Source organism: Rhinoraja longicauda, chromosome 21 (genome assembly GCF_053455715.1).
Source record: "Rhinoraja longicauda isolate Sanriku21f chromosome 21, sRhiLon1.1, whole genome shotgun sequence".
In the NCBI taxonomy this organism is placed as follows: Eukaryota; Metazoa; Chordata; class Chondrichthyes; order Rajiformes; family Arhynchobatidae; genus Rhinoraja; species Rhinoraja longicauda.
This window is the reverse complement of record NC_135973.1, coordinates 19,634,131-20,100,408: the sequence shown is the minus strand read 5'-3', so window position 1 is coordinate 20,100,408 and position 466,278 is coordinate 19,634,131. Positions and strand designations below refer to the sequence as shown.

The window sequence follows — 466,278 nt, the reverse complement described above, 5'->3', positions numbered from 1 at the left end:
GCAGGTGTTGGTGGTTCTCTCCCAGCTGGAGGGGAACGCTGGTTTCTCCATCACTCACCGGCTGGCTCACCGCAAGGCTGTGCAGCCCTCGCTGGGAGAGTGGGCATCAGGACGCGGCACCCACAGCCCCCCCCCTCACTCCCGACGTGGCCGGCCTGCACACCCCCCGGCCCCTCCTGACCCCCCCCCCCCGGACTCTGACCCCCGACACCACCTGACCTCCTCCGCTTCGGCCCCCTCTGACCCCTGGCCCCATGGGGGGGGGGGGGGGTCCCAGCTACAGCCTGCAGCATTGCTCTCCCCCCCTCCCATCCCATCACCGTAATCCTCCCCCGCCCAGCCCCCAGTAGCAGAGCCTCGCCCCCAACCTCACGCGGACCCTTCCCCCCCCTCCCCCAGTGCCTCTCCCCCACCCCCCTCATCAGTGCTCTCCAGCTCCCCCTCCCACCCTATTCCCCTTCCCAGGTTCTCCCTGTCCCCGCGATCAGCCCGTCTCTGGAACCTCTCCCACCCCCGCCTTGGGACCTGCTGCACAGGACCCTGAGAACCCCCCCCCCCCCCCCCCCCACTTCAAACCAGAACCACTGCATCGCACTGTTATAGTGACGGGCTGAATCACTCTTGGATCTGCACTGAAAGCCTCATGAAACCTGCTCCCATCCTCAGCGACCCCCTCCCCCCTCTCTGCAGCCCCTCAGCGTGGGACCACCCTGACCCTCCCCCCAGGCTGCCCCGGCGGCCCAGCCTGTAGCCGGAGCCTCGACCACACACGGGCAGCTCCCGTCTCCAGCCAACAACCAATCTCTCGGTGAACATTTAATGCCACTATGGCCGCCCGGCTCAGTCCCCTCTGTACAGAGAAATGTAACGAGAGACATCGTCACTGCCGTCAGCTGCACCTCCTCTCTCCACTCACTGTTACATCCTTCACTGCATCCTTACTGAATGAAAGAGTGTGGAGGTTGTCTCAGTGAGTCTCTCTACTCTGGGGCTAATCTCTGATCTCTGATGTGGGGAACAGACTAGGCTGGGCAGTGCCCCTGGTTACAGACGCAATCCCCGCAGATCGAGCCTGGGAGGGCCGATCCAGGGTTAGAAACGCCCCTTACTCTCCACACCTCAGCCAGAAAATCACTGTGAACAGTTTCTTCACTGATTTTCTTTTTTTCCTTAGAAGAAACATTTTTAAAATAAAAAGCGTGAGAATTTACAGCCCTTTCTGGAAACTAGGAGCAGGTTTCTGTGGTTCCTCGGCCCAAGAGCGATCCCTTGAATGGGTCTCCCCCTGACGCACAGACCCTGACGCTCCCCGGCAAAGCCAGCATCCTGAATCCCTTCCAGACCCGGCAGCCCTCTCCCCCCACCCCTCCACCCCCTCTCCCCTCCACCCCCTCTCCCCCTCCTCTCTCCACCCCCCACAGCCTCCTACCCCTCCCCAGGTCCCCCCCCCCCCCCCACCTCTCCCCACCGCAGCCTCAGCCGAGGGTAGTTGCCGGCTGTGACCCTCTGCAGTGGCCGGGAGAGAACCTTCAGCCGTGACTTCAGTCTCCTAGAACTGGAAAACTAGAAAATGGAGAATTTTATGGATTTTAGAGTCTATATATATATATATATATACATATAAAAATATATATATAAAATATATATATATGTATCATGTAGTTTCAAAAATCTCAGGTTCCAATGGACCAAATAAATTTTGTTTTTTAAATATTGACTTGTAAACTTTGTAAGTGTGTCTGCCTGTGGGTGTGGCTGTGTGTGTGTGAATGCTCAAGTTTATTGTCACATCCATCCTGTACCAGTGAGGTACAGGAGCATCACTGGCAGATAAGAGTCAGACAACACAAAAATAAATTATATGTAAATAACATAAAATTCTAAAGGAAGAAACTGCAAAAAGGATACTTGTGCAAACACATAATTAGAAAAAACAAGTCCATGGTCGTGCAAGAGATGGTGCGTGGAGTTACGTTACCCTCCAGGTTGTTTGTACAAATTCTATTCTGCAGTCACTAGTGGGACAAGCGGTGCAAGTTGACATGACAGGTGATTGGATCCCTGCTGTCACTGCCACATTCCCCACAGCCACAGGTCACTGGTCTCCCCCAAACTCCCATCAGCAACGCGGCCGCCACTGACACCAGCCGACTACACCCTCCATGTATAAATCAACAAACCGCACAGGCTGGAAAACACAACTGCTGTCAGTGTGGAGTTTGCACGTTCTCCCAGTGACCACAGTTCCCTTTCGATGCCCAAGTGTTCTCCCACATCCCAAGCTGGGCAGGTACATTGATTTTGAGTGGCCACGTAAATTATCACTTGAATTTCTGGTGGGGGTAGAATTATGGGGGAGCTGAGTGAGAACAGGCAAATGGGACTTTGGGATGGCCCGTGGGAGCTGGTACTAACTTGATGGGCTGGTAGACACAAAATGCTGGAGTAACTCAGCGGGTAAGGCAGCATCTCGGGAGAGAAGGAATGGGCTGAATGGCTTTCTTTATATCTAAAGGAAGTCTGAGAACAGCTATTCTTTACATAGTCTGAATGAAGGGGTCTTGACCCAAAACGTCATCCCATTCCTTCTCTCCAGAGATGCTGCCTGACCCGCTGAGTTATTCCAGCATTTTCTATCTATCTACAATGTAGATCTACAATGTAAACCAGCATCTGCACTTACAGAATTCGCCAGAGCATGAATTGAGAAGGTGGATTACGGATTTGGATGGAGCAATTTCAAGTGCCTGCCATTGAAACTGCTTTTATTTTGCATGTACAGGAATGCAAAGAGGCAGAGGCGATCTACCTCTCCTTGTCTCACTGCATTTAAAATGACTGCCGTCTTTGTCGGAGAATTTGATCTGAACGCTTCAACTTCACTTTGAGACCCGTGAACTCGCTTGTGTCCAAGCTTTCGTCCGGGCAGTCCCGGTACCTGCCGCCAGTCGGCGCCTTGATTCAAATACCGCCAGCGGAGGGAAGCGTCGGCGGGGCTGTGCGTCCGCCGCTCCAGCAGAGGGCGCTGCTCCTGGAGGACCGGCGCTGCTCCTGGAGGACCGGCCCCGCCGCTCCAGCAGAGGGCGCTGCTCCTGGAGGACCGGCCCCGCCCCGCCGCTGCAGCGGCCGCTCTTGTCTGACTGCGCTCGGCAGCGGCAATGGCCGCCCTTTGACCCCGCGTGTCCTTGGCTCCGGAGACTTCCGGCAAGAGGAGCGGTCGGTGGAGAATGGTGAGAGTGGGTGGGGTGGGGAGAGGGGAAGGGAGAGGGTGGTGGGGGGGGAGAGAGAGGGTGGTGGGGGGGGAGAGAGAGGGTGGTGGGGGGGGAGAGAGAGGGTGGTGGGGGGGGAGAGAGAGGGTGGTGGGGGGGGGAGAGAGAGGGTGGTGGGAGAGAGGGTGGTGGGAGAGGGGGTGGTGGGAGAGGGGGTGGTGGAGGGGGAGAGGGGGTGGTGGGGGGGGGAGAGAGAGGGTGGTGGGAGAGAGGGTGGTGGGGGGGAGAGGGTGGTGGGAGAGAGGGTGGTGGGGGGGAGAGGGTGGTGGGGGGGGAGAGGGTGGTGGGGGGGGAGAGGGTGCTGGGGGGGGAGAGGGTGGTGGGGGGGGAGAGGGTGGTGGGGGGAGAGAGGGTGCTGGGGGGGGAGAGGGTGGTGGGGGGGGAGAGGGTGGTGGGGGGAGAGAGGGTGCTGGGGGGGGAGAGGGTGGTGGGGGGGGAGAGAGAGGGTGGTGGGAGAGAGGGTGGTGGGAGAGGGGGTGGTGGGAGAGGGGGTGGTGGAGGGGGAGAGGGGGGTGGTGGGGGGGGAGAGAGAGGGTGGTGGGAGAGGGGTGGTGGGGGGGAGAGGGTGGTGGGAGAGAGGGTGGTGGGGGGGAGAGGGTGGTTGGGGGGGAGAGGGTGGTGGGGGGGGAGAGGGTGCTGGGGGGGGAGAGGGTGGTTGGGGGGGGAGAGGGTGGTGGGGGGAGAGAGGGTGCTGGGGGGGGAGAGGGTGGTGGGGGGGGAGAGGGTGGTGGGGGGAGAGAGGGTGCTGGGGGGGGGAGAGGGTGGTGGGGGGGGGAGAGAGAGGGTGGTGGGGGGGGAGAAGAGAGGGTGCTGGGGGGGGAGAGAGGGTGGTGGGAGAGAGGGTGGTGGGAGAGGGGGGTGGTGGGAGAGGGGGTGGTGGGAGAGGGGGTGGTGGGGGGGGGAGAGAGAGGGTGGTGGGGGGGAGAGAGAGGGTGGTGGGGAGAGAGGGTGGTGGGGGGGAGAGGGTGGTGGGAGAGAGGGTGGTGGGGGGGGAGAGGGTGGTGGGAGAGAGGGTGGTGGGGGAGAGAGGGTGGTGGGGGGGAGAGAGAGGGTGGTGGGGGTGGGAGAGAGGGTGGTGGGGGGGAGGGTGGTGGGGGGGGAGAGAGAGGGTGGTGGGGGGGGAGAGAGAGGGTGAGGGGTGGGGGGGAGAGGGTGGTGGAGAGAGGGTGGGGGGGAGAGGGTGGTGGGAGAGAGGGTGGTGGGGGGGGAGAGAGGGTGGTGGGGGGGGAGGAGGGGGGTGGGGGGAGAGAGAGGGTGGTGGGGGGGGGTGAAGGGTGGGGGGAGAGACGGTGGGGGGGGGAGAGAGGGTGGGGGGGTGAGAGAGGGGGAGAGAGAGATAGAGAGAGGGGAGAGGAGAGATAGAGAGTGGGGAGAGAGAGTGAGAGAGAGAGAGGGGGATAGAGAGAGGGGAGAGAGAGAGGGGGGGGAGAGAGTGAGGGGGAGGAGAGAGGGGGAGGGGGAGGGGGAGAGAGAGAGAGGGAGAGAGAGAAAGAGTGGGAGAGAGAGGTGTGGGGGTGAGAGAGAGAGAGAGAGACTATGTGGGGGAGAGAGAGGAGGGAGAGAGAGAGAATGAGTGGGGGGAGAGAGAGAGAGAGAGGGGGGGAGAGAGAGTGTGGGGGTGAGCGAGAGAGAGAGGGGGGAGAGAGAGGGGGGAGAGTGGAGGGAGAGAATAAGTGGGGGGGAGAATGAGTGTGGGGGAGGGGAAGGAGGGAGATAAAGGGGGGGAAGCGGTGAGATAGGAGAGAGGTGGAGGAGGGGTTTGCGGGAAGGGGGAGGGGTGGGTGTGCTGGTCCTGGGGTCAGGGTGCAGGGGCCTGGGCGGGTGGTCAGTGCAGTGCACTAGGCCGACGGTGACTCTGACTCTCCCCCTGCCCACAGGCCCGGTACTTGGCTCAGATCATCGTTGTGGGCGCCCAGGTGGTGGGAAGAGCGTTTGCCCGAGCGCTACGCCAGGAGTTTGCCGGTGAGCGTCGGGTGGGCGATGTGGGTCAGTTAATGATCCGGGCAGAACTCCCCCAGGTTTCAGCTCACCTCCATGGTGCCCGTCTGGGTCATGGGTCAATGAACATCGATCAGGACAGCACAGGAATAGGCCCTTTGGACCACAATGTCTGTGCCCAATATGATGCAAAGTTAAACTAATCTCCATGCATGTGATCCATATCCCTCCATTCCCTGCAGAGCCATGTGTCTTATCTTAAAGCCTCTTAAATCACACTATCAGTTCAGTTTTATTTATTGTCACGTGCACCGAGGTACAGTGAAAAGCTTTTTGTTGCATGTTAACCAGTTATCAGAAAGACAATATTATCGTTTCTGCCTCCACCACCCCATGCAACACGTTCCAGGTACCTAACACCTTCTGTGTAAAAAATACTTGCTCTGCATTTCTTCTTTAAACTTTGCCTCCATGTCTCTTGCAATGTTACAAATTTCACCACATTCAGGTTTCCCTGCAATCTCCGGCATTGCAGAGAAACAGTCCCGTTCCAAGCTCATCGTGTTCTGTAGAGGGCCTGTGGCTTTAACCAGATACATTGGAATTGCAGCACCTCCCAGTGCTTTCATCATCTAATTTTTAAAAAAAATTAAAAACAGCACAAGCAGTTCACAGTGTTAGTTTGCAAACCATCATTAACCCACTTGCTGTTCCCTCAAGTCCAACATCCCTGCAGCTGTATGTTATTAGTTTCAGTTTTGGAGATGCAGCGTGGCGACAGGCTGTTCGGCCCACTGAATCCACGCCGACCAACACACACTATCCTACACACAAGGGACAATTTACATCAGCAAATTAATCTACAAACCCACACGTCTTTAGAATGTGGGAGGAAACCGGAGCATCCGAGAAAACCCATGAGATCATTAGGAGAACGTACAAACTCTGTACAGACAGTAACTGTAGTCAGGATCGAACCTGGGTCTCTGGCTCTGTAAGACAGCAACTCTGCTGCTGCGCCACTGTGCTGTCTCTCTCTGGCACAGCGGGTAGAGCCGCTACCTCACAGCGCCCGAGACCCAAGCTCGATCCTGACCGTGGATGCTCCCGTTGTGAAGATTGCATGTTCTCCCTGTGTCCGAGTGGGTTTCCTCTGGGTGTTCCGGTTTCCTCCCTCATTCCAAAGACAAGAGGGTTTGTAGGTTAATTTGCTTCTTTAAATTGCCCCTAGTGTGTCAGGAGTGGATGAGAACGTGGGAGAACGGAACTAGTGTGTACGGGTGATCGATGGTTGGCGTGGACATGCTGGGCTGAAGGGTCGATGTCTTTGCTGAGGGGTCCTGTGGGGGGGGGGGTCTGCGAGAGGTACTCCCTGGGGTTGTGTGTGGGGGTATCCGGTTGCTCGGTGACATTACGTGTTCCCTGCAGCCAGCAAGGCAGCAGCGGAGGCCCGGGGACGAGCTGGGCAGCGGTCTGACGCAGCCTCCAGCATCTCAGGCTTGTCGCTGCAGGAGGCCCAGCAGATCCTCAACGTGAGCCAGCTCAGCGAAGAGGAGATCCAGCAGGTGCGGGGAGGGGGGGGTGTGAGGCGAGGGCACGGCCTGGTGGTGACTGAGATGACCTGACCTGTCCATCCGGTGACTTCATACTAGGCTGGGGTGCCACTGAGGTGTGGCACCAACGAGGGGTGTACTATGGTGAGGGGAGGGGCGAGATCAAGGGGTGGGGAGAGATCGACACATGGGGGAGGGTTTGGGGATATATTGAGACGTGGGGGGGGCGAGAGATTTAGGCTTGGGGGAGAGGGTGGGGAGAGATCGCGGCGTGGGGGAGAGATCGAGGCGTGGGGGGGAGATCGAGGTGTGGGGGAGAAGGTGGGGAGAGATCGAGGCGTGGGGGAAGAGATCGAGGCATGGGGAGAGATCGAGGTGTGGGGGAGAGATCAAGGCATGGGGGAGAGGGTGGGGAGAGATCGAGGTGTGGGGGAGAGGGTGGGGAGAGATCAAGACGTGGGGGAGAGGGTGGGGAGTGATCGAGGCGTGGGGAGAGATCGAGGTGTGGGGGAGAGGGTGGGGAGAGATCAAGGCGTGGGGGAGAGGGTGGGGAGAGATCGAGGTGTGGGGGAGAGATCGAGGCGTGGGGGAGAGATCGAGGCGTGGGGAGAGATCGGGGTGTGGGGGAGGGTGGGGAGAGATCGAGGCATGGGGGGGAGAGTGGGGAGCACACAGACTTGGTATTAGGCTGAGATTGAGATTCTAACCCTGACCTTTTTTCCTTTTGAAACAGAATTACGAGCATTTGTTCAAGGTCAATGATAGGTCTGTGGGTGGATCGTTTTATTTGCAATCCAAGGTAAGGTTCTAGGGTCTACACACTCCCCTGTACACTGGACCAATGACTGATTCTGGTTGTGATTCCCCTGGAGATTATCAGACCCTTTGGTCAGTGGAAGGCAACTCTTGTTTGGTGTCACTGTTAACTACACCTTTATATCATCTAGACCATCTCGCCCCAGAACTGAAGTGTTTTAAGTTTCCCAAATACATGGGGCTGTCAGTGCCAAGGACGAAGAGGGGGTGGAATTTGTCATATGTGTTCAGGAAAGTATCCATGCGCAATATGTAGAGGACCACCAAGGGAGAGGGCAAAGCTTGTCTTTCTCTGAAGAAATCGGGAAGCCCAAGTGACTGAAGTGTTTAGGCAACCCTTTTTGGACCAGTGACCACAGTTCCATTAGTTTTAACACAGTTATGGATAAGGACAGGGCGGAACCACTAGTTTAAAATTCTGAATTGAGGAAAGGCCATCTTTGATGGCATTAGACAGGAACTTGCTAAACATGATTGGAGGGCAAAAGGACAATCAGAAATGGGATACTTTTAAAAGTGCGATGACTAGAGTTCAGTGCGTGCATGTTCCTGTTAGAGTGAAGGAAGCCTGGATGATGAGAAAAATTGAGGATCTGGTCAGGAAAAAGGAGGCGGCATGGGCCAGGTGTAGGCAGCTGGGATCAAGTGTATCGCTGGTGGAGTTTCAGGAACTGAATACTTAAGAAGGAAATCAGGAGGGCAAAAAGCAGGTTAGAGAATTAGCAGATAATTTTAATAAAAATAATTGCATTTAGGGAAAGAGGGTAACTAGAAAGAATGGGGCTCCTCAGAAACCAAAGCCGTCATCTCTGTGGAGGTGCAGGAGATGGGAAGGGTCCTCAATGAGTATTTCTCCAGTTTTTATCATGGACAAAGACAACGAAGACTGGGCACTTGGGACAGTTAATGGAAATGTACTGAGAACAGTCCGTATTACAACCGAGGAGGTGCTGGACGTCCTAAAGCATATGACAATAGATAAATCTCCCGAGCCTGATCATATAAACATAGCACAAAAAGTAAGGAAATTTGTGTTTGGTAGATTATTTCTTTGTTGTAACAATGCTTCTTGGAAATAAATCTTATACCGTTGGAAAGCCTGTTTATTTCCCTTTTAAATGGTGCCACATTTGTAAGGAACATGCATTTGTGGGATGAGCAGCAGAGCTGAGTATGTGGGTTGCGCCCATGAAAAATCTGCTAAATCTTCTCTGCCAATGCCAAACAGCTTATTCTGCCATTGACTCTTGTTCGGTGTTGTTTGGTGGATTGGACGATTGAAGTCTGAAGAAACAAGACATATTGGCAATTTAACAATTTATTCATTTAATAAACAGGAGCCTCAGTAGCGTGTGGAAGAACCAGACACAGCCACAACAGCCTGGCACCTCCTCCTCATGCTGGTCACCAGCCTGGTCACACACTGTTGTGGGATGGCATCCCATTCTTCAACCAGCATTTGTCGCAAGTCAGCCAACGTGGTTGTGTTGGTCACTCTGGCACGAACAGCACGCCCAAGCTGATCCCACAAGTGTTCAATGGGGTTGAGGTCAGGACTGCTGGCAGGCCATTCCATCCTCTCCACTCCCAAATTCTGGAGGTAGTCTCTGAGAAACCCTGCTCTGTGGGGGCGAGCATTGTCATCTTGGAGGATAGAGTTCGGTCCCAGACTGTGGAGATATGGGATTGCCACTGGTTGCAGAATCTCATCTCGATATCTCTCTGCATTGAGATTGCCTCCAATGATGACAAGCCTCGTTTTTCCAGTGAGGGAGATGCCGCCCCACACCATCACACTGCCTCCACCAAAAGATGTTACTCTATCGGTGCAGCAATCAGCATAGCGTTCTCCGCGTCTTCTCCACACTTTGACCCTATGATCCAACTGCCGTAGGCAGAATCTGGACTAATCGCTGAACATAATGTTCCTCCACATGTTCAGGTTCCAGTGCACGTGTTGCCGACACCAGCGCAAACGGGCCTGACGGTGAAGGGCAGTCATGGTAGGCCTCCTGGCAGCCCTATGAGACCGGAGATCGGCTGCGTGCAGTCTGTTCCGAATTGTCTGGGCAGAGAGCCGTCGGCCATATCGTCCTGCAAACCTTGACTGCAAATCTGTAGCAGACAGCCTACGGTTCCTAAGTGCTGACAGGGTGAGGAAACAGTCTTCTTCGGGTGTCGTCTTCTTGGGACGCCCACTTCGCGGCCTGTCTCTGACATCCCCCGTTATATGGAACTTGGCCTTCACTTTGGAGATGGTACTAGGGCTCACTCCAAATAATGCTGCAACTTGGTTTTGCGGAACACCAGCTTGAAGTTGCCCTATCGCACGGGCCCTATCCAGATCAGTCAAACGTGGCATGCCGATTCTTGGAGCAGACACCTACTGACCACTGTAGCAGGGCCCATGCTCACAGATGCTGCCAATCAGGTGCCAATCAGGCCCCTGATTGTCAGCACCTGGGGGTACCAGAAGCTCAAAACAAGAGTCAATAGCAACAGCAGAATAAGCTGTTTGGCATTGGCAGAGAAGATTTGGCAAATTTTTCATGGGCGCAACCCATATACTCAGCTCTGCTGCTCATCCCACAAATGCCTGTTCCTTACAAATGTGGCACCATTTAAAAGGGAAATAAACAGGCTTTCCAACGGTATAAGATTTATTGCCAAGAAGCATTGTTACAACAAAGAAATAATCTACCAAACACAAATTTCCTTACTTTTTGTGCTATGTTTATATCTGAGGACACTGGGAAGCCAGAGAAGAAACTGCTGAGCCCTGGCTGAGATATATGGATCATGGGTGAGTTGCCAGATGACTGGAGGGTGGTTAATGTTGTGCCTCTATGTAAGAACAGCTGCAAGAGAAAGCCTGGGGACTATAGACCAGTGAGCCTAACATCTGTGATAGGGCAAGTTACTGCAGAGGATTATGAGGGATAAATATATATGCATTTGGATAGACAGGGAGAAATATATATAGTCAGCACAGCTTTGTACCTTCTGCATGGTAGGCTTCTTGGAAGGAAGCAGAAGGTGATGGTGGAGGGTTGTTTTTCGATCTGGAGGCCTGTGACTAGTGATGTGCCTCAGTGATTGGTGCTGGGTCCATTGCTGTTTGTGGTTTATATCAATGATTTGAATGATTAGCAAGTTTGTAGATGACACTCAGATGGGTCATGATCTTACATAGTGAAGGCGTTCATTGAGGCAAGCAACAGCTGAAGTTTTGTAAAACTCAAACACCTTTAACTTTGATGTCAATCTTTGCTGTTGCAGGTGGTCAGAGCAAAGGAAAGGCTCGACGAGGAGCTGCACATCAAAGCGATGGAGCAGGAGAGGAAGGAACAGACCAAGCAGTCGGAGACATGACCCTCGGATATCTCTCCTTCCCCCCGGCCACCTGTGGTTTGCTTCATTATTGTGTAACTTCCCCCAGATATCCAGGGGTCTTTACTCAGTCCCGTGTTGACTGAAGGACTGGCAGTGAGTCTTGGATCTCACCCGCTTCCCTGAACTTGCTGGACACCTGTGAATATTTATTGTGTGGATGTGACATCGCTGTTAGTCCAAGTGCTGGCCTGCTCCACTCCCACAGCCATTTTTGGTGGGAATGTTACTAATTGGACTCTTCCATGTTGTTACTTAGGCTGGGTCAGTGTTTCCAATGGGAAGTGGCTGCAGCTGAGATCATGTCATCCTTCAGTCATCTTCAGCTAATAAAGCAAAGCCCTGGGTTTGAGCCATTGTAAACGGAATTTGCCAACTCAAGGGTGTATCACAGCGAGACCCTGGAGAGTGATGGTGAGCAAAACTGTCTACCTTGTGGAATATCATCTTGCAAAATTCTGTCATTGTAACTTAATTGTAAATAAAATTCTATTTCCAGAATTTACTCCAATAGACAAATATATTTATAAATGCCTGGGCCCAGTCTGTGTGTTGTTCCTTGCATTGGAAAACTTGCTGAAGTTGAGGGACTTTGCAGCACCACCCCTCCCCACACAGGGCCAGATGAGTTAGATCCCATGGCACAGGTCACGTCAAACTATTTAGGTCTGGAGGACCTGATCGCAGGTTTTTAGTTTGTCTTTTAACTAATGAATTGTGTGGGAAATGAAATGAGTTAATTCTTTACAAAACACAAAGTGCTGGAGGAACTCAGTGGATCAGGCAGCATCTGTGGAGGGAATGGTCAGACATTTTGTGCCGGAGCCCTTCACTCTGAAAAAGGGTCCTGACCCAAAACATCACCCGTGAATTCCCTCAACAGACGCTGCCTAACTTGCTGGGTTCCTCATGCACATTGTTTTGCTCTGGATTTCAGCATCTGTAGTTTCTTGTTGATCGATCCTTTGATGGAAGCATGGTGATTATTGCCACGTCTGCCAACCAGAGGCTGGCATCCCTATTCCTGCCCTATTGTCCCCCTTGCCCCATGCCCATTATTGCCCTGGTGCAGTGCCTTCAGCTTCCCCAAGCTCTTCCACCTTTACTCCTTTAAAACCTGACGTTGATGGGTTTGATTATGTAACTGAGGCAAGACTGCAAAGCTCTTTTGTTGTTAATGCTTTGTAATGGATCCTGAATAACCTCTGGAAAGTTTTGTTGGCAACTCTGACATTACATTTGAGAAATTTTCAATTATTTAATTAAGGTGACAGGGGCCAAATTTTGAAGGAGACAAGTGGTGTTTTTTTTTTGCAGAGAATGGTGGGTGCTTGGAACACGCTGCCATGGGTGGTGGTGAAGGCAGATACAATAGTGCCATTTAAGAGGTTTTTAGATTGGCACATGGATATGTCAGGAATGGATCACATGCAGGCAGAGATTAGTTTAACCTAGCATCATATCCTGCACGGACATTGTGGGCCAAAGGGCCTGTTCCTGTGCTGTTCTCCATTTCATAATTTAGTGTGTTTAGTATGGTTCTGCTCTATTCGAATGCCTGATTGCCTTGACACATGAATGAGCGTTTGAGCTCAGAGAGACGACAGTCTGAAGAAGGGTCTCGACCCGAAACGTCACCCATTCCTTCTCTCCCGAGATGCTGCCTGACCTGCTGAGTTACTCCAGCATTTTGTGAATAAATACCTTCGATTTGTACCAGCATCTGCAGTTATCTTCTTATACTAATTAGCTGACTGGGTTTGGACATCCCAACCATAAGCAGGTAACACAATAAGTGTAAGAAGCTTCAGCCTTGTGATTGAGGGTCAAGAACCAAGCCCCTTGATCGGGCACCGACCAAGTGACGGGCAGAAACAACACAATTTGTAAGTTAACAAATTAAACTTTATTGTCGTTTTCCCCTCAAATTCTAGGTCCCTCTGAAGGGGACTTCAGTACACGACCTCACCTTGAGCTTATAAACTAATGCTACCCAGTGAGTCTCCATCACGGAGCCACTGACTCCGATTGTACTATGAAAAAGGCACTTGGAACGTGTTTAAAAATACTCCTGGGACAATGAGGAATGTCAAGTCGTCTGATCGAGACCCAGGTGGGTCTTGTCCGATAGGTATCCACACCATACAATGGACTGTTAACAATCCTTAATCCACTATTGTTTAGCTTATTAATACTACAGGATGGGAAGGGGTATTTGGTACAGATAAGTCTGACCCTCGGGTCTGGGTACATGTAACGGTCGTTTACAGTGTGCAGCCTGCAGAAAGATAAACTTTTCTTTGTCTTAGAAATAGTAAAATTAATAAGCGGCTTATAAAGATTTACAAACATTTGACGGGCAGCACACAGGATGTACGCTTTGTCGGCCACTGCTTCCCCTGGCAACAGCACGGCGCTCTCACCGCTAACTGGCCCAGTGGCTCCAGGGCCACCGTTTGCCACTGAACCTCAGCGTGTCCGATCATCCACACGCCGTTCTTCCCAAGGGACAGGAGCAATGGGTTAGTTGCAAGCCAACCACTGCTGCTGGTTTTGTACTCTGGTTTACTGGCTATCGAACTGAAAACAACATGTATCTGTATAATACGTATAAACAACATGTTTTATATATAGTCAATAACAAGCTACAATGTCCCATGCTGCTTCATGGGAATGTCGGCACACATCTAACATCAAGCCGTACATGATGTTGGGTCATGACCAGACAACTGGCCGCAGAGGTAGGTTGAAGGAATGTCTACAGTGTTTGGGGAACCAAGCTTGAAGGGCGGAGATCTCAGATATGAGCAGAACCAGAGGTGAGTACAGAGATAGGGGGGTGAGGCTAAAGAGGAATTTGAAACATGGATGAGAAATTTAAAGGTTTGGGATGGTGGGCGGGATTTGGGGTGAGTTCAGACAGGGCCAGTGCAAGCTTTTCTCAAGGATACAAGGTGCAAGTCTAGTCATGTTGGAACTGTCGTCTAGAGATTAAATAAAGGGCAAAGTGGGGTTTTAGCAGGAGGTGAGTTGATGTCTGCTGCAAGATTTGAAGATGTGTGGAGCAGGTACAGTTGTGGGGGCCTGGAAAGTCCTGCCAGGTGTAGTGGTGGAGGCAAATACGATAGTGACATTTTAGAGGCTTTTAAATAGGCACAGATATGGAGGGATATGGATCACATGCAAGCAGAGGAGGTTAGTTTAACTTGGACATTGTGGGCTGAAGGGCATGTTCCTGTGCTGTAATGTTCCATGTACAAGTTGTACGTGTGCGTTTGTGAAGAAAGCGTTAAGTAGTGTACACCAGACTCCCAGCGAGCCGGAGGTTAAAGATTCTGTCTCTTGCGAGTCCAGGGCTGTGTGCTGCTCTGTTTAACAAAGCTAAATGTTGCTGTGTTTAGAGAAGGCAGTGGAAGGGGACAGCCAGGTGCCAAATGTTGACAACAGGAATTTACAGGATTAGGGCAAAGGGGCGGGGGAAATGGGATCAGTATGTGAATGATGCAGGACTGTCAGTGGTGAGCAGGGCAGTGGAATTCGGCCAGGATTGTTCTATCCAAGAACTGGAACAATGATCACCTGTGCCATAGACTTAGCGTTTTATAACCAATCACTACAAATAAATTACCCTCAAACCTGAGCAAAGGTCCTAGCAGACTGCAGGAAGTGGATAAATACAGTTAAAATCCATCAATTCAGCAACACCTTAAATAACAAATAGGAGTTTCTATAAGTGTATAAAATATTTACCGATAGCTGTGCATGTCACCCACACTGGGGGCAAGGTCCTGAACACTTTCCCTCTCACAGTTGGGGTCACCACAGACAGGAGACTGTGAAAGGTTACTATTTGTGACCCTGTATTAAGTATATACAGAGTCACCTGTAGATTCCAGATATAGATTTGTGCAATTTTTAGTCCCCATTTAACCTCCTTTGTCACACACTTTGCAAGTGTGAAGGAGTGACAAAAATCACTGCTTCCAGTTGCTGAGTCACGCTATTTATCAGCGATTATGGGCACCCCAGTAAAGGGGCTGAATAGGTACAGCTGAAGCAAAGCCCCCAACTCCCGAGTGCATACTGTTCAACACAAGGTGTTCACTGGGGGGTAAGTGATCGACACGGCAGAGTGACCGGCAGCCCCTGAGACACATCCACACTCCTGCTGGAGGGTCCTGACAAAGTGGTCCCTGTCCACAATGGTAACTGCCACCCCTACCCTCTGACCCCATCCCGAGATACCCCCCCCCCAATCCTGCTCACCCCTATCACCGACGTCCACAACCCCCCACTGCCTCTTCCTGATGCAAGTCCCTGCCCACTGTATGATTCCAAATCCAATCACTCACAAATTTGAGTTGAAGTCTCCAACAATCCCATGATGATAATTTCAAGTAAAACACAATTTGCTGGACAAACTCAGCAGATCAGGGAGCATCTCTGGAGCGAATGGACAGGTGATATTTAGGGTCAGGACCTCTCTTCAGACTCAAAATACCAACCAGAAGCATCTGCCATTCCCACCACAGATGCAGCCTGACCCACCAAGTTCCTCCAGCAGTTGTCACGAGATTCCAGCATCTGCAGTTCCTTGTAAATCCACGATAATTTCATGCTTCATTTGCTGACAGGTTTTTAGTATCGATGAACAATCTGATTGTTTTGTACAGATCACAAAGATAAGTCAAAGAGATCTGTACTGATTTAAAGCAAGGTGTGAGCCGAGGCTCAGAGTGCTGAAGTCCTCAGTATCTCCAGGGTGAAGGTGGTCCTCTTGCTGTTCCTAGCACTGGCTCAGCCTCTCGTCCTGCAAGGTGTGGGCAATCTCCCAGTCTTCATCTCATCGGGACCGCCTTCAGGAAGCTCTGGGCACCAACTTACCCTCCTCTTCCTGCAACAGACTCTACTGCTGGAGAATTCAATATCTTGCTTCCCACCACTGCTCAATTTGAGTACGTTACTGCCGGGCAAGAGGTGGAGATGTTGACTAGGGCAGCTGCCAGCACACGTCTGTGTGTGGGGGGGGGGGTGGGTGATATGGGAGGGGGGGGGGAAAGAGGGGAGGGTGGCTGGTCAGTTCACCACCGCGGGTTTGAGGAGGACGGAGCCGGGGGGAATGACCACCCAAGCCGCGGGGAGGGAGTTAGCTGTCGGTAGGGAGGCCATTCCGCCCGACAAGTCTATCACAGCTCCCGGGTGCATGGAGAAGCCTTCTGCCGGTGGCCTCAGCCGCCCCTCCAGTAAAGGGAAGCCTTTCATTTTACCCTCCTGTCTCCGACAGGCCGCTGCCCTGGGTTTGGTGGCAGCCGGCCGCTGGGGGTGGCTCTGAGGTCTGGCCACCAAGGACATCAGCGGAAGGCCGAGAGCACCGGCAGACAGCGGTGACACCAGCGGTGTTTTGGCCAGGTTTATGGGAGTGCCGTTGAGGGAAATGACGGAGCTGGGCAAGGCGGCGATGGGGGAGGCGGCCACGGTGCTGCCGGTTAAGGGGCTGAGGTCCAGCGGGGCAGGGTGCATGGGTATGGGCAGCGACCCCCTTAGCCCCTGCAGGGGGAGGTTCCCGAAGATGGCGGCAGGGTTGGGGATGATGATCTGTGAGCCACTGAGGTAGGGCATGTCCAACGCCGCAGGACTCTTCACCTGCCGCAGCTTCAGCAACCCCTGCTGCTCCGGCGACACAAAGTGGCCATGGGCCTTGATGTGCTTGCGCAGGGAGCTGGGATCTGTGTACCTCTTGTGGCAGCCCGGCATCTTGCAGTAGTACGGTTTGTCCACATAATGTGTCCGGGTGTGTTTGAAGCGGTCGCTGGAGTTGGAGTATCGTTTGTTGCAGCCTTCGTAAGGGCAGATGTAGGGCTTCTCACCTGCAGCACGGTGACAGCAACACAAAGATCAGTGTAGCACAGGAACAGGCCCTACTGCCCACAATGTCTGTGCCAAACATGATACCAAGACAAACTAATTGCCTCTGTCTGCACATGATCCATATCCCTCCATTTCCTGCATATCCATGTTCTATCTAAAATCCTCTTAAACACCACTATCGTATCTGCCTCCACCACCAGCCTTGGCAGCACGTTCCAGGGCACTCACCACTCATCATACTCGATCTCCCCCTCCAATCTTCAGTTACAACCTGACCCACCTTTTCCAGCTCTCTGTTACCCGTGATTTTCAACCTCCTGCCCATTCCCCTTCCCCAACTGACCCCATGACCCTGCGACTGATCCCATGACCCCCGGCTCTCACCTGTGTGTGAGCGATTGTGGATTTTGAGGTTCTCCAGCCGGGAGAAACTTTTGTTGCAGGTGGGACAGCGATGAGGCTTCTCGTTGGTGTGAGTCCGAATGTGGATCAACATCTTGTACCTAGTCGGGAGATAGAGAGTTGGTCACCATAGTCAGCGCAGACCAAAGCATTCCAGCTGCCCCCCAACTCCAGTCACAGGTGAAGGAAAGGGCTCCCATCAAACCCACAGCGATGGTGGCCACTCAACATCCAAAGTAAAGATACATTGGTGGGAGCTGCCTTCCTCCCTTTGCTTGTCTCTCAACCCCACAACCTGCATGTGGATTCTTTTCCAGTTTTCAGTACAACCTTTTACTTCCACCCTTGTTCCTTAATCACATCTGATCACCCCAGCACAGACTCCCTGCCCTCATCCTTCTGCCTTCTCTCCACGGCACCACGATAGAGCCATACCCAGCAGGACAGGGAGCTGCTCCTGGGGCAGCAAGAAACTCATGAACAAAAGACCACAGCAAAGTCTTTGTTGTCCGCAACTCTTCCCACGGTCTATAGAGCCTTGCAACCTCAGCCTCTCTCTCTTCCCCCACCCCCATTACCTTTGCCTCTATCTACACCATGCTGCCTCCTGGAAAATAGCCAACATAATCACAGACTTGTCACACCCCAGTCATTTCTTCTCCCTGCTCCCATTGGGTAGAAGATGCCCACAATCTCCAAACTCTTCTGCCCGCTGCACCACCCTCCCCTGTGCAGGGATGGGAGCAGGGGAGGCGGACTGGAAGGGGGCAGAGAGCAGCCAGTACCTGGCGTTGAAACCCTTGCCCCGACGGGCACACCCCTCCCAGAGGCAGCAGTAGCCAGTCTCCTTCTCTGGCTTCACATGGAAATCATTCACATGGTCAACAAGGTCCTGGAGCGAATCAAACAGCTGATTACACTGCAGGGGTCAGAGAGCAGAGTGGTCAGGGGGGGGGGGGGGAGAGAAGGGAAAGCATTTTAGTACATGTGACAACAAAGTACCATCAAACCATAGCACCATTATTCTAGGTTGGAAATAACCGAGGATCAAGTAGAGACTCCTAAAGCACTCCAGTAGTTACATTCTTGCAGCCTGAACATGCCCCATTTATTCCAGCTCCTTGCCCCTTGTGATAACCCTTCACTGATCCATGCTGACACACGGCCCTGTTCTCTGAGCTCTTGTGCACAGGCGTTTCTGGGGCACCCAGTTAAATGTCTGCTGGAAGTCCAGCCACACTCTGTCTGAGCATATCCAAGAGGCCGGTTATGGAAGACAGATGTTCGAGTCGTGGTCTGACATCCCATGTAATGGAGAACGTGGGAGGCATGTTTCCATCCCAGGCTGGATGCCAGGGTTGAGCACAGACACTCTGAGCCACAGCTGTCACACGAGGCAGCCGCAACTGTGGACGGTGCAGAGACGGAGCCCACCAGAGCCACGGGCCCCTCGGGAAGGGTCCCAGGCTTGGGCGGGCCAGCTACCAGTCTCTCTGCCACAGTGATGTGTAGGGAGGGGACTCGTCACCTCCACGGGTTAGATTGATAGGTGCAACACAAAACCAGGCCCTTTGACCCACCGAGTCCATGCTGACCATCGATCACCCGTTCACACTAGTTCACGCGAGTCTGAAGGGTTCCGACCTGAAATGTCTTCTATTCCTTTTCTCCAAAGATGCTGCCTGACCTGCTGAGTTACTGCAGCATTTTATGTCTATCTTCTCACACTATCTTTCCCTGTCAATCCATTCTCCTGCCTTCCCCCCCATGACCCTATTCTGCAGGGATATTAAATATCCCTCAATTCCCTACATTTCAATGTGCCTATCTAAAAGCCTACGTTATCCCCTTTCACATTAACTCCCTACATGCTCGGGGCAATTTACAGAGGGCCAATTAACCTGCAAACCCGCACGTCTTTGGGATGTGGGTGGAAACCAGAGCACCCGGAAGAAATCCATGCCGGGTAGACAATAGACAATAGGTGCAGGAGCAGGCCATTCGGCCCTTCGAGCCAGCATCGCCACTCAATGTGATCATGGCTGATCATTCTCAATCAGTACCCCGTTCCTGCTTTCTCCCCATACCCCCTGACTCCGCTATCCTTAAGAGTAAACAGGCAAACTCCACATAGACAGCACCGGAAGTCAGGATTGAACCCGGGTCTCTGGCGCAGTGAATCAGCGGCTCTACCTGATGTGCTGAACAGCACCACACAGCACTGTCCCTGTCACCACACACAGGGACAACACAACACTATGTATGGTCCCTGTCACCACACACAGGAACAACACAACACTATGTATGGTCCCTGTCACCACACACAGGCGGCCAGCTGCAGCACGAACCTTGCGCCAGTGACAGGCCAGCTGTTCCAGCGGCAGATCCAGCAGGTTAGGCATGTCCTTGGGCGGCGACACCAGCATGGAGGAGGGCAGGTGGGCCGGGCTGGAGGAGCCCAGAGGCAGGAAGAACTGGAACGTCTGAGAACTCGGACTCCCCTCCAGGAAGCGGGGCGTCAGGGCGTCCTGCAGCAACAGCAGATAACTTTAATTCACCCGCCGCCCCTCCTTTGCTCCAACGTACAACAGTATAGCACAGCAACAGGTCCTTCAGCCCACAGTCCCTGCTGAACACAATGCCAAGTTTAACTAAACTCTGCCCAAGTTCATTGTTCATAAGACATAGGGGCAGAATTAGGCCATTCGGCCCATTGAGTCTGCTGCATCATTCAATCATGGCTGATCTATCTTTCCCTGTCAATCCATTCTCTTGCCTTCCCCTCCTTGACCCTATTCTGTAGGGATATGGAATAACCCTCTATTCCCTACATTTCCATGTGCCTATCTAAAAGCCTTTTAAACACCACTACTGTACCTGCCTCCTCCACCACCAACCCTGCCAATGGATCTCCTGAAGATGTCACCATCAGTTCATGGCACAGTTGTTTACCATACCCATACCCATACCCGACTCAAGCCATTAACTTCAGGCCCATCCATCGTCCCACCAGCACCCCGTGCCTTTGTGTGGGATAGAGTACCATTCCACCAAACTCTCATACACGGAGTGAAAATCTTGCCCTTGATCCCCAGAGGCCACGTGGGGCTCTGTTTGCTTCTCGTTTTCAGGGACACTTGGTGTCGTTCTAAACATGCTCATTTACATTACTCAACAAATTAACATCGGCATTCAAGTTGGATTTGATATCAAGATATAAAGCTATGGCCTTCTGACTGTCTACCCTATCTATCCCTATAATTTGATGTATTTCTATCGTCTGCTCTCAACCTCCAGCATTCCAGAGAAAACAATCCAAGCCTGTCCAACCACTCCCTGTAGTTATACCCCCTAATCCAGGCATCACACTGGTGAACTGCTGCATCCTTTCCAAAGCCTCCACATCCGTCCAGTAATGGGGTGACCAGAATGGCATGTAATACCCCAAATGGGGCCTGACCAACGTGCTATCGAGCTGCATCATGACTTACACACTCTTATACTCCATGCCCTGACCAATGAAGGCAAGCATACCGTACGCCACCATTACCACTCTGTCCACTTGTTGCCTCTCTCGGGAGTCATGGACTCGCCGGCGTTCGTGCCGTTACCCTGATCTCTGATACTCACGGTACTGATACCAGGAGAAGCTTCTCCTCCGTCCTGCAGGTCGTCGGGCAGCATGGCCGAGGGGGGTGGAGAGTCAAGGCCGGAGCCGGGGGACAGGCTGAGGTCCACGATGGACACCGAGCTCCGGGCGGGAGAGAAACGGGAGTCTTGCTTCTCCTGAGCCTGGTGCAGGATGAACGGACCTGGAACAAGAGCGAGGGTGTGAGAGCAGGGTAGGGTTATAACAGTGGGGATGGACATCACTGGGCAAACTCATCAACAAGTACAGGGCCTATTAACAGAAGGAGCAGTCATGAGGAAACATCAATGGTGTGCATGGTACAGCTGGTAGTGCTGCTGCCTCAGGGCGCCAGAGACCCGGCTTCGCTCTTGACCTTGGGAGCTGTCCGTGTGGGGTTTGCACAATCTCCCCGTGACTGCATGGGGTCCCTCCAGGTGCTCCAGTTTCCTCCCTTATCCCAAAGATATTCAGGCATCATTCTGCACCCTTTCCAAATCCTGCATATCCTTCCTGTAATGAGGTGGCCATAACTGCACACGATAGTCCAAATGTGGCCTGACTAAAGTCCTATAAACGGTCCTTCCATAAGCTAGGGTACTATCTGATTCACCTCTACCCCATTGCGGACATTGGACTTTGTCTATGGAACTGGTGCGCTACAATGTTGAGAACTATATTCTGCACTTTGTATCTTCCTACCCCTTTGCTCCACCTACTGTACGAGAGTTTGACTTGATTGTATGGTATGGTTTCTCTGATCTATTTGGATAGCATGAAAAACAAAGCATTTCACTGTACCTTAGTACACGTGACAATAATAAACCTAAACCCATATCATGATATCCTGACTCTTAAACTCAAACTATTTGACTCAGAGACGGTCTACACCCCGCACACTGTAACCTGTGGATCAGCGGATACAGGGGAGGGTACACCAGCAAGATATCACGATAGACAAAAAGCTGGAGTAACTCAGCGGGACAGGCAGCATCTCGGGAGAGAAGGAATGGGTAACGTTTTGGGTCAAGACCATTCTTCATCACAGCACAGGTTTGATCAACCAGGGATGTTACAAGCCTCACCAGTGTGTTGGTTGTGGGGAGAGGCTTGTGCAATGATAACAATCCCATCATCAGTCATCTTCAGCTCCCTCTGGGCACTGCTCTCCTCCATTGTCTCATTGCCCCTCTGCCTCTTGCCCCTCATCATCCGGAGCTTGGAGATGCTGAGTTTCAAGTCCAGGGGTTCATCCAGAGAATGCATCGTCACGCTAATGGTGGCACGTCCGATGGGGAGTGTCTGAGGCCACAGCCAGGTGAGGAAACTCTACAGCAGCCTTCGATCCTGGAACCAGAACAGCAGATGAATCACACAGACAGTGACAGGAACTTTATGATGGTGCTTTGTTTTTAGTACCCTGGCTAGTTTAATTCAGAGATACGGCCCTTCGGCCCACTCAGTCCACACTGACCATTGATCATTCATTCACACTAGTTCTATGTTATCCCACTTCCTCATCCACTCCCAACACATTAGGGGCAATTTACAGAGGCCAATTAATCTCGCATCTTTGGATTGTGGGAGGAAACCCCTATGCTCACTGGAAGAACATGTAAACTCCACACCGATAGCACCGGAGGTCAGGATCGAACCCGATCTCTGGGTCTGTGGGGCAGCAGCAGCTCTACCCACTGCGCCATTCTGCTGCTATTAAAGATAGTAAACCCCGCTGACAAGTGAAGTTATCCTTTCAATTTAATGGGTCTCGATACATGGGTAAATGAGAGGCCTATTTTGCACAGGGCAAGAAAAGCAATAAAACAACTCTCAGTTCATCTCATTCAGGAACTGCTACTTTTCCCCAACCATCAAACCTGCACAACCCAAATCCTCTCTCAGCAACAGAACGCGATGGACCACCTCTTGCACTGCTGTGGACTTGTTTTCTAATGGTGTATTCTTGCACCAATGTCTTTTTGCAGTCTATTACTTTTAACAGTCTTGCAGAATTTGTGTAATTTGTGAACATTTGTAATCTAATTTTTTAATATGTCTGTCTACGTGCTTGTGATACAGCTGCAAGCAAGATTTTCATTGTACCTGCACCTCCCTGTACTTGTGCTTATGACAATAAACTCAACTTGACGTGATGTGTTGGTTGAGGTTTAAGTCGTTGTTATAAATATCGCCCAAGGCGTTTTACAGAGAGCTGAATACATTTTCACATGCAGCTAAACTTGCAGAGGAGACTGATTTAACATCTGTCCAGGACAACTGACCCTCCAATAATGTCAGAGGCTAAGGGGAGAGAAGTATATACAATTGTGAGGGGCATAGATAAGGTAGTTAGTCAGAACCTTTTCCCAAGATGGAAAAATCAAATACTAAAGGGCACAGTTTTAAGGTGAGAGGGGCAACGTTTAATGGAGAGGTGCGGTACAAGTTTCTTTAAACACAGAGAGTGGTGGTTGCCTGAAATGTGCTGTCAGGGATGGTGGTGGAGGCAGATAACCACCACCCAGTGGCGTTTAAGAGACTTTTAGATAGGCACGTGGATATGGAGGGATATGGACCACGTGCAGGCAGAGTTTAACTTGGTATGTTCGGCACGGACATTGTGGACTGAAGGGCTTGTTCCTATGCTGTACTGTTCCATGTTTTAAGTTAATAGTACAACATTTCTTGTTACCAGCCTGACAATGGTTACTCTCTCCCATATCTCCTTTATTCTTCTCATTCCCCACTTTCCCAGAAGTCACCTGTAATCTACTTCCAACGCCGAGTTAACATCAGGCCCAGTTAATCTACGTATAGGTCATATTGACCCATGTGGGGTAACGCTACGATAATCTCTGCCCACCTCCTCTCTCCTGCCACTCCACAAACCGCAACCTGGAGCCAACACGCCTCTGATCATGGGCTACACATGGGCCAGGCCAGGCAACTTGGAGAGTTGTATTTCACACTGACATACAGTGGCTCCAGTTCCAGGCATCAAACGCTGGCAGGCTGGGTTTGTTTGAGTACATTCGGTCTGTCATCCGACAAAGGCTTGTGTTCCCATAACCCCATCAGGACAGCAGTGGGTGGAGCAGGTGGAGGTGCCTACGAGGCCCAACCTCATACCTCGGCCCACACTCCCACACAGTGCTGCAGGAGGCACAACAAAGATTTATAGACCGCATGGATGAACTCCAAAAATTATTCATCCCGCCCGGTCTGGCAAAAAAATAAAACTGGGAAGGCGGCTCAACCGTGGCTAACGAGGGAAATCAAGAATAGTGTTAAATCCAAGGAAAAGGCATATAAATTGGCCAAAGGAAGCAGCAAACCAGAGGACTGGGAGAAATTTAGAATTCAACAGAGGACAAAGGGGTTAATTAAGAGGGGGGAAAAAGAGCATGAAAGAAAGCTTGCGGGGAATATAAAAACTGACTCGAAAACCTTCTTTAGATATGTAAAAAGGAAGCATTGTCAGGCTGGTAACAACGATTACAATCAGAGACAGGTGAATTTATAATGGAAAACAAAGAAATGGCAGAACAGTTAAACAAATACTTTGGTTCTGTCTTCACTAAGTAAGTCACAAACAATCTCCCAGAAATACTAGGGGACCGAGGATCTAGTTAGAGGGAGGAACTGAAGGGAATCCTCATTAGTCAGGAAATGGTGTTAGGTAAACTGTTGGGACTGAAGGCAGATAAATCCCCAGGGCCTAATGGTCTGCACCCTAGAGTACTCAAGGAGGTGGCCCTAGAAATCGTGGATGCATTGGTGATCATTTTCCAATGTTCTCTCGACTCTGGATCGGTTCCTGTGGGCTGGAGGGTAGCCAATGTAACTCCACTTTTTAAGAAAGGAGAACAGGAAGGCAGATTATTATCTGAATGGTGCCAGATTAGGAAAATGGGAGGTGCAACAAGACCTGGGTGTCCTTGTACATTAGTCACTGAAAGTAAGCATGCAGGTACAGCAGGCAGTGAAGAAAGCTAATGGCATGTTGGCCTTCATTGCGAGAGGATTTGAGTTTAGAAGCAAGGAGGTCCTACTGCAGTTGCACAGGGCCCTGGTGAGATCGCACCTGGAGTATTGTGTGCAATTTTGGTCTCCTAATTTGAGGAAGGATATTATTGCTATTGAGGGAGTGCAGCGTAGGTTCACCAGGTTAATTTGCAGGATGGCGGGACTAACATATGATGAAAGAATGGGTCGACTGGGCTCGTATTCACTGGAATTTAGAAGGATGAGAGGGGATCTTATAGAAACATATAAAATTCTTAAAGGATTGGACAGGCTAGATGCATGAAAAATGTTCCCAATGTTGGGGGAGTTCAGAACCAGGGTTTAAGAATAAGGGGTAGGCCATTTAGGACTGAGATGAGGAAAAACCTATTCACCCAGAGAGTTGTGAATCTGTGGAATTCTCTGCCACAGAAGGCAGTGAAGGCCAATTCACTGGATATTTTCAAGAGAGTTAGATTTAGCTCTTGGGGCTAAAGGGATCAAGGGATATGGGGAAAAAATAGGTTTTAGATGATCAGCCATGATCATATTGAATGGCGGTGTTGGTTCGATGGGCCGAATGGCCTACTGCACCTATTTTTCTATGTCTATGTTTCTAACATCCCAAGTGTGATGTAGTCAATGGGGTCATCCTGTCAACGGTTTAAAGCATCTTATAACGCAGGAACGCTCAAATGTAGGAATCACAGCAGACAAATTATTCCTCAAGCTTCCATCAACAACACGACAAAGGTGATACAAGGAACTGCACATGCTGGAATCTTGAGCAAAAGACAAGGTGCTGGAGAAGCTTGTGGGTCAGGACCTGTTGACGCCTGGACCTGTGGGTCAGGCATCATCTGTTGGGGGAACGGGCAGGCGATGTTTTAAGTTGTGACCCTTCTTCAGACTCAAAACCTGTTTGTATGCTCCGGTCGGTCACTGGTAGATTAGTTATCACCTCCATTACTCTTTCAACATCTGGTGCCCAGGACGGTGATAAAGACCAATGGATGGATGGTGCGGTGTGCTACTGGATGGCCTATCATTGAAAGGGAGGTATTAAACAACTCCAGATCTGGGTTCTGGCCAATTTCCAACAATTGGCCAATATTGACCAAACTGCATTCATTCCTTCGGAGGCTGAGGGGATTCCTGACTGAAGTATGTATAATTATGAGAGCCTTAAGTGGGGTAGACAGTTAAAACTTTTCCCCAAAAATTAGAGGTAAGGGCAAAGGATTAAAGGAGATGTGCAGGGCAGGTTTTTGTTTTACACAAAGGGTGGTGGGTGCCTGGAATGCACTGCAGGGTTGATGGTAGAGGCAGGTACAATAAGAGACTTTTGGAAAGGCAGAGAGATATGCAGGGCATGGAAGAGTATGGATTATATGCAGGCAGATAAGAGTCAGTTTTGACATCACATTCGGCACAGACATTGTGGGCCAAAGGACCTGTTCCTGTGCTGTACTGTTTTATGGTTTTGGAGAGAAAGCAACACAATATATACATCTTAGAACACGGAATAGTACAGCACAGGAACAGGCCCTTTGGCCCACAATGTCTGTGCCAAATATGATGCCAAATTAAACTAGTCTCCTCTGCCTGCATGTGATCCATATCCCCCCGCCCCCCATTTCCTGCAAATCCATGTGCCTATCTAAAAGCCATTAAACATCACTATCGTATTTGCCCCCACCACCATCCCTGGCAGCACATTCCAGGCACCCACCACTCTGTGTAAAATAAAACGTACTTCACTTAACTCCCAGCATAGGGGAATGAAGAACACAAGGTTTAAGGTAAGAGGAAGATCAGAATCCTGAGGGGTACCTTTTTCACACAGAGGGTGATGGATATGTGGAATGAGCTGCCAGAGGAGGTAGTTGAGGCGGATACTAATAACAGCATTTAAAACACATTTGCACAAGTACACGGATAGGAAAGGTTTAGGATATGAGCCAAACGCAAGCAGGTGGGACAAGTGGAGATGGGTTGGCATGGATGGGTTGTTTCCGTGCTGAATGACTCTATGACTCTGAGCACCACACAATGAGGAATGCCTCACTGCATTTGAGTCATCTTGAGGTGCTGCTTTACAAGATTCTAACTTTATGCTTTGAGGCGGTCCAGCAGACAGGGAGTTAAGTAAGCAAGCAGATACTCTGTGCATACGGAAGCAGGAAGCCAGCGCAGTCCCTGTGGAGGAAGCCTGCCTCTGCTTGGGAGGAGGGGTGTACACGGCTGTGGAATGCCGGTGCCGGGGGGGGGGGGGGGGGGGGGGGTGGGGGAGAGGAGCGGTACACTGCCCTGCCCTGCCCTGCCCTCCCACCCAGACTGTGTACACATCAGCCCCATCCCTACCGCCCGGTGTATTCTGCACCAGCCCTGGTGACCCTGGACGAAGTGTCAGTGGAACATCACACCTTGCGCATCGTCTCCAGTGACACACCGCTGCTGCCGTGGCCTCCCGCAGCGTGCACCGGCACCAGTGCAGCCCGCCACCGCATCACAGTGTGGGCACTGGCTGGGAATGAGGCAGCAGTGCAGTCAGAGGGTCTGGGATGACATCCACACTCTCCACTTCATCGCATTCCTGCGTGTTTATTTAAACAATCCCAGCGACTGGGGGCTGCGCAGCTGATGGTAAAACATGCACCGAAACCTTTGGTTGCAGGAGGGGACTGGTGGGTCGCAGTCCCTCGTCAGGGCATAGCTTTAGGCAGGGGGCAGAGGACAATGTCCCGGTTGTGGGTCACTCCGCCCACAGATAATCCTTGGGATATTCCCTCAGTCTGCACACTGGCCACTGTTCCCACAATTCCACAACGGGAGAACAGAACCAGGAACACACCCAGACGCTGCACAGAGAGGGAGCGGCAAATAAGAGGAGGGGGGGGGACAGAAGCAGTGGAGAGGGGAAGGTGGGAGAGAGGGAGAGAGACAGAGTGGGGGAAGGGGAGGAGGAGAGAAGGGGAGTTGTGAAAGGGTTTGCGAAGAGGCTGAGTAGGGATGGTGGGAGGTGCAAAAAAGGAGGGAAGAGAGGAGAATGAGGATGGAAGGGGGAAGTGTGACAGTGATGAAAAAGGACAGAGAGAGAGAGAGAGAGGGGATAGGATCAACATCTGTGGGGAAACAGTCGGTGACAAGGAAGGGGCTCTCTCTGGGGGAGAGGGGTTACTGACTGACGTGTAAGGAAGCAGCATTTTAATGTTTGACAGTTTTGTTTTTAAAGCCCAGTATAGTTCAGAAAGGATTTTATAAAATGCTATTGGTCTTTGAAAAACAGTTCAGAAAATTGTTTTTCTTGCATGTTTCGTGGGTGAGGGAGTTTAATGTCTAGTTATAAAACAAACAGCTGTGAGGAATTACAAGTCTGGCTGTGTTCAGGGACAACTCGGTGAATAGGAAGAGGACTGTGAGTCTGTAACTTGCCTAGCTCTGTGAGTAACAGTGCTGTGTGCTAAATCCCTCTCCCACCAGGACTGGACATCATCGGTATTCTCTACCTTGAGCCGCTCTCTGGGCTGAACCCCTCTACACCAGGCCCATGATCTCCACCTTCCCCACTGTGACCTGCAGAGACTCCGACTGCGCACGGCTAGATTCCAGAAGGTTCTCTGGGCTTTCTCAATCGGCAAGGGAACTACAACGGAGGAACAGTTTGTGATTTATAGCAGAGGGCACCGCAGTGCCGGTGTGTCCCTGGATCCCTGGAGGGGCGGCCGTGAGGAGTGGGCTGTCATTAGATCACCACTGCCTGGAGCTGAACGTTGGAAGCATCGCTCCAGATTCCACCCCTTCTGAGGGCCGCGGTTCACAGACACCCAAAACATCATCCTCACAATTCAGAATTTAAAACCTGCTGGACCCTGCACATGGTCAGGGCATCTCCTAGACTCATATACTGTATCATCACAGCTTCCTGGAGACACAAGGAACTGCAGATGCTGGAATCTTGCACAAAAAAACAACTGCTGGAGGAACTCAGTGGGTCAGGCAGGATCTGTGGAGGCAATCCTCAGGCGACGTTTCGGGTCGGGCCCTTCTTCAGACTGATTGTAGTAAAGGACAGTATTCGGTGCTCCAAATGTGGCCTCCTGTACATCGGCGAGACCAAGTGTAGACTTGGCAACCGTTTCACTCAACTTGCGCTCGGTCCGCCAAGGCCTGTGGGATCTCCCGGTTATTAACCATTTTAACGAACTCCCCATTCCCACACTGACCTTTCTGTCCTGGGCCGCCTCCATTGCCAGAGCGAGGCCATAAATTGGATGAATAGCACCTCATATTCTGCTTGGGTACCCAATGGTATAAACGTTGAATTCTCCAATTTCAAGTAATATCCCCACTACCCCATCTCTTTCCTGTGTATCTCACCACCCCAATGTGTATGCATTTCTCCCACCATCTCCCACTCTCCAGTCATCCTTTCCCCTCCGTGCATATTTCTCATTCCAAAGAAACCCATATTTCTCTTTTATTCCTTCTTTCCCCTTCCACCCACCTCGCTCTCCTTGGCTTTATATTTCACTCCTCTCCTCTCATTTGACACCCTTTTGTCTCCTTTTCACCTCTAGCCTTTGTCACCTACTCCACCCACCATCATCGCCCTCATTTGTATCCACCTATCACTTGCCAGGCTATGTCACATCACCACCTCTCTTCTATCTTTCTCCTCCGGACTACAATCAGTCTGAAGAAGGGTCTGTAGAGATACAGAGCTCACAGATGTCTGGGAATAACATCAATGGGGATACAGTCAGTGACATAGGGAAAGCCCAAGTGGACAGTTGACATTGATAATTCCATCTTTAGGATGTAGTTTGATATACGAGTTTGGTTTGAATGGTGAGATTGTATTGCCAATTGTTTTTACAGTTTGGCTAAGAAGGTGCAGTGAAAGTTCCTGGTAGAAAGTTAGCTGTGGCCCCAACCTGAAACATTGCCTGTCCACTCCCTCCAAAGATGTTGCCGGAACCACTGAGTTCCTCCCTCGGATTGGGACTACAATTGGCATTCAGGTGAACTCATGGAGTGTCTCCTCAGAGGTTTGAGGAGATTCAGCCCCACACTGAATACTCTATCAAGCTTCTACAGGTGTGTGGTAGAGAGCACACTGACTGGTTGCATCACAGCCTGGTTCAGCAACTCGAATGGCCAGGATCAAAAGAGGATACAGACACTGCCTGATCTATCATGGGTACTGACCTCCCATCATCGATGGGATCTATAGGAAGCATGGCCTCAAGAAGCAGCTAAAATCAAAGAGCCACACCACCCTGGCCATACTCCATGATTACGTTACTGTGTTGTACTGCTGCAAGTCAGACTTTCATTGTTCCTTTTTGGGACATGTAACAATAAAACACTCTTCACTCTTAATCTTGCCACTACCATTAATTGAAAAGCTTGAAAGCACGCATCACCAGAATCAAGGATAGCTTCTTCCCTTACCATTCTTGTGAAATCAATCCTTAAGAATGTATTCACGATCTTCCAATCTACCTTACTGCAGCCCTTGTACCTTTTTATCTTCACTTTACCCGTGGCATTTTACTTTGCACAGATTCCTTTCTCCACAGTGTACAAAGAGAAAAATAACAAGAGTGCAGAATATGGCGTTACATTTACAGAGAAAAGTACAAGGGCCGTATTGAGGTAGGTTGGGAGATCAGGACTACACCTTTAGTTTAGGAGAGGACTGATTAGTAGTCTGATAACAGCGAGGAAGAAGCTATTCTTGAATCTGGTGGTACACGGTTTCAAGATTTTGTATCTTCTGCCCGGCAGGAAAGGGGAGAAGAGGGAATGACTGGGGTGTGAGGATCTTAATTATGTTGGATGCTTTCCCAAGGCAGAAATTATGACTTTTAAAAGACAGTTGGACAAGTAAATGGATAGGAAAGATTCAGGGGGATGTGGGTCAAATGCCGGCAAATTGGACTAGCTCAGACTGCCAACTTGTTCGACTTGGATAGATTAGGCGAGTGGGCAAATGCATGGCAGATGCAATATAATGTGGATAAATGTGAGGTTATCCACTTTGGCGGCAAGAACAGGAAAGCATAGTATTACCTGAATGGTGACCGATTGGGAGAAGGGGAGATGCAACGTGACCTGGGTGTCATGGTGCACCAGTCATTGAAAGCAAGCATGCAGGTGCAGCAGGCAGTGAAGAAAGCGAATGGTATGTTGGCATTCATAGCAAGAGGATTTGAGTTTAGGAGCAGGGAGGTTCTGCTGCAGTTGTACAGGGCCTTGGTGAGACCGCACCTGGAGTATTGTGTGCAGTTTTGGTCTCCTAACCTGAGGAAAGACGTTCTTGCCTTAGAGGGAGTACAGAGAAGGTTCACCAGATTGATCCCTGGGATGGCGGGACTTACATATGAGGAAAGACTAGATAAACTGGGCTTGTACTCGCTGGAATTTAGAAGACTGAGGGGGGATCTTATAGAAACATATAAAATTCTTAAAGGGTTGGAGAGGCTAGATGCGGGAAGATTGTTCCCGATGTTGGGGGAGTCCAGAACCAGGGGTCACAGCTTAAGGATAAGGGGGAAGTCTTTTAGGACCGAGATGAGAAAACATTTCTTCACACAGAGAGTGGTGAGTCTGTGGAATTCTCTGCCACAGAAGGTAGTTGAGGCCAGTTCATTGGCTATATTTAAGAGGGAGTTAGATGTGGCCCTTTTTGCTAAAGGGATCAGGGGGTATGGAGAGAAGGCAGGTACAGGCTACTGAGCTGAATGATCAGCCATGATCATATTGAATGGTGGTGCAGGCTCGAAGGGCCGAATGGCCTACTCCTGCACCTATTTTCTATGTTTCTATGACACGGACAAAGTGGGATGAAGGCTGATTTCCATTCTCTATGACTCTATAAGAGAGCCCGGCATAGAGCAAGGGAACCACGGGGTGATGGGCGAGGAATATAGGGAGGCACAGTGGGACAGTGGCAGAGTTGCTGCCTCACAGCGCCAGGGACCCAGGTTGAATCCTGACCTCGGGTGCTTTTTGTATGGAGTTTGTACGTTCTCCCTGTGACCGCGTGGGTTTTCTCCGGGTTCTCTGGTTTCCTCCCACACTCCAAAAACATACAGGTTTGTAAGTTAATTAGCTTCAGTAAAATTGTAAATGGGACCTAGTGTGTTAGTGTATGACGTGATTGCTGGTTGGCGTGGACTCAGTGGGCCAGAGGGCCTGTTTCCATGCTGTATCGCTGAAGTCTAAAGAATGGGAAGACAGAATATTCACTGCCAAGTTTCACTTGCCTTCCGTTGCTGCCAACCTTCCCAATCCAGGGATCCCTGATGTGGATCGTGGGTCGTGATGGGTACTGCTAGGACACACCATGCATGTTAGAGTTGCCAGTTGCCGCAGTTGGCGATGATAAACTAGAGGAAAGTTCCAGAAGTCCGTGGCGGACCGTAGAGTATGCACGAACGCTGGCGCAGGCGTGCTAGGCAGCCTGTGTGTAGCCCAACAGAACGGGGCGTGAGGTGCCTCTGATCTGGTGCACGCCCTTGCCTCACCCTTCCAACAACATTCCCCAGCAACCTTCAAAGTCTCTTTCAAGACGTTGGATTTGATACAACACAGGAGGCGGGAGCACAGGAACAAACGCTCTGACACAAAGGGAACATTGCATGAAGATTTGAGGAGATCACATTGTAAACTCCAATGTTGAAACTAATGATTGATTTCCCTTTTGACCTGGGGGGGGGGGGGGAATGGTCTTGTTCCATGAGTTCCTCGCTCAGGATTGTTACGGGGGGGGGGGGGGGGGGGGGACCTTTGAATGGCAAGGGGTGGGGTAGGCCTGTTGTTGGGGCGGGGGTCAGATGATCTCAGCTTTCTGTTGTAACTGTACTGTCAACCTGACCCTGGGAACTGAGTCCTTGGACCGGTGCCTAATCCAAAGGTTTTGGAGAATACTCCAACGTCCCTGTGAAGTGAGTGCCAGCGAGTTAATAGTCAAGGATGCGAGAACCTTGGCCCTGGCAGCTTTGGAAACACTCTCCAACCCACACACACATTAGCGTGCATGCGGGTGCATACGCACACACGCAGATATAAAGAGTCAGACAGCACCGAAATAGGCCCTTCGACTCACAGTTGCCAAGGGAAACCTTGCACAAGGTCACTCTATCATTCAATACATCCGACAGACCAACGATTCAATATAACGATCCTACCCTTATTGGGCTGATTTTAATGGGGATTTGATTCCATCTGCCATTGTTCCATCCAATCCACAATATTGTTCCTTAGCTCATGACTTACTTCACCATCAACAACATCACCAACGTTTGTATCACCTGCAAACTTACTGTTTCCGCGCTGTATCTCTAAAGTCTAAAATCTAAAGAACGGGAGGAATTAATGTATACAAGAGACAGTAAGAAACATTGTATTTACTGGAGACACAAGGAAATGCAGATGCTGAAATCTTGAGAAAAATACAAAGTGTTTTAGGAATTCAGCAGGTCAGGCATCTGGGGTGGAATGGACAGGTAATATTTTGGGTTGGGACCCTTCTTCAGATCCGAAATGTCACCCATCTATTCCCTACACAGATGCTGCCTGACCGGCTAAGTTCCTCAGGCACTTTGTAATTTACTGTATGTATATAGTTTATAATTACATTATACTCTGCGAGCTTCATGTGAAGAAGGAATTTCATTGCACCCTGATGTGTATGACAATAAAGTAATGAGTGCGAGTCCCAGCATCGATCCCCATGCTCAGACTCACTGTCACCCTCTCTCCCATTACCAAGCCAACTCTGGATCCAGTTCCCAACTTGCTTTGATCCCATGGGGTTGGACCAGCTTTTCATTTGGTCCTTACCAAAGGCCTTCGAAGCGGAAGTTCATGAAGACCACATCAACCACTCTGCCCTCCATATATTTTGTTAGTTCTTAAACAAATACTCAACAAATTAACCAGACAGCATCTCTCATTGACTGAAGAAGGGTTCCGGCATGAAACATCACCTATTCTTTTTCTACAGCGATATCCACTCAACCAGCTGAGTTGCTCCAGCATGTTGTGTCTATCTTCGGTATAAACCAGCATCAGCAGTTCCTTCCTACACATTCTCTCATTAACAAAGCCATACTGACCATCCTTAACCAATCCTTCCTGTTCCAAGTGGAGATTAATCTGGTGCCTCAGAAACCTTCCCCATCAATTCCCTAACAGAACATCGAACACTACAGCACAGGAACAGTCCTTTCAGCCCACAATGTCTGCCAAACACAATGCCAAGTAACCTCATTGCCTGCACGTAATCCATAACCCTACATATCAGTGTGCCTATCTAAACACCCATGAAACGCTACCATCAGACCTTCCTCCACTACCACCCCAGCAGCACGTTCCAGGCACCAAATACTGAAGTTGAACACACTGGCATGTAATCAGTTTAGTTTAGTTTAGGGATCCAGCTTGGAAAAAGGTCCTTTGGCCCACTGAGTCCATGCCGACCATCTATCACCAATTCTATGATATCCCACTTTCTCATCCACTCCCTACAAACTAGGGGCAATTTACAGAGGATCAATTAACCTACAAATGTGGATGTCTTTGGAACGTTGGAAGACACCAGAGGAAACCGACGCAGTCACAGGGAGAACGTCAAACTCCACAAAACAGCACCTAAGGTCAAGACCGAACCCAGGTCTCTGGCGCTGTGTGGCAACGACTCTACCCGCTGTGCAGCCCAACTACCTGGCTTATTCCTGCCGCCTACTGCACTCACTAACCTCATCACCTGGCCCCTCACCAACGGCCAGAGAGGATCTAATAACCTTCGTCATGGGACTAGCCCAGTGTGCCACCTGTTTTAGCACAGAATACTGAACAGTACAGCACAGGAACAGGCCATTCGACCCACAATGTCTGTGTCGTGGACTAGCCCAGTATGCCACCTTGTTTAGCACAGAATACTGAACAGTACAGCACAGGAGCAGGCTCTTTGGCCCACAATTCTGTGCTGAACAGGATGCCACGCACTGACAAGGTGTGCTGAAGGACCTGCATCCGTGCTGTATAGCTCTAAAACCATTTTGCGCATTGCAGAAGGGCCAGACTGGGAATCAAACAGAAATCTCCATTGGCGTTTCACTGAAGAGTCGGCCCTGATTTTTACTTGGGTGGGTGTTCAACTCACTCCACTGACTCGATAGTGTCACCGCTGAGCCAGAGCAGAGAGGGCAGTGCCCTGTGGACCGACCTCGAGACTCCCAGCTAATCCGGAGAGCTGGCAATCCCAGGCGCCAGAGGGGGTGGGGAAATTATAAATAAATGTCTTGTACAAGCAAGGTGAAAGGGAGACAAAGGAACAGTGGGTTTACAGGCAGTCAGTCTGCTCAGAGGAGAGAGAGGACAGTCAGTCATGAATGGTGGATTATTTTAGTTTCTGAACTGGGAGTTGGCAAACAGGAAGCACTGTTTCCAGTCAGGGCCCAGCCAAGGACTCCCCTCTCCCTCTCCCTCTCCACTGCGCCTGAGCCTGCCCACAGACACACAGAGCAGAGTCCTTCCTCAAGGTGGGCAGGGCAAAAGGGAGGCAATTAATAAATAACCTGCACAGGTAAATAATAAGATTGGGGGAGTGGGCGCTCAGCCACAAGACAGGGGGAGAGGTCGGAGAGCAGGGGAGAGAATGTAATGGCTGCACATCTCGAGTGCTTACCTTGTAACTGGCACTGATCCAAGCAGTCCAGACGCTGAGGAATTCAACAGCCAAGTGCCTTCCAGCAATCAGCAGTTGAATTGTGAACCTGGCCTCTCGTTTGAACTGGGGCACAGGGTCATGTGATTCCCACTGCGACCAGGCTGTGTGAACGGCTACAGGAGATGGCCTTGCCAAGCGGTTCAGACATAAAAGTGTAAAGGGCTTCACTGAGACTCCGACATCCCATCTTGGTTTGAGTTCTTGATTTCAAAACATCCTTTGGCCTGTCCGTGCTGGTGAAATAAAGATTTCCTTTTTTTAGTTTAGTTTAGAGATACCTCATGGAAATAGGCCCTTCGGCCCAGAATCCACACTCACCATCGATCACCCGTTCACACCAGTTCTATATTATCCCACTTACTCATCTACTCCCCACACACTAGGAGTAATCTACAGAAGCCTACAATTACAATTAACCTACAAGTACACACGTTTTGAGATGTAGGAAACTGGAGCATCCGGAAGAAACCCATGCGACCTCAAGGAGAACGTGCAAACCGCCCAGACAGCGCTGGAGATCAGGATGGAACCCGAGTCTCTGGCGGTGCATGGCAGCGGCTCTACCCACTGCACTACCATGCCACCCTTCTGAGATGGGTGATGAGAAATGTTTCCATCAAGGCAAAGCTTCATGAAGAGACATGGGGAGTGGTGCAGGGCTGCCAGGGTCTCTTGGCGTGTTTTCTTTGTTGGAAGGTGATATTCTCACGTGGTGATGTTGGGCAACTTTAACCAGTTATGGGCATAGCAACCAGTAACAATTCAAACTATCAAAAGACAATAGACAATAGACAATAGGTGCAGGAGTAGGCCATTCAGCCCTTCGAGCCAGCACCGCCATTCAATGCGATCATGGCTGATCACTCTCAATCAGTACCCCGTTCCTGCCTTCTCCCCATACCCTCTCACTCCGCTATCCTTAAGAGCTCTATCCAGCTCTCTCTTGAAAGCATCCAACGAACTGGCCTCCACTGCCTTCTGAGGCAGAGAATTCCACACCTTCACCACTCTCTGACTGAAAAAGTTCTTCCTCATCTCCGTTCTAAATGGCCTACCCCTTATTCTTAAACTGTGGCCCCTTGTTCTGGACTCCCCCAACATTGGGAACATGTTTCCTGCCTCTAATGTGTCCAATCCCCTAATTATCTTATATGTTTCAATAAGATCCCCCCTCATCCTTCTAAATTCTAGTGTATACAAGCCTAATTGCTCCAGCCTTTCAACATACGACAGTCCCGCCATTCCGGGAATTAACCTAGTGAACCTACGCTGCACGCCCTCAATAGCAAGAATATCCTTCCTCAAATTTGGAGACCAAAACTTCACACAGTACTCCATTGGCTTTCTTCACTGCCTGCTGTACCTGCATGCTTCCTTTCAGTGACTGATGCACTAGGATACCCAGATCTCGTTGAACATCCCCTCTTCCTAACTTGACACCATTCAGATAATAATCTGCCTTTCTATTCTTATTTCCAAAGTGAATAACCTCACACTTATCTACATTAAACTGCATCTGCCATGTATCCGCCCATTCACACAACCTGTCCAAGTCACCCTGCAGCCTTATTGCATCTTCCTCACAATTCACACTACCCCCCAGCTTAGTATCATCTGCAAATTTGCTAATGGTACTTTTAATCCCTTCATCTAAGTCCCTTCATCAAGACGATCTCTGCCATTGACACTTATGCAGAGGTACTTTGTCAAGTAATGGGATGACCACTGACACAGAGAGCTCCAACGCCAGCTATCAGGAGTGGGACACCAGCATTTGGCATCAGTGTAAGCTCCTCAGGGAGACAATAGACAAAAGTCTCTGTTAGGCAACCAGCACTGTATCTCCAGGATGAGATTGTGGCAAAGTTCCGACTGGCTACTCTACACTTAGTGCATGGCCACAGACATATTTGTTCCCTCAATCAATATTTGCATATCCAGAGAGCCATCCCTTGGTAAAGTGGTCAGGGAATGCTGTTTTGGGTGTCTGCATTCCTAAAAAAGAACTGTTTGCGTTTTCAGAAGCGGTCTTGTTGGTCGAGGTGTGTTCCTAATTCAAGTCTGTGATGCTACAGAACCACTCGTCTGCCCTCCAAACTCCCTCGCAGTGGTCAGGCACTGAAGGTCATGTCCACAAGACACAGAGGAGGTGGCTCAGTCACTGGGAGCAGATGATTGAGGAGAACCCTAGCGCAGATGGCAGTAATTACAACCAAACTTGTTTCCATTCTCCATCGCAACTGAGAGGTTGTGAAATATGGAAGACGAGGTTGTGAATTTGTGAGTGGACTTCCTCTGCACCTCTACAACTAGCAGCATATAGAGTAGGGCATGCACCTCCCTAGATGAAATGGTGCAGATAAACATACCATGCACCCAGAACAGGAGTGCAAGGAGATTGGTCTCTCCCCTCACGTCTTCTCGGACATCACCTTCCGTCTGGACTACTGTAACAGCCTCCTCTATGGTTCACCCTCAAAAATCATCAATAAACTCCAATACATCCAGAACTCCGCTGCCCGTCTACTCACCCACTCCCCGATCCGTGACCATATCACCCCTGTCCTTTACAAGCTCCACTGGCTCCCCATCCCCCAGAGAATCCAGTACAAAATCCTCCTCATGACCTACAAAGCCCTCCATAACCTGTCCCCATCCTACCTGACTGACCTCCTCCACAGACACACTCCCACCCGTACCCTCCGCTCTGCTGCTGCTAACCTCCTGTCCCGTCCCCCCCCCCCCCCCCCATCCGGACCAAACTCAGATCCTGGGGGGACAGGGCTTTCTCCATCGCTGCTCCCACCCTCTGGAACTCACTACCTCAGACCATCAGAGACTCCTCCTCACTCACCACATTCAAAACATCACTGAAGTCTCACCTGTTCAGCACTGCCTTCAACCACTGACCGTCACCTCACCTTATTTTTCCTTTTCTGTTCGTTTACTTATTATTTTATTTTTTTTCTATGTTTTAGTAAACCCTGTAAAGCGTCTTTGAGTTTTTAGAAAAGCGCTATACAAATGTAATGCATTATTATTATTATTATTATTCATTAACATCACGTTGGTCCAATCTTGGCCTCAGCATCACCTTCGTGCTCCATCCCCATCCTGTTAACTCCCTTGTAGATCAAATGTTGACCAACCTGCACCTTCAATATATTCAGTGACTACACTTCCACAGCCCTCAGGGTTGAGAATGTCAAAGATTCACAACACATTCAGAGAGGAAATTCCTCATCTCAAATGGGCTCCGCTTACTCTGAAACTGGCTCATGATCTAGATAACCCCAGCAGGGGAAAGATCCTTGGGTTCCACCCAGTCAATCCCTGCAGAGTCTTGTATCTTCCAATAAAATCATCTCCCATTCTTGTCAACTCCAAAAAGTGTTGGCCCAACCACCTTCTTCATCCAATAAATCCACTTCCTGACCCTATCCTGCACTGCACTGCACGCGAGCCAAGTATACAATGCCTTAAATATGGAAACCAAAACATATTCCTGGTAAAATTACCTCAAAACCTCCAAGCTTTAATAATCATCCTCGTCGCAACAAAGACCTTCCTAATGCCTTGCTATTCTTGCACTCACCATTCCTATTTCACACATTGAGACCCCGGATCCATCTGTGCTGCAATGTTTTATAGTTTCAGTCCTCAAATAATCATTTGCTTTCTTAGTCTTCCTTTTCAACGTAGACCCCCTCACATTTTCCAACATTGTACGAGATCTGCCAACTTCATGCAAGAGAAAGAAAACAGAGCGCAGAATAAAGTGTTACAGCTGCAGAGAAAGTGCAGATTAAATAAAGTGCAAAGACAACAACAAGGTAGATTGGAAGATTGAGAATTCATCCCTAGCATATATGAGAGAGTCTGACAACAGCGGGAAAGAAGTTGTTCTTGAGTCTGGTGATACACGCTTTCAGGTTTTTGTATCTTCTGCCTGATGGGAGAGGGGAGACGAGGGATTGACTGGGGGTAAGTGGTCCTTCATTATGTTGGCTGCTTTGCCAAGGCAGCATGAAGTGTAGATAGAGTCGTGGGGGGGGAGGGGGTAATGGACTGGGCAGTGTCCAAAATTTCTAATGGTCTTGGGCAGAGCAGTTACCAAACCAAGCTGTGATGCATCTGGATAGGACACTTTCTATTGCCTCCTTAATCATCTCACATACACAATAATCCTGAATCAAGTTTACGTTCCTTTTGTAAATAAAGTACATGCTTTGTCTTTGCTCAAAGATTAATTAGCTTTAAATGAAAATATTTGAACAGTCTGGAATTGCTGCCAGAATAGTTCCAAACATTCAGTGGTGAGTTTGTTTGAGAAATTCAGACAGAGGACCTTTTGGTCAATCACAGTTCCTGGAATATACGACTGGCTTGGAGTTTTACTGACTGTTGCAGGTTATATAGTGAAACAGGCATTAGACCAGAAACTCCGACATGTGGCACCACTTATTTTAATGCAATACTATTGAAAATACACTCCATGGAGCGCAACGCAAGAACCAGTTCAGGTGACATGAGAAACAGCGGATGATGGAATCTGGAGCAAAAAAAACAAGGTGCTGGAGGAACTTAGCGGATCAAGCAGCATCTGATGAATGTACCCAAAATGTTGTATGTGCATTTCCCTCCACAGATGCTGCCTGTTGCACTAAGTTCCACCAGCACTTCTGTTTTGCTCAAGATTGCAGTGTCTAGAGGTCCTAGTGTCTCCATGAAAGTCTGATATTTTGTGTTCTTTGCACATAGACAACATTTCAGGTTTGCACCATTCAAACGTCGCCTATGCATGTCCTCCAGAGATGCTGCCTGACCAGTTGAGTTGCTCTAGCACTTTGTGTTCTACACAAGATTCCAGCATCTGCAGTTCCCTGGGTCTACATTTTGTTCTCTTCTCTGGGTCATTCATTGAGGGCCATCTGGGTTATTGCATAGTTACATCCCTCCAGCCTTAAAAATAATCCACTTGTTTCAATTCTCTGTGTTTCATGTGACAGCAGGTTCACTACACGATTGAAAAGAGAGGCTGCATCCTTCATAACACATCCACAAGTTTTCAACAGTTAAGAGCATTTAATTGTCATATGTATGGAAAGAGAAATCAATAAAGTAAAAAAAACAATATTAGCAATAAAAAGTTTGATGTCCCTAGTGCAACCAGGACAGTTCCTAGTTTAGTTGTTTATAGTTTAGTTTAGAGCTATAACGTATACACAGGGTATTGCCCACCAGCAGTCACTCGTACACTAGTTCTATCCTACAAAAAACAATTAACCTACAAACCAGCACATCTATGGAATGTGGAAGGAAACTAGAGCACCCAGAGAAAACCCACACAGTCACAGGGAGAACGTGTAAACTCTGGACAGGCAGCACCAACAGTCAGGATAGAACCTGGGTCTCTGGTGCTGTAAGGCAGCAATTCTACCGCTAATCCACTATGCCGCCCCGGTGAGTAGTGTTCAAGAGCCTGATGGTGGTTGGTTGCAGCCAGCTGTGTTGTTCTCCAGGGCATGAGCGTACTCCTGGATGGTTGGTGGTACAACAGTAGAGTTGCTGGCTTACAGCGCTTTCAGCGGCAGAATCGCAGGTTTGAACTTGATTACGGGTGCTGACTGTACGGAGTTTGTACATTCTCCCAGTGACCGCATGGATTTTCTCCGAGATCTTTGATTCCTCCCACACTCTAAAGACGTACAGGTTTGTAGGTTAATTGGCTTGGTATAAATGTAAATTGTCCCTAGTGCGTGTAGGGTAGTGTTTGTGTGCGGGGATCACTGGTCGGCGCAGACTCAGTGGGCTCTTCTCTCCTCTCCCATTGGCAAGATACAAGGGGTTGAAAGTGTGTACCAACAGATTCAGGAACAGCTTCTTCCCCGCTGTTAGACCCTTGAATGGACTTCATACATATTAGATACCAGATATACATTAGATATACATGGGAGATACCAGAGGGTAACGGTTGACAATTGTATGTCAGGTTGGAGGCCAGTGTCTAGTGGAGTGCCCCAAGGATCTGTGTTGGGTCCACTGTTGTTTGTCATTTACATTAATGATCTGGATGATGGTGTGGCAAATTGGATTAGTAAATATGCAGATGATACTAAGATAGGTGGAGTAGTTGATAGTGAGGTAGATTTTCAAAGTCTACAGAGAGACTTGGGTCTTTTGGAAGGGTGGGCTGAAAGATGGCAGATGGAGTTTAATGCTGATAAGTGTGAGGTGCTGCATTTTGGTAGGACAAATCAAAATAGGACGTACAGGGTAAATGGTAGGGAATTGAGGAATGCAGTGGAACAGAGAGATCTGGGAATAACTGTGCATTGTTCCCTGAAGGTGGAATCTCATGTGGATAGGGTGGTGAAGAAGGCGTTTGGTATGCTTGCCTTTATAAATCAGAGCATCGAGTATAGAAGTTGGGATGTAATGTTAAAATTGTACAGGGCATTGGTGAGGCCGAATCTGGAGTATGGTGTGCAGTTCTGGTCGCCAAATTATAGGAAGGATGTCGACAAAATGGAGAGGGTACAGAGGAGATTTACTAGAATGTTGCCTGGGTTTCAGCACTTAGGCTACAGAGAGAGGTTGAACAGGTTGGGTCTTTATTCTTTGGAGCGTAGAAGGTTGAGGGGGGACTTGATAGAGGTTTTTAAAATTTTGAGAGGGACGGACAGAGTTGACGTGGGTAGGCTTTTCCCTTTGAGAGTGGGGAAGATTCCAACAAGGGGACATAGCTTCAGAATTGAGGGACAAAGGTTTAGGGGTAACATGAGGGGGAACTTCTTTACTCAGAGGGTTGTGGCTGTATGGAATGGACTTCCGGTGGAAGTGGTGGAGGCTGGCTCGATTTTATTATTTAAGAGTAAATTGGATAGGTATATGGATAGGAGGGGATTGGAGGGTTATGGTCTGAGTGCAGGTAGATGAGACTAGGTCAGGGAGAATGGTCGGCGTGGACTGGTAGGGCCGGACAGGCCTGTTTCCATGCTGTAGTTGTTATATGTTTGTTATATAGCAATGAATTCCCAATCTTCCAATCTACCTCATTGCAGCCCTTGCACTTTTTCTGTGGCTGTAACACTATATTTTGCTCACTGGTATTTTTCTTTTTCCACTACTTGCTGGACATGTGTATGACTTGATTGTACTCATATATCGTATGATTTGACTAATATCCACGGTACACGAGACCTTACTAAACCATTACTGGTGCACGGTGTAGTGGCAACACTGTGACTGTAGTGGTGCTATGTAATATCTGGGCCACTATATTTTAATTCTGAGAAAATATAAACATGTCCCAAGTTCTGTCCCTGTTTATGTAGGAGGAGTTAGGACAGGCCTCCAACTGGGGCTACACCCACTGCCTTGGGGAAAGAAAGAATAGGAACAATGGCCATCTAGATTTCCCTTTCCACTGACCCCAAGCTGGAAGGTGAGTGCAGGCCCCCACTCTGCAGTTCTTCACTGATGTCCTGTGGGAGAAGCTGCTGCTATCATCTCTCCCACACTCCCTTCCTTGAGATGCTGCCCCGCGTCACCTCCCAATCCCATCCCCGCCCTGCACCACCCGCCCCCGCCCTCCCTCCCTCCCTTTCGTGCTCCCTCCCTCCCTCCCACCCTCAATAATCTGATAACAGTGGAGAAGAGTCTGGTGGTATGCGCTTTCAAGCTTTTGTATCTGTCCGGTGGGAGAGGGGAGAAGAGGGAATAACTGGAGTGGAATTGGTCCTGGATTAGGTGGCTGCTTTCCCGAGGCAGCATAAAGTGTAAGGAGGGTATCAAGAGCGTGTTTAATTGTCATATGTACCGAGAACAGAATGAAATTCTTACTTGCAGCTGTGTAACATGCAATATACAAAGATAATATATAATAAAAACAAATCGAGAAATTAATAACCCCAATACTAGTGCAAAAAAAAACCCAAAGTCTAGATGGTACGATGGACTTGAATTGCCAAGACACAGAAAACTGGGGAACTAAAAGGCGACAGTGGCGCAGCAGTAGTTACAGCCTTACTGCACCAGAGACATGGGTTCGATCCTGACTACGGATACTGTCTGTACGGAGTTTCTATGTTCCCCCTGTGACCACATGGGTTTTTTTTCGGGTGATCAGGTTTCCTTCCACACTCCAAAGATGTACAGTTTATGGGTTAATTGGCTTTGGTAAAAATTGTAAATTGTCCCAAGAATGCAGGATGGTGTTAGTGTACGGGGATCGCTGGTCGGCATGGACGCTGTGGGCTAAAGAGCCTATTTCCCAGCTGTATCTCTAAACTAAATGGAGTTTAACTCAGGTAAATGGAGTTAATGTATAATGGTATAACAGACAGCAGTGCCATGAAGGGCTGAAGTTTCTGTAAAGCTCTATGATTTATAGGCACACACAAGCCCCCAACTGCAACGTATGAACGGATTGCTAATAATCAGAAGGCACTGCTTTGAACACAGTGCTCCATGTGTGGAATTCCTTTATTTGCAGTCTCAGTGTGGCCGGGTGCACAGTGACCCACCAGCACATGCGAGTGAGCTGCAGGGTTTGTCTAGCCTCTGGCAAAGAGACAGAGTAAACACTGAGGTTTGCAGAGCTATGTGCTCAGCTGACAGGGGACTACTCCCAACACAGGCTCCTTTTCATCTCTCCCAAGGCAGCGATGTACCCGACCCATTCCAGTACGCTGCTGCTTCCACCTCCAAAAGGATTTAATTAACAGCAGCGGAAAAGGGCCTCAGTTCAATGCTGAGCTCGTCACACAAGTAAGAAATCTCACGCACATGGTAAAAGAAATCTTGGTCACAGCTGGTTTGAAATAGATACCTGTTCAAGGGCATGGCGACAAGACAACCAAATTGTACCTTCACACAAGGTCCTTCCCCATAAAACCTGGATTTCTATAGCACTTTTAATAATCCTGAGACATCCCAAAAAAGCTAAAGTATACAGGCAATGTAAACCTGTTTGAGCAAAACACATAGTACTGGAGAACAACACAGTGAAGCAGCAGGTAGAGCTGTTGCCTCACAGCAGCAGAGAGCCAGGTTCTACTCTGACCCCTGGTGCTGTGTGTGTTCTCCCTGTGACCACGTGGGTTTCCTCCGGGTGCTACGGTTTCACTGTACCTCAGTACACGTGACAATAATAACCCTAAAGTCTGTTTGAAGTGCATCCACTCCAGCTGTGCTGTAAACCCAGCAGCCACGCTCCAAAGGCACAGAGCTCTGTGGATAATGACCAGGTAAAGTGCCTCTCGGGGAGTGGGCTGGGCAGAAGATGGCCCTCTGGGTTTATTAAGGCAACACGGTGGCATAGCGGTAGAGCTACTGCCTTACAGTGCCAGAGACCCGGGTTTAGGCCTAACTATGTATGGGTGCTTGTCTGTATGGAATTTGTACGTTCTCCCCATGACCTGCGAAGATTTTCTCCGAGATCTTCGGTTTCCTCCCACACTCCATAGACGTACAGGTTTGTAGGCTAATTGGCTTGGTATAAATGTAAAAAAATTGTCCCTAGTGTGTAGGGTAGCGTTAATGTGCAAAGATCGCTGTTCCGTGCGGACTCGGTGGGCCAAAGGGCCTGTTTACGCACTGTATCACTAAACTAAAATCTATAGGCAAGAGATCTCTCTTCTCTGCCTCATTATCGTGGGTTTATAAAGTGCTGTAACAGACAACTGCATCCACAGTGCACAGCCTTGTGTGAAGACAGACAAAACAGTTAAACCAAGGTCCTGTCTTAGATACGTCATCATCTCACTTGCTCTTTTGCGGACCTATTTTGAGTGTATGGAAACAGGGTTTTAGATTAGTTTTAGAGATACAGCTTGGAAACAAGCCCTTCGGCCTATCAAGTGTTTACTGACCAACGATCACCCACACACAAGTTCTACTCCTACACACTGGGGACAATTTACAGAAGACAATTAACCTACAAACCTGCACGTCTTTGGAATGTGGGAGGAAATAAGAGCACCCGGAGAAAATCCACGCGGTCACAGGGAGAACGTGCAAACTTCATACAGACAGCACCCATAATCAGGATCGAATCGGGGTCTCTGGTGCTGTAAGGCAGTGCCACTGGGTGGCGCCAGTAATGGCTGCCTCCCAACAGTCTGTCTGTCTCTTCCTTCTTTGTTGTTTTAATAGTACGTGTTGAATGCATGTTTTTAGTGTTCTTTAGCTTGTTCTAAGTGGGGGGTGAGGGGTTTGGGGAAACTTTTTTTAATCTCTTACCTCGACAGAGATGAAATTTTTTCCCCGTATCGTATCTCTGTCCATGCTGCAGCCTAACATCGAGGAGTTGGCGACATCTTGTTGGAGACCGACTTCAGGAGCTCCACACGCAGAAGCCTGCAGACTTTCAACATCGTGGAGCTCGAGATCCCTTTGTCAGGGATCGACCTCGGAGCTCCAACTGCAGGAGCCTGCGGACTTTAACATCGTGGAGCTGGCGGTCTATAGTTAGAAACCGACTTCGGGAGCTCCAAGCCGCAGGAGCTTCGATCGCCCCGACGTGGGAGCTTTGATCCCTCGATGCGGGGGTTTCGACTGCCGGCTGCGGGAGCTTCAATCGCCCCGACCGCGGGAGAATAAAGAGGAAGAGATTGGACTTTATTTCCTTCCATCACAGTGAGGAATGTGGGGAATCCGCTGTGGTGGATGTTTATGTTAACTTTTATGTAGTTGTGTGTCTTGTTGCTTTTTTTTAGTATGGGTGTAGGGTAATTCGCATATCACTGTACCTTAATCAATACACATGACAATAAAAGATCTTTGAAACCTTTGAAACTGTATGGCTGCACCAATGTGCTGCCTTTGATTCATTTCAAATTAATTGCTCTGATACGGACCTGGTAAAATCCCATACAAAGTGACAAAACCCTAGACAAATGTCTAGATTAACTAATACAACAGGTGTCCACTGTTAACAACTGGTGTCTCTAGCTGACACAGTGGCGATGAATCCTCAATCTGCCAGTCCTCATCACCACTCAACCACAGTATTCCTCCCTTCTCACCATAGCGAGATGTTGCAGTGTCAAAGACCATGGCTAAACCCTCATGCCAGAATTATATTCAATTGGATTAAATTAGATCAATTTATTGTCATGTGCATCAGCATGCCATGAAATTCCTTGCTGAAGTGAAGCATAAAGCAAACACAATGCATACAGTAATATCAGAGTGGGAAGACAGTCAGAACTTTTACCCCAGGGTGGAAATGTCAAAGACGGGTTTTTTTTACACACACAGAGTGATGGGGACCTGGAATGCGCTGCCAGGAGTAGTGATGGAGCTAGATACAATAGTGACATTTAGGGGACTTTTGGAATGGCACATGGATACACAGGGAATGGAGGGTTATAGATCACAATCACGCAGAGAAGATTAGTTTAACGGCATCTTGTTCAGATTGGACATTATGGGCTGAAGGGCCTGTTTCTGTGCTGTACTGTTCTGTGTGCTATGCATTAATAAATACAATAGGTCCAAAACAGCAAAATGTTGCAAAGACTGTAGACCAAAATCCGAGAAATGCAAAAGAATATTGAAGCACAACAACAGACTCACTGGATGATGTTGAGTCAAGAGTCTGTGGTAGCACCTCTGATAAGAGGGTTGTTTCAGGAGTGTGATAAAACCTGTTCTAAGTCTGGACATCCGTAGTTTCAAGTTTCTGTACCTTCTCTCAAAAGAGAGAATAGGGAATGGCCAAGGTGGCAGGCATCCTTGACGATACTGCCAGCCTTCCTGATGCAATGCACCATGAAGATGAACTGGATGGAAGGAAGTGATGAGCCTGTGATGGACTGGGAGGTGTTCATCACTCTCTGCAGCTTTGAATGGTCAGGAACAGAACAGTTGCCACACTCCTATGCACTTCCTATAGTGCATCTGTAGAGGTTCGAGAGAATTCTCATGGGCATACTGAATTTTCCCAGATGCCAAAGAAAGGAAATACTCTGATGCCTTTTGATGATCATCACATCAGTGTGAAGGGACCAGGTTAGGTTGCTGATGATATGGATGACTAAGTACCTGAAGCTGTTACAGCAGCTCTGTTGATGAGGACAGGGTTTGTTCAGCCCTCCCCCCCCCCCCCCCCCCCCCTTACTTCCTTAGGTCCATAACCCACTCTTTAGTCTTGTTGATATTTGTGGCAAGCTGATATCCTGGCTCCATGACACGAGGTTCTCGATCTTCTTACCATACCGTCTCATTGTTGTAAATTCGACCAACAGCGAACTTAAAGATACAGTTACGATGGTCAAACACTGCAGCTTTTATCAAACCACTGGCTGAAAACATTCAAGAACCAACCAAGAATCCCATTATTGGCTCCCTTCACAGTCACTTGCCCTGTGGCACGTTCAGGTGGAAGCCGAGGGAATGACGTACAGTCACACAGCCTGTTGGACTCTCGCTGGGAGAACTGAACCAGCGCCAGGCTCAGCATGTCCTGAGATCCATCGCCCCTGGATAGACTGCTGAGCAGATACGCCAAAGAAAGTCAGAAGAAGGGTCCCGGCCCAAAACGTTATCTCTCCATTCCCCCCACAGATGCTGCCTGATTTCCTTTAGCACTGCATGTTTGCACCAGAGTATTAACAAGATTTAAAAAGGTTTAAATTATAAATATTGATTTGCATGATCTTGATTTATCATTGTCGTAACATGGAAACAGGCCCTTCAGTCCAACTAGCCCATGCTGACCAAGATCTACACTCGTCTCACCTGCCAGCATCTGGCCCATCTCCCTCTAAACCTTTCCTATTCATGTATCTTTCTATCAAACTTTTACTGTTGTAGAGGCATCTCATTAAGTTAGAACCCAAGTACATCACAGGAACAGGCCCTTCAGCCCACAATGTCCATGCTGAACATGATGCCAAGTTAAACTAAACTCCTCTGCCAGCACGTGATCCACATCCCTCCATATCCATGTGCCTATCTAAAAGAATTTGACAATTAAACACTCTCAACTCTTGTGACTCTTAGACCATAGAGCAGGACAGCATAGGAACAGGCCCTTTGGCCCACAATGTCTGTGCCGAACAGGTTGCCAAGACCAACCCTTATCTGCCTGCACTTGATCCATAATCCCTCCATTCCCTGCATATCCACGTGCCTATCCAAAAGTCTCTGAAACACCACTATGACATCAACTCCACCACCACACCTGGCAGCACATTCCAGGCACTCCAGCTTGAACAAGTTAGATGGTTCAATCCGCCGATGCAGCTCCATTTCCTCAGATTCTTGTTTTCTTTCTAAGAGGGAGAATATTGTAATCCGAGCTCCGCCCGCCAGCGAGCCCCGCCAGCCAGCCCCAGCCCACCCCCCACCCACACATAGCCAACCGGGATGTGCTCTCGATCATAATGTTTTTTTTTTACATGTTCTTAAATATTAGAGAAATAGTTATCAATCTCCGCTCTTCTTGGCAGCTGCAGCTCATGCTAGACTTGCACAGACTGAGAGGCAGCGTTTCACCATGGGACCATTCTTTACGTGTGTGTCCAGACAGTTTAGTCAGCTGTCTAGCCGGCTAATGGGGGGGGACAGGGTAATCAGAGATCCTGTACTCTCCAACTTCCACACACATCTGCATTCCAATACCAGCTAACTAGCTAGGAGGAGGTGAAGAGTTATTTTCCAGGTCTCACAGCAAGGTTTTTGCTCCAAACTGTACTTCAAGAAGTTCATCATGCCTTTGACTCCTGTGCAGAGACAGGCCTGGTAGCTCCCAGCCAGGAGCTCCCCAGACTGTAGGTGCCGGGATAGAATGGGTTTACCTTTGCCACTGCTACTCATTATCTAACTCTGTACTGGGCAATGCTAGCGAGATACTGGTGAAGTATCTTTTGGACAGCTGGAAGCACTGCTGCCTCACAGTATGAGAGACCCGGGTTCAATCCTGACCTCGGATACTGTCTGTGTGGAGTGTGCACGTTTTCCCTGTGACCATGTGGGTTTCTCCCGGGTGCTCCAGTTTCCTCCCACTTCCCAAAGATAGACAATAGACAATAGACAATAGGTGCAGGAGTAGGCCATGCAGCCCTTCGAGCCAGCACCGCCATTCAATGCGATCATGGCTGATCACTCTCAATCAGTACCCCGTTCCTGCCTTCTCCCCATACCCCCTCACTCCGCTATCTTTAAGAGCTCTATCCAGCTCTCTCTTGAAAGCATCCAACGAACTGGCCTCCACTGCCTTCTGAGGCAGAGAATTCCACACCTTCACCACTCTCTGACTGAAAACGTTCTTCCTCATCTCCGTTCTAAATGGCCTACCCCTTATTCTTAAACTGTGGCCTCTTGTTCTGGACTCCCCCAACATTGGGAACATGTTTCCTGCCTCTAATGTGTCCAATCCCCTAATTATCTTATATGTTTCAATAAGATCCCCCCTCATCCTTCTATATTCCAGTGTATACAAGCCTAATTGCTCCAGCCTTTCAACATACGACAGTCCCGCCATTCCGGGAATTAACCTAGTGAACCTACGCTGCACGCGGTTGTGCGGTTTGTAGGTTAATTGGCCTCTGTAAATTGCCCCTAGTCTATTGGGTGAGAAAGTGGGATAACATAGAACTAGTGTGAACGGGTGATCGATGGTCAGCGTGGACTCAGTGGGCTGAAGAGTCTTTTTTCCTGCTGTATCTCTAAACTAAACATGTCACCGTACAGACAACTACACCCTGCCTCTATGAACTGACCTGAACCAAGTTGGCACTATCAGAGAACAAGAACATCAGAAAGGAACAGGGGCATTCTCTCAGTGTCCTGGGCAACATTTACACTTTCAAGCACCGTCTCTAAAAATATATGAACTGCTTCTTATCATACAATTGAATGTGATACGTGTTGATTGCATACTCCTGCTGTGCTTCATTTAATTGCCAAGTCAAGACTATTTCATTGTCTTAAGTAGCGACATCAGAACAATGAAATATTTACTTGCAGTAGCTTAACAGGCCCATTAAGGCAATATCAGATAATACATAACAATTTTTTAAAAATCAATAAATTATTAACCATAAAACTCGCACAAAACCTAAAGACAGTAATGGCATAAACCAAAGCTTTTTACTGTACCTCAGTACATGGTACAATAATAAACATCAACCTAAAAGTGCATAGGTGCTGGGATGAGTGTTGTGTGATGTCCAAGTCATGTGATGGTTGAAAGGAAAAAGCTGTTCTTGAACCTGGAGGTCAGTTTTCAGGCTCCTGTAACATCTTCCCAAGGTAGGAGTGAAATGAGAGCATGGACAATGCGGTGTGGGTCTTTGATGATATTTGCTACTTTTTTGCTCCTCTTTGCTATCTCTTATAGATTCCCTTTACTATAACAACCAGTGTTTCTTTGTGACGGCATATTATAAACTAAACTGTTGTACAGCCATTAGCTCTATGTGAACTGTTAAATGTGTATTGGTCCATAGAAAGAGCACTTTTAACAACAAATATATATCAAGCAGATTTGGAAATAGGAAGAATAAACTATATGGCATTTTCTAAAACTATCTCCAACTCAGGAACAGTTTCTTCCTCTCTTATCAGAGTATGCAATGGTTCTCCTATAAGCCAGGGTCCCGATCTTCCAACCTACCTGTGGACATTGGACTACATATTGCTACAATGATGAAAACTATACTGTATATTCTGGTATTTTTCTCTTTGCTCTACATTTGTACTGTGTTTGGTCTGATTGTATTCATGTATAGTATTATTTGATTTAATGGGATAGCACTCAGACAAAACCTTTTCACCATTTCTCATGTGGCAATACTAAACCAACGCCAAAATGTTCTGTCGTCACTGTTCGATAATCACCACTGTATTGTAAGGAATCAGGCAACTGCTCTGTAAGCCAAAAACTCACCAAACTAATAAAATGACCAGAAGATTTAAATGGAACCTGAGGGGTAGCAAAAGGTGATGGGTGTACGGAACAAGCTGCTGCAAGAGGCAGTTGAGACAGGTACTATCACAATGTTTAAAAAGCATTTAGACAGGTACATGCATAGGTTTAGAGGGATATGGGCCAAACACAGGCAGGTGGGACTAGTGTAGATGGGGCATGTTGGTCGGCATGGGAAAGTTGAGCCAAAGGGCCTATTTCCACGCTATATGATTCTATGGTCTTCAGTATGACACTGGAAGTAAACTACTGTACAACGAGATCATCGCTCGGTGATGACTACAATACAACAGAGTTTGGGCCACGGTATAATTGGTGACTATCAATACATCACCGGGAGAGAACACAGTGTCTTTAGGGAGCGGGCCACATTATAACACCGACAATGGATGATAATAAAACACAAGAGCCGGCTATAACACAGTGTTTGGCACAGGTTACATCACAACACTGGGAATGGAATGTAACAATCAGCACAAGGTACAGTATTAAAGGAGGGGTGGGGGTGGGGTTGACAGTCTAGCACCCAGACATTGTAACACTGGAAGATGGCTACATTGCAGTATGGGGCAGGGGCAGGGATGAGGGGCCACAGTGGGACTCTGGTGGGGTGCAGGGGTTATGGACCGTCCCAGGGAGAGGGAAAGACACAGAATCATGGGGCGGGAGACTGCGGAATACAGTGTCATAGGTGGTGTGGGGGGGGGGGGGGGAGAGAGAGAGAGTGTGTCCTGGGAGGGAGGGGGCAGTGTCCCATGAAGGGGTGAGATCGGTGTTTCGGGGAGGGATGGGGTGTTGGGGGCGACACGGTGTACTGGTGGGAAAGGGGAGGGGTAGAAACACAGGGTCCCGGGAAGAGACGCCCGGGTCTGACCCTCCCTCCCCCGGGCGGGGTGCGTTCCTACCTGCTCCGGCCGGGGGTCCGATGTCCCGAATACTGGAGCCGTGGCCCAGGGGGAAGCGGGGAGCTGTCACTCTCGCTCTCCGCTGCCGCCGCCGCCGCCGCCGCACCGACCCGCCGTCCCTCTGTCCCGGAGCTCCATGGCCGGCGTGGGGCGCATGCCCGGCCGCCCCCTCCACGCCCCACACCCCACACCCCCGCGTTCAAGCGGCTCCGCCCTTTGTCCCCGTCTCTCCCCCGGGGCAGCGAACCCTGCAATGTCCATCAGTCGGTGCGTCCTCCTTAATGCACGGTTGCAATTCACAGTAAGAAGCAGCAGACCGCCCTAGTTTAATTTGTATTTTAACAAAGCGCTCGGATCACACAGCAAACCCGCCCCGGAGTCGGTTTTACTCCCTCAGGTGTGGTCTGTGTATGATCAAAGTCTCGCCTTGGCTTAGAGCAAGGCTAGGCATAGATATTTTGTTCTTTGTGGCTGTTTTTCTTTGGTAAGACTAATACTAATTGCCAGCATCTGCAGTTCCTTTTGTGTCAATACTTACTGTCATCTCTAATAGTCCTTGAAAAAGTCCGGCTGTGCCTTGTTGACCTCGGTGAAGGTGCCCCATGGTTCTGTTAGGAAGGAGGTTCCAGGACTAACACCTGGAAGAATTGGAAGGATGCTATGGTTCCAAATGAGGGTTGTGCATAACCTGGTGATGGTGCTTCCATGCTTCTGAAGCCTCGTTCTTCTTGGCGAGAGAGGTCATGGTTTAATGAAAGATAAGACACAAAGTGCTGGAGTAACTCAACGAGTCAGGCAACATCTCTGGAGAAAAAGGATAGGTGACATTTCGTTCAGGACCCTTCTTCAGTTTAATAAGGTGCTGTTGTAGTGATAGACACAATAATGCTGGAGTAACTCAGCGGGCCAGGCAGCATCTCTGGAGAAAAGGAATAGGTGGCATTTTGGATCAACCCTTCTTGGAGTGATGGTGGATGGGATGAGAATCGGGTGGATTGCTTTGCACTGGATGTTTATTGGAGTTGTGCTCATCTCTCGACATCTCAAGTGTTCCATCACTTGTGCCAGGTTAGGAAGGATCTCTGGAGAAAAAGGATGGGTTACGTTTTGGGTCAGGACCCTTCTTCACTCCTGACCCGAAACGTCACCCATCCTTTTTAGAGTCATACAGTGTGGAAACAAGCCCTTCGGCCCAACTTACCCATACTGACCAACATGTCCCATCTACACTAGTCCCACCTGCCTGCATTTGGCCCATATCCCTCCAAACCTGTCTATCCATGTACCTGTCTAATTGTTTCTTAAACATTGCAATTGTCCCTACCTCAACTACCTTTTCTGGCAGCTCGTTCCACGCACCCACCACCCTTTGTGTGAAAAAGTGACCTCTCAGATTCCTATTAAATCTTTCCCCCTTCACCTTAAACCTATGTCCCCTGGTTCTCGATTCCTCTACTCTGGGCAAGAGACTCTCTGCATCTACCTGATCTCTTCCTCCCATGATTTTGTACACCTCTATAAGATCACCCCTCATCCTCCTGCACTCCAAGGAATCGAGTCCCAGCCTGTTCAACCTCTCCCTATAGTTCAGACCCTCAAGTCCTGGCAACATCCTCATTAATCTTCTCTATACCCTTTCCAACGACAACATCTTTCCTGTAACATGGTGCCCAGAACTGAACACAACACTGTAAATGCGGACTCAGCAATGTCTTACATAACTGCAATATAACCTTCCAACTTCTATACTCAATACTCTGACTAATGAAGGCTAATGAGCCAAAAGCCTTTTTGGCCACCCTATCTACCTGTGACACCACCTTCACGGAACCATGCACCCACAATCTACATCCCTCTGCTCTGCGACACTCCCCAGAGCCCTACCATTCACTGTGTAGGTCATGCGCATGTTAGAAAGCAACACCTCACATTGCTCTGTATTAAATTCCATCTACCATTCCTCACTCCACCTGGCCAACCAATCAAGATCCTGCTGCAATTTTTGATATCCATCTTCACTATCTGCAATACCACCCACTTTGTATCATCTGCAAGCTTGCTAATCTTACTCCAAAGATGCTGCCTGACCTGCTGAGTTACTCCAGCACTTTGTGCCTGTCTTTGGTATAAACCAGCATCTGCAGTTCTTTGTTTCTACTTGATGGTGTGGTAAGTTGACAATGGTACTGTCACTGAATGTCAAGGGTAGATTGTTAGAAACGCTCTTCATGCATTTGAGTATTTTTGTGGCAACTGTTACTCTGCTTGGGTAACTACATAACCCTCCCTCTCTCCCTTCTTCCCCCATTTAACATCCACCATCTTCCCACACCCCCATCCCCTCCTGTGCTCCACCTGGACTTGTACCTATTTCTCCCTCCACTTCTACCTACATTTCTTCCTCTATCTTCACAATTCACACTCATCAATAATTTTATCTCACAACTTCTCCTTCTGTCTTTTCATCTCTGATTTTGTCCAACCATCTGCCTATCAAACAACTCCTTATCTGTCCTGGCCCTTCTCTCCCCAACCCCACCCTACAATTGGCCTGAAGAAGAGTCCCAACAAAAAATGTCACCTATCCACATTCTCCAGAAATGCTGCCTGACCGCTGAGTTACTCCAGCACTTTGTGTCTTCTGGAGATTCAGATTAATTGACTACCATTGGTGACACATGTTCATACCTTTTTTCTCTCTGCACAGATGCTGCTTGACCTGCTGAGTATTTTCAACATTTTTTCTTCTTATTTCATATTTCTGCCTCTTCAGTAATTTGCCCATGTAGCTGTACTAGCATTAGCTGAGACTCAGCTGCAAAAACCTCCAGTCAAAAGCTTATGGATTTTTTCAACTTGAGAGAGATGAACATATTTAAAGTCTGATTCGATGACACTGTGAATGCAAAAATAAAGACATGTACCAAGTGTATTATATATCCTCCATATATTTCATGAATAAAGTTTATTTTTTAAATAAATAAAAAAACATTCCTGTGCATTTCTTGGAGAGTGTTGCACTTTTAAAGCTACAGTCTTTTGGATGAGATATTAAATTGAGACTTTACTGCTCTCATAGGTGGATATTGGGAACTCCAGAGACCCAAGGAACTGCAGATGCTGGAATCATATTCTGGAACAAAACCCAAAGTGCTGGAGGATCTCAGCTGGTCAGGCACATGCAGGGGTGGAGGGGGGTGATGGGAACGGGGACACACACGAGCTATCAAATCGGGACCTTTCTTCAGACTATCGGGAACAGGGAAGTTCTTGAAGGAACAGGAATTCCTATGGCAGTTTTTTTTTTGCCCATGACTATATCATATGCTGTCTATGGTGTCTTTAGGGAAGTTCTTGCTTAACTAGAGGCCAAGATTTATACCATATCCAACATAATCAACACTGATCCTCTGGTCATTATACTGCTGTTTGTGGGAGAAGGTTTTGTGCAAATGTGCTGCTGTATTCATAACATATGACTACACTTTAATAACATTTTTAGTTGGCTCTTAAGAACAGCGTAATCGATTGAAAGGTTCTGCATAAATTTTCCTGCAAAAATTTAGTATATGGTTTAAAAATAATCTGATCAAGTCAGGAATCATCTGATTGGGTAACAAATCCTCAGATTGTTGCATTTGGTGCAGGACGGTGGAATGCTGCTGCACGGCTGGGATCAGCAACTGATCGCAGCTGATGAGAGGCGGTCACGTGATATATCCAATCACAGCTGGGACCAAAATCTGGGAGCAACCTCCTCCAACCCTCCACAGCATTGCCACCGTGTGGCTCCAGAGAGCAACGTTCATGCTGCTGACACAGCTCAAATCAGAGGCATCTCCAATCCCATGTGTGAACATTCCTTGTCTCTCTCAACCTTCTGATCAAGTAGGGGTAGAGGGTCCCAACCCAAAACATCGCCTGTGCATGCTCTCCACAGATGCTGTCTGACTTGCTGAGTTCCTCCAGCACTTTCTGTTTTACTCAAGGTTCCAGCATCTGCAGCTTAATGGTGGCACAATGGCACAGTGGTAGAGTTGCTATCTTATAGTGCCAGAGACCCAGGATTGATCCTGACTGCTGGTGCTGTCTGTACGGAGTTTGCATATTCTCCCTGTGACTGCATTGCTTTTCTCCGGGTGCTCTGGTTTCTTCCCACACTGCAAAGACGATACAGGTTTGTAGGTTAATTGGCTTCTGTAAAAAATTGAAAAATTGTCTCTAGTGTGTGTAGGATAGTGCTAGTGTACGGGGTGATCGTGGACTCGGTGGGCCAAAGGGCCTGTTTCCGTGCTGTGTCTCTAAAGTTTAAAGCTTCTTTGGTCTGCCAAAGGAACATGTTGCGTTCATTGTCTATGCCTCCTTCGGCCCATACATAATGTTCATGCTGAACATGATGCCAAGTTAAACTAATCTCCTTCTGCATGTGATCCATATTCCTCCATTCCCTGCATATCCATGTACCTATCTGAAAGCCTAAAAAATTCCCACCATTGAAACTGCCTCCACCACCTGTATACCCTGTCAATGCTCTCATCATTTTACATACTTCCATTAGGTCTCCCCTCAACCTCCTGTGTTTCAGAGAAAACAATCCAAGTTGTCCAAACTTTCATACAGCTAACCACCTCTAATGCAGGCAATATTCTGGTTAAAAAAAGACACAGAGTGCTGGAGTAATTTAGCAGGTCAGGCAGTATATCTGGAGAAAATAGATAAGTGATATTTCGGGTCAGGACCTTTCTTCAGATGAATGTGGTGGGGGGAAAGAAAGCTGGAAGAGAAAAGGGGCAGGATAAGCATGTCAAGTATGTTTGCATCGTTGTAAACCTCTGCACCCTCTCCAAAGCCTCCAGATCCTTCCTGTAATAGAGCGACTAGAACTGCACGCAAATTCTCTTGTGTTATTACATCTGCCTGGTGGTGTGATGACCAGAACTGTGCAGTCTTCCGTCTGAAGGGTCCCTACCCAAAACATCGTCTGTCCTGTTTACGTGTTGTGTGACTTGATGACTCTATTCCCGCATCCACAGTTGCTTGTATGTCGTTCCAGCATAATCTGCCTGCTGTACTTCAGATGACTGTGGTGGGGTGCCTCAGCTAATAAGCATGTGTGTACATTCTCAATCACTTTATCTGTTTCAAGAGCTAGTTACAAGGATGTGCGGACATGCACTCTACGAACCCTCTCTTTCTTTGCACCATTGAAGAATGACCTGTTGTATCCACTTGTGAGAACAGACTCTGCCTTGTATTTATACAGCAGGGAAACAGCCCCTTCAGCCCAACTTCTCCATGTCGACCAAACAGTTGGACGGCCATGGTTAGAGAGGAAGAGGCTGGTAGATCCTGAGGCCAGGGAGCTGGAACGTGCAGGAATGTTGAGCCTACTGGAGCAGTGTGGAGGGCACGGTGTAAAGGTGTGTCTGACAGCGCAATGCATCCTCAGAACTTCAGTGGGAATGTTGGCCCAGGTTTTGTGCTGAAGCTTGAAGCATTAACCACCTGACCTGGAGATGAGGCACTGTGCACAGAGCCAAGACTGGCTCGTCAAGGAGCATGTGGTCTCTACGGAGGAGGAAACATTCCAAGCATAAGTGGGAGAGCTGGAAGAATGGTGCCATCGGCTAATAAGATTAGTGAAGAGTTTTAAACGTGTTGTGAGAAATAGGGGGAAGTGAGACTTCTAATTAATAGAAATTCAGTGGAGAGTATATGAACAACATCCTAACTTATGTAGAACCTTTCAGTTGTCTGATAACAGTGGAGAAGAAGCTGTTCCAGAGTCTGGGGGCAATCGATGGTGGCAAGGAGTTATGAGGGGGAACTGACTAGACAAGGCTAGCTTTCATTGGAACAAAGACGCAGTGAGATTTAATTAAGGTGTATGAATTTGTGTGTAGTTTTGTTCATCAATCATTTTCAGCACATTTAATTAAAGACTAGGAAATACATAGATACATAGAAAATAGGTGCAGGAGTAGGCCATTCAGCCCTTCGAGCCAACACCGCCATCCAATGTGATCATGGCTGATCATCCACAATCAGTACCCTGTTCCTGCCTTCTCCCCATGTCCCATGATTCCGCTAGCCCTAAGAGCTCTATCTAACTCTCTTTTGAATGCATCCAGTGAATCGGCCTCTACTGCCTTCTGAGGCAGAGAATTTCTCAAATTCACAACTCTCTGGGTGTTGACTTAAATGGAACAAGCACAGACTGAGGGCTTGTACTAAACTATTAAGAGAGTTGTAACTGAGTGTGATGGAATATCTCTGATTGGTATTAGTATTGATTTACTATTGCCACGTGTGCCGAGATACAATGAAAAGCTTCTATTTGCTTACTGTCCAATTAAATCAGATCACACTATGAGTGCAATCAAGCCACACACAAGTGCAACAGGTACAACGAGCAAAATACCAGCGAATATAGTGTTTCAGCTTTATAGCTGTGACAGACAAAATGTCCACAATGAGGTAGGTTGGAAGATTGGGACTGTACCCTAGTTTGTGGGAAGATTTTTCAGTCGTCTGATAACAAAGAGGAAGTTGGTGTTCCCAAGTGTGGTGGTACGCACTTTTAAGCTTTAGTGTTCCCGATGGGAGAGGGGAGAAGGGGGAATGAATGGGATGAAAAAGGTTGTTGATTAAGTTGGCTGCTTTCCCCGAGACAGCATGAAGAGTCGAAAGGGGAGGGGAGGGGAGGGGGGGGGGGGGGGAGGCTGGTCTAGGTGATGGGTTCAGCCAAAACTCTCATTTGCAGCACATTCAACAGCCTGACCGCGGGAGAAGGCGGCAGGGAAGAGAAAAATACATTCTGGCCTTCCATCACAGTGAGGAGGTGACTGGAGGAGACTCACTGTGATGGATATTTCTTTTTGTTTGATTGTGTGTGTTATTGCTTATTTTTATTGCTCTTGTTGTTGGACTGTGGGTAATCTTTCACTTCACTGCACATTGTAGGTTAATTGACTGGGTAAAATGTAAAAATTGTCCCTAGTGGGTGTAGGATAGTGTTAATGTGCGGGGATCGCTGGGCGGCGCGAACTTGGTGGGCCTAAAAGGCCTGTTTCCGCGCTGTATATATATGATATGATGATATGATGATATTTATGTGTATGTGACAAATAAACTTGACTTGACTTTTAATTGTTGACCAGGAAATGACTTGAATGTTACATGCTCAGTCTGAGGGTTTGTAGTCAAATATTAAGAGAGCTGTAACTGGGTGTGACTGAATTATTATCCCTTTGCAGCAATAAATGGAGAGAGAGTGGTTTAACACAATTCAAATGAACAGATCGGAGCTCTCTATGTGTTTAGCTCCAAGCAGCATAATAACACCTTTTGTAAACTGAGAGGATACATTGGGAGAATGTACAGGAATCTGAAAACCATGACCACCAGGTTCAAGAACAGCTTCTTCCCAACAACCATCAGGCTCTTGAACACTGTAGAACTGACCTCAGCTATGAACTTTTATGGACTACGTTTGGTTGTACTAAGGACAAGGTTTTTTTTGCATTAGTATTTTGATTATTAATTTAAAGATTGTTTTTGTCTTTTATATATTATCTGTGTGTATTATGTTTACAAGCCTGTTATCCTGCTGCGAGCAGGAATTTCATTGTTCTGTTTTCAGAGATCTGCTTTGTCCTTTGTTTAGTTTAGTTTATTGTCACGTGTACTGAGGTACAGTGAAAAGCTTTTGTTGCGCGCTAACCTGTCAGTGGAAAGAATGTATATGATTACAATCGAGCCATCCACAGTGTACAGATACATGATAAAGGTCTGTTGGGGTATTAGTTTTAAAAAGTGGAGCGATTGTAATGCGAGAATGCAGATCCACTTCTGGGACAAGCACACAGAGAGTTACGAGGCTTGGGCGCCATCTTATAAAAAAACTTCACAGAAATCATAGCATGCCTCACATCAGAAGTTCACAAGAATTTTATTTTCTCAGAAATATGGAGTTGCTTGGTTCCTCTGTCTGGGCATAGGGCTGAACACACTCCTTTGTATCTACCCAAAGTCACACAGCTGGAGACTCAGAGTCCAGGTTCAGACCTCCCCCCTGCCCCCACAAATCCTGTGCTGTGAGATAGTTGTAACCAGTATAATTTAATCTTTGTGCTTTGGGGGCTACAGAAGGGAACAGATGGAGTAACTCATCCAAAGTTCTGCCACTTTTAACCCAAAGGCCCCAACTAGAACTTCAGTCTTCCGCCCAGAGTGGAGGATTCTAAAACTAGATGGCATAGTCTTATGTTAGGGGAGAGATTTAAGAGGGACATCAGGCATGACTTTTTCACTCAGAGGGTAGTCCATATCTGGAATGTGCTACCACAGGAAGCTGTAGAAGTGCAGTATGACTATTAAAAGACATTTGACCAGATTATATGGACAGGAGGAGTTTGTAGGGATATGGGACAAATGCAGGCAAATGGGACTAGCTCAATATGCCAACATGGTTGACATGGACAAGACGGGCCAAAGGGCCTGTGTGTGTTGTGTGATGCTACTAACAATAAATGTTTGGGATGGACTTTGAGATAACATTGGACTAAACAGCACAAACTCTGGTTGGTTGGGCGTGATATTTGATATTCTGCAGGAAGCTATAAGTGTTTGAGGAAGGAATTTTATATCTGATTTGCAGGTAACACTAAATTAGGAAGCCCAGGATATGTTGTGCCTCTTTTCAAGAAGGGCTGCAGGGAAAATACTGGGAACTATAGGTCTCTGAGCTTAGGGCATGGATAGGTACGAGCAACTAGGATGTTGTAGCCATGACTGAAACCTGGTTAAGGGAGGGGCAGGACTAGCAGCTCAATGTTCCGGGACACAGGAGTTTCAGGAGAGACAGGGGTGAGGGAAAAAGAGGAGGGAGGGTTGCATTATTGGCTAAGGAGGATGTCACGGCTGTGTTAAGAGGTGACATTACGGATAGTTCGTCTAGTGAGGCTATATGGGTGGAGCTGAGGAACAAGAAAGGGATGATCACCTTGTTGGGAGTGTACTACAGACCCCCAAATAGTCAACGGGAATTAGAAGAACAAATGTGCCGGGAGATTGCAGACAGTTGCAGGTCAAATAAGGTTGTTGTAGTAGGGGATTTTAACTTTCCCAATAAAGACCGAGAAAATCAGTGCGTGAAGGGTTTAAATGGGCTGCAATTCCTCAAACGTGTTCAGGAGAGCTTTCTTAAGCAGTATGTGGAGGCCCCCACATGTGAGAGGGCAACACTGGGTCTAGTATTGGGAAATTGGGAAGGGCAAGTTAATGTATGTGTGGAGGAGTCTTTTGGGACGAGATGAGGAAGAACTTTTTCAGTCAGAGGGTGGTGAAGGTGTGGAATTCTCTGCCTCAGAAGGCAGTGGAGGCCAGTTCGTTGGATGCTTTCAAGAGAGAGCTGGATAGAGCTCTTAAGGATAGCGGAGTGAGGGGGTATGGGGAGAAGGCAGGAACGGGGTACTGATTGAGAGTGATCAGCCATGATCGCATTGAATGGCGGTGCTGGCTCGAAGGGCTGAATGGCCTACTCCTGCACCTATTGTCTATTGTCTATTGACCAGTGACCACAGTTCGATTAGGTTTAAGATAGTTATGGATAGGGACACAGAGGGTCCACATGTTAAAATGCTCAACTGGGGTAAGGCCAACTTTGAGGGTATGAGAGAAGGTCTCGCGAAGAGATGGGCAAGGTACTAAATGAGTATTTCTCCTCTGTATTTACTGAGGAGAAAGACAGTAGGATGGAGGAAATTAGAGCAGTCACTGGAGGTGTCTTGAGAGCAGTCAGGGTTACCGTTGAAGAAGTACTGAAGATACTGTCATATTTGAAGGTAGACAAACCCCCAGGGCCTGATCAGATATATTCGAGGACATTGCGAAACCTGGAGAGGAAATTGCGGGAGGCCTGGTTGAAATTTACGAGTCGTCCTTAAATACAGGAGAGGTGCCTGGAGGAAGACTGGAGGGTGGCAAATGTTGTGCCTCTTTTCGAGAAGGGCTGCAGGGAAAATGCTGGGAACTATAGGCCAGTGAGCTTAACATCTGTAGTTGGAAGGTTACTAGAGAGTATTCTGAGGGATAGGATATACAGGCATTTGGATGGGCAAGAGCTGATTAGGGACAGTCAGCATGGTTTTGTACGTGGGAGGTCGTGTCTCACAAATCTGATTTTTTGAAGACGTGACCAAAAAGGTCGATGAGGCCAGAACTGTACATGTTGTGTACATGGATTTCAGTACGGCATTCAACAAGGTACCGCACGGTAGGCTGTTCTGGAAGGTTAGATCGTATGGGATCCAAGGAGAGATAGCTGAATGGATAGCAAATTGGCTCCATGGAAGGAAGCAGAGGGTGATGGTGGAAGGTTGCTTCTCAAACTGGAGGCCTGTGACTAGTGGTGTGCCTCAAGGTTCGGTGCTGGGCCCGTTACTGTTTGTCATCTACATTAATGATTTAGATGAGAACATACAGGGCAAGATTAACAAGTTTGCTGATGATACAAAAGTTAGTCGTTTTGCAGATAGTGAAGATGGTTGTAAAATATTGCAGCAGGATCTGGATCGTTTGGCCAGGTGGGCAGGGGAATGGTTGATGGAATTTAATACAGACAAGTGTGATGTGTTGCATTTGGGATGTCGAACAAGGGCAGGACCTACACAGTAAATGGTAGGCATCTGGGTAGTGTTGTAGAGCAGAGGGATTTAGGAGTACAGGTGCATGGTTCCTTGAAGGTCGAGTCGCAGGTAGATAAGGTGGTCAAAAAGGCTTTTGGCACTTTGGCCTTCATCAGTCAGAGTATTGAGTATAGAAATTGGGAGGTCATGTTGCAGTTACATAAGACGTTGGTGAGACCACATTTAGAATATTGTGTTCAGTTCGGGGCACCATGTTATAGAAAGATATTGTCAAGCTTGAAAGGGTTCATAACAAGAGGAGTTGAGTATAGGAGCAAAGAGGTCCTTCTGCAGTTGTACAGGGCCCTAGTGAGACCGCACCTGGAGTACTGTGTGCAGTTTTGGTCTCCAAATTTGAGGAAGGATATTTTTGTTATTGAGGGCGTGCAGCGTAGGTTTACTAGATTAATTCCCGGAATGGCAGGACTGTCATATGTTGAAAGACTGGAGCGACTAGGCTTGTATACACTGGAATTTAAAAGGATGAGAGGAGATCTGATCGAAATGTATAAGATTATTAAGGGGTTGGACACGTTAGAGGCAGGAAACATGTTCCCAATGTTGGGGGAGTCCAGAACAAGGGGCCACAGTTTACGAATAAGGGGTAGGCCATTTAGAACTGAGATGAGGAAAAACTTTTTCAGTCAGAGAGTTGTGAATCTGTGGAATTCTCTGCCTCAGAAGGCAGTGGATGCCAATTCTCTGAATGCCTTCAAGAGAGAGCTAGATAGAGCTCTTAAGGATAGCGGAGTCAGGGGGTATGGGGAGAAGGCAAGAACGGGGTACTGATTGAGAATGATCAGCCATGATCACATTGAATGGCGGTGCTGGCTCGAAGGGCCGAATGGCCTCCTCCTGCACCTATTGTCTATTGTCTAAAAGATTTACGAGGATGTTGCCAGGACTAGAGGATGTGAGCTTTAGGGAGAGATTGAGTAGGCTGGGACTCTATTCCATGGAGCGCAGGAGGATGAGGGGTGATCTTATAGAGGTATACAAAATCATGAGAGGAATAGATCGGGTAGATGCACAGATTCTTTTGCCCAGAGTAGGGGAATCGAGGACAGAGGTTCAAGGTGAAGGGGAAAAGATTTAATAGGAATCCGAGGTGTAACTTTTTCACACAAAGGGTGGTGGGTTTATGGAACAAGCTGCCAGAGGAGGTAGTTGAGGCTGGGACTATCCCATCGTTTAAGAAACAGTTAGACAGGTACATGGATAGGACAGGTTTGGAGGGATATGGACCAAGCGCAGGCAAGTGGGACTAGTGTAGCTGGGACATTGTTGGGCGGTGTGGGCGAGTTGGGCTGAAGAGCCTGTTTCCACACTGTATCACTCTATGACTAAGATGGGACTAGAAGGATATAAAGAGGCGCAGACAAATAAAGTAAGTGACTAAACTCTCCCAGGTCAGGAAGTCACGTTGCAGTTTTATAGGACTTTGGTCAAGCTGCATTTGGACTATTGCGTGCAGTTCTGGTTGCCCCATTGAAGGATGGATGTGGAGGTTTATTAGAGGGTGCAGAAGAGGTTTATCAGAATGCTGTACCGTTCTATGTTCTAAGAGCGGACGTGTGGAAGTGTGAGGATATCCACACTGGGTCAATTAAAAAAACAGATTGGAATATTTTCTTAATGGAGAGAGCCAGAAAATGCAGAGGAAGCTGATGGTTTGGAAGATGGACACAAAGTGCTGGAGTAACTCAGCGGGATAGGCAGCATCCTGGAGAGAAGGAATGGGTGACTTCTTCAGACAGATGTCTAACTACACAATGTAATGGAGTAGGCTGGTGGTATGACGGTGTTCATGTCAGGAGCTGTGGAATTCCTTGCTGAAATGTCACCAGCCCTTCAAGAATATATCCTCAGGAGCAGACCATTCTGCTTTGTTTTTGCTACACTGCTGTCAGTCCAAGTTTTTATATTATTCTTCTTGTTGTTCCAAGCAACATATAATTATTACCCTAAAACTGAGATTTTAGGGGTTTGCAAAAGTGACTGAAGTTTAATTAAGAACACGAAGACTCCTGCAGATTTAAATCACAGAAAAGATGGTTACAAAACAGCGTCTTTACTGTGGTGCAAGCTCCAACATGATCCTCAACTAATGTGTACAGACTTAAGAACAACACAAAGTGCTGGAGGAGCTCAGTGGAGGGAATAGACAGGCAATGTTACATAGAACACAGAACAGTACAGCACAAGAACAGGCCGTTCGGTCCACAATGTCCATGTAAAACATGATGCCAAGATAAATATCTGCCTGCATGTGATCCATATCCCTCCATCTCCTACATATGCATGTGTCTAGCTAAAAACCTCATTAATGCCACTTTTGTATCTGCCTCTACCCCTGGCAGTGTGTTCCAGGGATCCGCCACCACCCTTTGAGGAAAAAAGCCTGCCCCGCACATCTCCTTTAAACTTTCCCCCTCTGCAAATGCCCCCTGAACATTTCGAGTCTGAGGATAAAGGTTCTGATTTTTTTGGATTGGGACTATTCTTCAGATTGATGGAGTAGGGGGGAGAAAGATAGATAAGAGAGATGGGATAAAGCTTGGCAGGTGATACAGTGCATTCAGAAAGTATTCAGACCCCTTCACATTTTGCTTATTTTAAAATGGATTTTTTAAAATCATTTTTTTATCTTCAATCTACACACGATACCCCATAATAATAAAGCGAAAACAGGTGTTTAGAAATTTTTGCAAAGTAATTAAAAAGAAATAACAAATATCACATTTACATAAGTATTCAGACCCTTTACTTGGTACTTTGTTGAGGCACCTTTGGCAGCGATTACAGCCTCGTCTTCTTGGGTATGACGCTACAAGCTTGGCACACCTGTATTTGGGTAATTTCTCCCATTCTTCTCTGCAGATCCTCTCAAGCTATGTCAGGTTGGATGGAGAGCGTCGATGCACAGCTATTTTCAGGTCCCTCCAGGGGTGTTCGATCGGGTTCAAGTCCAGGCTCTGGCTGGGCCACTCAAGGACATTCACAGACTTGTCACGAAGCCACTCCTGCGTTATCTTGGCTGTGTGCTTAGAGTCGTTGTCCTGTTGGAAGGTGAACCTGTGCCCCAGTCCAAGGTCCAGAACGCTCTGGAGCAGGTTTTCATCAAGGATCTCTCTGCACTCTTTCCCTCGATCCTAACTAGTCTCCCAGTTCCTGCCGCTGAAAAACATCCCCACAGCATGATGCTGCCACCACCATGCTTCACCGCAGGTATGGTGCCAGGTTTCCTCCATTCGTGATGCTTGGCATTCAGGCCAAAGAGTTCAATCTTGGTTTCATCAGACCAGAGAATCTTGTTTCTCATGGTCTGAGAGTCCTTTAGGTACCTTTGGGCAAACTCCTAGCAGGCTGTCATGTGCCTTTTACTGAGGAGTGGCTTCCGTCTGGCCACTCTACCATCAAGGCCTGATTGGTGGAGTGCTGCAGATATAGTTGTTCTTCTGGAAGGTTCTCCCATCTTCACAGAGGAACTCTGGAGCTCTGTCAGAGTGACCATCGGGTTCTTGGTCATCTCCCTGACCAAGGCCCTTCTCCCCCGATTGCTCAGTTTGGCCGGGCGGCCAGCTCTATGAAGAGTCCTGGTCGTTCCAAAGTTTTTCCATTTAAGAATGACGGAGGCCACTGTGCTATTCGGGACCTGCAATGATGCAGAAATTGTTTTATACCCTTCTCCAGATCTGTGTCTCGACACAATCCTGTCTCGGAGGTCAACGGACAATTCCTTCGGCTTCATGGCTTGGTTTTTGCTCTGACATGCACTGTCAACTGTGGGACCTTATTTCGACAGGTGTGTGCCTTTCCAAATCATGTCCAATCAATTTAATTTACCATTGGTGGACTCCAGTCAAGTTGTAGAAACATCTCACGGATAATCAATGGAAACAGGATGAACCTAAGCTCAATTTTGAGTGTCATAGCAAAGGGTCTGAATACTTAAGTAAATGTGATATTTCAGTTATTTCTTTTTAATTACTTTGCATGGGGTATTGTGTGTAGATTGATGTTAAAAAAAATGAATTTAATCCATTTTAAAATAAGGCTGTAACGTAACAAAATGTGGAAAAAGTGAAGGGGTCTGAATACTTTCTGAATGCACTGGAGGTGGTTACAAGTGAAGAGGTGGGGTGATTGGCAGATGGGTGGAGCAAATGATAAAGGTGAGAGGTGAAAAGGAAAAAAAGTGTTCACATGCATGTGATGTATGAATTTCATTGTTCTATTGTTGGTACATGTGACAATTAAACACTCTTGACTAGCATCTAATCTAGTTAAACAACGCAGGCTAATGGGGGGATTTAGAAGACTAATTAAAACAGCTTTTATCTCCACCCCAACTACAGGTAAGGAGCCATATGCTGACACTAGAACAAGGGAGGTCATGGTCTATAGGCTCCTATGCCTTGTTCTCTATATGGTATCAGGGAAATGAGAGTGGTCAGAGTGGTGCGGGTCTTTGATGAATGCTTTCCTTATAGCTGCCTTTATGACTGGTAGGATTTGCTTGGATGTATCTCCCGAAATGCGACAATAATAAACCAAACCAAAAATATACTCAAGTAGATGTGGAACACCTGAGCGATGGGTTGGAATTTTTCCTCTCCCTGCCTGGTGGACAGATATTGTGTGCTTATCTACATATAGTTGCTCACCAAACGCCTTGGTAAATGGGCAGTTTGTTACCATTACCAATGTTTGTGAAGCAAGATCCAATCGCTCCAGAAAATGAACAAATATACATATTCGGAGCAGATGGCCAGTCGAACCCTCGAGCCTCCATTCAGTTAGATCATTGCTGATTATTCATCAAAGATCCATCTCTCTCCATCAGTCAGAAGGGTTCCAATCGGAAACATCGCCTCTCCATTCCTTCCACAGATGCTGCCTGACCCACTGAGTTCCCCCAGCACTCAAGATTCCAGCATCTGTGGTTCCTTGTGTCTCAAATGACTTCTCCACCTCTACTTTATATTCAAGGAGCACTGCTTCCACCTCTCGTTCAGAAAGAGAGTTCCAATGAATTACAACTCTGAGGGGAAATGTATGCCTTATCCCTGTTAAATGAGCAATCACTTATTTAACAATGATGTCTAGTTCTCCAACAAGAGAATTCTCTCTACATCCGCCCCTCAGGATTTTAAACCCCAGCGGGTTCAAGCCGAGCTCGTCCAAGTTTACCTCATGAAACAACCTGCTCACTTCCAGCCTCTGGGCCAGTAGGTTTTCTCTGATCTGCCTCCAACGTCTTTACATTCGCTTGTCATCCCTCGCAAAATTAATTGTTTCCTACCATCTTACATTAGGCGAAAAATAAATATAATTACATTTTAACCGTAGAGCAGCCATGCCATGGTTTTCTGCAGCTCAGGGGTTTCTGTCGCTCCTGTTACAGCCACAGCCCACAGTATCACTGGAGTCTCAGCATCAACCGAGGGCAGGGTGGCTGCAACGTGCAGAGGGCCGGCTCCTGTCTCTTTAAAACGGGGCCGGACGGAGTGGGCGTGCGGGGCTGTGTTTGCGCCTCTCTGCTCTCAGCTGCTCTGTCACTAAAGCTGTTGCTGTTCCTCTCGGTTTTGCCAGCCATCAGCTGATGAACCGCTTCACCCCCACACACACAGGCGCATGCAGAACCCACCGCCACCCTCTCTCCTGCAACAGACCCTCAACCATTCCTTTCCTCTTTACCCTTGTACCTGTAATGCAATAACGATCCTCCCCCCCACCCCCCGAGCTCTGGCCCCTAATCCGGCAGCAGCCTGGTGTGGTGCACTGGGCAATAGTTCTTTGTTTACATGCAATCCCGGTGCCGGCGGAAGGAGGCGGCGGTGCTGCGAAAGCACCAGCTGTTTCCCGCCATTTACAACCATCTGATACAGCGATCAGCTGGAAACACACACACACGTAGCCCGCACGTTATTCATCACAGCTATTATTATTTTTTGGGGGGAGGGATTTTTTTCCCTTCCCACTCCGAGGAAGGCATGGAATATTTCGTGGTGCCCACTCAGAAGGTATCTTCATTCCAGGAATTCAGGAAGAGTGAGAAAGAAGTGATAGGAGGTCTCTGTAGGTGTGTACTTTTCTCTCTCCCTCTGTGTGTTATTTTTTAATGTATCGTTTTTTTGCTACAAGCACTGCTCCGTTTTCCGCGCTGGCGGATGAGGAGAGGGATGGGGCGGCGGGAGGACCCGGGGGCGGCAGCGGCGGGGCTGCGGGCGGACGGGCGCGCACGTGGACGCGCGCGGCGGCTCCAGGGCAACGGGCGGCTGTGGCCGGACCTTCCACCATAGGGCCACGTGGGGACACCGGGGGCGCGCACGGGGCCCGGGACCGTGCACTGTGCATCCCCCTCATCCCGGGGCGCACGTGGGTCTGATCACTGTCCGGGGAGTGGGGGGCGGGGTAGGAAAGAGAGTTTGCAGGCGGTCAGATTGGGTTTAAAAGCCCAGCAGCGGGGTCGGAGGAAGAAAATATCCAAAGTGACTAGCTTGCCTGCTATGCGGAGGCGGTGTGGGTTGTTACCCCGCCGCCCACAAAGCCCGGGTCGGGCGGAGGATGAGGCCGAGTGGCGCCTCGGGCCTGCCTGGCTCTCTGCGGCGCTGGACGCAGGCACGCCGGGAGTTGTAGTCCATGTTGCGCCCGAGGAACTGTGGGTGAAGCTTCCCATTGAGGGCTCCGGGCAGGATTCCCCAGAATTCAGGACAAACTACTCCCACCCAGTCACAGCGGCAGGTGCTGCCACTGAGACACTCGGCCTCCTCTCTTCCTCCCTTTCAACACCTTAAATATCTTAGGTGAGATATTTAAGAAGGGTCTCGACCCGAAAGAGTCTGAAGAAGGGTCTTGACCCGAAACGTCACCCATTCCTTCTCTCCAGTGATGCTGCCTGTCCCGCTGTTACTCCAGCTTTTTGTGTCTATCTTCGAGATATTTAAGCTGTTTGATTGATAGATACAGCACAGTACCTTCAACCCATCGAATCCACACCCATTCACACTAGCTCGATGTTATCCCACCTTTCTCATCTACTCCATACACACTCGGGGCAATTTACAGAGGGCCAATTAACCTGCAAAAAGGCACGTCATTGGCATGTGTGGGGAAACCCACAGAGAGAACGGGCAAACTCCACATAGATAGCACCCAAAGTCACGATTGAACCTGGGTCTCTGGTGCTGTGAGGCAGCAGGTCTTCCAACTGTGCCACCTTTGAGCAGTTAGTTTAGTTTATAATCACGTGTACTGAGGTACAGTGAAAAGCTTTTTTGGTATGTGCTACCCAGTCAGCGGAAAGACTACGATTACAATCGAGCCTTCCAAAGGGAGGAAGACTAGTGTTTCACTGGCAGCAGCTGATACTGTAACAGGGTGGGTAGTACGGGCTGTTCTGACTGCGATACAGCAGTCAATGGGATGCAATTGAGTGAAATTCAGAGGGATCAGGGTCAGAACCATTCCCCAGGGTGGAAATGTCAATGATTAGAGGGTAGCTTTCAGGTGAGAGGGGGATAGTTTAAAGGAGACGTGCTCGATAATTTTTTTACAGAGGGTGGTAGGTGCCTGGAATATGTTAGGGATGATGGTGGAGGCAGATACAAAAGTGGCATTTAAGAGGCATTTAGATAGATACATGGGTATGGTGGGGATATGGGTCATGTGCAGGCAGAGGAGATTAATTCAACTTGGCATCATGTTCAGCACAGACATTGTGGGCTGAAGGGTCTGTTCCTGTGGGGGGTGAACTAATATCAAGTCAAGTTCAGGTCGAAGAGAGGGTCTCGACCTGAAACGTCACCCATTCCTTCTCTCCAGAGATGGTGCCTGTCCAGCTTTTTGTGTCTAAAGTTCAGGTCGAGTTTATTGTCGGAAGCACACGTATGGTGACGTAGAGGTACAATGAAAATCTTGCTTGTTGCAGTTTCACAGGCACATACACTTGGACAACACAAAACATAAAATGCATGTTAAATTCTACAAGGCAGTGAAAAGAAAAAGACTGCAAAAACAAGACATCAGTGGAAAATACAATTAGGTCCACGATAGTACAAGAGGTGATCTGCAGTGTTCAATTGTCGAGGTAGGATTAGGGTTGTGCAGGTCAGTTCCAGAACCTGATGGTTTTAGGAAAGTAGCTGTTCTTGAACCTTCAGACTTCTGTCCCTCCTGACTGGTGATAGTGGTGAGGAGAGGGCATACCCGGATAGTGGAGATCATTGATGATAGATGCCACTTTCTTGAATCAGCACCTTGTGTAGATGCTTTAGATGGAGGGGACGGCTGTGCCCATGATAGACCTGTGCTCAATCCAATCCATCATGTGCCACTCTCTATAGCCTCCATTGTAATTTCCGTGCCAGGCCATAATGAAACCAGTCAGGATAGTTTCTGCAGTGCAACTGTATTAGTTTGTAAGACTATTCAGTGACATACTGAATATCTTAAAAAATGTAGGAGATTAGAGGTGATGTGCCTTCTTCAAATTTATATTAACATGCTGGGCCCAGGACGGGTTGTCTGAGATGTTAACACCTCATTTGGGACCAGCATCACATTCTGTCACTGTCACAGACACTGAATAAATATAAATTATTTGGGAGCATCTCAAAGCTGTTTTGTTGTGTTCCTCCCACACGATACGATGTGTAGCCCAATGCAGTTCGGACTCTCTCTTCAGGTTTGCCAACAGCACCACCATTGTTAGATACTGAATAAATAAATACAGATCACAGCCTACAAACATCTCGTAAGACAAATCTGATCAAAGCCAGTGCTTGTGGTTCGTTAAACTCCTCTTGTTTTGGTATTGGTTTATTATTGTCACGTACTGAGATAGTGTGAAATACTTTGTTTTGCGTTCTATCCAGGAAAACCATGAGTAGGTCAAATAGCACCAAAGAGAAAATAAACATAGTGCTAAATATAGTGTTATAGAGAAAGGGTAGATAAAGGAAGTGCAGGGCCGCAATGAAGTAGATTGGAAGATCAGGAATAAATTCTTAGCATATAAGAGGTCCGTTCAAGAGTCTGATAACAGCAAGAACTGTTCGGCAATCTGGTGGTACATGCTTTCAAGCTTCTGTACCTTCTGCCCGACAGGGAGAGGGAGAAAATAGAATGACTGGCGTGTTAGTGGTGATTGATTATGCTGGCTGCTTTTCTGAGGCAATGTGAAGTATAAATGAAGTTTATGGGCGGGCATGCAGGGGAGGCTGGTCTGTGTGATGGACTGGGCTGTGTTCAAAATCTCTGCAATTTCATGTGGTCTTGGACAGAGCTGTTGCCAAACCAAGCTTTGATGCACCTGGATAGGATGCTTTCCATGGTGCATCTGTTGAAGTTGGGAAGAGTCATAGGAGACATGACGAATTTCCTCAGTCTTCTGAGGAAGTAGAGGTGTTTAGTGTGGAATCAGGCCCACCGAGCCCACGACGATCATCGATCACCTGTACATTGGTTCCATGTTATCCCATTTTCGCATCCTATACACGAAGGGCAATTTACCTAGGCAATTAACCTACAAACCTACATGTCTTTGGAAGGTGGGAAGAAACCGGAGAAAACCTGTGCTGTCTCAGGGAGAATGTACAATATCCGCACATTTAGACAGCACCTGTAGTCAGGATCGAATTAGGGTCTCTGGTGCTGTGAGGCAGCAATTCTACCAGCTGCGCTGCTGTACATTCTTGGCCGTGGCATCAGTGTGGTTTGACTAGATTGTTTATGTGGAATTTCCTCTCACGCTTTCCGAGATGCTCTTAACCATGCATTAAAGGTTCTCCTTAAATGCACCAAAGCTAACTAGTTTACATTGTAATCGTAGATTTATGATACAGGAGGCCATTTGGCCCATTGTCTCAATGTTAGCCAAAAAGTAATTATCTAACCTAATCACATCTTCCAGCAACAGGTCCAGAGCCCCGCAAATCACTGCTCATCAAATGCTCATCAAGTGCTTGTTTAAACGTATCAAGGGTATCTGTGCTTACTGCTCTTTCAAGAGTTCCACATGCCCATCATTCTCTGGTGGATAAAAATAATTCCTCCTTTTCTGTTTAATCCTTTAACAATTATTTTAAAGCTATGCTGCTGGTTTTAGATGCTTTTGCCAATAACATGTATTTATTTACTATAAGCCTCTCGTAATTAAAGTGTATAGAAATTTCATGGGGAATTAAATACAAAGGAAAATTATGCTTCAGTTCTGTAGTGCATTGACGAGATTACATCTGCAGTCCAATGAACAGTATTATTCTTGTTATTTGAGGAATGATGTAAATATGTTGGAAGCAGTTCAGAGAAAGTTATAGGGTCGTAGAGTTGTATAGCATGGAAACAGGCCCTTCTGCCCAACTCATCCATTCTGACCAATATACCTACTTGAGCTTTATATTCATATACCTGTCTAAATGTGTTTTGAACTGTTATTGTACCTGCCTCTATAACTGCCTCTGGCAGCTCGTTGCATGAATACATCACCCACTGTGGGAAACGTTGCCACTCAGGTCCCTTTTGAAATCTTTTCCCCTTCTCACCTTAATCTATTGCCCTATAGTTTTAGAATCCCCTTACCCTGGGAAATGGACTGTATCCGTGACAAACCTAGTTTGGGCAGGTTGGCTTACAGGGAAAAGTTAGACGGTTGAGAGTTGCATCTGCAGGCATTTAGAAGAGTGACAGGCAACTTGATTACAACTTATGACCCTGACGATTTTCATACAATATGCATGGAGAGAATATTTCCTTGTGGCAAAATCTAAAACCAGAGAAAGCGGTTTAATAAAATAGGGTTTATCCATTTAATACGGGGATGAGGTGAATGTTTACCAATGTCTTTGGAACTCTCCTTCTCGAAGGTATAGCCATAATTAAAAAAAGTGCAAGGGTTGTAATGAGGTAGATTGGCAGATCAGGAATACATGCTTAACTTGGGAAATGTCTGACTTAATTGAGGAAGAAGCTATTTCTAAATCTGGTAGAACGTGCTTTCAAGCTTTTGTATCTGCTGTCCAATGGAAGAGGGGAGAAGATGACTGGAGTCTGAGTGGTCCAGGATTATGTAGGATGCAATCCTGAGGCAGTATGAAGTGTAGATGGAGTTTGTGCAGGGGCGCGAGGCTGGTCGGGGTGATGCACTGTGCTACATGCACGGCTGTCTGCATTTTCTTGAAGAGCACCATACCATAGGATGTTTTCAATGGTGCACCTGTAAATTTACTCGTTCATTCTGCCTCTCCGTAGAATTGAAAGGGTTAATTGAAAAGTCTTCTTGGACAAGTCACTGTTACCTGATACGGAGTCCGGTAATTCTCCAATTCAAAGTACTGTATCAGTTTCAGGCTGAGCCTACAAAGCTGCCAACCTGAAGAAGGGTCTCGACCCGAAACGTCACCCATTCCTTCTCTCCCGAGATGCTGCCTGACCTGCTGAGTTACTCCAGCATTTTGTGAATAAATCGATTTGTACCAGCATCTGCAGTTATTTTCTTATATAACCTGAAGTAACTGATTTTTTTGTTTTTCTAAGTCATTGATAAAAACAGAAACCAATATTTGCATATAAAAAAAGTTGAAAAACAGTTAAGAACGTGCATCTGCAAGCACTTCCTGACAATGGTTGCCATTCTGAATTTATGTGCCACATATGTGGTGGGAAGCTGGTCCTATTAAATGAATCACACAGCAGCCCCCCCTAGTGGAGCTGTAGTCTCACTGTTGGATCGAGGTTGTAAGTGTAACCTGCCCGTTTGTACCAGCTTTCACATTAATGTAGAAAGTAATAACGGAGACACAAATATGAAGCCTGAGTTATCCAGTCCTCTGTTGCTTCCGTCCATATGACAAATAATTTGCAGATGTCTGAATATTGATTTCTGCATGTGGTTACATGGGGGAGTGTAAACCAGCACAGTGAAGCAGCTGGTAGAACCACTGCCTCACAGCGCCAGACATGCAGGAGGTTCCTCGGTGCTGTCTGTGTGGAGTTTGCATGTTTTCCCTGTGATGGTGTGGGTTTCTTCCAGGTGCCCCAGTTTCCTCCCACATTCCAAAGACTTTGTGCGGGTTTGTAGATTAATTGGCCTCAAATGGCCCCTGGGGTGTAGGGATAACATAGAATTAGTGTGATCAGGTGATCGATGGTTGGTGCAGACTCGGTGAGCTGAAGAGCTGTATCATGCTGTATCACTAAACTAAACCAATCTCCTGATGGATCAGCAATTGAAATGGTAATAATTTTGAGCCAATCAGTGCATCTGTGCGGTTCATGGTATTGGGCAAGGTTTCAATTTTTTTTCGGCAGGGAACATACTGGCAAGGATTTGGTGAACTAAAGCTAAAAGGGTCCCTGTTTTTCTTGCAGCTTGGCTAACATTCCACTGTCCCAGGAATCTCAGAGAGACCAGGAGAGGAGGATACGAAGAGAGATTGCTAACAGCAATGAGCGACGTCGAATGCAAAGCATCAACGCTGGCTTTCAGTCCCTGAAGACACTCATCCCACACACAGATGGCGAGAAACTCAGCAAGGTCAGGCACAAACTCCTCTTCACGTGCTCCCCACAGGTCGATCGGGAGAGCAGTTGGGCACTCAACAGAGAGTACCGGAGTGGTTTGTGTGGCTTGCAACCTCATCCGGTGGGGGTGGGGGGGGATGGGGGTTGTACGGTTCTGCTGCTAAGCTGGGGGAATGGGACTTACCAGTAGTATCCAGGAGAGGGCTTTGTTACAGATATTTCTCCAGGGCAGGGTCTCAACCCGAAACGTTACCCATTCCTTCTCTCCAGAGATGCTGCCTATCCCACTGAGTTATCATATCATATCATATCATATATATACAGCCGGAAACAGGCCTTTTCGGCCCACCAAGTCCGTGCCGCCCAGCGATCCCCGTACATTAACACCATCCTACACCCACTAGGGACAATTTTTTTTAAAATTTTTTTTTTTTACATTTACCCAGCCAATTAACCTACATACCTGTACGTCTTTGGAGTGTGGGAGGAAACCGAAGATCTCGGAGAAAACCCACGCAGGTCACGGGGAGAACGTACAAACTCCTTACAGTGCAGCACCCGTAGTCAGGATCGAACCTGAGTCTCCGGCGCTGCATTCGCTGTAAAGCAGCAACTCTACCGCTGCGCTACCGTGCACTTTTTGTGTCTATCTCCAGGGGAGGGGTTGGTTTCAGATAATTCTCTGGGAGAGATCATTGTTTTAGATGATTCTCTTTTTCCAATGGATTAACGAGGCCTGTGAGTTAGTCATATTTAAGTGGACAGTCTGACAGGCAAAATGAAAGATTCATCCTGTAGTACTATGAGCAAACCTTTCGGTGCTGGGATTTTCTAAACTTTATTTGATCGGTTCCTTATGAAAGGCATGCTTCCTGATAGAAGGGACTATCCTGGGCTGGGTGATGTAGTGGTGAAGCCACTAATGTTCACTATTGTCCCTTCCACACAGGCAGCCATTTTGCAGCAAACTGCCGAATATATATTCTCGCTCGAACAGGAGAAGACCCGGCTACTTCAACAGAACTCGCAGCTGAAGCGTTTCATTCAGGTGAGCACAGTGTTGGGACAGGAGACGGATGGCATGGCTGTGGCCACTGGCAACTACCTCTTCCCCCCCAGGACGAGGTGAGTGCAGTGCTGTTGTTCATCACCAGTGGGCGTAGTCACGGGAGGTTGATGGAACCTCACGTGGTAGCTGTCATTTAGAGATTATCTTGTGCAGTAGATGGCTGCAAAGCACAATGTTTTTTGCATGGGGCATAAGCCCCCTTTCTCTAGATTACTTCGTGAGCAGAAATATCCTCTCAGCATCTGCCCTGTCAAGCACTGAGAATATTGTGATCCTTTCATTCTTCTAAACCCATTAGCCCTTCCTGCTCAACCTTTCCTTATCAAATAGTCCCGTGACAGTACCATTCACATCCCATCAACCTCCAATACAAACAAATCCCTGCTTAAATAAGGGACAACAACCATGTACCGTCCTGGTATGGTCTCGCCAACACTCTTCGGTATTGTCAAGATCCCTACTTCTCTACTCCCAGCCTTTTCTAATTAAAGACATTTAGGAGCCATTTAGACATGCACTTGAACGACAGGAATGAGAGGTATTGGTCATATGCAGGCAGATGTGCAGTTTTAATTAATATGGTCGGCACAGACATCGTGGGCCGAAGGGCCTGTTCTTATGCTGTACAGTTCAACGTTTTTATGTCATTAAATGTTAACGTTCTGAACTTCCTGTAAAAGGGCAGTCAGATCCTTCTGCACAGCAACATTTTGTGGTCTACCTTTAATGAACAAGCTGCATTTGTATTTGTCCTACCAAAGTGTAAGTGTTCCAGCTGTGGTCTCGTCAATGCACGGCATAACTTCTGATATTTGTATTTATTTATTTGAACAGTAAACAAAAAGCGGGAAACTGACCTGAAAGATCATCTGTCCATTCCCCCACACAGATGCTGCCTGGCTCACCAAGCCCCCCCTCACCTGTACACACCTATCTCTTGCCTGACTCTGTGCTGCCCCCACCACTCTTCCAGCTTTCTCACCACCAACCCCAGCCCCTCTACCCACTACAATCAGTCTGAAGAAAGGTCCTGACCCGAAACATCACCTATCCATGTTCTCCAGAGATGCTGCCTGACCCATTGAGTTATTGCAGCACTTTTTTTGTAAACCAGCATTGACAAAGTACATTCGCCAGCACTTTGTTTAATGCATGTCATTCTATTATCTTGTAATAAACCTATAAACCTAAACTCACAGCCTTTAAAATCAAAGACAGACGGCTTAGAAGCTGCCCTCTTGCATCTTGCTGAAGAAAAATTCCGACCTGAAACGTCACCGATCCTTGTTCTCCACAGATGCTGCCTGACGCGCTGAGTTATTCCAGCACTGTGTGTACTCTTGCATAGGAGAAAACTTTGTGCCTGGACTAACTGCCACCGTGTTTAATTGAGTTTTGTCTTTGGAACACAGGAGTACAGTGGCTCCTCTCCCAAACGGAGGCGTGCAGAGGATAAAGACGAAGGAATTGGCTCCCCTGATGTGTGGGAGGATGAGAAGCTGGAGGACCTGAAACGGGAGATGATCGAACTGAGGCAGCAGCTGGATAAGGAGCGCTCGGTCAGGATGATGCTGGAGGAACAGGTTGGTGTGCTTTGGCTTGATACGGTTTCATTAACAGTCCCAGCAGTGTTAAATTGAACAGACCGTGTGGCCCGTGGATTTAATCTTGGGCTACTTTGAGTGAGAGATAGGAAACTGTACCCTAAGTTTTATTAGTTTAGTTTATTGTTCAGAGATAAGCGCGGAAACAGGCCCTTCGGCCCACCGAGTCCGCATCAACCAGCAATCCCTGCACATTAATACAAGCCTACACACAAGGGACAATTTACACGTACACCAAGTATACAAACCCAAGCCAATTAACCTACAAATCTGTACGTCTTGGAGTGTGGGAGAAAGCCCACACGGTCACGGGGAGAACTTACAAACTCCGTACAGACAGCACCCGTAGTCGGGATCGAACCCGGATCTCTGGCACTGCAAGCACTGTAAAGTAGCAAATCTACAGCTGCGCCACCGTGCCACCCACTAGTTTAGTTTTGTTTATTCTACTGTACAGTGAAAAGCTTTTGTTGTGTGCTAAACAGTCAGCGAAAAGATTATACATGGTTACAATTGAGCCATCCATAGTGTACAGATACATGATAAAGGGAATTACGTTTAGTGCAAGGTAAAGTCCAATTAAAGATGGTCTGAGGATCTCCAATGAGGTAGAACATAGCTCAGGACCACTCTCTAGTCCGGATGGTTCAGTTGCCTGATGACAGCTGGGAAGAAACTTCCCTGAACCTGGAAGAATGCACTTTCACACTTCTGTATTTCTTGTCTGATGGGAGAAGGGATACGAGGGAATGACCAGGGGGAGACTGGTCCTTGATTATGCTGGTAGTCTTGCCGAGGCAGCGTGAGGTGTAGATGGAGTCAATGGAAGGGATTTATTAGCATTTGTCTGGATGTGGATGATGGGCAGGATCAGAGCTTCGACCCAGTGGATCTCATGATTGAACCTCTCCATAGTGAAGACAAACTGGATCCCTGATCAAGGTGTAATGGGCAAGTTGGTGTCCATAGAATGGTGTTAGGAGTGGCGAGAGAGGGTGCAGTACATTAAGTGGCAATCCAGTATATGCCCTTCATTCAGTCTCAGCTCTAATATGCAAAGAGCTGTACCCTGCTCGACAGAGAGCTGCTTATGTATGGGGTATTGAGGAGCTGGTCAACAAAAGGACCAACAGCATGATCCTCCTTGTACCCAACAACTCTTCTCAATTTCTACAGATACACCATAAAAAGCATCTTGTTGTGATGCACCAAACTTGGTTTGGCAACTGCTCTATCCAAGACCGCAAGATATTGCAGAGAGTTATGGATGCAGCCTAATCCATCGCACAGACCAGCCTTCTCTCTCCCTCCCCCCCCCCCCCCCCCCATTGAACTTCATCTACACCTCGCGCTGCCTTGGGAATACAGCCAATATAATAAAGGCCCACTCGCACTCCAGTCATCTCTCTTCCCTCACCCATCGGGCAGAAGGTACAAAAGCTTAAAAGCAGATACCACCAGATATATTTTTTGCAGTATCTCGATTCACATGATAGTAAGAAACTAAGACGCAATTCAAGAACAGGTTCTTCCCCGCTGCTACTGAATGAACCTTTTATAAGCTGGGGACGAATTCCTGATCTCCCACTCTACCTTGCACATTCTGCACTTTCTCTGTAACACTATATTATGCACTCTGTTTATTTTCTCTTTTGCACTACCTGATGTAGACGTGTATGATCTGCCTGGATAACATCCAGTTTAGTACGGTATCTCAGTAGCCGTGACAATAATAAACCAATACCAATGAAGCGTGGACATTGATTGGGCAGCAGGCTTCAACCTCTTTACATTAATGCGTGGGGAATCCCTCCTGTGGTGTGCTGCCCCCACTAGACTGACGAAGTCTATCTGTCAGCAGGTTCGCTCGCTGGAGGCCCACGTGTACCCCGAGAAGCTAAAGGCCATCGCGCAACACGTACAGCTGCAACAGCAGCACCTGGAACAGTCTAAGGTGCTTCAGCAGGGCGAGCTGCAGGACCTTGAACCCCGACACATGACACAGGTCAGCCCTCGCCCTGCCCCCCCCCCCCCCCCCCCGACACACCACTTCCCTCTGCAAGACCAAGAAACACTGGCATGCAGAGCTGCAACTAGGGCCAACGTACCTCTCATCTCCACACGGGTCCCGAGCTGAGCCGTGGGTGACCGTGGTACTTTGAGTAGTCCAAAACCAGGAGGAGCTCTGGAGTGGAAATTTGGTATTTGATCAGTGCCGAAAAATGTTAATATAGAGGATGCTTCCTAGTGAAGTCCAAAATTAGACCTTGTAAATATCACCCACCAGAAAAATAGGATAAAAACAAATCATAAATAGGCTGACGATCCTAAATAAAAATAGTACATATCTATAGAGACACAACAGCCTACAGATGCTGGAATCTTACCGTTAGAGGGGCCCAGCAGGTCAGGCAGCATCTGGGGGTTGAGAAATGGACAGACGATGTTTCTAATTGGAACCTGTCTTCAGTCTGTCCATGCCCTCCACAGATGCTGTCTGACCTACTGTTCTTCCAACAGATGGTCTTTTGCTCATAATGGAAAACACTCAATTGGCCAGGCAGCATCTGTGGAAAGAGAAATAGAGTTCATGTTTCAGTGTGAAGACCAAATCCAAAGAATGTTGAGCGCCACTACAGAACCTAAGTAGAACATAAAGTGCTGGAGTAACTCAGTGGGCCAGGCAGCATCTGTGGAGGACATGGATAGGCAACATTTTGAGCGGGACCTTTCTTCTGAAGAAGGGTCCTGACCTGAACATCTCCTATCCATAACCTCCAGTAATGCTGTCTGACCCACTAAGTTACTCCAGCACTTTGTGCATTACTCAAGATTCCAGCATCTGCAGCTCCTTCTGTCTCCAGTACAGAATCTAAACTGTGAACAAACAGCAACATCAATTTATTAACAAACAAGATGGTGGCTGCATTAGAGTGCTCCAGTATATGCTCAGAGTGGTCTTCACTGCCTAAGAATCCCACCTCCAGTTTAAATTCCATTTGGAATATTTTGGAGGACCAAGAATCAATGGGCTTCAATAATTTAAGTGGCATTTAAGAGGCTTTTAGATAGGCACATTGATATGCAGGAAATGAAGGGATATGGATCACATGCAGGCAGATGCAATTAGTTTACCTTGGAATCATGTTCAGCATGGATATTGTGGGCTAAAAGGTCTGTTCCCGTGCTGTACAGTTTAGTTTAGGGATGCAGCGTGAAACAGGCCCTTCGGCCCACCGAGTCCACACTGACCAGCGATCTCCATATACTAGCACTATCCTACACACTAGGGACAATTCAATGTTCTGTTTTGTGCCTTTGCTAAAGTTGAGTGAACAATTTTGCAAACCATACTTTTCCCCTCTCATTGTCTTTCAGCTGCTGCCGGCACACATCATCCCAGCACCAACCCACCACCCCACTGTTATTGTGCAGACTCCACCTCCGCTGCCTTCGCACCAAGTCACTGTGGTGACGATGGGACCTTCCTCAGTCATCAACAGCTCCTCCACCACATCAAGACAGAACCTCGACACCATTGTGCAGGTGAGGCTGCTGCCCAGCTCCCGTGACTGGCTAGGCGGAAGGAAAGCATTACCAGTTACAGGGCTCAGCAACAGATGACCACAAATTGATTGTGGAGGAGAAAGGCAGAATATCAGAGTTAACTAGCAAGAAATATAAAAGATTGTAAGAGTTTCTGCAACAACTTTGCAAATAGAAATAATTGTGAGTGTTCAGAGGCAGAATTTAAAATGGGGAGGATAGATTTTGATGAAGTTACTTGGAAAGATATCAGTATTTGCCATGCCGTAGAAATTGTAGGGACTGTGTTGGGAATGCTGGGACACCAAGGATCTACCAACAGTGAAGAGGGGTTAAGGTGGTTAAAAACTGACAGGTCTGCTGGACTTGCTGGTCTGCATTCTAGGTTTCTTGAAGAAACAATTGCAAAATTAGCAGATGATCTTCCACAGTCGGCTTGTGCCCGGAGAGGATCCAGCAGATCGGAAGGATGCAGATCTAATAAGGCTATTGAGAAAATTGCAGCTATTAGCCAGGACAGGGAGAATAAGGAACTTTTGCTAAACATTTTAGAGGAAGTATTGGCATCTATTGTTAAGGATATGGTAATAGGACATTAAGAAAATGGTTCAATAGAGTTGATCTGCTGATATGAAAGGAAATAGTGTTTGATCAGCATGTGGGTAGATCAAGGTTTCAAGGTCAGTTTATTGTCACATGTACCAATTAAGGTACAGTGAAATCTGAGTTACTATACAGCCATACTAAGTGAAAAGCAAAAAGACACACACACAAACACATAAAAGTTAACATAAATATCCATCACAGTGGATTCCACATTCCTCACTGTAATGGGAGGCAATAAAGGGCAAACTTCTTCCTCTTGTTCTCCCGTGGTCGGGACAGTCAAACCATCCGTTGTCGGGGCGATCAAAGCCGACGACCGAAGGCTCCGTCGGGGTGATCGAAACTCCCGCGTCGGGGCGGTTGAAATTCTCTCCGCGGCATGGAGCTCCCGAGTCAGCCTCTTCTTACCAGAGACCGCGGGCTTCAGGATGTTAAAGTCCACGGGCCACGCGGTTGGAACTTAGATCCCCGGCAAAGGGATCATAAGCTCCCCAATGTTAAAGTCCCGCGAACTCCGGCTTGGAGCGCCGGGTCGGTCTCCAGGAAAGGCGGCCAACTCCACGATGTTAGGCCACAGTGGGGACGGAGATACGATACAGAAAAAAATCGCATCTCCGTCGAGGTAAGAGATTGAAAAAAAGTTTCCCCCTAACCGCCCCACTCCCCACAGAAAAAAAACCAAGGAACATTAAAACATACTTTTAACACATACTTAAAATAACAAAAAAAAGAAAGGACAGACTTTTGGTGAGGGATCAGTAAATGTTTATCTTCATTTTCAAAAGGGATGTGTTAAACTATCACACACAAGATTATTACCAAAAAAATGGCTCCATGGTTGGGGGATATTATTTTGGATAAACATAGGATTGATTAAAGGACAGAAAATAAAAGTAGTATTTCATAATGTCTTTGAGTATCCCCCATTCCATTTTCTATAATCCTGAAGAGCTTCCCAATTTTCAACTCCCTATACTTGGCATGAGCCTTCCTTTATGTCCAAGGTTCCTGGGACGTTGTCCTTGCCTTTCACACTAATGGGGACACTCCAGGACTGAAGTGTATCCTCAACAGTCATCTACTTTTAGTTCCTTACGTGTATCCATATAGCTTTATTTGAAGTGTTCTGGGACATCATGTGATGCCGACCTTAACAACCTTAATGCCAACCTTAATGCCAACGACCTTAATGCCAACACTGCATTGCCACCTTCTCTGTAACTCAAATTTCACTGTACCTTAATTGGTACATGTAACAATAAACTGATCTTGAAACCTTGAAACATTTCCCCTCACCCCTGATGTGCCTCAAGATTCTACACTGGTCACATTGCATTGCTGGCCCTTCCCGCCCTTCACCCAAGTCTCTGCAGTGACAATCTATCTGTTTGTGGCTGTCGCCAGCCTAGGGAGTAAAAGCATCCAAAGTAGAACTTGTGTAGGAAAAGTATAACTTGAATCAGCCTGAGATCTTGCAAGTAATTTACCACCACCACCACCCCCAGGGACTGTTGTAGGGTTTCTTTCTTCATTTGACTAATGATGGGTTTCTTTAAAATGGCAGGCGATCCAGCACATTGAGGGCACTCAGGAGAGGCCAGAAGAGGAGCAGCAACGAGTAGTGATTGTCCAGCCCAGCCGAGCTTGGTCTGATACTGAGTCAGATAGGGAGGAGAATGAAGCAACAGAGAATGGAGAGCTGAGCAAGGAGAAGGGGCCCGCAGAGAGGGTGCTCCCGTGACACTGGAGTTGCACCACACTGGGATCGATCCAGGTGGCATTCCCTGTGTTATTCTCAGAAAAAGGAATTTAAAAGTTGGAGTCTCTTTTGAACTTTCCCAATACTGTAAACAGTCATAGCCGAGAGTGATTGGCTATTGAAATCTGGACCATACCAGAGGGGATCTCAACATCCTTTCTCATGACTACCTTGGCTGAAGAGTTGCTGAAGGGCATTTTGGCATCCTTTTGTTCTGAGGAAGGGGGGTGGAATTTCAAGCACTTACCAATTTGTTCAGTCCACTGCGAGGATGTCCTCTCGGTGTGACTGCACCCACTTCAGTAATCACCCCCCTTTCTTGTACTGATGGTAGTTCTTTTTTTTTTAAGCAGTGTCCTTTCATGTAGTTCGTTTTGTTAGTTCCTCCCATCTCTTCCTGTATCTGTATTTGAGTTATAAGTTGAGACGATGTTTGTGTTCATGAAAAAACTATTATATTTTGTTAAAGAAAGTGGAAAAAAAGGCACCTGCCATGCAAAGAGAGAAATAAAATTTGTACTTTGTTTTTATTTTAATGATATTTTTGTGTCTGATTACACGAGTGTGAATCTAAATGCGTATGAAATCTTTATTTCTTAATATTACTCGTTTAATCTCGGATAGATTCCACTACTCAACTTGTTTCCAGATATCATTTGTTCTAGATTAAACCCAGTGAATTCCTCCATTAAATGAAATAGAGAAAATGCAAACAGAACTGTTAAATTAAAGGCAACGGTAACATTTTGACTTCATACAGTAATATAAAAGGTGGAGAAACAAGGAACTGCCAATGCTGGTTTACACAAAACGACACGTACTGGAATAACTCAATGGGTCAGGCAGCATCTGGAGAATATGAATGGGTGGTCTTTTGTTAAAAGATGAAAGCAAACATAGCTTTAGTTCTGGAGAAGAGGGGAGGAAGGGAGCAATGACATGACCTTTGGAAATACACAAAGTACTAGAGTAACTCAGAGGGTCAGACAGCATCTCCAGAGAATATGTATAGGCGACGTTCCGTGTCGGTACCCATCTACAGACCCGAAATGTCCATGACAGTACCTTAATACAGTGCATTACTGCGGCAAAAAGTTCAATGATGCGTTTATTGAATTTGACAAATTAAGGAACAGCTATACTTGAGATATAAAAAGGACGCAAAGAACTTCATTTAAATTAAAGTGACTGAGCGAAATGCATTACGGATTATATTTCCAGTTAGCAGGTAGTGGAATGCTACTTGTAAATCTATTTTCCACTACATGCACATAAAATATCAATAATGTTACAGTGAAAATTCATAAACAGAATTTATGTAAATGGTATGGGAAGGTTTTGATTCTGAATCTCAAAGGAGAGGTAGTGAGGTTTAGGGAAGAAAGTGCAAAACTCATGGCCTTAGCAAATAAAAGCTGGCAAGCTGATTAAATTCTGGATGGCACGAGTCTGCGGCTGAGAAATGTGGGGATTTCGGAGGTCTGAAGAACTTGGAGATGTGGAGGAATGAGATCATTTTAAAAACCAGGCTATATCTGTGGCACAGCTGGGTTAGATACTAATGTTAGATGGGTTTGGTGGGTGGGCAATGTACAGAAAAGCAAAGAAAATAAAAGGAATGATGGTGTCTTTCTGCTGGCCTGCCTGCTGAGGGGATTAATGGGGGAGGGAGGGAGGATGCCAGCAGCAGGTCACATGGGTCTTTTCTCTCGCTTGTGGCAGCAAATGATTGGTCCTGCAATGCCAGAGAGGAGAAGCAATCCTGTGTCATGGGTACGATGAATAACAGCATCCGCTGCTATTTATGTTGTGCTAATCCTCTCCAGCTCTGCCCTCGGCAAATACATCTGCCGTTTTAACAGCAGTGGCAGGTGCTGCTTGTCAACGGGGAGTCAACCCTTTCCCTGTACATTAGCAAGCGCTCGAGCTGGAGATGTTTAAATCCGTGGATGTCTGCCATCAGGTACAGTGGGGACCGAAGCACGACTCCCAGCTCTGTCAATTTCATCCCCACTCCCACACTTCACCCCCAATTACTGCCGTTTGCAGCTCAGGCAGGAGAGGTGTCGGAGGAGAGAGGGAGCTTGCACTGCTGTGCATGCCCACCACAGCCATTCAAAGAACAGAACATTCAAGATTTCTCTAATTAGTAAAATAAACTGACATGCAGGTTTTGCCTTGAAAATCAGGCAAGTGCTTTGCAAAACAGTGACATTTTCTTCTCAATTTTTTCCCTGAGGTTGACTCACAGAAGAAAGCTTTGCATTCACATTGAGAGATCTGAAGTAGGGTCCCAGGCCAAAACAACACCACAAGACACAGCATCGATTCCCACCACAGATGCTGCCAGACCCACTGAGCTACTCCAGCACTGGGTGTTTTACTTAAAATTCTAGTGTCTGCAGCTCCTTGAGTCTTGCTCTCTTTGCATTCTTATAGTTCTTTTCACATTCCTTTCAGAGAGTTCTTTACTGAAAATGAGATACTTTTGAAGTGGGGTTAATTTAGAAAATGTGATTACCAATTTCCTCACAGGTGGTTCTCACTGACAGAAATGGGAAGATGACTGGGTCATTTGCTTTAGAAATGTTGATAAGCCAATAAATAATGTTAATGGAATCAGAGGATAAGTAGGGAAGAAAGGACCCAAAACATAACCTATCCATGCTCTCTAAAGATGCTGCCTGACCCACTGAGTTGCTGCAGGACTTTGTCTTTTTCTTCAAAGAATAAGGAATTGGTGCAGGAAAGTGGCACTGAAGTAATAGATTTGCTGGGATTTAATTGAAAGCTGTAGCAGACGCAAAGAGCCGAATGGTTTACTTTTGCTTCCAGTTTTTATATTCACATAATTGTCAACTAATTCCCACCAAACGATGTCCACTGCCTGTCAGAAGGCAATACAGAAACCCCTGGCCGATGTTACTTTCCTATCCAAGCGGGACAGGGTGGAAGGCGATGGCGAAGGTGACGTCACCAACCACGGTTAGTTCTACACTGAGCTGCCACCACAGCAGGCGCAGACCTCTGCTGTCCAGATTACCAGGTACTGCGCTGTGTTTTTTAACAGATTCTCCACTTTTAGTCACTATCTGCTGTTCTACATTAAACCCTATATGTATCATAGCAAGATAAACTGCCACAGTTAATATATGATTTTTGGTTTGGATGGGTATGGATCAAACGCAGTCAGATGGGACTAGATGGGCACTTTGGTCAGTACAGATGAGTTGGGCCATTGGGCCAGTTGCCCTGCTGTATGACTCAATTACTTGGATTAACAGCTGTGGAATTTAACTTCAGTGAATAATTTAGCATTTTGGTGGAAATATCACCACAAGGTTGTTAAAAGGAAGACTATGTAATCTGTCAGATTGTTTGAAAAATCCACCTGGTTCTCTACTATTCTTTGATGGATGAAATTTGCTGTCCTTACTCGGTCAGTTATAATGTGACTCCAGAACTATCTATATGGTTGACTGTTAAATTCCGTCTGAAACACTAGCTGTACCCACTAACACTTAGTTCACTGCTAAGCTCAAAAGCAGCACTAACAGAATCACTTAGCATCGGCCTAGGCACCAAACATATCCAGTCAACCATGCAAAGTTCCACTGGGAGCTGTTCTTTATTTAGGAGAGATGGCCCATAGGCCAGTGAAGCAACTGCTTAATAGTCATAATCATAGCTCATGAACTAGCCATTTTGCCACCAGGAATAAAGGTAGTGGCTGCACAGGAATGCAACTCACTCCCCCGAGTATCACAACATTCCACCGGAAAAAATCCATATATCCCTGGTCCTTCCTTGTTACTGAGTCTAATCCTCTGCAAGATCACTGTGGATGTAACTTCACCAAAGGTAACTTCACTGTGCAGGCAAATGGGGTTTATTTCATTTAGTGCTATAGTTGGCACAGACATTGTGGGCCGAAGGGCCCATTCTTGTTGACGGGTGCTGTTCTATGTTCTTAAAAGGTCGGCATTAGTTCAAGAAAGCAGCTCAGCACTCCCATCGCAAGAACAAGTAGAGATGATGGTCAGTAAATGCTGGCCTTGCCACTGATACTGACATCCAGAAAATGAATAAAGAAAATACCACAGTGGGATTCCAGTCTTTCATTCATGGCCAGTAATCTATATATAAACCACCTGATTCCAGCTTGTGACTCACTCTTATACTATCTATTATTCCATATATTAACTGAGTAAATTCCCAATAGAAAATGAGAGATAGAAATACAGAAAACAGAGCAGGCTATATGGAGCAGAACAAATACCAGAACAAAGTGATACTGGAAAAAGATAACAAGATAGCAGTAGAATGAGCTGACTTTCATCTCAGTATGGTGGGAGACAGTCTAACTTGGTTTGCTCTTATCCAAGGAATCATATTGCAATTTAAAAGTCTGCTTTACAGTGGATAGAGAAAAGAGATGGTTAAAGTTAATTCAAAATATCTACTTTGGCTACATTTCTGGGCCCAGCACATTGATACAATCACAAAGAGACCTTGTCAATGTCTCTGCTTTCTTCTTCAGGCTGAACCAGAAATGTCACCCATCCATGTTCTCCAGTATACTGCCTAACTCGCTGAATCACTCCAACACTTTGTGTCTTTTTCTGTAAACCAGCATCTGCAGTTTCTTGTTTCTTCATTCTTCTCTAAGCGGATTGAGGGGATTTGGCACATCGACGAATACTCTACTAAACTACAGGTGTACAGGTGAAGAGGAATACTCTATTGAACCTCTCCAAGTGTACAGTAGAGAACACACTGACTGGTGGCATCATAGTCTAGTTTGGCAACTCGAGCGTCCAGCAAAGAAGGTGATTTCAGAGAGCGGTAGACATTGCCTGGTTCATTACAGACACTGATCTCCCCACCATTGGGCTCTACAGGAAGTGCTGCCTCAAAAACCCACACCACCCTGGCCTCACTCATTTTGTTACTACCATTGCGAAGAAGGTACAGCAGTCTGAATACTCTAACCACCAGATTCAAGAATAGTTTCTTCCCAGCAACCAACAGGCTCTTAAACACAGCATTACTCTAACCTCAGTAACTATGAAGTTCCAAGGACAGTGAATTTGGTTGCATTACAGAATCTGCTTTTTTGCACTATTATGGGCACCTAATTTTACAGTTATTAAATTATTGATTAAAAAAAATATTATATTTTCATCTGTTTGTATTGCGTTTACGGGCCTGCTAAGCTGCAGCAGGTAAGAATTTCATCATTCCATTGTTGGTACCAATGACAATTAAACACTCTTGATTCTTAAAATATTTAAGTTTTTAAAGAAAAATTATTAAAATATTTAATGAGAGCAAATTTATGTATGAAATATAATCTTCTATGAATGCAAGTCTTGGGAAATTTGTCCACACTTAAAATCATTGATGATTTGGAATGCACATTCAGACAAAAGCATATTTTCTGAGGTCTTAAAACCCACGAGGCTGAATTTTAAAAAAGTAGTTTTACTAACAAACTGTCCGAATAAAGCCTTACAGTATTGGCTTGTGACTAATGCAAAGAACACAGAACAACCAATAATGTCGCTCAGTGATCTCATCAAATGGCAATTGTCACTGCGGACTTCTGACCTCTGATTCCGCCTTTTAAGGTCACCCTCTGACCTCTGACCTTCTCCCCTATATATTACTGCTCGCTGGCAGGTTGCTTCTGACAGTCAAAATGAAGGGTCTGGTCTCATTCAGTATCTTCTTCTCTCTTCTGATATTTGTGACACCAGGTAAGTTCTTCTTTATTTAACTGGTTGGTTGGCTGACAGCATTACCTGGGCTAATGTATTATTTTAGAACTGTATCTCTCTGCATGGTATCTACAAACTAGGAACGTTAAAGCTGAATGAACGGTCCGGATTCAATCTCTAACCAGTGGAGCAGAATGCAGCAGCTGCAATTATAAGCTTGCAACCAACTGTTCCTGTAAAAATATACAGCGAGGGTTCGCTGAAACCTTTGAAGTCTGAGCTCACAATTTAGGATTTATAAGCCTTTTTTTTGTTGTGCTCTCCCATTTTTGCTTTCTCAAAGAGTGTCAGGTTGCAAAGCCATGAAGCGAGAGTTTGCAAAAGTGATTAATCAAAGAGACAAACAGATTACACAATAGAATTTAATTCTCTGCATTAAACATAAAAGTGACTTTTCTGGAGGGTTGATGGACGGAGGGAGATGAAGGAGAAGATACCCTTGTGTGCCCTTGGGTTAATTTGATCTAGAAATTTTGCTGTGGCTCATGTTCGAGTATTCTGGGTGGGTGTAAAGGAACTAAGTATGGAAATGGATTTGTAACTGGACACCAGCCTGGCTGATTGCCATGCTATGCCATCAGCAGTTGTTGGCTTTATGTGCTATCACACAGGAGATTTATCCCATCTTCTTGACCATTTAAGGAAATCTTTTATTTTTTGAGAGAATTGAGATGTTTGAACAACGGAATCCAGCATTGCCCCGTCAAACACGCCTGAAATCCCCTATATTCTGCAATATGCAGAATATGAAACTTTGTCCTTAAAGAAATTGTGATTTTTAGTCATTTCTTTGTACCTTTCTCAATGCAACTATCTTGAAAGTTACAGAATAGTGTTGATGTGAAAGTCCCAACCCTCCAACACCTGCTTCATTCCATTGCCTTTTTCTAAAATAACTATTTAGACTACGACACAATGTAGTCTGAAGCCTGTGACTTTCATGGGCTTAGAATTTTGGAATATCCATAACAGCTAACAAAATCTGAAGTATAGTCACTGTTGGATGTATTAAACGCAGAAGTAATGTGTACTTGCAAACAGTGATGTGATGATAAATCAACTAATCCATTTTGTAGGACTTGGTTTAGAGATAAACATTCGTCTTTAAACCAAGAAAATCCATCTTCTTTGAAGTGTGATCAGTACCTTAGCTTAATGCCTGACAGCATCTCCAGAAGTATGTACTCTCTCAGCTTAGCATTGAAGTATTTGCCAGTTATGGCCCCAGTCTTTAAAGCAGGGATGTTAGTTTTAGATTTCCAAATATACAGGAAACCAATAAACTGTCAAGCAAACAGCTGAGATAACAGCTCCAAAATGTAGCCAAATTCATGTAAAACAAATCAACTTAGGTTGTATTTCTTGCCTTGTGCGATGGGTGATGAGTGTTGAGGCTTATTTAGTAGTTGGTGGGCACAGCACACTATAGTGAAGGTCTAAGTTGCTTTTGATCCTATCACATCCTATGTATGTTTCATTGACTGAGTATTGCCCATGTAATTTATTGAAATATACCATGCAAGACCTACAAACAGAATGGCAGCCTTGATTAGTTGGATGGCTTTCTTTCCTATTTAACAATAAACTAAACTAAACCAAACTGAACTAAATAAGTCTTCATTCCAAGACATGCTGCAACTTGGTCTCAATCCTTCAGATGCAGAATGGGCCTAATTTTTTCCAAGTTATTTTTAAACCAAAGCAAACTTTAATCAGAGAAGAAGTCAACAAACCCTTTAACACTTAATTGGCAACCTGCTTCTGGCAATCTGTTTCAATAAAGCTGTCTTGCAACTTGGGATGTGATGGCTTTGATGAACTAACAACAGAGTTGTTTCAGACAAGATAGACACAAAATGCTGGAGCAACTCAGCGGGACAGGCAGCATCTCTGGAGAGAAAGAATGGGTGATGTTTTGGGTCGAGACCCTTCTTCAGACTGATGTCAGGGAGTGGGCGGTACAGAGATAAAATGTAGTCGGAGACAGTAAGACTGGTCAGAGAACTGGGAAGAGGAAGGGGAGGGGATGGAGAGGGAATGCAAGGGCTACTTGAAGTTAAAGAAGTTAATGTTCATACCACTGGGTTGTAGCTACCCAATAACTTCAGACAAGCACTGTTTCCAGCCCCCTCCAAGAGTTTTTATCTGGAATTCTGGGGACAACATTGTAGTTCTGTGCTCCCATCATAGAACCATTCTGGTTGGGAATTCAGCTGAAGGTTCAATGTAGTAGCCCTCTCATATCTGTTCCTGCTGTCATTGGGCAAATGATTTCCTGCTGAGAGTGTATGTCACAGTGGATTAACCTTGGAGATATATATACATATCCAGCAACCTTTGGGGTCACATCTGTTCTTGCAGCAGCAGTACTGATCTTTGATTATGAATGGTTTGGGTGCTTTATATCCACTGAAATAGGCTTGAAGGATTCCAAAGTTCCACTGAACTGTATCAGACAGAAATCTAGAGGTGGTGTCAAGGGCGCAGCAATGCACAATGAGTCAAGTTCAAAGAAAAAACAAGACAAAGAACATAGAACCGGACTGGTATCGATATTGCCTTATCGATAATATCATTCTGATTTCTTCTAGTTACTAACCATTATATAAAACAGAAAAATTGGCTGGTCTGAATAAAATGTCTCCCAAGCTGTTAAGAGCAGCTGGAGAGGAAGTAAAGGAAGCACTGACCATCATTGTTCAACAGTCTGGCTGCTGTGTTCAGTGTACAAGAAGAATGCTAATGTAGAACATTGTTAAAAAAAGCACAGATTTATCAATGAAAATCAACACAGATGTGTCCAACTCATTTGAGTGAATTTTTCGAGAAGCAGTAAGGAGAGTTAATGAAGGTAGCATATTCGGTGTGGTTAAGATGGAACATAGAACAACACAGGAACAGGCCCTTTGGCCCACAGTGTTGGTGACAGATGTGTTGCCAAGTTAAACTAATCTCTGCCTGTACGTTATCCATATACTTCCATAGCAAGTGCACACACCTGGACAATTGGACAGAAAAATATAAACCCATACATCCAAGATTGACAGTGACTGAAAACAAAGAAAGTTTAGCTATCTGTTTGCAGGCCTCGGTGATGGGTTCATTACTTTTTAAAATGCATCAATGATTTTCATTCGAATATGAAATCCATGGTTAAATTGTTTGCAGATATTGGTTGATAGTGAGATGGAAAGCTGTACACTGCTAGAAGATATCAATGAATTGGTCAGGTTTGCATTCAAATGGAATTCCATCTGTAGACAAGTGTAGTGTTGCAATGTGGATCAAGAGTGTTTAACTGTCATGTGAAATTCTTACTGCAGTTTCACAGGCCTATTAACGCAATAACATGCAAATAAATCTACGACAAACAATAATACCATAAATTAATAATCAGTAATACCAGGTTTGCAGACTATCACAGTGCAAAATTGAAGTACGTAGTGCAACCAAAAACAAAGCCCATAGGCAAGATAAAGAGAAATGTATGCCCTGGAGTACATATTCACAGATCTCTGCTGATGATAGGACATGTGGATAAGGTGGTAAATAATGCATATGGGTTATGGTCCTGTATTGGTCAAGGAATCTAAGAGCACATAGATTAGGCTGGAGCTGTATTAAACACCAGCAAGGCCACAGCTACAAAAGTGCAAAGGTTCTAGTCACCACATTTCAGGAAGTGTCGGGTATCACCAGTGAGGGTGCCATGGAGATTTATGACAAAGTGCCAGGGATAGAGAAGATTGTCTAAGCTGATTGACACAAAGTGCTGGAATAACTCAGTGGGTCAAGCAGCCTCTCTGTAGAAAATTGATAGGTGACATTTTGGGTTGGGCCCCTTCTTCAGAATGAAGAAGGTCTAGGGTAATGCTGTTTTCATTGGAACCCAGGAAGCCTATGGGAGACTGAATTGAAATGGGAATAATTATCAGAAGTCCGGGCACTTCTTACTTTATCGGCAAGGTCAGCAACCAGGGTCATAGATTTAATGTCATTTGTAGGGTTAGTGGAGTTGATGAAAATGTTTTTATCCAGGGTGAAGGTAGGTCCAAGTATCCAGAAAATAGGAATAGCAGCATCCAAATGTAATAATTGAAGTGCTGTGACTTATCACGATAATAAATGGTTTTCGCACAGAGATATACTTTTGAAGTTTAGTAACTATTGATAAAAATAAAAATAAAATTCCTGTAAGTATGAAAGAGGCCAAAAATGCATGGGGAATAAATGTATTTAAGAAGGAAGTTATAAATTGTCCAAAACCATGGGAAAGTTCTGAGAGTGGATCCTGCAGTCAGATACGTTCTTAACTGGTCGCTGGTTTATATACAATTTTTTTCTTGTTATTGGAACTGTCAAGTCAGGCTGGGGGAAGCAGTACATGCCTGAGTCAGCTTTTTAGAGACTCTGAAAGTTAAAGTGAGTCAGAACTGACCGCGTGGCTTCAGTCTGCCTGGTTTGGTGCCTTGTTGATGTTCAGCCAACAAGGGGAGCTCTGGTTCCAGTTTGCACAGCTCAATGATTGTGTTAAGAGAAACATTTTTTATTCTCTCCTGCACGAGACTTTCTGTTGCTTTTTGTGCAAACATGGGTAAGCAAACAGGACACATTATTTCCCAGAGAGAAAATGATAGTGAGCCTCCTGCTCAAAAACACGAGAAAATAGCAGGAGGAGGCCACTTAGCAGGAGGAGGCCTCAAACATGCCCTTCATTCAACATGGCTGATTGCCTCATCTCATCTAGGCTAGTTCCCTCTACTACATAACACATAGAACAGTACAACACAGGAACAGACCCTTCAGCCCATGATACCAAATGAAACTAACACCTTCTGCCTGTTTGTTAACTATATCCCTCCATTTTCTGCATGTTCACATGCCTTCAAAATACCTTTTAAAAACCACTGTCCTGAGTGCTCTCCAATCCCTGGCAGTCCACGCACCCACCATCATTTGATGTAAAAAACTTGCCTTGCTTTAATCTTTACCCCTCTGCCCTTAAAATATGCCCTCTAGTATTTAACATTTCCAACCTGGGGAAAAGGCTCTGACTGCCTATCTAACTTTATATAATTCTATCAGGTGTTCCCTCAGCCTTCGTGCTCCAGAGGAAACAATCCATGTTTCTCCTACCTCTACTTATAGTTAATATCCTCCAATCCAGGCATCATCCTGGTAAATGTCTGCACCCTCTCTGAAGCCACCACATCTTCCTGGGTGTGGAGGGTGTAATGGACGACCAGAATTACACACAATACTCCAAATGTAGCCTAACTAAAGTTTTATAAAGCTGCAACATGATTTCTTGACTCTTATACCCAATGCCCTGACAGATGAAGGCAAGCAAACCATATGCCTTCTTTACTACTTTTGTTGCCAATTTCAGGGAGCAATGGACTTGGACCCTTAGATCCCTCTGTATATCAATACAGTTAAGGGTCCTGCCATTTACCGCATACTTTTCCTCTTTCATTTGACCTCCAAAAGTGCAACAACTCACAATTCCACAATTCCCTGATATTTCTGAAACTTATCAATGTTGTCATTGTATCTGCCTCAATGACATCCTCTGGCAGCTTGTTGCATATACCTCCCACCCTCTGAGTCAAAAAGATGCCCCTGAGATTCCTAGTAAATCTTTCTCCTCTCACCTATGCCTTCTAGTTCTAGATTCCCCTACCCTGGGAAAAAGACTGTGCATTCACCCTATCCATTCCACGCATTATTTTATACACCTCTATAAGATCACCCCTCAGCTCCTGTCCTCCAAGGCCTGCCCAATCTTCTTATAGCTCAGGCTCTCGAGTCTTGGCAACACCCTTGTAGGTCTTCTCTGCATTCTTTCAAGCTTAATGACATCTTTCCTGTAGCAGAGTGACCAAAATTGAATAAAACATTTGTACAACTGTAACATGTCCCAACTTCTACAGTCAATTCCCTGATTGATGAAGGCCAATTTGCCTATCTCACCATGCTCTCTATCTACGACGCCACTTTCAAGGAACCAGGTACTTGTCCTTCTAGATCTCTCTGCTCTACAACGTTCCCAGAGCCTTATCATTCATGTAACATAGATAGAACATAAAAAGGTATCACACAGGAACAGGGTCTTCAGCCCTTAATATCTGTGTTAAACACGATGCCAAGATCAACTAATCTCACCTGCTTGCATGTGATGCGCATCCTTCCATTTCCTGCATATTCATGTGCCTATTTTAAAGCGTCACAAATGCCACTATTGTATCCGCCTTCACAACTACCCCAGGCAGGATTCATGATAAATCGGATTGGTCTGTAGAGAGTCAGCAAGGTGTTGTTGCTCTTCTGTGCAGCAGTGATTCTAACCTGTTAGCAATAGTAACAATAAAAACGACCATTCTACTGTGACTTTTACTCTTTCTTTTTAGTGATGGAAAATACAGGAGAACAAGGTACTGTATAATTATGGGTTACATTGCTGTAATGACTGAAGTATTGAATTAACAATCCAGGATCCATTGAGTGCAGATTCCACCATGGGTTCTGGGGGAATTTAAATTGTTAATTAAATAGATCTGGTAACTAAAAATAAAATCCAGAGCCCTCTGAATGACAAATAAGATTAAGAACATGATGAAATACAAAAAGGTGCATGGAATATGTCAACTAGATAATTCACGTGTGAATCAGACTGCAAATTATAAACTGAGACAAAGATGAAAAGGAAAGCAAAATGTGCAAGGAGAGACAATGAGAATCGAATAACAATGAATATAAACGAAGAAACTATAAGGCCTCCGCAGGCATGTAAATAGTATGTGAGTAGGACCAATAGGGGAGCAAGAGAGACGTCTGAGTCAAGAAAGAGATCAGGACAGAAACATTTGAGGGGTATTTTATATCTGAGAATGAAACCAATGTATTAATAGAAGACAAGGTAATTAGATGGATGGGATAAAATTAATTGGGGGGCTGGTATTAGAAAAGCTGGCAGAGTTTAAAAATAGCAGTACTGATAGGATGGCTGCAGATGTTGTCATAATCTTCAATCCTCCCCAGATAGAGGGGAAATGCCAAAAGCCTGGAAAATGACAACTGTGACACCTTTGTTTGAAAAATAGCACGAGGATGTGTCTGGCAAGTAAAATCACAGCAGTTTAATCTTAGTTTTGGAAACTATAATCAGTGGGGGGAAAATTGGCTTGAAAAGAAGACTTGAAAAGGTTTGATTTAATAAAGAAAAGTCATCACAGTTTACAAAAAGCAAATCATGTTTGACTAATTTAATTCAACCTTTTGATCAGAGAAGATTGGGAAGCACAGTGGCACAGTCAGTGACCCAGGTTAAATCCTGACCTACAATGCTGTATATGTGGAGTTTGTATGTGCTCCCTTTAATCACAAAGGTCTCATCTGGGTGCTCTGGTTTTATCTTATATTGCAAAAGTATGTGGGCTGATAAATGAATTGGCCCATGCAAATTACCCCTAGTGTGTAGGTGTTGGAAAAATGTTGGGGAGCTGATGGGAATGTGGGAGAATAAAATGTGATTAGTGTTCATGGAAGCTGAATGATCAGCACGGACATGGTGGGCTATATCGCCTGTTTCCATTCTATATGACTTCATGAGACGTTAATGAAGGAATTACAACAGATATTGTTACCAGTAATCTGAAAATCCACGTTAAGATGATAGAATCAGAGTCAGAACTTTAAAAAGAGAATATTTGGACAAGGAAAATTTGCAAAGTTGTGGGGAAAGTGCAGGTACATGGGATTAGGATAGAATGGATTGCTGTACAAATAGCCACCAAGGTGTGGTTGTTCTGTGCAGTAATGATTCTAACCTGTTAGCAAAAATGACCACAATATCTACCAGATTGTCATCAAAATCTAGTTGTTTAATCAATGTTCCTTTTGGAAGGGAGTCTGTCCTCTAAATCTGGGGCAGGTCATCACAATGCAGGTCATCCCAAAAAGGACAGACCAATTTATGTGACTGGATTCAATAACCACCGCAGGATGGATCCGTTACTGGCATTCCGTGGCTGGGATCTGCAGGAAGCACTCCCAGGTGATGGGTGTTTTAGAGCTGTGACTTCAAACCCAACACATTGCAAAAATGGCTTAGAAAGCTGTTCAGTTCAAGGGCTATTGGAGCTAGTCTAGCCAACCACACCCATGGTTTGTAATTGAAAAATAACACATTGGGTTCTGCAGGTCAGGTCCAGAGGAAGCCAGTGATGAGTGAATGGATATTGAATCAAGTGCAAGGAGTGCCAATCACTGACCCTGCTCGGTCCTAGTGGGGTTGAATTCCTTGAATGTTGTTGCATCTGCCCCATCCAGTCAAACATTCTGTTAAACTGCAACCTTACGGATAATGAAGAGTTAAAGTCCAAATTATGAATCGCCAATCTTTTCCATGTTTGATTCCAATTGCAACTACTATGTTGGTAATAGGCCACCTCAGGAAACTGCAAGAACTGGTGTTGAGAACTAGAGCCTAGTACAGTGAACTTACACATTGCAGCATCCCAGATCACCACTTTACTTCACATGAAGCATGGATATGCAATTTCAAACTTAAACGGCAACTCCTTTTTTATGTTATATCGCAGTGTTAAGGTACAATCTGGTAATAATCTGACACTTGATACTAAGTTCTACAGATACCGCTGATTACTAGTTAAGCCAATCATTTATAACTCTTGCTCTCAGATTGTAACTGACTTATTACAGTTCTTGTAGACAAATGGAACTCCAGATGCTGGAATCTTATTTAGAGCACAAAGTGCTGGAGCAACTCTTGTAAGTGTCCCCTCCTGAAAAGTCACCAATCCATGGCTTCCAGAGATGTTGCCTTACCCGCTGAGTTACTCCAGCACTCGTGTTAGACCCTGATGTGGGCATGCTAGACTTCCATAAGCTTGTAAATTTACATCTTGCAGGTGTAAAGATTAAAGCTTGTAGATTTATCTTTTATGCATCTTCACCATCTTCTATCTATCTTCTATTTTCTATCTATCTATCTGTCTATCTATCAATCTATCTTCTATTCTATCAATCTATCTATCTTCTATTCTATCTATTAATCAATCTATCTATCTTCTATTCTATCTATTAATCTATCAATCTATCTTCTATTCTATCTATTAATCTATCTATCTATCTATCTATCTATCTATCTATCTATCTATCTATCTATCTATCTATCTATCTATCTATCTATCTATCTATCTATCTATCTATCTATCTATCTATCTATCTATCTATCTATCTATCTATCTATCTATCTTCTAGCTAGGAATGCTCAAAGAAAAGCACGCAACAACATCCTTCCAATTAGTTATAATTGAGTCCTTTTCCCATGACTTTCAGTCTGAAGAAGGGTCTCGACCCGGAACACCACCCATTCTTTCTCTCCAGAGATGCTGCCTGTCCCGCTGAATTATTCCAGCTTTTTGTCTCTATCTTAGGAAGAATTGAATTCTGGCTAAACATATGGATACATACACTGGTCTCTGATTTAGGGTGTTGGACACGAGTAAGGTGGGTGCTGGTACACTTTATTCTACATCTTTTTTGATTATCTTAAACAATTATCCTTCTTCTTATTGGTATCATATTGTTTTGTAATCTGCCAATGGTCTGATGGTAAGGTAACTGAGCAGCCATTTTAATGTGTCAAAGGGCGCTTAGTATAATTCTGACAAGGAAAAAACTTGCATGCAAGGACATTCCATATATATGGTGGCTCTTTGCTCTAACAAATTTCACTGCCCAGCCCATAGTTTTATTATTAATTTAAATTTAAATATTTATAACAATTTCATCATAAACATTCAACCAATCAGCACAAGGTGTTCCAAACCTTCTTTTTACTCTTTTGATGACATTTTTATCTGGAAATGTACTATTTGCATTGAGCAAGAGTTGCAATAACAAAAAAAAATTCAAACATGTCACAGATTTTCTGAAGATTTCCCTTATTCCATGCAACTAATTCCCTTGTGATCAATTACCAGAATCTTTCAGAAATTATTGCATCGAATCCACTACAGGCCAATGAGCTTTATGTCAGTGGTAGGAAAATTTAGTTTAGTTTAGCTTAGAGATACAGTATGGAAACCGGCCCTTAGGCTCACCAAGTCCGCGGCGACCGGCAATCACCTGTACGCTAGTTCTATCCTACACACTTGGGCCAATTATTTTACAGAATCCAATTAACCTAGAAACATGCAAGTCTTAGGAGTGTGTTGATCAGGGATAGTCAGCATGCCTTTGAGGGGAAAATACTACCTCATTTGATCGAGTCTTTTAAGAGATTACTAAGAAGACTGATGCAGGTGGGGCAGTAAACATTGCTTATGTGGACATTAGTAAGACATTTAAAAGGCTGGTCCAGAAAGTTAAGGCACATGAGATCCAAGGAGAGCTGGTTAATAGGATGTTGGCTTGATAATAGCAGGCACATTGACTCTGGTTATCAGATGTGCTTTAATGTTTTTGGCATTCTCTCTTTTGGCGTAGCTGTGAACAATAATGTTTAGAAGTATAGGAAAAAAAAATGCAGACGCTGGTTTAAATCGAAGGTATGCTGGAGTAACTCAGCGGGTAAGGCAGCATCTCGGGAGAGAATGTTTAGAATGTACTCATCCCTCGTGGGATGATGCATTTCTTCCACTTCCTTCTATACCTGGTGTTATTCTCTTGAGGCAAGTTGGCTCAGGTATACAGTATGTCAATAGGGGGAGCCAATCCCCATTAAATGCCCATACATATAGGAAATTCCCAGAAGTGTGTTAACATGCGCAGGGATTTCCATGACAAGTATGCTAATGTTTGAATGGATTGCCAGGAGAATGTCAATATTTAATGGAGGGGTTCCCATATCTGCATGCCAATAATTGTGGAGAATCCTCTCAATTGCGATGCAATGTTTACACGCGATCCCCTACAAAGTATGTAAAATATTATGCACAAAAAGGCAAGGGAATGGGATTGGGAGAAAAGAGCTCCGATTGAACATCTAGTGTATAAGACATAATTATAACTTGATTTCTCATGGGATTTCCTAACAATTAATTACAGTGCCCTCCATAATGTTTGGGACAAAGACCCATCATTTATTTATTTGCCTCTGTACTCCACAATTTGAGATTTGTAATAGAAAAAATCACATGTGGTTAAAGTGCACATTGTCAGATTTTAATAATGGCCATTTTTATACATTTTGGTTTCACCATGTAGAAATTACAGCAGTGTTTATGTATAGTCCCCCCATTTCAGGGCACCATAACGTTTGGGACACAGCAATGTCACGTAAATGAAAGTAGGCATGTTTAGTATTTGTTGCATATCCTTTGCATGAAGTCTGCAATTCATGGACATCACCCGTTGCTGGGTGTCTTCTTTTCCAATCTCCTACCTTGCCGGAGTTACAATTGTTTTCCGGATCATATCTCCGGTCGCTCTGTGGCCTAAAATCATGGAGCTGGAGGCCTTGCTTGGGACTGACTTTGAGCCCCACTGCGGGGCGTGAACTTTCCATCAGAGCGTACGATCTTTTGCCTGGGATCGACGCTCCAACTGCGGCCTGCAGACTTTAACATTGAGGAGCTCGCAGTCTCGGGTCGAGACCAACGTCAGGAAGCTCCAAATCGCCAAAGGTTTTCCACCAGCCCCGACCCAGGGTAGATCGCCCGGCTTGTGGGAGCTGAGATTCCCCCCCATGCAGGAGCTTGATCGCCCTGACGTGAGGGTCTGATCATTGGCTATGGAGTCAAGATCGTCCTGTCAACGGAAGGCTCGAGGCCCCCGACCGCGGGAGAACAAAGAAGGGAAGAGATTGAACTTTTTTTCGCCTTCCATTACAGTGAGGAATGTGGAGGAGTGACTATGGTGGATGTTCATGTAAAAATGTATTTTGTGTGTTCTGTTGCTTTTTATGTATGCTATGACTGTATGGTAAATGAAATTCCTCGTATGTTGCAAAACATACGGCTAATAAAGTATGATTATGATGATTATGATTATGATGATAATGGCTTCTTTGATTTTCATTGGCACAACTTTGGTCCTCATGTTGGTAAACAGCAATAAAAGTTTCCAAAGGTGATAGAAAGACTGGAGGAAAGACCAGCTGCTGAGAGCTCTCTTATACCTGCATTAAGGAGGCAATTAAACACACCTGAGCAATTACAGACACTTGTGAAGCCATGTGTCCCAAACATTATGGTGCCCTGAAATGGGGGGACTATGTATAAACACAGCTGTATTTTCTACATGGTGAAACCAAAATGTATTAAAATGGCCTTTAATAAAATCTGTCAATGTGCACTTTAACCACATGAGATTTTTTCTATTATAAATCTCAAATTGTGGAATACAGAGGCAAATAAATAAATGATGGGTCTTTGTCCCAAACATTATGGAGGGCACTGTACTTTAGAAGTGTAGATCCCACTGTAATATAGGAAAGACTGCGGCCAATTTGTAAATAGCAAGCTCCCACAAAGAGCATTATGATAAATCTTGGCTAGGACAAATACAAAAGATCTCCTGCTCTGCTTTGAATTAGTGCCACATAATCTTGTACATTCACCTTGCATATTAATCTGGTACATGCAAATGGAATCTTAATTCAATATCTCACCTGAAGGATGACAGTACTACTTTAGAATATTTACCTATATTGTCCCCTAAAAATATTTTTGAATAATCACGGTCACAATATTGCATAGTTTAAATGCTGCTTTTCCATGTTTCAATGTTATTATTAGGACAAGCTTCTGATCATATTACCTTTTAAATCAAAACAGGTCTGCAAGGAGACACAAGAAATTGCTGATGCTGGAAACCTTGAGCAAAAGGTCCTGACCTGAAACATGGTCTATCCATTTCTTCCACAGATGCTGCCTGACCCGCTGAGTTCCTCCAGCCTTTTGTTTTTTTTGCAAGTACTGCTGGATTAAAAAATAAATTTTAATTAACCAGAAGGACAAAATAATTTGTGAGCTATACTTTTCATCTCCCAAGAACATTACAAAAGTACTTCACAAACAATTAATTAGCTATTAAATATTGGCTTATTATTGTCATGTGCAATGAGATACAGTGAAAACCCTTTTTTGTGTGCTCTCCAAGTACATCATACCATACATAAGCACATCAGGTACTTCAAAAGAGAAAGTGAACAGAGTGCAGAATATAAGGTGTAACAGCTTCAGAGAAAGTAAAGATTTAAAAAGTGTGAAGGCCACAATGAGGTATATTGGAAAATCAGAAATTCTTAGCATATGAAAGGTCCATTCAAGAGTCTGATATGGTGCGGAAGAACCTGTTCTTCAGTCTGTTTGTATCTTCTACCCGACGGAAGAGCGAAGAAGAGAATGAAAGGTGATAATATATTATTATATTGGTTGCTTTTCCGAGGCAGTGTGTAGTTAATGAGGTTGATTAAGTCATGGTGGCATAGCGGTAGAGTTGCTGCCTTATAACGCCAGATACCCGAGTTCGATCCTGACTACTGGTGCTTGTCTGTATGGAGTTTGTATGTTCTCCCCGCGACCGCTTGGGTTTTCTCCGAGATCTTCGGTTTCCTCCCACACTCCAAAGACGTACAGGTTTGTAGGTTAATTGGCTTGGTATAAATGTAAATTGTCCCTAGTGTGGAACAGTGTGATAGTGCAGGATTGCTGGTCACTGCAAACTCGGTAGGCCAAAGGGTCTGTTTCCACGCTGTATCTCTCAACTAAAACTAAAAGTCACTATTGTAATGTAGGAAATGGTGCAATAAATGTTGTGCATCGGGGTCCCAGTAACAGTAATTTCTTTATCACGGAATTACAATAGTGTATTGAATCCAAGCTGGCACTTTACAAAACAACCTGTTGGCCCCATTCCCTTACGCGTTTCAATCACCCTGTTACTTTCCTTCTATTTCCTCTTTAAAAGTCCTGATGATTCTGTTTCTACCACACTCAGTCAGTTCCACTTCACAAACATCCTCTGCATAACAAAACTCTTCACATTTAATCCCTGCATTTTTTGTCATCACTTTTAATCTATGTCCCTGGTCTTTTTATCTTCTTTATCATGGTTATAGATTCTTTTTATTTCCTTATCTAAATTTAACACAATTATAGACATCTGTCAAACTTTCTCTCAGCCTTTTTTGTTGCAAGGAGAATATGTCTTTCCACCTTGTAGCACAAAACTCTGGAAACACTCCAGTAAATCTTTTCCACATTCTTTCTAGTTCATTCACATTCTTGGTAAAGTGTGACCATTGTTCTCATAATGATATAATAAAATGTGCTTGCTTTTGTACTACATGCCTATCTCTCAACATGTCCTGAGTCATTCAAAGATTTATAATTTACATATTGCCTCTGCTCTCGCACACTCTTCAGAAACGTGCCATTTAGGTTATGTTGTCTCCTCTTGCACTAAAACCAAATATATCACTTTAAACCTATCCTATTTATATCCTCATCCAGTCTATTATTATTGTCATCATTGTTTCACTTGTGCAATTTTGGTATCAAATAATATGATCATGGCTCTAATTGAGGGATATATTCAGCCAGAATAACAAAGTCCTCTGCTCCTTTTCAAAGTTGTAGATAAGAATGCAGGGAGGGCAAATGTGAAATTGTTTGTTATTGTTAAAAAGGAAGTATTAGAGGCTTAACGGCAGATACATCATCAAGGATTCATCAGATATATCCCAGGCTATTATTGGAGAGAGGAGATTGCTTGGGCTCATACAGAGCCTTATAAATCTTTACCGGCCACAAATGAGGTGCAAGATAAGGGGAAGTCAGCAGACATACTGCTTATTTAAGGGGAGCATAGAGATAAGCTAGATAATTGGGTCTCATTTCAATGGTTGAAAAATTCTGATGGACGGGGTGAATTAGCACTTGGAAAGTCAGGGATTTGTCAAGACAATCAGAATGGCTTGGTTGCGGGAGATCCTGTCTGACCAATTTAATTTAACATTTTCAAAGAGGTAACATAATATATTGGTACGGGCAATGTGATTGTTGTGGTCTACATGGACTTCATGGGCCAATTGGAGCCAAAACTGGCTTGATGATAAAGGCAGAGTTTGAGGTTAGAGGTTTATTCTTGTAGCTGGAAGGCTGAGTTGTGTGCCACAGGGATCAATGCTGGGATCCACAGTGTTTGTATTCTATTTAATGATTTTGCTATGAACGTTGGAGGTATGATTAGTGAGTTTGCAGATGATATGAAAATTGGTCATGTTGTTGATAGTGAGGAGGATAATATTAAACTACAGAATGATATCAATTGTTAAGATGCTCGGAACAAAGACAGATGATGGTTATTCCAGATGTGTGAGGTGATGCACTTTGGTAGAATTATTAAGGGTAGGACATACGCAGTGAATGGTCGGACCCTTGCTTGCACTAAGCTACAAAGGGACCATGATGTACGTTCAAAGACCCCTGAAGCTGGTAGCACAGAAAAAGGTTGAAAAAGGTGTATGGGATATTTGCTTTCACTAGACAGGGTACAGAATACAAAATCAGTTATAGGCACAATCTTAAGCCGCAGTGGGTGTATTGTGTTCAGTTCTGGTTGCAGAGGAGAGGATGCAGCCGAGGTTCACACGGATAGTGCCTTTGGAATGTTTCAGTTATGAGGGGAGACATGTTTTAGCTAGGTTTTGGTTTCCTCGGAGTTGAAGAGGGGTCTGATAAAGGGTTACAAAATTATGAGGTACAGAGATAATAAGCCCCACAGAAGAGCTGTCCAATATTAGAGAATATAGTCAAGGTAAGGATTAAGATGCGATCTTCATTTTCATGTTTGCAAGTGGTGCTGACGATGGCTGCCATGGTGTACTGCTCCTTGCTGTTTTGTATGTATTTGTTTGTTTGTGTTGTCTGCGGGAATCCCACAAAGATCCCACAAAGATCACTTTCATGAGAGAGGTACCCCTTAACATCAGACGTACAATAACTTCAAACATCGTTCCGGATTTCTCTTACTCACTGGATTATTTGAACATATTTGTCGGCGGGGCTGTGGCTGCGTTCAAGGTCTTGAAACGGAGGAGGACCCGTGGGAAGCGCCCTGGAGCACTCACCCGGCTCCGGCGACGAGGATTACGCACACCGCTCCCGGGTTTATTCCTCGCAAATCTACGTTCTCTCAACAACAAAGTGGACGAACTACAACTCCTGTGCCACACTACAAGGACTTCTCTCAAGCCGCTGCCTTGTGCTTCATTGAGACCTGGCTGTGTGAGTCAACCCCGGAGAACGCGCTGCAACTGGCTGGCTTTCAACTACACAGAGCGGAGGCGACACAGAGGCAGCGAGAAAATCAAGAGGAGTGGAATATGCTTCTACACTAACCAGGACTGGTGCAGCGACATCACGGTACTGTCTAACTTCTGTTCCCCCAATCTAGAATCGTTCTTTATAAACTGCAAACCCTTTGACTCTCCGAGGGAATTTACCTCTTTTATTCTCGCTGGAGTTTACATCCCCCCCAAGCCTGTGTACGTGAGGTGCAAACGCAACTCGCTGACCAGGTATGAGGGTAGAGAGTGACTTCCCGGACTCCATGGTCATTGTTTTGGGGGACTTTAACAAGGCCAACCTCAGTCGTGAGCTCCCAAAGTACAGACGTCATGTTACCTGCCCCACCAGAGGGGAGAGGACACTTGATCACTGCTACACTTCAATCAAGAACGCATATCGCTCTGTTCCTCGGGCGGCTCTGGGTCTCTCCGATCATTGTTTAGTTCACCTTATACCTACAGGCAGAAACTAAAATCTGCTAAACCTGTGGTTAGAACAACGAAAAGGTGGACAAGCGAGGGCATTGAAAAACTATAGTCCTGCTTTGACTGCACTGATTGGAATGTGTTCAGGGAAGCAACCACAAGCCTCGATGAGTACACAGACACTGTGACATCCTATGTCAGCTGAACCAAGACAGCTCCGCCAGTCAACAGGAGCGGGGATACAGGCCTACAGGAGCGGGGATACAGACCTCCACAGGCAGGCCAAGTACAAGCTGAGAAGAGGAATCAGAGCTGCCAAGGAAAGGTACTCAGAAGCTGAGGAGCAAGTTCTCAGCTAATGACTCTTCAGTTTGGAAGGGCTTGCAAGAAATCACCAGCTACAAGAGGAAAACCCCGCTCCTTGGACAATCGTCAGCTGACCAACGACATGAACGAGTTTTACTGCAGGTTCAAGAAACATAAACATAATCCTGGGATCCTCTCCCCCTCCCCCCCACCCACCCTCAACCCCCCAATCATCACTTCACATGTACTCATAGAGTGACTCCAGTTTGCAGACTGGACCCTTCCCCACCCACTCCTCCCCAAGCAGCAATTCACACGTATTCCCAGCCTGAGTCCGTTCTGAAAAGTCTGGACCCTTCCCCACCCACTCCTCCCCAAGCAGCAATTCACATCCTCACAGACTGACTCCAGTTTGCAAAGACTGACCCCTTCCCCCCCCCACCCCTTTGCAATCACCAATTTGCACATACTCACAGCCTGACTCCAGACTGAGCCCTCGTCCACTGCCTAACATCAGTCTGGCCACTGTTTCATCTCCAACAATAGAAATTGCGGAGGTGGAGAGACTATTCAGGAAACAGAAAAGCCGGAACTCTCCAGGACTGGACAATGTTTCCCCCTCTACCCTCAAGCTCTGTGCCGAACAACTGGCACCGATTTACACAGATATTTTCAACCAGTCCCTGCAAACCTGTACTGTCCCTGCCTGCTTCAAGGTCTCCACTATTGTCCCTGTACCCAAAAAGACAAGGATCACTGGTCTTAATGACTACAGCCCTGTCGCACTGACCTCTGTAGTCATGAAGACAATTGAAAGACGTGCTGGCCCAGCTAAAAAACATCACAAATCCCCTGCTAGACCATCTGCAGTTTGCATACAGGGCCAATAGATCGGTGGATGACGCAGTCCACTTAGGCCTGCACTTCATCCTCCAACACCTAGACCGCAAGGGGACCTATGCCAGGATTCTGTTTGTGGACTTTAGCTCTGCATTTAACACCATTGTGCCAGAGCTACTACACTCCAAACTCTCCCAGTTGACTGTGCCTGAACCCCTCTGTCAGTGGATCATCAACTTCTGGACAGACTGGGAAAGCACATCTCGGACCCGCAGACCCTCAGCATAGGAGCACCCCAAGGCTGTGTACTCTCCCCTCTCCTTTACTCTCTCTACACCAACGACTGCACCTCCACAGACTCCTCTGTCAAGCTCCTCAATTTTGCGGATGACACAACCCTGTCTGGACTGATCCAGGATGGGGAGGAATCTGCCTACAGACGGGAAGTGACACAGCTGGCGTCCTGGTGCCATCGCAACAACCTGGAGCTCAATGCTCTTAAGACAGTGGAACAAATTGTAGACTTTCGAAGAGCTCCCCCTCCCCTCCCCCCACTCCCCATCAACAACACCACAGTCACATCTGTGGAGTCACTTAAGTTCCTTGGAACCATCATCTCCAGGGACCTTAAATGGGGGCCACCATCGACTCCACAGTCAAAAAGGCCCAACAGAGGAAACACAATCTGCCACATGCAATGATGGTCCAATTCAATACTGCTATCATTGAGTCCATCCTCACCTTCTCCATCATGGTCTGGTTTGGCTCAGCCACCAAGCACGACATCTGGAGCCTGCAACGGATCGTTCGATCAGCTGAGAAGGTTGTTGACTGCAACCTTCCCCCCACTGATGAACTGTACACTGCCAGGGCCAGGAAGCGAGTGGGCAAGATCATCTCTGACCCCTCTCACCCTGGCCACAAATCTTTGAAGCACTTCCCTCTGGAAGGCGACTCCGGACTGTCAAAGCAGCCACAGCCAGACATAAAAACAGATTTTTTTTCCCACGAGTAGTAGTTCTACTCAATAATCAAAGTCTGTAGTCTCTTTTTTGCTCTGGTTTATTTTCACCCACATGTTTCGACCCTAATGTTGTATCCTTATTGTTTTGATGTGTTTATGCTTTATTCTTAATTGTTAACTGTATGTTTGTGTTGTCATTTGTGAGCGGAGCACCAAGGTACATTCCTTGTATATGCACATACATGGCCAATAAACTTATTCATTCATTCATTCATTCATTCATTCATTCATTCATTTGAAGATAACTTATTTTTTACTCTCAGGATGGTAGTAATCTGGAACATATTGCCTAGAACATGTTGGCCTTCGTAACAAGAGGAGTTGAGTATAGGAGCAAAGAGGTCCTTCTACAGTTGTACCGGGCCCTGGTGAGACCGCACCTGGAGTACTGTGTGCAGTTTTGGTCTCCAAATTTGAGGAAGGATATTCTTGCTATGGAGGGCGTGCAGCGTAGGTTCACTAGGTTAATTCCCGGAATGGCGGGACTGTCGTATGTTGAAAGGCTGGAGCGATTGGGCTTGTATACACTGGAATTTAGAAGGATGAGGGGGGATCTTATTGAAACATATAAGATAATTAGGGGATTGGACACATTAGAGGCAGATAACATGTTCCCAATGTTGGGGGAGTCCAGAACAAGGGGCCACAGTTTAAGAATAAGGGGTAGGCCATTTAGAACGGAGATGAGGAAGAACTTTTTCAGTCAGAGGGTGGTGAAGGTGTGGAATTCTCTGCCTCAGAAGGCAGTGGAGGCCAGTTCGTTGGATGCTTTCAAGAGAGAGTTGGATAGAGCTCTTAAGGATAGCGGAGTTAGGGGGTATGGGGAGAAGGCAGGAACGGGGTACTGATTGAGAGTGATCAGCCATGATTGCATTGAATGGCGGTGCTGGCTCGAAGGGCTGAATGGCCTACTCCTGCACCTATTGTCTATTGTCTATTGTCTATAGTATGTTTAGAGGTATATAGACCAAAGGCGGGTAGGTGGGACTAGTGTAGTTGAGGCATTTTGATTGGCATTGGCAAGGTGGGCCAAAGGACCTTTTTCCATGCCATATGACTTTATGAGGCAGTGATGGGGACAGGCACTTTGACAAGTATCTAGATGAGCACTTGAATCAAGGTATAGAAGGCTGCGGGCCAAGTGCTGGTAAATGGGAGTAGTATTAATGGGTGCTTGATGATTGACATGGATATAGTGGCAAAGAGCTGTATGACTCAGACACCTTGACTTTAAAAGGATAATAAATATTTTAAGTTCATCTGAGGGGCCTGTTTATTGTCTCATCTGAAAGCAAAGTATCCAATTGTCCACGAATGCTGGTCTGGACGTTGTGGTCAAATTTCTGGAATGTAACGTGAATCTATGAATATCTGACAGAGAGGTGAGGGAGCTCCTCATTGAGTCAAGGCCAAATGGATATGATGACTCAGAAACATAGGCATTAGACATCCCTGGTGCACAAGCACAAGAATCCGAAGGTTATAGGGACACATACTGACCTCAAACTTATTGAATGCCCCTAGTGAACAATATGACTAAGTGCGGCTGGGATTGCTGCCAGGATAATTTATGGAACGCACGCAGGCAAGGCCAAGCAATCTGCATCATCAAATTGGAATGAGATCTCCCAGTTCCACCGATGCAACTGAGTGCAAAAGTTGTCAATTCTGTCACAAAAGGTTTCATCAATCTTTTTCACAATCCCAAAACTGATGATATTGTTGACAGTGCAAATGCAGACAACCTATTATACACAACATTAATAACTGGCCAAATAGCCTTTATCAGTTTGTAATGTAACAGTAAAGCTATTAATCCTGATAAGTGTACCCATTGGTTTTGCCAAGTGAAAATATGTTCCAAAAGATTTGTTCCTCCTGCCCCTGAAGCCCATCACATGGCAGTATGCTTGTCTTAGTTCATGTGTTAGAGTCAGCAATCTTGGGTCTACAGTCTGATATATCCCACTCCCCAACCTTGGGTGATCTATACCATGAACTTATTGGGTTAGGCAGCATTAATGGAGGGAAAAGGACAGATAACATTTCAGGTTGGGACCCTTCTTCAGACTGATTGTCCATTTGCCCCCCACAGATGGTGCAAATCCCTCAAGTACTTTGGTTTTTTCCCCAAGATTCTAGCATCCGCAATATCTTATTTCTCTCTGATTAGACATACTACATACAGCCTTTTACGATCAGTCACATTACAAAGTGCCCTGAATGTGATACTAATCGATTATAAAATGGGTGAGAATAAATTGATGATCAACATTCGAAAAGACCTGACCTGAAATGTCACTTATCCATGCTCTCCAGGGATGCTTCCTGACCTGCTGAGTTACTCCACTCTTTATATATTTTTTTGTGTTTGGATCAACATTACCTTAATAGACAAAAGAGATCTCCCATTATTATAGCACAGCATTGCTTCAGTGAAGCAGAAGGAGGCTACTGAGTTCTTTAAGCCTGTTTGCCCATCTGTCAGAGTTCCCTTGCTTTAGCTTCAAAATCCCTTGATGATCTAACTTAAAATTTTGTTCATTCTTGTCTCTAAAATTTCAATTGATACCCAGCTCAACAGACTTTAAGATGAACGTTTGAGATTACTGTTTCATTCGATGTAATAACTGCTTTCTGATTCCTTCCCTTAAGGATAGCGGAGTGAGGGGGTATGGGGAGAAGGCAGGAACGGGGTACTGATTGAGAGTGATCAGCCATGATCGCATTGAATGGCGGTGCTGGCTCGAAGGGCTGAATGGCCTACTCCTGCACCTATTGTCTATTGTCTATTGTCTATTGTCAAATGGCCTGCATTTGATTTTCAGATTGATCCCTGGTGAGGGTTCCCCAGGAGAGTAAACAGTTTAATTGTATGTACCCTATGGAATCCTCTTAACATTCAAAACAATTTTTATATTCCTTGACCACTTAAAATCAAGAGAATACAAACAAAAATTGTGCATTAAACTTAGTTTTTAAAATGTGCAGAAATGGCAATTTAATTCAGTAATCACTGATATTCAAGGAAACATCACATGTAAATGAAAGCACAGGCAGAGAGTTTTGAGGAAGTGAGAGAAAATAGTGCAGTGAATTAGTGGGGATGTTAGGGCAAAGGATGGAAAGAATGATCAGCCTCATGGTTCCAGGAGCTGGGCTGGATCGTGGGAGATGACATGGTAAGAGATGGGATCATGGAGGGGAACAGAGTCTGTCAAGAATTGGTCTGCAAGGAATGTGATCTGTTTTGGTCTCAGAGGGGATGGGAGCTGTGGGACTTAGAATTAATTGAGATTTTTGGAGAATAGACAATGCAGAGACATTGAGAAGTCGTTCGCCTTTAGTTTCATTTAGGGTTGAATAGTATTTTTTGAACAGCAAATGGTAATATGTGAATATTCCATGTTATACACTTGTAATTATTTTAAATAAAGCATACTTTGGGAGAAAAAACTATTAAATTCTATCTTATTTCTGGCATATCTGTCTTCTACTTCCCTGGTATATTTAGTCCAAAGAAATCTTGTGTTTATGATTAATTAGCTGCTGGATCTTGTGGCCATCTTGATGAGAATCCAAGTCCCTCTTTACTGGTGCTCATATACGAGTGGCATGGACATTCTTTCACTCCCTTGTTCAGAGACCAACATCATGGAGCAGGAGTCCTTGGGTCAAGGACTAGTGAGATTTTACATACAAAACTAAAGAATCTACTTTAAAAAGAAGCATGAAGCAGGCAACACCTGCAGTTGCAGTATGTAATGGAGTTAGAACTAGCAGAGCTATTGAAAAAAGCAATTGAAACCTTGTGGATATTGCTCTGAATTGGAGCATTGGGAAATCCCAAAGTCCTTCACATTTAGTAATTGACTTATTAACATTGCTGTGCTCCAGGATGAATCCACAAATGACTATGGGAAGGATGTCCAGTTGGTCTATTTTTGGCAACAGTGGTTGTGGAACAAATGTTACTTGAGATATAGGGCAAACTCCCTGGTCTTTTAACTTGTGCAGTGGTTGTCTGAAGTCACCTACATTCTGCAAGACTGTCTCTGACAATAAGACACTTTTGCTAACTTAGTCAAAGGTGTTATTTTTAATTTGCTCACAGTGTTAATACTTTATTTATTGTTCACCCCTATTTGCATTGGATCTAAGAGTTCATATCACTGGAGTCACATATAAGCAAGATTGAGAATGGAGCACAGATTTTCCTTTCCTGAAGAACATCAGTGAACCAGAGGGCTTGCAAAAATAATTGGCCTTGTCTGATTACAATGATCTTGCCTGTAAGTATTTAATGCAATGAGATTGGGGAGCATCATATCCAACACAGTGACTAAAGAGCTCCAACCCCTCCACATGAGGCACAGGAGGAGGGTCTTGCTGCCGAGGAGCTTCAGTGGTGCCACCTCAAGAAATGAAGACACACTGACAAAGGAAAAATCACGGGGATAACGACCAGGAAGAAAACAAAGCCAGGATCAAGATAAGTTGACTCCTGAAGCAGCAAAATAAAAGAGCTTGGAAGTCATTGAATGCGATGTTAACTTCTGGAGAATTTTACTCTGTTCTGGGAGACATAGACAGTCAGAACCTTTTTCCTAGGGTGGAATGTCACAGACTAGAAGGCATAGCTTTAAGGTGAGAAGAGCAAAGTTTAAAGTAGAAAGGTTTTTTTACACAGTGAGTCGTGGGTACCTGAAATGCGCTGCCAAGAGTGGTGGTGGAAGCAGATACAATAGTGGCATTTAAGAGACTTTTAGATAGGCACATGAATGTGCAGGGAATGCCATGATATGGATCAGGTGCAGAGAGAGGAGATTAGCTTAACGGCATCATGTTGGGCATGGACATTGTGGGCCGAAGGGTCTGTTTCTGTGCTGTATGTACTATGTTCTATTAAGACATCAGGTTGTCCACCTCCTCTGGAGTATCAAAGGAACATGTCAAGGTTGCACACCCAGTCTCAGGACATCTGCATATTCACGTGTCCCTGCTGGAATGTTCATGACTTCTAACATATCTTGCATGGTTGTTCAAATAGTCGCTGAGGTCAGTGTATTGTGACAGCATTGCCAAGATACAACCCCATACTCCCAAAAGATCTCTTTATATATACATAGGTTACCGAATCCAGGAGAACAGTTGTAGCTGGGGGCGGGTGTGTGCTGTACTAGTTATATATAGATTAATGGATACCCTGGAGCTAGTTAAGGCTGCAATCCAGTCAAGGGTTTAGTAGGTTTATATATAGAATGATAGACACCTGGGAGTGCATTATAGCCTGAAATGTACTTGGCTTCAATGAAAAGAAAATCTGTCTAGCTGTAAAATGTTTCGTACAAACACCGTGTCTGCGTCCTGTGCTGCAAATGGAAAATGACTGTCAGCGGATTCTCTTCGGCCCATCAAGTCCTTGATCCTACTTAAAAATCCTATGCTATGTATAGAATGCGACTAACAATGCTGTCGACTGTATCCTGTTGCCATCAAAAAAGATGCAGATGTTTCAAAAAGGCTTGTAATCTCTCCCTTTCGGGCCTCCATTTGTCTATAATCCATGCAATGTTGAATTAGGATTAATTTGTGTGTTCTACCTCTCTTTGATCAATTTTCCTGAAATAGAAGGCAGTAATATAATGGAATATAATGTGAGAATTTTGACTGGAAGATTGGAAAAGTAGAATACATTTTTAAAAGGGGAGATACTAATAAATATTAGTTTATAGAATTGTATGGGGCTTTCTGCACAGATAACAGCAAATTTATATGTAGGTGCAGCAATCAATTAAGAGGCAGGGTATTGGGACATAAACCTAAGGAAGCTTCATTGCAAATATAAGAATCTTGGTGTCACTGAAGTATTCTCTACTCCGATCTGATTTCTAGCAAGAGGTTACTTGGCTTGAAGATGTTCATCTGTGAACATGGTTCTGAGATTCAAGGATTGATCTTTTTATCTGGCTTTGTAAGTTCTGGGGTGGCTGACGAACTGCAAAACTTACGAGAAATGGGGTAGGAGGTTTCAGAGGGCAGATGGGTGACTGGTGAGGAAGCCAATTCTTTCCACCATTTACTGTATCTGTGCACTCCCAATACAGGGATTTGAGGTTCTCAGTGGAAGTCAGTGGAGTTATTGCATTTTCTCAAGAAGGCTTTGAGAACATCTTTGAATTTTTCATTCTGTCCATCTAGTTATATCTTCACTAGACTTTGAATAGAATATTTCTGGTATTGGGCATGCAGATGATGCGGCCTATGCAAAGGGCAGACTGGGAAGTGTTAGACCCTCGGCACTGTGATCGTTGTCCTGGGAAGGATACTGACTATATGATACTGAATTTAAGGATACTATATAAGGATACTGAATTTCGTCCAGTGTTGGATGACAAATAAAGCTATCTTGAATCTTGAATCTTGAATGATTCCAGTAGATTTGGAGAACTTTGCAGGAAGTGCATGTGATATCTCTCCAATGCCTTGAAGTACCTGTTGACGATAGTTTAGCCTTCAGAATTATGTAGGAGGGGTAACAATCATTCACTGATCCACGATCAATTGCTGGAAGTGGAGGAGTATTCTAAAAGGAGATTTGGAGTCGAATGGAGCGTATGGTTTCTGAGGTTTAGAAGAATGCTTGACAGATGGGTCTGTTTTCACTGACTAGAGAATCTAAACCCAGAGACCATATTCCCCTGACAAGAAGATAAAGAGACATTACTTCACTCAAACAATTGTGAATTTTTGGAATTCTCTTCTCCACAGCTAAGGTGTGACTACAGGAAATGGAGGTAAACAGGAAATGGAAATATAAAGACAAGGAAATGCAGCAGATATTGATGTTCAGCAATGTCCTTTGAATTGTGAAGCAAGCATGGTCCATTCTTATCCCAATCAATGTACCTTTATGTATGACGATAGGAACTTCCTTTGGAACTAAATTACAACTTTTAAAGAACACGAGTCTCTAAAAGTTACACACCATACATCCTTTTTTGCTGAATTTGGTCTTTTTCCTGGCTTTGTTCTGACATGGTTCATAGGATTTTGCGATGTACAAAAAGTTGTGCAAAAGATGCTAGAAAACTGGAACAACTACAAAGTTTTTGCTGCAGTTATAGAGCAGTTTTGGCCTCTGCATCAAGATGATGGCCAATGCTTAACCGACTAGGTTAGCTCATGTACTTTGACTATGGAGCAATGAATAAAATCTGATGCTCTCCAATTGAAGCCTGTCTCATGGTTAAACCAGCATCACAAAGCAGACAGCTAATTATCATAACTGCGACAAGCACAATTGCATCTTTTAATAGAAAACTGGATTCAGCATAATAATAAGGAAAAATAAATCGAAGACTGTGTGAGGATGTCAGGTGGTGGGATTAAATTTGGAGTCCACCACGAAAGAACCAGCTCAAGTAGACTGGTCAGAACAGCCTCAATCCAGGCGGCATTGAATTGCTTAGTAGGCCTGAATCATTGTTCTTACAATCCCTCCCTTCCACCCGCAAATGTATCTAGTATTTTGTAATGTGGAAAACCATGTGATCTGGCATTTGGAGTAGATTGCAGTGTCATCATTATCACTGTAGGGGGTATAACTATAGCATGAGCGGTTTACATTGATTATTTTGATTTCAAAGGTGGCCAGAGAAATTTAGGGTGGAAAATTTGACCACTGGAGTTTGCTAAGGTAGAGACTGCTTGGGTTAGAGATGGAGATTGAGTGTTGCTCATGAAGATGAATATCTTCTTATTCTAAACCCACCTTAAGAGGAAGAATAAATGTGGTTTTGACTTCCTAACTGCAATATCACCGGAGGTCAAACACACCCCCTCCACACTCAAGGAAAAAGTGTGACCATTGTAACACATTACCGAGCATATACACCCACAGGGATATCTTCATGTCATTCACTTCCCGCTACTCAATGCTTGTCATGAAGCTTTCTCCTGTTGAAAGGTCAGACTGATATGTAATGTCAACCTCTCATGCTATAGTTATATCCCTACAGTGAAGATGATGACACTGCAATCTACTCCAAACGCCAGATCACATGGTTATTCTCATTCTGTACAGACCACCAACCAGCAGTAGTGAGGTTGGGGATAGCATAAAACAGGAAATTAGTGATGCGTGTAGCAAAGGTACAGCAGTTATCATGGGTGACTTTAATCTACATATAGATTGGGCTAACTAAATTGGTAACAACACTGAGGAGGAGGATTTCCTGGAGCATATACAGGATGGTATCTAAGCCAATATGTAGAGGTATCAACTAGAGGGCAGGCCATCCTAGACTGGGTATTGCAAATAAGGACGGATTAGTTAGCAATCTTGTTGTGGAAAGCCCCTTGGGCAACAGTGACCATGATATGGTAGAATTCTGCACTAAGATAGAGAGTGACACAGTTAATTTAGAGACAAGGTCCTGAACTTAAAGAAAGGTAACTGATGGTATGAGACAGGAATTGGCTAGGATAGACTGGCAAATGATACTTAAAGGGTTGATGGTGGATATGAAATGGCAAAGATTTAAAGATCGCATGAATGAATACCAACAATTGTTCATCCCTGTCTGGCGTAAAAATAAAACAGGGAAGACGGCTCAACTGTGGCTAATGAGGTAAATTAGGGATAGTGTTAAATCAGAGGCATATAAATTGGCCAGAGGAAGCAGCAAACCGGAGGACTGGAAATTTAGAATTCAACAGAGAAGAGCAAAGGGGTTCATTAAGAGGGGGAAAATAGAGCATATTGGGACTGAAGGCAGATAAATCCCCAGTGCCTGATGGTCTGCATCCCAGAGTACTCAAGGAGGTGACCCTAGAAATCGTGGATGCATTGGTGATCATTTTCCAAAGTTCAACTGACTCTAGATCAGTTCCTGTGGACTGGAGGGTAGCTAATGCAACCTCACTTTTTCAGAAAGGAGGGAGAGAGAAACCAGGGAATTATAGACCAGTTAGCCTGACATCAGTAGTGGGAAAGATGCTTGAGTAGATTATTAAAGATGTAATAGCAGTGCAATTGGAAAGCAGTGACAGGATCAGTCAACGTCAGCATGGGTTTATGAAGGGGAAATCATGCTTGACTAATCTTCTGGAATTTTTTGAGGATGTAACAAGTAGAATGGATAAAGGAGAGCCAGTGGATGTGGTGTATCAGGACTTTCAAAAAGCCTTTGACAAGGTCCCACACACGAGATTAGTGTGCAACATTAGAGCACATGGTATTGGGGGTAGGGTATTGACATGGATGGCGGACAGGACGCAAAGAGTAGGAACTAATGGATCCTTTTTAGAATGGCAGGCAGTGACTAGTGGGGTGCCGCAAGGCTCGGTGCTGGGACCCAGTTATTTACCATATACAATATCAATTTAGACAAAGGAATTAAATGTAACATCTCCAAGTTTGAGGATGACACAAAGCTGGATAGGGTGAGTTGCAAGGAGGATGCTGTGAGGCTGCAGGGTGACTTGGATAGGTTGGGTGAGTGGGCAGATGCATGGCAGATGCAGTATATTGTGGATAAATGTGAGGTTATCCACTTTGGTGGCAAGAACAAAGAAGCAGATTATTATCTGAATGGTGTCAGATTAGGAAAAGGGGAGGTGCAACGAGACTTTGGTGTCCTTGTACATTAGCCAAAGTACGCATGCAAGTGCAGCAGGCAGTGAAGAAAACCAATGGCATATTGGCCTTCATGTGAGAGGATTTGAGTACAGGAACAAGGAGGTCCTATTGTGGTTGTACAGGTCCCTGGTGTTGTTGTTGTTTGTCCTTCGGGTTCGAAGATGACCATGACTTCACTTTCAGTTGGAGGATTGGTGACTGTGGGTCCGGAAGTGACTGGTGAGGCCAATCCGGGCCCGGAAGGCACGCCCACATGTAGGACACAAGTGGATGGGTGCTGCAGTGGAAGTGGAGGTAGCCCGGGCCTTGCGAGCGGTGCGTTTCCTCTGGGCTTCTGCAGTGCTTCTGTTCTCTGCTGCACGGGCTCCTGTGGTGAGCTTGCTACGCCAGGTTGGACGGTCCAGAGCAAGAGACTTCCAAGTGCTGAGGTTGATGTCCAAGTCTTTGAGGGACACTTTGAGGCAGTCCTTAAACCGTTTCTTCTGTCCTCCTACTGAGCGCTTGCCCTGACACAGTTCTCCATACAGAAGCTGTTTTGGCAGTCGACTCTCGGGCATTCTGACGACAAGGCCTGCCCATCTGGCTTGGGCTTTCCGTAGGAGGGTGTGGACGCTGGGGATTTCGGCCCGTTCCAAGACCTCTGTGTCGGGAATTTTGTCCTGCCACCTGATGTGAAGGAGTCTGCGTAGGCAGCTCAAGTGAAAGTGGTTGAGCTGTTTGGCATGTCTACTGTAGACAGTCCAGGTCTCACTGGCATAGAGAAGAGTGGTGTGTACCACTGCACGGTAGACCTTCAGCTTGGTGGTGTTGTGCAGGGCCCTGGTGAGACCACACCTGGTTACTGTGTGCAGTTTTGGTCTCCTAATTTGAGAAAGGACATTCTTGCTATTGAGGGAGTGCAGCGTAGGTTCACCAGGTTAATTCCTGGGATGGCGGGACTGACATATGATGAAAGAATGGATCGACTGGGCTTATATTCTTGGAAGTCTTGGAAGTCTATCCTGCCTAGTCAAACCGCATGTCAAAAACCTCGGCATGATATTTGACTCTGCATTAAAATTTGATAAGCAAGTCAACGCTGTGGTAAAAGCCAGCTTCTTCCAACTTCGAACCATAGCTAAAATCAAACATTTCCTCCAATTCGACGACACGGAAAAAATCATTCACGCTTTCATTTCCTCCCGCCTAGACTACTGCAACTCCCTATACACTGGGATCAGCCAATCTTCCCTGTCCCGCCTGCAACTGGTCCAAAACGCCGCAGCGAGACTCCTGATGGGTACCCGTAAAAGGGACCACATCACCCCGATTCTGGCCTCTCTCCACTGGCTCCCTGTACGGTACAGAATCAACTTCAAACTCCTCCTATTCACGTATAAAGCCCTAAATGGACATTCCCCCCCCTACTCAAAAATTTTCTAACCCACCTCTCTAACTCCAGGTCCCTCAGGTCGGCCGACTTGGGGCTACTCACTATCCCGCAGTCTAGGCTTAAGCTCAGGGTTGACCGCGCTTTTGCGGTTGCAGCTCCTAGACTGTGGAACGGCATCCCTCTCCCCATCAGAACTGCCCCCTCCATCGACTCCTTTAAGTCCAGGCTCAAAACCTATTTCTACTCCCTAGCGTTTGAGGCTCATTGAGGAGGCGCTGTGAACTGTTTGCGTGCTACTGTATGTTTCTTTTTTTTTTCCTTAGTACCTAATCAGATGTACAGCACTTTGGTCAACGTGGGTTGTTTTTAAATGTGCTATACAAATAAAATTGACTTGACTTGACTTGACTTGACTATATTCACGGGAATTTAGAAGGATGAGAGGGGATCTTACAGAAACTTATAAAATTCTTAAGGGATTAGACAGGCTAGATGCAGGAAAAATGTTGTCGATGTTGGGGGAGTCCAGAACCAGGGGTCAGTTTAAGAATAAGGGGTAGGTCATTTAGGACTGAGATGAGGAAAACCTTTTTCACCCAGAGTTGTGAATCTGTGGAATTCTGCCACAGAAGGCCAATTCACTGGATGTTTTCAAGAGAGAGCTCTTAGGGCTATTGAATGGTGGTGCTGGCTCGAAGGGCTGAATGGCCTACTTCTGTTTCTGCTTCTGCTTACCGATGATTATCAGTACAGAGACACCTCAAAGCTGTGTACGCCATCTCTTGCTCTACTCTCTCTATATCTATCACTGTGTAGCCAGACACAGCTCCATCGCCATCTTTTGCCAATGAAACCACCATTGTTGGATGAATAACAGGTGAGTACAGGGGGCGATTGAAAATCTCGTTGAATGGTACCAGAATAACAAACTTGGTCTCAATATAAGCAAGAGTAAGGAGCTGATTGTTGACTTCAGGAGGGGAAAGCCAAGGATCCATGAACCTGTTTTCATTGACGAGAGGGCAGTGGGGTGAGTCAACAGCTTCATGTTCCTGGGCGAGCATATCCCTGAAGATCTACCCTGGGCCTAGCACATTGATGAAATCACAAAGGAAGCTCATCAATGTCTCTACTTCCTCCGAAGATTCAGGAGATTCAGATGTCGCTGAACTTCTACAGGTGTACGGTGGAGAGCATACTGATTGATTGCATCAGGGCCTGGTTTGATAACTCATTCACATAAGAACGAAGGAGGCTGCAAAATGTGATGGACATTGCCCGGTCCATCATGGGTACTGATCTCATCATCGAAGGGATCTACAGAAGGTGCTACCTCAAAAATGCATCCAATGTCATCAAAGACCCACATAACTCTGGCCACGCTCTCTTCTCACTGCTACCATCGGGAAGAAGATTCAAATGCCTGAGAACCTTGACTTCCAGGTTTAAGAACAGCTCTTCACATCAGGCTCTTGAACTATCCTATGCAATCCTACCTCAGCAATAATGTACTATGGACTTTGTATGCATTGTACTATGTAATTCAATTTGCACTATTGCGATCTGATTACCTAGTATTTTTCATAATTTATTGTATTATTGATTATCTTGTACTTATTTGTTGTGCTGTTGCACTATGTGTTTGTAATGCCACAGCAAGTAAGAATTTTATTAATCCTTTCCTTGTGCATATGACAATTAAACGCTCATGACTCTTAACTGTTGACTAAACCTTTCCTATCCATGCACCTGTCCAAATGTCTGTTTTAAATATTATAATTGTACTCACCTCTACCACTTCCACATATCTGTGAAAAAATTGCCCCCACAGGTTCTCTAAATCTTTCCCCTTTCATATTAAACCCATGCACTCTAGTTTTTGAATCCCTTCCCTTCTCCTGAAAAGAAAGGCTGCGACCATCCACCTTATCTATGCCCTTCACTATTTTATAGAACTCTACAAAGTCATCTCTCAGTTTCCTTCATTCCATAGAAAACAGTCGTAGCCTATTTAGTTTCTCCTAATAATTTAGATACTCCAATCCCAGCAACATACTTGAGAATCTTTTCTGCACCTGCTTGAGCTTAATCACACCATTCCTACATTTTGAAGCCAGAACTGCTCACAATGTTCCAACATCTTGACATTCCAATGTCCCATCGATAAAGGCCAACATGCTACATGCATCCTTCACCACTTTGGCATGGTTTAATTGCCATTTTCAGGGAACTATGTACTTGAACTTCTAGGTCTATCTGTTTTACAACTTTTCCCCAGGGTCCTGTCATTCACTATGTGTGTGCAACTCTGATTTAACCTCTCAAAATGCATTACTTTCTATGACAAATTTAATCTGCCATTCCTTTTCCCACTTTCCCAGTCGATCTAGATTATTATCTGAATGGTGTCAAGTTAGGAGGAGGGGGAGTTCAACGAGATCTGGGTGTCCTAGTGCATCAGTCAATGAAAGGAAGCATGCAGGTTCAGCAGGCAGTGAAGAAAGCCAATGGAATGTTGGCCTTCGTAACAAGAGGAGTTGAGTATAGGAGCAAAGAGGTCCTTCTACAATTGTACCGGGCCCTGGTGAGACCGCACCTGGAGTACTGTGTGCAGTTTTGGTCTCCAAATTTGAGGAAGGATATTCTTGCTATGGAGGGCGTGCAGCGTAGGTTCACTAGATTAATTCCCGGAATGGCGGGACTGTCGTATGTTGAAAGGCTGGAGCGATTGGGCTTGTATACACTGGAATTTAGAAGGATGAGGGGGGATCTTATTGAAACATATAAGATAATTAGGGGATTGGACACATTAGAGGCAGATAACATGTTCCCAATGTTGGGGGAGTCCAGAACAAGGGGCCACAGTTTGAGAATAAGGGGTAGGCCATTTAGAACGGAGATGAGGAAGAACTTTTTCAGTCAGAGGGTGGTGAAGGTGTGGAATTCTCTGCCTCAGAAGGCAGTGGAGGCCAGTTCGTTGGATGCTTTCAAGAGAGAGCTGGATAGAGCTCTTAAGGATAGCGGAGTGAGGGGGTATGGGGAGAAGGCAGGAACGGGGTACTGATTGATAGTGATCAGCCATGATCGCATTGAATGGCGGTGCTGGCTCGAAGGGCTGAATGGCCTACTCCTGCACCTATTGTCTATTGTCTATTGTCTATTGCTGTGACCTTAGACAACCTTCCTCACTGTCGAACACACCACCAAACTTACTAACTATATCACCTGCATTCTCATCTAATTTGTTTGAAAAACAACAGTTCCAATCCCTTGTTACAGGCCTCTAATTTGGTTAAACAACCCTCCACCACCAACCTCTGACACCTTACACCAAGCAAATTTTATATATAATTGACTAGCTCACCCTAGATCCCATGTGATCTCAACCTCGGACCAATTTACCATGTTGGACCTTAAACTCCATATTGACAACCGCCCTGACTTCGTCAATCCACTTGGTTACCTCTTCAAAATTTTTTTGTGAGATACGATTTTCCATGCCATGGGAAAAGCAGGACCATTCCAAAATCATGCTGACAATCTTGTCCATTTTTTTCTCCATCTTAAATGCATTCTTACATCCCTTATACTCCTCAAGGGTTCTGCTTGATCCCAGCTGCCTATATTTCACATTTGCTTCCTTTTTGCTGATCAGAGCCGCAATATCCTTTCTCAATCAGGATGCCCTAATTCTGTCAGGCATGCCCTTCTCTCTAGCACTTACAGGTTGGCCTTGAACTCTACACATCTCACTTTTAAAAGTCTCCCACTTGTCAGACATCCCTTTTGCTGCAAACAGCCTCTCCCAATCAAGCTTTGCAAGTTCCAGTTTAATACCATCAAAATTAGCCTAACCCCAATTTTGCAATCACTTGGAAACCCCTTGACTGTGGCACCTAGGAGGCAACCCACCATCCAGAAGTCTTATTTGCAGTCACAGAATCTCCTCTCTGTTGCCCTAACTATCACGTGTCCTATCACTACAGCTCTCCTCGACTCCACCCTCACCTGCTGTGTGCATCAAATTATTCAAATATCTTCCTATTTTTGCAACTGATTCTTTACATTCTATTACTGGGAAATTGCAAAAGAAACTGGATTAGTCAGGGATGACACGATTTATTGGAGTTTCTGCATAATTAGCGATTTCTCCCTTAACAAACACGCAACTGTACTGTTTGATCCCATTCCCTTTAAACAATGGCTATTAGTACCTTTCTGGGCCCATAATAACAATGTTTTCAATATTTATTACCCCATCTACCCAGAGTTAGATTTAGTGAAATCAAGTCAAAGCAGAGTCTTTTCGTAAACTGACTGATAATGTTCTGATCATTTAGAACCCCAAGACTTCACCAAGCCCAACAGTGACGATGTGGTCACTCTAACAGGGAGCAGAACCTTGGCCTCAAACCCAGGAGTTGATGTGAATGAGGAGAAGCTTATGAATGGTAAGCAACAAGCTGTGGATGCTAGGCCCTCAGTGTATGCAGACTCAGCATTTGAAGGTAGTTCAGATTTGGGATCATCCAGACCTACAAAAGAATCCAGTACAACGGAAGAGGGTCAATCACACTTTGACAGTTGTGCATCAGCATGTTCAAGGTGTGCTACTGCACATGACCACGTTGCTAAGAGGGCTGAAGAAGAAGAGGAATATCAAATCAACGAAATTAACAAAAATGATACTGGGGAACTGGAAGAGTCGCTTGTAAATGATGAAAATAATCAAAATCTTGGGCCTGGTACTATAGAGAATGATGATAATGTTCTTATTGATAAGGACATCAACAAATCTCAAGAACTGGGTCTCAATAGCACAGAAATAGATCCAACTATGGACAGAGGATCAAGTGAATCTGTAGAAAAGGCTGTTAATGAATCCCAGGAGGATGAAAAGGCAAAAGTGATGGAGCCAAAACAAAATAGGGTTCTGGAATCTGACCATGATCCTGAAGGAGAAACTGAAAAATACAGTGACAACAGAAGTCAACATTGGCCTGAGGAGGAGGTCAATGGTGAGTCAGATCTTAAGGACAGTTCTCCAAAGGAAACAGGTGAGGCATCAGATGAAGAGAAGGAAGACGAGACCAAAGATCTGGAAGAGGACGTACTGGATAGTCGGGCGGAATATACTGAAATGGCAAATTCTGAGCTGGGCGCTAATATTCAAAAAAGTGAATCTGAGGAAGAGGAGCAAAACAATGCGAGAACTGAGGATAAGTTGGATGAGAATGGAACTACTGAAGAAAAGGTGGAAGGTGCTGAAGATGGGGACATTGCAAAAAGAGACAATGATAATGGATCTGAAGAAGGTGTAGAAAACTCCAAAAAGTTTGCAAAGGAAGTTAAAATAATGTATCAAAAAATTGAAGGACTCAATGAAGGAGACAAGATTGGCCAGGATGAGATTAATGAGGCAGGCTTTGTTGCTGATGAAGGAGCAGGTGTCTCCTTCCCAGAATCTGATGCAAGAGAAAAGGAAAAGACTCCTGAATCTGTAGGAAGAATGGCCAAAAGTAGCAGTGAGAACACCAGGCTGTCCTCTGAAGTACAGGAACAGGAGAAGGATGGTGAGTCAGTGAGGATTTGCCATGCCACGGTGCCAAGTGAATACTCACAAATCGGTAGTGTTAACATTCAGCTGCGGAATTTAATGGATTCATTTGGTGTCCCACATCAACTTCATCTAACAAACATCAATGTGTGAGACTGACCAACGGAATGTGATTGCACTTGTAATTTTCACTTTTGTTGTCACTAACTGCACAATTACTAGCTGGAATGATTCATTCATAACATCACAAACAATTCCTATGTTGCATGACTTCATGCTTTCCGTATGACCCATCGGCTTGACTCTGTTGAATAGCTTATTATTAGACATTTGTCATCACACTAATTAATAATAAAGATCTGAACTACTCCAAAAGTAGCTCAATCAACTGCGTATTTTTTTGTAAGCTGGATTTTTTACGTATGTCAATTAATGTCAATCAATATAGCTTGTATTCTCACCAACCATTGGTGTGGGGCTGGACGGGGGATGCTGCAAAATTAGATTTCTAATTAGTTAATCTATGGCCAGGCTTCCCAGAGAAATGAGGAGGCAATTAGTATTGATTATTTCAGAAAATAAGATTTTGGAATACAGTTCAGTCACAAGTTCAGTTGGCAGAAGCAAACTATTTTGGAATTACATGCAGTTCTGTTATAGCAAGATAATTCTGTTTTGCAGTAACCTGCGTTATAGAAAATCATGTTATACAAACAATTGTATCAATGGAGAAAAGCGGGTTGGAGGCTGCAGCAATTTGGTACAGATATTGTTGAATTCCCTTCATCATCCTCTGAAGTATAAGCATAGGTGTGCTTTCTTGGTTGTAGCTTCAATGTGGTTAGTCTAGAACAAATTATTGGTGATATTTATACCTCGGAACTTGTTTACCCTGAGTTGTATTTTTCCAAGATAGCGTTTTTACACTTTGTCAATTTTGAATGTAACTTTTAAATGGTTCTCTAGTTTCGATTGTGTTATATCCAATTTGCACCGAAATACCTGCACGTTTCCAAAGGTTACAAATGTGAATCACATGAAAGGACAGTGAAATATTTGAGGTGCACTGTCCCCAATAATCTGGGGATGAGTTTACATGAAGGATCTTGACTTGAAATGCCAACTGTCCATTTTACTCCATAGATGTTGCATGACCCACTGAGTTTCTCCAGAAGCCGTCATTTTTACTGCTCTAGATTCCAGAATCTGCAGTCTCTTACGCCTCCAAAGTGAAAGTTAAACTTGCAATGTAACAAGGACAAATCTGAGCCAAGCCACATTTCTGGCTGGCAAAGGAAAAACCTCCGGAATTTAGTCATTTCACCCCTTCCTCACCCATGCCTTCATAATGGTTCCAGCAGAGCAAAGATAGCGCAAACAAGGTGAACAGAATGCACAACACATGAGTGTAAACTTAAAATTTCAGGTAAGTTATGTAGGAGTGAAACATTGCCTAATATTCGTTTTTACATAAAGCTAATAGAAACCAGAAATGTTCTCTCGCCAAATATTATAGCTGTTGGGTTAATAGAAGCCTCCGAGATATGACAGATTTTTCTTGGACAGGAATATCCAGGGATGAGGTTTAAATTAATTTTATTCTGACAAAACTGTGAAATTGAGGATATGGAGCATTTAAGATTGAGATTAACACTTCAATCCTGATGTATTGCTTTTTCTTAATCCTGTAGATGAAGGAGATGAGGCAGAGGTGGAGGTGGAGGAGGAGCCTCAGTTGCAGCTCCCTTTCAGAGATCGATCTCACATTGAAAAAACCCTCCGGCTGAATGAGAAGACCACATCTGATGATTACTCGGGTATGTCAATTGTCGGGAAGAGGGTCAGTAGTTTGGTTCTGTACAAACATACAATCATAGAATTATACAGCAAATAAATGGGCCCTTTGACACACCTTGTCCATACGGCCTGTGATGCCTATCTACATTAATTCAATTTACCTACATTAGGCCTGTATCCCTCATTGTATTTCCTATCTAAGTACCTTTCTAAATGTCTTTTAAACATTGTATTTGTATCTGCCTCCACCATCTCTTCTGACAGCTTGTTCCAAACATTCACTGTGTGAAAAACATACCACTCAGATCCCCTTTACATTTCTCCACTCTCACCTTAAACCTGCACCCTCTCGTTCTACGCTCACCTGCTCTGGGAAAAAGATTCCGAGCATCTATACAATCCAGTCCGCTCATAATTTTATAAATCTCTCTCAGATTATCATTTGGACCCCTACATTCCAGTAGGAATATGCTCAACCTATCCACTCTCTCCTTCTACTGCAACCCTCAATTCCAGTCAACGTTATGGTAAATCTCTTCATCTCTCTCTTTGCAACCATATCCTTCCTGTAAAGTGGAAATCAGAAATGTATACAGTTCTCTAAGAGATGTCTAACTAATGTTTTACACAGCTGCAACATGACGTCCCAATTCCTTTACTTAATGCCTTAGACTACGAAGGCAAGTATGCCAAATGCCTTTATTATTACCCTATCCAACTGTGTTGCCATATCCACAGAGTTATGTATTTGCCTCTCAAGGTCTCTCTGTACACCATTCATTCTCAGAATTTGACAGGAGTCAAATCTGAATCTGAGTCTACAGGCATTGTCGAAAGCTCTACACAAGATACAAATATAAAGATCGAAAAACGGAAAAAAATCTTTCAGATGGCTAATAATTTAAAAAATAACACTGAATTGCACTGAATTTGGTATCTTGATTTGCAGGTTCTACAGAAAATTTAAATAAGTGGAGACTGATGCCAGTATAGATTTTATGTGCAAAATGGTTTCTCCCTATGTTGTAAAAAGGAATATGTAATAATTAATTTAAAATCTAAAAATGATGGGCATTTATTCAATATTCATGAAAGCTATTTATTATTTGTCAATTGTAATAATGTTTCAATAAATATGTTAAGATTCTTTTGGCAATGACAGGTAGCCCGAATTCCTTTAACACTCACTTTGCTTCAGTCCTATTGTCAGCCCATAGATATTGGGACACCAGACACAGAAACATCCTGGTGCCAAGGATACAGTTACTGAGAATCCTAAATGCTCTTATTTTCAAGAATATTCCAATTCCCCATCTTCTCAGTAGTGAATAAAACTACATTTTTAGCCACTGGCACCTCCAACAGAGCTTTAACATCTTTCACCACTTCTAATCAGGAGGTTAAATTATGAGGAATTTAGAATTATTTCGTGATTTGGAGACGAAGTCTAGGTATATGGGGTGGAGGAATGTTGTAAATACAAGGGAATTTCTAGATTATTCCATTCGTTTTGGGAATGAGGGAGTATTTATGTTGATTGCATATGGTAGAATTAAACAGAGGACAGGGTTATTACAAAACATTACAAAAAGCATGGTTACTGGCAGACTGAATTGTATTTCATTCTGTGTGCTCTTGCTGTCTTCATGTATTGACTGCCCTCCTTCATTACTAGGTGTGCTGCAGCGGTTACGAAAGATATACCACAATGCTATCAGACCCATGGAGCAAGCATATAAATATAACGAACTGAGGCAACATGAAATTACAGGTAGGAAAAGCAATAGGAAGCATTCAGAGACAACATGAAATCAGAAAGGAAGCAGAGACCTGAGCCTTATCAGTTACTATAGCAGCAACCCCACTGATTAATATTTAATTGAAAATATTTGCTGTCAGCTCAGTGCCTTTGTTATACCGCCTTCAACAACTGAAGCTAAAACCATTAGATGGAAACACAGAAAACTCAATGTAAAAATCCACTGTGATGTCATGCACGCTCATGTTAATTTATTGAAATTAAATAAAGGGAAGTGAAAAGGAATTGATAGCAAATAGCAAGTCTGCTTCCAATTCGAATGGTATGAATAGATTATATAAATCATGGATAAATAGATTAACTAAACTATCACAATCTTCTTGAAAGGAAATGCATGTTTGATGAACTGATTTCTGCACCACTGATGTGATTTCAAGGAGACGATCTGATCAAATGGTTCACGCATGCTTGAGTTTAAAAAGAGGAAATTCTAACCAGTTACACATTAGCCTTAAGTAAGGTTACACCCTGGACATCACTCCTGAGTACCTACTTTACTTTTGAAAGAATAACATATGCTCTAGTATTCTATGAGTAAACAAATATGAAGGATACAAATAGATTCACTAAGATAAAATCAAAGTGAAACGGAAAATGGTAGAAACAAACTTATTGAATTCTTTGAAGAGTCAAATGAGTACACAAGCATAATGTAGTAGGTGTAAAATATGTAGATTTAAGGTCATAACACAGAACATTAAAAAACTTGCCTTGTGCATCACATTTTAAAGTTTCCCCTCTGTCCTTTAAAATGCATAATTGTTTCTGCCAAACAAAGTTGAATTTCAAAGTTCTGGAAAAAAATAATGTATAGGTGGATGTTGTATAAGTACTTCTTGTTAGATCAGCTGTTCAGATTAATTTGACTTGCAGCCACCAATTTAGTCACAGAGGCTCTATAAATAGAAAGGTGATAATGACCAGACAATTTGTTTGGGTTGAGAATAAATATTGGCCAAGTTACTGTGCAGAATTGCCCTGCCCAGCTTGAAAATCGTGTCATGGGATCTTTAATATGGAAGTGTAGAACATTTGGGCTAAATGTTTATTTGTGGCATGCTCTAGAGCCCTGAACACAGGGGTTGGATAGAAAGGGTAATCCAATTGGTCCATGGAAAATAAGTTTAGTTATTTTCGGCCCACCAAATCCGTGCTGGCCAGCAACCCCGTACACTAGCACTATCCTACACACTAGGGACAATTTGCAATCTTTATCAAAGCCAATTAACCTACAAAACCTGTACGTCTTTGGAATGTGGGAGGAAACCGAAACTCCTGGAGAAAACCCATGCAGTCACAGGGAGAACGTACAAACTCTGTAGTCAGGATCGTACCCGGGTCTCTAGCGCTGTAAGGCAGCAAGGCTACCGCTGCATCAGCGTGCCACCCCTTTACTTTAGGTCTCGATCCGAAACGTCACCCATTCCATCTCTCCAGAGATGCTGCCTTAGATGCTGCTGCTGAGTTACTCCAGCATTTTGTGTCTCCCCCTTTACTTCTGCTCTATTGAGGTGAGCTTGTTTGGTTTTAGTTAGGGAAACTTCAGCAGCAGTCCTGTGCATATTTGGTGGTTTCTGATGCCTATATGTAAGTATGCGGATTAAATTCAGAATTTAATAAAGTAATTAAATTCATTACTTATACAGAAATTCTCAGGCTAAAGACTTGTTGGAGATTATATGTACAGCATACCAAGTAGATTGAAATTCTACAAGTTTAATTTTGTTTCAATAGCCTGAACTGAAAATTGTTAATGTTAATGGTGGGTTCTTTGTGGCTAGATAGAGATTGGAAATAACATTTCTTTCATATGCCATTTTTTGTCAATTTCTTAAGGCACATTCGCCTTTAGAAGCTACTAAAAATCTGAAACTAAGTCTGAATCCATTTTAAGTTACAGATTTTTTTGTTTCATTAAAACTATACATTGTGCCTGTAAAAACACACTATGGCATACAAGTTTTATATAGATTCTGATTGTAAGAAATAAATGAATACATTTTTCATTGGAAACTTTAAGTTTTTGCAGGCCATGCAGAAGATTGGAATTTTTTTTCCCTCCAAATTATGGAAGTATTGCATTAGTTTAACAGGGATGTCATAGGAGTACATGCAATACACAGTCTCAGCTCTAATGTCCCAGGTTCAATTCTGAGTTTGCATGTTCTTTATGACCACATTGATTTCCCACAGGAACTCTGGGTTCCTCCCACATCCCCAAAATGTGTTGATAAATTAACTAGTTACTGTAACTTATTCTTGGTGTGTGAGTGGGTAGTAGAAGAATCAGAAAATTGAAGGCCATGTTAAAGAAAATAGGATTTGGGGAAATAAGTGGAGGAATATGATTGATGGAATTGTTCCAAGAACTGGCGTGGACTTGAATTTGTGTCTTAATGTTTGCAATAAAATATCAGTACCTAGATGGTTAAAACAAAAGTTTCACAATGAATGGCCTTCAAAAATTATTTGCTAGTCAGTTGAATTCTGTCCTCAAAATTGTTGTGCTTTATAGATTTAATGTCTCATTCAAAAGATGGCATTTCCAAAAGTAGTGTTTTGTGTGTCCTGCACTTTTGGGTCAACCTAGATTTTGTACTCAAGTCTTTGGAGTGAAGCGTTAACTAAGGATCTCCTGACTCAGATGAGAGTGCTACCCAATGAATCCATCGCTGACATTGTGTCAGGAGGGAGGATCTTGGCACAATTCTGACTCTTTTCCCTCCCTTTTCACTTTCACTCAGCCTTATAAGGAAGTTCTTTTGCCTTCCAGTTTCTATTTCTGATTAAATGTCTTCACCTGAAACAATTATTTATCTTTTCCTTCTGGTGTACTTTACTTTTATTGCCAGGTTTCCAACTGTTGTAGGTTATGTTTGCTAATCCTCTAGTAGAACTGTGCTGCTTTCTACTGACGTTAAATTGAATGTGGCCATAAACACCACTTTGTTTTATTCGGCAAAGGTTGTTCCAACTATAACAGTATGTTCTGGTTTTCACAGATGAAAGTATTAATAATTAACTTGTTTATTTTCAGGTTAGATCTTGGAGGAGGTTCAAGAATAACCTAACTCAATGTTTGCAGTCAAGAGATGTATTTTGATAATCAGAGTTATGATTATAAAACAGCAGTCCAGACAATGGTGATGGAAGAACATGTGCACAAATGCTCATATGCACACATATTTGTCTTAGCCCCAACATTCCTTCAATCCTTTGTTCATCAGCTCTTGCCTCTGTAACAAATGATAGCATAGTGAACTAAAATTTTAAATCAACTGTCAGCTGAAAGGTTTTTAAAAACAAACTGATGATTGGTAATGGTGCAAGTCCCCTAATGATTAGTATAGAGAACACACTAGGAAGATACATTGGCTGACACCGAATTAGTTGGTACTAACATGAGAACGACAGTTATCTCAGTGTAGTTAGAGGCAATTATCTAAGGTTCCACCTCCTTGCTATTTTTACAATTACTTTTGTTGGAAATGTCTATGTTTTTTATGTGGATTGACTGTCACATTCTCAGGAATGTAGGAATATACAGATTCAGCATACATTTTCAGGAAGGCAAGAGGTTGAATCATACAATTGGTCTTGTAGAAAATGTATTATGTCCTGCTATATTCTAACATATTTTATTATCATCATCATGAATTTATAGATGTTCTTCAGTTTTGTAATGGTCTCGAAGAGTAATGGATCCATTGTCCTTTGTTAGGTGGAAAAGCAACAAAAAAAACAAAAAAGAAAATTGGAAAAACACCTGACAATTGGAGATAAACAAAATAGGCATGTGAATTTTTCAAAAGAGACTGTGCAAAACCCTCATGCTCTTTTGGCCATCACCACAACTGCATTGAGGCAGGAAATAGTTTACCTTCGAAAATTGCCATTATAAATGTTTACATGCCGTTTAACAACGTAAATGTTGACATGAGTACACACTGAAAGCAGGAATTTTGTTGGTACACAAGATTTTACAGGGCGGGGAGGTGAGCAGGGGATTTCAGCCACTATTCCCATTGCTAGTCTGTGATCATTCTGGTAAGTGTGTATCTAGAATAAACTGCATTTAGCTTGTTCGTGCAATGCCTTCCACAATTGCTTATTTAATGGCATGCGAGAGCAAAGCTGATCTTGTGTATTTGCAACAGGACCACCGTGAATTAGGATTCTAGCCCTATTTATGATTTGGCACAATGACACCATGTTAGTTATTTTAATGTAAAAATCCCTCCCAACAGGTTGGTAATCATGCTTACTACAGCTGACACAAGGGACTGTAGATACTGAAATCTGGAGCAAAAAACATTCTGCTGTAGGAACTCAGCGGGTCAAGTGCATCTACAGAAGGAAAATATTTTTTTATGTTTTGGGTCGATTCCCTGCACCTAGGCTGAGAACAGAGAGGGAAGATAGCCAGTATACAGAAGCAAGGGGCTGATCCAGGGGCTGATAGAGGGATAGGTGGAGTGAGGAGGTCAACTCCACCCCTTCCGCCAACTGGCTCCATCTACCCATTATCCTTCACTTCTCTGTCCACCCAACACCAACCGGCTCCTACCTCACCCCTCCCACTCTACTCTTGAGACTGGCTATTTTCCCTCTCCACTCTCAGTATTGATGCAGGGTTTTGACCCCAACATTTCCCGCCCAGCCTACCTTGATACTGCTCGCTTGGGTGAGTTCCTCCAGCAGTTTGTTTTTTATTTTGGCTGAATGGTGATTGGCCATTTTAATTGAGGAAGGGAATCCAGAGGAAGGGATTTTGGCCCTATCAGGTCCAGCTGCTCACCAACACGTAGCGTGCCCTTGTAGAAAGCCAGGACTGCCCAGGAAGCATATTACATTTTTCCATTCAGCCTACATGTATATTGCCAGTAGGTCCAGCTAGATTCTACTTGAGTTATTTATCTATGACTGATCATTGGAAATCACATGGGGAGTTTTAAAATTCCTATGTGATTAATTTGCTGATGTCCAGCACCAATCCCTTAGATTGAATTTAATCTAGTCTTTTGAGCAGGCAAAAAGACTCAGTAAAACATGCAAAGTTCTCTTAAAAATGCATTTCATTGGAAACGAAGTTTAGGCCATCCTTGGTTGGCAACAATCTCCCACTAACTGCTGCATAACTTTCTCTGTCCTTCGACCATCTCTCCTGAATATAAAGGTCTCTAAAGTCTCTTCCTAAATCTTATCTAAGTGCCACCAGCCAGTCAGCTGTTACTTTGTGCTATCTTGGAATAAAACTGACGGTGTGGGGTTGAAGGTTTGCGATGGTGGTGATGGGGAGCAACTAAAGGGTCAGCTGGATCCCCTAAGCCACATAATACCATGGTTAAGATGGTGGCAATGCGCAACCAGTAGAGCAGATGTCTCACAGTAAAATCCAAGTTCAATATTGACCTCCGTATCTCTCCGTGGAGTTTGCATGTTTTCCTTTGATCATGTGGGTTTCCTCCAGTTGTTTTGCTATTCTTCCACATCCCAATGAGTTGCAGGTAGCAGGTAAATTGGCCACTCTAAAATTGCCCCCGTGCATAGGTAGAAACTGGGAGAATTGATAGGAATGTGGGAGAATAAGTTCTGGGGAAAATTAGTGTGGGAATGAGCTGCCAAGAATCCATTATGCTGAATGGCCTCCTTGTTTGTCTGTGCTTTGCTGCCCATTTTGGCTTGACCACCGCCTGAGCGATTCCAACACATAAGCTCTTGAGAAAAATCTAGTTAAAGACTAAATACAGTGAAACATGGATAAGTCTAGTATTAGGGAGGAGTCAAATTAATGTCTCAAAAGTTTCCACTTTCCGTGTATTTGTTTAACATTTTGTCATCACCATTTCTCCCTCTCTTTCTCTCTCTCTCTCTTCATTTCTTTTCCTTTGCTTCACTCCACTCACTTTGCCTTTTTCTTCCCCTCCCTTCTAACAGCCTATCCAGGACGCTCCATGACCTCATTTCAAGGTTGGTAACACTATCTGCCTTTTGCATGCTCAAGCCCAACCTTCAAATTGTTAGAGAATTAAAAGCAACTGAGAAAATGTGCAGTTTGGTTGGAGACCTGCCACTGGAAGGTGGCCAGACCTTAAACCTTTGGCAATCAATGGTTTCTGCTATCAAACTCCATCTGTCATACTTTCAGTCTACACTTGGTGTTTGTCTGATTGTTAGGTCCACTGACGATCATGCTAAACAGTCTCTACAAAGTACGCAGGGTGGTGTGCTTTGATGTTTTCGCCAATAGTTGAATAGCGTGGAAGAATTTGTTTGAAAGCTCAGAACATTGAGTAAGTCCAGCTAACTGCCAAAATGTAATTAGCAAATTTGTTGATATGTGGAGATTAAAGAAGTCGCTTTGTCATGTCCCAACAATGAAGTTTTTAAAAGTGAATTGATCCTGATTATATAACATTCATTAGCAAAACAAATTTTAGTTGATAGTAACTTTGCCATGGATCCTTCAGGTTAGTCTGAAAGGCAGAGGATTGTGGATCTCACAATGGGGATGTAAATCATAAAATGAAATTGTACAAGTAACAAGCTGTTGCATAATAAAGTAACCTATGTTGGGGTAGGAATGGGGGTGGTGTAAGGATGGGGGTGTGAAAGGTGAAGATGCAATACTCAGGTTGAGATTGGAATGCCAACTGAAAAGTGGTTGGACTGCGAAAAACAAATGCTGTACCAGTCAGGTAAGATGGAAGGTAAACAATGTTAGGAAGTGTAGAAGGAGCATTATTCTCTACCTAACCCATGTGTACTTGCCCGAGAGCATATGGTGGGACAGTATAGAGGGAGCTTTACTCTGCATTTAACCCATGCTGTGCTGGACCTGTGATGTTTGACTGACAAGGTGAGAAAAGTATAAAACATCACATTTGTCACAGAAGTAAAAACAAAGGAAGCAACATTTCAGTAAAAGCAAGAACATTGGGTGAAGTACAATCAATAAATGCTCTCCCCTTTTTCGGTGGCAAACAAGAAGGACCAGACATAGTGTATATGTACATATGTAGATATGTCATAGCTACATTCTGATGATATGTAGTTCACTAATGCTCATGGCAGCTGCTGACTGGCTGCAGAACGTTGTTACCTTTTTATTCAGTTTTCCTCTGAAGTTCCATATGTATGTAATCTGTCACTTTATGACACTTTCCAATTTCAAATATTCATTTGGATGCATCTGTGTCGATACGTTGGTGTTTTGGGCTGGAAATAGACTATGTGCATTCGCAAGAATCTGGTCAATATGTTCTCCAATATGTAAAAGTTAAGGGCAAGTGTCATAGGAGTGTATATACAATGTTACATCCTAAAGCATGAGAAAAGAATCTTTCCCAAGGAAGCTGGATTGCTTCTTCACAACAGGTATTAAAAAAAACATGTGGATCGGACACACCATTAGAAATACATCTATCCACTTTCTTACTTGGTTCGGTTGGACAATCCAGAGAAATCCAGGAAAATCTCATGCCATTTTGTTTTTGGAGCTAACGTATTGAAGGACGTGGCTCTCTGGAAACCATTTGAGGTCACTGGGAAATTCTGCAAGCTTGAAAATGCTTACACACTGCATGATGTCATGATACATGCAAACAATGTATGAAATTCCCTAATTATCTTAAAACAAGACTTTTCAGGCCAGATTTCTGCATTTAGCTCATTGTTCAATATATGGGCTTAGATGATGGTGATAAATGCAGAATTGCCAGCACGTCCCTGTGTGAGTGCCAAGTTTTGGAATTGTGGATATGTAGGCATGGATAGAAAAGTCTTAACCTGTATTGGGAGCCTTTGACAGCCATTTCTTGATGAACCTAATGTTGAAATTCTGCAATGGTCATAACATTGCCACAATTATCCAGCACATACAATGAGGAAACTGCTCAAACAGCCTTTAATAGGTTATACCCAGTGCAGGAGCATCTCCATTTATTTGAATGGAGGCGAATGGGTGCAAGGGTCAACGGTAAGTAATAGGTAATGTACGGTTTTTGAGTTGTGTTTAGTTCAATGTATTTTTCTGTTTTTAAATGTTAAGTACTTTAGTATTTGTACCTTGTTTAAGATAAATAAGTGTCAATTTTAATAATTTGCTTAAGTCTTTGTAAATGTCAATGTTTCTAAATGACAGATATTCAGTCATTTGAAATTTCTGATAGGCTTGACAGCCAACTGTCAGCTTTTTCAGCCATTCAGAACAGAATTTATCCTATCCACTCCTCCAAAGGACAGAATTTCCACATGCGGGGCCTTGCTACACATGGTTTGTCAATGAGGATTGGAAGTTTTCAATCACGAAGTTGGCATCAGTTTATCATCAAAAGGTAACTTTGCAATTGCACAGGGAATTCGAGTAAGCACAGTTTGCAAGAAATTCTGGCTTCCTCCAGGAGGTGCAAATTTGGATATTTGTCACATGTATACTAAGAACAACGTTTATATACACCTGAAACAGTCTGCAGAGTGATTGGGACATTTCTGTTGAAATCTTTACCTCATCTAACCTATCTCATCATTCCACAAAGAACCATTCCATAAACTCCTAGTGCTCTCCTGTATTTGCACCTTCCAATCCCTTCCTAAACTTGCTGTCCCAATTCTTCATTATTTTCTCGCAGTGTTTAACTTCTACTGAAAATATATAATAATTGTACAATAGCCTCCAGATGCTGGAATCTGTAGCAGCTGGAAGAACTCAGCAGGACAGACAGTATCTGCGAACAGAAATAGACAGTCAATGTCTCAGGTTGAAATGTCGACTGGGTCATTTGGGATGATATGGGTGACTGGATTAATTGCTGTTCAAAATATTTACGATATTCTCTATTGTAGGTACAAATTCGCAAACCTTTCCCTCGAACCCATCTACCTCTGTAGTATTCACCCCTCTGCTTCCATGTGAAAGCTGTTCCAAAAAACTGTCAGAGAATCTTTTAGAACTTGCATATCTGATAATTAATCCATTGCATCAAACCATTTATCAACTAATTTTACCCACTTCCTTTCTCAATTATCATTAGGTTACTTTAAAACTTTTCACTTGAAAGAAATAATCTCTCTTTGCAGTGTGATTGCTGAATCCTCGTCCACATGTGGAAACCTCAGCTCTGTGCCTAAGATTTCAATCGGTTATAATGTTGCTGAAGTCCCAATGTACTCTTGCAGAAAGAGGAAATATGTCCTGGTAGATGTTAGAAATAATACCCTGCAGAATTATCTTAGATGCCATTTTGATAGTCTTCAAAATGACAGCCTAGCCTTATATTGCAACCGTGATAATGTACCAGAAAAATTTCTTTGGGATGAAAATATTTTGAGCATCTTAAAGACATAAATGGTGCTATAAAAATGCAAATAATTTTCTTGTTTGATGATTTTCTATAAATCGACTGAATATGCACAGTGACGGTTCACAGATGCCACATACCACATTCATCACACTTACTGCTCTCCATCTTGGCACCATTTGTCTGCCTTGTTTTTGCACACTCCCACTTTTTTCCTTCCCTTTTCCCTCTTTTCTGTTTTAGTCCCCTTATTTCAACTGGCTTTATTCTATGACATAATAACTCAATTCCTATGGACATAAGCAAAGGAGCAGATGCTAGAAACCTGAAATAATAATTAAAATGCTGAAAATACTCAGGAGGTCAGAGAGCATCTGTGAAAAATAGAAAGAAAACAGATTTAATGTTTTAGGTTTATTTTTCTTTTCAAAGATGCATGCTGAATATTTCCAAACTTTTCTGGTTTTCAGTTCTGTTACACTGCCCATTTCTGTCTCCGTTCAGTTACAATCACTTGCTTGTCTGCTTTGATCTTTACTCTGCTTTTATCTTTTATTTCCTTAAAATATTTCCTTATTTTTAGGTTTCTTGCTTTATTTCTCTGTACTTTTGTTCATTTTGCCTACTTTTCTATACTTTACTTGGGAAATTTCATCCTAAAATTTGAATTTACAAACTATTAAACTTGTTTGCATAGATTGAGCCAAATGGTGCGATCCTTTGCACACACCTTGGTTTCTTATAACCATATGTATCCATCCAACTAGTCATCTGAATTGTAGAGGAATTATAGGCAGTTCTCAGTCGGACACCAACAATCTGATGGAGATTCTCTAAGGTAGGTGATGGAAATGCACAATTCCTTTATTTTCTTGGTCACAATGACGTCTTAAACATTTCAATCACTAATAAAAAAGATAATCCAATTGTATCTTAACTTCCATATCCTAGGTGGAATCCCAAGCTTCTGGCCAATTATACGTTTTCTTTAATATGTAGAGATATGCAGCACCCAATTAACAACAAAGATTCCATTTCATTTGGATAATTTTTTTGAATGAGGTTGAAAATATATATTGTCCAAGAACCGAGAATTCCCTGATATTTTTCAAAAATTACATATGTTTATTTACATTTATCTGCATGAGCAGAAAGAGTATTGGGTTTAACCCCTCATCTGAAAGACAGTACTTTTCCAGTGCTATACATCCTTGCTTCTATCATGTGCTCCAGGCTCAGCGAAGTGCCCATATCTTGAGACTGACATTTAAAATCCACAAAGTGTTACCTCTGAGCCAAGATTTTCATCTCTTTGGTTTCCATTCCGACAATAGTAAAGAACTGATTCAATAAATGTCAGGGTCATGGGGAGTGTTACAGAACAGGAAACCTGAGAACAGTTCCCTGAAAATGATGAAACAGGTGGACAAAGTGGTGAAGAAGGCATATAGAACTCTTGCCTTCACTGAACGGGGCATTGAGTACCAGAGTTGGCACGTTGCGTTACCTCATAGGACGTCGGTGAATCACTCCTGAAATACTACGTGCAGTTCTGATTGCCCTGCTATGGGAAGTGTGTGATTAAACTACATAGGGTGCAGAAAAGAATCCCAAGGATGTGGCTGGGACTGGCAGGCTTGAGTTATGAGGTGAGACTGGATAGGCTGGAATTATTTTCCTTGGAGTGGAGGAGGTTGAGGGGTGATGTTATAGAGGTTTACAAAATCATGAAGGACATATATCAGGTGGATCTTCACAGTATTTCTCCCAGGGTAGGGGTGACTAAAACCAGAGGACATATGTTAAAATGAGGGGGAAGGATTTAAAGTGGACCTGACAACAACTTAACCATTCTTCTCTGGAACAGATAGAAGAATGGCTAAGAACAGGAAACAGAATAGTAATAATATGCTTTTTTTTGGTTTAGACATAAATGTACAATGGTGTTCTGTAGGGATCAGTACAAGAACCACTGTGCTTCTTAATATGTCTTGATAATTAAGATTTGGGCACAGGAGTACAATTTCCAAATTTGCACTTGATGTAAAACATGGAAGCATAGTTAACTGTGAGGATGATAGTAAGAGACTTCAACGATTTATGGACAGCTTTATTATGGGTGGCAGATGAAATTTAATGCTGAGAAAGGTGAAGTTTTACATATGAAGTGTTACAGCATTAAAAACTGGGGTCACCATTCTAAAAAAAGGGTACAAGTACAGAGATCTGAATGTACATTTGTTCAGTTCATTAAAAGTGACAGCTGGTTGAGAAACTGGTTAAATATATGTCCTGACACATGGGATCCTGGTATGGTATGGCAACAGTTCCGCGGCTCACAAGAAGGCTCTGCAGAGAGTCATCAACACAGCCCAGAAGATCATCAACACATAACGCCTGCCCTGGAAGACATCTATAGGTTTCGTTGCCTGCAGAAGGGATCCTGCATACTAAAGGACCCATCTCACCCCACCCATCACTTGTTTGCCCTTCTGCTCTCAGGAAAGCGCTACAGGTCCATCAAAGCGCACACCACAAGACTAACAAACAGTTTCTACCCTAAGGCCTTCACCACACTGAACTCTGCACTGAAAGCACACCCCCATAGACAATATTTATATTATACAATACCCACCTCTGTGCAATACTGATATATTCATTTATAATATTTATTTTTATAATACTATTCTGTGCAATATCTTATATTCTGACAAGGTGCAATATCTTATATTCTGATAAGGGTGCATACATGCATAATGTGTATGCGTGTGTGAATCTGTGTGCATGTGTCACAGTTTGTGCACGTGAGTGTATGAATAGTTTTTATTTTTCTCACTCTTTTACTGTTATTTTATTGTTATTTTTTTATCTTGTACATTTGAGCTCCACTCAGGCAGTGCGCCTGAATTTTGTTGTATGCACCATTACAATGACAATAAAGAAATTCTATTCTATTCTATTCTATGGGACTTGAGATGCTGCTTTTGTTCTCAAGATCAGAGGAGATTGTAGATCCAATAGAGGTATTTAAAATTTAAATCTAGTGAGTAGGTCTGGAATAAACGTCCAGAGTGATTAGTGGAGGAAGATTCAATTACAAAGTTCAGAAAAAGAGCTGAATGTGAAAGGAAAGAGTTTACAGGGGAATGGGGAGAGGGAGGGAATATGACTAGCTGAATTGCTTTAAGGTAGAGCTGCTTTAGACTCAATGGGCCTTCCATGATTCTGTGAACTAGTGTGGGCTTGTTATGTATTACAATGAACAGCTTTTGCTCTGACTGTATGTGTAAACTCTTCTACTTCCAGATGGAGAAATTGTATCAAAACCAATGATATTGTTCTTGGGACCATGGAGTGTTGGAAAATCCACCATGGTCAACTACCTCCTGGGACTGGATGAGAATATGTACCAACTGTATACAGGTACTGAGAGAGGATATAAAGAATAATTCATTCAATTCTTCATCACTTTTTTTTGTCAAACAAATGTATATTTAAAGGAAATTGGATATTTTGTTTAAAAATATAAATTATTCTAATTTAAAAAAATACAACCTAATTTTTGTCAAAATCTGTTAAATTTACTATGATAAATTCTATTAACTATTCAAAACAAAATATCCATTCTATATTCCAGAATCTGTACAGTAATTTCTGTTTGGTCAATAACTAAGAAATATGGATTTAAAGGAATGAAGAGGATCGACAGTAGGATTCTAGTGCCACTGAGTATTTTAATCCTCTAGGCATTTTAAGGTCACTGTTTAGAAGCACCTGAAGTTCCATAATCTACAGAGCAGACCAAGGTCTGAAAATGGGATTGATCTATTGGTTTGACAGGTGAATGCACACATTAGTGGTGGGAAATTTTCTCCATTAGCCAAAAACAATCAAAACAAACCGCTCCACTGCATTTACAAAGGTTTCTCCCCACAGTTTTGTGTACTCAATGTATGATCCTCAAATTACTTCTGCATGATTTTCTTGCAGACCTCACTCAGAATGTTTTTTCTAGAGTAAAAGAAAATTGGAATGGTCTACCCCTAATAGATAGTGGGTGCAGGAAGAATTGCTTCTTCAGTAAGGGCAATGGGGTATGCAGCAAATGCAGGAAAATTGAGTTGAGGTGCAGTATCAGTTCATAAGAAGAAAAATAATTAAGGTGCAAAGGTAAGATCATTGAAGTTAACCTTTAAAAGTTAGAAAAAGTTCCATCAATATATGGAGTAGGTTATAGATATCAAATAACTACATACCTGTTCCTAATTTTCTCATATTTTCTATCCACCCCCTAGGTGCAGAGCCAACTACATCAGAATTTACTGTTCTCATGCATGGAAATAAGGTACGGACTGTGGAAGGAATCGTCATGGCTGCTGACAGTGCTCGATCATTTTCTCCACTGGAAAAATTCGGACAGAACTTTTTGGAGAAATTAGTTGGCATCGAGCTTCCACATAAGCTGCTGGAACGAGTGACTGTTGTAGACACTCCTGGAATCATCGAGAACCGTAAACAGCAAGAGAGAGGTATATATAACTTCAAACTATAATAACTGAGTACAATTCACATTGTAAGCTGAGTGGAAAGTTGTGAATTTTGTCAGAGTGGGAAATTAGTGCAGAGTGGGAAGCAGATGTACATTTGGGAGGATTATTAACATGAACACTTCTATGTACAATTTAAAAATAAGTTTTTAATGTTTTTTATCTTTTAAAGGTTATCCTTTCAATGATGTTTGCCAGTGGTTCATTGACCGAGCTGATCTCATATTTGTTGTGTTTGATCCAACCAAGCTGGACGTTGGATTGGAACTGGAAATGCTCTTCCGTCAGTTGAAAGGTCGCGAGTCTCAAATCAGAATAATTCTAAACAAGGCTGACAATGTGGCCACTCAAGAACTAATGCGAGTCTATGGAGCTCTTTTCTGGAGCTTGGCACCACTAATCAATGTCACTGAACCACCAAGGGTCTATGTTAGCTCTTTCTGGCCCTATGAGTACCAATACGATACAAATCAAAACCTCTTTTTGAAAGAGGAGGTCTCCCTACTGGAGGATGTTAACCAAGTCATTGAGAACAGGCTAGAGAATAAAATTGCCTTCATCCGCCAGCATGCCATACGTGTGCGCATTCATGCCTTGCTTGTGGATCGATACTTGCAGACTTTTAAGGACAAAATGACCTTCTTCAGTGATCCCGAGTTGGTCTTCAATGAAATACTGGATGAACCTGACAAATTTTACATCTTTAAATCCATCCTGGCTAAAACAAACGTCAGCAAGTTTGACCTGCCCAATCCTAGCATCTATAAAGATTTCTTTGGCATTAATCCCATCAATAGTTTCAAATTGTTGTCAGCACAATGTTCGTACATGGGAGGATGTCTGCTGGAGAAAATCGAGCGCATCATCACCCATGAGCTTCCTGGTTTGCTGGGAGCTATCTCCGCTGGGAAAAACCCATCCCTTTCATCCTGTGACGTCACTGGATGTGGAGAAACACCAAAGAACCGATACAGAAAGCCCTGAACAACGGGCTTGTAAATTATTTATGGGTGGAATTGCTTATGTCTTATGTGTCCAAGAAACCATGGTTCATTAACCCTTTGAGAACTGAACTTTCAGCATTCAAGCATCAGTTGTAAACCTTAAGGACATTTTTAAAACTATCTGTACATAAGACATACTTTTCAAGAAATGCCATTCAATGAGCAAAGTCACACCAGCCTGGTCATTTTTGATACAGTTTAGAAAAGTTTATAAAGAGCTCAGAGGGTTAATTTATTTGCTATGTAGCAGGTGGTTAGTCTCATGGTGCATGTTTAGTATAGAGCTTTGATGGCATTTCTGCACTGTTTGGAGCATGTTGACTCCTAGTTCTTGCCGGTGCTAAAATTTGTTCTTGTATTTTTCTTATATTCCCTCTTCCTTTAGTTATTCCTTAGCACTTTGAATTGCTTGTTTTGTCTAAAATGCAGCTCCACCTTCAACTAACCCATCTTGCAGTTAAATAGTTTCCCATTCTCCACCATCCCATATTTAGGAATCACCTTTAATATGATTGGCAAACAATTCAAGTCAAGTCAAGTCAAGTCAAGTCAAATTTATTTGTCACATACACATACTCGATGTGCAGTGAAATGAAAGTGGCAATGCCTGCGGGTTGTGCACAAAAATAATTACAGTTACAGCATATAAATAAAGTTAATAAGTTACTAAAACATAGCACAAAAAGTGTCGACAAAAATTTAGTCTCTGGGGTTATCAAAGTTGACAGTCCTGATGGCCTGTGGGAAGAAGCTCCGTCTCATCCTCTCCGTTTTCACAGCGTGACAGCGGAGGCGTTTGCCTGACCGTAGCATCTGGAACAGTCCGTTACTGGGGTGGCAGGGGTCCCTCATGATCTTGCTTGCTCTGGATCTGCACCTCCTGATGTATAGGTCCTGCAGGGGGACGAGTGTAGTTCCCATGGTGCGTTCTGCCGAACGCACTACTCTCTGCAGGGCCATCCTGTCCTGGGCAGAGCTGTTCCCAAACCAGACTGTAATGTTGCCGGACAGGATGCTCTCTACAGCCCCAGAGTAGAAGCAATGAAGGATCCTCAGCGACACTCTGAATTTCCTCAGTTGTCTAAGGTGGTAAAGGCGCTGCTTAGCCTTACCCACCAGTGCGGCAATGTGCGTTGCCCACGTCAGATCCTCTGCGATGCGGACTCCCAAGTATTTGAAACTGCTCACCCTATCCACAATAGACCCATTTATCTCCAGTGGCGTGTACGTCCTTGGATGTTTAGCCCTTCTGAAGTCCACAATCAGCTCCTTTGTTTTAGTGACATTCAAGAGGAGGCTATTGTCCTGACACCAGAGTGCCAGATCAGCCACCTCCTCCCAGTAGGCCTTCTCATCGTTGTTGGAGATCCGGCCTTACACAAGAATACACAAGTTGTAAAAGTTTAGGTTTTTAGTGGTCTTGCAATCTGGTGAGAAATTCACTGACTAATATCATTGCCAAATCATACAGATTTTCTCAGTATAATTTGAAGAATTAATCATTAAGGTTAGTAAAGAAAGGGGACAGTGATTTAAATTATTGCAGGTTTCAGAAGGACTGGTTACAATACATAAAACACTGTTTCAAAATCTATAAAAAATGTAATTATTTCATAAAACACACTTCTTCTCTTACTTTTGCCCATTTTTTCCTTCAATTTGTCTTTGACATGACGCTCAATATGTAACATGTACACAAATGGATACATCGTCTATGAATTGTTCGGTGATATGGGATTCATCAGTCACCTTAAACAGCAGTATTTCAAGGTACACTGTACTTTCCTGTCTTGGCATCATTTGAGCATGTTGCACTGACATCTGTTAAACACCTTTCAACAACTTCCTGAGTTGTAAATTATTTCAGATTGGGACGCAAAATAACGAGATATTAAAAATGAAAGGTGTGCATCCCACATGCGGAAAAGTTGTAGATTTATTTAAGAGGACAGTCAAAATTAAGTTTACTTCAAGATCATATGGACCTTATCCATATGATAACTATCTTTTTTCTTCCAGTCAAAATCCCACTCCACCTTCATTAAATATATTTCTAACAGGATTCTGAAATCAATAATATTTCAAATCAGTTCTGCAGATTACTGATATGCATTACGGGAAATAGAAAAACATATGAGACAACGTGAAAGAGTGGTCTTTGATAATCTATTAAAATAGATCCAAGAAGATAGGAAATAATTGTGCAAAATGATTGCACAATATTTAATTATTTTAACTATAATAATATGTTGTTCCTGTTTCATTGGAAATTGCATTGGAGGGAATTAATCCTCACTTATACATAAACCATTACTTTTATCCAAGTGAATGAAAATAATTGACTTAATTAGTGCCTTATTTACTTTCAACTATATCCCCAAATACCAAAGAACATAGAACACATAAAGCTGGCCATTTTAAATTGTTCATTTAATTGTATATAAAATTGAGGGGTATATATAGGATACTCAGTGGGAAACCCTTCCCCTACATCAGAGTTAGATAAAATTGGGAGGCATAGGTTTAGAGTGATTAAGAGGGGATATGAGAAGGACCCTCTTCACTGAGTGAGTGATAAGTACCTGGAATGCTGTGCCTGAGAGTGTGGTTAAAGTGGGTCACTGACAGCATTTAGGAAGTGTTTAGATGAGCACTTGAATTGCTTAAACACAAAGGGCTATGGTCCAAGTGCTGTGCGATGGGATTAAAATGGAAGACTGCCTTCCGGTCAGCGTGGACCAATTGGGCTGAATAGCCTGTTTCCATGCTGTACAATGATGATGATTTCATGATTCCATGATGATTTTCCAAGGACTTCAGTAAATGATTGGCTCTTTTTAGCAAGCTGACACTGTGCAACGTAATTGATTGATTTATGGTTAGCCATGGCACAATTGACTGAACTCTCACCTCTGGCGTCCGCAGGTTCTGAGATTTAGTTCCACTCCAGAGATTTGAGGTGGACCTTTCAGCATAGTACTAAACATGTGGTCTTAGGACTTTGTGGTAACTAACCACGTTCCATTGGACACATCCCATGGCATTTTCTATGGATGAAGAGTGCAATGTGTGGAATATATGATGATAGTGCTTATGATCTGTTAATTCTCGATGTTGGCAGGAGCTCACCAACATTGGCATTATAGAGTTGGATGAGTGACTATAGCCATTGGAGTTGTTTGAGAGAGAGAGAGAGAGAGAGAGAGAGAGAGAGAGAGAGGGTGAGAGAGAGAGAGATAAACAGAGAAATTGGTACAGCTATTTTGTTTGCAACCTGTGAAAGTCTGTGCTTTGGCAACTGTTTATAGGGAGACCTGGTGTTTCCTGTATGTCATGATTTCCTCACCATTTGAAGAATTTCCAAAATTCATGCAATCAATATGCCAGTTGATTGCATAACTACATGGCGCTTGCGAGGAGTGATGACCATTGGAAACATTGGGACATTGTGAATGTTCTCAAAAGTTTAATGGATGGAAAATTGTTCCGAAGAAATATTTATGATGTTAGCCCTTTCATCTGCGCTTTTCGATTCTGTCTGTTACCTGTCCCTGGATAAATATCAAAAATTAGATAAAGTTGAGGCTAAGAATTTTTTTTCCAAAATAAACATACTCAATTGAATTTGAAAACTGCAGGCTTAATAGACAATAGACAATAGGTGCAGGAGTAGGCCATTCGGCCCTTTGAGCCAGCACCGCCATTCAATATGATCATGGCTGATCATTCACAATCAATATCCCGTTCCTGCCTTCTCCCCATACCTTAATAGGACAGTAGGAAATAAGCTGATTGAATGAAGGACCCTCTTGATTGCAAAGAAGCAGCTGAATGTAACTATTTATGGCTAGTTGGTGGAACCTTCTACTTTTTAGGATTTAACATAGGTTGAACGATATTTTTATTGGGTTATACCTGAATTCATCTTTTATATTTTGTTGCTGGATTGCATCAGAGTTAAAGCCTAAAATTAGAAAGCTTAGAAATATCCTGCAATTAAACTCTCTGAATTTTTGTATTTCACTCCAGGAGTACAGAATAAATCAAATATCAGTTTACTTTGATTTGTAAACTTCATAGCCCCTGCAAATAAAGCTAATTTTCAAGCACCTCCCTTTGTGCTTGTTTTTTTTTAGTGTCCTGAGATGCTGTTGCACTCCTAATCTGTCCAATTTTATTTCATTGCTTCAGTTGGTTTCCTTCGAAGTCTCAAAGGTAGCAGACTTACAAAAATGTTTCTTTGAGTGCTAACTTTTTTTCCTTACGTGTATTATATTTCCTGATTTTTCTGAAAATTTCTACTGACACCTTTGAAATAAAGTTTTTTGAGAATGCATTTTGTTCGATATGATTACAAAATGTGCATTTGTTTTAACAAAATAATCTAATCCTTCTTCATCCACGTGAAATGGATGGAGATACACCAGGAGCATTACGAAAATAATTCTAAATAAAATCTTTGAACTGATTAATGCGCTACAAAATGTAAAAGATTTGCTATACATTAGGCTACTGATCTCAGCTGGAGCAATTGTTTGAGATACCACTACTTGGACTGGTACTTCAATTTGAACTGGACTTGAACTTCAAATTTCTAGGAGTCAATATCACCAACAACTTCTCCTGGACCACCCATATTAAATCAATGACTAGGAAAGCACACCAATGCCTCTACTTCCTTAAAAGACTTGGGAAGTTTGGGATGTCGCCTACAACTCTCACCAACTTCTACAGATGCATCATAGAAAGCATTTTATCAGGATGCATCACAGCTTGGTTTGGGAACAGCTCCATCATCCAAGACCGCAAGAAGTTGCAGCGAATTGTGAACACACCCCAGACCATCAAACAAACCAACTTCCCTTCTATTGATTCCATTTATAACTCATGCTGCCTCGGCAAGGCCAGCAACGTAATCAAGGACGAGTCGCACCCTGGCCACTCCCTCTTCTCCACTCTCCCATCAGGCAAAAGGTATAGAAGTGTGAAAACGCACACCTCCAGATTTAGGGACAGTTTCTTCCCAGCTGTTATCCGGCAACTGAATCATCCGACCACAATCAGAGAGCAGTGCTGAACTATTATCTACCTTTTAGGTGATCCTTGGACTATCCTTGATCGGACTTTGCTGGCTTTACCTTGCACTAAACGTTATTCCCTTATCATGTATCTATACGCTGTAAAAAGTTCAATTGTAATCATGTATTGTCTTTCTGCTGACTGGATAGCACGCAACAATTTTTTTCACTGTCCTCGGCACACGTTACAATAAACTAAACTGAACGGGTGAGGTAAATTCAGTCAGGATTCAGGTTTGTGACCATTACTATATTATCATGTACATTTAGTTTCATAATCATCTGAATTGCCACTATGGTGTGAGAGTATTAGAGGGAGTAAAGATCCATGAGCCTTTGTCTCATTGGAGAGAAAAGTATATTAAGGAAATAATCTTTTTGCAATGGGTTTTCTCCTATTTAATCCACGCAAGAGATCAGTATAAGCACCAGGAAAAGAAAAAGAGATTTACGCTGATCATCTACTAAAGTTATATTGACATCTTAGGAGACCACCACAAAACTTCTACCATAATAACCAGAAGCAACCAGAATGAGGAATTAATATTAAAATGATAGAGATTTAAAATCTTTTGAAGAACTTCATTCATTACAACAAGCCACTAACATTGCAGTACTAATAAACATAAGCAAGAGCCATCCAAGATGTTTTATTGTCAATTAATCTGGAACATGAGATAACAAAACTTGACATAGTAAGGTACGATTCTCCAACTGGTATTGAAAAAGGTAGTTTCAATGTTAAATGTCGACATACTAAATTATGATATGAACAGAAGTAAAATTTGTGAACAGGAAATACTTTCCACTTTATATGTTGTATTTATATTGCCTTCAAGTGGATGCATTTAATATTGCTACTAGAATTCACTGTCAGATCTTTGATGTTCCTTCACTGGTAAATACCACAAGACTTTAACAAAGGGGAGAAAGGCTAGACATAACTGAGCTTTTCTAATGCACCTATTGGTAGCAACTGGCAGAGGCTAACAAAGCTCATAGTGCTGTACTGTAGAGAATGGCCCATCACCCCAGCATTCAAGAGTCAAGAGTATTTGTCATATACACCAATTTAAACCAAAACAATAAAATTACTGCTGCAGCTTCACAGGTACATTAGATGTTACCACAATAAAAGAACAAAATTAATATACAATCAGTTATACTAAATAAACTTAAACGTGATAGTACAAAAACTGAAATACGTAGAGTATCATAATGATGCCTATTTATGCTAATTAGGCCTGTATCCCTCTATTCTTTTCCTATCAATGTTCCTGTCCAAATGCTTTTTATACAATGATGTTACCACCTCCTCAGGAAGCTTCCTCCACATTACCACCACTCGCTGCATGAGAAATTACCACTCCGATCTCCTGTAAATCTCTTCTCTTTCACCTCAAAATTCTGCTTGCTAATTTTAAACTTGGGAACAGACTTTGTCCTCTATCTGTGCCTCTTATAATCTTATAAATCTCTATATCATTCCTCATCCACTCCAGTGAGAACAAACCCAGCCTATTCAATCTCTCTTTGTAACTAAAGCCCACCGCAACATCCTGATGAATCTCTTTTTCACTTTTTCCAATGCTACCACTTCCTTGCTGCAGTGTGACAACCAGAACTGTACACGATATGCCATGGGTGGTGTAACCAATGTTTTGTACAGCTGCAAAGTCTTCTGCTCAAGGCCTTGGCCTATGAAGGTAAGCTTGGTAACTGCCTTCTTCACTACCCTACCCACTTATGTCACCATTTTCAGGGAACTATTAACTTGCATCCCAAGCCATCTCTGTACATTGCCATTCCTGTTACCTGCCATTTATTGCATGTGTCTGCCTATATTTGACCACCCAAAATGTATTACCTCACACTTGGCTACATTGTTCCATCTGCAACTGCTCCGCAAATACTTTTCAGCTGATCTATGTCCCTCTGCATCTTTAGGCAACCTTTTTCATGATTGTTGATGACATCAATTTTCATGTAATCAGTAAACTTGCTAATGACTCCCTCTGAAACCAATAACAATGCATTTGTTATTTCACTTCACTCCTGCCTGGACTCATGTCTTCCATCTTCACTAAATGTGATGCAAGTCTAAACCTGAGTTCAGCCTTTATGAGTTTACATCCACATTACTTGTCATCCAGTTGCTTTAACTCACATTGTTCCCCAAAATGCTCACCGTTATTTTGTCATTTTTCTGTGATCACGCTGCACCGCAGTTCTCTTTCCTCCATTATTCCTCCCACAGTAAATATTCATGGAATTCTGGCCTCTTGAATGTTGCCAATTTTAATAAATTCATTGTGTCTGACTGCCAATACCACAAGGTCTTAATCTTTTTCAACATGTTTCTTTTTTTCCATAATTTAAAAAAAAAAAATATGAGCATAAAATGTCTTGATGTTACTTGGTATCAAATATAATTTGATAACCTTTTTAAGAAGCACCTTGAATTTTGCTCTGTTAAAGGTACAAAATAATTGAAGAAATGGAGGAGAAAGTCAGAAATTATGATTGTAGTTCATAGCTGAATTTCATGGTGGGATTTTTCTTGACATATTCACACATTTCAATCTTCATAAGATTCTTCTGGCTACATTTAAGAATTTACTTTAGAAGATAGTGAACAGCAACCAGGCTAAAATATAGATATCACAAGGCAGAGGGCAATAGAGGAAAGGTGAGAGTGAGCCGAGAGATGACCATGATTGAGCTTAGCCTTCTTGCCTTGTCTAACAAACAAGCAAAACTCAATTCTCAGCATTAAAGAATTGCTAGAATTTTTATGGGCGCTTCTGTGTCCAACAATAATTCTGTCAAAAGGATGAATTTTCCCTTTGAAGCATGAAATCACTTTTTATGCTGTACAAAACATCAATCTGAAAAGTTTGGATATCCTGAGGAGTTAGCCGCATGGTTAACTATTAAATGATTTTAAAAGCAGATGAGTTACTCCAGTACTTTGTGTCTTTTTTTTGTGATTAAAAGACCTGGATACACTGTCAAATGTAGCACTCTCCCAGGAGGAGGTGGGGCAGGGGGGGAGGAGGGGGTGGGGGGAGGAGGGAGGGGAGGGGGAGGAGGGGAAGGAGGGACGGGAGGAGGAGGAGGGGAGGGAGAGGATGGGAGGGGAGGGGAGGGAGGGGGAGGAGGGAGGGGAAAGGAGGGGAGGGAGGGGGAAGAAGGGAGGGGGAAGGAGGGGGAAGGAGGGGAGGGAGGGGGAAGGAGGGGAGGGAGGAGGGGGAGGAGGGGAGGGAACGGGAGGAGGGGAGGGAGGGGGTGGAGGGGAGGGAGGGGAGGGAGGGGAAGGAGGGGAGGGAGGGTGCGAGGAGAGGAGGGGAGGGAGGGGGAGGAGGGGAGAGAGGAACGGGGACAGAGTGGAGGGAGGGGGATGGAGGGAGGGGGAGAAGAGGGGAGGGGGAGGGAGAGAGGGGAGTGGGGGGAGGGGAGTGAGTGGGGGAGGAGAGGGTGCTGCACCAATGCAGGAGAGGCAACCCTAAGGGGGAGAAGGGGGAGAAGGGGGAGAGGGAGAGGCGGGGGAGGGGGGCGAGGGTGGAGGGGGTGGGGGCGAGGGGGAAGAGGGGAGGGAGGAGTGGGGGAGGAGAGGGTGCTGCACCAATGCAGGAGTGGTTTGGGCCTAACGGGTCCACTTGGGTCTAGTAAGCACATAAATCTTGGCTCAAATTTGGAGCTAGTTTCTCAGGTAGGACATTCTACATTTGCTGCACCTCCTTCAATGGTAGCGGCATTGCCATATGGAACCCGCTGCAGTTATGCTATATTATCAACAGGTGGCACTGTAGGACTAAAAGACAATAAGCTGCAAATTGCAGTCGGTGAGCACTATGACATTGCATATGTCAGATGAGGTCATATCTTAATTCATGTAAATCCCTGCTAAAAACTGTTTGACCAGCCGAGATTGACTGGCATAACTATTCATGAGTTGCATAGGAGACTGTTTGATTAATCTCTACCCCATTGAGGGCATTGGACTTTGTTGAAGGAACTGATGTGCTACAATGTGCTAGATTTTGAGAACTATATTCTGTACTCTATATCTTCCCATTTTCTCTAACTTTTGTACTTGAGTTTGAACTGATTGTATCTATGTATGGTAAGAGAATATCTGCAGATGCTGGTACAAATCGAAGGTATTTATTCACAAAATGCTGGCGTAACTCAGCAGGTCAGGCAGCATCTCAGGAGAGAAGGAATGGGTGACGTTTCGGGTCGAGACCCTTCTTTGGACTGATGTCAGGGGGGCAGGACAAAGGAAGGATATAGGTGGAGACAGGAAGACAGTGGGAGATCTGGGAAGGGGAGGGGAAGAGAGGGACAGAGGAACTATCTAAAGTTGGAGAAGTCAATATTCATACCACTGGGCTGCAAGCTGCCCAGGCGAAATATGAGGTGCTGTTCCACCAATTTCCGGTGGGCCTCAACTATGCACTGGAGGAGGCCCACGACAGAACGGTCAGACTGGGAATGGGAGGGGGAGTTGAAGTGCTCAGCCACCGGGAGATCAGATTAGTTAAGGCGGACTGAGCACAGGTGTTGAGCGAAGCGATCGCCGAGCCTGCTTTTGGTTTCACCGATGTAAAGAAGTTGACATCTAGAGCAGCGGATGCAATAGATGAGGTTGGAGGAGGTGCAGGTGAACCTCTATCTCACCTGGAAAGACTGTTTGGGTCCTTGGATGGAGTTGAGGGGGGAGATAAAGGGACAGGTGTTGCATCTTCTGCGGTTGCAGGGGAAAGTGCCCGGGGATGGGGTGGTTTGGGTAGGAAGGGACGAGTGGACCAGGGAGTTACAGAGGGAATGGTCTTTGCGGAACGCAGAAAAGGGAGGGGATGGGAAGATATGGCCAGTGGTGGGGTCCCGTTGTAGGTGACGGAAATGTTGGCGGATGATTTATTGGATACGCTGGCTGGTGGGGTGGGGATTCTGTCCTTGTTACGAATGGGGGGAGGAGGAGCAAGAGCGGAGCTGCGGGATGTAGAAGAGACCCTAGTGAGAGCCTCATCTATAATGGAAGAGGGGAAGCCCCGTTTCCTGAAGAATGAGGACATCTCTGATGCCCTAGTGTGAAACACCTCATCCCGGGCGCAGATGCGGCATAGACGGAGGAATTGGGAGTAGGGGATAGACTTTGCAGGAGACATGGTGGGAAGCAGTGTAGTTCAGATAGCTGTGCGAGTCAGTGGGTTTATAGTAGATGTCAGTCACTAGTCTGTCTCCTGTGATGGAGATGGAGAGGTCCAGCAACGGGAGGGAGATGTTGGAGATAGTCCAGGTATATTTAAGGGCAGGATGGAAATTGGAAGTGAAGTGTATGAAGTCAGTGAGTTCTGCATGGGTACAAGAGGTAGCACCAATGCAGTCGTCGATGTAGTGGAGGTAGAGTTCGGGAATGGGGCCAGTGTACCCCCGGAACAGGGATTGTTCGACATACCCGACAAAGAAGCAGGCATAGCTAGGGCCCATGCGAGTGCCCATAGCTACGCCTCTGGTTTGGAGGAAGTGGGAGGAGTCAAAGGAGAAGTTGTTAAGGGTAAGAACCAGCACTGCTAGGCGGAGGAGAGTGTTAGTAGATGGGGATTGGTTGGTTCTACGGTTGAGGAAGAAACGGAGGGCTTCAGACCATCCTTGTGGGGGATGGAAGTGTAGTGACTGGACATCCATGATAAAGATGAGGGAGTGGGGGCCTGGAAACCGGAAGTTATCGAGGAGATGGAGAGCGTGTGAGGTGTCTTGGACGTAGGTGGGGAGGGATTTGACCGGGGGATAGGATGGAGTCGAGGTAGGTGGAAATAAGTTCGGTGGGACATGAGCAGGCAGAGACAATGGGTCTGCCGGGATAGTTCTGTTTATGGATTTTAGGTAGGAGGTAGAATCAGGCCGTGCGGGGCTGGGGGACTATAAGTTTGGAGGCATTAGAGGGTAGATCGCCAAAATGGTGAGGTCCGTGATGGTGCTGATGATAAAGGTCTGGTGTTTGCCGGTGGGGTCATGGTCTAGGGATAAATAGGAAGAGGTGTCTTTGTCCTATCCATTTTTCATCCAGCCTCATTGTAAATTCAACTCTCCCCTTTTCCGAGATTCAGATTCGTTCATTGCAGTATACGCCAGACTACAATGAAACTCCTAATTCACAAGAAGCTCAAAGTTCCATCGAAGAGTCATTAACTCTAAATATAAACTTTGTTTTTCTTTCCGCAGATGGTGTCAGATCTGATGAATGTATTCAGCGTCTTCATTTGTCCTGAAATTTTTGGAATAAGACATTAACCGAATATTTTCAAACGGAGATGACTGTACTCCCAACACTACCATAGTTGGTAAAGATTTTGAGAAAGAATTGGTTGATAAGTCTAAACCTTGATAAACAAAATAATAAGTACTCTTTGAGAGTAGAGTAAGGTCCTTGCCACAATGAAATCCCACTAATTGGAAGCATTTAGAATTAATTTTGAGTTGTGGTTATAGAGTCATTGAGTCCTACAGCATGGAAACAGGCCCTTCGGCCCAACTTGCCCACACCAGCCAACATTTTCCATCTACACTAGTCCCACCTGCCTGCATTCTGCATTCTGCCCTCTAAACCTTCCCTATCCATGCACCTATCTAAATGTTTCTTAAACATTGCGATAGTACCTGCCTCAACTACCTCCTCTGTCAGCTCGTTCCATACATCTACCACCCTTTGCGTGAAAAAGTTGCCCCATGGGTTCCTATTAAATGTTTCCCCCCTCACCTTAAACCTATGTCCTCTGGAGCTCGATTCCCCTACTCTGTGCAAGAGATTCTGTGCGTCTACCCGATCTATTCCTCTCATAATTTTGTACACCTCTATAAGATCACTACTCATCCTTCTGCACTCTAAAGAATAGAGTCCTTGCCTGCTAAATCTCTCTCTATAGCTCAGGCCCTTAAGTCCTGGCAACATCCTCGTAAATCTTCTCTGCACCTTTTCCAGCTTGACATCTTTGCTCTAACATGATGCCCAAACTGAACACAATACTTTAAATGCTGCCACACCAATGTCTTAAACAACTGCAACATGACTTTCCAACTTCTATACTCAATGTTTTAACTGATGAAGGCTAATGTGCCAAAAGCCTTTTTGAATAACCTATTTACCTGAAATGCCACTTTCAATGAACTGTGTACCTGTACTTCTAGATCCCTCTGCTCTTCAACACTCCCCAGAGCCCTACCTTTCACTGTGTAGGTTCTGCCCATGTTAGAGCTCCCAAAATGCAACACCTCACAATTCTCTGTATTAAATTCCATCAACCATTCCTCAACCCACCTGCCCAACTGATCAAGATCCTGCTGAAATTTTTGACAAGCAACCCGATGGATATAATTGGCTAGATGCTCAGGCTGATTTGCTCTCATGGAAATCATTATCAGAAATAATCAAAGTATTTTTTCCATATTATTCTAAGTAAAACGGGAGTAGGATCACCATAATAAGCACCTTTCTATCTACGATACTGTTCTTTCTATGCACCACAGAAATCATCGAATAAGACTCCATTCTCCAGTGCTGCCAAATCTCAGAGCCCTGCTCTGCCATAGCTACAGACCGCAGAACACCTCACAACATTACCCAAGCCTGGCATTTTTATAACAGTTTGTAAAACCCACAAGTCATTCTCCTTGTAACAACACCAACATTACCACTTCAAAATATAGTACTGCATGCAAACTTTCCACATGGCCTTCAGTACCTGATGAGATTTAAAAAAAATCTAAACAAGAATTAATATCAAGATAACAAACATATAAATTTACATAATGTTCCCAAGTACCCACCAAGTGGTGAAGAATATTTGAATTATAATTACAATTGTAAGGCAGGACCTATGACAGGTAGTTTATACTCACACCCACAAACAACAATGTGATAATCTGTTTATTGAGGGAGAAACATTGGTCAAGACAACAAGAAAACAATCTCCTGATCTTTTTCAAAATCGTGCCACAGAATTTTTACAGTCACCTGAGGGAGCAGTTGTAAACAGGTTTCATGTAACATCTAAAATATAACAGCTCTAACAATACTACACAGAAGTGTCAATCTTGATTATCTTCTCAATTCACTGGAGTGCAATTTAAACTCATGACCTTCTGATTCAAGAGTAAGAGTTGTACTACTGAGCCAAGGTTGACAAATATAATCAGAATTACAATACTGATAAGAAACTTAGACACCCATAGAACTTTATCTTCAAATACCAATAATCAATAACTTGCCTGATATAAACATGAACAACTGTTTATAATCGATTATTAAAGATATAATTAATAGTAGTGCATTTAGTAAGCAGTGACAGGATCGGTCAAAGTCAGCTTGGATTTATGAAGGGGAAATTATGTTTGACTAATCTTCTGGAAATTTTTGAGGATGTAACATGTTGAAGGGGTAAGGGAGAGTCAGTGGATGTGGCATCTCTGGACTTTCAAAAAGCCTTTGACAAGGTCCCATACAAGAGATTACTGTGCAAAATTAGAGCACATGGTATTGGGGGTAGGGTATTGACATGGATAGAGAACTGGTTGGCATACAGGAAGCAAAGAGTAGGATTTAATGGGTCCTTTTCAGAATGGCAGGCTGCAACTAGTGGGGTGCCGCAAGGCTCAGTGCTGGGACCCCAGTTATTTACAATATATATTAACGATTTAGACAAGGGAATTAAATGTAACATCTCCAAGTTTGCAGATGACAACAAGCTGGGTGGCAGAGTGAGCTGCGAGGAGGATGCTATGAGGTTGCAGGGTGACTTGGATAGGTTGGGTGAGTGGGCAGATACATGCCAAAAGCAGTATAATGTGGATAAATGTGAGGTTATCCACTGGTGGCAAGAAAAGGAAGGCAAATTATTAGCTGAATGGTGTCAAATTAGGAAAAGGGGTGGTGCAACGAGATCTGGATGTCCTTGAACATCAGTCACTGAAAGTAAGCATGCAGGTACAGCATGCAGTAAAGAAAGCTTATGGCATGATGGCCTTTATTTCGAGAGGATTTGAGTCCAAAAGCAAGGAGGTCCTACTGCAGTTGTACATGGGCCTGGTGAGACTGCACCTGGAATATTGTGTGCAGTTTTGGTCTCCTAATTTGAGGAAGGACATTCTTGCTAATGAGGGAGTGCAGCGTAGGTTTGTTCACCAGGTTAATTCCCGGGATGGCGGGACTGACATATGATGAAAGAATGGGTTGACTGGGATTCACTGGAATTTGGAAGGATGAGAGGGGATCTTATAGAAACATATAAAATTCTTAAGGGATTGGACTGGCTAGATGCAGAAAAAATGTTCCCATGTTGGGGGAGTCCAGAACCAGGCATCACAGTTTAAGAATAAGGGGTAGGCCATTTAGGACTGAGATGAGGAAAAACCTTTTCACCCAGAGAGTTATGAATCTGTGGAATCTGCCTCAGAAGGCAGTGGAGGCCAATTCACTGGATGTTTTCAAGAGAGAGTTAGATTTAGCTCTCAGGGCTAACAGAATCAAGGGATATGGGGAAAAAGCAGGAACGGGGTACTGATTTTGGATGATCAGCCATGATCATATTGAATGGTGGTGCTGGCTCAAGGGGCTGAATGGCCTACTCCTGCATCTAGTTTTTATGTTTATATGTTTATTGTGAGTGACATAAAATTAACAATTTCATATAACACAATTAATGCCCAAATAGTGAGCAGCATCACAGATGTGCTACCAGTCAATGTAAAAAGATCTATGTTCACATTTTTAGCAGTTAGAAGTATGATATTTTTTCCTTGATGCTTAATCATCAGAAAGGGTAATCATTTTCATCTCTCCAATTATGCATGGAGAACAAGAAAATTGCTTTCATTACTAGTTTTCTCCCACTCAAAACCCATAATAAAATTCCAACATACCATTAAGATTAAAATTTTACATTACAAAATAATTTGACTTGAGATGTTGATTTTTGAGATTCAGAAGCTGCTTTACTATCTTTATCTGAAAGCCTTGGCCTCGCATAAAATTTTAAGAAGACACTATGTTCCAGGTGAATTCCTCGGATTCAGGGAAATAATGTATTTTGAGCATGTACAGAATTTCTCTGTGCAGGGTAGGATGGCTGGATATGAGTATCACTGTTCCCTCTTTGCTTTATCAAATTATGTGTTAATCAAACTGAATTTTTAACATTAACTGTTAATCTATAGTGCTGTGGTGAATTGAGTAAATTCTATTTGCATAAAACTGGAATTGAGAATCAGATGCTCGTAACAGTAATCATCCAAACCTAACGACCATTTAAATCAAATTAATAGGTAGTGGATTACCAGGACATTATGCAAATTGAGATACAAATAACAGAAATTACCTCAAGTTTATGGAAGGAAGAATTAGAAAGATCACCCCAGAAAGGGTTGACCCCAGAAATGTTCAGAAATAATAAAGGCATGGATGAGGATTCAAGAGATTAAGTTAAACAACATTAAGGAGGCCGTGGAAATCGGCATCCTAGAGATAGCAACTAATGTCAACATCCTTAAGATACAAAAGCCATTCAGACTTTTGCGCCTGGTGCACCATACAATTAAATCAAAGCTTATACTTTACATTAGCACCACCTTCCTGCAGTTACCCTAAATCCCTCAAATTCTTTCTTGTCTAAAAAAGTACTGATCTCTACCTTGAACAACTGAATGTGAATTTCGAAAATTCACTATAAGCTGAGTTACAAAATGCCCTCACTACTCTGTCTTGAGTGGGTGGTCAGTCATTAACTCTAAGATCATTCACATACCTTGTGTAGGAAAATAACTGCAGATGCTGGTACAAATCGAAGGGATCACAAAATGCTGGAGTAACTCAGCAGGTCAGGCAGCATCTAGGAGAGAGGGAATGGGTGACGTTTCGGGTTGAGACCCTTTTTCAGACTGATGTCAGGGGGGCGGGACAAAGAAAGGATATAGGTGGAGACAGGAAGACAGTGGGAGAGCTGGGAAGGGGGGGAAGAGAGGGACAGAGGAACTAAGTTGGAGAAGTCAATGTTCATACCGCTGGGCTGGAGGCTGCCCAAGCAAAATATGAGGTGCTGTTCCTACAATTTCCGGTGGGCCTCACTATGGCACTGGAGGAGGCCCATGACAGAAAGGTCAGACTGGGAGTGGGAGGGGGAGTTGAAGTGCTCAGCCACCGGGAGATCAGGTTGGTTAAGACGGCCACCGGGAGATCAGGTTTGTTAGCCACTGGAGATCAGGTTGGTTTTAGTTCTCGACAGTTCAAGAAAACGTAAACTCTACATCTTCCTGGTCAAGCCCCATGAGAATTTTGAATATGTCAAGAAGTGATATCGCCTCACACTTCTAAACTGTAGAAAATCTACCTAAATCTTGCCTTATATAACAAATCCGCAATCCGAGGAATCAATCTGCTGATTCTCCACTGCACTCTCTCTAATGCAGGTGTATCCTTCTATAAATAAGGTGATTAGAACTATACACTGTATCCCAGATACAATCTCACAAGGGTTATACATAATTGAAGCAAGATACATTTAATCTTGAACACAAACACTCTTGTAATAAAGACCTACCTATATTCTAGTGGTTGTTGTACCTGCATAATAACTGACAGTCATTCATGTAAAAGGACACCCAGGTTCCTGTGATCATCAATACCTTTCAACCTCACTACTTTAAATAACTCAACTCCATGCTTTCCATTTTTCTCTCAATGTAGCTGACCTCACCTTTTTTCCGTATCATATTCCACTTGTCATGGCGTTTCCCATTAAGCTATCTAAACATAGCACAAAAAGTAAGGAAATTTGTGTTTGGTAGATTATTTCTTTGTTGTAACAATGCTTCTTGGCAATAAATCTTATACCGTTGGAAAGCCTGTTTATTTCCCTTTTAAATGGTGCCACATTTGTAAGGAACATGCATTTGTGGGATGAGCAGCAGAGCTGAGTATATGGGTTGCGCCCATGAAAATTTTGCCAAATCTTCTCTGCCAATGCCAAACAGCTTATTCTGCTGTTGCTATTGACTCTTGTTTTGAGCTTCTGGTACCCCCAGGTGCTGACAATCAGGAGCCTGATTGGCACCTGATTGGCAGCATCTGTGAGCATGGGCCCTGCTACAGTGGTCAGTAGGTGTCTGCTCCAAGAATTGGCATGCCACGTTTGACTGATCTGGATAGGGCCCGTGCGATAGGGCAACTTCAAGCTGGTGACATTGCTCGCCCCCACAGAGCAGGGTTTCTCAGAGACTACCTCCAGAATTTGGGAGTGGAGAGGATGGAATGGCCTGCCAGCAGTCCTGACCTCAACCCCATTGAACACTTGTGGGATCAGCTTGGGCGTGCTGTTCGTGCCAGAGTGACCAACACAACCACGTTGGCTGACTTGCGACAAATGCTGGTTGAAGAATGGGATGCCACCCCACAACAGTGTGTGACCAGCATGAGGAGGAGGTGCCAGGCTGTTGTGGCTGTGTATGGTTCTTCCACACGCTACTGAGGCTCCTGTTTATTAAATGAATAAATTGTTAAATTGCCAATATGTCTTGTTTCTTCAGACTTCAATCATCCAATCCACCAAACAACACCGAACAAGAGTCAATGGCAGAATAAGCTGTTTGGCATTGGCAGAGAAGATTTGGCAGATTTTTCATGGGCGCAACCCACATACTCAGCTCTGCTGCTCATCCCACAAATGCATGTTCCTTACAAATGTGGCACCATTTAAAAGGGAAATAAACAGGCTTTCCAACGGTATAAGATTTATTGCCAATAAGCATTGTTACAACAAAGAAATAATCTACCAAACACAAATTTCCTTACTTTTTGTGCTATGTTTATATCCCCCTGACGCCTTCATGAATCCTCCTCACAGATGATCAACAAACACTTGATCCCATCATCTGAATCATCAATTGAGGGTACAGCCTTAGACCCAATCCTTGTGGCAACCAACTGGATACAGCCTCTCAACTTGAAAACAACTTGTTTATTCCTACTCTCTACTTTCTTCCCATTATTCAGTTCTCAATCTATGGCGCAATTTTACTCTCAACACTCAAATTGTGTTTAAAAATCTATTGGATCCTTTGAAGGAATCTATAAATCCAGATACACCACACCAAGTCATTCAACATATACACCGATGAGCCAAAACATTATGACCACTGACAGGTAAAGTGAATAACATTGATTATCTTGTTACAATGGCACCTGTCAAGGGGTGGGATATATTAGGCAGCAAGTGAACAGTCAGTTCTTGAAGTTGATGTGTTGGATGCAGGGGAAATGGGCAGGAGTACAGACCTGAGCGACTTTGCAAGGGCCAAATTGTTATGGCCGGATGACTGCATCTCTAAAATGGCAAGGCTTGTTGGGTGCTTCCGGTCAGCAATGGTGAGTACCTACTGAGAGTGGTCCGAGGAAGGACAAACCAGCGACAGGGTATTGTGCGCCCAAGGCTCATCGATGTGCGAGGGTAACAAAGGCTATCCCGTCTGGTCCGAACCGACAGGAGGTCTACTGTGGCACAAGTCACAGAAAATTTTAATGGTGGTCACGGGAGGAATGTGTCACAATACACAGTGCATCGCACCCTGCTGCATATGGGGCTGCACACAGAGGACCAACAGTATATTAGGCAGGTGGTCATTATGTTTTGACTCATCAGGTCACAATGTTTTGGCTGGTGGAGTCACTTTCTCCATTGTCATCTCCTTCCCAAAATTGGGTGTAGATCCAGGGGAATTATCACCTTCAATCTATTTAATTTCTCCAATAATTTTATTTCAACTAATGCTAATTCCTTTCTGCTAATCTCACTTTGTTCTATCCTTCACGTTCTCCCCACCATCTGTGCTTTAAAAACCAAAATTTTCTCTTTCCTAGCTCTACTGGGTGCACGTGTTAGCAATGTTAGCTGTTTCTACTTCTATAAGTGCTGTACGAACTGTTGAGCATTTACAGCATTTTTTCTTTTCATTGCAGATTTTCAGTATTAGTAATTATTTTTTATTTTACTTTGATCTATTCATTTGCTCTAAACCTATGATTTTAGATGATTTCTTCTTCTGTGAGGTCCGTCACTAATGTGCCACTGAGGTTGCGAATGGACCTTTTCCAAGAGATATGATTGGTGTTTAAAGAAGAATTTAGGACAGGTTGCAGAATGGTTGAACTATTTCCTGGATTTTTAGGTAATTTAGACAATAGGTGCAGGAGTAGGCCATTCGGCCCTTCGAGCCATTCAATGTGATCATGGCTGATCATTCACAATCAGTTCTTGCCCTCTCCCCATACCCCCTGACTCCGCTATCATTAAGAGCTCTATCTAGCTCTCTGTTGAAAGCATCCAGAGAATTGGCCTCCACTGCCTTCTGAGGCAGATAATTCCACAGATTTACAACTCTCTGACTGAAAAGGTTTTTCCTCATCTCCGTTCTAAATGGCGTACCCCTTATTCTTAAACTGTGGTCCCTGGTTGTGGATTCCCCCAACATTGCGAACATGTTTCCTGCCTCTAACGTGTCCAATCCCTTAATAATCTTATATGTTTCAATAAGATCCCCTCTCATCCTTCTAAATTCCAGTGTATACAAGCCTAGTCGCTCCAGTCTTTCAACATACGTCAGTCCCGCCATTCCAGGAATTACCCTAGTGAACCTACGCTGCACTCCCTCAATGGCAAGAAAGTCCTTCCTCAAATTTGGAGACCAAAACTGCACACAGTACTCCAGGTGTGGTCTCACTAGGGCCCTGTACAACTGCAGAAGGGACATACAATCTACCAACTCATGTCAAGTGGAGCTTATTGTCATCTATACAAATACGGTGAGGTACAGGTACAATTAGAATTTAGACAATGGATGTATAGACACAATGAAAATTCAGAGGCAGTGGATGTGAAGCAAAGCTTGATGTTATCAGTTAGTTGAGGAAGTAGAAACTCAATGTAGACAAGCAATGGTAAGTGATAGTACAGGAAGGAAACCTATTATGTTTGATGGTTAAATAAGAACGGGGTCAGCAAGTGTCTAGACAAATGTGGAGATAGGCATACTCAAACTGCAGGTCAAGAGGGAGGAGGATGATCACTTTGATCACAAAACGCTGGCTGTCATTAGCATAGCCAGATTTGGGACAGAAAGGAGTCCCTTTAGGTCAATTTGCAGTTTAAAGGAGATGTGCAGGGTATGTTTTTTTTTTAGACAGAGGGTGGTGGGTGTCTGGAACAGCTGCCACTGGTGGTGGAGGTAGATACAATAGTGACGGTTGAAAGGCTTTTAAATAGGCACAAGGATATGCAGGGAATGGAGGGATATGTAGCTAGAGTAGATTAGTTTAACGTGACATCATGTCCAGTACAGACATTCTGGGCGAAGAGTCTGTTCCTGTGCTACAGTGTTCGGTGTAGTACTTTGTCCAACTGCACTATGGCAGAGCAATCAAATGACTAAATCATGGAAAAATATTCCTTCAAGTATTTATCCATATCCTTTCAAAAAACGTTACTGAATCTGCATCCCTACCCTCTTGGCTGCGGTCCACATGAGGGGAATCTTCCAGTTAAAATTCCTGACATCTGCTCCGGTTCTTTTGCCAATCACCTCACAACTAATCCTTTTTTTTGTTGTTGCATCTTCCAGGCTTATTGTTGTTGAAAGGCTCATTCACAACCTGACCGTGAAACCGCTGCCTTCACCGTTGGGCTCATCAGCAGGAACGGACACTCGGCCATTGGCCGCGAGCGCCGCCCTCCTCTCGCGGTGAACGCGGCACGCGCACATATCCAACCCGTGCAGGCGCGGGCGCACCCGTGCTCGTGCACGTATTCACGCGCGCGCGCAAACGCGCGTTCCCCCGCAGTACGCACCACGTGACCTCTGGCCTGGGCACGCTCCAATTTGGCGGTTGGGATTTAATTAGTGCGCATGCGCGAGGAAGCGGACCAGCCGTTGTTTCCGGTGGTGGGTCCCCGTATGTGTAGCGTCCTCACGCACCCCCCACCTCCGAGGCTCCGCCGCCTGCACCAAGCTCCGGCCGCCCGCGGCGGAAATGGTGGATGGAGCGGGTGAGCCGCCGCACACTATACAGCAGGACGCGACGAGAACGTTAGCGGTCGGGCGCCGACTCCGGCTTCCCACAAGTTCTCCGGAGGTAGGTCGCCGACTCTCTACATGGCGGTCCAGCAGCTGCACGGCACCGAGGTTTACTGCGACGCCAGCGGGGACTGCAACCATGTCGCTGTCAAGATCAAGAGCCGGAGCGGGAGCCAGCGGGAGCAGCAGGCGGCGGCGGCCCCTGCCCCTCCGCACCAAGGCCCCGGGCCCACAAAGTACAGCATTTCGTCTAGTTGCAGCTCGGGCGAGTCGGTGAGGCCGGCGGCCCGCTGCCCCCGCCGCCGCCGCAAGTTCCCGCAGCTCTTCGAACGGGCGTCGGGCAAGTGGTGGGACCCCGCCTTCGACTCCCGCAAGCTGGAGGACGCGTGTCTGGAGCGCTGCTTCCCGCAGACCCAGCGCCGCTTCAGGTACGCGCTGCTCTACCTCATGGTGGCCGCCTTGCTCTGGGCCATTTACTTCGGCTGCGTCCTGGAGGAGGCTGCCAGAGGTCTGGCCGCCGCTTTCCTGGCGCCCACACTACTATTCATGCTGTGCTGCGCCGGTTTGCTGGCGGTCACCTTCAGCGGCCTTTACTCGCGCCACTATGTCCGCATCTCACTGCTCTTCACACTACTAGTCTTCGCCCTGTCGCTCGCCACCCGCTTCCCAGGCGGGGGCTTGGGCTCGGGCGGCTGCGGCTGGAACGAGAGCCGGACTCTGGCTCCCTGCTGGACTCACTTGTCGCCTGTGGGGAGTTTCTCCATCTCGGTGGAAGTGTTGCTGCTGTTGTACACCGTCATGCCGCTGCCCCTCTACCTCTGTTTTCTCTTCGGCGTCTCCTACTCGCTGCTCTTCGAACTGTTGGGTTATCACCTGGGCAGCGCCGAGTGGCTGCGGGTACCGGGTTCCCAGCACCTGGTGCTCGAGGCCCTGGCTAAGTTCTTCCTACATGCCTGTGTGCATGCTGTGGGCATCCACCTGTTCACTATGTCGCAGGTACGCTCCCGCACCACCTTCCTCAAGGTGGGCCAGTCCATCATGCACGGCAAGGACCTGGAGGTGGAGAAAGCCCTGAAGGAGCGCATGATTCACTCGGTGATGCCCAGGATGGTGGCAGACGAATTGATGAAACAGGGGGACGACGAGAGCGAGAACTCCTTCAAACGCTACTCAACATCCAGCCCTAAGAGCAAGAAGAAAAAGACCTCTATCCAAAGGGCACACCTCATCTTCAGGCCTTTTACCATGCAGCGCATGGAGCCCGTTAGCATACTCTTCGCCGACATTGTGGGCTTTACAAAGATGAGCGCCAATAAATCGGCTCACCTGCTTGTCGGCCTCCTCAACGACCTGTTCGGACGTTTTGACCGCCTCTGCGAAGGCACGGGATGCGAAAAGATTAGCACCCTGGGAGACTGCTATTATTGCGTGGCCGGGTGTCCCGAACCTCGCACCGACCATGCGTACTATTGCATTGAGATGGGGTTGGGGATGATCCAAGCCATCGAGCAATTCTGCCAAGAGAAAAGGGAGATGGTCAACATGAGGGTCGGAGTGCACACGGGAACCGTTCTCTGTGGCATTTTGGGAATGAAACGCTTCAAGTTTGACGTTTGGTCCAATGACGTGAATTTGGCCAACCTGATGGAACAGCTTGGGGTGGCTGGTAAGGTCCATCTTTCAGAGGTTACAGCCAAGTACTTGGACCAACGTTATCTGAAAGAAGATGGAAAAGTGATGGAAAGGGTTGGCTCCCAAAGTGTGGTGGCAGATCAACTGAAAGGTAATTGCTTTATAATCTGTTCTGTATCATGATATACTGGATGGAGTGTTACTGTGCTCAGTCAGGTTGGTGAAATGGATTAACCTGCATAGATTGGATCAAAGGTTTTGATGTTGATAAAACTTCATGAGCTAAGAAATTATTTTCCCTTTGTTAGCAGTTCATCCATAACTCAAGATGTTTGCCATTTTTACCACCTACAATTTATTGGAAAGTTAATTACCAATCTTTTGCAAAAAAAAAGAACATCGTTTTTTGACCACTTAAATTCTACCCATATTTTCATAAATTGCTTGTAAATTCTGACAAAAGTCCACCACATAATACCCAGAGCTCATTCAAAATCCATTAATGGGCAAAATTGCTTTAAAACCTGACTTGTTGACATGTTTCATATTGTAATGAAATTGTGCTCTTTCATATGTGAATGTTTAATTCTAATGGTACTTCACCCCTAAAAAGATTAGATTCTCCCCGTTCTCTTCCTTCCTCTCCCCCCCCCCCCCCCCCCCCCCCCCCCCGGCCTGTCGCAATATCAGAGTGGATTTTCTCTATTATGGTGAACTGAAGATGTTTTAAAATTGTCTTGTATTAATAGTACATAGCAGTCTTAAATTTCCTCGTGAATGGATGCTCGGTGTTAACGCAAGATAGTGGTAGTGAAGAGAAAAAATTGCATCCCGCCCTATCCCGTCCCGTCCTCGCATATTACATTGGAGCAAGTTGTCAAGTTGATGTACAAGCATCAGTCTGAAGAAGGGTCTCGACCCGAAACGTCACCCATTCCTTCTCTCCCGAGATGCTGCCTGACCTGCTGAGTTACTCCAGCATTTTGTGAATAAAATGATGTACAAGCAGCTGTCTGAATTTGAGGTAGATTCAAGAGACATATATTGTTATTAAGCTATCTTAAAATCAGCAGAGTAGGAGTTAAACAAGTGAATCGTTTTTGTACCCAGGAAAGGATCATTTAAAACGATCCCTTTTAGTGGGATTCTAGAAACATCAGTGAAATAATAAATTTCATTCTTGGAAAGGAGCAGAGTATTTATGTAATCTACGTCATAGTTCATGGACTGGAATATATAATGTTTAGATCAGAGAAAATTTCACTAAGTTGTAATTTTGACTTAATATATGAGAAACTAATTTTGAAGGAATTGTAAACAAATTTTTGATTATTTTTAAAGTGAATCATCCAGTTATTTGCCAGCCATTGTTGAAAATTTTAACTTTCCTTTCATCTGTTTTGACGTGTGGAATACAGACCAAACAACTTGGTTAGCCCAAGATTCTTTCATGGAATTTTAGTTCGTTATCTTGATGTCTAGAAGTTTGGAGTAAAAATAGATATTCTAGAATTATTTGTTCATGTGTCGAAAATCTAAATGCTTGAGGTAAATATTTTTGTAAAGTTTTATAAAACAACGTTGTACAGAGTATCTCTTACGTGCTTTCCTCTAGTTAAAGCCAATCATGTAAACTTTGGAAATATGGAAGAATGGGTGCTAAGTAAAGACTATCCTTTTTTTGAAGTTATGGCGAGGGTTGATCTTTCCCCACATGAATGTAACCAGTGGTTTGCCACAGGGACCTGTGCTCAGTCTTTATGATTTCGATGAGAATGTAGATGGCATATTAAGTTTTCGGATGACACTAAAATTGTATAGTGGACAATCAAAGTTATCTAAGGTAACAACAAAATAAGTGGGTTAAGGAATGGCAGAAAGAATTTAACTTGGATAAGTGTGAAGTGATGCATTTTGGAAAGTTAAATCAGGTCAGGACATGCACAGTTAATTACAGGGCCCTGGGAAGTGAAAGTAATGTTGAATGGAGACCTTGGGATACATGTATATTGTTCCCCTGATCTTTTGTATTGATTTATTATGGTCATGTGCACCAAGATGGTAACCAAGCAAATCAAACCATACGTGAGAATCAAACCTTGCGCGAGTACAACAGTTGGTGCAAAAGAGAAAGGAAACGGAGTGCAGTGCATTGAATGATCAGGGGGATATATTTGGTCAAAAAGAAAAAGGAAGCATATGCAAGGTTTAGTGAGTCTTTGAATATAAAGAAAGGGGGGGAAAAAACTCAACCTTTGTATTAGAAGGGCTAAAAGGGGTCATAAATGCCATTGGTAAGTTGGTTTAAACAAATTCCCAATGTTTTTTTTACGTACACTAAACACAAGGGGGGTAACTAAGAAGGTGATATACAGAATGATCGAGCAGTCTAAGTCTAGTACTCTGAAAGTGACAACACAAGTTGAAAAGAAGGGATATGGTATGCTTGTTTTCATTGGTCAGGCCATTGTGCAGGAAAGTCAGAAGTTATGTTGCAGCTTTATAAGACTTGGTTTAGGCTGCATTTGGAGTTTTAGATATCCCTACTCTGTTTATTTCTTATTGCCCCTACTACAGGGATATGGAGGCTTTGGAAAGGGTGCTGAGGAGTTTACCAGAATGTTGCCTGGATTAGAGGGTGATGACTATAAGAAGAAACTGGACAAACTGGGTTGATTTCTCTGAATCATTGGTGGTTGAGGGGAGACCTGGTTTAAAACAAATTGAGGTACAAATAGTCAGAACTTTTTTCCTAGTGTAGAAATGTCATAGACTAGAGGTGACAGCTTTAAGGAGCAAATTTTAACGGTGAAGTGCAGGGTTTGTGTTTTTTACACAGTGGTGGATCACTAGAACGCACTGATAGGGGTGGTGGTGGAGTCAGATATGATAGTGGCATTTAAGAGGCACATGGATATGGAGGGATATGAATCACATGCAGGAAGTGGACATTAGGTTAACTTTATGTCATGTTTAGTGCAGACATCGTAGGCAGAAGGACTTGTTCCTATACACACTATTCTAGGTATCCTCGATGTGATTGAAACGTTTTGGTGATATTCGCACCTACAGACTTGAAGCTCTCGACTATCTCACTGAAGCACCGTTGCAAACTGCGATGTGTGCACCACACGGCTTCCTGAATGGAGTAGATGACTAGCTCCTTTGTTTTGCTGATCTTGAGGGAGAGTTGTTATCTTGACACCTTGTTACTAAGCCCTCTACCTCCTTCCTGTACTTGGTCTTGTTATTTGAGTTTGGTCCTCTACGGTGGTGTCACCTGCCAGTTTGTAAACGAAGTTAAAGCATAATTTGGCTATGCTGTCCTGAGTGGATAGAATGTATAAGGCACTGAGAATACATCATTGGAGGATGTTTTGTTGCCTATCCATACCTGTCCCATATCTGTTTGCCATGGTAGGGGTATCTAAAACTAGTGCCTGGTTTTAACAGGGAGGAGGTTTAAAAGGAATCTGAAAAGTAAATATTTTAGTTTTCTCGAATAAGCTACTAGAGGGGTGGTGGAACAGTAAGAGGCATCTAGATAGATAATTGAATGAACAGGCCACACAGGGATATGGAATTGTGCAATAGGATCTGCATGGTTTGTATAGACATGGTGAGTTGAAGAGGCTATTTCTATGTTATACAATCCTAGTAAAATACTGAATTGTCATTCTAAGCAGCACTACAAATTGAAAATTAATTTCCACCTCCACTCCGTGGAAACCAAAACTAGTCAATCTACTTAACTGCACCTGCACTCCTTTTAACAAAGATCATTCTAATGTTGCACATAATGAATCTTAACTCACAATTGAGATCTGTTAGAAGAAACTGCAGATGCTGGTGTCAAAGATAGGCACAAAATGTTGGAGTAACTCAGTGAATCAGACAGCATCTCTTGACCCGCTGAGTTACTCCAAAATTTTATCTACAATTTGTTAAGATGTTGGATAGCCTTCAATTATCAACTCCAGTTTTGGTGTTTCAGTAAATGTATTTTTCATTGTCACTTGTCCAGATAAAATACTTGTTTCTGTAACAGAATTTTGAATAGAATTTAACTTATGTAAATGAAACCCAATATTTCTTCCAAGCCAGCTACATGAATGTTAGTGTGCACTAGATGGATGTGGATCCGTTGGGTCCAAAACTCTTCTGCGGGCGCGGCAACCCCTGTTGGGTGCAAACCTCTCCTGCGGGCCCAGCAACCCTCCCCCAACTGACGACTCTTGGACCAGTTGCCGGCCGCAGAGTCTCCCCCGGGGCCGTGGGCGGGGGAGAGGAAGCCACTCACCCCTGCCTCTGGCGGCCATTGCGTCAGCCAGAGCGAGCCATGGACTCTGGGTGGAAACCTTCCCTGCAGCGGCAGCTCGACGGCAACGGCCATCTTCTTTGACCCTCTGCCGCCACGCTGCACCAGGGGAGGAAGGTCAGGCGCGGGGCACGCCGGGACGGCTGCCGGTCCTCCCTGGGGGAGGGGTGCATTTATTAAGGTTTATTAAGTTAATTGTTTTTAAAATGGAACAAATCTTGATCAATTGAGACCACAGGGGAATGGTGAGCAGGGTGGGCCTAAAATTGTTGTGTTTGTGGTGTACCGTTTTGACTGTATTTCGGGAACAAATATGTCCACAAACCCACACATATACAAATATATCCACAAACCCACAAATATACAAGACGAGAATTTTAGTAATATATACTAGACAAAGTATTGAGCTCATTCCTCGTAGAGGGGGGGCAGGGAAGACGAGAGGGTGTGACTGAGGAGGCCGCAAACTTGGCCACAAAGCCTTCAATCCTCTCATCCAAACATGCTTCCACAAAATAACCCAACATTCTTCTAAGCCCCAATGAATTAAAACATAGCCAACTTGGTCCGCCTTCGTTCAAAGACGATCACGTCATTTCATGAACCTGCCTAGTGAACCTTTTCTTATCTATCTCCATTTCAAAATATTGCAAAAACAGTAAATTGCAGACAAACAACTCAATTTTTATTCCCCAAGTCTGGACTTTTTTTTTTTGCTACATAAACATTTTTCTTTCAAGCTTTTTGAACTGAATGATGAAATTGAAGAAAAATGTTAAAACAGTAACCTAAATAGCATCGGAGTTATGATATTTAGATTATATTTTTCTTTATGCAAGGTGAATCTGTCATTTAATACTTGAAGTACGTAAATTTCATTGCTTCAATGATTCTTTTAGAACAGCTTTAGGAAACCAAGATAAATAGTCATCCTTATATCTTTTGCTTGTCAGTATTCAACTTAGTAGTACCAATTGTACTCTATTCTTATGGCTCTTGCCTTTAATTGCTAAATCATATTTGAGAATTGAAATATTAAATTTAAACAAACTTCCCTGTCAGTAACTGAAAAATGTTTATCTTGCCAAATACATCCCTGAGCAATACTTCTAAAATACCATGAAGGGTTATTAACTTTAACTGTAGTAGATGTGTACTATGTTCAAAATGACTGCTGTTTTGATTTTGTGCCCATTACCCATCATAATGTAAAATGCATAGCTTCTTTCCCATTCCTAGTGTTCTAAAATGTACAAATAATTACTCTATGAAATGCATTCAGCGATTTATGTGTGGAGAATGCAGTGGGCAGGTTATATACAGCACAATCCCACTGGCAACAAGTGGCATGTCCAGTTGTTTTTTCTTAAGGACATGGGTATTTGACAGTTCAAATAACTCCATTTTTTTTAAAAACACCTCAATGTGGCATTCACTTGGTTTTGCAATAAAGTTGGAACCTACAATTTAACTCGGCTGTGATTTCACTGTCAAAAGTAATCTAGAATTCTAGATTAAATTGAAAAGATGTAATTTGTTTGAATAATGTTGTCCTTGGGGTAGATAAGTTACTGTATGGTAGTAGGTTTAACATATGAATTGGGCGACGGTGGTATCCTAGGTTTGTTTTATTATATTGCTGGAAGCAGTGTATTATCCATTATCCCCATCAGCTGTTGTACTGTGAAGCTCGGGCATCTGGTGCGATGATGTCCTGTCCCTCTATGCGACACCAGCTTCATCAATGTGACTGACTCCGAACTATGTCCTCGCTTCAGAGGAATTTGGGTATGGACAATTTATTAAAATATGGACATTGTCGGAACTATTCATAGTAAACAACTATAAAAATTGCAAAAACAATGCATATATGATGAAGCAAGACTACATTGTGTCTCGTAAATGCCTCACCAAAATTGCTATTCTACTTTACCTGAAAGGAAAAATAAATCTCTCAACTCTTTCTGTAGAGAATCTTGTTTCAGATTTTTCTTCGTATTTGTCATGGAATCTTTTTGTAAGTATTTTCGATATGAACCAGCTGCTTCTACAAAAGATGAATGAAGTGAAAGGTGCTGAATGACTTGAGTTTAGTTTATGGAAAAAAAACTTCAGATTGTTCCTCTTTCCCTCTCTATCCCCTCCCCCTTCCCAGTTCAACCACTAGTCTTCCAGTCTCCTACTACATCCTATCTTTGTCCCGCCCCCTCCCCTGACATTAATCTGAAGAAGGGTCTCGACCCGAAACGTCACCCATTCCTTCTCTCCAGAGATGCTGCCTGACCCGCTGAGTTACTGCAGCATTTTGTATCTACCTTTGAGTTTAGTTTATTGTCACATGTACCAAGGTACAGTGAAAAGCTGTTGCGTGCTAACCGTTTGGCAGAAAGACAGTCGAAACATAGATAATAGGTGTAGGAGTAGGCCATTTGGCCCTTTGAGCTGGCACCGCCATTCAAAATGATCATGGCTGATCATCCAGAATCAGTACCCTGTTCCTGCTTTTTCCCCATATCCCTTGATTCCGTTAGCCCAAAGAGCTATATTTAACACTCTTGAAAACATCCAGTGAATTGGCCTCCACTGCCTTCTGAGGCAGATTCCACAGATTCACAACTCTCTGGGTGAAAAGGTTTTTCCTCATCTCAGTCCTAAATGGCCTACCCCTTATTCTTAAACCGTGACCCCTGGTTTTGGACTCCCCCAAGATGGGGGGAAAATTTCCTGCATCTAGCCAGTCCAATCCCTTAAGAATTTTATGTTTCTATAAGATCCCCTCTCACCCTAAATTCCAGTGAATATAGGCCCAGTCGATCCATTCTTTCATCATTTGTCAGTCCCGCCATCCTGGGAATTAAGCTGGTGAACATGGTTACAATTGACTTGCTAGAGTATTGGTTTTAGGATCTATTTGCAAACATTCTCCCTGTGCTCTCTTTCCTGTGTAACTGGTATGGTCAACTCAAAAATAGTTCTTATGAATGTTGGATAAGATAAAGTACAAGTTAACCTATTGTTTTAGAAACTATCTAACAATTCATTTTGCATAAAGGCATTACAGTCGTGCAATTTGGTCTTTTGAAATGACTTATCAGTTGAAAGTAGAGGCCATCACAAACATGACAATGAGATGGATGCATATTGAGCTGCTTGTAATTTTACTTTTGTAAGTGTAATTCTGATGTGAAAATAACCTGATGGTGGGTTACCTTGGAAATCATAATCATACTTTATTAGCCAAGTATGTTTTGCAACCTACGAGGAATTTGATTTGCCATACACTCGTACCAATAAAAAGCACCAAAAAACACAAAATACATTTTACCATAAACATCCATCACAGTGACTCCTCCACATTCCTCACTGATTGAAGGCAAAAAAAAAGTTCAATCGCTTCCCTTTGTCCTCCCGTGGTCGGGGGCCTCGAGTCTTCAGTTGACGGGATGATCTTGGTTCCTGTAGCCAACGGTCGGGCCCTCCGCATCGGGGCAATCAAGCCCCCTCATTGGGGGGGGGGGGATCTCAGCTCCCTGTGCCAGGCAATCGGACCCCGGGTTGGGGCTTGTCGAACCTCCTGCGACTTTGGAGCTTCGCGACATCAGTCTCTACCCGAGACTGCGAGCTCCTTGATGTTGAAATCTGCAGGCCGCAGTTGAAGTGTCGATCCCAGGAAAGGGATCGCAGGCTCCAATGGTAAGTCTATGGCCTGGCGGTGGGGCTCAAAGTCAGTCTCGAGCAAGGCCTCCAGCTCCATGATGTTGGGCTGCAGAGCGACCGGAGATACGATCCAGAAAATAATCGCATTTCCGGCAAAGTAAGAGATTGAAAAAATGTTTTAAATAAATAAAATATACCTTTGAATTGCATTGTAAATTAGCTCATTTACTCAGTTCTTTATTAAAAGTTACTATTCAATTTGCAGCCTTCATCCTTTGAGGCAAGGCATCACATCAGATCATAGCAATTCACCACAACACAAATGTTCTCATCTCCCCTGTGATATTTCTGATGATCTTTAAACAGTTTTTTTGTAGGCCAAATGGTGCCGTACCGACCTCCCAACCCTTCTGAATTTGACGGAAAGTTCCCGCTTTCTTATTTCATTTCCGCCATTCCAATTTCGTCTCACATTTTTCCACAAAACACATGCCTCGACGCTCGCTTTGCCCCCCCGCCCCGCTGTGTTTTTCATTCTTGTTGCCTTTCAAATTAGATTGATTATGAATAGGCAGCCATCAAATATTGATAGACAAAGATGTTTGTATCTGAAGAGGATGAACAGTGTTAATGATCTTTTCTGTTGACATGAGAATCTAAGAGGTGATTTTATCAAAAGTTCAGGTAGAATGCTGCAGGTTGTGGGGAAGATCAAAACAAATATAAGATGGTTACCAAGAAATCCAATGGGGAATCCAGAAGAAATTTGATTTGGAGAGAATCTACCACTTGCTACTTTGGGGAATAAGTAATTAATTAAAATTAATATTGATACATTTGAAGGAAGGAACTTGAGAGAGTGAAAGAAGCAGAGGCTTAGATGAAAAATAAGAAAAGACAAGAGGAGTACAAGGACCAGCATGGACTAGTTAGGCTGAATGGTATATTCCTGTGTCTCTTCTTGCATGTTATCTTGTTATAAAATATAATGTCCTTTACATTTAAAGTTTCTTTTTCTGCAACCAAATATGAAAATGAAGTGCTAATTTAGGAATATTTTGCTCACTAAAATGTTAATATCTCCTTAAATGGATCCATATGCTTTTGTTTTTGTGTCCAGATATGATGCAAGGTTCTAACATTTAACTCGATGCTTCTGCCCACTGTTTATGCAGTGAATTTTGATAATGATCCCAAGGAACCTTCTAATGACGTGCCTGTGACATTTTTGTCAGGCCCAATAAATGCACTGTTATGAACCAGCTGGTTCCTCTCTGAGCTGATGAGATTGCACAAAACAATTTTGACATGTAGCAGTTTGTTATGTCGACTTGTGGTTGCTCAAGTATTTATTTGTGTTATTACAAAAGTTTCTATTGTGCAGAGAGTTGACAGTTGAAAGTGTTAATCTATTTAGTGTGGGTAGGATTTTTGGGGGGAAGTCCCCATTCTCCAGAGTAAAGGTGTTTTTATACCAGAATTCAAATATTGTTGTTTGTCATCCTCAGTCAGACATCTAGTACTTAGTCTTTAGAAATGAGTCTGAAATCACATTTTAGAAATCACATGTGTAGAATATTGAACTGTTATTTCACACAGAAAAATTGCAGATCATGAATTTCATATCCTTATGTTTTTTTGTGTGTGGTGATGTGGAGTTTATAAACATTTCCTTTGTTCCGATTTATTTCTGTTAGACAATAGACAAGACAGTAGGTGCAGGAGGAGGCCATTCCGTCCTTCGAGCCAGCACTGCCATTCAATGTGATCATGGCTGATCATTCCGCTATCCTTAAGAGTTCTATCCAACTCTCTCTTGAATGCATTCAGAGAATTGGCTTCCACTGCCTTCTGAGGCAGAGAATTCCACAGATTCACAACTCTCTGACTGAAAAAGTTTTTCCTCATCTCAGTTCTAAATGGCCTACCCCTTATTCTTAAACTGTGGCCCCTTGTTCTGGAGTCTCCTTCCATCACTGTTGTTGATGGAGGGGAGAGAGACTGGGCAGTGCTTGGCCTGATTGCATTTGTGAGCAGGTTACATCTGGGCAATGTTCCACAGTGGGCTAGATGTCAGTGTTGTAACTGTTGAAGTCTTGTTTGCTAAAATGTCTTGTTTCAGGACGATATCCAGAGCACACGACCTTCTAGAGCAATCTTTAATACTTCAGTCTTTTTTTTGGAAAGAATTAGTATGTTCTGGTAATCCAGAAACTTGGATTCATCCAAAATTACATTAAGATCCCATTTTGAGGATTTAAATTCAGCTTGAGTTTGGGAATGAAAGGGAAAACTATCTTTAATAAACACTGGAATTGTCAGATTTACTAATGTCCTTGTGGGAAGAAAGTCTGTATGGGTCTGGTTTGTCTATGACACTCGTGGGGGGGGGGGGGGGGGTGCTAGACCAATGCAAAGGAGATAAGGAGGAATTTCTTTAACAAGAGGGTGGTGTATCTGTGGACTTTATTGCCATAGACAGCTGTAGAGGCCAAGTTTTATTTGGGTATTTTTTAAGCGAAGATAGACAGGTTCTTGATTAGTAAGGGTGTCAAAGGTTATGAAGAGGAGAATGGGGTTGAGAGGAAAAGATTGATCGGCCATGATTGAATGGCGGAGTAGACGCGATGGGTTGAATGGCCTAATTCTGCTCCTATGACTTATGAACATTAATTTATGCAGGGTAGTGGAATTACCAAAGATGGGCATGATGGTTAACATTGACACAGTGAGCTGAAAGACCTGTTTCTATGCTGTACAACTCTAAAGTTCCTCAGAATCCAAAGGGGCTTTAATGGTGATCACTGATCAGATTGTTTCTGCTCCCAAACTGGGAAGCACCAAATCATGTCTGACATCTTGGCTGAATGGCTAAGTATTGTGAATCAAACCTAGAAAATGATCTTGTCTTAAACTCCCTCCAATTGAGCAGCAAGAGTAATTTCAACATGGGTTAATATGCATGTTTTACTGTTGGTGTTAACCTACATTTGTGACTAATCCATTCAGAACAGCAATGCAAAGTCTACTGATAATGAACGAATGAGTTACTCCTTCCAGGCGTCCATAGAAAATGATTTCCTGCCTTTTGGTCAACACACGACGAATTCTTCAGTTCTGTTATTATGACTTGCCTAGCGCTTGCCATTTGTACAAAAGACATCCAAGTTTGAGCTGTGTACCATGCATCATAAGCATAATAATAAGTAACTTTGTTTCATATTGTTTTAACAGCATTTCATTACCCAATTGGCACTTCAAGTATTCTCGGTGTATTTACAAGCAATAACTATTCCTCAGCATAGCAGTTTCTTGCTCCTTATAATAATCCTACCCTTATCACATCTACCTCAGCTGTCTGCTTTATAAAGGAAAAGAACATGTTCAACATCCTTTAACTATCTTTCATTATTAGTGTCTGACCAAGTGGACCTGTTGGGCCCATTCCTCGTAGGGTTTCCATTGTGACCTGGGAAAATCGCATTTTTTCTTTAAAATAAATTGGTAAATTGTTTTTAAAAAATAAAATGAATCTCAATGAAATAGAGATCCTATGTAAAATAAAGAGGCCGAGATGGATTCGAGGTCTTTTCCAAAAATGGGAGTCTGGGTGGGGAGTGTCTCCCTGGGCCGTGGGCGGGCGAGGGGGGAAAGGGGAGGGTGCCACTCACCTTGGCCCCGTGGGGCCAGAACTGCAGCCAGAGCAAGCCGTGGACCCAACGCCTCTCCTGTATTGCTCTAGCACTCCCACAACCACTCAATCCCCCCCTACCCCACTCCCCCCCCCACTCATCTCCCCCACCCCTACTATCTCATTGGTGGAGAATACCAGGTAGATGAGTTTAGAAACTGGATTTAACTGTTGCTCAAACCATGCAACATCACGAGAACACAAGATCGTAAGAGTCCAAATCTTGGATTTTGGATAAGAAACAGCACAAGACTAACTGAAACTGATCACCTCGTGTTTTAAGCTCCGCTCTCTTACTCTGCGATTTCATATTTTAATTTTGCTATTGGGAAGAAAGTTACAACATTTAGTTCATAACTCTGCTACTTTATTTCCTCGTCGTTCACATCAAAGTGTGTACTTTTGCTGCTGTGACTTTTTACATAATTGTAGAGCTCTAACAATCTGGTTTTGTATTTCTTGCTAATTTATTGTCACTTTATTTTTTCTCTATCAATTTTTTATCGAACAATTGCTGGATTCTCAAAATTCTCTCAATCCTTTGACACGTGTCACATTGAGTCTTTTCTTTCAATCTAATACTATTCCCTACTTTCTTTAGCCATGGATAAATGTGTCATTGAGCAGTTTCTATATGGTACCTCTGATAATCATGAAATCTTTACGTCTGCCACTGCTTGTTTATTGTCATGCTCTTTAAGACCTGTGTCTTTGCTGTATTAGGTGTAAGACCAAGTTTTGCTGCAGCTTGTGAGTGTCTGTCTTCTCCTGCATTTGTATTTGTGTGTGTGAAAGGAGAGCTATGTCGTCTGCCAAGTCAAGGTCATCTAGCTGCTCCCACATTGTCCACTGAATTCCATTTCTTTTCCCTTCAGTTGTTTCCATCATGATCCAGTCAATTGCCAGGAGGAACAGGAATGGTGACAGTAAACATCCCTGCTTGACGCCCGTCTTGACACTAAAGCTCTGGGAGAGCTGGCCTGCATGCATAACTTTGCATGAGGCTCGATCATACGATTTCTTGATTAAGTTTATGATCTTGGTGGGAATTCCATGGTGGTCCATTAGGCGCCATAGTGTTGTCCTGTCTAAGCTGTCAAACGCTTTCCCAAAGTCAATGAAGTTGATATACAGGGATGTGTTCCATTCAATAGACTCATCATTGATGATGTGTTGCGATGTGGTCTGTGCATGAGCGATCCTTCCTGAATCCTGCTTGCTGGTCCCGTAGCCTCTTGTCCACAGCTTCCTGAAGACGGTTGAGGATGACCCGGTTAAGAATTTTGTGTAGGAAAATAACTGCAGATGCTGGTACAAATCAAAGGTGTCAATAGTCAATTTATTTGTCACATACACATAAATGTGCAGTGAAATGAAAGATTACCCACAGTCCAACAAGAAGACCAATAAAAATAAGCAATAAAAATATGCAATAACACACAATCATAAAACCATCACCAAACAAAAAGAAACATCCATCTCCTCCAGTCCCCTCCTCACTGTGATGGAAGGCCAGAATGTATTTTTCTCTTCCCCTGCCGTCTTCTCCCACAGTCAGGCTGTTGAAGTTGCCACGTCACAAAATGCTGGAGTAACTCTGCAGGTCAAGCAGCATCTTGGGAGAGAAGGAATGGGTAAAGTTTCAGGTCGAGACCCTTCAGACTGATGTCAGGGGGGCGGGACAAAGAAAGGAGATAGGTGGAGACAGGGAGAACTGGGAAGAGGGAGGGGAAGAGAGGAACAGAGGAACTATAAAGTTGGAGAAGTCAATGTTCATACTGCTGGGCTGCAAGCTGCCCAAGCGAAATAGGTGCTGTTCCCTCAATTTATGGTGGGTCTCACTATGGCACTCGAGGAGGCCCATGACAGAAAGGTCAGACGGAGTGGGAGGGGGAGTTGAAGTGGTCAGCCACCGGGAGATCAGGTTGGTTAAGGCTTCTCTACATTGGCGAGATCAAACGTAGGCTCGGCGATTGTTTTGTTCAACACCTTCGTTCAGTCCGCCTTAACCAACCTGATAGGAAGACATAAGTGGAAAACCAACCTTCTTGTCATGAGCCTCCTCCAGTGCCATAGTGAGGCCCACCGTAAATTGGAGGAACAGCACCTCATATTTCGCTTGGGCCGCTTGCAGCCCAGCGGGATGAACATTGACTTCTCCAACTTTAGATAGTTCCTCTGTCTCTGTCTTCCTCTCCCCCTTCCCAGTTCACCCTCTGTCTTCCTGTCTCCACCTATATCCTTTCTTTGTCCTGCCCCCCCCTGACATCAGCCTGAAGAAGGGTCTCGACCCGAAACGTCACCCATTCCTTCTCTCCTGAGATGCTGCCTGACCTGCTGAGTTACTCCAGCATTTTGTGATACCTTCGGTTGAGAATTTTACTGGGTACAGAATATAGGGTGATCCCTCGGTAGTTGTTATATTTTCTTCGGTCACCTTTTTTTTGGCAATTTGACAATGTATCCCTCTGCCCATTCTGTGGGTGTCTTTTCCTCTTCCCAAATTCTCCCAAATAAGCCGTAGAGCATGTCTGTTGATGAGTCTATATCTACTTTAAGGGCTTCAGATGGAATTTTGTCTGTGTAGCAGCCTTGCCAGTTTTCAGTTGCTTGATTGTAGTCTTTATTTCCGATTTTGTTTGGTCTATCACACTTCATTTGTAGTGGTATCCTGGCTTTGGGAATATGTGGCTCTACTGCCAGTGGTGGCATGTTTAGGACTTCTTTGAAATGCTCTACCCAGCTGTCGAGCTGCGCCACCTGGGTTGAAAGCAGTTGGCTGTTCTTATCTGCAATTGGTTTCATACTATGCAGGTATGTCCTGGACAATTTCCTTGTGATGGTATATAACTCCCTCGTGTTTCTTTGAGTCGCTGCAATTTCTGCCTCCTTGACTAGCCTCTCCACCTGTGTTCTCTTGTCCCTCCTGATGTTCTTTCGCACTTCTTTGTGGCATCTGTTGTACTCCTTTTGGACCAAAGCCTTTTCAGCTCTTGTTCTTGAGTTGTTCACTTTCTCTTTGAACTTTCTCATCTGTTGGATTGTGTTGAGGGTTTCTGGTGTGATCCACTCCTTGTGCTTTTGGGTCCTTCTCCCTAGGGCCTCGTCACAGGTTGAGCTCCAAGTAGCTTTCAGGTGTTTCCATTCATTAATTGTCCATCCTTCCTTCCTCAGCTGTAGCTCTGTATTTTCCTTTGAGAGGAAACTTGAGAAGTTCCTTGAACTTCACCGCTTGAGCACTGCTGAGGCATTCAGTGTTGTATTTCGCTCTTTGGCTTTTGGCCCGGTGGTGTCTCCTCAGCCTTAGCTTGAATTTCCCTACCAGGAGGTGGTGGTCTGACGCTGCATCTGCTCCTCCTCTTGTTCTGACATCCTCCGTGGACCTTTTGAACTTTTTACAGATAGAAACGTGGTCAATTTGGTTTTCTGTGACATGATCTGGTGACACCCAAGTTGTTTTGTAGATTGTTTTATGGGGGAATACACTTCTCCCCTTTACTAGGTTATTGTTAACACAGGTCTTAGCAAACATCTCACTATTTTCATTCATTTTCCCCTCTCCCATGTTTTCCCATTGCTGCCTCATATCCCTCGTTTTGGCCTCCAATCTTGGCGTTGAAGTCGCCCATCAGGTCTCTGGCTTCAATACTACCAAATAGGTGGTTCAAGCTGTCATAGAACCTGTCTTTGACCTCATCCTCTGCATCGCTGGTGGGTGCATAATATTGGATTACGTGGGCTTTCACTCTCTTGTTGGTTTTGACGTTTGCGGAGATGAAGCGACAGCTGATGGATTTCTATGCTATTAGAGCCTTTCTAGTGTCCTTCGTCATCATGATGGCCACTCCCTCTGTATGCTTCCCTCCCTCATCTTCACGTGATGGACTGCCCGGTGGCCAATTTGATCTACCCTGACTGTCCATCTTGTTTCTGCCAAGCCCAGGACTGAGAGATTGTAGTGCACCATTTTGTTGGCAATTGTGGCAGCCTTGCCAGCCTGGAACATGTTCCATGTCCCGACAAGGATGGATTTCTTTAGCATCAGAAGGTTTTTTAGATTTTAGAGATACAGCGCGGAAACAGGCCCTTCGGCCCAACGAGTCGGCGCCGCCCATCGATCCCCGCACATTAACACTATCCTACACTAGGGACAATTTTAACATTTACCCAGTCAATTAACCTACCTACCTGTACGTCTTTGGAGTGTGGGAGGAAACCGAAGATCTCGGAGAAAACCCACGCAGGTCACGGGGAGAACGTACAAACTCCGTACAGACGGCGCCCGTAGCCAGGATCGAACCTGAGCCTCCGGCGCTGCATTCGCTGTAACTCTACCGCCGTGCCGCCCGGTGTCAGCTTCCCAGCGCCCTTGCTGGTGTGGCTGCAAAGCATCATGTTCCCCGTCACTGGGGCACCTTCTTCAACCAGGTGCTTCATTTGGTTTTCATTCGTCAAATTTTCTGTAACTGGTACTTTTTTCCAGAGTGGGGTAGTTAACCCCACACCTAACCCCCAACCTGGAGGACCAGGGACTGCTTTGTCTGCCTCCTCACCCTTGACCTGTCCGGTTTGGTTGAACCTGCCAGAGATATAAGACCCCATCCGGCATGGCTCTCGGGATCACTGGAGTACACAAGCCTCTCCACCATGGCATGGTTGCAGTCCAGGAGAAGCAGTAAAGCTGTGGCAAGTAAGAATTTAATTGCTCCATTGTCAGTCTCTTGATTAAATATACATGACATGACAATGACGTGTTTTCATGGACTTTTTTCTAATTGTTTTCCACTTATGTCTTCCTATTTGCAAAGTCTTTATCTTGCAAAAATTATATATTTTGTATTATATATTATGTATAATTGTTTTTGTGTGCTGCCCGAGTATGCAAGATTGTCATTGCACCTGCGTTTGACAATAAACTTGGCTTGAATAACTCCCTGCCATCTCAAAGGTAAAGTGGAGTGGACAGTAAATACTGGCTTGCCATTGACACCCATATTCCACAAAATGAATGACCAAAAAAGTGAATTCAAAGAAATATGAATATGTTTTGCTTTTTGTTCTATGTTTATCTAATGAACTAATGTCCATAGAATTTTAATATCAAAATGCATTACATTTGCCAACTGAATACGCTGATAATCTGATCCATGATTCTAGATGACTACACTCCGGCTTTTATTTTACACTGAGCTATGACTCCCTTTTGTTGGGGGGCATATCACAACTATAAAATGAAAGGTCAGAGGTTACTCATGGCTGCGATGAACTTCCATATCACAGGATGGTTAGAATTTTGAGTGTTAAGGGAATCAAAGAAATGGGATCAGTACAGGTTTGGAGCTGTGATAAAAGATTAGCTAAAATCATTGAACAATGGAGCAAGTACAAATGGTTTCACCTTTTTAAGTTCTTGTGCATTCTCATTCTGTACATCTTACTATTTCTACTATTCTATTTGGAGTGCTCCAGCTATTTATTTATACTCTGTTCTCTAGTAGCTAAAATCATAGCTAAAATCAAACCTTTCCTCCAATTCGACGACACAGAAAAAATCATTCATGCTTTCATTTCCTCCCGCCTAGACTACTGCAACTCCCTATACACTGGGATCAGCCAATCTTCCCTGTCCCGCCTGCAACTGGTCCAAAACGCCGCAGCGAGACTCCTGACGGGTACCCGTAAAAGGGACCACATCACCCCGATTCTGGCCTCTCTCCACTGGCTCCCTGTACGGTACAGAATCAACTTCAAGCTCCTCCTATTCACGTATAAAGCCCTAAATGGACATTCCCCCCCCCACATCAAAAATCTTCTAACCCCCCTCTCTAACTCCAGGTCCCTCAGGTCGGCCGACTTGGGGCTACTCACTATCCCGCGGTCTAGGCTTAAGCTCAGGGGTGACCGCGCTTTTGCGGTTGCAGCTCCTAGACTGTGGAACAGCATCCCTCTCCCCATCAGAACTGCCCCCTCCATCGACTCCTTTAAGTCCAGGCTCAAAACCTATTTCTACTCCCTAGCGTTTGAGGCTCATTGAGGAGGCGCGGTGAACTGTTTGCGTGCTACTGTATGTTTCATTTTTTTCCTTAGTACCTAATCAGATGTACAGCACTTTGGTCAACGTGGGTTGTTTTTAAATGTGCTATACAAATAAAATTGACTTGACTAGTATTAGTGGCTTGACAGGCCCTATTTGTTGCAATGTAATTAAAACTAACAGTAGCCGCTTGTCAGCAGGAAACCACATCTGAGCTTGGTGAGACTGCACTGGAGTGCCAGTGCACTGCTAGCCAATACAAAATGTATTAGCGTGTCCTTTACATCCTGCCATAGATGCTGCCTTGGGAGCCAACATTTTAGCACCTGGCAGGCCCTCCTGAAATTGGGCCTGACTAATGACTACCTAGATTTTTAGAATGTTATACCTGATTTCCATGGCTTTTGCCAACTGGAGCAGATTGTTCCCTCCAAACCATTCAGATCAATTCCTTGGCTCATAAATTAGTCCTGAAAAAGAGATCTATCTAAGAATAACTCCTGCGCTATTGCTTCAGAATTGATCACTGTAGTCCAAAGATCAACTAAAATGAAGCAGCAATAGAAAAGTCATTCACTGTAATTCAGTTAACGCTAATTTACAGGTTTCTATAATGGGGCAAATCTGTACTGGTTCAGATTGCAATATTGGCTCTGTAATCCAGTTATTTGGTTTAGTTCAGAGATACAGTGCGGAAACAGGCCCTTCGGCCCACCGAGTCCGCGCCGATCAGCAATCCCCACACATTAATCCTACACGCACTAGGGACAATTTACACATACACCAAGCCAATTAGCCTATAAACCTGTATGTCTGGAGTGTGGGAGGAAACCGAAGATCTCTGAGAAAACCCATGCGGGTCACGGGGAGATCATACAAACTCCGTACAGACTGCACCCATGGTCAGGATCGAACCCGGGGCTCGGGTGCTGCAATTGCTGTAAGGCAGCAACTTTACCACTGCGCCACCGTCCCGCCCTTATTGTTTGTGGAAATTAAAATCAGTTGATTTGTTGGAAACATTGCTGCTGTTTAAATATTAAAGTTATTTACAATAAATTCATAATTCTGCTCTTTCTCATTTTGCTAACATGCATGACATTTTGGGAAACATTTGCAAGAATCTTAACTTCACCTTGGAAGTGAGCAAGATTTTCAGTGCAAGTCCTAACAGGTTTGTTGAGATTTGGTCTGTAGAACATCTTGCAGTATATTGAAATGTAGAGTTCTTCCAAGAGTAACTCATTCTCTGCCTGCCACTTGATTATTGCCATTCCAGACACCAATATTACATGGAAAGGTTTTTTAAATCATCTTTCAATCTATATCCTCTTATGGGAATGTGAAGTTGGAGATGTTCTTTGAACAATTTCTCTAACCAATCCATGACGTGAAATTGCAATCTTTTATCATAACTAGCCCACAAAATACCTCCTAGATCTCAAGTCAGCAATATTTTGTAAACTAGATGAAGTCTACCCAGACAACAGCATTAACTGATGGTTAGTATCTGATTTATCCTTTTAATAAATTATTATTGATAACTAAGATAAAAATTAGTGTTATTCTCGACGACCTGTTAGGTTCCCGTTGTTACTAAAGGTTCTTTAGTAACTTGTCAGTTTCTTTGAACTAAATTAAGGTACATGTTGCAATCAAAAGCGCTTGAACAATTGGTTGGGCAGAAAGCGGCCAAAACGGTACACGATGGTGCAGCAATTTGAACGAAACATGACCAGTGGAGCCATTGGGTTCCCGTTGATGAAAAAAAGACATACAATTTTAATATTATTGAGTGGTCAAACTTTAACGAAGGAAATTTGAGCATTTACCTCGGGAGTCATCGTTCAATGAAGCACGCGTTTAATGACAACATTGAACACGGAAGGAAGTATTAGATCAAAATGGAGATGTTTATTTTATGGGGCATGTGTCGGAAATACAGCCAAAACGGTACACAATAGCACAACACGGCGTGCAGTACTGATTAGTGGCGAGCGGTGGGAGCAACGGTGAAAGGCGACGGGGAACGGGAAGCGCCGCCCATTTTTTCCATCCAACTCGACGCCCATTCCTCTTTGGGGTCTCATCGTGATATGGGAAAATCGCGTTTGTTCATTGAAATAAATGGCGTTTTTTTCCCTTTAAAATAAATCCTATCTGGAATGTTTTTGCTTTTATGGGTAAAATCCTCTCTTGGAGAGCCTCGAGACTGTGCCCTCATCCAGCAGCAGCAGCGTCAGTTCGACTGCAACGGCAGATGCTTTGAGCGGGAAGAAAATACTGCCTTTGTGTGACGGGGCACTGTACATAGTGAACTAAGGGACAAGGACACTAGATGTAGAGCTCCGTGTAGATAATTGTTGCAGAGAGAGAAAACCCAGTTGCCATGCCATGAACAATCCACCCCCCCCCCCCCCCCCCACCACTCCAGTGTGCTGAGTCATAGGGACAAGGCCCTTGAGTTACTTAACCACAGGAAATTATTCTCCCCTCGGGGTTGGGGATTGCAGTGCACTCCCACCCCCGGGTTTCTTTGGGGCTCTGCAGGTGATCTACACGTGCATGTTGACTTCAACAATTGGTGTAAAACTGTAATCAAACAACTGCTTACAGTCCAGTCCCCGCCTTCTATTCATGATAACATTTGAAGATAATGTTGTGTATTTAAAATAATACTAGTAAAGGGTGCACCCGTTGGGCCCAAATCCTTGTTGGATTCCCATTGTGACGTGGGAAAATCGCGTTTTTTCTTTAAAATAAATGGGGTGTTTTTGCATTGGTTTAGCACCGTCCCCTCCACTCTCTCCCCCCCCCCCCCCCCCACTTCCCCCCTCCCCACCCTAGCTACAGTTACAATGTTTAAATCTAAATGTCTCTTAAACTTAGTGATTGTATCTGACTCCACTTCCTTGACAGCAAATTTCAGATATTAGCCACCTCAAAATAAACTTTCCCCTCAAATCCCCTTTAAAATTCCCACTCCTCACTTTTAGCCTGTGCCTACTGCCATGGGAAAAAAATCTTTCTAACCTCTGATTTTATATATCTTTTTCAGGTCACCCCTAGCCTCCTTCACTCCAGAAAAAACAAAACACAACTTATCCAATCTCACTCCATAGTCCTTCAATGCAGGCAATGATCTGGTGAACCTCTTCTGTATCACATTATTCCTATATTATGGCAACCATACTCCAAATTGAAGGGTGACCAATGTCTTGTAAATTTGCAATTATTCTTGCCAACCCCATTTTGTTTCAGTAAGTCTTCTCTCATTCTTAAACCCGAGTCCATAGGCACATTCTACTTGATCTTTTGTTGAAACACCACTTTAAACCAGTAATCTGTCCAATAAATCACCTTAGCCTTTCCTCCAAATAAGCATATTTTAAATAAGGAGATCAAAACATATGCAATATTCTGGTTGGACCAAGATTTCTCTCTAATATTAAACTCTATAAAATTTGAATAGAAACACGTTTAAATAGAAACAGTCTTGTTTGTTGTTTCTTACATTGCACTCTGTTTGCTGTTGGTATTTTATTTTTTAATATTTTAAAGATCAACTTGAATCTTTTTTCTCGAATAAATTGGAGTGAAGGCAGAGATGGTGCCTTATTAATCATGAGAATTGGGAGTGGTGTTTGCATCAAAGCCAAAGACTGGTATCAAATATTCACCATCCCACTGTGATAATTGGGTGGGGAGGAAGGCCATCTCCTGTCTCTCTCCACTCAGTGGTGCTCTGTGTTGGAATTCCAACTTCTGGAGGAGCATGTTTTGATACTGCAGTGGTCAAATCTCCTTTAGTGAATTTTGACTGACGCTGAAATCCATGTAGATTGTGTAGATAACCAGTGAGCAAAAGTTCTTAATGCACAGTAAATAAACTCGTATGAAAGATGGTTGAAATTCTGAGTAGGAGTCCTTAAAATCCTGGTAGTTTACAATGAATGAAATCCATTGTTATCGATGAATGTGCCTTTGTCTGACAATGGAGGAGGCCCAGGACAGGAAGGTCAGTGTGGGAATGGGAGGGGGACTTATCAGGTCTTTTTTCAGGTGAGGTAGAGGTCCACTTGCACCTCCTCCAACCTCATCCACTGCATCTGCTGTTCCAGGTGTGGACTCCTGTATGTTGGCGAGACCAAGTGCAGGCTCAACGATCGTTTTGCTGAACACTTCCGCTCAGTCCGCCTTAACCTACCTGATCTCCCGGTTGCTCAACAGTTTAACTCCCCCTCGCATTCCCACACTGACCTTTCTCCATTGTCAGAGTGAGGCCCAGCGCAAATTGGAGGAACAGCACCTCATTTTTCACTTGAGTAGCTTACACCCCAGCAGTATGAACATTGACTTCTCTAACTTCAAGTAGCCCTTGCTTTCTTTCCCTCGCTCTCCGCACCCTCCCCATTTCCATTTCTCCTACCAGTCTTGCCGTCTCCGACTACATTTTATCTCTGTAATGCCCACTCCCCAGTCTGTAGAAGGGTCTCGACCTGAAACGTCACCCATTCCTTCTATCCAGAGATGCTGCCTGTCCTGCTGAATTACTCCAGCATTTTGTCTATCTTCAAATTAAACCAACATCTGCAGTTCTTTCCTACACAATGTGCCTTTGTTTTCACTTGCAATGCCTTTACAGCATATTTTATGGTAATTTTTCGATGTGGTTTTTCTGCATTTCTCTAGTTTTCCATCTGTATTTAAGATGAATTACATTGACATAGTTATGGCATTTCCATTTAAATGCAGACTATGATTTGTACTTGCGCATATCCTAAGGCGTTCAGTTGAACATTTCAACAGTAAATGAGGGATTGAAATATACTTTGTAAGGATGGTGAACTAAAATAGTCCATGTTGTTAGGCTTGACATAATTGACACTTTCTTCATGGCAGAAAATGCTGGCTCAACAGTTCACCATCTGTGGAGAGAGAAACTTGACATTTTGCATACAGGACTGCAGAACATCTGGATGAAGAATCCTGGGCATGAAATATTAACACACTCACTTTTCACCAAAGTTGCCTAACCTGATTGTTTCCAGCTTTACCTTTTATACCTTTTATAGTATTGTTTTTTAATTTAATTTCTGCATTCTAGATTGGATTAAATAGGCTTATTAAATGAACAACCGAACCATATCATTGGTATTTCAAAGTTGGTTAGCTCAAACTCTTGGCCATGGGGAAAAATACACTAATATTCTGCAGATCAGTTTAGGTTATTGTCAGGTATACCGAGGTACAGTGAAAAGCTTTTGTTGCGTGCTATCCAGTTAGCAGAAAGACAATATATGATTACAATTGAGTCATTTACAGTGTATAGATACATGATAAAGGAATAACATTTAATGCAAGGTAAAGTCAGCAAAGTCCGATCAAGGATAGTCTGAGGGTCACTAAATAGGTAAATAATAGTTTAGCACTGTTCTCTGGTTGAGGCAGGATGATCCAGTTGCCTGATAATAGTTGGGAAGAAACTGTCCTTGAATCTGGAGGTGTGTGTTTTCACATTTCTATACATTTTGCCTGATGGGAGAGGGTGCCAGGGTCGCCAGGATGCAACTCATCCTTGATTGTGTTGCTGACCTTGCCGAGGCAGCATGAGGTATAAATGGAGTCAATAGAAGGGAGGTTGGTTTTGTATGATGGTCTGTGCTGCGTCCACAAGTCGCTGCAATTTCTTGCGGTCTTGGATGGAGCTATTCCTAAACCAAGCTGTGATGCATCCTGATAAAATGCTTTATGGTGCATCTGTAGAAGTTGGCGAGAGTTGTAGGGGACATGCCGAACTTCCTAAGCCTTCTAAGGAAGGAGAGGTGTTGGTCGTTGTTTCAATATGGGCGGTCCAAGAGAAGTTGTTGGTGACATTGACTCCTAGAAATTTGAAGTTTTCAACCATCTCTACTTCAGCACCGTCAATGCAAACTGGGGTATGCTTCCTGAAGTCGATCACTATCTTCTTTGTCTTACTGACATTGAGAGAGGTTAGTGTCTCGACACCAGGACACGAGGTTCTCTATCTCCTTCCCCATCTCCGTCTCATTTGATATCCAGCCCACAATGGTGGTGTCATCTGCGAATTTGAAAAGTGAATTAGATTTGTAAATGGCTGCACAGTCATGGGTGTACAATGAATAAAGAATGGCCTACTCCTGCACCTATTTTCTATGTTTCTATAAGACTGAGGGGGGATCTTATAGAAACATATAAAATTCTTAAGGGGTTGGAGAGCTAGATGCGGGAAGATTGTTCCCGATGTTGGGGAAGTCCAGAACCAGGGGTCACAGCTTAAGGATAAGGGGAAAGTCTTTTAGGACCGAGATGAGAAAACATTTCTTCACACAGAGAGTGGTGAGTCTGTGGAAATCTCTGCCACAGAAGGTAGTTGAGGCCAGTTCATTGGCTATATTTAAGAGGGAGTTAGATGTGTCCCTTGTGGCTAAAGGGATCAGGGGGTATGGAGAGAAGGCAGGTACAGTTACTGAGCTAGATGATCAGCCATAGAAAATAGGTGCAGGTGGCTCGAAGGGCCGAATGGCCTACACCTGCACCTATTTTCTATGTTTCTAGAAGGGGGCTGAGAACACATCCTCAATCCCTGTTGAGGATTTATAATGATGATTTGTTGTCTCCTAGCCTCATTGGGGTCTGTTGGTCAGGAAGTTGAGTATCCACTTGCAGAGGTGAGTGCTGACACCAAGTCCTGCAAGTTTGGTGATAACAAGCTTGGATGGTATGATGGTATTAAAGGCAGGGCTGTAGTCTATGAATAGGAGTCGAACGTAGGTGTCTCTCTTGTACTATCCAGGACAAAGCAACCTGCTAAATTAATATCTCATTCACTACCTAAATATATAATACCTCCAACGTTGACAGTGTATTCTTTCTTCAAAATGTAAAATACATTTTTTGCAAAAGGTGCTAAAACATTAGCTGCGTTGCATTAAGCAACTGACCCATCATTCTTGATTATTTTATATTCATTTTGTTTTAAGCAGTTTATTACCCACCCCTCTAATTTTGTAGTGCAGATGTGCTTTAGGTCAGATTTCTCACTTCGTTACTGCATGATCTGACTAATTATGCATTTCTTAATGCGATGAACGGATGTGTTTTGAGCAGCTCTCATCTACTTTCTCCACAGGATTGCAGACTTTCCTCATTTCTGGAAGAAAGTTGGCCCATTCTGTGTGTACCTGCACCCAGCCGCTGGTGCCTTGCCATGCCATGGGAGACTCCAGTTCTTTTGCAGTTCCCAATCAACTCCAAGATATAACAAGTGAAGCTGCTGCTGAAGGAATGCCACCTAGCCGCATGGTGGGCAAAACGAAGGTGAGTGATCAAAAACATCAGCCAATACCAAACCATTGAAACATTGGAACTGGTTCAAGAGAGGGAACAAAGAAAAGACGTTCCATTGTCAGTATTATTTTAGAAAATTATCTTAACTGGAAATGTGAATTTAGTAACCAATTTATTTGGTAGAAAGTACAGTATTGAAGGACTTGAAATACATAGTGCCCTCCAAAATGTTTGGGACAAAGATCCATTATTTATTTAGTTGCTTCTGTACTCCACAATTTGAGATTTGTAATAGAAAAAAATCACAAGTGGTTAAAGTGCACATTGTCAGATTTTAGTAAAGGCCATTTTTATATATTTTGGTTTCACCATGTAGAAATTACAGCAGTGTTTGTACATAGTCCCCCCATTTCAGGGCACCATAATGTTTGGGACACAGCAGTGTCATGTAAATGAAATTAGTCATGTTTAGTATTTTGTTGCATATCCTTTGCATGCATTGACTGCTTGAAGTCTGCGATTCATGGACATCACCATGAGGTGGGTGCCTTCTCTGGTGATGCTCTGCCAGGCCTGTATTGCAGCCATCTTTAGCTTATGCTTGTTTTGGAGGCTCGTCCCCTTCAGTTTTCTCTTCAGCTTATAAAAGGCATGCTCAATTGGGTTCAGATCGGGGGATTGACTCGGCCACTCAAGAATTGACCATTTTTTAGCTTTGAAAAATTCCTTTGTTGCTTTAGCAGTATGTGTGTGATCCTTGTCTTGCTGTAGAATGAACCGCAAAACTCCAATGAGTTTTGAGGCATTTGTTTGAACTTGAGCAGATAGGATGTGTACACTTCAGAATTCATAATGCTACGACCATCAGCAGTTATATCATCAATGATGATAAGTGAGCCAGTACCTTCAGCAGCCATGAATGCCCAGGCCATAACACCCTCACCACCGTGTTTCACAGATGAGGTGGTATGCTTTGGATCTTGGGCAGTTCCTTCTCTCCTCCATACTTTCCTCCATAATTAAACACGTGAGCAATTACAAAGACCTGTGAAGCCGTGTGTCCCAAACATGGTGCCCTGAAATGGGGGACAATGTATAAACACAGCTGTAATTTTTATATGGTGAAACCAAAATGTACTAAAATGCCCTTATGGAGGGCACTGTATCAAGGGCGATGAACTTGTGAAGTTGCAGTTGAAGTAGGACTGTTTAAGCTATTAATCTTAACTCCATACCTTTTTAATTTAGTCACTCCTTTAATACTGATCAGTCTAAATCCAATGTTAATATTTTTGTTACACAAGGTGAAGTAACTGAACATGAGTATCTTGTTCTGTACCTTGGTGACATCTCTTCCCTGTACTCTCTCCAATCTGACTGTGTGCTCCTCAATTCAATCTCTTAAATCTACACCGTAGTGTCTTAGTTTTTTGTTTGTTCTGCAAAGTTCTGAACTCTGTCATGTTTCCTCCAGATGCTCCAGTTTCCTTCCATATCCCAAAGACCATATGGGTTTGTAGGTTAATTGGCCTCTGTAAATTGCCTGTAGTGTGTAGGGAGTGTTTGCAAATGTGGAATGACACAGAACTTATATATAAACAGCCAACGATGGTCGGCGTGAACTCGGTGGGTCGAAGGGCTTGTTTCCATTCAGTAACTTTCAATCATCAATTAGGCGGAGGATTTTTTCTTCTTTTGTACTTCATGAGATGTCAAGCCCCCTTGCTGTAAAATGTCCAAATCCATACTTTTCAGAATCCTGTGGGGAGTCTTGTTTCCACAGAAATGTTATGCTGTCAATCTACGAAAGGACTAGAGGATACCAAGTGAAGAGTAAAGGGTATTTAATTGTCATGTTCCAGCAACGGAACAATGAACAGCCCATAAACACAATAACGTAAACATATAATTGTCAATAATCTAATAAATTAATACTAGGTAGCCATGATAGCGTAAAACTAAAGTCAGTGGTGCAACCATTGAGACAATACATTGAAGTTCATAGTTAATGGATATTTTTAAGGTGGAGATTGATAGATTCTTGATTAATACATGTGTCAGGGGTAAAGGCGAGAAGGCAGGAGAATGGGGTTTAAAGGAAAAGATAGATCAGCCATGATTGAATAGCAGAGTACACATGATTAGCAGATCATGATGAGCGGATATGGGGAGAAAGCTGGAATGGAGTCCTGATTCTGGATGATCACCCATGATCATATTGAATGGCGGTGTTGGCTCGAAGGGCCGAATGGCCTACTCCTGCATCTATTTTTTATGATCTGGCTAATTCTGCTCCTGTGAACTTATGAAGAGCCGTGTGGTGTTCAAGAGCCTGATGGTTGCTGGGAAGCTATTTTTGAACCTGTAGGAAAGAACTGCAGATGCTGGTTTAAATCGAAGATAGACATTAAATGCTGGAGTAATTCAGCGGTACAGGCAACATCTCTGGAGAGAAGGAATGGGTAATGTTTCAGGCCGCGACCATTCTTCAGACTGATGTCGGGAGTGGGTGGTATAGATATAAAATGTAGTCAGAGACAGTAAGACTGGTAGGAGAACTGGGAGGGGGGAGGGGATGGAGAGAGAGGGAAAGCAAGGGCTACTTGAAGTTAAACATAGAAACAGAAAATAGATGCAGGAGGAGGCCATTTGGCCCTATGAGCCAGCACCACTATTCATTGTGATCATGGCTGATCATCCACAATCAGTAACTTGTGCCTGCCTTCTCCCCATACACCTTAATTCCACTAGCCCATAGAGCTCCATCTAACCCTCTTTTAAATTCATCCAGTGAATTGGCCTCCACTGCCTTTTGTGGCAGAGAATTCCACAAATTCACAACTCTCTGGGTGAAAAAGTTTTTTTTCACCTCAGTTTTAAATGGTCTCCCCTTTATTTTTAGACTGTGGCCCCTGGTTCTGGGCTCCCCCAACATTGGGAACATTTTTCCTACATCTAGCTTGTCCAGTCCTTTCATAATTTTATATGTCTCTATAAGATCTCCTCTCATCCTTCTAAACTCCAGTGAATAAAAGCCCAGTCTTTCCTCGTATGACAGTCCCGCCATCCCGGGGATTAACCTCGTGAACCTATGCTGCACTGCCTCAATAGCAACGACGTCCGTCCTCAAATTAGGAGACCAAAACTGCACACAATACTCCAGATGCGGTCTCACCAGGGCCGTATACAATTGCAGACAGACCTCTTTACTCCTATACTCAAATCCTCTTGTTATGAAGGCCAACATGCCATTAGCTTTCTTCACTGCGTGCTGTACCTGCACGCTTACCTTCGGTGACTGGTGTACAAGGACACCCAGGTCTCGTTGCATTTCCCCTTTACCTAAACTGACACCATTGGGATAATAATCTGCCTCCTTGTTTTTGCCGTCAAAGTGGATAACCTCTTTTTTACTACATTATACTTTATCTGCCCACTCACTCAACCTGTCCAAGTCACACTGCAACCTCCTAACATCCTCTTTGCAGCTCACACTGTCGCCCAGCTTTGTGTCACCTGCAAATTTGTTAGTGTTACTTCTAATTCCATCATCCATATCATTAATGTATATTGTAAATAGTTGCGGCCCCAGCACCGAGCCTTGCGGCACTCCACTCGCCAAGTTAAAGAAGTCAATGTTCATAGTGCTGGGGAGTAAGCTACCCAAGCGAAATATGGGGTGCTGTTCCTCCAATTTGTGCTGGGCCTCACTCTGACAATGGAGGAGGCCCAGGACAAAAAGGTCAGTGTGGGAATGGGAGGGGGTTTCGCGTTGAGCAACCGGGAGATCAGGTAGGTTTAGGTGGAGGTGTTCAGCGAAACGATCCCCTAGCCTGCATATAGTCTCGCCGATATGCAGGAGTCAACACCTGGAACGGCAGATACAGTAGATGAGGTTGGAGGAGGTGCAAGTAAACCTCTGCCTCACCTGAAAAGATGGTTGGGGTCCTTGCGGTTGCAGCGGAAAGTACGCGAGGAGGGGGTGGTTTGGTTGGGATGGGACGAGTTGACATGGGAGTTGAGGAGGGAACGGTCTCTGCGGAAAGCAGAAAGGTGGAGATGGGAAGATGTGGCTAGTAGTGGGATCCCACAGGAGGTGGCGAAAATGTCAGAGGATCATGTGCTGTATGCGACGGCTGATGGGGTGGAAGGTGGGGACAAGGGGGACTTATTACGAATGGGGGGGTTCCCCTCTTCCATTATAGATGAGGCTCTCTCTCTCGGGTCTCCAGCATGTTGCGTCTGTCTCCTATTCTTGAACCTGGTGGTCACACTTTTCAGGATCCTGTGCCACTTTTGTGATAGGAGTAGCAAAATGAGAGTGTGGCTAGGGTAGTGTGGGTCTTTGATATTGGCTACGTTTTTGAAGCCTCTCCTATTGCATTTGGTGTGGAGGACAGTATCTGTGACGCACATTAGAAGAGATTTGACAAATTTGGGTTATTTTCTCTCGAACGTTGGAGGCTGTGGGAGACCTGATAAAAGTGTATAAAATTGAGAGGGAACGATAGGGTAGACATTTTTTTTCCCAGGATGGAAATATCAAAGATCTGCCAGAGGAGGAAGTTCAGGAAGTACAATAACAGCATTAAAAAGACACTTGCACATGTACATGGAATGGAAGCGTTGGAAGGATATGGCCCAAACATGGGCAAATGAGATTAACTTAGAAGGGGCAAGTTTGCCAGCATGGACAAGTTGGGCAGAAGGGCCTATTTCTGTGCTCTCTGACTCTATCTAGAGGGCATAGCTTTAAGGTCAGATGGGGGATAATTTAAAGGAGGTATGCAGGGCAGAGGCAGGTACCTGGAATGTACCTGATGGAAGCAGGTACAAAAGTGGCATTTCAGGTTTTAGTCATAAGCACATGGATATGCAGGGAATAGAGAGATATAGATCATGTGCAGGCAGACATCATTTTCAGCACAGACATAGGCTGAAGGGCCTGATCCTTTGCTGTACTGTTCTATGTTTCAAAGGGAGCAACGGGGTGTTGGGATTGCATTCATATTGGCTAATTACCAGTGTAATTCTCAACCAGCTGTATTTTGATTTTAGTTCCTGGTTTGCAAGTAACTGGGAGTACAGCAAAAGATTAGGCATTTAAAAACTGTCCGCAAGCATTCAGACATTATTCCAAAACCTGGTTTGTTCAAGTTTTTCCTCCCACACAAAATAAAATTTTGAGAAAGGTTAAGTAGCTGTTTTGCTGAATCGTCCCTATTTGCGATGTTATGATCAGCCAGCAAGGGCCGTGATTCATGCTGATCCACACAGATTTTCCTGAGTGTAGCAGCATTTAATTTATTGTGGTACAATTTCATTGTTTTAAAGTAGACACTCAACATTTTAAACAACTTTAGAGTTGATTTGTTGTATAACTGCGTTTTATAAAACAAACATATTTTGCAGATAAAAGAAAATAATTAGTAAACATGTAACATTTCACAAGGTTCTCACGGATTATGAACTATCAAACTGATTTATTTTGTTTAAAATCCTGTAAAGTGAAGCCATCCTGGTGAGAAGCATGAATTGGTTTAGGGTGAATGCACTTTTGAACTTGGAGTGAAATGAACATTTGTTGATGCAGGGTCTCAAGCCAAAATGTCAACCATCACTCTGCCTCCTTAGATGCTGCCTGACCCACTGAATTCTTCCATTCTTTTTTGTTCCAGATTACAGCATCTGTAATCTCTTGTGAACCAATCAATTTGTTTGGCTACTGTCTTGTAGAAATGAGCTGGTACAGTTAGTTCTATAAGAGAAAGCACGCACAAACGTGGAATTTTCTCTGCCCTCTCTCAAGCACAAACCCATTCTTCCTACAGTGTGGCAATTTCAGGCTCCTTCACAGCACTGTCTACCAGTACTGAGGAGTTCTGGGATCTCTGGCCTTGTATGCCCCCCCCCCCCCCCTCTGTTTTTTCATTGAATTAAATATGAGGAAGTAAATAATCTGAGATAAACCAATCTTGTGACCTGAACTCTTTGCTTTCTCGGTAAACCAACAAAACCAGGATTTTAGGCTTGTATTGAACTAATGTGCAAAATATTACTGTCGTTTCCTGCATTCTGAAAATCTGGATATATCAGAGTTATTGGAACAGCCTTTGACTTTGAAAGGGTACTGTACCATCAATGAATGAGGTATTTGCTTGTCAGGTTACTGCATGCTGTTTCTACTTTTGGACTGTTTTCTGTGATATATTTGATTTCAGAGATTGACATATTGACAACACATTTTTCCCTGTTCTGCACTACCTGTTTCAATCACATAGTCAACTGAAGCTGCTATTTTATGTTACACATTCTGACTTGCTTTAGAGGAGTGGTTGCTGCTTTAGAGTGAAAGGTAAAAATGTACAATCTTTTTGGCCAAGAGGCAATTCTTTTTGTGGTTTTGAAGAATGGGCACTTTTCTGATTTATCTGGCACAAAATGGTTAAAATTTCAATAATATACCTGACATCCTGTTTTGGGGAATTTGTGTATCCTGTCTTCCATTAAAGGCAGTAGTTAAGGCTTGCACCCCTCCCAACCCTTCTGAATTTGACAAAGTTTCCGCTTTCTTATTTCATTTCTGCCATTCCGATTTCGCCTCACATTTTTCCGCAAAACAGTCGGTAATTGCAATTTGTCAAATCTGCCACTAGAGGTCGCTAGGGGTTCCGTGGGAAATCCCCTCATGCCCTGTGAGGCTCCCCGATAATGTGGCACCCAGGCTGGGCAAAGCAGCCAATTTCGACCTCATCGAGACTTCCATGGCCAATTTGTCAATTTGGCTGCTAGGGGTCCGCGAGAAATCCCCCCGCCCTGGAAGTCTTCCCGAAAATATGGCACCCAGGCTGGGCAAGACAGCCAAAATCGACCACATCAGGACTTCCATGGCCGATTGGTGGGTTGAATTTGCAACCTGCGGCCGGGGCTCTGGAACTCCAGCCCAGCTGGAGCCAGCACATTTAGCCACATAGCTGATTTCCTTGGCCGGCTGGATAAACCAGCAAAGCTCTGGATCCAAGAGTGCCAGAAAATCAGTGGTGGAACTGTAATGAGTACATATTAAATTTAAGTGCAAGATTATATAACTATATTAATTAATTAAGACAGGGTTAAAATATAAAACAGCAGAAAAGCCAATTACCACCTTTTTGGGCTGATTATCAATTAATGTGCGGATTTACTTCAAGTACGTCCGTATGCTTAGCCGAGTCGCATCTCTCAACTCTTTCTTCATAACTTAGTCATGCATGTTATGACCATTATTCTTTTATTCAATACCAAGAAAATTGGGATGTGTAAGGAAAAAGCAAAATACAAAATACAAAACAAAACAATTTTTTCTTTGTGTTGCAAAAAGTATCTCTGATCAATAACCTTTCTATAAATAGCAGAATATACTCATGACAGGCCTGACATTGTACATGTAGTCCAAGAACTACAGACTATTGGAAATAAAAATCGTTTTTCTCACATGAATGTAGCCCAACGCATATGCGCACTTGGCGTGCATACCTTTTTTTGCTGAAAAGTTGCATTACGCCCCATATTATGAATTTTGATGTAAAATTCTGAATTTTGGACTTCAAAATTATGAATTTGTAATATCAAATGTTGGGAGGTCTGGGCTTGCATTGGATGTAAATGCTTACAACTTTGTCTGTTTATGTATCTTGTAGCTATGTGATGTACAAAGTACCTCTACTGAAAGCTTGAATCTGGTTGGAGTGCTTTCAACTTGGTCTGGATTGGAACTCTGATTTTACTTTGGTTAAATTGCTGAGTGTGCTTGCAAGTGAAATCCAGCACAAATGCTTGTTCTTTGCTACTGGTTTTAGCTCAGATATCTCGTGTAGAAAATAGGTAGCAAAGTCCCAACACAGATTTGTTTTAGTAATTTTTTTTCTTTTTGTGGTCCGGTGACTGAACTTGCAATGAATGATGAAACCAATACTTGGGTATTATGTCACCACGGTGTAGCTGTGCTTCAACTTGGACGTATGGTGCTGATTTCTGTAATGTAGTGAAATTAAAGTTCAAGTTCCCTTTGAATGTATTCTCTGTGGTGTACGATGTATCCTTAAAGTTCGGCTGGTAACTTGTACAAGAACAAAAACTGTTGATACACTGCTGCAAGGTGTGTAAATGAGAACATTTGAAGGTTTGCAATTTCTTAGCACAGTGGGGAAATTAATACTCAATCATTTTTTTTTGCTTCCTCCTGTCAAACATTTGTTGAATTAAACTATAGGACAGTTCCCTGACTCTACTAAAATCTGTGTGCTTGCAGTGTGAGGAGTGTTTGTTATGTAAGCTGGTAACAGAAGGACGCTGGGAAGGGAGATGTCCATCTTCATGTGTGAGCCTGGACGGTGAGTGTCATCATGCTATTCAAGCATACAGATATCACAGGATTGCCCTCCACTCTCGGGTGTGGAATGTTGTGTAGCAGCAACCAAGGATGATTTTTTTCTCTGTACCTCCCTCGCCAAGTGCAGTTGACAGCTGGAGTCAAGTAAGCACAGAGTTTTCTGAATAGACCACAAAAGCGAGGAATATAAAATGCTTGTAGTATTGTAATGAATCAAAAACACCTTGTTCTAACTAATGAGTGGATTGTTCATTATGCAATCACTAACTGAACAATGGAGACACAAGAGACTGTGGATGCTGGAATCTTGATCAAAAAACAAAGTTCAAGCAGAACTTCGTAGGTCAGATAGCACCTGTGGAGGAAAATGGACAGATGACGTTTCAGGGCTAGAGCCTTGAGTAGAGTGATGGAGTGGAGGGAAGGTAGCTGTTAAGAGGTGAGGCGAAGGGGTGGGGGCAAGCTGGCAAGTGACATGTGCATCCAAGTGTGGAGGATTTGATTCGGGTGGGGGAGGGAAGGGTGGAGACAAACCTCATTCCTCACGACTCATCTGCCAATCAACCTCCTCACTTGGATCCACCTATCATTAACTCTTGCCCTCGCCTCTTTATATCAGTTATCTCCCCTCTACTCGTAGTAAGTGCCCCAACTTGAAAAATTGTCCATCCATTTTCTTCCACAGATGCTGCCTAAGATGCTGAGTTCCTCATTTTGTTTTGCACTTACTAAACATGTTGCACTGAGATGGAATTCATGGGTGTTTGGATCATAAAGACTAATATTTAAAACCTTTTGTACAGAGACCTTCTAACCTAAATCCTGGGGGGGGATTTCTAGTCCACGTGTCCTTCCTGTAGTGTCTTGCTAGTCTCTGGATTTGATGCAAAATGGTTGTCAAGATGAACGGAAAAATATTAAGGTACCATTCCACAGTGGATGTCACCCCTTACAACACTGCATACTATAGGATGCTTTTTTGAAAACAAAATTTGATCTGGAATATGTTTGTTTAGCTTTTGGATGCAGTCATAATTTGCCAGATAAGTTTCAGCCATAATTTATTTCTGCAATGCTCTGGTTATGTGTTGTATGATGTCCTAGACTCTATGACTTGCAGTACAAGATTTTGCTAGGGAAACTAAAATAATGTATGGAACAAGGACCAGCTTGTATGCTGATAGGTTCGATAGAGTAGCGTGGGAGAATGCCCTTATGACATTTAAAAAAAACATGGAACAGTTGAACCATATGGTCTTGTTTCTGTGCTGTGAATTCTCTTTAGGATCACCATTTCCATGTTAAAGATGCAAGCATTTCAACTGTAATGGTTATCATTCTGAGTTACATTGATGCAGGTGATCAAGATTTCCTCATAAACATTAATGGCAAGGTGTAGAGCACACTGTCTTCAATACATTTGGAGTGCTGCTTGTTTCCACAGATTTCACATTGTGTGATCACAAGAACTTAACCCGTAGAAGTTAGTGATGTCTTGGGTCCATCGTGTTCTCAAATGTGATTTCACAGAGCCATTTCTCTCTTTTTTAGGTATCGTCATCAGGACGAAGTCTAAAGGCCCAAAATGGCCTGTTGAGTCCTCCTGAGGAAGAAAAGCTAAACAACAGTCAGACATCACTGTTTGAGATGCTACAAAGCGACAGGCAGCTAGATGGACTGCTTCCACTACGCTCCAAGCAGATCCGCGAAAAAACAGATGCTCAGTTTGTCAGTGTCATTAAAGAAGATCGGTAAGTTTTGCTTGGCAGAGGGATTAAATGTTGCTGAACCAAGAAAAATATTGGAATTAAATGTAGAACGGTGCATTTTTTTGTTATTTTGCAGTAATCCCCTGTTTATACTATATAAGATGCCTATAATATCTCCCATACTGATATTACCGGCAAATAAACTAATAGCCACAGGTAGGATGCTGTTATTTTATGGAGCGTTTTCTGAGCATCTAAACATCACAAAAGGTAGTGTGTATTTGCAAGTTTGTTTTTCAAAATGACAGTTCAAACATTGCCCTTTTTATTCTTATAATTCAAAATATAACGTGTGCATTTTGCTTTATTGGCATTAACTTAGATTTGACCTAGTTTTCTTTATTTGCAGACTTATGGATGAATACTTCTCCAAGCCTCCCATTAACAAATTCAGCTTGAATTTCTTGGATTCAAGCCTGGAAAAAGCCTACAGAGGCAGCTATCAAGATGAGGTATGGATATAGCCAGCATTGTTATTTCCATATTTAGTTTGGATTGGCTGCTGTATTTTGTGCAGTGGCCTTAAACACAAAGGTGTTCCATAATGCTGTTTCTTCATGCAGTCTGACTTAATCGAGTACCAGTAAGCAACAGGAGGATGATATTGAGGCAACAGTTTAATTCCAACTCAAATGTGATCTGCTTTACTTGTCTTTGGTTTTGTCCGTAAAACATGAAGATACTTATTAGTCTATGGCACCTTTTATTTTGTACCACAATTTCCTATTTTAACATCTGACATTGGGATAGATGGCAAAAAAGAGTGTTTTAGGTTGCCACTGAAATGATGCAAGTTTTCCACACATTTAAATTTTGTCCTATAATCTGCAGTGGTAACCACACTTTGGAGGTTAAATACTATATGATTTTGATTTAAGTCTGTATACTGAATGTTATGCAGTAAGGCTTGATAAGATAAGGCTTGCTAGTGAAACTGTCATGTTGTTAAGAGCATATTAAATGTACATTGCAGTTGGATCCAGCAGTTGGTCACCAGTTAGAACCTATACCACAGGACAGGTTATGACATGGACCAAATGTGAGCTAACTGAATAATTCTCACTAGAGAAGAACAATATTGTACAGTAGGCAGGAACAATTTAAGAATATTCTTAACTAGATGCAACTGATACCAAGCATTCAGATTTTGGGATTCATGGTGATTCATTGATAAACTTCAGACACCAGAGGTTAGGTTTTCTGGTAGTTCTCATTTGTTGCAAGATTACACTCACAAAATTAAGTTATGAGACAAAATGACAGAGCCCATTTTGGGGTATATTCCAGGACTTGAATTTGCCACGATGATACCTAGCTCTTAGTCTTTTTGGAACAGAGCCTATGTAATTGCCTTTCATGCAAATAATTGGCAGTCATGCTGCAGAACAATGCCTCTGATTCCTTGTAAGAATTGCATTAGAAAATTTGTGCATATACACTTGACTTCATATACTGCCCATGTGATTCTAGGACTCTGCCCAAGTCCTGGAACATGTGCATCACTTTCAATAACTTTTGATTCTGGTGTGGAGCTGGCCAAGTTTGAATAGTTCTATCTGCTTTCACTTCAGCTGAAGTTTTGGATGTGTCATATTGCAGTGAGGTAGACTGGGAAGAGAATGGCAATGACCCAGCCGCATAAGATAGAAGTGTAGGAAGCTAGATAACTCATTGTGCCTGCTCTGATTCAGCAGCATTGTGGCTATTTTTCTCATTATAGTGCCACTTCCCTGCACTATGCCTATATCCCTCAAGTCCCCCAATATTCACGATTTCCTTCTGCACTGGGATTGGGTCCTTGGACCTGTTGATTTAGATCTGTTTGTGTATCCTGCAGAAGATGCAGAATGATGATTAATTTTTGAGGTCAGCCAACTTTCAAAGGATCCTCCTCCATATGTCACAAGTTAAATTTGAATTTTTGTGAGGCCTCCAAAGCCTATATTGTGCTGCTTGGATATATTCCTTGGATATATCACTGAAGATTATATCTATGGTACCTCTAGATGGGCAGAATCCACATAATTCTGGAAGCAGTTCTTTGGCTACAGAGAGGAGATAACTTAGGAGGAATTTTGTCTTTACTTTCCCGGTGGGAGATAGAATTTATGTAATTAATTCTATAATTAATACAAATAGACAAATTTTATGAAGGTATTTACTATTATAACATATCTGAACTTCTCTGCCATGCGGTCCCCAATAAGTGCAAGATTTTTTTTTCAAAAATGCATCTGTTTTAGTACTTTGCAGGATTGGAGGCTTTGTTATTGTCCCAATTTCAAATGGTCTCTTCAACTACTTAGAGAAACAAGGAACAACAGAGGCTGGTTTACAAAAAGACACAGTGCTGGAATAATTCTGCGGGTCAGGCAGCATCTCTGGAGAACATAGATTCCTGACCTGCTGAATTACTCCAGCACTTTGTTTTTTTTCTTCAATCACGAGCTGGCCTTGACCACCAAATAATATTCTGTGGGATGAAGTTAGACACTCCAGTCAAAGAACATCTCAAAGATGGTCTCTTGCATTTGTCGCTATCAATCAGACAGTACTACCAATAATAATGTAAGTTCAAATCAATTTCTGCATAGTGGTTTACACCATGCCCTTTGGAACTTCACTATTACGAGGCTCTGAAACCTCGCTGCTGAGCCAGTTTTGGATTCTGTTTGCCATATTCCCTTCGATCCTATGGCATTACCATTTCTGGTCAAAGCCTTACTAAGATCTAGTTTTCCAGGAGACATTTTGGTATAAGTAGTAAATATTGGAAGCAACCAGCTTTTTGTACATCAGCCCTAATGGACAGGAACATGGATAGGAAAAGTTTAGAGGGATCTTGGCTGGTGTGGAAAATCTGGGCCAAAAAGCCTATTATCATGCTGTATAACTCTAGACTTTATAAATGCTGTGTTTCAGAAAACCAATGGCGGTGATGGCAGACTAATAAAATATTAATTAAAAAGTCATGGAGTTATGTATCACAGATACGCCTTTTGTCCCATCACATATATGCTGACCTTTGCCCATCTGCAACAGTGCTATTTGTCAGTGATAGAGCCATATCCTTCTAAGCCTTGCCTATATAATAATCTGTTTAAATGTCTCTTAAAACATAGTGATTCTACCAGGCAGCAACTCCTCCTCTGGCATTGTATCCCAGATATCAACCATTCTGTGTTGAGCAGAATAATTTGCTCCAATTCCACGTGGATCTCTAGTCTGTTCATCCAGGCTCACAATCGACACGGACACCATTAGAAGATGATTCTACAATTCATAAAATTAGATCAGAAAACGGAGATTTGCTTAAATTACCTAAGGATATTAATCAGAGATTTTTGCAATTTAATCAGTCATTATATTCATCAAAAATAACAGATAGCTCTGCGCAGATGCAAAACTTTTTGCAGGAATGTAACCTTCCTGGTTTGAATGTGAGTGATAGAAATTCACTGGGCGCAGAAATAACTATGAAAGACGTTGAAGAGACCATTAAATCCATGAAAAATGGGAAGACTCCTGGCCCTGATGGCTTAAATAATGAATTTAATAAAAAATGTAGTGATTTGATCTCTCCACGTTTGCAAACTGTATATAGTCACGCCTTTAAACAACAGAGATTACCGCAAACTCTGACTGAATCAACAATAATCCTCATTCCTAAAAAAGATAAGGATTCTGATGACCCTGGTTCGTATAGAGCGATAGCTCTTTTAAATACTGATCAGAAGATATTAGCGAAAATCTTAGCTCATAGATTAAGTCTAGTTATAGATAAATTGATACACCCCGATCAATCAGGCTTTATAGCCAAACGATATTCATTTTTCAATTTGAGACGCTTGTTCAATATAATATATTCAAATAGACTATTAAACGAAGATTTAGCAATCTTCTCGCTAGATGCTGAAAAAGCATTTGATCAAGTAGAATGGCCCTATCTTTTCTCAGTATAGTGGCCATGCTGCCCTCATATCATCATCATATATATACAGCCGGAAACAGGCCTTTTCGGCCCACCAAGTCCGTGCCGCCCAGCGATCCCCGCACACTAACACTATCCTACACCCACTAGGGACAATTTTTACATTTACCCAGCCAATTAACCTACATACCTGTACGTCTTTGGAGTGTGGGAGGAAACCGAAGATCTCGGAGAAAACCCACGCAGGTCACGGGGAGAACGTACAAACTCCTTACAGTGCAGCACCCGTAGTCAGGATCGAACCTGAGTCTCCGGCGCTGCATTCGCTGTAAAGCAGCAACTCTACCGCTGCGCTACCGTGCCGCCCTCTGCTGGCAAAGACAAGATACACTTCTAAATTGTGCTTCAATTCAAGTTTCTTAATGCAATTTACCCACAATAAATAACTTTGAGAATCTGGGCATCACTGGCATAACCAGCATTTATTATTCGTTCCTAATTGTCTTTTAGAAAGTGGTGGTGAACCTCGGCCTTGAACCGCTAGTCTTTCTGGTAAAGGTACTCCAACAGTGGTGTTGAAAAATTATTCCAGGATTTAGATCCAGGTATGATGAAAGTCCAACAGGTCTTTACAGGTCAGAATGGTGTCTATTCGTAAGAGAACCTGCATGTTCCCGTGCTTCTAGTCTTTTGGTTGTAGGATGACATGTTTGATTGGGTACTGTTTGAGTTGCCTAGGCAAGTAAGCACAGTTTGTTTTGTTGACAGTATACACTGCAACAATTTGTATTCGTTATGGAGGGAATTAACATTTAGGTAATCGATGCAGTGCCAATGAAGGGGCTATTTTGCCTAAGACGGTGTTGGGCTGCTTGAGAGTTGAAGTTGAATTCATCCAGGCAGATGGCGAGTGTTCCATTGTGCTGATGATTTGTGCCTTGTAGATAGGGTGTGAGAAGGTGACCCCTGGTCTTGTAGCCACTATATGCTCGGCAGTGGTAACACTAGTGAATATCAGGGACTGCTGATTAAACACTCTGCTGGAGAAGGTCAGTGCCCAACAGTTTCTGGGTGAATGTTACATGGCACTTACTAGCCAATGTACGAATGTTGTCTCGGGCCATTCTGTATTCAAGCATGGACTACTACATTTACTGAGGACTTGCAAATGGGAGTGAACATCAACACACATCATTGAAGAAGCTGAAAATGTTGGATTTAGGACATTGACCTGAGGAACTCCTACTTTGCTGTCAGGGGCTAAGGAGATTGACTTCCAACAACCACTGCTAGCTTTTGTTGAGAGGCTTGAATCTACCCACAGGATTACATTCCCGCTAATGGTTATTAACTTCACTTTTTCCAGGGTTACATTGTTATGCTACCTTGATTTAAAGGGCAGTCACTCTCGCCTTGCCTCTTGCATTATGTTATAACGTTGTGCATTACAAAACAGATCTACTAAGTCCAAGTATCCAAACAGGCCAACTATCAAGGACACCTTTACATTAATCCCATTTTGTTCTCCACATGTTCACCTTGACTCTTCCCAAATGTTACTATTGACGTGCACATTATGGGTGATGTACAGTGGCCAATTAACGTGACAGCCCTCTGGTTTATGGGATGTGGGAGGAAACCCATGCAGTCACAGGGAGCATGAAAACTGCAGATTGTACTTGCAGTTGGGATTGGTCTGCCATCACTGGAGATGCCACAGCAGTCCCACTGCTGCGCCACTATGCTGCCTCAGGTGTGACAAGGTTTGATTTATAAATGACCCCGTTTGAGAGAAATTCAATGCCTGTTTTATTTTAAAGGATTTTATGTTGATGGCAGTTTTAATTGCTCATGTAAAATGGGAGGCTTTTTCTATTATTGGACAGGAAACTCCCTTCTGTCATAGCCCTTTGTTAGGTTAATCAAGATACAAATACATTTTTGCCTTGCTTGACTAAAACTAGTTTTGTTTAGTGCTAAATGTAGTGTTGTGCTTTTTGATTGAAAAATCTACACAATGATAAACCAAACAATGTAATCTAGAAATTAACCCTAATCACTGTCAGTGCATGGTTAACTAATGTGTCCATTGCACGAACAGTCAATTCTCCGGCCATAGATAGCTTTTAACTAACTTTTAACCTTAATGCTGAGCTGTTTATCAATGTTGATGTTTGAGACCTTGCTGTGCACAAAAATTTCAGGAGGTGGTGTACATAATTGCATTTGTCAGGAAGAAATAGAACTGTGAAAAGCTTTGGAACATCCCGAGGATGTGAAATCAGTATATAAATTATCATTCTTTTTCTTTGGGTTGCAACTAATAATGAGGATCTACTTTTCCTTGTTTGTAAGTAAACTATTGGTTAATTCTCCTGTGTTTATATTCACACAAGGTTGGGAGAATGTGGAATTTTTCTTGCACAATGTGCAGCATTTGTTTAATGAATCTTCAATTATTTGTTCCGTTTGTAGACCGTGGGCCGAGGTGCCTTTTCGTTTCATGTAGTGACCCACATCCCATATCTACCTGTATTTATAACATATTGTGTAAAAGTATTATAGAAATTATATCTGAAACTCGTCAAGAACAAAACCTGCACATATTTTTAAAATATGGAAAAAAACTAATCTTGTCAATTTTCCAAGTAGTAATTGCCAATCAAAGCACGTTTGTCATTGAGTCAGACACCAATTGACCAATCTTGCGCTTTGTTTCAGGCTAGCTAGGCAGGGAGCCCACTGGGATCATGGTGGAGAGTATTTTGTCTATCTTCGGTTTAAATCAGCATCTGCAGTTCCTTCCTACACACTAGCACAAAGGAAGATGGTTGTGGTGACTGGAGGTCATCTCAGCCACAAAACATCTCTGCGGGAGTTCCTCAGCTTCGTGTCCAGGGCTCAGCCACATTCAGCTGCTTCATCAATTACCTTCAGTCGTAAGGTCAGAAGGGATGTGCGCTGATGATTGCACAATGTTCAGCACCATTTAATATAATAATAATAATTTATTCTTTTATTCATCCCACACCGGGGAAATTTAGCGTGTTACAGCAGCAAAGAATCAATCAGAATAACCTTTATTGTCATCCAAAAAAACAAGTCTTTTGGACGAAATTCCGTTGCCCACAGTCCAACAATAATAAGAGCAATAAAAATAAGCAATAACACATACAATCACGAACTAACACAGAACAAAAAAAAGAAACATTCATCACAGTGAGTCTCCTCCAGTCACCTCCTCACTGTAATGGAAGGCCAGAATGTCTTTTCTCTTCTCCTGCCGTCTTCTCCCGCGGTCAGGCTGTTGAAGTGGCCACGTTCCAGGCCACGCCGGACAGTGAAAGGTCCGCAGCGGGCCGACCCAAGCCCCGCGAAAGTGGATAGCAAGAGAGCAAGAGATCATTCATTATAAATAAAAGATACATAAATTGTCATCAGTTTTCTGTGTGTTCTTAGCTGTTATTGTTGACTCGTCTACACAGACTCCACAGACACTGAAGCCATTCTACGTCCAAATGCAGAAAGACCTGAACCATGTCTAACAATAGGCTGATAGGCGGCAAGTAAGATTCACCCGCACAAGTGCCAGGCTTTGACAATAACAAACGAGAAAATCCAACTATCATCTCCTGACATTTACTTAACCAAATCTGCAATATGGATATCTGGGGATTATCATTAACCAGAAACTGAACTAGATTAGCTATTTACACAAAGTGGCTAAAAGAACAAGTTATTGGAGGTGAACCATGTACCATGGAAGAATGAGATATGTCAAAGAAACCTATATAATTCTCATGAAACTAAACAGACTAGATTCAGAACGGATATTCCAGATAGTAGGAGCCTCGGGATGTAGGATATGCCATTGCGAACCAAGTATGAACTTTTTTCACCTAGAGGGTTGTGAACCTGAGGAATCCTCTATCAAAGGGCAATGAAGAGCAAATCATTAAATATATTTGAGGAGAAGGTAAATGTATTTCTCAGTGCTAAAATGATCAAGAGAAGTGGGGAGACGACAGCAATTGGTGGTTGAGCAGCTATGATCATGCTGAATGGTGGTGGAAGACCAAACGCCCTTCTCCTGCTCTTAATTTTGATTGTTCTATATCTTCATCAGAAGGTCCCTAGAGGTTCAGGATTGTAGTTCACCACCAAGCACATTGGCCACCTCCCAAATCTTTTGAGGACGTTCTGGTGGAGGCATTTCTGATGCTAATAGCAATAAAAGCTGGCCATGCAAGTGATGTGCACATCCAGCGAACAAAATAAATACTGCAATCTTTCAACATCCTTTGCACACATGCTATGATAAGGCTTTCCTCTTGCCTTTTTTTGGTCTTTTGCATTATTTCCCAATGCCTCATATTTAAATTCAGAAATGGCCATTGGCCTCCAGATCTTTGTCATAGGCTATGAATGCTATGGTTTGCCAGTCATAACCCATCCAATTTTAATAACCCATGCAATTTCTCTTGATTATTTGAATGCTGTCAGAAAAGAAACAATGTCAAGTGAGATACTAAATGCTGGAGTAACTCAGCGGGTCAGGCATCATCTCTGGAGAGAAGGAATGGGTGACGTTTCAGGTCGAGACCATTCAAGTGACATCTGCCTTACAGCTGTTGTCAAATAAGTTATACTGATACATTTCATTTTTCTTCCTTCAGTCATCCTAATCTGACTTCTGCCTCTGATTTTGATATTTTTATGTATTATCTTCATTTATTTCTCCCTTTCTGTGCTGAAATATAAAACACATTATTTTAAAAACAATTTTTCAGAATAGATTACAAGTGAGATAGAAATAACAACAATAAGTATAGTTGATGAAAGTCGGAAGGGCTGAAGCGAGCATGTACATGACAGAAGTTTGTCAGTGGACACCTCACATAAATTACAATTTACAATAGTTAGAATTGGGTGTGGCAAATTGCTGATAGCATTGCTTGCATGCAGACCCAATTTTGTGTGCACCAAGTATTTTGTACCTGGAATAGTTTGTTTGAATCATCAGTGCCTTTCCCATCTATTGTGCTTTGTGTTTGTGATGCCCTTGAATTTGATCTTGTAAAACACATACAGTGTTTTTTATTTTTGTTTCTTTCCCCCCCAATAGGTTGTGAACAATGCATCAGAGAAAACGTTTGCCAGTGCCACTTTCAGTTCACTTCTTGATGTAATTCTCTCCACCATAGTCTTCCTCTTTCTTTCCATCACATGTTTCATGAAGCAGGGACTGTGTACATCACCTTCGCATGCCTCTGTTGTGGTTTTTGTCCTTGCGATCCTGCTTCAAGTGCTTTCCTTGGTTATCTCCATCAGGTGAGGCAAGCATGCTATGTGGAAGGCTGTATGCTCCATAGGAAAAGGCCAGTACAGAATTTTGGCACCATCCATAAACTATTGTTTGTTTAAATGTCTCAGTGCATCTGCTTTATAGTTCATCCATTAGGTATTGCCCATAAGTTAATTGTGTCTTATCAAGGTTTTTAAATCACAAAAGTGGAAGACCCAACTTATTAGGATCCTGCATCAGTTTGATCAGTTTGAATTTCTGTTTTGTGGCAAATTAACATGATCAAGAAATTCATTTTTATATTCAAAATCTTTTCCGTCACTTGGTCTTTGGTTTAATTTCAACCTATAAATAAATATGTGTATTAATATGCACATATTAATCAGTTGTATAACATTATTACAGTATTATGTGGTTGTATGTTAAAATAAACATCTTTTAATGGTTCCAATGGGAAATGGGGGTGTTGGGCAACGCGTCCTGAACTCTCCTGATGCAGCTGTACCCAATTAGCTGACCTGACCAGAGTGTTGCTGCTAGCTTGTGTTGGTGCAGCATTCATCTCCGTATTGCTCAGGAAGGCTAGCCTGGATTCAAAGGTCGCCAGCAGATGTTACAGTGGACCTTTGAGGTTAGGAGGAGAAATATGGACCACGAAGAACATGTCTAATCTAGGTCCATTACCAACAAGCAATCATTCAATGTTTGAGCAGCATGGATCTCCTGTTGTAAGGATAAAAGGCTGTTTTCATGAATAACTAATATTTTGATGGCATTTCGATTTCTTTCTGCACTTTATCCTGTTGAACTATACACAAGACTTTGGGGGAAAATAAATAACTGCTGGATTCTCTCCTGTAGATGCTTAAGGCTTTTGTCAGCTTGCAACCCTGATTGACCTTGGTGCTCTATAAAAGCACAAATTACAATCCAACTATTAACCATGGAGGGAGATTAGGCCTTGTCAAGTGCAGTTGTTAACTGGTGCATTTTTTCAAAATGTTAAACTTAAAAAGTTAAATGGAAAGCTATTGCTTATTGTGTGAATATGTTGGTCTCTGAATATGAAGGTGACTGTCCTCTGGTAATAGAAAGTTCAAGATAATGATGGACACTAGTATCAAAATATTGATTGTTTATGCTCCACACTGTCACCAGTAATGCATTTAGAAATTCTTCATGAAATGACTGGTGGTAATACAGTCCCTAACAATTGCATTTGGGCCTCCGGACATGTTTGGACATTAAAATGGGTTGAGAATGAATTAGAATCCTATTTTGCAGAACACCATTTCTGCTATTCGAAGTTAGTTGATTTCCTTTTCTGCCCTTCTAGCCCCTTGCTCCAATCTCATTTAGCCTCGGAATGAAGTACAATATTTGATTTTTAATTTTGTATGGGGAAATATACCTGGAATTTGGAGGGGGGAGTCTCTTATTTTGGAGTGTATCATATTGCTGCATAAGTCCCTTACGCACTCCACCTTTGCTTCAGTAGCCCATGTTTTAGTAGATGAATTTGAAGAGTTCCTTTTCCCCAATTGGTGTTCAAGTTTAACTTTGGTCAGCAGTTGTATTCTGGAAATGATAGATACTGCATGGATTAAATCCAGAGTAAGAAAGTTCAGAAATACTTGAAATGCATGTAATTTAATGCCTGAGTAACTGTTTTTTGGCTTTTATTGTGTAAAATTAATTTATTCAGGTATTTAGGAAAATGGTTGCAAGTGTAACTTCATTTTGCAATGCTGAAAATACGATGATTCTGAGAATGGCATGTAAGGTTAATGTTACAGATCAGTGTCTTTCATTGTTTGAGTTTTTCAACACAGAATGATTACATTTCAGATATCTATATGACAATAGTGCTCATACTTGGGTCTGATTGTTAGTCAATAGACAATAGGTGCAGGAGTAGGCCATTCGGCCCTTCGAGCCAGCACCACCATTCAATTTGATCATAGCTGATCATTCTAAATCAGTACCCCATTCCTGCCTTCTCCCCATACCCCCTGACTCCGCTATCATTAAGAGCTCCATCTAGCTCTCTCTTGAAAGCATTCAGAGAACTGGCCTCCACTGCCTTCTGAGGCAGAGAGTTCCACAGATTTACAACTCTCTGACTGAAAAAGTTTTTCCTCATCTCTGTTCTAAATGGCCTACCCCTTATTCTTAAACTGTAGCCCCTGGTTCTGGACTCCCCCAACATTGGAAACCTGTTTCCTGCCTCTAACATGTCCAACCCCTTAATAATCTTATGTTTCAATAAGATCCCCTCTCATCCTTGTAAATTCCAGTGTATACAAGCCTAGTCGCTCCAGTCTTTCAACATACGACAGTCCTGCCATTCTGGGAATTAACCTAGTAAACCTACGCTGCGCGCCCTCAATAGCAAGAATATTCTTCCTCAAATTTGGAGACCAAAACAGCACACAGTACTCCAGGTGCGGTCTCACTAGGGCCCTGTACAACTGTAGAAGGACCTCTTTGCTCCTATACGCAACTCCTCTTGTTATGAAGGCCAACATTCCATTGGCTTTCTTCACTGCCTGCTGTACCTGTATGCTTCCTTTCAGTGACTGATGCACTAGGACACCCAGATCTCGTATGTCCCCTTTTCCTAACTTGACACCATTCAGATAATAATCTGCCTTCCTATTCTTACCACCAAAGTGGATAACCTCACAATTATCCACATTAAACTGCATCTGCCATGCATCCGCCCACTCACACAGACTGTCCAAGTCACCTTGCAACCTCATAGCATCTTCCTCACAGTTCACACTGACACCCAGCTGTGTGTCATCTGCAAATTTGCTAATGTTACTTTTAACCCCATCATCCAAGTCATTAATGTATATTGTAAATAGCTGCGGTCCCAGCACCGAGCCTTGCAGTACCCCACTAGTCACTGCCTGCCATTCTGAAAGGGACCCATTTATCCCCACTCTTTGCTTTCTGTCTGCCAACCAATTTTCTATCCATGTCAGTACCCTACCCCCAATACCATGTGCTCTAATTTTGTACACTAATCTCCTATGTGGGACCTTGTTGAAGGCTATCTGAAAATCAAGGTACACTACATCCACCGACTCTCCCCTGTCCATTTTCCTAGTTGTATCCTCAAAAAATTCCAGAAGATTAGCCAAGCATGATTTCCCCTTCGTAAATCCATGCTGACTCAGAACGATCCTGTTACTGCTATCCAAATGCTCTGCAATTTTGTCTTTTATAATTGACTCCAGCATCTTCCCCATCACTGATGTCAGACTACCTGGTCTATAATTTCCTGTTTTCTCTCTCTCTCCTTTCTTAAAAAGTGGGATAACATTAGCTACCCTCCAATCCACAGGAACTGATCCTGAATATATAGATCATTGGAAAATGATCACCAATGCATCCATGATTTCTAGAGCCACCTCCTTAAGTACCCTGGGATGCAGACTATCAGGGGTTTTATCAGCCTTCAGTCCCATCAGTCTACCCAACACCATTTCCTGCCTAATGTGAATTTCCTTCAGTTCCTCTGTCACCCTAGGATCTCTGACCACTAGAACATCTGGGAGATTGTTTGTATCTTCCTTAGTGAAGACAAATCCAAAGTACCGGTTCAACTCGTCTGCCATTTCCTTGTCCCCGTAATAAATTCCCCTGCTTCTGTCTTCAAGGGACCCACATTTGCCTTAACTATTTTTTTCCTCTTCACATACCTAAACAAGCTTTTACTATCCTCCTTTATATTATTGGCCAGCTTTACATTATTGGCCAGCCAGATGAGTACCTCATCTTTTCAACCCGTATTGCCTTTTTAGTTATCTTCTGTTGCTCTTTAAAAGAGTCCCAATCCTCTGGCTTCCCACTCTTCTTTGCTATGTTATACTTATTCTCTTTTATTTTTATGCTGTCCTTGACTTCCCTTGTCAGTCACGGGTGCCTCTTACTCCCCTTAGAATCTTTCCTCCTCTTTGGGATGAATTGATCCTGCAACTTCTGCATTATTCCCAGGAATACCTGCCATTACTTTTCCACCGTCTTCCCTGCTAGGGTCTCCTTCCAGTCAAATCTGGCCAGCTCCGGCCTCATGCCTCTGTAATCCCCTTTGCTATACTGTTATACTGACACTTCCGATTCTCCCTTTCAATTTGTAGATTAAAACATCATATTATGACCACTGCCTCCTAATTGCTCTTTTACCTTGAGTTCCCTTATCAAATCAGGTTCATTACACAACACTAAATCCAGAATTGCCTTCTCCCTGGTAGGCTCCAGTACAAGCTGTTCTAAGAATCCATCTCGGAGGCACTCCATAAACTCCCTTTCCTGGGGTCCAGTACCAACATGATTTTCCCAGTCTACCTGCATGTTGAAATCTCCCATAACCACCGTAGCATTACATTATCGACATGACAATTTTAGCTCCTGATTCAACTTGCACCCTATGTCGAGGCTACTGTTTGGGGGCCTGTAGATAACTCCCATTAGGGTCTTTTTACCCGTACAATTTCTAATTTCTATCCATACTGATTCTACATCTCCTGATTCTATGTCACCCCTTGCAAAGGAGTGAATATCATTCCTTACCAACAGAGCAATCCCACCCCCTCTACCCACCTGTCTGCCTTTTCAATAGGTCGTTACTCCTGAATATTCAGTTCCCAGCCCTGGTCCTCTTGTAGCCATGTTTCTGTAATTCCCACAACGTCATACTTGCCAATGTCTAACTGAGCCTCAAGCTCATCCACTTTATTTTTTATACTTTGCGCATTTAAATACAACACTTTAACTTCGGTATGCACCTCCCCTCTCACACCAGTCCCTGGCTCTGACCTTACAATTGGCCCTGACCTTACTCTCTTATCCCATCTAGAACTTCCCTTCCCATTTATTCCAGAGTCCTTTGCAATTTCTCCTGTATTCGCTTCCCCTTTAACTCCATCTTCATATTCCCAATTTGTCAACCCCTTCCCCCCCACTACTTAGTTTAAACCCACACGTGTAACACTAGCAAACCTGCCTGCCAGAATGTTGGTCCCCCTGCTGTTAAGGTGTAACCCGTCCCTTTTGTACAGGTCACCCCTACCCCAGAAGAGATCCCAGTGGTCTAGAAATCTAAATCCCTGCTCCCTGCACCAATCCCACAGCCATAGATTCATATCCCCGATCTCTCTGTTCCTGCCCTCACGAGCACGAGGTACAGGAAGCAATCCAGAGATAACCACCCTCGATGTCCTACTTCTCAGTGTTTTTCCCAACTCTCTAAACTCACGTTGCAGCACCTCCTTCCTCTTCCTCCCGACGTCGCTCGTGCCCACGTGCACAACTACTTCCGGTTGATTGCCTTCCCTCGCTAGGATGTTCTGAAGTTCCTTCTGTGTTCTGAAGTTCTGATGTTCCCTCGCTGTGATGTCTTGAACCCTGGCACCAGGGAGGCAACAGACCATCCTCAAGTCCCGCCTGTGGCCACAGAATCTACTGTCTGTACCTCGGACAATAGATCCCTATATATCTACACCTGCTCCATTTAAACATTAGTGGCTTATGGTTGTGTTAAATTTGAATTTATTTGGGATAGCTGTTATAATGAATTGCTCAGCTGTTCTAACCTCCATTCACTGTTCCATTGTAGAATGGCGTTTTACCTGGATGAGGTGATGCCATGTACCAAAAGACTGATGAGGGCAATCTCAGGCTGGCTGCCTCGTCATTTTGTTGGAGCCATTCTCATTTCTCTCCCTGCTGTTGCTGTGTTTTCCCATTTCACTTGTGAATTTAAAACCAATGTAAATGTGAGTATCCTTACATCGCCATAGGGGAAGAATTGGAGAACAATCTATTTTTGACGAAAATATCCTTAATTCTACTTGACAGTTCTGCCACTTTGAGTTATTTTGTTCTGAAGTGAAGAGTGAAGGAGGTGTATTCAGTCTTAACGGGATTGGATTGATACTCAAAGCAAAGTTTGCTTTATCTTTACAGTCTGGAAGCATCTTGGCTTTTACCAAATTATTGTATCTAATTCAGCAGAGCCCTAGAGTCGAGCCTGAGACTCGTGCCTGAGCTGTGCATTTCGGATCAATTTCTTTGGTTGATAGCTGCGCGGCACAATTTAAAAAAAGTTTGGCCTCTAACTTAAAATAGAAACCAGTATCTTTCTAATCTATATGGTTCGTCCACGTTCTGATTTTGATCTGATGAACTTTGAATGTGATGGCCAAGCTGAGTTATTCCACGAGAACAGACGGACGCAGGTAGAAGAATTCAGCCTTGAAATGGAGACCACTTGGCACAATCTAGGGAGTGAAATCTGAAAATGAATAATTATAGTCATTGTGGGAAGATGCATGCAGCTAAAGTCACCTAAAGTTTATTTACTCACACTCTTGCCAATGATTCCAAATGAAAAAGGATCTATTTTGTGGGTGAATTGGACATGGCTAGAATGATGGGGAATTATTCTTGCAGTGGCCATGCAGATACAGTAGCCCCTGGCTACTTGCATGGAAGAACTGAATCTTGGTGACTTGAGGCGCAGTAATAGATTTGTGGCCATCTTATCCCCCTCTGGAATACCATAGATTTAAACATTTCCATTTGAGTCTGGCAGTTCTGGTCAGTACAAGGACTTGGGAGGTTTTGGTACAAGGCTATGGCTCCAGGCATGTGTTAAATGTCATTTAATTTGAGCCTTCACTTTAAAAATAAAATCAACTTGACTGAGATATTTTACTTATGACTCTTTCCACAGGTTACCATGTTCTTCTGTTGTGCAATGATCATCACTTTCATTCACTACTGTAACTTTTGTCAGTTGAGCTCCTGGATGCGGTTTTCTTTGGCTACCATTGTTGGTGTGTTGCTTCTCGTTCTACTCTACGTCACGCTATGCCCTTCAGTGTAAGTATTGCATTTAATTTGCTACAAGGCAGAATTACTTCCATATGCTGAATATTTCGGGATATTTCATCCTCCCTTTTGGGGTCTGTTTTCTCAAATATAGGGATCAAATAAACGTAGATGCAGCAAGAGTTTAGGTCAAGGATGCCAGCAATGATAGAACTGCTACTTCAGTGTCACAGACCCGGGTGCTAACCTTGGGGGCTGTCTGTGTGGTGTTTACATGTTCTCCCTGTCAGTTTCCTCTGCTCCGGTTTCTCATATATCCTCATATTTTGTGGGTAATTAATTCGTCCACCTCTGTCTAATACTATGATGTGGTGAAATTATTCAACGTGTTTTCCCCAGGTAGGTCCATGCTGTCATATGGAGCCTGGGGTTTACTTGTGACATTATAGCTTAGACTAAGTGCTGGTAATATCCTACTGATATTTGCACTTGAGCTAAGTCAGACTATTTGTATTTGGTGATTCTGTAAACAAGATCATGGGCAAATGAACATTTGCTCCGATGCTGTTTGTTGAAGACCTGATTGGGGCGTGTTTTAATGACAGTTTTAACAGGAATTGTGGATCAGCTCGGGGGAGTAATAAGATGCCATTTACATCATGTGTATCTCTAAAAGGGAGGAACATCTGAGAAGGAATGAAATGTGGAAGTCTGCCATGGAAAATAGGGGCAGTGCTAGAGTTGCTGGCTTACCCAGGCAGCAGAGACCCAGGTTTGATCCTGACTACGTGTGCTATCTATACAGAGTTTGTAGTTTTCCTTGTGACGCGTGGGTTTTCTATGGGTGCTCCGATTTCCTCCCACACTCAAGTCATACAGATTTGTCGGTTAATTGGCTTCAGTAAAATTGTAAATTGTCCCTAATGTGTAGGGTAGTGCTTGCGTAGGATTGCTGGTCTGCCAGGGGTCGGCCAAAGGGACTGTTTCCACGCTGTATCTCAAGTCTAAATAGAGCAAGGTTCTTCATATCAATATTTGGGAGTGGTTTTGGAATAACTTTGGGGTTAGATCTTTGTAGTGTGAAAAACAAAACAATTTTTTTTGTATTAGAAATGGATGAATCTGAAAAGTTAATTAGCACTTTAATAAACACCAATACTCTCAATCCTGGCCTGAGTAATTACACATCTGCATGTACAGTTAATAAATGAGGTTACAAGGAAAAAACTTGGTTTAAGAACTTTCTCTTTGTTTACAGCTTGCCTGAAGCCCAATTTGACTCTCTTGAATCATTCGGGTAAGATCTTAACATTTATTATGATTTTCAGCAGCAATTGCGGAAACTTTATTTTGCAAAATAGATGCAATAAATATCCTCAGTCATTGCAGGATTCCATTCCTATACGTTGCACATGCCTTATATAGACCAAATAGTCTTTCCATTGCTGCCAAATGAATAATGGTTTATCTGATGATATAACAATTGCTCAGCCTGCACAGGGGAATCTGTCTCAGTAAAGTGGTCACTTCATTGTAGTACAGTGGGTGAGGAGCATGGTCATGTGTGCAGTCATTTATGTAGATGTTAAAGATCCTGCAACATCAGTGTCTTGGCCAAGTTATAACTTTCAGCTAGTATTGTGCAAGTAGGTAATCTGAAATAAAACGCAAAATCTGGAAACACGGGTCGGCAGCAAAAGTGGAAAGCGAAACACTTAATGTTTCAGACTTTACTGAAGTCTTAAGATTTTGGGTAATCTGGACATTGATCTAAATTTCTTTTCATAACCGGGATCAGATTGAAGTAATTCATCAACTGTGAAACATTATAGAATGTCTTCAGAACATGCAAGAAGCAAGTTTCTTTTCATAGACTAATATAGGATTTCAGGGAAATATTAGAATGCGAGAGTATAATTTTCACAGCAGCATTCAGTACATGCAGATATTCTTCTGCTCTAATCTGCAAGATTCATGTTATCTAATCCCTTTAGAATCGTAAATCATTGTTACTTAAGTGTTTTTCAAGTGAGAATGTCAAATTTACATCCCTTGAGCCTTTCAATTTTTCTGGTTTATGCAGTTTTACCCTTTTAATAGTATCTAATGATTGTGTAAGGAAATTTCATCTGATTTTTTTTGTATTTGTAAAACATACCTACTGGTTAAAAAGAAAAATCACACTCTTTATTGTCTTCCCCCAACCTGAACAGAGAAGTGGGCTGCAATGTCTCAATGTCTACTTGGAGTTCAAAGAATCTAGAACTGATCCGACAGGAAGTGATTCTGGATATCGTCCTGTTGCTTTTGCTGGTCTGGTTCCTGAACCGGGAATTTGAGGTCAGCTATCGTCTGAATTACCATGGTAATGTGGAGGCAGACCTTCATCGCCACAAGATACAGAGCATGAAAGACCAGGCTGACTGGCTGCTTCATAACATCATCCCTGCCCATGTGGCTGATCAACTCAAGGTCACTCCCCATTACTCCAAAAACCATGAAGATGTGGGCGTTATTTTTGCCAGCATTGTTAATTTCAGTGAGTTTTATGAAGAGAATTATGAAGGGGGCAAGGAATGCTACCGAGTGTTGAATGAATTGATTGGAGATTTTGATGAATTATTGGGAAAGCCTCAATACAACAGCAATATTGAAAAAATTAAAACCATTGGAGCTACCTACATGGCAGCTTCTGGGTTAAATCCATCGCAGCGACGTGATAGCAACCATCCACACAGTCACTTGCAGACTCTTTTTGAGTTTGCCAAAGAAATGATGAGGGTGGTTGATGAGTTCAACAAAGATATGCTATGGTTCAACTTTAAACTACGGATTGGTTTCAACCACGGACCCCTCACTGCAGGAGTTATCGGCACGACGAAGCTTCTGTATGACATATGGGGTGACACAGTGAACATTGCTAGTAGGATGGACACTACAGGAGTGGAATGTAGGATCCAGGTGAGTGAGGAGAGTTATCGAATATTGAGCGAAATGGGCTATGACTTTGATTATCGGGGGACAGTGAATGTCAAGGGCAAAGGTCAAATGAAGACATACTTGTACCCTAAAAGCACAAACAGTGGGATCATCCCATCACATCAGCATTCGGTATCACCAGACATCCGAGTGCAAGTGGACGGAAGCATTGGGCGCTCTCCCACGGATGAACTTGCTAGCCTTGTGCCTTCTGTGCCTATCATGGACAAATCTGCTCAATGCTCGGACAACGCTGAGGATAAAGACTTGCTTTGTGCTCTACAGAAGGTAAAGACGAAGCAGGTTGAAGAGGCAGAGAGCAAAATGGGCGATGAGGATCCAGAGGAGGTGGATGAACTGACAAAACTACAAATCTCTACTTGTCTATGATGCATCTTGTCATATTACAAATCAGCCTCGTCGGTAGGAACCAGTTCACGTTGGTAAAGTCTGTGCGTGAAGTGATTATTCCTGGTTTTTAATATTTTCATTTTATATCCTGATATCTGTGTTGATCACAGTAACGCAGGAGGCAGCTCCATTGCTAATGTCTATGCTGTTTATGGATATCAAGTGCCTTTTGGAGAAGGGGGGGGGGGGAACTGAGGCCTATACCTCGGGTCAAATGGAAAGAGGCTGCAGAAAGCATAACTTAGAACCCTGTACAATGCTTTGGCTATAACCTTCCAGTCTCTTCCCACACATCAACGCATCTCCCACTCAAATGTCTCATTTGGTTGGCTTGGTTTGCTGCTTCATCTTTTCATTCCTGAAGTCGTGTCACATTTATTCTGAGCCTCTGGGGAATACTAATGATGAATACCAGCAGTTCACCAAGAGATATGAGGCGGAAGAATCTGGTCATGTGAAGCATTAACAAACTTCAAATAAGCCCTCATTTGCTGGTATTCCAAAGGGTCTGGAAATTGATAAGCTATTTCAAACTTCGGGGCAGAGCATCTGTCTTTCATTTACCATGCCCTTATTGAGAACAGGCTATCAACTAACTTTCTGATAGTCGCCCTTGTTTCCAGGGTGGGGATAATGCCTAAAAAAAATTGGATAAGTAGAAGTCTTAAGCCCAGGGTTGTTCAGATCTGCATGAAAATATAGCAGGTTATGTTGATATTTATCTTAGCACTAAATCCAGGAAGCTAAATACGAGAGGCTTGTTTTCATTGTTTCCAGAAAAATGTTCTCATTAAAACACTCAAAATTCTTGGATTCCTTTATCTGCTTTCAGTTCTGAAAATCAGCCTTATTTCAGGTTGGAGATGATAGGAGTTGCAGGTATGATATGAGATAGGACCAGTAACTGAACCGGTGGCGACTCGGTTCCCAGATATCTATGGTCGTGGGTCTATCTATACTGTTCACCAGTTAAGCAGATTGCTGCAGTATCATGGCATCTTCCAAACTTCAGATAACATCCCTGAACTAAGCAATCTTCCATCCCAAACCTGTGATGGTGAAACATTCCCAGGAGTTGTGCCGTTTAATATAATTGAAATTGTTTGAAATAGTCAGCAGGTCAGGCAGCATCTGTAGAAAAAATAACAATGTTTTGGCTTGAAGACCCTTCGCCATCTTGAAATGTTATTTTTTGTATTCTTTTCACAGATGCTAACTGAACTGACCATTTCCAGTTGTTTGTTTTGATTGCAAATTTTCAGCATCTGCCGTGTTTTGATTTTCATTCAAGTTGTCTGCCCTTCCCGATCTTGTATGGGAAGCCTATTGGTAGGGAATGGAGGATGGAAGTGATAGTTTTCTCCAGTAAAAAATGTATTCAAAACTTTGGAAGGCAAAAATTAGCATTTAATGGAGTGTCCATTTTTCATTACTAAAAGATATTGAATGGGCTTAGCAGAAATTGATAACACCTCCCCGTCCTAAATCAAAATCTAGGACTGATTGCAAATTTTATGCCATTTCATAAGATCTGCTGCAAAATTGCCTGGATCAGAATAGAAACGTCAGTTCAATCTTTCCCCAACTATTTTTCACTGCCAGCACTTCCTCTCTCATTCCCACCACAATTCTGACGTATTTTTTTGTGCTGATTGTTTGTGTTCTTGAGTTGTGTTTTGAAACCCAGCAATGAAAATTTGTGAAATATATTGGGAAATGTAAGCCCCTCCTAATGTTATGTTGGAGGCCCCACTTGTTGCTGATAGTGAGATTCCTTATTAAGAAGTAATGACGCACTCGCATCTTTCAAACTTTGGAGTTCATTTAATTTAGGTATTCCAATCAAATGAATATTGGGTTTGTTTTATCCCACTGAGTACTTGGCAAACTATTCAAACCGAACACTAACATCTGCTGAAATTTACCTTGACCTGACTCTCTCTTCCCAAACTGGTTGAAGTGGATAGTTTTTTCCTTACAAAATCTAATTAAAGCTAGTATGTCAAGCAATAAATGCAATAATATTAGATATAAGAATAACAAAATAGTGTTGAACATACGAGTTGTTGAAATGAACTACACTCTAAATCTACAAATCAGATTATGGGTTGGTAACGTGTTATTTCAATTTATTCATTGCTCAACGTGAATGGATCTCGTTAGGGATAAGACTGACAAAGTTTTGTACAACTTTCTAATGCATTCAGAATCCAGGCTCATTGAAACAAGAATTGTCCGAAACTGCTCCAAGAACGTTGTTAACTGGGGCAGCTTTGGTGTTTAACTAGTATCAAGAGAAATGTGTTCTGCAACTGAACAACAAAAAATTCATACAGTTGAAATAAGTTACAGATACTTGACCTTAATGCCTCATCGGCAAGAGGTGTACACAAGATAAACCTTAATCAAATTGGACACTAAAATGATAGGATGAGAGATGTATTGACATCCCCTTTTAACAGAAGAATTGTTTTGTCTCTAATCAAATGAAATATATATTTTTAAACTCATTCACCCCAAGTAGCTTTGGCTCCATTCAGCAGGCATCTCCCCAGTATTTTGTAACCAATTATCTTAAGCTCCACTATCACTAAGGCAACTTCTCTGCACATAATTCTTCAGATTTAATAAAGTATATTCTTTCAGTGCATCCTCGCTGATGTATTTGCATTAAAATAAAATTATAAGCAGGTTAAGTGTTCCTAATTTATTTGCAACTAAATGGCTGCTATATAATTTGATTCCTCTCGTAATATTCAATGGGGGAATTTAAATTTGGATGAAAGCACTTGAGTATTTCTGCTGCAACCAAAATTCTTGAGGTTGGAGGCAAGTATTCACCTGTAATCCTGAGAAAGGAGCCTGTGACCTGGCCCTGTGGAGTGTAGGATGTTCAAGCCGTAAGTTGAGTGAGCTTTATCATTGTACTCAAAGTTGAAAGATTATTTTCAAATGACACTAGGATAGTGTCCGTTACTGCCAATAGTCCACTATAATCGAGTAGGTATTATTATATGTAGTTGAACAAAACTGCAGATGATGGTTAAAACACAAAAGAGACAGTGCTGGAGTAACGCAGTGGGTCAGGCAACATCTCTGGAGAACGTGGATAGGTGATGCTGGGACCCTTCTTCAGACTGATTCAGTCTACTAAGTTACTCCAGTATGTTGTGTCGTATGGTCTTAAAACCAGGCAGTGATGCCGCTGGTCTGCCCCCGCGAGCCCTTCACCAGCTGCCGCACAGTCCGATTGATGCGGCTGTTGCGGCTCACATTGTAGCCTGTCTGGAATCTTGTTCTTCAGGACGCTGCCAATGACAAGACGTGCTTGGTCACCATGGGGCTCCTTTCTCTCTTATTGGCCGCTGCTTTGTCCGCTCCACCCTCCTCCTGTCGTTTTGACCAGTGTGCCACTCCCTTCTCCACTGCCTCCTTCTCCCCCGCAGTTACTGACATCTTCCAAGGTGACGTACGTCACCGACCCCGGGTGATAGATGGGGGGAGAGGCTGTGGGAGGAGGAGGGTGGAGCTGAGAGCAGACTAAGCGACTGCCAACTGGAAGAAGCGGCAGCTGGTGAGAGGAGAGGGAACCCCACAGTGACCGAACACGTCCTGTCGGTGGTGGCGATCTGAAGAAAGCCATGTCCCCCGGGGCAACAACATGAGCCATGTCAATCAGACCATACAATGGATCAAGGGCTTGCTGGTGCACCTTGCGAGCTAGTGCTGGTGTCGGAAGCCAGGGCTGTAAATGGCTGGGGAGACAGTGCGAGCCAGGAATGGCATCGGCAGCTCCATCCACTTTAACCAAAATCCATTATATAAGGGTCCGTTAAAACGAGTTTACTGTACTTTAAAATTGCTCTCACTTTAAAGATTAATAATTTCAAATTTGAAAACGAGATCATGGTTAAAAACAGACTTTCCATCACTAAACGGTGAAAACACCCCCATGGCTCCACTGCTAAGATTAGTTTTCTGATATAGCAGATTAATTTAATTTCAATTGCCACTTTTTTAAGTACTAGAGTGTACCAAAAGTGACCACTGTTTCTTAAATGGAGTTTGTTTAAATTATTTCTAATGATTGCAGCTGCAGAGTCCCCCTGCACCAAATTCTGCAGCACAGTTGAATAGGAGTTGACCAAGCTCAACAATTTCCTCTGAACATCGTGATTTGATGGCTTTGCAGGAACAGAAAGAGTGGAATGGGTGGGGGGGAGGGTATTGTCATGGCCCTGTCTTGGGTCATCGGTCCTGTCTTGGAGTCACCTAGGCATTTTGCATTTGCTTTCAAGCCCAATTGGCTTTCTAGGCCAATTTTATACCGGACCTCTAAAAATATACAGATGAGTATTTATCTAAAATAAAGTGACTGACTTAATTTAGGGAGCTGCTGTTACACTTTTGTTCCCATTTCTCCAGAACCACTGACTGCCCAATGGAGAGAATTGGCCATCATGGTGGGAGGACCTGTTGCTGTGTGCTGACATGCCCTGTCCCCTCCATAGCCCCATGATTGGCAGCTGAGTTGGGGTGGGTGGTTTGGTGATGGGTGATCCAGGCTTGGGGCTGTTATGTATGCAGTCCTATGGGCACTCATTAATTATCCCTATTGTACCAGGAGTTGTTGGTTTTACTTCTACCCCGCAAAACATGTTTATTGAACCACACTTGTCCACTTTGGTCACACACTGCCTCAAGAAAGACATCACTAAGAAGACACAATCACCTTGTGATGTTTATGAAAATACATAGTCGTGACTGATCCCAAGACAGGTCTGGGAGCACCAGACCAGTCGAAGCACAGTTACTGTGACCCATTAGCTGCTGCTGAATATAGTCTCAATAAATGGCAGTAATGAAGGAGCAGATCTCTGAACAACACTACATTGTAACGAGTTTGGCCTGAAGGGATTGTGGGGCTTACACTTGTGGAATGGTGAATACTGCTCTGCAGTTGGTCTGATTGTAAATACAATGCCTATGCTTTTGACAACAATGTATGTGAAATATTAAGCTATATGTATATAGATAAACAATATATTTGAATTGTTACTACCAACCTGTAATCAATTGTATATTAAATTCAATTTACTGCGAATAACAATGATTTCACTGTAAATGTTCACAGTCCCATCTGCCAATTGGAATACAGTATTCATAATAAAGTTTTACATAAATGGTGCTGTGAGGCACAAATGCTTAACCATGAAAAGCTGGACTTTGCATGTGGGTTGATACTTACCTGGTAAGTTCAACTATGTGCGTATATTTAAAAGTTCTAGGTCCTGTGTTGCTATCGCATACTTGCAGCTTGTATTTCTATAATATAATAACAAGGAACTGCAGATGCTGGTTTTCTACCAAAGATATACGCAAAATGTGTAACTTGGGTCAGGCCGCATCTCTGGAGAAAATGGATAGGTAGCGCTTCGGGTTGGGCCCCTTCAGACTGATTTGCTGGGGATAAGTGGGGGGAAAAAAACAAAATGAAAAGTGTCTATTTTTGCAATTCTATAAATTAGTTTACCTTTTGTTCATATTTTTTTCTTCTGGGATCTCTGGATAAAGCCACCCCAATCCAGATTTGTTCTTGCAAGGAGGCAGACACATCCATTTTTATTCTTTTCTTACAGCACTCAATGACTGATTATTAATCAAAGCTTAAAGCTTAAGCCAAGATCATTTGCCTGAAATCAGAAATTCTGAATGTTGGTCAAACTTGGTATCAGTTTTGCCTCAGTTGTAGCACTCAGAGAGCTGACAGTTTTTTGTAGATGAGCTACTCAAGGTTGGCAATGCGCCCCTGTAGTGTTAAATGTCTTATGGAGGTGTAAACAAAATGGCTGAAGAACAATGGAAGTTTGAACAGCATCTTGGGCATTTTATCCAAGAACCAGGGAGATTGATCTGAAATGTATCTCATTGCTGTTTGAGAGATTAGTCTATCCTATATAAGTCAAAATTCATGCTTCAATCCTGATCTTCCTGAATCAACACACTTTTTAAAATACAGAAGTTACTGTTCTGGCACATTTGGGCTGTGAAGAGTAAAATGCTGGGTTTAGGAACAGTATCACCTTTGTTCCTCCATATATAAGAGCTGGGTCTGAAAACCTAGCGTAAGCTGCTTTACGAATAGTGTTTCAGCAATCTGAAGGGTCAATAGACAATAGACAATAGGTGCAGGAGTAGGCCATTCAGCCCTTCGAGCCAGCACCGCCATTCAATGCGATCATGGCTGATCTCTCTCAATCAGTACCCCGTTCCTGCCTTCTCCCCATACCCCCTCACTCCGCTATCCTTAAGAGCTCTATCCAGCTCTCTCTTGAAAGCATCCAACGAACTGGCCTCCACTGCCTTCTGAGGCAGAGAATTCCACATTGGGATTTGTGATCTAGAATCCATCTTTTCTGTAATATAGCCATGATTGTGACAAACATTCCTATAGTGTTTTTGCAGGGTTTCCCATTGCTTGTCCAATGCAGTTTTCCATCCTCTCATGGACTTAAAATGTATTAGCAAATAGTTAAATTATTATCTAAATCCAAAATTTGATCTCCGTGGAACGTGGAGGAACCTCCTGCATCCCAACTGATGATGATCGCTGTGTAAACCTGTTGCAATGGGCCAGTGATCTAAAGGAACTATTTCAAAGCCCCAAGCCTTTGATTTTTGATGACAGCAGCCGTGGATGAGTCACTTCCCTAAAAGATGTACCAGAAAGTGAGAGCTTCAGACTGCAATAAAAATGTGAATTCAAAACTTTGCAGTTTCTTGCCATACTTTAAAGCCGTGTAGAAGGCCCCCATCTTTGCACTCCCCATATGTTGTCTTTGCTGTGGTGGTAGTTCTGATCTGAGTATGGAGATACACTGTACTGCACTCCAGTGCCGCATTTGGGAAGTGTCGCCTTTTAAATTGGTTTCTTCAAGTCAGCAGCCTTTTATTCATCAGATATTTTCAGTCAAATTATTTTACTCACAAATAGGTTTAAAGGTGTTAAGTATTTATTGAACAATACCTAAAGATCAATGTCGTTGCATTTAGATAACATTGTTGCTCAATAAACCATTGTCTGAGAGAAACAGAAGATACTGGAGAATTCAACAGGTTAGTAAATGGAACAGATAGTTTAAAATTTTATTTTCATCAGCCAACTCCCCCAGGGATTGATGGATTCATTTTGACCTTGGTGAATGGTATTGACTGCCAAAGTGTGCCTGATGGTGCAGTTGAATAGGTTGTTCAGTAGATTCTGCTGTTTTATTTTATTTCTCTTGCTCCTGTCATGGACACTTCATATTTAGTGCTTTCCCAGATTTTTGAACATCGCCAGCCACACAAACCCTTGAGTCGATGGGGCTGTTTCATTCTTTTTTAAAGGAAAATTTTAGAATACTCTTGAATTGTCTTTCTCCACTTGTTACCTCTTACATGACAGAACTGCCCATGCTTGTAATGTATGTGAATGATGTGGTCCACTCATTTGAAATATTAGAGCCTTGGTTCTATGTCGGAGACAGTACTGCTGTTGCTTTGCATATACTATCAATGATTTCCCTGGAAGCAGCAACACAGGTCAACAGGGTGGTGAAGATCTTGCTAGAGTGCATTGCTTCGGCTAGCTGTAGCTGGAATGTCAAATGATTGAAGCACACAAGGTTGAAGAACACCGTTAGCCTCGTGGCGGGTTTTCACATTCAATCAACAGCCAAAAACTTGTGTTTCACTGGAGACAAGGGTGAATTTCATTAACATATCTGACTGGTGAGAGATGTTCCTCAGATTGAGGAAGTGATAAGGTCGTAAGAAATAGGAGTAGAATTAGGCCATTCAGCCCATCAAGTCTACTCTGTCATTTGATCTTGGCTGATCTATCTATCCCTCCTAACCCCATTCTCCTGCCTTCTCCCCATATCCTCTGACACCTGCACTAATCAAGAATCTATCTCTGCCGTAAAAATACCCACTGACTTGGCCTCCACAACCATCTGTGGCGAAGAATTCCACAGATTCACCACCCTGACTAAAGAAATTTCTCATCTTCCTAAAATAATGTCCTTTAATTCTGAGGCTAATACCTCTAGTCCTAGACTTTCCGACTAGTGGAAACATCCTCTCCACATCCACTCTATCCAAGCCTTTCACTATTCTGTATGTTTCAATGAGCCCCCCCCTCCCAATTCTTCTAAACTCCAGCGAGTACAGGCCCAGTGCTGTCAAATGCTCATCATAGGTTAACCTACATATCCTGGGATCATTCTTGTAAACCTCCTCAGGACCCTCTCCAGAACCAGCACATCCTTCCTCAGATCTGGTGTCAAAATTGTTCAATATTCCAAATGCAGCTTTACCAGCGCCTTATAGAACCAAAACATTACATCCCTGTTTTTGTATACAAACCCTCTTCAAATAAAGGCTAACATTGAGTTTGCTTTCTTTATTACCGATTTGACTTGCAGTTTAACTTTTTGGGAATCCTGCACCAGCACTCCCAAGTCCTGTTGCACCTCTGATTTCTGGATTCTCACCCCATTTAGAAAATAGTCTATGCCTTTATTCCCATTACCAAAATGCATGACTTCATACTTTGCTACACTATATTCCATCTGCCACTTCTTTGCCCACTCTCCCAACCTGTTCAAGTCCTTCTGCAGAGTTCCTGCTTTCTCCACCATACCTTCCCCTCCACCTATTTTCATATTATCCGCAAACTTTGCCACAAAGTCTTCAATCCCCTTGTCCAAATCATTAATATACAACGTGAAGAGTAGCAGCCCCAACACCGACCCTTGAGCTCCACTGATCACTGGCAGCCAACCAGAACAAGCCCCCCTTTATTGCACTCTGTCTTCTGCCCTCCAGCCAACCTGCTATCCATGCTAGTATCTGCCCTTTGATGCAGTGGGCTCTCATCTTCCTAAGCAACCTAACATGTAGCACCATATCAAAGGCTTTCTGAAAATCTAAGTAAACAACATCTATTGACTCCTTTGTCCTGCTATTTACTTCTTCAAAGAATTCCAGCAAATTTGTCAAGCAAGTCCTCCCCTTCACAAAGCCATGCTGACTTTGGCCTATTTTATCATGAACTTCTGCATGTTTTAGGACTTTTTCATGAATCTTTCATTGCTGGCCAATGGGCAGAGGTGTTCACTGGAGTGGTTTGGTAAAGGTCCTTTGACTTTGGATTCTTAATACAAAATGTTTTCTCTTATGTGTTTCTTGTAAGGAGTTAATGACTTGAACTGCTTTCAAATGCACACAAGTATATCCTTACAACTACTATTGTAATTACCACTGGAGTTCTGGAAAAAGTGGGGGAAAGCAGCAAAAGCTAATGTGTCCCTTATGGACTGAGACATGAGAAATTATTTTGGGGAACTAAAGAAACTGCAGAGAAGCTAAATATTTCTGATTATCTTCAAGAGACGATGAAAGCCTTATTAATGGCAGAGAAATTGTTGGAGAAATTTCTACGGGATAGGGTTTAGTTAGTTTGGAAAGGCAGGAACTAATTAGAGGTGGTCAGCATGGGTTTGTGACCCATGGAGTGCCGCAATAGAATGTTTTTGCAAAGGTAATTGACGATGGCAGAGCAATAGATATGGACCTGAATAAGGTAATTGACAAGATCCAGCACAGTAGGATGGTCAAGATTATGTACATTGAATCTAAAGCAAACTGGCTAGGTGATGAGAGACAGAGGGTAGTGGTGCAAGGATGTATTTCTGATTGTAGCTCCGTAACTAGCGTACCACAGGCATCAGTGTTGGGGCGTTTGCTTTTTGAGATACTTTAACAACTTAGATATATATTAATGGGATATGAATACCAAGATTGCAGATGACATGAAAATTGGTGGTGTGGATAATGATGGAGGTGGTTTAAGGCTATAGCAGGATCTCTATCAGAAGAAATGTCGGGTGGGGTATTGGCAGCTGGAATTTAACCACCTCCCCCTCAATGTCACTGTGGCAGATTTGGCCAAAGGCAGGACATTTCTCCCTGTTCGCAACATGGGAGCCCCCGCAGTTATTGCATGTTGGTTCTGGAGCAAAGGGCAAAGAATGAACAGAAGCGAAAGCATGTTTTGATACAAGAGAGTTCTAGATCAGTAGGAAGGAAATGCAGACGGTGATATACACCGAAAATAGATACAAAAGGCTGGAGTTGACGCAGGGGCAAAAGTTTTATCAAAATCTCCAGTGAAAATTTACTTTGCTTACCAATTTGTTAACAGGATTTAACGAGTATCTGTAGATCAATCCCTAATGCGGATTTGATCCATGCTAACTTTCATATTGCTGACCTGATCTATAATCCATGCCTAGTTTTCTTTATGTTATCTGTACTATGCTGATGATTAAATTCCTCACTTTGTAACCGTGATGCGCGCCTTGCAGAGGTTTTCTCAATTGCTCTCTGCATGAACTTGTAATAAAACGCTTATAGAAGTTTAAACGATTTGTGGAAATCTATACTTCTTACATGGTGCCAGAAGAACTTCATATCGGTTTTAGCACCTGCTTTGCGCGTTTCTGTGATCTCTACCATGGCTGAAACTTTCCGAAAACCGGACACTCTCGTCTTTGACAGTCAGATCGGTGAGCGTTGGCGCTTCTTTGAGAGGCAATATAATGTTTTCATTAGTGCCGCCCATTACGACAAACCGGCCGGGGCTCGAACCTACATACTCCTCAATCTCGCGGGAGATGAAGTGTATGAGCGGGCACAACAGTTTGTCTATGCGGAGGCGATCGTTCATCCCCCTGTTGGCGACGCCCCTTCGGTCGTGACCCCCGTGGAATCGCCGGACGACCTGGAGTGTTTAATACGAAAGTTTTGCAAGCTATGCGAACCTCAAGCTAACCCCATTGTTGAGCGTGTGACGTTTTTCTCCTGGCTACAGAATGATGGTGAGACTATCAAGAAGGTGGCCATGGGCTGCAGATTTGGCCAACTCCGCGATGAGTTTGTTAGGAATAGGCTCGTGTGTGGGCTCGCCTGCGACAAGTTAAGGAGAAAACCTATCCGCGACCCTGCCTTGACTCTGGACAAAGCTGTCTCCATTTGTGAGAGTTATGAACTTAGCATCCGTAACGCCGAGACGCTGACCGGGGCACAGCATTCCGTGCCCTTGGGGATTGACGCCGTCCAGCTAGGTATGCTCAGCCCGATAAGCAGAGATTTATTGCGGACTGCTCTAACTGCGGGGGCTCCCATGTTGCGAACAGGGAGAAATGTCCTGCCTTTGGCCAAATCTGCCACAGCTGCAAAAGGTGGAACCATTTTCGGAGATGTTGTAGGTCCCGGGCTCGCAACGCCCCAGAGATGAAGTCCAAACAACCCTTGCACCTGGTACTGTCAGAGCTCTTATCTGACTGCTCTGATAACAGCTCAGACGAAAGGCCGAAGGTCGACGGCGTTGAGCTGCTAGTACATTTCATTGTGGGGGGGGGGGGGTGGTACTCGGAACAGCGAACCTATGGCCATGGTGGTGGTGAACGGTAACTCTGTGGAGATGAGCGCTATACTGGGGCCAAGTGTAATGTTTTGTCTGAGACTGACTTCCTCCACGTTCAGAATCCCAGGGATGCGGAGCAATTGTCCACATGCAGTGCCACCCTTGTGGCATAGGGTGGCAGTCAAGTTCACCCCATCGGGAAGGTCAAGCTGCAATGCCGTCTCGGGAATCAATTGCACGTGTTGTGATTTTACGTTGTCGAGGGCGATGTGGAGCCATTGTTGGGGTCCGCTGCCTGCGCAGACATGGGACTGGTCACATTTAGCGAGGTCGTGCATCAGCTGATCCTAGCCCTGACTACGCAGCGCATCCTCTCTGCCTATCATGACCTTTTCACTGAAGAGCTGGGCAAGCTGCCGGTCACATACTCCATTGCTTTGGACCCGGACGTGCGACCCGTGGTGCGTCCTGCCCACCGCATTCCCATTACGATGCGGGACCGGGTCAAGGCTGAATTGGACAGGATGGCAGTGCTGGGAGTTATCGCGCCCATTGCAGATCCGACGGACTGGGTGTCCTCGATGGCCGTTGCTACTAAGAAGGACAAGCAGGAGCTCTGCATCTGCATTAACCCCAGGGACCTGAACGCTGCTCTGAGGAGGCCGCACCACCTCATGCGCACCGTGGAGGAGGTAGCTGCACGCATGGGAAAAGCCACTGTGTTTTCCATCCTGGATGCCAAGAACTCATTTTGGCAAATTCCCCTGGACGACGCTTCATCCCTGCTGACTATCTTCAGCACTTTGTTTGGGCGCTACCGGTTCCTTCGAATGCCGTTTGGCATCAGCTCGGCCAGCGAGGTGTTCCAGCGGACCATGGAGCAAATCTTTGATGGTTTTCCCAGCTCGATCATTGTAGACGACATTATCGTCGCGGGCAGGGACGTACAGGAGCATGACGACAACTTAAAGAAAATGCTCGGACGTGCCAGGGAGGTAAACCTGAAGCTCAACCCCCACAAGTGTCGGTTCCGTATCAACCACGTGAATTATGTGGGACATATTTTTACCAGCGAGAGCCTTAAGGCTGACCCCTCCAAGACGGCGGCCATCGGCGAGATAGCGGTGCCGACTGATGTTACCGGCCTACAGCGGTTTATAGGCATGGTCAATTATCTTGGGAAGTTCATTCCCAACTTCAGCGAGCTCTCGACTCCTCTGCGTCAGCTCAAGCACAAAGACATTGCCTGGCTATGGGACGAGCCGCAACAACGTGCCTTCGACATGCTCAAAATGCAGATGTTGTGCCCTCCTACCCTAGCTTATTTCGACATTGACCAGCCTGTTACACTCACCAGCGACGCTTCCAAGTACGGTCTCGGCGCCGCATGGCTGCAAGAGGGACGGCACGTTGCTTATGCATCTAGAACAATGACGGACACAGAGACGAGGTATGCGCAGATCGAAAAGGAGTTGCTAGCAGTGGTTTTCGACTACATCAACGACTACATCTTCGGCCGGCCGGTGACTGTTGAGACAGACCGTTGGTGACGATTATCAACAAACCCATACACGCAGCTCCGGCGCGGCTGCAGCGTATGATGCTAAAGCTCCAGAAATATGACATTGCCCTGGTTTACAAACGGGGCAAGTACATGTACCTGGCTGACACGCTGTCTGTCTCGTGCCCCTTTGAAGTCCTGTGCACAACATGCTGCCGAGAGGGACTCCCTGGAGGTGTTGACAATCGACCACATACATCCCTCCTGTCTTGCACGGCTGAAGACGCTCGCCTCCGTCATTAGGCATGGATGGCCGTGCAAGCAACATGTGCTACCGCTGGCTGTTCAGCCCTACTTTCCCATCAGAGACGAGCTTACTATTGACGATGGGGTCATCCGGAAAGGTCACAAGGCGGTGATCCTGGCGTCACTCCAGCGCGGGTACTACGATACCGTGCACAGAGGGCATCCCGGTGCAGACGCCACCGTGCGGGCAGCCAAGGACATGTTCTTCTGGCCTGGTATGGCTGACACTATACGCCAGCGGGTGCAGTCCTGCGCCGTTTGTAACAGTATGACGCCACACCAGCAGAAGGAGCCGCTGCTGCTGCACCCCGTTCCTGACCTCCCCTGGTCCCTAGTGGCTACCGACCTCTTCGAATGGCATGGTCACCAGCACTTCGTCCTGGTGGACTCTTACTCAGGGTGGTTCGAGATCGACGTGCTCCACTCCACATCCGCAGCGGCTGTCATCAAGAAGCTCAGCAGACATTTCTCTGTCCATGGGGCACCTTGCCCCCTCGTCTCTGTCAATGCTGGGCAGTTTACCAGCCAGCGTTTCCAGGACTTTGCGAAACGTTGGGACTTTTGACATGTCACCAGCTGTCCTGAGTATCTGCAGTCGAACGGGCTGGCGGAGCGGGTGGTCCGCAATGCGAATATACATTAATGACTTGGATGAAGGGATTTAAAGTACCGTTAGCAAATTTGCAGATGATACAAAGCTGGGTGGTAGTGTGAGCTGTGAGGAAGATGCAATGAGGTTGCAGGGTGACTTGGACAGGTTGTGTGAGTGGGTGGATGCATGGCAGATGCAGTTTAATGTGCATAAGTGTGAGGTTATCCACTTTGGTGGTAAGAATAAGAAGGCAGATTATTATCTGAATGGTGTCAAGTTAGGAAAAGGGGACGTACAACGAGATCTGGGTGTCCTAGTGCATCAGTCACTGAAAGGAAGCATGCAGGTAGAGCAGGCAGTGAAGAAAGCCTGCGACACCTAAATTAGCTGTAGACTGTTGGGCCATTTCATGGGGTAGAATTCCATGGATAGGATCGATAAGCATGGTAATTTTTCTTCACTTCTGCACCAAGGAAAACTTTTAATAAATACAAAAAAGTAACAATAGTACTTCCTTTCACGGTTTTCATGTGTTCTTCTAAATATGCCACGCTGACATATAATGCACTTAAGTGTTTCCTCCGTCAATAGAGTTGAGTTCATTATCTCCAAGAAAAAGTGTACAACTGAACAATGCCTCTTCAAGACCAGAACATGCACAAGACCACTCTCCTACAAATCTATTTGCACGTAACTGTAGTGTGGAAGGAGTGCCCGTTACCTAATCATGCTATCAGAAACTTGTAGGTTTTCATCTTTTAGGCTTCAGTCGCTAACTCTGGATTGCAGGAGATTTTTTTTGCACGGAGGATATAAATCACTTATTTTAAATTTACATTCAGCCGCTTCTATTTATTTTTACGTAAGTTGCCATATATTTCCAACTGTTATTGAAAGTTGCCACTTTGCCAAATTCCTTTACCTACCCAAAATTCCTGAAGATTCCTTTACTTACGAATATAGCTAGTAAACTCCATTTAAGTAACCCTTTTCAATAATTATGACTGACTTTATTTATTATTCATCTTTGTTCTCGACACTTCTGCAGCACTCAATACACTAGACCACACTTCTACTCTAACCCTTTTCCCAGTTGCATGTACTGTCCTTATTTGGTGTCATTCTTGTTTAATGAATATGAGCCAGAAAATCATCTGAATTTGATTCTCCCAGCTCTCTAGACCCCAAGAACCTGGCCTTCCTTACTCTTTCTCATCCCTCTTTAATCCCTTGACAATATTTAAATACGGGACATAACGCAATGCTTATAACACTAAACTCTGGATGCTCAAGTGTTTTAGACCTGTCACTATCTTTATATGATGTAGCTTGTATCCAATATTAGACGAACGGAAATTACTTCCACTAACCATGGTGGCAGCATGAACACCGGCGTATTGCCACATTGGCAATGCTCATTATTGTCGGCAGCTGAACCTTATGGTTTTTGTGACATTGTTTTTAATGCAAGTTCCAATCCTGCAACAACTTGTTTGCTGCTGAAATTATCCTCAATATTTTTATCAGCTCGAGCATCCACTGAACCATCTAAACCTGTGTTCTTTCAAAATTCGGATACTTGGATCTTGACTGATTCGTTCTCTCGTTAACACTGTACAAGAGCGCCTTGTGCTAATTCATAATCTGACAACGATTCGCTTTTTACATTGTCTTTGTTTTAAACCGGAGCCGCGAGAGACTGCGGACGCTGAAATCTAGAGCAGGAACTCAGTGGATAAGGAAGCATTAGTTCAGACAGAATATCTTGATTCGAAACATTCCCTTTGCATCCACACATGAGTTCATTCAGCAGCAACGCGTCTATAAACCAGTGTATAAAAGTACTGGAGGAATAGCGGCTCAGGAAATGTCTAGGGAGCTCTTTCCCCGATTCCAAAGGGTCCCGACCCGAAACATCGCTCGCCTATCAATATCCCCTCTGCAGTCTATGAACGAACCAGCCTACTCTGCCAACCTCGGTCCTAGCTCTCGTGCGTACTTCTGTTTTTAGTAGCCCCACTCTGCCTTCAACTGACTTGGTCAAAACTGAACTTCGCAAAGTACCCCAAGAACAAAATATTGTAGATGCTAAGCATGTGAAATAAAGCAAAAATCCAGGCTTAGCAGAATCCGTGGAGAAAGAGAAACTGAGGCAACGTTTCACATTATCCTCTCCATCCTTCAAAGTTCTTATCTTAAAAAAGGTTCAGACCCGAAACGCCACCCATCCCTTTTTCTCCAAAGATGCTATCTGACCGGCTGAATTATTCCAGTATTTTATGTCTATCTTGTTGATCAAACCTGTGGTTATCTCGAGCCATAAGGTGCAGTAAATCTTGCTTAGAACACAGTGATGGGGGAACTCAGCGGGTAAGGCAGCATAGCGTATAATAGAAAGTGCTGGAGTAACTGCAAAACAAAATGCTGGGGCAACTGTGTAGATTACAAAGCGCCCTTAGGTTATCTGTTCTGATGTGTCTTTTTGTGGCTCGCTCAAATTCTGGGATCAGTTCATGACGTGGACAATTTTAATAAAATAGTACTGCGAATAGATTTAATTGAATTTGCGCTACTTTCACCCAAAAAAAATTGTAAATCACTGAGGCCATTTAATAATCCTGTTCTGAGCGCCTGCGAGCGCTGGCAATGTTGCAATTCATTCGCATTTTTGCTTCAGGTGTGCATTATGTAATTGCAGTTGCATCATCAGCGACGTATTGCACGTCGGGTTCCCTACGCCCGCTTTCCTCTCGTCCCCGATCAATCGTCGGCAAGCCCGGAATGACGTCGAAGCTTTCTCCGAACATGTGCCGAACAAGTTCGGCATTCTCCGTGCTCGCGGCAGGAGGACCCGCCCACTCTCCTCTCGGTGGACGGAACGTCAGGAGGAACCCTGAGTGACGTCGAGGCTTTCCCCGAATGAGCGCCGAAAGGCCTCGGCAATTTCCGTTCCGGCGCTCGTGGCCGCGCCCCCCCCCCCCCCCCTGCCTCTCGGTGGACGGAACGTCAGGAGGAAAAAAAACTTTAAGATCAACAGCCGCCATTTTGGGGGAAATTTTCGTCCGAAATTTCGGAAGAATTGAACGGCGTCGGGAGGTGCGCTGGTCGCCCTGCGGATCCCCCAGCGCGCCAACTCGGCTCCAAAATCCACCTGGACGTCAAACTAGCGCCGGTCCGGGCGCCTGTCTCCGGGGGGGGGGGGGGGGGAGCGGCAGGAGGGAGGGGAGCGGGTGAGGGGGGTTCAATCCCTACTCCCTTCGGCTGGGCCGGACCGACTCTCCAGGCCAAGTATTGTTTTCATCGCCTTAGCCGGCAGAGACCCGGCGGCAGTCCCCGGCCTGGCCTGGGCCCCGCGGCCCACAATGAGGCCTGACTGACCGCCTTCGGTTTTCCCCCCTTGCAACCCCGAAAAAAAACATTTATTTTTGTAAAAGTGTAAATATATGTGAAGGGGGAGCAATAGGGAATCGATTTGATTTGTTTCCAAGTGTGAGGGGAGTGCAGAATGGCGGCGCGGGGTGTCGCGGTGGGGGTGAGGAGCCGGTGGTAAGCTCAGGCCCCGGGGCCTGGCAGGGACGCTGCTGCGGCGGCCTCTGTCTCCCCACCCCTCCCCTCCCTCACCTCTCCATGTTTATCACATGAAACGCGCTGGGAAGTAGCAGTAATATATAAAACATAACGCAGAGATAAAATGGCCGAGAATCTCCTGGATGGACCGCCGTCTGCCAAGCGGCCGAAACTCAACTCGCCGGCGCGCTCGGCCAGTGACAGCACAGGTAAGGTGGGGACCCGGGCCCAGCACCACCGGCCACTCGCTTGCATGGTCTCCCAGCACCCTGCAACTCTTGGGGCTGCAGACAGCACCGCGGGCCTCCTTATTGTGTGTGTGTCTGTGGTTTAATAGGGGTCTAGTCTTAAGCCCCAGGCATGATTGAAATGGGTTGATCAGAGCATTTAATCAGTGATGGGGGGATGGGGGAAGGGGGGGGGATGGGGGAAGGGGGGGGGCAAGTGGAAGTATTTGTTTTGCTACTTTCCCCTGAGAAAACAACAAAACTAAATACATTTATAATAGTAATTGTATTTGATATTTGTGCAACGCTATCTTGCACATAAGGAAGAGGGATAAAATAATAGACTGAGACGAGCAAAATATGAATATTCCCGATGGGTGTAAAATGAGATATTGCTTAGTTTTGTTAAATACCTCAACGTCCATGTTCAATAATTGGTGCATTTGATCTGCCGTTTTTACTGGAGAAAATGTACGTGCCTTCAGTGCTGGGATGCTTAAAGTCTGTTTAAACTCAAATAAACTGATGGAATATTGTTTATCAAAGAAAATGTTGATAAGTGAAAAGTAGGTTGATCTCTAATCAGTAGTGTTCCTACTGTTTTGTGATGATAACTTAGTTAGTTTGAATGAAAGAAGCATTAAATGTAAGATTAAATATTGAGCATAACACAAAGTACCGGAGGAACTCAGTGGGCCAGCATCTGTGGAGGGAAAGGATAGACAAGTTCTCTCGATAAGGATAGAAACGTGTCTGTCCATTCCCTCCACAAATGCTGCCTGTCCCACTGAGTTCCTACAGCACTTTACATTTCGCTCAAGATTCCAGCATCTGTTGTTTCCTGCATCTCCAAGATTCTCATTGATTGATTGGAAAAAATCCATCTGATTCTAAGTCACAATGGCGGCTTCCTTATTTTGTGAATAGAAAGTTGTAGAGGAAAATTGCGGCATATCCAGTGTGATTATCAGAACCCCACAATTTGCATTTCATTCCATGTAGTTGGGTATAAAAGTGATCAGTTCAAATGCTCTCAACCTGAACTGAATAATTAATTTGATTGTCCAAACCTTTGGGTAGTAACAAATAAACCCAGCCGTGAGTTATCCCATACAACTATGAAATGGGACTAAAACCACTAATGGTGGACCAGCATTTGATAAATTACAATAACTAGAGAGAGAACCATAATGAGAGGTTTTTGTTATATTGCAAATTAAAAGTAGTGACGGATGGCCAGAAATGATTGGTTAAAGCCGTGGAATAATATGGGGAAATAGTAATGCTGCAAAGCACTGAGACTGTGAAAAGTTTAAACCAGCATATGTTGTCAAATAATTGTTGCTAGCTCTCCATGTGTTCCTATACTTTGACAGTACATTATACTGTTAAATTGGCAAAGCCGATGTTAGGCATTTGTAGACAAACTAAGCAACATGTCATGTCTTATATTGGTTTTAAAAGTAGACCTGCCCTTATCTTCAATATAAATAACAAATATAAAGTTCAATAGTATGATATAGTATGATAGTTGACATAGAATGATACTGTGGATATACAATCACTGAGCATCAGAATATTGATTGCATCATGCAATTTCATTTTTTTAAAAATCATTAGTATGCGTGATCAGATGTATTCAACTTTTTAAGACGTAATATAGCATCTGATTTCTGGTAAGATCCACCCTGTGGAAACCAAGCTTTACCTTGACTTGTATTATTTCCCAAGCCGATTCTTCAATGTAATAAAAATGTTTTTCAATGTAAGCCAGTGTCAGCTTTGTTAGTTTATAAAGTTTTCACAAGTATATGTGGAAAATTTACTTCAAGGGCTTTGATACGGTGTTCTAAACAAGGTTATCCAAATCAGAAAGGTATATTGTGATTCCAAAGGTGTAAATGGCTGCAAAGCTTGGGAAGACAGCACTGTTGATTTGATGAAGTTAAATCTTACATTCTAAAATAGATTAAACGTCAAATGAATTGAAGAATGTAATAATTGAGAAACATTTTGCTTATTATTGTACTATTTCCAAATAGTCTTTGAAAGTTGAGAGTAGCAGAGAGAGTTACTTTCTGTGCAAACTTTCTGTGTAGTTGGAAATGTACTAGCCTACACCTTTGGGTTGATTTGGGTTACAAGTGTTATGCATTACATGCAGCATTGCTCTTTTATGGAATAACTTGTTGAATCTTATACTTGTTTTTGTTCAGTTTGGAGTGCTAAACTTGTCTTTTAGCTTACTTGCACTAATCTGGTACTAATACAGTGGATCTTCTTTTTTAGATTTTGGATTGTCGTTTGATTTAGAAAACGATTTACCTGATGAGTTGATCAGAACATCTGATTCTTTCGGACTGCCTAACGGGGGTGAGCTGGGCCAGCTGAGCAATGTCATTGGTCAAGACGCTGCTTCCAAACACAAGCAGCTCTCGGAACTTCTGCGTGCTGGCAGTGGCTCCAGTCTCACTGCAGGGCTGGTCAATGTGAACTCCAACAACAATCCTGGTAGATCAATGGACAATTCTGTCCAGAGCCAGCAGAATAGCTCCAATGTAAGTAACATGGGCAAAGGCTCTCACAATCAGGGGCTGACTTCCCCTTCCAATCTGGGACTGGCGGCCAGTGGTTCGAGTTCTTCAACACCAGGCTCTCAAGCACTGAACACACAAGCACAAAAACACGGAGAGCCAAAACTTCATAACACTGCAGCGTCGGGTTTGGTGTCTGCCAGTGGCAATCCGACGGCTCAGAGCGGGCCAGGCGGGATCAGCATAAACGCCAATCTCAGTCACACACACCAAGCTCTACTGGGCAGCAACAGTAGCCAAGGTCTGATGCAGCAATCACAGCAAGGCCAGGGACAGGTGCTGAATGGATCGTTGGGTGCTGCCGGCAGGGGCCGTGGGGGATCGCAGTATTCAAATTCTGGCAGTGTGTTAGCGGAGACTCTAGCCCAGGGATCGACACAGATGGGTGCACACGTGGGTCTGAATACACAGCAAGCTGGGTCGATGGCAAAAGTAAGTCATTTTTAACATTTATTAAGAGTGTTATAACACTGGTGCTTGTTCATTAATAACTATTTACAATGTAATCATGTGACATATGTCTGCTCGTAACAATGTGGTCAAAGTAATGGTTGCGGCAGTGGACTGAACAGTGTTCTGGCCAGTTAGCCCCTCCTGCCTAGATGCCAATGTGTTCCCGTCCTGCTGGTAAAACTGATGGTTCCCCAACTTTATTGAAGGGCCTGCTGTGGGGTGGCCCACTGCTTATTGAGGCTTGCAGTAAAACATTGTGGTTGCAGTGTCGGGTATTCCAGGCAGCTCCTGTCCACGTGCCCCATATCTCACGGTTCTGCATGCTTAGCTGTAAGCAGAGTTTATGTTTGCCTCACGTGATACACTCTCACATACCTGTTTTGTGTGTGTATTTTCCCATCATCTCACCCCCCTATTCCTTCACTTTATCCCTTCCACACGCTTTATCATCCATGTAATCTTTCTGCAGATGATCCTCTTATTTACCCAATTTGTATCTCGTTTCCTTTGATTGATTAAATTGACTGAAAGATACAGCATGAAAACAGGCCATTCAGTGTCCATGCCGACCTTTGATTACCTGTTCACATTAGTACTGTTATCCAAGTAGTATAAGAAAATACTGTTATCCCACCTTCTCATCCACTCCCTACACTTTTGGACCATTTTACAATGGGCCAATTAACTCACAAGCCCACACATCTTTAGGTTGTGGGTAGAAACCCACACGGTCACAGGAAGAACATGCAAACTCCACACAGACAACACCCAAAGTCTGAATTGAACCCAGGTTTCCGGTGCTGTGAGGCAACAGCTTTACCCGCTGCTCCACTGTACCACCCTACATTGAATAATTGATTGATTAATATTGATAATGTGTTCAATTAAAAATTATAATGATAGGCAGCTTATTAGACAATAGATGCAGGAGGAGGCCATTCGGCCCTTCGATTATTATGGCTGGGGAGAGGAGTGGTGATTAGCCAGACTGCTACATGATACAAGCAAGGGAGAGAAATGATGGGCCAATGAGAGATGAGACATACTGGTCCGAAGAAGAGAAAAGGATGCAGTTCGAGAGAGTCATACTGACAAAGGACATGTGAGGTACCTTGGCACCCCACAGCTCTGCCCTTGCTCCCCCTCCCCCTAGACACAACAGAGACAGAGTCCTCCTAGTCCTTACCTTCCACCCCATCATCCGTTGCATACAACACATAATCCTCCGAGGTTTTCCGCCACCTCCAACGGGATGTCACCACAAGCCACATTTTCCCATCTCCATCCCTTTCCGCCTTCCACAGAGACCGTTCCCTCCGCAACTTCCTGGTTAACTTATCTCTTCCCACCCAAACCACTCTCTCCCCAGGTACCTTCCACTGCAACCGCAGAAGATGCAACACCTGTCACTTTTCCTCCTCCCCCAACTGTCCAGGGACCCCTGACAGACCTTTCAGGTTAAGCAGAGGTTCACCTGCACCTCCTCCAATCTCATTTACTGTATCTGTTGTTCAAGATGTGGACTCGTACATCGGCGAGACCAAACATAGACTGGGCGATCGTTTCCCGGAACACCTTTGCTCAGCCCTTCTGAACCCTACTTGATCTCCCGGTTGCCAGACACTTTAATCCTCCTTCTCATTCCTACAAGATCTTTCTGTCTTAGGTCTCTTCCATTGTCAAAGAGGCTAAATGCAAATTGGAGGAACAGCATCTCATATTTTGCTTGAGCAGCTTACAGCCCAGTGGTATGAATATTGATTTATCTCACTTCAGGTAGCCCCGGCATTCCCTCTCTCTCTATCCCTCCCCCACCTGTCGCATTAGCTTCTCATTTTCACCCAACAAACAACTAACAATGGCCTGTTTCTTTTATCATCGTAACTTTTTTGCCTATCTTTTATTAATTGTTCTTTATCTCTCCTCATCATCGTCTATATCTCTCGTTTCCCTTATCCCTAACCAGTCTGAAGAAGGGCCTCGACCCGAAACGTCACCCATTCCATCTCTCCAGAGATGCTGCCTATCCCGCTGAGTTACTCCAGCTTTTTGTGTCTATCTTCAGTTCGGGAGACTTGATCCTGGTGAGTTAGGAGTGACAACAGTAGTTGGGTGAAGAAAGGGCGGCTGGGGGTGTAGACAGTGGATATGTAGTCATCATAATTACTTGTAAAGAACAAATTTTGTGTAATATTTGACGTCTGTGGGGCATCCCAGAGCACTTCACTGCCAAGTTGAAGTGCAGCCAATGTTGTTTTGGCACTTTGCACACAGCAAGGTCGCCCACAACAGATGAAACGAGTAACTAATTAAATTACATCTTTGGTGATGTCTGAGAGCGAATTGTTGACACAAAATGCTGGAGTAACTCAGCGGGTCAGGCAGCATCTCTGGAGAAAAGGAATAAGCGATCTTTCGGGTTGGAACCCTTCTTCAGATTCACGTTGTTACTACTTGCATCCAGTAGAACAGAGTGATGCCAATAACCAAACTGCTGGAAGAGGTCTGCGAGTCAAGCAGTATCTGGAGGGAAAGTGGGGTTCGATGTATCAGATTTGGCCAACTAGTACTGCCTCCTTGATAATGTATCCAAACGGGGTTTGAATGTTCAATTGATGGTACCAGTTTAGAGATTATTTTTGTCCAGTGGCTGAAGCATAATGAACTGATGCATAACTGTTTTAAACTCCTGCTTGAAATTTTTTAGCCATGGATATGTTATCCTTTACAACTCTTATGAATCTTGTCGATTGAGCCAGTAGGTTGGGGCAGCACAGTGGCTCAACTGGTAGACCCACTGCCTCACAGTGACAGAGACTCAGTGATGTCCATGTGGAGTTTGCACGTTCTCCCCGTGACTGTGTGGGTTTTCGCCGGGTGCTTCAGGTTTCTCCCATATTCGAAAGGCGCGAGGGTAGGAGGTTACTTGGCCTCTGAATGTGTAGGAATCTGGGGGGGGGGGGGGTGGATTGATGGGAATGAGGGAGAAGGGATGAGTGGAAATGGGTGTTTGATGGTCAGCATGGACGATGGACCAAAGAGCCATTTTCCCTGCTGCATTGCTCTGACTTTTTGAAGTGCAGTTTTGAAAACTCTTCTTCAGACTGGTTAGGGATAAGGGAAACGAGAGATATAGACGATGATGTAGAGAGATAAAGAAGAATGCTCGGTTAAAATGTGGTTGTAGGAGGCATCACAGAGGAGTAGTAACGAGAGAGGATGTTGTAGAACTCTCGATAAGGGAACCTTCTGAAGAAGGGTCTCGACCCGAAACGTCACCCACTCCTCTCCAGAGATGCTGCCTGTCTTGCTAAGTTACTCCAGCTTTTTGTGTCTATCTTCGGTGTAAACCAGCATCTGCAGTTCCTTCTTACATATTTCGTCTGCTCCACTGCGAAATCTCCTCAAGGTATGTCTATTTTGAAGACGTTCTCTCTCCGACGAGAGTTCTGCAGCATCCTCGCTCACTGCTCCCCCTCTGTGATGCATTCTCCGACCACATTTTAACCCAGCATTATTCTTTATCTCTACATCAACGTCTATATCTCTTATTTCCCTTATCCCTAACCAGTCTGAAGATGGGTCTGACCCAAAACGTCACCCATTTCTTCTCTTCAGAAATGTTGCCTGTCCTGCCGAGTTACTCCAGTTTTTGTGTCTATCTCGGGTTTGGGGGGATAGGGGCCAAATGGACGAGCTTAGATTTGGAATATTGGTGTGCATTAACTCGGTGGGCCGAAGGGTCAGTGTGTTCGGTTATTGCGGACCTAAGCTGTTAAGCAATAATGTACAGCTAGAGTACTTCTCGGCCTGAATAATAAACTACCTGAACCAACGCAAACGTGTATAAACCCCGCAGAAGTGTGAACGTTGCTGTAAAATTACACACCGCCAATCCTTCGACTGTGGGATGCAAACGTCCGTGCTGCTCCGCCTGCCACGCCTGGCCTGGGACAGGGCTTTAACCAAGGACCCGAAGCGCCCGACCACTTGTCCTTTTATTAAAGAAAAGGAACATTTGTAATATGAGACGACTTTTCTTCATCTGTGATATATAAACGGATATGCAACGAAATTTCCTCCCAAAATACCAACGTTGGTATTAAAAACGTGCGTCGGAATGAGGCGGGGGTCCTGTCGTTTGTAACACGGTGTTTGGATGGGTTTTCGTTTGACCTTTAAGTATTGCTCAGATCTGGTGAGCGGCGGGTGAATTCGTTTGCCCTAATGTGTGTATTAAAGTGTAAAATCCCGCGCACCACCTTTCTGCAGGAATTCTGTGTACTGCATTATTGCCGGGCTGGGTTGGAAGCTTTCCGCCGGAGCAGGAAATCAGGCAAGCGTAAGCAGCGTGTCCTATAGCGGCGGCAACCACTGTCCGCTCCCTGTTCGTGGAGCTGCCTCTTAACCTCATTCGTACGAGCTTTTATAATCGCGATTTCGAATTACACCAGGGTGGAAATCGAGTTGGGTGTTGCGTTTGGATATTTAGTTTTGGTCCCCGGCTGCTGAAACGCCGCGGCAGGTGGGCGAGGGCTGGAAGCGAGCAGTTGGTTGCGCTCCTCTCTGAACGAGGTGGCGTTAAGAGGTGTTTCCGAAAGTGGGTGCGGCCCAGCACCACACTTGTAGCTAGTTTTTGTGTGTTAATTCCAAAGACAGCGCTGACAAACTGCACGCACAGATCCATCAGTTCGACCTGTGCCACCACGCATCTTTTGCATCTAATCTGCGGGGGCTTGAGAGATCATTATACCTCCGGAATGTTAATGGAACACTAGACCAAGTCAACCCGTTGGGCCCAAACCTCTCCTGCATTGGTGCAGCACGCTGTCCTCCTCCCTTCGGTCAAAATGTCGACTGATATAGTGTTTCTTGGTCTTCTGATATAAGTTGGATGCTGTCAATCTGCCACTGAGTTTATATTTGTGTACTTTACTGGGCATTGTAGCTGAAAAGAAGGCATCCCATCTTACCCTCGTGCTTTTTAAATCTTGTCCTTGTATCTGTGCTTCACCTTTAATTTTGGTTCCTTCAGAACAAAACAAGATGACCCTAAAGGAACCAAGTAGTTAATCAGCATATGAAGTGATAGTATGTTACGGGAAATTTAAATTCTCTTTTGTTACATGTGCACTAATTACAGAAATCTATTGAAAGGGATTCTTATACACACCAAGTGGAAGTTTTTTTTTAAAAGACCCGTTTATTTTATTCATCCAAATCAAAAGGAATGTATAGGTTCAACAATGGAACTTATTGTACATTATCAGTTTTTATGTGGAATTGCAGCACTAACCTTCCAATCAATCGATTGCATTGAAGCACAAAATTAACAGCCTGAAGGTTATTTATGCATTGGCTTCTGGGGAAGGTAAAGATAATAATGGGGAAAATGGAAAAATGAAATATGGATGGAAGTCCTTATGATTGGTTGGACAGTTTAAAACAGTCAAATCTGTGGACTTGGAGTTCTGGAGTAAAATTTTATTTTTGTTAAAATGTAATGTTTTTTCTAAAGAAAACATATACCCTGAAAAATACCTATCTAAAAATGCTAAGAATTTTAAATAAGGATGTTTATCAAGGAATAAATTTGATTCCCTGTTTTCATGTCATGGAAATATTTCCTGTAAAATAATGTATGGCAGTTTTCTTAGTTCCCGGCTATTGCTAATGGCGCTCAACTGTGGGGAAAGGGACATAATACATCAAAAAATAGCTGAAATCCAAGCATGTTTGATGTATTTCAACAGCATTTTCTATTCATGGTTATTTATGTGACCAGCTCAAAACTGTTACAGTTGAGAGGTAACATTCCAATTATAATTGAGGTACTGAATTTACACTGTTGTAACTGTTGTGTTTCTGCCACATCATGTTTGTTACTGTGAAAGGATTGAAATGCAAAGCTGTTATTGTATGTATGGCATAGGTAATCATCTACCCGTGTATGTAGTCGATGTGACATATTTGTCATTTTATTAACAATGCACCATTCACTATTTCCTATGAAGGATAAAGTGGATATTTTAAAGCACTGGTAATTCTGCGAAAAATCTAAGATTGCAGTATCTTAAGCCAGTAACACATTACATATATCAACTACTTTCATTTATATTGAAAACTGATTCACGCTTATGCACTAGTAAATCTCATCACACCTTGGTATTGAGCTATCTTACAACTTCAGAAATAATACTACCGCTGGTAGTTATTTTGATGCTTATGTGTAAACTATTACATTTTCAACATAACACTCTCATTAGATGTTTTGAAGTATTGTTCAGCCTGATGTTACATAGAATGATTAGAGCAGTACAGGTCTAGAATCTGCAATCTATTTTAAAAGTTGCATTATAGTTCAGACCACAGGCATTATTTTTTAAAACATTTACTTCTGTAGGGTAGGGCATTGCTGGCCCAACTAACATTTAGTTAGTCAGTGACCTTGTTCTGTGAGGTCCATTAGGAAATAATGTCAAAATGTTAGTGGATTTAGGGATGTATGCTTTGGGGTAAAAAAATAATGACAGGTGTTCAGTTTCTTTCCCTGTATAATACATCTTTGCAATTTTAAGTTTAGTGGTTATTGCATCTTTTTGTTATGCAAAGATGCAGAATCCTATTTTCTTTGGAGCATACTCCTGCCATATTGTGGACACCCTGAAGCCATATTGTGGACACCCTGAAGCCACTTTAAATGTTAAGGGGTTATGTTTTGGCATTTAGAGTGCACAACGGAACTGCACTATTAGTTTAATATCACAATTTTGTGAATGAAGCAGGTTTTTCACAAACAAACGGAAACATTTTTGTTCAACATTGGTGTGGTTCTTGCAACATTCTGCACAGGTCTGCTGAGGTAAAATATTTTCCAAGGAAGATTATTTATTTTCTAAACCAATAAAATACCCTTAAACTAACTAGGGAGGTTTAGCCAGAGACGCCTGATTTATGCTGAGCAGAGTTCTAGAAAATCAAATAACTAGGGCTGAAGAAGGGTCCCAACCCGAAATGTTGTCTATCCATTCCCATCACAGGTGCTACCTGACCGTCTGAGTTACTCCCGCACTTGTTTTTTACTTCAAACTAAATATTGTGGATTGTTTGAGGGGGGAATGGGGGTGAAGAATCTGGAATGCTTGAGAGGACAACAAGAAAACAGGTCAGGAAAATGACTGGGGTGAGGATTGTGTGAAGAAAGGACAGAGCATACAAATAATAAAATTAATTAACAAATCGTGAGTGGGCATGAAGAAAATGACATTGACTAGGATGGTTCATCAGGTCATAGGTCATAGATACATCTCCGCCAACCCTTTCCCAGTGATTGTAATTTCCCTGAGTTTTACCTCAGTTCTCAAAATTCTCAATTTTGCAGTTATTTCTGGCATGTTCAATTTTCCTCGATCACTATCATCCTCAGGAGCACGTGTGATTGATTCTGATGAGAGCCACTTGGTTAACCCTTTCCCCTTTCTTAAGGTTGCCCTATGTAGTTCGTCTTGCACTATTGTGGTCTGGTTCCCTCATATAACTGCTAATTTATTGCATATTGTTTATTATATATAATTGTGTTGTTGTATTAATGTGCCTGTGAAGCTGCAGCAACTAAGAATTTCTTTATGCATTCCTGGTACATATTACAATCAAACACCCATGACTCGTTATAAAATCTCTGTTTTTTCTAAATCACGATGCACTTCTAGGAGTAACATTCTGCTTTCATCAAATATAATTGAACAGATGGATATACTTTGATTGTTCCTTTACAAGAATCTTTTTCCATATATATTTCAAAAGCGGTTTGTTTATGTAACGTGGGGATACAAAAGACTGCTGGAAGACCCAGGCAGGATTTTGAACCGCATGGCAGACAATTCTTCTGCTGCCCCACATAATGCTGCTCGATCTGCTGAACTCCTCCAGTAGATAGTATGTTTTGTAAATTCAGTATTTTATATCAAAGGCTGATTATGTCAAGTGAAACTCATTATGTCAAGTGGCTGTAGTCTGTGATTTCAAGGCGTCTCTGTTAACAAAGTGCAACTGTCAACCTAATGGGTAGCGATCTTGTTGACACAGCTGTAACTGTGATTTTGATTGCTATTTATCAATCAAATTCTAATCTTGTATGTATGTTAATATATTTGTATGTTTGTTCCCGAAATACAGCCAAAACGGTACACGATAGCACAACAATTTTAGGCCCATCTTACCCACCATTCGCCTGCGGTGTGCATTGATAAAGTTTTAAAAGTAATTAACTTTATAAACTTTAATAAATGCGCTTCCCCCCCCCCCCCCCCCCCCCCCGCGCAGCAGCGCCAGGAGGACGGCACCTGTCCCAGAGTGCCCTGTGCCTGACCTTCCTCCCGTGGTGCAGTGCTGCGGCAGAGGGTCAAAGAAGACGACCTTGCGGCTGCTTTCCTGCTGCTCGGGGCCGGGGTGAGTGGCTCCCTCTCCCCTTTTCTCTCCCCCCTCGCCCAGCCCCGGGGGAAACTCCCCGACCAACAACGGGTCCACAGGTCGTCAGTTGGGGAGGGTTGCCGGGCCCGCAGGAGAGGTTTAGACAATAGACAATAGACAATAGACAATAGGTGCAGGAGTAGGCCATTCAGCCCTTCGAGCCAGCACCGCCATTCAATGCGATCATGGCTGATCACTCAATCAGTACCCCGTTCCTGCCTTCTCCCCATACCCCCTCACTCCGCTATCCTCAAGAGCTCTATCCAGCTCTCTCTTGAAAGCATCCAACGAACTGGCCTCCACTGCCTTCTGAGGCAGAGAATTCCACACCTTCACCACCCTCTGACTGAAAAAGTTCTTCCTCATCTCCGTTCTAAATGGCCTACCCCTTATTCTCAAACTGTGGCCCCTTGTTCTGGACTCCCCTAACATTGGGAACATGTTATCTGCCTCTAATGTGTCCAATCCCCTAATTATCTTATATGTTTCAATAAGATCCCCCCTCATCCTTCTAAATTCCAGTGTATACAAGCCCAATCGCTCCAGCCTTTCAACATACGACAGTCCCGCCATTCCGGGAATTAACCTAGTGAACCTACGCTGCACGCCCTCCATAGCAAGAATATCCTTCCTCAAATTTGGAGACCAAAACTGCACACAGTACTCCAGGTGCGGTCTCACCAGGGCCCGGTACAACTGTAGAAGGACCTCTTTGCTCCTATACTCAACTCCTCTTGTTACGAAGGCCAACATTCCATTGGCTTTCTTCACTGCCTGCTGTACCTGCATGCTTCCTTTCATTGACTGATGCACTAGGACACCCAGATCTCGTTGAACTCCCCCTCCTCCTAACTTGACACCATTCAGATAATAATCTGCCTTTCTATTCTTACCTCCAAAGTGAATAACCTCACACTTATCTACATTAAACTGCATCTGCCATGTATCCGCCCACTCACACAACCTGTCCAAGTCACCCTGCAGCCTTATTGCATCTTCCTCACAATTCACACTACCCCCCAACTTAGTATCATCTGCAAATTTGCTAATGGTACTTTTAATCCCTTCGTCTAAGTCATTAATGTATATCGTAAATAGCTGGGGTCCCAGCACCGAACCTTGCGGTACCCCACTGGTCACTGCCTGCCATTCCGAAAGGGACCCATTTATCCCCACTCTTTGCTTTCTGTCTGTCAACCAATTTTCTATCCATGTCAGTACCCTACCCCCAACACCATGTGCCCTAATTTTGCCCACTAATCTCCTATGTGGGACCTTGTCGAAGGCTTTCTGAAAGTCGAGGTACACCACATCCACTGACTCTCCCTTGTCAATTTTCCTAGTTACATCCTCAAAAAATTCCAGTAGATTTGTCAAGCATGATTTCCCCTTCGTAAATCCATGCTGACTCGGAATGATCCCGTTACTGCTATCCAAATGCTCAGCAATTTCGTCTTTTATAATTGACTCCAGCATCTTCCCCACCACTGATGTCAGACTAACTGGTCTATAATTCCCCGTTTTCTCTCTCCCTCCTTTCTTAAAAAGTGGGATAACATTTGCTATCCTCCAATCCACAGGAACTGATCCTGAATCTATAGAACATTGAAAAATGATCTCCAATGCTTCCACTATTTCTAGAGCCACCTCCTTAAGTACTCTGGGATGCAGACCATCAGGCCCTGGGGATTTATCAGCCTTCAGTCCCATCAGTCTACCCAAAACCATTTCCTGCCTAATGTGGATTTCCTTCAGTTCCTCCATCACCCTAGGTTCTCCGGCCCCTAGAACATTTGGGAGATTGTGTGTATCTTCCTCAGTGAAGACAGATCCAAAGTAACGGTTTAACTCGTCTGCCATTTCTTTGTTCCCCATAATAAATTCCCCTGCTTCTGTCTTCAAGGGACCCACATTTGCCTTGACTATTTTTTTCCTCTTCACGTACCAACGGGTCCATGGATCGTCTAGTTTCTTATAATATTACTAAAGAACATGGACAGGATCATACAATACAATAGTAGCATGTCCATAATTAGTGGTTCCTATTAATGATAATGATTGACCATGTCTCTTTTTCTGCCCGCTATTATTAAGGGTTCTTCATAATAATGGAAAAGAGCTTCAGAACCCAAGGATGTATACCCCAAAGAGTCAATTGCATTATTGTAAACATGAGTAAATCGAACATTTGGATTATAGCGAGGCCTTTGACAAGGTCCCACATAACAGCCTGGTTTGTGGAGTCTTTTAAGGCTTCACCACAAGGAGGACAATGGCAGTTCAAAATTACCTTGGGTCGCTTTGTATTTTAAGAACATAAGAAACAGGAGTGGGAGTAGGCCTGTGCATGCTTTTCAATATAATGAAGACCAGTTTGCCAAATCTCTTATAGAATCAAATATGTTTCAGTAAGCTTTCTTAGCTGATTGGTGTAGGAAATGACTACTGTCTAACCTCCTGATTGGGAGTGATGAAAAGAGTGATCCTTACAGGAGGAGAAAAATTATTAAATCTGTTGGTTGCAAATTATTGTAATTTTAAAACTTAGTGTGAAATTAGATAACTGCTTTTGTGGATGCTATTATTATTGAGCATGATTTTGAATATTCTTGTTCTGATTTGTTGAAGTTTAGAACTCAGTCATTAGTCTTTCATTAGCTCAGACATGGCACACTGCGGGAGTCACTTCACCACACAAGACTGCAGCAATTCAAGACCTTCTCAAGGGCAGTGCCTCACACCCACATCTTGTGAATGAATTTCAGAAACAAAATTGTTTTCTGCAATTTTAGCTTTTTATTGCAGGTGATTTCTGTATCACCATGCATACTGTTTCAATTTAATGGAAGACCAGTTTGCTAACAGAATTTTGCTAGATTAGTAAATTAAGTATCCCAGAAGATTTATTCTCAATTAAGTTAAGTATAGAATTTATTTGAAATTGTGAGGGGGTGGAAATATTGTTCCTCAAGTAAACTTGCCATGGGCTCCTTGCATGCCGCTGGCTCTGATTTTTTTTTTTCCGGTACCTTTTCATGCCTCTAGTTTCCCTCTCCCCTGGCTCTCAGTCTGCAGGTCTCAACCCAAAATGTCACCTATTCCTTTTCTCCAGAGATGCAGTCTGACCCGTTGAGTTACTCCAGCATTTTGTGTCTATCCTCGGTCTAAACCAGAATTTGTAGTTCTTTCCTATACAAACTTGTCACAAAATTGATATCAGTGTTTATGAATAGTAACTCTATTTAAATGACTTGCATAAAACTTACATAGAATAGTACAGCACAGGAACAGGCCCTGCGGCCCACCCTGTCCACACCGACTATGAGATGAGAATACTTTTGTGGGCTAAGGATGTATACTGTGCTGGCTTTTATTTTAATATCGTTGAAGCTCCCAATCTGTTGCCATTCAACAAGACAGTTATGGGAGAATAAAATTTTCTGCAGAATTCATGTCAATTTCTTTTTCCACACTTTACCCATGCCTTAAACGAGTGATCAGTTAATTTTACTTGTATTTAATGCAACATTCTGCAACTAATATTGTGTTTCTTTGCAAATTTTGGCCAGAGACGTAGATGGATATTGGAAATATACTCAATTCAAGCGTGAGATGGGGTTTTGAGCACTGAGTTTGCAGCAGTGATACAAGTATAATATCAGTTTTTAGCATTAAAAATGCATTGATTTCAAAGACTTTCTCGAGTGTTGTCTGCTGCTCTTTGATTGTCCATACAAAGTGTAGTAAGTATTTTATATAGTCTTTCCCTGAATGATCATTTTGTTACCCTGGTTCTCAATGAATTATCGCTGTGCTAGAAAACAATTTCACAATTTGTTGTGGTCTTGTATTAATCACGGAGGTCAAGACCAGCTTGTGAATTGGTCTTGGCAAGATCCTGAGCCACGCATGGGCTGGCATGGAGTTATGAACAGACCAAACTGTGTTGGATGGTCTGCCTCTAACCCCAGTTGCAGATTTTAGTTATTGTAACATAGCCCATTTTATCATGTTGGCTCTCGACCAGGTAATTTGAGTACAAAGGTGGTTTAGGATATTTTAGATGATGCATTTCTCTCTTCTCACACAAGAAATTTCTCAGTCACCCTAATGATCATACTGACGCAACTGCCATGGTCGATAAGTCACAGCTGCCACAAGATCTAGTCTGTGGTCACTATCTTTGGTTTTGTGTTATCCTTGGGTAACGGTGCTATCTGTGTTGTCCTGGGGAACTCTCAGGCAACTCTATTGCAGCAGTTGCCTGCTATCCTCTGTCTGGTGTTTCTCTTCTCTTTTGCTGACCAAAATCTCCTGTTATGTGTCACTATCCCAGCAAGATGTGTGTCACTATCCCAGCAAGATGTGCATCTATTCTTGTTTGTTGGCTTAAGTCAGTCAGTGCTAATTCTGCAGGTATCGTTGAAATCCAGGGTGATTTTAATTCTTTGGGAAACAGAGTTCATAAGTGATAGGAGCAGAATTGGGCCATTCGACCTATCAAGTTTACTCTGCCATTCAATCATGGCTGATCTATCTTTCCCTCCCAACCCCATTCTCCTGCCTTCTCTCCATAACCAATCAAAAATCTATCTACCTTTCTACCTATCTCTGCCTTCAAAATAAAAGAGCTTGGCATACCAGGCAGGAACACTTTATGATTATGGTTAGCACTGCTTGGTGGTGTTACAGTGTTAAATTAATGAACTAACAACCCAAAGACACTAGTGAGATACTCAGCACTGCAGGAGCATGTGGGACCGTAACACACAGCATGATGGATCAAGACCATTCTCTGTTAATTTTGTTGTTGTAAAAACAGATATCTGATAGCACATTTTCAGGGTGGCACAGTTGCACAACTCATAGAGCCGCTGCTTCTCAGCACAATGGATCCTGATTTCCACAATTGTTTATGTGGAGTTTTGCAGTCTATCTGTCACCACGTGCTTTACCCAGGTGCTTCAACTTCTTCCCACATTCCACAAATGTGCAGGTTGGTAGGTTAGTTGGCCACTCTAAATTGCCAGTGATGTGCAGATGAATGGTAGAATCTGAGGGTTGATGGGAATGTGTGAAGAGTTAAATGAGTTTAAAAATTGGTGTTTGATGGTCAGAGCAGATTCGGTGTGTCAAAGGCCTACTTCCATCCTATTTCCGCCTATGTCTTGCTTTTGGAGATTAATATTAACAATGCAATAAAGTGACATGTTATCAATTAACAGCTTTCTAAAGCACAGATACTGGACATCGAGAGGGAGAAAACTCCCAAAGATGGTTGTGACTATTGAGGGTCAATCATCCCAGGCCCAGTTCAGGTCTTCGGCAGAGTTCTTTTGGCGACTGTTCTAAGCCCAACCACCTCAAGCTGCTTCATCAAAGACCTCTTGTCTATCATAAAGTCAAAGAGATATTTGTTGATGATTGTAGAGTTTAGTGTCATTCTCAATTGCTTAGAAAATGATGCGGCTCACGTTTGCTAGAGGTAGATGCTCAGACAGGGCTGATGATTAACAAGTAAGTTTGTGCCACACTTGCCCTGCCAGGTAAACACCAGGATCACCTGACTCATTCAAATGGAACTGATGTGCTGTAATGCTGAGAACTATATTTTGCACTCTGTACCTTCCCCATTGCTCTATTTATCGTACTTGAGTTTGACTTGTATTTATGTATAGTATTATCTGATCTGTTTGGATAGCATGAAAAGCAAAGCTTTTCACTGAACCTCAGTATACGTGACAATAATAAACCGTAGCCCAATGCCAAGTAAATATCGGGATCACTCAACCCACACAATGGCAGGTAACTAACAGAATCAGACTGCTGGGGACTTTGAGAAGCTCTGGGATGAATACCAGGATTGATTTATCACTCCGTGACCCAGAGGCATCAAGCTGGTTATAGCTCTGTCCCAATTCTCCCAGCAGAGTAATAATATTCTTACAATCATCATGATAACTAAAAGTAAAACATTTGAGTGTAGGAAAATAAATGCAGATGCTGGTACAAAACGAAGGTATCACAAAATGCTGGAGTAACTCAGCAGGTCAGGCAGCAGGTCCCGCCCCCCTGACATCAATCTGAAGAAGGGTCTCGACCCGAAACGTCACCCATTCCTTCTCTCCTGAGATGCTGCCTGATCTGAGTTACTCCAGCATTTTGTAAAACATTTGAAGTCAGTTATCTGAAATTTATATAGCTTATATATTGTTGAATTGTCTTGCTTCAGCCAAGGCTACAATTTATTGTACACTTGATATTGAAACATAGAAAATAGGTGCAGGAGTAGGCCATTCGGCCCTTCAAGCCAGCACCACCATTCAATATGATCATGGCAGATCATCCACAATCAGTACCCCATTCCTGCTTTCTCCCCATCTCCCTTGATTCTGAGAGCTAAATTCTAAGCGCTAAATCTAACTCTCTTGAAAACACCCAGTGAATTTGCCTCCACTGCCTTCTGTGGCAGAGAATTCCGCAGATTCACAACTCTCTGGGTGGAAAAGCTTTTCCTCATCTCAGTCCTAAATGGCCTACCCCTTATTCTTAAACTGTGACCCCTGGTTCTGGACTCCCCCCAACATTGGGAACATTTCTCCTGCATCTAACCTGTCTAATCCCTTAAGAGTTTTATACGTTTCTATCAGAACCCCTCTCATCCCTCTAAATTACAGTGAATACAAGCCCAGTCGCACAAACCGACCTCCCTTCTATCGACTCCATCTACACCCCACGCTGCCTCGGCAAGGCCAGCAGCACAATCAAGGACCAGTCCTACCCCGGTCACTCCCTCCTCTCCCTCTCCCACCAGGCTAGAGGCACAGAAGTGTGGAAACGCACACCCCCAGACTCAGGGACAGTTCCTTCCCGGCTGTTATCAGGCAACTGAATCATCCCACCACAACCCGAGAGTGGTCCCGACCCGCCATCCACCCACTGGAGACTTCCAGACTATCTTTAATCGTACTTTACCTGGCACCAAACGTTACTCCCTTCATCCTGCATCCGCACATTGTGAAAGGTTCGACTGCAACCATGCACAGTCCCACCGCTGACTGGACAGCACGCAACAAAAAAGCCCCTCACTGCACCTCAATACACTTGACAACAAAGTAAAGTAAACGTAATCCATACCGCGCGCGGTGCTCCCGGTGTGGGTCTGACCCAGAGATACGGAGACTGAGATTCCCGCACCTGTCTACGTTAAATGGGCCCTCAGGTTTTCAGTTTTATTTCACCAGAATTGGGCGGCACGGTGACGTAGTGGTAGTGTGTGAACGGGCGACCGATGGTTGGCACGGACTCGGTGGGCCGAAAAGCCTGTTTCCGTGCTGTATTTCTAACGAGGTCTATTTGCACCTCCAACCTCATCTACTGTATCCGCTGTTCAAGATGTCGACTCTTTTCCATCGGCGAGACCAAACGTAGACTGGGCGATCGTTTCGCTAAACACCTTCTCTCAGTCCGCCTGGACCTACCTGATCTCCCAGTTGCCAAACACTTTAACTCCCCCTTCCATTCCCACACAGACCTTTCTGTCCTGGGCCTCCTCCACCCTCAGAGTGAGGCCCAGCGCAAATTGGAGGAACAGCACCTTATATTTTGCTTGGGCAGCTTACACCCCAGTGGTAAGAACATTGACTTCTCTAATTTCAAGTAGCCCTTGCTTTCCCACTCTCTCCATCCCTCCCCCACCTAAGTCGCACCACCTTCTCATTCTCACCTCTCAAACAGCTAACAATGGCCTGTTTCCTTTATCATCGTTATTTTTTTGCATATTTTTCATTCATTTGTTCCATGTCTCTCCACATCACCGTCTATATCTCTCGCTTCCCTTTTCCCTAACCAGTCTGAAGAAGGATCTCGATCCAAAATGTCACCCATTCCTTCTCTCCAGAGACGCAGCCTGTCCCGCTGAGTTACTCCAGCACTCTGTGTCTATCTCTAAACTAAACACAGAACTAGTGTGTGAACAGGCGATCACTGGTCAGCGCTGGACGGTGGGCCGAAGGGCCTGTTTCCTCGCTGTTCTGTATCTTCCCATACCTCCAGTATCCCCCTTCCTTAGTCTGGTGAAGGGTCACAATCCGAAATGTCACCTATTCCTTTTCTCCAGAGATGCTGCCTGACCCGCTGAGTTACTCCAGCATTTTAGGTCTAACTTGATACTCAGTAGCAGAAGAAACTTATTAACCCATCCTTTAGTGGCTCTGGAAATAGAAAAAACACAGCCAAACAGCACAGCACTGATGCCATGAGGATTGGGAACATTGGCAAGAACCTGTGATCTGTCAGTGCTAGAGTGCGGTCCTGACCTCCCATCTACCTCATTGGAGAGCTTTGAACTATCATTAATTGGATTTTATCGGACATTATTTTGCAGTAAATATTGTACCCTTTATCTTTATCTGTGGACGGCGTGATTGTGATTATGTATAGTCTTTTCTTTGACTGGATAGCACGCAAACAAAAGCTTTTCTCTGTAACTTGGTACACATGACAATAATAAACTAAACTAAAGATGTTGATGCAAGTTAATTTTGAGTGGTTTACATGTCATTATGATATGGATTCCTCTTTATTGCATGACACAGTTTTGAAATTCTGTCCTTTTGTTTCTAACTGAAATAATAAAAATGTCAATGGAATTATATTTCTGGAGTGATCCAAAACTCATTGACTAGAATAACCAGGTTAACATTTTTTTTGCAGATGGGAATTTCAGGTAATAAAAGCCTATTCGGACAAGGATATGGGCAAGCAGGTGGACAGCAGTTAGGAGCTACAGGGGTTGGACCTCAATTGCAAAACAAAAGTAGTCTTTCGAATAGTCTGCCTCCATTTCCAGCTGATTTAAAGGGTACTCAAGTTACAAATGTGCCGAACATGGTAAGCGTTGTGCTACATATTGTTTATTGCAAATAATTGAACTGTTCCTAAAATTAAATCTTATGCTTAGAGTGATGATGGTTTGAAGGTCTCCAATGAGTTAACAAGCAGTCCTGACCTCCCATCTACCTCTTTGGAGTCCTTCGAGCTATCTTCAATCAGACTTTATTGGAATTAATCTTGCACTAAAGGTGTGACCTTCATCTGTAGCTGTATACTGCTTGATTGTAATCATGTATAGTCTTTTCGCTGACCGGATACAACACAACCAAAAGCTTTTCACTTTACCTTTACACTTTACACGTAACAATAATAAACTAAACTAAACTTATTGCGTTTAAAGCTGAGACCCGGATTCAATCCTGGCCTCGGGTGCTCTCTGTGTGGGATTTGTACGCTCTCCCTGTGACTGTGGGTTTCCTCCGGGTGCTACTCTTTCCTCCCACATCCCAAAGACGTGTGGGTTTGTAGGTAAATTGGCCTCAGTAAATTGCCCCGGCTGTGTAGGAAGTGGACAACATAGAACTAGTGTGAACGGCTGATCGATGGTTGTCATGGACTCGGTGTACTGAAGGGCCTGTTTCCATGCTGTATCTTAAAAAAGACGTATTTTCACCAGCACATAAAGGCTGATAATGCATTGCATTTTGCTGATGTAAATAGTGCTCTTTTTCAGCTGTTTAATTAAATTATTATTAAAAAGGGGTTTGCCAACTACCTAAATTGCATTATCTTCCAGCTATGTTTCAGTCATTGGATAACTGTCAAAGGGATGAGAGGAAAACATGTTAAACTTTTCCTGCCTTGATTACACTAAATTAGGGAAGGTGGCTTTACTTGGTTTGAATGACTTGCCAACTCAAGAGAAAAGTATATGATTCAATCGGTCTCTTTTCCCAGGATAGATTATTCTAAAATTAGAAGACACAGCCTTAAGAGGAAATTTAAGAGTTACCTCGGGGGTAACATTTAACTCAGACGGTAGTCCATGTCTGGAATGAATTGCCAGAAGAACCTATATAAGCAGATACAATTATGACTTTTACAAGACATTTGGACCGATATGTGGATTGGAAGAGTTTAGAGAGATACGGGACAAATGCAGGCAAATGGGACTAGTCCAGTATGCCAACTTGGTCGGCCTGGACAAGATGTGCTTTAGGGCCCGTTTCCGAGTTGCAATGCTCCATAACTGTGTGTCAAAGCCATAGCTTATTCTTTACGAATAAGCTATGGCTTTGACACGCAGTAATGGAGCTGTGCAGTTTCATGCAAAACATAAAGTGCTTGTGGAACTCAGGGGGTCAGGCAGCATCTGTGGAGGGAGTGAACACCATATTCACCAAGTACCTCTGTTCTATTTCATTTATAAATGTTTTTTGTGTTTCATTTGAGAAAAAAGATCCTGATTTTGAGTCTGTTTCTTACCTCTTTCCCTCTTTCCATCTCTTCTCCCCTCCTCCTCTCTCCTCCTCCTCCTCCTCTCTCCTCCTCCTCCTCTCTCCTCCTCCTCCTCTCTCCTCCTCCTCCTTCTCCTCTTCCTTCTCCTCCTCCTTCTCCTCTTCCTTCTCCTCTTCCTTCTCCTTCTCCTCCTCCTCTCTCCTCCTCCTCTCTCCTCCTCCTCTCTCCTCCTCCTCTCCTCCTCCTCCTCCTCCTCTCCTCCTTCTCCTCCTCCTTCTCCTTCTCCTCCTCCTCTCTCCTCCTCCTCTCTCCTCCTCCTCTCCTCCTCCTCTCATCCTCCTCCTCTCCTCCTCCTCCTCCTCTCTCCTCCTCCTCCTCCTCCTCCTCCTCCTCCTCCTCCTCCTCTCTCCTCTCTCCTCTCCTCCTCCTCTCTCCTCCTCCTCTCTCCTCCTCCTCTCTCCTCCTCCTCCCTCCTCCTCCTCCTCTCTCCTCCTCTCTCCTCCTCTCTCCTCCTCTCTCCTCCTTCTCTCCTCCTCCTCTCTCCTCCTCTCTCCTCCTCCTCCTCCTCCTCTCCTCCTCCTCTCCTCCTCCTCTCCTCCTCCTTTCTCCTCCTCCTCCTCCTCCTCCTCCTCCTCTCTCCTCCTCTCTCCTCCTCTCTCCTCCTCCTCTCTCCTCCTCCTCTCCTCCTCTCTCCTCCTCCTCTCTCCTCCTCCTCTCTCCCTCTCTCTCCCCTCTCCCCTCTCCCCTCTCCCTCTCTCCTCTCTCCCCTCTCTCCCCTCTCCCCCTCTCCCTCTCTCCCTCTCTCTCCCCTCTCCCTCTCTCCTCTCTCCCTCCCTCCTCCTCTCTCCTCCCCCCCTCCCTTTCTCTCTCTCTCTCACTTTCTTTCTCTCTCTCTCTCTCCCCTCCTCCCACCCTCCCTCCTTTCTTTCTTTCTTCTTTCTTTCTTTCTTTCTTTCCTCCCTCCTATCTTTCCTTCCTTTCTCAGTCCCAGGTTCAGCAAGTAGGAATGGTACAAGTACCATCCCAGGTGCCAACACAAGGAATGGGATCTGCACCGACTGCAGATCCAGAAAAACGCAAACTGATACAGCAGCAGCTGGTCCTACTGCTTCATGCGCACAAATGTCAGCGGAGAGAACAGGCAAATGGTGAGGTGCGGCCCTGCGCACTACCACACTGCCGAACCATGAAAAACGTCCTGAATCACATGACCCACTGTCAAGCAGGCAAATCCTGCCAGGGTAAGTATACTTGCTGTTACTCTTTGTGCAACTGCACATTGTAGTCAGAAATGGAGAGGTTCAAATAGAGTTCTACAGATAAGAACCTCAAAGTTATCTATTTTGACTACTAATGAACATTTAAAACCTTTAGTAAATGTATGTTTATTCATTTATTAAATATATAAAATGATATTGGTCGGAAGACCTCTGTATTCATTAAGTACATTTTTATGTTAGTGGATGTGATAATAAACAGGATTGGATCTTAAAAGATGTTCATTTTATTTGTTCCCCTGTACATGGCTTTGAAGATAAAATTATCACAATGTGTGGAGACTGAGTTTCAATTATTGAAACGTCATCCAAAAACATTGGTTAATAAAGGATGCACTTAACAGAAAGTTCACTGTGTGGATTTTTGTGTATGGAGATTCAGCTTTATAGGGTTTGATTAGTTTAGTTTAGAGATACAGCGTGGAAACAGGCCCAATGTCTTCACCGACCATCACACTGCTATGTTAACCCACTTCTGCATTACTACACACTAGGGGCAATTTACTGGCCAATTAACCTACAAACCTGTATCTTTGGGATGTGGGTGGAAACCGGAGCCCTGTCGAAAACCCACGCGGTTACAGGGAGAACACACAAACTCTGCCCAGACAGCACTCGTAGTCAGGATTGAACCTGGATCTCTGGTGCTGTGAGGCAGCAGCTCTATGGCTGAGCCACCATGCCGCACAAATTAATTAGCCTAATTTCTCAAATAATAAAAGTGCTAAAAAAATAGTCAGTACATCAGAAACAGAACTGACAAGAATAGTATTGGGGGGTATATTCAGTTGTAGTATTCAATGGGAGCTGGCTAAGTGTCTGTAAAAAAAAAATATTGCATGTCAGCGGGGGGGGGGGGGGGGGGGGGGGGTTTGAAAGTTTGAGACCATCTATGTATGTGTCCGATAGATTCATTTGCTGTTGGTGCAGAAACGTTTTGACCACTTTACCAACATAAACTGTCCTTTTGCAGTCAGGATACTTAACAGTCATTTAGCCATTAAGGCGCCAGAACACAAAATACTTTCTTTTGTCTTTTGCAAAATTTTCAATCTTCATTACGGTGGTATTTTAAAAACTATAAATAGTGAGGAAGCACTAAAACAATTTTTAAATGATCTTTGGTTAACCATTTTTTAAAGAATTTAGGTGATTTTGGAATGAATGGACCTGAAGGTCAGGAAATTCATAATTATGATCTGTGGAATTTATGGTATTATCTGGCTCTAATGTTTGATGGTTACAGAAGTGGTTTGGATGGAAATTATTTTCTGGTGTTGTGTTGTACAATTCTGAAAGGTGTTGATTTAAGAAATATCACAGGACGTACATAGCTGATGCAAATTCAAGCTTTGTATTTACCTAGAAATATTTTATCCCACCTTCTAACATATACTGTCATGGGGAGGGGGTGAGCTGTACTGTAGTAACCATCAATATAAAGTCTGGCTCCGTGTGACAGTGGTTGTGTAACTCTACTCTTTTACATACCCGCTCTGATGTTGTAACTGACATTGGGTATTCAGTGTAAAATTGAACCGCATTATTAACTTGCATAGCTGTGAATCGTCATGTTTCAAATTGCACTTATCCATTCGCAGCTGTTTCAGTCTTTTTAGCATGGTTTTGTAAGTTTTAGCTTGTGGTTAATGTTTCAAAGGCATATGATCTGCAGCTGCCCAGTTAGTTCTGACCATGTGCCCCCCATGTTAATGATAGATCTCTGGGTCTTTTTTTCTGACACAGTTGCTCACTGTGCATCATCAAGACAGATCATTTCTCACTGGAAAAACTGCACTCGACATGACTGTCCTGTATGTCTACCCCTGAAAAATGCCAGTGACAAGAGGAATCAGCAGAGTAAGTCACCTTCATTACAAAGTGGAAATATTGGCAGGATAAGTGAATGCATAGAGTTTGTTGGTTTCAAAGTGATACACATGGACAGTCTATGATGTTAAGCCTGGTGAAAATTGTAGGCCAGTTTTTTCTTCGCTTGTAGGAGCTGTTCATAAGGCTACCATTTATTGCTTTTCTAGCTATTGCCCATGCATAACCAAGGACATTTCTCCTTCCCGCTCCTGTTGGGCAGAAGATACAAAAGCTTGAAAGTGTGCACCATCAGACTCAAGAACAGCTTCCCCTCTTTTATCAGACTTGTAAATCGGCCTTCCATAAGCTCGGATAGAGGGCCAATTCTCTGACCTTTCTCATTGTGGACATTGGACTTTTTCTCTGGAACCGTTGTGCTACAATGCTGAGAACTATATTCTGCACTCCAATGTCTTTCTCTTTTGTACTTGTGTTTGGCTTGATTTTATTCATGTATAGTATTATCTGATTTGATTGGACACCATGTAAACATAACTTTTCAGTGTACCTCGGTACACACGACAATAATAAACCTAAACCTAATAGTCATTCAGAAGCATTTTTGAGCTGCCTTGAAGTACTGCTAGTGAAGGTACTCCCACATGAGGTTGTAGGCGGTTGCAGGTTTTAGATCCAACAACCACATACTTTCAAATTAAGATGGTACATGACTTGGAGGAAATGTTGTGGGTGGTGATGTTCCTTGGCACCAGCTGCCCTTGTACTGGGTGGTAGAGGCTGCAGGTTGTAGCAGTGTTGTCAGAATAGATGGATGAGCAAATAGAGGTTAAACATAGGAGCCACTTTGTTCTGGAGATGAAGCAAGTAAATGAGATGGCGGAATGGATACCAATTACGAGGGTTGTTCTGCCCTGGATGTCTCAAGCTTCTTGAGCGGTGAGACTGCAGATGCTGGTTTACTAAAAAAAGACACAAAGTGCTGGAGTAATTCAGCAGGTCAGGCAGTATCGCTGGAAACATGGATAGGTGACGTTTTGGGTCAGGAGAAAAGTTGGTTGGCCACACTTAGAGTATTTTGTGCAGTTCGAGTCACCACACTATTACAATGGCATGATGGAGCTAGAGAGGGTGCCGAAAAGATTTCCAGCCTTCCCAATCTGTCCTTGTAACCATAGCCCTCTATTTCAGGCAACCTTCCTGCAGTATTGCCATAGAACTGTACACAATACTCCCAAGTGCGGACGAATCAATGTTTTCTACAGCTGCAACATGACATCCCAACTCAATGCCTTGGCCTAAGAAGGCTCACTTGTCAAACGTCCTCTTCATTTTATAGGCATTTTAAAGGAGCCATGAACCTGCTCCCTATGGACATTCTCTACATCAGACATTTGTTTGTACCCGTCTTCTTTAGAATAGATCATATACAAACACATTCATTGTCCTGTTTCAGAAAAGGAACATAGAAAGTTATGAAAAGTATTAATGCGCATTTTGTCAACTTAATATTTCCCTGATGTGTAACCTTTGCTTGCAAGTTATCTATATTTGCATGATGTGTAACAACCGTTCAGCTTTATATATAAATGATAATTTTACCACATCTTACTTTGCAGCCCTATTAGGCTCTTTGCCGAGTGGATTACCAAATGCAGTGGGTTCAGTTGGGAGTGGTCCACAAGGCACATCCAGCAATTCAAATCCTATCGACCCCAGTTCAATGCAGAGAGCTTACGCCGCACTTGGACTGCCTTATGGTAACCAACCACAAGCGCAGCCACAGCCTCAGGTACAAGGCCAGCAGACAGCACAGCCTCAAGTCCATCAGTCAATGAGGCCAAACCCTTTGGGTAAGTATGCTGTAAGGCCTCAGCACAAAGACTTATTAGATAAATCACCTCAACATTGCTCAAAAAGTTATCAGCGACTCTGCTCCACCACTCTTTCTGGCAATGTACTCATGGTACTTGAATGCCAAAGTCTCTATGCTCCTCGATACCCCTAAAGTCATTACATTTATGGTGTATGTCCTAGCTGCAGTAGTTCTTCCAAAATGCTTCACTTCACATTTATTAGAATTAAACTTCATCTGCCATTTCTCAGCTCATTTCACATTCAAGCTTAAAACTACCTACTCACATTGTCAATAACTCCACAAACCGTTGTATCATCTGTGAACTTACTGGTCATGCTTCCTACATCCACAGCCAAATCTTTCATGTATGTTACAATCACAAAACAAGTCTCTGTCTCCTGTTGCCAAGCCAATTTTGGATCCATTTTGCCAATTTTCCCAGGATCCCATGGACTCTAACCTTTTGGACGTCTCCCAGGTGGGACTTTTTTGAACATCTTACTGCAGTCTACTGCACTGTCCTCATCAATACACTCGTTACCTCCTCATAAAATTCAGTCAGATTGGTCAGACAAGTTCTGACCTTGACAAAGCGACGTAAGCTATCTCTGATTAGTCCCTGCATTTCCAAGTGATTCTTAAACTTAACCCTCAGAATTGAAAGCACGGTTCAATAAAAGAGAGGATTATTGCCATAAATCTACCCTCTCTCTCCTGGGCAATTTTCTTATGTCTTTAACCAGCTCTGCCAATCTCCAAACCCATAATATAGCAGAATATGGGTGAGTTTGGTGTTCGAAGGCTGTTAATACCCCCACTTAATAGCCAGTCAGCCAACACAAAAACAAATTCACCAATACAAAAGTTTGACATACGCAATAAAATGGAATCTGTATGAAGATAAAGTATCGTGCATTTCTTGATGCATGTGCAGGTGATGGGTGTTTGTATTACAGAAAATCACGATCCAGACCATTTTCTAGAAACTCAACCCTTACCCTGCAATACAAGGATCACCTGTTTTCTTTGGTATATGCCAGTGAATTTTATTCCTGTAAATGTGTCTAGTTTGTTTGGTTAATAATAACAACATACATTTTGAATTGTTTTGAGTTACTGACTTCTTTCTCATATCAGGTACGAACCAGTTGAATGTGGTTGGAGGGATGGGTGTTCCAACGCCTGATCAGTCAAACCTGATGTCTGATTCTGCTCTTCCACCTTCCCTTGCAACACCAAAGTAAGGAATCTTCAATCTTCAACAAGACCTGCTAACATAATGTAATTTTGGAGATAGACACAAAAAGCTGGAGTAACTCAGAGGGACAGGCAGCATCTCTGGAGAGAAGGAATGGGTAACTCAGACCTGAGTTACTCCATCTTTTTGTGTCTATCTTTGTTTTAAACCAGCATCTGCAGTTCCTTCTTACACATGTAATTTTGGAGGTTGTGTCCATTCTGACAGGCATATAAAAATTAAGCTGGTTCTTCAAAGATCCAAATGTTAATACGTAATAAACTTCTAATGGATGAAAGGGAAGGTATACTGAGAGCACAGTCCAGGCCTGGAATTCTTTTAATCTTTCCACCTCTCTCAGCTGCCCTATCCATCCCTTTCCCTGTCCTTCCTCCTCTGAGGCTCTGCTCCTCTATTTCCCTCGGGTGCTGTCTTTGTGGAATTTGCACATTCTCCCTGTGACTGTGGATTTCTGCTGTGTTCTGGTTTCTTCCCACAATGCAAAGTCAATTGGTTGCTGTAAGTTGCCCCCTGTGGGGGGGTTGCAAAATCTGGGGAAGAGGGGGGAATTGATGGCATGTGGGAGAAAATTTAATGGAGAAACATTAGTGGGGGAATGAGATTGCAGTGATGGTAAACATAGACGTGATGAGCTGAATAGCCTCCATCTATGTTATAAGGAAATATGGAAATAATTGTAGATAGGATGCTGAGTAAATGGAACAAAAGTAGCGAGATTTTATATGGTTTATTATTATCATCACTTGTAACAAGATACACTGAGAAACTTTGTTTAGCGGGAATTTCCAGGTAAATCACCATACATGAACACACAGGTAAGTGCACAACAGAAAATAGAGTGCAGGATAACGTGTTATAGCTACAGAGACAATGTAAAGAGAAGCTTTTATTTAATAAACTAGACGACCCGAGGTCCCATTGGATCCAAACCTCTCCTGCAGGCCCGGTAACTCTCCCCGAACTGACGACCCGTTGCTGGCCGGGGGCAGGCGAGGGGAGAGAGGGAGCCACTCACCCCGGCCCCGGGCGGCCATCGCGGCGACCAGCAGCAGGAGAGCGGCCGCAAGGTCATCCTGCCGGCGCCCATCTTCTTTGACCCTCTGCCGCCGTGCTGCAGCATGGGAGGAAGGTCAAGCGCGGGGCACACCGGGATGGGCGCCGGTCCTCCCGGCGCTGCTGCGCAGGAGGGAGGGGGGAGCGCATTTATTAAAGTTTATTAAGTTAATTACTTTTGAAATGTAACAAAACTTTATCAATGCCCACCGCAGGTGAATGGTGAGTAAGGTGGGCCTAAAATTGTTGCGCTATCATGTACTGTTTTGGTTGTATTTCGGGAACAACATATATACAAATATATATACAAGATGAGAGCTTTATATATATGTAAGCAAGTTCTCGATTCTTTAATTTCACAAGATTTTGTTTCAATTTCACAAGATTCTTCCTATATCCTCAGCCATTCTGAAAGTTGAATCAGAAAGGCATAGACCCTGGTCAAATTGAACTATTACCAATATTTGCTATTGACTGTAAAAGTTAACGACAAAGCCTTGAAGTTAACAGAATTGTTTTTTGTCACCCAAAATTAAAATGCTAAATGTGGCTTACTACAATAATGCAAATAACAACTCATTTTTTTGGTTACATTTTGCATTTATAATCCACATTTTCTGTTCAAATCTATTTAAAAGCTTAGCTACATCTGTGCACATTTTCCATATTGGTCTCAGCAAAATCAAGCAAACAATTTAAATCCTTTAAAATGAGTGCACCACCATCCACTGTGAATTGTTTTATCTTTTGGATTCAGCTGAATTGATAAAGCTTTGGCTGGGTACAGAATTTGTATTTGAAACATGGATGCTGCATAAAACTACTTGGGAGCTTGCATTTTGATGCAAGAAATAATGCAAAAAATTAATACACCACAATAATATTTGATTCAATTTGTTCCCTGATTTGCTTTAGCCAAATAATGAATGATGGCACAAATGTTGGTAATGTAAGCACGTTGCCGACTGCAGCACCTTCCACTAGTGGTGTTCGAAAACCATGGCACGAACACGTAACTCAAGATCTACGCAATCACCTAGTTCATAAACTGTAAGTATTTATGTGATCGCAAAAAGCTCAAAAATCTTAACCTCTCCATAAATAGGTTTGATATTTGATGTGCTGTTGCAGCAGAGGCAATTATAAGTTGAAAGAAGGGTCTCGAACCAAAACGTCACCCTTTCCTTCTCTCCAGAGATGCTGTCTGTCCCGCTGAGTTACTCCAGCTTTTCGTGTCTATCTTCGGTTTAAACCAGCATCTGCAATTCCTTCCTACACAATTATAAGTTGATCTACTGAGGGCTAGTGAAACTGAGTTAGACACATTACCTTACTTGACCTTAAAAGAACATCTTTAGTGGAAGAGACAAATTAGACCTTAAAAGAACATCTTTAGTGGAAGAGACAAATTAGAAATGTGTGCAAGATAATGCTCAGAAAGAAAATAACCAGAAGAAATGCTCTGTATGAAATATATGTTACATCAATTAATGTGTGTGACTGGTATACGAGTATCATACTTGTGAATTTAATGTATGACTTTTGTTGGATAAGGCTCCTGTGCAGTGTCTTGAAATGCTTTTCCTAAGTTAAATAACTTCAAGTTTTTCATCTCTTTTTCATCTCTGGGGTTGATGTAAAAGGCCTCTTGTTACATTTGAAGTAGTGCAGGGTCGTCTCTAATATTCTGTCCAGTATTTATACCTTGACCACATTATTGCAGGAAGGATGTAGAGGCTTTGGAGAAGAGATTTACCAGAAAGATGTTTGGATTAGGGCATATTAGCTGCAAGGAGAGGTTGAACAAACTTGGATTGTTTTCTCTAGAATGTCAGATTTTGAGGGGAGACATGATACAAGTATATAAAATTATGAGAGGCATAGATAGCGTAGAGAGTCAGAACCTTTCTCCCAGGGTGGAAATGTCAGACTAAAGGACATAGCTTTAAGGCGAGAGGGGCAAAGTGTAAGGAAGATATGAGGGGTATGTTTTTTACACATAGTGTGGTGGGTGCCTGGAGGTGCTGCCGGAGGTGGAGGCAGATACGATAATAGCATTTCAGTTCACATGCGAATGGAGGGATATGGATCACGTGCAGGCAAAGGATGTTAGTTTATCTTGGCACAGACATTGTGGGGCAAAGGGTCTGTTCTTGAGCTGTACTGTTTCTTGTTCTATTTTAGTCGTTTATCAGGTAATCATCTACTTGTTTGTAAAACACTTTAGGACATCTTAATGGTGGGAACAATTTAACATAAATGCAAGTTTTGTTTTTGATTGTTAAATTGTCGTGAGCCACTGTATCCATTCTCCCACAGAGTGCAAGCCATATTTCCAACTCCTGACCCAGCAGCACTGAAGGATCGTCGCATGGAAAACCTTGTGGCGTACGCTCGGAAAGTGGAAGGAGATATGTATGAATCTGCAAACAGTAGGGTAAGCAATCACATTTGAGATAATTTGCCACAATTCCCATCAACGCAAATTGTATGCTGTTGTGTTAAAATGAAGCATTTTAGATAAATAATCTTTGTATACTGGAAATCTTTATTCGAAACAACTTGTCCATAATCTTGTTAAAACAGATTAAAATTGCAATGGTAGGTATTTACAAAAGCCATGTTTCAGGTGGAATCTCAAGTTTTTACTCATCGGATGCTAAAGAATATCTATATAAATCCAGAATCTTTAGTTTCTTGCTTAGTTGACAGTACCTAGCAACAGCTAAATAAACTGCAAAATACAAAGGGCTGGAGGAACTTTGGTCTGAAGAAGAGTCCCAGCCTGAAATGTCATCTGCCCATTCCTTCCACAGATGCTACCTGACCTGCTGAGTTCCTTCAGCACTTTGTGTTTTGCTCAGGTACAGCAGTTCACAGCTGTATCCTCTTACAAAGATCTCTCAGTTTCAGATAAAAATGTGAAGGTTTCATCAGAACCTGTTTCCTCCATTAATGAGAAGAAGCAGATATTAAATCTTGACCTTTTTCTTATTTTTTCATTAAGGATGAATACTATCACTTACTTGCAGAGAAGATTTACAAGATTCAGAAAGAGCTAGAGGAAAAAAGACGGTCCCGACTTCAAAAACAACAGCAGGGAATATTGCCAAACCAGGGTGCCTTGACAGGACCGGGTGGGCAACCACCTGGTATGTCACAGACACCAGGTATGGCTCAGGTCCAGCCTGTCCGACCACCCAGTAAGTATGTTTCCTGTATATCTCACTTACAGGGAGTCTCACAATCCACAGCATGTGGACATCAATACATAATGGTAACACCCCTGCCTCACCGTGTAAAGATGGAGGGTTCAATAAAGACAGAGGGTTGAACTCACTGCAGTGCCGAGGTTAGACTGACAAATCAGTGTAGAAGCGAGGGACTGCTCTGCTGCCAGAGGTGTTGGGTAAAGTGTAAAATTGCATTCTTGCTTCTTATCTCAGTATTATTCAAAGACAAGCGGGGAGATATCGGAAAGATCTGACCAATAATCATACCTAAGTTATAATTATCTGAACAATGTCGTGCTTTTAGGGCATGTTGTTTTTGATGTGTGGAATTCTGCTAAGTTTATTTTGTTTTTAGATGGACCCTTGTCTATGCCAAATGTGCCAAATCAAATCATAAATCGCATGCCTGGGTCTCAAGGCAAGTAATAATTCTTTTGTAATTTTCCTATTTAATAAATGGCATTATCTAATTATATAGAAATATTGATAAATAGATCAAATTGTTGAATATAGAGATGCTTTGAAACAGGGTTCTTACGGTCCTTGAAAGTCCTGGAATTTGAAACTGTTTTTCAAGGCCTTATTTTAATTAAAAATCGGGAAACATTGTTAGACGTTTGCCTTTGTCGCATATTTTTCCCTCCTCGCCACCGCCGCAGAGAGAGAGAGAGAGAGAGAGAGAGAGAGAGAGAGAGAGAGATTTTGATTTTGATTTTGATTTTGATTTTGATTTTGATTTTGATAGAAGACATGAATATTTTCTTACCTCTACGGAGAAAAACTGGGAAAAACCATCAATGTCCGCTGGATTTTGGTCCTTGAAAATGGGGTTTTTGGACCTTGAAAGTCCTTGAATTTTTTGCTGTATATTGCATTGCAAAAGTGGCTGCTGTATTTTGGCTCAGAGATACAGCATGGAAATGGGCTCTGTCCCACCGAGGGACATTTTAAGATTTTGCAGATCTTATGTGGTTATAAATTGGTATATAATAGTAATCATTCTAAAAAGTTCTAAAAAGTCACTAATCATTCTCCTCTTGCATCCTCCCCTTTTTAAAAGGTGTGTATTTATGACTAGTTGCAGTGAGAGATGGAAAATTTTAAATTGCAGAATCACAATTTTAAATTAATGGAGTAGGAAGTAGTGTAACCCCTTGCGATCAGAGTTGATGGGCGAGGGTATAACTGCAGCAGAAGGTTATGGAGGGCAGATGATCCTGGCAGTGACAACAGCATGAAAGCTGGTTTCATGGCCTGTGGGCAGTGCTAGAGGTAATGGTTAATGATTGAACTATTTGTCATAGTTGATAATTAGAAATCCAGAAACCCTGCAGCACCACGGAGGCTATTCACACCGTTGTATCCGTGCTGGCTGACAAAGAGCAACTCGGCCCAATCCTACCTTGCAGCACCTGATCGTAGCCCTGCCGATAATGGCTCTTCAAATGCACATTTTGTGGTCCGGGCTGGCTTGGACCCCGTTAAACGGTCAATGCCACCTACAATTGACCCCTCGTTATCAGTCATTAAAAGAAAGATTACATCGTATCCATTGAAGTGGTGTGCCAGTTCCTAGATCCCACATCATTGGGTGGAGCCTATTTTTTGTAGAGGCAACTGGTGGAAACATCACTTGCCTTCATCTAGTGTGACTTGGAGAAAAAAAGTCTGGTCCTGTTTTGCTTTTATTGCCTCTAACTAATGCTAAAATCTCGAAGGAAAACGGAATTAAATTTGTGCAGTTGCATTCCAGCTACCAAGAAGGATGTGTCTCTTTCAGGTATGAACCAGTTTGGGCCCATGTCTTTGGGGAATGTTCAGATGCCACAGGGACCCATAGGACCACGTGCAACTCCTCCCATGAACCATAATGTTCAGGTGAGCAACATGGAATCTATTCCAACGGTAATTACTTTTCTGAAGAAGGGTCTCAACCCGAAACGCCACCCATTCTTTCTCTCCAGAGATGCTGCCTGTCCCGCTGAGTTGCTCCAGCATTTTGTGTCTACCTTTGATTTAAACCAGCACCTGCAGTTCTTTCCTACACATAATTAATTTTCTGTTCAGCTATTCCATAGCTAATGAGATTGGAGAATTGCTGTTACTTTAGATATATTTACTAATGGGGGAATCTTTGGGTCAATTGAAATTTGTCGTGTGTGAGTGATAATTCTACCAGCTGTCTGGCCCAGAATAAGTAATGATCCAAGTTGATGGAATAGTGAAATGCATAGAATGCATCTATTTAAGATTACTAAAAAGAAATAATATGTTGTAACAAGCTTTCTGGATCAGAAACAGCCATGAAGTGAGTGACTGGCTTTTTTTTTAATGTATAAGTTAAGCAACGGATATTGCAAGGCAGTGGGATGTATTCCTGATAAATGATTTCCCAGTTTCCTTTTTTCTCCCACTTCTTTTCCCTGCTTTCTTTCCTACTCTTTCTTTTCGACTTCAACCCCTTTGAGTCCTTTCTTCATTCTTGTGTCATAACAGGTTTAAATACTCCAGTGCCTTTCATCAACGACCCATCATAAATCGCAGCTGAGCTTTAGCCAATTTGCCACTTTTGCCTTCCTCAATGATCTACATTGTCAGTTTTAAAACTTTCATTATAATTATCCAGTTGTGTTTACCTAATAAAAAATTATATTTGAAGATGATACTTGTAGAAAGAGTTCCTGTATTTATTGAGTTTGATCCTGTACCTTTTTAGGTGGAGTGGTCTGGGAGAGAAGCTTAGCATTTTATCACCTTAAAGGCATTTCATAAAGGCACATCAAATGCAAAATACTCTCTGTGATGGAAATCTGAACGAAAATCCACAGCATTTTAGAGATGCTCAGCTGTCAGGCAGCTCATGAGAGAAACAGTTAACATTTCAGATCACAGCTGCCACCTGAATTGATGAACCTGAGTCTATTTCCCAATCCAAGATAATACCTGAACTGCTGTGTTTGCAGAAATACTTTTTTCAAGCTGTATAGATGCAATCTAAAACGAGAAATCATTCTTTAAAATAAGAGAGCACCCACTTAAGATGGATCATGTGATATTTATTTCTGAAGGTCATGAGTCAGTGGATCATTTTTCAACGGGTAATGGATGAAGAGTCAAGTCTTTCAATATTTTTAAGGCTAAAGTTGATTGATTCTTGAAATACAGAGAGGTAAACAGGAATGTAGAGTTGTGATTACAATTGGATCAGCTGTGATTATAGAGTAGGCCTAAGGGACTTAAGTTGTCTACTGCTCTTATTTCATGTTTGTATATATGTAAGTCTGTAAAGAGCCATAGAACGCTTTGGAAGTTTGGCATATCCCCAGCAACTCTCACCAACTTGTACAGATGCACCATAGAAAGCATTTTATCGGGATTAATCACAGCATGGTTTGGGAACAGCTCCATCTAAGACTGCAAAAAATTGCAGAGAATTGTGGATGCAGCCCAGACTATCACACAAGTCAACCTCCCTTCCATTGACGCAATATACTCCTCATGCTGCCTCGGCAAGGCCACCAACATAATCAAGGACGAGTCGCACCCCAGCCACTCATCCTTCTTCCCTCTCCCATCAGGCAAAACGTACAGAAGTGTGAAAACGCACACCTCCAAATTAAGGAACAGTTTCTTCCCATCTGTTATCAGGCAACTGAACCATCCTACCGACAACTAGAGAGCAACCCTCAACTGCTATCTCCCTCATTGGAGCCCCTTGGAGTATTTTTGATCAGACTTTATCGTGCACTAAATGTTATTCACATTATTCCCTTTATCATGTATCTGTACACTGGATGGCTCGATTCTAATCATGTATTGTATTTCCGCTGACTGCTCAGCACACAACAAAGGCTTTTCACTGGACCTCAGTAAATGTGACATTAACTAAATTCAATAAACTAAACTTAAATATTCTTTTTATTCTAATAATTTGTTCTTCATTTTCCAGATGGGCATGTCACCTTCCCGACTATCAAATCCTCAAGGTCTGATGGGAGTGCATGCCAACAACATTGGTCAACCTTCTCCCCAAAACCAGTTTCTGAATCAGAACCAGTTTCCTCCAGCCTCTGGTGGAATGAATGTTAATAATGTGGGGATTTCTCAACCTGCAAACCAGCCTGGAATGAATCAGGTAATGGCTTTGAATCCACATATTCATTTAGCACCAATGTTGTCATGTTTCAAGGAATGACAATCTATGTAATTTGCTTAAGTTTAAGTGTCATAACTTTGTCTTTGTAAATAAGCACATGACTTTTAAAGCTGTCTTAGTGGATCAAATGTTTTAACTGTAATCCTGGATGATGTAGGGTAGGGAGGCACAGCTTTTAAATGGTGAGAATTTGAAAAGTGATGGAGTTCAGAGGGAGTTGAATGTTTGTGTACATAAATTGTTGTATGGTAACATTCAGTTAGGAAGGCAAAGGGTATGCTTGCCTCGACCGCAAGAGGATTTGACTGCAATTGTTAAAACCAAGTTGTGATCCCACATCTAGATTGTTGTGTAAGGATCTGATCTTATATAGGATGTATATACTTGCGATATTGGAGGTGCAGCAAAGGTTCACCAGTTTAGCAGAGGAAGAGATGGATGCATTGAAATGTACAAAGTTCTTAAGAGGTTTGATAGGGTAGAGAATAATGTTTCTCCAGATTCTGTAGATGCATTTAAAGCTTCAGAACATGTTGATATAATTGTCGTTTGTTCAATAGAAAATATACATTTAAATTTGCTGTGAGCACCAGTATCCTGTGTGGTTTTATTTATCTCTAGGTGAATGTTTCATTCCTATTCTTCAGAACTTTGTTTGTTCATGATCCACTAAATTAAAACGGTTTATAAATAGCATACAGTAATAGTATGTAAAATACTATATAATAGTATGTAAAATACGACGTGGAAGATGCGCTTTGACGTATTCCGACTGCATTCGTGCACTTTATGTGTCTGAAGCTTCTCCATTTCACTCAGTATATTAAACTTGTTACATTTCCTTGAACTATTATGTAGCAAACTCTAGTATTAATGAACTAGTAAGAAATTTTGTGAGATCTCTTTTGTTTTGCAATAGACACCGCCACCTGGAACCACCCTGCCTTTGAACAATACTGTAAACATGATTGGATTATCGGGTGTTCAGATGCATTGTCCACCGGTATCTCAGCCAACTCTCCGGCAAACTCCTTCCCCAGCCTCCATCTCTGCCGTTGCCACAGCTGCTGGAAGTATGCCATCCATCCAGCATTCGGCCCCTTCTGGCATGGCTTCTCCTCAACCGGCAACTTCCCAGTCTCAGGCCTCCACTCCAACTTCCTCTTCAGGTCAGACTTCAACACCGACAGCAACACCAGCAAGGAGTACCACCCCAAATCAGACTCCACCTAGGACCCAAACCCCGACGCAGCCTCCAACTCCAGTACAATCACAGCAGTCGGTAACAACACCGCAACCAATGCAGCAGTCGGCCGGGCCAGCTCAGCCTACCACTCCTGTAAGTAGTCTTGCTCAAAATAAAATGCAGATGATGCAATTCCAAAATAAAAACAAAATGGTGAAAACAGTCAGTGGAAAGGAACACACAGTAATGTTTCAGGTCAAAGACACATCGTCAGAAGGGAATTCCCAGTATTTTTTCTTTTTATTGCTTAGAACAAAAATGATTTGTATGAATGACAGCTGAGTATTTCATGCTATCGGTAAATCTTTTTTTTTCTTTTTTATGCTAATCGTAGTTTTTATAAAATTAGTAACACTTTTCATTAGTAATTTAAATACTATAAAGAACGTGGAAATTTTTTGAATTTTGTGCATTGAATCCCTGGAGTTTTCAATATCACAGATTTAAACACAAAGCACCTCAGTTGGTCAGGGAGCATCCATGGATGGAATGGACAGGCAATGATTCAGGTCGACCCTACTTCAGACTGGAGAGGGGCCCTGACTCCAAAACGTCATCTGACCATTCCCTCCACGGCTGCTGCCTGACCCGTTGAGTTCCTTCAGCACTTTGTGTTTTGCTCAGGATTCCAGCATCTGCGGTTTCTTTTGTCTCCATTTTCAATATCGTTTACTGGTTAAGACTTTGCAAGTTAATTCACTTTTTGGCTTAACTGTAAATAGTTCAGAATTTCCTGTCTAATCTCAAAAGTCTTTCAATGAAAAGTTTGAACACTCAAATAGAATAAAGCAATTCTACAGTGTTATCAGGCAACTGAACCATCCTATCACTAACTAGAGAGCATCCTGAGCTACCATCCATCTCATTGGAGACCTTCGGACTATATTCAGACTTTACTGGACTTTATCTTGCACTAAATGTTATTCCCTTTATCCTTTGTCTGTACACTGTGAATGGCTTGATTGTAATCAAGTATAGTCTTTCTGCTGACTGGATAGCACGCCACAAAAAAGCTTTTCATTATACCTCGGTACGCATAACAATAAACTAGACTAAACAATAACCTTTTATTGCTTATAATTCAACTGTCAAACCAATGGTGCTGTTTCTGGAACCATCCCACAATCCATGCACCAATTATAGTTTATGCTTAAATATGTAGTGTAATTGCTAGATCACAAATGATATAGATTGTTGTCATTAACTCTTGCACTGGAGATTTGTTAATGTTAGGTTATTTGCTTACTCTCATTGCACACTGCAGCTATCTTTACAATTGAAACGTTTGTTTCTGTTCTAAATGTTAAAGCTCTCACAGTCTGCGGCAAGCATGGATGGTAGAGTGGCTACCCCAGCCTCTGTGGCTAGTACAGACACTAACTCGCAGCAGCTCATCACCGAAGCATCGCTGTCTGAAACCAAAACCGAGGCCAAAATGGATGAAGTGGAATCCGAGCCACCAGAAGCCCAGACGGAAGTCAAAACCGAGGTACAGAAGCCAGCAAGTATCACAATTCTTGAAGTATTCCCCCAACAAATGATTGTACCCGTGGTAGATTAATCACCAGCTGGGCTGGATCCTAGGTGACTGAGGGAAGTAAGAGTTGAAAATGTGGTGGTATTGGCCATCATTTTCCTTTTTTTGTAGACAATGAGGTAATGCTGGAGAGCATTACTGCCCCCCTGCACATAAGGGAGAAATGATAAACCCAGCAATGATGTGCGAGTCACTTCAACCGTGAACGTGGGGAAGATGATGGAAACAACAATCAGGGACACATTTAATAGTTATTCAGACAAGTAGTGATAGTACGTTAAACCCAGCATGGCGTTGTTAAAGACAAGTTGTACTTAACTAAATTGATTGAATTATTTGTTGAGGAAATAGGGTTTGGTGTTGTGCATGTGGACTGCTAAAAGGCGTTTGATATAGTGCCACAAAAAGCTTGTCAATAAATTTAATCCCAAAGAATTAAAAGGCTAGTGACAATACAAGTACAAAATTGTCTTTGGGCAGGGAAGAACACAGAGATGAATTGATTGGGTGTTACATGGGCTATAGAAAATGATGTGTGACACAGAGGTCTACCACAACCACTGGTTTTCTTAATGTTTGAGAATGTGTTGGATTTGGGTGTACAGAGCACCATTTCTAATTAAAGCAAATTACACAAAACTTGGATGTATGGGGAAAAGTGAGAAAGGTTCTGATAGATTTCAGGAGTGTATAATGAAAATTAACAAGGAGAAATGAAACAAAGTGAAGCATTTTCCAAGTATCGACGGATATACAGTGCCCTCCATAATGTTTGGGACAAAGACCCATCATTTATTTATTTGCCTCTGTACTCCACAATTTGAAATTTGTAATAGAAAAAAAATCACATGTGGTTAAGGTGCACATTGTCAGATTTTATTAAAGGCCATTTTTATACATTTTGGTTTCACCATGCAGAAATTACAGCAGTGTTTATACATAGTCCCCTATTTCAGGGCACCATAATGTTTGGGACACATGGCTTCACAGGTGTTTATAATTGCTCATGTGTGTTTAAATGCCTCCTTAATGCAGGTATAAGAGAGCTCTCAGCACCTAGTCTTTCCTCCAGTCTTTCCATCACCTTTGGAAACTTTTATTGCTGTTTATGAACATGAGGACCAAAGTTGTGCCAATGAAAGTCTAAGAAGCCATTATGGGACTGAGAAACTAGAATAAATCTGTTAGAGACGTCAGCCAAACCTTAGGCTTACCAAAATCAACTGTTTGGAACGTCATGAAGAAGAAAGAGAGCATTGGTGAGCTTTCCAATCGCAAAGGGACTGGCAGACCAAGGAAGACCTCCACAGCTGATGACAGAATTCTCTCTATAATAAAGAAAAATCCCCAAACACCTGTCTGACAGAGCAGAAACACTCTTCAGGAGTCAGGTGTGGATTTGTCAATGACCACTGTCCACAGAAGACTTCATGAACAGAAATATAAAGGCTACACTGCAAGATGCAAAACACTGGTTAGCCATAAAAACAGGATGGCCAGGTTACAGTTTGCCAAGAAGCACTTAAAAGAGCAACCACAGTTCTGGAAAAAGGTCTTGTGGACAGATGAGACAAATATTAACTTATATCAGAGTGATGGGAAGAGCAAAGTATGGAGGAGAGAAGGAACTGCCCAAGATCCAAAGCATACCACCTTATCTGTGAAACACGGTGGTGGGGGTGTTATGGCCTGGGCATGTATAGCTGCTGAAGGTACTGGCTCAATTATCTTCATTGATGATATAACTGTTGATGGTAGTAGCATAATGAATTCTGAAGTGTATAGACACATCTTATCTGCTCAAGTTCAAGCAAATGCCTCAAAACTCACTGGCGGGCAGATTAGCCTCAAGATGGCTGCGCCGCCATGCGGCTGCGGTTCGCCGGCAGTCTGTTTGTCTTTTTCCTTTTTTTGTCTATGTGTTAGTGTTAGATGTGTGTAGTAGTCTATTTCAGCTGTGTATATGTGGGGGGGTGGGGGGGGGGACCTTCCATCTCCTTCCGGGGGCTCTGCGAGTCGGGAGCCTCGGTCGCCTCGGCAGAAGTCGAACTATCTGTCCGTGGAAGAAGCATGGGGGAAGAGAGAAGACATTTTTTTGCCTTCCATCACAGTGAAGGGGTGTCTGGAGGAGTCACTGTGATGGATGTTTGTGTTAAAATTGTGTGTCTTGTGTCTTTTACTCTGCACTGTTGTGGCTGCGTGGCAAATGATTTTCGTTCAATTCATTTTGAATGACAATAAAGGTAATTCAGATTATTCTACAGCAAGACAATGATCCCAAGCATACTGCTAAAGCAACAAAGGAGTTTTTCAAAGTTAAAAAATGGTCAGTTCTTAAGTAGCCAAGTCAATCACCTGATCTGAGCCCAATTGAGCATGCCTTTTATATGCTGGAGAAAACTGAAGGGGACTAGCGCCCAAAACAAGTGTAAGCTAAAGGTGGCTGCAATACAGGCCTGGCAGAGCATCACCAGAGAAGACACCCAGCAACTGGTGATGTCCATGAATCGCAGACTTCAAGCAGTCATTGCATGTAAAGAATATGCAACAAAATACTAAACATGACTACTTTCATTTACATGGCATTGCTGTGTCCCAAACATTATGGTGCCCTAAAATGGGGGGAGTATGCATAAACACTGCTATAATTTCTACATGGTGAAACCAAAATGTCTAAAAATGGCCTTTATTAAAATCTGAATTGGTTTTTAACCTCTCTGCAGAGTGACGAGGTGTCTTCATGTCCACAGCTGAAGGAAGAGAGTAACGAAAGTGTTGAGAACAAGCAGGAAGCAATGATGGAGGAGGAGGAGGAGGAGGAGAAACCAGAGATTAAAACCGAACCCAAAGAGGAGGAGGAGACTGGAGCCAATGCATCATCTCAGTCATCAGCATCGCCTCCACAGTCACGTCGAAAGTGTAGGTGTTTCATAGTAAACTCATATTACCATTTCAATAGCTTCTACTTCAAACCTATGCCCTTTATTTCTTGATTCCCTTACACTGGGGTAAAAAAATGTGCATTCACCCTATTTATGCCCCTCATCAATTTATACTCTTCTATAAGATCACCCCTCAGTCTCCTGTGCTCCACTATCTGTACCGAGATACTGTAAAAACACCCAGCTCTCAGGGATGTTGCATAGGAATTCTTTCACACCCCCAGGGTACATGATGAAGCTAGTGCTGCACAGTAGGTGTTTTGTGCATGACCTCCAGCAGCAGTGCGCTATCAAGCATTAGGCCAAAGCACTCATGCCCACAGCATGGAGTTTTATTCACACACTGGTAGGCCCTAACCGCACAGGTGAGGACTGAAAGGGAAACAGATTTACTTGGTCTTTGACCATTAAGTCACTACTTGCTGAGAAGAATGTGGGTATTTGGTCATATCACTGGAAACTGTCCATTCTTTGGGAACATCTACACTTTAAAACGCTCTTATAATGGTTGCTATAATCTGAGCCTGGTGAACATAGAGCTGTTATCTAGATGAACATCCACTCTCCAAAGTGCCATCTCCTAAAAGCTACTGCAACCTTTTGATGAGAGCACAGTTGACTATATCAGAAGCAAGGTGTCATTATCTACTGAACTGGGGCATGGTCTTGTGACGAGCTGACCTTACTGATCTTTGTCTTCTGCTAGTTTTCAAACCAGAGGAACTGCGGCAAGCACTTATGCCCACGCTTGAAGCATTGTACCGTCAAGACCCAGAATCATTGCCATTCAGACAGCCTGTAGATCCCTCACTGTTGGGAATTCCTGTGAGTACTAATTATTGAATACGTTTGACCTTGTTACTCTGTGCAGCTACTAGTATTGTTAGATGATGTTTCAACCATGTCTTTAGTGACAGTTGCTTTTTGTAGCTGGGGTTTCATGCAGCTGAACATTTTATATGTTAAAGTGTAACATGGAGACCCGAGCACCACCCTTCGTGTGAAAAGGTTGCCCTTCCGGTTCCTAATAAATCTTTCCCCTCTCACCGTAAACCTATGCCCTCTATTTCTTGATTCCCTTACCCTGGGGGAAAAAATGTACATTCACCCTATTTATGCCCCTCATCAATTTAGACACTTGTAAAAGATCACCCCTCAGTCTCCTGCGCTCCACTATCTGTACCGAGATGCTGTAAAAAAACTATTTTGTGTGCTATCCAGGCAAACAATACCATTCATCAGTAAAACAGGTAGTGCAAAAGGAGAAAGGAAATAGTGCAGAGGATAGTGTTACAGCTGCAGAGAAAGTGCAGATTTTTAAGAAGTACATGGTCCCCTCTACAACCTTCTGTTCAGCTGCACGTTCCCCATTGAAATCATGTATCCTGTGCCACAGCTGGCCTTGGGAGTCCAGCCACGGAACTTCTTAACCAATCACCATGACCATTACTGCCCCTAGTCTGGAACGTGTGCATTAGGCAATGCATGCGAGAAAGTGCTGGACATCTAATCAACCGGGTAAATAAAGGCTGTTCCATTTGAAATCATTGGAAACTACTGCCATATTGTGGACCATGATGTTTCCTTTATATTATGTACATATGTCCTGAATCGATCATTAATGTTTATTTGGTTGTACTACTTTACCATGAAAAGTTGTTGCAAACTGTATCAAATACTCTTCCACTTGCTGCAGAGACTAATTTGGCGTTTCAACATGAGGTGGGTTCTGGAAGATAAACTGACAGCATTGTATGGCTGAAAGTGGTCCTTGCATTTTACCTGGTGAATGTAGTTACTTCGATGAATGCAATGATTATGTTTTTGTTTCTCAGGGAAAATACTGAATCAATCAGACTGTCAGCCTGATAGTCATTTTCTTTGTTCTAGAGGAAGCTGGTGGTTTAGTGGTTAGTCTGAGAAAATTTAAAACCGCCTGCTTCTTCTTAGATCGACAACCGAGTTAAGTTGCAAGTCTAACCGCACACCTGCTGCATTGCGTGGCGGTTGCAAATGATAGTAGGTTTTTAATGCAACAGAAACTGATTCTGAGTTTGCTCATCGTTGTCTTCTCTTGTGATGCTGGTAATATAAGCCATGTATAATAACCATTCCCAAGTTAGTCAGCACCTTTCATTAACCACTGCAGTTGGTGTGGTGAACTTATCCCACAGTGCTGTTAGGTAAGAAATCTTAGGATGTTCAACGACACTGAAGGAACAGAGCCACATCTGGATGGGGCATGAATTAGACAAAAGCTTGGAGAGAGATAATCGCATTGTCCTTCCTGCCTGCTTCCTAGAAACTAGAGGTTGTGGACTTTGGGAAATGTAGTTTAGTTTAGAGTTAAAGCGCGGAAACAGGCCCTTCCACCCACCGAGTCTGCACCGACTAGTGATTCCCGCACACTAACACTATCCTACACACACTAGAGACAATTTACACTTATACCAAGCCAATTAACCTACAAACCTGCACGTCTTTGCAGTGCGGGAAGAAACCGAAGATCTTGGAGAAAACCCACGCGGTCACAGGGAGAATGTACAAACTCTGTATAGACTGCACCCGAGGTCAGGATCGAACCCTAGTTTCTGGAGCTGCAAGCACTGTAAGGCAGCAACTCTACTGCTGCGCCAACAGTCAAAGAAACGTTGCTGTGTACAACAGTGCCACTTCATCTCAGTGGTGCTCCACTAGAGGCAGAAGTGTATGATCGCATGGTGGATGTTGTTTTTTTCTTAATGATACTGGGCTTGGTTATTATTGGAGCTGCACTCACTTGAAGAGCTGTGGGATTTGGCATATTTTTCCTCATGTGCCTTGTAGATTAGAGAGGTGAGCCAACTGCAGGATACCCACCTCCCACTTGATCTTCAGCCAGTCAAATTTCTGGTTAATAATACTCAGATTATTGAGTTTGGATTTTAGTAGTGGCACTGTTAAATGTTGAGGGAGCTTTGCTGAGCACCCCATCTCACTACCTGCACTATTTCCTGCCCTATTTATAGTCATACAGCGTGGAAACAGGTCCTTCAGCCCAACTTGCCCATACCGATCAACATGCCCCATCTACACTAGTCCCACCTGCCCGCACTTGGCCCATAACCCTCTAAACCTACCCTATCCACGTACCTGTCCAAATGTCTGAAACAGTTTGTACACAGCCCACTAAGCCACTGAGCTGCCGCATACATTTTTGGCAGCGCACTGATGCCAAAGGTTCTTCAAACAGATCTGGCTAGATCACATGGGATCCAGGATGAGTTAGCCAATTGGATACAACATTGGCTTATTGGTAGGAGTCAGAAGGTGGTAGAGGAGGGTTGTTTTTTAGATTGGCGGTCTGTGATCAGTGGCATGCCATCCACTGTTCTTTGTCATCTATATTAATAACTTGGATGAGAATGTAGGTGGCAGTTAGTAAGTTTGCGAATGACACCAAAATTGGTGGTTTAGTGGACAATGAAGAAGGGTATATAAGAGTACCACATGGTCTTGGTCAACTGGGAAAGTGGGCCAAGAATTGGCAATGGAAATTAATTAGGACAACTGCATTTTGATAAGTTAAATCAAGATAGGACTGGTCGTGTAAAAACCCCTGAACAGTGTTGTAGCCTGGAGTACATGTACGTGGTTCCCTGAAATAGACAGGGTGGTGATGTTTTCTGTTTCTTTGTTACACTGATCCATTGTTTAGTATGGCATGTCAGAAAGTCGTACAGAAATTGGCCATGGGCCCACCAAATCTGTGCTGACCAGCAACCACCCAACCATCTACTTGTTCTTTTACCTACTAAACTTGTTTGACAATTAAACTGCCCTTCTCGATAGTAGAACCTAGTCTGTGCTCTATTACAATATTTGAAATAATCAGTAGATATGTTGCAAATTTACCGACATAAATATACCAACATAATTTACCAACTGTTTGGGATTAAACTGTTTCTGTAATGAAGAAATATAGGAATCACCTGGGAAAGTGGTAACCAGGAACCAAAATATTTTTCGCAAAAATAAAGGTTCAAAATGTAGAGAGGCTTTACCATTATTTAGTTGAAATGTACACATGAATTGAAGAAGTTAATGGATACTGATAGCCTTGAAGTTACCTTGACCATTGAATGCTGACTACTTGCATACAATTTTACCTCATTTTAAAGTATTTAAGTTTCTCAAATCCACGCTTGCATTTCAGACAAACTGAGAGGAAAATGAGGTCCTCGAGCTTTGTTCTGAAACCTGCAGAGGGGATTGAGTTAAACTTGGAGACCGCATAGCATTGACATTGCTGCCTGAATGTTTCTCCTTCACATCTGCTGTACAGGATTATTTTGACATAGTGAAGAATCCTATGGATCTGTCAACAATAAAACGGAAGCTGGATACTGGGCAGTACCAGGAGCCATGGCAGTATGTAGAAGATGTATGGTTGATGTTCAACAATGCATGGTTGTACAATCGCAAGACCTCCCGTGTATATAAATACTGTTTAAAATTAGCTGAGGTCTTCGAGCAGGAGATTGATCCCGTCATGCAGTCTCTTGGCTACTGTTGTGGACGAAAGGTAAGAACCTTTATTTCAAAAGAAGCGAAAGTGCTTTGGATATAGAAATATTTAATATGCAGTTTGCATCGTCCAACTGTCATTAGTGTGAATTTTTTAATTTACCTTTTTAATTGTCATCATGAACTCTTGTCAGTTCTAGAAAATCACTGTAATGTCTTGCAACTATGGAGAGCAGTATTCATTTATGAGAATCAAAGACTATACAAAAACAATTGAGAAATATTTTGTTTGCATGTCATCTTCCATGATATTTTTATCTTAATTTTTCACCTTAACAAAGCTTAAGGTGAAAATTCTGTACAAACTAATTGTAAAACAAAAACCAAAACAGCAGGTTTTGGAAATATGAAATAAAGTGCTGTTCCCGCTACTGTGAGACTGCACAACCAGCGCTACTACCAGCAGACCAGTCAACAGTAACAGTAAAGAAAAAACACAGTAAATGATGACAATTATCCTTATAGACAATAGGTGCAGGAGTAGGCCATTCAGCCCTTCGAACCAGCACCGCCATTCAATGCGATCATGGCTGATCACTCTCAATCAGTACCCCGTTCCTGCCTTCTCCCCATACCCCCTCACTCCGCTATCCTTAAGAGCTCTATTCAGCTCTCTCTTGAAAGCATCCAACGAACTGGCCTCCACTGCCTCCTGAGGCAGAGAATTCCACACCTTCACCACTCTCTGACTGAAAAAGTTCTTCCTCATCTCCGTTCTTTATTTTTATTTATAATGAATATCTCTTGCTATCCACTTTGCTGCTGTAACACTGCAAATTTCCCCAGTGTGGGACAAATAAAGGAATATATTATTATTATTATTAAATATTCACTGAATCAGAGTGCATCCATGGAATGAGTTATCCCCAGGACGGTTTCCATGGTGCATCTTTAAATCAATCACACTTGACAAATACCATTGTGAAGCCTTAAGGCCTTACATTCCTTAATAAACTTTAGACCTGATTGGAGAAGTGGGAAATTGTTAGATTCTCCAGAGCCAATATTTTTCACCTTTATAAACAATTTTCACAAATAGCACGAAGGTATATGACCATGCATGTCTTCAGTTTATCTTAGTGTTGTGAGTTTTTCTTAGCCCTTTGTCTCTAATCTGCATTAAAATTAGTACAGTTAATGTTAATAAGAAGCACAGAATGCTCACATTCAAAGATAATAGAGCAGAGCAAGATAGACCACTCGACCCTAAAAACCGTAGTATGTCAGGGCGCCATTTTAGTAGGCAGAAACTTGCAGAAACATTTAAAAAGGAAAATAACAAATCTGTGAATTGATAGATGAGATATATTCTGCATTTTTATGGTATCATCATACATACTGTTCCCCCAAAACACTGATTACACTATGAGAGGCAAAACGATCGACGGGTTTTGCTTACTAAAATGGCGGACGTTCCGCTCCTTTGCGTACTACACGTCAGTATAGGCTATTTCGACAGAGTGGTTCATCTTGCTCCTCTAGTATCTTTGCTCACATTACTGAAGTGCTGAGAAGACTAAATTTGCTGCATTTAATTTGTTTGCTCCTGAACTGAATGTAACTGTTTGACACATTGCCATGGTTTTAACCAGATTCAATTGTTATTTTGCATTTTCTTTTTTTAGTATGAGTTCTCCCCGCAGACATTGTGCTGCTATGGTAAACAGTTGTGTACAATCCCACGCGATGCCACGTATTTCAGCTATCAGAACAGGTAAGGAAATGTAAGGGGTGGGGGTGTTGCACATTGTGTTAAGGAAGGGTGACAGTGGCACAGAATGGAAATTGTTCTCTTTGTGACAAACCAGGTTCAATGCCCGGCTCAGGTAAATTTTAGAAAAGCATCATTTTGATTATTTCTGTGGTACAACTATGTTATAAATCTAAAATGAATTAAAGCTTTGGTGATGGAAGCCATTGAATTAGGGTCTGTAGGAACTGTTACTGTGAACTGTTTAATGCTTTGATTTATTTGAGAATTTGCTGTTTCGATGGTCCTATATTTTAAATATACTTTAATGTGTTAGTCAGGATAGATTGTGGGATTTATTTTGGTCCATTGCGTTTGTAGTGGCATTTGAATTATTGTTAGGGTGGGGAAGATCTATAACTTTGGATAAATATGTCATGAAGAATAATGATTTCTTTACTCTGTCTAAGTTTAATCGTAATCGTAATTTATCAGCCAAGTATGTTTTGCAACATACGAGGAATTTGATTTGCCATACAGTCATACCAAAAAAGCACCAAGACACACAACTACATAAAAAATTAACATAAACATCCACCACAGCGGCTCTTCCACATTCCCCACTGTGATGGAAGGCAATAAAGCCTTATCTTCTTTCCTACTTTTCTCTTGCGGTCGGGGCAGTGGAACCATCCGCAGTCGGAGGTATTGAAGCTCCCGCAGCCAGCGATAGAAGCTACTGCGGTCAGGGCAGTTGGAGCTCCCGAAGTCCGTCACTAACCAGGGACCGCGAGCTCCGCGTTGTTAAAGTCCACAGGCTCCCGCAGTTGGAGCTTCGAGGTCGATCCCTGGCAAAGGGATCGCCAGCTCCATGATGTTAAGTCTGCAGGTTCCTGCAGTTGGAGCTCCCAAGGTCCCAGCAAGAGTCCGCCAGCTCCACGATAGGCTGCAGTGCAGACGGAGATACGACACGGAAAAAGTCGCATTTCTGTCGAGGAAAGAGATTTAAAAAGTTTCCCCTACCATCCCCCACATAATACAAAACTAAAGATAAACTGAAACATACATTTTATAACAAACTAAAAACACAGAGGGGAAAAAGGCGAGATGGACCGTCAGCGAGGCAACCATCGTATGGCGCCCCCTTGTCAGATTTAAAACTCATTTTTGAAATTGACTTATCTGAAGATGTAGAGCACGTTCTGCATTGTGCAGGATGGACTCCTGTTTCATGTCTTAAAAAGCAATAGGTCTACCTATATTCATCTTCAGTCAAATCTCATGAATCACAGCTTAAACTAATGATTGTTATGACTGTTGCTGGAACCTTAGTGCTTATTGTAAACAGAGTAGGTGGGCAGGGCTTGTTGAATATGCTGAGGAAATGGAATGAACAGATTTGTATATGTAGATCATTTTAGAATCAAACAGTAAATAAGTGGTAATAACTACATTTGACAGAGCTGACTAAATCCAACCAATATTTCAGGTTTTGACTGTTTTTAAATTTGCAGCTCTGGTAATTAGCAGTCCATAATTATGCTTTTATTCTCCTAGCTGGACGTTATAAAGGCATTTAAAATACTCCCTGTATGTTAATCATGAATGCTGAATGTTTGATTTTGTTTTGTATGTTTGAACTCACCTGACAAAATCTTTAAATTGGGGTCATTGATAACAGATCACCTACTCAAACCTGAAATGTTGGGAGTTAAAGGAAAAAGCAAGTTAGAAATATACGCAGAGGATTTAAATGACACCATCTGAAATGCACGTGGTTTGTCCTCTAAGAGTTTCAATGATCCATTCTTGAGTTGATGAATCTTGTTCTTTGGGATTGCTATAACTGAACTGCAGCTACATTGATCTATGCCAGCTGACCGTTGTTGAACTCAGTAGTATTTTGTGTGAAGAGCTGTGGCTGTGTGAGCTGCTGGACAGAAAGGGATCACTGGCAAGGTTTTAACTGGCACCAGCAAGGAACGTAGGATGTGTTAAGTCACAAATAATGTTTTTCGCTGATTCTTGTTTAAAGCCTGTATCTGTGCTTCAAAAAACACTGCTCGTATAGAGAGTTTTCCCTTTCGGAATGTGTCAGGCTGCAGAGTCAACCTGCAAGGGTTTGATGCACCAAAACAACACTCTGGTGATACTAAACAATTTGCAAGGTTAACGGTATCTCTGGTAACGTTCAGAGGAATCAATTAGAAGCTAAAGTATAAATCGGCACATCTTGGTTAACAGATTTTACCAAATCACAGAGTTCATATTACTTAAGTAAAAGTGAATCACAGACAAAAAGAATTAACCACAAGTGTAGCATTTGTTAGAAGATGTAATGTGTTGCAGGCCCCATAATATTGCAATAATGTGCTTTTAATTACTATTTCAACCATCTTTGAAGATCCATTTTTAAAGTTACTCAGCTGAATGGTCCACTGGTCAGTGTCCATGCTTCTTTATCTTCCTCTTCAGAAAGCTGGCCCAATTAATTCTGATGAATCTGGTGATCAGCAAGTCTGCACGTGCCAGACTGCCACGTTGGTGTTCTATAGGATTTCAGGAGAATTCAGATTTGCATTGTATTTTACAGACTGATAAAGATAAAAGCAGTTGAAACCATAGCTAAATTTTGGATTTTACTGTCAGAAGTTTTATCTCCATATTTACAAATCTGTTTAATATTGCATTTTAAAGTTACTGTGCAACTCAATTAAATGTTTTTTTTCCTTCCAGAATGCCAGTATGTTAACCTGTTGTTATTATTTGAGCGTGAATGTGTATGTTTGCTGTGTGTATACAGATATATGAATGAATGAACTTCCTGGTGCCATTCAGAACCTTGCAGTGAGGCAGGAGCTTGGTGTGTGTGAATGAGCGAGCCAACAAGGGGCCGTCAGCTCGCGCTCTTCATCCACCTATTGGTTGTTTCTCCTTTCTTTATGGTCATGTGGACACAGTTAAATTCACAGCAGTGCCAAGTTTTTACCAGAAAGCAACATCCACTCATAACCAAAGATAACAATGTTGTACTGAGTATGGAATACTCTTTTTAAAGTGTGGTTTCGGTGAAAGTAAGAGAAATTTGATTTTACACAAAAACTCACTTGCAATTTCCCGAATGCATAACATCAGGAATTGCATTCATATATATTACCTATGAGACCAGCCCATGGAAATCTTCGTGCTAAAAGTAAAACAAATCTATTTGGCCAGGTGCAAAGTCCTTCAGTTTTACCACAGGATTTGTATATATCTGTAATTATAAGAAAGTCAAAGCAAATTGACTAGTTGAACATCATAGTAGCTATAATACCTATAGCTGGCAAAGACAGGCAGTATAATCAGGATACCTAAGGTTAATTCTGTTCGCTGGCCCTAGTTCTTTAATATAAGGTGTGTGCATTTGACAGATCATTTTCTGTCACATCATATTGCTTTGAACAAAAAATTAAATCTTATTCTAAATGGCAGTAAGATTGCATTTTAGAAATAAAACTGTAAATTAAACCTTTTCAGAGGAACCACACATTTGCTTAGGCTAAGGGTGCCATGATATTGAGAATATCTTTATATTCAGAGTTAACTGTTTTGTAAAATCGTTAATTGGTAACAGTGACTGTAATACTGTTTCACAAATTGTCAGAGAATCTCTTGTTTCTGTTCTGAATATGGAAATTAAATCGCTTTAGAATTTTGCAGCCACTATTTAAGCGCTATTAACTTAGAGAATTTACTCTATTTAAATATTTCTATTCACCAACACCACATCTGGTAGGTGAATATTGTTTTCATTTTATTGCTATGCAATATTAGAAAGAAAATTATAACTCCGGATTATACACGGCAATGTTCCCAACCATTCTGTAAACATTGCCCTGAATATAAAAGTGTATAGAGCCCCTTTATAAACTTTTCAGAACATTATCCGGCATGGCAATGTATAATACCACTTTTATCCATCTTAAGACATCTCAATTATAGTTTAACTTTTAATTATTTTAGTAAAACTATGAGCAGCTTGTGCTTGCAGCCAAATACTATGTAGCATCACCTGAATTGCACTGTGTCCAAACCCAAGGTGCACACAAGCCTTTGGCTAAGGCAGGCGTGAGTGCTTTGTTTAAAGTACAAGAGAGCCCATCCTTGGGATAGCTGGCACCGGCTATCATTAACCTCTGGTTGCCTGATCCAAGGGGCGGCAGAGGAAAGGTCACTGTGAAGGAGTCAGCAACTGGCTGGCCTGTCCTGCAACCGCATGTCTGGGTGGAGTTGCCTGTGCACTTTGCCCCACATCCCATTAAGTACGTGCTGGAAACCAATTTGGAATCTCCCAGTTACACCACTGACAAGATATCCACAAATGCATGGGATCAGAACTGAAAGGTAAGTCTGCTGTTAAACAAATTGACATGTTAGGCATTGTTTTGTTAGGGCAGCAACAAGTTTATAATTCAGAATACTTGTAATTTGTGAATTGCAGAAATGAAGTTTGTTGTTGTAATACATGCTTAAGTTGTGGCACCCTTAGCTCTAATATACATTTTGCATTGATCTGTTTATGTCTTCTGTGTAATATTTGGTACTGCTTTGTGGATGCATTCACATTCTCTTTGCTCACCCCTCACCTTCAAACTCTTGTGAATCTTTGTCTTGCATAGTTACCCTTACTATTACTACAGGTGAACAGATTTGCTTTGTTCTGTGGCCATGCAGCTTACCGCAGCCCAGCAGCTTTTTTATTATTTTATCACTCGATTTTTAGCATGGATTTGGGTTTTCTAATGGTTTAGAGTGCATAGTTAGGTCTAGTATTATTTCTTACCTTGATTCAGATTTCAATTACTGCAAAGAGTTTAAAAGTAACATTGGAAAATGGTAGAAAATTAATTAGGAACCATTAAAAACAAGCAACTGGAATTTTAGGTCCAGGCAAAAGATGTCGAGCTTGCACCACTGTCCTGATTAAAGGGTACTATTGGAATCTTCATATTTACAAACTATGCCTGAAAATGGCTTCATTCTAGCTTACCTCAGACCAGTAGTACCTGTGAGTTTTCACTGGTTAGTGAGTTGTTTTAATTGAAATTTAGCAATTTTAACATGTGGTCTCCACATCAGGCTCGGTGATTAATGTCACATGAACAGCACCAGCCCGACTCATTCCAAACTTGTCCAAGTCTAAGCCATGAAACAGATTATAAGATATTGTAGAGGGATATTATAGGTAGTGGTTGTATCACAATAGATTTCTTAAAATTAACAAGCACTCGTGACAGTTCAGAAACTCCAAATGCTGTATGTTATGTGACATTCAAATATTAATTAAGGATTTGAATGATGGCATGTACATTTGTGATTTCTGTCGATTTAATATAACTAGTACAAGTTTGTCCTATTTTGGCAATTTGTTCCCCAAGGCATTTTGTAGAATGACTAGATTTAGGAATCCAGCCAATTTTAAGAGGGGATAAACTTTGGGAAGAGAAAGCAAACTATTTCAAGCTTAGTTACAAGTCAAATATTTGTTAAATATTTGAGCTGTTGAATGATTTACATGCACATTGTAAATTTTCTCCATGTGAGACTTTGCGTTTGATCGCTGCCTAACCCAACTGCAATGACACCAGTTTCCCCCATACTTAAAAATATTCCTCCATGCATCTTACTATTGACAGTGCAATAAGTGAACCATAAAACACTTTGCATGCTCATGACTTGTCCATGTTTTTGCGAGCCACAGTTACGCCCCTCCCCTTCGATGATACCTGTTGTAAAGCCTGGCTCTGGACACAAGTGGGATGGATGGAAGAGGGATAATTGTCTACTTAAAATTTGCAATGTGTTAACTAAATTCCTGCACACCAGCAAACAGTTCAGAATATTAGACAATAGACAATAGGTGCAGGAGTAGGCCATTCAGCCCTTCGAGCCAGCACCGCCATTCAATGCGATCATGGCTGATCAATCAGTACCCCGTTCCTGCCTTCTCCCCATACCCTCTCACTCCGCTATCCTTAAGAGCTCTATCCAGCTCTCTCTTGAAAGCATCCAACGAACTGGCCTCCACTGCCTTCTGAGGCAGAGAATTCCACACCTTCACCACTCTCTGACTGAAAAAGTTCTTCCTCATCTCCGTTTTAAATGGCCTACCCCTTATTCTTAAACTGTGGCCCCTTGTTCTGGACTCCCCCAACATTGGGAACATGTTTCCTTCCTCTAATGTGTCCAATCCCCTAATTGTCTTATATGTTTCAATAAGAATTCAGCTTGGAAGATTGATTCTTAATTATTTAGGGAGAATTCTCATTGGTGATTAACAAAGTAAAACAAAAAGACTGCCGGAACATGGTGCAGTGATAGGCATGTTGCCCTCTGCATAACTACACTGACTGACCGAAGGGCCTACTCCTGCACCTATTTTTCTATGTTTTTCTATATTTTCTACTCACCGTAAACTATCCCATAGTGAGAACATGCTAAATTTATTTTTTGGTAAAATCACCAATAATCGAAAGATGCAGCATGCCCATGAATCAAATTTTAATGATTTAATTTAATTATGTAGTGGTGTTGCTTTTTAACCTATCCAATGAGACCAAATGCTAATCTATGCTTTGCCTTGGCTTTCTGCTCTGTGTTGTCTTGGTGTTCCGTCTTACTTTGTCTGTGCTGTTTGTTCCTTCCCCTTTTTTCTTAAACCTTCCCTCCCCGTTGTCCACATTGATCTGACCCAAACCTGGTAAAACACTGACCCGTAATGTCATCAATCAACCAACCAAACCTCTCGCCGTGGTGATCTGCCCTCTGATTGGTGGCTCCGTTGCTGGGCTGGCTGTGTTGTGTGGACGAGCAGTTCACCCAAATATGGCCTTCTTGCTGACAGGTATCACTTCTGTGAGAAGTGCTTCAATGAGATCCAAGGCGACAGTGTCACTCTGGGTGACGATCCTACCCAGCCACAAACGTAAGTAGCACTTTCATTTATTTCTGTGTGTTGCCATTTCCATTGTGGAATTGAATTAACGATGACCACCTCAATTGTTTATTCTTCATATTTTGAAACAAACAACTTCTCCCTGCTCCCCGTCCAGCAGAAGGTACAGAAGCTTGAAAGCGTGCACCATCAGACTCGAGAACAGCTTCTCACCCTCTAATATCAGACTTTTGAAGGATCATTTCATAAACTAGCGTACTGCTCGATTCAAGTCTACCCCACTGAAGACTTTGGACTTTGTCTCTGGAACTGGTGCGGTACAATACTGAGAACTATATTTTGCACTGCATCTTCCCCATTGCTCTATCTATTGTACGTGAGTTGGACTTGTTTGTATTTATGTGTGGTATATCTGATCTGTTTGGATAGCATGCAAAACGGGGTGGGGGGGGGGGGAGAATCTCATTGAAATCTATCAAATAATGAAGAGCCTACATAGAGTGGATGTGGAAAGGATGTTTCCCTTAGTGGGAGACTCCAAGACCAGAGGGGCAGCCTCAGAATAAAAGGACGTATCTTTAGAATGGAGATGAGGAATATCTGTAGCCAGATGGTTGTAGATCCGTCAAATTCATTGTCTCAAACAGGGGTGGGGGCCAAGTCATTGGGTATGTTTAAAGCGGAGATGGATAGATTCTTGATTAGTAATGGTGTCAAAGCTTATGGGAGAAACAGGAGAATGGGGTTGAGAGGGAAAAATAGATCCGCCATGATCGAATGGCAGAACAGACTTGAGCCGAATGGCCTAATTCAGTTCCCAAGTCTTATGATCTTTTCACTGTACCTTGGTACATATGACAATAATAAACCTATCTAAAATATATCCTGACTGAGCACTTGGTTTCCCAAATAACACCTGCTGTGCAGGACTATAATATTTTTGGAACCTTGGTCTGAGATGAATAAAAATGAAACGCTGGCAAGAATTATGTTGAAACTTTCACCGTCTTTTGAGAAATAGAGAAATAGAGTCATAGATTCATAGGGTCATACAGCACGGAAATAGGTCCGTTGACCCAACTCATCCATGCCAAATGCACTGTCTAAGGTAGTCCCATTTGCCTATATTTGGCCCATATCCCTCTAAACCTTTCCAATCCATGTGCCTGTCCAGATGTCTTTTAAATGTCGTTATAGTACCTGCCTCAACTACCTTCTCTGGCAGCTCGTTCCATATACCCACCACACTCTGAGTGAAAAAGTTGCCCCTCATATTGTTCATATTAAATCTTGTCCCTCTCACCTTAAACATATGTCATCTTTGTTTTTGATTCCTTTACGCTATGTAAAAGACTGTGCATTCATCCTATCTATTCCCCTCATAAGTTTATACACCTCTGTAAGGTCATCCCTCAGCTTCTTCAGCTGCAAAGAATAAAGTGCTAGGTTGCTTAACCTCTGTAAAGGTTTAATCTCTCCCTATAGGTCAGGCACTCAAATCCTGGCAACATCCTCATAAATTTCTGCATTCTTTGCTGCTTAATGACATCCTCCCTACAGTTGGGTGACCAAAACTGAACACAGTATCCAAGTGTGGTCTCACCAATGTCTTGCACAACTGTAATGTAACAACTGTAATGATGGCAACAACCGAAATGACAGATGGTACACTCAACCTCTCACCATGGACGAACTCAACAAAGCCCTGAAAGTAACAAGGCAGCTGACTAAGACAACATCAGAACTGATATGCTGGGACATCTGGGTCCCAGAGCATGAGAATGGCTGCTGGAGATGTTTAACATCTGCATAGCAACCAACTCCATTCCACGAGTCTGGTGGAAATCGAAGGTTGTTGCTTTACCAAAACCAGGCAAAGATGCCAATCTTCCCAGCAGCTACCTGCCGGCCTATATCCTTGTTATGCCACCCATACAAACTGATGGAAAGATGCATACTGATCCGCATCAGGCTGGATGTAGACGATGTCCTGATACCTGAACAGGCTGGGTTCCGCCACGGAAGGACAACAACAGGACAACTGCTGAACCTCACTCAGCACATTGAAGATGGCTTTGAGTGGAAGCTGATCACAGCTGCAGTATTCGTAGACTTGTCCGCAGCATATGAGACTATAAACCACCGTACCATGAAAGCCAAACTGCAACAAACACTACAGGACTCTCATCTTGTCCAGTTCATAATGACAATGATGGAGAACCACCGTATGCCTGAATGGTCAGAACATCCGTTTGAGATGACAAAAGAATGGTCTACCACAGGGCAGTGTTCTTGCCCTAACGTTGTTCAATATATACACCAATGACCAACCCATCACCCCGAAAACTAGATCGTTTCTGTATGCCGATGACTTGTGCATCACAAAGCAATTCTCAGACTTCAGCCAGATTGAGACCATACTAGAGGTTGCTCTGCAGAATCTGATAACATACTACCAACAGAATTCCCAGCGTCCAAACCCAACAAAAACGCAAAGCGCAGCTTTCCACCTCCGGAACAGGGATGCGAAACGTCAACTGCAGGTGCGATGGAATGATGTCCTGTTGGAACACGGCAACACCCCAAAGTACCTAGGTGTGGTCCTCGGTCGCACGTTATCATATCGCCAACATGTTGAGAAAACCAAGGCAAAGGTCAACACCCGGAACAATGTCATCAATAAACTGGCAAACAGCTCATTTGGAAGTGACCCAACAACAATCCACACTGCTGCCCTGGTACTCTGTTTCTCAGTGGCAGAATATGCAAGCCCCGTCTGGAGCAGCTCTCAACCTACACGCAAGGTAGACTCTGCATTGAACAATGCCTGCAGGAAAATCACAGGATGCCTGAAGCCGACAAAGGTTGAACATCTGTACGAGCTGGCTGGCATCGACGAACCATCTCAAAGACATGATCGGGCAGCTGCAGTAGAACGCTTCGATACGGACACAGACCCCCGTCACCCCTTGCACAATCACCAACATGCCAAGAAACGCTTGAAGAGTCGGAACAGCTTCATGGAACTAGATCCAACCGTACCGAAACCAAACAACAGATGGCATCAGGACACCACCTGCCTTATACGACCTGGAAAGCCCAAAACCGCCTCCGCACTTGAGTGGGACGTTGCAGACTCAACCTGAAGAAGTGCGGCTTCTCGGACTCTGACAAATGCAACTGTGGAGAGATACAGACAATGGCCCACCTACTGATTTGTGGCGGAGAGGCGTGCACTACGGACGATCTCCGCAGAGGCACAGATGTGGGACTGGCTGTGGCAAAGCGATGGCAGAACGTCGTCTGACACATGAGCAAAAAATAAGAAAAAAACTCCTATACTCAGTAAGATGGACACAAAATGCTGGAGTAACAGCGGGACAGGCAGCATCTCTGGAGAGAAGGAATGGGTGACGTTTCGGGTCGAGGCCCTTCTTCAGACTGAGATGCTGCCTGTCCTGCTGAGTTATTCCAGCATTTTGTGTCTATCTTCGGTTTAAACCAGCATCTGCACTTCCTTCCTATACTCAGTATCCTGACTGATGAATGCCAATGTACCAATAGCCTTCTTGACTATCTACCTACCAGTGACAACATCCTATTAAAAGTGTTTTTTGAATGTATTAAAAATGCTGAATATAAATAAAATACTTGGGCATGAGACACTAATCTGACTAACTTTTCTATCGGAAAGGAGTCACGTCTGAATCCTCCAAACAAATGAACTTTGGATTTCAGAACCCTTTTGATGATTTGTATAGTTCTTGTAAATTGGGGACAGTCACCCTTTACCAAAAATCTGCTGTTTCTCCATGAAGAGCATCTTGTATATCATCAATCATTCAAGTGTTCTTGCATGAAATTAACTCGAACATGGAGACCACATATGGATTCCCTGTATTTTGACTTTGTTTAACTCTGTACTTTGCACAACTTGTTCGGTTATCCATGACCTGTTTTTATTACTTTCACTGAACCTTTCTGCAACAATCGACCAAGAAAGCAATAGAGACACATTCTAGTTTCGACTTTAATTCTTTCCATTATTAATGCTCTTTTGGTGTTGGTGTTAATTTATGTGTAGCGGGATACAGAGGAAACTTAGTTTTGCATGCTATCCAGACAAATCATAACATACGTGAGTACTTCAGGTAGACCAAGGGAAAATAAAAACAGTGCTGAATGTACTGTTGCAGGTACCGAGAAATTGCAGATCTAAAAATGTGCAAGGGCTGGAATGAGGTGGACTGGAAGACCGGGGAATTCATCCGAAGCATATGAGAGGTTCATTCAAGAGACTGATAACAGTGGGGAAGAAGCTGTTCATAGAAACATAAAAAATAGGTGCTGGAGTAGGTCATTTGACCCTTCGAGCCAGCACCGCCATTCAATATAATCATGGCTGATCATCCAAAATCAGTACCCTGTACCTGGTTTTCTCCATATCCATTGATTCCTTTAGCCCTGAGCTAAATCTAACTCTCTCTTGCAAACAGCCAGTGAATTGGCTTCCACTGCCTTCTGTGGCAGAGAATTCCACAGATTCACAACTCTCTGGGTGAAAAAAAGTTTTCCTCATCTCAGTCCTAAATGGCCTACCCCTTATTCTTAAACTGTGACCCCTGGTTCTGGACTCCCCCCAACATTGGGAACATTTTTCCTGCATCTAGCCTGTCCTACCCTTTAAGAATTTTATATGTTTCTATAAGATCCCCTCTCATCCTTCTAAATTCCAGTGAATACAAGCCCAGTCGACCCATTCTTTCATTATATGTCAATCCTGCCATCCCAGGAATTAAACTGGTGAACCTACGCTGCACTCCCTCAATAGCAATAATGTCCTTCCTCAAATTAGGAGACCAAAACTGCACACAATACTCCACGTGCAGTCTCACCAGGGCCCTGTACAACTGCAGTAGGACCTCCTTGCTCCTAAACTCAAATCCTCTCGCAATGAAGGCCAACGTGCCCTTAGCTTTCTTCACTGCCTGCTGTACCTGCATGCTTACTTTCAGTGACTGATGTACAAGGACACCCAGGTCTAGTTGCACCTCCCCTTTTCCTAATCTGACACCATTCAGATAATAATCTGCCTTGTTCTGTTCTTGCCACCAAAGTGGATAACCTCACATTTATCCACATTATACTGCATCTGCCCACTCACCCAACTTATCCAGGCCACCCTGCAGCCTCATAGCATCCTCCTCACACCGCCACCCAGCTTTGTGTCATCCACAAACTTGGAGATGTTACATTTAATTCCCTCTTCTAAATCGTTAATATATATTATAAATATCTGGGGTCCCAGCACTGAGCCATGTGGGACCCCACTAGTCACTGCCTGCCATTCTGAAAAGGACCTGTTAATTCCTACTCTTTGCTTCCTGTCTGCCAACCAGGTCTATCTATCCATCCATGTCTATCCACTTCTAATTTTGCACTTTTATCTCTTGTGTGGGACCTTGTCAAAGTCTTTTTGAAAGTCCAAATACACCACACCACTGGCTCTCCCTTATCCATTCTACTTGTTAGATCCCCCCAAAAATCCAGATGATTAGCCAAGCATGATTTCCCCTTCATAAACCCATGCTGACTTTGACCTGTCACTGCTTTCCAAATGGGCTGCTATTACATCTTTAATAAGCGACTCCAGCATCTTTCCCTCTACCGATGTAAGGCTAACTGGTCTATAATTCCCTGTTTTCTCTCACCCTCCTTCACTAACAAGTGGGGTTACATTAGCTACCACCCAGTCCACAGGAAATGATCCAGAGTCTATAGAACATTGGAAAATGATCACCAATGCATCCACGATTTCTATGGCCACCTCGTTGAGTACTCTGGGATGCAGACCATCAGGCCCTGGGGATTTACCTGCTTCAGTCCCAACAGTTTTCCTAAAACCATTTCCTGACTAATGTGGATTCCCTTCAGTTTCCCCCTCCCACTATATCCTCAGTCCCCTAGTATTTCTGGTAGATTATTTCTGTCTTCCTTAGTGAAGACAGAACCAAAGTACTCATTTAACTGGTCTGCCATTTCCTTGTTTCCTATTATAAATTCACATGTCTCTGACTGTATGGGCCCTACATTTGTCTTCACTAATCTTTTCCTCTTCATATATCTAAAGAAGCTTTTAGAGTCAGTTTTTGTATTCCCCGCAAGTTTTGCTTCATGCTCTTTTTTCCCAGTCCTCTGGTTTGCTGCTTCCTCTGGCCAATTTATATGCCTCTTCCTTGGATTTAACACTATCCTTAATTTCCCTCATTAGCCACGGTTGAGCCGCCTTCCCTGTTTTATTTTTTCGCCAGACTAGATGAACAATTTTTGTAGTTCATCTATGCGATCTTTAAATCTTTGCCATTGCATCTCTACCGTCAATCCTTTAAGTATCATTTGCCAGTCTATTCCCGTCTCATACCATCAAAGTCTTTCTTTAAGTTCAGGACCCTAGTCTCTGAATTAACTGTCACTTTCCATCTTAATGCAGAATTCCACCATATTATGGTCACTGTTGCCCAAGGGGCTTTCACAACAAGATTGCTAACTAATCCTTCCTCATTACTCAATACCCAGTTTAGGATGGCCTGCCCTCTAGTTGGTTCCTCTACATATTGGCTTAGAAAACCATCCCATATACATTCCAGGAAATCCTCCTCCTCAGCACTATTACCAATTTGGTTGGCCCAATCTATATATAGACTAAAGTCACCCATGATAACTGCTGTACCTTTGCTACACGCATCCCTAATATCCTGCTTGATGCTATCCCCAACCTCCCTATTGCTGTTTGGTGGTCTCTATACAACTCCAACAAGCGTTTTCTGCCCGTGGCTATTTCGCAGCTCTACCCATACAGATTCTACAGAATCCAAGCTAATGTCTCTCCTTGCTATTGCATTAATCTCCTCTTTAACCAGCAATGCCACCCCACCTCCTCTTCCTTTGTGTCCATCCTTCCTGACTATTGAATACCCCTGCATGTTGAGCTCCCAGCCTTGGTCACCCTGGAGCCATGTCTCCATAATCCCAACAATATCATATCCGTTAACTATTACCAGTGCATTCAATTCATCCACCTTATTGCAAATGCTCCTCACATTAAGGCACAAAGCTTTCAGGTTTGTTTTTCTTTTCAGTCTTCTACCTTTTGATTCCATCCTCATTTTATGTCCCCTTGTCTCCTTGCATTGGTTCCCATCCCCCTGCCCTATTAATTTAAAGGTGACGTTTCCTACACTCTCTTTCCCGTTAACTTCACGCATATGCTTCCACGTTGTTGACCCCACCCCCCATTGTTTAGTTTAAACCCACGCGTGTAGGACTAGCAAACCTGCCTGCCAGAATGTTGGTCTCCCTGTCCCTTTTGTACAGGTCACCCCTGCCCCAGATGAGATCCCAGCAGTCTAGAAATCTAAATCCCTGCTCCCTACACCAACTCCTCAGCCACACATTGAGATCCCTTATCTCCCTGTTCCTAGCCTCACTAGCACGAGGAACTGGATGCAAAACAGAGATAACTGCCCTAGAGGTCCTGCTCATCAGCCTCCTACCGAGTTCTCTGTACTCGCGTTGCAGAACCTTCCTCTTCTTACACGTCATTTGTGCCTACATGCACAACTATTTCCGGCTGCTCCCCTTCCCTCTCGACGATGTCCTGAAGTCGGTCTGAGACGTCTTGGACCCTGGCACCAGGGAGGCAACACACCATCCTCGAATATCGCCTGTTGCCACAGAATCTCCTGTCCGCACCTCTGACAATGGAGTCACCTACCACTATAGCTCTGCCTGACGCCGGTCTCGCTGGTCAAATCTCAGCGCCACGATTCGAGTTACAGATCTGTCTGCCGCTCGGACTGGAAGGGTTGTCTGCCCCGACAGCTCCCAGGAGGGTGTACCTGTTTTCAAGAGTACTTCCACTGAGGTCTCCTATACTCGTTTCATCCCCTTCCTCTCCATCTCTAACTGTCGCACCTCCTCTACTCTTGGAGTGACGACCTGACTGTAGGTCCTGTCCAGGAAGCTTTTGTTTTCCCAGATGGACCGCAGGTCATCCAGCTGCTGCTCCAGTTCCCTAACTCGGACCTTGAGGTGCTGCATCTGGATACAGTTCCCACAGGTGTAGTGGTCAGAGACACCAGCAGTGCCCCTGACTTCCCACATCCTGCAACAAACACACTGCAGTAACATTCCTGCCATCACTGCAATAAGTCACAAGTTTAAATATCGGAACACACACAGAACCGATTTAAATGTAGCAAATATTCCTGAATCTGTGGTACGTGCTTTCAAGCTTTTGTATCTTGTCACCTATCCTTCCTGATTGTGGTCAGTGGGTCAGGAAGTCAAGGATCCAGTTGCAGAGGGAGGTGTTGGGTCCTAGGTCCATGGGTTTGGAGATGAGCTTGGTTGGAAATATGGTGTGAAGATGAAACTGTAAACCTGCGCTGATTCAATGCACTGTTCCATTTAACTTCACCTGCTTTTCAAGACGTTCATTACTTAAGAGTCTCATTCTGCCTTTGTCGAAGGGTGGAATATGTAAACAAGTGTGCCAGTGCTGTCAGGCCAAATATAAGATAAACTTATAGAAAACCACTGCAGGAAACAGTGCAGTTTGGCACTCGGATCTTTCGTTATGCCATGGTGTTGATATTTTTCATGTAAACAAGTCAGAAGATTTGTTACCTTTAGCAGTTTACCGTGACACCCTGGCTGTCCTTTCCTAGCATTGCACCACTGCAATAGACTGATATTCTGATGAAATGATGCAGCATTGATACAGTTAGCCACAGTCATCGGATGGAAGTCTGAGAATGATCAGTATCAACAAACCACTGGAGGAACTCAGCATCTCGAGCAGCATCTGTGGGGGAAATGAATAGTCAATGTTTCAGGATATTCCCTGATGCAGGATCTCAACCCGACACTTTGACAATTCCTTTCCCTCCACACAGTTGCTGCCCGACCCACTGAGTTTCTCTCTTGTGTCTCTCTGGTTCCGAGTCAAGAGGAAGATGTTGAGTCCTGGGTCCATGTGTTTGGCACCTGCATGACATAGGTGACATATATTTATTAATTGTGTTGAAAATACCCAGCCATTCAGTTTGGTTTAGTTTGGTCAGGTGGTTATAAGGCTGAAGATTCCACAGGATGACACAATTCTGGTAATGGATGTGATTCTACCACTGTCTGTGGATGAAGTCCCTGGACATTGTTGAAGACATATTAGGACATTTGACAGCCATGGTTCTATTGAATCATATAAATTATTCTGTTTGACAGGGTGGATGAAGGGGACAACCAGTGGTGTCAGTCTCAATTTAGGACACTGATGAGAAGAAATTTCTTTGCTCAGAGAAAAGTGAATTTTTGGAATTTTCTACTTGAGGAATGAATCGCTGAGAATCTTCAAGACTGATTTCAATGTTAAATGATGGCTGTTAAGATAATGAAAGCATTAGTGCATGAAAGTCACACTGATATAAAAGACCAGACATGACTGAGCCATATGACCTACTCCTGTGTTTTTATCTGCTGCCAATCAACAAGCCGCATTTTATATCATTCAGTTTCTCTTCATCCTGACAGTCATTTCCTTAGTTCTCTCCACTCTTTGTAACTTAAAACAGATTATACTTTTAACTTTCAACAGATGTTACCTGGCTTAGTCAATCTTTCCATTATTTTCTGCTTTTATTTCCTCAAACGAAGATTTGTCATTTCTCCATAAGAAGGGAGAGATGTTAAGTGGGATGTGTCTCACGTCGTTATATTGACTTTGCAAGATTGGTTGTAAAGGCCTGGATTCAGGCCATCTACCTGTACATAGGCTGCACAGAATGGTTGCTCGTTCATTGTCACAAATAACATTAAATATTGTGTACAAGTGGGGGGGCGATGCAGATATGGTGTAGCATATCGTCTTTGTGTTGAAAATCAGGTGTTGGGGGCAAGTATCGTGCATTGTTTACCTCAAAGCTTTGTGGATGTTTATCTTTCCTCAGAACGATTTCAAAAGATCAGTTTGAAAAGAAGAAAAATGACACGTTGGATCCTGAGCCGTAAGTATTCTGTATTGTCATTCTTCCTCATCACATGCAATTATTATTTCACCATTAGTGAGTCGCTCACTTTGTTCCTAAGCCTAAAACGGACTATTCCAATGTCCTGGTGTGTAGGAAAGAACCGCAGATGCTGGCTTAAATCGAAGATAGACACAAAATGCCGGAGTAACTCAGCAGGACAGGCAGCATCTCTGGAGAGAAGGAATGGATGACATTTCGGGTCGAGACCTTTTTTCAGACAGATTAAGGATATATATCAGTCTGAAGAAGGGTCTTGACCCGAAACTTCACCCATTCCTTCTCTCCAGAGATGCTGCCTGTCCTGCTGAGTTACTCCAGCATTTTGTGTCTATCTATTCCAATGTTCTGTTTGCTATAATGAGCACTCTTCACGCAGTCCTAATGAATTGGCTAATTTTAATTATTAAAATTTTAAAGTTTGTATTTATTGCACCCTTTCTTTTAATAATTTAATGGTATGTTTGACTAGAAGATAGAAGCCTGGCCTCCACTGTGTATGCATGAGCAGTAATTTAGTTTCAGGCCTCTGCAAAATTTGCAGAAGAGTTATATTGCTCTGAAATTGAGTTGGATATTTGGTGCGGTTACCAGCTTGAATTAATGATGTTCAAAGCTAACAATGTGCTTTCAAAATGCTCACCTGAAATTTTATTTCCTTATTTTAGATTTTTTGAATGTAAAGAATGTGGTCGCAAAATGCATCAGATCTGCGTTCTCCATAATGAAACTATCTGGCCTTCAGGGTGGGTATTTGGATAGTAGGTTGTGTGCTATTTAGCTGATCTTTGGGTGAAAGGATTCTTAAGATAATAAGTTTATATTAGTCAAGTCAAGTCAATTTTATTTGTATAGCACATTTAAAAACAACCCACGTTGACCAAAGTGCTGTACATCTGTTTAGGTACTAAGGAAAAAATGAAACATACAGTAGCACACAAACATAACAGCACATACAAAACAGTTCACAGTGCCTCCTCAATGGGCCTCAAACGCTAGGGAGTAGAAATAGGTTTTGAGCCTGGACTTAAAGGAGTCGATGGAGGGGGCAGTTCTGATGGGGAGAGGGATGCTGTTCCACAGTCTAGGAGCTGCAACCGCAAAAGCGCGGTCATCCCTGAGCTTAAGCCTAGACCGCGGGATAGTCAGTAGCCCCAAGTCGGCCGACCTGAGGGACCTGGAGTTAGAGAGGTGGGTTAGAAGATTTTTGATGTAGGGGGGGAATGTCCATTTAGGGCTTTGTATGTGAATAGGAGGAGCTTGAAGTTGATTCTGTACCGTACAGGGAGCCAGTGGAGAGAGGCCAGAATCGGCGTGATGTGGTCCCTTTTTCGGGTACCCGTCAGGAGTCTCGCTGCGGCGTTTTGGACCAGTTGCAGGCGAGACAGGGATGATTGGCTGATCCCAGTGTATAGGGAGTTGCAGTAGTCTAGGCGGGAGGAAATTAAAGCGTGAATGATTTTTTCAGTGTCGTCGAATTGGAGGAAAGGTTTGATTTTAGCTATGGTACGAAGTTGGAAGAAGCTGGCTTTTACCACAGTGTTGACTTGCTTGTCAAACTTTAATGCAGAGTCAAATATCACGCCGAGGTTTTTGACATGCGGTTTGACTAGGCAGGATAGGCTTCCAAGACTGCCTGTTATCGATTTGATGGAGTCGGGGGGGCCGAATAGGATGACCTCAGACTTGCTTTTGTTTTATTGGAGGAAGTTCTGTGCCATCCAACATTTTATGTCCTCAAGGCAGTGTAAGAGGCTGTTTAAATTTGACCGGTTGTTGGGTTTCAGGGGGAGGTAAAGCTGTGTGTCATCGGCATAGCAGTGGAAAGAAATGCCGTGCCTTTGAATGATTTGGCCAAGGGGGAGCATGTATAGAGAGAAGAGAAGGGGCCTAGGATGGAGCCTTGTGGAACTCCGCAGGAGAGGCTAGCTGGAGGAATAACTGCCTATGTTGATGGCGAAACTCCTATCTTTGAGGTAGGAAACGAACCAGCTCAGGGCACTGCCATCAATGCCAACAGCGTACCGGAGACGGTCAATAAGGATGGTGTGGTCCACTGTATCGAACGCTGCGCTGAGGTCGAGAAGGAGCAGGATTGCACAGTCGCCGGTGTCGATGGCGAGAAGCAGGTCGTTGTGTACCTTCAATAAGGCAGACTCTGTGCTGTGGTGGGCTCTGAAACTTGACTGGAAACTTTCCAGGATGGTGTTTTGGTGTAGATAGGGCACTAATTGGTTTAGAGTTGCCTTTTCAAGGACTTTTGACAGGAATGGCAGTTTGGAAATGGGTCTGTAGTTGCTAGGCAAGGTGGGGTCTAGGTTAGGTTTTTTCAGTAAGGGCTGGACCACCGCGTGTTTGAAACAGGTTGGAACAGTGCCAGTGGCCAGAGAACTGTTGATAATAGAGAGGATGCTGGGACCGGCTATTGCAATGACATCCTTCAGAAGGGCAGTGGGGGCAGGATCAAGGGGGCAGGTTGCAGGTTTCATAGCGGAGACAAGCTTTGCAAGGGAGGATAGAGTGACGGGTTGGAAACAGTCCAATTTAGATGAACAGACTAGTGAGACAGCTAGGTCACGGGTGGGAGGGGAAATGTTCATTCTAATGTTCTCAACTTTGCTGGTGAAAAATTTAGCGAATTCTTTGCACTTAGCAGGGGACCCAACTAAGCTGGTACTGGGGGCGGGACATATGACAGAGGTAATAGTGCTAAATAGGACCTTGGAGTTATGAGAGTTTTTGGAGATAAGGTCGGAGAAGTATTGTGTTCTCGCAGACTTTACTGCTTCCTGGTATTTGAGAAGATTGTTTCTCAGAATTTCGAAGGAAATTTGAAGCTTGTCACATTTCCACCTCCGTTCTGATTTTCTGCACTCCCTTCTTGGGGCTCTGGTGGTGTCATTGAGCCAAGGCCGACCTTTGGGCTTAGGCTTTTTCATTTTAAGGGGAGCGATAGAATCCAGGATGAAAGTGCAAGTGATATTAAATAAAGAGGTGAGATCCTCAGTGCTGAGATGGGGGGGGAGAAGCCTCAATAGTGCAGATGTTGGGGGCAGCTGTGAGAGCCTCGGAGAACTTACTGACAGTCACTAGGTCGAGTGTATGGCCTAACTTGTGAGTGGGTCCCGTGGTGTGAAGAGTCAGATTGAAGGACTCAACCAGGTGCATAAATTCACTCACAAGAGGCTTAGTGGGACAGCAAACATGAATGTTAAAGTCACCAAGAATCATGACCCGGTTAAATTTGGCAAAATGTTAGAGATCAGATCAGCAAATTGGGTGATGAAGTCCTTATGCATTTTTGGTGGGCGATACACAAGAACAATTAAGAGGGGATAGGCTAGGCCTACTTTAATTAGTTGCACCTCGAAACTGGCGTTATTGATATCATTTTCATAAAACATTCAGGCTGTTCCTAAAATCGTATTTGCTTTGTTTCTTTCTTCCACTGGCACACTGCAGAAAAGAACATTAGATCATCTCCTAACTCCAATATCCCACATTTGTAAATTGGCCAACTTTGCATTGCCACTGGAACTCCAAGTGCAGTACATGTCTTAGGAAGAATTGCCAAAAGCAACATGCATATGTGAAAAAATAGTCAATTACTGGGATTGACCTGGTAAACAGCAACTCAAATACTGGAGACACAGCCTTGTTTAGAAGCTGAGATTGAGCATCTTCAGATTTATGATTCACATGTCCTTTTTAATTTATTTCTCTTGTGCCTTTCAATTGGCCCAAATTCTTATGGAGTGATTTCAATACCACAAATTAAAAATAATTGTCTCTCCTAAGTTTAAAAATTGGAAAAGATGGAACATAAAATTCAGTGGTGTTTAGTCTTTACCTTCTGAAAGTTTGGATTGTGCCTAACTTCATAATGAAATTTTCAGATATCATTCATGAATGTAAATCAAATATTAATATCGCTTTTCTCTTACAGCTTTATTTGTGACAATTGCTTGAAAAAAGCGGGTAAAACGAGAAAAGAGAATAAATTCAGTTCCAAAAGTAAGTATTTCTATATCTTAAGAGGTGTGCACAATTTTTGATCTTGAGATGAACAAAACGTCTGACCATAACTGTGCCTCTTTCCATCTGAGAAATGTGGCCTAATTCTTCACGGTTAAAATCCTCATCCATGCCTCCATAATTGGGTGTTCCAATCCATCCCAAGGCCTGCCTTGTTCCACACTCGTATATTTGAAATCATCTACAGTTCTAACAGAGAACTTGCACTGTCTCTCACCTTTTTAGATTACAGTAAACCCTACAAATTAGACCTGATTAAACCAATACAATACCATTAGATATGCATTCCATAAAATTATTAAAAACAGGGATGTCATCTTGTAATTTAGTTATCTTTATATTTTACAGTTTCTCATCTCAAGGAGCCTAGGCTACAGGCATGGGGGCAAAATAATTACACATGCACAATGTCACAAATTTAACCCCCAAATTTCCTCCACATGTATTGAAATATAAAATTAATCAACAAAATTTCACTTAAGAAATACTATGAATATTACAAACAAATTAGTATTGCTGTTTACCACAATTTTTTGTGCCAAGTTGCACTACAATCTTTCATCTTTAGGCAGCTCGATACTAAATGATCAAAATCTCACTCATTGGTGCTCATGTGCCCATATGTACTCTCCCGTGCTGTCATAGAGTCATATGGTGTGGAAATAGGCCCTTTGGCCCAACTTGCCTACACCGACCAACATATCCCATGACCATCTACACGAGTCCCACCTGCCTGCTTTTGGCCCATATCCCTCTAAACCTATCCTATCCATGGACCTGTCTAAACGTTTCATAAAAGTTGCAATAGCACCTGCCTTAATTACCTCCTCCAGGAGCTCGTTCCACACATCTACCACCCTTTGTATTAAAAAGGTTGCTCTTCAGGTTCCTATTAAATCTTTCCTTCCTCACCTTAAACCTATGTCCTTTGGTTCTCGATTCCCCCTACTCTGCGCAAGAGAATACGTTTTCCCCATCTATTCATCTCATGATTTTATACACCTCTCTAAGATCACTGCTCGTCCTCCTGTGCTCCACATTAGTCAGAAAATGGTGTTAGGTAAACTGTTGGGACTGAAGGCAGATAAATCCCCAAGGCCTGGTGGTCTGCGTCCCAGAGTACTCAAGCAGGTGGCTCTAGAAATCGTGGATGCATTGGTGATCATTTTCCAATGTTCTCTCGACTCTGGATCAGTTCCTGTGGACTGGAGGGTAGCCAATGTAATTCCACTTTTTAAGAAAGGAGGGAGAGAGAAAACGGGGAATTATAGGCAGTACCTTACGTAGGTAGTGAGGAAGATGCTGGTTTTGATCATTAAAGATGTTATCGCAGCACATTTGGAAAGGAGTGACGGGATTGGTCAAAGTCAGCATGGATTTATGAAAGGGAAATCATGCTTGACTCATCTTTTGGAATTTTTTGAGAATGCAACAAGTAGAATGGAAAAGGGAAAGCCAGTTGATGTGGTGTATCTGGGCTTTCAAAAAGCCTTTGACGAGGTTCCACTCAAGAGATTAGTGTGCAGGATTAGAGCACATTGCATTGGGGATAGGGTATTGACGTGGATAGAGAACTGGTTGGCAGACAGGAAGCAAAGAGTAGGAATTGACGGGTCCTTTTCAGAATGGCAGGCAGTGACTAGTGGGGTGCCACAAGGCTCGGTGCTGAGACCCCAATTGTTTACAATATATTATTAACAATTTAGACGGGGGAATTAAATGTGACTTTTCTCGGTTTGAGGATGACACAAAGCTTGGTGGCAGTGTGAGCTGTCAGGAAGATGCTATGAGGCTGCAGGGTGACTTGGATGGGTTGGGTGAGTGGGCGAAGCATGGCAGAGGCAGTATAAAGTGGATAAATGTGAGGTTGTCTACTTTGGTGGCAAGAACTGGAAGACAAATTATTATCTAAATGGTGTCAGATTAGGAAAAGGGGAGGTGCAACGAGACCTGGGTGTGCTTGTACATCAGTCACTGAGGGTAGGCATACCGGTGCAGCAGGCAGTGAAGATAGCTAATGGCATGTTGGCCTTCATTGCGAGAGGATTTGAGTTTAGGAGTAGGAAGGTCCTACTGCAGTTGTACAGGGCCCTGGTGAGACTGCACCTGGAGTATTGTGTACAATTATGGTCTCCTAATTTGAGGAAGGACATTATTGCTATTGAGGGAATTGCTATTGGCTAACCAGTGTAGGTTCACCAGGTTAATTCCTGGGATGGCGGGACTGCCATATGATGAAAGAATGGATCGACTGGGCTTGTATTCACTGGAATTTAGAAGGATGAGAGGGGATCTAATAGAAACATATAAAATTTTTGGAGGTTTGAACAGGATAGATGCAGGAGAAATGTTCCCGATGTTGGGGGAGTCCGGAACCAGGGGTTACGGTTTAAGAATAAGGGGTAGGCCATTTAGGACTGAGTTGTGAATCTGTAGAAATCTCTGCTACAGAAGGTAGTCGAGGTCAATTCACTGGAAGTTTTCAAGAGAGAGTTAGATTTAGCTCTTAGGGCTAAGGGAATCAAGGGACATGAGGAAAAAGCCGGAATGGGGTACTGATTTTTGATGTTCAGCCATGATCATATTCGGCATGAAGGGCCGAATGGCCTACTCCACCTATTTTCTGTGTTTCTATGCTCCGAGGAATAGGGTCCTAGCCTGCTCATCACCCATTCCTTTTAATTTGCAATGGGAATCAGTATTGGGCCAGGCCTATTACTGACAGCAAAGAATGGCTGAGAATAAGGTGCTGCTACGTCCACTTTGTTAAAATTGTCATTCTGGGGAAGATATCTGAAGGAAGGTGAAGAAGGGTCTCGACCCGAAACGTCACCCATTCCTTCTCTCTAGAGATGCTGCCTGACCTGCTGTTACTCCAGCATTTTGCGTCTATGGGATCTTTAAGATCGGTTGATAAACGATCATTATACATTGTGATGGATTTGAATCCATGTTGTTCACTATATGGCTGCTACCCAACAAATGAAACATTCATGTATATCAGTGTGATCAACATATTGGAAGGAAGTCAGAGAGTTTTGTACTTAAGAGATAGGTAGTTCATAAAGTGAATGTTACTGCCTCTGATGAGTTTACTTTTGCTGAGTTTCTGTTTCCAGGGTTACAAACAACCAGGTTAGGGAATCATTTGGAAGACAGAGTGAATAAATTTCTACGGCGTCAGAACCATCCTGAAGCTGGGGAAGTTTTTGTCCGTGTAGTATCTAGCTCGGATAAAACAGTGGAAGTTAAACCAGGAATGAAAAACAGGCAAGTAAACAAGCAGCGGGAGATCATGTGGCACTGAAGGTGTGCCTGCTGGGGAGTTCATTCATATTTTACTCCTGAGGAAGATGTGTTTGAAACCTTAAGCTAAGCTTGGTGTCTGCAGATGATGTTGTGAAGGCAAAGCATGTAGTCTGGGTGATGAGCCAGCCATGGATGAACAGTGCACGTCAAGGTGGGCTGGGGTGAAAATACATACACCGGAATAATTTATTCAAGGCTTTTGTGTGGACACATCAGTGTTGTGAACAAGCCAACACAAAATCAAAGTTGTGAGAGCAGTAATAAATCTGAGGAGCTCGCAGGAGGAAAGTGAAGTTGAAGATACAATACGATACGATATAACTTTATTTATCCCAGGAAGGAAATTGATCTGCCAGCAGTCATAAAAACACAAAATACATGAAACATGAAATTAAAGTGACGAATGGAAAGGCTTGGGGAATGTGCAAAGATTGGGGGGATGGGTGGGGGGGGGGGGGGGGGGGGGAAAGGGGAGTCAGTCTCAGTCTACCCCTAGTGACACTAAGACTAAGACTAGTGACGAACATTTACTATAAACCCACTGACTCGCACAGCTATCTGGACTACACTTCTTCCCACCCGGTCCCCAGCAAAAAGCCTATCCCCTACTCCCAATTCCTCCGTCTATGCCGCATCTGCGCCCGGGATGAGGTGTTTCACACTAGGGCTTCCGAGATGTCCTCGTTCTTCAGGAAACGGGGCTTCCCCTCCTCCATTATAGATGAGGCTCTCACTAGGGTCTCTTCTACATCCCGCAGCTCCACTCTTGCTCCCCATCCCCCTACTCGCAACAAGGACAGAATCCCCCTCGTTCTCACCTTCCACCCCACCAGCCAGCGGATCCAACATATCATCCACCAACATTTCCGTCACCTACAACGGGACCCCACCACTGGCCATATCTTCCCATCCCCTCCCCTCTCTGCGTTCCGCAGAGACCGTTCCCTCCGTAACCCCCTGGTCCACTCGTCCCTTCCTACCCAAACCACCCCAACCCCGGGCACTTTCCCCTGCAACCGCACGAGATGCAACACCTGTCCCTTTACCTCCCCCCTCAACTCTATCCAAGGACCTAAACAGTCTTTCCAGGTGAGACAAAGGTTCGCCTGCACCTCCTCCAACCTCATCTATTGCATCCGCTGCTCTAGTTGTCAACTCATTTACATCGGCGAAACCAAGCGCAGGCTCGGCAATCGCTTCGCTGAACACCTGCACTCGGTCCGCATTAACCAAACTGATCTCCCGGTGGCCGAGCACTTCATCTCCCCCTCCCATTCCCAGTCTGACCTTTCTGTCATGGGCCTCCTCCAGTGCCATAGTGAGGCCCACCGGAAATTGGAGGAACAGCACCTAATTTTTCGCCTGGGCAGTTTGCAGCCCAGTGGTATGAACATCGACTTCTCCAACTTTAGATAGTTCCTCTGTCCCTCCCTTCCCCTCCTCCTTCCCAGATCTCCCTCTATCTTCCTGTCTCCACCTATATCCTTCCTTTGTCCTGCCCCCCTGACATCAGTCTGAAGAAGGGTCTCGACCCGAAACGTCACCCATTCCTTCTCTCCCGAGATGCTGCCTGACCTGCTGAGTTACTCCAGCATTTTGTGAATCAGTCTACCCCACGACAGAAGGGGGAGGAGTTGTAAAGTTTGATAGCCACAGGGAAGAAGGATCTCCTGTGGTGATCTGTCCTGCATCTTGGTGGAACCAGTCTGTTGCTGAAGGTACTCCCCAGGTTGACCAGTGTCATGGAGGGGGTGAGCTGTATTGTCCAGGATGTTCTGCAGTTTGTGGAGCATCCTCCCCTCCAAGACCACCTCCCATGAATCCAACTCCACCCCCAGGACAGAGCCGGCCCTCCTGATGAGTTTGCTGATCCTATTGGTGTCCGCAGCCTTCGCCCTGCTGCCCCAGCACACAGCAGCAAAGAAGATGGCACTGGCTACCACCGAATGGTAGAACATCTGCAGCATCTTACTGCCGATGTTGAAGGAGGGGAGCCTTCTCAAAAAGTTCAACCAGCTCTGTCCCTTCTTGTACAGGGCCTCAGTGTTCCTGGACCAGTCCAGTTTACTGTCCAGGTACACTCCAAGGTATTTGTACTCCCTGGTAAACTGCACATTCACACCATTGATGGAGACAGACACCGACTGAGATGTTCCTCTCCTCCTAAAGTCCACCACCAACTCCTTAGTCTTGTTGGATAGAACTGTAGTTGGTTAATTCATGGGTTAATGTGGTCTTACTTTGAATTACATTGAAACATACAGCCTGGAAAGGAGCCCTTCGCCCACGGAGTCTACACCGACCATTGATCACCTGTTCACACTTGTTCTGTTATCCCACTTTCTCAACTGCTCCCTACAAGGGGTAATATACACAGGCCAATTAACCTACAAACCCACAAATCTTTGGGATGTGAGACGAAACTGGAGCACCCAAAGGGGACCCATGCAGTCACAGGGAGAATATGCAAACTCCACACCGACAGCACCCGAGATCAGATTCAAACCTGTGTCTCTGGCGCTGCGAAGCAGCAGCTCTACCAACTGCACCACTGTGTCCCCCAACAGGAGATGGGGATATCAATCAATGTCAGCATGGAAGCTGAGAAATGGAAAGGTGTTCCTGAGTTGAGTAAAAAGGGCCAGAAATAAATGGGATTGGCCTTGGACAAGATGAGCTTGAAAAAGCCAGATAGAGATGGGGAAGAAGGTTGAGGCTGTGGTAGTTAGATGAGAGCACGGAGGGATATTATGAAGTAAAAAGAAAAGGAAAGACATCTGATGGGCTCAGCTGGAATAGTAAAAGGAAATCCGATTACAAAGTAGAGTTGCTGCTTTACAGCGCCGGAGACCCAGGTTCGATCATGACTATGGGTGGTGTCTGTATGGAGTTTGTACGTTCTCCCTGTGAGCTTGTGGGTATGCTCTGGGTGCTTCAGTTTCCTCCCACACTCAAAAAATGTGCAGGTTGGTTGGCTTCTATAAATTGTCCCTAGCGTGTAGTGTGTGAAAATGAGATAACATAGAACTAGGTCAGCACGGACTTGGTAGGCTGAAGAGCCTGTTTCCACACTGTATCTCTAAACCAAACATGACTTTGCTCCAATTACAGTGATGCTGATGGGCACAAACTCTAGACATTTCATTGCTCATGACCACAGGCTGTGAGGAGGAATGTAATTAAGCTCCTTCATTTGTAGATAACCAACATTGACTAGTATAGTAACACCAGAAAATGCTGGAAACACACAGCTAGCCAGGCAATCCGTGCCAACTGACTATTTCCAGGATTTTCTGATATCTAGCAGCTGCAGCATTTTGCTATTGATTTTTTGCCTGGGTTTGTTACTTTTGCTCAGAGTTCATGGGACAGTTTTGGGAAGAAAGGATAAACTAATGGTTGGTTTTATGTAGATGGTTTAATGTTAAACAGACTTTATTTTTTCAATTCATGCAATTCCTACCATAGTCTTACTTTATAAATAGGAGACTTTTTTTGTACTCACTGTTGGGAGAAGATTGTGATCTGATGTCAATGCCTAATTGTGGCTTTTTGTATTTCAGGTTTGTGGATACGGGTGAAATGTCAGAAACGTTTCCTTACAGAACAAAAGCGCTCTTTGCTTTTGAGGAGATTGACGGTGTGGATGTCTGTTTCTTTGGAATGCATGTACAGGAATATGGCTCTGACTGTCCAACTCCCAATACAAGGTACTGACACAACATACCTGCACAATACAGCAGGTTATTTAGATACAGCCTCTTTTGGGTCATGTAGTTGGGAAAGGGCAAATGAAATCTCACCCGACTTTAATAATGGAGACACAAGGAACTGCAAATGCTGGAATCTGGAGGAACTTAGCCGGTTAAGCACCATCTGTGAAGAGAATGGGCAAGCGACGTTTCAGGTCGGGACCCTTCAGACTGATGGAGAGGGGGAAGAAAATTGGAAAAGCAGTGGGAGTGAGACAAGCCTGGCAACTGGATACAGATGAGAGGTGGGAGAAATCACGTGAGGGGGCATGGAAAAGAGAGGTGGGGGGTTGATCCTACCACAGTTACATCTTTCCCATGCCCTATGGACAAAAATTTGCATTTCTCTCTTGTTTCTCCACTCATCAATTGCTAGGCTTTGATCCGTTGATCTCTTTTCCAGCTTTCTCCCTCACAATATTACCTCCACAGATGTTGCCTGACCTGCTTATTTCCTCTAGTATTTTGTGTTTTGCCATTTTTTAACAATTGAAGTTCAGTTAAACACAAGTTGGAGGCACAGGGAACTGCAAATATTGGTTAATAAAAAGACACAAAATGCTGGAGTAAGTCAGGGGGTCAGGCAACATCTCTGGAGAACATGGATAAATTAAGTTTTGGGTCGGGACCCTTTTTCAGATTGACGAAGAAAGGTCCCACCCCGAAACGTCGCCTATACATTTTCTCCAGAGATGTTGCCTGACCCGCTGAATTACTCCAGATTTTGTGTCTATCTTTGGTATAAACTAGCATCTGCAGTTCCTTTTTATTACGTTCAAGAGCTGGCAAGTTTACTGACTAGGTGTCTCTTCAGCTACAATGAACTTGATTCTTGCTAATGTCTGATACTATTTCTCTTGCAGGCGTGTGTACATATCATACCTTGATAGTATTCACTTCTTCCGCCCAAGATGCCTAAGAACTGCAGTCTATCATGAAATCTTAATTGGTTACCTGGAATATGTGAAAAAGCTTGGGTAAGTTCAATTTTTCCCTGAGACAAGCTCCCCCACACAAAACCATGCTGACTACTGCTAATCAACCCATGTCTTTCCAAATGCATGTATATCTTTTCTTTCAGAGTCCTCTCCAGTAAATTTCATTCCACAGATGTTAGACTCATTGGTCCAAAGTTCCCAGGTTTTTCTTTGCAGACATCTAGTCACAACATTAGCAGGCATGTGAATTTTCCGCGGATTTCCGTGTTTTTAAAATCCATTTTCCGCGGTTTTTGCATGGTTTCTGCATTTTTCACTTTGCCAAATAAATGGAGAAATCGGATCGAAAAAGAAAGGGAAAAAAAACGCTGTATAGACTTGTAATGAACAGTGGGTTCCGCTAGAGGTCACTAGGGGTTCTGCGAGAAATCCCCCCCCCCCCCTGCGCGCTGGAAGTCTCCCTGGAAATGTGGCACCTAGGCTGGGCAAGGCAGCCAATCTCTACCTCATCGGGACTTCCATGGCCAATTTGTCAATTTGGTTGCTAGAAGTCGCCAGAGGTTCCGCGAGAAATCCCCTGCGCCGTGGAAGTCTTCCCGAAAATGTGGCACCTAGGCTGGGCAAGGTAGCCAATCTCAACCTCATAGGGACTTCCGCGGCCGTTCGGTGGGTTGAATTTGCAACCTGCCGCCGGGGCTCTGGAACTCCAGCCCAGTTGGAGCCAGCAAATCTATCCCCATAGCCGTCTTCCTTGGCCTGCTAGATAAACCAGCAAAGTTCTGGAACCAAATGTGCCAGAAAATCAATGGTGGAACTGTAATGAGTAAATATTAAATTTAAGTACAAGATTATATAACTAAATTAAGTAAGACAGGGTTAAAATATAAAACACAGCAGAAAAGCCAATTACCACCTTTTAGGGCTGATTATCAATTAATGTGCGAATTTACTTCAAAATGTTATTAGTGTACAGTGACATATTCACATTATTTTGTAATGTCTATTTTTTACTTTGAAATGCACTAAAAGAGGCTTGAAACTGGGAATTTTGGGTGTGAATTTTTGACCCCCGCTGTACACCTTGCGCAAGCGCTCGGATCTTTTCCTCTTTTTCTTTTTGACCTCACTCACATGCCTGCATTAGCCATCTTCTAGTTATCCCAGCACCTCACATGTGTCTGATGATGATTCCGATATCTCAGTCAGGGTCAGGGTGCATAATTCCTTACAATAATTCCTTACAACCCCAACTGACTAACAGCTTGATCTGTTCATTTGGAAATGTCTTCATTGAAGAGTTAATCATTTTATTTTGTAAATGAACTGTAGCCATCCCACCATCCATCTACTTTTCTGCATGAGAAAATTTTTCTTGACACACTCTTTGCGTATGTGCATTCTCAATATTCATACAAATCCTAAGTCCTTTTTTCCTAACAAAATACTTCTATTCCAATTATATTTCCCTTGTTTTTCTATTACAATACATTTTGTTGTAAATGATCTTTGGTTTTAAATACCTAACAGTTTGGATGATGAGAGGCAGTGTTCTTGGCTGGGAGTTCTAAAACCAGAGTTTGTGGATAAATGCCTTCACTCACACAGTTGTGAATGTTTGGAACTCTTCACTTCAGAAAGCTTGATCAATATTTGGCTCCCTGGGAACAAGGGATGTGGAGATAAGGTGGAAAGTGAAAGTCAGCACAATGTCACTGAGTGGAGCTAGAGGACCTGCCATGATCATCATGTGCTGGATGATCTGTTCTTGCTCCCATTCCTTCTGTTTTGAAGTACAGCTATAGGTATTTAAAGCCAAATATTATTTACATCAAAATGTATTGTGAAACTGTAAAAACAAGGGAATTATAATCTCCATTCAGATAAAGAATATTCGAACTGTTTAACCTGCAATATGTTGGTGTGCTTGCACTTTTCCCTGCGTCTTTCAGCACAATTTGTGGCTACAGCTCAATGCTTTATTTTACCTGTGATCCACTGTCGTGCACAGGTATACACAGGGCCACATCTGGGCATGTCCTCCCAGTGAAGGTGATGATTACATCTTCCATTGCCACCCGGTCGATCAGAAGATCCCCAAACCCAAACGGTTACAGGAATGGTATAAGAAAATGCTGGATAAAGCTTTTGCTGAGCGAATCATACACGATTACAAGGTTAGTTCTGATGTTCTATTGTTCTATCCCTGTGTTAACAAGTAGTTAACGTGCATTCCTCAATGTAACCCAGCTCCTTTCAAGGTGTTGCTTTATCATGCTGACCATTGTAGACCTGTACAACTCATTTGACCGCACATCTCCCCAGGGCCCTGACTCCATGTCTCACACATTCTCATGTTGAAATATTCCAGCTCCCAACTGGGACAAGGAAGACCACTAGGAAAGTTGCTCTTAAAGTATGCTTTGACCAAACAAACTGAATATTTATAATCCTATGTAAGTCTTAACATGTTTGAACAGGTCGTCAACTTACTAATTGTCAGAGAAAACTACATTAGTACTAATTAGAGGGAATATTTGTGGCATGTAACTGCTGAGTGCTGGAGTAACTCAACGGGTCAGACAGCATCTCCAGAGGAAACGGAGAGGTGGCGTTTCGGTTCAGGTCTGAAGAAGGGTCCTGACCCAAAATCTCATCTATCCTTTCCTCTAGAAATGCTGCCTGACCCGCTGACCTGCCTGAGTTACTCCAGCACTTTGTGTCTATTTTTAGGTTCTTCCCTAATCTGTGGATAGCTCAAAGTACTAAAAGTTCACACTGGGAAATCCTGTTTTCTGCTTTTGAAAAAGGAGGTAACTTTCAGAAAGTCTATTGTGACATCAAGGTCTTTACATTGCTTTCTATGATCTACGCCCAGGAAAGTGGAAAGTTTAATTTTTGTTTAATGGGAAATTTAAATCTTTTATAATATTCAAAGTTGTTGCGAGTGTTGAAATTCCTGACCTTTGATAGCACAACAATGAGAATGTCACTAAAGGCCAGATCTCTGGTCCGGCGACCTGGTGCCATTAGTTTGCAGAGCGGCCACCAGGGTGGCGGCATTAGTGGCACCAAGCTCCAAGTCTGTTTAGTTTAGTATATTATTGGCATGTGTACCGATGTACTGTGAAAACCTTTTGTTTGCGTGCTATCCAGTCAGACTATGCATGATGCATAATCTGATGCACAGTAAAGGATAAAGGGTACAACATTTAGTGCAAGATAAAGTCTAATTAAAGATAGTTACAAGGTCTCCAATGAGGATGGGGGGGGGGGGGAGGGGCAAGATTGCACTCTAGTCGATGGGAGGATAGTTCAGTTGCCTATTAAGAAGCTGTCCCTGAATCTGGAGGTATGCTTTTTCAAACTTCTGTACCTCTTGCCAGAAGGCAGAGGGGAGAAGAGGGAGTGGCCATGGTGAGACGGGCCCTTGATTATGCTGGTGGCTTTGCCGATGCTGCATGAAGTGCAGATCGAGTTAATGGAAAGGAAGTTGGTTTACGTCTGGGCTGCGTCCACAATTCTCTGCAATTTCTTGCGATCTTGGATGAAGCTGCTCCCAAACCAGGCTGCGATGCATCCCGATAAAATGCTTTCTGCGGCGCATCTGTAGTTGGTGAGAGTTGTTGGGGACGTGCTGAACTTCCAAGCCTTCTAAGGAACATTGCTGTGCTTTCTTGCCATGTGTATTTTCCATTTTAAGTTTGAGTTTTAAGTTTTAAAGATACAGCATGGAAACATGGTCGAAGCATGGTTCAATTAATTCCACCTAAACATGATTACAAGAACAGTTTGTTTCTATCATCAGCTCCAAACCTTATCCATTGATATCTTTTTCATCAAACCAAATCATTGTGTTTCAAATCTTTGACATGGGATAGTAGGCGGATCTAAGTGATGCCCTCAGCCAGCCATCGCACACAGCACAACTCAGCAACTTCTATTAAGTATGTGGAAAACCTTCAGTAGATCAATTCTTATTAGTACAAATATCTCGAAGTGCTGACACAACATTGATAATTTCACGTTACCAAAAGGGCAAAGATAATTATATTTGAGACACTAAATTTCTCGATAATCAGAGGAGAGTAACGGGCAATATGTATATTTTTTAAATAACATGACCATTTGACCATTTTCCATGTGTACATACTGTGCTGCGTGAATCCCATATAAAAAAACAGCATGTTATTCAATGTTAATTTAGTTGTGATTTGGTGGTAGGATATCTTCAAACAAGCAACAGAAGACCGGTTGACCAGTGCAAGTGAGTTGCCTTATTTCGAAGGTGATTTTTGGCCCAATGTTCTTGAAGAAAGCATAAAAGAGTTGGAACAGGAAGAAGAGGAACGGAAGAGAGAGGAGAATAGCATTCCCAGTGAAATGCCAGATGTGAGTGTTGGGAAGTGGCTGCGATGGATGTCATGAACATTAAATGTACTGAATGTTTTAACTCTTCGATTACAGCCTCTGAAGCAGCAAGGGTTGCACTTTACAAACTTTCATAAATTGCTTTGAAATAGAACAACACATAATACAAGAGTTATCATGGGTGACTTTAATCTACATGTAGATTGGGCCAACCAAATTGGTAGCAGCGCTGAGGAGGAGGATTTCCTGGAATGTATACGGGATGGTCTTTTAAACCAATATGGAGAAGAACTGACTGGAGGACAGGCCATCCTAGACTGGGTATTGAGGAAGGATTAGTTAGCGATCTTCTTGTGCAAAGCCCCTTGGGCAACAATGACCATAATATGGTGGAACTCTGCATTAGGATGGAAAGTGGCACAGTTAATTCAGAGACTCGTGCCCTGAACGTAAAGAAAGGAGACTTTGAAGATATGAGAAGGGAATTGGCTAGGATAGACAGGCAAATTATACTTAAAGGGTTGATGGTGGAGATGCAATGGCAAAGGTTTAAAGACCGCATGGATGAACTCCAAAAATTGTTCATCTCTGATGGCGAAAAAATAAAACGGGGAAGGCGGCTTAACCGTGGCTAACGAGGGAAATCAAGGATAGTGTTAAATCCAAGGAAAAGGCATATAAATTGGCCAGAGGAAGCAGCAAACCGGAAGACTGGGAGGAATTTAGAATTCAGAGGATGACAAAGGGGTTAATTAAGAGAGGGAAAAAGAGCATGAAAGAAAGCTTGCGGGGAATATAAAAACTGACTCTAAAAGCTTCTTTAGATATGTAAAAAGGAAAAGATTAGTGAAGACAAATGATGGTCCCTGACAATTAGAGACAGGTGAATTTATAATGGGGAAACAAGGAAATGACAGAACAGTTAAACAAGTACTTTGGTTCTGTCTTCACTAAGGAAGACACAAACAATCTCCCTGAAATACTAGGGGACCGAGGATCTAGTGGAAGGGAGGAACTGAAGGGAATCCACATTAGTCAGGAAATGGTGTTGGGTAAACTGTTGGGACTGAAGACAGAAAACGGGCAATTATAGACCAATTAGCCTTACATCGGCAGTGGGGAAAATGCTTGAGTTGATTGTTAAAGCTGCTATAGCAGCGCATTTGGAAAACAGTGACAGGATCGGTCAAAGTAGGAGGGGCGGCACGGTAGCGCAGCGGTAGAGTTGCTGCTTTACAGCGAATGCAGCGCCGGAGACTCAGGTTCGATCCTGACTACGGGTGCTGTACTGTAAGGAGTTTGTACGTTCTCCCCGTGACCTGCGTGGGTTTTCTCCGAGATCTTCGGTTTCCTCCCACACTCCAAAGACGTACAGGTATGTAGGTTAATTGACTGGGTAAATGTAAAAATTGTCCCTAGTGTGAGTAGGATAGTGTTAGTGTGCGGGGATCACTGGGCGGTGCGGACTTGGTGGGCCGAAAAGGCCTGTTTCCGCGCTGTATCTGAAATATGAAAATAATATGAAAAAAAAGTCAGCATGGATTTATGAAGGGGAAATCATGAGTGACTAATCTGGATTTTTTGAGGATGTAGCAAGTAGAATGAATAAGGGAGTGCCAGTGGATGTGGTGTATCTGGACTTTCAAAAAGCCTTTGATAAGTTCCCACACAAGAGATTAGTTTGCAAAATTAGAGCGCATGGTATTGGGGGTAGGGTATTGACATGGATAGAGAACTGGTTGGCAGACAGCAAGCAAAGAGTAAGAATTCCAGTGAATGATCCTTTTCAGAATGACAGGCAGTGACTAGTGGGGTGCTGCAAGGCTCGGTGCTGGAACTCCAGTTATTTACAATATATATTAACGATTTAGACAAGGGAATTAAATGTGACATCTCCAAGTTTGTGGATGACACAAGGTTGGGTGGCAGTGTGAGCTGCAATGAGGATGCTATGAGGCTGCAGTGACTTGGTTGGGTGAGTGGGCAGATGCATTAGGGTTAGGGTTAATGTGGATAAATGTGAGGTTATCCACTTTGGTGGGAAGAACAGGAAGGCAGATTATTATCTGAATGGTGTCAGATTAGGAAAAGGTGAGGTGCAACGAGACCTGGGTTTCCTTGTACATCAGTCACTGAAAGTAAGCATGCAGGTACAGCAGGCAGTGAAGAAAACTAATTGTATGTTGGCCTTTATTGCGAGAGGATTGGAGTTTACGAGCAAGGAGGTCCTATACTGCATTTGTACAGGGCCCCGGTGAGACCGCGCCTGGAGTATGGTGTGCAATTGGTCTCCTAATGTGAGGATGGACATTATTGCTATTGAGAGAGTGCAAAGTAGGTTCACCAGGTTAATTCCCAGGATGGCGGGACTGACATATGATGAATGAATGGGTCGACTGGGCTTGTATTCACTGTAATTTAGAAGGATGAGAGGGGATGTTATGGAAACATAAAATTCTTAAAGGATTGGACAGGCTAGATGCAGGAAAAATATTCCTGATGTTGGGAGAGTCCAGAACCAGTGGTCACAGTTTAAGAATAAGGGGTAGGTCATTTAGGACTGAGATAAGGAATTCACTGCCACAGAAGGCAGTAGAGGCCAATTCACTGGATGTTTTCAAGAGGGAGTTAGATTTAGCTCTTAGGGCTATCGGAATCAAGGGATATGGGGGAAAAAAAGCAGGAACGGGGTACTGATTTTAGATGATCACTCATGATCATGTTGAATGGCAGTGCTGGCTCGAGGGGCTGAATGGCCTACTCCTCCACCTATTTTTCTATGTTTCTATGTAAGAGCATAATACTGGGCATGCTGGAAATTGGAAATAAAAACAAAAGACTCAGCAAATCAGGTCTGGCAGCAACGATGGAGGGAGAAACAGACTAGATCCTTTGCTCAAACTTTAGGCAAAGAGGTTTATTGAACTGAGTGCTGCCTTTCCACTTTGCAATGAATATCTTGTGTCCCAACAATGATCTTTTTTATTGATCTTTACCAGTTGTGGTACATTTGTACATGAAGAATATGCTATTTTAAACAGTGATATAAATATTTGTTTAGTTTCTGTTTTGGTGTTTGGGCACATGCGAATTTGGAACCTGTGTGATTTCATCAAGGCCAAAAGATGGGTGTTTGAAGTTTAGCATTACAACAGCTACATTAGGCCATGATTCTGTTGTTGAAGAATTTGCCAGGGAGCACATATTGTCCCGTATAGACATTGTAGTCCGCAAAAGTAGTTCATGCTGCCATTATGGAATCTGTGCTTGCAATCAGTAGTGGCACGATTATCTTATGGAAAAATAACGGGCCTTCCCATGTACACTGCACCTGGGTACACGTCCTACTCCAGTCACGCTCAGCACTGGCACAGCAGCTCGTCTATGTTTGTTATGAACATGATACAGTACAGCACAGGAACAGGCCCTTCAGCCCACAATGTCAGTGTCAAACATGATGCTAAGTTAAACTACTCTCCTCTGCCAGCTTGTGACCCATACCACTGCATATCCACATGCGTATGCAAAGCGCTCTTTGCAGATTTTCATATCTACCTCCAGCCCGAACACTGGCAGCGTATTCCAGGCACCACGAATCTGTAAAAATAAAACTTCCCCTGCACACCGCTGTTAAACTTTGACCCTCTTACCTTAAACCTATACCCTGTAGTCTGACATTTCTACCCTGGGTACCCAGACGTTTCTACCCCAGGTTCTGACTGGTTACCCTATTGATGCCTCTCTTCATTTTATATACTTCTATCATGTCTCCCCTCAGCCTCTGACGCTCCAGAGAAAACAATCCAAGTTTGTCCAACCTCTCCTAATAGCTAATACCCTCTAATACATGCAGCATTCTGGTAAACGTCTTCTGCACCCTCTCCAAAGCCTTCACGTTCTCCCTGTGATGGGACGACCAGAACTGCACGTAATACTACAAATGCGGCCTAACCAAAGACCTATAAAGCTGCAACATGCCTTCCTGACTCTCATACGCGACCGATGAAGACTAGTATACAGTACGCCCTCTTTACCAGTCTATCAACCTGTGTTGCCACATTCAGGGAGTGATTGACTTAGATCCCCCCCGATCCCTCTTACAATATTCTGTTCAAGTGCAACCCCTTGGCTTGGTGCAAGACAATGTGGATTAATACAGAAAGAGTAAATCCATATTCCTTCACAGAGGTCTTTATAAATATGCAGAACTCCAGCATGATTACCTATTGAATATATACACCAGAAGGCAGCAACGTTGTAAGAAATTGGGTAAAATATTTTATGTTCCATAGAAAGTAACGGTCAAATGTCTGAGGAAAGGTCCCGACCCCAAACATCACCTATCCATATCCTCCAGAGATGCTTCCAGAGATGCTGAGTGACTCCAGCAGTTTGTGCTTTAACCTTTAAAAAGACTACTGTGAAGTATGCAGTCATTTAAGTGCCCTTTTATATCATTTCCAGGGAAAGAAAGGAGACAGCAAAAATGCAAAGAAAAAGAACAATAAGAAAACTAATAAAAATAAGAGCAGCATCAGTCGAGCTAACAAGAAAAAGCCTGGGATGCTGAACGTGGCCAATGACTTGTCACAGAAGCTGTATGCCACGATGGAAAAGCATAAAGAGGTACTGTCTGCGTGCGATTTAAACTCAGCCATCCTGAGCAATGCTTTGTTTTCACAACATGCTCTACTCAAACATATCTGCTGAATATTAAGAAAGCTCGTAGTCACTGGGGTGAAGGAGATAGAAGGGCCACACTCCTTTCTAGTCAAGAGTGTTTTATTGTCGTATGTTCCAAAACGGAATAATGAAATTCTTACATGCAGCAGCACAACAGGTATGTGAACATAGTACTCAGTAGACACTATAATAAACAAGAAGTTCAATATAAAAAATAAAGAAGCAATACAATGAATCAATACAAGCAATACAATACAAATACAATGCCCCCAAGTCCCCAGTGCAACCAAGGCAGTTTAGAGTTTATTTGGAGTCCATCAAATTCCCTTGTAACTATACCTGGTAGAATTGATCTACAGTGAAATACATCCCCCTTGACCAAGCAGTTTGCAGGTGTCCAGTTTCAGTACGTGGAGTGGAGTGGAGTTAGAACCTTTTGAGGCTGCAAAAAGAGATACATCCCAGATGTAGGGAGTGTACATCTCAAGGAAATCATCACCAGTAGAAATCCAGAGAACCTTTATGAGGTAGAAAATCTCATCATATCAGATTTCAGGTTTATGGATAAACCTACTTAATCCTATTATATCTCATCAGTTAATGCTTAATCCTTGCAGAATTGCTGCAGCTTTGTTTATTACCGCAGAGGTAGCCACTGCTGCGTTTCCAGCAGTCGAGGTTTTGGAGTGTTGTGCGAGAGAGAGAGAGAGAGAGAGAGAGAGATAAAAGATTAACTGGCAGAGAACACAGAATTGCCTCATCCTCTGCTAAATTAATGTTAGTGCCTCAAAGGCAAACTCGAATTTTTTTTGTAGAAACAAAGAAGTGCAGTGCTGGTTTACAAAAGAAGACACTAAAGTAGCTCAGTGGGTCAGGCAGCATCTCTGAAGAAAGGTAATAATTATGGACTGTTCTATAATTATTATAATTATGGGGCTACTCCCCACCCATACAATAGTCATGTCCCCCTCCTCTCTGAACACCCACCATCCCCCCCAGGCCATCTACTCACCTCAGGCCATCTACTCATCTGCCCTTCTCCGACCCCGACCCCACCCTTGTCGCGTCTTCACCATCCCCCCCTGGCCTCCCCCTTTCTGGTACGGAACAGTCTGCCCTCAGCAGAGGCTTCACCTTTGTTCCCCTCCGCCCCCATCTCAATGGGTTCCGGGTCCGCCATGACATAGAGCTTTTCTTCCGTCACCTTCCCCTCCGTGCCTTTTTCTATGGGAAGGAGTCCTCATCACCCAGTGATGACCCCTCCTGTCTCCACCAGTCCCTTCCTCTTGGACTCGCCCAGATGGCTCTCTACCTTCTCTAGACCTTTTTATTTTCAACTGCAAACGTGACATCAACCGTCTCAACTTTTCCACTCCCCTTACCTACTCTAACTTCTCCCCCTCTGAACGTATAGCCCTCTGCTCACTCTGCAGCAAACTCGACATTATAATCAAACCCGCTGACAAGGTAGGTGCCCTGGTAGTCTGGCGCGCTGACCACTACCAGGCTGAGACCAGGCGACAACTCTCAGACACCTCCTCCTACTTATCCTTGGACCATGATCCCACAGACAAACACCAGGCCTTAATATCACACACCATTTCAGATTTCATTACTTCCGGCTGTCTGTCCTCCAAAGCCTCCAACCTTATTGTTCCCCAGCCCCGCAAGGCCTCATTTTATCTTCTCCCCAAAATCAACAAACAGGACTGCCCTGGCAGACCCATTGTTTCTGCTTGTTCATGTCCCACTGAATTAATTTCCACATACCTCGACTCCATCCTATCATCCTTGGTTTAATCCCTCCCTACAGATGTCCAAGACATCTCACACGTCCTTTCTTCCCTTTAATTACTTCTGTTTTCAGGCCCCCACTACCTCATCTTCACTATGGATGTTCAGTCAATACACCTCCATCCCCCCCAGGAAGGTCTTAAAGCCCTCTGTTTCTTCCTCGACCGCAGAACCAGCCAATATCTGTCTACTAACACTCTCCTCCGCCTAGCAGACCTGGTCCTTATAAACTTTACAACTTCTCCTTCGACTCCTCCCACTTCCTCCAAATCCAAGGCATAGCTATGGGCTCTCGCATGGGCCCCAGCTATGCTTGCCTCTGTAGGGTGCGTCGAACAATCACTGTTCCAGGCGTACACTGGCCCTATCCCCGAACACTACCTCCGCTACCTCCTGCACCCATGCAGAACTCACTGACTTCATTAACTTCATGACTAATTTCCATCTTGCACTCAAATTCAAATTCACTTCAAATGTCATCTCTGACATTTCCCTCACCGTCTCCATCACAGGAGACAGATATCGACTGACATCTATTATAAACCCACTGACTCCCATAGCTATCTTGACTACGCTTCTTCCCACCCTGCTTCCTGTAAAGACTCTGTCCCCTACTACCAATTCCTCCATTACCCCGCATCTGTGCCCAAGATGAGGTGTTCCACACCAGGTCATCGGAGATGTCCTCATTCTTTAGGGAACGGGGGTTCCCCTCTTTCATTATAGATGAGGCTCTCACTAGGGTCTCCTCGATATCCCGCAGCTCCGCTCTTGCTCCCCCTCCCCCCATTCGTAACAAGGACAGAGTCCCCCTTGTCCTCGCCTTCCACCCCATCAGCCGTAGCATACAGCACATAATCCTCTGACATTTTCACCACCTCCAACGGGATCCCACTACTAGCCACATCTTCCCATCTCCACCTTTCCGCTTTATGCAGAGACTGTCCTTCCGCAACTCCCTGATCAACTCGTCCCTTCCCACCCAAACTACCCCCTCCCCAGGTACTTTCCCCTGCAAACGCAGGAAATGCAATACCTGTCCCTATATCTCCCCCCTCGACTCCGTCCAAGGACCCCAACAGTCTTTTCAGGTGAGGCAGAGGTTCACTTTCACTGCATCCAACCTCATCTACTGGTATCCGCTGTTCCAGGTGTGGATTCCTGTATGTCGGCAAGACCAAGCGCAGGCTCGGCGATCGTTTCGCTGGACATCTTCGCTCTGTCCGCCTAAATCTACGTGATCTCCCGGTTGCTCAACACTTCAACTCCCCCTCCCATTCCCACACTGACCTTTCAGTCCTGGGCCTTCTCCATTGTCAGAGTCAGGCCCAGCACCTCATATTTCACTTGGGTAGCTTACACCCCAGTGGTATGAACATTGATTTCACAAAACTTCAAGTAGCCCTTGCTTTCCCTCTCTCTCCATCCCCTCCTCCTTCCCAGTTCTCCGACCAGTCTTACTGTCTCTGACTACATTTTATCTCTGGATCGCCCACTCCCCTGTATTTCTGTATCGCCTTCTCTCCAGCAATGCTGCCTGTCCCGCTGAGTTACTCCACCATATCTTCGTAATAATTAAGGATCTATTTTGCACTCTGGTATTTTTCTCTTTGCTCTACCTGTTGTTCTTATGTTTGTCAGATTGTGTTCATGTATAGTATTATCTGATTTGATTGGATGATACCCAAACAAAAACTTTTTGAAGTATCTCAGTACACGTGACAATAATAAACTTAATACTAAATGTTTGGGTTTTTCATTGAAAATGTTTATTCCTAAAATATTGATTCCTACACAAAGTGCTGGAGTAACTTAGCTTGTTTCTGGAAAACACAGTTAGGTGACGTTTTGGATCGGGACCTTTCTTCAGATGAAGAAGGCTCCCGACCCAAAATGCCACCTATCCACTCCCTCCACTGATGCTGCCTGACCCGCTGAGTTACTCAGCACTTCATCTTTTTTGTTTTTGTAAACCAGCACCTGCAGTTCCCTGTGTTTCTATTCACATTGAATTTCTAGCTAGCATTAACCATCACTCCTGCATTGATCTACCTGTCTCTGCCGATTCACTGTAATGAGGGTGCTGGGCTGTTTTTCAGGTATTTTTTGTCATCCACTTCCATGCCGGCCCTGTGGTGAACACCCTGCCCTCCGTCGTGGACCCCGACGCACTGCTCGGCTGTGACTTGATGGACGGCCGAGACGCATTTCTAACAATCGCCAGGGACAAGCACCTGGAGTTCTCCTCAGTGCGCCGGGCAAAGTGGTCCACCATGTGCATGCTGGTGGAGCTGCACAACCAAGGCCAGGACCGCTTCGTTTACACTTGCAACGAGTGCAAGCATCACGTGGAAACACGGTGGCACTGCACGGTGTGTGAGGTAAGGAGGGCTTGCCATGACGGCTCCTGACTGAGCCCCATTAGAGGGACCTTAGACAACTAGTCATCGGCCATCATGGATGATCTTGGGGTCCAACTCCATCGCTCCCTGAAAGTGGTAACACAAGTAGCAAAGAAAGCTTATGGTACTTTTGACAAGATATGCAACGCGGAAACAGGCCCTTCGGCCCACCAATTCCGCACTGGCCAGCAATCACCCTGTACACTACACTGTAGTGACAATTTTACCAATGCCCATTAACCTACTAACCTGCACGTCTTTGTAGTATGGGAGGAAATCGGAGCACCTGGAGAAAACACTCGTGGTCACAGAGAGAACGTACAAACACCCTATAAATAGTACCCATAATCAGGGTCGAACCCGGGTCTCTGGCGCTGTTAGGCTGCAATTCCACCGTTGTGCCATCGTGCCACCCACTTATACACTTGTTTTCATTGGTCGAGGCATTGAGTATAAATGTCAAGAAGTCGTGTTGCAGCTCTAATACTTTGGTTTGATGCAATTGGAGTATTGTGTGCAGGCATGGATAAAATGAATGCTCAGTCTTTTCCCCAGGGTAGAGAATTCTAAAACTAGAGGGCAATGGCTTACGGTGAGAGGGGAGAGATTTAAGAGGGACTTCACTTTGGGGACAACTTTTTCACTCAGGGGGTAGTCTGTATCTGGAATGAGCTGTTAGAGGAAGCTATAGAAGCAGATACAATTATTACTTTAAAAAGACATTTGGACAAATATAATGATGGACACACAAGAAATTGCAGATCCCGGAATCTTGTGTAAAGCACAAAGTGCTGGATTAATTCTGTGTCAGGCAGCATCTGGGGAGGGAATGAACAGGTGACATTTCAGGATAGGATGCATTTAGGAGGGTGTGCGACTAACCCTGTATTCCAACTTGCTCAGCATGGACAAGGTGGGCCAAAGAGCTTGCTGTCCACTCTGACTCTTTGTTGTTTATAATGCAGTGGTTTTCATTTCTCTTTTCTTTGCCTGTCTAGGATTACGATCTATGTGTCAACTGCCATAACATTAAAGGCCACGAGCACAAAATGGTGAAGTGGGGACTGGGGTTGGACGACGAGAGCAGCAACCAGCCCGATCCGCTGTCCAAGAGCCCACAGGAGTCTCGGCGCCTCAGCATCCAGCGCTGCATCCAGTCTCTGGTGCACGCCTGCCAGTGCCGCAATGCCAACTGCTCGCTGCCGTCCTGCCAGAAGATGAAGCGGGTGGTGCAACACACCAAGGGCTGCAAGCGCAAGACCAACGGAGGCTGCCCCGTCTGCAAGCAGCTGATTGCCCTCTGCTGTTACCATGCCAAGCACTGCCAAGAGAACAAATGCCCCGTGCCCTTCTGCCTCAATATCAAACACAAGCTGCGGCAGCAACAGCTTCAACACCGGCTGCTGCAGGCGCAGATGCTGCGTAGGAGGATGGCCACCATGCAGCGGGGGAACGTGCCTCAGCAAAGCCTGCCGTCCCCTACCTCAGCCGCGCCCATTACCCCCACTGGGCAGCAGCAGCAGCCGCCGGGCACGCCGCAGACGCCCGAACCCCAGCCCCAGCCCCAGACCCCGCCGTCCAACAACCTGCCCGCTGACTTCCCCAACCCGCCCAGGATTCAGTCCCCTGCCACCGTCCCGCAGGGGAAGCCCGCCAACCAGGTGCCGGCACTGCCGCAACCCCCACCCGCGCAGCCCCCGCCCGCTGCAGCTTTGGAGGTGGCCAGACAGATCAAGCTGGAGGCCCAGCAGCAGCACCACCTGTACCAGATGGCCAGCATGAACAACGGGCTGGGCATGGTGCGCCAGAACATGATAGGGCAGCAGATGGGGCCCGTGGGGCAGATGCCGCCGGTCAACATGAAGGTGACGCGGCTGCCGATGGGGCAGGCCATGCCGAGCATGCAGCCTGGGCAGTGGCCGCAGGGGACAACGCTGTCGCAGCCCCTGCAGCCTGGCATGCCCAGGGGCGCTATGCAGATGACGCCGCCGCAGACCACGGCCGGGCAGAGGATGCCCAGCTCCCAGCAGCCGCCGCGAGGCAGCATCTCCCCCAACGCGCTGCAGGACCTGCTACGGACGCTGAAGTCGCCCAGCTCCCCACAACAGCAACAACAGGTGCTCAACATCCTCAAGTCCAACCCGCAGCTGATGGCGGCCTTCATAAAGCAGCGAACGGCCAAGTACCAGGCCAGCCAGCCCGGCATGCAAGCGCATGCCCAGCCCCGGGTGCAACAAGCGGGCATGCACACGCAAGCCGGCATGCAAAACCCCCTGCAGAACCTGAGTCCCATGCAGGCAGCTGCCCAGCGACCTGCCCTGTCCCCACAGCAGCAAGGCCTAGGCAGCCTGAACAACCAAGGTCAAACCATGAGCATGATGAACCCCGGCCACAACCCCAACCTGCCGGCCATCAACCCCCAGTACCGGGATCTGCTGATCAGGAGGCAGATCATCCAGCAGCAGCAGCAGCAGCAGCAGCAACAGCAGGGTGCTGGCATGGCTGCAAGCATGGCGGGTCACACCCAGTTCCAGCAACCGCAAGGACCAGCGTACCCACAAGCCATGCCGCAACAACGCATGCAGCAACACATGCCCATCCAAGGCGGGCCGATGGGGCAGATGAGCCAGCTGGGGCAGATGAACCAGCTAGCGGGCGAGGGGGCTCCGACCATCCAGCAGACGTTGCAGCAGCGCATCCTCCAGCAGCAGCAGTTGAAGCAACAGATGAGCTCGTCAGTACAGCCCAATCCCATGAGCCCCCAGCAGCACATGCTCTCAGGACAGCCGCAGCCTTCTCACCTGCAGAACCAGCAGATCGCCACTTCCCTCAGCAACCAGGTGCGATCGCCACAGCCGGTACCCTCCCCACGGCCCCAGTCCCAGCCTCCACATTCCAGCCCTTCGCCCAGAATACAGCCGCAGCCTTCCCCTCACCACATCTCGCCACAGACCGGCTCCCCGCACCCTGGACTGGCAGCATCCCAGGCTAACCCCATGGATCAGGGACTCTTTAGCACCCCAGAACAGAGTGCAATGCTTCCACAACTGACTAATCCTGGCATTAGTGCTATACACAGCGCCACTGGTGACTTAGGACTGGGCACTGACACCTCCAGCCTAACAAGCTCCACCATTACATGTGACACACTAGAAAAATTTGTGGAAGAAAACTTGTAGCATTTTGGGAGGGATTTCTCCTGATACTTTTTTTGTACTGAAAATTTCAGCTGTCTGGGGGTGTGCAGACCCCTGGAAGGAACTGCAACTTCCTTAGACTTTTAGGGATGACTTGCTGTTAAAATACAAAGAATATATTTTTTGTTCAGACTGGTTGCACATTCTGGTCGAGTTTTTTTTTTTTTTCCATTTTGTTTCTTGTTTCCCTTTTGTTGCTAATGACTCTGCCTGAGGTTTTTAAATGGAGATGAATGCGTTCATTATATTATTCATATTTTTTATTTTGTACTTTTCAGACTTTAAGCATTTTTGTGTTTAAAAACCAGGAACAAAGTTTTCCTTAAAAATGCAACATATAATGTATACCAATAATTTTCTGCCGTGTTCTGGGAAGGTTTTTCTATAGTGAAGTCTGTGCGGGCGTTTCAAGTATTGAATTTGTATAGATAGGAATAGACCATTGCACATATGTACTGGCTAAAGCCAAACCTTGTCTTGCAGATGTAGAAATTGTTGCTTTGTTTCATGATAAACTGGTTTTAGTGAAACTAGGATGATCACTGATAGATTGTGGTGATTTTAATAGAAGAAATATCTTTCCTTTTCCTCCTTCATTCTCTGTGAAACTTGAAATGAGAAGAAAGCAATTATAGTGTAAATCATGCAAGTTATATAATTACTATAAATAAGGAACCAAAACTCAATCACTGTATAAACTGGTTAAAACTCATTTCTTACTTATATACCATATTGTTAAATAAACTGTGTGCAACAGAAAACAGGTTTGTACTTCTTTAGTATTTGAAGCAATGTTTTTTAAAAGTAAAAGGGAATATATGTTTAAAATCCACTCCTTAACGCTCCCCACCCCTGTTAAAGGTGTTGATCAATCCCACCAAGTATAGACCTCCAAATTCAGCTTTCCAGAATTGAAAGAGCTTACCTTTTAAAGTAGTGCTTTTAAAACAGAAGCCTACAACTGCTCCATGATCCCAATCCCAGGCCACGTGTGCATATAGACATCCACGAAAATAAGCATACACAATCATGCAAATGTACATACATACACAGCGTGCACGCCTACACAATCACGCACAATCACACACATGCACACACATACACGATTACAAATATGTGCATGTGTACAATCAGACACGCACACAAAACCATCCACACATGGACACCATTTCCCTCCTGTGTGACACATTACTACCAAAAATAAAGAATCACCAATTCCTGTGATTGGGAAAATCCAACCCTGCTTTCTTCAAACACAAGGTTTTCAGTAACCTGTCTTGCTTTTGTTTTGATGATTAACATTTTTTTAAATAGGAACTACATTTTTGGAATGCCACAATTTCTATACAGCTTGTAAAGTTTAAGGCGTGATTTCTATGCAGCCTCACTCTAGTCTCGCCACTTGTGTAACTTATACTTCAGCCAAGTATATAGAATGATGGTTACTGATGGGACAGTGACTGATTCCATCAGATTACCTAGTTCTTTCGGTTGAAGGTTAATCTGAGCTGCCTGCATGCAGGTGTTTATGTATGTGATTCAGAATTATGCAAAATCAACAATACTGAACTGTGATAAGTTAGAATATTAAAACCTGGACACTGGATACATTCAACCGCAGACAGTGGGTGTGTGTTTGGGTTTCTGGTTATTTTTGCTCTATATATGTTTCTGTTTGAGTTGATTTTGTGTGGCATTGATAGTATGTACACTGAGAGGCAGATATGGCCTGTCTTCTGTGAGATCCTTGCAAGCTTTAAGATGCAAGATCCCTTTCATCTGACCGTATCCAGACCACATTTAAAATCTATGAAAATAAAACCTGTATTATTGGATCATGTGTATAAATCCTGCAGCAACTGTGTCTTTGTTCTCCCTCCTCTCCTGGTTAGCTCGATTTCTGTGACATGTTTGGTTTTTGAAAACTTTTTGTGGTTTCTGGTGTCCGTTTAACGTGCTTTCTCGTTTCCCAGGACATTCATTTTACAGGATTTCACTGTTTATCTCTGTGCTTTCAAGTGGCTTATTTGTGATTGATTCTGTGAAAATACTTATTTTAGAATTAACATGAAGAGAACTTCATATGCCCAGTTGTGTGTGCGTGTGCATGCGTGCGTGCACAGCAGTTTGTATTTATTGTATTTAAGCTGGAAACAGTGCAGAGAAGATTTACGAGGATGTTGCCAGGACTCGAGGCCCTGAGTTATAGGGAGAAGTTGGGCATGCTAGGACTTATTCCTTGGAGCACAGGAGGTTGAGAGGTGATCTTATAGAGGTGTATAAAATCATGAGAATAAATTGTGTGAATGCACAATCTTTTACCCGGGATAGGAGAATTAAGAACTAGAAGGCAGAGATTTAAGGTGAGAAGGGAAAGATTTAATAAGAACCGGAGGGGCAACTTTTTCACACAGAGGATGGTGGGTATATGGAACAAGCTGCCAGAGGAGGTAGTTGAGGCAGGTAGTATAACACCATTTAAAAGACATTTGGACAGGCACATTGAATAGGAAATGTTTAGTGGGATATGAGCCAAATGCAGGCAAATAGGACTAGTATAGATGGGATATTTTGGTTGTCGTGGACGTTGGGCGAAGGGCCTGTTTCTGCACTGTACTTACGCAGTGCCTTTACTGTAAAACACAAGATATTTGACAGGTACATTGACAGAAAAATCCTTTGGAAACTTGTCTCAGTACGGCATCTGCAGCAGATGCAGTGTCCTCTTCACACAACTCGCTGTTACCTGATGCTGTAGAGATGGTGTTTTCTGGCATGGTTTAGGATGAGAGGATTGAATCTGATTGTAGGTGAATTTGAGGAGATTGATCAAAGGTGCTACACACAGAGTTCAAGTCTTCCATGAAACAGATAGAGATACTTTGTGCAGTTCTGGTCATCCCGTTGCAGGAAGGATGTGGAACTTTTAGAAAGAGTGCAGAAGAAGTGTAACAGGATTAGAGGGTATTAGATGTAAGGAGAGGTTGGCCAAACTTGGATTGTTTTCTCCTTAACATTGGAGGTTGAGAGGAGACCTGATAGAAAGTGTATACAATTATGAGCAGCAAAGATAAGGTAGACAGTCATAACCTATTTCCCAAGGTTGAAATGTCAGTAGGTAGAGGACATAGCTTTAAGGGCAGAGGGGGAAAGTATAACGGAAAAGTTATTTACACAGAGTAGTGGGGACTGCAGTGCACTGTGGTGGCGGTGGGGGCAGATATGAAAGTGGTGTTTAACAGGCTTTTGGATAGGTACATGAATATGAAATGGAGGGATATGGATCACATGCAGGGAGAGGAGATTAGTTTAACTTGGCATCATGCACAGACATTGTTGGCCGAAGGACCTGTTCCTGTGCTGTACTGTTCTATGTTCAAGAGGTGGTGATACAGCACAGAAACGGGCCCTTCGGCCCACCAAGTCTGCGCTGACCATCACCTGCCCATTTATACTAATCTCGCGTTAATTCCAAATGCCTAGAAGTTCAGTTTTCATCATTTTACAATTGTAATTCATTTGTTCTCAGAAGCATAATAACAACAGCTTTTGCATCACTCCAGATATTCAACCTCGGCCTTTCTCAAAGTGCAACAACCTCACCTTTGCAATCCTGTCACGCCCTTGCATCACTTCTATCGAGCATCAAAGATTGTCTTGGATCGTGGTGTGGGCACACACCTCTGAATACTGGGATGACGTGGAAACGCGAGAGACCGCAGATGCTGGAATCTGGAGCAAAAAGCAAATTGCTGGAAGATTTGGCGGGTTTAGTTTAGTGATGGTGGTAGAACTGACACAATACTGGCGTTTAAGATGCCTTTAGATAGTCACCTGCATATTCAAGGAATAGAGGGGTATGGATCATGTTAAGACAGAAGTGATTAGTTTAGCTTGGCATCATGATCAGCACAGAAATACACCGATCAGCCAAAACATTATGACCTGATGAGCCAAAAAATTATGACCACCTGCCTGATATACTATTGGTCCTCCGTGTGCAGCCCCATACGCAGCAGGGTGCGATGCACTGTGTATTGTGACATTTCTCCCGTGACCACCATTAAAATTTTCTATGACTTGTGCCACAGTAGACCTTCGGTCAGTTCGGACCAGATGGCATAGCCTTTGTTGCCCTCGCGCATTGATGAGCCTTGCGTGCTTTATCCCTCCTTAGACCACTGTCGGTAGGTACCACTGCTGACCGGGAGCACCCCACAAGCCTTGCCGTTTCAGGGATGCTCTGACCCAGTTGTCTGGCCATAACAATTTGGCCCTTGTCATAGTTGCTCAGGTCTTTACTCCTGCCCATTTCTCCTGCATCCAACACATCAACTTCAAGAACTGACTGTTCACTTGCTGCCTAATGTATCCCACCTCTTGACAGGTGCCATTGTCACAAGATAATCAATGTTATTCACTTCACCTGTCAGTGGTCATAATGCTTTGGCTGATCGGTGTATGTGGGCCGAATGGCCTATTCCTGTATTATTCTATGTACTATGTGTGCATTTTTGTCATTTAAATTAGTTTTTCTTGAATATTTCTATTTTTCAATTCAGACTTGGGTGAATCCTGGATGTATGAAATAATTGAAGAATCTCAAACAGATTGAAACACAAGTATCAGATAAATGCAGATTATTTGGTTTAGACTAGAGATACAGCATGTAGACCACGATCACCCATTCACACTGGTTCTTTGTTAACCCACTTTCTCATTTATTCCCGAGAGGCAACTTAAAGGGGGCAATTAACCTACAAACCCGCATGCCTTTGGAATGTGGGAGGAAACTGGAGCAAACGGAGGAAACCCACGCGGTCACAGGGAGAAAATGCAAACTCCGTACAGATGCCACCTGTGTTCTGGATCACAGCCTGATCTCTGGTGCTGAGTCAGCAGCTCTACCTGTTGTGCCGCTGTGCTGCCCCTTTCTCAACCTCAACATTTTAAAGCATTTCTCAACCAATCAGGTTCCTTGAATTGAAAATTTGGATGAAGAGTCTTTGAACTGAAATGCTGACAGTGTTTCTCTGCCCACAGATGTTGCCTGACCTGCTGAGTAGTTCCAGCATCTGCTGTTTGAGGAGTTCGCAATGATATTTCATTTTTCTTTGTATTAACGGCTCAGAAAATGAATAGGTAAACAGTTGATAGAAACTTCAGAAAATTACAGAGAAGCCTACCAAAGATTGTTCTTGGATCACTAACAAGGGGCAGACATTGTGTATGAGGCAGTTATGGTATGAACACAGGGCAGGAAGAGTGCTGATCATCTTGACTTCATTCATTGCTGCAAGACATAAGGCCATAAATTGAAGCAGGAGATGACCGTGTTACTCCTTACGGCTCCCAACACCATTTAATGAAATTGTGGCTTTTACCTCAACACCAATTTCCTGCAAAAAAAAAAGGCAGTGAGGGACTGGAATGGTGGGGGACTTCACACATATATTTTGGGATTGCCCAAAGCTCCTGGATTTCTGGAAGAGTATTCAAAAGGAAATTGAACTGGTGTTGGGCATTAACTTTACTTTAGATCCAGCACTCTGTATACTGGGTATACTCCCTGATAATATGACAGATGGAGAGTTAATTTATCTACTGAGAATTCTACTTTTGATAGCAAAAAAAATGATAACAGTTTCCTGGTTGAAACCACAAGCCCCCAGCATAACGTAATGGAGAGACAGGATAAAAAGTGTCTTTATCATGGAGAAAATCACAGCAAAAATACAGTTGAAAACAGATGAGTTTGTTAAAAGATGGTTACCATTAATACATGCGATGCCAGAACTCTAGTCACCTTTTTTCTTTTTTTTTTTCTTTTGTGTTTTGATTATTTATTTACTTTTTCGTTTTTATTTTTATTTTTATTACACCTGTTGATCGTTTGGTTAATATCACAGTTACAGGAGTCAATTCATAGGTGGTACGAGAGGTAAGGTATATGATGAGTGATATCCTTGTTGAGGTAATACGTGAATTATTATTACCAATGAGGAAGTAGTTATTAAACCATGTTCATAACAGACATGAAAAGAAGAGAATATACGTGAAAACAGGTGTAACTGAACATGTATCTCCTCCATGTCGTATGTGTTCTGTACTATGTGTGTGGAAGAAATAATAAAACAAGTTTTTTTTAAAAAGGCAGTGAGTTAGGCAGCATCTCTGAAGAACATGAATAGACGACATTTCGGGTCGGGACCCTTCATCAGACTGTATTCAGTTGTAAACCAGCAGTTCCTTTTTTCTATATTTTCACCGCTTTCCTGCATTGTTCTTATTTTCTTGATTCTCTTAAAATCAGAAAGTCCCTAAATATACTGTGAACTATACAGTTGCACAAGATGTTGACGAGGCTGCGTTTGGAGAATTGTGTTCAGCTTTGGTCACTCTGCTATAAGACCGATATTGTTAAGCTGGAAAGAGTGCAGAGACGATTTACAAGGATGTGGCCTGGAACTGAGGGCCTGACCTTTTGAGAGGTTGGGCAGGCTAAGACTTTATTTGGAACACAGAAAGCTGAGGGGTGATCTTATAGATGTGTATAAAATCATGAGGGGAATAGATAGGGTGAATGCACAGTGACTTTTTCCCAGGGTATGGTAATCAAAAACACATCTTTAAGGTCAGAGGGGCAAGAAAAGTAAATGTTAATTGCAGTGGAAAAGGCAGTTTAAAAAGAGCGCTAAGAGGACGCTAGTAGTCAGTTTGAAAAGTCCGGGAGCAGAGCAAATTGACGGGAGAGCCGGTGGATGTGGTGTACCTCGACTTTCAGAAAGCCTTCGACAAGGTCCCACATAGGAGATTGGTGGGCAAAACTAGAGCACATGGTATTGGAGGTAGGGTACTGACATGGATAGAAAGTTGGTTGACAGACAGAAAGCAAAGAGTGGGGATAAATGGGTCCCTTTCAGAATGGCAGGCAGTGACTAGTGGGGTACCGCAAGGCTCGGTGTTGGGACCGCAGCTATTTACAATATACATCAATGACTTGGATGAAGGGATTAAAAGTACCATTAGCAAATTTGACGATGATACAAAGCTAGGTGGCAGTGTGAACTGTGAGGAAGATGCTATGAGGTTGCAGGGTGACTTGGACAGGTTGTGTGAGTGGGCAGATGCATGGCAGATGCAGTTTAATGTAGATAAGTGTGAGGTTATCCACTTTGGTGGTAAGAATAGAAAGGCAGATTATTATTTGAATGATGTCAAGTTATGAAAAGGGGACGTACAAAGGGGACGCACTGGGTGTCTTAGTGCATCAGTCACTGAAAGGAAGCATGCAGGTACAGCAGGCAGTGAAGAAAGCCAATGGAATGTTGGCCTTCATAACAAGAGGAGTTGAGTATAGGAGCAAAGAGGTCCTTCTGCAGTTGTACAGGGCCCTAGTGAGACCGCACCTGGAGTACTGTGTGCAGTTTTGGTCTCCAAATTTGAGGAAGGATACTCTTGCCATTGAGGGCGTGCAGCGTAGGTTTACTAGGTTAATTCCCGGAATGGCGGGACTGTCATATGTTGAAAGACTGGAGCGACTAGGTTTGTATACACTGGAATTTAGAAGGATGAGAGGGGATCTTATCGAAACGTATAAGATTATTAAGGGGTTGGACATGTTAGAGGCAGGAAACATGTTCCCAGTGTTGGGGGAGTCCAGAACCAGGGGCCACAGTTTAAGAATAAGGGGTAGGCCAGTTAGAACAGAGATGAGGAAAAACTTTTTTAGTCAGAGAGTTGTGAATCTGTGGAATTCTCTGCCTCAGAGGGCAGTGGAGGCCAATTCTCAGAATACATTCAAGAGAGAGCTAGATAGAACTCTTAAGGATAGCGGAGTCAGGGGACATGGGGAGAAAGCAGGAACGGGGTACTGATTGAGAATGATCAGCCATGATCACATTGAATGGCGGTGCTGGCTCGAAGGGCCGAATGGCCTACTCCTGCACCTATTGTCTAATAGGAACCTAAGAGGCAACATTTTCAGTGGTGGGTGTATGGAACGAGTTGTTAGAATAGATAATTGAGGCAGGTACTATAACAACATTGTATAGGTATTCTAGAAACCATTCTGCATTTATGTTATTTTTGCATATTATTATATTACCTTGTATCCTGCTGTAGTTTGGACACTAAAGAGTTAATGCTATACTTACGTATGGGCTGGTCGGAGCTAGAGTCACGGCAGTTTATGGACGTTGGCAGTGGGAGCCGAGAAGGTGCTGACAGAGGTTCAGCCAGATATGGAATTTTACCAAGCGAATCAATAACCAGTCGATGACAAGAGATATGCCAATATGTTATATTGCGACCAAATAAAAAACATCTAACTAATTCAAACATCGAGAAGGTCTCTGTTATTGTTATTGCTTGCGTTATAAGCTTATCATTTCACCCGTTCTATGTAAGGGTCAGCTTGGGAGCTAATTGATAGATGAGAAGCTGGCCGCTATAGGTACATTGAAAGGAAAGAATGAATGAATGAATGTTTATTGGCCAAGTATGTGGATATACAAGGAATGTGCCTTGGTGGTCCGCTCACAACTGACAACACAAACATATAGTTAACAATTAAGAATAAACCATAAACACATCAAAACAATAAGGATACAACATTATGGTCTAAACATGTGGGTGAAAATAAACCAGAGCAAAAAAGATACTACAGACTTTGGTTATTGAGTAGAATACTAGTGGAAAAAAGCTGTTAGAAGGATATGGGCCAAACATGGGTAAATGTGCATAGATTAGATGGGGCATGGATGAGTTGGGCTGAAAGACCTGTTTCCCTGTTATGTGACTCTATGACTAGCTGCCGCAATCCTCGTGGGTGGAGAATTCTGGGATGTCATTCTGATCGTTGTCTCCTATAAGTGTCCATTTCTCATTTTGAGATGGTGACCCTGGTTATAGACATTTCAGCTGTGGGATATTGACACCGAAGATAATAGAGAGGAGCAAGATGGACCACTTTGTCGAAATCGCGTATACTGAAGTGTAGGACGGAGCGGAACGTCCGCCAATTTAGTAAGCAAACCCTACCATTCGTTATGCCTCTCGCAGTGTAATCAGTGTTGTGGGGGAACAGTATGTGTGATTATACCATTAAAATGCAGAATATATCTCATCTATCAATTCACATTTTTTTGTTATTTTTCTTTTTAAATGGTTTTCCCCCTGCTTAATTTCTTTGATTTTATTCTTTCTTACTGTTTCTGCCCATTTCCCTCCCACCCGTCCTCCCCAGCCCCCTCTCTTGTGCAGTTCCCCTTGTATTGTTCTAACATACTGCACAAATTTAACTTATTATATATTATATATATATATGAATGTGTGTTTGTGTGTGAGAGGCAAGATCGAGATAAATAGATCTCGAAGTTCCTTCTCATGGATCAGAAGCAACTTTGATTTAAAGCAGCGCTCTATTTCTCGCATCTTTTTTTTCACATGATGTACATAAGCCATAAAGGCGATTTGACCTTTATGGTTTATGTATTTACACACACACATACACACACATATAGTTTCTTTCTTGTGATTTCCTCTAATTATTTGTTTAGCAACCTTTTTCCTTCAATCGCTCTCTCTATATATAATATATATATATATAATTTATATTTTAAAAATCAGTCATGCACACACTTCTCAGCACATGGTTCTCCCTATCATGATCACTGTTCTCTCACATACATTTCATTAGGACCTACCCATATACATTCACAATCAGTGACATCAAACTTATTTCCAAATCCTAATATTGTGAATAAAATAACTGAATACATGTCAAGATTTTTTAAATTGCAGATTTGTGTAATAAAATGTAATGCATACATATCTACACTGATAAAGTGCTAGCTTTAGACATGAATAAAGTACATTTCTACCATAGTTTAGTTTTGAATTTAACATATAATTGAGGGGGTCGGTACGATATAGTGCTAACCCTCACTTTTGTGAAAAATGAGTTACATGCATTAACACGATCCTTACCCACTACCCTACAACCTGTAAAAAATCATATTTAAATTTAACCGATAAGATGGTTAAATAACATAGGCACCTTGTTTTTTTTGTGATTTATGGATTTTTCAAATGTGAATATCTCATAATGACACATTTGTGCATTAGCAGTATATTGCACCAACCCCCTCAATCTTAAATCATTCAAAAATGAACTTCATAAGGAAGGATAACACTTTTTATTTCTGTCATTCATGGTAAGATTTACATAATTTTGTGTGCGAGATATACAGGGTTGCACTGTTTTGTATATCAGCTAACCAATGAAACGATCAGGTCCTTATTTATATACCAGCCCTTGTCTGAAGAAGGGTCCCAACCTGAAACATCACCCATCCTTTTTCTCCAGAGATGCTGCCTGACCCGGTGATTTACTCCACCACTGTGTCTATTTGAATTTGATTCATGCTTCTGTACCACGTCAGGCAGCATTGGTCATTTTCGTGGCTGTCATTAGTGTTTTTAACTAATCAATTCACCAATTCAAAATTTCTTGGCTCCAAGTATAAAGTGTCTTTTCAATTATATTGTGGATACCGTAGAGTTCCATTGTTTGCAAATGCCTAATCTTTGCTTCCATGACTTAAAAAAAAATAAAACAAAAAGAGATACAGCTCGTGGAGGTGAAATTAAAATTAACAGAGAAAGCAAAAAACAGTTCATTAAATATGATCAATTGGCCCGATACGGAGTGGATCTCAATCAGTAACATTCAAAGTTTAAAGATCACGAAGCAGCAACTCTTCAAGAAATAGTTATAAATGTCAACTTATCCAAGAAGTTGAACAAAAATAATTGTTTGCAAAACATTTTATATACGAAGAAATTGCAGAGATTTGCGAACACTGCCCAGTCTAGCACAGAGTGGTCTGTCTTACTCCTCTATTATCTTTGATGACACTGTCTCCCACGCTAACCCCTCGGAACAGTATATGTACACACACACACACACGTACACACACACACGTACACACACGTACACACACACGTACATGCACACACATACACGTACACATACACACGCATACACGTACACACACACACGTACACACACACACGTCCACACACACACACACACACACACATGTACATACACATAAAAGCAGACCAACAATACTGCAAAAAGACAAAATCAATGTTAGGCTGGGGAGAAGATCTGGCAGGAGGGAGGCAGCGCGGGGCTGGGGAATATGCGGAGGTTGTGGCGGGGAGACTTCCCGAGAAAGTGAACTGGGAGACAACGGTCAGATGTTCACATTTTTTGTCTATTCTTTTAATGTTCGGGTTTTCAATCAGGCGCCGAGTGGGCAGTTCTCCCCAGGACCGCCGCTGCCGCCCCAGGAAGGACCCAGCTGCGCCCTGACGTCACAGACGCGACAAGATGGCGCAGAGCGGAGCGAGTGGCGGCCGCGGGATCCTGGCGGCGCTGCGCCGGCTCGTCCCGTCACCCGAGGCCCTGGCTCCGCGGCCGCCCCGCCACTTGGTCCGGGGACTGAAGACCTGCACGGCGGCGGGTCAGAGGGGAGGGAGAGGAGTCATGGAGTCTCACAGCGTGGAAACAGCCCTTTGGCCCAACCTGCCCACGCCGTCCAACATGTCCCAGCTAATGCTGCTGCCTACACGTCCCACCTGCCCGCCTTTGGCCCATATTCCTCCAAACCTGTCCCATCCATGTACCTGTCTAACTTTTTTAAACATCGCGATAGTCCCTGCCTCAACTACCTCATCTGGCAGCTTGCTCCATACACCCACCAGTCTTTGTGTGAAAAAGTTACCCCTCAGGTTCCTATTAAATCTTTCCTCTCTCACCTTAAACCTATGTCCTCTGCCAGGCTCTTGAATCGCCAACAATGGGCAAGAGACTGCATCTACCAATCGATCCCTCTCATGATTTTATACACCTCTATAAGATCTCACTTCCTCCTGGGCTCCAAGGAATAAAGTCCCAGCCTACTCGTCCTCTCCCTATAGCTCAGGCCTTCGAGTCTTGGCAACATCCTCATAAATCTTCTCTGTACCCTTTCCGGCTTAACAACACCTTTCCTATAACATGGTGCCCATGAAGGGAGGGGGGAGGGGGAGATGGGTGACAGTCGGTCCACTGGAGGAACAGCGGGTTGGGCAGCGTCTGGGGGTGGAGGGAGGGTCAGGTTTGGGATCGGGAAGCTGCACCCGAGTGAGCTCGAAAGTTTGCTTGTCAGACAGGAGCAGAAGCCGACTGTCCGGGTGGCCTTACCGGGAACCGTGTGGCTGCTCGCCACGGCCTGGGCTGGGTGAGGGATCCACAAGAGAAGCAGTTCCTGAGGCAATGGGGAGGAGAACTGGCTGACGTTTATGTCCGTTTACTGACGCCTGGTTGCTGGGCATCTTTGCAGGGAGGACGTTGCAGTGCCCACCTTTGGCGGGTGCCCACCGGCAGTGTGTCGCTGTCCCCGGCTCGCTCACCTGGCATCCATACAGCACGCAGTCGGCTCAGAGTCCGGAGGAAGAATCTTTGCACAACATTATCACCGACTCGGAGAAACTGGAAGGTGGGTCGGGCAGACGTGGGTGACTGAGTCTGTGATGTGGATGATGTGTGGCACAGCCTGGCAGTCTAGTCGGTGCCACACTGAACCCACTGTCCCAGTTCTCTCCCTGGGAACATGCGGGTCTCCCTGGTAATGATCTGCTCTGACATTACTGTCGTATCTGCTTCCCCTCACCCACTTGGGTAGTTCCAGTCCCCACCCGCTGTGCAGAGAGAGGCTCAGACACCAGGTGCCTGCCACAACCCTGGGTTTGGGTGATTCTGCTTCCCATCTCTGCCCTTCTGTCCATTCCTAATGACTCCCTCTGACCTTGGGAAAATTATTTACAGCATTGAGTCAGCCCTTTAGTACATCGAGCAGTACAGCATTGGAACAGGCCCTTCGGCCCAGCCTGCCCATAATGACCATGATCCAATCTGACTTGTGTCTGCACGTGAGCCATATCCCTCCATTCCCTGGATATCCACCTGCCTACCTAAAAGCCTCAAACAACACCATCATACCTGCCTCGCCCACTACCCCTGGCAGCACATTCCAGGCACACACCACTCTGTAAAAAAAAGAATTGATTTTTATTTCCATTTTCCAAGACCGACACCAGGGCCCAATCTCTGATGTGACAAAACAACCTGCAGTCTTGTAATCTGCTCATGCTTTCCACATCTTGTATGTCCAGTGCGATCATCCGTCCTGTTCCCTTGGGAGGTACCGGTCAGACCTGCTCTGTCCCCTGTAGGGCAGCCCCCTGCACCGGGCATGGAGCCACTGATCTCTAGCGCCACCCCTTCCGTGGTTTGCCCTCTTGTAGATACAGAGGCCAGGGTAACACAGAGCTGCAGTGTGGGCTCGTCAAAGCCCTGTACAGCTTCCTTGCTCTTGCACATAACCCCCCCCCCCTCCTAGCCACAGCATTGATCCCTTCACACACCACCGTTTCTTACCGTTAAAACAAAACATTTTCTCTTTGTCCCTTACACCCGTGAATACTCTTCTTTTCCTGCACTACACTCCGTCAGCTGCCTCTGTCTCTGCTCACATCATGCAGCACACTCTGTTACCATAGTTCACCTCTCCATCTGTTTTTGCCACTCTTTGTACTCCCCTCACCAGCTCAGTTTCCTGTTAATTTTCTTTGACAAGAGACAAGAGAGGTGTACCACTCTGTTTTAACAAGACCCACGTGGTTTTCAGCAGTTCCTAATTCTCCCCTCTGCAGCGGTACTCCCTCTGCAGAATGGAATGGCCCTGGCTCTTTATACCTTCCGTCTGACAATCTTGTTGGTTTGTGAACTCTTCTCTCACTGCTTGTCCTTTCATAGGATGTTTATCGAAGCATGAATTTCAGGCCGAGACCAAGCAGCTTCTGGATATAGTGGCGCGTTCCCTGTACTCTGAGAAAGAGGTGAGCATTGCCCACCTCCCCTCCCCGAGCTCTGCCGCTCCACTGCCTTGCTGCCGATCGCGGGCGCTGCCTCTGCCTGAATGAGTCTTTATCCGGTTGCTGACTGCAGGTGTTCATTCGGGAGCTGATCTCCAACGGGAGCGACGCCCTGGAGAAGCTGCGGCACCGGCTGGTGAGCAGTGGGAACCCCCAGGGGCCGCTAGAAATCCACCTCCAGACCGACGTGGACAAGAGGACCTTAACTGTGCAGGTTAGCATCTTAGCCCGAGAAGCAGGCCCTTCGGCCCACCCAGGCTATGCCAGCTGCCAGCCACCTATTTACACTCATCCTGTGTTAGTCCCGTTCTGAAACCAGAGCACAGGGGAAACCCGCTTGGTTATGGAGATTCATAATCATTCAGCAGGGAAACAGGTCCTTCAGCCTAACTCGTCCATGTGGACCAAGACGCCCCATTTAACCGGAAGTGACGTGAGAGGACGCTGGCGTTGTTTGTTCGCCGCTTCTCACCACTTCTCTGTTTGTATTAATTTTGCTGTTTTTGGAAAGATTTTCTCTGTTTGCATTAATCCTTCTGCTTGGACTAATCCTTCTGCTTGACCCTCCTGGCATCATCTGCCCAGCTCTTCCACTGCTGCCTCCGCACCCCTGGACTTCTCACTCCTGTCTGTGCTCCTGTCTTTGCTGGCTTGGACTGCTCTCCTGTGGGTTACCTGGACAGCTAGCTAGCTCCCTGCTAGCCACCGCTGCAGTCATCGAGCTGCAGGTTACTCGCTAGTTGCTAACGCTAACAGCTGCCCGGCTGCCTCCTCTGCCTGCACGTCCTCAGCTCCCTATTAACCCTCAGGCTGCTCAGCTTCCTCGGTCCTCCTCATAGGCCATGCTCTGGATCAGCCTGTTGTGCCTGACGTTTTGGTCTGCTAGCCCGCGGTAGCCGGCTAACTTCTCCGGGCTCTGTGCTCCTTCGCTCCTGCCTGGCATGGCGCTGAGGTACCTCGCCGCGAGGCTGCTCCAGCTCAACAACCACTCCACTCCGCCATGCATCTCTGCCATCATCAACCACGGACTTCTACGCCGACCCTGATACATCCACAGAGGCTCCGGTCGCAAGTTTGCTTACTCCCAGACCGGTCACTCCATCCCTACACTCTGGTCAGCTGAGCGGACTTCCACTCGTCGATTACGTCATCACAATAACGCACACGAGCGCGCCCCCTGTCTGCAAGCCCTGGCTAAATCACCCGTGTCCATCCACACCATACAAAGCAATATGAAGCTCACTCTGTTCAATATCCGGTCCCTCAACAATAAAAGCCACATTCTGAATTACTTCATCCTGGAAAATAAACTGGACTTCCTCTGTCTGACTGAAACCTGGCAACAACCTCTGGATTACCTCCCACTCAACCTCACTACACCCAACGGATACTCCTACATCAATAAACCACGCTCGGAGGGCCGAGGTGGTGGGATTGCCGTAATTCACCGACAGGACTTCAAGATCAGCCTCATCTCCATCTCATCTGCTCCTTCATTTGAACACCTGGCTTTCAAACTCTCTGGTCACACACAATTAGTCATGGCAGTTGTCTACCGCCCTCCCAAACCACACCCATCATTCCTTTCTGACTTCTCCGACTTTCTGACCCAGTTCTGTTCTCTCTCCCCCTCAATCCTCCTCCTCGGTGATTTCAACATCCATATGGACTCCACTGACTCCACAATAACCGCTGACTTCACTGAAATACTCAACTGCTTTAACCTCACTCAACACGTCAATTTTCCCACCCATAACCGTGGGCACATTCTGGACCTTGTCTGCTCCACTGGACTAAATCTACATCACCTCTCTGGCTCTGACCCCACCCTCTCTGATCACTTAGCCATCACCATGTCCGTCAACATTCCCACCCCAGCTCCAAGGCAAAAACGCAAAATCAACTTCCGTAAGCTGAACTCTGTTTCACCTACCTCGCTCTCATCCTCCCTCTCTGAAATAATGTCCGCCTCTCCCTTCGTTGACCTCCACAGCCCCTCTGACCTCACTGACTACTACAACCACACTCTCTCCTCCTGCCTCGACCAGCTTGCACCTATAAAAACCAAAACAGTTTCCTTCACCCACTCTGCTCCCTGGTTTACCCCCGAATTCCGCATGATGAAAACTCATGCCGCCAACTTGAAAGACTCCGCAACAAAACAGGTCTCACAATTCACTCCCAAGCCTACAAAGACCACCTGCAGCACTACAAAGATGCCCTCTCCTGCGCCCACTCCACCTACTACTCTCAAATAATTCACTCTGGCTCCGGAAACCCAAAAGCACTCTTCTCTACAATAAACAAACTCCTCAGCCCCCTGGACACCATCTCCCAGTCATTCACAGTTGACAAATGCACCACTTTCCTTTCATTCTTCCAAAGCAAAATAGACAGCATCTACAGCACCTTAACCACCAACGCACCTGCTCCCCCTCAAACCACCTGCTCCCCCTTATCCTGTCAACCCCTGCCTCAGTTCTCCCCAGTCTCCACCACCGACCTCTCTGACCTCTTCACAGGAATAAAAACTGCCACCTGCTCTCTGGACCCCATCCCCTCCAGCTTTGTCAAGGCCTGCCTTCCTGCTCTCTCTCCACTTATCACTGCAACAATAAACTCCTCCCTGTCCACTGGCATCGTCCCGCCAGCCCTCAAAATCGCTGCTGTCACCCCCATTCTGAAAAAACCTGGTCTCAACCCTGACACCCCAAACAACTTCAGACCAATCTCCAACCTACCCTTTCTGTCCAAAGTTTTGGAACGTGCTGTAGCTTCTCAACTCAAATACCACCTCTCTACCAATAACCTGTATGAAACTTTCCAATCCGGATTCCGCTCCAACCACAGTACTGAAACTGCGCTCCTCAAAATCACAAACTACCTTTTCCTCTCCTCTGACGATGGCAACCTCAACATCCTCATCCTACTTGACCTCAGCGCCGCCTTTGACACCATAAATCACTCCATTCTCCTCACCCGACTTGAAACCTCCTTTAACATCACCGGCACAGCCCTATCCTGGATCAAATCTTACCTCTCTGACAGGCACCAGTTCATCTCCATTAACTGTAAATCCCCCACCGCTCCCCTCCCCCAAGGTGTCCCCCAAGGCTCAGTCCTTGGCCCCCTCCTCTTCATCCTCTACCTGTTCCCCCTTGGTCAATTAATCCGCCGTCATGGTCTCAACTTCCACTGCTTCGCCGATGATATCCAGCTCCTCATCTCCACCAAGTCAATCTCCACCACCACACACTCTACACTGACAAACTGCATCACTGAAATAAAATCTTGGCTTCAATCAAATTTCCTCAAACTCAACTGCAACAAATCTGAAATCATCATCATTGGTCCAAAAACGCTCACCAAATCCACCCAAAACTTCATCCGCAATATTGATGGTCTCCCAGTATCCACCTCCCCTCACATCCGGAATCTTGGAATCATCTTTGATCAAACCCTCTCCTTCGACAAACACATCAAACACATCACAAAGACAGCCTTCTTCCACCTCAAAAACATCGCCCGTCTCCGTCCATCCCTCTCCTCCACAGCTGCAGAAACCCTCATCCACGCCTTCATCACCTCCCGTCTGGACTACTGCAACAGCCTCCTCTATGGCTCACCCTCAAAAATCATCAGTAAACTTCAATACATTCAAAACTCCGCTGCCCGTCTACTCACCCACTCCCCGATCCGTGACCATATCACCCCCGTCCTTTACAAGCTCCACTGGCTCCCCATCCCCCAGAGAATCCAGTACAAAATCCTCCTCATGACCTACAAAGCCCTCCATAACCTGGCCCCATCCTACCTGACTGACCTCCTCCACAGGCACACTCCCACCTGCACCCTCCGCTCTGCTGCTGCCAACCTCCTGTCCCCCCCATCCGGACCAAACTCAGATCCTGGGGGGACAGGGCTTTCTCCATCGCTGCTCCCACCCTCTGGAACTCTCTACCCCAAACTGTCAGAGACTCCTCCTCACTCACCACATTCAAAACATCACTGAAGTCTCACCTGTTCAGCACTGCCTTCAACCACTGACCGTCACCTCACCTTCTGTCTCCTTTTTCTGTTCGTTTACTTATTTATCTATTTATTTTCTTCTCTATGTTCAAGTAATCCCTGTAAAGCGTCTTTGAGTGTTTGAAAAGCGCTATATAAATGTAATGCATTATTATTATTATTATTATTTAAGCTGGTCCCACTTACCTGTATCGCTCAAAACCTTTCCTATTCATGTACCTGTCCAAATGTCTATTGAACTTTGTAATTGTACCTTCCTCTACCACTTCCTCAGGCAGGTCGTTCCATATACTCACCACTGTCTGAGTGAAAAAGTTGCCTGGTTTTAGACTCCCCTACCCAAGGAAAAACACAACCGTGACAGTTCACCCTATCTGTGTCCCTTGTGATTTATGGTCAGCCTCCTTTACTCCAGGGAAAACTGATCTGGCCTCCCTATAACTCGCACCCATCGATCCCAGTAACATCCTTGTGAATCTTTCCCGCATCATATCTAGCTCAATTACATCTTTCCTACAGCAGGGTGACCAGAACTGCACACAGTACTCCAGGTGCGATCTCACCAACGTCTTGTACAGCTGTAATATGATGCTCCAACGGCTTGTCGAGCTGTGTCACTGCTTCCCGGATCTCCGAATGTTGGCAGCTGTAAATCCTGGTGGTGGGGGGCAGGGTAACCCGTCCTGTGGAAATTGGGGGTGTCTGTAGAAACCCCATGGTGATTAGCTGCCCTTGCGCCGCCAGTCTGCATGGGTGCCCCGTCCCCGTCTGCCCCCCCCCCTCCATCCCCTACCCCGTCCCCCATCCTCTCCACACCTGTTCCCTGCCCCCCTCTGTTCCCTGCCTTCTCCCCCTCTCCCCTCCACCCTGCCTTACAGGCTAAAGCTCACCATTTGTTGTAACTAAGGTAAAGGAACCCATTGGAGGTGATGACCATAATAATATGTTAAAATTCAACCTGCAGTTTGAGAGAGAGAAGATGAAATTGGATGTGTCGGTATTAAATGTTGAGCAACTTGGAGGCCAAGTCATTGGGTATTTTGTAATGCAGAGATTGACAGGTTCTTGATTAGTAAGCGTGTCAAGGGTTATGAGGAGGGCAGGAGAAAGGGTTGAGAGGGGAAGATAGATCAGCCATGATTGAATGGCGGAGTAGACTTGATAGACGGACCAGCCTGATTCTGCACCTGTGACATGATTTGAGGCATTTAAGATGTTCAAAATATTTGGTTCTCAAGATGTAGAGTAGTGCCCTGAGGAGGCGGCCCTGGTGAGGCTGCCTGACTGTGGTTGCTCTGTGCTGATTCCAGCTGCTGCTTTGAACGTTGCCGGTAACCTATTTCCCCTCTCCCACCCCATCCTTCCTGCAGGACACGGGCTCGGGGATGACCAGGGAAGAGCTCGTTCAGAATCTGGGAACGATTGCACATTCGGGATCAAAGGTAGGATGGCCCCAGAGGGTCAACTTTTCTTGTTACAAGTAGCAAATCAATCCCCGAGTAAAACACACAGTGCTGGAGGAACTCAGCGAGCCAGACAGCATCTGTGGAGGGAACAGTCAGGCAAAGTTTGGGATTGGGACTCTTTAGACCCAAAACATCGCCTGTCCATTCCCCATTCCCTCCACAGGTGTTGCCTGGCCTGCTGCATTCCTGCAGTACTTTGTGTTTTGCTCAACATTCAGCACCTGCAGATCCTTGTGGCTCCAAGTCAACCGCAGCCTGCTCTGCCTTCTCGGGTGGTCAATGCGTTTCCACAGACCCAGTCATCCCGGTCAGATGCGTCTGGATGAATCTTATTTACAGTTCAGTCCTGGGATGTCTCTTTAATTCAACACACAAAATGCCGGTACCACTCAGCGGGTCAGGCAACCCCCGTGGAGAGAAAAGGAGTTAAAATTCATGTCCCCTTCATGACATTTCAATTGAATGTTTGATTATGTATTATCAGTGTGTACTGTGTTTACAGGCCTATTATGCTACTGCAAGTAAGAATCTCATTGTTCTGTTGGACTTCACTTTAGACTTTAGAGATACAGCGCTGAAACAGGTCCTTCGACCCATCGAGTCCACGCTGACCAGCAATCATCCCGACACAAGCACTAGGGACAATTTACAATTTTTACTGAATCCAATTCAGTCACAAACCTGTATGTCTTTGGGATGTGGGAGGAAACCAGAGCACCTGGAGAAAACCCATGCGGTCACAGGGAGAATGTACAAACTTGGTACAGGCAACACGCGTAGTCAGGATCCTGGGTATCTGGCGCTGTGAGGTAGCAACTCTACCGGTGCTACCCTGTTGGTACTCTGGATGATCAGAGAACTCGGGCAGACAGCCAGCAGAGGGGAGGTCAGAGCAGCCTCTGGCAGTGCAGTTCCAGACCCCTGCATTAGTGGCTGTGTCCCCTCCCCCGGCATGCATCATGTGTGGTCATTGCCAGGGGGTCATTACCGGGGCACAGGGGCGTTGATGAGCTTGGACTGACCTCTCCTCTCTGCTTGCGGCAGGCGTTCCTGCAGTCGCTGCAGAGCCAGGCCGAGGCCGGCTCCAGCATCATCGGGCAGTTTGGCGTCGGCTTCTACTGCGCCTTCATGGTGGCCGACAGAGTGGAGGTGTACAGCCAGGCCGCCGAGCCTGGCAGCCCCGCACACTGCTGGGTGTCTGACGGGTGAGAGACTACATCACATGCTGAGGGGAGGGGGGTGGGGTGTGAGAGACCACCCATCACCGGGCTGGGTGGCACAGGGCTCTGGGGGAGGGGGTGAGCAATCGCACGGTGCCTGGCAGGTGGGGCATCGAGAGAGAGAGAGGGGGGGGAAGAGGTGACCACAAAGGGGTCGGGCCTCGATGAGTCTCCAAACTGTCGCCCTGTGAAAGACCAAGTGGGGTGGTGGGTTCCGCTGCGTGCTGGGTGAGAGTGACAGCCCTCGATGGGGAGATACAGCACGGGAACAGACCCTCTGACCCTGACTCCATGCCCACCATCAACCAGACTCCCCCAGAGAGAATCCTGGTCCTTTTCATCTTCCCCACATCCAACACTGGACCGATGTACGGCAGCACCATTTCCCCACCCACCAGCGATCACTGTTCACACCAGTTCTATATTATCCCACTCTCACGTCCACTCCCGACACACTCCTGGCAATTTACAGAAGCCAATTAACCTGAAAACCTGCACGCCTTTGGAATGTGGAGGGAAACCGGAACGCACCCAGAGGAAACCTATATGGTCACAGGGAGAACATGCAAACTCCACAGAGACAGAACCCAAGCTGAATCCAGGACTCTTGTGCTGCACATTGTGCTGTCCACTGCGGATGTTTCGTAGTACGAGCAGTGACCGGTGCCCGGGTGGGGGGTTTGTTAGAGAGGGTGGGGTGTGTGTCGGTGGGGCTGGGAGATCAGGAATGGGCTGAGGGAACATGGAAGGGAGGGGAGGTGGGTCAGAAGGGAGTGGGGAGTCGCAGAGGAGGCGGAGTCATGGAGGGGAGGGGGGGTCGCTGTGCAGAGGAGCGTGATGGAGGGGGAGGGGTGAGAAGAGTGAGGACGGGGTGGTGGAGGGGGGGTGGGCGGTGCTGCCACATCGCTGACCCTGGACTTCTCTGCTTCCAGTTCGGGCATGTTCGAGGTGGCTGAAGCGTTGGGCGTGACGCAGGGGACCAAGATGATCATCCACCTGAAGGAAGATTGCAAGGAGTTTGCCAACGAAGACCGGGTCAAGGGTAAGAGGCTGAAGGTGCCCGAGGTGTGAGACATCAGGCGTGTTGACCCGTGGGGGGCGGGTGACCCTCTTCCTGCTCTGCTCCACTCTCCTGCACTCCTGTCATGGGTCTAGGTTTGTTATTGTCACATCTACCGAGTGAAGAGCTTTGTCTTGCATGCCAATTAGATCAGACAATACTATACATAAATACTATGCAGTCCTGCAGAAGGTACAGAAGCTTGAAAGTGCCCACCATCAGACTCGGGAACAGCTTCTACCCCTCTGTTATCAGGCTTCTGTCTGATTCACCTCTACCCCATTGAGGACATTGGACTTTGTCTCTGGGACTGATGCACTACAATGCTGAGAACTATATTCTGCACTCTGTATCTTCCCCTTTGCTCTACCTTTTGTACTTGAGTTCGACTTGATTGTATTCATGTATAATATTATCTGTTCTGATTGGTATAGCATGCAAAACAAAGCCTCTCTGTCCTTGGTACACGTGACAATAATAAAACTGAACCTTTCCGTGAAGCTCGGTACTGGAGCTTGGCCAGAGATTTCTGCTGAATTTGAACGTGGCCTGGGGCCCAGAGCTGGATGTGTCTGGGGTTTGTGACTGCATCACTGGCCAACATCGGCGCATCCCAAGAGCTGGGCATATGTGCGTGTGGGGTGGGGTGGGGTGGGATTGTACTGTGGGAGGGTGTGGAGCTGCTGTGTGAGGGGGATCGCTGAGCTGTGCGAGGGGGATCGCTGAGCTGTGCAGTCTGTGGATGATGCAACAATGTCACAGCTGCTCAGTAGGTTCACAGTTTATAAGTTAGAGTTAACACTGAGCCGTTTACAGGACTGTGGCCTGGGTTAGAGCTGGTAGTCTAACTACCCTGTAACTGGGAGTCTGTGACTGTTCTAACGCTGCTCGGTTCATTTTTCAGAGGTGGTGACCAAGTACAGTAATTTTGTCAGCTTTCCCATCTACCTCAATGGCCGTCGCCTGAACACGCTGCAGGTGGGTGTTGGGGCCACGCACAGACGGGACCCTCCCGGCACAGATCCCCCCTCCATCCCGGAACAGATTACCCCCCCCGGCACAGATTTCCCCCCCTCTCTCCCGGCGCAGATCCCCCCTCCCGGCACAGATCCCCTCCCCACCCCCGCCCCGGCAAAGATCCCCGCTCCCGGCACAGATCCCCACCCCCGCCCCGGCAAAGATCCCCCCTCCTGGCACAGACCCCCCTCTCCCGGCACAGATCCCCCCCTCCCAGCACAGACCCCCTCCTCCCGGCACAGATTCCACAGATTCCCCCCTCTCCCGGCACAGACCTCCCCCCTCCCAGCACAGACCCCCGGCACAAATCCCCACCCTCCCGGCACAGATCCCCTCCGCCCCCGCCCCGGCACAGATCCCCCTGGCACAGATCCCCTCCCGGCACAGATCCCTCCCCCTCCTCCCGGCACAGATTCCTCCTCCCATCCGGCACAGATCCCCCTATTTCCCGGCACGGCTTCCTGCCGCTGTTGCCAGGTTCAAAAATCGCCCTGCCCGTGTACCCTCTGGCACACCCTCCCCCCCCCCCCCCCCCCGCACGGTTCCCTTGCTGCCAAGCTTGCACAGCCGGCCTGACTCACGCCTTGTGCCTGCGCTCTAGGCCCTCTGGATGATGGACCCCAAGGAGATCAGCGAATGGCAGCACGAGGAGTTCTACCGCTACGTGGCCAAGGCGTATGACAAGCCTCGCTACGTGCTGCACTACCGCACTGATGCTCCGCTCAGCATACGCAGTGTCTTCTACGTGCCCGACACGGTGGGTGGCAGCGGGCCCGGCCCAGGGGTGGGGGAGGGGTCGGGTATGGTGCTGGGTGGCCGAGCAAGGGGGCTGCTCACTGCTGCACCCACGTAACCAGCACGCACTGGCACACCGTCCCGTAACCAGGGCAGCTGTGCGTACTGGGCATGGTGAGAGAGCTCCCCCTGTGGGGGTCGGTGGGGGAGGGGGTGGGGGCCAGAATAGTCATCCAGCACAAATGCAGGCTACTCGGCCCACAGTCTCCATGCTGACCAAGTTGGCTTTCAATGCTGCAATGACACCTTATTGTCACGTACCTAGACACGGTGAAAGTCTTGGCATACGATTCAGTAAAATCATTCTATACATCAAACTACATTCATAAATAAATACAAAGGTGCAACAATTGTAAGGTCCGAATAGTAGACTTCATGGAGGCAGTGTAATAGTAGACTTCATGGAGGTAGTGCAATAGTAGACCACTTCATGGAGGCAGTGCAATAGTAGACCACTTCATGGAGGCAGTGCAATAGTAGACTTCACTACATGGAGGCAGTGCAATAGTAGACCACTTCATGGAGGCAGTGCAATAGTAGACTTCACTACATGGAGGCAGTGCAATAGTAGACCACTTCATGGAGGCAGTGCAATAGTAGACTTCACTACATGGAGGCAGTGCAATAGTAGACCACTTCATGGAGGCAGTGCAATAGTAGACCTCTTCATGGAGGCAGTGCAATAGTAGACCTCTTCATGGAGGCAGTACATAAAGAAGCTGTCTCTCTCTCCGTGCAGAAGCCGAGCATGTTTGATGTGAGCAGGGAGATGGGCTCGAGTGTTGCTCTGTACAGCCGCAAGGTGCTGATCCAGACCAGGGCCAGCGACATCCTGCCCAAGTGGCTGCGCTTCCTCCGTGGTAAGTCTGGGGCCGCGGGCGTCTCTCTGCATCCCACCCCATCCGATGCACCAGACATCGTTTAGTTTATTATCACGTGTACCAAGGTACAGTGAAAAACTTTTGTTGTGTGTTAACCGTCAGTGACAAGACTACACGAGTACAATGGAGGCGTCCACAGTGTGCAGACACAGGATCAGAGGTTCCCTGCCCAATGCTGCATCCTCTCCACTGCTCCCGCTGCGTTTCCTAAGCCTGTGAACTAGCGGCAGGCTCTTTAGCCCCTCCTGCTGCTTTCCCAGTGAGGATGGCTGTGGCTGCTGTCCTGTAACCTCAGTCAATGTCCCCATTGACCTTTCATCTGCATATTCATCCAGAACCCACCCTCGTAGAGTCATAGTCATAAAGTGATACAGTGTGGAAACAGGCCCAACTTGCCCACACTGGCTAACATGTCCCATCTACACTAGTCCCGCCTGCCCGCGCTTGGACCATATCCCTCCAAACCTGTCCTCTCCATGTACCTGTTTCTTAAACGTTGGGACAGTCCCAGCCTCAACTACCTCATCTGGCAGCTTGTTCCATGCACCCACCACCCTTTGTGTGAAAAAGTTACCCCTCAGATTCCTATTAAATCTTTTCACCTTCACCTTGAACATGTCCTCTGGTCCTCAATTCCCCTACTCTGGGCAAGAGACTGTGCATCTACCCGATCCATTCCTCTCATGATTTTGTACACCTCTATAAGATCACCCCTCATCTCCTGCACTCCAAGGAATAAAGACCCAGCCTACTCAACCTCTCCCTATGGCTCACACCCTCTAGTCCTGGCAAAATCCTCTCTGGTAAATCTTCTCTGAACTCTTTCAAGCTTGACAATATCTTTCCTATAACGTGGCCAAAACTGAACACCATATTCTAAATGCGGTCTCACCAACGTCTTATGCAACTGCAACTTGACCTCCCAACTTCTATATACTCTGACTGATGAAGGCCAATGTGCCAAAAGCCTTTTTGACCATCTTATCTACCTGCTACTCGACCTTCAAGGAAACATGCACCTGCACTCCTAGATCCCTCTGCTCTACAACACTCCCCAGAAACCTACCATTCACTGTGTAGGTCCTGCCTGAAAGATATTCACAGACCCTGTCCTTTGTGTTACCTGCTGCAGAGAGAGGTGCAGCGGGTAGGGCCGCTGCCTCTCACTGCTAGAGACCCAGGTTCTATCCTGACTTGGGTGCTGTCTGTGTGGAGTTTGCATGTTCTCCCTGTTATCATATGGGTTTCCTCCAGGTGCTCTGGTTTCCTAACACATCCCAAAGACGTGCGGGGTTATTGGTTAATTGGCCCTCTGTAAATTGTGTACAGATAGTGCTAATGTACAGGGTGATTGTTGGGCGGCGCGGACTCAGTGGGCTGAAGGGCCTGTTTCTCTGCTGTACCTTTTAAGTCTAAAAGCCTAAAGACCCTTCGGCCCAACTTGCCCATGCCGACCAAACTTCCCCTATCCACAATAGTCCCACCTGCCCACGTTTGGCCCATATCCCTCTAAACCTTGGATAGACACAAAAGGCTGGAGTAACTCAGTGGGACAGGCAGCGTCTCTGGAGAGAAGGAATGGGTGACGTTTTGGGTCAAGACTCTTCTTCAGACTGGTTTGGGATAAGGAAAATGAGAGATACAGACGGTGATGTGGAGAAATAAAGAACAATGAATGTAAGATATGCAAAAAGTAACGATGATAAAGGAAACAGGCCATTGTAAGCTGAAAATGAGCCATTTGTAGGGTGAAAATGAGCCATTTGTAGGGTGAAAATGAGACATTTGTAGGGTGAAAATGAGAAGCTAGTGTGACTTGGGTGGGGGAGGGATAGAGAGAGGGAATGCTGGGGCTATCTGAAGTAGATTTCTCTATCTGAGAAAATCAATATTCATACCACTGGGCTGTAAGCTGGCCAAGGGAAATTTGAGATGCTGTTCCTCCAATTTGCATTTAGCCTCACTCTGATAATGGAGGAGACTGAAGACATTCCCTCTAAACCTTACCTATCCATGTACCCATCCACGTGACATTGTGCTGCCTCGACGGCCAACTGTGGGGGAGGGGAGAGGTTTGCCGGGCTGCCCTCACGTCTGCCTGTCTGTCCCCGGCAGGTGTGGTGGACAGTGAGGACATCCCCCTCAATCTCAGCAGGGAGCTACTGCAGGAGAGCGCACTCATCAGGTAAGGGGGGGGGGGGCCGGGAGAAGGGGGGGTGGGCGGGAGAAGGGGGGGTGGGCCGGCCTGGGGTTCACTGTCCCGATGCTGTCCCGAGACTTCCCCTTCCCCTCCCCCCACACCCCCCCCAACGTGGCTGGGTGGGGCCTGTCCTCGGTGATCCCGAACCCCACCCTTCGATGTTTCCTGTGCCCCTCGGTGGTCTCTGATTTCCTCGCGGCACCCCCACCAGCGTGGTGGCCCCAGGGTACTACTAATCCTCTCTGCCCCAGGCGGCCAGGCTCCCAGCGCAGTGCTCTCCCCCTCCCACACTGCGCTCTCCCCCTCCCACACTGCGCTCTCCCCCTCCCACACGGCGCTCTCCCCCTCCCACACTGCGCTCTCCCCTTCCCACACTGCGCTCTCCCCCTCCCACACTGCGCTTTCCCCATCCCACACTGCGCTCTCCCCCATCCCACACTGCGCTTTCCCCATCCCACACTGCGCTCTCCCCATCCCACACTGTGCTCTCCCCCTCCCACACTGCGCTCTCCCCCTCCCACACTGCGCTCTCCCCCTCCCACACTGCGCTCTCCCCCATCCCACACGGTGCTCTCCCCATCCCACACAGTGCTCTCCCCCGTCCCCACACAGTGCTCTCCCCCTGTCCCCACACAGCGCTCTCCCCATCCCACACAGTGCTCTCCCCCCGTCCCCACACAGTGCTCTCCCCCTGTCCCCACACAGTGCTCTCCCCCTGTCCCCACACAGTGCTCTCCCCCTGTCCCCACACAGTGCTCTCCCCCTGTCCCCACACAGTGCTCTCCCCCTGTCCCCACACAGTGCTCTCGCCGTCCCCCAGCGCAGCGCTCTCCCCGTGCCGTCCCGGTGACTCACGACTGCGTTTCATGGCAGGAAGCTGCGGGAGGTGCTGCAGCAGCGGGTGATCAAATTCCTCCTGGATCAGGGCAAGAAGGATCCGGAAAAGTTCCTCAAGTTCTACGAGGATTATGGGCTCTTCATCCGCGAGGGCATCGTGACGGCCACAGACCAGCAAGTCAAGGTCTCTGTGTCTCCGTGTCACCCCGTCACCCCCACACCGAACCACTGCCATCCCCCCCACTAACAGTGCAACATAGAACACTGAAACAGGCCCTTCGGCCCACAATGTCTGTGCAGATATGATCCCAGGTTGATAACCTCCTCTACCAACACGTGATCCATATCCATCCATTCCCTGCATATTCATGTGCCTATCTAGAACACACTCTCGCATCTGCCTTCACCTCCATCCACGGCAGCCATCACTCTCCGTAAAAAAACCATGCCGCACACATCTCCTTTAAACTTTGCCCCTCTCACCTTAAAGTTATGCCCTCTCGTCTTTGACATTGCCACCCTAGGAAATGGATTCAGTAAATGTTTGTCGAAGCTCCCAGGGAATGTGTGGACAGCTGGTCTGTTTACGATGGGAGAGGTATCTCTATCCAACGCTCACGTACATAAGACTGGCACAGTGGTGCAGCGTGTAGACCTGCCGCCTCCTGACCTTGTGTGCTATCTGTGTGGAGTTTGCACGTTCTCCCTGTGAGCATGTGGGTGCTCCTGTTTCCTCCCACACCCCAAAGACATGCGGGTTTGTAGGTTAATTGGCCTCTGTAAATTGTCCTTAATGTGTACAGAGTCGGTGAGAAAGTGGGAGAACATAGAACGAGTGTGAATGGTGATCGATGGTCAGCAGGGACATGGTGGGCCGAAGGGCCTGTTTCCATGCGGCACCTTTACACCAAACAAGACATCTAGCGCGCTGTTCCCTAGATCTGGGCCCGGGCACCTCTTGTCACCCTGCGCACCAGCTCACTCAGCAGCAGTGCCGTTCCCAGCTGCAGGAGCGCCACTTTGGCACCAGCGCAGTGCCTGGCCTGGGTGCCGGGGCCTGTCCTGCCGCCGACGCTCCCCTCCAGCCCTGCACCGTCCCAGCTCTGGGCGAGCTGCCGCCTTTAACTGGCGCCCTATTCCTCCAGGAGGACATCGGGAAGCTGCTGCGGTTCGAGTCATCGGCCCTGCCGGCGGGAGAGGTGAGCGGCCTGGCAGAGTACGGCGAGAGGATGAAGGCTGGCAGCCGCAACATCTACTATCTGTGTGCCCCCACACGCCAACTGGCACTGCACTCGCCCTACTTCGAGGCCATGAAGCAGAAGGAGATGGAGGTGAGTGGGGGAGTGCGGGGGTGGGGTTAGAGCAAAGTGGGGGCTCGGGGGGATAGTGGGAGATTTAGGAGGGGAGCCCCCGCTGGGGCTGCAGCCCCTCCTCGTCGCCAGAGTCGGAGTGTTCCCTTGTCACGCGTACCTGAACGGAGCAGTAATATTCCTCCTTGAAACTGCAGTCAGCTCAATCCTGACCTCGGGTGCTGCCTGTGTGGTGTCTGCACATTCTCCCTATGACCTGTGATTGTAAAGCACCCCTTCCTGTGCCCGCTGCAGGTTCTCTTCTGCTACGACCAGTTTGATGAGCTGACTCTGCTGCACCTGCGGGAGTTTGACAAGAAGAAGCTGATCTCGGTGGAGACTGACATCGTGGTGGACCACTACAAGGAGGAGAAGTACGAGGACAGCAAGGCAGGTACGGCTCCCAGTGGCAGGTACAATGGTGGGTGTGGTGTGGGGCAGTGCAGTGTGGGGCAGTACAGTGGGTGCGGTGTGGGGCAGGTACAGTGGGTGTGGTGTGGGGCAGGTACTGTGGGTGCGGTGTGGGGCAGGTACTGTGGGTGTGGTGTGGGGCAGGTACTGTGGTGGGTGTGGTGTGGGGTAGTACTGTGGTGGGTGTGGTGTGGGGCAGTACAGTGGGTGTGGTGTGGGGCAGGTACTGTGGTGGGTGCGGTACTGTTGCGGGGCCAGGGCAAGGCAGCTACGGAGTGGGGTGGCTCAGGGCCGCAGTCCCTGAGGCCAGGCCCGGCCAGACTCTGGGTGTACCTCACTCACACTCCGTGTTCCTGAACTACTCTTGCTGCAGTGGGATCGGTGAAGATCATGAGCAAAACACAAAGTGCTGGAGGAACTCAGTGGGTCAGGCACCATCTGTGGAGGGAACAGTCAGACAATGTATCATTTGGGGCCCTTCTTCAGACCATACCCTCCACAGATGCTGCCTGACCCACTAGGTTCCTCCAGCACTTTGCTGAGGATTTCAGCACCTGCGGTTCCTCATGTCTCAGGTGAAGATTTCATGCCATAGCAGCGGCTGGCTGATCAGACGGGGGCCGGACAGCCAGGGTCTGCTAGAGGTTAGAAAAGTAAACAGTGAACTCACAATGCCTCAAAAGATCATTTTGAAACATTCAAAATTATACAGGTCATGACGATGGTGCAGTTTAAGTTGTGACCTCGTTGGGCGGCAGAACGGACTCCCAAAGGCCTTGTGGGCAGCTCCTGCTCCCTCTGTAATGGAACATGGAAAAGACAGTACAGGAGCAGGCCCTTCGGCCCATAATGTCTGTGCCGAACTTGATGCCAAGTTAAACTAATCTCCTCTACCTCCACATGATCCATATACCTCCATTCCCAGCATATCTATGTGCATATCTAACAGCTTTGTAAACACTGTTGAATTTGCCTCCACCACCACCCCTGACAGCACATTCCAGGTACTCACCACCCTTTGTGTGGAAAAACCTCTGCCACATCTCTTTTAAACTTTGCCCCTCTCACCTTAAACCTCTGCTCACATAAACAAAATGGCGGCACTGCCCTAGCAGCTGCCGCTCACCTGCGGTCCATTTGTCTTTGTGTTTTTGTTGGTTTGTTTGGTCTTAATTGTAGTTGTGATGTGGTGTTTTTGTGTTTGTTTACTATGTGTGTATGTGGGGGGGAGGGGGAAACTGTAACACTATAAATATGTGTCCCTTCAGAACGGAGACCCGACCTTTGTTTTCTGGGCCGTGTCTCCGTTCCTGCTGCGGCCTACCATCGGCCCAACTCCTGGAGCTGTCGGCCTCCAGGGCTCTGGTTCGCAGAGCCCGCGGATCGGACTTACCATCACCGGAGCCGGCCGTCTTCGGAGGCTGCGGGTGCGGCTGCGACTCGCCTTAGGTTCGGGCCGCGTGGATGCCTGACATCGGGAGCTCCGGCAGCGGCAGCGTGTTCGCCCACCCCGGATCGCGGGGCATGGGGCGCGGACATTTCACCGTCCGGCTCGGCCTAGGATGGCCGCGGGATATTTCTCTGCTGGGCGGGGGTTTCAATGTCGGGAGCCACGACCGCCCCGACGTGCAACAACAGCGGCAGCGACAGCGACAGCGTGTTCGCCCGCCCCGGATCGGACTTATCATCGGCGGAGCCGGCCGTCTTCGGAGGCTGCGGGAGCGGCTGCGACGCGACGCGCCTTGGGCTCGGCCCGCTGTGGACCGTCCGGTGCGGCCTGCAACCACAACAACCTGGCTGCGGGCGAGGCACAGCGGGAGAAGGGAAAGACATTGTGGCCTTCCATCACAGTGAGGAGAGAGAGGACTGGAGGAGACTCACTGTGATGGATGTTTCTTTGATGGATGTTTCTTTTTTGTGTGTTTTTTTGGGGTTGGGTGGTTTGAGTGCCTGTTTGATGTTTTTATTGTTGGACTGTGTTTTTGGGGGTTTTAGGGTGTGTGATTTGAATGCCTATTTAATGCTTCTATTGTTGGACTGTGTTTTGGGGGGTTTTTGGGGTTGGGTAATTTGGGTGCCTGTTTAGTGCTTTTATTGTTGGACTGTGGGTGATTGAATTAACATTTTGTTCAAGATGGCCGCGCCGTTGTGTTTGGCTGCCTGCCACTGTATGTTTCTTTTTTTCCTAGTCAGATGTGCAGCACTTTGGTCAACGTGGGTTGTTTTTAAATGTGCTATACAAATAAATTGACTTGACTTGACTTGACTTGTCTTTGACATTTCCACCCTGGGGAAAAGGGTCTGACAGTCTACTATGTCTAAGCCTCTCATAATGTTATACACTTCTCCTTCCAGCGACGGAGCGCCTGTCTGATGCCGAGGCGGAGGGGCTGGTGGCCTGGATGAGGAACGGTCTCGGAGAACGGGTGGCCAACATTAAGGTAACGGTCAGAGGCACGAGTCCCGACCTGTAGTGTCAATCACCCCTTCCCTTCAGATGCTGCTCGACCCACTGAGTGATCGTTGGTCCGGGGAATAAACCACCTTCCTCACTCAGCGGCCATTGAATAGTCTAGAATCACGCAGCATGGACAGACCATCCGGCCCATCGGGTCCATGCCAGCCATCCACTAATCCCATTTTCCTGCAATTTGTGACTTCTGTCACTGCAATTTGTTACACCGATCCCAATCACGCCACCTCTACCACCCCCCCCCCCCCATTCACTGCACTCTCCGTATTCGCCACATTCCCCATTACCTACACTCCCCCCATTTCCAACAACAGTGGAAACCACCCGTTCCCCCCCCCCACTGCCGCATTTCACGTTTTGTTGATAACTGCGCCTGGTGTGAGACTCCCCGCCCCCCCCCTCGGCCCAGCGCTCAGGGTCCAGATGCCCTGCTGTGCGTAGACGTTTGTGGCAACCGGTCCCAACGGTTCCCGTGTGGGTTTGTGGACCTCGATTAGATTCCTCACCCCCCCCCCATGTGTGTTTGCGATGAGGGGGTGGGAGGGTGTTAGCGCTGGGTGTCATCAGTCTGTATCTCCCCCCAACAGCTGACGCCGCGCTTGGACACACACCCGGCCATGGTGACGGTGCTGGAGATGGGCGCTGCCCGGCACTTCCTGCGCACACAGCAGCTGGCAGGCTCCACCGAGGAGCGGGCACAGGTCCTGCAGCCCACCCTGGAGATCAACAGCAGGTCAGCATCTGGGGAGGGGACTGGCTCTTGGGGGGGGGAGGTTCGGGCCGAAAGGGAGCAGACCACATGGACTAGGGATGGCGGTGGTTCGGTGATTCTGGCAGAGCTGCCCCTCACTGTGTGTCCTCTTCCAGCCACATCCTGATCAAGAAACTGAACGAACTGCGGGATGGCGATCCAGAGCTGGCCCGCTTGCTGCTTGACCAGGTGAGGTGTCCATCACCGGTAACCGTCCCCCCGGCACTGGGGCAGGGCTGCGATGGTTCCAGCTTGGAGCACCGAGGTCCTGCGCTCTTCAAATGGCAGGAGTGTAATCCAGATTCTGCAGGCAGAGGGGAGTAGTTTAACTGGGCTTCATCTTTGGCATGGACATTGTGGACCAAAGGGCCTGTTCCTGAGCTGTACTGTTCTATGCTGTGTGCACTGTGACTTGGACGACAACCTGGCAGCCTTGTTGCTCGTATTGCACTTAGACATTCTTTTGATTGCTGCCTGGATTCATTCCTGTATCCCCACACCATTGCTACAGAGTACGTGGCAATAAAGTGCCTTTGAGCTGGTGAAAGCAGCGGGTTTGTGGCAGGTTGGCTGGATGGCCTTACATCAGCGACACCAAGCACAGGCGCGGTGACCGTTTCACTGAACACGTGCTTGGACCACCATGGCCTGCTGGATCTCACGGTCCCCGCGGTGACACCCACCCCCTGTTGCTAACCGGTGTAACTCCCCTTCCCATTCCCACACTGGCTCTGCCCTGGGCCTCCTCCATTGCCAGAGTAAGGCCACACACAAACTGGAGGAACAACACCTCATATTTTGCTTGGGTAGCGAATATCCCAATGGTATGAACATTATATTCTCCAAGGTTAGGTAACCTCTAACTAACCCTCCTCCCCCCCCCCCTTTCTCCCCCACACATGCCTCTTCCCTCCCTTGTGCCTCATCTGGAATGCTACCCATTTCTCTCCCCCCACCCTTACCTTCCTTTTTCTGGCTTCACAATCTGCAACACCTCAAACCTGTCTTGCACCAACTGTTCTTATCTCTAGCCTTTGTTCCAACCATCTGCCTGTCAACCCCCCCCCCCCTTTATAATTAGTCTGAAGAAGGGCCCCGACCCAAAAAGTCTACCCATGTCCTCTAGAGATGCTGCCTGACGCTGAGTTACTCCAGCACTGAGTCTCTTCGGCCTTGCTGACCCAGAGCTGCAGACCATTGCAGCGCTGCCTCCCGCCACATGATGGCGGCAGTGAGCAGTCTGTGGGCGGGCGGGCTGCACTGCTGCCGCTGGCGGTGGCCGGTACTGCAGGGAGGGGCGGGCAGGTTTTGAGCCTGGGGAGAAGTGGTCGTCTTTCGTGTCTACCATCCATGTTTCAAATGTTACATCACCGTCATCGTCCGCCATGAAAGGGGGCAAGCTTCCGGCGACAATCAGTGGGACCCATCACTACAATAGATGATGGTGGTAGCAGAATTAGCTCAGGACACTTCCAGTTTCCAGCCCCGCGACGTGGACGCTTCTGCTATGGGGCCGGGAGAGGTGGTGGGCAGACTTCATTTCCCCTCCCTCTCTTCATTTACTGTCCATGCCTTTGTCTGCCTTTCTTCCCTCACTCACTTGCCCAGGTGCAGCAGAGAGTTTGCAGCCTGTGTGATTTCATTCTGAGGTCATTCGGCCCACTGTGTCCCTGCTGCCTCTTTGATGGATCTTAGACTCACTTCTCAACAGCATTGATGAACAGTGATCATGGGTCCAAAGGCTCCCTGAAAGGTTTAGAGGGATGTGGGCCAAACACAGGCAGGTGGGACTAGTGTAGATGTGGCTAGTGCCAAGACTGGACGGTTTGAGTTGTAAGGAGAGGTCGAATAGGCTGGGTCTGTTTTCCCTGGAGTGAAGGTAGTGTATGAAATTTTATACGGGGCAAAGCTAGGGTAGATAATCAGTCTTTTCCCCAGGTTGAGTCTAAAATTGGATGATAGAGATTTAAGGTGAGTGGGAAACAATTTAAAGAGGACTTGAGCAACTGTTTTTTACCACAGGCTGGTGGGTCTAGGAACGAGCTGACAGAGGGCGTGGTAGGGACTGGATAGGAATGGTTCAGAGGCATGTGGGCCAAACGCAGGCAAGTGGGGCTAGCATTGGTTGGTATTGTGATCAGCATGGATTAGTTGGACCGAATGGCCAGTTTCCCTGCTGCTCTGAATCGTCCCTGAGGGGCAGCGTGTGCCACCCCAGTGGGCACCAAGGGGTGAGGCTGCGTTTCGTGGCCGCGGTGGGCTCAGGTTCCGGAGAGTGCTGCGTTCGGTGAGGCTGGGTGTGAGCGGAGGCCCGCCGGGGACCTGCTGTGACCGACAGTCTGCTTCATTTCAGATCTACGACAACGCCATGATCGCCGCGGGGCTGAACGACGACCCTCGGCCCATGATCGGACGTTTGAACCAGCTGCTGAGCAGGGCCCTGGAGCGCATCCCAGCGACGTGCGGTGACACCCCATCAGTCAATGACACCCCATCAGTCAATGACCCCCAGTGACACCCACCCCCACTTCCCGCGGTAACACCCCATCCGTCAGTGACCCACGGTGACACCCAGTCCCTGTGGTGACACCCCATCCGTCAGTGACCCACGGTGACTCCCATTCCCCACTCCTCACAGTGACACCCCGTCAGTTAGTGACCTGCAATGTCACCCACCGCCAGTCCCCGCGGTGACACCCACCCCGTCTCTGCGCCACCCGACTCCAGCCCTGCGCCCAGACTGAAATTACACAAATGTTACACACTATGATATAATCTGTGAATAAAATCATTGCGAGTGGTGATGTCTCGGTCGCTCGGTCTGTGCTCGCCTCCCTATCCTGCGGTGTTTTGCCTATGAGGGGGAAGATTTAAAAGGGACTGGAGTGGCAGCTTTTCAACACAGAGGGAGGGGGGGGGGTGTCTATGGACGAGCTGCCAGGGACATGGTTGAGGCAGGTAATGTGACGCAGACAGCCACTGCCTCACAGCACCAGAAACCCAGGTTGGTTCCTGACCTCGTGTGCTGGCTTTATGGAGTTTGTACGTTCTCCCTGTGACTACATGGGTTTCATCTGGGTGCTCTAGTTTTCTCCCACATCCTAAAGACGTGCAGGTTTGTAGATTATTTGACCTTCTGTCAATTGCTCCATGTGTGCAGAGAGTGAATGAGAAAATAGGAAAACTGACCTGGTGTGAACTGGCAATCGATGGTCGGCGTGGACTGGGAAGGCCGAAGGTCCTGTATCTCTAAACGAAACTATGTTAATAACAACGGGCGGCACGGTGGCGCAGCGGTAGAGTTGCTGCCTTACAGCAAATGCAGTGCCGGAGACTCAGGTTCGATCCTGACTACGGGCACCGTCTGTACGGAGTTTGTACGTTCTCCCCGTGACCTGCATGGGTTTTCTCCGAGATCTTCGGTTTCCTCCCACACTCCAAAGATGTACAGGTATGTAGGTTAATTGACTGGGTAAAATGTTATTTAAATATTGTCCCCAGTGTGTGTGTAGGATAGTGTTAATGTGCGGGGATCGCTGGGCGGCGCGGACTCGGTGGGCCGAAGGGCCTGTTTCCGCGCTGTATCTCTAAATCTAAATACTTAAATGGCACTTGGACAGATACACGGATTGGAAAGAGTTCGAGGTATAATAAACTAATACAATGGGTAGATCTAAAATGCTGGAGTAACTCAACGGGACAGGCAGCATCTCTGGAGAGAAGGAATGGGTGACGTTTCGGGACTGGCTCAGGTAGACACCTTTGACTGAAAGACCTGTTTTTTACTCTGACTAATTTACAGGCTTTGTTTAGAGAATAGGGGAGTAGGTGAATTGAACATAGAACAGTACAGCACCAGAAAAGGCCCTTTGGCCCACAAGTTAAACTAATCTCCTCTGCCTGTATGTGACCCACACCCCTCCATTCTCTACATATCCATGTGCCTATCTTAAAGCCTCTTAAACACCACTATTGTATCTGCCTCCACCACTATCCCCCCCCCCCCCAACCCTCTCTTAAAAAAACCTAAACTTTTCCCCTCTCATCTTAAAGCTGTGTGTGCTAGTCTTTGACATTATTGACATTCAGAAAAAGGTTCTGTATGTCTACCCTACCTATGCCCCTCCTAATCTTATACATTTCTAGCAGATAGGATTGTACTAGTACAGTGCTTGAATGGGGCATGAGTTTCCAGATAAAAGCTGGAGAAATGGTGGGAGCTGAGATTTACAACAGGGAAGCGCTGTCTAAAAATAAAAGGTGTTGGCTGGTGTGCGTGCTGGGTTCGGGAGCGTATGTGTGCAGCGGTAGGGCGAACGTCTGTCAGTGGCAGATGCAAGCAATGGCTCTGCACAGAGCTGGTGTACAAATCGTGTCTGACTGGCTGCATCCTGCTGGTTTATCCTGGCATTTGCACACACTATCCTGGCTGCAGTGGCGTAACTGAGCCGATCTCGATGTACCAGGCACCAGCTGTCTTATCTCCTCTCAGCCATCACCGTCTCCCTGCTGTGCAGTCATGGTCCAAACTATCACAACAGTTGCAGGATTAATTCAGTCTTTGAGCACCTCAAAGCAAGACAAGTAGTCACCTCCTTTCCCACTCCACCACTCGCCTCCCCATTACCCCCTCACCACCTCCTCCAACTCTCCACTTCCTCCATCTCTTCCCCCCCCCCCCCCCCCATCCTGTGCCCAATATCCATTCCATCCCTCCCTCCCCACAGTGCTGAGGCCCTGTGGGACCCTGGTGCAGCGGGCTGTGAGGGTCAGTGGGTAACCCTGTTCCCTCTGCACCAGGCCTAGCCTCAGCCTGTGGCTGCCAGAATTGGTGTAAATCGCTGAACCTCCACTGGCTGTGAGATATTAATCAGGTGAGCAGTTGTCGCTGTGCCAAACCAAACACTGTTAATGAGTCTTGCAGACGGAGCCAGTGGGACGAACAGCAGGAAGCCATTCGGCCCTCAGACCTGTCCTACTGTTCAATCTTTCACCTCTGCCACTTCACTGCCTTGACCACATCAAATACAGGGTGAGTCTACAGCTTTCAGATGAGAGGGGCAAAGTTTAAGGGAGATGTGTGGGCAAATTATTTTTTACATGGGTGCCTGGAACGCTCTGCCAGGGCTGGTGGTGGAGGCAGATATGACTGTTGCAATAAGAGATTTGGATAAGGTACATGGATATGCAGGGAATGGAGAGATGGGCACTGTGCACCTCTCATTTATCATATTGTTTACAGTGTACCATGTTTACCTATTCTGTTGTGCTGCAGCAAGTAAAAATGTAATTGTTCTATCTGGGACATCTATATACCAAAACTCTCATTTGTTTGTTTGTCCCTGAACTACAGCCACACGATAGCACAACTATTTTAGGGCTACCTTACTCAGTCTTCCCCCGAGGGAGGGAAGGGGGATGAGAACTCCAGATCACAGACCACCACTAGAGGTGAGGCTCAAGGGCGAGGGTGGCCAGGACGTTTCTTCTTGCTCGCAACAGCAATGTTAATTCCTGTGTGTGATCTGATGCAGTTTGTGTGAGAAATCACCTCCTCTCCATTCCGGCGGTCTCAGATCAATGACACAGTTAAATCAAGGTCAGCATTGATCCACTGTATCAGTGGGCCTAAGGGCAGGTGGCTGCTGCCTCTGACTGTGAAACACAACAGGGGCGGGGGGAATGGACCAAGGCTGACTCCCTCCATCCTGACTAGCCCAATGAGGGAGGCCTAGGTCAGTGAGAGCAACAGTGAAACCAGTCACTGGGCACAAGGAACGGCAGATACTGGAAAACGCCGAGTGCTGGAGAAGTCAGAGCGTTGGGCAGCATCTGTGGAGAACGTGGACATTAATTACTCATGTCCATTACTGTCACCTAATTTTAGATTTAGCTGTGACGTTAAAAGAAAAATAATGTTGACTGCAATGTTTACTGTCACCAGAAACAAGTTGCTGTGGATGAGGAGGGCAAAGCCTCTCCTTGGCTGGAAGCCACGAGCTGGGGTAACACAGTGTGGGGTAATCGCCCTGTACCCTGTACCCAAAAAGACATGGATCACTGGTCTTAATGACTACAGGCCTGACCTCTGTAGTCATGAAGACCTTTGAAAGACTTGTGCTGGCCCAGCTGAAAGATTTGTGATATGCTGGACTAGATCAGTGGATGGCGCAGTCAACCTAGGCCTGCACTTCATCCTCCAGCACCTGGACCACCAGGGGACCTATGCAAGGATTTTGTTTGTGGACTTTTGCTCTGCATTTAACACCATTGTGCCAGAGCTACCACACTCCAAACTCTTCCAGTTGACTGTGCCTGAACCCCTCTGTCAGTGGATCATCAACTTCCTGACAGGAAGCAGCATGTGAGGCTGGGAAAGCACATCTCAGACCCTCAGCATAGCAGCATCGCAAGGCTGCGTACTCTCCCCTCTCTACTCTCTCTACACCAACGACTGCATCTCCAGACTCCTCTGTCAAGCTTCTCAAATTTGCGGATGACACAACCCTGATTAGACTGATCCAGGATGGGGAGGAATCTGTCTACAGACGGGAAGTGACACAGCTGGTGTTCTGGTGCCATCGCAACAACCTGGAGCTCAATGCTCTTAAGAGAGTGGAACTGATTGTGGACTTTAGGAGAGCTCCCCCTCCCCCCCCCCCACTCAACATCAACAACACCACAGTCACATCTGTGGAGTCATTTAAGTTCCTTGGATCCATCATCTTCAGGAACCTTAAATGGGGGCCACCATCGACTCCAGTCAAAAAGGCCCGACAGAGGATGTACTTCCTGCGGCAACTGAGGAAACACAATCTGCCACAGGCAATGATGGTCCGATTCTATACTACAATCATAGTCTGTCCTCACCTTCTCCATCATGGTCTGGTTTGGCTCAGCCACCAAGCACGACATCCGGAGGCTGCAACGAATCGTTCGATCAGCTGAGGAGTTTGTTGGCTACAACCTTCCCCCCATTGACGAACTGCAAAGTGAGCGGGCAAGATTATCTCTGACCCCTCACCCTGGCCACAAACTCTTTGAAGCACTTCCCTCCGGAAGGCGAGTCCGGACTGTCAAAGCCAAACATAAAAACAGCTTTTTTCCACGAGTAGTAGCTCTACTCAATAACCAAAACGCTGTAGTCTCTTTTTGCTCTGGTTTATTTCACTCACGTTTAAACTGTAATGTTGTATTCTTAATGTTTTATGCTTTATTCTTAATTGTTTACTGTATGTTCGTGTTGTTACTTGCGAGCGGAGCACCAAGGCACATTCCTTGTCTGAGTACATACTTGGACAATAAACATTCATTCATACCACTCCTTTACACTTGACCTCTGCGCTGAATTCCAGGTGATCAGCAATGGGAGTCCGTGGGAAGATGTATCCTATGTGGATGTAGATCCAGTTACGTCGGGAATACAATTTGCTAGTTTGCTGACTGTCCTTAGGATGGCGCTGGCACCTGTTCCATCAGGCGGAGGGAGAAAGTCTCCCAGGTGCTATCAGGGACAGCAGCACAGCTGCTGCCTCACAGCATTAGAGACCTAGGTTTGATCCTGATCTCATGTGCTTTCTGTGTGAAGTTTGCATGTTCTCTCTGTGACCACATGGGTTTCCTCCACATTTCAAAGACATGTGGGTTTTCAATTTAATTGGCCCACTATAAATTGCTCCTGGTGTAGGAGCAAAAATTGGGTAGCAGTATTACGGTGATGGTCAGCATGGACTCTAGGCCAAAGAGCCTGTTTCCATGCTGCAGGTCTAGAAAACAGACAGCTACACACATTCTTGGGCACCACCCCCTCTTGGCTGAAGCCCATAATCTTCCAGTTCTTGATTCCCCTATCTGGGATAAAAAGACTAGCTCATGCCATCAAGTCCTGGCAGCAGCCTCATGAAACTTCTTTGCACTCCTGAGGTAGTCTTAGCATTTTAGGATGGACAAGCTGATTGTGCGAGTTTGACATAAGGAACTGCAGATGCTGAAATCTTGCATGGAACACAGTGTTGGTGTGACTCAGCAGGTCAGGACCCAGATAGCCGACGTTTCAGATCAGGACCTTCTATTTGGCTGCAACTTCCACTGAAGGGGGACTAACCGTACAGTGCTTCCCTGGAGCTGGGCTGAAAGACACTAGTGGAGGAAAGGCAGAGACAGCAGAAGGGCATGGGCCATTCGGGAGCAATGACAGACACAGGATCAGAGACTTCAGAGAAGGATAAATGAGCTGTTACCAGCTGGAAAATAATATTGCACACTCCCTGCTCTTGTACTGGAGGAGGCTGGCAAGAGCAAGATTGGGAAGATAAAATGTCCGTGTCAGTGACTTTATGAAAAAGGGAAAGTAATGGCAAAGGAAGTTTATTTAATCAACTGCAGTGCTGTCCTTGCTGAGGAGACTCAAGAAGAGTGAGAGAGACAGATTGAATAAAACTATTGGAATGGAAACTGAAATCTCAAAATTCGCAAATAAACAGAATGGATAAGAGGCTTTGGGTTTAATCAGACGATGAAAACTTAATCCTACCTGTAACATTGCATTTGGTTTAGGGTGGGAAATTCCCCAATGCTGCACTGGGGAATTACCAAAAACCATCCTTAAAGCACTCCAGAACTTGGGAGGAACCAAATCCAGCAGCTAGGGTGAATGAAGTAGCAGGATTAGGAACTGTAAAATACCTCATACAACTCCAGTGCCAGCCTTGGATGCAAAACACTGATGACGGGAGTATATTGTGATTGTGTAATAGGAGACCCATTGATTTATAAAGAGTAAAAAGAGGCACAAGTGGACATTGGGCCGCTGAAGAATGATGCAGAAGTGATAACAAGAAATCAATAAATAACTTTTTTACATCAGTCATTACAGTGGAAGACATCAGCAGTGTGCCTGCAATCCTAGAGTCAGGGGTGGAAGTTAGCAGAATGGCAATTACTAAGGAGAAAGTGCTAGGAAAAATGAAAGGTCTGAGAGTGGATAAGTCACCTGGACTGGATGTACTGCACCCCAGGGTTCTGAAGGTGGCCTCACAGATTGTGGAGGCATTAGTTGTGACATTTCAAGAATCACTAGAGTAAGGAGTGGTTCCTGAAGATTGGAAAAGTTAGGAAATGGGGACTTACGAGATCTGGGTGTCCTAGTGCATCAGTCACCGAAAGGAAGCATTCAGGTACAGCAGTCAGTGAAGAAAGCCAATGGAATGTTGGCCTTCATAACGAGGAGTTGAGTATAGGAGCAAAGAGGTCCTTCTACAGTTGTACAGGGCCCTAGTGAGACCGCACCTGGAATACTGTGTGCAGTTTTGGTCTCCAAATTTGAGGAAAGATATTCTTGCTATTGAGGGCGTGCAGCGTAGGTTTACTAGGTTAATTCCCGGAATGGCAGGACTGTCATATGTTGAAAGACTGGAGCGACTAGGCTTGTATACACTGGAATTCAGAAGGATGAAAGGGGATTTTATTGAAACATATAAGATTAAGGGGTTGGACACGCGAGACAGGAAACATGTTCCCAATGTTGGGGGAGTCCAGAACCAGGAGCCACAGTATAAGAATAAGGGGTAGGCCATTTAGAACAGAGATGAGGAAAAGCTTTTTCAGTCAGAGTTGTAAATCTGTGGAATTCTCTGCCTCAGAAGGCAGCGGAGGCCAGTTCTCTGACTGCTTTCAAGCGAGAGCTAGATAGAGCTCTTAAGGATAGCGGAGTCAGGGGGTATGGGGAGAAGGCAGGAACGGGATACTGATTGAGAATGATCAGCCATGAACACATTGAATGGTGGTGCTGGCTCGAAGGACCGAAAGGCCTACTCCTGCACATATTGTCTAAAATTGCAAAAATCACCCCGCTGTACAAGGGAGCAAAGCAGAAGAGTGAAAACTATAGGCTGGTTTGCCTGACTTGTGGTTGGTAAGATTTTATAGTCAATTATAAAGGATGAGGTTATGCAGTACTTAGGCTCACGATAAAATAGACTGAAGTTAGCGTGGTTTTGTGATGGAGAGACCTTGTCCGATGAATCTGCTGGATTCTTTGGGGAAGTTAATAGCAGGACAGAGGGGAGGCTGTAGATGTTGTTTAACTAGATTTTCAGAAGGCCTTCAATAAGGTGCCGCACATCAGGCTGCTAGGAAAGACGAATGCTCATGGTATTAAAGGGAAGATACTAGCATAGATAGTGGGTTGGCTGGATGGCAGAAGGCAAAGTTGAAATAAAAGGCACTTTTTCAGGTTGGCTGCCAGTGACCAGTGGCGTTCTGCAAGTGTCGGTGCTGGGACCACTTCTCTTCATGTTGTATATTAATGATTTGGATAAGGGGATTGAAGACTTTTTGGCCGATTGCAGATGATGCCAAGATAGGTGGAGGGGCAGGCAGTGTAAAGAAAGGACTCTGCAGAAGGACTTGGACAGGTTAGGAAAGTGGGCAGAGAAGTGTCAGATGAAATTCAGTATCACAAAATGCAGAGTCATGCATTTTGGTAATGAGTTCTGCAGATTAACTAGGCGTGGTTTATTTTCCAAATGGAGTGAGAATCCAGAAATCAGAGGTGCAAAGGGACTTGGGAGTGCTGGTGCAGGACTCCCAAAAAGTTAATTTGCCAGTCGAATCAGTAGTAAGGAAGGCAAAATTCAATGCGAGCATTTATATCAAGAGGGTAGTTAATCTGCAGAACTCATTGCCACAGAGGAATGTGGGCCATCAGTGGATATTTTTTTACGGCAGAGGTAGACAAATTCTTGATTAGAACAGTGTCAGAGGTTATGGGGAGAAGGCAGGAAAATGGGATTTGGAGGTAGAGATCAGCCATGGCAGAGTAGACTCAATGGGCCAAAAGGCCTAATTCTACTCCTACAACTTGTGAACTTGAGACTAGGTCACATTAAGCTTAGTCCCTGGACCATTGCAGAAAACCTAATTTCCTGTGATCAGCAATACCTGGTTAGCTGCAGAAGCAACCCACATGTGAGGTCATGATGGCTGTGCAAGAGTGATGGGAAAGGGAAATAAGAGTGAAAGGAGAGTTGAGAAGCAAGGGAAAATGTAACTTTTAAACTGCAACTCAACCAACCTTAAAAAGTTGAACAGCAATGTAAAAATACATCTCCCTGTATGCAATGACTCTTATCAGCCCCATAGGCTGCAAAAGCTTTGTGTTCAGCTCAGGCCAGAAAAGACCCAACAGGATTAATGATCAAAGGCAAGAACCTTATGAGGTTGCTAATCAATTAATATCCATTTTTTAAATAAAAGCATGGTTATGTGGTATATTGGATTAACAAGCAAGGTAGTCCCTACCCTGGCCACTGCAAGGCATGGCCTCACTTCAGCACAGCATTTCTACAATTACTGATGCTCAAGTTTTGCACTAAAGAATATTTTGGAGAGCAGTGGAGATGGTTTAGCTGATCTATCCAGAGTTGGTGAGGTTCAATCCAATTCAAATAGCCAGAATGGATGAGAGCAGTTGCTGGCAAGGAAAGGCTAATGCAAGGGGAACCGTTCATCAGTGGGTTTACAGCCCAGACCAGGAATGTTTGGGGAATGACTGTACAACTCAAAGACATCAGGGTGAAGTTACCCAAGAATAAACCAGTGAAAATTCTCAAAGTGTTGAGCCCAAATTCCTTAATGCATTGTGCAAACCTCAGCCTCACTGGTTTACATCCCTGGAGGAGCTCACAATCAAGAACTCCATGTACAGATGCAAATAGCATACAATTGAAGATTGGGATTTGGTTTTTGTCTGATTGGCCATTGTGCTGAATTCTGTAGTCTGTTAGTCTAGTTAAACAATCTAAAATTAGGTAAACTAGGTTCCAGTACAGTTCAAGTGTAAACAGACTATAAACTATAATTGTCACTGTCTGAATTAATCAGCATATAATTAAATTAAATTAAAATAATAGTCTGCTGTCTGAAATCCAAGGATAAAGGATGCCACATGTCACTTCATGGAATCAGCTGAAGTTTAAAGGGGAAATAATGTCCTACCCTAGTTAGTAATTCAGTTTGAGGGAATTGGAAATGGTCAAATAACTTTATAAACCCAGCTCAACTGAACAGGACCATTGGAAACTGCTTTTGCAGTAGTGCAAACTAGATTGACAAAGATGTAATTCCTAGGACCTGCTGCACAGAAGTGCTGGGAAGTAAAGCATAAACTTTGATCAGTTTCTCCTTTCTCTCCCCTCCCCCCCCTCAACCAGAGTTCGGTCAGTTGCCAGATATTTTATTTTCAACCAACTGATCTATGTCTCAGTGACTTGCCACTCCCCAGCTCGACGGGCAGATTTTATATATCAAGGCTTCACAACTTCACTAAAAATTCCAAATGCAGTGAGGATTTGCAGTGACCAGCAGTGTGAGCCGTGAATGTGGCTGCAGACACAGGTGATTAGTTTACCTTAGCGATACAGTGCAGAAACGGGCCAGTCAGCCCACTAAGGCTATGCCAACCAGATATCCCTGTACACTAGCACTGACCTACACACTAGGGGCAATTTACAATTTTACCAAAACCCATTAACCTTCAAACCTGTGTGTCTTTTGGGAGCTTGGGAGGAAACTGGAACACTCGGGAGAAACCCCACACAGCCATGGGGAGAACGCACAAACTCTGTACAGACAGCACCCATAGTCAGGATCCATAGTCCGGCTCCCTGGCGCTGCAAGGCAGCAGCTCTACCGTTGCGCCACCGTGTCAAAGCATGAAGCAGAACTGCTGAGATCTGGCAAGGCACATTACAACCTGGTGCTTGCCTCCATCTTGTACAAAAAGTAGAAAATGGAGCTCAACTCAAACCAGCATTCGATCAGGGTTCTGATCTGGACCAGCAGGTGACATGATGGGCAATTCTGCAGTTTCAGATACTGGCTTTAGTATCACAGAGCAGTTGACACTTTGCACAAATCCAAGTTGCAGACTGGTAAATCAACAATGCTGGCTTCCAGTGTGCTGCTGCCACATGTTTAAAATTCCAGCAGGATAGATACTCTTAAACCAAAACAGTGTTTAGATAATAAAAACGTGAGGCAGCTTCCACATAGTGGAGGAATTTTTTTTATTTGGAAACATCAGAAGTGTGAAGCCCACAGCTGGTTGCACACCTTATGATTAGCCATACATTTTACTACTGGAAACATTTACATGTGCCTCAGGATGTTAAAAACACAAGTAGAACTCACTCCAATACCAGTACACAAAAGGACTATGATCAGATCCAATCTTTGCCAATTATTACATCCAAGGAGATCTGAGCAACACAATTACTGACAGTGCAACAATCTACTATATCATGGGGACTCCAGAAATCTTGCTCCATTATAATAATGTATGAGTATCTTAAATAAAATCCAGTGAAAAGAAATGAAACTTACAATTCTAATTTAATCCGAATGCTCAACTGTAATATGGATTGGAAATTGCACGCGTGTCTAGGAGCCACTAAACCCAGCTCTTAAAACCAAATTCAATACCTAATACACACACGACAGACAAATCACTAACATTGTGCATTTACAAGAAATTGACTACCAAATTGAGACAACTGTACACATTCTGGAGTTAAGACCATTAGAATGGAGCTGAATGTTATATTTGAGAGATTTATTTTGTGGAAAGGATCAGAGCAACAATCAAGCCATACAGACCCAACACTTCAGCAAAAATAAGGATGAGGATCATTCCGACAAATAACCGTGGCTGCTGTGCAGTTCCTCGTACTCCGGCATCACCTACTATGCCAATAGCAAAGCCGGCAGCAAGACCACTCAGTCCCACGCTCAATCCAGCACCCAGCTGCAGGAAGCTCCTGTAACATAAGAAAAAAAGTTTAAACTGTTCAACCTGAGAAAGCTAGAGACCACACATCAATGGCTTGAGTTGTTCTGAGGTAGAGTAACACAGCAACCAAGTGAATTTTCACATTGACTTTACACTCAGAGCTCCTTTAGTCTATGACCACCACAAGCTAGTGTGAAAACTGAGGCATGGTCACAGGCCAAAATAACCCACTGCAGTCAGGGAATGTCACATCTTTACATCTGGAATGAAGCCCACATTCAAGAGAAGTGGGCATGTTTAGAGCCATGGAGATGAGTTACCAATGTACTAGTCAGGTTAATAATTATCCACAGACATGCAATATACACAAAAGGAATTCCAAAAAATCTGTGCAGAAGGCCCAGGATGGATGTTAGATTTAAGAAGGTGCACGTGGAAGACAGATCTAGTCCTGTGGGATGACAAGAATCTAAATGTAGACAGCAGCAAATTTAACTAGGTAACTTCTATGTTGTGATTCATTCAAACACGGCAGAGAATCCCCTGGTTCAATGAAACCAATATCTGTTAGATGATGATCGTTGTTGATTAGCAGAATTTCTAGTCATGGGTTCTTTAACACAAACTTCACTATAGAGCTCAAAATTTAACAGCCAGGGCAGAGTTCAGTAAATTGTGCTATTATTAACTTGGTCAAGGTCAAATGTTTGCAAACTACACAGACTGAATGATGCATGTAGATGATGTCAATGGCAATTCTGATGTCTGTTAAAGTATTTAATACCCATAGTCACCCACTCTAATCAAATGTTACAACCAGAAGGTTTAAAGCCAGTATTACTACAATATGTGTAGGAAGGAACTATGGATGCTGGTTTACACCTAAGATAAACAAAATGCTGGATTGGGTCAGGCAGCACCTCTCCGACATGGATACATCGGTAACCTGCAGAGATTCCTGGTCCTGCAGCGTAATCAAGCAGATAGCCAGCTTTACGGTCAAAAAACAACCATATATTGTTTCCAGAGAAGATGCAATATCTCTGTTGGTACCCCTCTTACAGAGCTGCAGCAGAGGCACTACCCCGATAGCTGGTGCGAAAATTGCCTGCCCAGCATGGACTCCTGGCTGCACCCTGGACAATGCAAGCACAGGACATCCGAGTCATGTTAATGTGTGGAGAGATCGTGGATCCAGTGCTCCCAGCCCAGCGAGCTTGCTGCTGGAGACATCTGATCTAGGGAAGCTGTGCAGCAAAAAGGACAGAGCAGCTCAAAATCCCACATGGCAACACCTAGCAGCCTTACCACCCACCCTGGCCTGCCCAACGGCCCTCACATGAGCCATGGAGATTCCTTGCTGGGTTCAGATATTATGGCACTGTGCTGTAAACATCCCTGTACGATTATATAATGACAGATTCCATTAACCATCTTGTTTCTGGGAATTCAGAAACTTGTGCTCGGGTATAACTCAGCCACTAATTCCAAAATTATACCTCATCTTTGACAGAAGTTTGAGAAAGTACCACTAAAGGCCTACACAAATACATGAAGGCAAACAAAGCTGTAATAGCATCACATATGTCTCTGCCCAACAATGACATCAGGATAAACAGGAATTACTGCGTTGCTCAATTCAACATCAATTGTTACTCGATAGATATCAATTACTACATCGAGGTAGCAAGAGCTCCTGTATCTCAATATTAGTCCCAATCTCAGTTTTATGCAAAGGGCAGATGCTCAAAGATCTGAATTCTTACACAATAACTTACTCCATATTTACTCGTTTAACTACTGCTGATTAGTTGAACAAGCAATCCTCAGCAAACCCAAACCAATCGACAGGCAACACTAATCAATTGATTCTAAATTCTCACCACACAACTACGCTGAAGGGAACAGCGCCACGATATTTTATAAACAGTAGCAACAAGGCTCCAAACACTTTAGTGACAATTTCCTCTGCACAATTCAGAAGCAGCATCTAACTAGACGAACTCAGCACTGCAGCAAGATGGGTCTCAACCCAAAACGTCACCTATTCCTTTTCTCCAGAGATGCTGTGTGTCCAGCTTTTTGTGTCTATCTTTGGTTTACACCAGCATCTGCAGTTCCTTCCTACACAAGATTTGATGCCTAGTATCTAACAGCAGTCACCACCTAAAAATGCAAAACAGATCATTCAATAAAAAGCTCTAGAACAAAGGGTTCTATCTCCTTCAGGCTCAGGGAAATAATATCTTTAGGGCCAATTCATCCAAGCACCAAACCACAAACTCAGAATTTTCACTATATAATAAAATATTATTTTCCCATTCCCTGGTAGCCCCAATATCCCATTCTACAACTGTAGAAAGATTGTTTAAAATAATGCCTGTTCCTGCCCAGTTGTGGATACTACTAGTTAGATCTTCATTTAGAGACGACTGCAAGATCAAGTTTTCTTGTCACTTCAAGTATACATACAGCAATTTATTTAGAGCCAGAATGCTCCTCTGGAATAACATGCAAAACATCCAAGCCAAAGAAAAGCTAAAAAAGACTAAAGCAAACTGCAGGCTACATGACACTACACCTCAAAGGTTACTTGCAAAACATCAGGTGCTGCTAGGTAGTTCTCCAATTTGACTCCACCTCTGCCACAGACTCAATGTTAGCATTAACTTACCACTAAATTATAAAGCACCAGTGAGGCAAATAGATTAAAGTGTCCAGCTACCACTTAAAATGGTGCCCTTAATATTTAGCCCTTGATAAATTGTTTCTGGCAATCACTGTTGCCATCTTGATTTCTCGACATTAAAATAAACCAATTTTAAACAGTGCAGGCTGCTACTTTGCCCATTCTAATATTGTACCCACCAAGTTACCAATTTCAGAATACTACTCTTGTTTTGAAGACAAAGTCCCAGAGCTTCCCTTCCATTCATTCCCCTCTTTCTCATACCCATTCCGCTGTCTACCACCCCAGTCCTTTCCATCTACTTTGTCAAAGGCCTTTAAAATTCTTTGACAAGCTCTTTCTGCCCTGCAATTATTGCCAATCCTTTGGGTATCGTGGAGTAGCTTATATGATACCCGCAAATACTCCAAGGGCAACCAAGGCAGTTTATAGACCCATTACCACCAAGATGGCGGCCTACAATCATCCAAATGGAATGAGCCCAAAACACAAACACACTGGGGAAAAATGAACATTAAACCTTCAGGTTGCAGGTTCTGGAGGCAGTCTGATCTTAACTCAGTATGAATGTCACCTTTCTACAACACCCATAACTATTCACTTCCTTAGGCGGACAAAATTAGTTAATTAAATATAACCAGTGAGATATCCGAGCGAGAGACTTACTTGAATAATGTTATCTTTTCTGTGAGTGAGTTGGCAATTAGCACTGCCACCACCAGTCCATAGATGGCAATGATACCTGCCATGACAACAGGGATGATGGATTTCATGATTAGTTCAGGCCTCATGACAGACATGGCAGCAATTCCTGTACCACTCTTAGCCGTTCCATAAGCTGCTCCTAGAGCTAAGGAGGAAAGAGACCAATTAAATGTTTGTTCAAATCCAATATATTCCCAGTTGTACAAGATGCTTTGAATGGTTCACACGTTGAAAAGAAACCGGGACAATAGCTGCAACACCACTCGGGAAAAAGTCAGAACAGTGGGTAACTGGAAACAGAAGCTAGAGAAATTGTTAATCAACATAATTCAGTGTACTGCTTCTACAGATCTGCAGTGTGCCCAGGAAGGCAGTAGATGGTCTCATCAGCTGTGATAGGTGTGATCTTCGTTACTGGCAAATCATCCATTTTAATTAGTATACCACAACTGCAATATTGAGCAGGAGAGAAAGGAGAATCCAAAAATCCCCCCAGTTTAATGTCAATATAACCCATTCTCCCCTCAACCCATCATTTCTTTTATAGAAAATATTCAATTTTGACCAATGAAATTTTACAAAGATTAGTGCTAGTGTCTCATTTTGCAATATTAATACGGGTCCACCACTGATTTTCCGGCAACTTGTAGCGCGGCACCTACTTTAATCCAGACTAAATTACGAGAACACACTTAAAACCAAGAATGAGGAGGCCAATCTCAACCTCATTGAAAATTCTGCAGCTGTGATTCTGGAAATCCATCCCGGCCAGAAGCAGCAGATCCGTTCCAATAGCCGGTGACCTAAGCGGACCATTCCAGTACCACTCAGCTTCTCGGAGGCAGTGACCTCTGTTGGTCTAGCAAAACGGCTAATCCGGCAAGGCTCTTGAAGAAAGGGTGCCAAAAAAAGAAAATCGATGGCGGACCTGTAATTTAGATGAAAATGCCAGTGGCTTAAGTAGCAAATTTGCTGACAAAAATGGAAATTGTGCATAAAGGTGGCTAAAGGATAGCAGGATATAGATTAATTGTAAATAGTGGCAATACATGGCAGGTGGAGTTTAATTCAACCAATTGAGGTAATTCATTTGGAAATACAATGCTAGAGGATATATAGTAAATGGCAGGATCCTCATGATCTTGGGGCACAAGTTTATAGCTCTCTGAAAGTGGCAATAGAAGTGGATAAGCTAGTAGAGAAGGCCAGGGTAACGAGTGAGGAAGTCATGAGGCAGCTGCATAAAACCTTTGATAGGCCACATGTGGAGTATCATGCACAGTATGGACACCATACTAGAGCAAGGGGAGGGTGAAGCAAAGTGATTTGTGTGTTTCACTACAAGTAAAGAATGAACAACCCAGAATGTTTTCTCTGGAGCAAAGGCTGAAGGGCAACTTGGCAGGAATACGTTTATCACAAGCAGCAAAATTAATGGAGATGTGCAAAGCCACACACAAGTTGCCTGGAATGTGTTGCCAGGAGAGGTAGAAGCTTCTGATCTCAGGACAACCCATCACTAGTGTGCCCAAGAACCCGTCCACATTCTGGAGGAATGGCCTGAATTTTCAAATATGGGCGCCAGGCGTGATGATCTCTGGGATCACTGCCCACTTGCCATCACAACACTCTTATTTTCCTACACAACACTTGTTATTTTCTTACACAACACTCAGCATGGTCCTTTACAAGTGAACAGGCCAAAATTAGCATTCTACCACTGTGCTTGAAACAAATTGTCTAAAAAACAAGCACTTATTATCCCCTGACTAATTTCCCTTCACATCAACTAGAGTCAGAACACAGCAAGCGACCCCACCAGGACAATTTGTAAAGCCTACATTTATTGCCTCGAGCCCTAGTTGTTAGGGCCACCTTCCTGAAGGAACAGTTGCTTCAGCATTGACTAGTTTCTTAGATGAGTGACCACATTCTGAAATTATGCCCATCAGTTCTAGACACTTCAGTGAACCACCTACCTTGTCAAAGATGCAAATGTTTTAATAACCAGCTCATTCTGCCAAATTCAAGTACAGGATATTTTTTGCCACACAAACAAACCCCCTCAAACCTAGAAAATCCTCAACTACATCCAAATCAGAATGGTACACAGTACTCTGGTTGTATGAACACCCTGCACATTTATAGCAACGCGCATTTTATCTCCTTTACCTTCCCGTCTACCCCAAAACCCAAGAATCAAGAGCCAACACAGGTGGCATGCTGCTTGCCTACCCAAGAATGGTCCATTTACCCAAATGTGTTCTGCAGTTGGCTATGGATCCACCAATTAACTCAATGATTAGCATGGCACTTTTACATTCACTTCCACAATACTAGTCAAAATTTGTTAGGCAATTTCATGCCTTTGAGCAACACCAAGACAAAAATTAGAAATTCTATTAGCTCTAGGAGAATAGCAATGGACATTAGAGCCAGAGCCAGATTACCATAGCTATCCACAATCACACATGGAGTTAGGACTTTGGACCAAGTGGATTACATAAACATTGGCTTTGGTTACAAGTTGTTTAAAATTTAACTATTTTACAGATTAAAATCCAATTAGAAAGTTGAAAGATTGCAGAAAGGAATGCTCAAAATCTCCATATGCCCCAGTATATAGAAAGTCTTGGACAGGCATGTTATCACTCTGCCTTTGAAGCCTCAATGCCATCTTTTACCAAAGAGCAAGTTCACTGTGAGAACTACTGCCCACAAGTATTTTTAACAAGCCAATTTTCAGAAGTTTAGACAGAACTAAAATGCACAATTTATTAAACACCATTTACCAATATCCACGGCAGAGACCATAATCTATAACCCATAGGACTCTTCCAATTGAAAAGTGGGTTGGAATATTACAAATAGGAACAAGTAGTGTGCAATGTTTGATCTCAGTTTGCCATTTGATTAGATCAATTACTCAGTTCATCCACCTTCTTCAAAAGGATAACAACCCAATCTCTGCCCATCACTTGGTCTGCAGCTCTGCAGGTAGGTTCTGCAAGTACATGTCATTAACCCCAACCATCGCCTTTGGTTTCTGACCCATTAACTTCATCCATGCCAAATTAAATCTTCCCAGCCTTGTTCCAAAATTAAACACTCTACTCCATCAAATCTCCACAGCTACAATTTTATAGATCTTAAATCGACGCCTCTCCAATATAAGCACCTTTACTGGAATTGTGACTGGAATTATGTGCAATACTCAAACTATCATTAAATCGAGAATTCTAAAATCACCTCAAGCATATACTGGAATCCCTTAGCTAATATCTCATGGGTTGATCACAACTGCCATGTTACTTTAAGGACCTTGGAAGTGCATGCCAAGATGCCTGTTCCACCCTTCCACCATGCAATGTATTTTAAGCTATTCTCAAATGCAAGGCTTTTGTCCCATTCCACCAGCCAAATCCTCTCCCTTGCTGTCAGCCCAGTACTGGCACATCCTTCAGCCGCACCCAATCTTTGTAACTCCCATACTGTTCCTCCAACCTTAAAAAGGATTTGACCTTGGTGCGTCATTTCTAATACTCATCATTTTCATAAGGCACCTCAGGCCAACCCTGGGCAAAGTGCAATGATTATAGGTTAGAAACCAGAATACAAAACCATTTCAGTAATTTTATGGAACCTCCATGATTGTGGAATGCACTTGTTGAAACTACAGAACCAAAGCTGGATCAATGGAGCTGTGATTATAGCAATCAGAACAGCATTCCCTTGAGCAAAGAGCTGAAAACAAGGCAGATGACAGCATACAAATCCAAAGTCAACCAGTTCAACTGGTATCCATTGACATTTGTTTCTCTAAACTGGTATCCATTGACATTTGTTTATCTAAACTGGGCCATTCCACTTTCAAGGGAGAGGGAATCTTTTAGTTGTGCAGACAGATTAAAACCCAAAGTTGTTAGTCAGCCCAGGTCAATGTTAGGCGATGTTTTCTACTTCCAAACCAGTTCTAGCAAGTCACAACCAAAGATAACTTTTGGATTTGGGAAGAACATGTTTCAACAGCTCAGGACAAGATTATTCTGCTATGGCTTAAGTCTTCAGCTGCTTTGAGACAATAAACAGTCAAAAGTTATTTAGATCAGCTTCAAGGTTAAGGAGACTTACAACATTCCTTTCGCCATCTCATTTCCCTGAAATCCACTCATGCACATCAACTCACTTTGATACTCGTACCATGCACAGAAAATAGGTTTTCCGTGAAGGTCGGAGAGAAGCAGCAGCCAAAAGCAGCAAGAGCGAGAATTGGCTGGAAGTAGGTGAGCCAGAGGGAAAGAAGATTTTAAAAGTGTGTCAAAGGCCCAGGTTTGAGTAAATTACAAATTAGCCCCAAAGTAGTTGATTAGGTAACAGATAAAGAAGTGCAGCTGTAGAAGAGCGGCCTCGGTGAGGTGAAGTGCCTTGGGGAGTGGTGTGAATCTTTGGCTTGAGAGTCTTCGGCGAGGAGGCTACACTTGATCAAAATTTGTGATTTTTGTCCACTGAGGAAATGGAAGAGAAGTTGGTGCAGTGTTTCCTCTGCAGGACGTGGGAAGTCAGGGACACCGCTGGAGCTTCTGGAAACCACACCTGCAGAAATTGTGCAGCTCCTGAATGAACGAGTTGGGGAACTGGAGAAGCAGCTGGATGACCTCAGGGCCATCCAGGAAAACGAGTTTCCTGGGCAGAACCTACAGTGAGGTTGTCACACCAAGGATACAGGAAGAGCGAAGGTGGGTGGCTGTGACAAAGGGAGTAAGCGTGGAGTGCAGTTGGCTGTGCTTAATGAAAACAGGTACACCCTCTTGGGAACTGTCGGGGCAGACGACACTTCCAGTCCGAGCGGCGGACAGATCGGTGGCTCCAACCCTAGCGATGAGACTCGACCGGCGAGACCGACGTCGGGCAGAGCCATAGGGTGGGTGACTCCATTGTTCGAGGAGGGACCCTGTGGCGGGAGGCGAGACTCAAGGATGGTCTGTTGCCTCCCTGGTGCCAGGGTTCAAGATGTCTTGGACCGACTTCAGAACATCCTCGAGAGGGAAGCTGAACAGCCAGTAGTTGTGCATGTGGGCATAAACGACGTCGGGAAGAGAGGAAGGAGGTTCTGCAACACGAGTTTTGGAGAGTTAGGAAGGCGACTGAAAAGCAGGACTTCTAGGGTAGTTATCTCTTGATTGCTTCCTGTACCTCTTGCTGGTAAGGGCAGGAACAGGGAGATAGGGGATCTGAATGTGTGGCTGGTGGGCTGGTGCAGGGAGCATGGATTTAGATTTATAGACCATGGGGATCTCTTTTGGGGTAGGGGTGACCTGTACAAAAGGGACGGGTTACACCTTAACTGGAGGGGGACCAACATTCTGGCAAGCAGGTTTGCTAGTACTACACGTGTGGGTTTAAACTAAATAGCGGGGGTGAGTGGTTGACAAATTGAGTGTATAAAGATGGAGTTAAAGGGGAAGTGAATACAGGAAAAGTTACAAAAGATTCCCAAATTAATGGGAAGGAAAGTTCGAGAAGGGATAAGAGAGTACAGACAGGGCCAATAGTGACCAGTGTGAGAGGGGAGGTGAATACTAAAGTTAAAGTGTTGTATTTGAATGTGCAAAGTAGAAGAAATAAAGTGGATGAGCTTGAGGCTCAGTTAGAAATTGGCAAGTATGATGTTGTGGGAAATACAGCGACATGGCTGCAAGAGGACCAGGGCTGGGAACTGAATATTCAGGGGTAAAAGTCCTATCGAAAAGACAGACAGGTGGGCAGAGGGGGTGGGGTAGCTCTGTTGGTAAGGAATGAAATTCAGTCCCTTGCGAGGGATGACAAAGAATCAGGAGAAGTAGAGTCAGTGTGGATGGAACTGAGGAATTGTAAGGGTAAAAAGACTCTAATGGGATTTGTCTACAGGCCCCCAACCAGTAGCCTGGATATAGGGTGCAAGTTGAATCAAGAATTAAAATTGACATGTCGCAAAGGTAATACTATGGTGGTTATGGGAGATTTCAACATGCAGGTAGACTGGGAAAATCAGGTTGGTACTGGACCCCAAGAAAGAGAGCTTGTGGAGTGCCTCAGAGATGGATTCTTAGAGCAGCTTGTCCTGGAGCCTACCCGGGAGAAAGCAATTCTGGATTTAGCGTTGTGTAATGAACCAAATTTGATAAGGGGAACTCACAGTAAAGGAGCCATTAGGAGGTAGCGACCATAATATGATAAGTTTTATTCTACAATTTAAGAGGGAGAATGGAAAATTAGAAGTGTCAGTATAACAGATGAGCAGAGGGGACCATGGAGGCATGAGGGAGGAACTGGCCAAAGTTGACTGGAAAGAGACCCTAGCAGGGATGATAATGGAACAACAATGGCAGGTACTTCTGGGAATAATACAGAAAGTGCAGAATCAGTTCATTCCAAAGAGGAAGACAGATTCTAAGGGGAGTAAGAGGCGACTGTGGCTGACAAGGGAAGTCAAGGACAGTATAAAAATAAAAGAGAAGTACAGCATAGCAAAGATGAGCAGGAAACCAGAGAATTGGGAAACTTTTAAAGTGCAACAGAAGATAACTAAAAAAGCAATACGGGGAGAAAAATATGAGATACGAAGGTAAGCGAGCCAAGAATATAAAGGAGAATCGTAAAAGCTTCTTTACGTATGTGAAGAGGAGAAAATTAGTTGACAAATGTGGATCCTTTGAAGACAGAAACAGGTGAATTTATTAAGGGGAACAAGGAAATGGCAGACGAGTTGAACAGGTACTTTGGATCTGTCTTCACCAAGGAAGACACAATCTCCCAGATGTACTAGTTGGCCAGAGGACATAGGGTGACGGAAGTTACTGAAGGAAATTCACATTAGGCAGGAAATTGTGTTGGGTAGACTGATGGGACTGAAGGCTGATAATTGCCCAGGGCCTGATGGTCTGCATCCCAGGGTACTTAAGCAAGTGGCTCTAGAAATCATGGACGCATTGGTGATCATTTTCCAATGTTCTATAGATTCAGGATGAGTTCCTGTGGATTGGAGGGTAGCTAATGTTATCCCACTTTTTAAGAAAGGAGGGAGAGAGAAAACAGGGAATTATAGACCAGTTAGCCTGACATCAGTGGTGGGGAAGATGCTGGAGTCAATTATAAAAGATGAAATAGCGGAACATTTGGATAGCAGTAACAGGATCGGTCAGAAATGGATTTATGAAGGGGAAATCATGCTTGACTAATCTTCTGGAATTTTTTGAGGATGTGACTAGGAAAATGGACATGGGAGAGCCAGTGGATGCAGTGTACCTGGACTTTCAGAAAACCTTTGATAAGATCCCACATAGGAGATTAGTGGGCAAAGTGCACATGGTATTAGGGGTAGGGTACTGACATGAATAGAAAATTGGTTGGCAGACAGGAAACAAAGAGTAGGGATTAACAGGTCCCTTTTAGAATGGCAGGCAGCGACTAGTGGGGTACCGCAAGGCTGTGCTGGGACCGCAGCTATTTACAATATACATTAATGATTTAGATGAAGGGATTAAGAGTATCATTTGCAGATGACACAAAGCTGGGTGGCAGTGTGAACTGCGAGGAGGATGCTATGAGGATGCAGGGTGACTTGGATAGGTTGGGTGAGTGGGCAGATGAAGTTAAATGCGGATAAATGTGAGGTTATCCACTTTGGTGGCAAGAACAGGAAGGCAGATTATTATCTGAATGATATGAATAAGTTTATTGGCCAAGTATGCATATAAAAGGAATGTGCCTTGGTGCTCCGCTCACAAATGACAACACAAACATAGTTAACAATTAAGAATAAAGCGTAACCACATCAAAACAATAAGGATACAACATTACGGTCTAAACATGTGGGTGAAAATAAACCAGAGATAATAAGACTACAGACTTTGGTTATTGAGAATTGTCACTCGTGGAAAAAAGCTGTTTTTATGTCTGGCTGTGGCTACTTTTGACAGTCCGGAGTCGCCTTCCAGAGGGCAGTGCTTCGAAGAGTTTGTGGCCAGGGTGAGAGGGGTCAGAGATGATCTTGCCCGCTCGTTTCCTGGCCCTTGCAGTGTACAGTTTGTCAATGGGGGGGGGGGAGGTTGCAGCCAACAACCTTCTCAGATGTGCGAACGATCCGTTGCAGCTTCCAGATGTCGTGTTTGGTGGCTGAGCCAAACCAGACCATGATGGAGAAGGTGAGGACAGACTCAATGATAGCAGTATAGAATTGGACCATCATTGTCTGTGGCAGATTGTGTTTCTTCAGTTGCCACAGAAAGTACATCCTCTGTTGGGCCTTTTTGACTGTGGAGTCAATGGTGGCCCCCCATTTAAGGTCCCTGGAGATGATGGTTCCAAGGAACTTAAATGACTCCACAGATGTGACTATGGTGTTGTTGATGGTGAGTGGGGGAGGGGAGGGGGATCTCTTCGAAGGTCTACAATTAGTTCCACTGTCTTGAGAGCATTGAGCTCCAGGTTGTTGCAATGGCACCAGGATGCAGCTGTGTCACTTCCCCTCTGTAGGCAGATTCCTCCTAACTGAATGGTGTCATGTTAGGAAAAGGGGCAGTACAACAATATCTGGGTGTCCTTGTTCATCAGTCACTGAAGAAAGCTAATGGCATGTTGGCCATAACTAGAGTAAAGGAGCAAAGAGGTCCTTCTGCAGTTGTACAGGCCCTAGTAAGATCACACCTGGAGTTGTGTGCAGTTTTGGTCTTCAAATGAGGAAGGACATTCTTGCTATCGAGGGAGTGCAGCATAGGTTCACGAGGTTAATCCCCAGGATGGCGGGACTGTCATATGTTGAAAGAATGGGGCAACTGGGCTTGTATACACTGGAATTTAGAAGGATGAGAGGGGATCTTATTGAAACACAAGATTAAGGGATTAGACATGCTAGAGGCAGGAAAGTATAAGAAAATAACTGCAGATGCTGGTACAAATCAAAGGTATTTATTCACAAAATGCTGGAGTAACTCAGCAGGTCAGGCAGCATCTCGGGAGAGAAGGAATGGGTGACGTTTCGGGTCGAGACCCTTCTTCAGACTGATGTCAGGGGGGCGGGGCAAAGGAAGGATATAGGTGGAGACAGGAAGATAGAGGGAGATCTGGGAAGGAGGGGGGGAGAGAGGGACAGAGGAACTATCTAAAGTTGTAGAGGCAGGAAACATGTTTCCGATGTTGGGGGAGTCCAGAACCAGGGGCCACAGTTCAAGAATAAGGGATAGGCCATTTAGAACCGAGATGAGGAAAAACTTTTTCACAAAGAGTTGTGAATCTGTGGCATTCACTGCCTCAGAAGGCAGTGGAGGCCAATTCTTTGGATGCTTTCAAGAGAGATTTAGATAGAGCTCTTAAAGATAGTGGAGTCAAGGGATATGGGGAGATGGCAGGAACCAGGTACTGATTGTGGATGATCAGCCATGATCAGTGAATGGTGGTGCTGGCTCAAAGGGCCGAATGGTCTACTCCTCTGCCTTAATTGTTTATTGAAACGGGAGCTGACCAAGTTAGATGCAAGTTTAAGATAAGTGAACAATTCAAATCACAGAACAATGTCATTAAGCAATCTGGCAAATCATTCATCTTAACCAAACCAGCTTCATTTCAACAAGCGACATTAAATGAGGAAGTGTCCACAATGTACAACATAGTTGAAGCTATTCTAAATATCATATATATTCAAATGCAAATACCCTGAAGGCAGTACCGCACTGTTAATTGTACACCAAGCACTCCAGCCTAAACATCTCATTTCAAATGAGAACCATTGTATTTTATATAGTCAAGAATAAAATGTTGGAACAAGCTGGCAGTGATTTGTTTGCAATTCAACAGCAATATGCCCACTTAACAAGCTTGAAGATTTGTTTAATATAATGTATGGGTTGTGTAACGAAGAAAGATCAGACAGGCCAGGCCTGTACCACTGAACGCCGAAAGACAACTTAATTCGAGCAAGATCCAAAAGAACAAAAAGACTGGTGAAGGAACTCAATGAGTCAGGCAGCAGTCACCCTAATTCAGTCTGAAGGGTTCTGACCCAAAACCTCATGCCCATTCCCTCCACAGATGCTGCCTGACCCACTGTGTTCCTCCAGCACTCGATTTTTTTTGTTGCTCAATTCCATTTGTCTCTCCAAGATCGGAGGGATCTTGGCAGGGTAGATGCAGAGGGCATATTTCCTCTGCTGGACAATCAAACAGCAGGAATGAAACAGAAGGCAGTATTTGAGGATTGGCCCTTTGGAACTCTTAAGAGTAGTAGAAATTGAATCTGAGCAATTAAGGCAGAGGAATGAAGTGTTATGGAGGACTAGGCAGGAATGGAGACTTGATTACAATCTGTGATCCTATCAAATGCCAAGCAGCCTAATACTACCATGCGTTTGTTCACACAGATTGTACCATTCCCAATACCAACCGTGATCAAGGAAACTGCATGCTCCAAGAAGAATTTGATTGTTGCCAATCTACAACATTTAAGCTGTCAAATTTATAATTTTCTTAAAAACACTACGGGAAATGTTACCGCTTCAGTGCTGCCAGTCGGCATTTACCAGTCATACCATCCCCTAAAGAGGATGCTGCAGCATTGCCTAGCAAATGACAATATCACTTTTCACGTAGCAATTCCAGTGATATCAGATGCAGGAATTCCAGTGATATCAGATTAACAGTCCCAGTGTACAAAACATTAGCAGAGCTAAAATGTTTTGTCTGGAATCCATGTAACACATAGAAGTCTAGGAATGGCAATTCAAGGACAGCATGGCTGTCACAGGCAGTTCAAAATGAACCAGAGAGGGTGCTGTATGCAGGCGCCACAGCCAAACCGCTTGAAGAATCTGCATTTATACTACAGCTTTTGTTACCACCGATTTATGTCCTTGGGGTGTCCCAGTACTATTAGTATGAGCAGTTACATTCTACACAGCAATGACTGGACAATAGAGATAAACATTGCCCAGGAATAACAGTTCAAGGAGTGCCAGGGGATATTTTACGAACAATAAGGGTTGACATTGTAAAGTTTCAGACTTCTGTTGAAATGTCAATTTTGTTAACCAATTTGTGGTTGGTCATTGCAGATAAAGGTTGCATGCTGATAGTATGGCTCAGATCACAACCAAGATAACCAGTTACTGGGTAGACACAAAATGCTGGAGTAACTCAGCGGGTCAGGCAGCATCTCGGGAGAGAAGGAATGGATGACATTTTGGGTCGAGACCCTTCTCAAACTGATGTCAGGGGAGGGGGTGGGACAAAGATAAGATGTAGTTGGAGACAGGAAGACTAGTGGGAGAACTGAGAAGGGGAGGGGATAGAGAGGGGAAGCGGGGACTACCTGAAGTTAGAGAAGTCAATGTTCATACTGCAGGGGTGTAAACTGCCCAAGCGAAATATGAGGTGCTGTTCCTCCAATATGCACTGGTCCTCACTCTGACAATGGAGGAGGGCCAGGACAGAAAGGTCAGTTTCGGAATGGGAGTAAGAGTTGAATTGCTCAGCCACCGGGAGATCAGGTTGGTTGAAACGGACTGAACGGAGGTGTTGAGCGAAATGATCACCAAGCCTGCACTTGGTCTCGTCGATGTAGAGAAGTTAACATCTGGAACAACAGATACAATAGATGAGGTTGGAGGAGGTGCAGGTGAATCTCAGCCTCACGTAGGAATACTGCTTAGGTCCTTGGATGGAGTCGAGGGGGGAGGTAAAGGGACAGGTGTTGCATCCCCTGCGGTTGGGGAGGGGGTGGTTTGGGTGGGAAGGGACGAGTGGACCAGCGAATTTGAGGGAACGGTCTCTACGGAAAGCAGTGGAGATGGGAAGATGTGGCCAGTGGTGGGATCAGAAAGTGGTGGAGATGGGTTCGAAACCCATCCTCCTTTTGAAATGTCACCATTTTAGGAGAACAGACGAGGTGGTCCAGAGGTTAAGCCAATGAAATGCTAATCCATTGGGCATCGAACGATAGGGTTCGAAACCCATCTTCCTTGTGAACTGCAACCATTTTATCCCACTACTGGCCACATCTTCCCATCTCCACCCCTTTCTGTGTTCCGCAGACTGTTCCCTCCGAAACTCCCTGGTCCACTCGTCCCTTCCCACCCAAACCACCCCCTCCCCAGGTACTTTCCCCTGCAACCGCAGGAGATGCAACACCTGTCCCTTTACCTCCCCCCTCTACTCCATCCAAGGACCCAAAGTCTTTCCAGGTGAGGCAGAGGTTCACCTGCACCTCCTCCAACCTCATCTATTGTATCCGCTGTTCCAGATGTCAACTTCTTTACATGAGCGAGACCAAGCGCAGGCTCAGCAATTGTTTCGCTCAACACCTCCGCTCAGTCCGTCTCAACCAACCTGATCTCTCGGTGGCTCAGCACTTCAACTCTCACTCCTATTCACAATCTGACCTTTCTATCCTGGGCCTCCTCCATTGTCAGAGTGAGGCCCAGTGCAAATTGGAGGAACAGCACCTCATACTTCGCTTGGGCACTTTACACCCTAGCGGTATGAACATTGACTTCTCTAACTTCAGGTAGTCCCTGGTTCCCCTCTCTATCCCCTCCCCCTTCCCCCACTAGTGATCCTGTCTCCAACTACATTCTATCATTGTCCCGCCCCCTCCCCTTACATCAGTCTTGACCTGAAACGTCCCCCATTCCTTCTTTCTCGAGATGCTGCCTGACCCACTGAGTTACTCCAGCATTTTGTGCCTACCTTCAATTTAAACCAGCATCTGCAGTTTTTTTTCCTACTAGTTACTGGGTATCTCTGACACAATAAAAAACACTAACCTTTTTTCCACCACAGATATTTAAGATTTTTCAGTAGTACTTCACTCGTCCTTGGATAACTCATTTAGACTTTTGCATTTAACAGGTTTAGTTTCACTGAAAGACTTCCATTAAGTTGTCACCTCCAGTTTAAGTGCAGCACTCATTTTGATGCGAGATTTTTTAAAGTTTTACAGAGTTGTGCAAACCCAGTCCAGCTACATTGCTAAATTAGTCAAAGAAAACCGTAGCTCCAACTTAAACTTTAATGAGACCATCTTGAAGATTAAAATAATGGTTAAAAAACAAATCTAAGGAGGCCATGGAAAGCCGAAATTGGTACACATTAGTTTGGACATTGGTGTTCACTTTAACAAACCAATTTTCAATCAAGATTAAAAGAGGACATAAAACGCTGGAGTAACTCAGTAAGTCAGGCAGCATCTGTAGAGAACATGGATAGATGACATTTAAGGTTAGGATCCTTCTTGGTTCCTTTCCACACCTTTACAACTGCAACTCAGTTCAGAGTGCCAAGGGGTATTTTTGGAACAATGAACAAGCCCTTGGTTAAACATCCACTGCATCTCTAAAAGCTTGATATTGTAAATTTGACATGCTCAAATGTCAAATGAAAAAACAGCAATCCAAAAAAGGCAACAATTTCCTAAATTACACACCAGTCGCAGCTCAAATTTGTCAGTGCTAAAACTAGATCACACCTCCTATGCAGTCAAACATATGCCTCTGCAAATCTCTGCTAGAAAAATAACCATGTTATACAATGTCAATCCAAAAACATCCATAGAAAATTCGCAAAATCAGTGACGTGGCAGAGGCTTTGCTCTTTAATGACTGGAGGGCACAGCTGATTTTTGAAGATGCAGGATGTCACCGAAATATTTCCCAATTAGAATACATTAAAAAAATGTTGCAGTCCACGTATGTGAAACCCGCACCCAAGTCATATGACCGACTCAGGACTTCCCGCTCCGGAAATTGCCGAGCGCTCACCGCCTCCGCGCTGCAGCACTGTGCCGCCGGAAACACCCGAGAGCCGCCTCGACAGCCACGGAGCGAGCCGAAGGGGCCTGAACCGTCGTCGTCGAACGGCGGGCGAGAGGGTCCGCCGAAGGAAGCGACAGCAGCTCAGCCGCCGGCTGAGGCGAAGAGACGACATGACAAGTACACAGTCATTCGCGGCCATTTTATCTGCCTAAAGACCCTCAGCCCAGGAAGAGCGCGGTCAGCCCAGCCCGGTTCCCCTCGCACCCCGAGGCCGCACTTACCGCTGAACACCATGGCGGCCGAGGCGCCTATCACCCCGAAGAAGGGCGAATACTCGGGAGATTCAGGAGTGGACATTTTGTGTCAGGTTGCTAGTGGTCGGCTGTAGTTGCGGTTGCCGTGCTGGTGGTCTGTCCTGCTGCCCACCGGTTCGTTCGTTCACTCCCGCTGCCGTCACACACTCGCTGCCGCTCGGTTCCGTCTCCGACTAAATAGAAACCCCGACAAAATGGCGGCTCATGTGGTCACGTGATCGCGCCCGGGGACCGCACCACCGCCGCCGCCGGGGGGGGGGGGAGGATGTACGCACCCGTTCAACATAATCCTCATCTCCCGTGCACCGCTCTCCCTCGCTACCATCGTCCGATGATAATTGTTGGTGTTACCAGCTACATGGATCATTTGGGGTCCTTGTTGCGCTTGCTATATGTTTGCCAGCGGTATTGCCTCCCTGCTTCCCCTCTCTCCCGGGCCGCTATGCCGGCAGCCGATTGCGGGCGTTGCTGTGAATTAATAAACAGGGGGGTGGGGAGTGGGAGTCTTGCTGTGCATGTATTAGTTGGGGAGCCTTGCGGTGCATGTATTAGTTGGGGAGCCTTGCGGTGCAAGGAGGCGCCGGGTGGTGCATGTATTAGTGGGGGGGGCTTGCATTAATGCAGGCGCCAAGTGGTGAATGCAGGAGTGGGAATGTAAGATCGGAGTGGATACATTAGAGGGGGGAATGCAAGAGTGGTGGAACCTTGTCGTGAATGCATTAGTGGTGGGAGTCTTGCGGTAAGCTGTCTTACAGTGAATGCATTAGTGGGGTACCTTACGGTGAATGTAGGCGTGGCGAGCAGTGAATGCAGCGTTCCTTACGCCGGGCTGTTTCAGCATGGACAAATGCCTCATATCACACCGCTCCACATTTGTACAATACTGTCATTAGAAAGCATCGGATAGGCAGGCGGTGAGACTTGGTTGATCGCACCGGACGCGCTGCGCTGAAATCCACAGTCATCTCCCTCTGACGACATTCTGGACACTCGATCTCAAAAACATAGAAAATAGGTGCAGGAGTAGGCCAGTCGGCCCCTCGAGCCAGCACCGCCAATCAATATGATCATGGCTGTGTAGGAAAATAACTGCAGATGCTGGTACAAATCGAAGGTATCACAAAATGCTGGAGTAACTCAGCGGGTCAGGCAGCATCTCTGGAGAGAAGGAATGGGTCGAGACCCTTCTTCAGACTGATGTCAGGGGGGCGGGACAAATAAAGGATATAGGTGAAGACAGTGGAAGAACTGGGAAGGGGAGGGGAAGAGAGGGACAGAGGAACTATCTAAAGTTGGAGAAGTCAATGTTCATACCGTTGGTCTGCAAGCTGCCCAAGGGAAATATGAGGCGCTGTTCCTCCAATTTGCGGTGGGCCTCACTAATGACACTGGAGGAGGCCCATGAGCAAGATAGAGCTCTTAAAGATAGCGGAGTCAGGGGGTATGGAGAGAAGCCATGAACGGGGTACTGATTGTGAATGATCAGCCATGATCATATTGAATGGCGGTGCTGGCTCGAAAGGCCGAATGGCCTGCTCCTGTACCTATTGTCTATGACAGAAAGGTCAGACTGGGAGAGGGAGGAGGAGTTGAAGTGCTCAGCCACCGGGAGATCAGGTTGGTTAAGGCAGACTGAGCGAAGGTGTTGAGCGAAACGAACGCCGAGCCTGCGTTTGGTTTCGCCGATGTAGAGAAGTTGACATCTGGAGCAGCGGATACAATAGATGAGGTTGGAGGAGGTGCAGGTGAACCTCTGTCTCACCTGGAAAGACTGTTTGGGTCCTTGGATGGAGTCGAGGGGGGAGGTAAATGGACAGGTGTTGCATCTCCTGCGGTTTCTGGGGAAAGTGCCTGGGGAGGGGGTGGTTTGGGTAGGAAGGGACGAGTGGACCAGGGAGTTATGGAGGGAATGGTCTTTGCGGAACGCAGAAAGGGGAGGAGATGGGAAGATGTGGCCAGTCGTGGGGTCCCGTCGGAGGTGACAGAAATGTTGGAGGATAATTTGTTGGATACGCTGGCTGATGGGGTGGAAGGTGAGGACAAGGGGGATTCTGTCCTTGTTACGAATGGGGAGAGGGGGAGCAAGAACAGAGCTGCGGGATATAGAGGAGGCCCTAGTGAGAGCCTCATCTATAATGGAAGAGGGGAAGCCCCGATTTCTAAAGAATAAGGACATCTCTGATGCTCTAGTGTGAAACACCTCATCCTGGGCGCAGATGCGGCGTAGACGGAGGAAGTGGGAGTAGGTGATAGACTTTTTGCAGGAGACAGGTGGGTTGAAGTGTAGTCCAGATAGCTGTGGGAGTCAGTTGGTTTGTAGTAGATGTCAGTCACTGGTCTGTCTCCTGTGATGGAGATGGTGAGATCCAGAAACGGTAGGGAGATGTCGGAGATGGTCCAAGTATATTTAAGAGCAGGATGGAAATTAGTGGTGAAATGTATGAAGTTAGTGAGTTCTGCATGGGTACAAGAGGTAGCACCAATGCAGTCATCAATGTAGTAGAGGTAGAGTTCGGGGATGGGGCCAGTGTACGTCTGGAACAGGGATTGTTCGACATACCCGACAAAGAGGCAGGCATAGCTAGGGCCCATGCGAGTGCCCATAGCTATGCCTCGTGTTTGGAGGAAGTGGGAGGAGTCAAAGGAGAAGTTGTTGAGGGTAAGAACCAGCTATGCTAGGCGGAGGAGAGTGTTAGTAGATGGAGATTAGTTCTACGGTCGAGGAAGAAATGGAGGGCTTCAAGACCATCCTTGTGGGGGGGGGTGGAGGTGTAGAGTGACTGGACATCCATGGTAAAGACGAGGGAGTAGGTGCCTGGAAACCGGAAGTTATTGAGGAGACGGAGAGCATGTGAGGTGTCTTGGGTGTGGGGACGGTTTTGACCAGGGGGGGTAGGATGGAGTCCAGATAGGTGGAAATTAGTTCGGTGGGACATGAACAGAATCAATGGGTCTGCCATGACAATTCTGTTTATGGATTTTAGGGAGAAGGTAAAATCAGGCCGTGCAGGCCTGGGGAACAATAAGGTTGGAGGCATTAGAGGGCAGAGCGCCGGAATTGGTGAGATCGGTGATAGTATTGGTGATTAAGATCTGGTGCTTGTCGGTGGGGTCATGGTCCAAGGATAAGTAGGAGGAGGTGTCTGAGAGTCTGATCATCCACAATCAGTTCCCCGTTCCGGCCTTTTCCCCGTGTCCCTTGATTCCCTTAGCCCTAAGAGCTAAATCTAACTCTCTCTTGAAAGTGGCCAGAAATGCCCGCGGTCAATGCTCCAGCAGTGACCCTGCGTTCACAAGAACACAGGCTTGATCCGCCTGAGGCCCACAGTCAACGTTTGTTGCATCTTCCCACTCGAATTTAGTTTGAAGTCAACAAATTCTAGCCGGGTATTTATTCACAAAATGCTGGAGTAACTCAGCAGGTCAGGCAGCATCTCAGGAGAGAAGGAATGGGTGATTCCTTCTCTCCTGAGATGCTGCCTGACCTGCTGAGTTACTCCAGCATTTTGTGAATAAATACCTTCGATTTGTACCAGCATCTGCAGTTATTTTCTTATATTCTAGCCGGGTGGTGTCAGTGGAGTTCTTGTTGTAGGTCGGTTCATCAAACGAGGGACACGCTACCCAGTGCATGGGGAATACAGTCCGTGGCATCACCGGGTGGCGTTGATAGCCTCGCCTACAGTCTGTCTGTCTTTTCGCCTTTTTTGTTGATTTTTAGTGCATTTTAAAAGTATGTGTTAATGTTCTCTGGTTTGTTTTATGTTGGGGGGAGGGAGGGGGCAGGGGAAACTTTTCTTCAATCTCTTACCTTGCCAGAGATGCGATTGTGGATTTTGGAGATCTCAAACTTTCTGAGTCGCTCAGATGTCATAGAGTTATACAGCACGAAAACAGCCCACCTGGTCCATGTCAACCAAGTTGACATTACTGGGTTAGTCCCATTTGTCTGCATTTGACCCATATCCCTTTAAACCCTTCCTGTCCATATGTCTCATAGGACCACACAATACAGAAACAGGCCCTTCAGCCCAACTTGTCCTCTATGCGGATAAATATCTGTCCAAATGTATTTTTAAAGTCATAATTGTATTTGCTTCTAAAGCCCTTGCAAAAACAAAGTGCTGAAGCAACTCAGCAGGTCAGGCAGCATCTGTGAAGGGGATGGACTGATGATGTTTTGTGGTTGGGACCTTCTTCTGATTTGCTATTCCCTTCCCAGATGCTGTCTCCAGCACTCTGCTTTGCTCAAGATTCCAACGTCTGCTGTTCCTTCTATCTCCACTTCAACAGCTTCCTCTGGCAGCTCATTCCAGGTACAAACTACCATCCCAGTGAAAAAGTTGGCCTTGAGGCCCCTCTTAAATTTCTCCCATCGTACCTTAAGCCTGTGCCCTTTAGTTTTAGAATCCTCTACCCTGGGAAAAAGACGTGAGCATTCGCTGTAAGGTTTTGAATCAGCACAGAAGTTTAGGCCAGAGTGTGTTTTCAGTGGCTGGAACGTCACAGTCGCCCTGCATTGTGTTAGACTGGACGTGAAGAAACATCCAAACAGGAAACCAAGGGAACAATATCGACACACTTATCTTGCTGTATTCTTTGAGGGGTGGGGGTGTGGAGGAGGGCGATGGAATGTGTTTAGTAGTTGGACGGAAACTAATTCCGCAGTTTAGCAAATCCAGGTATTTTTAGTTACATCAATTTCAACATGATCAAATGACTGAGAGAGAGTGAGTGTATATTGGTCTAGAGTGCACATGTTCATTAAACTTGGCCAGAATGCTGTTTGGATTAGAGGTATTAGATACAGGGAGAAGTTGGACAAACTGTTTTCTCTGAAATACAGGAGGTTGAGGGGAGAATTGATAGAAGTATATAAAATGATGAGAGGCATAGATAGGGTAGACAGAACCTTTTTCCCAGGGTGGAAATGGTAAAGACTAATGACATAGCCTTAAGGAGATAGAGGCAAAATTTAAAGGAGATGTGCGGGATAGGTTTTATACACAGGTGTTCATGAGGCTTTTCGGCACATGGATATGCAGGGAAAGAAGCGATACGAAGCACAGACAGAGATTAGTTTATTTTGGCATCATGTTCAGTATGGACACTAGCCAAAGGGCCTGTTCCTTTGTACTGTTTTATGTTAGTGTGTTTTAAATGCATGGGAATATATGCAAATTACTGAGGGTGAGCAGCTGCATTTGGGTGTGGATTGAAACTGAATGGCCTACTTCTGCTCCTATGACTGATGAACTTCGCTTGCAGTATCACCGACCAGCCTTCCATGGCTGGCCAGGTGATGCTGACCACTGCATGATTCGTCACTCAGCACGATCCCACAAACAGCAAATGGAAGAAGGGCCAAATGCTGTGTACTTGGGGGTGGTGAAGAGCAGGTTACCAGGACACTGAGAACATCTAAATCTGCAATGCCTCACTGACTCCAGTAGGAACATTAAATTCTTCAATTTTAGACAACATCCTGCACTCTTTTTTTCCTCTCTCTTTCCTGTACTCCCCCTGATGCGCACCCATTTCATCCACTATCCTGTTCCCTTCCACCTATACTCGTCCCTCTGGCTTTACGTTTCACCCTTCTCTCCTTATCCTGCACCTTTTTGTTTCCTTTTTATCTCTGGCCTTCGTCCATCCATCTGCCATCGTCCACCTCACCTGTTCCCCACCTTTCTCCAGCTTTGTCCTGCCCTCACCTCTTTTCCACCTTTCTCCTCCCCCTGCTCCTTCCGCCTGAAGACAGGCCCCTACCTGAAACGTCACTTTCCATTCCCTCCACAGATGCTGCCTGATTCACTAAGTTCCTCCAGCACTTTGTTTTATGCAAGATTCCAGCATCTGCAGTTCTTGGTGTCACTCTCTGAGGTCTCTGTCTATTCTAATATTCATTTGTGGATCCTCTAAGAAACAACTTTCCACTGTAATGGTGCTGTATAAATGGAAACATAGAAAGTAGGTGCAGGAGTAGGCCATTCAGCCCTTCAAGCCAGCACCACCATTCAATATGATCATGGCTGATCATCCAGAATCAGTACCCTGTTCCTTCTTTTTCCCCTTATCCCCTGATACTGTTACCCCTCAGAGCTAAATCTAACTCGCTCTTGAATACATCCAGTGAATTGGCCTCCACTGCCTTCTGTGGCAGAGAATTCCACAGATTCACAACTCTCTGGGTGAAAATGCAACATATTGCAGTATCACTTTGTGTTTAGCACAGTGAGCTGGAATATTCATTTCCAGGGAATGGGATGGAGGGGAAAGATGGTCACAGAATGTGACATGGGGAATGATGTGTTTAAACGATCGTGACAGAAGTTATTTTTGATGATGTTCCAGAGATGTAATGCACAGTCATTTATTGGGTTAGTAATAGTCCTGTAAGTAGAGTATTGTACTGCAGGAAATAATGGATTAATTGCCTATGTAAAGTCAGGTCTTACAGTTCTTTCTCGAGGAGGCAGAGCCAGGTCATGAGTTGATCACAAACCATTCAGCAGCCTCCCAGACCCTGGTTTGGTGAGCATGTGACTGATGATGAGTGAGATCTCTGTACACAGCACCATTCCTGCCTTCCAGCCATTTACTTCTCTGCTCCCTGCATTTGTATTTTCTACATTACTTTCTGTTTTCTGCCCCTTCCCTGCTCAGGAAACCAGGGGTTTGATTCACTCAAGAAGCATTTTGGATGGACGGGTGGGTTTTATGAATGAACATTCCTGCAAAGGGCATCAGTGATACGTGTCCAGCACCCGTCTGATCGACTGTAAGATACAGCAGGGTCACTCTCCTTTTTCTATCTGCCCCCCCCCCCCCCTTACCCAGCCTGATTACTGTCCTCCTCCTGGTTCCATCTGCTCATCATTCCCTCCCTTCACTTTGTTCCACCTGTCACCTACCAGCTTGTCTCACTGCTTCCCCCTCACCTCCCCCATTCATTGATTCAGACCACAATCTCCATGCCGAAAATAATGCTAAGATAAACTAATCTTTGCCTGCACGTGATCCATACCCCTCCATTCCCTGCATATCCATGTGCCTGTCCAAAAGCCTCTTAAACACCGCTATTGTATTTGCCTCCACCACCACCCTTGGCAGCGGCTTCCAGGCAATTACCACCCTCTGTGTGAAAAAGGTGCCCTGCTCATCTGTTAAACTTTGACCCTCTAAATTAAAACTTTGCCCTCTACTTTTTGACATTTCCACCGTGGGAAAGATGTTTTGACTATTTACTTTATTTATGCCTCCCATAATTTTATGCACTTCAGGTCTCCCCTCACCTTCCGATGCTCCAAAAAAACAATCCAAGTTTGTCCAACCTCTTCCTGGAGCTAATATCCTCTAATCCAGGCAGCATTCTGGTAAACCTCCTCTGCATCTTCTCCAAAGCCTCCACATTCTTCTGTAATGGGGCGATCAAAACCCTACATAATACTCCAAGTGTGGCCTAACCTAAGTTTTATAAAGCAGCAACATGAACTATGAACTCCTGCTTCTTGTAATCACTGCTCTGACTAATGAAGGCAAGCATACCATACGCATTCTTTACCATTCTATCTACTTTTATTTCCCCCTTCAGGGTGTTTTTCACTCAGTTCCATCTCCCAATTTTTTTAATGTTTCCACTAGTTCATCAGCTTGTGTCTCAGCGTTTCTACCTTCCCCCACCCAGCCCCATCCTTCCCCCTTCATTGTGTACCACCTACCACTGTCTCATCCTTCCCTCTACACTGCCCTGATGCAGGGCCTCGATCCACATCATTGAACACCCTTCTGCCTCTACAGATGCTGCTCAACCCATCCATTTCCTCCAGCAGTTTATTTTTCTCCTCTGGCTCAATTCTTGGCCTGCCCTGAATGGTGTGTCAGGGTCAGGGCAACGGCAGGTTTGAATGTTCAGGGATCCTGGGTTCAGCTGAAGAAACAAGACTGAATTCTCTCTCCACATTTCCATTCTCTCTCCAGTGTAAGTGCTGACCTGAAATGTCACCTATCTATCTTTTAAAGAGATGTTGCCCAACTCGTTGAGATACTCCAGCACATTGTGTCTTTTTTTATAAAAAATAGATTTCATTGTTAACTCATGAACTGCAGTGGCTATGAATCCTCTTGTCATCCATTGATTGGAATTGACGGAGTTGAAATGATTCATGGAATTAATGAACTGAAGACTGGTTTTGAGATTCACTGCCAAAGGGTTCATGTGAAGGCAACTCCTGACGCTTGACAAATTTCAATCCATTAAAGTTAACAAGATTAGAATTCCTTCCTTTCTGTGGTTGAGATCACTGGGAAGTGGGAGGTGGTGCTTTTGACAAAGAGTGGGCAATGTCTGGCTGAGGTGCCATCAACCCCAGGGAGCCCTGACACTGAGAAGTGGGGAGTGGTTCCCAACACCTCAAACCAGCAAATTCACTCAGACCCACAAGAGGTGATGTTCCCAGCCCAGGGCCTGATCTCATAATCACAGAGCCGTATAGCATGGAAACAGGTCCTTCTGCCCACCACGTCCAACCTGTTCCTGAAAGTTAGTGGCACAGGTGATAAAATTGACGAATTCCACAAGTGTATGAAATGCAGTCGTTGATCCAGCCGAGAAAGTGGGGGTGTTGTGCCACAGGGATCGGTGCTGGGTCCACTGTCATATACTATTCATAGTACTGTAACGATTTGGATGTAAATAACATGGTGTATTTGTGGAAGATACTAAAAGAGGTGGTATATTGGACAATGGGAAAGGTTAGCTAACATTACAATAGGATCTTGCTGAGAGTCAGATGGAGTTTAACTCAGATAAATCAAGGCGTAACAGTTTGCTTGGACAAACAAGGGCAAGACTTACACCAGTAAATGGTAGGGAGTGTTATCGAACACCTATCAAACTTATCTCCATATCCAGACTACTGAATGGTCCTTTCATAAGCTTAGGACGTATTACCAATCTTCCAAACTAATTGGACATTTTTATCTACTCCACACTTTCTCTGAAGCTACAACATTATATTCTGCATCATTTATTTTCTCCTCTGCACGGAATGTACTATATATGGCTTAATTTGACTGGATAGCACGCAAAACAATATTTTCTGCTGTATCTCAGTACGTGACAATAATAACCCAATGCCAACACGAGGCAAGCACCGTGGGCCAAAGATCCACTGCAGAATCTCAGAACAACCCAAAACCTAAGAATGATACTGCCTGTGTTTACAAGAGACGAGATATTGCTTTCATTGTACACAATCCTAGTTTACAGTGTACAACCCACAATGATGGTAATACATTAATCTGCAGCTTTCAGTAAACTTACATCCAAACCATTGCTGGTGTACTAGGACTTCACTTACAAAGAGAAGTAGAGTTACAGTTTTGATTGAAGAGCCTTTGTCTGATTCAGAGCCTTCACCGAGAATGTTAACTTGGAGACACAAAGTGCAGATGTTGGAATATTAAGCAAAAATCAAAGTGCTGGACGTATGCTACAACAACATTGAAAACACATTTGGACAGGTATGTGGATAGGAAAGGTTTAGAGAGGTATGGGACAAACGCAGGCAGGTGGGACTAGCGTAGATGGGGCATCTTGGTCAGGATGGTCAAGTTGGGCCGAAGATCCACAGCTGTATAACTGTGACTCTACATGGAATGAGCTGCCATAGGAGGTGGTAGAGGCAAGTACATAACAGTTAGCCAAGTGCATGGTTCGGAAAGGTTTAGGGGGTTATGGTCTAAATGCAGACAAATGGGAATTATGAGAGATGTGGGTAGGGTAGACAGAACCTTTTTCCCGGGATGGTAATATCAAAGACTAGATTTAAGGTTAGAGGGGCAAAGTTTAAAGGAGATATGTGGGGCAAGTTTAAAAACAATGGTGGGTGCCCAGGGGTGGCACTGGAAGCAGATCTAAAAGAGGTGTTTAAGTGGCTTTGAGATAGGTACATGGATTTGCAGGAAATGGAGTGATATGGATCAAGTGCAGGCAGAGGAGTTTAGTTTAACTTGGCAGCATATTCGGCAAAGACATTGTGGGCCTGTTCCATGTACTGTTCTGCGTTCTTGGGTGTGAGCAAGATTAGGCAACAGTACACTTAATGTTCAGAGGGAGGAAAGTCCCACATTGTTGAGGGATGGAATGAGTTGAAAAGTTACACAATGTGCCTTAACATTGAGAGGCATGAGAGGAAGTGGGAGAGCTCGCAACACGGCAACAGAGCACGTGAACACAAGTCACGCTCCTTTTACACCAGACTATTTGGTACTTTGCCAAGAAATTAAGACAACCACAATTCAGCAGAAGGTGATGCAGATGCTACTGGAATGCAAAAACAGCCAAAAAAGTGGAGCACATTTCGCGATAGTGTCCCAAAAATGATTTCCAAACCGAAGATCTGGTTAATATATAATCCCTCTTCCCGTTTCCTTTCCTTCCTCTTTCAGTAGTGCTGAAGGTCGGAGATTTCCAACGTAAGTAATCCATTTGCTGGAAACACAAGCTGAAAAGAGAGCAAGAGTTTCTGTTCTTGTTTCAACCCTCAGCAGCAGGAGATGGTTGTGCAAAAAGTAATGAATAATCACATCTACCTCACACTAGACACACACTGCACTCCCTCACACAGACACACACACACTAGCCTGTGCTCTGTCACACAGACACACTGCACCGCGCACCCTCACACACACACACACACTGCACTCCCACACACACACACACACACTGCACTCCCTCACCACACACTGCACTCCCTCACCACACACTGCACTCCCTCACACAGACACACACACACACTAGCCTGTGCTCTGTCACACAGACACACTGCACCGCGCACCCTCACACACACACACACTGCACTCCCACACACACACACACTGCACTCCCTCACCACACACTGCACTCCCTCACCACACACTGCACTCCCTCACACACACACTGCACTCCCTCACACACACACTGGCCTGTGCTCTGTCACAGACACACTGCACCACGCTCCCTCATAGACTCACTGCAACACACTCCCTCATACACACACAGTGCACCGCACTCACACACCCACTGCACAGCGCTCTCTCTTCGGTAGACACTGGGCTGTGCTCCCTCACAAGCATGCACTGCACCGCGCTCCCTCACACAGGCACATACACTGGCCTGTGCTCCGTCACATAGACACACACTGGGCTGTGCTCCCTCACAGACCCACACTACACCGCACTAGGCTCGCTCTCACAGACACACACTGCACTAGGCTCGCTCTCACACACACACTACATTGCACCGCACTCACTCACACACACACACACACACTGCACCGCACTCACACACACAGGCACATACACTGGGCTGTGCTCCATCACACAGACACACACTGGGCTGTGCTCCCTCACAGACCCACACCGCACTAGGCTCGCTCTCACAGACCCACACCGCACTAGGCTCGCTCTCACACACACACACTACACCGCTCGCTCTCACAGACACACACTGCACCGCACTCACACACACAGGCACATACACTGGGCTGTGCTCCCTCACAGACCCACACTACACCGCTCGCTCTCACAGACACACACCGCACTAGGCTCGCTCTCACACACACACCGCACTAGGCTCGCTCTCACACACACACACACACACACACACTGCACCGCACTCACACACACAGGCACATACACTGGGCTGTGCTCCATCACACAGACACACACTGGGTTGTGCTCCCTCACAGACCCACACCACACTAGGCTCGCTCTCACAGACACACACTGCACCACACTCCCTTGCTTAAAGAATTTTTCCAAGTTTTATGTTCAATTTTCCATGCCCTTTAATTTTCCAAAATCTCCGAGTTGCCTGTTAGATTTCTTGGGCACCACTGTATTTTGTATCCATGGCCTCTAGTTCTGCTCTTTCCCAGAAGAGAAAACATTCTCTCTGCATCCTCTATCAAAGCCTTTCAACGTGTTAAACACCTGTTAAGTCTCCTCTCACTCATTCCTTCTCAGGAGCAAAGTGGCATTGTTAGTTCATCCTTTCCTGACATGTAAACCTTTGTATTTCTGATACCATTCCTATAAATCAACAAACCTCTGCAATTCCTCTATATTATTTTGTAATACTGTGACTGAAACTTACCTTCAATGGGCCTCACCAAGTTGTCATTCCCAAACCATCTGCCAATGGATCAAGGACTTCCTGACCAACCGCCCCCAGACCGTCAAAATAGGCCCTCACCTCTCCTCCACCATTACACTGAGCACCGGCTCACCACAGGGCTGTGTGTTGAGCCCCATCCTTTACTCCCTCTACACTCACGACTGCGCCCCCACCCATCCCACCAACACCATCATCAAGTTCGCGGATGACACGACTGTGGTTGGACTCATCTCAGAAGGAGATGAGACAGCCTATAGGGATGAAATCCAAAGGCTGGCAGCATGGTGTTCAGTGAACAATCTGGTCCTGAACTCCTCCAAAACAAAGGAACTTATAATTGACTTTAGAAAAACCAGTGGAGATTACGACCCACTCTACATCAATGGGGTCTGTGTGGAAAGGGTACCAGCTTTCAGGTTCCTGGGTACGCACATCGCAGAGGATCTTACCTGGTCTACCAACACCATCACCACAGTAAAGAAGGCACAGCAGAGACTCCACTTCCTGAGGATCCTCAGGAAAACCAACCTGCAGGAGAAGCTCATGTTGTCCTTCTATCGCTGCTCCATCGAGAGTGTGCTGGCATACTGTATAACCACATGGTATGCCAGCTGCTCAGAAAAGGACAGGAAGGCCCTTCAGAGGGTCATCACGACGGCCCAGAAGATCATCGGCTGCTCACTGCCCTCCCTGGAGCACCTGTTCAGCCTACGCTGCCTCAGTAGAGCAGGCAAAATAATAAAAGATCCATCCCACCCCGGCCACCGTCTGTTTGTTCATCTGCCCTCTGGTCGACGTTTCAGGTCGATCAAATCCCGAACAAACAGACTTAAGAACAGTTTTTACCCCAGGGCCATACGAGAACTGAACACTACCTTTGCACTAGGCAACACCGTTAAAAAATCTTGTACTTAATATAATTGTATTTAATTGTATTTATGTATTTATTTGTTTTGCATTTATTGCATATATGTTTGTACGCACCGTCAGGATTGGCTATTTTTTAATTTCGTTGTACTCGTTGCAATGACAATAAATGAATATTATTATTATTATTATTATTATTATTATTATGTGCAGGAAGGAACTGCAGATGATGGTTTATACCAAAGAAAGACACAAAATGCTGGAGTAACTCAGCGGGTCAGGCAGCATCTCTGGAGAAAAAGAAGAGGTGACGTTTCGGGTTGGAATCCTTCCTCAGATTGAAAGTAGAGGTGGGGAGAGGAATAAACTGGAGGTGAGAAAAGACCAGAACAAATCAGGGTTGGCAACGGATGACCTCAGGAAGGTTGGAGTCCATAATGACCCATTGTTAGCTGGGGAAGATGTGATAACAGGGATACAAGGATGCGAACAGTGGAACTAGTAGGACGACTAGAGTGGAGAAGGGGGGGAAGTGGAGAAGGGAGGGAATGCAGGAGTTGCTTAAAATTTGAGAAATCAATGTTCATGCCCCTGGGCTGTAAGCTGCCCAACTAAAATTCAGCATATTTTTTTAACTTTCAGTTCATTCTTCTAGAAATAAACTTGCTGCTTTGCTTTTTACCATGGTCCTGCGAATCTGTGGCACAACTTCAGTGAATTTTACATCAAGATTCATTTGTTCCTCTGCATAAACAAAATTTACATCTTCCAGATAATAAGCCCCCTCTCTTTTCTCCCTCTCACAAATACTACCTCACCGTTATGTTTGGCACAGAGAGTGGCTGGTATCTAGAACACTCTCCCATTGACAGTAGAGTCAGCTACAATCACAGTGTTTAAGAAGCATTTTTCACACTTAAATAGGCAAGGCACAGGAGGGTATGAATTTAATACAGGCAAATGGGTGAACAGAAAAGGTTGGCGTGGATGTGGTGGGCCAAAAGACCCATTTCTGTGCTGATTATTTGCCCATTCTACATGTATGTTAAACATTTTCCAGTAATTTGCAATTTTTGCCCTCAGCTGGGATTAAAGCTAGTTCAAAGGTCTCCAATGAGGTAGATGGGAGGCCAGGATAGCTCTCTAGTTGGTGACGGGACAGTTCAGTTGCCTGATAACAGCCCTTAGATACCCCTATCTTGGGAAACAGACTCTGGTTAACTTTCAGTGGAGCGGTAGAATAGAGGTACAAGTATGTCTCTCATGATTATACATACATCTATCATGTCACCGCTTATTCTCCTTTTGCTGCCGGGAAAACAGACCCAGCCAATACAGTCTCTCCTGATAACTCTAGCCCTCCAATCCAGGCAACAACCTTGTGAATCCTTTCTGCACCGTCTCTAGTTTAATCATATCATTACTATAAATATGGTGAACTGCATACACTACTCCAATGCAGCCGAACTAACATTTTGTACAGCTGCAACATGACTTCCCAACTCTTGTACGCAATACTTCAACCAATGAAAGCAAGCATAACAGGTGCTTTCTTCACCACCCAGTCTACCCATGTTGTCCATCTCAGGGATCTATGTACCTTTACTCCAAGGTTCTGCAATACTTCCAGGGCCTGCCACTCACTGTGTATATCCTGCCCTGGTTTAACATCCCAAACTTAACATCACGCTTGTTAGTTAAATTCCACCGCCATTCCCTCACGCACCTCCCAGTTGTTCTAGATCTTGTAACCGTAGGAAACTTTTGCTATCGACTTTGTCATCAATTTTGGTGCAATCTGAAAGCTTTCTAATCATTAATGTTTCTCATCCAAATCATTAATATATATGATAAACAAGGGAGACAGCATCTCTGTGGCACACCACTGGTCACAGGCTTCCAATCTGTAAAACAACTCTCCACTACCACCCTTTATTTCCTCCCACCAAGCTAATGTTATGTCCAATTGGTTACTCACGCTGGGTCCCATGAGTGCTGGACCCAACCGCCTTTCTTCGTCCATGAAGTCGGCAATGGGGATATTTAACCCTCTATGTTCTAGTTTGTTTGCAGATTTTACAAATATTGATTTTCTAAAGACTTTCAATAAACATCTATAATAGTTTCCCTCTCCCCTGACCCTGATGAAGGGTTTCGACCCAAAACATATCCTATTCTTTTTCTCCAGAGATGCTGCCTGACCCGCTGAGTTACTCCAGCATTTTCCGTCTATCTTTGGTGTAAACCAGCATCTGATGACTGTTAGAAGAGGCAGAGTCAAGGGGTGAAGCAATAGAATGAACTAGACCAAGTGGACCCATTAGGCCCATACCTCTCCTGCATTGGTGCAGCACCCTCTCCTCCCCCATTCCTCTCTCCCCCCCACACTCCCCCTCCCCCCACACTGCTCTCCCCCCTCCCACCTCCTCCGCTCTCCCCTCCCTCCAACCCCCTTCCCTCTCTCCTCCCTCCAACCCCCTTCCCCTCCCCTCCCCTCCATCCCCCACAACCCCCCTTATCCCTCCCCCCACTCTCTTCCCCTCCCCCCCACTCCATCCCCTTCCCCCCCACTCCATTTCTCCCTCCCCCTCCACTCCCCTCTCCCCCTCCCCCCAACTCCATCCCCCTCAACCCCCCATTATCCCTCCACTTTCCCTCCCTCTCTCTTCCCCTCCACTCCATCTCCCTCAACCCCCCTTACTCCCTCCCTCCCCCTCCCTCCCTCCCTAGGAGATAAATTTAAACATTAAAATGTGAATAACTTAAAAAATATAACACCAATTTCAATGAAACGTCCATTAGCACCAAAGGGATGATGGTGAGGAAGGTGGGCTAAAATTGTCGCACTATTGTGTACCGTTTTTAGCTGTAGTTTAGGAACAGACAAGAGTTTTAGTATATAGATTATCAGCTGGCTTCAATGGTTGGTAGTAGGGTTCCACATTTATCGGTACTTTGACCAATGTTGTTTAGAATTTGCATCGAACCTGGTGATCGTTAATCAGACTTTACTGGACTATCTTGCAATACATGTTATACCCTTTATCCTGTATTTGTGCACTGTGGATAGCTTGATTGTACAGTCTTTTTGCTGACAGGATAGTTTTTCATTGTACCTCGGCTCACATCACAATAAAAAAACTAAACTAAGACTGGACGACATAGGTTGAAGGTGAGAAGGAGGAGGTTTAAAAGGGATAAGAGGAGTAAAATTTTCACACAAAGAGTAGTTGATAACTGGAATGAGCTGCCAGAGGCTATGGTAGAGGCAAGAAGAGTAACAATGTTTAAAAGAAATCTGGATGTACTTGAATGAGTAGGGAATAAAAGGATATGGAATTATGTAGGCAACTGATATTTGTATGGTTAGCACAGACACGGTGAACAATTCTATGGCTCTCTGACCTCCTGTAGTCATCTCCGGAGGATGGAGTAACTGACCTCCAACCACCTTGTGATCACCTTGTTTTGGGTTAGGTCCATCTCCTTGCTTTCATTCTCCTGAGCTTCTGCTTGGGACCATGCACACTGTTCACCTCAACCACATCCTGTGGTGCAGAGTTCCACATTCTCAGCACTTCCCACAGAGGTTAATCACACGTTCCTGGTTCTCTTTGTGACTTCTGTGTGTTTATACCTCTGACCTTGGAGTTCCCCCGCATCTATTTTATCCACCTCTCTGACTGAATGGTCACTGCTCAGCCTTATCCTGAGATAGCCCAGCCTACCCACTACTGTCTTCTGGGAATTACAGGTGTTGAGTTCCAGCCTGGACCATGTAAATCATTTTACACTCTCTCAACAATGTCCAAACGGTGAGATTCAGATGTTTGTGCAGGGGCTGGCAAGTAAGATTAACCTGGTCCACTTTTGGCCTGATTACAGTCAGTGGATAATCTAGGACATCATCCATGCAAAGACAGTTAAGCGCTGGAGCTCCGTCTTAAAGAGGGATGGGGTCTCACCCAAGCTCAAGGTTTAGATTTATTATTGTCACATTTACCACGGTACAGAGAAAAGCTTTGTTTTGTGTGCTACCCAAATAGATCAGATAATATGTGTAGGAAAGAACTGCAGATGTTGGTTTAAATCGAAGGTAGATACAAAAAGCTGGAATAACTCAACGGGACAGGCAGCATCTCTGGGGAGAAGGAATGGGTGATGTTTGGGTCGAGACCCTTCCTCAGATAATATCAAGCATAAATACAATCAAGTCAAATTTAAATACAAACTTAAGAGCAAAGGGAAAGATGGAGTGCAGAATATAGTTTTCAGCATTGTAGCGCATCAGTTCCATAGATAAAATCCAATGTCCGCAATGGGGTAGAGGTGAATCGGACAGTACCCTAGCTTATGGAAGGACCCTTCAGAAATCTAATAAGAGGGGAAGAAGCTCTTCCTGAATCTGGTGGTATGCACTTCCAAGCTTCTGTAACTTGTCCCAGACGAAGGTGGGGAGGAGGAGGAATGACTGGGGTGGGACCAGTCTTGCCGTGCTCAACACACACACAAACTCTCCTCGCTGCTTTATTTCTGGTCAGCTATGGGATTCCATGAGATCATTCATTGGGTAACACTTTCCTCTCCAGACAGTTGATGAACAGTCTGGATTGCAGCCCCAAACAGTTTCTTACTACAGGGAACCCTTCTGTCTCTGCGTGTCTAACACAGCGCTTCATAAGCCAGAATAGACACACAGACAGATCCCTGAATGCATTAGATTAATAGGAATGACATGGGAGCAATGAGAGAAGTTGGGGATACAAATGTTTTAGTTCGGTGAAAACCAATGGTTTGAAAGTCATTATTGACTTGGTCCATGAGGACTCTACTGAAAATAAGTTCTTGGAATTTCCATCTAGGTCCCTTGGACACAGGTTTCATTGATTAGCTACCCAAAATGCTCTGCTGGCAAACTCAATGAGGCTGCAGAATGCCACACAAGGGCAGTGGAGGCAATTCTACTGGCGCTGGAGTGGAACATATTGTCAGAGTCGTGTACATAATTGTTTATGGATGGAACAGGATAAAGACCTTGCCTGCAATAAGTGGTCCTGCACTATCCCAATTAGCACTGTCACATGTCTGGAATCTTTACACTCAACTCTGTTTAGGTTTTAACAGGGTGTTCGGTGCCAACAGCCTTCCCCCAATCAGAGTTCTTGGGGGAATACACTGCATGGAATATTGCAGTGCATTCCCCCAATATTGCAAGTGAAACCCCAATCGTTGGGGTTTCACTTAGTTAACAAGGTCTTCGCTACGTTCAACAAATTCGTTACAGAAAAGCATCAAACTTTGTTGGCGCCAGAAACGTGGTGACTCTTTATGAATTGCCTAGGTGAAATCTACTGTAAGATTTCACCGGATTGTATGTAAAAACTGTATTTCACTGTACATATGACAATAAAGTATCATTGAATCAGTGAAGAGAAAGGTATTTATTTTAAATGCTCCTATGATTGATTTTCTCTGAATCTTTCATTCCTAGTGACTGCAGGGCAATTGCTTTTGGGGGAATTGCATAATTCCGGTGAACCGGTGAACACCGGTTCAGATCCCTGCTCCTCCAATTTACCAGACTGAAACTTGCATTAATAAGCACTTTGAACACGCAAGGCCCATTCCTAAACTCTGGATTTCCTTCCTTAATCCTCTCCTCTCTTCAACATACTCATAACACACTCCTTTGCTCTGCTTTTGTTGAGCTTCCTAAGAATCCTCCCGTGGATCTTGCCTGGAAAATACATCAGTGAAGTTTCTTGTTTTGCCTTGTTAAATGCTACATAAACGATGGTGGTTGGAAGGGCTGCTGTTAACAAGGTCTTCAAAAAAGTAGGCATACCTGGTCACAGCGAGGGAACAGTTAGAGAGTGTCTTAGAACATCCTTCGGAGAGAGGAGTTCTTCAAAGTAGGCATACCTTGATGGGAGTTCTGCGAGACCCTGTCTCACCCTCCTGTGACAAGTATGCCTACTTTAGAGAAGTTCTCTCTCCAATAGAACTGCTGGGAGACTGCTGGCCCCTCTGATACCTGCTGCTCACCTGCTCTTTGATTTCTACCACTCAAGGTCTTCAGAAAGTTTGGTTCCCCGAATCAAAGATTCACAGTTCATAAACACTGACCAAATGAGGCCTGGCTGTTTTGAGAAAAATCTGCACAGTGCTGCAAGACTCTGCTTCATCCAGTCTCCCTGCAGCCAGTATGGTGATTAATCCGGTTGCAGCAGGAGCTGTCTGAGCTGCACTGCCTTGCCAAAAGTCCACGCTGCTGAAAGCATTCCGAAGTGAAGGACATTCAGGGCAAATTATGAGCAGAGTCTATCCCAGCCACTGTAATCCCTTTCAGAACCATGCAGGACTCAGACCGCACCACAGGGATGGGCAAAATCCCAGCCTGACATTGTGTGCAGTGTCCTGGTGCGGAGGGAGTGGCACGGTATGGGGGGAGTGGTACTGAGGGAGCATCGCGCTGTGGGATGGGCAATGCTGAGGGAGTGCCGCACTGTGGTAAGGTCTATACTGAGGGAGCACTGCACTGTGGGAGAAGCAGTTCTGGGGAAGTTTTTAAGAGAGGAACTTCTGAAGAGGAGGCACACTGCCGGATGGGTGATTCCAAGAAAGTTCTGTATAAATCAATGGGCAGTATTGAGGGAATCCTGAACCCAGCTGCTGACCTTCAGATTCGACGTTAAATCGTTTGCCCTCTCAGACCGATTTATAAAAATCCAGGGCATGGTTTACAAAAATTCAGGAACATTTTCTGGACATCATGGTCAATAGTTACCATCAGCTTACATCCCAAAATGGATGAAACGATTACTACTAGAGGGCACAGCTTTAAGGTGAGTGGGGCAACATTTAAAGTTCGGGGGAAATGTTTATTTTGTATAGTGAATGATGGATGTCTGGAACATGCCACTTGGGGTGCTGATGGAGGCTGATACATTGGTGGTGTTTAAGAGGCTTTTGGATATGCATATGGATATACAGGGATATGGATTATATGCAGGCACAGATTAGTTTAATTTGGCATCATTTTTAGCACAGACATTGTGGGCCGAAGGGCCTGATCCTGTGCTGCACATTTCTATGCACCTCTAGTTGCCATGAAGTTCAACTCAGCATTGATGACTATTTGTACTCTACTGGTTGGAGAGTGTTTTGCAATGTTCTGAGGATGTGATCAATACAGGAGCTTCTTTCAATTAAGTTCAGGTCCGTGTTCCTTTCTCCTCAGCTCCCCACACCCATCCACGTGCCTGGGAGGATTTAGTAAACATGAAGCAATAAGGGCTGCTTCACTAAACTCTGGCCATTCCTTGTGTAGGAAGGAACTGCAAATGCTGGTATTCCTTCTCTCTAGAGATGCTGCCTGTCCCGCTGAGTTACTCCAGCATTTTGGTTTTATCTGATCATTGCTCATTCCCATGGCACGCTGTTTCCCTCCACTGGACCCATTGCGAACTGCAGGAAGGAGAAAACATTTTCAATTGGTCAGAGCCACTGATTCAGCCTCTAATTGGCGGAGTTATATTTTGACCATGAGTCAGTCAGGTCAAACTTCTTGCTGTTTTTAAATACGTCAGACCATGCCCTTTGCATTAAATGCACACTTTCTTCCCACTGACAATGTTCAACTGAATACTTTCCCATGACGACTCAGTAATTCTTTTGGCCTCACACTCAAGTCTTGGCACATACACAACAGAAAGTCAGCCAAGAACAGTTAATATCTCCAGAATTAATGGGGTGGGTCAGATGGTTTTAGTAAAGGTCTTGCGGCTCCATACTGTACAACTCTGGTAATTGGCACACTCTGGACTTTAGGAGAATCACAAAGTAGAGGATACAGAGGTCGGTCAATTAAAACTGAGATGCGTGAAAATTTCCTCTGAGGTTGGTGAATCTCTGGAATTCTCTTCCCCGAAGGTGGGAGGGGAGGGATTGGGATGTATGGCGGGGGGAGGGGTGTATGCCAGATCATTAGATATAGTTATGGTGGATATAGATAAATGTTTGAAATATTGAGGAATTAAGGCTTTTGGGGGACCGGCACAGAAGAGGGCAGCACAGTGGCGCAGTGGTAGAGTTGCTGCCTTATAGCACCAGAGACCCAGCTTCGATCCTGACCATGGGTGCTGGGCCTGTATGGAGTTTGTATATTCTCCCTGTGACCACGTGAGTTTTCTCCAGGGGCTCCAGTTTCCTCCCACACTCCAAAGACCTACAGATTTGTGGCTTCGGAAAAATTGTAAATTGTCCAGTGCTAGTGTACAGGTGATTACTAGAGTTCTGGTGATCGGCCCAGACTCGGTTGGTCGAAGGATCCTTTTCTGCGCATTATCTCTAAAGTCTAAAGTAAAGGAGTTGAGGTAGCTTAGGTTCAATGATCATATTGAATAGTGGGACAGATTTAAAGAGGCCCATTGGCCGACTCCTGCTCCTACCTTCTTGTCTTTGGTGGTGCTGGACTGGCAGATTTTCCAGACAGCTGGATGTTATTCCTATTAATACCCATCACACTTTTAATTCACTATTTATTACGTTGTTACATGGTATTAGAATAATTTTTGCAGCACATTACATTTAAAGGGATCATGGGAACCATGTCCATATGAGCATGAAGGGCAAACATCACCCTCTGAGCGAGATGCCAAACCACTGGGCGTTCTGAATAATCAGGTTGCCAAGTCGGATTTTGCTGCATTACCACCTTACACCACATTACAAGAGTGTTGAGTCTGGCTTACAATTATGTACAGGTACAATGAAAATCTTGCTTGCAGCAGCTTCACAGACAACATACATGAACATAAATCATACACAAATTAACCTAAAATTCTGTGACAGTGAAAAGAAAAAGTCTACAAAAGACGTTAGCACTAAGATACACAATTAAAAAACAAGTAGTTCAAGAGGTGATCCATACTGTTCCACTGCTGAAGTTGATTAGTATTGTGCAGGTCAGTTAAAGACCCTGATCGTTATAAGAAAGTAGCTGTTTCTGAACTTGGAGATGTAGGACTTTAGGCTTCTGTATCTGCCTGATGGCAGCAGCTGGAAGAGTATATGGTCTGGACAGTGAGGATCCTTGATGATAGATACAGCCTACTTGAGGCAGCGCCACATGTGGATACTTTTGATGGAGATTGAGAGCTGTGCTCATGATGGACTAGGCTGAGTCCACCACTATGCAATCTTTTATTTTCATGCAGTGGAATGGCCATACCAGGTTATGATGCAACTAATCAGGATATTACCTACAGTGCATTTGTAGAAGTTTGTTATAGAGTATGCCAAATCTCTTTAAACTTCTAATAAAATAGAGGTGCTGGTGCAATTTCTTTGTGATTACATCTAGATGCTGGGACCACGATTTTGAAGCTGCTAACTCTTTCTTCCACCCCCCCCCCCCCCCCCCCACCCCCAATGAAAGCAGACTTGCAGTCGGCAGTTGCCTTTTGAAGTGCTGTTACTGTTAAATGCCAAGAGTGCACAGTAAGCTCTCACAAACAGCAGAGCAGTCATGAACAGAAGATCTAAATCGATTGACATTGGTCAAGAGGTAAATCTCAACTGAGGACAGATGGGACTCTGTTATGGGGCAGTTGTGTGACTAGAGGATGAAGGATAAATTAAAACATCTGCACAGCAGTTTATATATGTAAACCGTTTGGAAAACTGGAAATAAGGATTGAAAAACCATTGTTTTCTTTGAAAACATAACTGCTTGCTGATGATCTTGAAGGAAGAAAATGAGCTCTCTTTTTCCTCTTTGATGTGCACATGGCTCCAACCCCACACCAAGCGAGTGAGGATCCAGTTCACAGCTCAGGTTCAGGAAGGCCAGTGCCATGTTCTTGTGACAGCTGAGGGACTGCACTGCTGAGCAACTGGCCTGCTAGGTGCAGATGTCTGCCTCCCATGACCAAAGAAGTCCATCGGAGCCTCTTCCAGAGGATCCACTTTACCTCATCCCAATGGCACCACTCTTCTCCAGTAGTTAATTAACTTCCTTCCATCCCACTCTACCCAGCACCGCACACAAGGACTGCCTCCTCCTATGTGTGTGAAGTTGAAATATAATTTGATCAACACATGACTGTGTGGCCAGGTTCAGCTCCAACTCCACCATCAAGTTTGCTGGTGGTGGGCCTGATCTCCGATGACGACGAGAAAGCCTACCGGGAGGAGGTGGCTGATCTGGCACTCTGGTGTCAGGACAGCAGCCTCCTCTTGAATGTCACAAAAACGAAGGAGCCGATTGTGGACTTTAGAAGGGCTCAACATCCGAGGACGTACACGCCACTGGAGATAAATGGGATAACTGTGGATAGGGTGAGCAGCTTTAAATACCTGGGAGTCCACATGGATCTGACATGGACAACACACATTGCCACACTGGTGAGTAAGGCAAGGCAGCGCCTTTACCACCTCAGCCAGCTGAGGAAATTCAGAGTCTCTCTGAGGATCCTTCAGTGCTTCTACTCTGGGGCTGCAGAAAGCATCTTGTCTGGCAACATCTCAATCTGGTTTGGGAACAGCTCTGCCCAGGACAGGAAGGCTCTGCGGAGAGTACTGTGTTCGGCTGAACGTACTATGGGAACTACACTCGCCCCCCTGCAGGACCTATACATCAGGAGGTGCAGATCCAGAGCCAGCAACATTATGGGGGACCCCTACCACCCCAGCAACGGACAGTTCCAGCAGCTACGGTCAGGCAAACGCCTCTGCTGTTACGCTGTGAAAACAGAGAGGATGAGACGGAGTTTCTTCCCACAGGCCATCAGGACTGTTAACTCTTATATCACCAGGGACTAATTTACTGTATTAATTTTTTTTTGTGTTGGCCGCACAATCCGCAGGCATTGCCACTTTCATTTCACTGCACATCTTGTATGTGTATGTGAGAAATAAAGTAGACTTGACTTTCATGAGGACGAGTTGGATAACTTCTGTAAATTCTCAGTCATTTGTTAATGATGTAGACAAGTTTCAGTTTACACTCTTTATTGCACAATCAAGTTTAACAACGGTGACAACTGCTTTCCTCTTTAAGCAGATGTTATTTTCTCCACGAGAAAATTTGAGTTAGCTTCAGTCACTTAATGGTCAGAAAGGTTGACTGACCATTCTTCATGATAACAACACAAATCTGACAACTTCCAGAGGACTAGCCTGAAGCAGTGAGAGGCCCATGGTGCTCCCTGGGTCCGCACAATTCCTCGATTGCCTGCAGCTCATGCAGTCACCTGTGAATACAGCGTTACACTGTGCACATTCACTCACCTAGCTGAGCGAGAACACATTGTGGCACAGATGCTTAGAACCAAGATCTGACAAAATGGAGTCTCGTCCACATCACCCATAGAATCACCACGAGACCGACATAATGGATATGTTCTTTGTTTCAGCACTTGCAACTCACTCAGTGGTACTAACGGACTGCTGCCAGTACAGGTGCAATGGCATCAGAATAGGGCTCCACTGAGACTTCATAGTACAAAGGTCTCTCACATAAGGACCCAAGTGTGTCAGCAAGCAAAATAAGGGGTAGAAAACAGAGCTAGTGATATATCTACATGAGACAATCGTAAAATTACACATTAACCGTAACAATTAAGTTGCAGAAGATATGTATTAATCACATTGTTTAAAGACAAACACCTAGGTGTGTTGGAGTTGTGAGCATCTGTAGGCTACAGGGACAGCAGGAGATATCATCGCTGAATGGACTGGTTCTAACTTTCATGTGGGGTGTCAGGTCAATAGTGGGGCTCCTCAACACATCATATAAGGGGTTTCAGAAATAGAGATCTCACATTTGCTGCTTCACAGCTGAGTCCCTTGTGTGGATGGACCACTGTGCATGCAACCAGACAGTGCTACAATGCCACAATAACACAGCGCTATCACAATGCAGAAGGGGCTCGGTACACAGACAGATCACGAAGCTCGAGGGATAGGTGGGTTACGGAAACAATGAAGGACCCAAAAACACCACTCACTCCAACTGGCATTGGCCTTAAACATAATACTTATTAAATAGAATTGACGTCTAATATCACACACAGCACCTACAGAGAACATTCACATTGACAATAGACCGCTTTCACAAGCGCAATATATTAGAATGGAATACAAACACGAGGTCACGGTTGCATGGAGATATTTACAATGGTTTGGTTATGAAAGTAAAAAGCTGTCCCCATTTTCACAAACATGCACCTTGTGCCCACTGGTTTCGCAGGAACAACTTTACTGCTGGCATTCTGCTTCCAGATATTTGGCTGGGATACACGTGTACAAACATCCCACTTAATGCAGTCTTAAATTCTGTATGTTGCCAGGTTTACTACGATATGATTAACTGATTTTAAGAAAAAAATATTGCACTTATCTAAAATAAGACCTTTCCTGTGGAAAACAACAATTGAACTATCCCAGAACCCTGAAATTTTGAGTTTTGACTGGTGATCTTGGGAGTGATTTCATGATTATTCAACTTGTAAAGCCTGAGCAAATGAAAATTACTCTCATAATTCAGGATGCTCTGTACAAGATGTGTTACCAAATGTGAAGCCAATGCTCTGTAAACATCATAACCCGAAGTGAAACAATTGACCCATGAATACCGGTGATGGGAGCCCTTCAAACAGGCAAGCTTGATTCAGCGACCAGAAGCAGCAGCTTCTGTCACACTGACCCTCAGGCTTTAAGCGGTCTAGTGCAGCAAGGGGTATTTTGAGGGCAGTTTCTTCCATATCCAACAGACTAGTGTTACACCAGTCATTGCTTCAATGATTTTTTACACTGAAGCACATGCCCTACATCTTACTACATCCCCAATATGGTATTGCTTTTCACGACCATTTGTCGTTCAGTGTCCAGTTAGTGAAGGTTGTCATGCGTTATCTTAAAAGATTACTTCAGACAAGATACTGAGACAAGTTCTACTTTGACAATTTTGGGTTTTTTAAAATTATTTTTTCTACACAAGCAATTCTGAAGGGTGGATTTAAAGATGAGCGATCTTTTGCTGGGAGTTGGGATATCCAGTGGGTGTTAAGCAGCAGCTTGATGCCCAAACCGCTGATTTTCCTGAAGCACCTCAAATAAAATAAATGACCAAGGAGAAAGATGGAGATAGTGGCCCCAAATTAATGCTCTGTACAAATGCGAGAGCATGACTGGGGTACTTCTATCCAATGTATGACAGGCATCTTTAATTCATGTATTGTAAGCAGGATAATTCTTATTTCAAAGCAGTGGATGGGACCATTTTCTAGTAAGGACCAGTGGTTTTCAACTTAAGGTGTTAAAATGACATTGCAATTCCTTTTTCATATTGATGGGAACATTGGAATTCTTAAACAGCTAACAGATGAAAGCAATTTACACACACAAACCTCTCTGAGATGATACACCTTCAAAAAAAAAAATCAGTGTAGCTCACAACCATCTCCTTGATTAAAGTTGGTCAAAAGGACATTTCTATGTTCGGAAGATTTGTGTTGAAGGAATTTTATCTGCGCAAAGTTTCAGCTCACACTTCACCTGGCCGGGAAGAGCCAAGTTTCTGAGTGAATCTTGACCTTCTTGTCGTGGTATGAAAGGACAGACGGACAAAATTCAGGAGACACGACATCCACTTCATGTAAACAAACGAGCAGCTGCTTTCAAGAGATTGATCATAACACTGAGCATTACCATTCAATTTTTTTTTAAAGGATGTAGAATACTGTGGAAAGAATTGTTACTTGTGCACAACTCTGCTTGACATTTAACTATTTTTAACATCATTTAAGATAAGCAATGATAGATTCCCTGAGTCAGCCACGCCATTCATCTTGAAGCATGCACTCAGGAGCTAGCATTGATGAACTGATCCCCAGCGTGCTAGCAATAGCTGCTAAAGAATGGATCAACTGAGCTTCTATTCACTGGAATTTAGGATGAGAGGGGATCTTATAGAAACATATAAAATTCTTAAGGGATTGGACAGGCTAGATGCAAGAAAAATGTCCCCGATGTTGGGGGAGTCCAGAACCAGGGGTCGCAGTTTAAGAATAAGGAGTAGGCCATTTAGGACTGAGATGAGGAAAAACCTTTCCACCCAGAGAGTTGTGAATCTGTGGAATTTTCTGCCACAGAAGGCAGTGGAGGCCAATTCACTGGATGTTTTCAAGAAAGAGTTAGCTATAGTTCTTCAGGCTAACAGAATCAAGGGAAATGGGGAGAAAGCAGGAACGGGGTACTGATTGTGGATGATCAGCCATGATCATATTGAATGATGGTGCTGGCTCGAAGGGCCGAATGGCATATTCTTGCACCTATTTTCTATATTTCTAAAACTGGGCTAAGGATGAGATAAGGATAAGTGTAATTGCTCTTTGAGACAGAATCTCAACATATATCTGGGTTAGCTGAGGGCAGTAATTGATGTAGAGGATCAATGGGTGTAGCTTGCAGCTGGCAAACCTTTGGCCTCATCAACGAGTCTACACCTGAAATAAAATAGTGCACTTGATGAGAACGATTATTTTGCTACCTGCATTTAGCTTGAAAAGTGCAAATTAAAAAACAATACTGAATTGATATGAAAAAAACAACTTTTGAAACTGTGCATAACATTGACCAAATTAGAATTAAAAACAAACTTTTCTTTTAGTGATGTTCATAAATGAACCCATTTTGCTTGGCAGTCAGCTCCCTACAAACAGTGGCATTATTCCGACCTCATCATACACAGAAACAGTCTCCCACATCATCAGTGCACTGCTGGAACTGGGGCTTAACATTCCTCTGTGTGCCTGGATCATGGACTTTCTCACCGCCAGGCCCCAAGTGGTCAGGATGGGGGAACACACATCTAGCCCCCTCACCTTGAACACAGGATCCTCCCAGGGTTGCGTCCTTAGCCCCCTACTGTACTCCCTGTACACACATGACTGTGTGGCCAGGTTCAGCTCAAACTCCATCATTAAGTTTGCTGATGACACTGTGGTGGTGGGCCAGATCTCCGACAACGATGAGAAGGCCTACCGGGAGGAGGTGGCTGATTTGGCTCTCTGGTGTCGGGACAATAGCCTCCTCTTGAATGTCAAAAAAACTAAGGAGCTGATTGTGGACTTTAGAAGGGCTCAATATCCAGGGATGTACACGCCACTGGAAATAAATGGGTCTACTGTGGATAGGGTGAGCAGCTTTAAATACCTGGGAGTCCACATCAAAGAGGATCTGACATGGACAACACACATTGCTGCACTGGTGGGTAAGGCAAAGCAGCGCCTTTACCACCTTAGACAGCTGAGGAAATTCAGTGTGTCTCTGAGGATCCTTCAATGCTTCTACTCTGGGGCTGTAGAGAGCATCCTGTCCGGCAACATCACAGGCTGGTTTGGGAACAGCTCTGCCCAGGACAGGGGTACCCTGCAGAGAGTAGTGCGTTCGGCAGAATGCACCATGGGAACTACACTCGCCCCCCTGCAGGACCTATACATCAGGAAGTGCCAATCGAGAGCAAGCCAGATTATGAGGGACCCCTGCCACCCCAGCAACGGACTGTTCCAGCTGTTACGGTCAGGCAAACGCCTCCGCTGTCATTCTGTGAAAACGGAGAGGATGAGACGGAGTTTCTTCCCACAGGCCATCCGGACTGTTAACTATGATAACTCCAGGGACTAAATTTTCTTTTCTTTTCTGTATTAATTTTAATTTATATGCTGTAATTGTAATTTTTATTTTTGTTTGCACAATCCGCAGGCATTGCCACTGTCATTTCATTGCACATCGTGTATGTGTATGTAACAAATAAACTTGACTTGACTTGTTATCATCTGACAATGTGCACATTAGAACGTAATTTCTCATTGCAACTTAATAAACAAACATTTTAAATAACAAGTATTAGAAAGACAGAATAGGGATTAGGAATTTGTCCCAAGCATAAAGATGGTTCTGCTTATTGTACTCCACATCTGAAATTCAGCCCCATTGAAGCCAGAGGTGGACGACAGTGATCCAATACTCCTGCATCATGCATCGTGCACATGGCCGAGGTCAAATTTCTAGCCTATTCTCAGTACGGCAAAGGAATATAGTGCTATTTCACAGAACGGCATTTAACGTCCTGACAGAGGGATCAATGCTGGATTCACATGGCTGAACCATCTGCAAGACAGGTTTTTGATAAGTGTAGGCACAGGAGATGCTGGAATCTTGTGTAGAACAAGTGCTGGAGTAGCTCAGCAGGTTAGACTCTAGACTCCAGTCTGAAGGATCCCGACCCAAAACTTTGTATATTCATGTTCTCGAGAGATGGTGCCTAACTTGCTGAGTTATTCCAGCACTTTGTGCTCAATTTAAGATATGCAAGTCAAAAACATACAGTTAGTACTTTCATCAATGAAAAACCACAAAACACTGGAGATAGTCAAGAGTCAAGTAGCATCTGTGGAAAGAGGAACAGAATGAACTTTTTAATTCAATGGCCATTTATCATGAACGGTTTCTCTCTCTCTCCTCAGATACCAGAGATCTCCAACGTATTTTAATTAGGTTTCCAGCAGTTTTTTTTGCTATTTGAGTACTATCACAGTGGACCTGGTTTCTACCTCCTCACCGAAGAGTGATTAATCCTCCTACTTCTAACTCAACGCCGTCGGAGGTAGAAATAATACTGCACCATCAGAAACATCTTTGCAGGAATCCAACTCAGTGGGCAGATGCGGGATCCTGTGTAAAAAGGGACGATATGATTGAAGAGCTCCCTGGAAATGCGATATGATGTCTTCAGCTGGACACGTTGTCCTGGAAGCCCCACACTTCCAGCATATTGATCTGGAATGTTTCCGAGCACAGAGGAAGGTTGTCAAAGGTGCTGGAGCGCCCAGTCGTGCCATGGTTCAGGTTCTCATCGATGTACAACGCAGGACAGCCACCACCACCTGGTAGAGAGGCAACACCAACACGTTTGTTCCATTGACAAGCTTACGGAGTTGGCTAACTTAGAGACACAAAAAATCCACAAACTGCTCAGTTCAGTTTCAGTTTAATTTATTAACATCAATCCGGGTGTTCCAGTTTCCCTTAATATCCCAAAGACGTGCGGGTTTGTAGGTTAATTGGCCTCTGAAATGCTGGAGTTACTCAGCGGGTGTACTGCTTAGGCGAGGTGTGCTACATTAATTTACCGGGTTGCATGCAATTCACTGTACATGTGACAATAAAGTATCATTATCGTCATTTCTGGCGTCGTTTCGGGTAGGGACTTTACTTCAAACTGATTATCATGGGGGGAGAGGTGGGGTGGGACAAAGTTCCTTAACTTCTTTTTATAAACCAGAATCTACAGTTCCTCGAGTCTAACTTAAAGACAATTTGTTTTTGTTTTATGACGATGTGCAAAAGAGGAAGAAACATTACTGATTCATACACATCAATAATTATCCCCACTGCTAGAACATACCATGTGTAAAATATACTTTACATTAAAGGAATCTATGGAGGAAGCAGAGAAGGGCCATAGATATTATTTCCTTTATCTAACTACTTTGCCGGTCAAGTACGTTTTGATGTATGACCCAGTGAGATCCACGTAGGAATCAGATATTTAAAGATTGGATTTAATTGATAACGTTTTATGTGGGCAAAATATAGACAGTTCATAGCAGCCAGACTTCACTTACCGACTATAATGGATTCATGACTTCCCGCCATGAACATCGCTGTTGCTTTGGTGGTCAAGTTGAAGTGACGAGTGGCAAGAAAGGGTGATAACCTGTCCGAGGGGTCTTCGGAGGAAGCAACTAAACCCATGTCCTCGGGCAACTCTGTGTCCAGAACACCAGGCTGCTGAGGGGACTCTGCCATCGTGTCTGAGGTACCTTTAGCTGCTTCCAACTCTGGATGTTTAATGATAACCCATTCATATCGCACCATTTCAGGTTGCAGCTAGGAATAAAATTTTAAATGGATATATAAGACACAGGCAAAGGATGCCCAAGACACAATGACAAAATGAAACAGATTTTGATTTCAGTAACTTCAAAGAACCTGTCCCCAGACTTGCAATGGTTGTAATGGATGTCAAGGAGACAACACAAGCAGATATTTATAATAGCACTTAATATAGCAAAGCTTTCCAAGGGATTTCACAGAGATGTTGCTAAACAAAGGTAGCAAAACAGACTAAATTAATGTACCTTTGGACAAATAAGGCTTGCATGATTTGCCTTTAACAAACCTATGCTGGTTGTCCAAATGATTAGTAACTTTGTCCCATATACAAATGCAAATCTTTTTCTAGGCCAGTTTTTGGTCATCTGTTCTCAGAGTTCTTTGTTTAATTTGTTGTTGAAGTTATGTGCCTTATTTGGCTAGACGGTTACGGCATAGTGGAGCACTGGTAGAGCTGCTGCCTCAGTGTCAGAGACTCTGGTTCGATCCTGGCCTTGGGTGCTCTGTGTGTGGAGTTTGCACGTTTTTCTTGCAACAACATGGGCTTCCTCCGGATGTTCCAACATCAATATCTCAAAGATGTGTGGGTTTGTAAGCTAATTGGCCTCTGTAAATTGCAACCAGTTGTGTAGGGAGTGGATGCAAAAGTGAGATAACATAGAACTAGTGTGAATGGGTGATCAATAGTCGGCATGGACATGGTGGGCTGAAGGGTCTGTTTCCATGCTGTGTCTTTCATTGAGAGGGGTGACCATGTTCAAACATACAAGATCCAAAAGGGGCTGGCAGGACAAACAGGATAGAGGGAGAATTGCAAACAAGGCCACATAAGCTGGTATTTTAAAACTGAGGTGTATAGAAATGTCTCCACTCAGAGGGTAGTGAATCCCTGGAATTCTCAGCCCCAGCAGGCAGTGGAAACCAGATCATTATATTCAGTTAAGGAGCAGAGAAATAAATATTTGAAAGGAGGGATATGAGAAACTGGCACGCAGGAGTTGAGGCCAATATAGATCAGCCGTGATCATATTGAATGGTGGGGCAGGTTTGATGGGCCGAGTGGCCTACTCCTATCTTCTTGCGTAATACTCCTGTGAAGCCCCTTGGCTACTTTGGCACATTAAAAGGTACTGCATTTACATGTACTTGTATTGTCGTTTCCCCAAAGCATTCTCTACCTCCTGTAAGAATGCAAATTGCTTTTAGATGACAAATTAATAAAAGGTCTGCTGGGGAACTCAGTGGGTCAGGCTGACCCACCGAGTTCCTCCAGCATTTTAGTTTTTGCACCAGATTCCAGCATCCAAAGCCTTCTGTATCTGTCTATATTAGAAAAAATCTGTTTCTTTAGTCAAACGTAACTCTAATTTTAAAAACCGAGTGGGTAAGACAAACTACAAGCTGCAGAATATCCAGCCGAATGGACAGCCTTACTGTCAATCCTGTGGTCAATAGACAATAGACAATAGGTGCAGGAGGAGGCCATTCGTCCCTTGGAGCCAGCACCACCATTCAATGTGATCATGGCTGATCATTCTCAATCAGTACCCCGTTCCTGCCTTCTCCCCATACCCCCTGACTCCGCTATCCTTAAGAGCTCTATCTAGCTCTCTCTTGAATGCATTCAGAGAATTGGCCTCCACTGCCTTCTGAGGCAGAGAATTCCACAGATTCACAACTCTCTGACTGAAAAAGTTTTTCCTCATCTCAGCTCTAAATTACCTACCCCTTATTCTTAAACTGTGGCCCCTTGTTCTGGACTCCCCCAACACTGGGAACATGTTTCCTGCCTCTAATGTGTCCAACCCCTTAATAATCTTATACGTTTCGATAAGATCTCCTCTCATCCTTCTAAATTGCAGTGTATACAAGCCTAGTCGCTCCAGTCTTTCAACATATAACAGTCCCGCCATTCCGGGAATTAACCTAGTAAACCTACGCTGTACGCCCTCAATAGCAAGAATATCCTTCCTCAAATTTGGAGAACAAAACTGCACACAGTACTCCAGGTGCGGTCTCACTAGGGCCCTGTACAACTGCAGAAGGACCTCTTTGCTCCTATACTCAACTCCTCTTGTTATGAAGGCCAACATTCCATTGGTTTTCTTCACTGCCTGCTGTACCTGCATGCTTTCTTTCAGTGACTGATGCACTAGGACACCCAGATCTCATTGTACGTCCCCTTTTCCTAACTTGACACCATTCAGATAATACTCTGCCTTCCTATTCTTACCACCAAAGTGGATAACCTCACACTTATCCACATTAAACTGCATCTGCCATGCATCCGCCCACTAACAAACTGTCCAAGTCACCCTGCAACCTCATAGCATCTTCCTCACAGTTCACACTACCACCCAGCTTTGTATCATCTGCAAATTTGCTAATGGTACTTTTAATCCCTTCATCCAAGTCATTAATGTATATTGTAAATAGCTGCGGTCCCAGCACCGAGCCTTGCGGTACCCCACTAGTTACTGCCTGCCATTCTGAAAGGGACCCATTTATCCCCACTCTTTGCTTTCTGTCTGTCAACCAATTTTCTATCCATGTCAGTACCCTAATTCCAATACTACGTGCTCTAATTTTGCCCACTAATCTCCTATGTGGAACCTTGTCAAAGGCTTTCTGAAAGTCAAGGTACATCACATCCACTGGCTCTCCCCTGTCAATTTTCCTAGTTACATCCTCAAAGAATTCCAGAAGATTAGTCAAGCATGATTTCCCCTTCGTAAATCCATGCTGACTCGGAACAATCCTGTTACTACTATCCAAATGCTCCGCAATTTCGTCTTTTATAATTGACTCCAGCATCTTCCCCACCACTGATGTCAGACTAACTGGTCTATAATTTCCCATTTTTTCTCTCCCTCCTTTCTTAAAAAGTGGGACAACATTAGCTACCCTCCAATCCACAGGAACTGATCCTTAATCTATAGAACATTGAAGTTTTGAAGATTAAAATAATGTGATAGTTAGGTAGATTTTCCAAAAAGAACATATCAGAGAATTATGATAATTCTGTTCAGTATGGAGCTAGAAAATTCACATTAGCCCACAAACAACATCTTATGTTTCGTAAATCAAAGGGTAAACACCTGCGAGAAATAATTTTCTATAAGGTCAAGCTGTTGTTTAGGCACAATACATTTATCGGGCATGTGTAGTCAGACAAATTTGTCCGCAATTCTACTTTAACAAACATGTCATGGTTCCATTAATGTGCCAAAGTTAGGTTCGCATATACGTCTGTCTGCCTTTCAGAAGCAATCAGCCAAAGACAAAGCAGCAATAACCAGAAAGGAAACCACTGGCAGTACCTTGAAGACAAAGCATTCCCCTGTGCCAAAATAGCTCAACTTGTTTCCCCCTCGCCTTCTTTCGCTCCAGTCTGTTGAAAGGTAGGCTCCACAGACCTGTTAAAGCAAGGACACGGTGACAGATTCAGCCAAGAGCCAACAGTAGGACCTGATTTCTAATAACTTTAAATCCAAGTGATGACATGAGCCTGTCTAGCTTCTTCATTAATCCATTGCGAATTTTTATTCCCACTGCTCATAGTATTAATCTGCACTGCATTACCGTAAAACATAGGAGTAGAATTAGGCCATTCAGCCCAGTGAGTCTACTCCACCATTCAATCATGGGTGATCTAATTTTCCCACTCAAATCCATTCTCCTGCCTTCTTCCAGTAATCTTTGACACCCTTACTAATCAAGACCCTATCAATCTCCACTTTAAAACCTTTGTCAGTTCTGACGATAGGTCTACGACCTGGAGCTTTGATTTGGGTTTTCCTTTCACAGATGCTGCCCGGCCTGCTCAGTGTTTCCAGCATTTTCTGTTTCCTTCCAGATTTCAAGAATCCTAGTTTTCTGATCTTTATTCCATTCCTGACCACCAATGGGAACAGCCTTTCTACTCTGTCCGTGCCCTTCATGATTTGAAATATCTCCAGATCTTTTGCAACCTTTTGTTCCAAGGAAAACAACCCAAGCTTTTCCAGTTTATCTGCAGATCTGTGGCAGCACAGTGGTACAGTGGTAGAGTTGCTGCCTTACAGTGCTGGAGACCTGGGTTCGATCCAGACTGCGGGTGCTATCTATACGGAGTTTGTATGTTCTCCCTGTGACCACATGGGTTTCCTCCGAGTGCTCCAGTTTCCTCCCACACTCCAAAAGGTTTGTAGGCTAATTGGCTTGTGTAAATTTTTTTAATAGTTCCATATGTGTAGGATAGTGCTAGTGTGATCGCTGTCAGTGCGGACTCGGTGGGCTGAAGGGCCTGTTTCCACGGTATGTCTCTAAAGTCTAAACCAAAGTCCCTCAATCCTGGAAATATTTTAGTTAATCTCTTTTCCAAAGCTTCACATCCTTCCGATAATAGAACCACTCAATTTTATCATACGAGTACTTAATAAAAGTTTACGATGACTTCCTTACTCCTCAATACCTTCATATATAGTCCAGCATTTTGCATGCTCTTCCAACCACTTTGTCAACCTGAGACACATTAGGATCTTGACCCAAAATGCTGACTGACCATTTCCCTCCACAGATGCTGCCTGACCCACAGAGTTCCTCAAATGCTCTCCTCTTGAAGATACAGATTCCATCATCTTTAGTCTCTTTGGCCTCCATAATTGTACAACATTGGTCCCATCAGTTTTGTTTAATAGTTCCTTATTTAAGGAGGGATGTATTTGGACCATGGCGGTTCAGAGAAGCTTCAATAGATTGATTCCAGGGATGGAGTAGGTACCTTATTAAAGGTTAAGCAGGTTGGATCTACATTCTGAGGTTTGGAAGAAGAAGCATAAAGGATTCTTTGAGAGCTTGAAGGATAAATGTGTAAAGGAGGCCTCTCTTCATGAAGGGATCTAGAATCTAGATCTATTGCTGCCGACTTAAGATGGAGATGAAATTCTTTTCTCAGAAGCTAATGATTGTTTAGATTCTCTACTGAAAGATCTGTGGGACGGATCATTGAATACTTTTAAGGCTGAGAAAGATAGGGCAATCGGTAAAGTGGACAGTTATGGAGAACAAGCATAAAATTGAGCTGAGCCCAAAATCAGATCAGTCATGATCCAACTAAATGGCAGATCAAATTCAAGAGCACAAATGGCCACTCGCGCCCGTTTATATTGTCTCCAGTCTGCACCTACAGAATCTCAATTCTCGTATCCATTGCATTTCCTGGTGTCATTCATGGCTTTCTCTCACAACACTATCTCCTACCGTTTCTCTCTGGGGTGATAATCATCAGGATACATGTGTCTACTATCTTGACCTTTAATTGCTGCAAATTTTCACAGGGCTTCTTTCTGTCAAGAACCTCATCCTAATTTGGTTAAACTGATACTTCTGTCTTGTCGTGTAGGCATTGTCTCTTTGCATTGTATTTACTTCTGGCACTTGATGTCACCATTGCTAAAAAAAACATTAAATTATAATGTCCAACATATTAAACATGTTACCTCGTCCTCTGTGGTTTTGATGAGAATGATGGTTGGCTCATACCCCTCGCAATGACCATAAAATCTGAAAACAAAAATTAACATTGCCTTCTTTAGACAAATTTTGTAATCTTCAAGGTTGAAAGACTGTTAGATCTGCTGCCTCAGCATCAGAGACATAATTTTTTTAACTCAGGTGTTGTCTGTATGGAGTTTGTATGTTCTCCCTATGACCGTATGGGTTTCCTCTGGGTGCTGCAGTTTCTTCCCACATCGAAAAGACGTGCACGTTTGTAGATTAACTGGCCTCTGTAAATTGGCCCTAGTGTGTATGGAGTGGTTGCAACAGTGTGAAGACATAGAACTAGTGCAAATAGGTGATAGATGGACAGTGTGGACTCGGTGGACCAAAGGGCCCGTTTCCATGCTGTATCTTTCCATCAAAATAGGTATTCACTGAAAGTTATTACTCCTGTTATTAACCATCAAACTGGAGTGTACAAATTCAACAGATCGAGCAAGAGCACCCAACAAATCAGTTGCAATAATTTATAGTGCCATTCCCTAACAGGTCCCATGGAACTGGGGTGAAAAACTGTGTCCGAAGCTCACAATCTACTATTTTGCTTCTGGCTAGGGAAGGTTGGTGGGGATCTATATTATTACCAGGCTTTATAAGCAGACTGCACCAATCTGAAAACAGAGGCAGAGCAGTCATCCAAGAGGACACAGCTCTAGAATTCCTTCATCTCTAAACTGTAACAACAGCTTAAGATGTAGCCTTGGGTCACAGGTGGGGTTTGAAACATAATCTTTTGATTCCGAAGCAACATATCTTTGCTTTCACGCAGTATTTTCAACGCTTTTATACCCATGGTCCAGAATAAATTATTTTATTTGGAAAATAATTTGGGCAAAACTTTTGAAATGAGTCAAATAAGGGTTCTGTCGAAGTAGAATTCAGACTAGGAAGATGCAAGACGGTGAGCAGAGAATGGGTTTACCATAATTTAGCTAGTGATTCTCATTATATAGCTTGGAAACCTCTCCTGTGTCACACTGGCTAGGCATGTGAGTGAGGTGAAACAAAAAAAAGAGGAAAAGAGCCGAGCGCTTGCGCTTGTGCAATGGGGGTCAAAAATGGGGGTCAAAAAATTTGAGTTTTTTAAAAAATGTACACACAAAATTACCAGTTTCAAGCCTCTTTTAGTGCATTTCAAAGTAAAAACAGACATTACAAAATAATGTGAATATGTCACTGTACACTAATAACATTCTGAAGTAAATTTGCACATTAATTGATAATCAGCCCAAAAAGGTGGTAATTGGCTTTTCTGTTGTGTTTTATATTTTAACCCTGTCTTAATTAATTTAGTTATATAATCTTGCACTTAAATGTAATATTTACTTATTACAGTTCCACCACTGATTTTCTGGCACTCTTGGTTCCAGAGCTATGCTGGTTTATCCAGCAGGCCAAGGAAGTCAGCTATGGGGATGGATTTGCTGGCTCCAGCTGGGCTGGAGGTCCAGAGCCCCTGCCGCAGGTTGCAAATTCAACCCACTGATCAGCTGTGCAAGTCCCGATAAGGTCGAGATTGGCTGCCTTGCCCAGCCTATGTGCCACATTTCCAGAAAGACTTCCAGGGCGTGCTGAGGGATTTCTCGTGGAACCCCTAGCGATCCCTAGCGGAACCCTAGTGTTCATTACAAGTTTCAACTCACTGACTTCATACACTTCACTTCCAATTTCCATCCTGCCCTTAAATATACCTGAACTATCTCCGACATCTCCCTCCCGTTTCTGGTCCTCACCATCTCCATCACAGGAGACAGACTAGTGACTGACATCTACTATAAACCCACTGACTCGCACAGCTATCTGGACTACACTTCTTCCCACCCGGTCTCCTGCAAAAAGTCTATCTCCTACTCCCAATTCCTCCGTCTACGCCGCATCTGCGCCCGGGATGAGGTGTTTCACACTAGGGCGTCAGAGATGTCCTTATTCTTCAGGAAACGGGGCTTCCCCTCATCCATTATAGATGAGGCTCTCACTAGGGTCTCTTCTACATCCCGCAGCTCCGCTCTTGCTCCCCCTCCCCCCACTCGCAACAAGGACAGAATCCCCCTCATTCTCACCTTCCACCCCACCAGCCAGCGGATCCAACAAATCATCCGCCAACATTTCCGTCAACTACAACGGGACCCCACCACTGGCCATATCTTCCCATCCCCTCCCCTCTCTGCGTTCTGCAGAGACCGTTCCCTCCGTAACTCCCTGGTCCACTCGTCCCTTCCTACCCAAACCACCCCATCCCCGGGCACTTTCCCCTGCAACCGCACGAGATGCAACACCTGTCCCTTTATCTCCCCCCTCAACTCCATCCAAGGACCCAAACAGTCTTTCCAGGTGAGACAGAGGTTCACCTGCACCTCCTCCAACCTCATCTATTGTATCCGGTGCTCCAGATGTCAACTTATTTACATCGGCGAAACCAAGCGCAGGCTCGGCGATCGCTTCGCTCAACACCTGCGCTCGGTCCGCGTTGGCCAAACTGGTCTCCCGGTGGCCGAGCACTTCAACTCTCCCTCCCATTCCCAGTCTAACCTTTCTGTCATGGGCCTCCTCCAGTGCCATAGTGAGGCCCACCGGAAATTGGAGGAACAGCACCTCATATTTCGCCTGGGCAGCTTGCAGCCCAGTGGTATGAACATCGACTTCTCCAACTCTTCCCCTCCTCCTTCCCAGATCTCCCTCTATCTTCCTGTCTCCACCTATATCCTTCCTTTGTCCCGCCCCCCTGACATCAGTCTGAAGAAGGGTCTCGACCCGAAACGTCACCCATTCCTTCTCTCCTGAGATGCTGCCTGACCTGCTGAGTTACTCCAGCATTTTGTGAATAAATAGCTTCGATTTGTACCAGCATCTGCAGTTATTTTCTTATATTACAAATCTATACATCGCTTTTTTTCCTTTTTGTTTCGATCCGATTTCTCTGTTTATTTGGCAAAAGTGAAAATTACGGAAACCATGCAAAAAGCACGGAAAATGGATTTTAAAAACGCGAAAATCTGTGGAAAAGCGGAAAATTCACATGCCTGACTGACCATATAGTATTCACGCGAGGAGTCAGGAGTTTATAACTGGAAAGATGAACAAGCTTAAACAGTCACATGATAATAAACTACAATGGGAATGTGCATTCCATTTATGATTTTAGTACTTGGTTCTTGGTCCTCCAAAATATTCCAAATGGAATTTAAACTGGAGGTGGCAGAGTATGGACTTAAGCAAGAAGGGTTTCTTGGAGAAGAGCTGCCTTAAATTTAGTTGCGTCTGGTTGAATAACTATAGTAAGGTGAAGACTATTCCATGCTTTAATTGTGCAAAGGAAGAATGAATTGCTATTCACATCTGTCTTGATAGCTGGTATCTCAAATTGAATCGAATGCCCTCGTCTACTCCTGATAGGTTTGGGTTTGGTGTAGATGTGGTAATCTATGTCGAGCTGACCATGTAACATTTTGTAAAAACAGGTCAAACGGTGGACTTTACGTCTGTCTTGGAGAGTGTTCCACCCCAATGAATTTAGAAGTTCGGTAACACTCGTTTCTCTCTCATAGGTATTTGTACTGGTGAATTAGAGCTTTCACACGTAAAGCACATTATTCACAAGGCTGGGTGGCAGTGTGAGAAGGATGCTATGAGGCTGCAGGGTGACTTGGATAGGTTGGGTGAGTGGGCAGAAGCACAGCAGATGCAATATAATGTGGATAAATGTGAGGTTATCCACTTCAGTGGCAAGAACAGGAAGGCAGATTATTATCTGAATGGTGTCAGATTAGGAGAAGGGGAGGTGCAACGAGACCTGGGTGTGCTTGTACATCAGTCACTGAAAGTAAGCATGCAGGTACAACAGGCAGTGCAGAAAGCCAAAGGCATGTTGGCCTTCATTGCAAGAGGATTTGAGTTTAGGAGCAAGGAGGTCCTACTGCAGTTGCACAGGGCCCTGGTGAGACTGCACCTGGAGTATTGTGTGCAATTTTGGTCTCCTAATTTGAGGAAAGACATTATTGCTATTGAGCGAGTGCAGCCTAGATACATCAGTTTAATTCCCGGGATGGCGGGACTGACGTCTGATGAAAGAATGGGTCGACTGGGCTTGTATTCGCTGGAATTTAGAAGGATGAGAGGGGAACATATAAAATATATTTCTTAAAGAAACATATAAAATTCTTAGAGGATTGGACAGGGTAGATGCAGGAAAAATGTTCCCGATGTTGGGGGAGTCCAGAACCAAGAGTCAGTTTAAGGCCATTTAGGACTGAGATGAGGAAAAACTTTTTCACTCAGACAGTTGTGAATCTGTGGAATTCTCTGCCACAGAAGGCAGTGGAGGCCAATTCACTGGGTGTTTTCAAGAGAGAGTTAGATTTAGTGAATCAATGGATTTGGGGAAAAGGCCGGAACGTGGTACTGATTTTGGATGATCAACCATGAATTGATATTGAATGGCAATGCTCGCTCGAGGGCCCGAATAGCCTACTCCTGCACCTATTTTCTATGTTTCTATGTTTCAACAACGTTCTACACCTTGTGCATCTTGTGACCATCTTGTCAAGCACAAAGGAAACAACAGTTGTTTTGAAATTGTATAAAATCTTCATTGCGAAGAATCCAACTGATAATTTACCTTTTCAAACTATAACCATGGTCCAAAGTAGTGAAGATCAGCAGTGGCTGGGAAAGTGCAAATCGTTCTGGGATCCAGGACCAAATCTCTCGCATTTCCTTTGCACTGACAATACTAGATGTGAAATTTTCAACATTGACAGCTAGGTGAACATTATGTCTGCAAGAAATCCATACAAAATGTCATGAAAAAATAAGATAGAGGAATGGATCAGAACCGTTGATTCATTCATATTGTCTATTGGTTGTGATACCGCACAGAGTGAAGAGTAGCCCAGCACCATCAGAATCACATTTAATTTTTTAATGGAGGTTAAAGGCCACATGACACCTGTTGTGTTACATGCAAGGCAAAGCCAAAGATTCACCTATGCCACCGTTGTACAAGCTTTAGTATATCCACATAAAATCAAAATTTGGCTGAAAACTTAAGTCGTCGCAAACATTCTGCACCTGTGCAAACAAACTGGAGAATTGTGCCTTAAAGGGTAAAAACCTATTAATACTAACTTTTTTTTAAATACACTGCTCCTGCGATAATTCTTCATATGTCAAATTACTGGAAAAAGCAATGAAACTATTTTTAAAAAAGCTGGCAGAAGAGATTTTTATTCAATCTCTACAGTTCAACAAAATTAACTTAAAGAATACAAGGTTGAAAGTGGTGTTTTAATTGAGAAAGGGGAAAATACCCTGCCATCCATAACATTAAGCTAAAGACCTGCTAATTATTTGGGTCAAATTGGCTCTTACATCCTATTTAAATTAAATGCCCCGGTTCACTGCATCAAGTAAAAAATTTAATGCCATTACATCATCCTTATCTTTGCATTTCATAGCCACTCTATCTCTGCAAGGGAACTTTGACACCAGTGGCTGACATTTGTACCATTTGCTGCCTTGACAACTGAAAGAGGAGAAATGAAAGAACCTCAAATAGAACTTGTGGATTACTACTCATCTGGAGTGGAAACTATTACACTCTCTTTGTGTAAAGTCAGGACTATTTTTTTTGCACCTGCTTTCACTTTCCCTGTCAACCCTCAAACATTTACTCATATACTTTGCAAATCTCTCATAACTGCAAAGCCAGCAAAGCTTCATGCCATCACCTCTTTTCTGCTTTTTCAATTCAAGATCAATAGACAGTCAAAAGCTGCCAAAACACAAAGAGATCCAAGTTTCAGTTGTATGTGGCTTGTATGATCGTAAGAATGCAGTGGCACCATGTCTGCAAAAGTGGTCCAGAGCAGAAAGTTCAGAGACATTGGGTCAGCAGTTTTGGTACCTTACAATGTCATCAACTGTATGTGTACTGGTTTTCATAAGATGAAGCATGGAATGGGGTGGAGAGGGGTGATTGAACAAATTGATACAACAGGCACACTTTCACAATTTCTCTTTCAAGTGTGAGAATTGGGACAAGTCCTGTTCAGAATAGTGGCAGTTCATTTTACAGGATAAGGATGAGTTGTCTCATATACAATGGCAACATGAAAGTAGCTTGGAAGCAGTGGCCCAGTGACTGGGGCAGGGCAACACGATGATCTTGATATGTTATATGTTTGTAATACCAAATAATACAAATACACTGGAAATTCTACAGCACCATTTCCAATTTAACTTCCAGTCTACAACCTTCTGAAAGCAGAAATTTATGGTATCCATTTGGCCCCATTACAAAAAGAAAACACAAATGCATGCATTTTCCAGCAAAAGTCAGGGAACACCAGAATAAGAATAGCCAACTAGTTTCCCACCCCCCCCCCCCCCACTTTTCTTCCTCCTCAGGCGTACCAAATGTGGCCAAATGCAGTACCACTTTCCCCTCCCCACACCAACCCCCTGCTCATTCACCACCCATTACCAAGCTGGATGATCAAGCCTGCTAACCAGTGAATAAACATGGAACGTCAGATTCTATTGTTTGGTATCAGGCCAGGCATGGACTTGGAACATTGAACAATACAGCACAGGAACAGGCCCTGTGGCTCACAATAACTATGCAGAGAATGATGCCAAGTTAAACTATTCTCTTCTGCCTTCACATGATCCAATATTTCTTCATTCCATGCGCTTATTCAAAATCCACGAACTCTTAAATGCCATTATCATTATCTGTTTCCACCACCACCCTTGGCAGCGTGTTCCTGGCATCCACAACTCAGTGTAAAACAATTTGCCTGGCATGTTTCCTTTAAAGTACCCCCCCCCCCCACAATCTTAAAGCTGTATCCTCTCATTTTTGACATTACCACCTTAGGAAAAGGATTTTGACTGTCTACCCTATCTATGCCTCTCAATTTTATAAACTTTTATCAGTTCTTCCCTCAGCCTCCAAAGCTCCAGAGAAAACAATCCCTCTGGACTTTTAATAGTACCTTTGTAGATCCCAGCCACAGCGAGTGAGTTAGCGTTAATCTGCAGGGGTAAGGGACAATAGAATTTATAATTTTATAGAGAAAATTCTCTTCCTACCTTTCTCTGTAAATCGGATATTGATCAGGTAGTTTGACAGGAACAAAGAGCGCAGAACCAATGAAGGAGAGAAAGAAAAAGTGATCAATGCATTCCCACATCGCAGATGAAAAGAACATACTTTTACTCACTAAATAAAATAATGCTTTAAAAGGTCTAAAGAAAGTTACCGTTAAATATATCCTATGTCTCTACACACACTAAGAGTTTGGTGAATTTACTAAAAAATCACGATTAAAAAACATCGAAATATAATTTTTTCTTGGCATTTTATTCTATTTTTACACCAGAAACTATATTAATCTACTAATCTTCTGATGTGGCTGTTCATTCTTCTAAACTTCAGGAAATGTCAAATACTAGAGTGCATGGATATAAGAGGGGGAAAGTTTAAAGAAGATTTACAAGGCATTTTTTTTTCACATTGAGTGCCTAGAATCACCTGCCAGGTGAAGTAGAAGTAGAAATAATAGAAGAGTTTGATGCATTTAGACAGATATATCAATAGGCAGGGAATGGGGGGGAGGAGATATAGACCGTGCAGGCAGATGTACAGTTTAAATTAACATAATTGTTAGCACAGGCGTATGTGAGTTTGTTCCTTTGCTATGCTATTCTTTCTTCTGTGGAGGCCAATGAAAGTTAATGAAATTAATGAAGGTCATGGGGGATGAAATTTTCAGGCTGAGGCACAAGAAGAATAGAAAAATAACATTACCACCTTGGGAATTACCACCTATCAATTCTTACCACAGACGTAGCCTGACCCACTGGGTTACTCCAGCACTAAGATTTAAATGAAGCCAATGCTTATGGAGCAATAAATACATTCACACTAGTGAATGGGAACAAAAATATTGGAGAGCAAGGGTGGAGGAAGAGTGCGGTGGAGGGAGAGAGAGAAGGAGAGAGCAGGTGTGGGGGAGGGGGGAAGGGGAGGAGAGAGAGAAACAAAAGGAATAAGGAATTAGATTAGTTTGAGGAGAAAGCGCACAATATGGCACCTCATTCCGGTCACAACCACCAGGAGGTGTTGAAATACAAGCAAAAGACACAGCAGGAGGCACATATTGCATCTTGATCAACAGCTCAGCGAAACTTGGTGCATTGGACAAAATGACTGCTAGGGGGCATATTATGCCAGCGTGACACACAACTAAATTCCCAAGAATGTAGAGCAAAAAAATAAACTGCTGGAAGAACTTAGTGCATTAGGCAGCGTCTATGGAGACAACGGATGGGTCAATGTTTCAGGTTGAGACCCTGCACCAGAACTTCTTTTTGCCTCCACAGATACAGCTTGACACGCTGAGTTCTTCCAGCAGTTTATTTTTTGTTCCATTTTCAAGCATCTGCAGTCTCTTGTTTCTTCATTCTAAGAAAGTGGTTAGGAGACTGTCTTCAATTAATACTTAGTCTAGAATCAAAATTAACTAAATTGCCAACAAGACATTTGGAAGAAAATATTTAAGTAGAAAGCTAGGTCTCCTAATTCAGGTTTATAAGTTAAAGTAAGTTTTAGATTGAAAATAAAAGAGATTAAATACCTCTTTTGATTTACAGTTATGCCTTTTTTCTTTAGCGCTTTCTCATTAGCATCTCTGAGCAAACGGATCTCTTTCCTGGAGAATAAACGTATGGCAAATGCTTTCTCCAAAAGCTTCTCAACCGAGACATGTTTGTTGATCTCCTGGACAAAACTCCGAACGTCAGCTCGAATGTTGGCAGACTTCCCAGGCTGCTTGGCTCTAGATTTTTGGAAGAACTTGAGGAGAGCCAATGCTACTCTATACAGGACCTTACACCCTTCAACAAAAAAGATATCCAACACACGGGCTGCAAAGTTAAAGGGAAGTTCTCCAAATATCCATCGCAGCCAATCAGAGTACACCTCGAGTACATCCTCTGAAGTACTCACAATCAGCTTGTGAGCACCCTGGCAGTATTTGTTGGCTAGGTCTCCAAAGGTCATGCAGGAGGATTCGTATGCCAGAAAGGTTTGGTCGAAGAAATGTTTTGTGCGGTCATTGCAGGCCAGGAGACGGCACACCTTCTCGAAGCAGTCAGCTTCGCCTACACTGTAGTGTAGGAGCAGCGCCACAATTGATGGAAGCACAGGACAGAAAGAGATATCTGGAAACTGGCTGGATATGCACAGCAGAATCTTCCTGACTGCATCAATCCCATCCACGTTCAGGCAATAGTTCGGGATGGTACTACCATCTACAAATTCTGGCAGCGAAAGTGTGGAAGTGTTCAATTTCCCAGTAATTTTCTCCACAATATCTTTGTACACCTCAGCATCAGGAGTCACAGTCCTACATGGCACAGCTTTGATGATTTGTTCATATATTTTACCTCTTAGAAAATGGCTCTTTGCCCAGTAACCTTGCCTGGCATATTGCTTTAATAAGTCATCATCAATAACAGCTGGCACCACAGGACAGTCCTTCGCCAGATCAGTCATCTTGTCCCAGGCCACAAACTCATTATCCTGCATGTCAATCATGGGCAAAGAGTTTACTGATTTTTCCATTGCAGTTCAGGAAGAGTGGTTGATTCAGTCTTCAGGGATGATGCATGTTTTCACTGTTGGCTGAAGAAAACACAAATTAGCTTTTTACATCCACTACACCAGTAATATTTGACATTACATAAGAATGCAAGAAATGGGAGGAGTGGGTCCGTCGGCACTTTGTGTCTGTCTTCCAGTCAGTAACACCTGGCTGATCTAATCTTGGCTTTAGCTCCATTTTCCTGCTCCCTTCCACTGTTCCTTGACTCTCTTACTCTGTTAATCTCTGCCTTCAATGACTCCACTTCCTTTAGGGTTAAGAATTCCATACAGTTAGGAGACTCCAAGATGAAATATCTCCTCTGAAAAGGGGATGCCATTTATTCTGAAACTAGTTTTAGATAGGGAACCATCCTCTCAACATCCATCCTGCCAATCCTCCTCAAAATCTTATGCTTTAAAAGATCATCTCTCATTCGCTGCATTTAAATGAGAACAGACCCAACCAGCTCAACCTATGTTCATATGTCAGCTCCTTCATCGGGTAATTAACCAAGTGAACCTCGTCGGCACTGTACTGCCAGCACATTCTTCCTTAAAAACAGAGAATGAAACTGTAAGCATTACTTGTGGTAATGCCCGAGACAGAAAAGTTGGTATGGGAATGGAAAGGGAAGTTAAAATGGTTAGCAATTATTTTAGCCAACATGTACTCTGTTCGCCAAGGCCTGCTGGATCTCCCGGTTGCTAACCAATTTAACTTCCCTTGCTACTCTGACCCTTGGCCTCCAAACATTGCCAGAGTGAGGCCATATGCAAACCTAAGGAATAGCACTTCATATTCTGTTTGGATAGCTTACAATCCAACAGTATGAACATTGAATTTTACAGAAATTGACAAAATTTATATGTTCAATTCAATTTCAATTTAATTTTCAATTTAAAATACTTTATTGGCATGATAAGATACATCATTATATTGCCAAAGTATAGAACATAACATACATATTTAAAATGCATGAATATAAAAACAAGTATACAATGCATGGGTCGATATGCCCCCGTACATATATATATATTCACGCAATACATTTATAGCCTTTTATCGATTGCTACCCGTTCTTGCAGTTGTAAACAGTACAGAAAGGTAGCACATTTAGTAGGTCGATATTAATCTCCTTAGTGTCAATTTATGTATGAGTGTATGTGTACATGTTGGTCATTCACTGTCTCTCAGGTTGTGGCATGCTGTTACATATTGTGCGCCAAGATGTGCCATATTTCCTTTGCCAAGGATTATTCTTAGTTTTGATATATCGTCTAGTTCTTTAAAATCTGGGGTCGCCAGACTGAGTTTTTCAAAATATATATTTCTTATTTTATCAAATTTTTTACATTTTAAGAGGAAGTGCACCTCTGTTTCAACCTCATCTGTCAAGCAGTGACCGCATATTCTATTTTCTCTTGGTTCTATTTTAAGCCAGATTTTAATTGGAATTTGGATGTTGTGGAATCCTCTTTTTATTGCATACAGAGCTCTTCGAGCTTTCTCTTTTAGTGCATTCACTGCCATGCTAAAGCTTCCTGATGCTGCAATAGTTAGACCAAGGTAAGTGTAGCTCATAGTGTGTTCGATAATGATACCATTGAGAGTGAATTGGTATTTGTCTTCCTGACATCTGGGTCTTTTTTGAAAAATCATGATTTACTGCCAGGGCCCAATTCTTTATTATCCAAAATAGTCTTGTGTGGCTTAATCCAGTCAAAACAAAGACCAACAACAATGCCACTGTTTCAGACTGTGAGCGCTGATAAAGTGTCATCATCCTGTCAGTGTTTAACAGTCAACACACAGTGTGTACAAATCTTACAGGCTGGATCAACTGACAATATCTGGACATCTTTATTCCAAACAATTACTTTCAATGTAATATAAATAAACTGGTGTTAAACTTTGAGCTCATTAATATCTAGGTCACTGCACTAAAGATAGTGACAACTGTAGCACAACTGTTTTAGTTTGAAATATGCTTAAAAGCAAGTACAAAACTCATCCTCTTTATTCCTGCAGAGTTCAAACTTCAAGGCCGAGTTCTGTGAGCCCATGTGATCCAAACTTATTTAAGGCTGAATAGAGCAGTTTATATTACATATTCTGGGATTATTTGTTCAATGGCTTTTTCTTACATTCCTGGTTGCAGAAACTTACATTCTGATCCTCCATTTACTAAATACCTGCAACAGTCATTCCAATTTTCAGGCACAACCATGCACTTTCAGACAGCAAGAACTTGTATTTATGTTTTGTCTCTCCTGTGATGAGCGGCACACTGGCGCAGCTACAGCCTCACAGCTCGAGACCGGGTTCAATCTTGATCTCAGATGCTGCCTGTGTGAAGTGTGCACATTCTTCCCGTCAACACGTGAGGTTTCTCCATGTCCTCCAGTTTCCTCCCACATCCCAAAAGATGTGTGGGTTTGCAGGTTAATCGGCCTCTGTAAATTGTCCCATGTGTGTAGAAAGTGGGATAATGTACAACTAGTGTGAACGGGTAATCGATGGTCGGTGTGGACGGTGGGCCGAAGGGCTTATTTCCACGCTGTATCTGAACTGATTTCCACTAACCTACAGATTAAGTTGATATATACTGGGCTCTACTCGGGACCATTCCCAGTATCCATTAATAATGTGTAGGAAGGAACTGCAGATGCTGGTTTAAACCAAAGATAGCCACAAAATGCTGGAGTAACTCAGTGGGATAGGCAACATGTCTGGAGAGAAGGAGTGGGTCATATTTCGGGTCGAGACCCTTCCCCAGTCTGAGGAAGGGTCGACCCGAAACATGACCCATTCCTTCTCTCCAGAGATGCTGCCCCCGAGTTCCTCCAGCATTTTGTGTCTATCCAGTAATAATGCCCAGCTGTCATTTGCACTCCTGGGTTAGTGACAAAAGACTGGCTTTAAAGACTGACTGTTATCTCCAACCTGTAACCATTTGATGTCTTACCAGCTCTGCGTACATTTCAGGTACTGTAATGCAATCAAGAACATGAATGCCTGCTGGTTCACCACAAATCCCAGGAGCCAGAAAATATCCTCAACCAATTAATTTTAATATGAAGATTACAGATAGAATGTTGTTAATGCTATATTGCGATACTTCTGCTTCACACAGTTTAAGAATAGTGTAATAATATGGTGGCAGTGATCAAAACACACTTCCCTCAGATGATCCTCCCCTTTGTTTCATCAGGCAATGTGGCAATTAGAACTAAATTTACAACATTGCAAGACTTTAAGGAAATGAATTGGGGAATCTTTCAACTTACAATCAAAGCAGTTTCTGGGCTGTTGGTGGATAAACACTCATCTACTGACACTGGGAGAAGGCTGAAAATAGAAATGATGGTGCGATTCCTTTTGAAAGAACCATTCAGCACCCATCTTATTGAATTAAAAAAAACTTCAGATGTAGTAAATCTAAAGTAAAAACAAAAAGTGCAGGAAACACACAGGTCAGGGAACGTCTAACAAAAAGGGAACAGAATTAGGTTTTCATCAATAACTATTGTAACTGGGAGATGGAGAAAAATCAATTTTAAGTTTTAAGTAGAGAGGGTGAGGATAGAATGAAGGAATTAGTCTGAAGAAGGGTTCTGATCCAAAACGTCACCTATTCTCTTTCTCCAGACATGTTCCCTGACCTGTTCAGTTACACCAGCATTATCTTTGGTATAAACCAGCATCTGCAGTTCCTTTCTATATAGAATGAAGGAAATCTCTCTGACTGAGCGAGGCCAATGTTCCCCAGGTAATCCTGGTAGTTAAAGCTCTGCTGGTGTAGCTCATGTACTTATGTGGGTGGTCCAGTTGTTTCAAGTCATTGGGACCACTCCTACCCACAACAGAACAATAATGAAGACGACTGACTCAGCAACGGTAATGCCATTATATGTCAATGATAAGTGTTGGAAGCACTCAGTGCTTGGAATTTTGAGTGTTATCTACCAGCCATACCTGACTGAATTGGAACATTTTGATATAAGGGTCGACAGGATACGCGGATGATCATGTAGATGGCAGACAATTAATGCAAGTCAGGATTCATTACATATATGAACATCAGTAATGATGCTAGCAGTACCAGAGCCACTACAGTGACGAAAACATGGAAAATTTGAAAAAACAGAAATATCCAAAACAAAATTAAAAGCAGAAAAGGAAATTGCTAGTGACGGCACTGTAGAAAAGTCACTGTAGAACGCTTGGTCAAACCAGTCCCCTCCCAACTGACTCCATCTATATGCTGCCTCGAGAAAGCAGTCAGCATAATCAAAGACCATCACATCTCAGCCATTCTCTCTTCTTCCTTCTGTTGGCATGCAAATAATTTTTTTCAGTTCATGCATTGCAGTACATGTGACAATAATAAAACTAATCCAATCCCATTGTCTCTTACAAGTTTCCTCATTCTGAAATTTTATCTGGAAACTTGTGTACACCATGTACATTTGGCACATCATGCCTCACAAAAGAGATTCCGCTGCCTCAAGCTAAACGAGTTATAATCCAATTCAACTGGACATGCTGTACTGCCACAAAAAACTAAAGAAAGTCAATGCTACTGAGGCATAAAAAAATGTCAATTGTTACATTTTGATAGACATTATCTGGGATTATCACTAATCTGTAGTAGACTGCAGAACAAAACACAATGCATAACAGTACTTTAACCACATTTTAGCAAAATAGTTCTTAGATCATGAATACTGCTGACAAGGTTGGCCTTTATCTCCCATATCTGATTGCCCAAACCTAATTGGTCCTGGAGAACATATAAGCTGTGAGATCTATATATATATATATGTCCTTAAAACTGCATCTTCGCTCAACAATATCACTAAGTGATTTTGTGCTCAAAGTCTTATCTCTTGGTGGAATCCCCAACATCTTGTACTTAACCGTGTCCAAAAATCCTAAATATTAAGTGGATATTTCCACTTGATATTTAGGATTTTATCAAAAAAATCTAAATATCAAGTGGATATTTGCTCACTGAAGATTTCATACTAGTCATAAGGTCATAAGTATAGGAAAAAAACTGCAGATGCTGGTTTAAATTGAAGGTAGACACAAAATGCTGGAGTAACTCAGCGGGTCAGGCAACATCTCGAGAGAGAAGGAATGGGTGATGTTTCAGGTCGAGACCCTTCTTCAAAAGTGATAAGTCATAAGTGATAGGACTTGTCTCATTCACAATTTATTAAATGCTTTATCGAAATAATCAAACTTGATGGTCAAATGACAACAATGCAGAAATTGCCAATTTATTTGTCTTTTAGTTTTCCTTCAACTCAACAGGCTGACGACTTGCCATATGGACAATATACACAAGAATAGGAAGGGCAAGCCACCTGTTCCTTGATTTCCTTCAAATATAGGTTTTACATATAGAAATGGGAGGTCATAAGGTCATGTGATAGGAGCAGAATTAGGCCATTCAGCCCATCAAGTCTACTCCACCATTCAATCATGGCTGATCTTTCTCTCCCTCCCAATCCCATTCTCCTGCTTTCTCCCCATAGCCCCTGACACCTGTACTAATCAAGAAAGATAGATCTCTGCCTTAAAAATAGCCATTGACGGCCCCCACAGCCTTCTGTGGCAAAGAATTCCACAGATTCACCACCTTCTGACTAAAGAAATTCCTTCTCATCTCCTTCCTAAAGGAACGTCATTTAATTCTGAGGCTTTAACCTCCAGTCCCAGACTCTCCCACTAGTGGAAACATCCTCTCCACATCCACTCTATCCAAGCTTTTCACGATTCGGTAAATTTCAATGAGGTCCCCCCTCATCCTTCTAAACTCCAGCGAGTACACGCCCAGTGCCATCAAACACTTATCATATGTTAACCCATTCATTCCTGTGATCATTCTTGTAAACCTCCTCTGGACCCTCTCCAGAGCCAGCACCTCCTTCCTCAGTGCCCAAAATTGCTTACTCCAAATGCGGCCTGACCAGCACCTTATTGAGCCTCAGCATGACATCCCTGTTTTTGTATTCTAGCCCTCTTGAAATAAATGCTTGCATGAAAATGGTCATCTAATTAGAAATAGAACCAATAATGAAAATACTCTGCCTATCGTGGTTGGTCCAAGTTTTTAAGTGTGCAGGAGGCCTGGGATTCTCATGAACCTGGGAGATTTACATGAAAACATTCAAAGACTAAGCTATTCTATTTCAGCTAATTACAAAAGTATAGATTTGAACTTCAGTTAGTAAAAAGATGAAAAGTTGAACAGCAATGGGCATTGACATGGAAGTGACTGAATAGGAACTAACTGCCAGTGGAATCACTGAACGAAGGAGTGCTTGCAATTTGAATAATGACTTACAAAATGGAATATGTGCAACATGCCTCAAGTTTGCACCTGACAACATCTTTTGCCTTTTCTTAAGTTATTTATATACACCTTTGTTTCTGTTGTCCATTACTTGTAGATCAATTTACTCCAAGCTTGAGTATGTATTGTCCTTCCATTTTGTTTAAACTGTAATATTCCCATGCTCATATTTCAGTTTGGAAGTGTCCTCAACCAAAACAGATGTGCTGAAAACGGCCATTATTTCTGCTTATTAATAAGCATTCTTCTGCCAATACTCAAGACTCACTTGCTTTACAGAACCCAGCATTCTGTCAATCACCACAAATTATTATTGTAATTATATTTTAATAGATGTTACCCAGTCCCTGCATTGTGCTTGAGATCAGAAGCAACACTTCAAGTTAAAAAGTCACCTGCACCAAGAATTTCCAAAAGACTGGTTTTTATCTATAGTGTAAGAAAATAACTGCAGATGCTGATACAAATCAAAGGTATTTATTTCACAAAATGCTGGAGTAACTCAGCAGATCAGGCAGCATGTCAGGAGAGAAGGAATGGGTGACGTTTCGGGTCGAGACCCTTCTTCAGACTGATGTCAGGTGGGCTTTGTCGCCCACCTGACATCAGTCTGAAGAAGGGTCTCGACCCGAAATGTCACCCATTCCTTCTCTCCTGAAATGCTGCCTGACCTGCTGAGTTACTCCAGCATTTTGTGAAATAAAAACCTTTGGTTGTTATTTATAAATAAGTTATAAAACGTTTGGTTGTCAAAATTCACTTGGTTATTGGGTCAGAGTGCAAATACCTTCCTACATCATATAGAGGTGCTGACCTTGGGTAAATTGGTTGTACTACAACCTTGCATGGGAATAATCTAGCTTAGAAGACTAATTACAATGCAATATAATGCTTTTAACACCCAAAGGTCAACAGTATATTCCTGCCTGATAATGCAGACGGAATGTAAAAACAGAAGTAGAAAAATAACAAAGTCCAAAAGGAACTTTGGGGATACAATAAGCAAAGTAAATGGCAGATATCTAAAATTAAAAAATAGGAAAATATTTTATAATACGGCCAGTTAAGGATAGCCGGGCTTGATTAAGTTACTCAGCAAAATCACTGGATGACTAATTCCTGGCAAGAATCCAGGGAGAACTGCAGAGGACATTCTGAATACACTACTGATAAATCACACACATCTTCCAAAGAAAATACGATTACATTGCAATATTGGCAAATGACCTTGGAAGCTTTCACGTAACTTGTGTCCAATTACAGAAGACATTATTTATAAACAACAACATAATCCATCATTACTTGCATTCATCACCTGCTAACTTGGTTTACCTTCCACCTAGCGTTCCTTCCAATACATTCAACACATTAAGAAACAGCTTTATTGAATTACTAGACTGGGGTGGAACCGTTGGGTCCAAATCTCTTCTGCAGGCCTCTCCTGGGGCAACCCTCCCCCAACTGACGACCCTGCTCCAACTGACGAAGCCCGTTGTCGGGCGGGGAGTTTCCCCCAGGGCCATGGGCGGGACAGGGAAGGGGAGAGGGAGCCATTGACCTCAGCCCCGTGCCGTCAGCGCTGCAGCCAGAGCGAGCCATGGACCCGAAGCCTCTCCTGCAGCACGGCGGCGATCATCGGCCGTTTTGTTGGACTCTCTGCCGCCGTGCTACACCACGGGAGGGTCAGGCGCGGGACGGTGGGGGGAACGCATCTAATAAATTTAATGGTAGCTCATGGGCTCAGCATCCCCCTCCCCCTCATTGGCCCCAAACCTCTCCTGCATTGGTCCAGCACCCTCTTGTCCCCACTCCCACTCCATCCCCCCTCAAACCCCCTCCCCTCCCCCCCACTCGATCCCCCCTCAACCCCCCTCCTCCCCACACGCACTCACCCACTCCATCCCTCAACCCCCCTCCCCACATCCACTCCAACCCCTCCTGCATTGGTCTAGCACCCTCCCACTCCATCCCCCCTAAACCACCCTTATCTCCCCCTCCTCCCCATTTACCCACTCGATCCCCCCTGAACACATCTCCTCCCTTCCCCCCCACTCCGTCCTCCCTCAACCCCCCTCCTCATCTCCTCGCCCACTCCATCGTCCCTCAACCCCCCTTATCCCCCCCTCTCCTCACCCAACTCCACCCCCCCTCAATCCCTTTATCTCTCCCCTTCTCCCCCGCCACCCTCACCCACTCCATCCCCCCCTCACGTGGCCAGAAGCGAGCTGCGGCTCGCTGCCGTTTGCACCCTCGCAAAGTTGAAATTTCGTAGGTTGCCCCAACTGCACACACGCGGACTTACGTCGAAAATGCAGCTCGTCCTCCCGGTGGGGGGGGCTGGTTAGGGAGTGAGGGTTAATGGGGGGTTGAGGGGGGATGGAGTGGGTGAGGGGGGAGAGGAGAGGAGGGGGGGAGAGGAGAGGAGGGGGGGAGGGGAGATGGAGTGGGTGAGTGGGGATGGAGCGGGTGAGTTAGCGGCAGCTCGACGGCCCGGAACCCTCCCCATTGGCCGCCACTCGTGTCACTCGGGCATCAAACACGTCTGAAGGGCAGGGACTTGGAAAAGGTCATTTTTAAACTTTAAAATGTCTCTAACTCTAAAAATATAAGACCAATTTGAATGAAACGTGCATTAAGGTGACCCCAGGACAATGGTAAGGTGGTCCTAAAATTGTCGTGCTATCATGTGACTGGGGCACAAAAATAAGGAAGGATCAAACAAGCAAGATGAGTTTTAAATATATATATATATATATATTTATTACAATTGCAAAACTTTAATAGTGGCTCATGCGACAATGGACAGCTTTGGTTATTTATAGTGATGATCAAATGGCCATTAGCTTTGTGCTGTGTGCTATTTTACATGGATTAGTAATTGAAGCGATTAATCGGGACCGACCTTCCTTTTCCCTTCACACCATACCCCACCACCTCCAACAAACCCACTTGGCAATCCAAGTGTGCCCTGAGATGGATGCAGACAATGCAGTGCAAGAATTTAAGCCAGGAGGACCAGGTTAACATATTAAAGAGTACTAATATTATACAAAAATGTCATATGAAGCACATGTAAAGTAACAAACTTCAACTTATGTTTTCTTTTAAAAATGGAATGACCATTACTGTTTCATCTGCTGAAACTTTCAATCTTCTATCCAACCAGCCTGATTAGAGGACAGAAATAGCTGCAGAAATTATATAGAAATATGTAACTCAGCCCAATTTGCACACGTGTGTTTGCCCACCATCTAGGCCGTTATCTGAAATCCATCTATCAACTCTGCTCCCATATCTCTATCCCTCTTTTAGCAATCTATAAACTAACATTTTACTGTCCTGCAATAAAGTTCAGTATATTGGGCACAGAAGAAGAATAGATAGTATTAAAATATTGTTTACAAAACAACCAAAAAGGAATGTGGAGTGGCAAGGCACAAACCGGCATTTTAATAAACCAGTCTTAGCTGAAACTAAGTGGGCAGGGGAATAACTATAGATATACTAGAATCAATAACAGCATAGGTGATCAAGTGGTCAATCAAATTTGTGGCTGGTTCTTTGTGGAGCAATTCAGTCAGTTCCATTCTCCACTCTTATTAGATGTACAATTTTAAACCAGAACTCTAAATGCAAATTTACATTCAGAAGATATTATTGATATAAAGTCTGAAAGAAGTAAATGGTCAGTGCTAGTCTGAGATGCTAGACGTGGGTAGTCTTGGGCACATCAAGATCACTGCTTAGATCATGTGCTTTTCATTCAATGACATGGGGAGAACTCTTTACAATGGACCATCCAGTCTGAAGAAGGGTCTTGACCCGAAACGTCACCCATTCTTGCTCTCCAGAGATGCTGCCCGTTCTGCTGCGTTACTTCAGCTTTTTGTGTCTATCTTCGGTTTAAACCAGCATCTGCAGTTCCTTCCTACACATATTAATTTTATGTTTGCTAACTGATTGAAGTAAAAGATATTAAAGGACACGAGGCACACACGGGACATCACAGATCAGCCATGTGTTGGCATGAAGAGAGTGTTTGTTTTGCGGTAATTTGTGTTGTGATCAATGCTTTTTTTTCCCCAAGCGAGGCATAAGAAACAACATGGAGCAAAAAGCAGCCGAGTGGACTGCATTTGCAAGATTTAACTCAATGGCAGATCAGCAATGAGCAAGGGAGCTTGCCCACACTTCTATGATTTAAACACAATGAATAAAACAGAATTAGCATGGATATAAACTATTGCCAAACAAACAACATGATGTGAAAAACCCAGGTAAACATTACAACAGCATAAACATGATTTCTAAGAGTCACAACCCTCCTCCACCTACCAAGTATTCACTGAGATTAGAGCAAAATTATGCCATATATAGGGTTACCCTTAGTGTGAACAGGCAGCAATAGGTAACCCTGGATGACAAGAGATATTGAGGCTCTGGTCAGAAAAAAGGAGGCATAGGTCAGGTACAGGCAACTGGAATCAAATGAATCCCTGGAATATAGAGGATGCAAGACTATAACAAAGGGTGAAATTAGGAGAGCAAAAAAGGGTAATGAGATAGGTTTTGTAGAGAAGATTAAGAATCCAAAGAGATTTTGTGAGGATACATAATTAGCTTGATGGAAGGAAACAGAGGGTGACGGTGGGAAGTTGTTTTTCAGACCAGAGACCCATGACTAGAAGTGTGCCTCAGGGATCAGTGCTGGGCCATTGTTGTTTGTCATCTATAGCAATGATTTGGATGGAAACATACAAGGCATGGCTATCAACATTTCAGACGACACATATAGATGGTATTGTAGACACTGAGGAATGACAGTGGGATGTTGATCATTTGGGCTGAGGAACGGCATCCGTAGTTTAATTCAGATAAGTGCAAGGTATTGCATTTTGGGAAGACAAACCAGAGTAAGACTTTCCCAATGAATGGTAGGGGTATGGGGAATATTGTAGAACAGAGAGATCGAGGATTAAAAGTGGTGTCACAGGATACAGGGTGGTGAAGAAGGCCTTTGGCACATTGGCCTTCATCAGTAAGGACATGGAGTAGAGAACTTGAGATGTTACGTGCAGCTGTACAAGATGTTGGACAGACTGCACTGGAGACTGACGAATGATCTTATAGAGGGGCAGAGAAAATCATGAGGGGCAGAGAAAGGATGAATGTAGTTTTTGATTCCAGGAAGGAAAAAAAGAACTAGAGGGAACATTTAAGGTGAGAGGGAAAAGGTTCAATAGGAACCGAGGGGGCAACTATTTCCCCACACCTTTATGGAACCAACTGCTGGAGGAAGTGATTGATGCAGGTACAATAACAACATTTGAAAATGTCTAGGGATGTGAAAGGTTGAGTAGAATATGATTCAATCACAGGTAAATGGGAGTAGCTGAGATGGGCATCTTGGTTGGCATGGACGAGTGGGCTGATGAGCCTGCTTCTGTGCAATATGATCTACAATTACTTAGGCATAGGCTTTGACGGGAGAGGAGCAAGGTTGGTAGGAGAGGAAACCAGGGCTTGGCCTACCTCCAAAACATGGTGCCTCTTGCATGCAGGCTCAGCAGACTATTTCTGTACAGTTTGCTAAAATGGGATGTGCTTAAGTGTGGCAGTACTTTACTGGGCTGTATGAAAGAAAATATTTTTTATGGTGCATTTGCACATGTGGCAGTAAAAGCACCATTGAACCATTCTCACAGCAATAGTGATGGTCTGGAAAGCAGGCAAAGTATTTACAATGGAGTCACATTCTATTAATTGTCAATGTCTAGTTAGTGACTTCCCACACTGAAATAATAGGAATATTTCTAATCACACTGAGCATTATTTTTCACACAAAGAGGAGTTGATGTCTGGAATGAACTGCCAGAGGAGGTGGTGGAGGCAGGAACAGTAACAACATGTAAGAGGCATCTGAACAGCTACTTGAAGGATGGGGGGGGGGGGGAATAATTAATGCAGGTTAGTGGGATTAGCATTTACACAGTGGACCAAAGGGTTTGTTTCTAAGCTGTACATATCTATGACATTCACAATTCTAACGAATACAAGCTAAAAAATAGTGTTTGTGCAGTTTAGAGAAGTATTCATGCTAAAATCAGCACTAAAAATGTTTATGGAGATGAGGAATATGATGCAAGAGTGCCATTTTACATCCGCCCCAGGCTGGCACTACACACTAACTGTATTATTCCTTTCTTTAGCAATGCATTGCTGAGTCCTGGATACAGTGAACAACTGTGCCTCAGCAAACTACATATCAGTAGTTATCCATTTCAATGGACCGGACAATTTTTATGGGGGTAGAGTTGCTAAAAGATTCAAATTTGACTGGAACATATTAATTTCTTGACAAAAATAAATAAAACAGCTGAAAAATCTAAAGGAAATAACCTAGCGGATGAGAGACTTAAATTTGGTCTTAAGTGTTTGTTTATCTTGGCATTGTTAAGTTGGAGGAGTATGAATTAAACAAGATCTACAGACTTAAAATTCAGCTAACAGCAAGTATGAAGATAAACATTGGGAGAAGTTTGAAAGTTTCCTGTGGGTGAATGGGGGAGGTGCGCTTGTTGAAAAATAAATACTAATAATTCAACTTCTGTTTAATTTTCTATTTAAAAGACAATAAATGCCAGATCACATGGTAACGTTGCAGCACTCAGGACTGGTGTTAATACTGAATAATTGTCCTGCTCTTTGAAATCCTGCCCTGGCCAGCAACTCTTTCCTCATGAAAGTAGCAACGGACACAAAACTAACGCGAGGCTTGGAGCAAACGGTTAGAAAGACGATACCAAGGATATCAATTTTCATTTTTGTTTTTCTCCTGATTTAAAAACACAATGGTATGTGACAAACCCTACCTGGAGTGACATGAAAGCTGCCAGACAGGCTCCTGCTCAGACAACGAAACCTTAATTAACCAAGTTAATGTGATCATGTGAATAGTTCAGGCTTAAACGACTGTTATTGTGTGCACTAAATTGAAAGCGCGCTTTCCGAGTATACCAAACCATCCTCAAACTGTATTAAGGAGAAATCTAGCTGACAACCCCCACCGTCTGAAAACTTGTTGCCTGGATATACCGTTGACTATGTCCCACCCAGACTATTGCAGTTCGGGGAAGACTTCAAATTACAATTTGGTTCACCCTACTTCTTAGTCACTTTCTCCACCTTTGAGAATCTTACCCAGTTCCACTACTCTTTAAACATTTAAAATTATCTGACTCTCATCCAAGTGCCTTAAACATTTTCTCATTGAGGTATCTTCACTTCTTTCCACCCTCAGATTCTACTTCTAATTCAGAAAGATTTTAATTTCTATTAAATTCCCCCTTCAGGAATTGACTGATATCCTACCTAATTATTCCCCTCACTCCTCAAGCTCTCTGCATGTAAACATTTCCCTCTTGATATGCCATTCCTGTGAATGCAGACCCAGAAAGCTTTTGCCGTGTCCTCAGACTGCTCACCATTCATTTCCCTCTTGCCGTGTCCTCAGACTGCTCACCATTCATTTCCCCCTTCCCCTTCCCCTTCCCCTTCCCCTTCCCCTTCCCCTTCCCCTTCCCCTTCCCCTTCCCCTTCCCCTTCCCCTTCCCCTTCCCCTTCCCCTTCCCCTTCCCCTTCCCCTTCCCCTTCCCCTTCCCCTTCCCCTTCCCCTTCCCCTTCCCCCTCCTTTTTATCTCTGCCCTCCAAGGAATAAACTTTTATTTACAATTCACATTCAAAACCCCACTTGTTTATCCTTTGGTCCCCTGTTAACCAGGAGATTTCTGCAACTACAAATTTGGGCAACAATTCTCTTGCCTTTATTTTTCATGTCTAACTCTAACTCTCTCAGCATTTCTTTCCACCTTCAAACCTCATCATTGCTGCATTACTCTAATTTATTTGCTTCTCCTGACTTTTTTTAAAATTTACCTTTGTTGACCTTAATCACTCCATTGTCATGAGCCATGACTGAAACTCTTAAGGTGCTAAGTTCTCAAATGCCTTCCTCTCTTTCCTTCACCGCTCACTTTAAAAAAAATTAATGTAGCTTCTTTTCGTCAGTCATACAGCACAGAAACAAGCCCTAGGGCCCAACTCATCCATGCCAACCTAGACGCCCCATATGCCCACATTTTGTCCTTATTCCCCTAACATCTATTTCCTACCCATGCACTCGTCGTACTTTAGCCATGTAAGTAAGTCTTGATAGATACAAAAAGTTGGAGTAACTCAGTACCTTCTATGTCTCTCGTTTCCCTCTTCCCTGACTTTCAGTCTGAAGAAGGGTCTCGGCCCAAGACGTCGCCTATTCCTTTTCTCCAGAGATGCTGCCTGGTCTGCTAATTTACTCCAGTTTTTTGTGTCTAGTTCTTAAAGTACTGGAAAATTAGATTAGTAGAGATAGGTACTTCACGGCTGTCATGAATTAGATTAGCAGAGATAGGTACTACACGGCAGGCTGATTTGACACTGACAATTTAAACTACAGTACTTCTTGATTGTACTTGCTTAACAAATCGTGTATCGGTTTGTACGACAACAAAACAATTAGTTTGCATCCTGTGGGCTACTGAAGCCGAACCTGCTCCCTCCCCGATGCACAGTGGGGTCCAATTCTCCTGAGCGAACACGATCAAGCCAAGCCGGAGTGTGATGGCCAGCGTGCGGCTGTGCACCGACCGGCGCACGGCCCTGGTGGACGACTGCTAAGTCTCGGACTCCATCGCTTCCTAAATACTCCCCGAGGAGCAGTTAAAAAGGCTGCCAAGCCGTACGACTGAGTTCGGAGCCGTCGCTCTGTCAGCGTTCCCGGTTCCCCGCCGCGCCGGCTTACACACTCCGCTGGTCAATTTGTCCCCCGCCGTCCTGTCAGTCTCACCTTCTCAGGTCTCCCGCTCTCCTCCGCCGTCCTGTCAGTGTGTCCCCGCTCTCGGTCCCCCGCTCTCCGCCGCCGTCCTGTCAGTGTGTCCCCGCTCTCGGTCCCCCGCCGTCCTGTCAGCGTGTCCCCGCTCTCGGTCCCCCGCCGTCCTGTCAGCGTGTCCCCGCTCTCCGCCGCCGTCCTGTCAGTGTGTCCCCGCTCTCCGCCGCCGTCCTGTCAGCGCGTCTCCGTCCCCCACCGTCTCGAGCAGCTGTCGTCCGTTGCTGTCGCCGCCGCGCACGCGCCCTCCCCACTGCCCTCCCGCCAATGCGCAGGCGCACGACAGCACCACCCCCCCCCCCCCCAAGCGGCTGAGGTAATCTGACCTAATTTAATTGGGTTTTTTTAATCCTGAGGTAAATTCAACCCCCAGTCGACGGAATAATCACCGCCCCCCCCCCTCCACCCCGCAGCGCCTGAGGTCTGATGGAGCTGCGGTGAGGAGTAGCTGACGGTGCGAGTGGCCGGCACTGGCGGCTCCATGTCCACCGATGCTCGACAATGTTCGAGAAGCAATGGGTGATGTCCATGGAGTCACCTTAAAACAGAAAGATGTAGCTGCTTGAGGGAAATAGTTCACCGCCAAACTAGAATAGATGTTAAAATTGCTCAACTGGATCTGGTGAATGCACATAGTCTCTTCCCCAGAGTAGGGGGATCAAGAATTAAAGAGCACCGATTTAAGGTGAGGAGGAAACGATTAAATAGGAATCTGGGAGCAACTTTTCCTCCAAGCGAGTGGTGGATATATGGGACAAGCTGCCAGAGGAAGAGATTGAGCCAGGTACAATAGCAACGTTTTAAAAAAACGTTTGGACAGGTACGTGGATAAGACATAAAACAGTACTGCACAGGAACAGGTCCTTTGGTCCACAATGTCTGTGTCAAACATGATGCCAAGATAAGCTAATCTCATCCACCTACACGTTGTTCATATCCATCGATTTCCTGCATATCCATGTTTCTATCTAAAAGCCTCTTAAATGTTAAATATCTGCCTCCACCACCACCCTGGCAACACGTTCCAGGCCCCCTCCACTCCGTGTGAAAACCTTGCCCTGCATGTCTCCTTTAAACTTTGGCACTCTCTCTTTAAAGCTATGCCTTCTAACATTCTTTAACATTTCAATCTTTGGAAAAGGATTCTGACTGTCTACCATCTACGCCTCTCATAATTTTATATACAGTGCCCTCCATAATGTTTGGGATAAAGACCTATCATTTATTTATTTGCCTCTGTACTCCACAATTTGAGATTTGTAATAGAAAAAAAAATCACATGTGGTTAAAGTGCACATTGTCAGGTTTTATTAAAGGGTATTTTTATACATTTTGGTTTCACCATGTAGAAATTACAGCTGTGTTTATACATAGTCCTGCCCCATTTCAGGGCACCATAATGGCTTACCAAAATCATCTGTTTGGAACATCATTAAGAAGAAAGAGAGCACTGGTGAGCTTACTAATCGCAAAGGGACAGGCAGGCCAAGGAAGACCTCCACAGCTGATGACAGAAGAATTCGCTCTATAATTTAAAAAATCCCCAAACACCTGTCTGACAGATCAGAAACACTCTTCATGAGTCATGTGTGGATTTGTCAATGACCACTGTCCACAGAAGACTTCATGAACAGAAATACAGAGGCTACACTGCAAGATGCAAACCACTGGTTAGCCACAAAAATAGGATGGCCAGGTTACAGTTTGGACAGATGAGACGAAGATTAACTTATATCAGAGTGCTGGCAAGAGCAAAGGATGGAGGAGAGAAGGAACTGCCCAAGATCCAAAGCATACCACCTCATCTGTGAAACACGGTGGTGGGGGGTTTATGGCCTGGGCATGTATGGCTGCTGAAGGTACCGGCTAACTTATCTTCATTGATGATACAACTGATGATGGTAGTAGCATAATGAATTTTTAAGTGTATAGACACATCCTATCTGCTCAAGTTCAAACAAAGGCCTCAAAACTCACTGGCCGGCAGTTCATTCTACAGCAAGACAATGATCCCAAACATACTGCTAAAGCAACAAAGGAGTTTTACAAAGTTAAAAAATGGTCAATTCTTGAGTGGCCAAGTCAATCACCCGATCTGAACCCAATTGAGCATGCCTTTTATATGCTGAAGAGAAAACTGGAGAGGACTAGCCCCCAAAACAAGCATAAGCTAAAGATAACTGCAATACAGGCCTGACAGAGCATCACCAGAGAAGACACCCAGCAACGGGTGATGTCCGTGAATCGCAGACTTCAAGCAGTCATCGCATGCAAAGGATATGCAACAAAATACTAAACATGACTACTTTCATTTACATGACATTGCTGTGTCCCAAACATTATGGTGCCCTAAAATGGGGGGACTATGCATAAACACTGCCATAATTTCTACATGGTGAAACCAAAATGTATAAAAATGGCCTTTGTTAAAATCTGACAATGTGCACTTTAACCACATGTGATTTTTTTCTATTACAGATCTCAAATTGTGGAGTAGAGGTAAATAAATAAATGATGGGTCTTTGTCCCAAACATTAAGGAGGCACTGTACTTCTGTCAGGACTCCTCTCGACTTCAGGCATTCTAGAGAAAACAATCTAAGTCTGTTCAAACTCTCCTATTGGGTAATACCCTCTAATCTTGGCAGTGTTCTGGTAAAATAGATAGGAAAAGCTTAGAGGGATATGGGCCAAAGGCAGGCTAATGGGACTAGCGAAGGTGGGCATCTTAATAGGCATGGACGAGTTGGGCCAAAGGAGCCTCCAATGCGGTATGATATAATCCTGCTCAAGAACAAATGTCATTACAACCGCCATCACAGACAAGGTTTGCGGATGTGCAAACTAAGAGGTCAAGATCCATGTTGACATTGACCCATTTGCACAATTGTTACACTGAATAATTGTAAAACAAAGCAAAAAAAAAGAGCTGATGGAGGAACTCGATGGGTCGAGTGGCATCTGTGGGGAAATGGGATGGTTGTGTTTAGTATCGAAACCCTGCATTAGGACGCCACATAAGCCTTGTACCAACCTGACTCCACACTACAGAACCGCCCTGACCCCAGCAATTAAGGTCCATGACAAGACTTTGTCAAATGTTGATTATTTCACACATCGGTCTGAAGAAGGGTCCCCAACCCAAAGCCTTGTCTGTTCACTTTCCTCATCACAGACGATGCCTGGCCAGCTGGGATTCCCAAGCACTTTGCCTTTTGATCTTTTCTATTTCCCTCTTTCATTAAAAGGTTTCACCAATTTGGCAGGATATCAGTCATCTGGCAACAGTGGAGACAAAAAAAAATCAGTTAAATCCTCATCAGTTTACACATCCATAACGAGCTAATCGCAACACTGAAGTCAATCTCACTATGAACTGAAGTGCAAGTACTTACTGAAAGTGGATAAAATCCATAAACTGCATCAGCAATGCTCTATACAACTACTCGACACTGGAGCTTTGCACTATCAGTAGACAGAGCAAACTCATACAGTAAATAATACACAATTATTTCCAAACATTTTGGGAATAGGAACACTTTTCAACAAGGAAAATATACTATTGGTTGATAAATTACTGGTTAAGCCACAACCAGAGTACTGGAAACTTGTGTTAAATACTAGACCCCACAAGGTAAAAAAGAAACGGAACTGGAAAAATGAAGGGCTTCGGAATGGATTTAGAGGTGATAAGCTGGAATCTGGAGAATCTGGAATCGTCGTTATTTGAAGAGATTTAGGATGGAGTTGTCAAGAATTATAAATAGTTGTAAAAGCAAATAAAGATAAACTATTTCCGTTTGACAGAATGATTAGTAATTGGGAATCACAGAAATAAAGTAATAAGAAAGGAAAATGTTTACTGAACAATGGGTAACGGTACTAATGTTTTTGGAACAGAGGAGGCCACCGAGACTACTTAACATTCTGAGGCCTTGATAGGTTAATAAGAGGGTCGTATTTCCATTTGTATAGAGGCCAATAATCAGGAGGCATAGATTTAAAGAACAAAAGGATTAGAGGGGATTTGTGGAACTTTCTTTACCTAAAGATAGTGAGGTCTGGAACTCACTGTCTTCAAATAATCATGGCTGGCTCAACTCCTTCTCTGTCCCAGTTATCCATTGCCCTCAATTTCCTGATCTTTCAAATAATTATCTGCACTTAAATAATTCTATTGGTCTAGCCTCTACAACCCTCTGGATTAATGAATTCTAGAGATTCATCACCCTCTGCAAAAATAAATTTAGACACACCTCTGTTTTAAATAACCAGTTCATTTTTCTCAGTAAATTTAAACACTAACTAGATGAGTACTTGATGTGCTGCTAGCCACAGGGATATAGACCAAGATCTGGAAAGCTCTTTTTTGGTCAACGTTGAAGTGATGAATCAAGTGATCTCCTGTTCTTCCATAAGTTTCAATGAATCGGATAGCTCCTTTTGGCATGATCTATAAATGACCCTCTTCAGTGATACAGAATTCTATGTGCAGGAAGAAACTGCAGATGCTGGTTTAAACTGAAGATAGACACAAAATGCTGAAGTAACTCAGCGGGACAGGCAGCATCTCTGGAGAGAAGGAATGGGTATCTGTCTAACCGTTTCTTAAATGTTGGGATAGTCCCTGCCTCAACTACCTCCTCTGGCAGCTTGTTCCATATACCCACCACCCTTTGTGTAAAAAAGTTGCTCCTCACGATTCCTATTAAATCTTTTCCCCTTCACCTTAAACCTATGTCCTCTGGTCCTCCATCCCCCTATGCTGGGCAAAAGACTGTGCATCTATCCTCTCATGATTTTATACACCTCAATAAGATCCCCCCTCATCCTCAAGGAATAGAGTCCCAGCCTGCTCAACCTCTCCCTATAGCTCAGACCCTCTAGCCCAGGCAACATCCTTGTAAATCTTCTCTGTGTCATTTCCAGCTTGACAACATCTTTCGTATAACATGGTGCCCAGAACTGAACACAATACTCTAAATGTGGCCTCACCAACGTCTTATATAACTGCAACATGACCTCCCAACTTCTATACTCAATTCTCTGACTGATGGCCAATGTGCCAAACAACTTTTTGACCATCCTATCTACCTGCGACTTCACCTTCAAGGAACCATGCACATGCACTCCTAGATCCCTCTGCTCTACAATACTCCCCAGACCCCTACCATTCACTGTGTAGGTCTTGACCATGTTAGACTTTCCAAAATGCAACACCTCACATTTCTCTGTATTAACACCTCACCATTCCTCGGCCCACCTGGCCAATCGATCAAGATCCTGCTGCAATTTTTCACAACCATCTTCACCATCTGCAAATCCACCCACTTTTGTGTCATCTGCAAACTTGCTAATCTTGCCGTGTATGTTCTCATCCAAATCATTGATATAACGAACCCAGCACCGAACCCTAAAGCACACCACTAGTCACAGGCCGACACAAAATGCTGGAGTAACTCAGCGGGACTCTGAATTACTCCAGCATTTTGTGTCTACCTTTGTTTTAAACCAGCATCTGCAGTTCTTTCCTACACACTAGTCACAGGCCTCCAGTCTGAGAACCAACCTTCCACCATCACCCTCTGCTTCCTTCCATGAAGCCAATTTTCTATCCATTCAGCTATCTCTCCTTGGATACCATGTGATCGAACCTTCCAGAGCAGCCTACCATGCGGAACCTTGTTGAATGCTTTGCTGAAGTCCATATATACATCTACAGCTCTGCCCTCATTGACCTTTTTGGTCACGTCTTCAAGAAACTCAAATCAGATTTGTGAGACACGACCTCCCACATACAAACCCATGCTGACTATCCTTAATCAGCCCTTGTTCGTCCAGCATTTTCCCTGCAGCCCTTCCTTAATAGAGGCACATTTGCCACATTTATGTATTTATAAAATCTCTTGGGATTGCCCTTAATACTACCTGCCAGAGCTATCTCCTAGCCCCTTTTTGCCCTTCTGATTTCCTTTTTTACTTTGCTCCTTTGTTCACGAAACTCCTTCAGGGATACACTTGATCCCAGCTGCCTATACCTGTCCCATGGGTCCTTCTTATTCTTGACCAATGCCTCAATTTCTCTCGTCAGCCAAGTTTGCCCTTGTCTCTAATATGGACATGCATATTCTGAGCTTTTGTCAGCACTTTTAAAAACATCCCACTTGGCTGATGTTCATTACCCCTGAAACAACCTGCCCCAATCAACTTGAGCAAGACTTTCCCTCATACCCTCAAAGTTGGCCTTACCCCAATTTAGCATTTTAACATGTGGGCCCTCTCTGTCCCTATCCATAACCATCTTAAACCTAATCGAACTGTGTTCACTCGTCCCAAAAGGCTCCTCCACGAACACTTCATTCACATGTCCTTCCCAATTTCCCAAGACTAGATCAAGTGTTGCCCTCTCAAGTGTGGAGCCCTCTACATATTGCCATAGAAAACTCTCCTGAACACCCTTAAGAAATTGCACCCCATCTAAGCCTTTCACACCATGATTTTCCCAGTCAATATTGGGAAAGTTAAAATCCCCTACTATAACAACCTTATTAGGCCTGCAGCTGTCTGCAATCTCCTGGCATATTTGTTCTTCTAATTCCCAATGACTTTTTGGGGGTCCGTAGTACACCCCCACTACTTCTCCAATTTCAGGAGATTTTGTGCATCTTGCCTTCAATCATTGCACCATGATACTCTGCTCTGAAGTCTCCTCCCTAAAACTCTCTGTTTCTCTATTCCCCTTTTAAGACCGCATTTAAAACAAATGGGTTATAATATCTCCTTTTGTGAATTGGAACCAGTGATTACTAATGTTCCTGTGAAGCATCTTGGGACAATTTATATTTATTGCACTATTTAAATTCATTTTTTTGTTGTTGTGATTACTTATATGAACCAGTGATAGTCCCTTGAATTCTTGCTGAAAAATGTAGGATCAAATGCTTTGCTGAAAGAAAACACCCCAACTTGTTTTTCAGGAAAAGGCATTTTTTGATGAATTATGCAAGGATAAGTAACTTAATTTACCCATGTGATATGCACTAATAAATTAATCTTTTATTACATTACATGGTTTCTCTTTTCTATTTGTGGTCCCTTTAAACCACAGGACGTCAGCTGAAACATCTGCATGTTTTTTAAGCTTTAAACACACAAATATCTACGGAAGGCTGAGCAAAACATAACGTGCTGGAGGAACTCAGTAGGTCAGGCAGCAACAACAGTATATTGTAGAACTGAAGGATCAAATTGAATATGCATTTCCTCTGCAAGTGACGGTACGCTGCTGCACAATGCACTACCAAATGGGCCTCAATAAGACTGATCTAAACTGCAATCGCAGACTTCCAGCTACCAGCAGGTTCCCCCTCAAAATCAAAGAGCCAGATATGCAAAAGGAAATCCTGCATTATAAGTTACTATTGGGTTTGATAACAAACTTTGTACAACATTAGGCACTGGTCTGAGGTCCTCGGACAGAATGAGGGTTATGGATCCTGAGATGAAAGTAGAGGAATCGGATAAGGGTGTGGTGCTTAATGTCCAAAATCACACAAGCAGATTCGTGATATATTTAACTATATGGTATTATGGGTACCATTCCTACTTCTCAGCCAGAAAACTATGGTGCTCTGGGTGGGGATTTCAATGTCTATCACCAAGAGAGGTCTGGTAGTCCCCACTGACTCTCTCTCTCTCTCCACAATACCTGACCAATGATCAGGGGCTGTTCCTAGATGTTAACCCATCTGTAGGCTGTTGCAGCAATTCCTGTTTAAGCTTCAGAGAATTTGCTTTTTCTTTACATCTGTGTTTGGAGAACAGGGAGGAATACCAAGACTGTCAGAAATGATGAATACACAAATTCACAATTTAAACTGTTTGCCAATTTACTTTCATTTCTAGCAGCTTGATTTTAAAGGACTGAGATCTTTCTTGAACTAAAAGCAGCAATTAAAGATCTGATTGGTTTAATACAACACATGGAT

At 44.4% G+C, this 466,278-nt stretch overlaps 9 protein-coding genes across 31 annotated transcripts; 6 read left to right on the top strand and 3 right to left on the bottom strand.

Annotated features, from left to right (window-relative positions):
- Positions 1-3,146: 3,146 nt before the first annotated feature.
- pam16 (presequence translocase associated motor 16) lies at positions 3,147-12,680 on the top strand. 3 transcript variants are annotated; one of them, XM_078418019.1, is made up of 5 exons: positions 3,147-3,230; positions 5,147-5,231; positions 6,636-6,739; positions 7,494-7,559; positions 10,856-12,680. In XM_078418019.1, exons 1-5 carry the CDS (start codon positions 3,228-3,230, stop codon positions 10,946-10,948), a joined length of 351 nt encoding a protein of 116 aa, XP_078274145.1. In that variant the 5' UTR covers positions 3,147-3,227; the 3' UTR covers positions 10,949-12,680. The 3 variants fall into 3 exon arrangements, with proteins under 3 accessions (XP_078274145.1, XP_078274144.1, XP_078274143.1); XM_078418018.1 differs by having other exon boundaries at positions 6,636-6,772; XM_078418017.1 differs by lacking the exon at positions 10,856-12,680 and adding an exon at positions 9,519-9,961 and having other exon boundaries at positions 6,636-6,772.
- Positions 12,681-15,789: 3,109 nt separating this feature from the next.
- Positions 15,790-164,943, bottom strand: glis2b (GLIS family zinc finger 2b). Of its 15 annotated transcripts, XM_078418003.1 has the most exons (10): positions 164,624-164,943; positions 102,901-102,985; positions 84,503-84,658; positions 80,732-80,911; positions 21,950-22,211; positions 20,867-21,048; positions 19,585-19,764; positions 18,022-18,155; positions 17,219-17,337; positions 15,790-16,833 (listed from the first exon to the last, which is right to left on the bottom strand). In XM_078418003.1, exons 5-10 carry the CDS (start codon positions 22,128-22,130, stop codon positions 16,043-16,045), a joined length of 1,587 nt encoding a protein of 528 aa, XP_078274129.1. In that variant the 5' UTR covers positions 22,131-22,211; positions 80,732-80,911; positions 84,503-84,658; positions 102,901-102,985; positions 164,624-164,943; the 3' UTR covers positions 15,790-16,042. The 15 variants fall into 15 exon arrangements, with proteins under 15 accessions (XP_078274129.1, XP_078274127.1, XP_078274133.1 ...); XM_078418001.1 differs by lacking the exon at positions 84,503-84,658 and having other exon boundaries at positions 102,825-102,985; XM_078418007.1 differs by lacking the exon at positions 80,732-80,911.
- tfap4 (transcription factor AP-4 (activating enhancer binding protein 4)) lies at positions 69,033-84,754 on the top strand. Its single transcript, XM_078418016.1, has 7 exons — positions 69,033-69,231; positions 75,519-75,684; positions 76,621-76,719; positions 78,153-78,323; positions 80,206-80,349; positions 81,723-81,890; positions 84,061-84,754. The coding sequence occupies exons 1-7, from the start codon at positions 69,143-69,145 to the stop codon at positions 84,235-84,237; spliced, it is 1,014 nt and encodes a 337-aa protein (XP_078274142.1). The 5' UTR covers positions 69,033-69,142; the 3' UTR covers positions 84,238-84,754.
- srlb (sarcalumenin b) lies at positions 87,214-144,090 on the top strand. The gene is made up of 8 exons (XM_078418390.1): positions 87,214-87,301; positions 124,311-125,543; positions 127,219-127,344; positions 129,000-129,095; positions 135,081-135,113; positions 141,749-141,865; positions 142,738-142,971; positions 143,162-144,090. The coding sequence occupies exons 1-8, from the start codon at positions 87,214-87,216 to the stop codon at positions 143,971-143,973; spliced, it is 2,739 nt and encodes a 912-aa protein (XP_078274516.1). The 3' UTR covers positions 143,974-144,090.
- Positions 164,944-165,048: 105 nt separating the features above from the next.
- On the top strand, positions 165,049-228,423 carry adcy9b (adenylate cyclase 9b). The gene is made up of 9 exons (XM_078417998.1): positions 165,049-166,976; positions 191,679-191,866; positions 201,759-201,958; positions 202,326-202,428; positions 211,033-211,238; positions 216,839-216,998; positions 217,958-218,106; positions 219,314-219,352; positions 220,269-228,423. The coding sequence occupies exons 1-9, from the start codon at positions 165,272-165,274 to the stop codon at positions 221,422-221,424; spliced, it is 3,906 nt and encodes a 1,301-aa protein (XP_078274124.1). The 5' UTR covers positions 165,049-165,271; the 3' UTR covers positions 221,425-228,423.
- Positions 228,424-238,552: 10,129 nt separating this feature from the next.
- Positions 238,553-334,895, top strand: LOC144604008 (CREB-binding protein-like). Of its 7 annotated transcripts, none has more exons than XM_078417996.1 (31): positions 238,553-239,093; positions 241,401-242,137; positions 259,343-259,519; positions 261,912-262,161; positions 263,944-264,057; positions 265,647-265,880; positions 267,023-267,125; positions 269,112-269,246; positions 270,516-270,633; positions 271,204-271,399; positions 271,785-271,847; positions 273,210-273,307; positions 275,379-275,564; positions 276,505-276,924; positions 278,141-278,320; positions 281,119-281,287; positions 282,017-282,135; positions 285,635-285,874; positions 287,502-287,590; positions 294,453-294,533; positions 304,511-304,567; positions 305,257-305,334; positions 308,535-308,602; positions 311,743-311,893; positions 315,496-315,642; positions 316,548-316,661; positions 318,631-318,796; positions 320,844-321,011; positions 325,455-325,616; positions 329,567-329,848; positions 330,868-334,895. In XM_078417996.1, the coding sequence occupies exons 1-31, from the start codon at positions 239,009-239,011 to the stop codon at positions 333,046-333,048; spliced, it is 7,368 nt and encodes a 2,455-aa protein (XP_078274122.1). In that variant the 5' UTR covers positions 238,553-239,008; the 3' UTR covers positions 333,049-334,895. The 7 variants fall into 7 exon arrangements, with proteins under 7 accessions (XP_078274122.1, XP_078274121.1, XP_078274117.1 ...); XM_078417995.1 differs by having other exon boundaries at positions 281,092-281,287; XM_078417991.1 differs by having other exon boundaries at positions 263,917-264,057; positions 281,092-281,287.
- A 9,527-nt stretch (positions 334,896-344,422) lies between these two features.
- On the top strand, positions 344,423-368,371 carry trap1 (TNF receptor-associated protein 1). Its single transcript, XM_078417989.1, has 18 exons — positions 344,423-344,600; positions 345,462-345,617; positions 346,937-347,019; positions 347,129-347,269; positions 352,455-352,526; positions 353,595-353,755; positions 354,703-354,812; positions 355,735-355,808; positions 356,449-356,604; positions 357,382-357,502; positions 359,639-359,708; positions 360,597-360,744; positions 361,706-361,891; positions 362,165-362,303; positions 364,676-364,761; positions 365,381-365,526; positions 365,661-365,733; positions 367,898-368,371. Exons 1-18 carry the CDS (start codon positions 344,468-344,470, stop codon positions 368,057-368,059), a joined length of 2,217 nt encoding a protein of 738 aa, XP_078274115.1. The 5' UTR covers positions 344,423-344,467; the 3' UTR covers positions 368,060-368,371.
- Positions 368,372-378,592: 10,221 nt separating this feature from the next.
- Positions 378,593-397,020, bottom strand: atp6v0cb (ATPase H+ transporting V0 subunit cb). Its single transcript, XM_078417988.1, has 3 exons — positions 396,790-397,020; positions 382,689-382,872; positions 378,593-379,361 (listed from the first exon to the last, which is right to left on the bottom strand). The coding sequence occupies exons 1-3, from the start codon at positions 396,863-396,865 to the stop codon at positions 379,157-379,159; spliced, it is 465 nt and encodes a 154-aa protein (XP_078274114.1). The 5' UTR covers positions 396,866-397,020; the 3' UTR covers positions 378,593-379,156.
- Positions 397,021-420,688: 23,668 nt separating this feature from the next.
- tbc1d24 (TBC1 domain family, member 24) lies at positions 420,689-458,219 on the bottom strand. Its single transcript, XM_078417987.1, has 8 exons — positions 457,611-458,219; positions 441,994-443,042; positions 440,447-440,452; positions 437,970-438,128; positions 433,294-433,357; positions 431,134-431,229; positions 427,543-427,807; positions 420,689-426,801 (listed from the first exon to the last, which is right to left on the bottom strand). Exons 2-8 carry the CDS (start codon positions 442,980-442,982, stop codon positions 426,647-426,649), a joined length of 1,734 nt encoding a protein of 577 aa, XP_078274113.1. The 5' UTR covers positions 442,983-443,042; positions 457,611-458,219; the 3' UTR covers positions 420,689-426,646.
- Positions 458,220-466,278: the final 8,059 nt, after the last annotated feature.

Coding starts and splice junctions, on each gene's coding strand:
- pam16 (XM_078418017.1), top strand. Junction 5,232..6,635: donor GCTACGCCAGGAGTTTGCCG/GTGAGCGTCGGG, acceptor TGTTCCCTGCAG/CCAGCAAGGCAGCAGCGGAG. Junction 7,560..9,518: donor CGTTTTATTTGCAATCCAAG/GTAAGGTTCTAG, acceptor CCACATGTTCAG/GTTCCAGTGCACGTGTTGCC.
- glis2b (XM_078418001.1), bottom strand. CDS start 22,130: ATGCATTCTCTGGATGAACCCCTGGACTTGAAACTCAGCATCTCCAAG. Junction 18,156..19,584: donor TGGCCTGTCACTGGCGCAAG/GTTCGTGCTGCA, acceptor TGACCCCTGCAG/TGTAATCAGCTGTTTGATTC. Junction 17,338..18,021: donor GGCAAGGGTTTCAACGCCAG/GTACTGGCTGCT, acceptor TCTCCCGACTAG/GTACAAGATGTTGATCCACA.
- tfap4 (XM_078418016.1), top strand. CDS start 69,143: ATGGAATATTTCGTGGTGCCCACTCAGAAGGTATCTTCATTCCAGGAA. Junction 69,232..75,518: donor GTGATAGGAGGTCTCTGTAG/GTGTGTACTTTT, acceptor TTTTTCTTGCAG/CTTGGCTAACATTCCACTGT. Junction 80,350..81,722: donor AACCCCGACACATGACACAG/GTCAGCCCTCGC, acceptor ATTGTCTTTCAG/CTGCTGCCGGCACACATCAT.
- srlb (XM_078418390.1), top strand. CDS start 87,214: ATGGCGAAGGTGACGTCACCAACCACGGTTAGTTCTACACTGAGCTGC. Junction 87,302..124,310: donor TCTGCTGTCCAGATTACCAG/GTACTGCGCTGT, acceptor CTGATCATTTAG/AACCCCAAGACTTCACCAAG. Junction 142,972..143,161: donor CCGTAAACAGCAAGAGAGAG/GTATATATAACT, acceptor TATCTTTTAAAG/GTTATCCTTTCAATGATGTT.
- adcy9b (XM_078417998.1), top strand. CDS start 165,272: ATGGCGGTCCAGCAGCTGCACGGCACCGAGGTTTACTGCGACGCCAGC. Junction 191,867..201,758: donor GCATGGTGGGCAAAACGAAG/GTGAGTGATCAA, acceptor TCTCTTTTTTAG/GTATCGTCATCAGGACGAAG. Junction 201,959..202,325: donor AGTGTCATTAAAGAAGATCG/GTAAGTTTTGCT, acceptor CTTTATTTGCAG/ACTTATGGATGAATACTTCT.
- LOC144604008 (XM_078417990.1), top strand. CDS start 239,009: ATGGCCGAGAATCTCCTGGATGGACCGCCGTCTGCCAAGCGGCCGAAA. Junction 239,094..241,400: donor CTCGGCCAGTGACAGCACAG/GTAAGGTGGGGA, acceptor CTTCTTTTTTAG/ATTTTGGATTGTCGTTTGAT. Junction 308,603..311,742: donor GAATAAATTCAGTTCCAAAA/GTAAGTATTTCT, acceptor TTCTGTTTCCAG/GGTTACAAACAACCAGGTTA.
- trap1 (XM_078417989.1), top strand. CDS start 344,468: ATGGCGCAGAGCGGAGCGAGTGGCGGCCGCGGGATCCTGGCGGCGCTG. Junction 360,745..361,705: donor CCACAGACCAGCAAGTCAAG/GTCTCTGTGTCT, acceptor CTATTCCTCCAG/GAGGACATCGGGAAGCTGCT. Junction 365,527..365,660: donor ACCCTGGAGATCAACAGCAG/GTCAGCATCTGG, acceptor GTCCTCTTCCAG/CCACATCCTGATCAAGAAAC.
- atp6v0cb (XM_078417988.1), bottom strand. CDS start 396,865: ATGTCCACTCCTGAATCTCCCGAGTATTCGCCCTTCTTCGGGGTGATA. Junction 382,873..396,789: donor GGCCGCCATGGTGTTCAGCG/GTAAGTGCGGCC, acceptor TTTCCTCCTTAG/CTCTAGGAGCAGCTTATGGA. Junction 379,362..382,688: donor GAAAAGATAACATTATTCAA/GTAAGTCTCTCG, acceptor CTTATGTTACAG/GAGCTTCCTGCAGCTGGGTG.
- tbc1d24 (XM_078417987.1), bottom strand. CDS start 442,982: ATGGAAAAATCAGTAAACTCTTTGCCCATGATTGACATGCAGGATAAT. Junction 433,358..437,969: donor CATGGTTATAGTTTGAAAAG/GTAAATTATCAG, acceptor TTTTGTTTTCAG/ATTTTATGGTCATTGCGAGG. Junction 431,230..433,293: donor TCAAAACCACAGAGGACGAG/GTAACATGTTTA, acceptor TTGCTTTAACAG/GTCTGTGGAGCCTACCTTTC.